At 46.9% G+C, this 576,716-nt stretch overlaps 1 protein-coding gene across 2 annotated transcripts; it reads left to right on the forward strand.

The window, feature by feature from the left end:
• The first annotated feature begins 224,646 nt into the window (after nucleotides 1-224,646).
• On the forward strand, nucleotides 224,647-466,262 carry PGAP2 (post-GPI attachment to proteins 2). 2 transcript variants are annotated; one of them, XM_069640345.1, is made up of 6 exons: nucleotides 224,647-224,768; nucleotides 260,071-260,242; nucleotides 265,374-265,626; nucleotides 350,725-350,831; nucleotides 429,830-429,938; nucleotides 465,238-466,262. In XM_069640345.1, the coding sequence occupies exons 2-6, from the start codon at nucleotides 260,078-260,080 to the stop codon at nucleotides 465,366-465,368; spliced, it is 765 nt and encodes a 254-aa protein (XP_069496446.1). In that variant the 5' UTR covers nucleotides 224,647-224,768; nucleotides 260,071-260,077; the 3' UTR covers nucleotides 465,369-466,262. The 2 variants fall into 2 exon arrangements, with proteins under 2 accessions (XP_069496446.1, XP_069496447.1); XM_069640346.1 differs by having other exon boundaries at nucleotides 350,725-350,819; nucleotides 465,238-465,506.
• The last annotated feature ends 110,454 nt before the right edge of the window (nucleotides 466,263-576,716 follow it).

Consider the following 576,716-nt stretch of genomic DNA (forward strand, 5'->3'; position numbering starts at 1 on the left):
GTAAACTGGTTCGTTTTTGAGACTACAGCCTGGCTCTGAATATTTGCCAAGCTTTCCATCTTTAATTCACTTGTTAAAGACCATTTTTAAACACGACGTTTGTATTTACATTTTTACATGTTTGCTACTTGACAAAGACAGTTTGTATTTGCAAATAATTGGGTTGCAACAGTCCCTACGTTTATTAGGAGGATGGTACAAAATTAAGCTAGTCCAAGAAATGCTGTATGTCTAACTAGAAAATGACCTTCAGTCTCATACCACAAGATTACAATTGCAAAGAAAGAAGCAGGTTAAGGTCATGAGAAAATGTAATTGAGAAAGTTAATTTTGAGTTCCTTTTTAATATCTTTTATAGGTTAACCACCTACATAAACCTTTTTTTGGCTGAACATATATGTAAAAGATATTTAAGGCAAGCATAAACTTATGGAGAATGAGAATTTTTTTTTGTGGGCCTGTGAATCAAATGGTTATCGCTTGGGCTGTCATAAATGGAATTTTAAAATGCGTACCTTTGGAACTGCAACATGTTTCACCCATGGGCTTTTTTAAGGCAAGGGGCGTATTAATGCCCAGTTACATTTAAGTTTTTTTTATTTCTCTTTTGCTGAAATGATTCCAAGGGAGCCTCATTTAAATAAATTGATGGAGTACAGTAACTCCGCTAAGTTCTGCCAGAGCTCCTGGGTATGGACCACTGATTGATATCAGGAATTGTCAGTGATCTAGAATTTAAAAAAACACAACAAAAACGTAAAAGCTAACATCTATATTGGAACGGGATATTTTGGTAACGTGTATGGTCCAATATTGTATTTCTAGTTCTCCAGCATGGGGTCTGGCATGGATTCACATGCTCATGAATATTCCCCGTCAGGCTGGGCATCCTCAGTAAAGAAAAAATCAGTATCAGTATCAGTTTCGTTTCTGATCTTTGTTAGTAGTAACCAATCACTGATCTCTGGGTCATACTGCCCCCAGCCAATGACTGCCCTCTCCCTAAGCCCCTCCCCTGGCAGCAATCCTCAGATTTTTACTGCACGTTCAAGTGTTGGGAGTCCTCGTGCTTTAGCTCTCGAGCTTTTACTGCGTTTTCGCGCTTTCGCAGGAGAATTTCTCAATTTTTCGGTTTAATCGAGCCTCAAGCTCCACCGTTTCCACTTCCGATAACGGGGACCCGTTTCGGAATTCTTCTACGCCCCTCAAGGGTGAAGTTTTCGTCGAGTTACGCTTCTTGGAGGTTCCAGAAGATCTGAGGCCTACCTCAACGGACATGGCCCAGGACAAGGGAAGCTCGACTCCCGGATCCAAGCTGTTCAGGAGCTGCCCGGCATGCGGATTGCAAAATGTTTTCAAGGAAGACGAGCATTCGAGATGTCTCTACTGCCTCCATGAGGACAGGACGCACGTGGAAAAGGACTGTGCATTCTGCAAGAACCTGTCGGAACAGACCAAGCAAGATCGTCGTTCCTGGCTGGAGAAGGGCACAGCAGGTGAGAAGGCGAAGAAAATGTCTGAGCGGCCTTCTAAGTCTTGTGAGGGTGCCCCGGCGACAGTGGCCCAACAGAAGGCCAAGCACCACGAGTCCGCGGGCACCGGGAGCGCCGAAAAGTCGGGCTCTTTGGCTGCCAAGCAGGGCGTGACTTCCCTGGCACGATAAACCGCGAGCCAGCGCTCTGGTTCGGGGAAGAGTAAGTCCGAGAACCCGGGTAAGCTTCTGGAGAGGCCCCGGTCGATCTCGAAGGGAGCAGAGGGGATGCGAGGCGATGACCCTCCCACCCCCCCAAGCGAAGGCCCAGGACGCCTCTAAGGTGGTGAGGGCCTTGATCCACCCGGCAAAGGCCTCTATCGTGGTTGTCACAGTGGCCCTGGCGAAGCCGACAGAGGCTACGCCAGTGGAGGCAGCCTCGGGGGCCCAGAGTTTCCCTGCCATCGCGGAGGGAATCCTCTTTCCAGCCCATCGTTAAGACCCCAGTGATAAGAGGGGGGTGGGGGGCAGCCGGTGGCCATTACGGACTCAGATTCAGCCTCTGAGGAGGATCCGGTGGAAACCGTGAAAGGCCTCAACGAGAGGTTCGATCCCAGGGGAAGGATCCTGCTGATGTAATCTAAGATGACGAGGGCCCTGTGGAGCAGCCATCCCGCCCGTCGCAGCCATTGTCCGAGCCCCAGGATAGCTCGGTGGCCATTTTTGTTGGTGATCCAATCCTTATGTATTGAGAAGGACGAGGTTACCACGGACCCAGACGGAGGATCCAGAGCCTGGACCGTCGGGAAGCCCTCCGAACAAGCGGAGGAGAGTCCACCCTACCTGCCCACAAGGCCTGTGGACCCCTCATCCCCCTCACCGGACCCTCGGGATGATACGGTGACTGATACGGACGACGATACAACAGACATTCCTTCATCACCCCCCCCCACCCTTCCCCCACCCCCTAGGGCCTCTCCGCCCGACAAAATTGGCTCTTTCCACGCTATGATAGCCAGGGCATCCGAGCGCTTCCAGCTCTGCCCTGAGGAACAGAAAAAGGAAGGGTTTCTTTACCAACGACGGGAGGCCAAGAGAAAGATGGTCCTTGCGGTACAGTTGCTAGATAACATCTGGGACGAAGGGCTGGCTATCCTGAAGAAGCCTTCCACGACACCCGCCAAAAGGGACGGGTACGAGAAGAAGTACCGGGTCCCCGACGCCGCCCCCTTGTGCCTCAGACCCCAGCCTACGCTGGATTCGGTCGTCTCGGCAGCGGCCAAGAAGAAGGCGACGGGTGCAGCGGCTTCAACTTTCACTTCCCCACCGGACAGCGAGGGCAAGAAGTTGGACTCCCTGGGACGATGAGTCATCTCGGCGGCGACTACGATTAAGACGGCCAATGCCTTGGGGATTGTGGCCCGTTAGAACAGGGAGCTCTGGTTCAAGATAGCTCCCCTGCTAGACTTCCTACCGGACAACAAGATGGCGGAGGCCCTACAGATTCTGCAGGAAGGTGAGGTGGCGTCGGATCACGCCATAACGGTGGCAACGGACATTGCTGATGCTGGATTTCGCCAGCTGGGCAACGGGGTTTGCCTTCGACGACTAGGGTGGCTCAGGGCTACGGACTTTCGCCAGGACGTTCAGACCAGAGTGTTGGATATGCCGATCGACGGTAACAACCTGTTTGGGAAGACGGTGGAGGAGTCCCTTCAGGCCATCCAGACCGACACCAAGAGACGGCCCGAGCCCTAGGAGTCCTTCAGCAACGGCAGCCCTTTTGGAGCTCCGGAGGCAGACAGGGAGACTCCAAGGGATCCAGCGGTGGCTCTTCTACGTACCACCAGGCAGCCCGTTCCTCGTCCCAGGAGGCCTACAGAGGTCGTGGCCAGCAAGGAGGGCCTCGCCGCCGCTGTCGTCAAGGAGGCTGAGGCGGCAAGGCCTCTTCCAAGCAGGACTGAACCGGCCGTAGTGTCCGGCCCCCACTGAGGCACCCCGTTGGGAGGCCGGCTGATGAAGTTTGTCAGCGTGTGTGAGTCCATCTCCACCGACCGTTGGGTGCTGGACACCCTGGCCCGCGGACACTCGCTAGAATTTCAAGTGTCCTCGCATTCCTCCCTTGGCCAGGAAGGAGAATCGCGTCCCTCAACTGCTGTTGGAGGTAAGGACGATGCTCTAGAAAGGTGCCATCAAGCTCGTCCCCAAGAGGCTCCGGAGTATACTCAAGGTACTTCCTCGTCAGAAAGAAGACAGGCGGTTGGCGCCCCATCCTGGACCTGCGTTGGTTAAACAAGAACATAAAGGCACAGAAATTCAGGATGGTCACCCTCCAGCACGTGCTGGGACAGCTGGAGGAGGGCAACTTCCTATCGTCGTTGGACCTGGAGGATGCTTACTTCCACATCCCCATTCTAAAAGGACACAAAGTTCCTCAGATTCGTGTTCCAGGGGCGTCGCTACCAATTCAGAGCCCTGCCATTCGGATTAAAGTCAAGTGCCTCGCACCAGTGGCGGCGCGGCTGCGCCTGCGCCTGCGCCTGCAAGGGATCCACGTCTACCCCTACCTGGACGACTGGCTATCCGGGCAAGGTCGAGAGAACTCACCGTCGAACACACGGCGAGGACCGTCCGCCTGCTCACGGAACCTGGATTCGCCATCAACTACCCCAAATCGCACCTGGTTCTGTCGCAGGTGGCACTGTTTCTGGGAGTGAAGCGCGATACAGTGAGACGATTGGCATCTCTGTCGGAAGAAAGGATGAAGGCCATTTTGGGCAAGGTGCAGCGCCTGTTTGCCACAGATGTGACCAGGGTGAGGTCCATCAAGTCCCTCTTCGGGATGATGTCCTTGTGCCCCTTTGCAGACTTCGATGCGTCCGCTACAAGAGTTCCTCGACGCCCGCTGGTGTCAAGCGGCGGGCAGCTTCGAAGACAGGATCCCGCTCGACCAGGAGTTCTGTCGGGCGATTCTATGGTGGGGGTACCCGTGCGCACCTCACGGCAGGCATGGACTTTCAGACCCTGGCGTGGCAGGAGACGGTGACGGTGGACTACTCCCTGGAGGGATGGGGGGGCCCACACCAGAGATCTCCACGCAAGAGGCCTATGGCTCCCGGAGGAGAGGTCTCTCCACATCAACATCTTGGAGCTACGAGCCGTGTTCTGGGCGCTCAAATCGTTCCTTCCGTCCCTCAAGGACAAATTGGTGAGGATCTTCACCGACAACACCACCACGATGTTCTACATCCGGAAGCAGGGAGGCACCAGATTCCCCAGCCCTATCCAAGGAGGCCCAGGATCTGTGGCACTGGGCTGTCGCCCAGGGGATGTTTCTGGTTCCCTTCCACCTGGCAGGAATAAAATAAACATCGCCGACTCGCTGAGCAGGGAGCTGCGCTCGTGCCACGAGTGGGAACGACAGGACCAGGTGGATCGGCTCTTTCAACGATGGGGCAAACCCCAGATCGACCTGTTTGCGACTTTCGCACAGCCGAGGAGCATGGGTGGTGCTTTCTCGTTCCCTTGGGACTGCCTGTTCCTGTACACGTTTTGCTGTTGCTGCTCGGTCTCATCAACCAGCTCAAGAGGTCCAGGATGATCCTCGTTGCACCGGCGTGGCTGAGACAGATCTGGTTCCCGGACCTTCTGGACTTGTCAGCGTCCCCACATATAAAGCTGACGACGGACGCGGATCTTCTCTCCAGAGAAGGAGGCACCATTCTCCATCACGACCCAGAGTTGCTGAACTTGCATGCTTGGCTCCTGCAGCACTAGAGTTTGGATGATAAGATATCCCGGCTGACTGCAGAGAGTTTCTTGCAAAAGCCAGGGCGTCCTCAACTATCAAATGCTATGGACATAAGTGGAAGAGGTTCTCTGTCTGGTGCTGTGCGCAGATTAACCCTCTGCGGATTACGGCCCCTCAAGTATTGCCGTAACTACTGTCGCTGGCCAAAGCTGGACTGGCTCACGCCTCCAAGATGCATCTGGCTGCCATCTCCCGATACACCAGAACTACAGGACGGGCGTCCTTGTGGTCTCTTCGTCTGGTGAAGGAATTTATGAAGGGACTATTCCGATCGTTCCCGCCGGTGAAGGCCCCTGCCCCGGCGTGGGAGCTCAACGTGGTGCTGACCAGGCTCATGGGAGCCCCATTTGAGCCGATGCATTCGGCGCCGTTGAAGTTCCTGTCATGGAAGACGGCATTTCTTGTGGCCATCACCTCCGCATGACAAGTGGGAGAGATCCAGGCCCTATCTTGCAAGCCCCCGTACTCGACTTTTCACGACACGAGGGTGGTGCTGAGGACACACCCCTCCTTTATGCCCAAGGTGCCGTCGGACTTCCACCTCAACGAGCCCTTGGTGTTGCCAGTTTTCTTCCCATCGCCTTCGTCGCAGGCCGAGAGGACTCTGCACTTGCTGGACTTAGCTAGAGCGCTGAAGTTCTATGTGGACCGCACGAAGAGTTTTCGGAAGGCATCACAGCTGTTTGTGAACTTTGGACCTGTGAATCAAGGGAAGGCTCTCGCGAATGCTTCCATTTTCAGATGGCTCTCCGGCTGCATCATGCACTGTCACCGGTTGGCAAACCGACCGCTGCCCGGCCGTCCGAGAGCCCATTCGACCAGAGCGATCGCTGCTACCACGGCGTTCCTGTCTGGTGTGCCCCTGCTGGACATCTTCAGGGCTGCTATGTGGAGGTCGACGCACACCTTCACAAGATTATACCGCCTCGATTCGGACTCCAGGGAGCAGTCCAGGGTCGGCCAAGCAGTGCTGCGCGACCTGTTCGCTTAAGGTGAGCCTGGTGAGGAGGTAAGAGATGCTTAATGTTGAGTTGTTGTATTGCTTAATGTTGAGCCTGTTGCCACCTCCCGTGGTTGTGCATGTGTATACTGCTATGTATTTTTTTTTTTTTTTTTTTAACTGTTTATTTTTGAACAAGGCAGGATGACAAATACACAACCACTTGCAACATCGTAAAAGCATTTTAAGCATGTTAACCCCCCAGACCCTTTCCTGTACCCCTTCTCCCCCCCCCCCCAGGTCCGGGCACCCCCCCCCCCCCCCCCTCCGGGGCCGTCGGTCCTATACCCCGGCCAGTATGTGTCCCTTTCGGGGTTTTCTTGGTCTTTCAGGGTCCAGCGAGCATTAATGGGTTTATAGGTCAGGGCTGGGAATCGCTGGTCAGATTCCAGAACTGCGGCCCAGATGTTCTGAAATCTGTGTAGGGCACCCGCCTTTGCCGCCGTTACCTTTTCTGCCACCAGTATGTCCCAAAGTTTCGTCAACCACTGGGCCTTCTGGGGCCTTCCAGGCGCGGGCCAGGGTGGTTTTCCCGGCTAGCAGGCACTGGGTCAGTAACTTCGCTCGATTGCCAACCCGTGGGTAGATCGCTGGGATCGGAGCACCCTGCAGGACGGGCTCCGGCTCCAGCGGGATTGCTGATCCAGTGATTTGCGCAATGGTCTCTAGGCAGGTCTTCCAGAATTGCTGAATCCGTGGACATATCCACCACATGTGGAAAAAAAAGCCTGGGAGGCCGCACCCTCTCCAGCAGAGATAGTCCACTTGGGGATTCATATGATGAAGTCTGAGGGGCGGGTAATACCACCGTAGCATGATTTTATAGGCGCTTTCCCTGTTTGTGATGCAGGTGGGTGAGGTGTGCGTCCGGGTCCAGATGTCCACCCATGTCCTGTCTTCTATCGGGTGACCCAAGTCCGCTTCCCATTGGGCCATGCAACGCGTTCTTGTGCTCAGGAAGTCCCCTAAGAATCGCCTGTATTGGGTAGATATCTTCCAGCTGGCCGGGAGGTCCCTGAGTGTCAGTTCCAGGGCAGTGGGGAGGGGGGGGGGGCGGCGTTGCTGCCTGCAGAGTTTGGGGGTGTGTGCACCAGTGACGCAGTTGAATATAAGTGTATCTGTCTCTTTCCTGGAGTTGGAATTTTTCTTTACATTGCTCGAATGTCGGGGGTGCCCCCTCCCTGTATAGCTGGTCTATGGTTTCAAGGCCGCCGTTTATCCAGTTTTGGAAGTTGTGGGGGCTTGTGCCAGGCGAGAAGGCCGGGTTAAAGAAGACCGGGGATTGAGGGCTCAGGCCTCTCGGGACCCCCTTCCGTTTTAGCGCCCAATCCCAGGACTTTAGGGTGTGATTAGTTGCCAGGAGAAGGTCTCACCAGTGTGTCGGGAGAGGGGGTGGGATGTGTGGCAAGAATCGAAGTGGTAGTGGTGTCCGTGACTGTTCCAGCTCCACCCATCTGGGGCGGTTTGTGATTGTCTGCCATGTGTGGATTTGCGCTAATTGGGCTTCCACCCTGTAAGCCTGGGACTCCCAGACCTCCCAATTTGGAACCCCAATAGTGTTTTTAGGAGGATTCTCGCCTTCTTACCTCTCCAGATAAATTTCAACATCTTCCTCTGTAGGTTGCAAAGGGCTGGAGCGGGGATCGCCACTGGGAGGCGCAGGCGTAAAGGAATCTTGGGAGGAGGTTCATCTTGCACGCTGTTATGTGCCCTAGCAGCGAGATCTCCTGTGTCGTCCATCGTTTCAGGTCACCTTCCAGATCCCCGAACAGCCGGGGAAAGTTTGCCTTGTATGTGTCTTTCGGGTCCGCTGGGATATTGACCCCCACATAAGGGATCACCCTTTCTTCCCACGTGGTTGGGCACATCTTAGCCAGTGGTTCCTGTTCTCCCGGGGTGAGGCCGATGCTTAAGGCCGTAGAGTTAGCAAAGTTTACCGAAAAGCCGGAAACCTCGCCATAGCTGTCTCTTCTAGCACGTGGCGGAGGGATGAGCTGGCTTCTTAAAGCATGAGTAAGACATCCTCGGCATACAGAGTGATTTTTATTTTGCGAGGGGCCAATCCTCGGGCCTTTGATCTGGTTGTTGAGTCTGATTCTTTGGGAAAAGGGCTCCATGGTCAGGGCGAACAGCAGCGGGGACAATGGACAGCCCTGTCTAGTCCCACAGGTCAGGGGGGGAAAAGGGGCTGAGTGGTGTCCATTGATTCTTAGGAGCGTTTTCGGGCCAGTGTAGTTCGCTAGTACCATTGATTGGAATGTTGCCCCAAAGCTGAAGAGCCCCCAAGGTGTTTTTTATAAACGACCAATCCACCCTGTCGAAGGCCTTGGTCGCATCTAGGGCCATTAGGACCAACTTCTGGTAGTTCCGGGTAGTAAGGTCCACCAGGTTGAGAGTCCTCCGGATGTTGTCTTTTGCCGCCCGATGTATGATGAAGCCTGTCTGGTCTGGCTGAATGATCCCTGGTAGGATGGGTCCCAGGCGGTTCGCCAAAATTTTAGAGTATAGGTTCGCATCAATGTTCAATAAAGCAATCGGCCTGTATGAGGCTAAGTCTCGAGGCCTTTCCCAGGTTTGGGCAGGAGGATGGTGGTCGACTCCTGCATCGAGGGCGTCGCAGATCCTGTCTCTCTGAAGGAGTTAAAAAGTGTGACCAGGTGGGGAACCAGTTGGGGCCTAAATAGTTTATAGAACCTTGCTGAGAATCCATCTGGGCTCGGGGCTCGTGGTTTAAATGACTTGATGGCCTCCTCAATCTCCTCCTCTGTGATGGGCGCCTCCAGCGCCTCCCTTTCGGTGTCAGAAAGCCGCAGTAGCGCTGCTTTACGGAGGTATTCCATTTTTTGCGGTTGGTTACATGGATTGGCCGTCATGATCTTGGTGAAGAAGTCCATCGCTAGCTGTTGCTTTTTGGGTTCCGAGAATTGGGTGACTCCTTTGGGGTCACGTAGGCTGTAATAAAGTTGGTCTATCTTAGTTTGGCCACCAAGATTTTATTTGCCTTATTCTTCGCGCAATACGATTGTTTAGCTCCAGCCATGAGTAGGGCGGTCTGTTCTGCATAATGGGCCTCTAATTTCTTTCTGGCTCTGTTCAAGGCTTTCTGTGTCTTAGGGGACCAACCTTTCTTCTTGTGGTTCTCTTCTGCGGCCTTCAGTTCATCTTCCAAGGCTGTCTGAGTGAGTGTGTCGCCTATTTCTATGGTAGGCTGCTCCCTGGGCGATCAGGGTACCTCTGACTGCTTTCATTGCATCCCAGGTGTTCCCCACTGAGGTATCGGATGCTGGGTTTTCTTCAAAGAAGCTCTTGATAGCTTTCGCGATCTTGTCCCTTGTAGCCATCTCATTGAAGATGGGGTCGTATAACGTCCATCTGCGTGGGCTGTCAGATTTTGGGTTCTGCGCCCGGATTTCCAGGATCACTGGGGGCATGATCTGATGGGGCTCTCGTGCAGATGGCCACCTCCTTGACGAAGGCTAGAGTCTGGGGGGGAGGTTAAGAGGAGGTCAATCCTCGAAGGTTCTATGGACGCCTGAATGAAAGAAGTTTTTTTCGGTGGGGTGAAGGACCCGCCAAGTGTCTACAACCTCCAGTGAAAGGAACATCTTGAGGAGGCTCAGTGCCTGGGTGAAGTCGCTTGAGGTCGGGGGGGTGCGATTTGTCCTTTATGGGGTCAGGAACGCTGTTGAAGTCTCCTCTGATTGTCTGGCCTTCAATAAATGATGAGAGGGAGGTACTCAGTGAGTCGTAAAAATGTGACTGCCTGGTGTTGGGGGCGTAAACAGAGGAAGGTGTATAGGTCTCCTAGCAGAAGGCATTTGACCGCTATGAAACGGCCTTTTGAACAGGCTTTTGTTTCCAAAATCTGTGGGTTCAGGTCCTTCTGGAAGAGGATCGCAGTGCCCCCTTTTTAAAGGCCTCCCTGAGGCGAAGAATTGGCAGGGGAATGATCGGGAGCGGAGCCGTCCGGTGTCCGCCTGTAGTAAGTGCTTCTCCTGAAGCATGGCTATTGCCGCCTCTTCATCCTGAAGTTTGAGCAGAATTGTTTTCCGTTTGGCAGGTGAGTTCAGCCCATTGACGTTTAAGGAGAGGAGTCTCAGGATCTGGTTGTCTGCCAACCTGTCATGTTCCGTGAGTTGAGCGGACGGAGAGGGGGGGGAGAGCCGGGCGGAGGTGGGTGGGTCAACGTGAGCTTTAGATGTGTCATCCTGCACTTGAGTTTTTAACATGTGCCCCCAACGGGAGGGGGGGGGGCGTAACCTTAATTAACGGGTGGGCCGACATTGTGTGCGGACGCACCCTTGGCCAACTGGGCTGATGGAGAAGTCAAGGTGTAAAGAATCGTGGGTTTCCAAAGATATGCTGTTGGAACTATCCCTGGGGTGGGTATGGACAGTGGGTGTGTCCTGCCGTCTAAGAGCTCTATTTATTCAGGGATGAGCTGACGGTTCTGTAGTGAGTGAGGGCGAACCGGCCGAGGGGCGAGGTCAGTGTGGCCCAGATTTCTGAAGTGCACATCGCCCCTAGTTATCTCCTCCTGTGGTTCCGCTGAATCTTCGACCAAGAGGACCGCCTGGGCTTTGGGAGTGGGGGTGGTTCAGAGTCCCCCGCCTTTTCCGGATTCGGTGAGGTCTCTCTGGGTGAGGTTGGCTGCATGATTGAGTTTGTGTCCTCCAAATGAGTGATTCGTCGGACAGTGCCTCTGTATGAGAATTGTAGCCCCGTTGGGAACAACCACCTGTACCGCACCTGTTGGTCTTGGAGGAAGAGTGTTGGGGCGGAGCGCCCTCCGTTTTTGTAGAGTGAGCAGCGAAAGGTCCTGGTAAATCTGAAGAGGGGAGCCCTGGAACGAGAGGGAGTCTCCCGTACGGCTAATCGCTGAGATGGCCTCCTTAGTTGTAAATAAATGAACCCTGGTGATCACATCTGGGGGAGGGTCCGAGTCCACTCGCAGGCGGTGGGATTTGTCTAGATCTGGTAGCAGAGCTTGAAAGAAATCCCCTATGTATTCCGTTAACTTGTTGTCGGGGACAGAGGATGGGACCCCTTGGATCCGGAGATTATTTCGACGCGCCCTATTTTCAAGGTCCTCCTGTTTAAACTCCATAATCTCATATTTATCTTGCAGGGCGTTGATGGATTGCTGGATTTCTCCAAGGGAGGCGGTGTGGGCTTGTGTCCGATATTCAACCTCCCCCAGCCGTTGTTCAACCTCTGTTACCCTCTGGTCTGTCTGCTCTACTTTGGAGGGGAGTTCCGCTAGGCAAGATCGAAATTCAGCCTTAATGTCCGCCATAAAGGCTACCAGATCCCCTCTAGTGGCAAGAGCGTCTTTTTCCTCCGGCTGTTTCTGTGGGGTCAATTTGAGAGGGTCCTGTTTCTTGCCTTTGTCCGCCCCCGCAAACATAGTGGGGATGTCCGCGGGTTTGCCGGCTTTCGTTTGCCTGGACATGGTGGTTGTGCGGAGGGGTCGTGTTGGGGAGGCTCCGGCGGCCACCAGGGTGCCCCAAGAGTAACGGAGGGCTCGTAGGTGAACTCTCCTGGTGGACTCCCCCCCCCCCCCCCCCCGGGCCAGGACTTGGGACTTCTTGAGTATTGACGGCCTGGTTGGTTAAGTGTGTCCAGTGTAGGCTATCGTGAGGCGATTTGCGTGGGGGCGGGGCACTAGAGGTCCGTTGCTTTGAGTGCTGTATGCGTGCCGGGGCGCCCCAGGAGGAATGTGGGGGGGTGAGGGTTTGTATCTAAATGGGGCTTAGCTGGAAGTCCTTCACTGGGAAGGGTCTGCACTCTTTGCGTGGGGAGCGTAGGCTGTGTTCCGGAGGTTCTGGGCTGTGCCCCTGCGCTGCTTAAGGGGCCGAGGGCAATCCCTAAGTTCGGTCTGGGCCTGTGGCCTGTGGCCGACGGATACTGCTGGGGAAGGTCCCGTTGCCGCTCGGCTCTGACGACTGGGTTCCGAGGGTGAGAGGGCCCCTGCTGGCTGCGCAGGTATAGCTGTAGCCGTGGTTCTCACCAGGGTCGCGATCGGCTCTGCCTCCTTCTGGGCCCCGGGTGGGTTCCGTATGTGGGATCGCAGCTGTTTGCGCTGTCGGCTGTCAGTGTGCCTCTCTTCTTCGTCCTCTGCCAGCTTCTCTCGTCTCGGCCCGTTCCGCTCGTTGGGGTTAGCAGGCGACCGCCATCTTGTTTTCCTAGGAGGACGCTGGGTGCTGGGTTTGAGAGGCAAATTTAGGCATAGCGCGCGCTAGTTAGCAGGTCATCCTCGACCTCGGCGTGCTTCAGAGGTTCCGGTCACCAAAGATGGTACTGGCGAACACAGAGCTTTGCTGGAACCGCATGATAATCGCGGCGGGTTCTCCGTGGGAGGCTTCAAGGGAGCAACCGCATCAGTGGCGCTCCAAGCCACGCCCCCACTGCTATGTATTCTTATATTCATGAGCATTTGAATCCATGCCAGACCGCATGCTGGAGAAGGAACAAGTTACTTACTTGTAACTGTTGTTCTCCAGCATGGGTCTGGCATGGATTCACATGCAAACCCTCCCTCCTTCCCCTCTGTGGCTCTTCACTTGGTCATACTGCCACTTTACGTGCTATCAAATCTGAGGATGGCTGCCAGGGTAGGGGCTTAGGGAGAGGGCAGTCATTGGCTGGGGGCAGTATGACCCAGAGATCAGTGATTCGTTTCTGATCTGTCTTTCTTAGTAGTAACCAAACTGATACTGATTTTTTTCTTTACTGAGGATTCCCAGCCTGACGACGGGGAATATTCATGAGCATGTGAATCCATGCCAGACCCATGCTGGAGAACAGTTACAGGTAAGTAACTTGTTCCATATTATGGAATGAATTGATCTTGGGTGTTTGTGGTGAACTGTAATCTGGATAAGTGATTTGTTCTTGTATATTAGTGTGATCAACAATTTCTTATTCATATGTCGAGTTGTCTGACAGTTTGTGTTTGGGGGGGGGGGAATATGTGTCCGCCCCCGTACCCCTTTCCTTGACAGTTTACCCTGATCCTTCGTGACCAGACCACTATCTGCCTTATTTGAGAAGTCTTAATCCAGTGGAGCCTTCAATGTCTAAACTTGATATGGAAACTGTTGGTGTACTTGAAGTTATGGTCAACCTTTGCCAGCAGGTCTACAAGAACGCCTGTGGGACCTTATGCTGTGCTAGGTGGATGTCTTTATTTGCACCTACAGTGCAAATATCCCTGGCTCTAATGGGTCTGCACCTCTGGTTTGAGAGTCTATATGCAGCCTTGTTTCCTGATGAATCTAGGTGCTAGAGTTTTTCTTGACAGGATATCGATTAGGCGTCATTCCCTCCTTTGGATGTTTAACCTCACCTATTGCCTTCCCATTGCGTCTTGTTTAAGCATGATTGATTTCATCTCTCTATACGTGGAGCTGGAACCCTTACTTATATATTTGGTACGATGGGCGTAGTCTACCTCAAACACATTAAGAAATCGTTCCCAAAGATGAGTAAGCAGTTTCACATGCAACTTCTCTACAGCTTAGCGTCTTTCATTAGATTTGTTGTGTTCAAAGATCAGTTTTCTGAAAATGTGATCATGGCAGCAGATATATTTTTCGAAATTCCCTGCCCAGCCAAATGAAGAGTTGAAGGCCTGGATGTGTGTCCGTGTGTATAGGGAAGGGAGAGGAGGAGAGAAGGAAGTACATCTGTAGCATGCTTGCTCTTTTGTGTTGCTGGAGAGCTAATACCCGTCTCTATGGGACTCGGTGCAAAAGTCTGAGGACTTCCTGCAGATAAAATACAGACTGTTAAAGATATTGAAGGGAGGATACTTAAGGTAATATGGCTGTTCCATCTATTAACCGTCTATGTAATGTGGTGACCTGCCATGCTGAAGCACAACAGAAGTGCCATAATCTGTGAACTCTGGAACATTTGAATGTTGAAGTGGTTACTTACTATTGTTGGGGAAGAAGATAACAAAGCCTTCCTTTCAGCCATCTGTCAAGAGAGGCTGCTTTCAGAAGTTTATCTTATGCCCACCAATTCAGTGAGGACCTCCTTAATACCGACATAGAATGCACTAACAACAAACTGGGCACAGAATATAAAGCGTCTCAAACTGAAAAATGGTTGTTACAAAACTGTGATTCGTTGTCCAAAGCAAGAAAAGGGGGTGGGGGGATATCTTACTCTCTTTAGTATAGCTGCTGTGTTCTCTAGTGTGTGGGAGCCAAATGGCGCTGTGATACCTTTCTTGTAAATAGATCACGCGATTGCCAAGAAAAAGCTACTTGGTGGCTGCGTAAATAAGCAAAGAATAAACTACTCAGTGGCCACGTTAAGGTCCACAAATAAGGATTCCTTTCTCCCTCCTGCATGCGTAACGCCTAGAGGGGTAATGCCATATATCTTCATAGAATCATGGCCGGGGAGCAGTCTAGTGTCTCTGGGCCCATTAATTGTGTTAGCAAAGTAACTAATGTGTGAAAGGTTGTTTTGCATTGGTAAAAGATGACATAATGCAGACTAACGTTCTTCTAGTATGTTCATAGTACACAACATTTCAGTATAGAATTTACGCATTTACCATCAATAGTATGGAACAAGGGGGTTCATCTAGGCATTTGTAAAGATAACAAGTTTCAAGGCGATGGGTGCCAGTTATAGTAACCCATCAGGAGAGTGCAGCACCAGGATGATGACCATGTAGTACCTTATGTGACGACATGCTACTCAATATTCTCATTGAGGCCTCTTTTATGGCTTTGGGGTCAAAAAGGTTTTGTTTGGCATCCTGTGGTTTGCTTTTCACTTTTTTCAAATTGATCCCTTCAAAATCGGTAAAGGCATGTCTCTGCTCCACAAAATGTTTTACCAAAGGTTCCAATTCAATTTTATTTTTGAGGCAACTCCTTCTCATCTTGCACTTTGTTAGTCTTCCCAATGTACATGCAGTGACGGGTGCAAGTGATCATGTAGATGACATTTTCCGTTACAGTTAGTATGATGTTTCTCGTTGCAGGCCCAAATTTACAGATAGATCCTTCTTGGTTTTTGAACACATGATGCAATTCCCACAAGGGTGATTGCCTACTACTTGGGGCATACCCCACAGGGTACGTTGTGACTGGTTGTGTCTTATCTTTTCTGTTATTTTTCCGAATGATTGTGCGTATTTTGGTTCTTTGCTTTAACCAAACCAATGGGGACTGCGTGCTCCATAACCTACTTTCAATTTTTCTTGATAATGCTTTTTTTTTACCTTGTATGATAAGGTGCTAACAAATACTAACGGGGTTTCTTGTTTGTCATTGCCAAACCCAGTCTTTGTTTCAAAAAGTGCCTCTATTGTTGTTGAATGCTCGTTTGGCTGTTTGTTTCACATGTTTACAGGGGTAAAACCAGGAGATCAGTTTGTTGATTTAATATATTCACTCCCTCCTCATAGGATTCCCTGCTACTACTGTTGCGTTTTAAATGCATAAATTGGCCAAAGGGTAAGTTGTCTCTGCTGTGGCAGGCATAGTGGCTGGCGTAGTGCAATGAGGCATTTTTGGCCATGACTTTTACATAGGGTCTCACTAGTAAATGTCCTTGTTTCTGGTAGATGGTCACATATAGATAATTAACTTCGATATCATGATGGCCGTGAATTTCAAATATCTTATTTTGGCTGTTGAACCATTGTAGAACATTAGCTTAATCTATACTTTCAGTCCATCCCACAAACACATCATCAATATATCTTAACAACTTGATTAGTTTGTCTTTATAGGGATTGAGCTCTGAGCCCACCACTGTCTGCTCGAACATGTCCACATACAAATTTGCTAGGTTGGGGGCCATGGCTACTCCCATGGCAGTACCTTCGATTTGGACATAGAACTGACCCATACATTGGAAAAAATTGTCAAGGCTAGCTCTGTACACCACAGAATAAATGAATTGCTCACTGGATGATCATCTCTTTTGAGTCGGGTTTCTTCCACTACTTCAAAGGTGGCCCTTTGAGGGATGTTACTGTATTATGACTGAATGTTTATCCCCACAGGACCACTCAATAATTCAAGGACAAATGGGCATAGAAAATGTACTCCTGGATAGGAGAGGAGGTTCAGTACTAGTTCAGTTGCGCAGGCTCTGAAATGGTGGCATTGTGAGGAAAATATTTAACAAGCAGTGCTGGTTTTAAAGTAAATGCCCTTTTGTGTGCTGGGGAGGCCATCTGGAAACATTACCAAATCAACATACTGGAGCTTTGCGCTGTGCTTTTAGCCCTCAAACCTTTGTACTGTGGAACACTGATGGTAATGTATTAAGCCTGCAAGGCGGAATGAAATCGAAGACCCTTTTAAGAGAGGTTTAAATGGTTTGGACCTGGCAGCTAATGCAGATCTGACCAGAACTGCTGTGCACCTTTTGAGTGTTATGATGGTCATGCAGCGATCCTGTGACTGGCGTATGACTGATGTGAGAAACCGGAGTATGTTCTTGCATCTACTTCCCTTGGAGCTGCTGCGTAAGTGGCCAGGGAAAGGCCATCGCTTTTGGATCCTGACCCTGGGGGTGGCGAAGCGATAGGAGGATCAACTGGGTGGAGGGTTCTTGGCAAAGGGTAATGAAATGTCTGACAAGACATGGTATTCTTCCCCCCTACCCCCTTCCATTCTGTGATGAATCCCTTGTCCCAGAAGCCATGATGGGGATATTGTTACCCCATTCCCTTTGGTCAGAGTAACCCAAAATTCGAAGACCCAGAAGGAGAGTTGGTTCACTTGTGCGAGACATGGTATCCCCTTGCCCCATTGACATCGAACCCAACCCTTCTAAGCCAGTTCCCCTCATTGCTCCACAACTGACACTACACAGTACTGGGGACGAAGAAGAGGCAACTAAGTAATGAAGACCATGCTCTTTTACCACTCTGGTACTGGGACGTAGAAGATGCCTGCTAAGAGCTGTAAGGGTCAGGCTTGTCCCATTAATTGTGGTCCGGCAGGGCTAAGTGAACACTCGCACATACAGCCTGTCAAGGGGCTGCAGGTGTATAATTGTGCTCAACAGAGCAGCATAGAAGATGACTGGAAAAGCAGCAAGGAGGCTGGGGCAAGCAGCAGATCACCTTCCTGGAGCGAGACGTTTGGGACCGGTGAGAAAGGCGGTCAATGGAAGCGTGGTCTGGGAGCTGGGACTCCCAGGAGCAGAGGGAATGAAGTGAGAGAAGCCGTGCGGAAAGCCTGTCCCTTTCGCTTGCGTTGCTTGTTCCCGTTTTGAGAGGCCAACACAGGAATGCCTAAGGGGCAGAAGGTGGGAGCCTGGTCTTGGCTCCAAACTGTGGTGAAAACTGTCAAAGCGACCAGTGAGTTTCTGGTGGATGGGGAAACTCCTGGTGTGCGATCGTGTGTACTTTGTTTACAAGGGATATTTTGTGTCTGAGTGGTCGCGTCTCTCAAACGAGCACGTTTTCAAAAGTCTCAGGTCTTTCACAACTTCAATTACTGATTTGCCAGGAATACTTTGTATCAGAGTGTGGTATGAAACACGTTTTTGAACATTGGGCAATCCATTTAAAGTGGAACAAACATTGAACATTCAAAGCAAAATGATCCAACACTTAACAGCAGAATAATTCTTGAACACCAGACAATGTAAAAATGAGTTCTTTATTTATTGTGGGTAACCTTTCTTGGAGGGGCAGACCTTCTAAGCCTATCTAGACCCTTTGATATGCCTGTACAATAGAGTGAAGCTACTTGTCTCCTATGTGACAATCATTAGACGTTCTATTCCTACATTCTCCTCATCTGCCAAATGGGGACTCTACTACCTCTCATCCTGCGTGCAATGTGTTCCGGCTGGGGTACCAAACATTGCCTGGGTGAGTGTGTTCCAACATGTTGCACCTTTGCTTCCCTTCTTTCAGACCCCTGTGCACAGCCCTATGCCCGACCACTGTCTCTGCCATTGCCCACCTTTGCAGTGTCCCCACCATGCGTCAATACTAGGAACAGTCGCTGACTCTCAGGCTGTGGCTATTCTGCGCATTGCCAATACAGAAATTGGGTCTTTCATTGGTATCCCTGCCCCCCCCCCCTCCTCTCCAGGAAACCTGGCCAGTAGGCAAGCCTCAGGGGGCCAGCCCTGTATCCCCACCCCTCCTTTGGCTACCATGTCTGCAATTGAGAGAGAGCGTCCCATCTTCATCAAGACGGCGCTACCAGTCATTGACAACAGCAACTTCCTCCAGAACCTCATGGCCTTCTCAATGCCATCCATTGCCTCCTGCGTGTTCCGCTCATTTGTGGTGGTAGTCATATGCCAAATGTTTACCCTTAAGTAGCTGAACATCTGCAGGGTTCACTTCAACCCCAAATCCGGCAGCTGATATTTTCCAAGACCCCTTGAGTCTCCCAGCGGGAACAAGCAAGACTTCTAATCATTATCCCCTCTGCAAACCTGAGGTTGTTGTCTGGTTAAAGCAGCATGTTTTCTGCATAAAGCAATGTGACGTGCCTGGTTCCTTTCACTGTGATGCCCGCGTCCACATATTCTGTCTGCAAGAGCACCGCCAATGGCGCCAAGGCGAACCAGATGGGGGTGGGGGGGTGGTCTGTTTTGTTCCTTTTTTCAATTCCCAGCACCCTGAAATGTTTCTTCATTTGCACCCTTGCCATTGGAGCTGTGTAAACCATTTGCACTCCTCTTAGGAAACCAGGTCTGATACGAATTTCTTCAGCGTTTCGTACAGCGAGTCCCACCTCGGAGTTGAACGCCTTAACAGTGTACATGGATTCCACTGTGCAATCCTCATGCGTTTGTTTAGTGCAATCTATTATGTGATGTAGTCTTCTGAGATTCCCGGATGTATTCCTGCCTGGGACATACACTGTCTGGTCAGAGTGCACTAGTGTACCCATCACCCTTTTGAAGTATGTTTGCTAGTGCCGCATTGAGAATTTTACAATCCGATTGTGGAAAGAAGCCTGGAAGAGCCGCATTCTGAAGGGGGTTTTCCCAGGTTTCAAAATCTGTATTATGGATTCCCATAAGATTTGTGGCAATATTCCCCTCCCCCCCTCATGACTCTTCCAACATTGGTAATCTGGGTGCCAATACCTGAGTATTCTTTATAGAAATTCTCCAGTCAGCCCATCCGCTCCTGTGGTTTTACCAGTTGGCAGTGCCCTAATGACCACCTGCAACTCCTTCCGTCAGAGGGGCGTGTAGCATTTCTGCCTGCACTGTGTCTAGGCTTGGCAATGCAAATTTTTGACAGTGTCTCCCTGATGTCCGATTGATTCTCTGTTGTATTCCAGCTGTAAAGGGCCTCACACTACATTTATTTCCTCCTGCGCCCTTTGTGTTATTTCCCTGTTGTCATTGATCACACAGATCACTTCTCTTCTCCCCACGACACAGCCACACAAGCAGCCTCCCTTGTTTATTAACCCCTTCGTGCAACTTTTCCATATATTTTGCATAGTGGAACTTACCCAGCCTATCCCAGTGTGCCATGCATCTATGCCGGAGTCCTACCAGTGCCCCCTCTTCTCCTTTCTCCCCTCATGTGCCTCTGTTCTTTCTCTGTCTCAGTGTTGGAGAGGGTTCTCAACCGGTCTCTCCCAATGCCACTCATGCTTCCTGTTGCCTCCCTCCTCATTACTGTCTTGAAGGGTTCCCACTCTATGCCAGCGCTATCCACACTGCCCACATTATTGTCGAAGAAGCCTTCTATACTATCCGCCATGTGTTCCCCAAATGTGTCATTGAGTAGTGCTTCAGCTCTTCATCTCCAAACAGGAATCGGAGGCCTATGCATTGTCCCTCACCATATGGTGAATAGTGGGGCATGGTCCGAGAGGACCCTCTGCAAAAACGTTGTCCCTTTGAAGTCCCCCAGTGTTTCAATGTGTGTCCACAGCATGTGGGGCCGAATAATGTGAGTAACCGTAAGTCTGCCAGTGTGTAGATCTCATACATCCAAGTGTAAGGTGTCCCAATAAGGCTGCCAGAGTGCTAACTGGCAGAGCAGGCCTCCTATATTTGTTGTAGGACTGGTCTATTGAGGAGTTTAGTGTGCAATTGAAGTCCCCCACCCCCTTCATCCACAATGTCCCACGTGGTCAAACATGGGTATAGTGAATGAAAGAAAGGACCAGCATTGTGGTTGGGTGCATAAGTGTTAACAATACACACCTCTCGATTGTCCAAAAAGCCATGCACCAACACCATCCTCTCCTTGTCATCCAGCTTAGTCTCCAGAGCCCTAAGAGGGACAGTGGGTTCTACCCAAATCAGGACCCCTCACTAGCATATGCAGAGAAAGGTGAACCCACCACATGTCCTCCCCACTTCTTACCCAAGTGTCTGTCTCTCCGCAGAGAGGTGGGTTTCTTGCAGAAGCACTATTCCAATTCCCTTCCTATGCAAATACGTGTGGACTTGGCCTTTTAATGTAACTATTGAGGCTTCTCGCGTTAGTTACTATTCTCACCAGTTCCCCACAGGCCTGCTCTGACCAAGGTACCCTCTCTCACCTCACTTCCCCTTGCTTCCAGTGCTCCATCTTGCAGCAAACCCCTCATTGATTCAATAGAATACCCCCCTAAGAAAAACAAACCCCCACACAACTGATTATGCAACCCTAACTTAGAACCCAAACTCTAGGGGAAGACCAACCTGCTTACCCTCAAACCATAAAATGGTGGCCCAAAAGCCAGTGGCATATTCAGGCCCAGCTGCTTCTCCTGTGAGCCCCCCCTGGCCCTGTGACCTCTTCCTCCCGGGCAGCGTTGAGTACCCTCTAACTGTTACTCTAAATTAAATGTTGACCCGGGTGTAGATGTTGCCAGGTTTGTCGGACCAGCCAAGCTGCCACCTCTGACCCTGGCACTAGGCAAGTCTGGTTCCGGCCTCTAATATTTCTCCTGCCATGCAAAGAAACATTTCAGTGTCTGATTAGCGGTGTCCATTCCTCTGTTCTGGATCAGTTGTTCTCTCGTTGGGGGAGGGGCGCTATTCCTACTCCGAGAACACGGTTAATGCACACGACTGGGCGAACTAAGTGCGTCTTGCCTTTATGCACCACCATAAGCCTTGCTGGGTAAATTAACATATTTCTTGTTAGTTCAGTGTAATCTCTCTTTGATGGGGCCGAACCGAGCTGTAATGTTCTGCACCAGAAGGGTGTAGTCCAGGTATATTGCCAGGATGCTCTCCTGATGGTCCTCCTGTCTCTGGAGAATGCCAATATGCGTTCCTTATCTTTGTGATTCTGGCTATTGGAGGTTTGGGTGTGGACTCCTGGTCGGGGATTCCTTGCCAGGGATTTATGTGCCCGCTCCACTGTGAAGCCCTGCGTCACTGTTCCAGCTCCAACCTCCTGTAGGAGCATGTTTTCAACATTCGCAGTCGGTTCTGGGCTGCCTTCTCCTGCCTGAAGGCCAAGGATCCTTATGTTGTTCCTCCTTGCCCATCCCTCAGCATCTTCCGCTATGAGTTACAAGCATCTCACTCTCTCTGTCAACTCTGCCACATTGGATTGGGTGCTGTCTAGGTTTGCGTTGTTCTCCAGCACTTGTTCCTCAGCCTTGCCCAGTCTTTCAGCTATCGAGCGAACATCTTGTCTCGAGAGGCCCATATCCACAATAACCGTGTTAATTTTGTGCGTGTCAAAGATGCTTGAAGGGCCGCAATAGCTGTCAGAATTGGGCCCCCCACCCCCCTCCCTGCTGAGTTGCTGCTGCGACGATCTGTGCCCTTGACGTAGCTGCTGTGGTGGCGCAAGGGGCACTGCCCTTCTTTCACGTGTAAGTTTCCATCATTTGTTTACATTTACCATTGCTCGGTTTTCCTGGCATATGTGCTTCTGCTCTGTATGTCAGTATTCCTCTCAATCTCTTGAGACTTCTGCGGTCTCCTTCCCGAGCACCATATACCTTGTGCTGTTTTTCTGTTTCAGTGGGTATTTCCCCCACCTGCACCTGGACAGCAGTGCCAGTCTTCAATTCCTTGGTGCGCCTGTTGTTCCTAACACTCCCTGTCATACAGTAATGCCGCAGTGTTGCAGACTCCTCCTCCCTCCAAGTTGGGGAGTTCATTTGGCCTCAGCTGACCCCGTATGCCCTCAACAGGGGGCTGGGGGGGAGGGGGGGGGGGGGCAGGGGTCCTTTGTGTGCCTTTCCAGCTGTCAAGGTACTCCCCCAGAGGACCTCCTGCGCACTCTGCTGTAGTCGTATGCCCTGCGATTCCGGCTTAGGCCACTGTGCCCTTGCCCTTTTTCGCAGCCCTTCTGTCCTGCACTCTCTCCTTATCGTCTGTCTCAGGGCACAGCTCTCGTTCAGCCTCCACCCTTTTGGATGTCGGGCGCCCGCCAGTTCACTCTCCTTCACTGGGAACATCGTGCAGCCTTCTGTCTCTGCAGATGCGCCAAGTTATAGGCAGTGTTTTAATGCATCAATGTGTGATCATGCAGGAAATCCCCGGGTCTGCGTTACAACATCATGGCTGCTAGCCACCCCCCCCCCAGCCCCCCTACCTCCCAACTACTAAATGTTATTTTCCAAATTAAACCTGTCTGATATATAACGAAACTTAAACAGAAAGAGATATAATTTCCAACTTGTGTGAAAGCTACAAGAACAAACATTTGAAAATGGAAACGATGGAACTGTGAAAATGTAAATAAAGAAGGCAAGTTTATCTTCTTTTGAACTGTGTTGTTTAACCAAATTATACCTTGGGGAAGGGAGTTGAGATCTGAGACATTTTGCTGAATTGAGGACAGAGTCTCAAGGTTCCCTTGTGTTTTGTGGCTTTGAACTTTGGGAAGGGAACCCAGAGTATAGTTTAAAACTATATCCTCTTCAATTCAAGGATGGTAACTTTAATGCTTTTTGTGGAACTGATTTACATTTGGGGAAGGGAGATGCGAGCTAGAAGAAGCTTAGACATTTGTATTGAACTCTGTTTTCTTTTGGTTACTAACATCCCTACACGATTTACAGATATAGTCGCGAGTGCTAGCATAGGTTTTGGAGACAGATTCCTAAATTGAACTCTTTGACTCAGGCTTTCCTTAGTTTTATTTTAGGTAGGGAAATCCCACCTTAGGATAGGCAAGTTAGGGGCTCAGCCATCCTGACATATAAGGTTAAAAAGTGTTTGTTTGAACTTGAAGTCTGTTGTCTGTGTTGTACTTCATGATGCCTCCCCACTGCTTGGCAAAGACAAAGTATTACAAAACATCTTCATCCAATTCAGAAAATTGCATTTTGATCTTTTTACATTGATTTTTTTTAATGCTTTTCCTGTTGCCTAAGGTGTTTCAGAAAATGGCGATCCAGATCAACAATGATTCCAAATGGAATGGACCTGACAGTGATTGCAGTCAGATCTTCTTAGTCTAGCATTGCAACCGCATCTGAAGTGCCTATGCAGTGGACCTCCTGTCCAGAATATAGCTGAGTGTGTTGCACCACAAGCACTGAATTTGACCACATGGCTACTGAGTACTTGAAATGTGGCCACCTGAAACTTCCTTCAGGACAGTTTTTCATTTTTAAAAGAAGCATGAAGACCATCTACTATATCCCTGCTGCCTTTGAGTGGGAGAGATGCTGCCTAGACTGAGAAGTGCATCAAGCAATGTGTATAGAGTAGAGCATACTGCCGTCTCTTCATTGGTGTCATGATGCCTACCCCCGGGGACCCAGACCAAGTCCAGCAACCCCGGAAGCAGGCATCAAGTTATTCCAAGCAAGCACAACAACCCCTCCTAGGGGCTATTTGGGTGCAGTCCTGGCGTCTATGGTGCCAGGCTCATATGGAGAGTCAGTCCTGGCGCTATAGGTGCCAGGCTCGTAGATTAAAACTTACCTGATGCAGACCATGCTGCAAGAGCTCCAAGCCAAAAGAGGCTTGGAAGGGACTACTTTAGCTAGGGACTATTTTTTTTTACTCGGGTGGGGCTGGGGAGGAATACTTACCTGGGATTACTTTGGAGGCTATTTAAACCACGCCCGAAGAGCAGCACACGCTTCGTGTTCTTCTGCATCCAGCAGCGTAACGCTCACCGTGCCTGCAAGTCTGCATCCAGTCTTCTTCCACGCCTGCCTTGAGTCTGGAGCTCCTAGAAAAAGGGAGAAAGAAGGAGAAAAGGTTAGAACAAGAGCAATACCTTTTGATCCTTACCTGAATTCCTGATCCACCGCGCCTTGAAACTGGAAGAAAGAAGTTCTCCAGCATGGGGTCTGGCATGGATTCACATGCTCATGAATATTCCCCGTCGTCAGGCTGGGAATCCTCGGTAAAGAAAAAACCAGTATCAGTTTCGTTTCTGATCTGTCTTTCGTAGTAATAACCAATCACTGGTCTCTGCGTCATACTGACCACAGCCAATGACTGCCCTCTACCTAAGCACCTCCTCCGGCAGCCATCTTCAGATTTTTACCGCACGTTCATGTGTTGGGATCCTCGTGCTATTGCTCTCGAGCGTTAGTGCTACTTTTTCGCGCTTTTTCACAAAAACTTCGATTCTTTCGGTCAAAAGAGCCTCAAGCTCCACCGATCCTACATCCGATCAACGGGGACCCGTGTCGGATTCATCTGTGCCCCTCAAGGGTGAAGATTTCGTCGAGCTACACTTCGGAGGACTCCAGAAGCTTCTCAGGCCCGGTCTCGGAGATGGCCCAGGAGAAGAGAAGCTCGACGCCCGGAAAGCTGTTCAGGGTCTGCCCTGGATGCCAGCTGCAGAACGTCTTCAAGGAGGACGAACACTCTTTCTGCCTTTACTGCCTTCATGAGGACAAGACACACGTGGAAAAGGACTGTGCGTTTTGCGGCAACATGTCGGAACGGACCATGAAGGACCGCCATCAACGTCTCGCCAACTGGCTGGAGGGTAAGAGCCCGTCTGGCGAGAAGAAGAAGAAATCCGAGCGGTCTTCTAAGACCTTTGAGGGCGCCCCGGCGACGGGGGCCCAACATAAGGCCAAGCACCGCGAGTCCGCTGGCACCGGGAGCGCCGAACGGTCGGGCTCTACGGGCGCCAGGCAGGGCGCACCCTCCCCGGCACCATCAACCACGAGCCAACGCTCTGGGTCGGGTAAGAGGAAGGCCGAGCACCCGGCGAAGCTCCTGGAGAGGCCCCGGTCGAGCTCTAAGGCAGAGGAGGAGCGTGGCAGTGCCCCCTCCCTCAAGGATAAGGCGGTGAGCGCACCTAAGGTGGTGAAGGCCTTGATCCATCCGACCAAGCCCTCTATCGAAACGGTCGCGGCGGCCCTGGCCCAGCCTGTGGAGGCTGCACCAGTGGTGGCGACCTCGGGGCCCAGAATCTCCCTGCCTCCTCGGAGGGAGTCTTCTTTTGTGCCCATCGATAGGACCCCCGTGAAACCCTCCGTGGGGAAGAAGAAGGGGGGGGCAGGGCGTCGTCGTAGATTCGGCCTCAACCTCAGAAGAGGAGCTGATCGAGGTCTTAAGCCACGGCCTAGGCGTGGAACAAGACCAGCCCGTCGGAATGGGCCCCGACGCAGGTGACGACGACGACATCGTCGAGGATACCGACGGGGCCCCTGCTCGCCCGTCGGATTCCCCTCTGCCAGCGCCGCAAGACAACTCAGCGGCCATTTTGTTGGCTATACAGTCCTTATGCTCCGAGATAAGGACGAGACTACCGTTACCGACGGAGGAACCTCTCCCGTCGGGGGATCCAGAACCGGGACCTTCTGGTGTTCCCCCTACCAAGAAAAGAAGGATCCATCCACCACCTCCTTTTCAACCGTCGCGCCCCGTCCAGCCCTCCTCCCCGTCCACCCGAGGGGATGATACGGGGACTGACACGGCAGCGACGGGTACGGACGACGAGGCATACGACGAGGATTTTCCGTCGTCGCCTCCCACCAGGGCTTCTCCGCCCGACGAGATTGGATCGTTCCACTCAATGATCGCCAGGGCATCCGAGCTTTTCCAACTCTGCCCTGAGGAGAAGAAAAAGGAAGGCTTCCTTTACCAACGGCGCAAGGCCAAGAGGAAGACATTTGGGATGAGGGCCTTTCCCTCCTCAAGAACCCTTCCACGACGCCAGCGAAAAGAGACCGGTACGAGAAAAAGTACCGGGTCCCGGACTCGGCCCCCCTATGCCTCCGGGCGCAGCCTACCCCGGACTCCGTCGTCTCCGCGGCAGCCAGGAAGAAAGCGGGGGGGGGGTGCGGCCTCCACGTCGACTTCCCCGCCGGACGGCGAGGGAAAGAAATTGGATGCTATGGGACGTAGAGTCATCTCGTCGGCAGCGACGACGATTAAAGCGGCCAACGCCTTGGCTATCGTGGCCCGCTACGACAGGGAGCTCTGGTACAAGATAGCTCCCCTGCTGGATTTTCTGCCGGGCGACAAGAGGGCGGAGGCCCTTGAGATCCTGCAGGAAGGTGAGGTGGCTTCGGACCACGCCATCACCGTGGCGACGGACATCGCCGACACTGGGTTCCGCCAGCTGGGCAACGGCGTTTGCCTTCGACGTCGTGGATGGCTCAAGGCTACGGACTTTCGGCAGGACGTCCAGACCAGGGTCCTGGACATGCCCTTCGACGGGAACAACCTTTTTGGGAAGACAGTGGACGATTCCCTTCAGGCCATCAAGGCGGATACTGAGACGGCCCGGGCCCTTGGAGTACTCCAAAGGTTCCGGCGGCGGTTTCGCTTCCTACCGTCAAGCGGCCCGCTCGTCGTCGCAAGAGGCCTACAGAGGACGAGGCAAGTCTAGCGGACCCCGCCGTCGTCGCCAAGGAGGTCAAGGCGGCAAGGCCGCGTCCAAGCAGGATTGAACCGGCCGTGGGGTCGGGCCCCCACCGAAGCACCCCGGTGGGAGGCCGGCTGGCGTGCTTCGTCAGCGTGTGGGAGTCCATCTCCACCGACCGTTGGGTGCTGGACGCCCTGGCCCGGGGCCACGCGCTCGAATTTCAAAAAAGGTGCCCGCGCGTCCCCCCCGTGGCCAGGAAAGAACTTCACGTCCCTCAACTTCTCCTGGAGGTAAAGGCGATGCTCAGAAAGGGCGCCATCGAACTTGTCCCAAAGAGGCTTCGGGGCTCCGGAGTCTACTCGCGATACTTCCTCGTGAAGAAGAAGACGGGAGGATGGCGCCCCATCCTGGACCTGCGACGCCTGAACAAGTTCATCAAGGCGCAGAAGTTCCGGATGGTCACCCTCCAGCACGTCCTGGGCCAGCTGGAGGAAGGAGACTTCCTATCGTCGTTGGATTTGGAGGATGCCTACTTCCACATTCCCATCCTAAAGGGGCACCGAAAATTCCTCAGATTCGTGGTCCAAGGGCGTCATTACCAGTTCAAAGCCCTTCCCTTCGGACTACGGTCGGCACCCAGGGTTTTCACCAAGTGCCTCGCACCGGTGGCGGCGCAGCTGCGCCGCGAGGGGATTCACGTCTACCCCTACCTGGACGACTGGCTCATCCGCGCCAAGACGAGGGAGCTCGCCGTGGTCCACACGGCAAGGACCGTCCAACTCCTCACGGACCTGGGATTCTCCGTGAACTACGCCAAATCCCACCTGGTGCCCGCGCAAGTCGCACTGTTTCTGGGAGCGAGGCTCGACACAGTGTCCCTTCTGGCCTCCCCGTCGGAGGAGAGGACCAGGACCATCTTGGGCAAGGTGCAACGGATGTTGGTGGCCGACGCGGCCAAGGTGAGGTCCATCAAGTCCCTCCTCGGGATGATGTCTTCCTGCATCTACCTCATTCCCATGTGCAGGCTCCGGATGCGCCCGTTGCAAGAATTCCTGGATGCACGCTGGATCCAGACGACGGGCAGCTTCGAGGAAAGGATCAAGCTCGACGAGAGTTTCCGACGAGCGATACGGTGGTGGGGCACCCGCGCGCATCTGACGGCGGGCATGGACTTCCAGACCCCAGCCCACCAGGTGACTGTGACCACGGATGCCTCCCTAGAAGGGTGGGGAGCGCACACCGAAAATCTGCACGCAAGGGGACTCTGGCTCCCGACGGAGAAGTCCCTGCATATCAACGTCCTGGAGCTCCGTGCAGTGTTTTGGGCCCTCAGGTCCTTCCTTCCGTCCCTCAAGGGCAAGGTGGTGAGGATCTTCACCGACAACACCACCACCATGTTTTACATCAGGAAACAGGGCGGAACCAGGTCCCCAGCGCTGTCCAAGGAGGCGCAGGACCTGTGGCATTGGGCCGTCGCCCAAGGGATTCTTCTGGTGCCGTTTCATCTGGCAGGGATAAAAAACACCATCGCCGACTCACTCAGCAGGGAGCTGCGCTCGTGCCACGAGTGGGAACTACGGCAGGATCTGGTGGATCGCCTCTTCCGACGGTGGGGCACACCCCAGATCGACCTGTTCGCGACGGCGACGAACACCAAGTGCCGGAGGTTCGCCAGCAGGTTTCCCCAGACGAGGAGCATGGGCGATGCTTTCTCGTTCCCCTGGGAGGGCCTGTTCCTCTACGCGTTCCCTCCCTTGCCTCTGCTAATCCGGCTCGTCAACCAGCTCAAGAGGTCACGGTGCAGGATGATCCTCGTCGCACCTGCGTGGCCGAGGCAGATATGGTTCCCGGACCTTCTGGACTTGTCAGCGTCCCCGCCAATCAAGCTGCCGGCGGACGCGGATCTACTCTCCAGGGAAGGAGGCGCCATCCTCCACCACGACCCGAAGTCGCGGAACTTGCAGGCCTGGCTCCTGCAGCGCTAGAGTTTGGAGGATACGACATACCGGCCGATTGCAGAGAGGTTCTTGCAAAGGCCAGGGCGTCCTCGACTCTTAAATGCTACGGACACAAATGGAAGAGGTTCTCTGTCTGGTGCCACGCACAGAAGATTAACCCTCTACGGATTACGGCTCCCCAAGTACTGCCGTACCTGCTGACGCTGGCCAAAGCTGGTCTGGCACACGCGTCCATCAAGATTCATCTTGCTGCGATCTCCCGATACACCAGAACCACGGGCCGGACGTCCTTGTGGTCTCATCGTCTGGTGAAAGAGTTCATGAAGGGACTGTTCAGATCGTTCCCGCCGGTGAAGGCTCCGGCCCCGGCGTGGGAGCTCAACGTGGTGCTGACCAAGCTCATGGGACCTCCGTTCGAGCCTCTGCACTCGGGCCCCGTTGAAGTTTCTATCGTGGAAAACAGCTTTTCTCGTGGCCATCACCTCCGCACGACGAGTGGGAGAGATCCAGGCCCTTTCCTGCAAGGCCCCGTGCTTGACTTTCCACGACACGAGGGTAGTGCTCAGGACGCACCCCTCCTTCATGCCCAAGGTACCGTCGGACTTTCATCTCAACGAACCCTTGGGGTTACCTGTGTTCTTCCCGTCGCCTTCGTCGCGGGCTGAGAGGACTTTGCACTCGCTGGATGTAGCTAGAGCGCTGAAGTTCTACGTGGACCGCACGAAAGGTTTTCGGAAGACGTCACAACTCTTTGTGAACTTTGGACCTGTCAATCAGGGGAAGGCTCTCTCGAAGGCTTCCATCTCCAGATGGCTCTCCGGCTGTATCATGTACTGTCACCGGTTGGCACACCGACCGCTGCCTGGCCGTCCGAGAGCCCATTCCACCAGAGCGATCGCAGCTACCACGGCGTTCCTATCTGGTGTGCCCCTGCTGGACATATGCAGGGCTGCTACGTGGAGGTCGACGCACACCTTCACGAAATTCTACTGCGTCGACCGGGATTCCAGGGAGGAGTCCAGGGTCGGCCAAGCAGTGCTGCGCAACCTGTTCGCCTGAGGTGAGCCTGGTGAGGAGGTAAGATGCTTAATGTTGAGTTAATAATAATAATAATAATAATAATAATGTGATGCTTAATGTTGAGTTAATGTGATGCTTAATGTTGAGCCTTTGCCACCTCCCGTGGTTGTGCATGTGTGTACTGCTATGTATTCTTTATTCATGAGCATGTGAATCCATGCCAGACCCCATGCTGGAGAAGGAACAAGTTACTTACCTGTAACTGTTGTTCTCCAGCATGGGTCTGGCATGGATTCACATGCGAACCCTCCCGCCTACCCCTCTGCGGCTCTTCACTTGGTCATACTGCCACTTCACGTGCTTCCAAATCTGAAGATGGCTGCCGGAGGAGGTGCTTAGGTAGAGGGCAGTCATTGGCTGTGGTCAGTATGACGCAGAGACCAGTGATTGGTTATTACTACGAAAGACAGATCAGAAACGAAACTGATACTGGTTTTTTCTTTACCGAGGATTCCCAGCCTGACGACGGGGAATATTCATGAGCATGTGAATCCATGCCAGACCCATGCTGGAGAACAACAGTTACAGTTAAGTAACTTGTTCCTTATTTTATGCGCGTCGCCTCGCCAGCTGCAGCGCCGCGCTGAACCACCGGCCTTCGCAGCATCTTCACATTCCACTGCATCTTTCTGCATGTTCCCGCCGCACTCCGGCATCTAAGGGGAACACAAGAACAGCAAGGTGAGCCAAGGGAATAAACAGAAGCAATATTAGTTACCACCCATAGACTTACCTGATTTTACCACCGGGGGTACTATTCCTCTTCACGGGTCGGCGTAGCTTCCACTGCATCCTCGCCGAACCCCGGCCCCTAAGGGGAAACAAAAGGACAGCAAGGTGAAACAAAGGGACAAACCAGGGGAAACCTCCTCACCACAATAGACTTATCTGATTTTACCGCCGGAGGCATTATTCCCCGAGACTTCATACTCTCTCTCAGCGCCTGAATAAGGGAGAAAGCAACAGGTTACATACTGACATTATTTTATCGAACGGTGATAATACAAATCCTTACCTGAATATTACCGGTTGCCACGAGGAACTCTTTGCTAGGGTCAAGCTGCAACCTGCAAGGAATTGGACAAGAGTGAAAGTCAGACATTTGAACTCTTACGAACTACATACTTACGGCGTCTTGCCGGAAATCTCAGAGTGAATATTGTTCTGGAACTCACCAATTCCTTCGAGCCAGTGAAGCAACTGGTTATCTACGCGACCCTGCGCTCAATGCAGGATGGAGAGCTCATCTTTCCAAACCATCAGGTGAGACTATAAGAGGGGACATCAAAGGTGATCAGTGGGGAGAACAGCGGGAGCCGGGGGGGCGGTTTAACGCTCAACTCCACGGGTGGTAAATTCCCTTTCTCCATTTGCAGAAGAATATTCCTACGGGCCAAGCAAACAAAGCTAGGTGGGCCAGTCCAGTCTGTCATCTCGGCACTACGCGTCACATTGGTGGAGACCGCAGCTGTCCAGTTCAGATCGACGCCCCTGTGGGAGCCAGGTCAGCATAACAGAACGCGAAGCCTACCCACAAATTCCCACCCGGGCGTTATGGATACCCTCAGAAACTGACCAATTGGCACAATTACTAGGGGAACGGAGGGCTGAAGTGCATTCCGCCCGTCAAGAAACCAATGCTCTTAGGAGAGAACTGATTTTGTCAAAGGAGCGAACTGATGACTTTGCTAGGCAACTACTGCAAAGCCAGGCTGGACAAGCGCCCCTACCAGGTCCCGGGGGAAATCCAGCTCCTTTGTCATCGAGTAACCCTGTGCAAATAAACCTACCAGGAACTATTCCATTAGCTCCGCCCGAACGCTTTGCCGGGGATCCCAAAAGGTTTGCCGTGTTTATGAACCAATGCAGCTTGCACTTTTTATGCAGATCTGGAGCCTTCCCAAACGATCAAGCCAAGGTAGCCTTTGTATTGTCATATCTCAGCGGCAGTGCAGCTGATTGGTCAATTCCACTAAATACTCAGGATGACCCAATTCTTCGGGATTTTCAGGGCTTTCAAATGAGCATGGAAAGACTATTTGCATGGCACTCCCAAGGACAGGCCCTGGATAACAAACTTTTGTCCCTACGACAGGGTAACCAGGACCTTCTATCCTACATCGCAACCTTTAATAGGTTGATAGTGGAAACTGGATGGCCTGAGGTAAAACGAATCGCGTTATTTCATCGAGGGCTTCGAGGAGAACTCAAGGATGTCTTGGTTCAAGTCGTGAACCCACCTCAAGACTGCGCTGAATATATAGACTTATTGGTCCAGTTAGATCACAGACTTCAGAACAGAAAGGCTGATCGAGCCAAGTTTGAGAATCGGGTGTTGGTCAAAACCCACGTTAACACCAAAGGAGCAGATGCTTCAGAACCCATGCAAATCAGAGGGGTTAAAGGACCCTTAACCCAGAAGCAAAGAGAAAGGAGACGGCAAATGCAATTGTGTCTATATTTTGGAACTTCTGGGCATTTTCTACGGGATTGCCCTGTAAAACCACCCAAGAAGGTGGTAGGAGCTGCTGTCATGATGCCTACCTCCAAGGAGCCAGGTCCGACCCAGCAACCCCAGAGGCAGGCATCATTCCCCCCCAGGAAAGTGCCAGCGGGCCCAAGCTGGGGCCCTTTGGACACAGTCCTGGCGCCTTAGGCGCCAGGCTCATGTTGGACCCCTGTCCTGGCGCCTTAGGCGCCAGGCTCATAAAGCTAGACATGTGTTCAAGTGTTTTAATGTGCACTTACCTGATGCAGACCATGCTGCTACATCCAGGCCCTCTTGAGGCCTGAATGGAACTACTTTACCTGTGGGACTACTTTCCACCTGGGTGTGGTCGGGGAAGGATACATACCTGATCGGTGGAAGGATACATACCTGGAACTTCTTCCGAAGCTATTTAAACCACGCCCGATCAGCAACTCACGCTTCGCGTTGTTCTGCTCCTCGCAGCTGGACGCTCACCAGGTCCGCTCCTGCATCTGGACTTCAGCCACGCCTGTCAGCATCCCAGGTCGCCTGCAAAGGGAGATAAGCGAGAATTGGAGAGAGAGGACCTTACCTGCTAAAGCTGCATCACAGAGACATCACACCGACGATCCTGAAAGGGAAGACATCATTTTACAAGCATTTCGCTTTGATCGCTGCAGAGCTGCATTTCACTCACCTTTCCTGGGTGCCTCCATCTTCAGCAGCGATCATCCGGATCCGCACCCACTTCCCTGAGCCTAGAGAGAAAAAGACAAGAAAACAAGGTGAGAAGGAAGGGAATAGGAAAGGCTCAGTTTCCTTCTAAGACTTACCTGTTGGGTCATTCCCATTTCGTTTCGGGTCCTGCCGCTTCCTGGCATTCCGGACCCCGGCCCCTATGGGGGAAAAAAGACAAGGACATTGAATGAGCGAATGCAAAGACATTACCTGAACGCTCAGCCAGAATTTACCTGTCATTTACTGGAACTGCACGTTTCACTTCGGGTCGGCGCCATATCTCCGGCATTCTGAACCCCGGCCCCTAAGGGGAAAAAGACATTAGCATTAGCGCTTGCTGCAATAAGACAATGAACATTATTATTAAGCTTGAACTTTTGAACTTGCAACAGAACTCTTACAACGCCTCACCTGAAGAGTCAAGCTTATTATGAACTCCCATCAAACCTCAATCCAGTGAAGTAACTGGGTTTCAACGCGCCCCTGCATCAGAAGCAGGATGGAGAACTCATCCTTCCAGACCCTAAGGTGAGACTTCACGGGGAATCGTGGAAGGGTATCGTGGAGGGTTGGAAGGGAGTGGGAGGCTTGAGCATTATTCCGTCAGTAGGTAATACTCACTTTTCACGCACAGGGGAATATTCCTGCGAGCAAGAAAAGCCAGAGTAGAGGGGCCCTTCCTGTCCATCTTCAGAGTCCTGCGCTTCACCATTGAAGAAGCATCAGCAGTCGAAGCCAGACCTGCGCCTCTGTGGGAATCAGGTGAGCGTGACAGCTGCTGATAAAAGCCATATGGAGTCAGACTTGGGAAACGACCACGCCCGACAAGCGTAGAGGTCAGCTTGCCGAGCTTGAAGAAGGATACTCAGACCTCGCATTTCATCATACCAATGGTCCTTGTAGATCCAAGGCAGTATTCGCGTAGGCACGCAGTGAGGGCATACATTGATATCCGGGCCATAGGAAACTATATGTGGACTACGAATTGGCTTGCAGGATGAATCTACCTCTCTGCAGAAATTGCCTCTGGGCCTGTAACTCATTCCACTGCAGAGATGAGACTATTGGGTCAGGATGGGCATCGGGAGACTATTGTGTTTGATCTAATCAAAGCCCCACAGTTCCAAATAATACTGTGGATACCTTGGTTGGAAACACATAATCCTTGTATTGATTGGCGAGAGAAGAGAATAACCTTCCCGAATTGTGTATAAACCTGTTACCCAAAGAAAAAACTGAACGCAGGCCTGGCCACAGTAACCACAGCAGTCATGCAAATACCTCCAGAATATCAAGAATTCCAGAATGTCTTCCAAAAAGAACAGGCAAACACCTTACCACCTCACAGATCGTACGATTGTCAAATCTATCTCATACCCGGTGCACAACCCCCTTGTAGCAGGATCTATGCCCTTACGGAACCTGAGAACCTTCACCTACGACAATACTTAGACCAGTACCTTGCTAATGGCTTCATTCGCCCATCCAAGTCCCCTGCATCTTCAGCTTTGTTCTTTGTGCCCAAAAAGGAAGGTGACCTCAGAACGTGCATAGACTACTGCACATTGGACCAGATAACTGTTAAGAACCGATACCCATTGCCTCTGATCCCTGAACTACTAGACCAAGTGAAGGACGCTTGGATATACACTAAGTTAGATCTCCGGGGGGCATACCATCTGGTACATGTAAAAGAGGGCAACGAATGGAAGACTGCTTTTCGCACTAAGTATGGGTTATTCGAATACCAGGTGATGCCTTTCGGGTTGTGCAATGCACCAGCAGCCTCCCAATACTTTATGAACGATGTCCTTCGTGAATTCATTGACGTTTTATGTTGTCGTATATATCGATGATATTCTAGTATACTCCTCTTCAGAATCTGACCATGTGAAGCACGTCCGAGCAGTCCTTGAGAAATTGCGCCAGCACAAACTATATGCAAAACTGGAAAAATGAGTTTTTCATACCACAGAAGTTGAATTCCTTGGGTTTATCCCGACCCCAAGAGGAGTCCGAATGGACTCACGAAAGGTGGGCGCAATTCTTAAGTGGCCATCACCAAGTTCAGTTAAAGGAGTACAAAGCATGCTCAGCGTTGCCAATTTCTACCGCAGATTCATCCCGGGTTTTTCACATGTTGTACATCCAATCACAGCACTCTTGCGAAAAAATAAACGCTTTATGTGGACTGAAGAAGCTGAAAATGCCTTCCAAGAGCTGAAAGCGAAATTCACGTCTGCACCTGTATTAAAGCACCCGCGCCCTGAACTTCCATACATAGTGGAAACTGATGCATCCAGTCTAGCCATGGGAGCTGTCCTGTCCCAAAAGGACCCTGAAATCGGCCAGCTTCATCCAGTAGCATTTTGGTCCAGAAAGTTCTCGGCACCCGAGTTAAACTATGCGGCTACCGACAAGGAGTTATTAGCTATTAAATCCGCCTTCAAGGCTTGGCGGCACTATCTTCTCGGTGCCAGGCATACCATTACTGTGATCACTGATCACCGGAACTTACAGTATTTAAAGATAGCCAAGGCCCAATCGTCACGCCAACTCTGATGGGCATTGTTCTTTGCCGAGTTCGATTTCGTGATAACCTATCGACCAGGTTGTAAGAATGGTAAAGCAGACGCATTATGCCGAATAGGGATGGGAGAGGCAGAAGTGAACCCAGAACCAGTACCTATAGTTTCCGAACAAAGGATTCTTGGCATGACTACTCTACAGACACTAGAGGACATTCAGGGAAAGATCCAGCAACTCTTTGATCCTGCAGCCCTGGGTAAAGAAAGGCCCGGACTACTCTGTCACCAATGACCTGCCTTATTACCAAGGGCGGCTATTTCTGCCACCCAAGGAACTACAAGAGCTAGTCATTTCCTGTTATGATACCCTAATGGAGGGGCACCCAGGTATTGCAAACACAAGCTAAAATGAAGAGACAATTCTGGTGGCCCACCTGGCGAAAGGATATTAAATCATTTGTGATGTCTTGTGGCATTTGCGCCCAAAACAAAAGTCAGAAGAAAAAACCAGCTGGACTCTTACAACCTTTAGACATTCCGCCTACACGATGGCACACCTTATCGTTAGACTTTATTACTGATCTACCCCCATGCAATGGATTTAACACCATTGTAGTTATTGTGGATCTTTTTTCCAAAATGGCCCACTTTATTCCTTTAAAGGGATTACCTTCAGCTTTAATCCTGGCCAAGGAGTTCCTCGAAAACATTGTTCGCATATACGGATTTCCGTCCGTATTGGTCTCTGACCGGGGCAGTCAATTTATTTCACATTTTTGGAAAAAATGTTGTCAATTGGCGCAAATCGATGTGAGGTTATCGACCAGTCACCACCCCCAAACCGATGGTCAAACGGAGAGGACCAACCAGACTCCCGAACAATACCTGCGTTGTATGTTACATCAGACTGAGAGTAATTGGAAAGACATTCTTTGGATCGCCGAATATGCATACAATAATTCAGTACATTCTGGAACTGGACAAAGCCCCTTTTTATACTTTATAACGGCACCATCCTCGAACCTCAGACCTTGACTCACCCCAACACTTAGAAATGCCTGCAGTGGACCATCTGCACGCTACGATTACACAAGCCTTTAAGGAAGCAACTGCACATTTTTTTATTTCCCAACAACATTTTATTTATTTTTACAAGATGGGTTATTACATGCAACAACGCAATACAGGTCAATATAAGCGATAATTAAAGCCTTTATAGTCTATTTTGAGTCGTAGAGTGGAGGAGAAAGTGGGTGGTTCCTGGATGCGGCGGTTGGGCGGGTGGGATCTGAGTGAATGTTCCCCTATGTTCTAAAGAGTTCGGGGACCGGTCGGGGATTAGTAGAGGGGGCTGCATTGGAGCCATCTGGTGAGTGGCGGCCTCCTGGTGAGGGTCGGGTATTTGGCCGCGTAGTCAAGGAAAGGGTCCCATATATTTAGGGTTCTATTTAAGGAGTCCGAGCGGATTCCAGTAATTTTTTCTGATACTGCAATCTCCCAGCATTTGGCCCACCATAGGGCAATTGAGGGGCCACTTTTGTCTTTCCATAATCGAGCCATTGCAATCTTCACGGCCAGCAGTAGATGGTTGCAGAGGCGGGAGATATGGCCTGAGATTGGGAATGCTCCATCGCCGGTTTCGCCCAGAAGGACGATGCCTGGGTCCCATGGAATTGAGAGGCCAGTTATTTCCTTAATGTGCTTCAGCACTTCCTTCCAATATGCCTCTGCCTTTGGGCATGTCCATATTAAGTGGTAGAGGGAACCGGGGGTTTGACAGCCTCGCCAGCATGAGGCGGGAAAATCCGGGTTGGCTTTATTGATTTGTATGGGGGTGATGTAATATCTAAAGCAGAGCTTATAGCCTCCTTCTTTATTTGTGACGCATTGCGAGCTTTTATGTAGTCTAGTCCAGATTTGCTCCCAGCTTTCTACTGCTATTTCCCGGCCAATGTCCTTTTCCCATTCCGTAATGTATCTTTCTTTCTTTGCTGGGTCCGATCTGTCAAGGAGTCGGTATATGGTGGATATTCTACTTTTGTTGGTCGGGGATGTCAGCGTAAGTTCCAGGGCTGTTTGTTCTCTCGAGCATTCGTCCCGAGTCCTTCTGTGAGACATCCAATGCCTAATTTGCGAGTATCGGAATCTTTCCCGTTCACCCACTCCGAATTTTGTTTTACACCGCTCGAAGGTGATGGGGGAGCCATCTTCCATGAAGTCGCTAGTTTTTGCCAGGCCCCCTGCTATCCATGCGTGGAAGTCTCGAGGCGGGTTACCAGGGGAGAAGTCTGGGTTGTTCCAGATGGGCGACATGGGTCCCAGGTAGCTGCGAAGTCCCCATTTCCGCGCTGCGGTTTTCCAGCAATGGGTTGTGGTAGTCGTGGCCGATAGTGGCCCTGAGTTGGGTTGTGGTTTTAGTGTTGGCAGGTGTGGGAGGTCATGTAGTGGGACCGGGCACCAGGATTCTTCGATTTGACGCCATAATGGTGGGTCTACTTCTTGCACCCAGGCGAAGGGGTGGGATAGTTGAGCTGCTAGCGAGTATCTGGCCAGGTCGGGGACTCCCATTCCACCTAGGGGTTTGCTTTTCATCATGATTCGTTTATTGATCCTGGGCCTCTTCCCTCCCCAGACAAATTCCATTAATTTCTTCTGTAGTGCTTGTATGGCCGGGGGTGGGATTTTCAGTGGTAGGGATGCACATTGATATAGCCATCTGGGTATTAGGTTCATTTTCACGGCTGAGATTCGACCGAACCATGAGATTTCTTGTTGTTTCCATCTTTTGAGATCGTTTTGCAGCGCACTGAGTAATTGTGGGATGTTTTTTGAGTATAGGCGCGTTGGATTTCCGGTGATCTGTACTCCGAGGTATTCTATGGCATCTTTGGCCTAGGGAATCGGTGAGAGTGGAGCGAGCGCGGCCTCGTCTAGGTGAGATAGATTGATGGGGAGTGCCGAAGATTTTGTTAGGTTGACTTTAAATCCAGACATGGTGCCAAATGTCTTAATCTCTTTCCATAGGGACCCCAGGGAGGCTTGGAGGTCCGTCATCGTTAACATCACGTCGTCAGCATAGAGTGCAATTTTATACTCGCGGTTTCCCGCCTGGATGCCTTTTATGGTTTTGCATTGTCTGATTCTGGCGGCGAAAGGCTCCATAGATAGGGCGAAGACCAGGGGTGAGAGCGGGCAGCCCTGTCTAGTGCCTCTCGTGATACAGATGTGGTCGGATCTCGTGCCATTAACTTGGAGTTGTGTAGTGGGGATTTGATAGTTGGCCATGACCCATGCTGTAAAGTTAGGGTCGAAGCCAAAGCGTTGGAGGACTTCGTGTATGTATCCCCAATCCACTTGATCAAAGGCTTTGTGGGCATCTAGTAAAATAACAGCCATTTATGTTTTGGATTTGTGGGCACATTCAATTAGATTTAGTACTCGCCGTATGTTGTCGTGGGTCCCTCTGCCAGGGATGAATCCTGTTTGATCACGGTCAATTAGGCTTGGGAGTGTTGGGCCCAGTCTTCTGGCTAGCACTTTGGCAAATATCTTCCTGTCATTGTTCAGGAGCGATATGGGCCGGTAGGAATCTGGCAGTTCGGGGTCTTTTCCGGGTTTGTGCAGCAGGATCGTGATTGATTCAGCCATGGATTTAGTGACGGTTTTCGTAGATAGGAAGGAATTGAATAGGGTATATAGCTGTGGGGCCAGGACTCTGGCGAATCTTTTGTAAAAGGTTGCGGTTAGGCCGTCTGGGCCTGGTGCGGAGGGTTTGAGAGCCTTGATGGCTTCGATAATTTCTTCTTCTCCGATGGAAGCCTCCAGGTGCTCCAGGTGGTCGGTATTGCGGGGCGGTAGTGTGTTTAAGTATTCTGGTAGGTTTTTTGGATTTAACGGATCGCTGGACATTATAGAAGTATGGTATCTCAGTAGTTCGCTTATTTTCTCCAATTGGGAGAAGAGCAGAGTTCCATTTTCCCCTCGTAATTTGAGTATGTTGTTCCGACTACGGAGCGCTCTTAGTTTCTGTACTAGTATCCTATTTGCTTTGTTTCCTTTGGCGTAGTAAAATTGCTTTGTGTACGCTAAGGATTTGGCTGTTCGGTCGGCGCAGTGCATTTCCAAGGCTGTTTTTGCCTTCCTCAGGGCTCGCTCGGTTTTCCTTGAGTATTGTATTTTTAGCCGTGACTCATGGAGGGCTACTTCCTTTTCTAGTTTGGAGGAGGCTATGTTTGATATTCTTCGCTGCTCTGCTCCGGCCCCTATTAATATGCCCCTAACTACCGCCTTCATTGCGTCCCAGATTATGCTGATGGGAGATGTTTGTGTGGTGTTCTCTTCAAAGTATTTTATCAGTGAGTCCTCAACTTCGGCCCTTATACTCATGTCTAGGAGGAGTGAATCATTCAGTTTCCAGTGCCTTTGAGGGGGGGATTTCTGGCCTGAGATAGCTACATTTACAGATATCGGGGAGTGGTCGGAGATCATCCGTGTGTGGATATCCGTGTTGATGACACAGGGGACGAGGATGCCAGGGATTAAAATTAGGTCAATTCTTGAGTATCCCTTATGAACGTTGGAGAAATGTGTATAATCTCTTGTGGCGTCGTTTTGTATTCTCCATGCATCTACTGTCTCTGTTTCTCTGAACAGCTTGAGTAAGGCGAGGGCCTGTGTGTAATCATTATTCGAGGCGGGAAGAGTTTTGTCTAGCAATGGGTTGGGGATGGTATTGAAATCTCCGCCGATGAATAGGTGGCCTTCACGGAAGGATAGAATTGTTGGTAAAATGTTGTTTAGGAACTTGCTTTGGGAGGTATTGGGGCTGTAAATTGAGGCTAACGTGATGGGAAGTTCTTCGAAGAAGCCTTTGAGAAGCAGGTAACGGCCTTCTGGGTCTCTTCTTATTGTGATGTTGAGTAGAGGAATTTTTTCGTTGAGCAGAATTGCCACCCCCCTTTTCTTTGAGCCAGAAGTGGCTAAGAAGGACTGTATCTCTTGAATTTTATGCAGCGTTCATCCTCCGCGAGTAGATGTGTTTCTTGCAGTAGACCGATGTCTCCAGCCAGTTGTCCCAGGCGGTGTTCCACCGATCTGCGTTTTCTTGGTGAGTTCATCCCCTGTATATTCCAGGAGAGAAATCTTAACTCGCTTATGTTACTCATCTTTGGCGGCGTGACGATGAGGATGCATCGTGGGATTTATCCCTGGATTGCTCTGTGGGATTTGAGTAAGGCCTGTTGAGTGGGATGAGTTGTGGGCTTGTTTTCGTATGTTGTTGCATGTTGAGTCTTTGAATGGCTCTAGGGACGGTGAAGAACCATGCTGCGTAAAGCATTCTTGTAAGTTTCCGAACTTTTCCTGTATCTTTTACTTCTTTCCCAACGTTGAACTGGTAGATGGAACTTCTACCTACTGCCACTGGGGAACTTGTGGCACCAATGCGCTCGTTGTGGCCAACTGGGCCGTCGAGATGAACCGGGTGCAGGCTCGTCAAAGGACCTGCCTCTGTGAGTGAGCGTATGAGTTGCTTGCGATGATATCAGAGGAGCTTCATGTTTCATATGGTCTTGGGGGACCTCTGCTTGAGGAGACCAATGTTTCATGGACCGGGGAGTTGCCGCTGTGTGCTCAGCCCCTGTCTCCGTATTTTTTCGGGGGGCCTCTGAGTCTGCGCCGTCTGTTGGACTTGGACCATGACCCTCCTGGGGAATCGTCTCGGGGAGGGTGAGCAGATTCTTCCAGCACAGCGCTGGGGTCGGCCCTGCTTATGCCCATGAGTTTCTCCGCCTCTCTCAATGACTGTATTTGTCTCTGCGTTCCGTCCCATTTGAATTTCACTGAGGTGGGAAATCCCCAGTGGTATGGGATTTTCTTCTCTTGTAGCCAGGTTGTCAGGGGCCGCATTGCTTTCCGTTTCAGGAGTGTTGCGCTCGCCAGGTCTTGATACTGGGAGATCGTAGACCCTCTGAAGGTGATCTGTTTCATTTGCCTTGCTTCTCGCATAATGTCCTCTTTTATTTGAAAGAAGTGTATTCTAGCCAATACATCCGGGGGGAGAGTGGAAGTTTTCCTAGGAGTAGTTCTGTGAACCCGGTCCAATTCTAGGGGGGGAAGCGTCTGGGAGGGTGATGATGAATCGAAAAAGATCTGATATGTAAGCTTTCAGGTCTGGTTCCGGAATAGTGGTTGGGATGCCTCGGACTCTGATGTTGTTCCTCCTTGATCGGTTTTGGTCACAGACTTCGGCTTCGATTTCGGCGGTCCGATGTTCCACTTCCCCCATTCTTTTGTCAAGTGTGTTTATTTTCTTAGTGATTTCCTCAGAGCTTTTTTGGATTTCCCTGGTTAGGGCTACCAATAGGTCTTGCAGGTCCGCTTTGGTTGCAGCTTGGGGCGAGATGGGATCTGTTTCTGCGGCTGGAGGAGTGCACTTTTTGATAGTATCCTCCGGTGGGTCGGGTTTCTTGGCTCTTTCGGTAGCAGCGGAAGACATGAGGGTGATAATGTCAGATTGTTTAGATGCCTTCCCGCTTTTAGACATTGTCGTGAGGGATTGAGGAGAGTGATGGTGCCTCAGAGTTAGTGAGGTGATGAGAGCAAAGTATTGTTCGGAAGATTTTAGGGGGCCGGGTCTCAGAGGCTGGGCCAGTGGGGAGAAAGTCTGGGTTCGGAGGGGTGAAGCGTGAAGGCGCAGCAAACGGAATGGGGGCTGCGTCGGAATCCCAGGTGGATCCAGAGCGATTTGGGTATATGGGATCACAGAGAGTCAGGTCAGCGGGTCCGTGGAGCTTCACTCTGCCGCCCCCCGGTGCGAATAGATTGCCCTCCCACACGCCCCCCGACCTCCCGACTCCGGTGCTGGGGTGGTGTGCAGCTGTAGTGAACACTTGCGGCCAGGAGCGGTCTGCGGAGCTGTTGGGGGCACCAACCCCAGCAGGACTGTGGAATAATGGTCCAGGAGGGGGGAGGTGAGCCAAGGTGCGTTCCGATGATGTTGTGGGGGAGGGTTGGGGGGGGGGGGGGCAGGGACCCCGTTGCTGCGGTGAGTGCTTTGGGCTCTGGCGGAGGTCCACAGGATGGGTGCCGGGCTTGGAAGTGCCAGAGCTGCAGGATTAGTGGATCGGGTCCTAGGGCCGATGAGTCAGACCAAGAGGGTGGCTTGGAACGTGAACCCCCCTGTCGGGCTTGATAGCTGGCCGAGGTGCGGGCCCTCGAGCTCCGGTGGAGAGGAGGACAGCTGGCGGCCTCCTGCGGCAGGCTGAGTGTGTGGAGGCAGGCTGGCCGTGCGGTGAGCGGCGCCGTTTGACTCCGGACGCAGGAGGGGGGGGGGGGCTGTCCTGCGGCTGCGTCCCAGCCGAGGAAGATTTGCACCCGCTTCAGGCAGGTGGGGGGCCTGCCCTCGTCGGGCTCACTGGTGCCGTTAGGAGCTTGGAGGGTGCCTGTGGTTGTGTGAGTGCAGGTCTGCAGCGCGGAGCAAGGCCGATCCGCTCCACATCAGGGCTCGGACATGCAGATGGCGTCCCGGCAGAAGTGGGGGGGGGGGGGGAGAGAGAATCAGGGTTGGCGTCTTCGGTTCCTCGGGCGCGACGCCGTCCCAGGCAGTGTTCAATGGGGAGGGCTGAGAGATGGGTCCAGGGGCCGTGTGATATCGCAGCAGGCGACGAGCAAGCATACACTGGATCATCACGGACAGATGCTGATCGGCAGGGCTTCTGTGTTCGTTCTGCCCCCTCCTGGGTAGGCTCTCACTGTTGCGGCAGCCATTTTACCGCCGAGTGGGCCCCGGGGCTGTTGAAAGGTCTCCCTCGGCCGTTTCGGCGTGAAACCGGGACCCACTCAGTCGGTGGGTGCTGGGGAGGTTCAATCCCGGGGAAAAACGGAGGCTGGAAACGGGGCTTTTGTGGAAAGGCGCATTGGGCCAGACGGGAGAACTCAGGAAGTCATTCCAGATGAGTCGGCTCCAGGCCACGCCCCCGCAACTGCACATTTAAAACAGACGAAGAAAAATACAAGAAAGATGCTGATCGGCATAGAAGTGATACTCCACAATACCAGATAGGGGACCAAGTATGGTTAGTCACAAAACACATACCTCTAAAGGGAACACGGACCTTTAACCCCAGATATTTGGGACCTTACTCTATTAAGGCCATTATCAACCCGGTGGCTGTCAAGTTGGACTTACCTGCTAATATGCAATTTCACCCCGTCTTTCATGTGTCACTTTTGAAGCCACTGCAACCAGGGACAAGACTAACCAAGCCACCAGACCCCATACTTGTAGACGGAGAACCCGAATTTGAGGTGAAGAACATCCTGGACTCCAAGCTGATAAAGTCAAAACTTTTTTATTTAATCGACTGGAAAGGTTATGGACCACAGGAAAGGTCATGGGAACCTAGTGACCACGTTCATGCACCCCGATTGGTAAAAAAATTCCACCGAAATTTCCCTGACAAACCAAAACCACAGGGAAGAACGACTTTAGGAGGGGCCTCGGGGGGGGGGGGTGCGCCAGGGGAGTGCTGTCATGATGCCTACCCCTGGGGACCCAGACCAAGTCCAGTAACCCCGGAAGCAGGCATCAAGTTATCCCAAGCAAGCCCAACAACCCCTGCTAGGGGCTATTTGGGTGCAGTCCTGGCGTCTATGGCGCCATGCTCATATGGAGAGTCAGTCCTGGCGCCATAGGGACTACTTTACCTAGGGACTATTTTTTACTCGGGGTGGGGCCGGGGAGGAATACTTACCTGGGACTACTTTGGGGGCTATTTAAACCACGCCCGAAGAGCAGCACACGCTTCGCGATATTCTGCATCCAGCAGCGTAACGCTCCCCGTGCCTGCAAGTCTGCATCCAGTCTTCTGCCACGCCCACCTCGAGTCTGGAGCTCCTAGAAAAAGGGAGAAAGAAGGAGAAAAGGTTAGAACAAGAGCAATACCTTTGATCCTTACCTGAATTCCCGATCCACCGTGCCTTCGAGCTGGAAGAAAGTTATTTTATGCGCGTCGCCTCGCCTGCTGCAGCGCCGCACTAAACTCACCGGCCTTCGCAGCATCTTCACATTCCACCGCATCCTTCTGCATGTTCCCGCCGCACTCCGGCACCTAAGGGCAACACAAGAACAGCAAGGTGAGCCAAGGGACTAAACAGAGGCAATATTAGTTACCCCCCCATAGACTTACCTGATTTTACCACCGGGGGTACTATTCCTCTTCACGGGTCAGCGCAGCTTCCACTGCATCCTCGCTGAACCCCGGCCCCTAAGGGGAAACAAAAGGACAGCAAGGTGAAACAAAGGGACAAACAAGGGGAAACCTCCTCACCACAATAGACTTACCTGATTTTACCGCCGGAGGCATTATTCCCTGAGACTTCATACTTTCTCTCAGCGCCTGAATAAGGGAGAAAGCAACAGGTTACATACTGACATTATTTTATCGAACTGTGTTGGATAATACAAATCCTTACCTGAATATTACCGGTTGCCACGAGGAACTCTTCGCTAGGGTCAAGCTGCAACCTGCAAGGAATCGGACAAGAGTGAAAGTCAGACATTTGAACTTTTAAAAACTACATACTTACGGCGTCTTGCCGGAAATCTCAGAGTCAATATTGTTCTGGAACTCACCAATTCCTTCGAGCCAGTGAAGCAACTGGTTATCTACGCGCCCGTGCGCTCAATGCAGGATGGAGAGCTCATCTTTCCAAACCTTCAGGTGAGACTATAAGAGGGGACATCAAAGGTGATCAGTGGGGAGAACAGCGGGAGTGAGTGGGGGTGGGGGGGGGGTTAACGCTCAACTCCACGGGTGGTTAATTCTCTTTCTCCATTTCCCGAAGAATATTCCTACGGGCCAAGGAAACGAAGCTAGGTGGGCCAGCCCAGTCCGTCATCTCGGCACTACGCGTCAAATTGGTGGAGACCGCAGCTGTCCAGTTCAGATCGACGCACCTGTGGGAGCCAGGTGAGCGTAACAGAGGTAAAATCTGGCTTCAGTGGTAATCCATTAAAAGAACATTTGGCAGCCTCCACAGCTACAGAAAGCAACTTTTTTGGGGGGGATTTGTTCAGGGTTCTGGTGATTAAGGATGTCTGAGGCTTAAGACAATTCCCCCCACAGCCTCCAAGGAAATTGACTATTGCTCTGTCCAAGTTAATGCACTATCGTTTTAGCCAATTCCTAAGCCTGATGTTCAGAACCTCTGCCTTTCTCAGTGGCCACGAAACCTGTGAAGACTGTTATTGAAGTTCATGTTCTTTGCAACCAAGAATTGTGCATGTATTTTCACAATAAGTCCTTTGGAGCACACCCTTCTTTTCCAAGTGGTTTATGATTTGGATCCGATTATTGCACTGCTAAGCTGCCTTTTTATTCTGAAAGGTTCTGTCAGACTTCAGATGCAAAGAGGGTGCTGAGGTGTACTGTTTAAATGGGAGGGAAAAGGTTAGGAAGTCTGACCAACTGTTTGTGACCTGAAGTACTATAAACGCAGGTGTCCTTTCTGCTAAGCAGTCCATGGCTAGATGGGATTGTCCCATGCATTACTTTATCAGAAGGCCAACAAAACCCCATCCTGGGTAGAGCTGTGGCTCATTCTGGGGAACATGGCATCTATGACTGTCCTCCACAATATGCCTATAATCTAAAATTGCAGGACAGATACCTGGAGAACAGACTGGTCCAATACTACCCTGATGCTGATGTACAGGTGGATGCCTCGGTGGGCAAGGCATCCCTGAGGAACCTGGTTGGTAATCCTTCTAGTTTTTTTTTTTGTGTAAAGTTTTTATTTTCTTCAAACCAAACAACAATACAAACCAAACATGCAGTGCAATTTGTGACAATTCAATTAAGCACGTTTAAAATGTAGACACTGCTCTTCCGATCCCACCCCCCTTTATAAGCCTGTTTGTTCTGTGTATCCAATATCTGCTCCTTGTGGCAGGGTTTCGCTGCCCTCGGATTCTGTTGGATCCAATACTACTCCAAACATTTCAGCTATCAATAATTTCCATGCCATGGTAATCCTTCTAGTTGTTCGCTTTTTCTTTCAGTCTCTTTATCCACTCCTTTTTTGAGAAAGGGGGTTGTCATTCTATTCAGTATTGATGAATGTTAATAAAGATCCTGTGGTAGAATAGGAAAAGTTATATCCAATCCTGTTTCTGCATTATGTTGAACTCTTTTTTTTTTTCTTTTTTTTTTTTATTCCTTTCTTTTTTTTTCTTTTATTAAATTCGTGTCAGCCCACCCTGAGGAAAAGCTAATTATATCCATTTCCCCATTATGGCTATCATTTATTAAATTCATATCAGTCCATCCTATTTCCAGAGAGGAGCTAAAGATGGCAAAATAGTGTCGGAGATTCACTCCTGCCCGTTCCGCTAAACACAAGCTGTAACTGCCACTGAGAACCAGCTGTGAATGCTGGGTCAGACGGACTCCCTTTTTAGTTTGGGCTATTAGGCGTCGCCTTTCAATGTTTATGAATTTGTTGCAGAAACCCTTGAACTAGAATTGCAACCAAATGATGTTTCCTTAGGTTCCTGCTTCATTGCAATAAATGATACTGCATTGGGTGCCCGAGTACTAAAATACGCTTGAGTTGTAGCACTTGTGACTTTCAGGTTTCTGCTTCCTTCCCAATACTTGAGTTTAGTCCTATTTCTCAATCGTGGGTTCTTCATGAAAAGTGTTAGATGTACCTGCAAATGAGTGAGATCCCCCAAACAAATTTTAATAAAAGAAACTTAGATGAAGATCAATAAGCCAATCATGTATTGGTACATTCTTGCCTTTTTATAATTTAAATGTAATTATAATTCCTAGAATAATAATTTCTGAATTAAAGGAGCAATAGTCCCCTGCCCCCCCCACCACACACACACACACACGTGTTTGTGCACTGACGTATAGATGGGATATGCATTCAATATGCTGCATGGCTCGAAAGATTCAATAAGCAGGAGCTAAAACCCGCTTTTAGGTGTGGGGGTATCATTGAGTAGATGGAAGCTACAGTGGAGAACCAGAAGTGAGTACACAATGCACCGCAAATCTAACTGTCCCCAGAAAGGCAAACTAACCTTTTCCCCATTTTATGTTTAAATGTGTCTTTATTAACCTATTCAAAGTTGATGTGACCTATGCGTGTTTGTAAGGTAGCAGCTGGGCTGGGGAGCAAAAAGTTGTTCCTGGTTTCAAGCTAACCAGGCTCTCTTGGGTTAGAAGCAGGAGCTAAATAACTCCCAGCAACTTTGAACCAGGTGTTGTATACACAGTGCTACTGTACCTTCAAGAAAAGAAACAACTGGGAGGGGCCATGGTGGCCTCCACATGACATTGCAGTGCTAGTTCAGCCTTGGTTAATTTTTGTCTGTTCCAATGACCAACCTTTTTTAGCGGCGTTTTTCTTCATCCAAGATTTGTTTTATAATTTATCACAGTTATATAACGTGAACCTAGCTCACACAGTGGGTTGCAATGCAGCCAGATTAGGGTAACATTAACTGGCAAGAGTGTTGAGGGGACAGACAGTAACACAGTAGTGTCTGTGTGTGCATGCACACACAATGCCAAGCCATTTTTGCCTTTTTAGGGATGTGTTGAAAGGCTAGGTTTTTGTCCACAATGAATGTGAACGTATTTGCTGAGTTGTGGGGTAAACCTTTCCAAGTGCATACCGATCAGCCTTCTTTTGAGTGGGAGCTTTCATGGTTGGGGGGGGTCGAGGGAGGCCTGTGAGGATGAATTCTGTCTCGGTAGGGTTAAGTTTCAAATAGGTGATAACCTAGGGACTGCTAACTTTTAGGGACTGCTGAGTGTTGTCTCCATGTTGGAGTCTGTTAGGAGTGAACCAAACGGCTCCATGTAAAGATGGAATAAGACCAGCCAGAGGATTGGGCCCTGGGGCCACCACATGTCAAATTGTATGATGGTGCCTGCAAAGCACACTCTGCGAGTAAGGAGGGACAGTTAATGGCTCTTAGTCTTCTTTTACTGACAGATCTGAAAATTGAGAGACCAGTTTCTAGCCCTTTGGCCTCACCACGATTGTCCTGTTTTACAGGTGCTTGAATGTATAATGGTAAATGGGATGACAGTGACCTGTTTGGCTGTGAACCACTACATTGAGATGGTTACCAAGTCTGTTGGACGTGCCTTGGAGACTGAGGGGGGGCTGAGGCGGGCATGCCTAACCTGCTATGTAGAAGAGGTTTGCATAATTATGCCAAAAGGGGAAGAGATGCTTCTTTTTGACTAGGCTCATGTTGCCATTTGCCCTCTGATGTTCAGAGCCTCTGTGATCACATGATGGCTTTCAATGTTGATGACTGTTTTGACATTAAGGCACTTGCCATCTGAGATCTTGATGTTGAAGCACTTTTTATTGAGATGTTCATGTCCACATTGACTCTCTCCCGCCTTGTTCAAGTCTGTGTCTGGTTCAGCGAAAACCCCGCTGTCGTGGATCACTGCACATCTGCCATTTCATTTGTTTGGATTTGTAAAACAAATACATAAAACAATGTCATAAAAAACAGCAGAACAAATACAGCAATATAATTAATAAAAAAACAAAAACAAGACACTTAAGCATAAGATCACATCGAAAATGAGTACACGAATGTCCTTCTTGCCCAAGCGCTTTGTAGATCACATGCATATTTAAAAGCGCTAGTGTCTGGTACACTTAAAAGTAGCATAAAAGCAGGTATCCAGTAATTAAAAGCCCTGAGTATATTTAAAAGATAACGTTTCCGCGGATCTTTATATAAAGGGAAAAGTGTGCCACAGATTCTACAGCACCAACGGAGGCAGCAAAAATCGTTTACCTATATAGGACAAGACCAATTACTTGTCACTGCCCTAACATGTAGGGCATTTAGTCTGGCTATAGTCGGTAGAGACCAATGATGGTAAACGGTTACCAGGTCAAGATATCTGGCTATCCCTGAAAATGGGGAGGTACTTCCCATGAAAAGTCTTTGAGTGATTCAGAGCCTCCCTCTTGCAGCTCCATAGTGTCAGGAACTTACTTTTATTTTATTTATTTAGCACTTTCACAGGGATTGTGGTTAAACTAGATAGATTTACAAGCCACCTTCCAAACCCACGGTTCCGAGTTTGCCTGCCAATGCCTGGACGGTTAATACTGCTGCTGCCGCCATCATTGGAGTCGGCAGGCACGTCTCATATCCACACATTGAGATGGGGAAGGTCTTTTTGGGGGTCTGGGGTGGGTCTTTTCACTACCTCAAGCATCAGAATCTGCCTGGACTGAGACCAGTCCCGCTTCAGAGGCATAACCGCTCCTTAACGGGAGCCACCAACCCCGCTACATGACGGTTTGGGTTGCTAGTTCCTTTAATGCCAGGAAACAAGAAGGTGGTTCGGATCTTTCTAAACTCCTGCTCTGTGGCACGGACAGGCGTGGCAACGCAAAGAGTACAAAGCAGTAGAACAAGACCATCCTTCATGAGAATACATCTGGTCACTGACACTATGGTTTGACCAGCCTTCCTCCCCTTCGTTGTCTGTGCCACTAGACAAGAAGAGAAAAAGACAGGACAGCATCACAGAAAGGGCGCTTAACAGCTGCTGTATCATGCAACCGCAGTCATCTGGTGCAATGAGTTATAAGAGGGCATGTGACAGGGTAAGAACTATTTGTCTATCCAATTGATGACCACCTCTGTGCATCTTGCTGACCTATCATCCAAAGATTGCCACATTCTTTCATCCGGGTATATATATATATTTATTTATTATATAGTGGTGACTGTGTTGAAGGCCTAACGGAACATGAAAGACCTTGTGTGTCTGTATGCCGAAAATAGAATTTCAGAAGCAGATTCCCTTGCAGACACAATCCGCAGAAGGGGTTAACTCGCTCATTGACACCCACAGTACAAGAAGTCTACGAATATGCTTCAGTTGGAAATGGGCATTGCTCAACCTTGACCTTCATCGGTTTGAGGTGCTTCCTTTCGGCCTCGAGTCAACTTCTCTCACAGTCTCAAAATAATTAATGGTAGTTGTAGTAGCCTTTTGAAAAAAGAATGTTTGTCCAGCCCTACTTTGACTCATAGTCAACATCAGGGAATTGCTGCCTTGCATAACCCCCTTGATGCGTGTTTGTCCCCAGTGAGCAATGTGTTATTTGGCTGAACAAACATGCTCCTCGCAGCTTGCCCCTGGATTTTTAAAGTTGGCCAAGGATCAGAAATGGATAGGCGTCCACCATACCTCTCTGGTATTCAAAGGTGGACTCTCACACTGAAGTACATACAAAGTCTTGGGAGGATAACCTCGGGGCAGCGTGCTTGCCTTGGAAGCAAGACGACACAGAGCAACACAGGTTTGATCCCTGGGTCCGCGCTTAGAAACCTGGGTACTAAGCACGTTATAAATAACCTATCATATCAAAGACAATTGCATGAGCTGCTCCTCAGACATTCAGGAAGACGGGGTGGGTCACCATTCATTTGTGATCAGGAATCATGGCTACCTGAAATCCTCCATTCACTATATGATCAGGAAAAGAGCAGTGCCAGATCCCGAGCACAGACTGGCGATGCACACCACTGGGAGAGCTTCCACCGGACTTCAGGATGGCAACAATGTATGGTGACCAGATTTCAAAATGAAAAACAGGGACTGGTCACCAACATGGAAGAAGGTCTACAATTTGGCAGTGGAAACCCACAGAAAAGCAAGACTACACCTCATATGTGCCCTCAACACTGCAGGCATGCCCCTAAACACCCACACCCGAGAGAATACAACCTGCTAGAGAAGAAAGGCCCAGGTGGATCTTGTAAGGATAACAAGTTTTAATCTCACACACAGATGAGAGCAACAGCAAAGATCTCTGCTGCTAAAAAGGTTCTGCCGATAAGAGTTACAAGCAGAAACCTTTAAAGATACACAGCTTCATAATAACGCAACAACATACGGTAAAAACCCACGCAGCTGATTGGATGGACCCTATACATGTTCCACCTTTACCGATAAGGGGTGCCGGTCTATTGGACCCAGCCGGTTCATCTTCGATCATGCGGGTGCTGCAGCGCTCATATTCTCACGTTGAAGGTCACAAATCAATTATACTCCTACCATACGAGTATTTTATCACGCATGCTGCTCACTTGGCAGGCCTCAAGACCGACACAAAGGAGGTTCTGGGGGTACTAACCTTCACACACACATTTCACTCACTCCCCTCCATGCCATCCGGCTCGAAGGTCTCCACCCTTGTTTTTAACTATATTGCATCCCTCCCTGCACCTCGCAATACAAATCACACGATTGTCGCTCCATGATGTGCCCTGTCCGTCCTCTTTGAACATTTCAGGACTTGTTACTTTGAGGTTGGTGGTCAAAGGGCACCTGGTGGCATGGAACTCAGGGATCTTAAGGTTTAGTCAGTTATACGGTCTATAACTTGTGGTCCCCCAGGAATGGGCCGGGGTCATGCTTTGGCCAGTGTGAGATAACATATACACCAGGCACCGGTCTCTGATTGCGGCCTTGTAGGGCACATGCCTCTTGGGTTTAAAACACATCTTTGCAACACTGTTAGAACAATGACTAGGGGTTGTAGTGGTTGGGGTGCGAGCTGTCCTCTTGGGCGCTCGGGCATTGCTTGGGATTTCTGTGGTCTCGTGAATTTGGGCCTAGTGCATGCAATGTCGCTTTTACCGCGCAGACCTTCCCTTCTACCTATGATTACTAGTATTTACGCAAAATAGCAATGCTGCTTGCGCCTTAGAATGTATTATGTAGTTAAACTATATTTGTTTATATTAAAATGGGGTCCTGTTAAACGGGACGGCATCCCCCTCACTGTTCCCCCCTCCCCCCCCTTGGCCCATCACAGTGCCTTGAATGCATCTCTCCTCACTTTAAAGCACCTAAGGGGGTGAGACGGGACTGTCCCCTTCCCAACAACATTAAAGAGGGACTACAGTAAAAGCCCCCATAAATGGAAATCAAATTAATATCCTTACCTACTTGTGTGCTTCCAAGCAATTGACAAGAGCACAAGTAAGCTCTCTTATCTATATCTACAAGTCAACAATCACAACTTTTAAATATAATTTGGGTCTACTGGACGCTCTGAAATACCCACCCCAGTAGAAGAGGTTCAGAAGAGAAGGCCTGATTGGAAAAACACATTTACTTTCACACGCTTCAACCTTCAATTAAGTCTGGGCTTATTAATGAGTAGTGAAGAGAGAATTGATATCAACTTTCATTAACAAAGTCCTAAAAGAAGAGAACCACCATCTGCTGCGTCCCACACCTGCAATTGAACCAAAACATGTTGGGCTTGTCACAGGCAAAATCCTTTAATAGTGATGTGAAGTTTTCAGAGTAAAATACTTCATAACAGAAGAATGTTTATTTGTTTATATATGTTTGTAAATAATTCGGACTACTTTTCTTTATATTTTCTAATTGTTCTGACAGGTATGTTTACAAATATTGCTGTACATTTCTACATACATGGTGATAGTTTTGCAGTCTTACTCCGTGCAGCTTTAGCCAAAAGGCAGTGGACTTTTAGTTTCGTTTTGTACAATGTATTCTTTTTGAAAAAATTTAAGAAATAAAGAAGTTAAACATATGAGGTTTCAATGCTGCAAGAGTAAAGATTAACTAGGGAGTTCTAATGTTTTCCTGTTCTGGCTCCTGGCCATCACCGCTGCCTGTTCGCTGTGTCCTTTGACGGATGACCTGCTCCTCTTGTCTCAGTTTGGTGCTGCTCTAATGCACCAAAGGACAGTCTCGCTACACCCCTGCAGCAACGTGCAAAACGGGCATGATATGCCCAAGTAGCCGAGGAGAAGCTTGCAGCCCTGGATCTGTGCTACTGGGGTCTCGCACCCGAGTAATGCAGTACCTGCAAATTGGTAATCCTAAACCCCGGTTGTAGACGACTGGCCGAGGCATGTTGAGACCTGGTGCTAGTCACTCTGCTGGTGGTTGATATATTGGTCGCTGTGCCACTGTTTTTTGCTGAAGCTTTGGTGTGGCTGCAGATGAAAGAACATAAGTCAATCAGCCAAGTGAACAATTGCTGCTGGGAACTTGTGCCACGCTCATTTCATATGATGATGATAATGATGATGCCAGTAGACCTTACACAGGCTCCTCCGGAAGGCTAAAGTGGTGCCATACCCACAATGATGTGGCGGGGGGGGGGGGTGCTGTGCCACTGGCCACTAGCTCAGTGCCTTCTGGTCTGGAGGCAGCTGGTGATGTCCTTTTGCGCTTCCGCACTGGTGGCGGGATTATTGCTGTCAGTGTTGCTGTGTCTGCTGACCATGTGATGCTCATCCCTCTTGACATGCAACAGAATGGCAGGGTCCCCGAAGAGTGGAGTAGATGGGTTGACCTGGTCCTCTTCTGATAGTGGCTTCCTAAGTCCGATTCCCTGTGAGCTTGGAGAACCATAGGCTGTGCTTGACTGAGGAACATGCTTTGGTGAAGTCAACCTAAGAGCTGAAATCCCAGTGCTGGCTTAGGTATACCAGAGGGACTGGGGCCCAATGAACCCTCCCCCAGTAGACAGACAGAGGACTCTGCCAAGGGCAAGTTGGAACTGATGTTTATTACAAAAACAGACAGGGATCATACAGGATTTTGAGAATCTCCTGAAATCACAGCTCCTGAGCCTGTGCTGGGCAATTTTGTTCAGTTACTGCGTCACAACATGGGGCTCTTGCCCAAAAACTTACGAGGGTACATGTTGGGGTGGTAGCCTCTAGACTGCACCTATAGAGGTTATTCTATTGGCCCTCGCATGGCAGGTGGCTTGTCTGACCCTTCCCCAAAAACGATCTATTGTATTGTTGCAGGGTCAAAGGATTACCATTGGCCCTTGCCCTCTCCCATCCACCCCTGGATTTGTGTTCCCTGATTGGCTGAAGCAGATCTCCCAGGCCTGGGACCCAGCTCTGTTCTCAACGCTCAGCCAGGGAGGTCATTTCATCAAAATGCTAGGAGTAGCGGAAGTGACATCAGATGACCTTTGACATCTGATGACATCACCCCAAAGTGATATCACAGGAAGCGATGGAACACAACTGTTTACCCCTTTACAAAACAGGAAGTGGCATCACATTGCATTGTTTCCAAGTACACTTTGAAAAATATGGTTAGAATATCACCGTAAAGTGATACACATTTCATACAAGAATGGATCACTATATGTATCGGCAGAAAAAAACATGCTATAACTCCAACTTGCAAAATACATAGTCCGAAATGGATGCTTATTCTACTCGAAATGCTTTTTGGAGGATTTTGTCTACATTGTGAATTATAAGTGTTTAAGAACAGACTACATCAGTGACTCACCCCCTGAAGTGTGCCTAAAATAAACCTTTAATGAGTCTAGCAATTATTGTATAGAATTCCAGAAAGACAAATTATTATTGTTTTAAGAAGCCTGGACAAGAAAGCCAGTCACTCTAGAAACAAAGAGCCACATGGCACTGGCCATAGTGCAGGAGCTTAAATTTGGAAAAGCGTGTCTGCGATATTTGATGTTTGTTCATGTTGCCCAATGATTGATACCTTTGCAGGCCAATTTGTCCATTATGTTGCATTATCTTGTTTTCATAGTTAATTTGGGCCAAGTTTACCCATAAAGTGAACATGGAAGTCCTTCAGTTCTTGCCATACTAAGAGACCCTGGAATTAGAACTATGTGGGAACAACTATTCATATTTACTATGAGCAATTACCTGTTCCACGGGGCTTATAACTAATCCTACACTAACCAAATTGCTCTCACTTTTGCGCATTTCAGGCGGGCAACTGATATCTTCAAGCTGCACAAGGATCCAGCAGCAGAGTTGGAGATGGGTGAAATAATAAAAAAAAAGTGCTTATTTTGTTGTCTCTTATGTCCAAGTGGGGTGTTTGTATTCATATTGTGGTGAATATCACTTTTATCTAGTGAAACCCGTGTATCCTCTACTAACATTACCCCGACCCCAGCAGGTGGAACGACCATGCCAGGTGAACAGGAGAGCACTGAAAGCATGGTAAGGAGAGGCAAGCGCAGTGCTGACAAAGACATAAGGGGGGGGGGATGGATCCTGATCTCACTGACACTGCTTAAGGGTCTAATAATATGTGGTACAAGCACATGAACAAAGTAGGTAAGGAAACCACCAAGGAGAGCTGTTATGGTTGCTCATTAATCCCATGCACCACGAGTGCCCCCAGAACATTCATAGCAACTGAAATACCACAACAAGAGCCCAATGCATGATATACCTTTCCATGGTAACTTTTCTAGGGGTAGCGAGGGAGAACTCGGGGGTCGCAAGTGCGCTCAGTGCACCTTCTCAAGGTGATGAGAAAGACTATGGGCCTCATTACGAGTCACCCGGTCTGGAAATAACGTGGCGGTAAACAAGCTGCCACCGTTGTGTCCGGACCGGGTGATCTCGAGTTCTGCAGGCGGGAGGCATCATTCCCGCCAGGTCTGACCTGGCGGGTTTAACACCACCCGCCTACAGGCGCGTGGAAACACCGGCACCATCACGAGATGGTGCCGGTATTTCCACTTCCCCATTCCCATTGAGTCCTATGTGACTCAATGGGAATGGGGATTTACCGAATTCTGCCTCTGGAATTCCTGGGTCACCGGGTTCGTAATGCCCCGGTAATTCCAGGAATCACAGAGGCAGAATGATAATACGAGTCCGGCGGTAACCTGCCGGAATTTCAGGCACGGTTACCGCCGGATTCGTAATGAGGCCCTATGTGTTCCCAATCTCCAGGTTGTGATCGTATCTGAAATGTCTTTGAAAAAAAAGCTATCAGGAGAGACGTGTATGAACTGGAACGCAAGATCCAAAGTCAGAAATCTGCCCTAAATGGGCCTATCTGCTGTAGGTATTCCAGCAATAACTCTAAACACCCACTCTTCCCATGCACTGGTGAGGAGGATTCAGCACCACCAGATGTAAGGGACTATGGGACCCCAACCATCCAGAGGGTGGGTTAAGCAAACACCAACATCCCGCAAATGACGGGGCTGCTGTAGACTTGAGGGCAAAAGCCAGCCAGCAAAAAACCCTCGATGGCAGGATAGGCTTCGGAGGATGAGGGTAGAATTCCAGAATCAGGAATCACAGCAGCGGAACTTCAGAGGAAGATAGAATAAGGGAAAGGCAAGGACGGAATAGAAGCAAGTGAACAAGGAACCAGCAAAAGAGAAGGAAGAATGAACTAAGGGAAGAGTGTAAGGATAACCAAGTTGCGACGCAATGAGCCATTTACTTCTGTTTGTATATATCAGGACTGAGACTTCAGAGGCGCAATCTTTGATATGAACTAGACCAGTGCACAGAAAAATTAGTGCCAGTATGTGCTGAAACACGATAACGTGGAAGATGCCAATGCTGAAAAAATGGCATGCGGTTCAGTTGGCTGTGGGATTTGACAGTATGCCTCTTCCCATGCTGTGAATGTTCAGGTTTCATGGGATGTAGGAAGTGAAAACGATGTACGAATGTCGGTGCGTGTACATATGTTGATGGTTCCCATGATCGTTCTGAGACATACTATCCTTCCCAGTCAACTAGATATTGTAGTTGGCCACGATGGTAACAGGAGACACTAATTTGACAAACAACATATTCGAGTTTGTTGCTAATCAGTACAGGTGCAGGAGTAGGTTTGACTCTGCCAGCAAAGGGGCTTGGATGTTCAGGTTTAAGCAAGGAGCTCTGGAAGACTGGGTGAATTATTTTCCAAGAACGAGGAAGGGCCAACTTTAATGCCACAGGATTGATTACTTTAAGAATATAGAAAGGACACATATACAAAGGAGAGAGTTTAGATGGATGAAGATGTCTTGGTGGCAATTCGGTAGGCAGCTAACCTCGATCCCCTTCTCAATACTCTGGAGAATCAACACAGTGTTTATCAGCATTACGTATTGACTTGTTCTCGGGTATGTTTAAGTAGTTCTAAGGCCTCAGTGTGTCCTTCTTGAACATCATGTATATGTTGGTCCACTGTGGGTATGCTCGACTCCAAGGGAACAGACATGGGCAGAATCATAGGATGAAAACCACAGGTACACAGAAAACGGGTCATGTGAGTAGAGGTGTGTTCTGCATTATTATATGCAAATTCTGCTGTAGGTAACAAGGACACCGAGTCGTTTTCATGAGAGGTGGCATAATATTGCAGATACTGTTCCATCATGTGGTTTGCTCTTTCTGAAAGCTCATTAGTCTGGGGATGATAACCTGAAGAAAGAGACCATTGGATTCCGATAGCTTTACATAAAATACTCCAGAAGTTGGATGATTATTGTGTTCCTCGATCCGAAATGATTGTAGAAGGAAGACCATGCAAACGAAATATCTCTTTAAGAAAAACATTTACCGTTTCTGTAGCACAAGGTAATTTTGGTAATGGAATAAAATTTGCCATTTTGGAAAATGCATCAATTAAGACCATAATGGTACATCCTTGTGAAGGAGGCAGGTCTGCCGCAAAACCGGTGGTTATGATTTCCCAAAGTTTACTGGGAACCAGAGTTTGCCGTAATTAGCCAATGGATCGAGTCGTCCTGTGTTTATTCTGAGAGCAGATCGAATATGATGCAATGTATTTTTCCACATCTATTTGCGTGGAAGGTCCCCAAAACAACTGTTGAATGAGCTCTCTGGTGTTCTTTACACCTCTGTGACCTGCAATCCCGCTGTCATTACAAAACCAAAATAGTCTCTTGTTGAAGAGATGGGTTGGGTATGAACAGCATAGAGCCTTTAAAGGAAAGCCCTTCCTGGGAAATATAGTCGTGGGAGTGCATTATAGATGATTGTTCTTGGATAGTCAACTGGATTTCTTCTTGAACGAGCTGCAGAAAGGAGTTTACATGAAATATGAATGAATATGTTTTCAAGATAGGTTCATGAAGGTGGCCTAGAAGGGGAAAAACACACGACGAGACAATGCATCAGCCATTTTGTTGGTTCATCCAGGAATGTGACTGCTATAATCGTATTGGGAAGAAAAGTATGTCCATCTCTTTCAGCATTCCATCTGTTGCTGTACTCCTTGGTTTTTATGATGTGTGAATTTCTACTGTATGTCTGGCTAGTGTTAGGCAAAGTTTGTATGCAATACCCTTTGGGACCACTAAACACAACTATGACTACAGGTGTAAGCAAAACCAACCTTTGGTATAAGTCTGTTCCACACAGTATTTGGTAGCGGAGCTGAGCAGCCAGGCTTATCTCAAGAGGGAATGTGAGCTGTAAGGATTTTACACAGAGGTCTTCAATCACAGGTGTTCATATAAACTCTATCACTCAAGGTTTATTTGTTAAATACTTATTAATTTATTTAACTGTCAGTTATAAAACATTCATAAGAAGGAGGCAATATAATCACACACAAATATACTTCAGTACTGTACACTCAAAGTTTCTGAGGCGTTCAGAATATTTTGAAGGAGTAGCAAAAAGGCATAGGTTATCAGGACATAGAAAGAATACAATTATTTCTTAGACAGTGCAGATACTTTGAGTTCACCAGAAGAGTCAATTCAATTCAATAGGCTAGACCAAAATCAATGGGCTAAAGTCTTGGATAGGATCAAGCAGTTCTGGTAGATAAACAGAACAGTCTCTGCCAAAGTTCTCAGGAATAGTTTGTAACAAGAAGAATCATATGTTGGGTCACAAGCTGATTAAGCCTGTGAGTTGGGAAAGTTTCAAGCACTTTCACTGCGAGAGGTAAGTACTCAGTCTGGTTTTAAAGTACCTTTACAACTTAAGAAAAAGATGCAGCTGGTGACCTCTGTTCCTGGCGGTTTCTGCAGATCTCGCTGTTCCTGGGACTAAGTTGTGGGGACAAGAGGGAGGACATCGGGGGACTCCTGCACTTGGACTGGTCAAAAGGCTGGCAAGTGGCAAATCTTCAATTGTGGTAACTGTAGTCAAGCACACAAGCTGGTGTCCTTCTCCCTGGTTATTCGGTTTCCTGCAGCACTCTGAGAAAAATACGACCAGCTCCGAGAATGGTATCCAGATGGCTCTAAAGAGGAAATGTATCTTGCAGTGGTTGCAAAACTCTGCCACACGTCTAGAATCACCGTCAAACTTGATGGGCGCGGTCTGAGACATAGCTCCTTCACCCTGAGGTGATGCCCCAGAGGCTTGTGACACCATCTGTCTTAGACCAATGTTCTCTTGACGGAGTGCTGTCATTTCGGCCCGAAGAACTCGCATCTCCTCCCGAAGTTCTTGAGCCTCATCCATCTCGGAGTCGGAAGGTAGGCGTCTCAATCTATTAAGGAAAGCGTCTCTTGGGCGCTGAGTACCTGAACTTCCGGTAGTTGATCGTGGTGAGGTCGCCAGGCTGTCCGACTGATGACTGCAGAAGGTGTAGCGCGAGAAACCGGTGCAGCCCTCTCCCTGGTATCAACAGGGCCAAGGGCGAACCAGCTCCCAACGCCACAAATGCGCACCTCCCTGATTCTCGTGGCGCCGGGACAGTGCAAGCACTGTCAGGGAGGGTGGTTCTTGTAGACTGTTCGCTGATTAACTACTTCTGAGATGACTCCAAAAGTAGGCTGGTGATTGAAGGCAAATGTCCACAATTGAGGACTGCAAAGTTCCAAGAAATGGCTGTGGGCCAATGGTTGAGCAGAGATGATAGTCCAAAGCAGTAGCTGCAAGGCTCAAGGAAGATGGCAGCAGGCAAAAGGCTGGTCCAGGAGCAATGGCTGAGAGGGAAGGGAAGGAGAGGGGAGGAGAGGACCCAAGGCAGCCTAAGGGGAAACCAAGGGAGAGATGGACCAAGACCCAAGGGAACAGGAGGGAATACTGGAGGGAACTAGAAACCAAAACAAGGACGATGGAAGGCAGCGGGAAGCTGCGGGAGCGAGGAACGCGATCCAAAAACAAACTGCGTTGAGACGCGATGAGTCTCAAGACTCCGTCCCTTAAATAGGGCCGGCAGCACCCGGGAGGCTTGGAACGCAAGCCGTGCTGTCCCCGGGTGCTACCGTGCCCAGAACAAGGCTTGGGAAGCAAGCTTGTGGCTTCCCAAGCGTCTCGTGGACCGCGCATGCGCGAAGGACAAAACGCGGCCTTCCGCGCATGCGCGAATCCCGAGACACGGGAAACCCGGAAGCGCCGAGTGCCGCAGAAGACCGCGGTCCCCCCAGCCGGTATCGGGGATAGAAGCGCCAGGATGGAGCGTGCCGGGACCCATAGGTGCGCCCCCTACCCCAGGTTAGTGAAGTGGAGCGCCCCCTACCCCAGGTAAGTGATGTGGTAACACTTAGTGTCGAGTTGATTGGTCCCACCAACTCAAAGAGAGAAGTCGTCCTTGCAGTGCTTCTCTGTCGAGATGAACCTAGCGATTCGGACCTGCAGCAGGTCTTCACCGGGCAAACCAACGGCCCAGGAGTTGCAGCAGTCGTCTTCTTCAAGCTCGCCTTCGGTTCTTTCATTCCAGTGGTTGACTCTGCCTTCCAAGCCAAGAGACTTGCCTTTTATTCAGTTCTCTCCCATTCATTCCAGCCTAGGCTGTCCTTGTCGGAGAGTCAGCCAGCCAATCACCACAGAGTACATTTGGCTCTCCTAGGAGACAAAGCACAGGGAGTTTCGGGCACCTCCCTCACTTCCTGCCCACCCCAGACACCCGGGCGCCAGAGGTGGTCTTCTCTCCTGAAGCCCGCCAAAGGCGATGAACAAAGGAACCAAACCTGGTTTGGCGTGCAGAGCAAAACTCTAGAAGGACCTTTCTCAAAAAGAAATCGTGAAAAAAGAAGACCAGGACCTGTTTTTACAGAAGGGGCTCTGACACTATCTTGAAAAACATGGCTCCCGCGATTTTAATGCTAACTGTGTTCGCGGTCGGGAAAAATCATGGTAGTTTGTTGTAAAACCACTACCACCAGCCATTTCGAGAGGAAAGGATAGCATTTGACTGCTACATGAGTATCTAGACACAGGGGATACTAAGTAACCCATCCAACACTCTATTGTAAGGTAGGGTGTGCTGGGTCTAGGAATTTAAAAATACTAGTGAAGTCAATTTCACTTTACATTCTCTGAAAAACAGTAGTTTATCCCAGAGAAGGTATTTAAACCTTGGGAAAGCCTGAAAAGGTTTCCCCGTGCCACTGCACTGAGGGTGCTGTGTGACACGCAAAAAAAAGATGATGCCTATGGAGTTGTCTAAAACTCCATAGCCAAGGAAAGCACAAGAGTAAAACACATTTCAAAACACACGAGAGAGTGGAAAAAAGGGTCACACACTCTCCAGGTAAAGGAATCAAGTCCTCAAAATCCAGTAAAGTTGCTGGGGGTCTGTAAGGTGAAGGGAATTAGCACATTTTTGAGTAAATGCTGCTATTCCTTTAGGGGCACTTTGCGAGGAGTTCTTTTCCCAACACAGTGTAATTGTATTCGCTGTCAGACAAGGAATGTGATAAATATGCAAGTGTATGTTCTTGTCCGTCGTTCTGTTTTTTGTTTAAGCACAGCTCCCAAAGGCCTTTCAGAGGCATCAGTTTCTACGATTAAAGGTCGTGCAATGTCAGGTTGACAGAGAATGTGTGCCAAGATACAGTTCTTCTTCATGGAAGAAAAGGCCTTTAAAGTTTCAGTAGTCCACTCAAATGGAATGTTCTTTTTTTTTTAGCAATCTGGATAGAGGACAAGAAAGTTCTGAATATCCTACAATGAATTTCTGATAGCAATTACACAATCCTAAAAAGCGTTGTATGTCTTTAGGGGATGTAGGAGTCGGCCATTAAGTTATAGCTTGAAGTTTCCAGGGGTCCATTTGAAAACCATCTTTAGACCGTAGTAAACCCCAATAAGGCACCGAGGAAACCCCAAAAAGACACTTCTCGAATTTGACCCAAAGTTTATGTTCTCTTAGACGCTGCAGTATTCAACATACTTGGGAAGCATGTTCAGTAGTGGGTTCAGAAAATATTAAAATATCATCCAAGTAGATGATCACAAACTGAAATAGGAGGTTTAAAAACACATGATCTATACATCTCTGGAAGACGGCTGGGGCATTGGTAAGGCCAAAGGGCATGGCCCGATATTCAAAATGTCTGAATGGAGTGCGGAAAGCCGTCTTTCACTTCTCTCTTGTATCTGGATGAGATGATACGCACCTCTTAAATCCAGTTTAGTGAATATGACAGCATCTTGGACTGTTTCAAGGATGTCTTGGATTAAGATAAGTGGGTATTTATCTTTCACAGTGACTGCGTTCAAACCTCTATAATCCAAGCAATGTCAGAGTTCTTTGAAATCTTTTTGTTGGAACAAAAAAGCACCACGAGATGATTTAGATTCAGTTATCAAGCCGTTCTTGAGGTTAGCATCCAGATATTGCCTTAATGCTTCTTTTTCAGGAAAAGAAAGGATGAACATACTTCCAAATGGTAAGATCAATGGTACAATCATAGGGCCGATGTGGTGGTAAATCGTTAGAAGAATCTTCGCTAAATACTCCAGATATTCTTGATATTGGGGTGGGATCAAACTGACATTACTGACATGTTTTGAACAAGCATTGCCCAGAGATTGTTGAACAGAAGGCTCTAAATCCTGATTGGAGGAGTAACAATGGTCCATGCAATATACTGATCCTAGAACTAGCGTATGGGCTGACCAATCTATATACAGATTGTGTATTTGCAGCCAATGCATGCCTAGGACGGCAGGATAATGAGCTGCCTTGATGAAATCAAGTGTAAGAACTTCAGAATGTCTGTTTGTAGACAACGTCAATGGCAGAGACTGAATAGTTATGTGACCTGAAGATAGTGACTCCCCGTTAATTCCTTCAAATGATCGAGCTTCAGATTTTCTTTCTTGGTGTATATCATGTTGTTGAGCCCAACTACTGTCCATGAATAGACCGGCAGGACCACAGTCTACCAAGGCGATTACTTTATAAGTGCCATTCTCAGACTCAATGGAGATGGGTAACAGAATCAATGAAGACGTAGTAATGTAAGGATTACAAAATGTGTTCGAAAAAGGATGACATTTATCCGAATCCCGTCCAAGAGTCCTTATCTTGGATGGGTTCTCTAGTTTCCCGAACTGCTCAGGGGTGCAAGAGTACTGGACAATAATAGATCAGTTGGCACCAGATAGTAGCCAACATTCTATGCAATAAAGGCTGACCAAACTTGAGCAAAATTGGATCTATAGATTGAGGACCCATGAAATCGGCCTCAACAATGACATCCAATGGTCCTTTCTGTTACAACGCTAACATCAGTGCACTTTAGTACCCATTTTAGGATCCTTAAGCATTGCACAGTGTGGGTATTCATCCTCTGAGACCATCTTTGGCTTTTACTTGTGACCTTTTTTTGATCGACATATGTTACTAGCGGACCCATGCAGAAGGTTAAGTATCAATTGACCTTTGAGTTTCTGGCTTCTTAGGGCCTCGAGGGGAGTCTTTGTTTTGTTTTGTGTTAAATACAGGGGAAATTCGTTCTCAGTCACTGGTGTTCTCGTGGTGATCTCTTGAATACAAGCTGCTTAGGCGAATGCTTGCACTATCTGTTAAGCATTAGATTCTCTCCCCCCGATGGCGGGCTTGCACACCTGCACAGCTGTGCTTATATTTGAGACACACCTGTCAGGGGTTAAGAGTGTTGTTCCCTGAACAAACACTTTAATACTGCCGCTCCTAATTCAACTGGTATGTATGTTTACATGCTACACCCACGTGGTAAAGGAAACACTTGTTTTGATTGTCGTAAACACGTAAGGCCTCCGCCCCCCTCTGGGGACGTGTGAACGTATTATTACATTCGGAGGCGTGTCATTATTTTAGACGGGCATCAATGGCGACTAGACGCTTGATGCAGCAGCGCACAGTAACGCTCCAGAATTGGGATTTGGTCCCCTGAGACGGTTGCCTCCTAAGAAATCACATGAGGTGAGAGCGGTGCAGTGAATTTTTCACGGCTGCGCTATGGGCGCCGTGGATTTGGGGCCCGCACGGGCTGCCCAAGTGTCCTGGTGCATTGCGCCACGATGTGGGAGGGATTCTCTTGATCCTCGTGGCCCTGACTGTGTGCCGCGGCCGCTCGCGGTGTCGGGGCTCCCCGGAGGGCAGCAACCGTTTTGCTGCGCTTTTGGGGTCCTCGCTCCTTGCGGCGGCTTCTGTGGCCAGCGGGGCGTGTCTGACTATGCGAGGACTCTGTGATGGGGTATAAGGAGGCGGGGGGTTTTCTCTCTTTCTTTCTTTCTTTTTTCTGCCCGCTGCTGTTTCTCCATCCCCTTCTCTTTTGTTGCCTTTAAAACCATGGGTGTTTGACGTTTTTCCGCAAATAGAGATCATGACTGTTTGGACATTTCGGTGGTGAACGTTATCTGCACCCTTCATCTCTTGCCTAAATTCCGTCACGTATGCATGGGGGGCCAATATCTTTTGAACTTTTTGTGTCCCTGGGGGCCTCTATGTCCACTGGCAGCAGTCCAGGGTTGGCATAGCACTTTATAGTGCATTGCCCGTAGCTTAGTGGTCTAAGTAAGGACCGGCATTGACATAATCACTACAAACTAAACAGCAGGCTGCGGGAGTGTTGTGATGTTTCTACCCCCACCATTCCATATGATCTGTAGTATTAGGGAATAACAAACTGCATGTATTGGTGGCATTGTTGAAGCTCAGCATCAATTGGTCGACATCCTTCTTGGTCTCCCTTCTTTTCAGTGGTTGCCGATATCTTGTTGGTGGGATACTGTCCATATCCAATGTCTTTTTTTTTTTCACTATTTTAGAAAACAAAGCCTTGATGGAAAATATACACACATTTGCCATTGTAGATACCACAACATTATAACTAAGAATACAATGCAGCCGTTGGCCGGAGCCTGTGCATAACACACGAGGAGACCTACCTGAGGTTCTTCACAATTTGGGAGAGAGAGAGAAAAAAACAGCTTCCTAGCCAGTAAGACGCTGTGTCTTCTTTGTGTTTCAGGATTATCAAATTGGGGAATAATGACTGTTTTTTCAGCAAAAAAACTTTTTTTTCTAATTTTCTTGTCTTGGCCCTTTTTTAAAGTTTTTATTAACTGTCTTTCTGTCTTCCTTGTTTTTGGAATTGGTTTTTTCCTTCTACTTTCGATTTTGTTTTTATTTTAATGAATGGGTGGTATTTCTGCACCATTTCATTCGTGGGAGAGTGGTAGGGGTGGGAGGAGCCCCATGAGAGTCAATATTCTTTTCCCTCCAGAATCTTCAGGGAGAACCGATTGGACTCACCTGTTAGAAATATGGGGATTGTTTTGGGACAAAGTAGCATGCCAGGATTTATAACAGGCAAAGAAATATGTAAGAGAAAATATGAAGGAGATTTCAGAGAAGGATTGTAAACTTGTTTTCTCTCTCTCTCTCTCTCTGTTCTTCCTCTTTCCTTTTGCCTTCGGTCATCGGTAGAAGCGACTCTTCTGAAGGAAAAAAAGATACTTGGATTACCAATTACAACACTTTGTGAAGCGAAAGAAATTAGCTTGGAAATTTAATGAAATTTGTCAATTCACATCAATCAGAACTTTGTGTCTGTTTGTAATGTATACGTCCTGATGAGGTGCACCAGACGGAAGTTGGATAGACCGTTCTGGCGGCCCGAAACTCGAGTCGACAACACCATAGATCCTACTCTTCCCAGAGCTGGCTCTAACGTGGGTTCACAGAGATAAAATATGGGGATCAGTATGTGTCCATAAATAATTACTTTGGAACATCCACCCAGTGTTTTATATATTTTTATAAACAAAATAATGTCCAATAGGAGTATTTTGAATTGTTAAAATGTTAAACCCAATGGATGGGATGTTCTGAGTCACAGAACAAAACTACTAGGATTGCGTTTTTGCACAAGTATGAGTGGTTGTCTGTATGTATGGGGATGAAAGAGTATGTAAGGAATGATATGTGGGATGTGAGCTTCTTTTCGGTTGATGTGATAAAATGTGTATTGTCTAGCAATTGGTTTGTTTATACATGTGTTATTAATATATTTTTGATATGCTCTTTATGTAAAAAAAAGTCCATAATTAAAATATGATGAAATAAATTGTAAACAAATGAGTTCTGACACGCTGTCTTGTACCTTAAATATATACTCTTCAAATAGGATTGTTATTTTTGGAGGGGATTAGGCAACGTTCTCAACATATGAATTTATAGGAATCAATAATAAGGAGGATGTGCAGTTTATCTACGGGTAACTGCAACCTTTTTTGTTCGGGGGTGCGAGAGGACATTCTCAAACTATGTGTTTTTCCAAGGCACAATACATACAAAGTCCATGTTCACGACGTTCGTCTTCTGATGAAGGGCCTCAGGCTGATGCAAGTTGCACAGACTCTGGTTCTGTGTCCCGATGATTAGGGAAACATGAGGTAAATGTTACTTGGAAGAGGAAGCAGTAAATCAGGATTTCCTTTTCTCTGCTCGTCTCTCTTGTAGTCTGAAATCAATCTGCATTACAATGGAAAACAGCTCAGATAAAGAGGTGGATCTTGGTACCCTAGCTAGCTCATCCTTGAGCTTGTCGTTAAGGCCTTGTCAAGATATAGCAAACTGAACATTCTCAGGCCAACCAGCTTCTGTAGTGGTCTATGTAAAGTTGGTTATATATGGAATGACATCCATGGAACCTTGTGTTATGTCCAAAAGTATTGCCTGTGCAGAATAAGATAAATCTGGGCGATCAAACATGTCTTTAAAGGCTTTAAAAAAATAAAATTAAAAAAAAGGCTCATCTTGCATCAAAGGGGGATCAGTGGTTACCAAGTTGTTTTTACAGACACACTGCGCGCACACCCAATATAAATTGCAGTTGGTGTATGTTTATTTCCCAAGAAGGTAGCCTGACACATGTTTCGAGCACTTGCTCTTCTACTGAGGCTACAGCCCACGATTCTTCTAATCTTTGTTGCTTACCACATTTATTGGTAAGTTCAATTTTCTTGGTTTCTTAAATTACCATGCCCTCAACCGAGCCATTATTTTTCACACGATATTTCTTCCCCTACAATTTTCCTGTCTTTTAGTGATATAATTAAAGACTTCCCACTACTCAGGTAACTTACTTTAACTTTTCGGAACTACATCAACTAAATGGATGGCCAACCTAGATGAAACATGCTAACATTTGTGTTATTCTTGTTTTTTTCTCCTCATTCATTCTTCTGTGTGCCATTTTAATTGCCATTTTCTGAAAATATTTTCGTCCTTCTTTTCCTACATGCACTGGCTTACTCTATTTGGTAATCGAATTACCTTCTCATGCCCTTGATTATTTCTTTGTGTTTAATATGATTGCTTTTGATCTCATATGCCTGATGTGTAATTGTATGGTGAACTTGCCACTCTTTTTTTGCTTTGTTGCTTGGGTTGTTTCCATGTATAATATATTACTCTGTAATTCTATGTACTGGCCTATTCTGCATGTACATTAACCTGTAGCCTCAGTAGAAGAGCAAGTGCTCGAAACACGTGTCAGGCTACCTTCTTGGGAAATAAACATACACCAACTGCAATTTATATTGGGTGTGCGCGCAGTGTGTCTGTAAAAACAACTTGGTTCTGTCTTATTGGTGGAGGACATGGAAAGTCCCAACACCTACACTCACCCACAGCGCTCCTCACACCACTCCTTATAATTCAGGTCCTTGCGCTGAGTCTCGCCGTCCTTGTTTGCCAATTTCGTTTACTCAGTGGTTACCAATGCTGTAGCCCAGGGTACTGCATTCTTAGAAATATTGGAGACCATAAAGCCAATTTTGGCACGTTCTGATGAGAAAGACAGTGGTCTATAGGAAAAATACACAGTGCAGGCATCCACAAATGTGTGTAGTTTCTTAGGATTCACTTTGAATATGTCTATAGCTGTGGATTGAGAGGCGTTCTCAGCCTTGAGAGCCTGTACTTTATGTTATAGCGTCTGAACCACATTAATCAAATGTTGCATTTGCGTCTTTTGTTTTGTTTTGGGTGTAGCAATATATCAGTTGGGTTGTATGACGGAAGTGAAATGATTCGCGGTGGAATTTCGATGTGAATCCCTTTGCACTTCTGCCAAACAAAGCAAAATGTGCCTCACACCCCCATCCCTACTTACCTGCTTGCTCGCCGCCGCTTCCCCTGCGGCGTCAAATCCGTCCCTCTATTGTGGGTTTGATCTGATGCTGCAGGGTCCCTTTTTCTTTTTTCTCGGTCCCCGCCTCCAATGTTGAGGAAGCGGGGGACACCCCTGCAACCCCCAAAACCCAGAAATACTGAACATGGTTAGTTGGGGACAGCCCCCGCAACCCCTGTTCCACATGTTCGGTATTTTAAAAAATGGATCCAATGGTACTGGCCGAATTCGGTCAAATGTACCAATCGATCGATTTGGAATGATCAAATTGGGTAATTCCTTCAAAGTAAAGTTCTAAGGTTCTTCCAGGACCTGGTAGGTTTTCAGCTTCTTCTTCCTTAGACTCAAAACAGTTCCACAAAAGGTTTGGTGCTCCCTTGCCCAAGTTCAACAAACTTCCCAAACAACCTCTGTGCTTCCTTCCCTAAGTTCAACTCAGTTCACAGTTAATTCAACTTTGTTAGCTTTCAGTATGAATAGTATTCCTTTAAGCTTCCTTACCATTCGCTTGGCTCTTCTTTCTTTTTCAGTCACTTCCAGACTGGTGCAAAAAAAACAACTCCAATCTCCTTGTTTTCCTTGGCGTACCTCAAGTAGGGGGTACTCACTCTAGGTGCAGTTGTTGGAACAAACAGTCCACCCATCACAGGTCAAGCAACCGATAATGCTTGGCACTTTATAATGTTCATTGATTCTCATTGGACTACATTGACCCCATATGTTTCCTTTCTGCACTTGTGACATTACTCCATTTACGCTCTTGTTTCTTCTTGGCAGTTTCTTGCCTCTGCCAACACATGCCTTTCACAACCTTCACTTCGCTGAATTTACTCCTTGTTATCACCTCGCTTTCGAACTAACCAATAGTGCTTATTATTTGCCTTTCACGTGTTCCATCGATTCTCATTACTGGTTTTCACTTGGCTTCTCACTTTCACATTGTTCATAAATTATTTTTCCTTAATTTCACTCTGTTTAGAAGGTATTAGGTCAAAAGACCTTTTTTTAAAATCCGGAAAAAAGATAGATTTAGAAAGACTGCTCTGTGACCACACAAAGCAGCCTTTCTAAATCAAACTGTCATTCCCCTGCCGCACACGATTGCGCTCAGGGGCTGACAGGCTCTGTGAGCCCCAGTGGAGTTGTTGGGGGAGTGAGGGGTGAGTTTTAGTATCCATGTATGTATGTATGTATGTATGTATGTATGTATGTATGTGTGTGTGTGTGTGTATGTATGTGTGTGCATGTATGTGTCTGTGTGCGAATGTGTGACGAGGATGCATGATTTGAGGTGGGAAGGGGGTAGAAATGGGTGGTTCGTGGTGGTTAAACCCACCCAAGTAACGAGAGAATCAGCGGGAGAGGGTGGGGGTAGCGAAGGAGGTGGGCAGTATGTCATATTTCTGCTTTTTAAAGCCTACATAAATCGGTCTTTTTTGGATTCAGGCTCCAGCTGGGGGACACAGGGCTCAGATTTCTGCAGGGCTCTGGAGTCTCTTGTGGCTCTCTCCAACCTCAGCGTCCTTCCCACTCTCCTTTAGCCGCCAACGACCTTTTCACCAGCTTCTTCACTCCAGCCTGCTCCACGGCATCCTGGCTTCCCAGGCGGTTCCCCCTCCCATGTGGGTCACTCCCTTTTATATGCACCTGTAGCCTCTTAACGGGCTGCAGGTGCAAGTCCTTTGCCTGACTCCAATTAACTCTATTACTAGGACATGCCTGACTTTCAGAATGGTGTTCTCCAGGCCTCTTCCTCGTCCCAGTACAAAGTGGTGTGCAAAGGTGGAAGTGTGCATTCCTCCTAGTCACCTCTTCCTCGTCCCAGTCTTAAAGGGACCTGACTGGGATATATTGGGAATGTGTGTCAATGGGGAAGAGTGGTCATGACCTATGAAGGTCGGGGAAGGGTAGGATGTATTTTGCCAATTTCTTGATCTACTCGGAGGAGGTGAATGTGGGTCTGGTCTGCCTATAAGAGAAAATGTTCTCCTTATTGTTCTTTTCCCCGTTCCTTTATAGGGATGCTTTACCTGAGGTTTGTTTGCAAAAGAAGGAAGGGAGGGGGTTTTACCATACCCTATAATGGCTTCATGGACTGAGGGTTCATTGTGGAATGTAAATGGGGGATACCGTGTCTCACCTAAAGACACCCTCCTTCCATTCTCCAAGTCTCCTCCAGCCAGGTGATCCTCCCTCGCATATCCCAGCCACAGGGTCGGGATCCAAAAGCGAGGGCCTTTCCTGGCCACCTGAGTAGAGGATTCTGGGGAAAGGGAAGTGAAGATACCTTCAGGTTCCTCACAGCGGCCGTTTCCATGTGATGTCAGACCCCTCTCCCAATTGTGGGGTGGAACTTCCGCCGCAAGGTCCTTTTTTTATTTAAATATTTTTTAAACTTTATTTCCCCTCCTCCTTCCCACTTTCCTTGTTATGGAAGCAGGGGACACCCCACAATCTCCAAACCCATAATGCCGAACAAAGGGAGCAGGGGAACACCCCTGCAACCCCTGCTCCCCTTGTTCGGTTTTATGGGATTTGAATTTGTTGCCCATGCGGAATGTGCTGTAAACGCGCATGCAGCATTTTTCCCCCCGATCTTTTAGGGCATTTCTCAACTGGAGAGACTACTGTTAGAACTTTAAGGCTAGATTCCAAATCTTACAGATTAAGAAGGTGCCAGTCACTATGGTTTCAAAGCAGTAGTCGCTGTGCATCCCACAAGCCATGTAGGTGTTGCATGTTGGACTTTAATGTGACAGCTGGTGTCCTGCACAGTGTGGCATCCTCCGAGCTGTTGTAAGTAAGTCTGCCTCCCCTGCTTGAGCTCTGTAATCTGTTCTAAAGGTTATACATCTTGTGAGCATCTATTGGTAAAGTGACGTACCTGAAACTGTACTTCTCCACTCCTCAGATTTATAGCCAGGCACCCCAGCCTCCCTGTTTATCGGATGCATGCATTAATACATCTTATTTTTACATATATGTAGCACCCAGACCCATAGGTTTCATGGCGCTGGTACAATGTAGGTAAGAGAAGCAGAGAAAATACAGACAGTACATAGCAGTTTATGTATACTTGTTAAAAAGCCAAGTTTGTAAGAGCTTTCTGAAGGCAATGTGTGATGTTTAATTTCTTATGTGTCCAGGGAGGGCGTTCAGAGGCTGGGTGCCGTGACTCCAAAACTTGATTCCCACCCTGCTCACGTGTGGTTGAATCTGGGCGTGCAGAGCTCCAGGCAGGAGGAAGAGTGCAGGGGGGGCACAGATGTTTTAGCTACAATGCGCGAGTTAAGGTCAGAGGGGGGATTTTGGTGTAGACATCAGTGGGGGTAAAGCACTGTGTTTTAAATTCAATTCTAGCTTTGATGGGAAGCCAGTGAACCTCTCTTCTTGTGGTGGAAATGTGGTCTGAGAGTTTGAGACCTAGTGCTGCCTAAAGTGCCTTATTATGAAGGAGCTGTAGTTTGGCAAGGTTCTTGGTGGATGTGCCTGAGAAAAGAACATTGCAATAGTCAAGTTTGCTATAAATGATGGCACGTGCAAGCGTCAGGCAGTTTTATGGGGAGATGAATTTCTGCTCTGGGTGATAGGTTTGGCTCTGTGGGCAGAGGCAAGAGCATTGATGTGACCGGTCATATTGAGTTTGGCATCCAAGTAAACCCCCAGCGTCTTCACATGCTTTGATACTTGGACGGACGGTCCGTCAATGGGGAAGGAGGAGTAAGACGGGTCCAAGGTGCGTACTCGGTGGGCGGAGCCTACCAGCAGCAGTTCAGTGTTCTCATTGTTGAGGCACAGATTATGGGTAGCCACCCAATTTTGAATGACACTTTAAGTATGGTTAATTGATTTGACATCCTGGTCCTAATTCCCTGATATTGGTAGCAAAACGTGCGTATCGTCTGTGAAATTTGTGTAAGGTATGCCAACGGAATGAAGGTGGTCGAAGAGGAGCTTAGTGTAGGTGTTGTAGCGGGCAGAGGAGAAGCATGAGCCCTGAGTGACCCCACGTGGGACAGGGATGGGATCTGCCATGGCAGCACCGATGAAGATCCAGAGGTGCCCTCGCTCAGGAAAGAGGGCCGCTTCCTGGGTGAAGTGAAAGTTTGACAAACGTTGCTGGCAGAGGATGACGTGATAAACCAGGTCAAACGCTGCTGAGAGGTCGAGTAGGAGCAGGATGGCAATGTTGCCCGAGTCTCGGAAGCTGTCCAATTGCACTTTATGGTCTAAGAGCTCAGATTTTGTGCTATCTTGAGGCCAGAATCCAGATTGTCTGGACCCAAGTAGTTTGTGTTGTTCAAGATAGGTTAAAACATGGGACTAGGTGATGCGAACACAGATTTTCAGGAGGAACAGAACTATAGTTATAGGCCTGTCGTTTATAGAGCGGGTGGGGTCTAGGGAAGGTTTCTTGATGCTTGATGAGTGAGGAGACCCATGCTGCTTTGAGGGGGGGAGGACATTGTGGGTGGCAAACAAAGCGTTCACGAGATCTGCTATAGCTGACGCAAGGGCGGCTGCGCATAGTTTGACGATGTGGGCTGGGCAGTTATCCCCATTACAATTGAAGGGTTGGAGATGCCGTATAGTGGCAATGATGTCTTCCGAGGTAACGGGGGAGAAGAAGAATTGGGTGGATGGGCAGAGGCAGGGAGAGGAGACAGTGCAGCAGGTTTGGCTAGCGGTTAACATTTATTTGCTGTGATTTTGGTTTTAAGCTTTTCAATTTTGTCAGAGAGGGCAGACTAGATGTTTGAGCACCAGTTTTTATCAATGAGAGCTGAGGAGGTGGGTGAAGGGTTTTCCCGTTCTTTAAGGATGGACAATAGTTCTTTAGAGCTGGACTGGCTCCATTGATCCTGTTATTGAAGGAATTCGTTTAGGTAGAGATGAAGGAATTTTTCAAAAGCAGTGAGAAAGCCGTTGTAGTTTAGAGGTGTAGGGTTTTCCTCCAGGAGTGCTTGCTAGCTCATTTGAGTCTGCGTAGGGAGATAAGGTCTTCTCTGAACCAAATGTTTGCCCTTCTATCACATTTGGTGGGTTTAGGAATGAGTGGGGCATGTTGGTTGATAGTGGAAGAGGCGGCTTCTATAAAGTCGCACAGCGTGTGCCAGAGAAGTGTTAGGTTGGGAGTGGGCCAGATGTTAGAGCAATGTAGGAGAAAGACTGTCTTAAGTCTGCACGTGTTTCGGCAGAGGATGGGTGGCAGTGTCTGGGATGGTTTACCTTTGGGATGGGCGTGGGAGAGGCAAACCTCGATGAGAAAGTGGTCAGACCCGGGGACCGGCAAGTAGATGTGATGTTAGCAGTCATATTTAGAGTGAGGAGCCAGACCAGGGTGCACCCTTTAGCGTTTGTGGGAGAGTGGATATGATGGGCGAAGTTCATGGCCTCAAGAGATCTAGTGAGGTCGGTAGTTCTGCTGTCGGCCTTGTCATTGAGGCCTAAATTGGAATAATCACCCAGCAATAGGAATTTAGTGACTGGTTTAATGAGTGGTGACAGGAGGAGGCGGGTGTCCAGATCCGGGGAGTTCTGGCTGTTAGATTGGTGGTATTTCAGGAGCATGTTGGTCAGTAGAATTTAATATCGTGGCTGTGGGGGCGGGGGGTTGGGACAGGATCTCCCTAAATGCTAGGGAGGTTTTGGCTATGAGGACTACGCCCCCACCTGGATTATACAGTCTGTCAGCTCTGATAGAGTAGTCTAGCAACAAGGCACGTGCAACGGAGGGCATCCAGGATTCCGTAATCGCTAGGAAGTCAAGGTGGTATTCCGTAATGAGGTCATGGATGTTGGTAGAATGTGCGCAGAGCGAGCGGGTGGGCACTGATCAGAGCCCCCTTGTATGCTTGTGTTGGATTGTGGTTTCTTATTCTGTTGATTGGGCAGAGGGAGGGCGCAAGGAAGGAGCTCAGTGGGGGGGGGCTGGTGGATGTGGCACGGGATGAAATCCGATGGGCTTGTAGGATCCCTGAGATGGGATGGCTCGTGGGGCAATCTGGTGGTGCGGTTCCAGAGCGGAGGTGGGCAAGCCCATAGGCGCCACAACAAAGAAGCATTTGGACTATAGCTAGCAGTGAGCCTGGGAAGAGGGTGGTGATGGTCCTGGATATACAGGTGCTGGTTGAGGGGTTGTTGACGTTGCACTCCGCCGCGTGCAGTACAAATAAAGGGGGCGTTCCCAGCCGTGCAGAGCGACCGGGGAGCCCGAACTGAAAGGACATGTCCGTGTGCAGTCTGTGACAGGGGTGGGGCTCAAGGTCACCCGCGAGGGCGCAGGCGAACCCACAACATTCATTAGGGGAGTGATTGTAGGGGTGAAGCTGGTCTGAGAAGGGGCGGAGTGTTCGTGGTCCTGGGTGCTTTGGTCATGTGAAGGAGAAATGCCGGAAGCATAGTCCTAGTAAACGGATATCCGTGAAAAAACCGAATGTAAAAATGACTGCATCTTTTTTTTTTCAAGAAATGCGGGGCGGGGGGGGGGGGGGGAGACCCCTGCCTCCCCCTCTCTACCCCACCTTAATGATTTCCCTTACCCGACCCCTATATTTCCTAAAAATTTCCCCAAAATTTGAAAAATAATCCCCCAAAAGATGCGGTCGTTTATCCAATCGGTTTTTTTCTCACGATTATTTCTACGGATGCCCTAGTAAACAGGTAGAGTGGCTGAATGGCTGTGGTGGAAGGTGAGTGTAGTCACAAATAACGCAGGTGCGGGGCCAATAGTACAGAGTTAGGGTGCCCAGGTGAGTGGCTACAGAGAGAGGCCAGTTCTGTTAGCAAATCTGTAGGTGCCGTTGGCAAAAGCACCGAATTAAAATGCGTTGTGCTTTGGAGCTATACATAAAATAAACTCAACAGCTTGTGACGTTGAAATAATTCTGTGACCTAGCATTTGTCAGCAATCTCCAGAATATTGTTTTCCATATGCATTCATTTGTATAAATAAAATGTGACAATGTATTAAAAAAAGTATGGAGTTGGGCAACTATTCAACGTGACATGAATCTGGAGGTAGTAAGCCTTGCTGTTGATCTATCCTTTTCCCCTGGCCTACTACACCCCTTGCTGCCATTCCAACTATGAACACTGGAGGGCAGCATGGTCTCTCAAAACGGCATCTGACCCATTTCATTCTGCAGTAAATGTAAGTGAAGCAGCGCAGAAACGCAGAAGATTTGCACCCAGGCCCTTGTTTCCGGCCCTGAGGTTTAGGGTCTGCTTAGGTTCATAAAGGTCCAGGCAGCGACTCTGTATTCCCCAAGCTCTCAAGTTAGGAGTGAGGTGGACAGGATACAGGGTAATACGGTTATGACTTTCAATGAGTGGGAAGAGGACCATAGAGGAATGGTTGGACTCAGGCGGTGTGAAGTAAAAAGCTTTGCATTTGTCACGGCTTTGCCGCTTGCCGCTTATTGTTTTTCTCCTGGCTGAAAAGACCTTCTGCCTGGGGACGAGGATCATGTACCTTTAAGGTAGTCGCCTCAGGGGGAAGAGCAGCCATGCTGTTCCCGCCACACCATATAGTGCCCTCATCACAGCCTAATCGCTCCACGATGACCTCTCTAAGGTTCTCTCCTATTCGGCTTACCCATCTGCATTTAATATTTAGTAGGCCGCCTGTGGAGTACCATTCTGGTCTTACCCCACCTTGTTGCTTCTGCAATCCGCTCGAAGGTTCTGGAGAACGCTTTGGGTCCTCTCCAGCAGCAAACTGTCAGACTGCAAGCTGGTTGAGTTGGGAGAGCACATCTGGTTGTCCTTTCAGTAGATTTTCCAAAATGTTTTCCAAAGTGATGGGTCCAGCAGCTTCTGTGGCAGCATCAGTCCCAGCGGCCAATAGTCCTTGGACAGATCGCGTTGGCCAGTGGCTGTTCCCTCTCTGTTTTTTTTAGGGGAAAATGTCCTTTTCTCCTTGTTTGGCGGGTCTTGGTTGTACCTGGGATGTACTTGGCCCTCCTCTCCCTGGTTAGCGGGTCTTGGTTGTACCTGGTCCTCCTCTACCTGTTCGGCGGGTCTTGGTTGTGCCTGGGAATTACTTTGTCCTCCTCTCATTGGTTGCCGGTTCTTGGTTGTACCTGGGACGTAATTGGTCCTGCTCTCCATGTCCACTGAGTCTTCATTGTACCTGGGAAGCACTTGGCCCTCCTCTCTTTGGTTAGCGCGTCTTGGTTCTATCTGGGACGTAATTGGCCCTCCTCTCCTTGGTGAGCGGGTCTTGGTTGTACCTGGTCCTCCTCTACCTGTTCGGCGGGTCTTGGTCGTGCCTGGGAAGTACTTCGTCCTCCTCTCCTTGGTCGGTGGTTCTTAGTTGTACCTGAGAAGTACTTGGTCAGCTGGTCCGCGGCTTCTGTGGTCACCAAACAGTCTTGAGACCGTGGATCTGGGCTTGTAGGGAAGAAACCTCTTAGTTGTGGGCTGACCATTTGATCTCGGTTCTTCATCCTTCAACAGCTGGCCTTGGATTTAGGACGTCGCTCCTCCCTGTTTTATGAAAACCGAAGACAATTTCCGGCTGGATTTTCTCTTGTGATCCCTGGCCAAGTAAAGAATGTCGGGACCATCAAAGTCTTCACTGGATTCTATACTAGCAAACTCCTTGTCCTGTATTTATTTTATCTTGTTATGGGCTAGTGTAGACACCAAACCTTTGATAGTCTTGCTATGCGAGCCGCAAGAGCATCCAGAAGTATGGCGTTTTGCTGCCCAGTATCCTGGTGCTCCGTTCAAGACTGCTTTTAGGTGTTATAAGCACTTTTGAATATGATGCCTGGAGGGGGGACCAGGGAAACCTGCACAGTGTAGGAGAGATACAGTTGAATTTCCGGGTGCCTCTGAGGCAGTCTGCAGCATGGCGGACAGCCTTGAGGGGGCCAGGTTTCTGGCAGGAAGCTGTGACGATTCACGGGAGCTTGTCATTTCTTCACATAGGGGAGCCCTTCCCTATGAGGCTAGGGAGGTGAGGCTGCTACCCAATAGACCCTGCAGTGGTGGTAAAAAGCAGTCAGACCTCATAGGCAGAGACGCCCCTCCTGCGAAAGACCTCCCTAAACCCTTGTGCCCAGAAGCCATGGCCGTATTGACTCTGTCTCCCTCCCAACCTGAAACTACTACTGTTTGTTATTGTGAAGTTGCTACTATTTCACCAGTAAGACCAGATAGGACTGAGACGAGGAAGAACCAAAGAAACCTGCAGAACAACAGTAGAAGGAATTACCAAAGTACTGTGACAAGGTAGCCACCAGGAGGCATGAAGATAACAAACAGTGATGCTACGCTGGGGCAGTCCCAGCAATATAAAGTAAAGACTGACAAGGGACAAGAGGTGTTGTTCAGGAGCAGGAAAAGGAGCGAGGGAAACTGATGTTCATCCTGCAGGGCCTGGGAAATTCAAACCCACGCTGCTTGAAGCGTCGAGACACAGTCGGTCTCAAAAGAAGAACCCAAAAAGAATCACCTAAGCCGGAGTAAACCTGACTTGCTACAGATGCAGGAAGAATCCAGCTGTGGTGTGGCCTCTCTGAGGTGGACTGGGTGGTCCCTAAAACACGCTGAGACCGCCACAGCAACAGCTCCCCAGTGAAGATACAGGTAACAGTTGTGGGATAGTCGGGTGGGGTCCACGGAGCCCAAAGAGTCAAGTATTCCTCAGGAGGGAGCTCCCTCATAACAGTAGGTATACCCAGAGAGTCAAGTATTCTTTGGGCGGGATCTCCCTCGTCCTAGTGGTGATATTCAAGGAAATGAGTCACGAAAGTTTAAGGGGTAGTCTCACAAATTCCAGAAGTAGTCTGCAAAGGAAAATGTGTGTCAGGAGTGAACTTCATCATCACAGTGATGATACGAGAATTATGTAAATCTCAAGAGTGCCTCAGAAGTGAACTCCCTCGTCACAGTGGGAAACCCAACACATGTGAAAGATACCAAAAGCACCAAGAACTGTCAGGGAGCAATCTCTCCCAAAGTCAAGATATGACTAAGTGCCAGCAACTAAGAAGAATTGATAAAGCCTTAACTCTGTTGTTTGCAAATCCTTGGGAAGAAGTAAAGATAATTCTAAAGAGTTGTACAAAGGACTATCCAGGAACAGTCTTCAAAACTCTTCTAGGTAGACCATGAGAAGGGAGTCATTCTCCTGATCTATGTGCTACGCTCACCTGGTCTCTGCGGAGGCATTGGGGCACAGTTGCAGCCCTCCCTGAACTTGAATCGCCCCCTTCAGGCCTCTCCCTCAGTAGAAAAGCTGTGAGCGGTGGTACGTGGTGATACTGCTCCTGAGTGGAGATAAGAGTGTGTGAGTGTGCCAATCTGTGATTGTTGTACCTCTCAAACCCTTCACCTCAAAGTACGGTTTCTGTGAGCATACGCCGGCCCCTAAAGCTCACCTGTGAATTATGGAAGATAAGCTCTCCGTCCTGCTACTTCTGGCAGGGGCGCGTCAAATGGGATCTAGTTCCTTCACTGATCCCTGATAAGGATTAGTCCAGTCCAGCTGCGAATATGCTTCTCCTTATGATTGGTAAGTCTTTCTTGAGCTCTTTTGATGCTGTCGTTCTGTTTAATGTCTTTATATGTTGCTCCTATTCATGCCCGCAATAATGTCTCTCTTCTGTTTTCTTCCCTTAGATGGAAATGCGGCCTCAATGCAGCTGCGAGACGTGGCCGGATGGAAGATTGATGCTAACGCAATGTTCGACAGCAGGTAAGTAATGGTTTAAGGAAAGCGCAAAGTATGGCAAAGCGCAACCTTAAACTGACTGTTTTTTGAATGTCTATCCTTGTCTTCTGTTTTTCCTTCCAGGCGCTGCTGTCAACGATGGAGCGTGTCGTGCTGCGGTGCCAAGATGAAGATTTCGGCGTTCCGGAAAGTGTAAAGATGAATACTTGGTTTGCCGAAGAGATGTACAGGTGAGAACAGCTTCCCCCAGTTGGTAAGTATGCTGGCAGGAAGCAGGATGTCCAGGAAGCAGGATCTTCAAAGGTAAGTCCGACCTCAGGCGATGGTGAGCGTTACGCTGCTTGCAAGTGCAGAATAACACAAAGTGTCTGTCTTGAGGATCGGGGCAGCTTATATAGCTGAGATTGTGGGCATACCCATTAGGGCCGGCTTACCAGCCACACCCTGCCACTCCTACAGAGTGAGCATGTGCAAAGGCAATCCATTAGCAGCCACCCCTAAGAATACACTTGGGGCTGCTTAATGGATGGAATGTTCAAGGATAATACATCCTGCTTAATGGATGGAATGTTCAAGGTTAATGCATCTGAAGTGCTATGTCCATAATAAAAGCTTTTTGGTGTTAAATGGATGTTCTTGTTTACTTTTATTCATGAGCCTGGTGCCAAAGGTGCCAGGATAGTGTCCACCCAGGTCTCCTGTGCATGCGACCCCTGCAATCCTGTGCCCCTGACTTCATGACCATGACAGCACTCCCCCTCAAGGCCCCTCTCAAGGGTGGTTCTCCTCCCGGTCCTGGTTTGGTGAGATTATTGCGATGGAACTCTCTGATTAAACGCAGAGCATGGACGTGTTCACTGGGTTCCCAAGTTCGGTCTTGAGGTCCGTAACCTTTTCAGTCAATTAGGTAATACAATTTTGATCAAACCACCTTGGAGTCCAGGATGGATATGAATTCATGTTCTGGTTCTCCATCTATTACTTCGGGCTCTGGCAGAGAATTAAGCCATGTATTGGACTTCATTGGTTGGAGGAGAGAGACATGAAATACGGGGTGAATTTTCATGTGAGATGGTAACTCCAATTTCATGGTGACAGGATTGATTATGGACTTTATAGTATAGGGGCCATGGTATCTTGGGCGGAAAGCTCGTGGCCCCTTCAGCGGAATATATTTGGATGCTAACCACACCTTTTCTCCAATCTGGTAGGCGGGACATTCCTTCCGATGCCGATCAGCAAACAGTTTTTGTCTTTCCTTAGCCTTGGTCAGATGCTCTGTTGCCTCCTTAAGAATCTGAGTGATGGTTTTATGCAAGTTTTTTATGGCTGGCATTTCCAGAGTGGATCAAATACTGATGTCCTCAGATGTCTTCCGTGCACAGTGCAGAATGGAGTTTTCCCTGTGCTTGTGTGTACTGAGTTGTTGTATGCATACTCAGCTATCCAGAGTATATTTTTCCAAGAATCCTCGGACTGTTGCAACATACACCTGAGATATTGCTCTAAAGTTTGGTTGGTTCATTCAGTTTGCCCATCAGTTTGAGGGTGATGGCTTGTGGACAACTGGAGATCGATTTTGGCAATCGTACAACACTTTCTCCAAAAGGCAGAAACAAATTGCGTTCCGCGATCAGATACTAATATTGATAGAAATCCAGGCAATCGAACAATTTGCTCTGGGAACACAGAAGCAAGAGTTGACGCAGTTGGGGGTCCCTTCAGAGTGATGAAATGGCCCATTTTGGAGAATAAATCCCCAACGACTAATATGGTGTTGTATCCATTGCAGGGTGGAAGATCCATGATGAAATCCATCAACAGGGTATGCCAAGGTGCTGGCGGAACTGTTAGGGGATGCAGCTAGCGGGGTTCTGTTTCTGAGACTTGTGTTGTGCACAGACACCGCAGGTTTCAGTAAATTGGGCAATGTCTTTTCACCAGGTTGGCCACCAGTAGTTTTGTTTTACCTTAGCCTGAGTTTTGGCTATACCTGGGTGTCCTTCCAGTAATGAATCGTGGTAATTTGTGATGATTTGCTTTTGCAGTTCTTGGTCTTGGACATATAATCGTCCTTGGAAATACGATAGATTGTCTTTGATGGTGTGCTGGCCACCTTTTAACAGCCATTCCTGTTGTGTTGATTGATCCAAAAAAACATGTAGGGAGATCCCAAAGTCCACTCCCGCGACGGGGTGGATTCCTACCTTGGTTTTGGGATTTAAAGAATTCTAAATACAGGGAAAAGTAGGAAGGTGGAAAGAGTCAACAGTTGCTCCCTTTCAATGAAACTTAGATTTTCACAAAAATATTGATTTTATTAAAGGTTTCAAGATAAAAGATCTCATAGAATTGAGAAAAAAATCATATTAAATATACTATCAAAAATCTCTAAGAATATAGACAAATATAATAATGACAAAGCACATACACAATTCTAAAAATAGAAAACAACAGATGTTAACATACATCAATAAGTAAATCAACCTCAGGAGTATATCCTATTAGGTCGGGTTTCTGATCACTCAAGATCTCTAAATACTTTTAAACAGTCTAGTAGGGCTCCTAGAATGTAAAGAGTTTGCATTCTAGGAGCCCTACTAGACTGTTTTAAAGTATTTTAAACTTATTGATGTATGTTAACATCTGTTGTTTTCTATTTGTAGAATTTTGTATGTGCTTTGTCATGTGCATGCAACCCCTGCATGCCTGTGCCCCTGACTTCATGACCATGACACTAAGAGAATTTGGTAAATCAGACTCTACTGCAAGAGACTGCTCTTAAATCAGCCTAAGCCTGGATTGTTTCACCAGGAGAAGGGAGACGGTCTCCTGGTGGCTTTGATAAGAAGTTCATTTAACCCTTTTTGGTTTATTTCTTAATGGTAGGGATAGAGTAGTTGGTTTAGACAGAGGACAACATATTGGTTTTTGACTTGAATCCTGACGAGCACCCGAGTTATCCTGTATTGAGGCCTGTCTTCACCCCATGTATCTAAGCTCAGTGGTTGCGGACAGATGGACAATGCCCACAGAAGTATGCCTGAAGATGCGGGGGTCGCCTGCACTCAGGTAGATTCACCAGTGACTCTTGGTGCCTGGGTAAGCTCTGTGTGTTTAGTAGGGTTTTACAGCCTGCAGGCAGGGCCCCTTTGCCACTGCATTCAGTCAGCCCACTAAGGGGTTCGCACAAACCGTAAAATACCTTTTATAAATGGTGGAGGGGGGCGTGCAGAGAATGCTAAGAAAACTTTTATCACTGAGTTGTGATGCCATTTAGACTAAATACATCTGATCTATTTCAAGTAAAATATATTAAAATAAGTCAAGATGTACCAATACTTAGGTGGAGCCTAGCTTGACGTGGGGCGATTGTGCGCATTGGTGAAATGTTGCTACTCGGACTTGCCCATTACATAATGAAAAGGTACTTGTGCCTAGTAGTAACTCAGATTTTTAAGGACATTGAAACCAATACAATGCTCTCCGCCCCTGCTCTGGTGAGAAGTCTGTGCTGAATTCTCTTCCTCTGCTTTGTGTGTGACATTTGTTTTTCATACGCTCTACACTAAATGAAATGCCTTTTTTTCATCCAACGTGTAATTGTTATACGACACCATAATTAGCAACAACGGCTTCAAATGGACAGTAAACATGCTTCTGTTATACTGCACATCCACTATGAATTAGGGGTGGTGGGCCATCCTTCTTTGCGAGCAAAAGGGCCCTCTCTGGAGCATCCACAAAAGGACCTGTCAGGGCATTATTACTGCATAGACAGACCCTTGTGAAAGCTGGGCGGACCCTCCTCGCATGTGTCATGCTGCTCAATGTGAGGAGCCTCGTTTGTGGAGGGGACCGGCCGAGGAGAGAGAGACAGCTGTGGCCGTGTGCTTTCACATTTTAAATGTAATCACCCTAGTTTATAAAGAATGGACGTGAAGGGGTGCCTTTAATAAACACCAGCCGTTCTCAGAAATAAGCACTCCTGCCATTTCTCAGATAAGTGAGCCGTGGGATCTCTGCAGGTGCCTTCAGCAGAATAACGCTTTTAGTTCAAACAGCTCCTGTTTCTTAGTGCTAGCATTTTAGCAGATAAATGATCTAGTCCGTCTAATAGTTTTAAGTGGGGAAGCTGCATTCGATGCAATCTTTAATAGGGATGCAGCAGACACCTGCGCGGATGGCCTACTTCCCGTCTCTGACAGCATGGGATCGATGCGCTTCTGGGAAATGCATCTGCATATTAATTGACATAAATCATTAAATTGATAGCGTAGCAGACGGGGTCAAGCGCGGAGGGCTGCACAATGGCCTTGATACACGTGGCAGGGTCATTTGTCACAATTGCAGACTGCAGGGGCTCAGGTTCCTCCAGTAGATGAAGACGCACCCACATTTAATACATGAATAATGCCCCCCTGCAAGTCTTCTAACGGTCCTCTCCCAGGAACAATGGAACTGCTGCAAGAGGCATACAGAGCTCAATGCTCAGCTGAAACCAGAGTTTTCCAGATTCCCTCGAGGGGAAAGAAAACAACCTTGGGTGAAGTTTAGCAGGCTTTTTCGGATCATACCAAAAATTGGAAACCCTAAGTATAAGTCCTAAGAAACAAAAAGAGCCAAGAAGGGTCTGGGATCTACACAGCATAGCAAACTGCCTCTGAGATCCTCCCTACAGTCACAGTATCTAGCAGGATAGTGAACCAGGTGGGATGTGAGCTTGTTGTAGGCTGCTCGAAGACCAGAGAGAGTTGGAGGAGGACCAGGGGAAGAGATAAATACCCTCTGGTGTTGTTGAACATTGTATAAAGAGCCAAGATAAGTGAGTCATTATCTATCCACTGTGAAAAGCTGGAAAGAAACCAGAGGAAGGGAGAAATATCCTCTGGTGTTGTTGAACATTGTAAAAAGAACCAAGAGAAAGGTAGTCATTGGGCCTCATTATAAGTTTGCCGGACCGGTAGTAACGGTGCTGGTAAGCTACCAGCACCGTTGCTACCGGACCGGCAAACTACGAGTTGTGCTGATGGGTGTCTTTCTGCCTGCCAGGTCTGACCTGGCGGGCAGACTGGCACCCGCGAGCACAACCCGTCGGATGCACCGGCACCATTCATGAATGGTGATGGTGAATCCGACCTCCCCATTCCCTGTGAGCCCTATCACAAGTTTTACCGCCACGGCATCCGCCAAACTCGTAATGAAGCGCATTCGCTTGCTACTTTGAAAAGCTGGAAAGAAACCAGAGCAAGAGAAAGATACGCTCTGGTGTTGTTGAATATTGTGTAAAGAGCCAAGAGAAGGGGGCCATTATTTGGCACGTTGAAGAACTGAAAAGAAACCAGAGGAAGGGAGAAATATTCTCTAGTGTTGTTGAACATTGTAAAAGGAACCAAGAGAAAGGGAGTCATTCTCTTGACACTGTGAAAAGTTGGAAAGAAACCAGAGGAAGGGAGAAATATTTTCTCGTGTTGTTGAACATTGGAAAAGGAACCAAGAGAAAGGGAGTCATTCTCTTGACACTGTAAAAAGCTGGAAGGAAACCAGGGGAAGAGAGATATACCATCTGGTGTTGTTGAACATTGTATAAAGAACCAGGAGAAGGGAGTCAGTCTTTTGGCACTGTGAGATGCTGGAGAGAATCCAGGGGAAGAGAGATATACCCTCTGGCGTTGAGCAGTGTACAAAGAGTTAAGAGAAGGGATTCATTCTTGTGTTACAGTGAACATTGACAAACAAGCCAGGAGACAAATGCCATTGAGAACATTTGAGAAAAGTCATCCCCCTAACACTATGGAGATACAGGACTTTTTGTTCAGCGTTCCTTGCTGGAAAACCCAACCCAAGGAATCCTTTTTGAAACTTTGATTTGCAATTTCTGAGAAACTTTAGTTTATGCATCCTGTGGAATTGAACTTTGACTGTCGCCCAGAAGACTATCTCTTTTTCTTAGTTAAGTTTCTACTGTAACGGTTGGAAATAGGTTTTGGCCGTAGGACGGTGAACTCTTTTGCTTTAGATGGACATCCTGACAGGTACCTTAGTATGGTTTGAGGCAAGGAAACCCCTCTTGGATATAGCGTCAGGCAGAGTTTTCACTTTTATTTCCTCATTAATAAAAGTCTATAGCCAAAAGCATGCCATCTATGTGTCAATCTCCTACTTCTACACCCTTACGTTGTCATTGGGGTATTTCAATCGACAGGGTGGTACGAAATCACGTCGACTGGAGTTTCTAGCATTCAGGTGGAGATGCTGGGAACAGAGCAACCTGCTGTCCTTGGGGGCAGTTCATGTCAGGGGGTGTACAACGTCCGATTGCCTGAGCAGGATTTCCCCATCGCCCGATTGGATCTTGCACATGTCTGTGTTTCACCTGATTTGTGGGAGGTTCGGGTTGGCAGTGCTGGATCTGTTTGCATCGCTGATGGATGCTCAATTGCCCCAGGTTTGCTACACGTTTCGGTCTCCGGAGGCTTTGTAATAGCTGCATTGACACAGAAATGGCCGCAGCGGCTTCTTTATGCGTTTCCTCCAATTACGCTGCTTCCCAAAGCGCTACTGAAGATTTGGGACTCAGGGTCAGATGTGATTCTGGTGGCACCAGTGTGGCCAAGGCGCTCCTCGTACCCTCTTCTTCTCGACCAGGCTGTGGCTCCCGAATGGTTCCTGCCCTCTGTAGAGAATACAACAGGATTCCCCCCAGGGACCTTGTCTTGGGCCCTTCTAATGTGGCCAGGGGAAGGCAGGCACTCTCTGATCCTGACCCTGGGGGTGGTATGCTGTGGGAGGATCACATGGAAGGGGAATCAGACCAGGAAGTCTGGGAGGAACCCCTTTTTAACTTTCCCTGTACCTCACCCTTTTGATGGCCTTTTGCCATTTTAAAGAAAGAGGATTTTCTTAAAGTGGACTGCATGTCCCACAATCCCTCATGGACTGCGAAGAAGAAGACGGCTGAATAGGCATGCATGATCCAAGGTCAGGCAGGCCAGCCTAATAGCGTTAGGCAAGGTCAAGCAATTAGTTCTAATGGTCTTTACCTAAAACCAATTAACCCACCTAAGGGGCATAAAAGACTGCAGCAGGGAGGAGCAGTAGAAAGAAGCAGGAGCTGGAAGGTTGGCAGTAGCAGAAGAAAGAGAGTATGAGGCTGGCAGTTCACAAGGAAGTGGGACCACAGATTCCAGAGCAGAGGAAAAGCAGGTTTCATCTGTAGACTCTGAGTTGGTCCTTTGCTCACAAACCCTGTATGGCTGTGGCAGCATTGGAAGAGGCTGGAAAAAACGGGCAGTCTTACCAGGTGCGCCTAATTGCTGTGAATGCAGAGCTGAATTTGTGCATCCACCCAAGGGCCGTGTGCAGAAGCAAGCAGAGGGAAACTGGAGAGTGGAAGGCCAGATCGGAGACACTCCTGCAGCAAAGGGGTGTGGGTCCCAAGAGTGCCTATAGCAGCAGCAGTAGCAGAAACCAAGCCGGGAAGCAGAAGCAGAAGTAGCAGCAGCCCGCAGTCGTCGTGATTGTGGAGTCGGAAAAGGGATGCTTCGTACTCCAAATCAACAGAAATACCTTGCAGGTAACTGTAACCAGCTTTATTCGTACTTGCATACACATCAAAGCGAGTAAAAGTTGTTCGCAGAAGTGGGAAGTCTTTATGACAAGGGAAATGTAACCTGTGCTAATGTTAAGAACACAGAAGTACCCGCTTGTAGTGAAAGCATTTCTTTTCCCCATTGTTAGAAGTAACTCGTTGCCGAGTGGTCGCGTGGCTCCTATTAATGAGGAGACCGTTGCTGGTAATCTTATTGAAACAGAACTGATTTTCCTGAAATGTTAAAAGCACAGTTTAATGTTTGAAGAGGTTGCATGTGAAACAGTGTTTCCCCATTACCTTGGAAGCTTCACACTGACTGAAAGGAAGGAATGCGCATCTTTTGAAGTAGCAGTTCAAGATCAAAACAAAATCGTGTGTGCCTTATTTGATTTCCATTAAGAGATTTGTATCTTGTAACATTCAGGATAGGTAGGATTCTTGAGGTTGCTGCATTAATTTGCGTACCATTGCCTTAGCTACTATTTGTACTCGTTTTGTATACTGATTGTCCTCTGATTTATGCCCTCAGTGTAATTTGTTACATCTTGCACGCTAATTGTATGAACATCTTGAAACTGCATCTATCACTTTGTCACCTTGTCTGCAGTGCTTGAGGAATTATAAACTCCCACTCTCTCGATTCTAAATTGCGTCCGACCTCTATTTGTAAATTGTGTCATTGTGAATTGACCTCGCAGCACGCTATACCAGGAAGTCTTGTTGCTGTAATACTGGCCGCACCTGCCACTTACCTCATATAGCACGGCACGCCCCATCTGACCGCCGGCACTCACCTCCTTGAAACCAGTGTGCATTTCTTCCATCAGACTGCTGGGGAACTACATCTCACAGCAGCCCGGCAGCCGCATATAGGGAAACATCAGGCTCTTCAGGGCCGGCACTTCCGCGGCAAGCCGGTCTTCGTCGGTCCTCGCCGTCTCTTGGCGTTCCGGCTAGGGACTCTACTCCACCTACCAAGACTACATCTGGCACAAGTAAGTCATGGGCTACCCCAAGACCACACAGCTATTGCTACAGACAATATAGGCACAGACAATATAAAACACAAATTAAACACGGTACAACAACAGGTGGACAAAAGGTTAGTTGAAATTGCCCATAACTTGCAATCACTCTCTCACCCGCCCACACACCCTCAGCGGAGGGCAGGAAAAGGAGAAACTTCCCAACTCTGTCCACCTCGGAAATGATTTAGTTATGCAAACTGAAACCAATCAGATGAAACACCCTAGCACGACTCTTCCTAAAACAAACAAAATAAAGTTGACTGATACCAAAATCGCCCTACTAAATACTAGGTCAATGAGCAAGCATGCTCAAAATATTCACGACTATATAACTCACGATAATTTAGATATTCTCTGCTTAACAGAATCCTGGCTGCAAGAGCCTGCTGGCCCCATCCCAAATACGGCAATACCCTAAGGGTACAATATATTCTACAAAAACAGAGAACAATGAAAGGGAGGCGGAGTGGCTGTAATAGCCAGAACCGAGTTACATCTATTTCCATCTACCATTTTCTGCCAAGGGTGCGAAACCCTGCTGTTAAAATTGACACCCACCCAAAACAACTGTATTAGCATCATAGTACTCTACCGCCCACCCTCCCTGAGCACATACTTTAATGAGGATTTAATTCAGATACTAAACACCCCCGAATGACCTAATACAGGTACTGTGGTCCTAGGAGACCTCAATAGATGGAGAGGTAACATCAAAGATGAAGAGGCCATCGCTCTCGAAAAAGATCTTAAATTAATAAACTATAATGTGATTAACAATGAACCCACCACAAATAATGGAAACCAACTGGACTAGATTATATCCAGAAACACAAATATTACCACACAGCAGACATTCCCCTGTATCTGGTCTGATCATTACAAGGTTGACTCATACTGACACCTAAGACCAGCATAATAAAGCTGAATAACGCGCCAAACACCATTGCCAATAGAAACTTTAAAAACATTACATCAGAAATCTTAGCCAACACTGTTGCCACCATCCTGTCCTCTACAACTGATGACGATTCATGCAACGACATTGTTAAAATGTACAACACACACTTTCAGAAAATTGTCGACACTCATGTTCCAGTCAAACAAAAACAAACCAGACCAAATGTCAATCACCAAAATTGGTTTACTGATGAGACAAAAGCACTAAAAAAAGAAAAACGGAAACTAGAGAGAAAATGGCAAAAAAATCAGACAGACGAAAATAAAAAGACATGGAAAGAAATTGACAAAAAATACAAAGTGAAACTAACTGAGATTAAAAATTAAAAAAGACTTTATAACCAGCAGATTTCTACAGCCTCCAACTGCTCAGGCAACTCTTCCAAATCCTAAAGTCAGTAGAAAAACCACCTTCTTTGTCACGCCCTTTTCAACCTACTCAAGAAGACTGCGAGAAGGTCCACCTTGCCTTCCATGAAAAGATCCTAAAGGCTCGTCAAACCATCAGCCTCTGCCAAGTAGCAACTAAAACACAACCTACCGTGGACATTGCAGACCCCCCATTATTCATGAAGAAAAATTCAAGTTTAAACCACTCAACTTAGACGACACAAAAAAGCTTCTTACATCACTTAAGCAGACATCCTGCGCAGAGAACATTCTACCACCAAAAATTGTACTCGAAAACCCAGCCATATTTGCACCTTTAATACGTAGAATTGTAAACACCTCTTTTAAAGACAAAGTACCCATCTCTATGAAAGCAGTGACAGTTACACCTTTAGTTAAAAAAACAGGACTCGACCAACAAGACCCTACAAATCTTTGGCCAATAACATACTGCAATCTACTCCTGAAAATTCTAGACAAAGCTGCAACTAAACAACTGCAAATCTACGTGGACAAACACAATCTACTTCACGCACAACAATCCGGATTCAGAGGCTCACATAGCACAGAGACCACGCTTCTTGATTTACAAACTATAATGCTGAACATCTTGGAAAAGGGAAAGACAGGCATGCTGATGCTTTTAGACCTATCAACAGCGTTTGAACTGCTAGACCACCACAAACTCCAGGAAGCATTGGGTACATCAGGAAATTGCTCACAAGAGGCCATAGACTGGATCTACTCTTTTCTTTCGGACCGTAGCTCCAAAATACACTGGGGGGAGAAATTCTCCGACCCCATAAGTATAAACTATGGTGTGCCCCAGGGAGCTAGTTTTTCTCCCCTCCTTTTTAACCTTTACCATCGCTGCCTCTGCACCCTTATCAATAATTTAGGTGTGCTATTCACCAACTTTGCTGCCGACACTCAGTTTATCATAGAGTTGAGTGGATGCCACAGCACAGACAGCTCCAAAATAGCCACCATCTACAGCATAATTGAGGCATGGATGAGATCTAACTGGCTCTGCTAAAACAGTAGTAAGACGGAGCTTATCATCTTTGGCTCCTACCAGGCAAGAGCAAAACTGAATTTGGACTATGCCCAATTTAACAAAAAACTTTAGCATCTCTACTTCGGACAAAGTGAAAACCCTAGGAATTTACTTGGAATCCTCCCTTGGAGCAAATGCACATTTTGCATATCTAAAAAAGAACTGCAGATACTATCATAGACTACTCGGGCACATAAGACCCTTCCTAAATGAAGAAAATAGCACAACCATCGCTAGAGCCGTTATCCTCTCAAGACTGGACTATGGTAATGCCCTGCTATTGGGAACAAGAAAGGGTTGCATCGACCAGTGACAAGCCATTCAGCATGACGCGATGAGAGCTATAAAAAAGAAACCCTGACATAATCACATCACAGAAGACCGCAAAGCCTTACACTGGCTGGCAGTAGACAACTGCATTACATTCAAAGCGGTCTCAATCGTCCACCACTGCCTCTATGGCTCTGCCCCTACCTACCTAAAGGAACAAATATCCTTGTATGAACCAGGATGATCACTGAGATCCAAAAACCAAGGTCTAGTTAAGATCACCCAGACAAAGAAAGTGAATAGAATGGGTCGCACCTTCCCAGTTAAAGCATCTCTAAAATGGATAGCCTGCCAACCACGCGCAGGCTAGTAGCCAATTTTCATATTTTCAAAAAGAAATTGAAAACATTGCTCTTTAAATAAACGTATGTAATATCCTGAGCTAGATCACACGTTCCCGTCCTGTCTTACTCGTAGTCCTCTGTCTTTATGTCCGTGCCCTGATGCCTGTGGGCTTTCGGCGAGTAACAAAATAAATACAATACAATACAAATACAATTCTGAACACTGAAGTAGAATTTGTAGAAGTGGCTGGAGCTGAACAGGGACAAGTATTACCTAAGCCAGTAGACCAAACCTTATTACATTAAATACAGCTCATTTAAGAACGGTACACCATTATTTTTGAGTCACTGAAGCTGTTGTTAATCCAGAGTCCTTGAGTATAAGGGTAGCAAGATTACCCAAAGCTAAAAGTGTGGCACTACAGCTTTGGGGTAACTGCTAGAGGAAAAGGTGTATATGAAGCTGGAGAAGGGAGCTGGGTAAAAGGACAGAATATATAATAAAGGGCGCCTAGCTATGTCCTGATATGCTCATGAGGGTAATTAGTGATAAAGAAGAAATCAGGATGTGAGATCGAAAACAGCAAGATTTTGGATTAATTTAATTCATCTCAAGATAATAGCATGATGTTAGATTTTGCTTTATCACAAGGAAAACAAAAAACTGACAGATTTTTTAATTTGACAGTGGGGGTACTGCTGCGTACCAACCTCTTAAATATTGGGGGTATTTGCCTCACATTTGTGCAGAATCTCTATAAGACAGTCAGACATTTCAATATAAACAAGAGTGAGTGCTGCCCAGGACTACTGATGGTCCATGGGTATCAAACAACATAACACACAACAACAAGTGTAGAACGAAAGGTAGGACAAGGCATTGTGTCGTAGATCGAAACTGTAGTGTTTCAGCCAACTGTAGCAGTTGTGAGAGCTAGTTGTTGGCGTGGCCTTCTTCAGGATGGGGGTGAAGGGTAACTCTGTCCGTGTGGTATCTGTTAGAGTAAAAAGGCTGTTATGATGGGTTTTTGATCTCTGTGACATGCTTATTTATAATTTAAGATACTTGTTAGTGGCTGATTATTGTGAACAAATACACTGAAGAGTGCATTTACATGGAGCTTACCGTCAAAGGAACGATGCAGCGGTAAAGCTAACACACAGTATCCCTCAGCGTTTCATGAAGGAGACTGGTAGGACGGTGTAGTAACTACACTGCTCTGTAGACTAGAGTGGTGGTCACTCTGAAAATCCTGGATACAAATAGTTGGCCAGGGTGTGGCGGCGCCCATAAGTGGCGTGTTGGATCTACAGTTCTGGGGAGAGGACGGATCATTACTGTGGGATTCCTTGGGTACAGATAAAAGTACTGTGCAGAGTGGTGGCATGCAAAGATGAAAGTGAAAAGCATATGGCCATCACTCTGGGCTCAGTGACACGTGAGAAGGTATACGTGTGGCATCAGAGAAAATAATGCACTGCTGTGGATTGGTACAGCGGCTGTGTGCGCACTGGTGTAGTGGGCATGTTAAAAAAGTGAACTCTCTGCTTGGACAGCGGAGTGTGATGTCCGCAACTGCTTTGAAACCCGACCGAGACCTATGTTATGTTACTTTGCATTTATATAGCGCCTTATGTACCATTGGTATGATCTCAAGGCGCTGGTAGGTTGAACGCCCTTGGGAACCGTAGTTCAAGTCAGTAGAGAGAGAGAGAGAGAGAGAGTCATAAGGTGCGTGTGAGCACCAGATATGTGTGCAGCAAGTGTGGCACTCGTACGATAGCTGCTTCTTAGCGGTAGGTGTGGTGGTTAGGAGATCAGCAGTATGTGTTCGTTCTGGCAGGGTGATACCAGACTGATTCTGGCTGCGTTAGGCCTGAGGAGAACGCCTAGGCTGGCGGGTGTGCAGCCAGCTGTGTTTAGTTAGGAAGATGGGGAGTATGTGGCAGGTGTTTGTATGAGAACAGCTATACCGAATGTGTCATAGTATCGCTGTGTTCTAGTTGAGTGGTGGTGTGATATGGTAGTTTCCAGTAGGTGCTTGAGATCGAGCGCACATCTGAACCATTTATTCCAACTGTTTTATTCACACAGTCAGCGTCGTCTGTCCAACTCCATCCGTTGAGTTTGCGCCATCCGTAGTGGCTACTCCATGCATTCAACCGTTCCATGCACTCCAACCGTTCCATGCACTCCAACCATTCTTGCACAATGTCAATTCCATGCTCTCTGTCTGTTCCATGCATTGCACCCGTCGCATGTACTCCCTCAGTTCTAAGCACTCCATCTGTTAAATCAGTTCCATGCATTCCTTCTGATCCATGCACTTCGTCCGATCCATTCATTCCATCTGTTCTATCGGCTTCATCCGCTCCGCACACTCTTCATCCGCTCTGCCCACTTTTCCTCCGCTCCATGCACTTTTCCTCCGCTCCGCACAGTCTTCATCCGCTCCGCACACTCTTCATCCTTTCCATATACTTCATCCGTTCTACCCAAGTCTTCCGTCCCATGCACTCCTTCCGTCCCATGCACTCCTTCCGTCCCATGTACTCCTTCCATACTATGCACTTGATTCATCTATTCCATTTGTTCCGTTCATTCCATGCACTCTGTCATTCCATGCCATCTATCCGTTCCATGCACTCTATCTATTCTGGGCACTCCATCCGTATCATGTACTCATCCTTTCCGTCCTCTCGTCCACTTTATTCCTCTCATCCATTTCATTTATTTCATCCATTTCCTTAATTTCATCCACTTTGCTGCTTTCTTCCAGTTTATTCCTTTCAACCACTTCACTACTTTCATCCACTTCACTCGTTCTATTCAGTTTATCCATTTTAATTTACATTAGCGGTTATTAGTTTTCGATTTCTCGCTCGGATCATGATGCTGGATTGTTATTTATGATGTAGCAGCTTTGGACTAAGGTCATTGATTGCTGTTATCCAGTTTGAGTTAAGTGTCGATTTTAGGGGAAGAGCCATGTTTTCAGTAATTTACGGAAATACATGAGGTCCTCGGTGAGTCGGATGTGGGGTGGAAGTGCGTTCCACAGAGTGGGGGCCAGGGCTGAGAATGATGATACACCTAACCTGACTGAGTTTGTTTTTGGTATGAATAGGAGGCTGGCAGAGCTTGATCTTAGAGTGCGAGGAGGATGGTAGGGTTTTAGTTTGTCTTGAAGATATTGAGGTCCGGTTTTATGCATTGCTCGGTGAGAGATGCATAGGGTTTAGAAGGTCACTCTTTGGGCAACCGGGAGCCAGTGCAGGGTTTTGAGGGCTGGGGCGATGTGATCTCTTGGGCCAAGTGCTACAAGCAGTTTGGCTGCAGCGTTTTGTGCTCTTTGTAGTTTAGTCAGCTGGTACACGTGGACTCTGAGGTAGAGGGGGTTAGCATAGTCCAGTCTTCACATAACAATTGATTGGATCGCAGAGAGTCTGTTGGGAAAGGAGAGGTATGGAAACATGCGCCTAAGAGTTTTAAAGTGGTAGTGGCAGGACTTGGAGACGTTGTTGACTTGGAGCGAGAGGGTTAGGTCTGAGTCTAAGGTGCATCTAAGGTTTTTACTGAATTTGAGGGTGTCAGGGGATTGCCCATGGCAGATGGCCAGGGTAGCGGGTGTGGAAGAAGTTCGCTGTTGCCACATACCATGATTTCAGTTTTGGAGGGGTTTAGCAAGAGGTGGTTTGTGGTCATCCAGTGATCTATGTCGATGAGGCAGGAAGCGAGGTCGGGTTGGCAGTTGGGTTTTGAATTCAGGAGTTTTAGGAATAGTTGTCATCGGCGTAGTTGTAGCACAGGATGTTGTGCGAGTGGATTATACGTGGGAGGGTGGACATATAGAGGTTAAACAGGAGGGCTGATAGGCATGCTCCTTGTGGAACTCCAGTGTTGACAGGTCGGGAGTGGGAAGCATAGATGGAGAGTAGGGTTATTTGGTTCCTATTGTTGAGGAAGGATGCTATCCATTTGAGAGCGTTTCCACGGATTCCCAGGGAGTGGAGGCGGTCAAGGAGGATTGAGTGGTTGATTGTGTCGAAGGCGGTGGATAGGTCAAGAAGGATTAGTGTGGCGCATCCCGCAGAATCAGCAGTGTTTTTAAGGTCATCCCATTTAAGGTCATCCCAGATTGAGGTTAGTATGGTTTCGGTGCCGTGACGGGCTCTGAAACCTGTTTGAGCGGGGTCTAGGAGATTGTTGGCTTCGACAAAGGCATTTAGTTGGGAGTAGGCAGTTCGGTCAATGAGTTTGGCAAGGAACCTGGTGTTTGAGATGGGGCGGTAGTTTTTGGGCTCGAGAGGGTCGAGGGAAGGTTTTTTTAGAAGAGGCTTGACATGAACAGTTTTGAACGCGTCGGGAAAAATTCCAGAGGAGAGGGAGTCGTTTATGATTGTTCTTGCGTGTTCTCCTGCGCTGGTAGATGCACAAATTTCTTTGAGGGTTGTGGTTGGGCAGGGGTCAAGCGGAGAGCCGGATGGTTTGCGGGCAGAGAGAAGTTTGAGAAATTGTTCAGTTGATATTGGAAGGAAGGAGTCGAAAGTCGGTTGGGTAGCGGTCGCAGGCGGTGGGAATGCAGGTAGGGTGAGTGGATTGCATGGTGGGTGTAAGAGAGCTAGTTTGTTGGTTAGAGAGTTTGTTCTTTCGAGAGCTGTGGTGTAAATGTGTAGAGAGAGTGAGACACACAGTGATTGTGAGGGGTGGGAAGGGTGGTGGTACATGATTGTTTGGTGAATTCGGCGATGATTTTGTGAAGTTTTTTGTTGGGGTTTTTACAGTTTAGGATTTGGGAGTTGTAATGGGCTTTTTTAGATTTCTGGATTTCAGCCTTGCAGTGGCGATGGTGCCGGACCAAGGTGGATCTGCTTAGGGCTGTTTTGTCTTTCCGTCATTTGCGTTCTAGGGATTTATATAGTTGTTTAGTGGTTTTCAGTTCTGGTGTGAACCATCTAGGAAAAAGGCAATGGCGAGTGGATGGTTTGCAAGAGGGGGTGAGTCACGAGGATGACATACTGCATAGATGATGTCTTAAATGAACACTTCGAGAAAGTGGACTTAATTATAAGAACACTAGCAGCTGAAGGCTACATTATCAATTTCAAGAAGTTTAAATAGCCTAGAGAAATCATATTTCTGGGGTTTTCATTATCTGAGGGGGAAGGGGACTTGCACCACAATTCCTAGATAAATATGCACACTTGCAAAGCCCACCTACACTTATGCAGTTGCAGGCCATACTTGGCATTTTAAAATTTGGGCGCTCATACGTTACAGATTATGCAGCATTAGTGAAAGAACTTTATGACTTGCCCAACTTCCATCCAACAGACTTGAAGGGAGAGTGCACACGCATCCTGCATAACGTCTTCCAACAGATGACTCAAAGTAGTCCTCTTCAGGACAGAAACACATAAGGACTTAGCAGTGGCACCATTTCCTGGTTCAACAGCTTTTACTATGTATTATATGGGGGTGGGTAGAGACAAACCCCATAGCATACTACTCATATGTCTATACAATTCCAGAGCAGGAATTTGGTCCAGAACAAAAGATTCTGGCTGCAGTACAAATAATAGTGCAGAAGGGGAACGCACCTTTGCTGCAAACAAAATTATGCATATAAGCACATCGTTCGTGCAGTTAGAAGCAGCTCAGTATTGTAAATGCAAAGACATTCCACTCCAGATGGGTTCAATGGGCCTCAACGAAACACCACAAGACACAAAATATCACTATAAACCAGAACCTCTACAAATGTATGAACTGTAATGGTCTCCACAATCACAAGCAGATGCAGCAGTACCAGACATGCCACTTTGGATGTTTCAAATGTAATATATTGTGATTGAAGTGCTGTTCCAGCAGTTGGCACACGCTCCAAGTATTCTGCTGCCTGTGCTGTTGTAAAAGGGTTATTCAACAGAATGAGTTTGAACACAAGGATACTGATACCCAAACAAAACATTTAGGGGCTACATCAGCTCAGGGAGTTAGAAGGCCTCCTACTTGCACTGCGACAAATTGACTCACATAAACCCACTTTAATTGTGTCCGATTCAGACTATGTAGTACAAGGTTATAATTTTGATCTTCAATGGTGGCAAGAAAACTGATTCAAAGATTCTAAAGGCAAGCCAATATTGTGAAAAAAGTATGTGACATCAAAAAGACTAGACCTCATCAGGGTTATGCACACAAAAGATGCTGTGCACAGTGCCGGCAATGCATGATGTCTAGATGCAAATAGTACTAACCCACAAGTGTTCCCCACCACATATGCTTAGGCTATAAAAAAGAATAAAGTGATAGTCACTATACCTAGGTCAAAAGAAGGCCCTGTTTACATGGAACTACCAAATAATCAGGATAGATTAAAAGTAATCCCTGCAAAATGCAAGTGAAGCCACAATCTACTTTGCGGTTTTAGCTACTACACAGCTACTACACAACTCGTGCAGGACAGATATTGGTGGCCAGGGCTCAGTAAAGAGGTAAGACAGTATATAACCAATTGCTTCATACAACAGTGGACAAAACCACCATTAAGCACACTAACAATGTCAACCATGCCTTTTGGCTGCATGTATATGGACCACATAGGTCCCCTGAAACCTGTCAACAAGTATACATATTTGTTAGTCGTGGTGGACTTGTGTACAACATTCACTTTGCTAATTCTCCAGAAGAAAGCTGATTGTAAGGAGGTTGTAAAGGGTTTGCTGTCCTTTGTAGCTATGACCGCAATGAAATAACTCAAAGCGGACAATGGGCCAGCTTTTTCAGGAAAAGCCTTAAGAGAGGAATTGTCGAGCTGGCTTGTACTCTGCACTTGGAGAGAGCCAATGGGAGAGTAAAGCAAGCCTCGACTAAATGCATCCTTTCTTCTGGTGGCAATTGGTGAATCATGTTCCCATAGTGCAGCGTTGGCATAAAGAAACGACTTCACCTTTCTCAATGTGAGGATAAAACACCTTACGAGTTGCTGTTTGGCACGTATGTATATTCCTGACTTAAACAATCCTCTCTAACCAGGCCAGACCAGCTGCTCCTCAAATCTCCCAAGAGACTCCATCCATGGTGATGAAGCACCAGGTTGCAGAGCACCTTGAAATTTGGGGACCATGTCCTCGAGAATATTCACAACAAAGAAGCACTTGGATCGCGCTATAGGCCTCCTGTCAAGGTACTGACACTTATTGGCTCAAGAACAGCAGCCCTACCAGCCCTGCCTCCTAAGAAAGATACTCGTCAAGTGTCTGTCGACCACCATAAGCCAGCTCCAGATGGTTACGCCACTGTTCCCGAGGGTGGAGGCCATCTTGAAGAACCTGACATGCAGAGGAAGAACATGTGGACGTTCACGATAATCCTGAAACCTATGAGAACGTCTATTTTTCCAGGAACAGATGAGCCAGAAAGAAGGCGAGAAGTAAAGCCAAGTGCAAGGTCCATGTGAAGGATTTTGACCGTCCAAAGTGCACAAAAGAACTGTAAAATATTGGTTGAAGCAGTGATTCTATTCTACACCTTGCCATGGATAAGTCTTCTCATCTTTTTTGTCCCACTGACCATGGGACATTTTTAATCCCAGTGGAGATCCCAATGATCAGCAGACAGTTGAACATAACACTTTTAGTTGTAGAACACACACAACATACAGTACACAAGTGGGAGGTGCAGGCTGCTGGTTAGGGTGGACTCAACATACATAAGCATTCTGGACACGCCAGTATAAAAACTACAGCAGGCCTAGTTTGCAAATCCAGGTACATAAAACATCACTGACAGATGAATCTAGGCTAGTGACCCCCAAGATGCATACTGTTGTGTACGGAGTATACCGTTGTGCGCATGCGCGACCTCACGGGGTTCGCGCATGCGTGTTTGGTTAATAAAGGCGGTACCCGGCAGTTCGCGCCGGAGCACCGGAACAGCAACACGTCTCCGGCGTGTGTTCCTGCGCGCCCACCTGCACGAGCGTGCAAGCGTGAGTGGCGATTGCCCCCAGGCTGCAGGGCACTCCCCGTAGAACCTAACACTGGTGACGAGGATGGGATGGATCTCGTTCTCTGCTCCGACAGCGTCGGAGAGACAGAACGTTGCTCCGTATCATGGACCCGTTAGGAAAGCCGGCGGCCATCTTGTTTTTTGGTTTTCTCCTCTCCTCATATGCAGTTGGCAGTGGTTGCGGCCCGAGAGGGTGCTCGTGCGCCATCTGCCAGCTGAATTTTGTGAGTTCAATTTTTGGAACCTCCACAGCCCAGCTGGTGCAGGGCTATGGCACAAAGAGAAGAAAGAAGTGGACTCCGGCATTCTCCAGCACTGCCACACGTCCAGGACAAGTCACCCACCAGTAGGAGGAGGACATCGTGAGTACCTGGCGCGAAAATGGGCGAGGAGACAGATGATGAGGGTGCCGTCGCCCCAATTCCACGCAGATCACGCAGCTCCCTAGCCCCCATGCCTGAATTTGACACTACAGGGCCTCCATCCAAACTTGGTCCCAAGTGGTTGTTGTGGGTCAAAAGACTGGAAATGTTTTTCAAGGCATCAGGGGAAAAAGATGATGAAGCAAAAGTTGCGATTATGATCTATTCAGCAGGAGCGGAGGTCCACAAAATTTACGACTCTCTCAACATCCCCATGGTCACGTATGCTGCAGTCAAGCAGGCACTTAAGGACCATTTCCTTCCCATGGCAAATGTCGACTTTGACAGATTTGTCATGGGTGCCGAAAAACAACTAGACGATGAGTCTTTGGACAAGTTTTGTGCCCGCCTGAGACATCTGGCGACCTCCTGTAGATGGGTAAATGAGGAGGAAATGGTTCGCAATCAGCTACTGCAAGGGTGCAGCTTAGGTAAACTGAGAAAACAAGTACTGAGGGAACCTGGTCTGACCCTCCAGCAGATTTTGGACATGGGGAGAGCACACGAACTAGCGGAAGCCAGAGGAGCAAAAATGGATGCAGCCACACGCTCCAAGAAAGAAGAAGAGGCTTTTGCAGTGGGACGATCGGCTGCTGGAAGGTCAAGATGGACACCAAAGAGGGCTGAGACCCCGCCAGCACCAGGAAACACCTCATCATGCTCCTACTGTGGATATGACCTCCCACACGACGGCGAATGCCCAGCAAAGTCGAGAGTCTGTGGCCGGTGTGGAACACCTGGGCACTATGCAAGAATGTGCAGGGCCCCGGCGCCTGTGACTCCGGTGAGAGGACCAGAGAGAGTCGGAAGGGGTGGCACTAGCAGGGTGAGAGGTATTTCGTCGATCGATCAAGGTCTGCAAGACCTGAACATTGCTGAGGAGGAGGAGGAGGATGAAGAAATCTTCTTCATTTCAAGCATAGTGAAGGGTCCTGGCACAAGGCGACAACCCACATGCACTGTTAACATTGGTAAAATCCCCACTCCTGTTCTCATAGACACTGGTGCGTCGGTCTGTGTGTTGGCCACCAAACATTACAAGGCTCTACCAGGCCCACCAGACCTATCAGCGTCCACGGCGCAAATATATGCATTTGGAGGGTACGCACCTCTGCCCATCCAGGGTGTGTTCGTGGCCCCGGTGTCTCACGGACAGAATACCATCAAAGCAAGGTTCTTTGTGACCGGCGTCAGCCCGCATTCCCTTTTAAGCTGTGCGGCGTCGGAAGCACTCAAAATTGTCCAATTCGCTTTTGAAGTGTATCACGCCGATCTGGACGGCATATTACACAGATTTGAATCACTCTTCAAGGGCATTGGGAAACTAAAAGCTGAGCCCATACGTTTACACATTGACAAGTCAGTGAGGCCGACGGCACTCAAACATCGCCGCATTCCTTTTCACTTAAGAGCCCAAGTGGAGGAAGAGTTGCAGCTGCTGGTTGACCGAGACATTATCGAAAGAGTAGAAGGTCCCGCCCCCTGGGTATCTCCTATTGTGGTGGCCCCAAAACCAAAACAACCCGGGGCGGTACATATCTGTGTAGATATGAGGCTACCAAATGCCGCAATCAAAAGGGAGCGCCATCTCACACCCACCCTAGATGACATCGTAGGGGAACTCCAGGGAGCCAAAGGCCCTCATTACGACCCTGGCGGAAAGTGACTGACCGGACCGCCACAGCGTAAATAGCGTTTCCGCCATTGCACGAAGGAGCAAAGTGCGGCCCATTCCGACCCATCGGGCATGAGCACCACGGCATGGCGGAAGTGCAAAGTCCGCGATGGCGGAAATGACCCCAAAACGGCCCACACCGCCGCTGTACGGCGCCCTGGGTGCAATACCGCCACCCATCACAGCGGACACCGCAGTGTGCGCCTACCGGAAAGTACGGTGACCGTAAATATACGGAAACGGAAGTAAAAACATGGGCCCGGAACGGGAAACATCCCGCCGTACACCTATAAAACCACAAAAACCACACAACCACTAAAAACACTACCCTGAGACACACCCCAACCCGTCATCCACCCTAGCGAAACCAAGAAAAATGGGAAAAGTAGCGAAGAAAGCGTGCGACCGCAAGCGGCAGGTCCACTTCTCCCGTGAGGAACTCACCGTGCTAACAGAGACCCTCCAGGAGAATGCTGCCGTCGTCTCCTCCACGCAAATGACCAGGACGGCACTTGCGAACAAGAAGGCCATATGGGCTCTGGTGGCACAGCGGGTAAGTGCGGTGGGGACCGCACCCAGCAACCCACAGCAATGCAGAAAGCGATGGGACGACCTGCGGATACGCGTCCGCAGCATACTCTCTGCCAACCGCAACATTGCCACAGCCACCGGGGGAGGTCCTGAATCACCCATCAAGTTGACCCCCTGGGAAGAAATCTGTGCCTCCACCATCGGAATGGAGAGCATAGAGGGAGTCGGAGGGATGGAGAAAGGAGTGCAGACATCCGAAGATTCAGGTAGGTGGGCCAGATAAAACAATGCTAAATCCACAATGTCCAATCATGTGAAGTACCATGTGTCCACATAGTGCAACAGAAACACATGTCCAGGAGAACGTCCACACACATCGGCCTGATAGCGCACTTTAAAACTCACAATAAATACATAAATAATTAAAAACCCCTAAAACACCCACTATACGTGCAGCAGGCACACCCTAACTGCAGGCTGCCAAACAACTGCACCCTCACTCCACACACAAATGAAAGCACCTCCAAGGCCCCGACCCAAATCACCCTCAGGTACCACCCCAATGCATGTGATACAATGCCATTCCAATACCCACAGACCCATTAATAACCCTCGCCCTCCTTTACTCCACCACAGGGTCCGATCCAAACGACGAGCATCAGGACACCCCTACCAGCACACCTGCAAAGAGGGCCAAGACCAACGGCCAAAGACCCTCCACCTCAGCTGCACGCATCAAGACACGGCAGCAGCACAAATCAGGTGGCAGCACAGAGGAGGGAACATCAACAGGCACCCCAGCAGCCAGCATGCCCACAACACCACCACCACAGGTCCCCCCAACGGATGCCACAGAAGGCACTGCCTCTGGTGGCAGCAGCACCATAGGTGACACCCCATTGATGGCAGCATGCTCCGACACAGAAGACGGGGATGTCGAAGTCAGATCCATCCATGACCTGTCCCAATCCCCCTGTCTGTCCCATCCCGTACAACATGAGGATACCACGCAGGGGCACCCACAAGACGACGACTGGCCATCCCCCACAAGCCCTGTGGCAAGGCAACATGAGGTCAACAGCCCCTCTGTGACACCCCCGCAAATGGCCATGGCCCAGCAGAGGCAACAGTCCCTCGACCAGTTAATCGTGCAACAGCAGCAACTGGCCACGCTCCTCAAGGACCATGCCGATGAATGTGGGGGCACTAAGACATAGAAACATCAACTGAGACACTTAGGGCAGAAATGGAGAGAAGTACAAAGACACTAAGGGCACAAATGGAGAGTAGCACCGAGAGCCTGAGAGTCCAAATGGAGAGTAGCACCGAGAGCCTGAGAGTCCAAATGGAGAGAAGCACCGAGAGCCTGAGGGGGGAACTGCATGCGACGTCCAAAGACGTATGTGCCGAACTTGCCGCAGTGCGCCGTGTGCTCACTGAGCTCTCACAAACCCTTAGGGACATGCATGGACGTGAGCAGGCAGAGACATCATCCGTTGCAAGTTCCGTCCAGGGCAGCCCCCAACGTAGATCTGGGAGGAACCTGCGCTCCACAGGCAGGGGTGCCCCTGATACCCGCATAGGGGGCTTGCAATAGCGACAGCCCACTGACAATGAGCATCTTTGGACACTGGTGTTCGGGGGGGAGGTAGGAGGGTGGAGGGGGTGTGTTGGGCTCACTTGGGTGGCGGGTCGATAGGGTGTTCAACATGATATCACATATGCCATAAACAGTGCACGATCAACCAATGAGATGTGTGGACAATGATCTTTGTGTACTAGGCCATCATAGGCGTACAGTCCATATTGTGCATGTACCAGACACAGTGCCACGAGTCCCGTGTCCATGTATCAGCCACCAGGCGTGAGTGCTAGAAGCATGCATCAATGAGATGCTGACGAATGTCACGGCCCTCCGGTGCCTCGCAGACTCCTTGAGGTGCTGCCACATCCCCACCCTCATCATGACCATCATCAGGTGCTTGCAGTTCTGCGTCAGGGGGCATGGGCACATTTCTACGTACGCACATGTTGTGGAGCATGACACATGCCATGACCATCTTTGCAACCTTCTCATGGCGGTACAGGAGTGCCCCGCCAGACCTGCTGAGGCAGCGGAAACGAGTCTTCAGTAGGCCGAATGCCTGTTCAATGACTACACGGGTACGTGAGTGGGCATGGTTGTAGTCCTCCTCATGCTGGTCCCGTGGGTTCCGGACTGGTGTGAGGAGCCATCTCTTCAGTGGATACCCAGCATCACCTGTATGTGGACGATAAACGTATGATGTGGAATGCCATTGCTACGTACGCACACCCCCCCCCTTCCTGCCAGGTCATTGCCGCATCACATACCCCACATCATCATGCATGAAATGAGACTCACCGAGTAGCCAGGATCTGTTCCCTGCGTGCCGCTCCATGTAGCGTGGTATAGTAGAGTTCCTCAAGACCATAGAATCATGGGTTGATCCAGGGAATCTGGCACAACAATGTGTAATGATCCTGTTGGAGTCACACACCATTTGTACATTCAGGGAATGAAATTGTTTTCGGTTGCGGTACTGGGCCTCCATGGCATGTGGGACGACCAATTCCACATGGGTGCAGTCGATGGCACCAATGCAACCCGGTATGCCGGCAAGTGCATGGAATCCCACTTTTGTGTTGGTAATTTCCTGCTCCGAGCGTGGTAGAGAGATGTAGTCGTCTGCGTGCTGCAGGAGGGCATTGAGCACTTGCAATAGTGTCCGTGAGAACAGTGGCTGAGAAATGCCATGCAACTGTCCGACTGTGTGCTGGTAGGTGCCTGTGGCCAGGAAGTGGAGTACAGACACCACCTTCAGTAGGGGTGGGATGGCGGTTGGGCTATCTATCATGCTGACAAGGTCAGCCTGTGTCATGTCCACAATGGCGGCTATGGTGTCCCGGTCCAAACGGTAGAGGGTGTGGATCTGCTCATCAGTGAGGTTGAACGGATGTGCTCGGAGGCGTGGGATTGCGGGCTGCCTGTGTGGTGGTAGTGGCTGTGCTGGCGGCCCTTGCTGGCCCTGCCTTGGCCTCCTCCTCCTCCTGCGTCTCCTCCGTGCGGCCGGTTGTAGTTGGTGTTCGTCTTCTTCTTGGAGTTGGAGTACTTGCAGTGCTATCAGGTCCCCCAGGGCCAACATCGCGAGTCCTGCCGGTAGCATTTCGGAGTGGGTGTGGTTGTGGGAGGAGACTGGGTGTGCAATTTATGTGTTTTCAGGCTGTATGGCCTCCACCTGTGGTGATTCATTCCACCTGTGCAAGCTGCTCTCCCCTTTGGCCGAGCACGTCCCGCACACAACGCTGCAATTCGAGGAATGGCATCTTGCTATTGCAATCATGTATTTGTACCCGATGGCCGTGTAACATTTGTTGATATGTACATTCGGCTATGGTCCCATTGTTTCACATACAATCTTTGCAGTCGCGAACAGACTTGTGATGGGTCAGTGGAACGTAGTACTCGAGTAACGGTGGGCCCTCATGCATCACTGTACCGAGTTGCAACGACGGGCGTGGCGTCCCATTTGTGGGTGAAGGCAGTTGCCATTTTCACACACAGCCGCACTAGATGGATTAATTTGTGATTTCAAACGGCCACAGATGCCTTTTCGACGTGATGTTGCAAATGAGGAATTCGAAGGGCGGCGCTTTCGGTTTTCAGCTAGCGGCGAGGAGATGCCCACAGGTCTGACTGCAAATATAACGTTCTATTGTTCAATGTCCTTGAGACAGGGGCCATGGCGAGGATGCAATGATTGATATGAATAGTTTGGGATGCGCAATAGCGACGTGGGCGATGAGGCCGGACGTTCCCAAATACATGTTACTTCACAACACTGGAATTACGGGCTGGGGCACTGTGGATTTTGCAGGCTGCATAACGCACAGACTCAATGGATATTTCCAGTGCTTTAAGTGGGGTAAGAAATTGAGGGGGGGCCCTCGTTTGGGGGCGTGGCTTTCATTGTGGGCGTGGCCTAAAAGTGCACAAATCATAGTAAGGTGCGCAAACAAATATATAAATGTATGTGAGCATTTATGTTTGTATGCGTACTACTATGGTGTGTGTACTTTTCAAGCCATATTTTATAAACATAGCAATTTTACATATTTCTATGTTTAGAAAAGGTGGTTTGAAAAGTGCACAAACCATAGTAAGTTATGCACACTTGTGTGCTTACCTTACTATGGTTTGTGTACGTTTCAAGCCACCTTTTATAAACATAGATATTTGTAACATGTTTCTATGTTTCTAAAAGATGGCTTGACACGTAAACAATTCAAGGCATGACGGACAAAACAAACCGCAAGGTGGCTTTGTCCGTCGACAAAGCTTTATAAAAGATGCCTTGAATTGTGCACGTTTCAAGCCGTCTTTTATAAACATAGAAATATTTCTACCTTTATAAAAGATGGCTTGAAACGTACACAGTTCAAGGCATCTTTTATAAAGCTTTGCCGACGGAGAAAGGCACCTCGGGCTCTGTGATCTATCTGCTATCACTGAGCCCGAGGTGTCTTTCACCCTCTGCGAACCCACGGGCTCCATGATTTAATCTGCATATTAGATCACGGAGCCCGCGGGGGTCAGTGACCTGGGGAGGGAAAACAAAGGGACAGTAACTTCCTTTGATGACCCTGATGAGGGGTCATCAGAGGGAGTTACACTAACTGACAGAAGTGCCGCCAGCCTCAGCGTCGCTGTGGCTGGCTGGCACTTCTGTCAGCTTGGCCAACATAATGACGGGCGCATCTCCCGTCGCGGCTGCGGCCGCGGCGGGATAATGCATCCCGCAATGTTGTGTGGGACGGGGGGCCCCGGCTGGGCCCCGGCTCAGCCCCACTTTCTGGAGACTGCCGGGGCCCGGCCCCGGCAGGCCCCGGCCCACTTAAAGCACTGGATATTTCTAATGTTATGTGAGTAAATATTCAGGCGTTTTTATACCGGGATGAGGGAATGATGAATGGATGCATGGGCAGGTGATTTGATACAGAGTTTGCCATGTACAGGGCTTCTTGGAATCTATCCGCCTCCCCTGCGCTATGTGATGCAGGGCTGCCATAGTGGGACCATCGTCTATCTGGCCTTGTTGAGCCCTCCCTGTCTCGACGCGCCTTCAGACACTTGTGTCCATGCACGTTAATATTCCCATCTGATGGATTCTGTTTTGACAGACACATGCACAGGTACACTCGTTTGTGATGGTGTTTACACCTCGATATAGATGGTTATGAGTCGCAAGTGGTTTTGGGGTGGTGATGATCCTTTGGAGTGGGCTAGCATGCATATGGCTGTGGATTTAGTGTGATCATTGAAGTGAGTTGTTCGAATGTAGTTCTGATGGCCATTCTGTTCTTTTTCTTTTCTTTTGGTTGACAGGTATCTCCTCCCCTTTTGCCACTGCCATCTGTATGCCACTCCTGCAGATGGCTTTTACTCCCGACACCTGCTGCTTCGTGTTAATCAGTGGAGCAGCATTACGATCTTATGGGACGATCGCCAATGGGCCACATGCCCTTACGCAGTACTAGTGGCTCGGAGCAACATTTCGGCCTTTCAGCTGGACTAGTGCCTCCCCATTGGGACGGCCCTGCGGTTCTGTGCGCTTCCATGTTGCCTTTTCGTACGTGAATGTGGCTCTGTGTACCATGATGGAACAGGGCGTCACACAAGTAGTAGCTGGTCATTCCTTGCGGATGCAGCCCACAATGGTGATATGTGTTTTGGAGTTCATGGCCTGATGGCTGTATGGGCTTGGTGATTTTGTTGTGCATTAAATTTCTATTCTGATATGGGCCGTGTAGCGTTCTTCTTTGCGAGTGATGTGGCATATTCCTATTTGGGGAGCGATGTATTGTGAGGAGATCTGCATTGGGTTCCAGCTTCGGAGTTTAGTTGCGTGGTACTGTGCTGGGCGCGTTTGCCTACGAAGCCCAGTGAGGTCAGGGATGGGGGCTGCCAATATGACTGTTTGAATGTTGTCATGCTCAGGGGCGGGGGATTGGGTTTTGTGTAACAGATGCCGGTCAGCCAGGTGGACTGGTGGAATGATGTGATTTTCGGAATATTGCTGGTCACAGGTGCCTGTGTTTGCGTGCGTTTCTGGGGGGGGACTGTGGTCATGTCCATTGGAATGGCTTCTGTATTCGTGCCATCTGTGCCCTGCAGCTCCCATTGGCCCCTCTTGTGATTCTTTTGTTCGTTGGCATGCATGGGTGACTTGTACATTTCACTGGTTGCATTGTGACTTCATTGCACCTACGGGGAGTTGTACTTTGTGGGCAGGGAGCGGTGTACAGGCACGCAGTGGGGCCGTTTACGGTTGATTCGCGATGCCGTACTTCTCACCATGGCGGAATGGTACTTTCCGCCATGCTTGATGGCGTTAGGTACATGTCCGCTAGGGTCGGAATTCGCGTTCCCTTGCGCCAATGTGGTATTTACGGTTTGGCGTGGCGCGCGCGCGCGTACTTGGTGCAGTTAGCGTTGGCGTTCACTACGGTGTCGCTAATGGCTTCGTACTTTGCGGTGACGGGTCATAGTCGCACCGAGCGCTATCCGATGGCGGTATTGCATTTCCGCCATCGTTTTCCGATTTCCGCCAGGGTCGTAATGAGGCCCAAAGTCTTTTCAAAACTGGACTTAAGATCAGGTTATCACCAGTTAGAGCTCCACCCCGAGTCGAGGTACATTACAACATTCACGACTCATGAGGGGCTGTACCAATATAAAAGATTAAGCTTTGGGATCTCGTCCGCGGCAGAGGTTTTCCAAAACGCCATCAGAGGAGCCCTGTCCGGAGCCCTGTCCGGACTAAAAGGGGTCATCAATATGTCTGACGACATCTTAGTCTTCGCCAGGTCGGAAGCAGAACACCTAAAACGACTGGAAAGCACTTTCGAGAGATTACACGCCGTAGGTTTGACTTTGCACAAAGAAAAGTGCAAATTCCTAAAAGACAAGCTGGAGTTTTTTGGGTTCACATTCCATGCTGGCGGTATCTCTCCAGACCCGGAGAAGGTGAAAGACATCAGAGAAGCATCCCGCCATCATCACCGGCAGAAATACGGAGCTTCCTAGGGATGGTCAACTATTGTGGCCGTTTCATCAGAGACTTGGCCTCCTTGTCGGAACCTCTAAGGGCACTCACTAGGAACGATATAGCATGGCAATGGACAGAAAAAGAGCAAAAATCCTTCAAAGCCATCAAGGAGGCCCTATCGGAGCAAGAAACAATGGCCTATTTCAATCCCGACCAGGAATCTGAAATTGTGGTTGATGCCAGCCCGTGGGACTGGGGGCAGTCCTCATGCAAGTGGACGGACAAAGGGTCATGCGACCCATTGCATATGCCAGCAAGGCCCTCACCGACACAGAGAGGAGATACTCCCAGATCGAAAGGGAAGCCCCTGCCATTCTGTGGGGGTGTAAACATTTCAGGATCTACATCCTGGGAAAACCCGTTGTAGTAGTGACCGATCACAAACCATTAATACCCATCTTGTCAGGAACTTCGTCTAAACCACCACCCCGCATTGAGAGGTGGATGCTGTCACTCATGGAATACAGCGTTAAGTTAGTATACCGCCCAGGAACACATAACCCCGCCGACTATCTCTCTCGCCATCCGAGCACGAGAGGCCCTGGAGACCCAGTGGAAGTGGCGGATTGTGGAGATGCTATACACCTCGTCGTTGAATCGCCCCTGCCCCTTGCCTTATCGAGACAAGAGATTGCGGACGACTCAAACTCGGACAAAGCATTTCTGAGAGTGAAGGGAGCAGTGGCCACGGGGGAGTGGCGGGAGATTCTCCTGAACAACGCTCGGAGAAACACAGAAGTACAAAGAGACTTGCAAATGCTCTGGAAGGCTCAACACAAACTTTCCGTGACTGCAGACGAACTGTTACTGCGAGGACACCAGATAGTGATCCCCAGGTCACTGGTGATGAAAGTTCTTCAATTGGCTCACACAGGACATCAGGGGATGGCCATGATGAAAGCACGCCTCAGCCTTAAAGTCTGGTTTCCCGATCTAGAGCACAGAGTGGCTAGCCGAGTTTGTGAGGACCTGTATACCCTGCCAAGCTACGAGCCCTGCAGAAAGGGGTCCGCCCATTCAAACCATGGAGAGGAGTAATATACCGTGGGGAACGGTACACGCGGACTTCGGATCGACAGGCAGGGGACTGTACTTTTTGGTGGTCACCGACCAGTGGTCGCGGTATCCCGAGGTGGAGCTAGTTGAATCGACTGCTAGTGACCACACCACCCTAGCGATGGACAAGATCTTCGCCACCGACGGGTTCCCCCTCGAGATCTGCTCGGACAACGGTGCACCGTTCCAAGGACAGCAGTTTGCTCGATATTGCGAGGAACGGGGAATCAAGCACCGAAAAGTCACACCGCTATGGCCGAGAGCCAATGGGGAGGTTGAGCGGTTCATGCAAACACTAAATAAGGTTTTTCGCATTTCAGTTAATGGAGGGGAGGAACTACGGCACAATCTAATTGACTTTCTTCGCGAGTACCGAACTACTCCACATCGATCCACCGGAATCGCCCCTGCTGAGGCGCTTTTCAAGCGGATACCGAGAGGACTGATACCCGAAGCCGGCGGGAGACATCCGGGAGTGATCGACGATGCCCAAGTGGAAGCCGAAAGAGCGGATCAGAATGAGAATGAGACAACACGACAGAGACTGCCCGAGAGAGATATCGCGGTGGGAGATACTGTGTTGGTCCGGAAAAGGAGGCCAGAGGGGATACTCTCGATGACCTACGAAACACAACCACTGGGAGTAACGTATGTCAAAGGCTCCATGATTACTGCTGCAAATGCGCGGGGTACAGTAACAAGGAATGTCTCATTCTTCAAGCGCATAGGACCCACGGCAACAGAGGAAGAACCCCGTCAGGGTCTAGGCCAGACAACTGAAGCGCCGCAAGGAGATGACGGACCGCGAGAGGATCCCAGGGTACCCGAGAGCCCTGAGAGAGGTCCACGCAGGTACCCGAGCAGGGAGGGACGCCGGCCGCCGCAAAGGTTACAGGACTTTATTATGGACCCGGCATCATAAACAGCAACACCCTGCCAAGGCCAGCTGGATGAGAACCCTGTTGGTTCTACAGTTTTACAGTGTTTGTTGTTTGGGGGAAAAAGGAGTGATGTTGTGTACGGAGTACACCGTTGTACGCATGCGCAACCTCACGGGGTTCGCGCATGCGTGTTTGGTTAATAAAGGCGGTGCCCGGCAGTTCGCGCCGGAGCACCGGAACAGCAACACGTCTCCGGCGTGTGTTCTTGCGCGCCCGCCAGCGCGAGCGTGCGAGCGTGAGCGTGGGTTGCCCCCAGGCTGCAGGGCACTCCCCGTAGAACCTAACACATACCACAGACACCTATAGGAAACTGTTGAGAGCCAAGATAGAAGCTTTTGCTCAAGGAGCACTGTTAGATCCTAAAGATGATCTAGAAAAGTAGAATGACATGGCAGACCATGCATGTTTTGGGAATCATTTAGACACCTTCCAATTTTTTAGAAACAAAAACTGGTGCTGTGAACAAGAAAAACCAGGTGGGAGCATTGTCCTGTTCCTTTTTTGAGCTCATGACCAGAGTTTAAGGCACAATTTCCTTACATACTAAAACTCCAGGTGGAAGGAGACCTTAAAGCACTGGATGAATATATATTTCCACCACCACCTGCAAACGGGCAGTTTGTGTAGTCAACACATTCTGTGGTATATGACAAAACATTCTATGCCACAATGACAGAGAAAACATGGAAAGAAAAAGTCCCTCTTAACATGACATGGGGGTGGACCTTGGCAAGCACATGGAACAGACTCTCTAGTTCTAGCATGTAGAAATCCAATTCCACTCATTCGACAATGTGCATTTCAAATGCTCGATATGAATATCCAGATAGGCAAGCCAAAAAGGATGCATTTTGGTCAACTAAGCAGCTCGACAAAGCAATGAAGGAAAATAAATATGAACATATTACAAATGCCTAAGGCATTTCAGTACATTGGAACCTTGGCAGCCACGGGTGTTATATAAAAGGCGCACAGGTATAGGCGTTGGACCTTACACAGCTTGGGCTACACAAAATAGTTCACATACCTATATTATTTCCATAGGTACAGCATGCCAAGTGATGGCGAAGCAAGCACCTCAACAAGGTCATAAGCGAGATAGGCATGTGGAAGAACAGGCAATTGGTCAGAAATGCTAGATAGGATAGGTCACCAAAAAAGGGCTAGGAACAAACCGGGAGGTGAAATAAGCAGAAATTACCTGCAAGAAAGCTGTCCTGGAAATCGAAGGACTGGTTAGGCAGCCCATCGAGGTAAGCCTTTTTACAGCTGATGACACTGTTGCATTGCAGCAGGGACTCTACAAGCGGAGAGATGTGGTAGTGGACATGGTGCAGATTATCCAAAAAGACTTACCATTACGTAGCCAGAGCAACTGACAGAACTGAACCTATCAAGACAGGCCATTTCAGAGTTCACCTACACTCTGCCGAATGTAATTAAAAACACTTTCTACGGAAAAACACTTTCTACGGAATATCGGCATGGGACAAAGACGTTGTGTCCTGGACACTTCATGGAATCCTGAGTATTCCCATACCAGCAAGAGCACCACTGTTGTGTGATGAATTTCAATCCTGGGGCACCATACACCAAGTACAAAATCAATGGGTACAAACCGTCTGAGGTGACCTATACCCATGCCTGTGTGGCACATGGGACTGCTACAGTCCATCTGCACTCCGAGAGAATGTGTGGGAATGATCCATAAAAGATATGAGAGCACAGGTAAGAGCAGCCTATGTGAGCAGAATTAGAACTCCACCGAAGCAGAGTACAATTCGAATGGAAACCTTTAACAGTAGAGTTTCACTACTACGTAATGGATAGTACATTGTGCAGTTCAATGCTTCAAGCTGTGGTAAATCTATGGAGGCTACCGGCCTGATCACGGTCTCAAAGATGGTGACATGTGACATTATCTTTCATCCCCCAATGCGGACTGAACTGGTGCTATTAAAATGGCCTTAAGTGAAGCCATCAACTCTGAAGTTCCCTCAGTTGTCGCTGAAACTTGCATATCTCCTGACCATGAAGGTATACATCACTAGCACCACAGAAACCTTTGTAAAACCATCGAACAGAGCGCTGCAAGCGTCCAGAGACCTTCTGGAGAAACCACCAGACTGGCCAAAAGAGATTCAAGCCCTACTGGAGAGCTCCACTCCAAAAAAAATGGGAGCTCCAGCCTGGGATCCATTACGGACTGGCTGATTTTTTCAGTGTTTTCATTCAATCCATTGAAAAATATATTGTACTTCTTTGGAAGCAGGCTCTGGTATAACACCTGTGTTCTACATCCTTGTGGCTGGTTCATCCTGATCATCTTTTTATTTTGCAGGGTTCGAAATTGTGGTGAGCTGGGAGCAATTTAGCTCCTTGTCATAAGCCAGCAGAGCCTGGTAGGCTTGAAACCAACAGCTATCAGGAGCTACACGACATCAACCCTGTGCATTTAGGAATTTGTATAAATGAGCACTAAGACACATCCAGAAGATGTTTAAATCCGAATGGGTGATTCTTAATTGACAAAAAGTTCTAGCATCTCATGTGAGAGTTAAATTTGCAGCACACTATAGCTCCTGGTTTCCAGAGGTATCTCCTGCTTACAGGGTGATGCCGAATACCCAGGAGCTGCTTTTAGCTCCTGCTAATCAAACCTCGATCCCATTTTGTCACGACAAGTAACAGAAAACTTGTTCAATACACCAAAACTGAAACCTGTCTGACAAATGAGAACTGTTTGGAACTTTTCGTGTGACAAACATCTACCCATCTCAGATTAATCTACAGATATGAATCATCGATTAGAAGTAGTCTACTAGCCAGCTTCTGCTGCAGCCGGTTTTTCTCAAGAAGATATACGTTTTATGTTTTAATATTTAGTAATCAGTGAAGTGACGGTAGGCGTCAGCTGGCCCTCCCACCCAATGCCCGTACACCAAGGCTCCTGTCCGAGCCTGGCAGAGCCTGGCAGAGTTTCCCCACATGCTGCCCATTTCCTGTGAGGATACCAACTAACCTAGGGTGTGGTCAAGTAAGTTGCATTTCTATTTGGCTGCCAACATAATTTTTACTCACGCATTATTGCTACTAACGGTCTGTCTTAAACTAATGTTCTAACGCAATTCACGTTTGGAATTTTAGACAAAATGACATTTGCTATTTCTATACTAGGGGATGTTCTGTCCATTTTCAATGGGTGACCAGGTTGGCTACACACCAGACAGCTTTCACTGATCCTTAAGAATGTGGGGTATGAGGTAGCACACCACAGCACAATGACTGCAATATAAATCTGTAATCAAGAATAAGTAACACTTGATGACCGTGGATGGTCTTGTATCGTGACTAATAATAGTTCTTTATATTTGTACCCCTTCGTACATCAACCTCCATCTTTGCAATGCAATGTGGCTTGTTTCACCTTTTATTTATTTATAATTTGTCATCGATTATGTTTTTGTCTTTGACATATTATGGGTTAGTTACTTTCTTTCAATTACTGATTCATGCGTTATCTTATATTTGGATATTATGTCTTGCTAATAGCATGTGATGCTTTGTTGCTAATCATTTTCAGCCTTGAAAACGACCAGGTGGTCGAAACACATGTCGGCTGTACAGCGACAAAAAATTAATGTTTTTTTTTCCAAATCTTTTTTCCAAATCTTTTTTTTCAAAATTTCCAATCTTTATTAGTTAAAGTAAATCACAGAATAATCAAATACAGAAAGGAATAGTTAACCAGAGAACACAAATCAAAATCTTACAATGAAATAACATATCAATAATCAAACAGCATAGTCAAATAATTCCCCCGACATACTAGGAAACTTTTCATTTATGTAAACAATGAAAGAGCAAAATACAACAGTTAATTAAAGTCATCCAACATAGAACACACACACAAACACCAACAACACACAGACACCAAACAAAACTCCCACAAAAAAAACAAAAAAACCCTTTATTTGTTATTTGTCTTCCTTTTTTTCCCCTTTCTTACCCCATTTTCTTTTTCTTCCTTACCCCCTACCTCTGTATCATCTCTACCCACAACTCATACAAATCCAAAGCCTGCATAGTCAATCATACAAGGCATTGAATGCTGAGCTCCTACACCTGCATTGAATTCCCTGCCCTGCCATGGCTGATTTAATCAATGCAGACTCCAAACAACCGGCAAAACTACAAAAAGGAGGTGGAGATGGAAGTGTGCCCTCAGATGAAAGAGTGGACAAAATTTTGCATTTGCTGACTAAACTGACTCTGGATGTCAATGAAATTAAAGAAAAGATCACCAAGGCGGAAGAAAGGTACCCTGAAGTGGCTACTAACATTAATAGACTGGAAACTCATTTGAATGTGGTGGATGAAAATGTGGAAAGGATGGAAAATCACATCAAAGATCTGCAGTTGAGGAATGAGAAGTTGTCCCAGAAGCTCTCTGAACAGGAAAACATTTCTAGGAGAAGTAATATTCAGATTGCTGGTGTTCCTGAGGACACTGAAAGGGGAAAGCCCATGGAGTTTGTGGAGAAACTGCTAATCCCTTTACTCAAACTGGACCCTAAGATGAATCTGGAATTGGAGAGGGCACACAGAAGCTTGGGGCCCAAACCTAGCATGGGCCAACGATCCAGACATTTTGTGGTGATATTTTTGAGGTTTCCTGTAAAAGAAATGATACTTAAGAAGGCTCGTGAACTGCATGATTTAACATGGAATGGCCATAGAGTGATGATTTTTGGGGATCTTAGCCATGATATCCTTGACAAGAGAAGGGAATTCAAAGCAGCAAAGGACAAGGCAAAGGCAAAGGCAAAGAATCTGAAATATTACATAGTGTATCCTGCCATCTTCGGTGTTGTCAAGGATGGCAGATTATTCTCCTTTCATGACAGTAAGAGTGCTGAGGCTTATCTCAGTAACCTGGGAAATGAAGTGGATTTGGAGCAGCCCATGGAAGCAATTGCTTCCACTTCACAAAGGTCTTTACCCTCTAAGAAGAAAAGATAAATTACTTCTGTTTTGTTTTATTTTGTTACTACTTTTCCTCCCCATGTTTCCGTATGCTTTTACTTTACTTTACTTTTTATTTATTGAGCTCCGTTGGAGCTATGATTCTTCGAAAAAAAAGAAAATGGCGCTTTCTGGTGAACAGTTAAGTCGGTTACATTTTGTTTACTTTCCATGCTGTTTCTTACTACGCAATACGGAACATTAGAGGTGCGCTGAACGTGGTTGGGGATGGAACGCAGAAAATGCATGGAGATCCGATTCGGCACTCCAGTGACTCTGTGTCTGCCAGCCTGTCTACTGACTGCAACTGTGGAGAAAATGACACGCCCGCTCTGTCGCAGGTGAGGAAGTGGGTCAGACGTTGTATCTGCGGTATACGAATGGATTAAATAAATCGACACTGATGGAGCGGAGGCCTCTAATACGATCCTATACTGAATAGCTTCTGCTGCGGTACCTGAGAAGTAAGGCAGTATCTCAGCTTTGTAGTCTTGCAGTCATGCTTTGCTTCAGAGACTCGTTTCAGTTGTCCATACACGGGCCTGAATGGAACTGAACTGAATGCATAGAGGCGGTATGACAGACAATGCAATGAGAGGTTGAGCGGAGTCAATCCACATGACGGGGATGCTCCGTGGCCCTTTACGCGTACCGCCAACCTGCCGAAGGAGTTCTTTCTGGGGGGGTGGCTTTTGTACTCGTGTTTAATTCAAGTAATTCAATGTGTAACAGTGACTGCCTGAAGATCACTTTTGCTATGGGTTTTCATCCATTGGTGAGCACGGCTGGAAACAATGACTTGTTGTCTGACCGGTACATGGTTTGGATGTATATCAGTGCTGCTCCTTTTGACGATGATTGCCTGTTCACTGGATGTTTCTTTTTTAACAGGATTGCATTGTCTTAGCATGTGAAGTCTACTTGATATGGGGAATGGATGCCCCCATGTTGCATTTAGTTTCATGGCCAGTTGCGGGGGGGAGGCTGGGAAATGGATGTGAGCCTTCTGTTTCGTTGTATATGGGCGAATGAGGCCTTTGGTGGGTTTCCATGTGATGCTGGATTGCCACAAGGTTGTTCCATTTTCTAGGTTCAGTATAATGTTGTGGGGTGCTAAAAATGGCGCTTTGGTTTGCTTGGGCTTGGGCTGGGGGGGTTGACTCTGTAATGTTTGAGGATCCTTGGAGCTTTGTGGAAGTCATTGTTTTAAAATACATCCTGAAAATTCATCTGTTCAGGGAAATGTAAAATGTGGTTTTATGGCTGCTGTATGGCATCGTTTGCAGTTTTTAGCTATGTAGTGCATCAGTTTATGCCTCTTCACAGCTTTACCTTCGGTCTGTGTAGTAGGGCCGATTGAACTGCGGGCTATTTCTGTGCTTCCACTGCTAATTTGTATAGATGTCATGCTGCCCTACCAATACCTAAGATGAGATTGTGGGGCAGTGATAAGATCAGTGTTTTCTGGTGTTGTGGGAGTAAAAGATGCAGAGGCAAATGTTTCTTTACTTTACTTTGAAGTTGTATTGACTATTGGTGCCTTGGGTATGAAGTTTAATGGATCTTAATGAGGGGCTGGGAGGCGGGGTGGGGATGGTTATTACAAAATTGTTAGGATTAAACATTAGGGGTAGGTTCTGGAGTGATTGTGATTCTGGAAAAAGCAATAGTTGTATATATTGTGCCTCAACATCACCTTGCGATAACGCTGGGTGTGCGGTTTGATTTGGTATATGTGTACTTAAGTGTTCTATATGTTTGTTTGTGTTTCTGTTTGTCGTGTTTCTTAATGTTGTTTATTGTCTTGGAAGCACACTTGCAATTTTTCTATCTTTATCTCTATTTCGGCTCCCTTGGTTATCAATCGTTGGATGGTCTAGTTGATTGGCTAAACATTAATCAGGAGGATTCTGGGGATGGCTGAATTGAACATTTGCTCTTGAAATGTTAAAGGCCTCAACATCCCGCGGAAAAGGAAAGAGGTGCTAACCAGGTTAAGAAGAGAAAAGATAGACATTGCAATGGTTCAAGAGACTCATTTGCTAGATGAGTCAAGGCAGCTTCTTAAGAATAAATGGTTCACAAAAGTTATACTAAACGGTCACAGTTCCAAATCAAGAGGGGTGGGTATTTTACTACACAAGGGCTTGAATTTGGTGGTGGATAAGGTGGTAATGGATGGGCCTATTCGCCCAAATTTTAGTAAATATCTTAAAATCCACATTTAACAGTGACATAGGTCTATAATTACTGCACTTCCTGTGATCTCGATCAGGCTTAGGAATGACTGTAATCATTGCATCTGTCATTGAATCATATATCAACCCTGACTCCAAAAATTCATTAAAAAGGACACATAAAATCGGGGATATTTGCTCGACAAATTTTTTATAAAATTCCGAAACAATCCCATCCGGCCGCGTCGATTTTCCATATTTCAATTGCAATATCGCAGCAGTAACCTCGGACACATCTATGACAGACTCCAGAACCAATTTTTTGTCATCCCGAAGTCTCAAGAGGTGTACCTTATAAAAAAAAAAGACTGCAAGTCAGTTTCAGTAGGACGTAAATGCTCTTCATAAAACCCTTCATAAAATAGTCCAAACTCCCTACAAATATCCTCACTCCTATGAAATACCTCACCTCTATCATTTTCAATAGACGAAATACACTTGTTCACCATCAGACCATTAAGTTTATTTGCCAGAAGCCTACCATTTTTGTGTCCAAATTCCCAAAAGCGTTGTTTCGTATAAAATAAACCCTTCCCTGCTTGTGAATGCAAAAGCATTTTCAATTCTTCTTCCAATTTATTCAATGTATTCAATTTATGTTTCGTGCAATCCATCCCTGTTTTCGCACAATTCCTTTGAAAATCCACAATCTCCTTCTCTAACCTTTCAATTTTTACTTTGTTTCTCTTTAGCATGAGAAGTTCTACAAATCAATTTGCCCCGTAAAACCGGTTTAAAGCCGTCCCAGACCATTTTAATGTCAGCCAATCCATCTCATATTCTTTTTATGACTATCATGTAAATTGATCTTCAGATCAATAAGCGCATGATCAGAAATACACCTCTCCTCAATACTAGAACTAAGCGTCTGATCAACTATCTTATCACTAATAAAAAAAAAATCAATCCGGGAGTAAGAATTATGGACCGTCGAATAAAACAAATATTCCTTATCTCTTAGATGATGAACCCTCCAAATATCTACCAGATTATACTTTAAAGTAAACTGTTTTAATTCTGCACCTACGTTCCCATTATTATATCTACAATCAGATCTTCTGTCCAGTTCACTATCCATCACCAAGTTAAAATCACCACCTAAAATAATTGCCTCACCCTCCATCTCCCTGAAAAGATCATCCAACTTCCTGAAAAAACCCATATCCGGGGCACATGGAGCATACACTAACCCCACAGTAAGTGTCTTCCTGTTATCTAATATATCAATTAGAAGAATATGACCTTCGTGATCCTTCACTGTTTTCTCAATTTTAACAGACAGTCCCTTCCTAAACAAAATACTAACCCCCCTAGATTTAGTATCATAATAGTTCGATACCACCTGAGGGTAATTACGAGTAGACAAATAATCACCAATCTGTTCACTCAAATGAGTCTCCTGAAGAAACACAATATCCCCTTTACTCCTCCATATCCGTGCAAAAACATTCCTTCTTTAAAACACACATCCAATACCCCTGACATTCCACAAAACAAAGATTAAAGGATCAATAACTCACCACTAGGATTATCTGCATTTCACACAATCACAATCCCATCCATTGACACAGACTCGTCTCATTAATTCCAAACGTGGAAGAAAAATGAGAATCTCCAACCTAAGAACAAGAAAAGTTAAAAAGGAAAAAGAAAAATTTGTGACAAAAAAAAGAAAACCCCATCCCATAACACACATATCTATTAGTAGATTAGAAGCCCAACCACCATCAGGCTTATAATAAGTAAAATTATATACACACCAATATCTATTCAGAACTATATTTACCAGGCATCCCAGGCCAACATTTATAACCTAAGTATACATTTCCTATCCTACTGTAAATTATAACAAACCAAGAGTACTCCAATGGAGTTATAACTGAAGCCGCAGAACCCACTCCTATAAAGTATAAGACCAAACATCCAACAACGTCTTGAACCCTGATCAATAAATCCTACAATTTCACCAACCCAAAAATCCCCCGTTAAGTCAGACCAATAAATGTAAAAAACAGAAATCCCGTTATTATCCATCATTACCACACCTACCCTACAGAAAACACACCCACAGACTACGCACCCAACTGCACCCAAGTACTATAGAACTGGCTAACATTATCAAAATCACATCTGACCGTCCAACCCATACCTTCCCAGCCCTCCACCACCAACCAATTCTAATCCAAGAAATTAACCGTCCATAACAATCTACCACACAAAGACACCCCCATTCCCAGACACATCAATTAAACAGCCATTGCCCCATCCAATTTCTAGTACAATTTCAAAACCATACCCCCGGGACACATACCATTCACTAACACCAAGACAACTAGATCAAGGCATAATTACAAAAAGAAAGCATCCCACAAAAGCTCCCATCAAGCCACCACAAATACCAAGTAACACCATACATCCAAATCATTTGTTGTAATCCCTCACAGAAACAAAGAGAACCCCCCCCACACACAACCATCTATCAAATATCAGACAGTATAACAAGACAGCATAACAAGAAGTCAACAAGCAATGCAAGGATTGCAAGCGAATAAAACATATAGAGTACTGCTAATAAACATATAGCATGACAAAAGTGGACCAGTCCAGAGCCGACCCTACATGCCAAACTGACCAAAAAGGGAAAAAAACAGTCAAAATGTAATATTGGCCAAAGGAAACATGGAATCGCTGACCAGAGAATGCATATATTGAACTGAAAGAACAAAAGAACAATTTAATTAGAATATCTATCAAGAGCATGCTGTTTCACACAATGACTGATTCCCATAATAAAACCATCTCCAGTTTTTACAGACAAGGTTCAGCTCCAGACCAGTCCATAAGAATAATCAAGCAATCCCAGAAAAAACAATAGGCCTGCGTGACCATTCTCCTAATTCGGTACAGTCCCCAGACAGTTAACCCCATACCCAAACATCTAAGAACATCAAAATCAAGCATATTACCTGCCCGGCTTTCATCCTGCTGCAATTGACATAATGGCACAATCCCTACATTATGACCCGTGCAACTACAGGTATACTAATCTTCAGGTATACAGGGCTGAACCAATAAATTCCGGGGCATGTAATAGATCCTCCCAAGTCTACAGGAGCAATCTACAGACCAGTGGCACTTTAAGGATACCCACAAACACCTTCAACCCCCACTGAACTGAACTCAAATATCAGATATTAAACGTCACATCAATTACAGTGAGGGTTATAGTAGAAGTTGGGACTGGTGACCAATGAATCACTAAACCAGTCAATAAAACAAAAGTATCTGTCACATGGTGTTCCCGAATGAAATGAATACCAATCACCATTTGACAGTTAGTGCTGTAGTCAAGAAGTCTATATAATGACTATTGTATTTCACCCAGTTAATATTGGTACCCAATAGATTAGCCTGTAACATGCAAGCCGAGACAGATTTTCTAGCCAACAATATGGAGCATGCCAAGACTAGCAGGTACATAGTATATGAAATACCTTCATCTAAAGTGCTGATAGCAACTTAATCATTCTATACCAATCTCTCACACTGCTACATCAAAGACAGACCCACCACGCAGGCATTCACTGAAAACCCCCACCTACAATCCACTTCCATTGAATTTCCAAGAAGACTGTAGGCCATATAAGCATGAGGGTACATAGTGACATAGACTGGAAATTAGTATAAATATCAACAGCAGTCTACATAGTCAATTGTCCATACTTAGATCATGTTGAGCCCATATCATATGAGCTATAAGTGCAGAGATGGTTATGGGTTACTTTATTACAATCTTATTTGTAGCAATCTATGAAGTTGTCCATCATTGCAGAAAAGCTAACAACGCAGCCTATCCTCCAAAACCCTTCAGAACAAGCTAAGAATCAATACACTGCACATCCACACCTGAACCAACTAGTCCCGGGCCATCTGGAATCATGTACTGCAATATCACACTCCAGAGGGACAACCAAACTGGGTGCATGCCAGTTTTCAGAATTTCCAATGTTGGCTCATTGGCAGGCCAGTCAGAAGGTGAATGGAAGACCCAAACTGTCCCTCCACATCTCCATTCACATCCCACCATATGACATGGCAGAATCCTACAAACTGTCCAGACGCTAGGACACCTTGCTATATCCACAGAGTAGATAAGTTGCCGGCATGAAGAGGGGAGAGCAGGGAATGTTGACAAAACACATAGAAGTAGATTAAGAAATAAGTCAGTAACAATCCTAAACGAAGCAGAGAGGAGGCAGGCAAGTATTCCATGTGTAAATGTTCCAACAACTTCAACACTTAAGTCAGTTCCTCCTGCTGAGAATATATGAGATGTTCTTTGCCCCATTTCACCCCACGGGCTGTATCCACACAGAGTTGGGTCTCCCGCACTCCCCTCCACCAGGCAGGCCTGTCCTATCGTGCTCGCATTGGCATCTCAATCACAAGTGACCGTTGCTCATGTTTTCCAAGTCACGCTTTTTCATATTGTTTCTACTCCTTAAGTTTGCAGGAGATAATCAGTCACATATCGGGCTTGCAGGAGATAGCCAGTCATGTATTGACCTGTCTCCGCTACCTTTTGCCCAGCTCCTGAAGTAATACCTCACATATTCTGATGGAAACTGGCATATCCGACCGACTATGCAAATTATAAGGCTGATCAGTAGTAGCCAGAATATGTCACATATTTTAGAGATGCCCAGGACTGCCTGCCTGGCCTTGTCCTACTTCCTGCCTGTCCCCCGCATGCCGGGCGCATCGCGGCGCCACAACGAGGCTAAGCCTCGCATATCCAGCTCCCTACATCCGCCGGCAGGCGGATGTGCCGGCGGCCCTACGAAGGCCATACAAAGGCCTGTTGAGAGCCTGTTCGGAGCCATAGGAGCCAGGGGCCAGGAACTCTGCCCTCACCGCTCCAGGTAAGCTAACGCTGCCACCTGCCACCTGTTTCTGTGCCTGTTTATGCCCGACTCTACCCTCTGCCATACCCTATGCCCATCTTATTCCAGGTAACTTTCGGCCAACAATACTGCACTACTCCCAGCTACCTATTGTCTCCAGCACTATGTGTGTCTGTGACACCCCAGGAAATAGTAACCAAAGTGCATAACCCATGTGCACCACAGGACTGTTAGGTGTTACCCCATTGCATTTTTGCCAAACTGTGCTATTTGAAGTTAGGTGTTACCCCATTGCATTTTTGCCAAATTGTGCTATTTGAAGCTAGGTGTTACCCCACTGCATTTTTGCCAAACTGTGCTATTTGAAGCTAGGTATTACCCCATTGCATTTTTGCCAAATTGTGCTATTTGAAGCTAGGTGTTACCCCACTGCATTTTTGCCAAACTGTGCTATTTGAAGCTAGGTATTACCCCACTGCATTTTTGCCAAACTGTGCTATTTGAAGCTAGGTGTTACCCCACCGCATTTTTGCCAAACTGTGCTATTTGAAGCTAGGTGTTACCCCACCGCATTTTTGCCAAACTGTGCTATTTGAAGCTAGGTGTTACCCCACTGCATTTTTGCCAAACTATGCTATTTGAAGCTAGGTGTTACCCCACTGCATTTTTGCCAAACTGTGCTATTTGAAGCTAGGTGTTACCCCACTGCACTTTTGCCAAACTGTGCTATTTGAAGCTAGGTGTTATCCCACTGCATTTTTGCCAAACTGTGCTATTTGAAGTTAGGTGTTACCCCACTGCATTTTTGCCAAACTGTGCTATTTGAAGCTAGGTGTTGCCCCACTGCATTTTTGCCAAATTGTGCTATTTGAAGTTAGGTGTTACCCCATTGCATATTTGCTGCCTACCACTATTCCTGCGCATATTCCGTTTACAAAGCCACCTTTTTCAGATAACACCCACATTGCTACTCCCACTCTGCTCACACAACGCCAGCGCAATACTGCAGAAAATGCAAACTATATTACTCATCTTCTGTGCAATGGCCACGCCCGCATCCCTAGACATTCCCATCCAGGATACTGACTCAGGAGCCCCCCCTCCCCAGCCAGGCACTAGTCTCACCTACACAACTAGGTACTATCCTGACCCTTCCTACCCAAGATATCATTGCAAGTCAGGTCCTACAACTTTTGCCTCCCACCCTTGCACTACCACCGAAAGAAACAACAAACTTCGCGCTAGACTCTCTAAACTTCATGAGCCGCCCCGAAGATTCCTGTCTGATTCCAAATGCGAAGCCAAAAGTTCTACCAAAGGCACCACTATCCCCACAACCAAGTCCAAACCTATCATTCATACAAACATCTCGGCAAAAACGGATGTACATTCTTACAAAGGAGCTCTCCTCAATACCAGATCATTGGTTGCACATGCCCTTGATATTGCAGACCTAATTATCAAAGACAAATTAGACTTTATTGCTCTAACTGAAACGTGGCTCCACAATGCAGCAGGCCCATCTCTAATGCTAGCCATCCCAGACGGCTACACTATATCTAGGCAGGACCGGGTAGGTAACCGGGGCGGTGGCATCGCCATCATATCGAAAGTAAGTTTAGCTCTCAGACTAGCCCCGACCCAAACTCTGCAATCGTGTGAATCCCTCACCGCCAAACTCCCCATAAACAATACCCAATCCCTCACTATCCACCTGATCTACAGACCACCAGGTCCACTTGGAACCTTCAAGGAAGATCTACACAACCTAATTTCTAACAATGCGAAAACCACTTCACAACTACTGCTACTAGGGGACCTTACCTTAGGGTTCAACGACCCAGCAGACATACATGCCTCTACCATAGCCAATACGATCTCATCACTCGGACTCTCACAAAAAGTCAACCTACCCACCCACCTGAAGGGTAGAACCCTAGACTGGGTTGCTGATGCCAATTGCTCAGCGGTCATCTCCGCCACCACACCACTTCCTTGGACCGACCATTCGCTGGTCTCATTTAACCTATTGACCTCTAGATCACCTACCACAACTGTGTCACTGGCACCACCCTGCCTCACAAGAAACAAGAAAAATATCTCAATAGAAAAAATCATCCCAGCTATCCTTCCAACCCTAAACGCACTGTCAGACAATCTAGATCCCAACACACTAGTTCACGAATATAATAAAATCATGTTAACTACCATGGACAAAATTGCCCCACTCAAACTTCGCTCCAGTAAGCCTAAAACCCATTTAAACAAATGGTACACACCCGAACTCAAAGTCCTCCGTCTAAAAAAGCGCAAATGTGAAGCTGATTGGAAATTATGCCCCTCCAGTGAAAAGAAAGCCATCCTGGACACGATTTCTCGTCATTACAAAGCTGAAATCTGCTTAGCTAAACGGAATTCCTATAACATCCGCATTGCCAACTCCAACTCAAGTATGAAGGAGCTCTTCTCCATACTGAAGGAACTTGAGTCACCCATAGCCACACCCGACACCTGCACCAAGAACCAGACCTGGTGCACAGACATCCAACAAGCACTAGCAAATAAAATAAACACCCTACAAAATAAAATTCATCTAAAAAAAGATTCCCTAAACTTCACTAACCCTCCCACATCTCCGCCCAAAGCCTCACCAAATACATACACTAACTCATTCACCTTCTCTAAAACTACCACCCTTGAGGTTGAGAAAATCATCCTCTCTCTTAAACCATCAAACTGTAAAGGCGATATCTGCCCTGCACACATAATAAAGGACGCAGCCAGAGACCTGTCACCCTTTATCTCTAAACTTATAAACGCCTCCTTCTCCTCAGGCAGTATCCCCTCCAACTTAAAACAATCTTGGGTACTCCCCCTCCTCAAAAAACAGACGCTCGATCCCCTCATCCCCACCAACTACCGACCCATCACAACGGTACCCTTCCTACTGAAAATCTTGGACAAAGTTGCCTATGTCCAGATTCAAAAATACCTAGAACTACACAAGCTACTAGGCGCCAGACAATCAGGTTTCCGCCCACTACACGGCACGGAAACAGCCCTCATCGATCTGAAAACCCAAATTGATGATCTGAGGGACAAGGGCAAGACAGCACTCCTCCTCTTACTTGACCTCTCCGCGGCTTTCGACCTCGTCGACCACAAGGTCCTCTGCAGACACCTTGACTCAGCTGCTCATTTCTCCCCAGAAGCTATCAAATGGATTGAATCCTTTCTGAGTGAGAGAACTATGAGAGTCTTCTCCCCCTCAGCAGCAGCAGACCCCTCTCCTATCACTTGCGGAGTCCCGCAGGGCTCATGCGTCTCCCCCACCCTATATAACATCTTCACCAAACCCCTGTTCGACGATCTGGACCATCTGGGTGTCACCTACACTAATTATGCTGATGACACTCAGATTCTCCTCCCACTTTCAGGGGATCACAGTAAGGACAGTGAGTTGGTGAATAGGGTATATCTCATCATTCAGGCATGGATGGCATCTCATGGTCTATGCTTGAATGATGACAAGACAGAGCTCATCATCTTAGGTACCCCTGCTAATATCAACAAACTAGGCCTTGAATATGCCGAATTCAACATAGATGGTAATCTCATCAGAGTATCCAGGGAAGTAAAAACCCTTGGCTTTTATATGGATGCCACTATGTCATTCACTAAACAGGTTAACTCACTAGCATCTACCACTGTGTACACTTGCAAATTAATAAAGGCAGGCAGACCATTCCTATCCAATGACAGCTGCCTGATCCTGGCAAGAGCACTCATACTATCTAGGCTTGATTATTGTAATGCCCTCTATAGCGGTGCCAACAAAGCCATTATCCACAGGCTCCAAATCCTACAAAACAATGCCTTGAGAGCTGCCCTCGGCATTAATAAGAGAGATCATATCTCAACCACTAGACGCCAACAGAAATGGCTCTCTACAGACAACAAAATCAAACTAAAGTTGGCCTCCCTAACCCATAAAGCCCTCAACAATGCCGCCCCCAGTTATCTGATGGACAAGGTAAAGAGAAAGTCCTCCATCCGACAAACAAGAACTATCAATTCCAACCGTCTGATAGTCCCCAGATTCAAACTCTCCACCATTGGTGGGAACAGTTTCCCGGTGAAAGCTGCCACGCTCTGGAACTCTCTGCCTCACAACCTAAGAGCTGACCAACCACACTCGCACTTTAGAAGACACCTCATCAGTCACCTTAACTCCAATAACCCTTGTATTTAGCTGCACTTTCTACACCTATGTATAGATAGTGATACTCTTGTTCGTGTTTCTGCCTTCGCCTCTAACAGCCCTGCACACTTCTGTACACTTACCTCCTGTATAGATATTGACTTTTAATGTTTGAAGACTTGTATACCTCTTATTCCTGTAATCCTGAATATTCTTTTAGGTTTACCCGCCTCTAACAGCCCTGTACATATCTGTATATTTACCCCTGCATAGATATTGACTTTGTATGTATGAAGATTTGTATATTTTTTATTCCTGTAATTCTGATTATTTTTATTACTACCTCAAAGTGTATATTTCTGCAACATTGTAAGCTTCGAATTATCTTTTGCCTGCGCCCTGTTGCCCCTGGGTAAGGTGCGCCATACAAATAAATAAACAAACAAACAAACAAACAAACAAACTGCCCCAAGCAACTGCAAATAAATGAGAGCTGCACACACTACTGCCATTCCCACCCCCATCTCCACACAATGAGAGATGTGACTGGGAGAGCGCCATCAGTGCACGACGAGAGTTACCTTATAAGCCGCAAGGGGCTCTGAGGCTCCGGACTGTTGCCATGCTATCAGGAAACACTGTCTTCCGAGATCAAGGTAAAACGTATTGCTGTGTCTTAGCCTCCACAGCAAGCCTCCTCAAGCCACGCCTCTCTGAAGGTGGGGGCTAACAGAGAGCACCTTGATTCACTCGTAAGCATGGGGCGCAACGCGCCGCTGTTTCTGGGTGTCTGCACACAGAGGAGATACTGCGCGGACCCCCCAAGGGTGGGGGCCATCCATCAATCACAATAGTTACGTGCCGCTGCGCCCCTGCAAAGGTGGGGGCCAACTCCTCAAAGGCGCGCACGAAAGAGCGCAGCAGGGTGACAGCTGCAAGAGAATCGACGAGCCTCAAACGATGAGGTATTGAAGATGTAGAGTACAATCCACTCGCATTGATCATCTTGAAACACGCATCCTGACATATTCCCGTAACCATCACGTCACAGTTTAATTCCAAATCACAACAAAAGGGAGGAATCCTTACGGAGAGTGTAGGCAAGAATTTCAGTATACTTTCAAAGAAAGTCAAGGTTCTAAAAAATGTTCTAAACAGCAAAAAAAGCTGGCGGCCATCTTAAAGGCAAATTATACTAAACAGTTACTTATGAATATTAAAAAAAACACCATATCTCAACAAAAAAAAACAAGTCAGACCTCAATCAGTGTATACAGGCCTCCCCTTCTTCTTTCTCGTCAGATTAGCAGTTTTTACATCACAAGAAGTACCTTCCATTGGATCAACATCCAAATCAGTTCCTCTTCTCCAGGACATCGTTACTGAAATCCACAAAAATCATGATCTTGTTTCCTCCCCAAGCCAGATCTTTGAGTTCACAAGCCTTCTTCAATATAAGTTCCTTAACTGGGAATCTCAAGAATTTCACAATGATATGTCTTGGCCTCTCACCCAATGAAGGTTTGGGACCAGTGCCTGATGTGCTCTCTCAACTCCCAAGTTTACAGCAGCATCCAGTTTCAGTGTCTTTGGCAAATTATTGAGCAGGAAATCCATCATGTTACCTCTCTCAGCATTTTCAGGAAAACCATCCAGATGGAGATTGTTTCTTCGGGAGAAGTTTTCTTGCTCTGACAGTTTAGAGGTTATTTTTTCATTAGCCTGTTTCAGTTCTCTGATTTGATCCATCAGTTTCAAAGTCCTCTCATCCACAATTGTAAGATGTTCTTCAGCTGAATCCACTCTCCTAGTCACTGACTCAAATCTTTCCTCTGACTTAACAAGGGCTATCTTTATCTCAGCCATGCCCTGCTTCAATTCATTAAGCAAATCTAAAAGCTTGTCTTTTCTGGCTTCTCCTTTGTTCCCTTGTGAAGCTCCTTTCTGTCTTTTAGCTGCCTTTGCAGGTTCAGGAGTGCCTGGAACAGACATTTTAAGTAGGATTATCAATTGGGGCCTCGGACAGGAGCACAGCAATCAAGCTGCCATTCCCTGGGCTGACAGTTCTAGAATCTCCCAAAAATTAATTTTGATTTCACATTGTTTTCCTTGTCAGTGATATATATGGACAGTCTCATTCAATTCTATATACATCAGTGGTTGGAGCGCGGGTCAACTTCCCTGAATCATCATTATTCAACCCATTTGAATTCACCCCGGTCTCTGTAACAGAAGTAAAAAAAAAATAAATGATCTCTGGCCTCAAGCCATCCAGATGTCAAGGCGACATCTGTCCTGCTTCAGTTATCAAAGATGCGGTGGAAGAACTTGCCCCTTTCCTCACTTCACTAATAAAAAGCCTCCTTTGAAACAAGTATCGTCCTGACTAACCTTAAAGATGCCTGGGTCCTCCCCATACTAAAAAAGAAAAACACACTGGATCCTAACATCCTTACAAACTACCGACCCATCACGACTGTACCGTTCTGACTTAAGATACTGGACAGGGCAGCCTACCTGCAAAACCAAAACTATCTAGAATCAAACAATCTACTAGGTCTTCGCCAATCAGGCTTCAGACCAGGACACAGGACTGAATCAGCCCTGATTGACCTTAAAGTACAAATGGATGAAAGTAAAGATAAAAGGCAACTTAGCTCTCCTACTCTTGCTAGACTTATCATCAGCAGCCTTTGACCTGGTCGACCATAAAGTTTTGTGTAATAATCTGACCTCGGCCGCCCATTTCTCCAACAAAGCCTCTGAATGGATTCAATCCTTCCTATCAAACAAGACTATGAGAGTCTTTGCACCCTCAACAGAGCCTGCCCCAGTTGAATGCGGTGTTACACAGGGTTCCTGTGTCTCCCCAACCTTGTATAACATCTTTACAAAGCCACTGTTTGACCATTTGGACAAGTTGGGTGTCACATACACTAACTATGCAGATGACACCCAAATTCTCATCCCCATCTCAGGCTCCTACGACGACGATTCCAAGAGACTTAGTGAGACATACCAAATTATTCAGGCATTGATGGCTATCCATGGCCTCTGTCTTAACGATGACAAAACTGAGCAACTCCTTATTGGCTCACAGAATTCAATAAAGAAACTAGACGACCAATTCAAATGTTTTTAACATTGACAAAATAGCCATCAAGGTTTTGATGGCTATTTGACTCTAACCAAACAAGTAAATGCAACCGCCTCAGCAGCCGCTTACACCTCAAAACGTATAAATGCCTGTAGACCCTTCCTCTCATCAGACAGCTGCATTCATTGGCCAGGGCCCTCAGTGTCCAGATTTGATTATTGTAACACACTGTAACACACTGTACGTTGGGACCAATAGCCGCAACCGAAAGAAATTCCAAGTTCTACAGAACAATGCACAAAGAGTGGCTGTCAACATCCCTAAAACTAACCATATCTTAGCGGCCAGATGGAACGCTCACTGGCTTTCGGTTCAGGACAGAATTGTGTTCAAAACACTATCACTGACCCACAAATGCCTATCCAACAAATTCACTAAGCATACCAGCCTTAGACCTACCCGCTCTACCCATGTTCACCCCAGATTCAAACTACAAAAATCAGGAGATAACAGCTTCCCAGTCCAAGCCACAAAACTCTGGAACGCCATGCCCCTGTCTTTCAGAGCAGAACCATCCTACTGGACTTTTAGGAAGAAACTAAAAACCTGGCTCTTCGTGCAAGAGAGAAGCTAAGGTCTTCGTTCACATCACTATATGTACTGCTATGTATCACCTATCACTGTATGCAATTCTTTGAACCTGCATTGTAACGCCTGTAACCCTTTTTCACCCTTGTATTGGAATGACTCATTCCCCTCAACCTAGTTGTACTTACAATGTATTGTAAATTCACATTGCACTGTAACTGCTGATATGAAGAATGCGCCCAGACACCCATGGGTTAGGTGCGCTATACAAATAAATAAATGAAGACAGCAGCTTGTAAAACTGGGTGACAGATTTTGGACAATCTACATTGGCCTTACTTTTATCATAAACAAGCGTTTTGATTCTATGAAAGATGCTGGGCACTGATAATGGGCCGATGTTCTAAACAGCTTTTTGCTTCTGTTAAATAGTATGTTAATAGGAGGCGTTGAAAGCTTACGCTCCAATTGTATGAAAGAGCTGACTTCGGAAGACAGAGCAGGAAATTAACTGCGCGGACCAGATGGGAGCTGGCATAGGGAGGCAGACGGAAGCTGGGAGGACAGAGAGACTGAGAGCATTCTCTTCATGCAAACCCTATGGGCGCATGGGTGGTGCAAAATACCTCCTTATTTCTTCCTGACTTTTTAAAGCTTCTGAAATTGGATTTGGCCGATGCTGGCACCATAGTTGATCCCAATTGACACGACTCTTTCTGAAGGAAACATGGTGGTTTTTGATATTTTTAGGATATTTCTTGGATTGTGCAGCCCGCTCCAGGCATCCAGTTCTCATCGCCCTACTCTCAACAAATAGGGAGTATGAGAGGTTTTACCCATCATTGATATCACATTGAGAAAGGTGTTGAGGTATTGAAAGGGCAGGTTCTTCTATGAAGATTGCCTAGCAAGGCTTGGTGAGGTAGGCAGTTACTTTTAAGGTGGCTATGAGGTCTCTGAGAAGGTCGATTTAGTCTTGGGTAGACTTTGAGGCAGTAATAGCTTCTTGGTCATTAATAACTTTTTGCATATTAAGTGTTAGGTTGGTTTAATGATTAGATTAGTAGCAATGTTTCTATATTTTTAAGGTCTCAAAGCGCTGGTAGGTTGAACGCCCTTGGGAACGGTAGTTCTGGTCAGTAGAGAGAGATAGAGTTGTAGGGTGCATGGGTGCACCAGTTATGTGTGCAGCTGATGTAATTTCCGGATGGTAGCTGCATCCTAGCGTTAGGTGTGGTGTTACAGATACCAGTTGGATGTGTGCAGTCTGGTGGGTGGACACCCAGACTGGGTTTTGACTGCGTTAGGCCTGAAGGACGCTTATGTTAGCAACTAGGCCGGAATGTCATGGGATAGCAGCGTTTTATTAGGGTGATGAGGTGTTCTTGGAGTAGTGTTTGTATGTGAACAGCTAGGCCGAATTTATCAGGGGTATAGCTGTGTTCTAGTTGAGTGATGGTGTATAGTAGAGAGTAGTCGTAGTGATGTGATATGAGGTTCATCTTAAAGCGCCCGAGACCAGGCACGTGCACGGGATGGCAGGGAACACAGCGACATACGGACACAAAGTGACAGGGGGCTGGGGTTTCAGCGACAGGAGGGGGGCATACGGATATATAGCAACAGCATGGAAAACAAGAAAGCAGGGTACACAGTGACATGGGCATGCATGGTGACAAGAGGGTTGGGTAATAAATGAGGATACATAGCAACATCACGGGAACAGGATGGCAGGGAACACAGAAACACAGACACAGTGTTAGGGGGCTGGGCTTACAGCGATAGGAGGGGGACAGGGATATACAACAACAGCATGGGGAACAAGAAAACAGGGTAGAAGAGACAACGGGAACTAGAGGGTAGGGTAATTCCATCCATTCATCCGTTCGTTCGTTCGTTCCATCCATCCATCCATCCATCCATCCATCCATCCATCCATCCATCCATCCATCCATCCATCCAAGCATACATCCATTTCGCCTATTTCTTCATCAATTTATTCCATCCCATCCATATGCATCTATGCCATTCATTCAAAATAAATGCGTCCATCTATTCCATCCATTGTGTCCATCCCCCCATCCATTCATCCATCCCCCTCCACATACATCCCCTACACGTACATCCCTTCCACATACATCCCCTACACATACATCCATTCCCATTCCTTCCATCAGTTCCACATGCATCTATGCCATCCATCCATCCATCCATCCATCCATCCATCCATCCATCCATCCATCCCACATGCGTCCTTCAATCCATCCATCCCTACTACCCACACTCCATGCATCCCACCCACTCCATGCATCCCACCTACTCCATCCAATCACAGCAATGTCGCAGGGACGGGTTACGGGCTGGGTGCCTCAGGAGGGTAGGATCAAAGAGATTATTGTTCAATGTTCAGGGATACAGTTGTCTATAGCCCTGTCAGTGGGCAGACTCATTGAAGACAAGGTTGTAGGAGTCCCATTGTGTATTAAGTCATTGGGTTGTTGGGAGTTCAGTCACATCTTTAAGGTTGGTGTTGGCGATTATGGAAAGAGCCGCGTTTTTAGTAATTTGCGGAATGTCATAGTGTTGGATGTGTCGGATGTGTCGGATGTGTCGGATGTGTGGTGGAAGCGAGTTCCAGAGTTGGGGCCAGTGCTGAAAAAGAGAATCCTCCACTCCGGACAGAGTTAGTGGTTGGGATCACTAAAAGGAGGGCAGTGCTTGATCTTAGGGTGCGGGTTGGGAGGTAAGGTTTTCACTTATCTTGCAGGTAAAGTGGGCTGGTCTTGTGCTCTGCACAATGAGTGATTCACGGTCTTGAAAGTGGCCCCTCGTCCGACTGGGAGCCAGTGGAGGGTTCAGAGCGCTGTTGAGGTGTGGTCTCTTGGACCCAGGGTGAGGAGTAGTTTAGCAGCAGCATTTGTGCGCTCTTTGGAGTTTATTAAGGTGGTATGCTGGGACCCCTAGGTATAGGAAGTTGGTATAGTCCAGTCTTGACATTACAATAGGCATTACAGCAGCAAGTCTGTTCGGGAAGGAGAGGTAGGGAAAAATGCACCTGAGAATTTTGAGATGTTAGTGACAACATTTAGAGACGTTGTTGATCTGTTGGAAGAGGGTTAGGCCAGAGTCCATAGTGCACCCTAGGTTTTTACTGTGACGGAGGGGTTGGGGGTTGGGTACATCTTATAAAGCTTAACATGCCACCAAGCTGACTGGAACAAGGGTGTGTGTGTGCGCTCGATCGCCGCGTGTGTTGGCCAAAGCAAGGGTCTAGTACCGCACGTCTGAAAAAGTGAGGGCAACACCTTCCAAATATAAATATAAACATACTTGGATTGACTACCAAAAAGTCTCGGACTCACTGGATGGATGTCCCTGTGAGCTGTATTGCACCGAGGAAATGAATCCGAGCCTGTTCTAGAAGACCGGCCCCCAAGGGCTACGCAACCAATCGTGGTTTACCAAGTGGGCCAATGGGGCAGGGGGTGTGTGGCGCTGGGGTGAAAGGAAAGTGAAAGTGCGTCTGATAGGCTATGACTGCACAACACTTGTTGATGAGCCAATGGGAATGCAGTGGCCCGTGATGCCTGATGACAGTGCACGAAGCATGATGGGGATGGTGGTCCCGAAGCTAAAAGCTGCATAACACGTTGCCGATGGTCACGTACTGATCAAATCAATGTGTCACAATAAATGGAGCCAGTCTGAACACACCATAACATAAGTAAGCAAAAATGGAAAGAAAATGGAAAGAAAAACATTTTGGAACTCTGGACCACTGAATGCGCACAATTACGCATTCAGCGCTCCAGAGTTCGGAAATGTTTTTCTTTCCATTTTCGCTTACTAATGTGTTGGTGTGTTCAAACTGGCTCCATTTATTGTGACACATTGGTCTGCTCATTAAATCTTGCTGTTTTCGATCTCCCATCCTGATTTTTTCTTTATCACTTGTTAAAAGGACTACATTTCAAATCTGTAGAGCTGAGACTATTGAAGTTTGGAAGAAATAGTCTGGAAGCTAAGGACAGATTTCGTGCTAGCTGCAAGACAGAAGGAAAGGCAAAGAGGCTCCCCTTTCTAGTCATCTAAGCAAGAAGAGTGACTCGCCAACCTGTAGAGGTTGAAGTAGTCTTATTGAAGTTGCCTAAACCCTTAACTTGCAGTAGCTGCAGTAGAACTGTGGTCGTCAACATTCTTGTCAGAACTGTAGTAGTTGAATGTAGTAGAAGCAGAGGTCAACTGTGGGGCAATGGCGTCTGCTCGCACAGTATCATTAATAGAATGGATAGAACTGAGTTGCTAGAGAGAGAGCGCAAACCCTAAGCATCCTGACAAACTGTATGTAAAACACACCGCAGAAGTTGTATGCAGAAGAGTTGTGGTTTAACAGAAGTGGTATTCTGTCGTCAAGTTTACCCATTCTTTCCTGGAAAGAGGTTGTCCAGGAACCCCATTGGTGCTGTTGTTATCTTTCTGGAACCTGTAAAGGGGATCTTTTCATCAAGCGAAGAAGGAACTGTTACCTGTGGATTTTTATATGTGTGAACTTTTGTTTCTTTGGAACTTTTCATGACTTTTATTGGCAAGGGAGAAAACCCATCCCACCGCCCTAGGCGCTTTAGGGTGAGGTGAATCACATTGGAAGAACGCTAATGATCCAGATGGCCATCTTTTAGGCTCCCACATAATCATAATATTGTACGTAATTCAGATGCTTAGACATAGTGTGCGTATACCATTTTGTAGTCCTAGTCAAAGCATGATGCCTGCACGGCCATGCAGTATGTAGTGTGTTAAACACAGGCTGCAAGCCTGAAGGAGAAATCTGAATAGGCCCAAGCGTTGATGAGAGAGGCCCACGGTGATAGCTTTCACAGAAACTTTCCTTTGTTCTAAAATTGTTTCCAATATGAGAGTTCGACGAAGAATGTGCCCTTCAAGGCCACAAGACAGTGCTGGGCGATATGGTGTACGTGTTATCCAACACAGGCCAGAGGTGGCCTCCAATCCCCACCCAGCCAACACTAAGTTATAGCCCCTACAACTGCCCTCGTCCCAAGACCCTTGAATTCCAAGATACCAGTTAATGCCAGGCCACCGACCATAAACCAATCCACCATAAAAGATCTAAGAGCATGGCCGTCACACCTTGGCTGGGACCAATGGCCTGGCATTCCCCATATGTAATGGCGAAGCCTATGATGCTTCTGCTGGCACCCCTTTTCCCCAGACCATTCCATGGCAGCTGTCAGTTATTTGCTGACACATCTATTTTTGTAGAAATAAAACTTGTTATCCTTGCAAGAGTTTCTTGGGCCTTTTTTCCTAGTGGCTTGTTTTTTTCTGGTGTGAGCATTTAGGGGTGTGCCTTCGATTGGTGACCCCGACATGATCCCAGTGCCTCCCTGCCTGTGGAGGCGTCCCTGCCGCTTCTCTCGAAGGGGCCGTACCCACCTACAGCGACCAGCCCCGTAAAACTCCTATTGCCAAGTGGTTTAACAGGAGACGTCTTTGCAGAATTCCTGTCTGCTCTTTGGAGCACGGCGCGGCTCTGAGGAGAGTGCAGGCTGGTATTATTGGCAACCCTGTGATGGAGGAGTTCGGGTGAACACACGCATGTGAGTATTCTCTTTCAAGTGATAACAAGTAGGGGAAAAGGGGAAAGTGTGTGAGCTGTGAGAAAGTGGAGAACAAGGTTGTTGGTGTTATTGTGGTTTGTGTTGTTTTTATTATTTTTAGGTTTTTTAAGAAGAATGTTAAGAAAGGAAAATTTAATGATAGGGAGCCTTCCCGAGTGGGGGAAGAAGGTGGTAGTATGTATATTGTGTAACGGAGGAAACCAGAAGCAAATACGAACCCTGCATAATTAGTAGGCTTGGGAATAGTAGTTATTTTTATTTTAGCTTGTTTTGTTTGTGTTTGCATTGTGTAGGGTGTAGGCCCAACGAGGGGTCATTGTGTAAATAATAATGTGTTTTGGGTGTGTGCGAGTGGGGGTTTGGGGATGACGAGGGGGTAATGGGAAAAGTATTGTTTGATTTTTTGACGGGAGCGAGGGGATGAAAGATTGACCTTTTTTTTACGAACAAGAGGCAGCGTGCGCGGCATTTTAATGTAAGGTAGTGAGGCACGAGGACCAATATAATGAGAGGAGAAACACCCATAGAGTATATGTACAAAGCCCTGCCACTATATCGTCACAGAATTGAGAGGTATCACAAGCAGTAGGTGACAAAAACAAAAGGAGGGGGGATGCCCTGCTCGTGGCCGGAGCAGGTCTCCCATAATAAGGGAATTCTGGAACATATGTCCATATTTTTGGCAGCCAAATATAAAGGGAAACAGTTGCAAATGAGCAAACAGATATTAGACCTTTGGAAAATGTTTGACGATATGGAAGATCTTGAGGGAAGGGGAGCTCAAAATGAGAGCAGGGGCGATGGTAAAGGGAAGGAGGACGGGGCAGCAGCAGAGCACAGAGGAACATACCCATTGGCAGCTTGCCCCGCAGTGGGCTACACTAATCCGACCTATTTGTCTACCACAGCGACAGCCCCACCACCCCCAGATGCATCCCCTCCGGTTGTCCAACTGCATGCTGATGTCAATAAAAGGGGCTTAGAAGTGGCACTAGCAGTGGCACGAATGGAATCGACTAGATTGTGAGTGACCCAGAGTGAAGTGAAAACAGGCAAACCAGCAGATAAAGAGTCAGTTGGGTGGAAAGCAGGAGACTTTTTTTATTCAAATAGATGGCACAGTCATAAAAAACGTGCATATAGAATAAGAAGGAGAAAGGGGAGCGCGGGCGGATAGCCTAGGGTATGAGAATTTAGGCACCAGCAGAGGAGAGGAAGACACGTGGTGTACAGTTGATGAGTACGAGTATGATGAGGATGAGGAGGAGGCAGAACATGCGCCGGAACAAACAACATGGGTGGAAAGTTTGTGGAATGGCAGGTTAAGGAGCAGGTTTGACTGGATGGCGGTAGCAATGAAAAAGGAAGTGGAAAAGGGCTGATGGGGTAGGGCAAAGATGCCGATGCCCCTTATTCGTAAGTGGTCCGGCAGGCCGCACTATGTGCCATGGGCACAGATAGACAAAAACAATTTAATAAAGGCGCTCCCACCCCTCACAATGGGTGCGGGTAAGTGGATTTAGCAATTCAAAAAGCAGACTGCCAGGGTAAGCTTATTGGTAGCGTCCATTGGAGACCATGCTGGTGATGTGTGGGTAAAAGCAGGATACCTGGGAGTGAATTTAGGGAACGATGCACACAATGGAGCGTCGTTCAACAAGATACAGACACACATATGGGATGAGCTGTAGCGAGCGTTCCCAGACACACCTGAATTACAATCAATAATGCAATGTACCATGGGGGATGGCGAAGACCCCTCTCAATTTATTCTTAAAGTTCAGGAGATGTGGAGAGCGGAGATGGGTAGCGCGTGGGGCCAGTCAGTACCCTTTGTATACTTTATCATTAAAAAGTGCCTGCCCAAAGAAGTGCAAAAGGTACTAGACAAAATAGTGGGCATAGCGGCGAAGCGTGGGCTGAAATACAGAACATAATAATACACCATTGCAAGAGAATAAGGGAACATGACAAGGAAACGGCCCAGAGGCGGCAAGCAGAGGAAACAAAACTAGTACAAAACAAACAAGCTAAAATCACTGTGGAGGCATCAGTATCAACGCCATTGCAGACAGAGGTGGCAGGAAACACCCAGGAGTCTGCAAACAACAGGATAGCAGGAGGCTGGTCAGAAGGAGGGCAAGGACAGTGGGGCCGGAGTCCACAGTAACCCAGCCCACAGTGGCAACAAGGCGAACAGCAGTGAGGGAGAGGTGGGTTTTAGAGAGCAAGGGGTGGGGGCATTGGGGGAATGGGACCCTGTGGGGGGGGGGGATGGGATCGTCACAATGTTGTAATAGTGGCAAGTGGGGGAATTTATTTAGACAAGGCATGGGTAATAGCTGCAGCCCACCACCCCTGGGGCAACCAAAAGGGCTGGCGTCCAGAATGACTTCCATACCCTACAAGATATACCAGGTCTACACACAGTTACCCCTGCAGATACCTAGCCCACCTGCTCAGCAGCAGCAGGCAGTACAACAATACATACCCCAGTACACATTGCAACAGGGAAACAGCATGACCCCATTCAACGGGGCACCAAATGGTATGGTCGCCCCCTTCCGAGGTGCAGCCGTGGTGAGGGGAACCCCTTTTCATTTCCCAAAACAGACACATACCCTGATTAGGAGAGCCCACACAGAACTCTTGCGTGTCCGGTTCTGTCAATGACCCTCAACCCTGATAAGGAACCCTTGGTGGGGGCATAGGTAGGAAACAATTCATTTTTATGGTTGACTCAGGTACTGCGAAATCATGCATCAGTGAGGGCAACTTCCCGTTATCAGGAAAATTCTCATCATTCAGGTCTTCGCGGGAGCAATTTCTACATTTCTGTACACTAAAGAGCTGGATGATAAGGTGGGGAGGGAAGGTGGTGCGTACTCCCTTATTGTACTCCGAGACCTCTCCTGTCAACCTGCTGGGCAGGGACTTGCTCAGTAAGTTGAACATGACAATCTCATTCACTGATCATGGCATTGTTTGCGCCACTCCAGGAATGTGTGCAATTAGGGCAATGGTAATAAAACATGCAATGGCAGGAGAGGTGGTGGTCCGAGGGATACCCGTAGACCCAGACATGTTCATCTATGAAATAACAGTGCTTGTGGAGGCGGTGCAACAAATTGCCAAGGGCTGTTGGAGAGTGCCAACAGATTTTATTTTTCTCCCTGTAGTATCCCCTGAATTGGTAGCCGGCACAATCCTATCCCTAGACCTGCAAGGGTTGTTGGTACAGGCAAAGAGAGTAGTTGTACTAGGGACAGACAGGTATGGGTGTGAGTGGCGCACAGTGCTTTGCATTGACCCCATTGTACCTCTTAAGGAGTTGACAGATGCAGAACTATTTGAAAACAATGACACTGATGGAAAAATAGTTTTGGAGATGTGCATCCCCTGTGAGATCATGGTGCGGTACAGGAGAGTGCAGTATCCCCTGATGGCTGTTGTGGCCTTGCCCCCCCTTCACTGAAGCATACTTAAAATATGTACCCGAGCAATTGTGGACCACCAACCCACCATTTTATGCAGTATCCCCAAGGAGTCAATCCACTTTACAGTGGTGGATTTGAAAAGCGCCTTCTTCTCAATACCTCTGCACCCTGATTCATCATATTTTACAGCATTTCCCCATTGTGGAAAGCACTACAAACACACTTGTTTGCCCCAGGGGTACTGTGAGAGCCTAAGCATTTTCAGCAGAATATTGCACGTTGACTTAGGAAAAATTCAAGTGCCCAGCACGATCATCCAGTACGTGGACGATTTGCTTGTATGTAGCGAAAGTGGGCCTGATTGACGAACAGACACTATTTCACACTCCTACACCTCCCGGGATAGAAGGCTGACAAAGCCAAACTCCAGTACTGCCAGCAGGAGGTGCTGTATTTAGGTCAGTTAATATCAGCAAACGGCAAAAGAATCATACAAGAGCAGCGTCTGTGCATGCCACCCCCAGACCTATAACAGTAAAAGACATGCAAACATTCTTAGGGTTGTGCAACTACTGCAGAGCATGGATTCTCGACTATGCAGCGTACACCAGGCCCCTTCTGCAGGCCCTCAAGGAAGTACAAAAGAGCAATCGCAAAATTGAATGGACAGCAGATATGATAACAAAAATGTCAATGATAAGGAGGTGATATCTACAGCCCCAGTGCTTACCACCCCTGACTATACACAGGAGTTCTATATATATTTTCACATTCTAATGGCCAACTCATTACTGTTGTACTAACTTAGAGGAGCACAATGGGCTACAAGCCATTGGCCTATTACAGTGGCACACTAGACTCAGTGATGCAGGGACAGTTTGCCTGTGAGCAAGCACTTGCTGCAGCTGCGTTCACAATTGAGAAAGTTTCCACAATCGTGATGGGGTGTCATGTCACTTTGTATGTAGAACACTCAGTGTTCACCATACCATTTTAGAGGGATCTAAATCTACCCTAACCACACAGAGAGCCTCAGCATACAAAAGCATCCTTGCAAACCCAAACATCCATATTGTGCAATGCAAAACAGTGAACCGTGCCACCTTTTTGACAGAAATGTGTACAGAAGAGGACTTGGCACTGCATGACTGTGTCACGTACGAGAGGGAGGAGGATCACATCCCCAAATCAAGAGGTAGCCCATTGGACGAGGGGAAGGTCCTCTTTGTTGACGGGTCAGCAACAGTTGACCAGGAAACGGTGTGAGAAACCTGAAGGTGATCTCTCTCTCAGGTGGCCAGGGCACGGCCATCGCCTTTGAATCCTGACCCTGGGGAGGACCAGTGCAGGAGGATCACCTGGATGAGGGGTCCTCGGGAGTGGGAAACAAGTTGGTCAGACGCAGTTTCCCTCTCAACCCCCTTTTCCTGCATGAACACTTTCTCATGGACAGCCCGCGCTGGAAGAAAACAGACTCACACCTGAGCCATGTACGTGACCTATCGCAAAACTATGGTCAGGTGAAGTAAGGCAATCATCGACAATCACTCCCACTTGACTTCCAATACACTTCCCCCACACAGATAAAAGGTGGAGCACAAGAGCACTGAGCGAGGCAAAACACACTAAGGTACAGCAGTTTTGAGTTTGTGGTTGAACGAGGGGAGAAAGACGGCCAGGCATGAGAGGTTCATGAGAGGGGCAACACCCTTGGACCTCGTTGACAGGATGCCGTTACTTTCAGGAAACCTTCAATGCAGAAAACATAAGACCAGGGAACCAGGCTAAAGGTTCCTGCATTGTGTGTTGGAGATATCGAGGGCCCCCCTGTGTAACTGGCCAAGGCGTGGCGGAACCGCAGATGCTGTGGTTTTGTCCTTTGCTCCAAGAACAAAGAAGCGACAGAGAACAACACAGCCAGTGAGTTGGGGAGACCAGTCTGTGTTGAAGTCAAGGTTGCAAGTGTAAAGTGAGCGCTGGAAGGAACATTGTTAAATGCGTGTGAGGAAAGACGCGAGTGAAGCTAAATTGCTGGTGAATATTTGAACATTAGAAGTAAAGATATAATAGCGTTGACAGAATGGTCCGGCACTGTGAATGTGCTCAATCGAAGGTCTCTGTATGGTATCTTGACGAAAGGAAACAAAAGCAGAAGATCGATATGAAGTGGAAATTGTGCAAAGTGAATCGAAGTGGTCCTGCAACGGTTTAATCAAAATCCATTGCACATTCAAAAGTCTTTGATTCTGGTATCAAAAGGGGAATCTGAACCCAAATGAGGGGGATCTATGGTCCAAGCCGAACGAGGGAGACCAAATTGTGAATCTTATATAAAAAGGGGTTTGAGCCCAGATGAGGGTGACCCGTGGTCCGAGCCCGAAGGAGTGAGACCAGTCTTGAACTTGTGAAAGTGAAACCTTAACAAGGGAAAGGAACTTTTGTATTTTGTTTGCTGCATCAGGCCCTCTGTATTAAGAGACTGTCATTGCGAGAGTGACTTAGGCGGAAGGACCTGATGCCTGTGTGTTGAACTGTTACCTCATGGCCAAGAAGCTACAGTGTGTGCAAAGCCCACACATGCTGCTTTGCCCCCTGCTGAAAATGTGGGGAAAGGAATCTAACTGCTCAACTATCCCGACATATAATTTCTTGAACACTTTTCTTTTCCGCACATTGTTATCCCACACCATTTTGTATTCAGAAGGATTGGCAATAGGTTTACTAGTATAGGTCCTTTTATTTTCACACACTCCACTAGGACTGCGTTATTATTATTTGATGGTCCTAGCTTGTTCTCATCCTTAGATTTAGGTTTAAATAGGCATTTTAACAACCCATTGAAGTTCATAAAACACCCTTGAACTGTGATCACTTGTGTCTGTCTTCACTGTTTGATGCCATGCCTTCCTTACATGCGGTGTCAGGAGTGGAATGTGATTCAATGGAGACAAATTGGGGGAACCTTAGTCACAGAGCCTCAGATCCCTCCATCATCACGAAAGAATCCATAGGCTTTGACATTTGTAGTAACAGAGGTACTACTATCCCTCTGGGGAAAAGAGGGATGGTTCCCACAGACTTATCCCTAATACCCCTAAGGGATGTTATATAAGACTGGCCACAAAATCTGGCCTAGCCTGGAAGTTTGGTCTGGATGTTTTAGCAGGCATCATAGATCCCGACTTCCTGGGAGACAAAAAGGTTCTCCTACAAAATCATTGCAACACTCCATTTGAAATACATCATGGGGACAAAATTGCACAGGGAATTCTTGAGAAGTCTCTATTTACCCTATTTTAAGGAAGATAGTAAACCAGACAAAACAGAGAGAGGTATCTTAGGCCTTGGAGAAGCTGATGAACCATCCACCATTTAGGCAAAGAGGGCAGAAGAACCTACCATCCTCCACGATTTAGCCTTCGCCCGAAGAAATGATCCAGCACTCGCAGAGGCTTTTGTACAGATGATTCCTGATGTCGAAGGACAAGAAAGAGGAAGCCCCTTTTTCTTCCTGAAACAGGGATTACTGTATAGAAAGGAAACCTCCAGAGAAGGTCTAAGTAAGGTTCAATTAGTAGCCCCCAAGACCCATCGTAAGATTGTGTTGGAGATTGCACATTCTCATTTGACATGGGGACATTTAGGACACTCCAAGATCCATGCTCCACATTAGTGGAAAGTTCTACTGGCCTGGTAGCTATGCAGACATAAAGAACTTTATCCGTACATGCGAGATATGCCAGAAAACCATTACACATATTACCTTACCTGCCTCTCTGAATCCCTTATCCATCATACAGTCCCTTTCTCCCGAATTGGGATGGACATCATTGAGCCATTGGAAATCTCTAGACTGGGTAATAAAAATGTCCTTGTAATCATTGATTACGCTACTTGATACCCAGAGGTGTTTCCTATGCGTAACAATACAACCCAACACATTTTAAAACACCTTTTACCATTCTTTTCTAGGGTTGGATTCCCCAAGGAAATTCTCATGGGTTAGAGATCTAATTTTATGAGCAATCTTTGAGTGAAGTAAAGGAATGACTACATATCTCCACTTTAAGAACCTCAGTTTATCACCCCAAAAGGACGGACTGGTCGAGAGATGCAATGAAACCCTTAAGATGATTTTGAGAAAATTGGTAGATCAGGATGAAAAGGAGTGAGATAGTATCATCCCCTGGCCCTATTTGCAGTTAGGAAAACCCCTCAGGCATCCACCATGCGAGAAGTTCTGGCTAAAGCAAATAAATCCTTGCAAGTAAGCAAGGATGGTTATAAAGGGTTTGCTGACAGGAAACGTAAAACCAGTCCAGAATATGAAATTGGGGATTTGGTGTGGCTTTCTACTAGATTTCTTAGATTGAAGAGGTGAAACAAGTTTAGTCCTCAATTTGTGGGGCCTTCTGAATTGGAGAAGGTAATTAATGCTGTAGCAGTGAGATTAAAGTGACCACATGGATTGAAAGTTCATCCAACATTTCATTTCATTTTATTGAAACCAGTAGTTAAGGGAACTAGATTGTGTCCTGTTCCTCAAGTTATCTTGACAGAGAATGATTCTAAGGAGTTTGAAGTCAGAGCAATACTAAATTCTAGAAGGTCTACAGGGGGGTTACAATATCTAGTGGATTGGGAAGGATACGGTCCAGAAGAGAGGTCTTGGGAGTTAGCCAAAGATGTTCATTCTCCAAGTCTTGTGGTCAAATTTCATAGGAAGAATCCAAGCAAACCAGGCCCTGGGGTCAGGGCATGAGAGGGGGTTACTGTCAGGTTTCCAGTCTGTTTGCAATCATTATCAGGTATTTTGAGCATTTCTTTTGTGGTTTCCCTTAACCTTCATTGTTTTAGAGGGAGAGTTTCCCAAGCCAACATGGTGCTGAGGAAGCAGGGAATTGATTGGAGAAGAAGACCCTGGAACCTGATAGGAGGTTGAGGGTGCCAGGGAACTTAAAGGGAATTCTAAACTCACTTTCATTGTCCTCTCCTTAACAGGGAGGTCCTGTTTCTAGTTTTTCTTGATTTAAGGCCATTGTAAGTATCCCAGTAATTTTGGTCAGGCTAATGAATATCCAGATTCAAACAGAAAAGCAGTGTGGGACAAGACGAGCTGCGTAGTTCTTCAGTTTAACGGAATCTGTTACCACTGCCATAGTTTTGCATCCTTCCCGGAAAAGGGTACAATGAGAAGCTGCAGAGGAAGAAGAGATCAAACTATTTATCCAGAGACTCAGCTGCACTGCTTGCTGAAATTCCCTGAAGAATATAGTTTGTTCAGCTCAACGGAGACCTTCTTCGCCTCCCTATTGTTACCCGGCGTGGAAGCAGAGGGCAATGCAAAATGGCTGCAAATTGTATGCTGGGAGCTGGTGCAGTTGACAATGACACTGAGCATGGGTTGAACATCATAAAGATCAAGCTGTGTCCCCTGAGGCTGATGACGATGCATAAATGTTATGTCCTCGACATGATGACAGCAATGGAAGGAGGCGTGTGCCAAGATATTGGGATTCCTGCTGCACATTCGTGCCTCCCGAAGATGTGGAGAACGGTTTATTGTCTCACATAATGGTTCGATTTTGCATTTGATTGGGTCCCATCCTGACTGGGGGCTATTGTGAAGATGCTGGTACCTGTCATCTTGTACATCTTGGTTATCTTCTGCACCTGCCAAATGAGCTTCCAGTGTTGTGCCAAAGCAGTGCCTAGTAGCGCAATGATGATGGTGTAAATTGGGATTTCAAAGGTACCTCCCAATACAAAACATAGGGAAATACAAACTGACCACGCCATCCCTGACATGATCCTACTCCCCTCTGGAGACAAAGTGACTGCTGTTACACGTATGTTGCGGCACAGTAGATCTCGCGCTAATCAGCGGTTATTACGGCATTCACTCCACTTGTCCGCTCCACCCTGGCAGCATTGGAAGTTGCCATGGTGACTAGGCTCTGCTACTCATACACTACGTAGCAAGCGGCATCACCTGACAGGTCATGTGATTTCTTCAGTGGCACGTGTTTGGAGTCTCTGCACCAAACACAAATCATAAAACTGGTGTTCGTAGTAACAACACTGCTTCTTGTTGTAGCATTACTACGTCTTTTGCCTGTTTGCTGAATTGGACCATTCCTACGGACATTCATCCCTCAATTCTTACTGTTTGGAATTCCTGTTGCCGACTCAGACAATGTTTTCATGGATTGCTTACGGACCCTCCTTCAAACACTTTGGGCCTCATTACGATTTTGGCAGTAGCCATGCCGCCAAAATCGGGTCCGGGTCCCCAGAATGGGGAATTACCGGGCCATTCCGAGTTCAGAGGGCCCGGTAATTCCTCCCTTCAGGAACCCGGGCTCGGACCTTCCCCATTCCCATTTCAGCCCCCATAGGGCTAAATGGGAATGGGGGAGGGAGCAAACAACGGGCCGATTACGAGCGGCCCGTTGTTTGCTCCCTCTTCCCCTCGCGGGACCCGGTAAGCACACCTGGTTTGGCCAGGCGTGCTTACCGGGTCACGCGAGGGGAGCTTGTAATGAGGCGGAACGGGTTTAACGGGTCCGCCTCCTTTAGCGGGTCCCGTTAACCCATTCTGCCTCACTTGTAATGAGGCCCTTTGTCTTCCTATTGCCGACTCGGACAACGTGTCATGGATTGCTTATGGTTCCTCCTCTCAACTTTTCTGAATCCCTGTTGCCGACTTGGACTATGGTTTTTCTCACGTGAACCAATATCCCGTTTCCATTGCCGTCCCAGAATTGAAGCAGATTACTTTCTGTTCAACGTTGGCACCTACGAACATACGCCATTGACGGCATACGGTATACAGTAAGATCTTTGGGACACGTGGGCTATTGTTCTTCTGGGAACTCCCTTGGTACTGCCATGTACATCTAAGCTGCATTTGTTGCTATCTATTTGTACTATCCATCAAGCATATCAAACCACCAAGCATAACTTCAAGAACCCAAACAACCATCATTCATTACATTCATTCCTTCTGACAATTGGACCTTACTTTCATCGAGCTTCAAAGTGCACATTTGAGCACCTTGCAGATTAGGTGCACCAGCTCAACTCTAGTGCGACCCTTGTGCCGTTCATGCTAGATTCCCTATACTAACTACCTGTTTATTATTTTATCCACGCCGTTGTTTCCTTATCATGGGTTACTTACTTTGCCGCCCGAACATCCTGGTTGTGGTGAGCCTTACTTCTACTAATCCTGTGTTACCTCTATAACATTGATAGAAGTAGAAGGGTAATTAGTCTGTTCTGTCTTCTTTAGGTCTATACTCTGAGTATTGAATCTTTCAGACTAAGGTAGACTGGGAAACTCCGGGAACTCTGTTTTTTCTTGATTTTGTTTCATTATCCTGCTAATCCGTGCTTGTTTCTTTGCAGCTTGGTGTAAGCGGTGCATGTGTTCCCCGCTCTTTGGTGTGAATCACTCCTCTGACTGTTACCTCTTACCAGCAGAGGGGTGTATCATATGAAAGAGCTCCCTCTAGTTGAGGAGGCCTGGGTTCAGGCAGATCCCAGGCTGGAGTTAGAGTTCCGGGAGTTCCTGTTCTACTAGTACCTCCGCCTGATTGTTCTGAGGCTCTACTTTCTGAGACCCAGCTAGGATGGCGGTGAGTAACAGAACAAGACAATAAATGACACCAATGGACACTGCGATCTTTTGGTGCAAATCGTGCAAATGGTCACAAGTGTGTGGGCTGATTTGACCTCAGCACATGATACATTACGGCAACGTATCGATGCCCTGCAAGACAGGGTTGCTTCTCCCCCTCTTCAGGGAGCTGAAGCCTCAGGGGGTGTATCCTCTGGTTCAGGGTTTCCATTACCCCAACAGGGCCCCTCTCCAGTGGTCATGTGAACATAATTCCCCATGGCGCCTCCGGAATGGTTCATTGGTGACCTAAAAAACTTTAGAACATTTATCAATCTATGCAGGCTGCATTTTCTATGCCACCCGTCCTCGTTTCCAAACTCCACAGCAAAGGCGGCTTTTGTATTGTCCTACCTAGGGGGTACTGCTGCGGCATGGGCCAATCCATTATTGGAGACAAACAGTCATGTCCTCTACGATTGCGTCGCCCTTATCGCTGCAATGAACCGAGTTTTTGATACTGGTTATACTACTCAAGCTACGGCTCTGGAGCTCCTTAAGTTAAGGCCAGGCAATTCTTCCCTTTTGACCTACCTTGCTCGGTTTAATCAATTGGCGGCAGAAACCGACTGGCCAAAGGCAAAGAAGTCCGCTATCTTCCATCAGGGGCTTTCAGATTAATTAAAAGATATGTTGTCCACGGTCCCAGTGGTCCCTACAGTTTTTGGTGAATTCCTTGATTTGGTCATACAGATTGATGCACGTAGGTCAGAGAGACCCAGAGAAAAGAAACAGCACCCAATTCCATTGCCTCATGAGACTGCTGTCTCTTCTTTGCCTGCTCCTGAACCTATGCAAGTAGGGGTTGTTTGCAGACCTTTAACCCCAGCACAAAGAGAATACCGAAGATCACATAACTTATGTACGTATTGTGGGTCGGCGGATCATCTCTTATCTGACTGGCCTAAAAAAAACAAAAGAAAGGTGGGAAACGCCAGACCCCGGCAGTAGAAAGAGTACCTACGCCGGGGGTTCCGTTTTGGACTCACCTGTCTCTGGCCATTCCAAGCTGTTCATGTTCCTGTAAACTTTACTGTGGCATCTAAAGTACCTTTCTCCTCTTCGGCTATCATAGACTCAGGGTCCAAAGGCAACTATATGGACCAACACTTTTCTGTTTCTTCAGGGATTCCTACTGTTAGGGAGAATTCTCCAGAATGGCTAATTTCCGTTACCTACTGAGTCCCTCAGCAACTTTGTTGGATTTCTAGGATTTATTTTTTTCACCTGGTAAGAGTGTGAGCCTTTTTTCCCACTCTTACATGTGTTTTGCTGTGTGTTTTACATGTATGTGTTCATAGACTGTGAAGTCTCACCTACTCGATAGGCATCATCTTTTTACTGTGTGTCACACAGCAACTTTAGTGCAGTGACACAGGGTTGTCTTTTTCAGACTTCCCACTTTAAACTCCATTTTCTGGGACTGACTACTGTCTCCCAGAACATGTAAAGTTGTCATTGACTTTATTAGTCTTTTTAAATTCACAGACCCAGTACAACCTATCTTCCATAGAGTACTGGCAAGGGTTAATAGTTATCCCTTTTTGTCTGTTTCGCATGGAACATTATTTCGTTCCCCTTTCTTTAAGATTTGGCTGGTGGCAGTGGTATCTACCATTTTTTCCCTACCGTGGACTATGAAAATAGCCTTGGTACTGTTTTAGGCTAAGTTAGTAGCCTCAAACTTTAATCCGCTGGACCCCTTTTCATTTTATTTGGTTCCGGCTGGGTTTATTTGCCATTTCTTTGTGTAAAGGTCTTTCTCGTGTTTTACTCTGTGCGCCAAACCAGGTTAGGTTCCTTTGTTCGCCGTCCTTTGGCGGGCTTCTGCACAGAAGACCTCCTTAGGCGCCTGAGAGTCTAGGTAGACAGGATGTGAGGGAGGGGTTTAGGCCCCCTGCACAGGGTCTCCAAGTCGCACTCTTGTTTGATTGGCTAGGTGACTGTCCTGCCAGGGCAGCCACCCTGCTGTGTGATTGACAGCCAGGCTGTGTGAATGGGGGAAAACTGCATATAAAGCAGGTCTCTGGGACTTGGAAGGCAGAGTCGCCACTGGATCGAGAGAACCGAAGAGAAGCTGAAGGAAAAGGACTATTGCAACTACTGAACCTCCTGGTGAAGCCCTGCTGCAGGTCTGAATCTCCTACACTTCGACGACAGAGAAGATCTGCAAGGAATCTTCTTCCCCTGAGCTGGTGCGACCACCCAGTTCGCCAAACACCAAGCAAGGCCTCCCCCCCGGTCGAATTTACTGTGCATAGCTGCAGTGAACTGGTTAGCCTAGAGGACCGCACCGTGTTTGGGTTTTAAGGAGCGCACCTTTTATTTGTCGCTTTGCTCTGCTGCTGGTTTCTTCTCTGGGCAGTGCAGGACCCATCAGTCTTCCTCCTTTGTGTCAGTCCAACAGTCACTTCAGGAACCGTGAGCCTGCAGGATCTGCCAGGAACTTCTGCCTCAGCTACAGCATTCTTCTTCTACTAAGGTACTGTTCAAATCTGGTCGTTCGTTCCGTCCGACAGCGGTGAAAGTGTTTGAAATCTTTTGCTAATCCGAGGGCTTGTCCTTCTCTACTCTTTTGAATAACTTTTCTTCCGACCAACTTCGTTTCCAACTCATGGCAAAGACTAACCACGAACTGCTCTGAACTGTGTGATCCTCTGCAAAGACTCTGAACCAATAACATTGGCCCAGGCCTATTGATTTGCATCCTAGTTGTAGTAAGCCTTTTTTAGATTGCTCTGCTGTTGGTGCTGCTTGATTTTGAATAACCCTGTCTTCCCCTTCCTTTTTAAATTGCTGGAGTGCCATTTTGCTCACACTTCATTTTGAGCTTAACTTGTCCAGAATTCTTTGGGTGGTGTGTAGTGTATTAAGATTGTGATTTTCTGCTGCTTTACATTAGTGAACTGTTTTACAAATTATTGTGTAAATAAATGTATATTCTTTTACTCAGAAACCTTGAGTCAATGTTTGTTTGAACCATAGTAATTGCTGTCCTTTGTGTAACGTCTGATACTGCTCACTTTACTCTTGAGATAAGTCTGGCTGCTCAGCCATTGCTTCCACTTTACTGTGTAGTACAGGCTTGTACCAAAGGTGAATTTGTACTTTCACTTGTAGTCTTAATTGTGTGTGGTGTTACCAAAGGTTACTGCATATGATTCTGCCTAACACCTACTATGCCTAAAGTCTTTCCAGAAACCAATAATGCAGTGGATGGCTCCGCTTTTGTCTCAGGACTGGTCACGTAACAAACTGTTCCCATCACCATGTGTACAACAGAAGGTTGTCGGAGGTCCTCTCTTTTGATCTCATCAAAGCCCCAGATTACAAGACTGTTCTTGGTCTACCATGGCTTCAACATCATAACCCGGTCATTGACTGGGCACTGGGTTTGATCCAGTTTCCTTCTGTTACATGCAACAGTCAATGGGCCTCATTCCGAGTATGCCGGTAAGGGATAGCGGCCACCGGTAACGAGACCGGTGGCGGTATTCCCTTACCGCCATACTCCGAGTTCCCTCTGCGCCCTCGCCCTTAACGCCTGCTTTGAGCAGGTGTTAAAGTCGAGGGCGCAAACGGGCCTCCAAGCCAATAACGGTGACCGTAATGAACGGTCACCGTTAATTGCATCTTCCCCATTCCCATTGAGCCCTATGGGGGCTCATTTGGGAATGGGGAAGAGCCTTGGTGAATGGGGAATTACCGCCCCGCCAACCTTGGAATGGGGCGGTGATTCCGCCATCCACCAAGGCGCTGCCGGTCCGGGTACGGCGTCAACCAAGGCGTTAATAGCGCCATTGGTTAGCGCCGTACTCGGAATGAGGCCCAATGTATGCTTGCTCACAGTGTTGCTACAGGGACTCCCTGCCAGGCTTTGTTGGCCTCTGCTTCACTCATTGGAGCTGTTTTAGGTGCATTACCTACAGGTATTCCTACTGCTTATGCAGAGTTCTGTGATGTCTTTGATAAAGGTATGGCTGAAACACTCCCTGCCCACAGGGTCTATGATTGTCCTATAGACTTGGTACATAGAGCGAAAATACCGTCTGGCAGGGTGTACTCTCTAAGACTCAAAGAAGACTAAATCCTTACAGAATACATAGATAAGGCATTGTCTATGGGGTTTATCCATCCCTCTAAATCCTCCGCAGCCTCGACACTCTTTTTTGTACCCAAGAAGGAGGGCGACCTAAGGCCCTGCATTGACTACAGGGCCTTAAATGCGGTAACAGTAAAAAATCATTACCCGCTGCCGTTGATCTCTGTGCTGCTCGATCAGTTGGGGGCCTCCCAGATATTCACCAAATCAGACCTCCGGGGTGCGTACAATCTTGTATGTATTAAGGAGGGGGATGAATGGAAAACTGCGTTCAAAACCCGCTTCGGTCTATACGAATACCTGATGATGCCATTTGGCCTCTGTAACGCCCCTGCCACATTTCAGGCGTTCATGAATGACATTTTTCACTACATCATAGATCAATTTATAGTCATTTACTTGGACGACATACTCATATACTCGCCTAATCTATCAGACCACATTCATCATGTGCGAACCGTTTTGCAACGCCTTCGAGAGAACCAACTGTTTGTCAAAGCTGAAAAATGCGATTTTCATTCAACTAAAGCAGAGTTTCTTGGTTATGATCTCACCAACCACGGCATACATATGAGCAAATCCAAAGTAAAAGTGGTCATGGAATGGCCTGCGCCTAAATCAGTAAAAACCTTGCAATCCTTCTTAGGGTTTGCCAATTTTTATAGGCATTTCATCCATTTCTTTCTGCACCCCTGACGGCATTGACCAGTGCCAAAATCCCTTTTGTCTGTTCACCGGAGGCTCAGACAGCGTTCAATGCTTTGAAGGCTGCTTTTTCATCGGCTCCTGTATTGCAGCATCCAAACACGGATCTGCCTTTTTTTGTGGAAGCAGATGCTTCTGGGTTCACTGTGGTTGCCATATTATTTCAGCCTTGTTCCCGGGAGATCTATCCCGTTGTCTATCATTCCAGAAAATTAACCATTTACAAAAGGAACTACACCATAACAGAGAGAGTTATTCGCCATAAGTGATTCTTTTGTTGGATGGAGACCTCATTTATTAGGTGCCAGACCTCCGGTCACTGTATACTCGGACCATAGGAGTCTCTTAGCATTCCAATCCATGAAATGTATGACAGCCAAACAGGCCTGTTGGCACCTTTTCTTTTCTCAATTTCAGTTCACCATCACCTATAGTCCAGCAAAACTCAATACCCTTGCCGATGCATTGTCCCGCTTACATGCGTATAAACTCCCAGTAAAGAAGGAACAGCCTTTTCTCCTTCCTAATAGGGTGGTATGTGGGTGTTCGGTGCAACCCTTCTTGCGCACACTTATTGAAAAGTGGGTCACTTTGCATCCTGAAGAGGTGTCTGACCTCGACACTGACATCATTCATGGATTGACCTACATACAGGGTAAAATCTTCATACCTCCCGGTCCTGCTCGTGATCATGCTCTTATATGGGCTCATGACTTGTGGCAGCACATCTGGGGCAACAGAAAACCCTGGAATCCATAAGAAGGTGGTCATGGTGGTCCTCCATGTCTCAGGATATCGCTGACTACATACCTACTTGTTCCATTTGTGCACAATGCAAGCCTGTGAGATCTACACCTGTGGGTCTACTTCAACATCTGCCTGTCTCATATAAACCATGGCAAATGGTCTCGATAGATTTTGTTGTTGAATTACCTGAGGTTGATGGATTCAACACCATCCGGGTAGTCATTGACTATTTTACAAAAATTACTGTCTTTGTTCCCTGTTCAGGCCTTCCGTCAGCTCCTGTTTTGGCCAAGTTGTTCCTTGATAACATCTTCCGGCGTTTTGGTCTACCATCTATCATAGTGTCGGATCGTGGTACACAATTTACGTCTCGTTTTTGGAAAGCTCTTACTTCCTCCTTATTGATTGACGACCGGTACTAGTCTGCGCATTACCCTCAGATGGATGATCAGACCGAGAGGGTGAACGATACTATGGAATAATATATCAGATGTCTGTGTCTTCAGTTCCAGAGTACCTGGTTGTCGGTGTTGTTTCCTGCCGAATTTTCCTACAATAATTCTGTGCATTCTGCTACCGGGCTATCCCCTTTCTATGCAATGTACGGCCTACATCCACGGTCCTTACCTTTGTAACCGGTCTTTCCAGATGACAATCCTGTGGCACTATCCTGCATACGGGATATGGATCAGGTGCATCATGATATCCATTCTCGTTTGCTTCGCGCACACGTGCGTGCTAAGAAATACGCTGGTGCCCATCGGATTCCATCACCGGTTTATTCTGTGGGTATGAAGGTATGGTTGTCCACACGTAACCTACGGATTCCAGGTAAGCGGTTCTTGCTTCCTAAAAATGTGTGGGTCCTTATAGGATTTCTTCATTGGTCAATCCTGTAGCAGTCAGACTCGCACTACCGGCTACCTGGAGTGTACACCCTGTTTTTCATGTGTCATTGATCAAACCCTACAAGAAATAGAAAACCTATAACTCACATACAATCAGAATTATATTTTATTAAGATTTTCAAGATAAAAACTCTCATCTCATGAGAACAAATACAAAAATGATTATAAAAACTCAACAAACATATACAAATATACCAATGACACAATACAGATTTCTAATAATAGAAGGTGCGGATGTTAAGCTACATCCATTATTAAAGGGAGCCTAAGAGTTCTATCCTTTCTATTGAGGTTCAGATCTCACAAAAGATCTCTACAAAAAACATTTAATTTTTAATTTTTCACTTTAAAACCTGGAATTACTTCAAATCACAGACTCAACATGTTTCAGTCCTCTCTCATGTACTGGGACTAGTACAACATGTTTCAGTCCTCTCTCATGTATTAGTCCCAGTACATGAGAGAGGACTGAAACATGTTGAGTCTGTGATTTACCAGGTTTTAAAGTGAAAAATTAAAAATTAAATGTTGGAGCGATGAATGATGGGCCTAAGGCTGTTCCTAACAGTGTTCTTGTTCTTGCAGGAGCTGAGCGCGGAAGAAAGATGCAGGCCTACTGGAGACCGATCTGACCACGGTGAGTGTCACGCTGCAGGTGCAGAAAACGCAAAGCATGTTTCTCAGCCTGGGCGTAGCTTAAATAGTCTCTGGGTATCCCAGGTGTCTCTGGGCTGAACCACACCCAAAAGACTAGACTGCACATGCAGTTCTGGTAACCGAAATATGTGGGGTATCCATCTTGTCCCCATCAATGCACTACAAGTCCAATCCCCAATGTTATCCTATGGGAGTGAGTGAGTCTGGTGCCACAAACGCCAAGTCTGACTCCAAGTGGGTCTTTGGAGGGATGGAGAGCCCCTTGAGGGCCATGTAGGTGATTGTGGCCGTGTCCTGGCCACCTGGATGACAGAAACCCGGGGACAAGCTTGGGAGACACCTTGAGGTTTCTCACACTTACCTCTATAAGGAGTTGTCAGCCTTTGCTCCAAATAGAAAGGGCATATCAAGGAGCTTCACGCACGAATCCCAGGGTTCTTATCCAAGAGTACTTTTGCACCACTGTGCCAGTAGCCATAGTATGCCCCACACAGCAAGAGGTATCCAGACTGAAATGAAGAGTTGGTCGAGAAGCTTCTCTGCCATCATAGGCCCCAAAACCTTCCCTCACCTCGCTCTCAGGGAGGTGCACAGCTACTCCACTCACTGTGGACAAGGGTTACCTGTGATTTAACTGATTTCTTTCAATGGATTTTTTACTGACAAAAATCCAACGATAAAACACCTACATTTGTTTTTAGTATTTGGGGGGCCTGTTTCCTTATGTCTTAACCCCACTCCAACCCTCTCCCCACCTGTGTTAACCCCTTACCATATATATATATATATATTTATGTATATATATATATATATATGTATTTTTTCAATGGATTTTCATCAGTAAAAAAAATCCATCAAAGGTTTTTTTCCAGTAAAATCACTGGATACCTGGACAAGAAGCCAAGAGGAAATTTGGTCAGGGCACAGAAGGCATTAATTGCTCTAAGTATGAGACGGCCTGACGCAAAAACCTCCTTTCCCCATGCGTCCAGTCTCTTGCTTTCTCTTTCCGGATGCAGAAAAGGGAAAGTAGTTGTCGGCAGGTTGGCGTTTACAGCCTGCACCACCAAGCTCTCAAGGGAAGCATGGGTAACAAGAAAAGCAGAGTCTAAAGGAGCTGGGCGATGTTTCTCTGCCAGTTCCTAGTCTACTGCCGGGAAGGAGGCAGGTTACTCCAAGGCCTCTAGCACTGGGGCTTCAACTGTTGCACTGAAAGGCAGTAAGGTCTCCCTCTTGGGGCCTCATTCCAGGATATGTTATGCTCACCTGGATTCCACAGGGGCGCCGAACGAAGCTGGACTGCAACGGTCTCCACCAGCGTGACTCGTAGTGAAGTGATGAGCAACTGCACCTGCCCACTTTGTTTCGTCTGTCTGACACGTAGGAAGATTTTCCTAGAGTGGGGAAAATGGCAAGTTAGCTGGCTGATAGGAGAAGGTTTAACTTCTGCTTCCGTAACCATCTTGTGTTCTCTTTACTGTGTCTCACCTTATTGTTAAGAAGGATGGGTTCTCCATCCTGCGTCTGAATGCAGGGGTGCGTTGAGACTTGGGTATCCAGTTAACTTCACTGATCCCGTAATCTTATGGCAGAGTTCCAGACAACAATGACTCAGAGGTAAGTCTTATGCCAATCCGAAGTAGCATGCAATGCTTTAGAGTTCTGGTTGTCTTATAGTCCACTCTTGTACCATTTCTTTATAGTTTTGTTTCCTTGCAGAATTGCCGAAGACAGATGTCTCTCCTTCGAGAGAAACAAAGTAAATGCTAAGGTAAGATTCAGTATTTGCACCAAGCGAAGAAAAAGGTCTTAGCATGCAATATTGTTCATTCGCGTGATTAATCAATTGTCCTCTCTTTATTCTGCAGGTGCGGAACTTCCCTGGAGCGAAGTACCTGTGATGGTGATTCGTGGGACCATGAGTGAATATTGCCTCCGGTAAGTATCTTGCAGCGTGAGATTGAATGTCTTTAAGCGAGGCGCAGCTCACCTGTTATCTTTTCTTGTCTTTTTCAGATGCGGCTGCTCCGGGCGGCGATCATGTTAGAGTGCCTCGCTGGATCGCATGGACGGAGGGATCATCGGTGAGTATCACGCGGCGCTTGTGCTATCTTGTATAGCGCGGGTAACTGGTGTTCCTTTTCTTGCAGGTGTGACGACTCCCAGATGATTACGATGGAGAATGGTAAGGCTCTTGTTCTAATCTGTATTTCCTTTTCTTCCTCTGCAGGTTCGGATCAAGAAGAATAGGACGGGCGTGGCTGAAGACCGGACTGGAGCTGCAGGCACAGTGAGCGTTACGCTGCAGGATTGCAGAATAACGCGAAGCGTATTCTGTTCTCCGGGCGTGGTTGAAATAGCCTCCCAGAAGTAGTTCCCAGGTAAAGTAGTCCCTGTACCACACCCAATGAAATAGTCCCTTAAATAAAGTAATCCCTACAAACAGCCTCAAGGTGGCTTGTGCATGGTTTCACCACTTGATGACTTGATTTGCCTGAAAAGGCAATATGAGCCTGGCGCCAACGGCGCCAAGACTGAGTCCAGGAAGCATTTAGGAAATCCTTTGGGGCCTTACAGGTCCCCATGGGTGCCAGTACTCTGGGCAGACTGGTCTGCTCCTGATGTCTGGGGGCAGGCATCGTGACAGGATGTCAATAATATTGTATTGCACTTTTGGCCTGGATGGAGATGATAACCCTAAATTGTCAACTACTTTGGCCATTAAATGTTGGAAATAAGCCTGTGGTCTTCGCAGAGTCGGTGCTGGTAGAATGTCTAGCTCCAGGGAAGGTGGTCACCGACTTCTTGAAGATATGAAGCAAGGTCAAACAAACCGTTTGCCAAAGTACTACTTTGGAAAGTTCCTGACTTTTCTATGGCACATGGGCTCCATCCCAAAGGGAACAGGGTCTCCTTCCTCAAAGATTTGACTAATCATTGACATAAAAGGCCCCATAAGAAGTGTGGAACATTTAAGAGGTTCTCTGGCGACGTCTGTGCTGAGGACGAAGTGGAGGGAGATGCTGCATTCGCCGAGGTCTCGACCCCAATGGTGGAGCCAAGCTATTAGGTGTATAGTCAGGGGTCCCTTATGGCTTGTTAAAGTGTGATGTTGAGCACCTTCTGCCTAAAAGCATTGCCATTCCTCCAGGGTGGAGGATTGGGTTAGAAACTGTACATGTGGCACCGCCTCCACAGAGTACTTGAAGCAGTGAAGAAAGAGTAGGCCTAAGAGGACCTAAGGGCACGTGATTGGCACAACCTGCATTCCTGGATGTTGTCTTTTTACCCTAGGCAGTACTAACAAATCCTATGGGGGTTGGAGGAGGAAGAGGTTTACAACTATCATTGCCCAAGTAAAGAGGGGACAATATTGAACCAAAATTGTAACTGTCATTGCCAAATTCAAAAGGGGGCAATATTGAATCCAGACAATAACCAACTTTGCCAAAGCCAAGAGGGGGCAATATTGAAAGCAGACTCTAACCAACATTGCCAAGGCCAAGAGAGGGCACTATTGAAAACGAACTGTAGCCGACATTGCCAAAGTAAAGAGAAGGCAATATTTAAGCCAAATAACAATCAGCATTGGCTAAGCAAAGAAAGGCTATTGCAGAGAAAAGGGGAAACAATTATTTAAAGAGAGAAACTTGTTTAAGAAATCATATCAGCCATTACCTGGTGTGATAGTAGAAATCTGAAGGTGGCGGGAGAGAAGCCCTCCTTCTGGAAAGTATCATAACCTGCATTGCATGTGGCAAACAAATCAATGGAGCAAACAACATCAATGGGTGTTGTATCCTTAAAGAATGAAGTTATGAATACCAAAGTTATTGAAAGTCAAAGACTTTTCTGATGTTTTAAGTTAACCTCATCACAGAGTACCTGTAGTAGTAGTGGAAATGTTATCCTGGCACATGAGTACACCAGGAAAGGGATTGTTAGTGGTAGCCCTGGAAGTTTAGTGGACAACAAAGAAAATATTGAAGTACTGCATTGTGGTGAAAGGTTGTGGTGGAAAGAAAGTGGCAAGGCCATGAATGTGTTTGATGAACTGTGGTAAGACCATCCTGATGAAACCATTGTGCTTTATAAAGAAGAAATGTGAAGTAGTTGTCTTTTCCAAAGAGGAGAGTTGAAAGAAAGTGACAAGGCCACTAAAGTGCTTGACAAACTGTGGCAAAAAACCATCCTGACGAAAATATTGTTGTTTTCAAAGAAGAAACGAAAAGTAGTTGTATTTTCCAAAGAGGAGATGTTCTATTGAAATATTGATTGGAAATTAACCAAAGTCTTTTTGGTTTCATAAACAAAATGTTGTGGAAACTCTATTTTACAGATTGATGAGCCTTGTGTGACCCTAAAATAATCAAAGTGCCAAGTGAAGCAGAACGTGGCAATTGAAAGAAACATTGGGTTGCCTTTGAAGCAGAACTTGGCTATTGAAATTAACTTTGGGTTATCCTTGAAGAATGACTTAACCATTGAAAGAACTCTAATCTGAACTTATTATTTTGAAAACCCTGCATTAATCCTGGTGAAGGGGATGCAACCCTGGTTACAAGGATATTTGGTCACAAAGTTTGTATTTGAGTATAATTCTTATTTTGTTGAATTTGAACAGCTGTATAATTGTGTTGTATGCGCAAGTGTGAGGGACAGATACCTTTTGATGTTAGAGTGTTTTCCTTTAGTCTTAGTTTTATAGGCAGGGAAATCCTCATTAGGTTAGGGAAAGCAAGGTGTTTATCACACCCATATAATTTAATAAAATGACTACCTGTGAAAATCCCCTATCAAGTTGTCCACCTCGCATTTCTGAACACTCAGATATGGTGTCAGAGTGGGATCGGAATCAGCTGATACAAACTGGGGCTCCCACATGAGTATGATAGATACTAGCCCCACAGTTGTTATTTCTGGGAATGAGTGGAATAACATCACCTCTGCCAGCGGACAGTCCAGTCCCATAACATTTGTAACCAAGGAGAGATCTAGACAGGTTACATTTACTACCAGTGGACTGGAACCCCTAGAAAGAAATCAAGTGGCCCTTTCTTATGTACCTTCTAGGATGGGGTCACTTTCCAACCACTAACCAACCACACCATTCTTCCAACCAAGAAACAGGTAGAGGGTAACACATATATATTTTTCTTTCCCTAGCTTTACCAAATACCAAGTAGGAACAAAATAATCATCTCCCTGGAGCTTCAGGTGGAGGTTCTATCCGGCTCAGTTGTCTCTCTTATGCCCCTGGGTGGAAATAGGTGAAAGAGGAGGTTAAAGGTATTGTTTCTTCTGTTCAATGGAGAAGAAATAAAACTTGCCCTTTTAAATGTGTAACAAAAAACCTGTAACAATTAAGAGGTGTGAGCTTGTTGGACCTTTGGTGCATGAAACCCCTGGGGAATTTCTGTCCCAGTCTGACATTCGGAAGGGAGATGGAGGGAACCCAGGAAGGCAAGTTGAGGTGAAGTGGGACCAAAACATGTTTTTGTTTGACTGGAAGTTAGAGGCAGAGAAATACTCTCACTCTGGTTATGACTAGACCAAGTCAAGACCACCCGGGAAGAGAGCAAAGCTCCTGATACCCCAATAATACACGAGATACCTCTCCCTGGGAAATTAGAAAAATGTAACACTCCTAAACAGCGAGTAGATGCCACTTTAGATGGGATACCCGACAAGGAAGAGAACAGCTTTCCTGGTTCTCTACTACCTAGACATTTTTCTTGTTCAGAATATTATAGTCACCACTCTGGGCAATACTCCCCCTGACAAAGAGGAGACTCTCAAAGTCGAAGAAGAAGGTGTAGAGACTCCATGGATAGAATAAGAAAGTGAGGATGAACCTGATCCTTAATGGGAAAAGTTCAGATTCCCTTTCGGATACTGACCCCCCCAGAACAGGAGTGTTTTTATTGTGGGAAATTGGGTCATCCCAGAAAACATTGTCCATCTAATAGGCTGGAAAGCTCTACCCTAGCATCAGAGCAGAAATTAGAGTGGAGAGACAACCTGAACCTCAGGGTTTCCTATGCCAACATTGTGTATACCCATTCTAGTTAAAGTACCATCTCTTTTCATTCTAGAAAAGCAAAGCCATTTAAGAAACCTGATGTTATGCTTTGCACGGGCAAGAAAAATAATTACTGAATCCCAGTAGTAATACGGGGGAAGAAAATATGTGCTCAGTTAGATACCGGAAGTAAAGGGTCTACTGTGAACACTACCATTCTCCCTCCAGAATGGAAACTCCTGGGACAGAGAAATGTGGGTTGTGTTCATGGTCAAACTACAGAACATCCCGTAACCAAACTTGATGTTATTATATTAGAGAAGGAAACGCCATTATTAGTGGCAGCAATACCTGACCTTCCCACTCCAATGATCTTTGGTTGTGATATCATCCATTTTGATTAATGGATTCTCTGAGTAGCTAATCTGAAATTCAAATCCAATAGTTATCGTGGCGAAAAGAAGAATAGGATGTTTTCATCTTATTCTACCCAAGATTCTTGGGAACAGGACGAAACATTCTAAGAGGATCCAGTGTGGAATTGGGAAACACAGGAATCCTCTTTGAAAAGGGGGAAGGCTAGAGTAGAGGTAGAAAAAGAACCTGGAACGGGAAGCCATGTCTTTAGCAGAAGGGTATGTGATGAATCCTGCAGAGTCCTCACAGACTCCCTGCCTAAAGTCTGCTCCCAGGTGGCCAGGTGAAGGCAGCCGCTATCTGATCCTAACCCTGGAAGTGGTATTAGTCGGGTGGAACACCTGAGAGGAGAAGGCCACCAAGAGAATACAGTGACTCTGTTAGGGGAGATGCAGTACTCATCCTCTTCAGAGGGGGAGACTTCCATAATGCCGGAATACCTACTGGCATGCTGTCAGATTAAGACTCCCCTTTACAAAAATACCCCAATTGTTAGTAGTAAAAACCCTAATGGTCAGCATGGGAATAGAACATGGAAAGATTGGTACATCAATACCATTACTTCTGATCAATGTAAATCCCCTTTACATTTCAGCTATGAAATCAATATTCAACCATTAATTCCTCCAAAGTCCTTTCCTAGGGGTATATTCTATAAACAGAGTGTGAGTGTGGCGTGTGGCAGCAGAGTGTTGTGGCGATTAGTGGACTGTGGACTGCGGACACTGTCAGAAGCTGTGCAGTTGAATTGCATCAGCATTCTACTGAAGAAACCGACTGAAGGATTAGTTACGGTTTACCTGCGTAATTGTGCGCTGCAACTTTAAACTGTTGGTCCATTCCATAAAACCCACAAGCCAGCGCAAAGCGCGGAGTGTGGGAGCAGAGTGCTGTGGTGTTGAGGTGCTGACGGGCTGGACGGCGGACCCTGCACCTCAACAGATATACCCAACTCTCTTGCTCTCGCTTTGATTGTCTAAGTGAAGAGGGCTACAATTCATGGGCTACCGCCGGGCTGTCTGATTGATCGAAGAACCCAGAAGTGAAACTGAAATGAAGGGTAAGTCAGTTTCCAAAACTACTACAAGAGCAGCGGCTTGCTTGAAGAATTAAGCTGATGAAGTAGTAAGCAGGCCAAGGGTAAGTCGTTTCGACTGAGTGTAAATAAAACATTGGTGGAAGACCCTAATAGAATTACTGACTATTACAAACTGGGAACTGAGAAGTGACAGGAAGTGAGGTCGCCAGATATGGAGGCTCAAGATACCAATGTATCCAATAGAGACTTTATTGACATTGATAATAACTCATTGCTTGCCATGTATATACCCTGTGGGCTGCTACGGGCATAAGAGTTGAGGAAATGCCTAATCCATTAGAATTGGTGATGCATATGGTGGAAAGAGTGCCCTTGCTGCTGACAAACCCAAAACAACAACTAAATGGCTCGCAGTGTCGCACAGATGAGGGACAACGCTTGTCCGTATCCCCTGATTTATTCCCTGTACTGAATTTGGCTGACAGAGATGCAAGTATCTCAAATGGCTATGGCGGATCTGTTAAACCTGAGGGAACTAAAAATGCGGTAGATGTGCTACATTTTGCAGTAGAATTACTGTTAAAACTTTGGGGGATAATACGGCAGGGGGTACAAAGCCAGGGAAATATCCTTGTGCAATTGGAAAATAGATTTGAGGAGTTGGTAAAAGCCTGTCCTGAGGGTATATGCCTGCGTGATATAGTGGACGGTCCCCCCACTATGGAGGACGGCCATAGCCAAAATGATCATGGTAGGATGGGACCCAGTGGGGCTTCCTTGCTAATGATCGCTGAACTATATGAAACAACGATGCCTAAGACCCGAAGAACAAAGGCTTGCAAAAAGGGCCAAAGCATGTGTTTTCTCCAATCAAAATGTTAACGTTGACCTAGAAGCCAATTAATTCTACTGCTATATCGCAGGGTACTGCCTGCAAAAGGAAGGTAAAGCGAAAAGCATTAAGAAAACAGAGGAGGTGCCCCAAAACCGCAGGAACATTGACTAGCTGGCTGTTGGATGAGGGTAGGTCCCTGTGTCTAGTTGGTCAAGGCAGGGGGGGTAAGTGAAGGAGTGTAAACTACTCAACCCCCGGCGGCTGAGGAAGCGGTAAGTATTCAAATAAAGCAGACGCCTGTACAGCCCAATGACCAGCCGAAATGTAAATGCACTCACCTGCCAAAAGTGATGAGTACTGAATGTGAAGGCGATACATTGCTGAGACACCAAGAAGAAAGTATCTTTACCCTAGAGAGAGGAGCCCAGATCTTTTCAGAAAAAAGAACAAATAGATTGGATCTATTATAGATTTGTAATAAAGTACTAGCATTTAGAGTGTTGTCCTCTGAGGATTTTAGTTTTGTAGAACCAGTGAACCATGTTAGGGTTCACTGTGTTTTGCCAGAGGTATCATCTCTTATCCAAGCCCATCATGATTCAATCTTAAAGGTTGGGTATTTGGTGGATGCTTCCTCTCATACTCATAATCAAGAAAAAGTGTCAACGCAAGTGTTTTCTCAGGTGTTGAAGGGTTCTATCGGTGGCCCACATCATAAGAATAAGGGGGAAGAAGGAGGGTTGCAACCAAGCATAAATGATGCCCAGGGATGGGAATGGTTTAAAAGGCTCCTGAAAAAAAATCTCCTGGAAATCGCATGAACGGTAAAGTTTGTAACTTGGAATACCATAGGACATCACCATTTCCTGGGAAAAGTGGGGGTGTTACCATTCTTTGTGAACATGATATCTTGTTTCTACAAGAGACATGGTTAACCAATCCAAGTCAGCTGCAGGGGTATGTACTTTTTCAGCGATTTGCGGTAAAGGGATTAGGGAATGCCCTTCTGGGGGATTGATCACGGCAATCAGAAAATGTCTGGAGCTGGAGAGAGTGCAAATGATATTTGAATCGGACACAATGCTGGTCACTAAGGCAAGGGTTGGGAGAGGTAGTGTTTTCGGCCTGATCCTGTTGATAAACCTATATATCCCACCAGTAGTGGTAAACCTGGAGGCTGAGCATGAATCCCTAAATATATTGTGTGCTGACTGGTTGGCTATTATTTATTTATTTTTTTTTTATTGTATTTGGTTTATTAAAGTAAAAACCTTTACAAATAAATTTGAGATTAAAATATAAAATACTAAGCATCAGTAATTTAAGACATAACATTACACCTTGACAATTAAAAAGAAGAGATGGCTTTCCCTTACAAAGAAACTTTAACTCATTACAAATAAACAAAGGGTGATAGTACCGAATTTCCATTTGATTAATAAAACTAAGAAAATTAAAGAATACAATTGAAAAACAATGGAAACATAAACACAATCGAAAAATTTCTGGAAACAACATCCAAATAACATTCAAAAAGTAAAGTTACAATTCGGTACTTAATGTGATTACCTCGGAATCTTAATAATACCGTTTGATATTATTATATTAAGTGTTCATTCTCACCCATCTACATGATCTAATAGTAGGATTTACTCATTTTTGTTTGGCCTACAGGTTTTCTGCCAACTTCAATTCTATAATTGCCAGCAAGTTGGTTAGACGGAGAGTAAGATTCTGACTAAAGCCTTCCATACAGCGTTTCCATAAGAGTTCCTTTGCAGTTACATAATTTGAGTAGAAATGCTCAAGAAATTGAATGCGATGACCTTCAAAGAATGGACAACTAATCACTAAGTGTTTAAGGGTTTCTAGTACTGTGCAGTTTTTACAGAAACGGCAACTAGTATCAGTGTTGCTATTTAGATAACCAGTCCAATGTTTAAGTCGTTCGCGGGTGTGAAATTGGTTGAGTCGAAAGCGCATATAAATGTTCCTTGAGCGAGCTGAAGGGAACTGTAAGAGATATTTTATTCGGATTCCCCATCTGCCGCGGACTTCATTGTATTCTTTAAAGGAAGTATATTTACCCATTTCATCCATCATTATACACCAAAAAAATCTGTGAAATTTAAGTTTTTGGCTTGGTAACCCCATACTCATAGATAATGGAGTTTCATTGATAAGAAGTAATATTTTAGTAAGTTTAAGCGAGTAGGTATTGAATGATTTTATATGTGATTCACTCAATAATTGATTCAGTTTAACATAAAGAGTGTTTTTCGGTGGATTATAGATCTTGGTTAGATTGATAATTTTACGCCATGTGTGTTTTACTGACAATTGTAGTAAGTTTAATTCGTGGCAAATCATAACGTTAGGGATCGACAATGATAGTCCCAGAACAGTTTTCCATAATTTCCCCTGTAAGATATTTAAGTAGGCATCTAAATCATATGTACAAATGTCCAGTGAGTATAAAATAACAGGTTCAACTTTCTGCAGATAAAATTGAATTAAAGGTATTAAAGAGAACATACAATATTTCTGATGAATAATTTTCATCTGAGATGTCAACCCCCTAACTTTTTGGTTAAGATAGTTTTTCCACATTGTAATTGAATATTGATCAGCTAAAGGATATCCCAAATAGCGAAGCATCAGAGAGTATTCAATTTTGACATTGTTCATATGCCAATAATATCGATGACATCCTAATTTTTTTTTGGAGAAGATCAATATAAAAGTTTTCGTTGGATTAGGCGTGAGATTATGATTGAAAGCGAATTCCGAGAATAAGTCCAGCTTTCGTTGGAGACCAAAGGGCGTTCGATCAAAAAATAGCAAATCATCAGCAAAGCCTAACCAATCTAAGTTCAGAGAACCAAACTTCACAGAATAGCATTCCCCAGCAATCCATTTGTCATCCAATCCTAACAAATACAAATTGAACAATATCGCTGCCATATTACAGCCTTGTTTCACCCCGATCTCAGTAGGAATGGGGTCCGTCAGGGCTCCTTCCTTGGTAAATCGTATGCGATAATTTGTGTTTTTGTGGAGTATTGCAATCAAGGCAACTAATTTAGTCGGAATGCCAAGATGGATCATTTTTTTCCACAAGATTCCACGAATAACACAATCAAATGCTGCAGTCAAATCCAAACTAGCCATATAAATTGGCCCTGAGTGACTAGCCAAGGAATGTGCCTGGAGATGAGAAAGAATTGTAGCATTTAACTGACAACCAATGAGTTTTCTAAATCCTCCCTGATAAATAGACAACATATTTTTATCGTTCATATAAGTTTGTAATTGTTGGATGAGTAGAATAGAAAATATTTTGGAAGAGGAATCAGTTAAGGCAATAGGGCGATAATTAGAGGGACAATCCGGAGAGCCCTTTTTATAAATTGGAATAACTAACGCAGAAGACCATGTTATGGGGATGTGTCCTGTTTGTAAAATCAGATCAAATTTGATTTTAAGGATGTGGGCCCAGAATACTGGGTTTGATTTATACACACAAGATGGAATACCATCGGGACCAGGCGCTTTTGAGGGCTTCAATCTACCGATGGCATCTATGATGGCTTCTATGGACCATAATGAAGGAGAATCAAATTCCAAGCGTGGTTCACTACCCTTTAGGAAGTGAAAGCGCTCGGGCATGGTATATTTGAGTTTTACATATGATACCCAATTTTCGGCGGAGATTACAGAATCAAAATTAGTTGTGGTTTCTGAGGTGATGGAACGAAGAATATTCCAGGTTTTCCTTGAGTCGTGCTTTAGTAAATGGTAGAATAATTTTTGATTATCTGCATAGAGAAGATGTCTTTTTAACCATTTTAGTTTATTACGGAATCTTTGTCGTACTGCTTTGATCAATTTATCACGAGTGAAGTCAGAAAGAAAGGTTCTATTAATCTGATGAATTTCGTGATTTTTTTGCGATTTTAAGTGAGCGACTTGATTGTTGAATTTGTGCGCATGAACCTGGATAGCTTTCTCGTGCTTATCCCTTAAATGAAGCATAGCATCTAGATGGATTTGAATTCTAGTAGAATTTAGACAATCTAAATGAGTAAGTGGATAACTGGACGGTGATAAATGTGTGAAAATACTAGGATCACATTCTAGATTCCGAATAAAAATTGCACACACGTTAGGGTTCCATCTCACTGTATAGTGAGGCCGGTCAGTTTCTACCAGAGATAGGAAAGAATTGTCTTTGAAGCGAGCCAAGGGAATATTCATCTGCATGGAAATAATCATATGGTCTCCTAGAACTGGATCAATAATTTTGAGGGCATCTATATTCGAATATAAACTCGAAGAGATGAAAAAATAATCAATAAGAGAATTGAGGTTTGCTCTAGTCCATGTATAGGTATAATCATCTAGAGCGAAATAAGGAGTTTGAATATCCCATTCAAGGAAAAAAGAATTCCATATAGTTCCGAGCTTTTGGGAAGTAATTGAGTGCTTTTCCCTAATTGCATTATTATGAACACCTATTTCATAGCAGTAGCAGTTGAAGTCACCACCTACAATAGTTCTTGCCGTGGGGTATAAAATCAGTCCCTTTTCTAATACATCATGCATTTCCTCAATAATGATCTCAATAGGTGTAGACAATTTATTCCAATAAATACAGACCAATAAAAGAATAACTGAGGGATCCAAATCATCTTTCATGATGATTGCTAAGATGGAATCTGAACTACTAATCTTCTCCAAAGAGCATTGAAGGGCGGAATTAACCAATATAGCCAGGCCGCCTGAAGGACGACCTTCGCTGCCTCGCCTTGCAATCTGAATATGTGCTGAATATCCGTCTATAAAAAAGGAGGATTGATTCATGGTCTCTTGAATGAAAATGAGATCAGGTCGATTGAACTGATTTAGGTGATACCATTTTTTGAAGTTATTTATACCACAAGAATTCCATGAAATAATGTGGAGTCGGAGTGGGCTACGAATGTTTCATTGCCTTTTGTTGGTTTGATTGCGTGTTGTTAATTGGGTCCCTCCAAGACATCTCCTTTAAAGCAGACATGAATGACATGAACTGTTTCATAGTATTAGCATCAATATTTACAGAGGTACCCTGGATTACATTATCAGTGACACTTTCGACTCTTAGAGGAGTAGTTTCTAGGTAACTTTGTGCGTCATCAAAAGATGAAAAAAATGATGCAGTTAAACCAATAAATGCCAAGTCATCAGAGTGATCCCATAACATCTTCATTATAAAAGGAGACATAAATTTACAAATCATTCGATTGTTGTTAATATCAGCCAATTTCACCCAATCTATGTCATTAGATCTAATAATTCGTAGGGCAGGGATATCCTGAAAAACAGTCATCATAAAGGTGCGGTTCAAGCGAGCCTTACCATAGCGAGCTTCATCGCTTTCCCAGCCCATAATTATAGCAGATTTTGGGTCGCCATAATTATGGTTAGTCAGGGATTCCTGATTATCCGTAGTGGATTTCAGATTGGTCAATTTAGAGCACTCCTTAACTTGTGGACGTTGCAAACTCAAGATTGGTACCTTTGGGCTAGTACTTTGATGAACTAAGTTCTCAATTTCGTGAGTAATTAATTGTTTACTAGGGTCAACATTATTATCTGAGGTTAGTTCTTCCGGCTCGCTTGAACTTACACCCTCCAAATTTTTATTTTGGGATTCAGTTGGATTATCAGGACAAATGAGTATTTTATTTTCTCTTTGTCCATTAACTTTACCCAAGATCACTTTCGCCGTTATTTTAATTTTCAACATTGGATAATATTTGGAGAGGTCAGTTTGAACGCAGTGTGGGGGCCCTGCAGTTGAGTTATCCGCCACCCCGAGGTCAATATGTCCCCTCTCCTCTTTATCCTTTCCCTTGTTTGCCTTAGATCGTGATTTGTTAGATTCTTGCCAAGCTGGTTCATTAGACAAGCCCTCATTTTCATTAATTTTTTTGTTTTTTATTAAAGGTTTGCAGGGGGCTTTGATAGTTGCAGTATTCAAATCTGGCTCTGAAAGATTCAGCAGGGCCTTAGATTCCTCGCTCAACTGATTTAAATCAATGATATTATCTCCCTCTGAAAGATTGCAAATATCTTTAATATGTGTGTTATGAGTATCATTTTTGTCACGTGATTGGTTCTTTGTTTTTTTTTCCTGTTTTCCCTTTTGTAATTTGGTTAGAAGATTTCTCTTTTGAGCCCGAGCCAAAGCCCTTCTTTGTTTTCTAGTAAGGGCAATGGTCGGAGTTTGATAATGCACCTCTTCATTATCGTGTATTTCTATTGTTTCCTGAGGGATAGAATCTATTCCAGTTAGATCAATAAGATCAGTTAAGGCTGTAGGACTGTCTGGAGGAACACTTTCTTCTACACACGGGGTCGTCAGCGGTTCCTTGATAATTGACTTGGAAAGTGTGGCAAGATTAGTTGCCATTTCCTTTACAAGGGTAGTCAAGACAGCGAGGTTAGATTCATTGGTGTTTTCCAAGTTCACTACCTTTGGGTTTACAACCTTACTGTTTTCTAATTTAATGGATGGTTCTTCTGTCACTACCTCTGAGAACAATTTAGTTTGAGTGCCTATAGTTTGAACATGGGCCATCGAATCCTTTTTGTTTAAGATGGAAGAAAACATATGGCAGGCAAATAACATGCCCTCCATTTTACCAAGAGAACTCGTGAGGTCAGACATTTGAATCTGTAGGAATTGTATTGCCTCATGAGTCTGCTCATGGCCTTTATCAAGTAGATTAAGAATTCTGGTCATGACCGGAAAAGATTCGAAAGAGTGCTGCAGTTCGGCATTCCATTTTTCTTGTTCAGAGGTAGGACAGTTCGGCTGTGGACGAATCTTACAGTGAGTAGACTTGTTGGAATCGAGACTAGGTACTCTATTTCCTTCATGACTAGAAGGATATTGGCAAGTGGGGCATTGGTTGTTCCAGTATCGGGGAGCTATTTACCATCAAGGAGGGCCCTCCTATGTTGTTATTACTCGGAGTATTAATTCCCCCCAGAATACATACTTCCTTCTGTGCACTAAAGTGTGAGGGTACAGAATAGGTGTATGCTTGGGGATTATTAAATAGGAACACATTCTCAATCCCATACTTACTTCTATTCACTGGAGTTGAGGGTTCGTTGGATAGACGAATCCGTTTGCCTAATTCTATTTCAATTGCCGGGGCTTATATGGAGACATCTGCAGTTCGCAGATCAAATTGCTCAATTCCCATTATTTTTTTTATTTCATCTCTATCAAGACTCTGATCAGAGTTACAATCAACAATTTCCCAATCCTTTGAGGAGCTTTCATTCACTTCTTTGACCGACATGCATACTGGTTTAATTTTGGAATCCATGTTTTTTCCGGCCAAAGTAGTTTTAGGAGTAGCACAGTCGATATCCACCAACCGTTTTTTCGGGAGAATTTGTTCCTCAAAGTCTTCAGGGATTATATCGACAGGGGCATCCTTATTAGATTTCTGTAAATCATCACAGTGAAAATTCTCTGTCGTATATTTCGTTGACAAAGAGGCAAGTTTCTTAGCATCCAATCTATTTTTCCATTCCTGATTTTTATTATACTCAAAAGAGGCAGGTGTGAGAATAACTTTATTCTCAACATTGCTTTCTGATTTTAAGGCCATTGTAAGATTTTCAGGCAACAATGTACTGCTATGATTTGAGTCAAGCAGGGGTTTGAATTCTTTGTTCATCTCTTTTTCAGGCCGATTTAAGAGCATTGCAGCGGACGATTTTACTACATTGGAGTCCGCCTCTGTTTTTTTAGGATTAGTTTGGGATTCTTTTTTTTTATGCTACGAAGCCCCTCTGCCATGACCAAAGCAGTTCTGATTGCAATTATAGGCTAGAAAATAAAGGGCAATGCAATCACACCACTTTAGCTCGCTATATCCCCCTCCAAGCAATATTAGGCAATCTATATTAAGGGCACGAAAGGTAACCCTACCACCAAGCCACCTTACCGCCTAACAGCCCAACAGCCACACTTCGCAGGCACTTCTGGATGCGCGCGCCGGATGCGCGGGTCCGAGTGCAAATAAGGAAGTGGTCAGTGGGTTTGTGGGCGGGCAAACGGGCGGGTTCAGGGGGGCGTGGCTAAAGGGGAAAAGAGAAGAGAATGGCGTCACTAGGTTGCCCAACATACAAACCCGCGGGAAACCCGCGGACACTAGAGTATGGGGTGCAGAGTCCTCAACAAATACCCAGTGTGAAGGTCCACATCAATCCAGTAAGGTGCGCGTTACGCGCAAAATTCGAGTAAGTCCTTCTTCTTGCCGACGGCGCTGCGGGAAGAAAGATCCAAAGAGGCAGCAAAGCAGCGAGCACAGCCCAACAGCCACACTTCGCAGGCACTTCCGGATGCGCGTGCCGGATGCGCGGGTCCGAGTGCAAATAAGGAAGTGGTCAGTGGGTTTGTGGGCGGGCAAACGGGCAGGTTCAGGGGGGCGTGGCCAGTGTGAAGGTCCACATCAATCCAGTAAGGTGCGCGTTACGCGCAAAATTTGAGTAAGTCCTTCTTCTTGCCGACGGCGCTGCGGGAAGAAAGATCCAAAGAGGCAGCAAAGCAGCGAGCACAGCCCAACAGCCACACTTCGCAGGCACTTCCGGATGCGCGCCGGTTGGCTATTATGGATAATGAATGTGTAATTATTGGTGGTGATTTTAATGCTCACTGCAGGGATCCCGACAAATGTGGTAGCTATAAGGCGGTTCATCCAGTTTGTGAGTTAAAACACAGAGGTAATGCAAAGGAGTCCAGTTGGGTGTCCCTATTGAAAGAATGGAAATTATTTATGTTAAATGGAAGAAAAGAGGGTGACCAGCCAGGGAAACCTACCTGGTCATCTAATAATAAATCCTCCACTCTTGACTATCTCTTTGTTAGTAACGAATGTGCCGAGATGGTAGAGTCACTCCAGGTTTGAGGACATAAATATAACGATCACTTCACGTTGGTAATGGTACTCAATATGGGTACCACAGGGCAAAATTTGTACAGCCAGGGTTGGGGTCGAAGTAAATAATGCTGGAAACCGGATAAAATGGACACAAAGAAATATTGGTAGAGCCGTGCATGCCATGAACTGTCTTTATAAATATGAGTTGCATAATGATGCAATGGCAAGTGTGTCAGATATGGGGGATCGTCTGAGTTTGTTAGCCCTTTCCACAGGTTCCTTTTTTAAAACATTTTTAAACATTTTTTAAAAACCTTTATTTTTGGTATATTCAACTGATTGTACAATAATCAAAAGGAAATACAACATAAAGAAACATGGAAGTAACATGTGCCTCGTATACCGCTTCCTCTCCCACCGCCCGATCCCCCGAAGATGTACCTGTGCATGAGTTAGTGGTTATTATCAGTTCATCATCAATCTCTGGCTGGGATGTGTGCCTGTGTGATTTTGTTGGGGCTCTGGGATGTTTCCCTTGAAGAGTCACTGTTCTCGGTGGACATCAGGTAAGCGATGTAGGGGCCCCAAGATGTCGGGGGGCTGAGCGTGTAGGGGTAATAGCTTGATAAAGTTTGATTCTGTGTCCTGACAGTAGGAAATGTCTTTCAACCATTGCTGCATGGTCAGTGTGGGTCCTTTTCCCCATGACATTGCAATTCTACTACGTGCCAACAGCAGCAGCCCACCTAGTTTGCGTAGGGGGGGGGTGTTTGGTGAGTCCCAAGAGTGTGATCTTGGGGTCGGGCTCTATGGGTACGCTTACTATTGCGGCTGTCTTTTCAAGTATCGCTTCCCAGAATTGATGTATGGCTGGACAGGACCATGCGAGGTGGACGAAGTCCACCGACAGAGCGCCGCAATGATCGCATGACGGGGGAGTCGAGGGGTGGTAGTGGTGAATTCTGGCGGGGGTATGGTACGCTTGATAGATGAATTTTAGGTGTATTAGTTCATATCTTGTATTTAGCGATACCTTCTGGGTTTGTGCTAGAATGTATTCCCATTCCTCGTCTGGAATTAACACTTGGAGGGTCTTTTCCCATCTCACTTTTGGTGTTATCGGGTTCGGGGCTGTTTCTGTTAGCAGTGATTTATATAGCATCAATACTAGTTTACCCTCCCCCTGTGACTGGATAACCCTGTGTAGTAGTTGCCATGTTGCGGGCTGTTGCGGGAACGAGGGTAGTATAGCTTGAAGGGAGCGCCTGAGGCGGAAATAGATAAACATGTCGAGGGCGGTGGTAGCTCCTCAGGTTTTTGCCTGTTGGGGAGTGAGGAGTACCCTTTGGAGATAAGGTCGCCCATGGTTTTTAGTTTTAGCTTGTCAACCCAGTTTAACTAAACTTTCTCTGTGGTCAGGGGAATTACAGGAATTCATTTTATCGGTAGGAGAGGGGAGAACCTGGTCTGAATATCAAATTTCTGCGATTTGTTTTCTCCATATTGCTATGGTAGAGAGAACCATGTTTAGAGTGTTGTGTGGAATGTGTTTGGCCGAAGATAGCTGCTCTAAGCAGGTTAGGGGATGCGAGAGCTCGCTCTAGCTGGACATGGGGTGGACAAAATGTGTGGCGTACCAGTGACCCAAGAATTGGGCTTGTGCTTCCCAGTAATAGCGTTCAAAGTTAGGGAGTGCCATGCCGCCCTTTTTCACTGGTTGGATCAGTGATTTGTAGGCGATTCTGGCTGGTTTGCCCACCCATAGAAGTTCTAGAACTAGGCTCCGCAGGTGTTGGAGATGTTTCTGGGGCACCAGTAGGGGAAGATTTACAAAGAGATAGAGGAGTTTGGGGAGTATCACCATTTTCACTATCGCCACTCGTCCCCAGAGGGTGAGTGGCAGTGACTTCCATCTGTCAATTTTCCCCTGAAGTGTTTGAATTACTTTACCATAATTATCTCCACAGGTTCCTTACCGTATAGAGAACCAGTCGTTCATTTCAATATGCACAGAAATGTATATGACTGTGAAGTACAGGTTGCAAAAAGGAATATACGTTGTAACATTAGAAAAGAAAAAAGGGCTGGAGGGTCCATTGGAGATGTGATGGTGCAAATAAAGCAACATAAAAATCATTATAAACAATGGCTCCTAGGACGGCATCGAAAAATAAAGAACGACTATTGGCAGAATATGATACAGAGTATGTGTCAAAAAAATACTAGGGAGATTTGGTTCCAACTGTCTGAAGTGAAAGGGGAAAAAGAGTTGAACCTATCAAACCGGATTCTGGCCGCAAAATGGGTGAATCACATTGCAACTAAACATCAAATGGAAGGAGCAGGGACATTCGATCATACCCCTCTCAAGTTCTGGTCAGTCCAATTTTCGATTGAAGAGGTTCACACAGCAATTGTTCGCCTAAAAAGCTCTTGTGCAGCAGGCCCAAATGGGCTTTCAAATGCTGTATTGAAGGCAAACTCATTACAGTTCTTGAAATTGCTAATAATACTATTCAATAAAATGTGCCGGGAGTGGGCTCTACTTGAATCTTGGAAGCAGGCTATCCTACTTCCGGTATATAAAAAAGGTGATAGGGATGCACCTGAAAACTATCCATTGCTTCCCATGCTTGATGTGGTCGGAAAGCTTTTTGCTTCCCTGGTCCTGCTCCAATTGCAGAAGTGGCCAGAAAATACAAATGCCCTGCACCCCTCACAAACCGGGTTTAGACATGGGTCGAGCACACCCATAATATTAGGACTCTGTTAGATTTCTCAGCCGCCTTCGATTCTGCGAATCCTGCCAAACTATGGATCAAGATGCTGAGGTTGGGTTGTCCAGACTGGCGCCTAGACATTGTCATTCAGTTTCAGAGTAGCACAAGTGTCCAGGTTATATTGGAATACTTGGGTACATTGACAGAGGAGGTAATGACGTAGAGAGGGGTAAAACAAGGTTGTGTGTATGCCCCTCTGCTAGTTAATTTGTTTTTGTCAGACCTCCCAAAGGTACTAACATCAGAGATGGGCTGATCTGTGAAATTAGGTTTGAACATGGTGGGATGGGCGCTTCACGCCAACAAACTGGTCATTATAGACCGCACAATCAGTGGTATTAAAGCCAAATGTATGGCCTTGCCTGATTAGGTGGCTAAAAATGATCTGGAAATCAATATGAGAAAAACTAAACTAGTGGTCATTGCTACCGGAAAGGCGCACAGACTCAACACCGAGCTCACTGTAGGTACGTTGGAATGAGTTAATAGTTATCCATACCAGGGGTTTGAGTTTTCATCCGGTGGCAACTACGACATAATGACTGAAATTAAGAGAAGAAAGGCAAGGCAGTTAACATACGCAATGAAAAGGTTTGCCGGACAGACCGCTGGGTACACCTGGCTGGAATTATAAAATTATACAACCAGAGTTTTGTCCTGCCAATTCTATATGGCTTGGAAGCTCTTGCAATGAGTAATTTGGCATGGTTAAGCGTCCTAGAAGGGCATTTTTGGAGGAGGATTCTGGGCTTGCCGCCGGGGACTACCATGGCCCTTCTTAGGTTAGAATTGGGGTTGATATCACTAAGGGCCCAGGTCATGATGCATAGGGGGATGCTTTATATGAAAGCAAAGAGTCGACCCCGGTGTCCATTATTGAATATCTTGGGTCAAAGCTGGCCGGGGGGACACATGAAACAAAGGGGAAAAGCTTCCAATGTATAAAATGAAGAATGTTTTAGGTAGATTGACTGGACCCCCGACTTTACCTTAGGAACTGATTATGAGACCTTGAAACACATTTTCAAACATAAGGTTGAAAAATGGGATTGGGTAAGCAACTCCACTTAGTGGGAAAGTTGAAAAGCTATAACTGTGTTTCATGTGTTAGTCATAAATATCTAAGCCCTGAGCGGTACCTTCTAAAAAGCGCAAGTCCATTGGTCAGGGATTTTAGATTTTGACTGTGCATAAACCAGTTACCGTTGCTTACTGTACAGGGCGTATACACCCAGACCCCCGTTGAAGAACAGTTTTGTCTTATTTGTAAAAACTGTAAAGCATATGAGACCACAAGGCACGTGCTGAACAATGACCCAAAATGTGCTCTTGGTATATGAAAGTGTTTGGCGATTTTGTAAGTCGACGATGCTAAAAATTGGATGCCTTTTGGGCATATTGCATGAATACTGACACAGAGAAGGTCCGAATTGCCCTTTACAGAGTATGGGTTCAGGTTAGATTACGGCTGGGGTAGTTGCTAAGTGTTAAGCGTATAATTAAATTTACCTACGAGATACGCACAGCGACGGTTTATAGTGATTGCATCGAATGTCAAAACATTGAATGCCTTATCATCTAAAAAAAAGCTATGGAAAAAAAAAGCATTGAATGCATTTTTAAAAACATTTTATTTTAATGGGGGTTCCCCCACAACCTGTTTTTTACCCCTTAAATCCCATTGTAATTCAAATAAAACCTTTACCCACAGCGACATCATGGTATATACTGTGGGCTTGAAAGGAATAAGGTAATGTTGTTGTTGAGATGACGATTATCCCACAAGATATGAAAATGTTGAAGTAACCACATCCATGCCCTATACATTGGGTAACGAGACGGGCCAAATTATTGCCGTAGTGGGGGTAAATATGAAATGGCTTAGCGTGTATTATTGGTGTGATGATGATTTTAGAGTGATTTCTAGATTGTTTTAGATTGCTTTTAGTGTTTTAAGTTGAGACAGGTATATATATGAGATATGTAAACAAGATGAAATGCAATGAAATGTAATGAATTGTGAAAATGTGATAATGTATGTTGGTTGTTGCACTGTTGTATCGTTGAAGTATTTTGTAAAAGGTTCATTATTTGAAGTAAAAATAAATACAATTATTATTATTGTAAACAGAGTAAGTTAGATAAGGTTAACATCGAAACATTTGGTATAAATGGGAATAAGAAACTTAGGAACTTCAAGTCCCATAATGCCGTAGGCACTGGGACGAGGAAGAGGGGCTCAGAGGCACAGAAGTGATACATGCAGTTTAGTGTTTCTAATAGCTTGAAACACTTGTTATGAATGCCATATCATATCATATCATAGCTCACACCTGAGCTGGACTGTTGATTATATAAGGGCCCTTCAGGTGCAGGCCATTAGAAGCAGTAGGAGAAGCAGTCAGCAGCTGTGTATGCAGCAAGGGCAGAGTAATGAAGATGCGAGGACTGCCGCTGTTGATGTAGCGGACTATGGTGTCGAGAGAGTCACAGAAGTGAGAAGCCTAAATTGCAGAGGTCGTGCAGCAGGAAGCGTTGCAGTGACAGGCGGCCGCGTGGGAGAGCAAAGCTCCTTGTTCCCTGTGCTTAACTACGGTGGCTGGCTAGCATCAGAGAACGCTAGGAGCAACACAGACTCCTGTGATGAAAGACAAGGGACACAGGAACACAACCAGAGCTATCAGAGACTTCGAAGGCGAAGAACGAAGAAGTTGCAGCAGCAGCGGTTAAAGTGGATGTGCAGTGAGTTGGCCTGTGATAGGTGACCCCAGGGCGCTCCGTAAAGACAGCTGGGTGCTTGTAGATGTTTTGAATGCCGAACTAATGAAAGAAAGTATTTTTGGTACAATCCTTATATTGAGAGGAAACTAGAGGAAGAGGTTTACAACTATCATTGCCCAAGTAAAGAGGGGACAATATTGAACCAAAATTGTAAATGTCATTGCCAAAGCCAAAAGGGTGCAATATTGAATTCAATCAATAACCAACACTGCCAAAGCCAGGAGGGGGCAATATTGAAAGTAGACTGTAACCAAAATTGCCAAAGCCAGGAGGGGGCAATATTGAAAGCAGAATGTAACCAACATTGCCAACGCCAAGAGGAGGCAATATTGAAAATTAACTCTAACCGATATGGCCAAAGTAAAGAGAGGCAATATTTAAGGCAAATAACAATCAGGATTGGCTAAGCGAAGAAAGGCTATTACAGAGAAGAGGGGAAACAGTGTATTTAAATAGAGAAACTTGTATGAGAAATCTTATCAGCAGTTACCTGGTGTGATAGTAGAAAGCTCTCCTTGTGGAAAGTATCAAGGGGGAGAGGAACATAACCTGCATTGCACGTGGCAAACAAATAAATGGAGAAAACAGCATCAATGGGTGTTGTATCTTTATAGAAGTTATGAATACCAAAGTTATTGAAAGTCAGTCTTTTATGATGTTTAACCTCGTCACAGAATACCTGTAGTAGTAGTAGTAGGAGTTTTATCCTGGTAGGTGAGTACACCAGAAAAGGGATTGTTAGTGGTAGTCCTAGTAGGTTAGTGGACCGGGAAGAAAATATTGAAGTACTGTGTGTTTGATGAACTGTGGTAAAATCATCCTGACAAAAACATTGTTTATAAAGAAGACATTTGAAATAGTTGTCTTTTCCAAAGAGGAGAGTTGAAAGAAAGTGCAAGGCCACAAAAGTGCTTGATGAACTGTGGTAAAACCATCCTGATGAAAATATTATTGTTTACGAAGAAGAAACGAAAAGTAGTTGTCTTTTCCAAAGAGGAGAAATTCTATTGAACAATTCATTGGAAGTAGGAAACAAATACTTTTTGGTGTGATAAACAAAAGCTTGTGGAAACTCTATTTTACAGATTGATGAGCCTTGTGTGACCCTAAAATAATCCAAGTGCCAAGTGAAGCAGACCCTGGCTATTGAAAGAAACTTTGGGTTGCTTTTGAAGCAGAACTTTACTAATTGGGTCTGGCATTACAGACCATCGTGGCTTGTGGTGGGGTGGTGTTGGCCCCCATTGAAGGCAGACTGGAGGACTCTGCGGGGGACCAGGCTAGCCTCCACCCGTGAGTGTGGCAGAGAGCCACGGCTCTGGCCGGAAGGCAACAGTAGACCTGCGTTCCAAAGTGGTAGACCATTGCGGCTTCTGACAGGGAGGTCTCGGCCCTGGCAGAAGTGGACCGCAAGTTACAGTGTGAGACCTGGCTAATCCCCCTCGAGTGCTGGAGTGGAGCGTGGGCCCAGGGGTGCCGAGGTTGGCCTGGTGGCCGGGTGAGAACCGGAAGGCCTTTGTGGTGTCATCAAATACTCATGTCATGTGACAGGGGCCACAGGGACTCGGGAAGGGGAGGAGCGGGAAGGGGAGTTCAGTTAGAATGTTGATATTATGGAATAAAGGTGTGTTGAACCTCCCTCCGCCTCGTATTTCCTGCATGTGCATGCTTGAGGCCTGGGAGGGACACAGCAGGTCCACCCGAGATTCCACAATGGCGATGAGGCGCTAACGAACCCAAGACGTTGTTCACGCAGCGCTCGTGGCAAGGAGTGAAGACACCACTTGAGCAGCAGCACCACCATCCAGCGAAGCGGAAGAATTTTCCCGCCAACAGTGAGAAGTGGGCTGAGAGCGTGTCGGCTCCCCTCCCCTCACACAACAACACTGGGTAGTTGAGCAAGTCTCCCGCCAATGGCAACTCCTCCAGGCGGGTTGGAGCACCAGGGCTCCCCGCCGTCAAACCTGCGTGAGTGGTCGAGTGCACCTCCGGCACACAGCTGATAAATTGGGCCAGAGCCCGCCAAAATCAAACACAGAAGGCCGGAGCCCGCCAAATCAAATACATTAGGCCGGACCCGGCTCAAATCCAATAAAGCAGGCCGGAGTCCTCTGAAATTGAAACACATCGGCCACAGCGACCGTGACTGCACATCCCAGGCTCCAGGCCCGGCAAAAGAGATACAGGGGAGCACGACTAAGCTACAGGAGGTGGCCCCTACGCATGCAGCACAAGAACCACCTATGACTCAAGGCACCTGAACAGCACGCTGAAACACGTGGCGCACACACACACACAAACAAGGTTAGTCCAGAGTGGGCAAACAGCTCTAAGTAATCATCTGAAAGGAGTCTGGCCTGATAAATTGCATAGAAAGTCATAATGTCAGGGGATGAATCATTAACCGTCCCGCTGACACCAGCCCAAGCATTTCCTGCCAGGATGCATGACAGCCTCATGATGCAGCTACCCACCAGTTTTGACCTCACTGACTCCGGCACACTAGGACCACGCTGGAAGAGGTGGATAAGAGACTTTGAAGAATGTCTACAGGCTATTGGCCCTATTGATGAACATAAGAAGCACAGCCTATTGACATTCTCGATCGGCTCAAACGTCAAAGACATTGTTGACGAACTCCCGACAGGAGCGGCTGACACCTACATGAGCCTAAAATCAACACTCGCAGTCTACTTTACGCTACACAAAAACGTAGATTACGAAAGACACATCTTCCATACCACCAAACAGACCAAGGTTTGAGACTATGGATGCATTCGTAATGCGTTTAAGACTCAAAATGAAGCATTGACTTCAATAATTACTCCAAAGAAGAAGCACTACGTTCGCAAATCATAGTAATAATAATAATAATAATAATAATTAGGCTTTTATATAGCGCTACAAACCCTCAGGTATCTGAGCGCTGCTTATTATTACCCACGGTGTGTGGTGCTCATTTATCGACCTCGGAAGGATGAAAGGCTGAGATTGGCCCCGCCGGGATTCGAACCTGCGTTAGCAGGCTCTGCACGGATGTCAAAGCGAGCGCTCTACTCACTGTGCCACTTGACCGGCTTAGTGTAGTGTGTGAAAGCGTGGACTACAGGAAGCGATTTCTGCAAAAACCACGCAACCTGGAAGAGATCCTGCGCCTAGCTCGTTCAGACGCTGCACTGACTGCACAGGTAGAGGGGCTAGACGACATCAAAATCACTCATGTTAAGCATGAGAGCATCAACAGACTGGACGGTGCCTCAAAACCGACCGCTGAGCCGTTCTGCTATCGGAGCAGTCATGAGTACCTGCATGAAGGACAAACCCCCGCAATGGGCCAAGAGTGTGCAGCCTGTGGAGGAGACAACCACTACAAAGCAGTATGCAACATATTCCGCAGCAGGATGCGAGGGGAAGGATGGAGCTGAAAACCGTCTCAAGGTGTCATGAGGACAGGCTTATGGAAGCTATGGAGTGGATGGAGTGCCAAACCCACGTCAGCACAGAGGAGTGTTTTAGTCTTTCCCCTTTTCTTTTCTTTATCCGGGCGGTTGCTCCGTCCACTCAGTGTGCTGCAACTCTAGGAGTTTCTTTCTCCTTTTCGTGCTCGCTACCTACCTTGTTTTCTCCCGTGTGGAATTGCCTTTGAATCCTGTTGGCAGCTGCCTTCGGTTGCCCACCTTTTCTTTGTACCTTGCTACATTCCGTTCCTGCCCAGCTCGTGCTTGTTTCCCTCTCCAATAGCTGGACTTCTTACTCTGGTCTTTTCGGTTCATCCGCCTGGACTAGCGTCCCGCCGGCTCTCTTTGCCATGCCCTCTCCATGTGAGACGCCTACTATCCTTGCTGGTAAATTTTCCTTGTTAACTTCTGCGTGAGTCTGTGGGTGTTTCATAGCCGCGGCTCGCGGCCTTTACAATTCGTATATAACCTTCCTTTCGGCACCTTGCTTTATTTTTTTACCTGTCGCCTTCCCATCTAGTCTCTGCTGCTGCTGCCTATGCTGTAGCCCTCCGGACATTCTACTTCATTATACTTGGAAGTTACTTTCATCCACATTTCATCAGTGCTTACCTGCTGCTTTCTAGGAATTACATGCCTTAGTTCCTTCCCTCAGCATTTGTCTTACAAGCCAGCAACCAGAGCACTATCATCTAGATGCAGCCTATCAGAATTACCAACTACAGTGAACTTCCTGTTCAAACATCACCCCAGGGTTTTTTTTGCACCATCCGGCTTTTTCCCCTGTAACGGGCTGCGCAGGGACTTTGCCCTATTGCTGGATCTGGTTCTTAGTCCATCAAAGTGGCGAACTCCCGGAACAGACCCTATCTCTACAAAAAGAAAGGCTCCCCTGAAGAGAATCTTCCTGCACCTTCTGATTCAGACGTTTCCTGCAGCGACAGCGACGAAGACACTGAGGTGAGATCGGCGAAAGCTGACACAAGGCAAGGAACAAAGGCCAAAAGGTCCACCAAGTGCAGGAAGCCCCTCACGGTTGGCATAAAGAAGAGAGAGTAGACAAAAGACCAGGACAGACTTCAGGAGACTGGAAAGACAGCCGACCACCTACTTCCAGACTAAGAAGAAGGCCCAGGAGATATGTCAGATACCTCGTTGAACACTCTCAGTAAGACAATGGGTCGAGCATTTCCTCTGATGAAACCTCACTAAGACAAGAAAAGCCACGGGAAGAACCACAGAGGAAAGGTTACCTATATTCGCTAGGCACCCCAACTGCAAAAGAGCACAGTCCAACCCTGATAATACAAATCAACAAGACAGCTGCTGCGTTCTTGGTGGACACAATGGCCACAGTGAATGTAATAAGTGAAGAGGTTTACCACAGCATAACGGAGGCCCCACGCCTGCGACTCACAAAACCACTAATCTATCCATACGGCTCAAAGACACCCCTACCGTGCATGGGTTACTTCACAGCATCATGGTGCTACAAAGGGCAATCCAAAGAAATCCCCATGCACGTTCTCGAAGCCACCACCCAGAGCGGATGCATTCTAAGCTACAAGGCTGTAATTGACATGGGCCTCATCCACGTGCTTTACCGTCTCATGGTACACAAATACCTAGATCCCACAGCAAACATCAAACAAGTGTTCCTGGCACTCTTCAAAGGACTGGGAAAATTGAAAGGCCGTCAGGTAGAACTGCACATTGCCACAACAATCACCCCAGTAGCACAACACTATCGGGGAATCCCCATAAACATACAAAAGCAGGTGGAGGAAGAACTAACAAAGCTACTGGAGGCAGACAGAAGGCCTCACGCCGTGGGTGTCCCCCATAGTGCCTGTACCCAAGAGGGACTCGACAGACATCCACATTTGCGTGGACATGCGGCAGCCAAATGAGGCCATACTACGTGAACGCCATCAAGGTCCATGCATCACAGACATGGTGCACCTCCTAAACAGAGCAACAACCTTCTACAAGTTAGACCTCAACAAGGGATACCTTCAACTGGAGCTCAAAAGAACATCCTGATACATCTCCACATTCACCGCACAGCTGGGTTTGTACCGGTATAAGCGCGTTAGCTTTGGTGTCTCATCAGCGGCAGAAATATTTCAGTCTGAGATACATAATGTCATCAAACATATACCCAACTGCCTGAACTACAGTGATGACATCCTGGTTTTCGGGCAAACCCCAGAGCAACACGATAACACACTCATGAGAGTGTGCATGGCCCTATGGGAGGCCCACCTCACCCTGAACACGGAACAATGCGAGTTCAGGAAACAGACATTGCGTTTCTTTGGACACATATTCTCCTCCAACGGAATGACGCCGGATCCAGAAAAGGTCTGGGCACTCACAGATGCGGAGCCACCCAACTCCACGACAGACCTACGATCATTCCTTGGATTAGCAAGCTATTGTACCCGCTATATCAAAGATTTTGCATCTGTCAGTGAACGCCTCAGGGCACTCACCCAGCAAAATGCGGAATTCAAGTGGACGGACAAAATGTCAGCAGGCATTCCAGCTAATAAAACAGCACATATCTGATGCCCAGAACATGGCTTTTTTAAATCCAAGGAAAGGCACTGAATTGTTAGTGGACGCAAGCCCAGTGGGTCTTGGCCCCATCCTGATCCAACTGGATGAAAGAGACAACCAGTCCAGACACATTGTGTCATTATGCCAGCAGAAGCTTGTCCAAGACCGAGCAGGCATATTCACAGGCTGAAAAAGAAGGACTAGCAGTAGTGTGGGCCTGTGAGCCCTTCCACTGGTTCTTATATGGTAAACCCTTTGCGATTGTCACTGACCACCAGGAGTTGCTATTTATCTACAGGAATCTGCAAGCCAAGATCCCGCCACGCATAGCGAGAGGGGCGTTGAGACCGCAGGACTATCACTTCAATTATAATTTACAGGCTGGGGAAAGAGCACAACCCTGCTGATTTTCTTTCACGACACCCCTGCAAGGAGTCCCAACCATCTCCATCCATCGCAGATCAATATATCCGCTATGTAATACACTGGAACACCCCAAAAAGCCTCAATTCCCATCTGATCGCCCAAGAGACAAGCAACGATCAGGGACTAATGATCATTTTGAGATCCCTGCAAACAAGCCCCTCAGCTGAATGAAAACAAGAGGGAGGATGTCAAGCAAGACATCACCAGCCTCCTTGCCGTAAAGGATGAACTGGCCAAATCCGAGGAAGGGCTGCTACTAAAGGGCACCAAACAAGTTATTCCCCGAAGCCCGAGAAGGAAGGTTCTGGTATTAGGACATGAAGGACACATGGGCATAGTGTCCACCAAAAGGATGCTTAGTCAAAAACTCTGGTTTCCCCATCTTGACACGCAAGTAGAGAATCTACTAAAACACTGCCCCACCTGTGCCGTCATAAACCCACACACAAGACCAGAGCCATTGTGAATGACAGCCCTGCCAGAAGGAACATGGGAAGAAGTTGCAGCAGACTTCTTCAGACCACTGGATGGGGGAGAACACATATTAGTGGAGGTCGATGAATATTCTCGTTTGACATCCAAGTCATGCCATCCAACTCGGCATTCCACACCATCCCCGCTCTCGACAGAATGTTCTCCATCTACGGCATCCCGAAGGTGGTAAAGTCAGACAATGGGTCCCCGTTCCCAGGGCAGGACTTTAAGACATTCTCCGAATACATGGGATTCACCATAGAAAAATAATGACACTGTGGCCCCAGGCAAATGGCACAGTAGAGCGTTTCATGATCGATATCAAGAGAACAGTACAAATTGCGCGACTGACAGTAGATACGGTAGAGAAGATCCTATTCCAGCTCATGAGAGACTACTGAAACACTCCTCACTGCACCACCGGAATAACTCCCGCCGAGGTGATGTTTGGAAGCAGTATACAGACTCGAATCCCACAAATAACCCGGGAAGAGGAAGGATACCGCGGGGACTGGGAAATGGAGAGCAAGACTCCCAAAAGAAAGCAGAAAGGAAGAAAGGGGCAGATGAGAAGAGAAGAGCACAATAAAATGACTATTTCCGGAACCTCCAATGTTGGCCTTTAAAAGGGGCAAGAACTTCAGAGACTCACTGATCAGAGCTGAAAAACAAAAAAGTCAACAGCAAATGTTCCTGGCTAAACCAAAACATGGCACATTTGCCTGTCTTAATTGCCAACATTGTTCTAATATTTTGAAAGGAGACCACATCCGACATCCCAATAGTGGCAAGAAAATTCCTCTAAAAGATTTTGCAACTTGTTGTCCTGAATGGAAGATTCCGCTAATTCCCGTTCCTCCCCACTCTCCTCACCTGATCCAAAATCCTCCAGTTGCAGTTGTCGGTGAGATAGATAATCCTTCTCCTTTTTATGTAGAACGTATCTGTCTCGAGAGGAAGCCACAGTGAACGCTAAAGTATAGCAAACCTGAGGCCCCCTTCCCGAGTCCAGACAAAGCGAAGGGAAAAAGCCAATTAAGGCAGAAAAAACCCTTCAAGGAGTGTGGCGGCTGGAGGAGATCCGGAGCCAGCAGTGGTAATGGCGTTCTTGTGGCAGGTAGCTGCTGAAAACAGGTGAAGACGGAGCTCCAACGTAGAGAAGAACCCGGAGTGGAAGGAAGGCACTGGAGAACCTCCAAAACGTAAACTAAGGCCGCAGATAGAAAGTGCAGCCGAAGGTAAGGCAGAAAGGGCGGAATGGACGCGGAGGGCGGCAATCCGAGAGAGAGAAACAAAACAAGAAGGTAGGGAGAGGAGGTAAGGAGAGGCCAGGCAGGGAAGTAGAGAGGCGGAAAAGGCAGTCCAAGGCAGGCGGACCGAAGGTAGAGAGAAGAGACCGAAGCGGTCGAGGCTGGAAAACTAGCGTGTTAACCCAAAGAAAGCGAGCTAGCGCAATGAAGTGGGGTTGCAACGCGGCGATCGCTGGGAGAGAAGGAAAGAAATACTCGCCAGCGGCGCCATGTTGAAAAACCACTAGACCGCAGGGTGCGTAACAGAAAATCACGTAGCGGAACATCCGCTCGTCCTACCAGCGCGTAACCGCCAACGCGGATACAAACGCCAAACAGGACGGCGAGTGACACTTGTGACAACAAAAATCTAATTTTTGCCTTGAAATGCCCTTATGGCAAATACTATGTAGGCAAAACCACGAGAAAAATAAAGGAAAGACTTACCGAGCACAAATCTAATATAAGTACAGGCAATCAGAAGTCACCAGTATTTAGGCATTTCAATGAGAACTGACATAACATCTCACAGATCCAATGTGTGGTCCTGGAAATCATGAAACACTTACCCAGGGGAGGAGATAATGCAAAAAGACTTGCACAAAGAGAATTATATTGGATCCACAAACTTAATGCATTAGCCCCATTGGGTCTAAACGAAGACTGTTATATGGGTCCTTTCTTATAAATCCTACCAGAGATAAGACGAATCTAGATGATAATTAACCTCCCATAATACTACTTACAATTATATTTCAGCAGACCCTTTTTTTTCAACCCCCCAGGTCTATGATTCTTGTTCCCGTTATTCAGAGTCTTTAACTCCAGCTTAAACAACCCTACTGTTCCTGTTGATGTTTTCCTCATGATATGTTTTTGAGATTGTGAGCTTGCGTAAAGACAGTCTCACTGTTGCTAATGGTCTTTTTTCCATTTCATCTCTCTGTATACAATTGTAAACACCTTATAAAACTGAACGGTTCTGATTATGTTGTGATTTCTATATTATTGTCATTTTTACCATTTATCACAAATTAGATAGATTTAGTATTAGGGACATGTGTATTCAGACCATGACGACGACTGATATTTTTAGATGTATCCCACACAACATGACTTTTTTTTACATTTTTTTCTTAATTATTCTATTTTTACCATCTCCTCCCATTTTTATTACTCTTATGATGTTGACCACACTTATTATCTCATACTATTATCCCATAATACTTCTTTATGCGCATCATCCGATTTTATTGGCTCTTACTTTGTTTTAGATGCTTTTACTCGTTAAACATCATCCAGATGTTTTCTGCCAGTCAAGTTTGCTTTCAGCATCCATTAAATATTCTTTTACTTATCCTTTTGTGTTTACCGAGACACTTTACATCGGAATATACATGTTCCTGCTTTTACACACAATATCAAACCACCCCCACCCTTTTTTCCATTCGTTACTAAACAGATCTTTTCCAAGGACATCCTCCAACAACCCTGGTTTCTTCGTATCTACTTCGATATTGACCTCAACTGCGCATGCGCGTGATGACGTCACAGTGTTTACACCGTGACGTCACACGTTCTCTTGACGCAGTACGTTGATTTGCATCGCTATACTTCTGAGTATTTAAGGACTGCTTCCAGTCACCGCCTTTGTAGCGGATCCTGCCAGGAGACAGCTCCTCACGGAAGACTGTGTTCTTCTTCTTTTCTTTTACACTATTTCGTCCAACGTGAGTGTACTTTGACTCTTGATACTTGTTTGACTTCAAGCCCACTAGGGTCATTTAACCCTCCCCCTTTTTTGGGGGTTTTCTTTTCAGAACAAGGGTTATCCCTGGCCCATTCATTGCTGAACAAAATGGCTGACCACACTACTAAACTATATCCCGCTTCAGTATTTACTCGTTAATTGTGTTGAGACCCTTGCTGGTAAGATACAGCTATGCCTGCCTTTACTATCCTTACTTTTTCTTACCTACCTATCCATTCTAATAATTTTTTACAATATTTTTTTGCACATTTTTCGAATAGGACTGTACTGTCACTGAGCGTGAATTACTTGCAATCAAGGATGCTTTCCTAGAATGGCGACATCATCTTCTTGGGGCCAAACATCAGGTGCTGGTGTACTCGGATCATAGAAATCTTTAGGTATTCAAAACTATGAAATGTCATACAGCTAGACAGGCCAGATGGCATGTCTTTTTTGCTCAATACGATTTCCAGATTACTTATCGCCCTGTCAGACAACATGTCAAGTCGGATGCTTTGTCTCGCATCGGTGAAGAGGTGAAGGAAGAACCATTGGTGCAAAATAAGTTGTTGGCAGATCACGTGATATGTAGTTGTTCTGCACAACCTTCCCTAAAAAACAAGTTCCAGGAGTGGTTGAAACTAAATCCACAATTGATTCAGGAATTGAATCTTGATATATACAATGGTTTGCCTTTCAAACAAGGAGTACTCTATCTACCAACTGGTACCACTCGGAACAAGGCCCTCAGTTGGGGTCATGATTCCTTGATTGCAGCCCATCCTGGACAGAAGAAGACCCTAGAATTGCTGAAAAGATGGTGTTGGTGGCCGTCTATAACACAAGATGTTATAAATTATGTTTCAACATGTTCTGTATGCAGTCAATGCAAGAACACTCCTGGCAAACCAGTGGGTTTACTTCAGTCCCTACCTGTTCCTAAAAAACCATGGGACATGATATCAATGGATTTTGTGGTAGAACTTCCAAGAAATAAAGACTACGATACCATATGGGTTGTGGTGGACTACTTTACAAAATTGGCACTTTTTATCCCCTGTATTGGTTTACCAACAGCTGCTGGTCTGTCTGATTTATTCATCCGGCATATATTCCGTTTTTTTGGCCTACCTTCAGTGATAATCACTGACAGGGGCTCACAATTTGCGTCACGTTTTTGGAGAGCACTAAATTCAGCATTACTAATTGATGACAGGTTGTCTAGTGCTTATCACCCTCAAACGGATGGACAGACTGAGAGAGTCAATAGCACTATGGAACAATATCTGCGATGTATGTGCCTGCAGTTTCAGTCAGATTGGCTCAATGTCCTGCCAGCAGCGGAGTTTGCCTATAATAATTCCTACCATAGTGCCGTAGGTACTTCGCCTTTCTATGCTCTGTATGGGCAACACCCCCGATCCATTCCTTTGGATTCCAGTTTGTCTTTGCAGCAGGACGTAATATTAGAGATCTAAAGAGTCTACAGACGAAAGTTAAGCAGCAATTGGAGCAAGCTAAAAAACGAGATAAGACCAATGTCGATGCTCATAGAATCCCTGCACCTGTCTACAAAGCAGGTATGAAGGTATGGCTGTCCACTAAAAACTTGAGGATACCCGGTAAAAAGAAATTGTTGCCTAAATACATCGGGCCATATGAAGTGCTCCACGTTATAAACCCGGCTGCTGTCCGTCTAGCATTGCCACAACGGTGGCGAGTGCATCCTGTATTCCACGTGTCACTCATCAAACCGTGCTCTGATGCTACTAGATTGCCTATACAGCCTGTTGCTATTTCTGTGAAAGGGTCAGGCGAATATGAAGTACAGGACATACTGGACATGAGGCTACCGTCTGGGAAGCCGTATTATCTGGTGGATTGGAAAGGTTATGGTCCCGAGGATAGATCCTGGGAACCTATGTCTAACATTCATGCTCCTGCTTTATTAAGGCGATTCCACTCGAAAAGGGGAGAGGTTGCTCCTTTGGGGGGTGGCACTGTCATGCCTGCTGGACATATCTCTGGACCGGGATCGACCTTTCCATACAAAATGAGTTACGCCCATAGAACCGGTAGACAATTCTATTCGAAATGGAGGTTGTTCGATGCATTGCCCGGAAAACGATGTCTGCATTTTTCACGTCGTTAAATTCACGTGACTTAGTTCTGTCACGTGTATCACAGCAGTACGTACATAAGCAGCGTGGAAACGTCGATCGCTGCTTCTGATTAATTCATTTTTGGCGTTTTGTGGCTGAACTCTGGACCTGCGTCCTCGCATTCCCTTCAGCAACTTCTTTGGCCTTTTTGAGCGTGTTTTCCTCCACACGCTAATTCCTGGAGCCGTGTATCCTGTTTGCGTGTCAAATCCCCACGCGGACGCTGTCTTCAAGCGCGGCTGTCCTGAGCTGCGTATATCCTGTTCGCGTGCCAACCTCTACGCGGACGCTGTCTCCAAGCGCGGCTGTCCTGGGCTGCGTGTATCCTGTTTGCGTGCCAAATCTCCACACGGACGCTGTCTGTAAGCGTGGCTGTCCTGGGCTGCGTGTATCCTGCTTGCGTGCTAAATCTTCACGCGGACGTTGTCTTCAAGCGCGGCTGTCCTGAGCTGCGTGTATCCTGTTCGCTTGCCAAATCTCCATACGCGGACGTTGTCTTCAAGCGCTGGTGTCCTGGGCTGCGTGTATCCTGTACGCGTGCCAAATCTCCACACGCGGACTAAGTTTTCAAGCGCGGCTGTCCTGGGCTGCGTGTATCCTGTTCGCGTGCTAAATCTCCACGTGGAAACGCTGTCTCCAAGCGCGGCTGTCCTGGCTGCGTGTACGCTGTCGCGTGTAATCCTGCACATGGTTTTCTGAACTACTTTGAACCTTTGGTACCTGTGATAGTTAACAGGTGAACTTCTAATGTTTGTTCTTCGTGGGAAAGGAATTATTTCATGAACTATTGGAAGGTGATTGTGCACAGTACTTTGGACGCTATCCTGTGGTGCACCAACCCGGTATCTAACATGAGCCTCGTCCCGTTCGGGATAAGTCTCTCTTACTAATCTTCCCCTCCTTTGTCGTTGGTTCAACTCCTGGTTTTCTTCAAGAGACTTTCGTTGAATACTTCCGTTTTTCCATAAGGTCAGTGTTTTGAATTAATGCTAATACTGTGCTATCATAGTGATTTGAGTTTGGGACAGTTTGTTATGATACTTTATCTATCCTAGGCGTACTTTCGATACAATACCCACACCCTTTCCAGTGATCCATCTCTCTGCATGTTTCATCAGTCAGAGAGTTGTATCATTTAGAAGGTCTAATTTGACTTACCTACAATCAAGTCGTGTGAAAAAGGATCCGGAAGAGCCCTACCAATTGTATCCTTTTTTGGTTACCGTATCCTTTTCAATTGATACATTGGTGATTTATGACACATGCGAGAAGACGTGCAGTCTCCTCATGAAAAGACTGCAGGTCAGCTCGCATGGCACGTTGACGCAACGCCACCCCACCCAGGACAGGCTCAACCCGGTGCCGGATAGCCACATCCGCAGGGAGAGGAAGGCCAGTTGGTGTAAGCCGATCCCCACCCTCAGAACGGGTCTGGACGTAGGCATCCCTGCTGGTGCGGGATGATGCAGTGACAGGATCGGGGACAGGATTACACACAGGCACCTCCGCGGAGGCCTGTGCTGCCTCCTGTCCCTGCCCCTGCACTGCACCACTAGCACCAGTGGAATCCCCACCTCCAGACCCCGTCTCTGTCCCTTGCATGGCCTCCTCCTCCACCAAACCCCCCACCAACCTGGATGACTCCATGCCATCTTCCTCCGTCGGACCCTGTGGGGTCTCAGCTGCCCCTTCTGCTGCCGAGGAGTCCAACTCTGACCTCCGCCTCTTGGACCTACCCTCAGCAGCTGCGGCCTCGGACGCGGCACCGGACTCCTCACTCCCCGACAAGATCACAAGCTGGGAGGGGAGCCGGCCTTGCGTCTCCGGCTGGCGGCGCGATCCCTGCCGCTGGGCTCCACAGCACCCTCTCCGCCCTCTTCATCAGTTGATGCTGCAGACAGGGAGAGATAGGAGACAGGCATCAGGGCACTGTACAATGGACTGATACACACATGACAGTTCCACATGAGTGGCAGTGTCAAACTTCAGACATGGCATCACAATCCCCAACACACATGTCATTTGAAATCACACACATGAGCTATTCCACAGCCATATCACAACGGCCAGCACCATCCATACACATACAACAGCATGAGCAGCCAAAGATGAGCCAGACATCACATGAAACACAGGGAGTGCACTAGACATGCACACACGCCACCACACTTACATGCATGTGTACACCTCCACCAACTGTCACAGTGATGAGATCGGCATCCATGTCACATCTGGCAATCAGCCTTCTACATAACAGTGTCACATGCATCCATGTTGCATCACTGCTGCACCCTTGTCAAATACACACACATGCACATGTACACGGTGCAGATGCATGCAGCTGGAACCAACATCCATGTGTGACACCACTACCATGCCAACTTACATGCACAGTCATTCAAACATGTGTCTCACACATATGCATTTGGCCTGCATGCTTACCCACACATACACCATCCATGTGTCTCACACATGAGAGGACTCACATGTGTTAGCCTCACGGCCCTATACATACACATCCATACATGGCCCTATAAAACCACATGTGCAACCTGCACACTACTGGCACACCACCACACGCACAGCTTCCAATCAGTATGCATGTACACTTACCGCTCGACTCCAGACGGGTCTGCCTCTCAAGGACCTGGACGTGGAGCGCTGGGCATATGCGTTCCAGGACCCTCATCTGGTGTTCCGACAGGTGGCCCCGGCGCCCCTTAGCATCCGCTGCCTTCAAGAGGCGCCGGGCCTTGTTGAGGGTCCTGGACCTGAAGTCCTCCCAGCGCTTCTTGACATGTTGGAATTTGCAGACTGCCACCCCCTCCGTGTTCATGGCAGTCACGATGTCCGTCCAGATCCTGGTCCGTCCTTCTTTGTTGGCGCACGAACTTCCGAAGAGGGCATCATACTGCCCCAGGACTTGCTCCACCAGGACACCAACTTCGGTGGCAGCGAAGCTGGTGGCCCTCTGCCTCTCTGGCTGGGGGTTGCCAGTGGTCTCAGATGGTGGTGTGCCCGACATGGCAACCCCAGAGGCAGGTGTGGGTGGGCAACTAGGTCCTGGGGCTGGGCTGTGCAGCGATGGTATCCCAGTCGGGAGTATTCAGTTCCAGCAGGGGTGGTCACAGCAACTGCACCCCTGGCTTATGTGCAGGCAGCAAATAGCAGGGCATGTGGGCAGCAGGCAGGCAGGCAGCAGCAGGTGGGAGCGTGCTCGGGGCTCTTGGGGGCAGAAAAATGGCCTTCAGGACAGGAGCGTGGTCTTCCGTGTGTTTTCACATGGCCAGCTTGATACGGAGTGATTTGGCACGTGAAAATCTTGCACGTCAGCGTGTAATTCGAGGAAAGGCCCTTAGCGCGTAAGCGCGTCAGCACACGCACGCAATTCCATTGGACGAAAGGCCTTAGCGCATAGGCGCGTAAGTTACATTACGCGCGCGGGCATTTCACTCAGCACACGTGGAAAAACTGCACCTCCGAGTGTCATCGCGTGTAATTGGATGAAAGCGCCCGCGTACACGCGTCTCTGACGTGTACGTGTGGGCCGGTTTAAAAGCTGCGTGTAGGATGCCATTTCCTTGTACGTGCTTTTCGTGGAGAGCGAGTGGGTGAAATCTGTACTTCTTGTTGGTTCACACGCGATTACTTCACAGCGTTTCTAGTTCGTACTCCCTGTTACCTCTGACAGCTATTTTCTGTTTTTTTCTTGGGCCTGTTTCCTCAAACAGAGTTCACTTCTCCTTTTGTCCTGTCTCCTCAGACAGCGTACAATTCTTCTTTTGGCTGGGGTGTTGCCAAAACGCACACGCACGTATTTTTCACGTTCTTTTTCGAGGCAGGCGGTGAGTTCCGCACGTACTTAGCAACTGTGCTTGCCCCGTGTGTCGCCTTCCCCTTCAGAGGTCATTGTAGGCTGTGTGTATTACATGTACGCTTATTTTTGTGTTTCTGGGTGCCACAGCGTAGTGCAGGTTAATTTTTTCACGCACGTGGTCTACAAGGGGTTGCGTGCATGTTTATTTTTGATTTTGGGCTGCCTGTGCATTGCGTGACCCGTCATATTCCCCCAGGGGTCACAGACAGCCTTGTTAGAGCACTAGGGTACGAATTCCATCTGGTATCCTACTCCTTTGACTCCCAATTGCCCAGGACAATAGTTTACTGCAACTCCCATACGCACAACAACATCAGTGCCATGGCTGGGAGGCGAGCAAGCGGTAAGGGAGGCAAAGGTGGCCGACCCTCAAAAGGGGGGCGTGGTGGGCGTGGTAGGGGATGTGGACGGGATTTGCAGGGTGCCCCTATGCCCCCATGTGTGGAGGAACAATCAGGGACACCCTTGCCCCCCCCCATGGTTGAGGGAAACGTGGCTGCCACCATCCAAGCTCAGCCCCTGTTGGACCAGCCCATTGTGGCACCTGACCTGGCACAGGATGACTCCCTGACTGACTTCCAGGTCAGCAAGTCGAGGCCACGTGTGGCGGTGCAAGTTGTTGTCACCAATCCACGTGTATGTGGGGCAGCTATGTCATCTGCTGCCCCAAGTATGCAGGGTGGGGAGGCTGCAGGGGCAGCTGCAGCTCCATCCGCCCCAGCTCTGACTCTCCCAGCCAGGATAGTGTCAGTCCCAGTCCATCAAACTGACGTTCCCCCTGCCAACATTACCCTGCAACCAATGCCTGCATCAAGGACTATGGTCATTGTGCATTCCCACACTCCTACTACCCAGTCCACCGGTGATTTTGCCCCTACTGACCAGAGCGGCGTAAGCCACTCTGGGTCTGCTCCACCTTTAAAGAAGAGGAAGAAGGGTGCTCTGGCACGACAGGCTGAGACCCCAGGCACGGCTACAAACTCTGGTACCTCAAGGAAGCCTTGCTTCAATGATTCGGAACTTGATGCACTTGTGAGCTATGTGTTGGCACATAGCCACGAAATGGTGGTGACTGCAGGGTCCAAGACCACACCTGGTCAACGTAAGGCACACTGGCGGACCATCGCCGACCACATAAGTGCCCTTGGATTTGTGAGGCGCCCAGCTTATGATTGCTACAAGCGGTGGCACGACCTGAAACGCAGAGCAAAGAACAAGCTGGCCTCAAATCATGCCGCTACTCTGGTGACTGGCGGTGGGTCTCCACAAGAGGACAACAAACTCACTGAACATGAGTCTGTTGCTGGGACCTTCGTCACAGAGGAACAGATCCGAGGTGTGGGAGAACTACCCGATTATGACACATTGTCCGGTGAGTGCCTATGCATGTGTGTGTAATGCATGTGTATGTTGTTTGGGTGACGGGTTCTGATTGAGTGGCAGGTGAGGGTGTGTGTGACTGAGTAGTATGGGTCACCCATGTGCTTCATCCAAAACATTCTGCGGACTTGAATTTGGGTGTGACAGTATCCCTTCTGCCCACAGTAGTAATTTAGCGCAACATTACGGCAGTTGCCCTTGAGGTGGCATCATGCAACAACATTGTTTGTATTTTTCTGTGTTATTTCAGGCTGATTGTTTCAATTCTCCCACTTTTGCAACACATTCCTCAGCCCTATTGTGACATATGTGACATGCTTCTGTCATTGAAGAACCCCACATTGGCCCACATGTGTCACCTTGGTAGTTGAATGATTTGACCATTCAGGCTGAATGAGTATTGTCCTGATCACGTGATGTTTTTGGGCCTGTTTGAATGTGGAACATGCTAGTTGTTTCCTGTCATGTTGAAGTGCACAACCATTGATGTGTACATGGCCCTGCAATCACTGTATTTTTGTACACTGGATGTGTTGCAGTGTGTGGCACATGGGGTATCTTTTCACACTATGTGGCATTTTTCATCTCTTCATGTCCATCTCACATGGATGGGTGACAGTAGTCATTCACTGACATATCGATGTACTTGTGGAATGTACCATGGCTATGGTACATGCCATCTGTGTGATGGCATGTGTCATTTATGTGTATAGGACATGCCACTCACAGGCCAATGTGTGATGGCAGTGCTACCCAGCATGTAGCAAATGTGTTGCTCTTCCATCTTGGTGTCATCAGTGTCTGACTTTTGCCTCCCCTTCCAACTCTGTGACAGTGCATGCATGGGAGGATTATAGTCATGTGGGACATGTGTAAATCATGTACTGGTTCTGTAGCTTGTCAGGCCTATTTGTGTGCTATGGTGCTAATGCCTGTTTCCATTTTTTGTCTTTCATGTTTTTGCAGGGGATGACGCACTTGATGCTGTTGAGGTTGAGGAGATGGTGCAGACCCAGGAGGAACCTGAGGCACAACCGGCCACCAGTGGGGGACGTGGTGTGGTGGTGGGTGAGAACCCACTCTTGATGCAGACGATTCTGTCAAGGGGTGTCTCTGGGTGCACCTCCCCAGACCTCTATTCAGGTGCTGATTCGGATGATGAGACCTATGTGGCGTCGCAGGTAAGTGTTTCTGGAAGGGTTTCTGTTCTGTCCAACCCACCTGCCCCAGGGGTAGAACCCTCTATGGGGATGTCAGTGTTGGTTAGTCAGCCTTTGGCGGTTACGGGTGCAGGGTCACACTCCACAACATCTGATCCTGTTCCTGGGCCAGCAGATCAGAGGGGGAATGCAGTCCTGCAGCCTCAGGCAGTGCCGGCACAACAAGGCGCAGATCGCCTTGCCCCAAACACGTGTGGTGCCCACCGACGTGGTGGCCGTACGCCACCAGGCAATACCGCATGGGAACAATCCATGTACGGTATGGCAACCCAACAGGCAGCATCAGTTGAGATGATGGCTCAAGCAATGGAGAGGGTGGCCACTTTCATTGTCCCCCCTGAAAGGCAGATGGAGCTACTACAGCAGGCAACAGACTCCATTTGCCAATCACACAGGGAGGACATGTTGGCGTCCAACAGGGACAGACGGGCGGCACTGGAGACTCTACGCCAATCGATATCAATAGAGTCCCTGGGCCACAGGGAAGCCCTGAGGGTTGAACTCCATCACCTCGGGGAGACTCTTGTTGACCTTGAGACTTCCACTAACTTGAGGACAGAACCGCAGCTGGAGCGGCTCACACGTTCGCTCTCAACTGAGATGCAGGCAACTCGGGAGGAGATCCGGGCATCACGTCAGGTGCTGCATGTGGATCTCCGCACTATAATCCTCCAGAACGAGACCTAACACACCTGCATGGAGGACCATACCAGGGCTTTGCGTGGGCTACCTCCCATAGCACCACCACCTCCTGTGGCAGCAGCAGAGGGTGTTCAGAGCGACAGCAGCAGTTCTCCCACATTGGCATAGCCGTGAAGGCCATGAGCCCATGGAGGTGTTTTTTTTTCCCAACATCCACACAGGCGGCTGTTGGTGCGCAACCAGGTCCTCGGCCGTCCTGGGTGGCCTCCCCCGCCCGGCCCCCACATGGCCATTTTTTATTTTTTATTTTTTAATTTTTAATTTTTTATTTTTTTATTTTTTATTTTTTATTATTTTTTGACAGTGTGTTGCCTTGTGTGGCTCCCGTGGGCATCCACTGTATTCCGGCTGGGCACATGCAGGCTTGTCCTGAGTTTGGGTTCTATGCTTGGGTTCGTGAGACACACACCCCTCCTGCTTCCCGTTTCCATGGGCTTGCAAAGGGTGTGACCAAGTGACAGTGATGTACACAGTGATGTTGGGCTCCCATGAGCTGTGTGGGCAGTCTGTAGTCAATACTGTGTAGACATCCCTTGTGTATATTGTTGTTGTATTTTACACTGCATGTTGTAATTATGTATGCTTCTGCTTCCATGTCTCCCTCTAAATTTGCAGGTTCATTCCTCATGTCTTCACAAGGCCGTCTACTTTGGAGATGGAGTTCATGTTGTATGCAGTACACAGACAAGTTTTGAAGCCTGCAAGACTACATTTGGACGGGGGCGATGGGGTGGCATATTCAGGTTGTAAGACTACGACTACTTTAACTTAGTACTGTCACGTTTTAGTTATGTTTGAGCTTGTGTAGCTGCATTGTATTGTTGGTAAGTATTTGGTCATATGTGTTGTTAGTTCAACGTTACTGGGAGCACATTGTGTGTGGCCAGTTTCTATTAGGGACACTGTACTTTGTGACACTTGTGTCAGGTTTTCGGGATTGCTTTGTTTGCGCTCACATAGCATAGCATGACATGCCATGGCGTGTTGGGTGGCGGTGCTGGGGAGGGGTTGGGTGACATGGCACTGTTCTCATGTTGTATTTTGCAAGGGGGTAATGCATTTAGCAGCATTTGTGTCTTTTGATGACACAGCATTGGTGGTGTTTCTGTAGGTAGGGATGCACACATTGTGACACTTCCAGGTGACCAATCTCTGGCTGGTATGGTTGTGACAGTTGACTGTCCCTTATGTCATCATCGATTGTCAGCTGGCAGGGCTGTGTACACTCCACAGGGGTGTGATTCTAAGTGGAGTAATTAGCCACCAGCTGCGTTCGAGCTGCCTCACCCCGTGCCCTTTCCCCTCCCATGCGCAGTGGGCGTGCATGTGGTTGGGGATGTGGGGGCACCACCATGTCCAACGGCAGGCCCCCGGCGTGTTGCAACGTTGTGCAGGACACATGCTGCCACTATGATCCTGCACACTACTGGGGGAGCGTATAACAGCTGCCCGCCAGAACGGTCAAGGGAGCAAAACCGTGACTTGAGCACTCCGAATGTGCGCTCCACTATGCCCCGGGTTGCAATATGGGCTGTGTTGTATCTTACCTCGGGTGGCGTGGTGGGGTTCTGAATTGGCGTCATCATGTGGGTGCTCAGAGGGTAGGCACTGTCCCCTGGGGAGGTGGTGATGGGTATCATTAGTAGGGTTGTGACATTACTCAGTATCTGGCATGTATGCATGTTATGTGGCATTTATACTCACCAAGCAGTTATGTATCGCCATGCCACCCAGCTTCTAGTTCCCAGTTTAGGGTTGACATTCTGTAAATGAAACTGTCATGGGTGGACCCTGGATAGTTGGCATATACTGAGGTGATGATTCCCTTGGCATCACATACTACCTGCACGTTGATGGAATGCCTGTGCTTGCGGTTTCTATAGATGTGCTCTGATGCCCTGGGGGGACGTAGAGCCACATGGGTGCAATCAAGGACTTTGGGGAATTGTGCCACCCCATAGAAATCCTGGACGGCAGCCTGCCTTTCTGCAGGTGTTCTGGGCAGGTATATGTGCCTGCGGACTGATGGGCGTGCAGTCATGATGGCCAAGACCTGGTGTAGGCAGCGTGACTGCGTGGCCTGTGACACCCCCCCCCCACTATGGTACTTGTCCGCTGAAATGATCCGGTGGCCAAAAAGTACAGTACATTCTCCAGGGGGCTGAGTGCTTGGGAGCAGAGGGTGGGTGATGTGAGGTCATCCTCCCACTCACTGACCAGGTCGAGTATTATGTGAGGTGGAAACCTGTACCTCCCATACACCTGGTCATCAGGCATCCCAAAAAGGCTGGTTCTGGGTGTGAAAATTCTGGGCCTTACTATCATCCTCCTCCTCCTCCTGCGGTATCCCACGACCACTGCTGCTAGGAACGGTATGTTCATCCTGGCGTCTGAGCTTGCTTGTTGTTTGCGTGCACTTTTATGCTGCGCGGATCCACGTATGCCTGCTTCCTGCTGGCGTACGTGTTTCCGGATTAGCGTGTCTTTTTTAGCACGTGCGTGTGGCCGTTCCGCGCATTTGCCTCCTGTACTTCCCCGCCCACCCCAGTAATACACGTACCCTGCTCGCCCAGGCCCAATCGCGTGTAAAACTTCCCACGAGCCCCTGAAATACACGTACCCCGCTCGCCCAGGCCCATTCGCGTGTAAAACTTCCCGCAAGCCCCTGAAATACACATACCCCGCTCGCCCAAGCCCAATCGCGTGTGAAACTTCCCGCGCACCCCCGAAATACACGCTATTTTTGACACAGCGGGGTTTCCGTGTTTGTCGCGTACCCCTTTGCACGTCATTTGTCCTAGAGGGTGTAACGCTCACCTGATTCCCACGGAGGCGCGGGTCTGGCTTCGAGTGCTGATGCTTCTTCAATGGTGAAGCGCAGGACTCTCAAGATGGACAGGAAGGGCCCTCTACTCTGGCTTCTCCGGCTCGCAGCGATATTCCCCTGTGCGTGAAAAGGGAGTATTACCTACTGACTGAGTTATGCTCAAGCCTCCCGCTTTCTTCCAACCCTCCACGATACCCTTCCACGATTCCCCGTGAAGTCTCACCTTAGGGTCTGAAAGGACAAGCTCTCCATCCTGCTTCTGACGCAGGGGCGAGTTACTTCACTGGATTGAGGTTGGATGGGAGTTCATGTAAGCTTGATTATACTGGTAAGGCGCTGTAAAAGTTCTGTTGCAAGTTCAAAAGTTCAAGCTTTAAATAATAATGTTCATTGTCTTTTTTCAGGTGATGAATGAAGATTCCTTTGGAGACTTCTTGCAACAAAGCGGTGATGTTGATGTCTTTTCCCCACAGGGGTCGGGGTTCGGAATGCCAGAAATATGGCGCCGACCCGAAGTGAAACTTGCAGTTCCAGTAAAGATCTGGTAAGTCCTAGATGAGCGCTCAGGTGATGTTTTTGCATTCGCTCATCTAATGTCTTTGTCTTTTTTCCCCATAGGGGCCGGAGTCCAGCTTGGAAGCAGCAAGACCCGAAATGAAATGGGAATGACCCAACAGGTAAGTCTTAGAAGGAAACTGGGCTTTTCCTATTCCCTTCCTTCTCTCACCTCTAATTCTTGTCTTTCTCTCTAGGCTCTGGGAAGTGGCTGTGTATCCGGATGATCGCTGCTGAAGATGGAGGAACCCAGGAAAGGTGAGTGAAATGCAGCGCTGCAGCGATCGTAACGAAATGCTTTTAAAAATGATGTCTTCCCTTTCAGGATCGTCGGTGATGTCTCCGTGGTGCAGATTAGCTGGTAGGTCTCTTGTCTCCCTTTGCAGGTGACCCAGGATGCTGACAGGCGTGGCTGAAGTCCAGATGCAGGAGCTGACACGGTGAGCGTCCAGCTGCGAGGAGCAGAACAACGCGAAGCGTGAGTTGCTGATCGGGTGTGGTTTAAATAGCTTTGGAAGAAGTTCCAAGTGTGTATTTTTCCTCCGATCAGGTATGTATCCTTCCCCGACCACACCCGGGTGGAAAGTAGTCCCACAGGTAAAGTAGTTCCTATTCAGGCCTCAAGAGGGCCTGGATGTGGCAGCATGGTCTGCATCAGGTAAGTGCACATTAAAACACTTGACCACATGTCTAGCTTTATGAGCCTGGCGCCTAAGGCGCCAGGACTGCGTCCAAAGGGCCCCAGCTTAGGCCCGCTGGCACTCCCCTGGGGGGAAATGATGCCTGCCTCTGGGGTTGCTGGGTCGGACCTGGCTCCTTGGAGGTAGGCATCATGACAGAGGGCCACAGTATGGGACATTCATCAGAGCTGTATATACGTGCTTTTTGTTAGCGCACTTTTTCTTTTTAATGCGCTGGGATGCTACCGCCTGCCTTCGTGTGGCGGACATGTGTTGATGTACATAATTGACTTTTGGTTTGTGTCATGAGATCACCATTTCACTGCTGGGGGGTGGGGGTGCAAGGGGACATGAGTGGGACATGAGTGGGGGCCTGCTGGCAGGTGCCCTGCACTTCTGGGGGGTGGGGGTGCTGGGCGACATGAGTGGGGGCCTGCTGGCAGGTGCCCTGCACTGCTGGGGGGTGGGGGTGCAAGGGGTCATGAGTGGGACATGAGTGGGGCCTGCTGGCAGGTGCCCTGCACTGCTGGGGGGTGGGGGTGCTGGGGGACATGAGTGGGGGCCTGCTGACAGGTGCCCTGCACTGGTGGGAAGTGGGGGTGCAAGGGGACATGAGTGGGATATGAGTGGGGGCCTGCTGGCAGGTGCCCTGCACTGCTGGGGGGTGGGGGTGCTGGGGGACATGTGTGGGACATGAGTGGGGGCCTGCTGGCAGGTGCCCTGCACAGCTGGGGGGTGGGGGTGCTGGGGGACATGAGTGGGGGCCTACTGGCAGGTGCCCCTGACTGCTGGGGGGTGGAGGTGCTGGGGGACATGAGTGTGGGCCTGCTGGCAGGTGCCCTGCACTGCTGGGGGTGGGGGTGCTGGGGGACATGAGTGGGGGCCTGCTGGCAGGTGCCCCTGACTGCTGGGGGGTGGGGTGCAAGGGGACATGAGTGAGACATGAGTGTGGGCCTGCTGGCAGGTGCCCTGCACTGCTGGGGGGTGGGGATGCTGGGGGACATGAGTGGGGCCTGCTGGTAGGTGCCCCTCAGTGCTGGGGGGTGGGGGTGCTGGGGGACATGAGTGTGGGCCTGCTGGCAGGTGCCCTGCACTGCTGGGGGTGGGGGTGCTGGGGGACATGGGTGGGAGCCTGCTGGCAGGTGCCCCTGACTGCTGGGGGTGGGGGTGCAAGGGGACATGAGTGAGACATGAGTGTGGGCCTGCTGGCAGGTGCCCTGCACTGCTGGGGGGTGGGGATGCTGGGGGACATGAGTCGGGGCCTGCTGCTAGGTGCCCCTCAGTGCTGGGGGGTGGGGATGCTGGGGGACATGAGTGGGGGCCTGCTGGTAGGTGCCCCTCAGTGCTGGGGGGTGGGGGTGCTGGGGGACATGAGTGGGGGCCTGCTGGCAGGTGCCCCTCAGTGCTGGGGGGTGGGGGTGGAGGGGGTCATGCGTTGGTGATCAGTAGTGCAAGCTGACATGTGGCTTGCCTGGGGGGCATGCCCGGGGGGCATGCCCATGGTGGATGGGCTGCCTGCGGGACATGACCAGGGGTGCAGGGTAGTCCCCTGTGGTGTGGGCTGCCTGCAGGGGCCGTGGAGGGTGTAGAGCGAACACCTGGGACGAGCCACACTGCCAATTGATGTGTAGGACTCCAGGGCACCCCTGAAATACATGTATCCTGCTGGAATCGCGTGTGAGACTTCCCGCGAACCCCACATTTACACGCACCCAGGCCAATCGCATGTGAAACTTCACGCGAACCCCAGGAATAACGCACCCCACTCACACAGGGCCTATCGCGTGTGAAACTTCCCGCGCACCCCCGAAATACAGGCACACGCTATTTTTGACACAGCGGGTGTCCGTGTTTGTCGTGTACCCCTTTGCACGTCATTTGTCCTAGAGGGCCACAGTATGGGACATTCATCAGAGCTGTATATACGTGCTTTTTGTCAGCGCACATTTTGCCGCACATTTTTTGGATGCGCAGGGACGCTACCGCCTGCCATCGCGTGGCGGACGTGTTTAGGCCTGTGCGCGTCTTCGCCCGTGCGCTGGTTTGCCCTATTCGATTCCATGAATACGTGTTATAGGCGAGCGTGTGGGCGTTCCGCGCACTTGCCTCCTGTACTTCCCCCGTGACGCCCACATTTTCACGCGTTGTTCCCCATTCCGCGTGTCACGCCCCGTGTTACGCCTACTTTTGTTATGTGCGCAGCGCTATGTGCGCTTTCGCTGTGGCCGTAGCGCATGACCTGTGCGCCGGCGTGCGCCACGCAGATTTTCAGCGCACATCCCAGATTTTACTCGCACACAGACTTCCATGAATCGATGTGCGCAGGTTTTGCTGCGATTTTCGCACTTGCACTGCGATTCGCACGGTTTCGCACGCTTGCGCAGGAATTTTCAGCGCACATTAATTCCATGAATCGGGCTGTATATGTGATTTACTTGGTGATGAACTTTTTTGTACAGATAGGACACAGTGTGTCTATGACTATTAGCAAGGAACAAATGAATGAGCGGGATATGGGTTTCTTTTTGGATCTTTATCCACAAAATTAGGCGTTATGATATGACTGATTTGATTACCTTTGTAATAATATATAAAATACTCTGCATTGAGATGATTTGTTCTAATGTGGATTTATTTGAATGTTATGTTTTTCAGAGATTGTTTGAAAAGTTTGAAAATTATGAAAATTGCCCCTGAAGAAGTGAACCAATTCACGAAACGCGTTGGGCTCCTAAATAAATCATTGGATTTAAACTAATATACGTTTTTGTCATTGTGTATATTTGTACATATGCAATTGAACAATTATTATTGATCATTCTACTGTTAATCTCAATCGAATATATTACCCAATCTTCTATTTAATAGAAAAAATTAATAATAGGACTCATAATTGAGCCACCCATAGAGTGCAGAGGATGTGAGTTCCCAGATTTGGGAACTTGACTTTTTGTTTTATGTCTTTGCAGCCCATATGCCAGGGCTGTCATCTTTCTCCTCCGCACCTTAAAATGTATTATTCCCTTGTATAAAATCCACTTACTATATGCACATAAAAATCAGGTGTGTCGATTGATCTACTCATACTGGCCTAGATATATCAGTAAAGGAAAAAAGAGTGAGCCAGACATGTGATGTCATGATGTCATCAATGACATTTGTGATGTCATCTTTGATGTCCTGGGTGTTAGTCGTAGCAGTGCACGGTGGTGGCGCGAGTTATGGTTACTTAGCTTACCATAACTGGCGAATTTCAGGGGGTTTCAGTTTTACTTGGAACCATAACGTCCCTTTAACAAAGGTTTTTCACTGAATTTCATAGGTTTTTAGTAGCGCAACTTAACCATAACGTCCCTTAAACAAAGTTTTTTCATTGAATTTCATAGGTTTTTTTTATTGCAACTTAACCGTAACGTCCCCTTAACAATGTTTTTTCATTGAATTTCATAGGTTTTTATGGTTTTTATTAGTGCAACTTAACCATAACGTCCCCTTAACAACGTTTTTTCATTGAATTTCATAGGATTTTATTAGTGCAACTTAACCATAATGTCTACGAACACCTGACTTCATTGTAGACCTTCCGGAGAGTGCCACATGTCCATATGCTGCTGCGCTTCATGATGACGTGTCCGAGAACCTGTCTGCACTTCACGATAAGATCCGTGCTTTGCGGACAGTTCAGAACTGCATTTCCTACTGATCTAGGAACTTTCAACTTCAAAATTTCCCTTGCATAGCTCCAACACCTATTCCTACACATCCATTAACAATCTAGTGCACAGCACATACTTTTAGCAAAACTGCTATTTATCTTAAAATGGAATCAGCTAATGCCATCCCTCCTCCCCAAGAAACACCACCACTGCTGTAATCAAGGAGCATGAGAAACACTGCCCCCTACCTTAGAAATAACACACGTGCAACATTTTCCCCTGTCCACCTGCCCCTCCATATTAGTGTTTGGTGCCTCTTCCCTCATTTCCCTCCCCACCTTTCGTTCTAAACTCTCCTGCCAAAATAAAATGCATCCAAAAACAATAAAACAAATGTTCCTTTAGGAACCACCTTTCACAGTTAAAAAATAGAACTAAAAAAAGAAAATATAGACTCCATCTACTTTATATTTCTCAGTAAAGTACATAGACTCAATAAGATTTTCCAACATTTCCATTTTCATTTTGTGTTATGCTAATGGCAATATTGTGCCGTTTATCCCCCGTTCCAGGGATGGAACAGTGTATACCACCCTGGCAGCCCACGTTATCAGCCCAAGCGAAGCGAGGGTGGATAACGAGGTCTCCGGAACATTATCTCCCCATTCCAGCCCCTGTAATGGGGGATGAAGGCCATTAGCACCATAGGTTCCCAAAGTGGGAACCCGGGGTGCTAAAAAGAAGATTTTTCTTCCTGCACCGGGACGCCTGCGGCGTTCCGGTGTAGGAAGAAAAATCCTTTTCCAAGATGGCCACCATGGAAAGGGAAGGCGGGGTTCCATACAAGGCCCCTCTTCGCTTTCCATGGCAGCATGCAGAAGGCGAAAAGAGAACCCTATGACCATATTACCACGAACACATTTTTCTTCCCTTTCAAACCTATCCCAATTTCGAATAACTTTACCACAAAGCCAGTCCCAGGTGGACATGGGCAATTTAACCCCATGTGTTGTGCCTCGTGGTCATGTCCAGTAGACTGATTGTCCGGATCATTACCTTATTCCATGACCCGGACAATATGGCCACTGCACATGGCCACAGGCTACACCTCAGTCACCAAAGGTATATCACAATTTTTTGTACCTACATTATGACACTTGTCAAAAAATAAAACACGGGCACATTTGCAAGACCATGCTTTCAGGTCCTTCTCAATGCTCCTTAAACTAGTTTGTTGGAAATCCACCCATGTTTTATTTTTTCTAAAGTGTCAAATGTATGCACATACAATCGTCATATAACCTAGCCCCCACTTGACAAAATCCATTCAGACTTTACGAAAACATTTACATCTAGATCTATAATCTTTCTGCAAACCTTTGTGTTGATTTGTCAAATGGCACCACATGTATAAGCCTTTACAATATTTTGGGAACCCCCCTCTAATTTTGCCCCCTCTTGACAAAATGCCACCAAACTTTGCAAAAACATGTATATTTATATGTTTTATCAGTTTGCCAAATTAAGTGTATATTCTTCAAATGGCACCTCATTTATACGCCTTTACATTATTTTGGGATCCCCCTCTAATTTTGCCCCCTCTTGACAGGATCTCACCAAACTTTGCAAACTCATTCGGGATCAGGTCAGGAAAATGATTGCAAAATTACATGCAGTTCCATTAAGTAGCGCCAGAGTTATAAGCCATCCAAGAACTGCTCTTCACCAAACCAGTAATGCAGAGTTGTCCGCAAACTTTCACAGGACTGTTCGCGAACATCCAAACTGTTCACGGACCTTTGCGGCGAAAATCACCAGTTTTTTTGCTTCTTGCAGCCATTTTCCATCCCATCCTCCTCACCCCTCACCTCCCCAGAGATTATTTGATAAATTTGACAAGTGCAATGTTGTGTTTTTTAATATGTTTTTGCTGCGATGTCTGCGGACACCGGCTGATGTCCGCGAGTCCAAGATGGCGGGCATTTCCAAAAATCTGACGCACCTCACGCTTCACGCCAACCAATCAGCGAACATGTCGCATGTCCGCGGACATGACGCATGCCGATTAGCCAATCGGTGCCCTGTCCGCGGAGATATCACTAATTTTTTTAGACCTACTTTTTGGTCGTTTTAAAAAGAAACAACTGGACGGATTTCCACCTGCTCCTGCCGCAAATTTGGTGAAAAAACGTCCAGCGGTTTGAGCTGTAGGCATGAGCAAAGTTGTTTCCACATTCACTCTATGGGGAAAAAAGAAATTTTGGCAACCTCCCCCCTATTACCTTTCCCCCCCCTTGACCAAACCTCACTTACCTTTGCAAAGAAATTCAGAGTGGGCCATGTACTTTTTTTCAAAAAGTTTGGTTCATCCAGGGGGAGGCAAGTTATAAGCCGCCCAAAAAGTGCTCTTCCTATGGGATTAGCAACTTAACCATAACTACACGCCACTACTGTGGGCCGTGTAATCTATGGCATCCTCAGGTGCAGGTTATTAGAAGCAGCACCAGGAGGTGTAGTAATTGCAGAGGCTGCCGTTGTCAGTGGCAGCAGCAGAAGAAGAAAACAAGCAGAGCCGCAAGAGCCATCGCTGTATGTGAAGCAGGTGTCGGTCCTGAGAGGGTCTCGAAGCGTGCCCATTTGGATTGCACTGATTTTGCAGTGGGAGGCAAGATTGTTAGAAACCTTCCCACAGGCGAGAAAGGCTCTCTGTATTGTGTGTTACATTCTGGTGGCTGGCGAGCACCAGAGTGTCCCGGGAGCGAGGAAAGCTCCTTTTCCTACCGGCGCACACTGCAGGAAACCAGCAGAAGCAGATTGCTGTACGGACGGCAAAGGAAGCAGAGAGAGCTGTACAGCAAGTAGATCGGATGTGTGTGACTACAACAGGGAGTTTCCAATTCACAGGTAGTCCCAGTACGCTAGGTAGATGACTGCTGCCTACAAGTAACCAAAGTGAACACTGAACTAATTTAAAGACGTCTAATTGGCACAATGGTAATTTTGTAACTAAACAAGACAACACACTTTATAATCAATGTTATCAAGGCCAAAGGTATTGCTAAGACAAAGAGGGGGCAACATTAAAGCTATCTAATACTAACAGGCATTGCCAAAGTAAAGATAGAGTAATCCTTAAGACAACTAATTAAAACCATTGTTGCCAAAGTGAGGAAGAGGCAGTAGTTGAGGAGGCAGTCAGCAAGCATTACCAAAGCCAAAGAAGGGCAAGTGTTGTAAAGGAACATTGTAAGAGCGGGAAAACAAGAGTGGCAGGAAAGAAGCCCTCCTGATAGAAGGTATTCAGGAGGAGAGAAGCATAACCTGCATGGCATGTGGAATTACAAGAGTGGAACTAACAGCACAAATGTGCATCAGGTATTCCCAAGAATACGAATGTTGTTGAAAGTCAATACAATTGATGAAACTGTTTGAAGTAAACTTTACCACAGTGTACTTGTAGTAGTGTTAGAAGCTTTTTGGTCCTGCGAGGGGAGTGAACCAGCTTAAGGGACTTTTATTAGTAGACCTGGCAGGTTATTGCACCAGGAAGAACTTGTTGAAGTACTACAAGACTGTGGAGAAGAATAAGTGAGAAGACCATTAAAGTGTTTCATAATTTGTGTTGGAATCATCCTGACAAAACATTGTTGTTGATACAGAAGAATTGTGAAATCATTTGTGATCTATTAAGAAGAAGAAGTTGTGTTGAACTTGTATTTATACTTGAAGAGACAAATACTTTTCATCTGATTGAACTTGTTAAAAAGTCCAATGGAAAACCTTTTGAAGTAAGATGAATTTTATAATTACAACTTGGCTACAAAGAGGAATTTTCTTATTTGAACTTTGGGTTGCAAATCCTGCTTTGAACTTGGGGAATGGGAGCCGACCCAGGTTACAAGGATATAGAGTTATCAGGTATATGTTGAACTTAACTGTTATTACGGTTGTATTTGAACTGCCTTTGATTACCTTTATGAGTTTGATGTATGTACAAGTGTGAGGGACCGATTTTTTTTTAGAGTTTTTTTCTTTAGTTATTTTGATAAGCAGGGACATTTCTATAGGTTAGGGTTAGTGAGGCGTTTGTCACACCCTTTTATGTTAATAAAATGGCAAAGTGTGAAAAACCTTCACCAAGTTGTCCGCCTCACATTTATGACCCCTCACATGGGGGAAGATATTTCAGCTGGACATTAGTCTGGACTGGCAGTGAGAGTCCCGTGGTGACAAGTGGACATTGTTGAAGTATTGGCCATCCTGGAGCTGAGTCAGTAGTGAGGGTAAGATCCCTGCAACAGTTCAGGAGGGTTAGAGATATGGTGGGAATGCAGGGGATTGAAGAACCTCCACCCCAGACTCAGGAAGGCAGTGATCCTATTCTCTTCAAGAAGGATGATGTCACTGACATAATACAAGAAATCAAGGTGCTGAGGGGTGATATTTAGGCCTCGATTACAGATCTGCACGAGAGGGTTGAAGTCTTGGAAAACAAGGTTGAGGGAATGGAAAGTAACCACCTGAATGCAGATTTATTGGAAATAAGGCAGCACGAATGACGGATCTGGAGCCCAGGGAGGAGGACGTGCAGTTAAAACTGGATGATCCAGAGAATAGGGAGCGAAGAAATAACCTTAGGATTTCAGGGCTGAAGGAACAAAAGGGAGAGTCCCTGAGTGAGGTGCAGAGAAAGGTGAAGGCCCTCATAAATATGCTGTTCCTTGATCAAGGAGGTAAGGAAGTGGAGTTGGAGAGAGCTCACAGAGGGGGCATGGTGCCTGGAAAGGGCATGAGGTTGTGGTGGTAAAGTTCCTGAGCTAGGTGGAAAAGCAGTGTGAGGGGTCAGCAATCAATTCAAGGCGGACAACTGTTTGATGATTGTTCAAACTAGGCTATTTCATTAAAGAAAAAGTTATATTAAATGCCTCACTGTCCCTACTCTGCTGAGGATTTCCCTGTCTAACAAAACTAAAGGGAAACACTCCAACACACGATGTCTGGCCCTCAAACTTAAACATCAAATACAAAGTAAATATATGGCAACTCAAATAACATCAAGAACATTCATAGTTTCTTGATAACCTTTCAAGAGGCAGGGCGAATTCCCTTCCCACGGAAGTGAATTCAACTCCAATTTTCAACAAAAAGAAACAAGGAAATCCCTGTAGGTAAGATATTCTCATATCAGTTGTTAGTGTTTCAATGTCAAGGTAAAGTCTTTTTAACCATAGTTCCAACACTAGCAAATCTTTTCTTCTTGCTGAAATATGAAATCTCTACTTCCTCAAACCACCGCCAATGGTATTCCAAGCCAAAATGCTGTGTCACCACTTCCAGTAATCCAAGAAGACTTGCCATAGTTCAAAAGAAATATAACTTCTGTAAATGTTAGTGAAACACAGTTCTTGACAGTTATTTTGCCATTAGTAATACGATTAGGATTCACAGTAGGTTTCTTTGTCAGGATGACTTCATAGTACTGCTGCTTCTACTTCAACAACTTCACGACTACTAAAGTGTACCATGAGGGCATTCTCCTTTGTCTCACAGTACTCCACTTCACTTGTACTACTGACGTTTTGTATCTGCTGACACCCAAATATATCACCACAGCTTCAATACTTTGTAATTTATAACAGGTTTTAGTTCTGACAAGATGCATGTTAAGGCACTTCAGCACCTTCAAACAGGCAAGTGCCTCTTGCTCTGAATATCTTATCTCTCTGCCACAACAACTGCAATTTGCCTGTATGACCCACTTCTCCCTTTTGACTAAAGACTTAGGCAATATAGATTGTGTAAACTTCAAATAATATTTGTTAGCAGCAAGTTTCCCTGCTCCAACTTTGCCCTTTTCTCTCTGCCAACTGTTAGCCAGATTAATTAGCCAGAAGCCTTGATTCCACTCTCTTGACTTCAGGTAATGCTTGCACACTTGTATCGTAAGCAAGGTAAAACTTCTATTGGGCTAACAGTCTTTGTTAGATTGTTTTCTGGCTTTAAGAAATGCTGCTTTCAGTGTTAACAAGATAATACTCTTGGCTTGGGCAATGCTTTCTCTCTCTTCAATTGTAGCTGGTTAAACCCTTTACTTCTTACATAGCATTTAACGTTCACATGAATAAAGATGTAACGGTCACTCTTTTCTTGGAAACTGAAACTAGACACAAGCGACCACTTCTTCATCCCGTTTACAATTTTTAAAGAGATTAACAATGGATTCTCAAGTTAACCTCCACTTGAGAATCATTTGTAGTCCCATGTGACTGTTCCTTCATTATATTTCAGAGCTTTTAAATGCTTAAACAATGGACTCTCACTTGAGAATCGTTTTTTATCACACGTTACCACTGCTTCCTTTAGATTTCGCAGTGTTAAATATTTGGACAATGTATTATACTTCTCACACATATGTGTGTGTTTGGGACAATGTTCGTTCACACACAGGTGTTACATTTCCCATTTCTAATTGTCAAAAGTTCAACTAACAACTTCAGCTCGCTTCTGCTTGTACGCAACTGAAGATTGGACTGGATACTGTTGCCGGCAATGCTCGGACAAGGAATCAGAACGCCAGGTTTGATTCACCGGCTTCTGTGATCCTTGTTCTGCGGGTTGCCCAGCTTCCACGACTTCGGGCACAACGTCTACTGCTTCTGGGTGCACAGGGACCCACACCCTTCCTCGCTGAAGGTGTCTCCAGTTAAGTAGCCCCTCTTGCTTCTGAGACCCATGGCTTGACTGCAGCTCCTCCCCTGGACTCCGACACCCTTCTTGCTGCACAATCTCTACAATTAGGCTCACATGGGGAAAGGCATTCTTCCTGCACGCCTTCCGCTTTGCAGCCTCTGCAACTCAGAGTTTAGGGGAACAGGGCCCTCTCAGAACAAGCAGGTGAAATCTGCTGCATCAATGTTCTGGTGTCCCTTTGGTTCTCCCACTTCTGCCTGGATTGCCAACACTGTGTCTTCCTCTTTCTGATTCTACTACTACAGCATGCACTCCAGCCACAGTTCCAGTTCCTTCCTATCCCTGCACCTGAGGGGACCTTGTATGCCTCTCAGATTCCTTCAGGTGTGGGCTGTTAGGCTTAATTGCCAGACTACTGCTACAGCATGCCTCTTAAGCCCTCTTCCTCGTCCCAGTACTCACAGGATTATTTACCTGTAGTATTTCATGTACTTCTTGATTTTAAGGGTAGATTTACTTCCCTTCAAGTCATTTAAAAATGAACCATTATAATTCATTGTTACAGGGGAAGACAATTTATTTAAGGCAACATTTCGAGATTCTTTTACATTATACCTTTGGGAGTAAGGAGGAATGGAATCCCTTGAAGGGTCTTTCAGTAAGTAAGGCTTGCTCAGATTTTATGGTATTTGTGTCCAAAACCACATATTTTATATGTGGGTCAGGGGCATTATAATGACAATAAGCCATCACCTGTTTTGGTAACCTTGACATGTTTTCCCTTTCAAAGGACAAATACTGTGTATCATCCCACACGATCTCCTCACAACACTGGGCCCGGTCTCCTCCCAGTTGATCCTCCTGCAGTACACCACCCCCAAGGTCAGGATCAGGAAGCGTCTCCTTTTTCCTGGCTGCCTGGCAGAAGACTTTAGGCAGGGTTTCAGTGAGGGATCCATAGGATTCTTCACAGGAGGCAGTGTTGGAGAGAGCAAAACGTCACCGGTCTATCCAGTTTGAGGGGGACTCATTTCAGATTTATCAAGATCTTTTGTATTTGACCTTATCCAGATGAAGAAATTGTCGCCTTCTGAACTTGTGGCTTTCGGAAAGAGGGATCGGGTACAGGCGGACACCTTGGTGTTTGAGGAGGATGATGCAGACTACAGAGTGACTATGGTGTCAGAGGCCAAGCAGGTATTACATCACCTCACAGAGAGCGAGAAGGATGGGAAGGGGACCGCTGCTCCCCCCAGGCGGTAGGCGAGGGAAGCCTGGGGACCCAGTCATTGGAGAGGGTCCTGGAACAGCGCCAGAGAGTTCCCAAAGACGGACATTTAGGAGGTTCAACACACGGTCGCCAGTGAAATGAACGGGTCTTGATGGACTGCAGCCATTTATGTGAGGAGTCCTGCCGGACTGTGTTTTTTCATGACAATTTCGGGTTCCGGTCCGAGTGCATTTTCCAGTTGAACTGGTGATGTGATGAGTGGGGATCGAGGTAAGTCTCCTCCGGTGGCCCATTCATTGATGGGCGTCTCAGGATGTGGGGGCTTGAGGCGGGGGGTGGGAGGGCGCAAGTTGGGGGAGCATACGGTTGTTGGCACTGAAGAAGGGGCACAGGATAGGAGAGTATGCCTTTGGGGTTGGGCGGAGCGAGATGGATATATGGTGAGGGTGACTCGGGGGGGGCTTGGAGCCTAATTGCTGGTGGGGACATTAATTGTGAAGGGAATTTATACACCCACTAAGCAATCTCTTATTGCATGGGAGTTTCGAAGTTTGAAATTGGATGTCCTGTTGATCCAAGAGACGAGCATGATAGCGGGAGAGGAGCGTTGCATTCCCTCTGGCCAGATTGGGCAGGTGTTCTGGGCCTCAGGAAAAGTGAAGAAGGTGGGAGTGGGGATTTTACTCCACAAAAGACTGCGGATGAGAGATCCACGTATTTGGAATGGACCCAGGGGTCTGTTGTTTTCAGGGGAGGTCTGTGGGGTGGTGATTTCGATTGCTTCTCTATATTGTCCCAAACAGAGTCAAATGGGCTTCCTCAAGTGCACCTTACTTTGCATTTTGCGGGAGCGCTGTTGTTGGGGGGGGGATTTCAACTCGTGGGTGGGTCCAGCGATGGATCGACGAGTGTTGGGGGGTGCACTCAATTTACCAAAATCGGGTGGGAGGGAATTCCAGGAATACTTGGTCTCACTGGGGGTCTCCAATGTATGGTGACAACTGACTGCATCCGGGGTTGAGGGTATTTACCTTTTTCTTGCAGCCGCATGGTACTTATATACGTATTGATTACTTATGTGTTCAAAAGGAAATGTTGAGCAGAGTTTTGACTTGTGACCTGTTATGTTATGTTATGTTAATTGGCATGTATATAGCGCTTTATATATCATTGATATGATCTCAAAGCGCTGGTAGGATGAACGCCCTCGGGAACCGCAGTTCAGTACAGAGAGAGAGGTGGTGTCAAACGGTGTGTGGGTGCACCAGTTAGGTGTGCAGCTGATGTAGTTGCCGGATGGTAGCTGCATCCTAGTGTTAGGTGTGGTGTTGAAGATATTAGTTGAATGTGTGCAGTCTGGTGGGTGGCCATCCAGACTGGGTTTGGCTGTGTTAGGCCTGAAGGACGCTTATGTGAGCAACTAGGCCAGAATGTCGTGGGATAGCTGCGTTTTATTAGGGTGTTGAGGTGTTCATGGGGTAGTGTTCGTATGTGAACATCTAGGCCGAATTTATCAGGGGTATAGAAGTATTCTAGTTGTCTGATGGTGTATAGTAGAGAGTAGGCGTAGTGATGTGATATGATATGATGGTTCATCTTTGAAGCGCCTGAGATCAGGCATGTGAACAGGATGGCAGGGAACACATCAACACATGGACACACAGTGACATTCGGATGGGTTTACGGTGACAGGAGGGGCATACAGATATATAGCAAAAGCATGGGGGACAAGAAAGCAGAGTACACAGTGACACACGGGCACGGTGGGCACACATGGTGACGAGAGGGTTGGGTAATACATTGGGATACATAGCGACATCATGGGAGCAGCATGGCAGGGAGCACAGCGACACACATAGCCACACAGTGACAGGGGGCTGGGTTTACAGCGATAGGATGGGACATAGGGATATACAACAACTGCATGGGGAACAAGAAAGCAGGGTACACAGAGACACGTGTACGGTGGGCACACACAGGAACTAGAGGGTAGGGTAATTCCATCCATTCCATTCCAACATGGTCCTGGTCAGTTGGTCGGAACACGACTTGGTGTATATGGGGTTCTCTGTTGTAGGCTTACGAGTGCAGGATTCGTTGTGGAGTTGTAATGATTCCCTCTGGGGGGATGCAAGGTTCCAGGGGGAGATGTGTGAGGACATTTCCCATTATTTTGAAGTGAACGATATGGGGGAAGTAGACATTTGCACAGTGTGGGAGGCGGCAAAAGCGACATGGAGAGGGGTGCTGATTTGGGAGGGTTCCAAGAAGAAAAGGGTGAAGAGTCTCCTGGAAAATAAACTCAGGTCGGAAATTATGGCTTTGAAGGGAGACGTGCAAAGGGGAGGCCCAGGAACAAGGGAACTTGTAGGACTGATGAGGAGTTGAAGGGCCTGGAAATGGATGAGGTTGTTCATAAATTGCAATTTTTTCATCAGAAATATTATGAGCGGGGGGATAAGGCTGACGCCTTGCTTTCTGGGAGATTGAGGGTGCAGAGGTCGGAAAGGTGGGTGGAAGGGATTTCGGATGATGAGGGGATTTATCATACTGCCTCGGAGGATATAGTTAATCAGTTTGCAGCGTACTACAAGAACCTCTATGGTGAAGAAAAGGGAAGGACAGAGATGGAGTTGGGGGGATATCTGGAGGATGGGGGAGGAGGCAGCAGTGTTAGGCACCCAGTTCACGCAGGAGGAGGTACGGGTGGCCATTCGGCAGATGCAAAGGGGTAGGGCGCCGGGGGAGGACAGGTTCACATGGGGTTTTATAAACAGTTTGTGGGGGTGCTGGTTCCGCATATGGTTACATTGTTTAATTCCATTGCTGAGAGAGGAAGGGCACCTTGGTCGTTTTGTCAGACCCTGATAGTTGTGATACCAAAGGAAGGGAAGGATTCCAGATCGTGCAAGTCATTCAGACCGATATCCCTTATCAACTTAGATGCTAAGGTCTTCACAAGGGTACTGACATCCCGCCTGGAGGGCTTGATGCCCCGGTTGGTTCATTCGGACAAGAAAGTGTTTATTGTAGGGAGGCAGAAAAGACTCTGCTTCTTATGGATGAGGTGCGAGGGAAGTGGGGGAATCCGACGCTCTTATCTTCAGATGCCGAGAAGGAGATTGATGGAGTTGATTGGGACTTCCTATATGTAGTGCTTCGAAAATAAGGGTTTGGGCAGGCCATTCTCAATGGGATTAGGGCAAGGTACGATGAGCCGGGTGTGAGAGTGGTGGTGAACGGGAATATCTCTAGAGGGCTGGCCCTGAGGAGGGGGACAAGGCAGGGTTGCCCTCTCATGTCTCTTTTGATTGCATTGTCTTTGGAGCCACTGGCAGAGCGACTACGAGGTACCCCTCAAGTTACAGGGATAAAGGTAGAAGACAGGGAATTTAAGTTAGGGTTGTATGCCGATGATGTCTTACTGCAATTGGTACACACGCTGGTCTCGGTCCCGGCAGCAATGGAGGTAATTGAGGAGTATGGTGCTTATTCTGGCTTCAAGGTTAACAAGCAGAAGCCAGTGTTGTTTCCCTTTGAGGTGGATGTGGGCAGGGACGTGGTATCCTTTTGGGATCTGGGGATGGTGTTAGAGATGGAGGGAATATGGTACTTGGGGGAACGATTATCAGGTATCTCAAGGACTTGTATGGGGCTAATTTCCCGTGGCTGCTCCAGAAATTATATGGTGAAAGGTCTGGGTGGAGTGCGCAAACGATTTCCTGGATGGGGAGGCTTAATGCCCTTAATGATGAATCTCCTCCCGAGACTACTTTATTTGTTTCAGATGTTCTGAGTGGACGTGAGAGGGAGGGTGCTGCATTTTCCATGGCAGGGGAGAAATCGTGCATAGCTAGAAGGGTGCTGATACTGCCGTAGGAGAGAGGGGGGTTTGGGCATTCCATATCTTGGCCTATATTATAAGGCAACGCAGCTGAGGGTGCTGGTGCTGCACCTGAGGGAGGATGTAGATAAACATTGGGTTTGCCTTGAGAATGTTCATCTACGACCGGTAACAGTGGGGGTGTGGTTGTGGGTTCCCGGGAGCGATTGCGGAGTCTAATTAGACATCACGCACTATATTTGGTGTTCTTTGGAGCATATGGCGGCGGGCCAGAGAATGCGGGGGTAATTACGTGGCCGTCTCTGCTCAATCATTTATGGGCCCCAGTGATACGAGGCGACATCCTGTGCCCGGGATGATTTCAGGACTGGTTCGAGACGGGGCTAACATGAGTGGGGCAGTTATGGGTGACGGGTAAATTCATTTCCCTGCATGAGCTAGAAGCGGCATTGCAGATTGGTCCTCTCTCAGTGTTCTGATATTTTCAATTAAAGGGGGTACTGACAGCCAAAAAGTGGAGGGAGTCGTTGCAGGGGGAATTTACAAGACCGGAGAATATATTGAATTCTCAGAGTGGGATGAAGGGACTTATTTTGTTGTTATATGCAGCATTAGTGGAGGAGACCGGGGTGTCCACCGAGGGCTTAAGGGCTAGATAAAAGAGGGATCTGGGACGGGAACTGGACCCACATCAGTGGGAGACCATGTCTACTAGAGCATACCGGACAGCTGTGGCGTGCCAGTGTAAGCTGCACGGTATTAAGCTGTTACATCATTGGCAATATGACCCTGTCCGGATGTCCAAGATGTTTGCAGGGGTGAGTACGTTCTGTTGACGGGGATGTGAGGAGCCCGCCACATACTGGCACATGTGGTGGTCCTGCAGGGAAGTACAGATTTATTAGTCTGAAGTTCTGGGTTGGATCAAGGAGGCAGAGGGATTGGTGAGGGCTCTGGACCCCATGCTGAAGTTGTTCGGGTTGGAGGAGGTGGAGGTCCCTTCCTCATGGTGCCCATTTTTTGCTGTTAGCGGCCTGGGCCTGCTTGACGAGGAAAGCCAGGTATTTATATCTAATTGAAAGGCTCACGGTATTGTTGCATGGAAAGAGAGCAGGCATGGAAATGCAGTGGCTGGGGTTCCATAGGAAGTATGGGGATACTCAGTCTCGATAAAGGGAATGCATACATGCTAACCCTCCCGATTTAGGCAAGAGACTCCCGATTTCTTCAATTAAAAACAGTGCTATTTTTCCCCGCCTAAAATAACTATATCCCCAATGCAATCCTACGGGAAAAATGCATTCTCCCAGATTGCTGTGGTGAAACCTCCCTCTCACATAGCTCTCAACTCACGCGCTTTTGATGGGTGTCACATGCCCTGTAAAGAGCTGACTCACCCGCCAAGCCTCCTGCACGCCCATTCATTTCAATGGGCTCTTACCGACCAAAAACAAAATCTGGTGCTTTCACCTGCCTTTGAGACAGAAATGGTTGAGAGCTCTGCTCTCAGGGGCACCAGAATGTTGGCATGTGTGTGAATGATAGGTGCTTAGTGCATTGGTCAAAGTATACAAAAAGAAGTTGTGGAACTATGTTCCCTGCTGGCCTGCCTACGCGCCACACAAACCCCATCTCCATGCCCCCTCCCGCACACAATACAAACCCCCAATACATGCGCCTGCTGTTTAAGGGAAAGTTCAGTGCATTGCACTGAAGTGCAAGTTTCAATTTCTTCCTACACTTTTATTTTAAAATTAAACCATTCTAGAACGGTTTCTTATTAAAATAAAAGTATAGTAACAGTAAAACGTATTAAAAACAAGTAGAGGAGCACTGCTCCCACCGCCACCCGCCCCCGCCCACTTCGATCACTGGCTTAGTGGCCCACTAATAGTGGGTCTTGGAAATGGTGGGACGGCCATAGGATGAAGTCTGTGATGCCAGACCCCACCACCCCCAAAGTTTAATATGATGTTTCCACCCCCTGCCCCCAAGGAGGCATAGAGGGTGCAGGCCCTCTTGCTATATGTGCCATACTTGCCAATAAAGTGCTTCTTTCAGTTCTTTCTTTCCGTACAGGAGGGAGGGTGCGGGCCGGGGAGGGGGGTGGTCTTACTGAAAAATGATGTTTGTGTTGTGAAGTGTTAAACAACGTGCCTTATGGTATCATTCTGTAATTTGTTATAAATTAAATGAAGTTTGGAATTTAAAAAAAGATGGATTGGATTGCAGATATGGAGGTGGGGCATGTCACGTTGACGTATCCGGGGCAACCAGGGCGGGACGAACAAGGGAGCGGGGAAAGGGAAGTGACGTGGGAGGGCGGGGATGGGGAGTTGGAATCTTGTATGGCAATAAAGAACACGCTTGTAGCAGAGCTCCGTGTCCGCCCTTTTATTATCTGCGCTGCGCACCAGTCCCTCGCGGGGACATCACAATGGTGACGAGGATGGGATGAGGAGCAGTGTGTCCCCCCCCCGTTGAGAGAGAGAGACACGCGCCGCCCCACACACCCGTGACCAGGAGCAGAGCGATCGCCGGTGCGAACACCAGCCGCAGCACGAGAAAGCACGTGGAGACGCCGGAGCCCGGGAGCCCTGCCCAACCCAAGCAGGCGCAGGCCGCAGGGAGAAACACGCGGCAGGAGCAGGAGCTCTACCGTGCCCCCATGCATTGACCGTGTCCCGAAGTAGAGGCCCGGGCCGCAGCGGTGAATATAGCAGAAGCTGAGAGCCCGCCCGCGCCCTGAAGCAGACGATAAGGTACAGCGCACCCGCAAGGCACACGTCGTCACGTGTGACACCGCTCCGTGCCTGCAGAGAAAGAATCTGTGTAGGCCAGGCCCACATGGGGAGGGGAGAAAGCCCACGTAGTGCTACCGCTCCGTGCCTACAGGAAGAATTGGCACAAACAAGACCCACGTTGGGTTCACACGAGGTGAAGAGGAGAAAGGGGAGCCACACACCAGGCAAGGTACGGGAAAAGTACCAAGGACAACACAAGGCACAAGTGGATGGTGTTCGTGCCTCAATAGGCGGCCATCCCACTGCAGCAAAGAGGTCTCCACGCACAAGGAGGACACGCGCCCGCCATCATGTCAGATCAAGATGCTGGCCAAGGCCACAGGGAATGGGCCCCCCAGCACCAGCAACTCTGGCACCCGATCACGTGCCATACCAATTGCCACACACGCTGGCAGCACAGATGCCTGGTGCTTTTGACGTAACAGACACAAACACGAGATGGACCAAATGGATAAGGGACTTCGACCTATACATGGGGGCCACGGGACCCGTAGCGGATGCAAGGCAAGTGTGTCTCTTGAAGCTGGCCGTGGGCTCTGCCGCCCGCGACATCATAGACGAGATGCCCCGGGACTCCATAGATTCCATACAAGATCTCAAAGATGCCCTGGCAGCCTATTTTGCGCCCCACACCAATGCGGATTACGAAAGACACTTTCAGTCCAAGGGAGAGACAATGGATGCATACGTGATGCGACTTCGCACCAAACTCAAGCACTGTGACTTTGCTAACTATTCAAACACTGAGGCCCTAAGGTCTCAAATAATATCAGGGTGCGAGTCTCAAGCCTTCCGTAGGAAACTGCTCCAGAAATCCCGCACTCTAGAGGAAATACTGGCGCTGGCCAGGGTTGAAAGAGCCATTGACTCTCAAGTGGAAAGTTTTGGGACCACTACAGCGGGAGAAAACCTAAACAAATTACACCTAGAGAGAAAATCGGAAGAACTGTTCTGTTACAAGTGTGGGTTCGAGTAGCCACATAAAGGGACGTGTCCGGCTGTAGGGCAACGCTGCACATCGTGTGGCGAGGAAGGACACTTTAAGGCAGCGTGTAGACTGTTCAGGGATCAAGGAATAGAGCGGCCCAGAGACAATACCGCCCACACGAGGAGTCGCTATGGAGGAACGCCCAGCACCAACCCAACCTCAAGCACCTCAAATGCTCAGAATCAAGCCCTGAGCGATCAGAGGGATAAAGATTCTACTGAGGACCGGCAGAAACGGAGTGAAAGGAGAAGATTTGTGATGAGTGCCAGACCAGAGAGAAGATCACGACGACACATACGCTACTGGGTAGAGCAATCACCTACCAAGTCAGATCTCAGTTCATCAGGGAGTGACCAAAAAAAGAAGGCATATGTCTACGCCTTGGGCAATCCCACAGGGACGGCCCACAGTCCAACACTCATCATTAAGTTGCAGGAAAGACCAACCGAATTCCTCATAGACACCGGCGCCACTGTCAATGTGGTGAGTGAACAAATATACGCTGCACTAACCCCAAAACCAAAGTTCCAGCCAGCCAAGGTCGACATCTACGCTTACGGAGCCAAAACTCCTCTAAAGTGCATAAGACTGTTTAGAGGGCTCTGCCGCTACAAGGGACAAGACATGAAAGTTCCAATTCACGTCCTGGCCACCGAAACAGACAGCGGCTGCGTTCTGAGCTTTAAGGCTGCCGCAGATTTGGGCCTGATACACATACTTTACAACATCATGGTTCACAAATACATAGATCCCGTCGACATGATCAATAACTTATATCCCAAGATATTTAGGGGAATAGGTAAGCTCAGGAACTGGCAAGTCAAACTACACGTAGACAACTCAATATGCCCAGTGGCTCAACCATATCGCGGGATCCCTGTCAACATTCAGAAGAAGGTGGAGGATGAGCTAAAGAAATTGCTGGAACAGGACATTATCGAAAAAGCCACAGGACCAACCACCTGGGTCTCCCCAATCATCCCCGTCCCGAAAAAGGGGTCCGAAGCCATCAGGTTGTGTGTCGACATGCGGCGCCCGAACCAAGCAACCAGAAGGGAAAGATACCCCGCGCCACAAATCACTGACATGATCCTCCTGTTGAACGGGGCAAAGGTCTTTTCAAAACTGGACCTACAAAAAGGGTACCATCAGCTGGTACTACACCCCGAGAGCTGCAACATAACCACGTTCGTCACTCATGTTGGCCTTTTCAGATATAAGTGACTGAGCTTCGGAGTGTCGTCAGCTGCGGAAATTTTCCAAGCAGAGGTCCACAACATAATAAAGCACATCCCGAACTGTCTCAACTACTCCGATGACATCTTGGTGTTCGGAACCAATGTGAACAAGCACGACGAGACCCTTATGAAAGTGTGTAAAGCCCTACATGATGCAAACCTCACACTAAATAGAGACAAATGCGAATTCCGAAAGAACACCTTAAAATTCTTTGGCCATGTGTTCTCGGAGTCTGGGAGGACCCTAGACCCGGACAAAGTGTCAGCCCTGAACGACACGGCAGCACTAACCAATGTATCGGAACTTCGGTCATTTCTAGGTCTAGCCAGCTACTGCAGCAGATACATCAAGAACTTTGCATCGGTCAGCGAGCCGTTAAGGAAACTGACACACCAAAACGAGAAGTTTGAATGGACCAGTGGCTGTCAAGGGACCTTCGAGACTATCAGGGAGAGGGTCCCAAAGGCGGAGAACATGTCATACTACGATCCCAACTGGAGTACAGAACTGATTGTCGACGCCAGTCCCGTCGGCCTAGGCGCCATCCTGGCCCAGTTTGATCCAAAAGAACCGTCACAAAGGCATATTGTGGCTTATGCCAGTCGCAACCTGTCAAACACGGAACAAGCATACTCCCAGGCTGAAAAGGAGGGGCTGGCCGTCGTATGGGCATGCGAACACTTCCACTTGTTCCTGTACGGTAAGCCATTCCAAGTGGTCACGGATCATAAAGCTTTACTATTTCTCTATGGCAACCCACAAGCTAAAATGCCACCACGGATTGCCCGGTGGGGGTTAAGACTTCAAGATTATGCCTTCGACATCATCCACAGGCCAGGGAAGGGTGAAAACCCTGCCGACTTCCTGTCAAGGCGACCAAGGGGTGAGAGCATGCCTGAACCATCAGTAGCAGACTGCTATCTCAGATACCTGGTCCATCAAACCACGCCGGAGGGTATCAACACGGAAGAACTAGCGAGGGAGACGGAGAACGATCCCGCATGCTGCATCATATGTGAAGGATTAGAGTCCGGACAGTGGCGAAGGGCCAAAGAGCAAGGAAAAGCAGCAGGGGGCCAAACGTGGGAAGATGTAGAACGACTCCTCCTAGTGAAAGAAGAGCTGGCTGTGTCGGAAGATCACCTCCTACTCAAGGACTGCAAACTAGTGATCCCGAAAGCCATGAGAACGAAAGTCATCAACCTCGCACATGAGACCCACAGAGGCATCGTCTCCACCCAGCGCATGCTTCACCAAAAGGTCTGGTTCCCACACATGGATGCCCCAGTAGAGGCCGCATTAAGAGCATGTCCCACATGCTGCCTCATTACGCCCAACCGACATCCCGAACCCCTGCGAATGTCAGAACTTCCGCAGAACATATGGCAGGCGGTGGCTGCGGACTTCTTTGGGCCCATCGAAGGAGGGAAGTACGTCCTGGCAGTGATGGACGAGTATTCACGATATCCAGAGGTACAGCTGATTTCATCTACGGCTGCCCACCACGTCATTCCGGCACTGCACCACATGTTCTCTGCGTATGGCGTGCCCAAGGTGCTCAAGACGGATAATGGAGCTCCATTCTGTGGACATCAATTCGCTCAATTTGCAGAATATCTAGGATTTCGGCACCGAAAGGTCATGTCTTTATGGCCACAAGCCAATGGCATGATCGAACGGTTCATGGCTAATCTCAAGCGTGCCCTGCAGGTCGCGCGTCTCACGCAGCAACCGTATGAACAAGTACTAAATCAGTTATTGCGGGACTACCGTGGGACACCCCACAGTACAACAGAGAAGACACCTGCTGAGCTCATGTTTGGGTGAAACACGCAAACCCGACTGCCACAAGCGGAAGCAATCACCCCACAACCCGCATTGGACGCCGAGGTCAGGGAGCGAGATGATGCTGCAAAGAACAAAATGAAGGAGTACACTGACGCCCGCAGGAGGGCTCAGCCATCCCAAATAGCAGTAGGTGATATAGTGGCAGTTCGCCAGCCATCGACCCACAAGCACACGCCTGCATTTAGAGAAGAGCCCCTCCTCGTCACACAAAAGAAGGGGTCAATGATCACCACCCAAGGGTCAACAGGAGCGGTAACCCGCAACGCTTTCCACTTCAAGGAGTTTCCGCAAGCTGGGACGAGACGTCTGAGTGGTAGAGTGCTGGCCCCACCAGACGAAGAATCAGGTGACCAGCAGGTGGATGATCCATGGGAAGCTGATGAGTCGGAGCAGGACATATAGTCAGGAACTGTCGAAAGCAGAATGCCACCAAGGTCCGGACCGGCACGACCCCAGCGAATCCAGAGCAGACCTTGCAGGTGGATCGAGGAAATGGACGAGAGACTCACCAGACCGCCGCTTGTTGCAAAGAGTTTGGTAACTGTTTAAAAAGGGGGAAGATGTCATGTTGACGTATCCGGGGCAACCAGGGCGGGACGAACAAAGGAGCGGGGAAAGGGAAGTGACGCGGGAGGGCAGGGATGGAGAGTTGGAATCTTGTATGGCAATAAAGAACACGTTTGTAGCAGAGCTCCGTGTCCGCCCTTTTATTATCTGCGCTGCGCGCCAGTCCCTCGCGGGGACATCACAGGGCACTGTGACGAGGAAGAGTAGGATTGAGAGTAATTAAGATTGCCTGTAGGTAATCATACTGGAGAGAGGCTGCAGACATTGCGCTAGAAGGAAACAAAAAAGGGCTTCATTATACAACTTCGGCTAGCATACTGAAACGTGGTATTTCTCTACTTGAAGGCAACGCCACAAAAAAAGTTTCATTCCTGTTTTCTAGCACGTAAATAAACAATTATAGTACATTTTGAAAAGAAATTACTAACTACATATACAAAACTAGTTTAAGGTTTTTGTGTGTGATAATTAACATCACTTTTATGCACGTCATTTTCACAGGACCTCTTTTTTTTTTAAACTGTCCATGCATGTTTAAGGGCGTCTACACTGCGACGCTGCATACAGCCTCTGACACTCTAAAATGGCCGCCCAATTATGCGCACCGAATCCATCACAGCCTCTCCACGGATGGCTGCCTCTTCCTGTCTGATGCAGATCGAAGGTGGCCACAGGTGCGAGCGCTGCTGTGCGCCCGGGGGACTCAAGGTAAGGACTGGCTTCAGGGCTTTGCAACCCCCGGACTCCGCCCTCGGGCAGTTGATTAATCGAGTGGGTGGCATTGAGCTGACCTGGCTGAAGCCCCCTGCATAATGTCAGCCGAGGGGCGTGGCTTTGTGCCCTTTAACAGTCCATAGGAGGAGCAGTAACATGCTTCTAGGGGCATTTTGTTTCGTCCGAGCCAACCCAGAGTCACAGTCCCCCGCTGAGATACACAGGCTGCGTGCCTGGCTCTGCAGCCAGTGCCGAAATTAACTCCACACGTTTCTGTTATCAGCAGCAGCAAAGCCTTTCTAATGCATGATAGTGACTTTACAACTGAAAGACCACCAAAGCGAGCAACACAATAAGCACAATTTGAAAATGTGATTTTGGCCCAACATGCTGCTATAAGGATTTACATGTTGTCATGATGCTTTACTGTGCAGTTTGTGTGTTTTGCAAGTAAACATTATAGGACAGTAGCCATAGCTCTCAACTCACCTGCTTTTGGCGGGTGTTACCCGCCTTAAAAGCAGACAAATAACCCGCCCAGTCCCTCATACGCCCATTCACTTCTATGGGCCACTCACCCGGTGTTTTCACCCGCCTTGGTTACAAAAAAGGTTGGGAGCTATGCAGTACTATTGTAGGTCCTGACTCCCAAAACTTAAATATTTCTTCCAAGTAAAGGGTGGAAGAAGGTGGCCGTGCCCACATTGCAGAGTGGGTTAAAATCCCTGATTCACTGTTTAGCGTGTGATCCCAGGCAAATAATGTAATTTCACCCTGACTTCAATTGCAAAAATTGGAGTGCTTATACGTGATTACGTTTGCACCCTTACAATGGGACAGTTTTAATGAGTGTTGGGACACATTTGTCTACCCTGGTGCTTCTCTGCTAATGGCTCCAATATTGCCACATAGAATTGCATTATTGCTACACTGATACTCCCCAGTCTCGTATCACTTGATTTGACAGGCAGACACATGGCCTCATTACGGGTCTGGCAGGACTGTGTCAGTATTGCTGCCGGACCCGTAAATATTTACTGGGGCCTGACTTGCCGGTAACACCGGTGTATTACAACCTCGGCGGTCTGGATAGTCAGGTTTCCTGATTAAATAGTAATGCCCCATTCCCATAGTCTAATGGGGAACACTGAAGGACCGGTGCCGGTGCTTCCGTGACGGTCTGCCTACCGTGGCCGATGTGTCCGGCAGGGTCAGACCTGCTGGGCATGGCGGTCCTGGCAAGCAGACCTGTAGTATGCCGGTGTCTGGCAGAGTCAGACCTGCTGGGCATGGTGGTCCTGGCAGGCAGACCTGTAGTATGCCGGTCCGGAAACAACGGTGCCGGTAAGCTTACCGGCACCGTTGTTTCCGGACCCGCATGCTTGTAATGAGGCCCATAGTCTCCAACCAGAGATTCTAGTATAGCGGACTAACTGTGGTTGAACCAACATAACATTTTCTCCCCTGTTGCTCCCAGCTACTGAAGTTGCTTGGCCCGTCCAGAGTACTGCCCCACACTCTGCAGTGTCCTGTTCTGGTATGCTATTGAGGCTTTCATTTTGCACTATCTGCTATTTTCATACTTTGTAGGACCTCCAGGATCTGCAACAAGTGGGTGTTTTCAGACTTAAAGGAGAGAGTTAAAGGATTGTAACATTGAAGCTGCACTAGAATAGTCTCATTCCAATGAGTAAAGAAGGTGAGGGATGCCTTACCCCGAAACTGGAGGGGTTAAAGTTTTACTGTGTTTGTTCCGAAACATGTTCTTGAACAAACACAGTAAAACTTTAAAGCTGCTACTTTCAAGAAAGACTTCAATCGCCTCTCTGAATATTGCGCTCTAAAATAACACTATTTGATAGTTCGTCCCCACACCAGACCATGGGCGGGGGGTAGAACAGTGGGGGCATAGCCTCCAAGTTTGCCCCGCCTATTTTCTGAAGTGGCCCCTGCCATCACCACTTAGCCCCCCACCTCCTGAAATGTAGGTTTCGTTGAGCCCCTGGTGGGTGGCAGTGATTGCGATCAGGGGAGAGAACAGGTATTGTGTAGGTGCACACACTGACACCAGGACTTTAGTTCCGATATTCAAAATGGGTGACTACTGGTTCCAATTTTGAATGCCAGAACTAAAGTCCAGGTGCGCACCTGCACTCTACTGGTGAATGCATTGGGGACTCGATGTTCTGGAGAGGTTGAATGGGCTTGTTTTTTCAATTTTTTCCATTTGGGAGAATTGCATAGGTGTTTGCTTTGTGCGCAGTGGATTCTGTTTGCACTGGAAACTTGGGGATGGCAGCTTGCATTTCGGGAGGTTCTTGGGGTGGGGGGTCTTCTTTGGGACCGGGATCTGCATTTGTAAATTTTTCTCAAGTATGAGAGACAGTAGGGAAACGTCTCAAAACATTGGTTTCACTGTGACACCCTGATTCTAATTAACCTAGTGATTAACGCATTGATTGAAGTTATAGTCCTGCACTTACTGTAGTGTGTGACTCTGCCAAGTGTGTTGCCCTTTTAAGATAGGCCATGACTGTTTCATGGTCAAAGATAACAAAAGGAGCAACTGCAGGCACGTACCTCTGGTTGGGTGCAGACTCCACAAGGGAATGACTGAGTCTGTGTCACATTTAGGCCTGCAGGCACACACCGTGTGAGCACAGGCCTGCAGGCCATGATGCTGTGGGGCCCTCGTGCCAGCAAGGTGGCTAGGGTCAGTATGGTCTGGTTATGGTTTGCCCTGCCCCTCAAGATGACTGGGTGTTACCTGGCAACCCCCGGAGGCACTGGGCCTCTACATATAGGTGCTGACATCTATAGCACCAATGGGGACGGCTTGATGCCAATAGCCGGCCTGCATAACACTTACATTTCTACCAGTCTAATAGTAGTAGTTGCTCGCACAGCGCTCGGTTATTTTTCTCTGCAGAGCCATCATGGGTTAACAAAGTTGACCGTGTCTACGGGGTGCTGAAATATTTGATAGTTTGTGGGGCTTCTGCAATCTGGTTTCACCAGCAACATGCATTCCTATAGTTGAGGTAGTGACTCCTCTACCAGCAAGTGTTCATTGGTGTTGGAATGCGATGCAGTACTTTCCGATTCAGCAGAGCCATTCTTCTGGTGGGGGGGCGATGGATCCAGTATGGGCTAGCCGATCAGTGATTAACACAGATGCAGTGAGTCAGATTGCACAACAGGATCTGTGTTTTGCGTTGCAGGTAAGGGTGAGCCCCAATCGCTTTCCTTACTGGCTCTAATATTAAGGCTTGTAACATAGGGTGCAGCTAGTCGGGTAATGGGCATCTTAGTGCATAACAAGACAAATCCCAAAGGTAGAGCTGCGGTTATGGGATTAAGTTAGCTAAGTAACAGTTCTATCCAGAGGTGCAGAAAAAAGTGTAACAAACCCTAGAGGACATCAGAGGAGACATCCCACCTCCCCCTTGTTGAGCACCAGTTCCATGTTAAGGAGCCGAAAATGAAGGCTGGAAAGCAGGATTTGGGCAAAAGTAGGTCAATGGCAAATGGCGGTAAAGGGGGGGGCCTGCAGACCCCCACCACCAGAGGACCCAGGGGAACCCTGCTGGGAAATCACACTAATAACCCACCAAGCCAGAGCCCAGGGCATCAGATCAGCAGTATGTGGAACAATGAATTAACCAAGCAAGTACAAAGCTTCCACAGGTGGAGTTACACTATCCCGATTTGCTCAGTGGACAAAATTCCCCAAACTACTAAAAGAAGAATCTGCCTTTCCCGAAGGGTGACCCTGAGCCAAGAGCATAAGCGTGGACAAAGGAGGCAGAATAAAGGCATAGAACCAGACAACGCACATCCAGAAGACTTGGAGGGCAAAACAGAGCAGCCAGCCAGCAGAAACTGTTCCTCGCAATAATGGCAACAGTGGAGGTGACCAAAGGTGGCCAAGAAAGAGAAGAGGCGGGATAGTGGGGTTCCACCACCCTTCTGGATGATGGTGACTTCCACATTGAGGTGCTTGGATCAGGTTTAAAATGGGAAGATGGCAGTCAAACTAACCCAAAATAGTTCCAGCACAGGGCTTCAAGCCCATGGAGTAGGGCTAGGAGTAGCCCAGGAAAGACATTCAGCCTCCAAAAAGGCAAACTTGAGCAGGAAACAAAGGACCCAGGGCTCGGCCACTATGGCCAAGCCTAGACCTAAAATTCAGTGGCCCGGATTCACAGCGGAGTCTTCTAGCAATGCAGGGAAGTAAACCAGCAGACTTGAGGAAAACCCAGGGTCTCCCCTAGATCTTCACATTCCCTCATGCGCTGGCCTAAGCCAGCCCTCCATTCACAAAATGTAGACAAAGGTTGTTGCGGTCAGCTAATCCAGGGGAAGTTTAGGGGTTCTGTGAAAATGAGCCAGCAGAAGCCCCAAATATGGAAATCTGCCCAACTGCAGATTGCCAGTGCTGTGTCCAGGAACTGTGTAGCAAATATTTCCTGGACAAAGGGGATTGAGTACTGGTGGCTCTGTTTGTCACACTGTGTCAAGGGAAGAGTGCAGCATGCAATGCTTGGTCAAAAGGACTGTCCAGCCGCGTCTGAGCACAGGCCAAATCAGTGTGTACAGGGGGTCCATGGCGTGGTGTTACCCTGTCTCCAACAATGACATTGCTACGCTACAACAAAGCAAGTGGAGCTAAGAGGGTCCTCTCTGGCGTAGTTGCAGGATACTAGATCCCCCCTGCCCTTGGTAACGTGTTCTCACAAGGAAAATAACAGAAATGAAAAAGGAAGCCAAAAGGGTTCCCAGCAACACTGCTCAGACAGTGCTGTGTGCTGCAAAAGTCAATGACGGATGACACAAAACTTGGAGGGAAGCATTACTCCAAGAAAAGATATTAAAAAAATATATATAAAAGGATCCCAACAATAGGTTTAAAGAATGATTGAGTGTGGAAAAAGGTTCCCACTCAGGAGAACAGACAAAAATCCAGTAGTCCAGCAAAAGGTGCAGGGGGATCGTATGTGAATGGAATTTAATCTAAAAATCAAAATCTACCTCTGTTCTGAGCGGGGCTGCAGGTAAGTGTCCCCTTATGGCCAGCCTTCCTTTTCTTTCTTTTTCTCTCTTTTCTCCTCTGCTTTCATGCTCCTGAGCCTTCTTTCCCTTTGTGGACCCACGCCTTCCCCCATCCACCTCCAGCCCTAACCAGTGCCAATTGGCTGCTTTCCCCCCCCACCCACAAGTGACGGTTATGAGCCCTCATTAGCAACTTCCCCTGGGCAGCCTTCAGCTAAGGGCCAGAGGCAAAGGGGAGCTCCCAACTGCTTCGCACCACTCTGTGTTTGTCCGTGTTCGCCGGGACGCCAGATGCAGATGACATACAGCAACTGATACAGTAAATGTGGTGTGGGTGGGGAGGATAGCCATTACTGTACTCCAGTAAAACCCCACCACTCTAATATATTATGCCACATGCATCTAGCTTAATTGTGTAAGCTAGACATATTTTGCATCTACAATAAACAACAGATAACCACACACTTGTGGATTTCTCCCGTCCCCTGCACACCCAAAATGGTATTGTGAATACAAACAATCAATAAATGATATCTATATTTTCCATATCTGTAATAAAAAAATGACGCTTTTCTTGTAACTCTTGTCTTATAAAGAATTCTTTACTCGAAAAATGTATATATGTACACTTATTTGTTCATGTTAGACCATATACAATACCAAACTGTTGAATTTGGAACTTTACAATATGTCACTTTGTTGATCATTTCACAATTCGAAATAGACCATATACAGTATGGTGCTTGACTATTCAATAGTAACCCCTAAGGGCAATCTCTTATGGAATAAAAACATGTTAACTTGTGTCCCTACGCGTTTCGGGGTTTGATGCTCCCCTTCTTCAGGAGTTGTCTATTCCCTTCAATGATTCTGTTGTTCCATCTATAAGAAACAATTTAAATTGTTTAGTTTTTAGTTGCATCATTCTATTGTTTTTTATTACTGTCACTCTAATTATGATCTCATAATTAACAAAGTAATTTTAAATGATTCAGTACTGTTTTTTGCAAATTCAAAGAATTACCCATTCAACTCAAAAACAATACAAATAAATAAGGTTTGCTCAACCCGTTTCTACAAATCCAGTTAAAAATATATACCCTATTGGGTATCCAGATTTTATCATATTTACTCTTCAGTTAGATCCATTAAAATATTCACCTGTGGAATACTTCATATGGTGTCTCCCACTTCTGGTTGGATTCTCACCACTGCTTGTACAGTATGCTGCCCTTGGTGATGCAAGTAGGTCCCTCCCAGAACCAATGCTGCCCTTTTGGTTTTCTAAATGTGTGGACAGTTCTGCAAATAAAATATACAATCTGTAATATACAGTCTCCGCTGTTGTCACAATACATAGATTGTGGAGAGCATTACCCCGTTTCTTAACTATCTGCTTGGTTGTTGGTAGATTATAGTTGACTGAATATTGCCCTTTGTGGTCCACTCATCAGAATTGGGTTCGTCAGAAAGTTCTCATTCAATTCTAAGGGAAAAAAGTCCTTTCGACTGATGTGGCTCATTGAGACTTGGGTTAGTTTGGTCCTGCGGTACCATCTAACTGCTCCTCGGAGGATTTTGTTTTATGTACAAAACGTGCACTCGTTCCTCAGGTGGTGGGCCTGCTTGGGTTGAGGTAATTAGAGGTCCGCCCCCTCATCTCAGACTTGGCATGGGTGAAAAGGATGTTGCAAACCTTTAGTGTAATTTAGTGCAGTACAGCCTAGCTTCTTTGTGACTTACAGAAAGCAGCTGGTGGTTTGTCGTTGATGTAAATGATTTCCTTTTGGAATCCAAGGGGTACTTATGGTGTGATAGGGAATGGGGGGACGGGAGGGGGAACTGTAACACTCAATGTGTTCATGTCCAGTTTATGAATTATCACTGCTAGTTATTACATATCTGGCAATATTGGGAGTAAGGCTTCTTTGGAGCAGCAGACGGTATGAGCTGAATCAGTTCTAAAGACTTTATATTTTAGCAGACAAGGAATTGCCCAGGAGCACATACTTCGGTTAAATGGAAAAGCCATATTGGAGACCGGTCTTGAACTCAGACGTGTGTGTGTGTGTACATACACACACACACCCCCCCCCGACCTAGCTGTAGTTGGTAGAAATGTTGTCTTGCACGGCACCTTTTGCAACTTTGGTTTGAAAATCCCACCAGACTTTGGAATACGTGAACATATTGTTATTGTGTACTGCTAACTAACTGAAGTAAACTGTTGTGTTTATAGCAGTTTCTACATTGCTTTTATATTTGTGCTGTGTATATTTGCCCATATTGTCCAAAGTAGCAATCTGCTTTTCATTCAAAACTGCAGATGAGAATTATTTTGACTGCATCTCCAAGCAATGCTTTTATTATTTTAAGCTACATACCGACAGAATATCAGTCAAGCGAGGATAGCACAGGGGCAACGTGCTGGTCTTGGTAGCAAGACCACGCAGAGCAACAGAGGTTCGAATCCCAGAACCGCACTTAGAAACCGAACTCTGGTATTAAGCGCTTTATAATAAAAAAAAAATATTCTCCGGGAGGACAAGGAGTGGGCTTGGGGTGGACATGGCAAAGTATTTAGTATTTATTTTATTTATAGAGCGCACCAGGCCCAGGGGCAACCGGGCGCTTCACTTAGTTACAGGTATAACAAAAGCAAGGTGGTTACAGGCTTAATAAAAGCAAGGCCAAGACAATATATGTACAAACAAATATATAACATATGATTTTACATATAATATACAAGTGATGCAGTGAATATACAGAGGAGGCAAGTTTAGGCATAAGGCAGTAGAGGCAGTAGCTATGGACTAAAAGGTCGGTCGTGGGTGGACAGCCAGGCTTTGGCTTTGGGTTTGAAAAGTGGGAATGAAGGTTCAGCTCTCGGGGGGGTTAGGTAGCGAGTTCAATAGCTTGGCTGCTAAGACTGGGAAGCTACGTCCACCGGATCTTTGAAGGTTGAAACGTGGGATATCAAGGCAGTTAGTTTGGGCACTCCTGAGTGGTCTGGAGGTGGTGTGTCGAGAGAATCTGCAGGCTAAGTAGCTGGGGGCTTGGTTAGCAAGGCTTTTGTGTGTAAGCGACAATGCTTTAAGAGAAACTCTTTGGGAGACTGAAAGCCAGTGGAGGTTCCGTCTGTAGTCAGGAATGTGCAAGTTCCTAGGGAGGTTGAGGGCCGCTCTAAATGCATTGTTTTGGATGATTTGCAGTTTTTTTATATTGCATTGGTTAGTACCCAGATAAAGTGCGTTACAGTAATCAATTTTGGAGAGGACCAGAGTCCTGGCAAGTTTGGTACAATTGGCTGGTGAGAGGAAGGGGCGGCATGCTGTGATGAGCTTGCATGTGTAAGCTGCTGCCGAGGATACTGCATTAGTTTGACTGGACAGAGAAAGTGTGGAGTCAATATAAATGGCAAGTGTTTTGGTGTCTTTAGCAACTTTGATAGTGTTGCCATCAATAGTGAAGGGTTGAAATGCTGGGTCAAGTTTACTTAGTCTTTGATGAGAGCCAAGGATGAGAAGCTCAGTCTTTTCGTCGTTTAAGCACAGTTCATGCTGAGCCATCCAGGCCTGGATAACTTGGTAAATGGCATTGATGGCTAGGGAGTCAATTTTGTGGTCTCCTGTGATGGGTATAAGTATTTGGGTGTCGTCAGCGTAGTTAGTATACGTGACGCCCAATAGATCCAAGATGTCAGAGAGGTTTTGTGAAAACGGTGTAGAGTGTTGGGGAGCACATGATCCTTGGGGGACTCCACAGGTGACAGGAGAGGGTGTAGCGGTGGCAGTGGGGGAGAAGACCCTCATAGATCTATTGTCAAGGAATGAGGTAATCCAGGCAGTGGCTTTGTCCGAGAAGTGGGCAGCAGTTTTCAGGTGACGGCATAGGATATGGTGGTTTACTAAATCAAAAGCCGCCGAGCGATCTAGAAGGAGTAATAGGGCAAGCTTGACCTTGTTCTTTAAGTCCTCGATCTGGGTTTTGAGGTCCAGAAGGGCGGTTTCAGTGCCATAGCGTGGACGGACGTCCGATTGCCTTAGTCCTAAGAGATTATTGGTTTCCAGGTACTCTTGGATCTGGAGGTATGCTGCACGATCAAGGATTTTGAGAAGGAAAGGGACTGGTGATCGGCCGGTAGTTAGTGGGTATGTTGGCATCCAATGTGGGTTTTTTTAGGAGTGGGATGACCCAGGCAAAGTATAGTGCAACTGAAGCAGACCCTATCTAACGCAATGGCTGTGAATCCGTGAGAGGAAGCAGTTTCGAAGGTCTTCATGTGTTAACAAAATCAGCAGGATTCGAGACCTAAACAAGTTGGGGGCAGGATGGAGAGCGCATTTGTATACATACAGGAAGTGAACACATATTAAAGTAAAATCTTCAAATGTTGTTCAGTTGGCCTTTCTTAATAGAAGAAAGTGCACAGGACAAATGAGCATTGGCCTTTCAAAAATGTTTTTATCACTATCCGAAAAATAACCCAAGAGAGAGTTTCCTATAACGTTGCCAGCAAAGTATAAAATGTGCACACCTTTTAAATCCAAGAATCTAAATTGAAATATTCCAAGCAAAGATAAATCCCAAATACAAGACATGCTTTGATGACACGTTCATGTAGTCTTGTGGATGTCTGCAACTGTTCAGTAGGACCAAGATGAGAAGCGCACAGGTGAGACCAACTTCTATCACATGATTTGCAAGACGTAGAAGATCTTTAGGGATAGAGAAGCCAAACACATGCACATAGATGGGAGTATTCTGGAGAATGGAAACTCTGGACAACGAGAAAAAAGCTGCCAATATGCTAGGCCAGGGACCTTTTATGACACAAGAATGGGGCGGGGAGGCGGGGATTCCGGCACGAAAATATCCAGACTTGGCATGCTCGACCTTTAACTACACAGTTTTCTCCTGCACTCTCCCTTTTTTTCATTGCACTTTAAGGAAGGGGCTGGTGTAGTGACTTGGCCCTTTTTTCTGTGTCTTCTGCTCTGGTAACGACACATGTGGGACAGGGAATAAGAGGCAGGTGCGTGGCAGGTTGTTTACGAATGTACATGAGAGGCCACTGTGAATGCACATGGCTTAAACCTGATGAAATAGAGGGAATTGAAGAATTATTTTGCGATATCGTCGCTTGTTTCATGCTTGGGGAAGTAATACATCAAGGCTACATTTATAATTCTATTGCCTCCCCTGTAGATCCATTCACTTTGTAGTTGCCCCGCTGGGCAATGACATGTTTCTATAAACATTTCTGATATAATGTAAGATCAATTTCTCAATTGCGTTTGTGCACTTTATTGAATGCAGAGTGCGAATTCAGCTCCTGGAAGAGCACTGTACAGGAAACCTTGCATTACATACATTAGTGCAACGCTTGTAACTGTGGCACCGGTAGATCTCGGGTCAACTCCCAGGTTTACCACTTCAGAAGATGGTGTCATCCTGGGCATACAATTTTACCTTGCTGTGCCTCGTTTTCCTTCTACACCAAAACTGAAAACCCCATAGAAGTGATTCTGTTGCCCGTGTAATTAATAATAATAATCCTCAATTATCTTTTGCAAAGGGTTTACTACACCATACTGTTACTTCATATATAAGTAGATTAGTGAGTGTAGTCATAGCTAAATCACTTTGTCAAACAATATCACCGCTAGGCCTTGTTGTAAAACCAAATGATGGAAAATACAATAAAACCAATGTGTTGAAACCTCCCAGATGCATGCTAACACAACTTCTAAGACCCCAAACTATGTCCCCAATCCCAGTGATGCAGCACCACTTATAAGCGCACATGGTCTCTATTTTCATATTGCCCCAGAGCTTGTGCGCCATGGTCTTCGCTTGACTAAAAGTGAAAACAATGTATATTAAGCTTTGTAGCGGCACATTGGCCTTTTCTAATCTCTTGCAGGCTAAAGCCTGGATACTGCATTCGGGACAAGCATTAGTGCTGTAAGACCATTAAGGTGGTGACTGGTTCAGTTTAAGAAGTTAGAACACATTCTTTGCACTACAAATGTATGTATTCTCACCAATAAGTATATACTTTGTCCTCACAGTACACCCTTATTCATCAGTGCCCTTAACATTCTCCTGGTCCCACATGACTTCTGGGCCACCTGGAAACTTTGCCTGTTCTTTTCCACATTCTGCCCCCTCAATTCTAACTGTTCCCTGTCCATTTTGCTTCTATCGCTTGCTATGTTACTTCTTATTCATATCTAAATCTAATCTCCCCTTGCCCTGTATTTTTAGCCCTTTATCCATAGTTGGAGCTTGTTCAAGGAATTAGTTGGTAATCTCTTTAGCACACATGGTCACTGAAACCTATATATGCACCATCTGGCAATGTTTTTCAATCCCTTTGTATGGCTGTGAATTGCTATGCGGTGTTATCGATCAAATAATCAAGGAAAAATAGTTAAAGTTATAAAACTTGTATTCTTTGTTTGTGCATGGGTGAAGCACCTGACCCTGTCCAAGGGGGATGGGAACCCCTCTAAACCACAGGCACTTGGCCTACCTGGGCATGTGCCAGAGCCAGTCCTGCCTTCGAGGCGGGGTGCAGGAGTTAGGAGGGCTCCAGTCACTGTCCCCTCTCCATGTGCCTGATTATAAATCCTGGATACCATTACTGTTTTATTCTCTGTTTTCTACTCCTCTCTCTTCCTGCTCTCCTTTACTTTCCTCTATGCACTTACTGTATCAGAATTGTCCCTGGACCTAGTATGATAGCAACCAATGTTTGTCTCCCCTCAACCCCCTCCCTTTGCTTACACTGCCTAGGAGAAGAGGGGTGAAGTGCAGTGGGAGGAGAGAGGAGTGGTGAGTGGTGGGAGAGGAGAGTAGTGGGGAAGGGAGTGAGAATAGCAGTAAGTGGAGGAACATCAGAGGGCTAGGTGGGCAGAGAAAGAGGAGAGTGGGAAGACCGAGAGTAGAAGGAAGGGAAAGGAAGGAGAGCAGAGCATGAGAATGTGAAAGGCCAAGGCCGAGTGAGACCTGGGTGACTAGAAGGCATCGCTTTGTAATGATATTCCTGTTGTGGGACCCCAGGTTAGGATAGGCCTAGTTTGACCCTGGAGGGAGTGAGCGAGATGAGGCAATAGCCTTTAGGCCCTCACCTGCGGACAGCCAGACTTTTAGATAGTAGGCATCACCAATCCATGGTGAGCACATTGGGCTTTAGGAACGCCTGAGCTAGTGAGGTCCCAGGCCACAGGAGAAGAGGGAGGAATTGCCTTTAGTGAGACACTTTACAAACATCCAAATAAAAACCCTTGAACTGACATCGAGAGAGGGTGTGTTCTTGAGGCCACCTGTGACACTTTACATCCCAGCTTTTCACTGAACTTTCAGTTTCTGGAATAGTAATATTTCTTTAACTTCCGAAGTCTGTAGTCTTTCCTCTCTCTTAGTTAGTTGCCAGTTTTTGTAAATCCTATTCTCGCCCCCTCCGATTTAAGTCTCTTCGATCAGCGGCTTCGCTTGACGTTTTGGAGCATCTCAGATACATGACTCTTACGGAAAGTCAAGTAAAGCTAGCGCTAGTATTGATCCTCTGATGTAGGTGAAGACCTACACTTGTATGCATGTACTAAGGGACTGGTACATTATAGGGCTGCATTAGTCTGGCAGTGGATTACTTTGTTAGTTGGAAAATAGCAGACATTTGCTTTAGGTTTCACTAGTCCGTGTTAGTGAAGTTGACATCTTTTGGTGGTTTCTTAGGAAACCAAATTAATGTAGTTGATGGACATACCTATTAAAAGAGGACCCATGTCTCCCTTGCTGCACCCGCCATTGCATTTGCCGATATCCAGGATGTTGTGCATGAAACTACCTGTGTGGAGCTGGAATGTCTTGGGGGTCTTATGCTGTCCCTGAGTTGCAGGGTACAAAGAGGATTCTGTTTCCAGTTGTATGGCTCTTGAGCAAAGCACTCAATTGATGGATTCTACCACACTGCTTTGTATGAGTAGACTAACGTGAGAACAGTGCAGTCATGTTTGACCTTTTGTACACTGTCCATTTAAAAACCCTTCCTTCATATGTTGATGTGTAGGCATCTACTCTAGGTTATGCTTTCAAAGGTTGGCACATCTAGCCTGGTGAATGGCAGAAGGAGATGGTTGTGTTGTTCTTTTCTTCAGATGAATCGGCCACTGAAAATAATTATTGGCCTTCTCCCCTGAGCCCTCTGTCCTGCAAGAAAACGTTCAAATTGCAGAGTGAAGGAAGACTGGAGTTACTGCTAACCCAGCGTGAACATATCCTGCGCCGGAATGAAGGGCCGGGGTGCGCCGGAATGCAATGTGCTTCCAGTTCGCATAACCCTGCGGTTGGAAAGCCTGTTTGTCCTGTTCCAACCCAACATAGCTGCTCTGCTCTTAGAATGAAGGTGTCCCCTATGTTGTCCATGTGGGGTACGTCCTTCAGGAGTTGTTCTTTTTCAAATATTTGTAATCGACCCCCAGCCCCCTCTCCCTCTACCCACCCCTCCCCCCACTGACATTATGCATATTCTAATGCATTCCGTAGCTGGCAAGTTATCATCTCATCACTGTGCATACCAAAAGGCCAAATTTTGACAGCCCCATTTCACCGCATATATTATGAGAGGGGATGGGTAAAATTAATAATAAACATACAGGGATGCAGGGGGCCTCCCCCCCCGCATATATATGCTGTGAAATGCGGTTTAAAAAAACAATTCTCCGTTTTTATATGCGCAGTAAAAACTATAGTGATCACACACATTTGCTTGCAATGCACACAGTTTGAGTTCTCTGTTGGAGCAGTCAAGAGAAGGGGTAGGTGTGAGAAGGACACTATGCACGCCCAGCCACAGGGTCATTAATTGAAACGGGTGCATTTTGTAGAAATATGTGTTTTCACATGTTTAAATTATTGGTTCTCATTTGGGGTGACGTGCCTAATTTTCTTTTTTTTTTTAAAACAACGTTATCAGTAAAGCAAGACAGACAGACAGACAGACAGATACATGACATATAATGATTCTATTCAGAACTTCATGAAGACCTGCAGCTTTATTGCCCCGAGCAATCGCAGCCCTTACCCTAATTGAGCAGATGGACAGTAACTGCACTCCCATTAATCCTCCCTCCAAATCAAATCACAGTACTCTGATATCTCATCTCCTTCCCACAGCTCACAGCAAGGCTATGTATTTAGGTTTGTATTCAATAGTGTAATAGAGTGTATTTTTAACATGGTTAATAAATGGCAGCCGGATCCCAACACATTTTGCATACAGTCCTAATGATAGAGCAGTGATTTGTATGCACAGCAAGACTCTTCCAAACTTTGCTCCACCAGTTTGGATGTTTGGACCTTTAGCAGCCAGTTTTTGCGCTTTTGTGATTTTTGCTGCAAGCAGGAGGAGAGTGATGAGGGTAGCCCCATTGCTTCCCAACATGTAGACCACATCTCCGGTATCCCCCCGCCCTCCAAAAGAACAAAAAGCGGATCAAGCGGCAAAATTAACATCCCCCAGCACATGACCACCACACGTGCAGAAATGCCCCCAACTCATTGCATCCCCTCCAGCATACATTAGGGTATAACCGATTCACTTTATCAAATCTTTCCCCGGCACAAATGCCACCTGTGGCATACTTGTACTTGGCTTTGCCTACCAGTAGGGCAGCGAGAAGCCTAACCCAGATACAACCACAGGATTCTTCTTCAATGTGTTGATCAAAATCTTGCTCCCACTTTGCTATTTAAGACAAGCGTTCTTGGGGGTCAAAGCAATCTTAGAGTGTAGATATGTTCGCTTTTGTCAAGCCAGAGAGTTAGGTAAGCTCTAGCACACATAAGGCCCTAGTTGCCCTCTGCTTCACATCCGGGTTAGAGGCCCATGACGCAACTGCGAATAGCTGAACCGCTCATTTTCATCCAGAGCAAACACTGCCTTGCATTCATCAAATGTCCCCGGGGATCCTCCTGGCCTTAATTGCTTCATGCCACCCCTCTCCCATCATTCAATGGCTTTCCTCTGGACACTTGATCTGAAGTCTGGGTTACCAAAGGCTGGGGATCGTGGGCCCAAACTTTGAGTGACACTCCATCTCTTAATTGCCTTGTTCCAATATGTGAGTGAGACCAGTGTTGATGACAAGAAAGGGAAATATTGGGATATCGTTTAGCATTTGTGAAGGCGGAGCTGTACAAGAAGGACCAGAGTCAGTTCTTGCTATGTGTGAAGACATCTAGGATGAGATAACCTTTATCCCCATGAGAATACGTGATAGTTATGCAGTGGGTTAATATCGAAAAATATCCTGAATTCCAAAACCACTTGATCTAGTATTTCTCAACAGGACATTTTTGAGATTCAAGATCTTCTGCCCTTCGATATAAAAGAGAATATTTTACTTTCTAGTGCATGAAAGCGACCCACAGGGATGTATACGGGGAGAGCAAGGAAATGGTATAGTAGTTTAGGTATTACATTCATCTTGATGGCCGTGATATGGCCTATACCAAGAGATTTCCTGGCTCTTCCAACAGCCCAGTGAGCAAGCAAATTCCATGAACGGTGGAGGAAGGTTAAGACGGTAAAGAGCTTTCATCCAACGGGATCCTGATACCCAAGTAATCTGTTGCGTCATGCATTGACTTTATCAGACAAGCAAGTGGAGCTAAGAGGGTCCTCTCTGGCGTAGTTGCAGGATACTAGATCCCCCCTGCCCTTGGTAACGTGTTCTCACAAGGAAAATAACAGAAATGAAAAGGGAAGCCAAAAGGGTTCCCAGCAACACTGCTCAGACAGTGCTGTGTGCTGCAAAAGTCAATGACGGATGACACAAAACTTGGAGGGAAGCATTACTCCAAGAAAAGATATTAAAAAAATATATATAAAAGGATCCCAACAATAGGTTTAAAGAATGAGTGAGTGTGGAAAAAGGTTCCCACTCAGGAGAACGGACAAAAATCCAGTAGTCCAGCAAAAGGTGCAGGGGGACTCGTATGTGAAGGGAATTTAATCTAAAAATGAAAATCTACCTCTGTTCTGAGCAGGGCTGCAGGTAAGTGTCCCCTTATGGCCAGCCTTCCTTTTCTTTCTTTTTCTCTCTTTTCTCCTCTGCTTTCATGCTCCTGAGCCTTCTTTCCCTTTGTGGACCCACGCCTTCCCCCATCCACCTCCAGCCCTAACCAGTGCCAATTGGCTGCTTCCCCCCCCACCCACAAGTGACGGTTATGAGCCCTCATTAGCAACTTCCCCTGGGCAGCCTTCAGCTAAGGGGCAGAGGCAAAGGGGAGCTCCCAACTGCTTCGCACCACTCTGTGTTTGTCCGTGTTCGCCGGGACGCCAGATGCAGATGACATACAGCAACTGATACAGTAAATGTGGTGTGGGTGGGGAGGACAGCCATTACTGTACTCCAGTAAAACCCCACCACTCTAATATATTATGCCACATGCATCTAGCTTAATTGTGTAAGCTAGACATATTTTGCATCTACAATAAACAACAGATAACCACACACTTGTGGATTTCTCCCGTCCCCTGCACACCCAAAATGGTATTGTGAATACAAACAATCAATAAATGATATTTATATTTTCCATATCTATAATAAAAAATGACGCTTTTCTTGTAACTCTTGTCTTATAAAGAATTCTTTACTCGAAAAGTGTATATATGTACACTTATTTGTTCATGTTAGACCATATACAATACCAAACTGTTGAATTTGGAACTTTACAATATGTCACTTTGTTGATCATTTCACAATTGGAAATAGACCATACAGTATGGTGCTTGACTATTCAATAGTAACCCCTAAGGGCAATCTCTTATGGAATAAAAACATGTTAACTTGTGTCCCTACGCGTTTCGGGGTTTGATGCTCCCCTTCTTCAGGAGTTGTCTATTCCCTTCAATGATTCTGTTGTTCCATCTATAAGAAACAATTTAAATTGTTTAGTTTTTAGTTGCATCATTCTATTGTTTTTTATTACTGTCACTCTAATTATGATCTCATAATTAACAAAGTAATTTTAAATGATTCAGTACTGTTTTTTGCAAATTCAAAGAATTACCCATTCAACTCAAAAACAATACATATAAATAAGGTTTGCTCAACCCGTTTCTACAAATCCAGTTAAAAATATATACCCTATTGGGTATCCAGATTTTATCATATTTACTCTTCAGTTAGATCCATTAAAATATTCACCTGTGGAACACTTCATATGGTGTCTCCCACTTCTGGTTGGAGTCTCACCACTGCTTGTACAGTATGCTGCCCTTGGTGATGCAAGTAGGTCCCTCCCAGAACCAATGCTGCCCTTTTGGTTTTCTAAATGTGTGGACAGTTCTGCAAATAAAATATACAATCTGTAATATACAGTCTCCGCTGTTGTCACAATACATAGATTGTGGAGAGCATTCCCCCGTTTCTTAACTATCTGCTTGGTTGTTGGTAGATTATAGTTGACTGAATATTGCCCTTTGTGGTCCACTCATCAGAATTGGGTTCGTCAGAAAGTTCTTATTCAATTCCAAGGGAAAAAAGTCCTTTCGACTGATGTGGCTCATTGAGACTTGGGTTAGTTTGGTCCTGCGGTACCATCTAACTGCTCCTCGGATGATTTTGTTTTATGTACAAAACCTGCACTCGTTCCTCAGGTGGTGGGCCTGCTTGGGTTGAGGTAATTAGCGGTCCGCCCCCTCATCTCAGACTTGGCATGGGTGAAAAGGATGTTGCAAACCTTTAGTGTAATTTAGTGCAGTGCAGCCTAGCTTCTTTGTGACTTACAGAAAGCAGCTGGTGGTTTGTCGTTGATGTAAATTACTTCCTTTTGGAATCCAAGGGGTACTTATGGTGTGATAGGGAGTGGGGGGATGGGAGGGGAGAACTCAATGTGTTCATGTCCAGTTTATGAATTATCACTGGTAGTTATTACATATCTGGCAATATTGGGAGTAAGGCTTCTTTGGAGCAGCAGACGGTATGAGCTGAATCAGTTCTAAAGACTTTATATTTTAGCAGACAAGGAATTGCCCAGGAGCACATACTTCGGTTAAATGGAAAAGCCATATTGGAGACCGGTCTTGAACTCAGACGTGTGTGTGTGTGTACATACACACACACACCCCCCCCCCCCCCGACCTAGCTGTAGTTGGTAGAAATGTTGTCTTGCACGGCACCTTTTGCAACTTTGGTTTGAAAATCCCACCAGACTTTGGAATACGTGAACATATTGTTATTGTGTACTGCTAACTAACTGAAGTAAACTGTTGTGTTTATAGCAGTTTCTACATTGCTTTTATATTTGTGCTGTGTATATTTGCCCATATTGTCCAAAGTAGCAATCTGCTTTTCATTCAAAACTGCAGATGAGAATTATTTTGACTGCATCTCCAAGCAATGCTTTTATTATTTTAAGCTACATACCGACAGAATATCAGTCAAGCGAGGATAGCACAGGGGCAACGTGCTGGTCTTGGTAGCAAGACCACGCAGAGCAACAGAGGTTCGAATCCCAGAACCGCACTTAGAAACCGAACTCTGGTATTAAGCGCTTTATAAAAAAAAAAATATTCTCCGGGAGGACAAGGAGTGGGCTTGGGGTGGACATGGCAAAGTATTTATTTTATTTATAGAGCGCACCAGGCCCAGGGGCAACCGGGCGCTTCACTTAGTTACAGGCATAATAAAAGCAAGGTGGTTACAGGCTTAATAAAAGCAAGGCCAAGACAATATATGTACAAACAAATATATAACATATGATTTTACATATAATATACAAGTGATGCAGTGAATATACAGAGGAGGCAAGTTTAGGCATAAGGCAGTAGAGGCAGTAGCTATGGACTAAAAGGTTGGTCGTGGGTGGACAACCAGGCTTTGGCTTTGGGTTTGAAAATAGGGAATGAATGTTCAGCTCTCGGGGGGGTTAGGTAGCGAGTTCCATAGCTTGGCTGCTAAGACTGGGAAGCTACGTCCACCGGATCTTTGAAGGTTGAAACGTGGGATATCAAGGCAGTTAGTTTGGGCACTCCTGAGTGGTCTGGAGGTGGTGTGTCGAGAGAATCTGCAGGCTAAGTAGCTGGGGGCTTGGTTAGCAAGGCTTTTGTGTGTAAGCGACAATGCTTTAAGAGAAACTCTTTGGGAGACTGAAAGCCAGTGCAGGTTCCGTCTGGAATGTGCAAGTTCCTAGGGAGGTTGAGGGCCGCTCTAAATGCATTGTTTTGGATGATTTGCAGTTTTTTTTATATTGCATTGGTTAGTACCCAGATAAAGTGCGTTACAGTAATCAATTGTGGAGAGGACCAGAGTCCTGGCAAGTTTGGTACAATTGGCTGGTGAGAGGAAGGGGCGGCATGCTGTGATGAGCTTGCATGTGTAAGCTGCTGCCGAGGATACTGCATTAGTTTGTCTGGACAGAGAAAGTGTGGAGTCAATATAGATGGCAAGTGTTTTGGTGTCTTTAGCAACTTTGATAGTGTTGCCATCAATAGTGAATGAGTGAAATGCTGGGTCAAGTTTACTTAGTCTTTGGTGAGAGCCAAGGATGAGAAGCTCGGTCTTTTCGTCGTTTAAGCACAGTTCATGCTGAGCCATCCAGGCCTGGATAACTTGGTAAATGGCATTGATGGCTAGGAAGTCAATTTTGTGGTCTCCTGTGATGGGTATAAGTATTTGGGCGTCGTCAGCGTAGTTAGTATACGTGACGCCCAATAGATCCAAGATGTCAAAGAGAGGTTTTGTGAAAACATTGTAGAGTGTTGGGGAGCACATGATCCTTGGGGGACTCCACAGGTGACAGGAGAGGGTGTAGCGGTGGCAGTGGGGGAGAAGACCCTCATAGATCTATTGTCAAGGAATGAGGTAATCCAGGCAGTGGCTTTGTCCGAGAAGTGGGCAGCAGTTTTCAGGTGACGGCATAGGATATGGTGGTTTACTAAATCAAAAGCCGCCGAGCGATCTAGAAGGAGTAATAGGGCAAGCTTGACCTTGTTCTTTAAGTCCTCGATCTGGGTTTTGAGGTCCAGAAGGGCGGTTTCAGTGCCATAGCGTGGACGGACGTCCGATTGCCTTAGTCCTAAGAGATTATTGGTTTCCAGGTACTCTTGGATCTGGAGGTATGCTGCACGATCAAGGATTTTGAGAAGGAAAGGGACTGTGGTGATCGGCCGGTAGTTAGTGGGTATGTTGGCATCCAATGTGGGTTTTTTTAGGAGTGGGATGACCCAGGCAAAGTATAGTGCAACTGAAGCAGACCCTATCTAACGCAATGGCTGTGAATCCGTGAGAGGAAGCAGTTTCGAAGGTCTTCATGTGTTAACAAAATCAGCAGGATTCGAGACCTAAACAAGTTGGGGGCAGGATGGAGAGCGCATTTGTATACATACAGGAAGTGAACACATATTAAAGTAAAATCTTCAAATGTTGTTCAGTTGGCCTTTCTTAATAGAAGAAAGTGCACAGGACAAATGAGCATTGGCCTTTCAAAAATGTTTTTATCACTATCCGAAAAATAACCCAAGAGAGAGTTTCCTATAACGTTGTCAGCAAAGTATAAAATGTGCACACCTTTTAAATCCAAGAATCTAAATTGAAATATTCCAAGCAAAGATAAATCCCAAATACAAGACATGCTTTGATGACACGTTCATGTAGTCTTGTGGATGTCTGCAACTGTTCAGTAGGACCAAGATGAGAAGCGCACAGGTGAGACCAACTTCTATCACATGATTTGCAAGACGTAGAAGATCTTTAGGGATAGAGAAGCCAAAGACATGCACATAGATGGGAGTATTCTGGAGAATGGAAACTCTGGACAACGAGAAAAAAGCTGCCAATATGCTAGGCCAGGGACCTTTTATGACACAAGAATGGGGCGGGGAGGCGGGGATTCCGGCACGAAAATATCCAGACTTGGCATGCTCGACCTTTAACTACACAGTTTTCTCCTGCACTCTTCCTTTTTTTCATTGCACTTTAAGGAAGGGGCTGGTGTAGTGACTTGGCCCTTTTTTCTGTGTCTTCTGCTCTGGTAACGACACATGTGGGACAGGGAATAAGAGGCAGGTGCGTGGCAGGTTGTTTACGAATGTACATGAGAGGCCACTGTGAATGCACATGGCTTAAACCTGATGAAATAGAGGGAATTGAAGAATTATTTTGCGATATTGTCGCTTGTTTCATGCTTGGGGAAGTAATACATCAAGGCTACATTTATAATTCTATTGCCTCCCCTGTAGATCCATTCACTTTGTAGTTGCCCCGCTGGGCAATGACATGTTTCTATAAACATTTCTGATATAATGTAAGATCAATTTCTCAATTGCGTTTGTGCACTTTATTGAATGCAGAGTGCGAATTCAGCTCCTGGAAGAGCACTGTACAGGAAACCTTGCATTACATACATTAGTGCAACGCTTGTAACTGTGGCACCGGTAGATCTCGGGTCAACTCCCAGGTTTACCACTTCAGAAGATGGTGTCATCCTGGGCATACAATTTTACCTTGCTGTGCCTCGTTTTCCTTCTACACCAAAACTGAAAACCCCATAGAAGTGATTCTGTTGCCCGTGTAATTAATAATAATAATCCTCAATTATCTTTTGCAAAGGGTTTACTACACCATACTGTTACTTCATATATAAGTAGATTAGTGAGTGTAGTCATAGCTAAAGCACTTTGTCAAACAATATCACCGCTAGGCCTTGTTGTAAAACCAAATGATGGAAAATACAATAAAACCAATGTGTTGAAACCTCCCAGATGCATGCTAACACAACTTCTAAGACCCCAAACTATGTCCCCAATCCCAGTGATGCAGCACCACTTATAAGCGCACATGGTCTCTATTTTCATATTGCCCCAGAGCTTGTGCGCCATGGTCTTCGCTTGACTAAAAGTGAAAACAATGTATATTAAGCTTTGTAGCGGCACATTGGCCTTTTCTAATCTCTTGCAGGCTAAAGCCTGGATACTGCATTCGGGACAAGCATTAGTGCTGTAAGACCATTAAGGTGGTGACTGGTTCAGTTTAAGAAGTTAGAACACATTCTTTGCACTACAAATGTATGTATTCTCACCAATAAGTATATACTTTGTCCTCACAGTACACCCTTATTCATCAGTGCCCTTAACATTCTCCTGGTCCCACATGACTTCTGGGCCACCTGGAAACTTTGCCTGTTCTTTTCCACATTCTGCCCCCTCAATTCTAACTGTTCCCTGTCCATTTTGCTTCTATCGCTTGCTATGTTACTTCTTATTCATATCTAAATCTAATCTCCCCTTGCCCTGTATTTTTAGCCCTTTATCCATAGTTGGAGCTTGTTCAAGGAATTAGTTGGTAATCTCTTTAGCACACATGGTCACTGAAACCTATATATGCACCATCTGGCAATGTTTTTCAATCCCTTTGTATGGCTGTGAATTGCTATGCGGTGTTATCGATCAAATAATCAAGGAAAAATAGTTAAAGTTATAAAACTTGTATTCTTTGTTTGTGCATGGGTGAAGCACCTGACCCTGTCCAAGGGGGATGGGAACCCCTCTAAACCACAGGCACTTGGCCTACCTGGGCATGTGCTTCCAGTTCGCATAACCCTGCGGTTGGAAAGCCTGTTTGTCCTGTTCCAACCCAACATAGCTGCTTTGCTCTTAGAATGAAGGTGTCCCCTATGTTGTCCATGTGGGGTACGTCCTTCAGGAGTTGTTCTTTTTCAAATATTTGTAATCGACCCCCCAGCCCCCTCTCCCCCTACCCCCCCTCCCCCCACTGACATTATGCATATTCTAATGCATTCCGTAGCTGGCAAGTTATCATCTCATCACTGTGCATACCAAAAGGCCAAATTTTGACAGCCCCATTTCACCGCATATATTATGAGAGGGGATGGGTAAAGTTAATAATAAACATACAGGGATGCAGGGGGCCTCCCCCCCGCCCCCCGCATATATATGCTGTGAAATGCGGTTTAAAAAAACAATTCTCCGTTTTTATATGCGCAGTAAAAACTATAGTGATCACACACATTTGCTTGCAATGCACACAGTTTGAGTTCTCTGTTGGAGCAGTCAAGAGAAGGGGTAGGTGTGAGAAGGACACTCTGCACGCCCAGCCACAGGGTCATTAATTGAAACTGGTGCATTTTGTAGAAATATGTGTTTTCACATGTTTAAATTATTGGTTCTCATTTGGGGTGACGTGCCTAATTTTCTTTTTTTTAAAACAACTTTATCAGTAAAGCAAGACAGACAGACAGACAGATACATGACATATAATGATTCTATTCAGAACTTCATGAAGACCTGCAGCTTTATTGTCCCGAGCAATCGCAGCCCTTACCCTAATTGAGCAGATGGACAGTAACTGCACTCCCATTAATCCTCCCTCCAAATCAAATCACAGTACTCTGATATCTCATCTCCTTCCCACAGCTCACAGCAAGGCTATGTATTTAGGTTTGTATTCAATAGTGTAATAGAGTGTATTTTTAACATGGTTAATAAATGGCAGCCGGATCCCAACACATTTTGCATACAGTCCTAATGATAGAGCAGTGATGTGTGTGCACAGCAAGACTCTTCCAAACTTTGCTCCACCAGTTTGGATGTTTGGACCTTTAGCAGCCAGTTTTTGCGCTTTTGTGATTTTCGCTGCAAGCAGGAGGAGAGTGATGAGGGTAGCCCCATTGCTTCCCAACATGTAGACCACATCTCCGGTATCCCCCCGCCCTCCAAAAGAACAAAAAGCGGATCAAGCGGCAAAATTAACATCCCCCAGCACATGACCACCACACGTGCAGAAATGCCCCCAACTCATTGCATCCCCTCCAGCATACATTAGGGTATAACCGATTCACTTTATCAAATCTTTCCCCGGCACAAATGCCACCTGTGGCATACTTGTACTTGGCTTTGCCTACCAGTAGGGCAGCGAGAAGCCTAACCCAGATACAACCACAGGATTCTTCTTCAATGTGTTGATCAAAATCTTGCTCCCACTTTGCTATTTAAGCCAAGCATTCTTGGGGGTCAAAGCAATCTTAGAGTGTAGATATGTTCGTTTTTGTCAAGCCAGAGAGTTAGGTAAGCTCTAGCACACATAAGGCCCTAGTTGCCCTCTGCTTCACATCCGGGTTAGAGGCCCATGACACAACTGCGAATAGCTGAACCGCTCATTTTCATCCAGAGCAAACACTGCCTTGCATTCATCAAATGTCCCCGGGGATCCTCCTGGCCTTAATTGCTTCATGCCACCCCTCTCCCATCATTCAATGGCTTTCCTCTGGACACTTGATCTGAAGTCTGGGTTACCAAAGGCTGGGGATCGTGGGCCCAAACTTTGAGTGACACTCCATCTCTTAATTGCCTTGTTCCAATATGTGAGTGAGACCAGTGTTGATGACAAGAAAGGGAAATATTGGGATATCGTTTAGCATTTGTGAAGGCGGAGCTGTACAAGAAGGACCAGAGTCAGTTCTTGCTATGTGTGAAGACATCTAGGATGAGATAACCTTTATCCCCATGAGAATACGTGATAGTTATGCAGTGGGTTAATATCGAAAAATATCCTGAATTCCAAAACCACTTGATCTAGTATTTCTCAACAGGACATTTTTGAGATTCAAGCTCTTCTACCCTTCCATATAAAAGAGAATATTTTACTTTCTACTGCATGAAAGCGACCCACAGGGATGTGCACGGGGAGAGCAAGCAAATGGTATAGTAGTTTAGGTATTACATTCATCTTGATGGCCGTGATATGGCCTATACCAAGAGATTTCCTGGCTCTTCCAACAGCCCAGTGAGCAAGCAAATTCCATGAACGGTGGAGGAAGGTTAAGACGGTAAAGAGCTTTCATCCAACGGGATCCTGATACCCAAGTAATCTGTTGCGTCATGCATTGACTTTATCAGACACATTTGATAAAGATTGCTTGATTGTAGGAGAAATCTAGATGGCCAAGCATTGGACTTACGAGTAATGGACAGAGAACTCAGACCTCAATTGAAATTTCCCAAGCTTGTCAATAAGTGCAACTATAGAGGAGGTTGCAACATCCATAACTGTGACCAAGAACTCGTCGGCATATAGGGAAAGTTTATATTGCTTGTCCTTTTTCGTTATACCCTAATGTTCCCGTTATTCGTAACCCGTTTAGCAAATGACTCCATATGCTGAGCAAACATCAAAGGGGATAAGGGCACCCCTGGCTCATCCCTCTTGTGATTGAGATTGCCTGTGTTGATTTCGCATTGAGCCAGGTTCTGGTAGTCTGGGGTGGGCGGGTATTTGGACCAAATCCACTAACCTGCAAGACAATTTGAAGATATTCCCAGTCCAGTTGATCAAAAGCCTAATGGTCATCCAGTGAGATCACCCCCATCTCAAGTCCCCTCCGCCCTCCCACTTCCATAATGTTGAGTATCTTCCTTTGATTATTATGTGTACTGCTATGAATAATATTAACCATGTGGATCAAGTTAGGAAGTGTGACCATCAAGCAGTTAACCAAGACATTCTAATGGATCTTAGCATCACTATTCAGAATCGTTATTGGTCTATACTAGTCTGGCAAGCTTGGATCTTTGTTAGGCTTCAGAATCAAAATCATGGTTGATGCTTGCATGGATGGAGTGATCTTCCCGGGTGCTGGGAAGGCCCATCTTTAAGGAATCTGCATCTTGTGCAGCCATTCCAGCAATGGCCTCAGATTTCTCCGCTTGGCCAGTGTTGCAGCAGCGATGTCTAGAAATAAGGTAAACTTCACACCCCTGGGGCTAATCTCGTAGAGTTGCCTGGACGCTGCCATTATTCGCTCCTTGACAGTGTAGATATGGACCCTAGTAAGCACATCGGGAACATAAACCAGACAAACCTGGGCAGGGGAGTGTGTCTGATGTGTCCTGTCCAGTTCAATCACCTCATCATTGAATGCTTAAGGACCAAGTGAAAGAGATCTTTCACATACTCTACCAAGTCCGCATCCCTTATTTCGGGTTGGCACCCCGCATAGCCAAATGTTGTTCCAGCGGGAGCGATTTTCCGCATCCTCTTGCCTGGTCTCGAAGGTCAGTGCGGGCCACCAGAGCTTCGATCAGCTGAGCCCACTCACTTGTTTCATAAGATTGTTCACAGAGCATAGTTTATGCACCCTCCAGGTGCTTTTCTGATTCCTCCACACGATTGTCCAAGAAGGCTATTTTGTGTGACTTCTCCACATGCTGCTCAGGATTTCCGCCTCAATTTTGATAAACCAGTGCTGGAGGTCCGACTTGGTGGCCCAACTGGGAGATTCAGCCAGATTCACCTCCATGGATCTGGGCCACGGTGGTTTCAACTTTCTTCTCTTTATCCTGAGCCTGGAACAGTGCAGCAATATCCAAAGTTTTGTGCCTTTTGCCTAGTTTTGTCATGTTACGTGCAGAGAGAAATTGGGCACTGGTGAGGATGTAGGGCCACCCCGCCATAGTGTGTGCCAGGGCAACCAGCAGTAAGGAATACCCCAGCACAGACAATACTGGTTCTTATAAAGCCCAGCGAGCGTGCCTGCTCACCTCCCAGATGTGAGGGGGTGACCAAATCAGCCAATTGGGCGTGATGGACCTGAGGCCAGATCCCCCTCCCCCCACCGGCAGAAGGGGGCCACAGCAAGTCCAGCGATGGTACCAATCTCAGGAGGGCGGGCCCATTACCACAACATGGGCAGCGGTGGGAGACCGCACCCAGAGTCACCACACCTCTTCAATATTCGACCTGCAGCTGTGGATGACATCCAATGTCCCAGCTCACACAGATGAACCCATAATGATTTCTCTACATTAAATGTGGTTCATGGGTTTGTATTCGCCCCTTCTACCCAGGAGGGAACCACCCCCTTTGAGGCTAGGGTGGTGGCCCTGCTCCCCAAGACACTCCTTAGGATTCTGGGCAAGTGTGGCCTCACTGGGAGTGATTCCCCTCCAGGAGACGAGGACTCTCATTCCCACAAGGAACTCTGTATGCATGCAACACTGTCTGCCTATATGGGATTGCCTTCGATCACATGGACCATGCCTTCCTTTTGTTTGGCTTCAGGTAATGCTGGATCCAATACGATACAAAAAGGAAAACGGAACGGCCCTTTGAACGGGAACTTGTATGTAACGCTGATGAACCAATCGAGACGAGAGAGAGCTAAACATATGCAGGGGAAGCCCTCTGATGGAGCAGTTTGGAGCCGCAGAGCCAGCAAAGGAAGGAATGCCAGAGGAAAACGCTGGAGACCTGGCTCAACAGACATTGGGGAACTGCTGTCAGGACGGAATACTGGCGACCGTCCTAGGTGGTGGTGTGACCACGAAAAAGCTGTGGTCGGCCTGGAAGCTGATCAACAACGCAGAAACCGGAGAGGACGGGCGGAACAAAACCTACTGTCGGTAGCCATACGCCGTGCACACCAACACCATGAGACGCAGAGGGCAAGTCTGCAGTATAGTTGAGAAAGAGGAGACAGAGTCCAGGAAAAAGACCCCTGCCGACTTCAATCTTTGAAAATCCACCAACCAGAAGTGAATGTACAAGGGTGGAACACAGAAGAGGGAGGCAACTGGGACAACATATATTGGATTTGGGTTGATTGTTCGTGTTCGATTTGTTCGCGGTACACTGACCGCAATAATTGATCGAGCCAACATTGTGAACGTACATATTTAAAAAGGGATACAATGATTTGAGCCACTTTACATACATAAAATGCGCCACCCGAGCGTACACCACTCCATCCCCTACTTACTTGCTTCCTCTCCTCTGCTTCCCCTGCAACACTGCAGCATCAGATCTGTCCCTCTAACGCGTGTGTGATCCGATGCCGCAGGGTCCCTTTTTCCTTTTTTTTTGGTCCCTCTCCTCCAATGGTGAGGAATCTGGGGACATCCCCGCACCCTCGAAACTCAAAAATACTGAACAAGGGAAGCGGGGGACACCCAGAAACTCCTGCTCTCTGTGTTAGGTATTTTGAAAGTATGCGGGCAAAGTGCACAGGAGGTGAATTTGTACATTTAAAAAATTATCAAATGATTAATTTGAGCAATCATTTTTGAACAAATTGGCTAATTACCCATATATTAATTGAAAGGAACTTCCAATAGGACTGTAGAACATAGAGAAAGCAGAAATGTGTAATGGGGAAAGAGCGAGAAAGTTACCAAGTATAAATTGGAGGAACAGTGGAAGCCGTTACTAAGAGACTTTGATACTTGAACTTAACTCAACGTGGTTTTCAATCTCAAAAGTCAAAGAAAGGGGAATCCAGTAGAGAGGCCCCAGGACTGATGGTGTCATACCAATTTTAAGGGTATACCAAACCCCTATCAAAATAGTGCCAAGTATAAAGAGTCTGAAGGCCTAATCTACAGAGGAAGGAATGTAATAGACTACATCTAGAAAGACCGAAAGGACATTGATAGGTCTTGCACGCTCTGGGGTAGCCAACCTATGAATACACCGCAGGAACTACAGAAGCACATGAAAGAGACACTGAGACCAAGAATCAATAGTTTTTACTAACTTGTTTTTAGTTAGTGCCAAAATTACACTTGTTGCAAGTAGAAAGTCTCTGAAATAAAGCTTCAAGACATACGGCTAAACGGAAGGTGCCAGAAGATATCGATTTTGGCACTCGTTAAATATTAGTTTTAGTGTTCGGGTCAGATAGAAGTAGGTTTTGAACTGAGGACATTTTTCTTTGGGCGACTGACGAGCACCTTTAGTTTGGTAAAGTAGGGAACATTCCGTGGCGAACCAGAAGGAGGACCCAGACCATTTTGGGTCATGGTTCAAGGATTCTATTCCACAAAAAAGGAATAAAACCCCTAAGTTGCCGTATTTTTATGAGGGACGTTCCCTAACTATTGAAGCAAAAGCTAAGTATGGATGTTAAAAGTAGAAAATTAAAGTCTAAATCCTAACCAATTAACTGGCCCTACAACTTTTGAAAACAAACTAAAGAAAAGGGGAAAGGGTCTTTATTCAGTAGCCTCAACGGGGTGTCTCCTTCACCCAATTTCCATTTGATATGCTTAGGTTTCAAAAGTTCCTTTTTAAACAACACATGATTTTCTTCCCAGTCATATCAAACAAATAGGTTACCAAATAGCAGTATCCATTCCTCCAGGGTTTCTTGTGTAACCAGAAACAACAAAACATTTTCTTCTTCCAGTCTTTTGGTGCTCACCAAAATCTTGTAGCTATCATACAACTGATCTCAGGTTCACTCAAGTGGTTTAAGAAAAGGGCAGCTCGTGACCCTGTCCTTGCAAAGTTCTTATTTTCAAATGTTTTATCACTATTGGTTCAAAGTCTTTATTTCTTTACCTCAGTTCCTCTTTCACAGAGTTGTTGAACAATAGAATTCTTCACGTACACTTAACCTTGGTGGCTTCCTCAGTTGTGATTCACAATATTCTTTTCTCTTACTCCCTCTTTTATATATGTACATTCGGGTTTCCCAGGTTCACATAACCTTAATAGTTTTCTCAGCTGTTGCTCAGTATTATTTCTACGCTGACAACACTTGCTTGTTCCTCTCCTTCTCTTACTTCACCCCTTCATCTAAAAATCTCCTCCTGTCTCACTGCCATTAAAAACTGGATGTCATCGCATTTTCTCTCTCTCAGTATGGACAAGACTTCCTCCTCCATCCCCTCCTCCTTCCATTCATTTCCCCCAGCTGATCTTCCTATTTCCGCTCATGCCCGGAATATAGGAATCTACTTTCTCTTCCCTTTCCTTTACTTACCACATTTCCCTTACTACTCGCTCTTTTCGCTATCACCTCTTTAATATCCGTAAAGTCCGTTCCTCTCTCACTTTCTATGCTACCAAACTCTTAATCTCTTCCCTCGTCTTTTCTACTGTTCTTCTCTCTTTTTCAGTCCCCGTCTTCCCATCTCACCCCCCCTCAAATCCCTCTACCACTCTTCCATCCGTACCCTCTGTCTTCTCTCGCCCCATGATTCCATCTCCAATTCACTTTCCAACCTAATCTGGCTTCCCTTCCACTCCCAACTTAAATTCCACTTCCTTTGTCTCGTTTTAAAATCTCTTCATGACCTTGCCCCTCCTTACATCTCCTCTCTTCTCTCCTTCTAATGCCCCCTGTCGCTCGCTACGCTCTGCTGATCTCTTTTTACTCTCGGTTCCCCCACCTCCTTGTGCCTCTTCTCATTTCCGCTCCTTCCAGCTCCTTGCCCCCTACATTGGAATTCCCTTCCTTTCACTATCCGCTCCATGTCCACCTATTCCTCCTTCCATTCCTCCTTAAAATCACTCCTTTACCCCCCTCCCTGACTTCTCTCCCCTTCCTCCTCTTCTTTCTCCTCCCCACTCCATCTTCCTGTTCCTTTATCTTTCCCTGTCTCCCCTATAATCTCCACCCTCCCTTCTACTCTCTCTACTCCCCTTTCCCTTTCCCTTTTCTCCTTTCCATACCTCTTCTCTTCTCTTCCTTCCAAAATGCAAATTGTTCCACATGCTGTTTTTCTGGTTTGATTCATGTATATTTTATTGCTTCTATGTTCCATGTTTGATGTTTTCTTGTTGTTAGCTGTAAAGCTCTTTGGAGTAAAGCGCTATATAAACAATAAAATACAAATACAAATTAGCAAATCTCCTACTCTTTCTATGATGTATTTATTTTTTACTCTCAAGGTTCTCAAGCTCCAGTAACCTTAATAGCTTTCCCAGCTCTTTTTCGCAATGTTCCTATTTATCTCTGTCCCTCCTTATATAGGGTATTTGTACATTCAAGTTTCTCGGGCTCTTGCAACCTTGATAGCTTGCACTGCTGTTACTCACAATCTTTGTACCTTGTAACGGTAGCCTCACAAATAAGAGGGTTTTGTTAATGCTCTTTGACGTTGGTATTCAGGCAAGTTCCAGTATTATCTGAAGACAAAGAGATAGAAGAAGTCACTGTTTGGTGGTTATAAAATATGAGTATTCAAAACAGAAGTAACAACAATTTTTCCAAAGTAGGCAGATAATGTACGATGGACAGCTTCAAAGGGGGTAGCTCGCCCTTGGGGAGAAGGGACGAATACCCTTGATTCATCACAATTCCCATAGCAATAGGGCGAGTTTGGCATTTTTCTCATTATTTAAATGAGTTAAAAATGTCCAACCTGAGGCCTCCTTCTGTCCCGCCACATAGGATTCTTGCATTTGTACTCCATCTTCTCTAAATATGTGTGTGCAGCTTTAAATATATATGTGCTTGTGCAGCTGTCACTCTATATATGTGTATAGTTTTCCATCTATTCCTATTAATTTGTCTTTGTGTCTCTCAGTTTGGGATGGAGATGTAATATTCTCCAGTAAGAGATACGGTGTTAAAGCACCCTTGCCACTTCACATTGTACATAGGCTTACCTGTGCATTTCAAGATAAGGGGTTTCATGGGTTTAACACTTTCCACGATTTTCACTGAATAGGATGAATTCTCTGTGCTAATTTCTGATGCATAAACATCTAGTTTATGACTATGCTCACCTCTGGCTGCAAATTTGCATACCATCACATTAGTTAATTGTATTTCATGAGGACGCTATGACCGCTATCCCTGTCGGACTAGCATCTCCTTGGCCTCCTGCCCCTTTCCAGGGATTCTACAATGGACAGCACTATGTGCAATTTGAAGTTGTATATTGGACTACTGGGATTTCTATACGTAAGTTTTATGTGGCTTCTTATCTTGGAGAATCAGCTGGGACACCATTAATTTGGAATTACTGCGTCAGCAAGGTCCTTACTGTCTGGAAACCCAATCTCCAATATGGGTTGATCACCTCTCTCTGAAAGGGCTTTTATCTCCTTTCTGCCTGGCAGCCAGTCACCGAGCTGGTTTCACTCTGCTCTCCAGCCGCTTCTTTCCAGTTGCATTTAGTAATATTGTTCAATAGTAACCTCCCAATAGCCCCTCAATCCTGTATGCATGCTACTTTAATAATATTCAGCTCCTCCCCTCATCTTGTCACTTGAAAGGAGGGGGTTCTGAGTTCCATGATTGCAATGGTGGGAGGGAAACATATGAAGAGGCATTTCTTTGTAATAGTGTAACTTTGGATGTGAATGTTGAGTTTACTAAAATAAAAAAGATTGTAATCTGACGACCAGAAGGAATACATCAAGGCATTCAATGTTCCTGTTCAATGTGTATTCACAGAGAATTATTTTTCTTTTTTTTATGACTTGCAATTTGTCTCAAGTTGTTAGGACCTTCTGCCAAAAAGATATGAATTTTCGAATTATTACATTTTGGGGTTAAAAAGTAACAAATGTAACTCCTTTCAGTTTATAAGTGAAGGAATGACGACTTAGGCCAACAGGTACATTATGCACATTATCGATCATGCTACTACTTGTCCAGGCTAGTTTCTTTGGCTCGTTCGTGGGTATCCCATAACCTAACTTACATGGATTTTTATAAGGGGTCTGGATTTTATAAACTTGACCGGCTTCTTTGTACTTTGTCCTAGCCAACATCTGGTAATGTTTTATGAGGCCTGGACTTGGAATTCATTTTAACATCAGGCTTTTACTGTGCCCTCCTATCATGTAATGTGGCTGGGGCTGTTGAATGTGAATACTAGGTCAACTCCATCTACATGAATACATGCATCATGGAGTAGAGAGATTAATACGCAGCTTTCCATCTCACTAGAGTGTGAACCAATTCGATACTTTTTACGTCTCATTTCAAGTTAACTAAAAATACAGTATTCAAAGTGTAGTGAACTGCATGGAAAAATACAATGGAATTACGAATTATGTTTGGTTATGATCCCCAAGAACAATATATGCCACCACTATTAGAACTATGGTTCTGTGATGAAATCCCAGAATTGTTCCTTTATTTTTATAATTATCCAACAAATGTTCTGAGGCGTGTTGAATTCTCTTGGAGGTGTCCTTACATACCTATCAAGCAATAGTTGAAGAAAAAGACAATTTACATTGTTGTCCTTAAAGCATCAAATCCGGCCTTTTGGCTCTGTTGCATGTAGAAAGGTTGAAAAAGTATTCTCGAGTGCGTGCAGTTATTTACACCTCATATTTTATGTGGTTCTTCTACGTCTATATGGCTGCCCTGGCACATGTGATTGCCACTTTCACCTCTAACTTCCAGTGTTAGGTGGATGACACGCAACTATCTTTCAGGCTATCCTCAGCCGCCTCCTCCTCTTCGCTCATATCTCACTGTCTGTCCGCTATTCAGTCATGGTGTGCTGCAAACAACCTCTGCATCAGCGCCAGTAAGACGGAGAGCGTTTGCATTGGGACCCCTGCTCCCGCTTTTCCACTTTCACTCTGGCCGACTTGTCTTGGCCCTGCACCCGCACCCACCTGCGAGGCAAAAAACTTGGGGGTCATCTTCGACTCCACTCTCTCCTTCTTCTCTCACATCTCTAACTATCAGCTACACCTCCTTTTCTCCCTTTCCCTCAGCGGCTCACTGTCTCTCACGCCTAGGCTGGACTATTGCAATAGCCTCTTCTTCAACCTCCCTTCTTCGGCCCTGCTCCCCTGCAACTCATCCAGAACAGAACTGCAAGACTTATTCTTGACCTCAAGCCCAGGGACCGCGTCTCTCCAGTGCTGAAATCCCTTCATTGGCTCCCTGTGGCTGCAAGGATCAAGTTCAAGGCCCTCTGTATTGTCCACAAGGCTTTCTGGGGCCTGGGACCTACCTACCTGCAATGCTGCCTACCTAAATACTGTACCTTATGAGCCCCCTGCTCATCTACCTCCAACTTTTGCGAGTGAAACGGTTCTCCATGCAGAGATTTGGAGGGAGATCTTTGTCCTCAGTAGGTGCCTCCCCCTGGAATAGCCTCCCTACCGCCCTCCGTCTTGATCCTGACCTTCTTAAGAACTTCCTCTTCTCCTCTCCCTTCGCTCTCCCTCTACCCTGCTAACTTAGCTCTCTGCTCTCTCAATCTCTCACTCCTCTTCCTAGAGTTTTGCCAAGCTCAGAGTCTCACATGTCCTGGGCACCCCCACCCGTCCTCTCTCGCACTCGCCTCCTTCACAGCACTTCGAAATAACCCAAGCGAGTGGCTCTTTCTGCACTTACCCCAGTCTCCACCAACTCTGTGCATTTGGACCTCTCCCTCCCTGTTACCATCTATGCAGCTGCACGATCCAAATGCAACTTGTCTGAAGATAGTCTGTCTGTTCTCCCCTGTCTTTTCCCCATAATTGCACTGGTAAAACTGCAGAATCGCTGTCAGGCCTATCTGCTGTGTCTCAACTGTTAAATGTATTTTACGCACTTACTCTGCCTGTGCAGACTATTATCGTCTCCGAATTTCAAGGGCTCTGAGCGACTGTTGTTCTTTCCCCTTGTTCCCACCCTTCTTGAGCGGTTTGAAACACTTTTCCTGTGTATAGGTGCTATATAAATAAACAATACAATAGCAGCACTCTTTGTTTTTTGTCATGACAGCGAGGAAGATGCACAGTCTAACAGGAGCCATCATTTTGTGAATGGTGCACCTCTCACTCTTTCAGAAATACTTTTCTGTTGTCGGTCCACTTTAGGAAATCTATCTGCGCTGCATTTTCTGCTACACTTTTTAAAAATACTTTTCTTAAAGTAGACATCCACCTTACATTTGAGAGGGAGCAGATTCAAAAGCTTCAGTGCCCGATCAACCACAAATCTACAAGTACGTTGGTTGATAGGTGTGTAAATCATAGGTTTTGTTCATGTGTATATGGAAAGATTTTGCGTCAAAAGTTTAGAGGTGGGCATTTCAACTGTGTTCAACTCCTGTTCATGAGGGTTGAATCCCCTCCCCCGCTTTTGAAGATATTCACCAGAGATAAATGTAAGTGTAGAAATGTGAATGATATCCACAGTCCATAGTCCTTGAAACCTGCTTGATTGCAGCCCACAAACTGGAGTTGGTGATTTGCTCCCTTTCATGTTTGAAAAACTCTTCTTATAGGGAGGCTATTTGTAATCCCATGAAACCTTATTGAATCATTTGGAAGTCTCATGTACAGTGAATATGTTTGAGAAATATAAGGAAAAAATACACTGAAATCTCACTGGACTGGATTTGGACAAGAATGGTATGGTTGCATCCCACTGCACTGCCTCTGAGATTTGCTAAGTGTGGCGCCCTGCTGTGTGCAGCGCCCTGCATACAGACTTTCCTTGTACTCATGTGTTGTCTTGCTTGCAGGTGCAGGATGGTGCAGATGCCGATGCCGTTGGAGCGGGAAGGGACCTTGATTCAGATCCGCTTCACCACGTTTGCAGTGACCACCGTCTGTTTACCCTTGTTTGGGTTTCTTTTTTGTGTGTTCTGTTCCTTGATTTTGCACTTTGAGGACACAACAGCAACCCACTGTGGGGTGAGTGCCTTGATTGTGTATGTGGGTTGGAGGTGCTGACAATACTTTGACCTCTTACTGGTTCTGGATATAGTGCTGGCTTTAAGTGTAATAGGGACATAACTTTCCAAGTTAGTTACAATCTCAGAATTCATTACCGACATTTGATTACCTATAAGTCAATTCTGTTGAAATGTAATATTCTTGTAATAAAGACAAAATGAAACAAATTAGCATAATCTTATTTACCTTAACTGCATAACCAAGAACCTTTCTTAATCTCAAATCTGACATATTTTCTATTTGGGGTATAAACTTGCACCTCTTTGTTTTATTCCAAGTTTGCTGCTAAACAAAGTAGATCAGGGTCTATAGGTGCAAAAGTATATTTTTCTTTATATCAAACATGTTGCAGAAGTTACATCAGGTAGGAATTTGGATCAGGTAGTTTGTTGGATCGGTTAAGTATGGAGGTAAAGCTAATGAGAGCACCCACCAGCAGCGTCTGGCATCCCACCATCTCTGCCCCAAACTGCTGCTGATGGGACGTTCACGCCACATACATCACCAGCTCAACTTCAGTGATTCAGGAGGGGAACCCACCACACACATTACCCTATGCATCCCAAAAAAAACCTGTCCTTGCTCCAGGCTTCAGCAGTCTAAAATTATAACATGGTGAAAAATAGAGCGCAGAGTGGCTTGTCAAAATGACTACTGCTCTTCAGGACTACATGACTGAGTAGTGGCTAAACTGCTGAATCCGCTTTACCCTACTACCAAACCAGCAGCGATCCTAATCATCAAGATAAAAAGGGCACAGCCTGACGGGTATCCCTCCTTCACCTCTTTTGTTAATGTGGGCAAACTGTCCAGGAGGGAGTGTGAGCTGATACAGCTGGAGAACAAACAACACTATTACAGTGGTACTAAAATAATAGCATGTCCAACCATGGTTCTGTAAGAATACAGACTTTTATTAAAAACAACTAATTAAAAACACTAAGTGAACTCTGGCTTGAAAGGCAGGCGTGAGGCAAAGGTTGCAATGGCAATGGCATTGTCATTGTTCAGTATACCTCTTTAAAAAGGCAGCGAAGGGTAGGGGGGTTAAAAGTTAGTCTGGTCCTTTAAGGCGGAACATGGGGATAGGGTCTCTTTGAATACCTTTTGTAGCTTGTATTTGAGATGCATTCGCATTGAGCCTGGCTTCTAGGCACTTTGCTGTCTCAAGCCAGTGTTGAGATGGTCAAATTGTGTGCTCCCAATGGCGGGCCGATTTTGATTCGTGAGCTCCCGGTGGGTCGAGTCAGCATTCGAGATTATAAAATCAATGGCTTCCAACAGTTTGGTTCAGCGGTCGTATCAGCCTTCAGGTCAGTTGCTTTCACTGAGTACAGCAGGTGGACTGGTTGATAGATGTGGTCTGCTACAGTAGGTTAAACTGGTGTTTGGATGGCTCGAAGAGTGTATCAGCAGCTCAAAGAATGGAGAGTGCAAAAAGCAGTGCAGTGTCTCTTGTAGAGCCTCGGAATGAGTTGAGCACGTCGAGCTGGCTTCAAGAACTAGCAAGGGGATCAAACTGGGATTCAGCTGCTTCTTGATTTCTGGGCGGCTCAATCTCAGGTCCCCAGGATAAAGTTAAGTCTTTAGTTCTGTCCTTCCACTCCAGGAAGATTAGTTGGCATCTACTTGGAGTCTTTCCCCTGCATTGTGCAGGATCCTGGTTCCAGTGCACAGTCACCACAGTGGTCTTGGTTCACAGCATTGTTCACCCCCAACGTTCCCTAGGGATAATTCCCTTGAACCTCTGTCTTTACCTCTGTGGCAGAGGACTTCGGAATAGACTGTATCTCCAACAGAGTTCCAAATCAATCCTTCTTCTTTCAGTGTCTAAGGAGGAGTCCAGCAAGGACAATATTTTTGTGCGCTTACAAAGGTAAACTGCTACAGCCTATTGGTCCAAAGCAAACCTGTTTTTAGGTCTCCAATTCAGCCTGCTGTAACAAGTGCCTTGGGACATCAACCCCAGAGTCATTTGTTTGCAGGAAATTAGGGGGACAGGAGTTTGTAGAGAGCCCTAGCAAAAACCAAGATGATGGAACTCCTCTCTGCCTACATTTCGCTTTTGGCTACAATAACTCCTCCCGCTTAACCATATCTGATCACTTCAAGTGTTTAGCACCATAGTGTGAATGTGGCTATGTTCTGTTAGGACTGCCTTTGAAGCATTGGTTCCCCCAGGAGGAATACTGTGCCCTTGGATGAAGGTGTTGGCCTTCCTCTCGGGGAATCAAATAAGCAGCCTCCTGGGCATTGTCCCACATGGCTGTGGTGGAGACATCCAGGCCAGACGGCGAATATTGTGATGAATCTGAGGGCGTCCTCACTTCTCGCCCCAAAATATCCTCCTCCCAGGGGGCAAGGGAAAGGCAGTTGCTATTGGATCCTGACCCTGGGGGTGGATATGCGAGGGTGGTTCACCTGGGTGGAGGAGACTTGGGCAGTGGGGATGAGGCACCCTCGGGTGAGACACAGTATCCCCCATTTCCCTTTTCTAATGAGCCTAATATGCCTGAGGCCTTCATAGGTTATTACCAATCCCTTCCCTATTTCTTACCTAAAGTATCTCCCAGTAAATACGAGTCAGATACTGGGACGAGGAAGAGACACATCAGAGCTATACATCAGCTCTTTATTAATTATCACACACACACACACACACCACTTTGGTCCTGGGATGAGGATGATGCACCAAAGACTGACATCAGACTGCAGGACTTGGGTGCGGAGGGCAGGACGACAGGATGCCGCTGCAAATGGATCAGATTATGTGACTGAGTAGAGGGGGTACGTCCAACTTGGTACAACAATAGATGTCTGAACAGGTTTTGGGACACCTGGACCTCTACCTAGATGAGAGATATGGCTAAGTGATACAGTTGGCTTAGGCGTTGGATATGGCTGACATATGTATATGCAACAAACTACAGGCTTTTAGATTATATGATAATGGGGAAATAATATTGGTCGGACAGTCTAATGGGGAGCAGTAATTGCTGGTCCCCGTGCCCAGACCTCGCCTACATTACCTGTCGCTGCAGGTTTACGGCTGCCAGCTCCTCAGGCTAACTCGTGTCAACACGGTCTGGAGCTGCTTCTTCAGGAGCTGCCCTTTGCCTTGGGGACCTTAGTCGACGGGCTGCCCGGGCAGGGGCTGCCCTGGGGAATACTGTTAAGAAGCACCTCCCTCTGAGGCGGACCCAATCAGAGTAGGCGGGCAGGGGGATGGAAAAAGGGCAGGGCAGAGGTCACCTAAGAGAGCCAGGTACGGTAGAGGCCTGGAACGTGATAAAAGGAGGAAGACAGGGGCAGAAAAACAGCAGAAAGTGGTGAAAATGGGACACAGACAGCGACAAAGGGGTCACCCCCTTCACAGGGGCCAGGATGCAAGATATTCAGTTGTCTGTGTGTACTTCATGATGGCTTTACAATAAACATCAGCCCTGTTATAGACTGGGCACGGCTCACCAAGCTGCCACTAATATGATATCCAAATGCCCATTCTGTATAATTATGTGACATCAGCAGTCCCAGTGTCATAACCAGACATGGCCTATATTAACAGTTTAATGTGCCACCACGCTGACCAGGGTCTTCAGTTATTGTGGTTTGATCACAGATGCAAAAGAGTAAAAATCTATCTCTGCCTGTTAGCACTTTGTTTTCCTGCAGCTGTCAGGAATGCAAATGTGACCTTTGAACCTTCCCTGCTACCACTGTAAAGCCGTTTCTGGAGATGTCATGGGACTGGTCACAGGAAAGTTACATAAGTGAACTGAGCATTAGGAAGCAGGACCTAGTTACCAGGCCTCCCTTTCAAAAACCGAATTGCCTACCTCATTTTATTGAGGAAAATCAAAAACATCAGGCTGTCCTGCCCTCGCCAGTCAGCATTCTGTCATAGCAATACCCATACTCTAACCAAAATAGCAGGACAGTATTCAATAGATGGAAAATGAAAGAAAATCCTTGAATATAAAAAACATGTCATTGAAAGCGAAATTTTGTGATATCTCTCTCCAAGGTTCATTTGAATTGCCCACCAAAATTGAGAAAGCCAAATCTTGTTAGTTAGTTTTTGGAACTTGTTTGAAATATTTTGCCAAATGAGGACACCTGGTCTTGAACCTGCACCATCGTGCAATTGCCTTTGGAAATGGTTTTGCATTTGTTTTATATGAATTTCATTGCGCCCATTTTAACCTAATGTGTTCACTGATAGTTTAACATTGCAAACTGAATTCAGAGACGTTTTCACAAAGTTCTAATTGATTGCCACTTTTTTACTAGCGATGATCCTCCATGCGCTCTGACCCAACATATAATATAACCAACTAAAAAAAACTGCTTGTTTAAAAGCTCTGTTATAGCTGCAACCTTGATGATGCTTGTTTTGAGTGATTTGGTTATCTTTGTAATGTAATGAAGAACTCGGATTCACTTTTGGTCTTTTAGGTGGATCCCACAATGGCTTTACTGGATGTCTGGCATCATAACAGGCATTTGAAGATGGCTAATTTGTCAAATATTTGACACCAGCAACACAAGCATGCTGCTTGGTTGTAAATTGTGTTACTAGAAAATCATGTGATTGTTAGGTTAGATTAGGGATGTGCCAGGATTTGGTTAACCTACACAGTGGATTGATTCTTTCGTTATTTCGTTTAGTAATTTGTTTTCTCTTTGTGCTATTAACTTAATCCTCTCACACTTTTTATGAATAAATACTGGATGTATGCATTTTCTAGGGATTATTGATTTTGAAATATTGTTGATCTGAAGATGAACATGTTTTTCTACCAGACTTTGAGAATGTCTGCCTCTTTTACTTGGAAATGGTTACAGGATGTGTACTGAATTTTATCCTGCAGGGTGGCATTCATAAATTATATAGTTTCCATGCATTCCAAGGCAGGGTTCTCTGTGTTCTTGTCATCCAGTTTATTTTTGTTCTTTTAGAGCACCCATTGAGCTAGCAGCTCAAGAACATGTGGGGTGATTAGAAGCCAATAGAAAGCATAGATTTCACGGGGGAATTTGTTCACCTCCAGAGCCTCCAGTAATTCCGGTCTTCTCTTGTTTTTTCCAGGTTCCGAATTACCTTCCCTCTATTAGTGCCGCAATTGGGGGGCAAACACCACAGCGGTATGTATGGCGCTTCTGCATCGGCCTCCATTCTGCGCCCCGCCTTCTGGTGGCCGTGGCCTACTGGAACCATTATCGTGCCACCTCCTGTGTGCACCGCACCTACCAATTTCAGTGTCGTGTGAACCTCTTACTGAATGTCTTGGAAATCCTTTGCCTTCTATTACTGACATACGTGTCCTCAACAGAGAATCATGGTAGGTGCTAGACTTCTATACAGAATATACTTCAATTTACTGCTGTTCTGTAAGTTGTTGAGATTCTGAGCTAATAACACATTGTTGGCCTTTCTAATGTAGTGCTACTGTCCTCCCAGACACATTAAAAGTTTGCAGAAGCAAACAAAACATCCTTACCATGAGGAGATTAAAATGTCAGTGGTCAGTTGGCGAGAAACTGTAGAATCTTGCATAGTGCTTGGATGCCAGATAACCTGTATCTTAACAGCCTGTCTCACTATAGTAACAAGGTGTGACAGATATACTTTACATGCACAAGTTTAATGGCTGGACGCCAACAGACCCTGCAGCAAACGGAGCTCAGTAACCACTGTACTTTTCTGAAGATGCATTCTTTCTGATGTACGTTGGCTAGAGTTCTGAACTCCACCCAACGGTCCACATATTACAACATCTCTCAACCCACCACCTTCCATAGGGGAAAAGGAAGAATGAGAGGGCAGGGGAGAAAGGAAAGAAACTGGGAAGTGAAGAGGGAATGAGAGAAGATCATCATTGGTATCCAACAGAGCCTTGTGCTGCAAAGGAGCCTTGCTTCGGTCTTCTTAGAAGTTCTTTCTTCTGGCTCATTTATATAGTGTGTGGAAATGGGCGCATTATCATGTTTGTATTTAGGGACCATCTTTCTTGTGAACTCTGACCTGAACTATATTATTACAAGACTACCTGTCTCCACTTTCTAATGTAACTCTTTATTGGTGGTGGCAACATCTAGTTCTGGAAGATGGAATATTGACAAATCTTCAGACACAAATTTGTGTTCTCTCACGCGCACCTGATTGCCCGGTCCTATGTTGATGCTGAGCACTCCTCGCTTGCCCTTTCCCGCTCACCTACGCTTAGATGGCTACTTTCCACCTGATCTAATGTCCATCCCAAACCGACCTGGCATTTCTGGGTGAAATCAGTCATCCTCCGAAGGACTTCCGTCAACTTCTCGGCCTAGCAACACTTGTGTACAGGCGCGGTATAAATGACGTATCATGCAACAAAAGTAACGTCTTCCTCAAAGAATTCAGCCTGGCTGGGAGCCACGCCACCAAGACAGCCAGACAGACCACTCTGACTGCTTCACAACATGGACTTAAAGTAACTTGTCACAGAACCAAAGCACCTCAAGGCAACATATTCTCTCATATATTCACAACCTCTTCACCCATCGTATGTCTTTCTTCCCTCGCCCCTCCCCCACCTTTGGACTGGTTAGATAATTCAGCGAGACCGCCTGCTACACTTCTCACCACTCCCCCCCCCACCCAGCCAAACCGAATCCAACCAAGACACCCCTTTGCTCTTTCAAGAGCTTTTCCACAGATTTGCCGGAGGGAAACCTCATCATCTTTCATTTGCGCTCACATAACTTTTTTGCTAAGAAATATTCGGTGGTCTCTTGTAGGTGCACCGGTTGACCACTTTTCCCGGCGGCCCCTGCAGTGCAGTCGCACAGTAGAGCTGCTCGTTACGCGCTTATCAGAAGAAGCCGTTTTTGCCTGCTGTGCCTAGGGCACGACTTTGTGTCCAAAGAATTCTCGTTTTTTTGTGTTGGTAAGCAATATCTGGAATATTTGTTGTGCTTATCTGTTTTTTCAGACCATTACTCCTGCCCATTATTCTTTTATCATGACAACCTGCACCAAATGCATTATGGAAAAATACTTAAATTATGTTTTGGCTAGATATGGAGGAATATGTTACCCCCCGAATCCTCTCCGATCAAATATCAGACTCTGAAGTAGTAGTGATTTCCTCTCTTCAACCCCTATAAGCGAGCCCCAAACACGAGAAACCTATGAGGAACTTAATGCAGGAACTAGTAACGTATTTGATGCAGGGGTCTTGGAAGATGGGGGCACCCACCCCCACATGAGGATCACCTAAAATTATGTAGACATTTGCCGAGCCCGGTTGGATGTTTGAATTCATATACGCTGAATAGTAGCACGCTGCCAAGGAGGGGTGTTCCCTCTTTAGTAAGGATAGGTGCTGAGTGTAATTGTACACATTACACATTTCAGAGGTCAAGGCAATTCGTCTTCGAGCTGGTGTGAGGAACCTGAGGGCATCCTCACTTCGTTCCCCCTGGCATCCTCTTCTCAGGTGGCCAGAAAAGGCCATCGCTTTTGAATCCCGAACCTGGGGGTGGATATGTGAGGAAGGACCACCTGGGTAGAGGAGACTTGGGGAGAGGACGTCCTTAGGTGAGACATGCTATGCCCCATTTCCCTTTCACCATAAACCCTGTATCCCTCAGGCCTTCATAGGCTTTTGTCAGCCTTTTCCTTGTGATTCCTTTAAACTATTGGCCAAATTGCATAAATATGGTTCTTGGACGAAGAAGAGGACAACTCGACTAACACAGCCTTATTTTATGAAAGCTAACAATTATAAGCCCCAACCAAGTACTGGGACCAGGAGGAGGACAACAAGCTGGACTACTGCTTTGCTGGTGAGTGGTTTAGTCCTTTTCATGATGGAAATGGAGGCAGGAACTTTAAAAACTAGAAGCCCCAAACAAATGGTGTCATCTGTGGGAGCGCAATCGGCTGTGGGAGCACCGTCAGCTGTGTGCAGGGAAACCTCTCCAATGTGGCGGCAAGGCAGGAGGAGCGCTGGATACCCGTGAAGGAATGCAGAGTGTATGCAGTGGGAAACAGTGGCACTAGAAGCTGGAGACTGGTGGCCAGCCGTGAGGAGGAGGCTGGCAGGACTGAGGGAAGCGGTCGTATGTATCCTGCTTCGCTGTGGAAGCACTACTGGGTGTGCGCAAGCTACAAGACCACCGCCAGGAGAAGACGCGATCCACCGCACAGAGAAACAGGAACCGATGGTGGCAGAAGGCCTCGAAAGGAGCCGTAAAACCGGTGAGTGAAACCAGAGAGGGGGAACACCGAGGCTGGCAGGCGGTGATAGGAATGAAAGCAAGGCATTTTGAATACCGAACAAATTGAAAGCAAGTTGGAATTGAAATGAGTGAAATAATGATTGTGAACTTTACTGGAACTTTTTGAACTGCACTGAAATAATGTACTGCATTTACTGAAACAAGTTCTAGCAAAGCCAAGAGAGCACTAAGAGGTGAATGCAGGATATGAGAAATCCAACACTAGTCACAGCCAAGAAAGGGCCAAGAACTGTATATTATAAGGAAACAAGCATTGGCAAGAGCCAAGGAAACCTAAGAAGGTGTAACAAGCGCAAGGTGGTTAAACAAGCCACAATACATTGTCAGGAGAGTGTGACCCATGTGACTGAGGCAAACCGCCCTGCTGAGGGGAAGCAGATGACTGGTGTCAAAAGAAAAGCTGTCAAGAAAGGGTACCGGTTGCATGACCTGTAATGGTTGGACCGTGTGGTCCGACAACTGCGCCTCGACCGGGTGCCCCTCAATGGAAAAGCCACTGAGAACACCTACAAAGAAGCTTGTGTTATGCAAAGACCTTGTTGTGATATTTAAGCCAAGTGTTGTTTTGAAACTGGAAGATTTTAACTCTTGGGGAAGGGAACCCATGTATTTGATGAACTACTTTGAACTTGGGGAAGGGGAGCTGATTACAAGTCAAAGAGCTACAAGAATTTCTGAACTTTACTTTGAACACAGTTCCTTTTGATGCTGACATCCCTGCACATTGTATGCAGTTAGTTGTGAGGGCAAGTATAGCGTTTGGACACAGACAGAAGTTTTACTTTGGACTTCCTGACGTAGACTATTTTAAGTCTTTTGTTTTATGTAGCAAAATCCCACCTTGGCATAGGGCAAGTTAGGCATTCATCCAGCCAGCCTTTTTAGTTAAATAAAACTTTGTTGAGAAAAAAAAAACTTAACCTGTTCTCTTTGTCGGACTCATGATGCTTTCACAAAGGGCATCAATTAATGTATGCTCAATGCCTTGTCATAGCATTGAAATGCAGGTTTTTATTTTACAGCACCATACTGAGTTTCTTGCCATTTCTGAAACTTGGTTAAAGGATTATTCAAGCCCTACTGTAGATGCATCTCTATCCCTAGGTTACAAAACCTTATCTGCACAGAGGAAATCAAGGAATGGTGGCGCTGCAGCCTACATTCCTAAGGAATCTGTTAGAGCTACCATAATCTCATGCACCCAAAATTCCTGATTGTGAAACATTATGTGTTAACTGCACAGACCTCATTCCTTATATGTTGCAGGTTATCACCGTCTGTCGGCCACCTAATTATGGCACTGAATTAACTTATCATTTTCTGGAATGAATGGTCTCTGTTATTAAATTATCCTCTCCTCTAATGATTTTGGTGGATGGTAATTTGGATTTGAATGACCCCCAAGCTCGGTTAACTCTTTCATGGCATGGCTTACTGATCATGTCTTGCTCCTCATTAAGACCCCTCCGATTCATAACAAGGGTCGTACTCTAGACTGGATTATTACCAGGAATATTGCTCCAATTTGTTAACCTTTGCTGCCAGTCGATTGGTCTGACCATGCTGCTATTTTATTTTATCTGTCTTGCCGACAACCAATGGCGTAAAATAATTACATATGTCAATATGTCCTACTTGTAAACCTTCTCAACTTTGGCTTTCTCCCCACCTCTGTTCAATGCGCCGTCTTCTTCGTCGCTTCGAAAGGCGCTGGCTCAAGACCCAATCCACACCTGATTGCTCCTTTTATTTCTCTTATCATGCTCTTTATGATGACTGTTTACTGCTAAGAATCTTTATTTTTCTGATCTTTTACAAACTCGGTCTACTCACCCTAGGCGTCTTTTTCAAACTCTTGCACGTCTTCTCTCTCCTTTCCTACTATTGAGCATTGTGCTAATTCTACTCTTTCTGCCCCCAATTTTGCTCACTTCTTTTCCTCAAAAGTTCTGTCTCTTCATCAGGACATCGAAGCATCTAAGTCACCCCAAGGGTCCTTTCCCTCTCCAGTTCCTACTCCTTCTGCCTCTCTTACTCACTTTGCTCCTGTTTATAACTCTGATGTTCTCCTTTTGCTATCTAAACCTCTCCCTACTGCTTCCCCCTACTGACCCTTTTCCCTCTGCGTTAGTTCCTAAGGTTTATCCTTTTCTTGTACCCTATCTTGTCTCCTTTTTCAATATCTGTTTTTCCACTTCCACTTTTCTTATATCATTTAAACATGCATCTAGTATTCCTATTGTGAAGAAACCCACTGCTGAACCTTTGCTTGTGTCTTACTTTCGTCCTATTTTCCTGCTCCCTTATCTTTCTAAACTTCTGGAACGGCTTGTTTATTCTCAGATGTCCACATGTGTTTCTAATTCTTCTTTTGTTCCCCAATTTCAATCTGGTTTCCGCCCTTTTCATTCTACAGAAACTGCTTCTGTTGGTGTTGAACTCTATTCTTTCTGAAAGATATTCTAAGCACTCGTCCTTTCTTATTCTTCTTGATCTATCGGCTGCTTTTGACACTGCTGTATATTCTTTACTTTTAGCTTCACTTTCGTCTTTTGGTCTTTTAGGTTCGGTCCAGAGACCAGTGGTTGGTGAGACCATATACATGGGCAGCCTGTTCCATAGGGATATCAGGCTGCTATTGGTCCCAGCCCTGTCCGTCTTCCATCACGTGGCATCAGCTGGGCTCATCAACTCCAGGGTATCGAGGCCGAATTCGCAATTAGTAACTATGTAAGACAGTGTTATTCTAGCATTGTGGTGTGCCCCTGGGAAACTCGGGGAGGGAGGCTTAAGATCACGCTGACCCACACATTCTTCACTCTGTCCATATCGCCCACTCCGCACCCAGTGCTTCCACCCTCGCGTTGGACTACAATTTATTCCGCCCTGTACCTTGTATTACGTTTGTCATTATGAAATAAGGTTGTGTTCTTTTAGATCTTTTATGACCACAGGGTTTATGGTTGGTGGTCTGAGGTCACCTACTATTGTGGAATTCAGGGGTCTTGGACTGGGGCAGTTGTTGGTGTCCTAATTCATGGTGGGCTGGGTGGAGGTTGGAGGTCTGGTTTTGGACTGGCTGCGAGGCGCCTGGTACTGTCTTGTGGCCTTGCAGAGCGCATGCCTTCTTGGGATAACATGTATTAGCAACAGTTATCGAACAAAGGAAGGATTCTATGGGAGCTAGCAGCGTGGGTCTGTCTATCATCCGTGCTTGGGCCTGCTCGGGTTTTTTCGTTGGATTTTAGCGGACAGCCATGCAGGGCCGAAGTTTTCTACCATAGCTACAAAAATGTTGCTTCCTTATATGTGCGCACTAAGTCTAGGCGTTTTTAATATTGTGTTCGTGTAGGACTTCTTAGCACGTCCCCTCCCCCCTTGTACATCGCAAGTGTAGTTATGGGATTCACTGTATTCTAAAGCGCCTAGGGGGTGGGAGAGGTTCATTTCCTTCTGAACACATGGAAAACTCGAAATAAAGTGCAAATGGGTATAGTCTTTCAACTGGCCATCTATAGCTTTTTCCAATGTTCCAACACAAATTTCCAAAAGGTGTGAAAATAAACAATTCTCAGGAGGGAGTCTCGGGTTCCTTTAAGTTCACACTTGCAATTCTCTCTCAGAATATGCAATTTTCCAGTCCAGGGGGTAGGGCTTCCTTCCCCTGGATTTCACACACCCGAGGGGTTCTCTTTCTCTCCTTGATCGTCACAATTCCTTCAACTTCCTAGTCCAGGGCTTATTGATCCATTCCCCTGGAATTCACCCCTTCAAGAGGTTCTCTTTCCTCTATTTGATTCTTATAGTTTATTTGCAATTGGGTTCAGGTCCCAGACTCTCAACAAGTTCCCTGGTATACTCTCCTGCCAGGGCTTCCTTGTACAGCTTCAAGGGTTATGGAACCTTCCCTTCAAACCTTCAATGTTTGTGGTATACTCTCCTACCAGGGCTTTCTTCATAATCCATCAAGAACTCAGAGGCGCATGCATCTTCTCTTGGTTCTCTTTCATACATGCTTTCTGTTCTTCTTTTGACTTCCTAGTTTCTTAAGTACTGGGACTATGATTCATAAAGGGATATCACATTTTCCCCACTCTCAGGAAATGATTTACCTTCTTTAATATTTGGAAAGTTTCCAGGCGTCCCAACCCTCCACTGTGGGCTCACCGGTATGGAATCTCTTCCTTCCCTCTGCCCGATCTTGTGCTGGTCTGTTTTCTGCTTCTGTGATGCCCAGGCTGCTTTCCCAGGTAGCAGCACAGTGTTCCTCCAACACCCTTGTTCTCCACACTGGAACAAAGGCCCCTTGCCAGCCTTGTGTCTCGTTCCTGTTTCACTTGCTTATGGTTGGCTTTGCGTTTCCCTGGCAGCACTCTACCTAGCTGCTGGTACAAAGTTGGTTTCCCGGCTTCCCTATTCCCCAGCAATACTTCCTGCCAGCGACTTGGTGTCCCTCTTGTACTCTGGTTCGTCCGCACCTGAGCAAAGTCCTTGAGCCAGCTTCCCCTCTTGCCGCCTCCACTCCAGGGTCCTCGGAGATGCTTCTCAGGCCTGGACACTGTCTCCTTCCAAACTGCTGCTTCTGCTTTTTTCTGCTCATTGCGTACCGACTTTACAGTCGGCACCTGTAGGAGTTCTCCATCTTGGTTTTCCCTTGTATATTTTAAATAGGCTATTACCAATCGGCAGAGCACAACAGCGAGACTAAGCACCCTGGTTTCTACTAGCGCGGTCCCTTACTCGAAACCTCTCCATCTTCACGCTACTTCTTAGCCTTTTCTTGTGAGGGTGTTCCCGAGTTTCATTATTATTCTTCACGGGATGTTCAAATGCACATTACAATAAGCCATAAGGGCTTGGGGTGTTGAGGAGGGGTCATTGGGTGTTAAGGGCCTCTCCGGTCTTACGAGGGTTGCTTTCCCCCTCCCATCCCCACGTGATGCTCCCTCAGATAGCCACTCCCAGGGTCAGTATCAGGTGGCTTCTGACTTTCACTGACCACATGGGAGATACTTTCCCCAGGAAAGGAGTGATGACCTCACCAGTTTCTTCACGCTACTAAATGCCCTAATGATCCATGTCTATCTGTTATAGCAAAAGAAGGTACAGAGTCGTTAAGTCCATTTAATATCCAAATTCAGCATTGCTTCTTTTAAAGAAAGACATGTCCCAGAGGCCTTGAAAAAAACCTGGGGTAACTCCGCTAATCAAAAAGCCCAACCCCCCACCAGATGACTATGCAATCTATCTGCCCATAACCAATGTCCCCTTCTCATTAAAAATTATGAATTGAGTAGCGTCCTCTTATCTCCAGTTACATTTTGAGAACGGTGCTATTTTAGGAGATCGCTATTCTGGATTTCAACAATGGAGAGTAGTAGAGTTGCCATTGGTAGATGTGAAAGATGCCCTCCTGCAGATACTAGATTGAAGGTCAAATTGGATTGGTGCTGTTCTTGGATTTATCAGCAGCGTTCGCTACTATCAACTATGCTATACTGTTACACTGATTTAAAGAGGTTGCTGATGCATCCGATAAGTTTGTGGAATGGATTAGTTCCACATTATGTTACAGAATATCTCAAGTGAAAGTTAACAATCATGTTTCCCAAGTACAAACTGTAGACTGTGGTGTCACTCAGGGGCCCTGCATCTCTCCTACATTTACAGGCCGATTCATGGAATTAATATGCGCCGAAAATCTCCACGCAAGCGTGCGAAAGCGTGCAAATCGCAGCGCAAGTGCGAAAATCGCAGCGCAAGTGTGCGAAAGCCGCGCACATCGATTCATGGAAGTCCGTGCGCAGGTAAATACTGGGATGTGTGCTAAAATCCTGCGTGGCCCACGCGGGCGCACACGTCATCAAACGGTATGCGCTACGCGCACAGCAAAAGCGCACATAGCGCGGCGCACACAACTAAAGTAGGCGGAACACGGGGCGTAACACGCGGAATGGGGAACAACGCAAGAAAGTGGGAGTTACAGGGGGAAGTACAGGAGGCAAATGCGTGGAACGCCAACACGCGCCTACAACACGTATTCATGGAATCAAACAGGGGAAACGCGTGCGCCAAAAAAGACGCGCTAATCCAGAAACACGTACGCCAGCAGGAAGCATAAAAGTGCGCGCAAACAACAAACAAGCTCAGACGCTACGATGACCAGCCTTTTTGGGATGCCTGATGACCAGGTGTATGGGAGGTACAGGTTTCCACCTCACATAATACTCGACCTGGTGAGTGAGTGGGAGGATGGCCTCACATCACCCACCCTGTGCTCCCAAGCACTGAGCCCCTTGGAAAAGGTGCTCAATGTACTGCACTTCTTGGCCACTGGTTCATTTCAGCGGACAAGTGCCATAGTGGGGGGGAGGAGGTGTCACAGGCCACACAGTCACGCTGCCTACACCAGGTGTTGGCAATCATAACTGCACGCCCATCAGTCCGCAGGCACATATACCTGCCCAGAACACCTGCAGAAAGGCAGGCTGCCGTCCAGGATTTTTACGGGGTGGCACACTTCCCCAAAGTACTAGGTGCCATTGATTGCACCCATGTGGCTCTACGTCCTCCCAGGGCAACTGAGCACATCTATAGAAACCGCAAGCACTGGCATTCCATCAACGTGCAGGTAGTATGTGATGCCAAGGGAATCATCACCTCAGTGTATGCCAACTATCCATGGTCCACCCATGACAGTTTCATTTACAGAATGTCAACCCTAAACCGGGACCTAGAAGCTGGGCGGCATGGCGATACATGGCTGCTTGGTGGGTATAAATGCCTCTGCACATGCATGCATGCATGCATGTCAGATACTGAGTAATGTCACAACCCCACTAATGATACCCATCATCACCTCCCCAGGGGACAGTGCCTACCCTCTGAGCACCCACCTGATGACGCCAATTCGGAACCCCACCACACCACCCGAGGTAAGATACAACACAGCCCATATTGCAACCCGGGGCATAGTTGAGCGCACATTCGGAGTGCTCAAGTCACGCTTTCGCTCCCTTGATCGCTCTGGTGGGCAGCTGCTATACGCGCCCCCAGTAGTGTGCAGGATCATAGTGGCAGCATGTGTCCTGCACAACGTTGCAACCCGCCGGGGCCTGCCGGTGGACATGGTGGTGCCCCCACATCCCCAACCACATGCACGGCCGCTGCGCATGGGAGGGGAAAGGGCACGTGGTGAGGCAGCCCGAACGCAGCTGGTGGCTAATTACTTCACCTAAAATCACACCCCCTGTGGAGTGCACACAGCCCTGGTACATACCAGCTGACAATCAATGATGACGACATAAGGGACAGTCAACTGTCACAACCATACCAGCCTGAAATTGGTCACCTGGAAGTGTTACATTGTGTGCATCCTTACCTACCGAAAGACAACCAATGCTGTGTCAGTCACAAAAAGACACACATGTATGCTGCATGAATGACTACCCACTTGCAAAATAGAACATGAAAACAGCGCCATGTCACCCAGCCCCTCCACATCTCTGCTACCCAGCACACCATGGCATGTCATGCAATGTGAAAGCAAACAAAGGAATGCACAACACATGACACAAGTGTCACAAAGTGCACTGTCCCAAATGGAAACAGGCCACAGACAATATGCTCCCAGTAATCAATAACAAACAGCGCACATGACCAAATACTGAGCAGCAACACAATACAGCAACACAGGATGAAACATTGCCAAAATATGACAGTACCAAATCAAAGTAGTGCAAGTTTTACAACCTGAATAAGCAAGCACATCCACCCCTTCCAAATGCAGAGTGTTGACGTGAGGCAAATGTGTCAGTGTACTGCATACAACATGAACTGCATCCGCAAAGGAGACGGCCTTGTGAAGACATGTACCTGTGAATAACGAGGAAGACTTGGATGCACAAGCGCATATCAATCCACCATGCAGTGTTCAATACAACAACAATCCCCACTAGGGTTGTACACACAGTTTTGACTACAGACTGCCAACACAGCTCATGGGAGCCCAATGTCACTGTAAGTCACTGTCACTTGGCCACACCCTTTGCAAGCCCATGGAAAGGGAAGCAGGAGGGGTGTGTGTGTGTGTCAGGAACCCAAGCATCTAACCCAAACACAGGACAAACCTGCATGTGCCCAGCTGGAATACACAGAGGATGCCAACGGGAGCCACACAAGGCAACACACTGTAAAAAAGAATAATCAGAAATGGCCATGTGGGGGCCAAGGGGGGGGGGAAGCCATCCAGGAGGTTCGAGGACAGGGTGCACACCAACACCCACCTGCGTGGATGTCGCGAAAAAAAAAATACCTCCATGGGCTCATGGCCTGCACGGCTACGCTATTGTGGGAGAACTGCTGCTGTCGCTCTCTTCACCCTCTGCTTCTGCATCAAGAGGTAATGGTGCTATGGGAGGCAGCCCATGCAAAGCTCTGGTATGGTCCTCCATGGCAGCAAGCATGCAGGTGTTGAAGGCCTGATTCTGGAGGATGATAGTGCGGAGATCCCCATGCAGCACCTCACTGGTTGCCTGCATTTCTGCACGCATGGCCTCGTACGATGCCCGGATCTCCCCGAGTTGCCTGCAGCTCAGCTGAGAGCGAACTTGTGAGCTGCTCAAGCTGCTGTTCTGACCTTACATTTCGGGAAGCCTCAAGTTCACTTAGAGTCTGCCTGAGGAACTGGAGTTCTAACCTCAGGGCTTCCCTGTTACCCTGTGACTCCACGGAAACGGCTTCCCGCAGGGTCTCCAGTGCCGCCCGTCGGTCCCTGTTGGACGCCAACATTTCTTCCCTGTGTGATTGGCAAATGGAGTCTGTTACCTGCTGCTGTTGCTCCATCTGCCTTTCAGGGGGGAGAATGGAAGTGGCCACCCTCTCCATTGCCTGAGCCATCATTTCAACTGATGCTCCCTGTTGTGCTGCTCTACCGTAAATGGAGTTTTCCCATACAGTATTACCTGGTGGTGCACGGACCTGGATGGACCTGGACCGACACTGTCCCGGCTGGGAGACTCCGAGCTGGGGTGGATAGAGCTGCAGCTGCCCCTGCAGCCTCCCCACCCTGCCTACTTGGGGCAGCAGATGACATTGCTGCCCAGATCCACGTGGCCTGGTGACAGCAACTTGCACCGCCACACGTGGCTTAGACTTGCTGACCTAGAAGTCAGCCTGGGAGTCATCCTGTACCGGTTCAGGTGCCAAAATGGGCGGGTCCAACAAGGGCTGAGCTGGTATGGTGTCAGCTACATTTCCCACAACCATGGGGGGGCATGGGTGTCCCTGATTGGTCCTCCACACACGGGGGTACCCTGCAAATCCTGGCCACGTCCCCTACCGCGACCACCACACCCACCTTTTGGAGGTCAGACAATTTTGCCTCCCTTACTGCTTGGTCGCCTCCCAACCATGGCACTGATGTTGTTGTGCGTATGGGAGTTGCAGTAAACAATTGTCCTGGGCAATTGAGGTGAAAGGGGTAGGGTACTAGATGGAATTCGTACCCTAGTGCTCTAGCAAGGCTGTATGTGACCCCTGGGGGAAGATGACTGGTCACGCAACGCACAGGCACCCCAAGAACAAAAGCACACATGCACGCAACCCCTGGTAGACCACGTGCGTGGAAAAATAAACTCGCACTACGCTGTGGCACCCAGAAACACAAAAATAAGCGTACACGTGTTACACACAGCCTAAAATCACCTCTGAAGGGGTACGTGACACACGGGGGCAACCACAGTTGGAAAATACGTGCGCGACTCACCGTCTGCCTTGAAAAAGAACGTGAAAAAGACGCGCGTGTGCGTGTAGGCAACACCCCCGCCAAAAGAAGAAAAGAATGCAGTCTGAGGAAACGGGGTGTACAAACTGGAATCATTGTGAAGTAATCGCGTGTGAACCGACAAGAAGTACAAGATACACCCACTCGCTCTCCACAAAAAGCATGTACAAGGAAACAGCGTGATACTCGTACCTTTTAAGCCAGCCCACACGTGAAACGTCACTTGCGTGCTAAGGCCCTTTCCTCCAATAGCACAGTGACCTGCAGTTTTCTCACGTGCTGATTCACTATGCACCCGTGTTGTGGGCAATGCCTGCGCGCCTAACGTCACTGACGCGCTAAGGGCCTTTCCTCGAATTACACGCTGACGTGCAATTTTATCACGTGCCAAATCACTCCATATCAAGCTGGCCACGCGAATACACACGGAAGACCACGCACTTGCCCAAAAGGCCATTTTCGTGCCCCCCAGAGCCCCGAGCACACTCCCACCTGCCATCTGCTGCTGCCTGACTGCCTGCTGCCCACGTGCCCTGCTATTTGCAGCCTGCACGTCAGCCAGGGGTGCAGTTGCTGTGACCACCCTTGCTGGAACTGAAGACTCCCGACTGGGATACCATCGCTCCACAGCCCAGCCCCAGGACCCAGTTGCCCACCCACACCTGCCTCTGGGGTTGCCATGTCGGGCACAGCACCATCTGACACCACTAGCAACCCCCAGCCAGAGAGGCAGAGGGCCACCAGCTTCAGTGCCAGGGAAGTTGGTGTCCCGGTGGAGAAAGTCCAGGGGCAGTATGATGCCCTCTTTGGAAGTTTGCGCGCTGACAATGAAGGACGGACCAGGATCTGGATGGACATCGTGACTGCCATCAACGAGGAAGGGGTGGCCGTCCGCGACATCAAACCTGTCCGGAAGCGCTGGGAGGACTTCAGGTCCAGGACCCTCGACAAGGCCCCAGTGCCTCTTGAAGGCAGCAGATGCCAAGGGGCACCGGGGCCACCTGTCGGACCACCAAATGAGGGTTCTGGAATGCACACGCCCAGCGCTCCACGTCCAGGACCCGGAGAGGCAGTCCCGTCTGGAGTCGAGCAGTAAGTGTACATGCATACTGATTGGACGCTGTGCGTGTTGTGGTGTGCCAGTAGTGTGCAGGTTGCACATGTATTTTTGTAGGGCCATGTATGGATGTGTATGTACAGGGGTGTGAGGCTGACACATGTGAGTCCTCTCATGTGTGAGACACATGGATGGGTGTATGTGATGGTAAGCATGCAGGCCAAATGCAGGTGTGGGAGAACACATGTTTGAATTACTGTGTATGTACGTTGGCATGGTTGTGTTGTCACATATGGATGGTGGTTCCAGCTGCATGTATCTGCACTGTGTACATGTGTATGTATTTGACAAGTGTGCAACTGTGATGCAACATGGATGCATGTGACACTGACATGTAGAAGGCTGAATGGCAGATGTGACATGGATGGCGATCTCATGACTGCAACAGTTGGTGGAGATGTACACATGCATGTAAGTGTGGTGGCCTGAGTGCATGTGTTGTGCACTTCCCGTGTTTCATGTGACATCAGGCTCACCTTTGGCTGCTCGTGCTGTTTGTGTATGGATGTGCTGCCTGGTGGAATAATGCTGTTGAATTGCTCATGTGTGTGAGTTGAAATGACATGTGTGTTGGGGAGTGTGATGCCATGTCTGAAGTTTGACACTGACACTCATGTACAACTGTCATGTGTGTATCAGTCCACTGTCCAGTGCCCTGATGCCTGTGTTCTATCTCTCCCTGTCTGCAGCGTCAACTGATGAAGAGGGCGGAGAGGGTGCTGTGGAGCTGAGCAGCAGGGATCGCACCACCAGCCGGAGACACAGGGCCCGGCTCCCCTCCCAGGTTGCCATCTGGTCGGGGAGTGAGGAGGCTGGTGCCGCGTCCCAGGCCGCAGCTGTCGAGGGTAGGTCCAAGAGGCGGAGGTTGGAGGTGGACTCCTCGGCAGCAGAAGGGGCAGCTGAGACCCCACAGGGTCCGACGGAGGAAGATGGCACAGAGTCATCCAGGTTGGTGGGGGGTTTGGTGGAGGAGGAGGCCATGGAAGGGACACACACGGGGTCTGGAGGTGGGGATTCCACTGGTGCTAGTGGTGCGGGGCAGGGACAGGAGGCAGCACAGGCCACTGCTGAGATGCCTTTGTGTAATCCTGTCGCCGATCCTGTGACTGCATCATCCCGCACCAGCAGGGTTGCCTACGTCCAGACCCGTTTTCAGGGAGGGGATCCACTTACAACAACTGGCCTTCCTCTCCCTGCGGACGTGGCTATCCGGGACCGGGTTGAGCCAGTCCTGAGTGGGATGGCGTTGCGTCAACTGGGCATGCGAGGTGACCTGCAGTGTTTTCGTGAAGACACTGCACGTCGTCACCAGGGCTGGATTCCTCCGTTTGCTGGACCTTGTTCCGACCCCCTCCTCATCTGAACACCCTACGCGCCAGTCGTCCTCCATGCCGTCTTCCCACCCATGTATCACCTGGGTACCCTGTGGAGCTGCCTCTGACCCAGCGGCCAGGCTGGCGGGGGACACATCCCTGCCACAGTCGGGAGTCGGACGTCCAGCACGGGTGGCCACCACGACAACTGCACCCCAGCCAGAGGAGGACGTGCAGGCAGCAAGAGCAGGGGCACAGGCACAGCAGCAGCAGCAGCAACAAGATGGGAGCCATGATGGCTCGGGGCCATCGACATCGGAGGGGCAGGCATCGGCCAGAGGGCAGGAGGACCCAGGATTACAAGTGTCTTCCGTGTGGCCGCGGTTGGGCCACGCCTTAGATGCGGAGCGGCAGCGGGCGGAAGAGGCACGGCTCACAGTGGTCGGAGAACTCCATGCGGAGGGCACTGAGGCGGGCCGAGTGCCACGAGGCAATTCGCAGGGAGTTGGAGGTCAACATGTCATCGTCCCTGTGAACCCTCGGGGCCATGGAAGAGGACCGCCTCCAGGACATTGAGCGGGAGTTCGATGATGCCCTGGCCCGGGACATCGAAAAGTGAGCCGTCGGACTAGCCCGCTGCCATTGTAAATAGTTTTTAGTGTTAGGTTTCATTTTCCTTTGTTTTGGGGTGATTGGACTATGCCCCACACATTTGTATATAGTTTTTTTCTTAGGTAGTTTCTTAGGTAGGTTTCATTTCTTTCGTTGTGCTCATGGACCCTTGACAATGGATTGTACATAGTTGGATAATTGGTTAATTTTAATTTTTTCTTTGGATTTCACCATGGATTAATGGATTTTTCTTTTTACGTTTCCTTTGGATTTGCTTTGGTGGAGGGAGAGTTTGGACTATTTTTCTTTTGGATTTCTTTGGATTGGTTATACTTTTCATTTACTCATCTTTTGGACATGCTTTTCATTTCATGTTTGCTATTTTTTTATGCTTTCATTTCATTGCTTTATTTTTGTCCATAATACATTTTGATATTTTACTTCCATGTGTGTGATTCGCTCATTGGGTTCATGCATGTGAAAATGTGGGTTTACGCAATCAATGCCAAACAGTCTGTGTGTGTGTGACGGACATGTGTTGATGTACATAGTTGACTTTTGGTTTGTGTCTTGAGATAGGCATGTCAGTGTGGGGTGGATTGGGAAATCATTGCATATCAAGACTGGGGTGGCGTGCTGTGGTATTTTGGTGTAGAAGTGGGCCATGATTGTGCATCTTTATGCCATGTAGGGGGGGGACATGAGTGGGGGCCTGCTGGCAGGTGCCCCTCAATGCTGGGGGGTGGAGGTGCAGGGGGACATGAGTGGGAGATGAGTGGGGGCCTGCTGGCAGGTGGCCCTCACTGCTGGGGGTTGGGGGTGCAGGGGGACATGAGTGGGGGCCTGCTGGCAGGTGCCCCTCAATGCTGGGGGGTCGGGGTGCAGGGGGACATGAGTGGGACATGAGTGGGGGCCTGCTGGCAGGTGGCCCTCACTGCTTGGGGGTGGGGGTGCAGGGGGACATAAGTGGGGATCTGCTGGCAGGTGCCCCTCAATGCTGGGGGTGGGGGTGCAGGGGGACATGAGTGGGGGCCTGCTGGCAGGTGCCCCTCAATGCTGGGGGGTGGGGGTGCAGGGGGACATGTGTGGGACATGAGTGGGGGCCTGCTGGCAGGTGCCCCTCCATGCTGGGGGGTGGGAGTGCAGGGGGACATGAGTGGGGGACTTCCCGCGAACCCCACTGGATACACGTACCCCGCTCTGACAGCGAAATTGTGTGTGAAACTTCCCGCGCACCCCCGAAATACACGTACCCCGCTCGCACAGGGCCAATCGCGTGTGAAACTTCCTGCGCACCCCCAAAATACACGTACCCCGCTCGCACAGTGCCAATCGCGTGTGAAACTTCCCGCGCACCCCATCAATGACATTTGTGATGTCATCTTTGATGTCCTGGGTGTTAGTGTTAGCAGTGCACAGTGGTGCGGGCAGTTATGGTTGCTTAGCCTACCATAACTGTCGAATTTCAGGGGTTTTTACTTTGAACCATAATGTCACGTTTATAACTTTTTTTTTTTATGAATTTCACAGGTTTTTAGTAGTGCAACTTAACCATAATGTCCCTCTAACAAAGTATGTTTTACTCAATATTACAGGTTTTCAGTAGAGCAACTTAACCCTTTTGCAGAGTTCTTTTGCTAAATATGATTGGTTTATAGTAGTGCCACGTAACCATAATGTAAAACAACTTCTGACTTATGGAAACACCTTGCGGCGAATACCACTTGACAATATGCTGGTGTACAGCACTGTAACGTGTCCCAGAATCCGTAAACAATTAACAGTAAGATGTTTGTATCGTGGACAATGTGGAAACAGATTTTATATTGATGTAGGAACGTCCACCTGCAACATTTGCCTTGCACAGCTCCAACACGTATTGGTAGTCCGCCATTAACAATGTAGTACACATTACATACTTTTAGCAAAAGTTTTAGTTATCTGAAAATGACATCAGCTAAGGCCATCCCTCCTCCCCAAGAAACAGAAGCACTACTGTAATGAAGGAGCATGACAAACACTGCCCCAACCTTAGAAATAACAAACGCACAATATTTTTGCACCATCCACCCACTCCCCCATATCACTGTTTGATCCGTCTTTCCTCATTTCCGTTTGCAAATGGCCTCATTAGCTGTGCTACCAAAAAAAGAGAGCCATCCATTAACAAAGTAAATGTTGCGTTAAGAACCACCTTTCACAGTGTAAATATATATTTTAAAAAAAATGCATACACTCCATGTACTTTATATTTCTCAGTAAAGGACACAGACGCAATAAGATTTGTCAGTAATAGTACAGATGTGCAAAGCATTAACGTGTGCTATGGAAAAATAGGATTTGTGGTTATAATCCGGCCCGCCGCGGGCCGGATTACAAAACAAAATCCTTTTTCAAGATGGTCACCATCGAAAGGAAAGGCGGTTGTTCCATACACAGCCCCTCTTCGCTTTCCATGGCAGCAAACAAAAGGCAAAAGTACGTGCCGAGACGCAGAACCTGTACATAAACATACAGCGATTACAAAACAAAATCCTCTTTAAAGATGGCCACCATAGAAAGGGAAAGCGGTTGTTACATACATTGCCCCTCTTCGCTTTCCATGGCAGCAAACAAAAAGCAAAAGTAGGTGCCGAGACGCAGAACCTGTACATAAACATACAGCGATTACAAAACAAAATCCTCTTTCAAGATGGCCACCATAGAAAGGGAAAGCGGTTGTTACGTACATTGCCCCTCTTCGCTTTCCATGACAGCCTCCAAAAAGCAACAGTACGCGCCATGAAGCAGAACCTGTAAATAAACATACAGCGACGTATAACGTGGTACCTTACATTTCAAAATGATACACAGGATTTTAAAAGAAAATGTTAACATTTTAGAATTTGTAAAGTGCTTTTATTTAACAATCAACTGTCAGAGACCAACGGACTAATTCCATTTCCAAATAAATTGTAGCAATGGTTCTAAGGGCGACATTGAAAATGTTCATGGTGAGACACACGCAGTTATTTTCGCATACACAAAGTATGCATTTCTGTTAAAGCACCCACTTTGTTTGCACAGGTATTTCTAAAACGGCGCCATGACCGTTGCCTTACACCACCATAAATGATGTTATGTCACTCCTAATCGCTTATTCAGCATAGGGACAGAGCGGGCCTTGCCGGTCATCCCATAACATTATAAATGGACATGCAGCCGGTCACAAGCCGTTGCATCTGGCGTTGAAAGAAGCAGTCACTCGCTATCTGGAAACCATGGCACGCACAGTATGACAAAATGTAGCTAGGCGGAACACGTAAGAGAAAATCTGTGTCAATACCCAACCTTTTGGAAAAAATTCCAAAACAGACACAAAGATTGTGGAAAGTAGTAAGCAAATGGAAGTGGACAAACATGACATTTTAAAGAAATATTAGCGTTGACCATGAGTAAATATGACACCCTACAAACGCCGAGAAACAGCAGTCGCCGTAAGGGTTAAAAGAAGGACAACTACACAGTGAGATGGTCTTTCAGTTATGAAGGCAGCATGAATGGACAAGCAAGAAAAAATTACATGTCTTGATGTTACACAGGACCAAAAGAACGTGCAAACTGATGCACAAAGCTATGTGGGCAAGCATAACATTTGAAAGAAAAAGAAATAACGGTCAACAACGGTGACTCTAGTCATAGCCTGCAAACGTGAGCAATGTGCACTTTCTGTTATTGGAGGAAAATTACAATTGCGCAAAAAGATAATACTTCAGTTACATTGTCACAATCAGTGTTTGGTAATATAAAATTAAAACGCGGGTCGGTGTAGAGTTGTCAAAATTAAACCTACATCATCTTGACAGCCTCCATTATTTTTGCCAAAGTCAGACCGCAAAGTGTTGGCATCAAAGATTCTTCATGAAGTGATATTTCATGTTCCTTACAAACGTTTTTAAAACATAACCTTATCAAATAGTATTTATTTCCAAGCTTTCATTCCTTGCGTAGCTTTTGAAGTTTCCCTTTCGCTCAATGTCAAAAAACAATAGCCCCTTATGGATTGACTTGGATGCGTGGGCCTACTGACCTCGCAACCAAAAAAGCAAATCAACTGACCTTCACTCGGAAGGCAAATACATTCTCACTTTGCAACAACATATGAGCATCCAATCTTGAGAACCGCTACTCCCATTCGCCTTGAAAACCACTGTTTCCATCAAACACTCCAGGTGGCAGCCTCGGATGTCAAGACATAGGACGCCAGTCCGACTTCAATATTAATCTGAAAACATTGTTACACAGACGCAGGCATTGGTTCCCGTACATTGAGCACCAACTTCCACTTTACCGTATGAATTTGGTGGCAAGAAAACACCACTTTTTTCAGTTTCGCTGCCACATTCCATCACAACCTAAGTAAAGCTCACCTTTGGAAACAGTATTTCATAAGTATAACAAGTGCATTGGTGTCTTGTTTTGTTTGTGTTACCGGCGATGTCCGTGTACACCAAAACATGAACAAAAGATGGCAGAGGCCGCAAAGAAATCTGACGCACTTCACGCTGTTCCACAACCAATCGGTGAAAGCGCCACATGTCCGCGGACATGACGCTATGGATTAGCCATTTGATTTCTTGACCGCGCAGCGAACAGGGAAGTGTGACTGCGGAGCGGATATAGATATCAGTAATTTTTCCAGACCTACTTTTTGATTGTTTTAACCAAATTTTCACCAAATTTACAAAAGCACACTTTTGGGACCAAGCCGCTGCTCCTGCCACGAATTTGGTGAAAATCCATCCAGCGGTTTCGGCTGTAGGCGTGCACAAAGTTTTTCCCCATTCAGTCTATGGGGGGAAAAAAGACGTTTTGGGACCTCCCCCCCTATAACTTATCCCTCCCTGGACCAAACATCACCAAACTTTGCAAATAAATTCAGAGTGGCCCATATACATTTTTTGCAAAGTTTGGTGAGGATTCGTCCAGGGGGAGCGAAGTTATAAACCGCCCAAAAAGTGCTCTTCCTATGGAAACAGCAACTTAACCATAACTACACGGCCACTACTGTGGATGTGTATTATCTATATATATATATATATATCTATATCTTCTTGATGGTCATTTGATAAAAACACAAACTTGTATAAAATGTTTGGGGTAGTTTTAGACTCCTCTCTTTTACTATTCCCCCAAGTGAACAAAGTGCTTAATACTTTTTTCTTTGTTTAATTCTTTTTTTTTGTTTGTTTAACTTTACCATCAGCAAATTATGTAACGGTCAAGCATCGATGTAAATCAGAAGGAGCTATAGTAGAGTTCATAAATGATGAAAGAGGGGAACTAAGTTAGACAGGAGGTCAAAGTACAATGTGTAACATGGCATGATGTGTGAACCTTTCAGGCTGGCAATATTGATTTTATCTGCAAAAGTTTCCCTATATATTCTTAGGTCGGCTTGTTATGTGATAGTAGAGAGACCTATGTCTCCTCTGTCATTTGTGTGTCAAATATCCCTTAATCATTCTGCATGAATGGGAGCTTTGTATCCACAATAGCAATATGCATTTCTTAGCTATTAGGCATGCTAAGTTGAAAATTCTGTGCTTCATGGGGGAAACTTTGACAATATCTCCTAGTAGTTATTTGGCTGGTTTAAGTGAAAGCAGTATATCTGCGTTTTCCATTAATGTAAATTCGATTCTAGACCAGAACATGGTGATACTCGGACAAGTCCAGAGCATGTATAGAAAATCACCTGGGAAGCCATGACATTTGCGACAGGCTCAGTCTGTAGCCGGCACCAACTTTGGGATCTTGGCTGGGATATAGTGCAGTTTAGGATTTTTAATTGCATCAAACAGTATCTGGCATTAAGGGAGACCTCCGTGGTAAAGCAGCAGCATCTTCTCCAGGATTCATCTGTAAACTCATATCCAATACTTGATTCCCAGTGGGAGCGAATCTGAGGATTGGTGCCTAAATTCTGTTGGGATATATTGTAAAGTGTTGATATGATTCTACGACGGTTGACGCTGTGTAATAGATTCAAGACATGGGTGTGTTTTAGGCGTGATTGGAAACAATGGCCATTTTCGCCTAATAGCTGCACTTATTCGGAAGTATTGTAAGATGAGGATTGTGTTATTACTTAATTTGTTAGTGAACTCCTCTAGTGAGACATATCTCCCTTCAGGAAACATATCTCCAAGTACGATTGTTTTATGTTTATTTCATTTTGTCTGGATACTGTGCCCATAGATGGGGCTAGGTCAGGAAAATCCCATAGTGGTATATACAGACTATATGTAATACATGTGTTAAGGTCAAGAAATATTCTTACCCAGGCATTAACTGTCATGTGGACTGGGTGGAACATACACGTGCCATCATATTTATCATTCAAAATAACCGAAAAAAGACTGGCGCAATGTCTTCTAATTTTAGCATGTGGGAGATCGGAAGACGCAGTGTACCAGTGAGCAGCAAGCTGTGCCCGAGCTACCAAGTAATATAACTCAAAATGTGGGGCTGCAAGGCCCCCTTGCTCAAATCCCCCCTTCTTGCAATGCCCTGGCTCCTTAGGAATCTAACCGCCATAGATGAAAGTGTTTTGAACACGCTTCTACCTGGCCAATTAGGTAGTGCGACAAATTGTGGGAATTCATCCATGCGCCCCAAGGGGGGAGACCCCACTTGTGAGGCTAAGGAGGTGAGCCTGCTTTGCAATACCCTCTCTAGGGATAGAGGCAAGTAGTACCTCCCTGGGTGGACTCTGAATTCTCCCCGCCCCGAGCACTCGCCTCCACCCTCCCCCGTCCACCCGTCCCCTTTGGTGACGAGGACTCCCGTTCCCCGGAGGAACTCCCTAGTGGACCTGGGAAAAGAACACCAGTAAACCTCTCTGAGGATGATATCTGTGATGAGAAGGTAAAAATGTGTTATTGCTGTCACAAAATAGAATATCCCCTTTTTAACTCCAAATCCACTTGGACGAAGAAGAGGATATATGGAGGAAGAGAGAACTGACCAAAGAGAGGGTAAAAGGAACAAACCCTTCCAAAGGGAAAGCCCCACAGCTACGTCAGTCAGGAAAGAGGAGGGGCCTGGGGAAATGAAGGAAAAGCCTACGAATTTCAAAAGGGCAGTGACCTGGGCTGGTAAGCAAAGCTGAGGCAAGAGACACAGCGTTCTGCAGATACGGGAGACCAAGAGACCAGACATGTTTCAGTCGGTAACCAGGAAAGCAGCTGAAGCACTGCTGGAAGCGTGGTGCAGAGAAGAGAAATGGAGAATTGTGGCCTGACCACAAGAAGGCTGTGGTAGACCAGCGGTCCACGTAACCATGCTGAAACCGTCCTGACGCAGCCGCCTCTGGACAAGCAAAAACACGAAATAGCGGATACCGGATACCAGTCCCAGCAGAGGAGGGGCGAGGCTGGTGAAAGAGCAAGAGATGCCAGATTAAGAGGAGTAGAAATCGATCCTGAGCCGACACAAACCCTGGTGATGTTAAACCCTAGAACAATGGAAGGTAATGGGGATAACGGGAGACCCTGGGGAGTGAATAACAATACAATTGGGACAATTATACTCGTCACAATCACGAGAGAGAGAATACAAGAATAAATGAAAATCATTATTGGAATGTTCACAGTCACGAGAGAGATAATAGATCAAGAGTAAATGAGAATCGTTCTGGGAATGTGCATAATCGTCTAGACATGAAAATGAGAATATAACGAGTAAAGGGGTCATTTTGGGAATGTTAATGCCAGTCACAGTTATGAGAGAGAGAATATAACTAGTGTATCTAAGACTAATTATTGGAATGACCATATTTGTTGCAGTCAAAAGAGAGGAAGCCTAACAGACGTGAATGAGAATCCTTATTTGAATGCTCCTACTCGTCGCAATCTAAAAAAGTGTTTGGCAGTCAATACCAAGAGAAGTGGAGGAGAAATATATTGGAATTGACTCCATTCTTAATAAGTCCTACCAGGAAAGCTCAAGTGAAGTAAAATAACTGGTTAGTAACTGTAAACCTGAGAACCAGCTGGAACCTGTACAAAGACATTATTAACCCTGGCCTGGTAATTCTTTAGTTATAGTGAACAGGGTAGTGAACAGGGAAACTCTGGGAGTTTAGCCAAAACAATCAAGGTGACAGTGGAGAGTGGTCAAGGCTAAGTCTCAGGAGAGTTGCGTGGGGTGAGGGGTCCACACAGTGAAATACACAATGATTACACTTGGATAGTCATTACAAAAATACTATAGTTATTATAGGCCCAAAAACACAGTATGATATGATTTGGCATTTATAACACGCCTATACCCAAGTGTAAAATAAATCAAGCAGGTAATATTATCCCACAACACTCTAAATATAAGCACGCTCAGTCAGTCAATAAAATGCATACAATTCACCCCAATACCTGAAAGGAAAGGAAAGCTAAGTAGCTAAGCAATTGCACCATAGGAACGGGAGCCCTAACTTCATAAATCCAACCCTACATTGAATGGGGCCTTGTGCCCTAAAGTTCACAAAGTACCTTATAGGAGAAGGGATAAAGTTAGGAAGAGTTCCTGGGGGTGTGAAGATTGTTCCAGTAGATTGTCATTGAGTTTTATAGGTGAATTAAGGTATTTTCCTAGCTTCTAGAGTAGCTTTTTCAACATGTGTTTAAAAAGCAATTGATTTGAGAATGACCAAGTTCTTCACAAACTTTATAATTGAGGAGATAGGGGCATCGGTATTGCGACTACTCTCCGCCCTTACTCGGATTTTCCAAAAGTGCTTGGCAGGTGAAATGGGGTTGCTGGAGGTAGGTTTTCCCTTTGTTGGATCCGGTGAAAGATGCCCAGGAGCTGCAGCTGGAAGCAAGGTTCCAGTCGGGTCCAGGAACTGAGTACAACCTTTTTCATTTGAGAAATGCAGCAGGCACCAATGCAGGACTCTGTAGGGCACTCTACCAGACGGGGCATGGCCAGTTCCAGTGACAGTCACCACCCACAGGCGACAGCAGGCGTCTCAGTAGTTGCAAAAAAAGAAAGCGTTCCAGAACAGGACCCATCGATGCTGGGATGCTGAAACCTGGCAGGAAGGCGACTTGAACTACTAGCTGGAGACCCCAAAAGTTTTGGGCCAATCGTATAACGGCAATGCTTCTAGCAAGGTAGCCCAAAACTGAGCTGGCCAGTCCACCGTGTGATCCAGATACACTTCCAAAGGCTGCAGGATCGTGAGTGTCATGCTGCGATCTCATTCCACTGTCGGATCCCATGGGTGGCGGTCTAACTTACCGTTAGCAGGAAGCTGGAGGTTGTGTCCCGGGTAGAGCCGCTATCTGGTCTTGGGCACTGGCACTTGGAGTCCTTTCCTGCAACTCTCTCGACACCGAGCGGCTAGGCTTGGCATCGCAATGTTCCATTGGGAAGCAAGAAGCGGTTCCCATGGTTTGGCCTTCACGTTTACGCGGGTATCAACAAAGGTTGTTGCCAAGCAACAGCGGAAACTGTCACGACTACTTCCTGGGTCAATAAGAGGTTAGTTGACTGTTCTCTGCGTCTCAACTTCTTCAGTTGTGCCTCGCTCCTTGTATTTCTTCGTCTCAGCTCTGCAGCTCTTTTCTGTGTCTTGCTTGTTTCTGCTGCTGTTTCTGTTCTTATCTGTCCTGTGGTTCTACCTCGTACCACTTGATTCCTCTGTAATCCTCCTCTGTCTATCACCTGATCCTTTTGTTACTTTACCATCTGCTGCCGAAGGTTCAGTGCTTTGCACTGTACCTGTACCTACTGGGGCACCTTCTTGTGATGCAGGGAGATTAGCACATGTTATTCACCAAGTGGTCTATCCTTGTTTGAGAGGCGTTGTGTGGTTTTTCTGGCTACACCAGTCTTCAGGTCGGAGTCGGCAGTCCGCTTTCAGAAGTCCTGGCACGTTATTCTACACAATACGACAGGATCACAGGTACGAAGCGCCAGCGGGCAGAGGTTCTTGGCAGTGAGAAGGCATGAAGACTGGTTGATCCCACCAGTCCTAAGGGTTGAAGCGCCAGCAAAGGGTCTTCTGAGATCAGGTAAGCCGGCAGAGCTTCACCGGGACAGCAGCAAGAATGGCCACAAGGCCTCTTCATGATTCGTCCTCTGGTCTTTTTTTTAATTTTTTTATTGTATTTGGTAAGATTGCAAACCTTTACAATTTACACAAGATTTTTGAACATATATTTACAACAATATATAAAACATGTTTCTGATTCCTAGCAAATAAACACAATTCTTTTTGCTACAATTCATATGTGATAGGTCACATTTCCTTATTTTTTAAAAAAAAATTAATCATTGGTATGACAAGACTAAAAGTGAACTTATACAGATCATAAAATCCTTATTAACCTTAGTAATTTAGTGATTTCATACTATGGACATAAAAGATTCATATCCTTAAAATTCTTGTCAATTTCACACAGTAACATAATCAAGTTCATAGTCATTTTGGTACTATTGCCTATCATACACCTAGACCAGAGGGTCATTCTCGCCAGCAAAGAAGAGGGATCAAAGTAAGATCCCAGAATACTAAGTCTCTTTATCTCGAAATAGTCACAGAAAACCACCAGATGTTGTAGAGATTCAACAACAGTAACGTTCTGACAGAATCTACAAGCACCAGAATTAATTGATTCCCTACATCTTCCCCATTGGGCTAATGTTTAATTTGTAGGGAATTGATTCAATCTGAAGCGGAGGTATAGATTTCTACCAGAAGCTGATGGAAATTGTATAAAATATCTCGGACAAGTACCCCATTTCCTTCTAGTCTGAGCATAGCCCTGATACATGAGATACCTACTTATTCTGTCCGATTGACAACACCAATAATATAATTGCATTTTCCTTTTGCAGCTAGGTAAACCCAAAATTAGATGTTCCTCTGGGATCAGGGTAGCGGACATAATATCCTTCATTTTTCCCACAAATGCTGATATGGACGGAGGATGTTTAAGCAGCACCTGATTGCTTAGATCTTCATAAAGACTATTGGCTGGTGGATTTAGGTACTTAACATAATTATTAAGCATCCGCCAATGCCATTTTACAGTTAGAGGAAGGAGTCCTATTTCATGTCTTATGATATCATTTGGAATTGAAGCGGCCAAACCCATTACTTGTTTCCACATGCCACCTTGTAATGAATCAAGAACATCTTCAATTTCATAAAGACATATATCAAGAAAATATAGAATGCATGGTTCCACTTTGAGGAGATAAAATTGTAAAACAGGTAATATGGAATAGCCGCAATATTTTCTCATGATAATTTTCATCTGAGAGATTAAAGGCCTAGCTTTTTCATACAATTTGTTTTTCCACCATTGCAATGAGTGCATATCAGACGGTGTATAACCAAGATATTTGGTAGATTTTACTACCTCAATAGGAATACCATCCATAGACCAGTTAAATCAATATGCCTTTTTTTTCCCGTCTGTGAAAACCAGTATGTTAGATTTAGATTGATTCACTTTCAGATTATTCTCTGATGCATATAGGGATTCACTTTCAGATTATTCTCTGATGCATGTAGGGATTCACTTTCAGATTATTCTCTGATGCATGTAGGGATTCACTTTCAGATTATTCTCTGATGCATGTAGGGATTCACTTTCAGATTATTCTCTGATGCATATAGAGATTCACTTTCAGATTATTCTCTGATGCATATAGGGAAAAGGAATTCAGCTTGTTTTAAAGACCAAAGGGTGTTTTATCAAATAATAATAGATCATCGGCAAAGCCCATGTAATTGAGTTTCAGCACCCCCAGATTCACAGGGAAATTGATGACCTCTGTCCAGCAATCCTCAATATCGCAGATGTATAGATTATATAGTACAGCTGCAAGAGTGCAGCCTTGTTTAAGTCCAATGTTAGTTGGTATATCATCAGTGGTAGCGCCTGCTCGATTTAGTCTGAGGTATGCAGAAGGGCAATTAGTGACACCAGGTACGAGGGGAATCCCATGTGTAGCATTTTTCTCCACAGTATTTCCCTCACCACTGAGTCAAAAGCTACACTTAGGTCGAGAGACGCCATATAGACTGCACCCGTGTGATTATGTTTAGTGTTACATTGAATGTGGGAAATAATTGTAGAATTTAGGGAGCACCCCATTGAACGACGAAAACCGGTTTGGTATTTTGATAGGGTAGCATTAACATACATGTACTCCAGGAGCTCCTCTAGGATAAGATGACAAAATACTTTTGAGGAGGCATCCGTGAGGGCAATCGGCCTAAAGTTATTTGGATCATTAATAGGGCCCTTTTTATAGATTGGAATGATCGTAGCGGCACACCATGACTGAGGTAAGGATTGAGTAACAAATACCATATCAATTTTGTATTTTATAATACTAGCCCAGAACTTTATATCTGATTTTCCTTTAGGCCAGTCTTTTCATGATTTATAGATCTTAATATAGCCCAAATATTACGGGTATCACATTTCAGCAGATGATACATCATATTTTGGCTGTCAATCATGTATTGATTAACTTTAAGACTCTTCAGTGAATTTTTGTATGTCTGTAAAATTCTGGATTTTGAGACCTCATAGAAGTCCCTGTCAGTAACATTTTTTGCAAGATTTCTAAGATTAGCATTTTTTACTTTCTTTAGATTAGATATCTCAATGTTAAATTTATGCTTATGTATTTTATCAACGCTGACAGGAGCCGTGTTCTTAACCAAGGCCAATACATGAAAGTTAGTTTGCTTGGTTATAAGTGCATCCATATAGGGTGCATCCATGTTTTCACAGGACAGATTATCCATGATTATAGGATCATTTTTCATCCGCCAGATAAGCTCATGACATGTGGATGCAGACCATCTGACTGACAGACCCGGTCTGTCCGTATCCACAAGAGTAAGAACGGGACAGGTAGTATAATCCCATTCACCAAATTCAAGTTTAATTGAAATAGCACAATGAACTCCAAAACCCAAATCTTCAATTGTAATCGGATCGCAGAGGTGATACAATGAAGTTGACAAAAAAAATGATCAATGTGGGAGAATAACCCTCCTCGAGACCTTGTATACGGGGATGTTTGATCACCGACTTCGATCACCTGCATATCCCAGTTTAGAAAAAATTGTACCAATTTTTTACCATTCCTGACCGTTAAAGCAGATGGTGACAATTTTTGTCTAGCTTTTTGACCTTTATATAAACAGGATGAATTAAAGTCTCCTCCAGCTAAGACACCAATATTCGCATGTCGGCCAAGCGCTTCCTCTAAAATAGAATCAATCAAACTTTCCAACTCATTGTAGCTAGTAGTAACCCTATTCCAATAAATACATAGAATAAGAATTGGTTTTGCATGATCTGAGACGGATGATAGCTCGACAGCAATCACAGCATCATCATTGAATACCATTTTTGAACTAAGCTTACAGGAGTTATTGATAAGAATGGCCAAGCCTCCTGAAGGCCTCCCCAAATCCCCCCTTTTAGCAGATTGAGAGTGGCATACAAAACCTTCAACATTAAAATGCGACATATGCATTGTCTCCTGTAATAAAATGACATCCAGATGACATGTATCTTTCGCTGTGTCCCACCATCTGAAGAAATTAGCCAGGCCACAGCTGTTCCATGAGCGACACAGGATATTAGACTCATTACAAATTTGATTAGGGGGGGTAGCATAGTTATTTTCGAGACAGCATTAGAGAGAGTGCTATTCAAACCATTTAAGCAATTCAAAGCGGCAGTCAATGCCATTAATTGTTTGATCATATTGTCATTAGAAAGCATTGATACACCCATTGCTCTGTTTGCTCGGTTGTCAACAACCTTCCTGATTGGCATTTCAAGAAATGTTTACCTTCCAAATCGGTTTGAAACAGGCTGGGTAACAAACCAACATACCTAAAGTTTGCCCTTTGCTCCCATACCAGTTTCATAATCAGCAATGAGTGAAATCCGCAAATCATTCTATTGTTGTGACATGGGGTTAGTCTCACCCAATCAATATCATCTGAACACAGCGTTTTCAACGGTGGGATAGAATGGAATGCTTTTAATAAGGAGGAGCAGTTTAGATTGATTTTACCATTGATATTCGGGTCGTTTTTCCCATCCCAGGATGAGTGGCATCTCAAGTGTGATTAGGATTTCCCTGTTTTCCATTTGGTTCCCATCAACATTTTGGGTCTCAGGTACTGCCCCCTCACTAGCCGCTAGATCGGGAGATGATTTAGGCAACACTTCCCCTGCCGTTATAGGCGGGGTTACATTATTTTTATAATCTGCAATATTTGAGGCCACTTTGTTATTAAGACTGGGCAGAGTTGTGTGTATTAGGTACCACACATTGTTCATCTTTGCCCAGAAACCCCATCATCCAGGGTTCACCCAACTCATTCTGTGAATTTAAACTCTGCTTGACTGGCAAATGCTCATTAGGGAGCTTTATATTTTTTTCACAGAAGTGGTTTTGTGGACCATAGGATAGAATTGTGAGAGTGAAGATTGAGAGGTAGCCATCACCACATCCGATGCCTGCTGTAATTTCTTTTTAGAATTTATATTGGGAATACTTAGATCAGGGACCATCGCTTTTTTGGAAATTAAACTGGAGTTGTTATGGCCCTTTACTGCAACAGCCGTACCATCAGGTTTATGATCTAGATGAACTCTCGATTCCTCATTTAATTGGGATAAATCAATGACCCCCTCTTCGCTATGAGTACCAGGAAATTCCTGCGAGGGGCGGTCTTGATTAGATTTTATAGTCTCATTCACCATTTTCTTTTTTTTGTTGTGGCATTGGCTTTGGCCCTTCTTTTCTGAGCTCTCGTGGCTAATCTTTTTTCTCTTCTTGTCAGTACAACTATAGATTTCTCTTGGTCATCTGCCTCTCTTACAGCCTGTACTTGTAATCCCTCTCTCACGACACAATCATCAGTAAGGTCAATTAAGTCCGTCAAGGGAGAGGGGCTATCAGGGCTCTTATTATTAGATGAAACCTGACTTGGAGGAACTTCAGACCCCATATGTTTCAAGGACCCAAAAAGACCCTTTAGGTCGTTCAAATCATGTTCAAGTTTTTGCATTGAGGTAGCCATGTTTGTGGACCCCTCCTCAATCTGGGGAAAAGGATCCGTCTGACAGTGTATAGTTTGCATCACTTTCACGGTGGTAACCTCTGCAAAGGTTTTCTTCTCCCTACCCGATAAATCGGGCTCACTGTGGGATCGAGTTGTTTTATCTGCCCAAGTTTTCTCTGTGCATGACTTCCCTGTTAGGGTGGCAACTGCTTCACACGTGAACAATAGTCCCTCAATTCGATTTGTTTTGTTCACGAGTTCTTCAATTGATCTTCTCAAAAGACCAATCTCACAGTGAGACCGTTCATGTCCTTTATCGAGTAGGTCTAGGATTCTCGCTATTACAGGGAAATCAGTGTTAGTGATTGCCCTTCTAGTAAATCTGATTGAGCCACAGGGGACGGAAACTCCTTGTCTTTATCATTTGAGGTCGACTGGAACTCCTGTATATCGAGTTTCATTCGAGCATCAATGACCGATTGGGGACTGTTTGTTTTTAACAAGCTCATTTTAGGTTTTTCTATATGGTAATCTGATGCCACATTAGGTTCCCATTGTGCCATTGTATTTACGCCATCCTCTGATTTCAGATAGGGGAGTAGTACCTTAGATCTTTTTATTAACAGATTGCTAAACATAAATACATCTTCACGACCCATGGTTCTGGAATTCACTGGGGTCGAGGGGCCTAGCGAAAGCCGCACCCTTTTCCCCAGTTCCGCTTCGATGGCGGGACCCATCATAGAACAATCCATTACATTATCTTTCAACCCTTTAATTGATAAAACAGATATATCATTATTCATCTGTCTCCTAAGTTCCACAACGGGGTCATCATACGACTCATCTGAGTGCAGGATATCATTAAGGTCCTTTACGGCATATTTGGGTATTGAGTCGTATTTCACAAGGCTAATAGGGGAGGTGTGTACCTGTGAATTATCAATTTTTTTGGGATTATTCCCATTTCATTTAGAATCCTATCTTTGTGATCTACTGGTATGTCTAAGTCTTTTCTATCAGCCTCATCCACCATCTCACTATCTAAATATAGTGGCAGCATATCATCATCCATAGTAGAGGACATGCATGCCCCATTGGTATGGATTGTCCCCGTGGGGCAGTGTGGGTCCTGTAGTTTCTTCAAACTCCTCAGACCAGTAGCCATAGTGAAAGAAGATTAGAAGTCTGCTGGTTGTTATCACTAATTTAGGGAGTATATATAGGTAGTGACTTTATCAGTTCCAATTCGCAATAAGCACATACCTTCCCTACAACAAATGGTCAAGCTAACATGGGGATGATGTATCATGTAATAGCACGATTCCCATCTATCACAGTCAGTTAACAGTTCTAAACGGACAACACCAATACCTCTGTGAAGGATAAGAATCGCTATTTGGGCGCCCCCCCGCACCGCCGAACAGCCACAGCACTTCCCAGGCACTTCCGGATGCGCGGGCACCGGAGTATATGTGGGAAAGGCCGGGATGCAGTGGGCGGTTCAGAGGGCAGAGCTGGAAAAAAAAGAAAAAAACAAATTTTGGCACCTAATTCAAATAGAGAATACGTTCAGAGCAGTAGCAAGCACAAATCCAACAAGTCCAACGAGTTGTACTAAGTACGAAAAGTCTATATTTACTTGGGTGTTTCCACACTCCTCATGCTTCTTCTTGCCGACGGCTTCGTTGCACGGCCTAAGGTAAAGAAGAGTGCAGCATTAACGATGCAGGTAGAAAGGCAGCGTTCCACAGCCAAACAGCCACAGCACTTCCCAGGCACTTCCGGATGCGCGCGCGAGATGCGCGGGCACCGGAGTATATGTGGGAAAGGCCGGGATGCAGTGGGCGGATCAGAGGGCGGAGTTGGGTGTTTCCACACTCCTCATGCTTCTTCCTGCCGACGGCTTCGTTGCACGGCCTAAGGTAAAGAAGAGTGCAGCATTAACGATGCAGGTAGAAAGGCAGCGTTCCACAGCCAAACAGCCACAGCACTTCCCAGGCACTTCCGGATGCGCGCGCCTCTGGTCTTCCGTCATTAACACAGCTACACAGGATACTCTTCTGATCTGCTGGAATGGCTGCAGGACTCCTCTTCCTATCCTAGATTCAGGTAAGTGATCAAACTAAGCCCTCCACTAAAATGATCTTCCCCACATATGCACACCAGCAGTGGTCAAAATCAGGGACCACTGTGTGGCTGACTCATGCATGCATCCGAGACATATTGGCACCAGTATGTGGATTAGGACCAGACAGTCCCAGCCCACTTCCTGAGCCCATATACACATGACCTGCACTAGCCCGCGAAAACAGCTGCTGTCCCGGGCAAATGCATGACCATAAAAGGGAATTACTGACCGGAGAAGGCAGGCTGGTGGCCAAGGAACAAAATGGCCAACGAACAAGAGATACATTTTGTGGCACGGCCATCTTAGGACACTAGACACAGTTGGCTAATTCGCCTTTACCACGTTTGCCTACTAACTAACAATATAGCAATAATTGTAAACATTTAACTGCTGCAACCAGCTTGTCTTTAGGCACATTTTAAAGTAACCAAAAATCTTTTGGTGTACAGTCTAGGGTGATACAAAAGGATCCCCATTGCACTGCATTGAAAGATGCTTTGTGCAATTTGAATAAGTTATTCAAACAGATAACAAAGACAAAAGGGAAACATAGTTTCCAAGTACTGACGGTCTGAAGGACTAGTTGGTTTCCCTATTACAAATTAGCAAAAGGACAGTGAAGTGAAGCTGAAGGCCTCACTTCTCTGTAAAAAGTCAGAACAAGGTGTAAAACAAAAGCAAAAGGTTTGGGGGACCATACAATATGGAGGGAAAGTTGCCTAAAAGATACATCTTTCCTAACATACATCCGAATAAAGAGCAAAAGAAAGAATATTCTATATTTTAAGAAAATGGGGGAAAAACCCAGATGGAAAAGATAATCCTGGGATAAGTTTGCCAAGGGAGGAGAAAAGAATCTATCCATATTCGAAAACACCAGAGAAGGAAGTCCACAATCAATGAACTGTATGAACTGATAAAAGTAATCACCAGAGACTATTTGAAGATTATAAATCAAGAGTTGGCTGAATAAGATGTTCACGAACCTCAGGAGAAGGGAGACATTCTCCTGATTTTGAGTTCTTATAAATGGTGGTAAGGTCAGATAGGTTAGATGTGGACGATTTCATTTATGGACATTCACTGATGACAGACGAGCACCTTAGCTAGTTTGGTTCGGTTGGGATGCCTTGTAGAATAGGGAAAGATGGGCATTACTCTTTCCTTTCATAAAACACACCAGTGAAATGTCTACTAAGAGTCTGTGTCCTTCTTCTGACCTACCACATTATGGTTGTGAAACGATACAGATGCTTTGGGAGGATTATCATCTTCAGTAGTCACAGATGACCATAAAGTGAAATGGATAACTTTGACCATGATGCACGTTTAGTAGGAATACAAGGGAAGTAAGCTGCTAAATTGTCTGTATAAATGGCTTTAAAATTTCTGGAAATATTGATACCTAGATATGCGATTGAGAATGACAACCATTAAAATCCAAGCATGTCAACTGTGGGAAAGGAGGCCTTTGTCGATGGAAATCGTTCCGATTTAGACCAACTAATTTGATAACCGGAGTAGTGTGCAAACATTTGTATTTCTTCTAATATGGGTTGAAGGTTGTTGTCCGGGCTCCTTATATATAGTAGTGTGTCATCTGCATATATAGAAATTCTTTCAGGTCAGCCTGACATTTGGAGGACTCGACCCTGCTGGGTTCCTTTACTACCTAGTGCTAAGTTTGCAGAAAGGAATCTGTTGGTACTCAGTTTAGCTTGAGAGGATGTGTACAGTAACTGAATACATTCGATTAAATAGGGTCCAGTGATAAGCGATTTTAGCACAAGAAAAAGGAATTTCGATGATACTGAATCAAATGCCCTTTCAGCGTCTGAGGTTGTGGCTATGGCTTTCACCTTGGGATTTATTTGTGAAAAATGCAAAAGAGGTGTCTCAAATTTACATCGGTCGATCTGGTGGAAATAAATCCAGGCTGATCAGAATGTACAACGTGGGGCATAAGTGGTAGTAACCTGGTACCAAGGACTTTGGCAAAGGTCTTAATATCCACATAGATTAAGGATAATGGGCGATATAAACTCACACTCCTGGGAGGTTTGTTTGTCTTGAATTCAACAGTAATTATTGCTTCACTGAGTGAAAGGGGGAGTGTGCCACACTCTGTTGATTCTTCCCACAGTTTTAACAAGTGAGGAGCTAAGAGATGTTTTTTTTAAATGTAGGTTCTAAGCCATCTGAGCATAGAAGGCAGAGAGGAAATAGCTGTGAAGATTTATTCAATGTTGAATGGTGTGTCTAATGTTTCTGTCATAACAGGTGACGTAGCAGGGAGTTCTATATTGGGGAAATATGCTGTCATGTCTGAAACAGAGTATGTGTCGCTATTAGAATAGAAAGTTTTGTAATAATGAGTGAAGGATGTGTTAATGGGCACATTGTCCGTAACTATGCCGCCCAAAGGCGACATCACACCGGCAATACTTAATCTGTTTCATTTGACCTGACTGCTTGGGCTAGCGATCTGTCTTGTCTGTCCGCTTCACCATACCTGGGGGCTAGCACTTGCTTATTAATATTATGGGTCTCTCTTTTGCCTATTCTGCAAAATGTCAATAGTTTTGATTTGATATCACTGTGCAAACTTCGAGCTTGCACAATACCAATTTGGTTCTCGAGAGAGTGTATCTTTATTTCTTGCGTATTACGTGCAATTCATTGTTCTTAGTATCCGATAAGATGGCCATGCCATTCCCCTGATGTGTACTTTACATTACTTCCATAATGTCAAGCCTGAAGAGACCGATCCTACATTTGTTTCAAAGAAAGTGGGCGTTTTATCTGACAATGTGTCTAAAATAAAATGGGATCTAATAATGGTGAGGGGTCATTCTCCAGAGTGGACATGGTGGAGACGGGTATTCCAATCTGAGGAATAGTAGAATCGGGGAATGGTCTGAATAGGTGCAGGGAACTATCATCATTCTTTCATAATGTCTAAGAATGAGGTTGAGATAAACTGGCAATCTTTACGGGACATCGAACTGTGGATGGTGGAATAGTCTGAGAATTCTTTAGATTGTGGATGAGAGCACCTCCAGGTGTCTACCAACTGTAATGTGGACATGGGGGGGGTGATTACGAGTTTGGCGGTAAGGGTTAACGGTCACCGGTAATGATGTTGGTGCTGGTAAACCCTTAGTGCCCAATTCCGAGGTCCCTTAACGGTTCCTAGCAGGAACGGCTGGTCTGACCAGCCGTTCTCTGCAGGTCCCGTTAAGAGACCTTGGAGCTAATAACGGGCCCGCAATTTGCGGGCCCGTTATTAGCGCCTTCCCCATTGCCATTGAGCCCTATAGGACCGGACCCAGGTTTGGAGACAGCCATGGCGCTAGCGCCATGGCTACCTCCAAATTCGTAATGACCCCCATGGTCTGCATAATGGCAGGTCTTATAAGGGTCTTATGGCTTTTGTTGATCGATCCAAATTGTCATTGAGGATGGTGTTGAAATCAGCTCAGGAAATAACGACAGGGTCAATTGGGCTTAAAATGCCGGGAGTGCAACTGCCTTCCCAAACCGTAGGGGCATATTGGTACACAAAAAACGGTTCTTTGGGGAAATATTGATCAGCTTGCAGGTGAAGGCAAGGAGAAGGGGTGATTGTGGTGATTCAAGAGTAGTCCCAAACATGAGACACAAGTTGGTGAGCTGTTCTGGCCATCTGGGAGGGCACCCTAGCCAAGCCGGGAGGGGTAGCCCGTCCCTAGACAGCGGATGGTGTGACGCCTATCTGGGAGGGAAGGGAGGAGAGACTGACTCTAGCTCTCTGCATGTTGGTTGACTATATACCACATACAGTTCTATCAGCAACAGCCTAAAAGGTGGGCGCCTGGATTGGAGCCACGCCAGCCATATCCTCCACTTGGCACCATCCGATTGGCAGCACCTTTCAGGAAGGGCCTAGCCACGCCCCCCCTGAGGACCTGATGTGTTCAAAATAACAAAACAACCCTTCCGTATGTACGTTGAGTGATGACTTTTCACTCCTGGATCCCCCTCTTCGGACTCAGGCTCAAATGTTAGCATCCCTCTATCTGGTTCACTACGGCTTTTATTTCAAAGATTTCACTTGTTGCATTCACAAGTCTCAATTTCTTTTTAAACAACCCACTGTTGACCTCCTTCCATCGGGTTCATTTGTGTCAACACAATGTTCATGGGGGCATCATGCTTCACCCCATTCTGCAGGCATCCCTCAGCCGGTTTCACATTTGCCAGTTATACAGTTCCTTCTGCTTTATCACGATACAGGATTTATTTTCCTTAGCTTTCCAATTATTTGCGGGTCAAAGACTTTCGACTGTACAGGGGGTTTTACTCGACCCCTCTATGACCACTTTGACCTTTTCTTTGCGGCTCTCCTAGGGCCTTCTGGTACAAGTTGGTTTAACAAAAGGGGGATCAGCCAAGGTCTTTCGAGTGTGCACCCACGTGGCGCCGGACCCCTCTGCAGCTGGTTTTTCCCCTTCAGTGTCAACAGTTCTTTGATTACTCTTATTTTGCCATTTGCAACCTTTGCTCAACACAGTTAATTTTTTTAAATTAGTTCTCCCTCGACTCACCAGCTTTGATGAACCACTTGGCTTTTCTTGTCTCTGGAGTCAAGGATGGTACCAGAGTAGCAAGGTTATCAGTGTAGGAGGGCTCTGTGTACCATTGACATCTGCTACAGTGACAGGCAGACTATTTGCATAATGACAGACAGGCTCTCTCAGATGCCTCTACAGCCTGTCACAATGCTATTCTCAGGGCCAAATGCTCCTTTTTTCTGGAAAGATTTGAAACAGCTCTGAATCGACCAGAGGGACCATTTTTCCTGGTATGTAACCTTGCATCCTGCTCTAATTCAGTATCCAGGACATTTCCATCCCAAGCTTTCTGTGATTTGCTATGTTCCCTTTTTTGCTCAGAAAATAATAGACATCCGGGCAAACATATCGCCCACTGACCGTTCTGATGATAGCTCTACTTTGGAAAGTGCCATTCACTTTTGGTCCTCCTTTCCTCTATTCTCCGAAGAAGATATCCTACAGGCTACTTCCAAACTTAAGTCGGCTTCACTGGTGGACCCTATTCCTTTGGATATTTGGAAAGAAATCATGCTTAAAATCGCTCCTTGGGTCGCTCAGGCGGTGAATGTTTCATGCATCACCGGTTTGGTTCCTTGGAGCTGAAACAGGCACTAGTGGTCCCTCTCTTAAAAAACAGTCTTTAGATCTGTCTATTCCAGCAAATTTTCGACGTATCTCTCTTGTTTCCTTCCCTTTCCTATGAAACTTCTTGAGTCTCTCATCTCTCCTCTGCTTAGCCAGTTCCTGGAAGAATCTAGTTTCTTTAGCTCCTCCCAATCTGGTTTCCATCCGAGCCGTGGTACTAGAGTGTTCTTGTTTCAGCTATGGACGATCTGGGAAGGCTGTCTGACCAGGGTGGAGTTGGGGCGCTGGTATTATTAGATCTCTCAGCAGCATTTGATACAGTTTACCATTCTATGTGGTTGGATCGCCTCACCCTAGCTGGCTTTTCTGGCTCGGTGCTGACATGGTGTTCCTCATTCCTGTCAGAAAGAGAACAAACAATATCCTTTGCTCCTTTCTGCTCAGTATCAGTCTCTCTCTTTCTTGTGATGTTCCGGAGGGCTCAGCCCTGTCCCCTATTCTTTTTAATATATATATGCAACCTCTGTTTGGTCTCATCCACTCCCATGGCTTCAAGTGTTACTCATATGCAGATGATATGGAGATCGTGGTCCAGCTCAATCTTCTGCATTCTGACATGTCATCTCAGTTTAGGAGTTTTCTGGAGGCCGTGGGACGGTGGATGAGTTCCAACTGGCTTAAATTGAATGGGCATAAGACAGAGGTACTTGTGGTTGGACCTTGGTCTGTGGCCCCCTTCTTTCTGATCCCTCTCTTTGGGACCCTTTCCTTCTCCTGTGACGGTTCTCAGGTATTTGGGAGTGAATCTTTTGTTCCTCTCTTTCGATGAAAGCCCAGGTTGGCACTATCTGTCAGGAAGGGCATGTACAGTTGAAAATACTGTGGAAAGTCCTTCCCTTTCTTCCAAGATCTCTTTATGCACCGGTGGATTACTGTAGCTCACTCTATTTGGCACAGCCTTACTATCTCATTAAACGCCTTCAGTGACTGCAGAATCTGGCGGCTTGGGTGGCTATTGGGTCCCCTTATGGTACCCATACTACATCTATCTTGAGTAAGCTTCATTGGCTCCAGTGGCTAAACGTAGTTGAATTCAAGCCTCTTGGTTGTCCATCGTGCTATACATGGACAGCGAGCTGAATACCTGTGGGTGAAGTGTCAGCTCTATATCCCTATCCGCACACTATGTCCTCTCGGCAGCTATCTTTTGGTGGTTCCATGCTACAAACTGGCCAGAACTGGTGGATGTGCAGTTCCAGAGGCTGCTGCCAAGCAGTGGAACACGCTCCCATGTGATGTTCAAATTAAAGCGAATCACCTTATGTTTAGACGCGCTTTGAAACCCCTCTTATTTGGATTTGCATCAGCATGTCCCAATTGGATTGTACCCTTAGCACCAAGATGCCTCTGGCGAATGTGCCCTTTACAAATTCTATAACATAACATAACATAACATGCAGCACTACAGGTCCACAGAATTACGACACTAACTTTAGAAGTGCATCCTTAAGATTTATGGGGCCTTGTGTCCAAAAGTTCACCAAAGTTCCATCTAGTTTGTGAGACGGGAACAAATTAGTGTAGGGGTTCTGGAGTCCAATGAATAGTTCCAAGTGGTAGAGGACAAGTTGTTCTAACCAACAAAAGTGTCCCCAACAATCGGCGTGCTTGCGCGAGCAAGCAGTGGCAAAGCCATATGTTATAGGTTTCGAAAAAATGATCAAACCTTTAAAAGGGGATTTAGGGGTTCAGGTAAGTATCATTACAGCTCACCCAGTACTCTGATTCTTCATAGTACTTGTCAGGTCTTCTGAGGAGGGTCTAAAGTTGCTTTTTGCACCATCCACTTCAGCCCTTGATGCCCATGGACTGCAGGTTTGAGCACCTCTCCGGTCGGTGGCAAATGTTGGTGCAAGGTCTTCAGGTTGGAGAATGCAGAAGAACTCTATGCAGGGCCCCTCTCAGCACTGGACTGGACGCAGGAAAGCAGTTTCAGACAACGGCCACCGATGCACAGTGTTGCAGGAGGATTCACTTGCTGTGATCAAACTCTGCCTCCTATCTCAGGTCGCCCTAATGCTAGGACCACACAATTTGGCAAATGTCAGTCTTGTAGCATAAGCTGGCAATCCCCCAAGTTCCAGGCCTCAACTCAGAACGGCAACGTCTGAAGCATAGTAGCCCAAGCTCTGAGCTGGTAAGCCACTGGAGGATCCAGGGGCACTTCCGACAGCTCTTCTTTGCAGGACTCCTATCTGTGAGGGATCAGATATGTGAGGTCGACAACTTTTGGATGATTTCTCAAAATAAGCCATTTTATTAAATTCTACGCTTCAACAAATGCCTTACTATCCCTACCCCGACAAGGATTTTCATGCTTATCAAAAACTAAAGGAAACACTCAAACAAAGGATATCTGGCCCTTACAATTAAACAGAAAATTCACAAGAAAATGCATTGCAATTCACAACAGCATCAATTGTATTTCTAATATATTTATAGTATCTTTTTATAATCTGGGTGAACTCCCCTTCCCCAAGTTTCAAGTTAGATTCAGTTCCAACTTTCAACAAAAAGAAACCAGGAAACCCAGGTTTGCAACAAAGTTCCAACTCTAGTCTTGATTCCTTCACTTCGTTAAAAGAAAGTTCTGTTAACCAATGTTCGACTATCGGAAAGATTTCTCTTCTTCTTGGAATAATGATTTCCGCTTCATCAAATAACATCAATGGTGTTCTGTATCAAGATGCTTTGCCACAATTTATGAATGTCAAATAAGAAACGCAGTTCCTTGTTTGGTTCAAAGAAACACAACTTCTTGTTAAGTCCTGTCAATTCTCATCATAAATCACAGTTTATATCTTCGTCAGGATGACTTCACATCACTTCTGCTATCACCTGGATAACTCTCAGACCAGGATAACTTCTGCAAGGGTTCACTATGCGGGGCTACTCGCCTGCCCGATAGTGTTCCACATTGAACTGTGCCTGAAGTTATAAATCTACTGACAACCAAAGGTTTTACCACAGCTTCAATAGTTTGCAATGTTGTGACTTTTAGCAACTTTTCAGAAAAGACATAGGGCCTCATTACAAGACGGCAGTAGCCGTGTCGGTAAAACCGGCAGGCTGCCGCCGGACGTGCACATTTTTTGAGCGCCTGGCTTGCCGGTAACAACAGGGGATTCTAATCCCGCTGGTCTGGGAAGTCAGGTGCCGGAAAAATGGTATTCCCCATTCCCATTTGAGTCCCATAGGACTCAATGGGAATAGAGAACACGGAGGCACCGGCACCGTAATGAATGGTGCCGGTGCCTCGGTTACGGTCTGCTTACCGTGGTCGCTGTGCCCAGCAGGGCAGTCCTGCCGGGCACATCATTGACTTCGGCAGGCAGACTCGTAGTGTGCCAGTCCGGTGACAACGGTGACAGTAGGCTTACCGGTACCATTGTTACCCGACCAACACACTCGTAATGAGGCCCAGTATTCACATTAGTACTCCTCAACACCTTCATGTTGGCAAGGCACTCTTCCTCTGAACGTTCACCTTTCAGAAGGGCAGCCACTTGTCTTTCTGCAACACCAACAATCAAAATGCCTTTACGGATGTAGTTCTACTTTTCCTCGTTTTGGCTTTGGCAATGTGAGTTATGCCAACTTTTAGGAAACCGTTACAATCGGCAAGCTTCACCTTTTTACAACCTTGCATTTGACCCTTCGATTCCTGCCAACCAGAGCAGCTTAATTCTATGCCTTGTTGTTAGTCTCTCCTGGCTTTAAACAATGTTTGCACAACACTTTAGGCTTTGGCAATACTTGTACCCCCTCTTGGCTTAAACAATGCTTGTTTCACTCTTGGCTCGGGCAATGCTGGTTTCATTCTTGGAATGGATAATGCTTGTTTCCTAGAATTCACTATTATCAATGTTCAGTCACTTAGCTTCAGTGTTACATTATTTCCAACTGCTTCACAATTGACTAACCTTTACCTCAGGATCACTTTTCAGAATCACTTTTAAGCACACGCGACCAGTCTTACATCTGTTTTCTGCAGCATTTGTATTCAATTAACGTGGTTCATAGTGCTTTACTCTTACACAAGTGCTATTAAAGATGTTCACTCATACGCGAGTGCTACATTTGTGGCTTTCCGTTGTCCGGCACTCAACGGTCGGTTTAATACTTCTTTCTCACAAGCAAGTGATTCTGCTTGGCTACAGTTGCCTGCCTTTGTTCGTGCAAAGAATCAGAACACTCAGTAACACTCACTGGCTTCTGTCTTTCTCCCTTCGCATGTTGCAGGGCTTTAACTGCTTCTCGGTTCATTCGAAAATACACACTTCTCCAGTGACAGTGTCTTTGTTCCTGCCACACAGTTAAGGAGTTTGTTGTGCTCCTGGGACCCTTGGCTGCACACCAACTTTCAGCCCCGGTCTCTGGCACGCTTCTTGCTGCGCAGTCTCTGCAATCAGGTTCACATGGGGGGGAAAAGCAGTCTTCCTTCACACCTTATGCTGCCCAACCTCTGGACTTCAGATTTATGGGGAACAACACCTTCTCAGGACAGGCAGCTGAAATCTGCTTGGTAAAAATCCCAGTGTTTCTTTTTCCAGCCCCTTCTGCTTTTCCTGCCAACAATGTGCTCTCCTTCAGCTGCTGCAACTTCTCCAGTTCCATCTTCATCTAATCGTCTGCCCCTAAGGTGGCCTTTTAAGCCTTGATGCTTCCCTCAGGTGTGGGTCATTATGCCTAACAAGCTGACTACTCCTGCAACATTGCTCTTGGGCCCTCTTCCGCGTGAAGGCACGCCCACACCAGAAAAATACAACCCGCTAGGGAAAAAGGCCCAAGTCACCATTTGCAAGGATAACAAGTATTTATTTCTACAAAATACAAATGCATCAGCAAAGAACTCTGCTGCTGCCGAACATACTGCCAAATTATGGATGTGCAGCAAGCTAAAAGGACGCCTGGCGTCATCAACATCATCACTACATGCAGTAAAATCCTGCGAGGCTGGCTGGAGCGACCCTATAGATAGGAGGCCCACTCCATAGGGAATACAAGGCCATTCTTGTCCGTCTCCATCCATGTGGGTGCTGCTGTGCTCGTCCTCTGCAATAAAACAGGGCCTAATAAGCAATTACTTAATCCAAAAACAATTCTACTCTATCACTGTAATGGTGCACCTGGCATTCACAGAGATGGGCTCAGGGGGAGAGCAAAGGTCATACCAACTTGCATATTTAACTCAATCCTGGATGCGCCAGCAGCCACCAAGGTCCTCCACCACGTTATAGGACTTATAGTCTCCAACAACAAAATTAGGTTTTCTTGTCCGCTTTCTATTTTTAAATGCAGATTTACTTCTCTTAAGGTCTCCTTTCCTTGTACCTCTGGGAGTAGGGGGATTTTTTCCTAGGATGTCTAGAGATTTTACCCCACCTTTAACCACATCAAAAGCTTAATGTCTGGTTCAGATACATCATAATGACAATAAGCCATGACATGCCTTGCTACCTGAAAAAGGTTCTTCTCTTTTTATGACAAAGCGAATAGGAGGAAAAGTACAAACACAACACTCATCCCACAGGATCTTCTCACCGCCCTCAGCCTTGTCTCCTCCCAGGTGATCCTCCCGCAGTACACCACCCCTAAGGTTAGGACCAGGAAGCATCTAGGCAGGGTTTCAGTGAGGGTTCTGCAGGATTAATCACAGACCTGACGCCGAGAATGGATTCTTCCCTCCACTCCACGCGTCGCAGCTCCTTTGCAGAACTTCTGGAGATCACGTACAAGACCTACAAGACAGAGCTCCTCCAGGACAGCAGCAGAAGTTGGTCGCCAGGCCTTCTTCCAACGGATTCACAGTCTCCTCGCAAGTCTTGCAGCTGGACAGGATATTTGGTTCCTTCGGTTTCTTCCAGGATCTCTCTGGAATGGGTGCCGAGGTCCTCTTCTTATACAAAAAGCCAGGTAAGAGCCCACTAGCGAATGACAGATCTGGCCCACACACACACACACGCCCCAGCAGTAGTCCAATCAGGACCACTGGTGGCACAGCTCATGGATACCACTCAGACACACTGAAACCAGTTGGTGGATTGGGACCAGACATTCCCAACCCAATTCCTGGCAGCAAACACACATGGCCCTGCATTAGCCCGCGAAAAACCTCTGCTTTCCCGGGCACTGGAAGTCCATATAAGGATTTTCCTGGCCTTACAGGCCTGGAGGAAGGATTAGAGACCAGAAGGCTAAGGTACAAACGAAAAACTTCATGACATGACCATCTTTGGTCACTAGACACAGTTAATAGCCAAACAAGGTAACCCCGGTATGGCTAAAACAGAATAATACAAAAAATACAAAAATAGCATAAGCATAGCAAAAAGTTACTGCTGCCACCAGCTTGTCCCTTAGGCACACCTGGTGTGACCAAAACCCCTCCGATTGTTCGTCTAGGGTAAAACAAAAAGTGTACCCCATTGTACTGCATTGTAAGATGCAATGCACAATGATAAAAGTTACCAAAGTTATAACAAGTCACCAAAAGTGGCAACAAAGTCACAAGACTAAGGGAAACAATGTTTCCCAGTACTGATAGCCTGAAGGGCATGTCAGTTACCCCATGACAAATCAGTAAAAGCCAGTGTAGTGAGGCTGAATGCTTCACAGCACTGCAAAAAGAGCAGGTCAGATTCAAAAATAAAAGCAAAAACCTTGGGGGTTCATAGAAATTGAAGGAAAGGTGCTGTAAACAGAAATCATTCCTAACACCCGGAAATGCCGGTCCTGCCGAAACCGAGAAAAGCACAGCAAGGAACAGCAGGGTGGTGGCACGCTGAAGCGACAACCAGACGCAGTGCCTCTTGACTTGGGGGAATCGCCAGGAAGAGCACAAAACCAGGTTGGCACTATGGAACCACATCAGGTTGAGACACCAAAGCCCCATACAAGCGCTACCGCTGGAGGAAAGGTACTCGAACCCGTACCTGGCATGGGTGGAGGGCGGGGAGGTAACTACAGAGCCCTGGGCCTGTTAAAGAGTCCAATATCCCTTGAGGAGAGTGGGGGGAGCAGTTGGCATAAGCAGGGCTGGAAGAGTCCTAAACCCACGAGAGGCTGCCAATCCACATATCCCACACGGGGCCGAAGCACTTGATATCCGAGGACTATGAGAATTATAAGCCTATGTGAGCCTGCAACTATAAATACCCCACCAATACAAGGAGGACTTGGAGGGCTGTAAGCCGGCTAGTGGCTGAGAATGCAAACCCCTTCTCTTGGTTTGAAACACGATACAAGATGGCTGTGAGCGTCACCAGCATACGAGGTGCTGAGAATACAAACACCCCACCAGGAGGTGAAGCACTTGGTACAAGGAGGACTGGGAGAGCCACAAAACCCGCGAGAGGCTGAGAATCCTCATATCCAAGGAGGGGTGACAAACAGACACAGGAAGGAGACGCACAAGCTTGCGAGGGGCTGGGACGCCATAAACCCTTTCATGGGGATACAGAGAGAGATCAGGGAGGCTGGGAAAGCCATGTACCCAGGCCGGGCCAGCAAGCAAAACCCCTTAAGAAGGATTGCAGAATTGATAGACGGAAGTGAAAAACATTACTCTTTTGTTGTTTATTACCCAAAGCTCAGTGGACCTAATCTACTTCAAATGGCAAACCACCCCTGTTATCCTTGAAATGTATGTCCTGTTTCCTTGTGTAGTGGTAGGATAGATGTTGGGTGCTTTTCAGAGCATCATACAAGGACAATTGTCAAACACCTATCTAGCCTACTTGTTTTTGGGGTTTTTAATAGGGTCACCCCATAGACCTAGGGTTTAGGGGAGTCCCTATTTAATGTTGAATAAAGAAAGTCTAACAACGTGTCACTTGGTCCGTCTATCTTTCACCTGCCACACCAGCTAGTGCCCAGTAGCTCATCTACCCTTCCTCAGCAACATAATGGAGAAGACAGTCGCCATCCATTATATCCTACAGGTCAGCCAATCCAGTTTCCGAACAGGATGCAACACAGAGACCTCCACCATCCAAGATATTGAGGATGCTCTACACATCCTGGACAAAGGAGACCCCTACTTACTTATCCTAGTCAATCTCTCTGTGTCATGTCTCGGAGAAGGTGGAGGGTGTGGAACCGCTGGCGCTATAGTCCGCCATAGTATGTTCCATCACGTCTTTCCTTACGGCTCGTACAGGTCTAGATCTTTTGTTTCGCGCGCGCAACCGAAAGTACTTCTACAGTCACTTCCGGGTTACGGGCGTGTTGCAACGTTTCCTGGTTACTCGTCTGTGTTGTTGTCGCTCGCGTTCTCCTTCTTCGTTCGGAGCCCTGCGTCCTTCCTGTTTCCTCCTCCTCTCCCTCCTCCTGTTTTCTTCGGGGTTTCTTTCTTTTCTTCCGCCCTATCCCCCTTTTTCTTTGCTACGCTCTCTCCTTCTCGCTCCGCTCCCTCTCTCTCTTCCTTGTTTTCTGGGTCCTTCCTTTCCTCTTGCTCTGTCTGCTTCTTGTTCTTCGCTATTACACTCCCACCAGCCCGTGTGCCAGACCTCAGCTTGCCTTTTGGACTGCATTTTGCCATTCGCTTTGTACTTACCCACCAGCCAGTGTACCAGACCTAAGCCTGCTCTTTGGACTGCCTTTTGCCATTCGCCTTGTACTCTCCAACCAGCCAGTGTACCGGACATCAGCCTGCCTTGGGACTGCCGTCAGCTTCAACTCACATTATCTTGCTTACCTGCTTACCCAAGACTGCTCCACAACCACCTTGTGAAAGTCTCACAGGGGTTTTTTGTGCCGCTGGCTTTTCCCCCTCTTCTGGCATTCACGGAGGATTGTTCATCGCCCCACCTATAAAGTGGCACGGTGGCGTCCTTCCGTGGACGTCCTTATCTCCACAAAAAAAAGGAGAGACTCAGAAGCAGAGAGAAACGGAGGCCCAAGAAGAAGGACAAAGGTAAGGAGGTAGAGGAGGGTGGTGAGACGGAATCTTCTTTCGAAGAAGACGATATTACTGACTCCTGTGGCACTCTGCCACCTTTGATACTATTAACCATGAAGCCTGCTCACCATGCATATGGGCTTCGGAACAACCCTGCAGTGGTTTGTAACGCTTTGCAACGAAGGCCAACTCTTCCAGATGGGCCCCAATAGATCCTAGTGCTGGCCAGTAAACTGCAGATTTCATCAAGGCGTCATTCCATCCCCTCTCACCTCTACATGGAAGCATAGCGAGAGAGCCCCAGGGCTTGGCGCGCTTTATAAATGCAAACATAAATAAAATAAATAAACATTGACATCACTATGCAGATGAAATACAGCTTTACCTTAAGATCAACTGACGCGATTACCTTCATCACCTCGACACTCTGTCCCTTATCATAGTCTGGATGTCAAGCACCTACATGAAGCACCACCCATACAACCCTCTGTTGAAGGATCTATAACCACTGACCTAAATGGGGGACTGATGTACCGAGAAAGAAAAGGGTTCCCAAACCCTGTCTTAAAGGGAATTAGTACCCCGCGACCTGGGTTTGTTCCCGGCGGGGGGGGGGCATGGCAGACCCTTAACCAATGAGGAGGCTCGAAACGGGGCAATCCATGCTCTGAGCCTTCCCATGTCTGGAGGCTGCCTTCGTCCCCCGCTGGGAACTCAGGTACGTTTTTATTTATTTATTTATTTTCCTCCACCCCCCTCCCCTGCAAACTATCCCCTCTCCTCCCTCCCAACCCCACTTACCTTCTTTTCCTTTTCTCTGGAGCGAACGCGCTGGGAACACTTCTGTTCCCAGCACGTCCGCTCCCGATGGCCGCCATGGAAAGGGAAAACTGACTTAGTTTTCCTTTTTCCCGGTGGCCATTTTTATATTACTTTTTTTTCTGTTTTCTGTTCCGAAACACGGTAGTGTTTCGGAACAGAAAAAAATGCCATTAGTACCCTGGTCTAACGGGCCGGGGTACTAATGGCTATAAGCCCCTCGACAGCGGTTCAATACCGCCCACAGTAATGCCCCCGGGGCATCGTTAAGGTGTAACTAGGTGCCCCGGGGGCATTACCTGGGGCGGTATTGGCCCGCTGTCTCTGGGCTTATTGCTACAGTACGTTCACAGAGTGACATGGCTTAACTCTGTGATGGGGGCATGTGGGCCATACAATGGCACAATTAGTCCACACACTTATCTATAGAAAATACACCCCACTGATATACTGAAAAATGTTCCATTTATTGTTACCTGTATAGAACTCCGTCGGGTCAAATAAGTTTTTCACACATTAGATACAGTATGAAAAAAATAAAAAGCATTCTACAAAAACAGTAAATTTCTAAAAAGGGACTCTCCTTACCCCCTGCCTATATATGGGTCCACTATCTCAGAAAGGCACACAAAATAAATTAGCAAATGGGGTGGGGGCAAAAGGGAACCACACAATTGATCAAGCAGCTAAAATCCCCTGGGGGCCTGTAGGTATAGTGTCCTGAAGACACAACCCATTATATGTCCTAGATCTGGTGGTCGGCACCTAACACATAGGTAGATGATGAAAGAAAAGGGGAAGCAGACATTTTAACCCACCAGTAAAATAATCTAAAATTCGATTAGTCAACACTGACGCACCACGTTAATTTTGACCCTCTAGAACATAGTATTAAGAATAATACAAAGGCACACCTAGTAATTAAACCTACTGATAAGATGATTGGAAATATTCCAAGACCATAGCCAAAGGTATGCAAGAATTATAGATACTTTTTAGGAACATTTACCCAGTGGGGAAAAATATTTACAGTCATCAACACTAGTTACACTATACCAATGCAGTCACCATGAAAGAGGATCTTGGTCCGGAGCTTATTTTTCCTGTACCCTTGTATAAGTACCCCCACAGTCACTTAAGGAGAGTTCCAGGACTGGTAGAAAGTTCCATAGGAATCAATGGGAGAAAAGTCAATGGGGCCATCTGCTTTAATGGCGGTCAGCTCTACCCCACAGTGGTGGATTGCACAACAAGCAAACAAAGGGAAGACCAGAGGAAATCCCAATGAAGAGATGCAGATGTCAGAGGATGAACCAGAAGTCCCAGTGGAAGAATCAGCAGAGCAGGAAGACCACCAATCCAAGTAATTGGGAAATGTGTTAGAGAGTCTCTTCCAAAGAATAACGAACCCTAAGCGAGACTCTTGAATAATTATCCACCCCATGACCCAGAGTTAAAGTACTCACGTCGGCAGTTAGGGTGAAAATGTCTCCAGTAACTTGAAACAACTCTTGTAAGTACAGGGCTTCTTTTCCAGGTACGTTTACAGGACCTGGTTCACAGGGACCTTGGGGGAAGTCTCTCTGGCCACTAAAAAGAAGTCAGTGATCCAGAAATTAAGGAATAAAGCAAGGTTGAGTGACCCTAAAATGTTGCCTCATAATCCCTAAAAATAGGAACACTATATTTCAAAGAATATCTTGGGAATTGCACTACTCAACATTTAATACCCCACCCCACTCCCCCAAGTCACTTAAAGCCTCAGCGCAGTCTTCATGAAGGACTTCTGGTTCACATTTTCCATTTCTCAAAACTGTGACAGGGCTCACAGAATCTACTTACCCCCCACTCTACTTACCCCCCACTCTCGAGAAGGTTTTAAGAAGGTAGAGTATCATTTGTATGGTACTCGACCTTGCTGGCGAGTGTGGGGTTGTTTGAAACTTTCATTTGACATTTACTGTAAACCTTGTTTGCAGTAAATGGCCAATAAACATTTCCCTGTGTATGGCGGCCTCCGGGTAACAGCATTGCACGAAATATGAAGTGTGCTTATGGTGACATGAATCATTTTACAGAAAGCAGTAGTACATTTTGTTGGCCCCCATTGGCATGGAGTGAGTGTAAACTAAGGACCGTGACCTACAGGTATGGTATGATTTTGAAAAATGTGTGAGAATGGGGCATGCCTCTATTGGGTAAAGATTTCTTTTGGGGGGGATGACTTGATTGTCCATTCCTGCCACTGCCAACCTATTATTGCTATGTATGTCTTGCAGACAGTAGCTCTGTCTTTGAACATTAATTTTATCCATTTGTATTTAAGAATGTGGATTTTCTTTCTATAACCGGTCAGGCTGATGCTATATTTAGGTAAGGTTACAGTCTGGACGACCATCTCCTTCTCAAACCTTTCAGTATCTATCATTATATACGATAATCCAGCATCATCTCTATGGTTTGGAATATGTTGAAGTTTGTCCTTTTTGTTATTTGTTCCCAGTCAGCAAGTAGTCTGGGTCACCTGATTCTCCAGCCATGTCTATTCACTTTACTGTTGTTCTGACCTCTGACTTGGGGCAGACCCATCCAAAGTGCTCTGCGATTGCACATCTGATGTATTCTGCTACAATTGCTATACATTCTTTGCCCTTTTCTGGTGTGAATTCCAGCCACATCGGTAGGATTTTGTCTGCTGCTTGGTATTTTGTATCATCTAACACTTCTTTTTACTGTTTCCTCTCTCTCTGCTTGGTGGTCTCCTCCCATTAAACCTCATTGGTTTACACTGGGGTGGCCATGTCTTATTCCATTCAGCAAGTGCTGTTACTTCTATGAATCCCTCGTTTACTTGCTGTCCTGGTGTTTTGGCAGCCCTTACAGCTTTGGTTTTAGATTGCCTTGCTTCTTTGTTCTTGAGAAATTTCACACACTCCAGTTCCATAGTTTGGGAAATGTGCAGATCTGGTCCAGATTAGCGTCTTTTGCCTACCATAATGTCTGTTGGGTATTTGGGACTGATATGTGAAGGGTTAGCCATTCTCTCTGTATTCGTCTGTAACTCCTGTGAATGTGCACGTAGCTACAAAGCTTTGGGATACAGCAGTGTAGTTTTGTACTGCCTCCGCTTTACGTTGTTTGTATGAGCAATAGTATTGCTCTAAGACTTTGGGCCTCATTACATGGATGGTGGTAAGGGTTTACCGGTACCGGTAAGGGTACCAGTGCCGGTAAACCCTTACCACCTTACTACGAGGTCCCTTTGTGGACCCTACCTTAATGGCTGGTTTTACCAGCCGTTAAGGACGGGACCCGCAAAGGGACCTTGGAGGTAATTACGGTACCGCAATTTGCGGTACCGTAATTACCGCCTTCCCCATTCCCATTGAGCCCTATGGGGGCAAAAATGAAATGGGAATGGGGAAGTGCCATGGTGAATGGGGGAATTACCGCCCCGCACACCTTGGAATAGGGCGGTAATTCCGCCATTCACCATGGCGGACTCAGTAAAATACCGGCGGCAACCATGGTGCTAATAACGCCATGGTTAGCGCCGTCCGTGTAATGAGGCCCTATGTTGGTTTTGTTCCCGAAATCCTCACTCAACTTCACAAGAGCAATGTCATAATTTGGATTGTTGCTTCAGTTGGAGCTGCCTACCCAGCCACTGCCAATGGTGATGGGGTCTGATACGCTTCTGAAAATGCCCAACATCTTGGAGCCAAGGCAATTGAGATAAAGGTAGCTTCCTTTCGATCATCATTGAAATTGCTTCTTCCTTCTGCTAAGAGATAGCCTTGAAAACCATGTAGCCATTGCTCCCAAGTAATGGCCAGCTCGCCTGGTGATAGGGGAAAAGGAAGAGCGAAGTGCTGCTTGATTGGTGGGCTTGGAGAAACCTGTTTTTCAGACCATGTTACTCTGCGTGTCGACTCGCTGCTTGTCTCTGTGGTCCTGGGTTGGTGCGAGATGTTGAATGTCCTCCACACAGCCTTCTCCAGAAGTTGGTGTGGACCTGGGCGCCTTCAAGGGTCAAGCGAATAGATCCTTCTTTTTTATTTATTGATAATTTCCTTCCTAAAATGTCTGTCCGGCTGTCAGCACTAGTTTGTGTGTGACTTTATAATGTTATCAGGTGCCAGAAAAGTTCTGCAATATTTGTCTTTTGGATTGTGGTGTACAAATCCCTTATTGTCCTGCGCCTTGTGCTGCAGATCTGATGAGGTAACAGTGCTGTAGATGGCAGTGTCCTGTCCAGTGGAAAGCTCCTTTATTAATGGCATCCCATTTGCACTGAAGTACAATGTGACACCATTGTGCCTTTTTACCATGACTGGCTGGGATTCATAATGCCTGCAGTATGGAGGTGATTGTCCTTCGGGTACCACGTTTCCCAGGAATCTTTGTCTGTATTTGAAGTGTAGGTGAATGACATCCTGCATGTTTAGGCCCTTTCTTCAAGCTGCCCTCACTGTGGCCCCGGTGAGGATGGTGACGCTTGCGCCGCCGAGGCAGCTCCTTGAAGTTCATTGTATTTATTTATTTTGACATTTGTAAAGTGCACCGAACTGGGGGGCATCTGAGCGCTGGTTTTCTTGAGGGCATGGTTACGGGGTTGTAGACATAAATAATATATTTGTTACAGATAATTTGTTACAATGGTTAGAATCATAAATGGTAAGTGCAGATTATTTTGGACTGAGTTACTGGCGAGTTGTCAATTTGGGGAAGTTCCGTTAAGCTTGGGGGTCTTGTAAGAAGAGCCAGGTTTTAAGGCCTCTGCAGAAGGACCAGAAGGAGACCTCAGATCTTGGGGTTAGAGGGAGGTTGTTCCAAAGTTTGGCCGCGATTACTGGGAAGCTACTTCTGCCTACAGTGGTCTTGTATAATGTACTTCTATTTTGGAGACAGTAGCTCATGATGTTGCACAGGCTGTGTGTGGCAGAAACAAAGAAGAGCCAATAAAATTGATCTTTAATAGAAGTTGTGATGAATTGAGGGAATTCGTCCCTTCCCCCACAAGGGGATGCTCCCACCCCCACCCCCATGAGGCTAGGGAGGTGAACCAGCACCGCAACACCCACCCTAGGGGTTGAGGCAAGTGGGACCTTACCGGGAGAGACTCACCCACCGCCCCTTGGGGACAAAGACTCCTGTTCCCATGAGGAACTCCCTGATGCCTTCAAGGTGATGGCCTTATATGGATTTATCTAACATAACAAACCATTATCAGTTCCATAAAGATGAAGTGAACTTATGCTATCCACAACAGAAAACTAAGACTATCCCTTTAAATCAGTCCCTCCCGGCCCCATGAACTGATGCCGAAAGATATATGGACTCTAGGAATTTGCCTACGGATAGAGAATTGTCTATAGTAGAGATGGATTTGCTTATGGACAAAATACCTTCCACCCTTAAGGGCAGATGGATTGTGCGACACATCGCTACATTTCACCTGTGTGACGAATGAAAGGAATTCATCCCTTCTCCCCAAGGGTGATCCCCTCCCAGTCTCCCCGTGAGGCTAGGGAGATGAGCCTGCTCCACAAAACTCTCCCTAGGGGTCGAGGCAAGTTATACCTCACCTGGAGAGACTGCCTCTTGGGGGACAAGGACTCCTGTTTCTGTGAAGACCTCCCAAAACCATTAAACATAATGGCATACATGGGACTCTCTAAAATACCAAAAACCTACTAGTCCCAAGACTTGGGTGGAGAAGAAGCAGATCTATACCATTATCAGAAGAAAATAGAACATGATCCTTTAAATACAAGTCTTTAATCAACCGAGAAGAGTACGCTGAATAGCGAGTACATAACGAACAACGGAGAGGGAGTGGAATGCATACGTAGGCAAGGGAGGTCCCTTTCCTTCATAACACCTGAAGGAGGCGGAGCAAAAGTGAGCTGCGGAACCCGTGACATTCAAGCTTATGCTGAACTGAAGAGGGAGACGCCAGAAACCCTGCGTATTCCAAATGCAGGAAGCCGAGAAGACTGAAGCCCAAAACGAGGTTGTGGCGTGACCACAAAGAGTACGTGATGGGCAGGTGGCCCAGACCATCGATACCATCCTGAGAACGAAGCGGCAGTCTGACCGAATACCTGAAGGAACACCTGGATGCTTCAGGAAGAGGTCGCCAGCGACAGTGAGCCGACAGCAACGAGGAACGAGAGAAGCTCCCAGACAGACACAGAGCCCAGAGACGTTCCCCTACATTGTTGAAGGTAACTGGGAGAACAGAAAGACTGGGAGGCCAATAGGGATTTGTTATACAGTTCAAGACACTCGGCCCACTAAAGAAAAGTTGAATACAAAAAACAAATGAACTTAAATTGCTTTGTTGTAAGTAAGAGAATCATTGAAGTCCATAAGAGAGAAAGCAACTTTGGAAATCACTAGCCTGGGAAAATGGGAAAGTACCCAACCCTTCAACACTGAAAGAAGGGAACATAAGAGAAAGAGAATATTATGCATGGTAGTACAGAGAAACCTTTAAGAATATCAATGTGAGAACAAAGCTCATTGAAATCTCTGAGCGGGAGAACAAGAGAATTTGAATATCAATATCCTGTGAAGAGGAAAAGCAGATGAGCTATTCAAGAGAGAGAGGAACGTAAGAGAAAGAGAGTGTTATAAATTGAAGCTCAGAGAGACCACCAAAGTAAACCATATAGAAGACAGAGAATGTCAGAGTAAGGCGAACCACAATTGTTTAGTAGGCCAGAACTACAGAAGAAATTGTACGCTTTGAAGGTTGTTCTGAGTCCTTTAAAAAGGAGCAAAGAAAATATAAAAGGTCAATATTCTTCAGGAAGAGAGAAAATCTAACCAGCTCCTGAAAGAGCTACATGAACTGATGGAGCAAGTAACTAGAGATTATCTATTGACAAGAAATCCAAAAGACTGATGACGTACGCGCAGGAGAAGGGGACCATTCCCTTGACCTTAGTCTATTTAGAATAGTGGTAGGGGTAGTTAGATTAGTTTTGGAAAGCAGACTTATTCATTCGGATAACTGACAAGCATCCAAGTTAGATCTATAGGTAGGGAATATCACAAAGAGATGGGGAAAGTTAGGCCTTATTTTTTAATAAAAACATTTGGAACATGTCCTCCTTTTGACCCTCCACACCCTGTTCGATTCTGAGCATTGTCTCCTCCTTGGAAGGGTGGCTAACACACATTTACCCTTTTGAAATAATTCACAGAGATTGGCAGGTTCCAGAAATGATGCACAAATTATTAACTGAAGAATTGGTGGCTTTACAGATTGATGGCGGATAGAGAATATGTCGCTTGTAGAAAGGGTGGATTTTGGGAATTGGTTCAGGGACAAATATACCTTCCTCCCAGAGAGATGGGGAAAGAAGAAGTTGAGGAATTGGTGACCAACTGTTTCTAGAATAAAAATACTCCTATCCTATTGTGTTTGTAAAGGAGGACAAGATCAGGAAATGAGTGACGTATGGTGGATTTTTAAAATAAAGGCACCCCTCTTCGAGAGGGTATGTAAAGGAACAATGTGATGGGATGTTGATTCAGTTCATCAGTGCCACTAACCACTGTGAGCCAGATTTAACCTCCTAAATATTAGGAAAATCCTACCACACCTGATGCAGCACTCAGTTAAAACCCTGATCTCTACACTTTTGCTCAGCAAACTGGACTACTGTGCAAGTCTACTTCTTGATCTGCCGCTCTGCTCTTCAGCTTCCCTCAGCAAAGTTATCAGCTTTTGCGACACGCACCCTTTTCAACCTTCCCAGATCCTCTGCCTACTGTCACCACTCTGGATGGCCATGCAAAATAGCTTCTAATTATTGTTTCTCTTCTAGAATTCCATCCGCGGTCTTGCCCCCCTACTAGCTCGCTAACTGCATCTTGCCTCCCTCTCCCACTCAAACTCTTTTCCTCGTCTCTGCACAACCGGCCCCCTGCTCTTATACTTCTATCTGATTACACTCATTTTCCTTATTGCTCTACTTGAAGGCCCTCAGTCTGCCCATTAAAGCCATCTCTTCAGTGAAAGGATCGAGCAATGAAACTATCACCCCTAACCCTTGCACCATCCTATCCACGTTAACTGCCTGACCCACCGCTCCTGCGTTCACTACCACTGCCTGACCCACCGCTCCTGCGTTCACTACCACTGCCTGACCCACCGCTCCTGCTTTCACTACCACTGCCTGACCCACCGCTCCTGCTTTCCACTGCCTGACCCACCGCTCCTGCTTTCACTACCACTGCCTGACCCACCGCTCCTGCTTTCACTACCACTGCCTGACCCACCGCTCCTGCTTTCACTACCACTGCCTGCCCACCGCTCCTGCGTTCACTACCACTGCCTGACCCACCGCTCCTGCGTTCACTACCACTGCCTGACCCACCGCTCCTGCGTTCACTAGCACTGCCTGACCCACCGCTCCTGCGTTCACTAGCACTGCCTGACCCACCGCTCCTGCGTTCACTACCACTGCCTGACCCACCGCTCCTGCGTTCACTAGCACTGCCTGACCCACCGCTCCTGCGTTCACTAGCACTGCCTGACCCACCGCTCCTGCGTTCACTAGCACTGCCTGACCCACCGCTCCTGCTTTCACTACCACTGCCTGACCCACCGCTCCTGCTTTCACTAGCACTGTGTAATTTGTAAATGTATAGATACTGGCCTCAGGCTGCCATTGTTAAAAAATACATTATGTCCTCCAGTCTCTTTTCTTGGTATATGTTCACTCCTACCCCTTCACCTCCCCCTATATGTCACTCAGACAATTTAGGCGCATTACTCTAGTACTGCCTCTGCTCAATTATTGCCCCCCTATATGTAACTCATTCAAACCAAGCGCTTATGTATGTGCACAGTACTCAAGTACTGACTCTGCTCTCTGTTATTGGCTACTTTGTTAGTCATTTATGTTCAAAATATCAACCTTTTCTTTCAATAAATACAAAAACCAATATGAATAAAATATCAGATGGATAGAAATGTCGCTTTCCCACAGAGAGGGGGTTGGAGGAAGCAGTGCCATCAAGTATTTCTGGAATACATATTCTGCTACAGGGATTGAAAGAAGGATTTGATCAGCAGGAGTTAAACGTATCTCCTGGGTGTCTGACATTGCTGGGGAGAATTTCCATTTTCTGTGTCAATTCCCCTCAACCTGAGACCCCCATGCTGGACTCTGGGATTTTTTTATCTGAGTGAGTGGAACCTTTTCTCTGACATGGGAACCCTGTTTCACTGCTTTTGTATTTTATTTTTACTTCAACAGAGTCATGCTTTTCTATATGCTCCCCTCTACGCACGCTCTTTCGCTATGACTGGGCTTCATCTTCGTCTTCCAGCCGCTATGAGCTACGCCCTGTGACCAGGTGATGTCTGTCTTTATCTTTCTGGAAATCAATGCACAAAACTACAGATACAGGGCCCAGGAGCAGCACTTGTATTCTTACGCTATGACTGGGCTTGAACTTTTAGTTCCAACATTTATGCACTACGCTCTCAGACGAGGTGATATCTATCTTTACTTGTCTGGAAATTAATGCACAGAATGGGGCCTGATCTTGTCTACATCAGGTATGCAATGTGCTCTCTGATCAGACAAAGCTTGCCTTTTATTTGCCTGGAATTAATGACCAGAACTCCACCACCCGGGGTCTAGTAGCACTCATGCTCTGAAGCTTTGACTGGGCCTGCCCTATGTCTCTACCGGGGATACACTACACTCCCCGAACAGGTGGGGTCTCGTTCAGGGCCTATGATCCAGTACAACGCACAACTCAATCCATAAACTAATACGAGGACTCCTAACCACTCGCTGTAAACAAATACCCGGGACTCTGAAAAATTGGTCCTTTAGCACTTGTGCTCTACCATGCAAAATGGACCGGCTTTGTCTCTCAGTCATGGTACTACGCTCTTAAGTCAGGAGAGGAATCTGTAAATTACAACGATGTGCCATCGCCTGTTATCAATACTCAATCCATACACTAGACCTAGAACACTCATAAATCTGGTACACGTAATAGGGTCAGACAGGCACAGCACCAACAACATGGCCTATCTTGTCGCTGAAATTTCAGGGCCACACTAGACTCAGAATGCTTCGGAGAGAACTAAAGCTATAAGATAGGGAGAAATACTTTCTTTGGCAGGCACTTGAAGGTAAGCAGGAACCGGGGACATCCTCCCATTGCACAGATACTCAATCACACACCAATATGCTGACTCTCTCCTCTGCACCAATAAACAATAGAACGTAGCGATCCCCTCGACTAATTAGCTGCGCACATAAATATACACCACCAAGAACACCCAACAATTCTTTAGAAAGCAGCTGTCCCCTATGAAATAATCATCCTAGCTGCACACATCTCACATACAAGCATCTCTGCGAGAATGCAGCTATACCGCTATGTCAATCGGCCTTCCTGCACACATAGTACTGACCTCACACAACCTCCACACCACTCCTAACATTAGAATGCAGCTACCCACCAGAGACATTTGGCCTGGCTGCACCCAGAGTGCACCCAAGCACTACTTTCTCCACTGACTTGGACTACGGTCCCTGAGGGCATTCAACGCACAGCGCTTTAAGATCATACCAGTGATAAGACACTATACAAATGCCCAATAACATAACATCTATTTTACTACAGGCATCTGTAATTGATTTTTGCAGCACACATCCCCCTATGTGCAGTATTGCCAGGGAGCCCTTTGGACTTCCCATTTTATTTTATTTTATTTATTTTCCCATGAGAATATTTGTTTTCAAAGGTAGTAGTATACTTTTTATCTTAGTTACCTTTTCTTTTGTGGGATCAGCACACACCATCTTATGTGGGGTGTTGGTGGGGGGGGGGCTACACAGTAACTCCTTTTCTTACTGCTCCTGTAACTTTCTAGTTACAGTAACAGACAAACTTAAATGGCTGGTGCCAGTGGATACATTTTTCTACCATTTGTGTGCAATTCACTCACAGGCTGTTTCCACAGCTGCAGTGAGGCACTCATGGGTGACTTTTTCCCCACAATGGCCCAGTCTTCTTTTTTCACCATGTTTAATTTATGTGTTCCTTCTTGGCCTTTCTTTTTACCTTTCCAGGTGTGGGTGGGTCTTCTGTGAGTTTTGCCTTTGGCAGCAATCCTTTGTGAGGCCACCAAGGCTCCAGTGTGTCTGCTTGGGCAGGAAGTGAGGGAGGATCTCAAAACTTTGCAGGCCTTTGTCTGATGGTGTGCCTGGCTGGATCCAGTTTGAACTGGGACACTGGCTGTCCTGAGAGTGCTAGGATTTTGGACACAGGACATTTTGCTTTGTACATCTTGACACCTGACTGGCCCTTAGTTTTGGTTGAGGCAGGGAAATACCCCCTAGATTAGGGATAGTGATGCATTTTACAACCCCTTTATATTATATTATTTAATAAAAGTTTATTCCAATTACTATGAGTCCTGTGTGTCTGATAACCTATTTCTGGTTAATTGCTTAAAGGCTTCCTTTTCCCTAGCGAAAGCTGGTTACCTGCCTGTATCGTCGCTCTGTAGCACCAATATGCTGACCATGTGGTGAAGATTGCGCTAACAAAAACTGTGACATTATTTACCATTACCAATCATTCAGTCCACCGCAACTCTAGTTTCGATTTGGAAGACTTTGGGTGCCCAGAGTGCAGTTGTACTTCTCTGCCAGGGAGATGGTTTAGGTATTTTTAATTCGAAAATCCCTGCTATTTGTAGAAAGCGGATTAAACTGTTCACCTGGCGCAAGCATCAAGGGCAGATTAAGTTGGTCTGCCCTGAGGAGATTAAAGGACCATATAGGGTGTTTAATGGCCAGCTCTGTTTGATCACATGTTCATTTGCTGGCCACAAACAGTAAGTAGCAGACTACCACTGGATGCTCCCTCCCTCAAATGCATTGCTTAACAAATTAATTGCAAAAACATCCCTTTTAGGCTGTATACCACCCATAGCCGCACCACAGAGCTATTGACCAGTGAGTGGGATGTCATGGCATTAGTGGCGCTTGGGAGAATTGGTCTGATTGGGGTCTGAAAGGCCAAGTGGTTTTCTTTATTTGAAACATTTTGATGTCTGAATATTTATATTTTACTTGAAAGTGATTGATCTTCATATTGTTGGCAAAGACACTTTAGATTTGTATTTCGAATGTGCTTTGTGATGGAGAGTGTGAACACGGATATGCATTTTTTATCAAACCGTTTCGTTTGTTGCTGGGACACAGTTTGTAGGTGCACAAACAGACTTTCCATGTATGAGCTTCTCATGTGCCAAGAACCCCTGCAAGGTCTGCTACAGTTCTTTTTGCCCCTTCTGCTCTGCTAAGTGCTTCATACACATGCCATGGTTTTCTGGGAGAGCTCCTCTTAGAAAGCATGCAGGAGCATAAGCTGGCTAGAATGGAGGACCTAGTCAAACAGCCAACACGTATTCTGTGGATTTAATGCAGGCTATTGAGGCCCAGTTACAAGTGACTGATCAACAAACATCAGAGGTTTCATGGAAAGGGATATTTGTAGGCATGGAACCTCATTGGAGACATTACTTTAAAAGGACGGGGGAAATGGTTTTGGCGGTGAAGTCAAGACTTCATAAATTGAATCCTGATATACACCTTAGATGGTTTAGGGACCGTGGCCTGAGCACATGAGGTCATTCAGAATATCAGAGGGACGTGTTGGTGACTTTTCCCGTCTTATCGGGTAAAGAAGAAGGTACTGCAGATCACAAGATCCTCCAGAAGCCTCCCAGTGTGTGGCCGCACCTTGAAACGCTGATATCTCAGACACAGCTTTTTGCTCTGAAGCATTAATGGATAAGGTACCAGGCGAAAGAGTTGAAGGAAATCTGCTTTAGCTTGATTTTAATAGAGATTTTGAAAGGACGCCATGTGCCATATAAGAAATTCTAGTGACGCTCCCTAGGTGTTAGGCCTACCACCACAGGAAGGTCAAACTTCAGAAAATGCATTGCTATTTGGCCATGTAGCCGAATGGGGTGAGTTAAAATAAGGTAGAGGATAAGATGGAGGGCGCGGGACGGCTAGCTGGAGAGCGCGTGTTTGAGACCGGACTGCGTTTTGTGCATGAGATCATTCTTGCATACTGTGTGATTGGTGGCCTCATTATAGCACACGAGGAGTTGAACTGAAAATGTGTTCAAAACTATAGTTGATGGTATTGACTGTTGTCGTAAGTGACTGGCTGACGACACAGGTACCCTAGAGTATGTTAGATTAGTAAAGTTTGTCAGGATGCTCTGGAACCAGGTGCTAATGTTGCTGAGGGAGGTTGTTCTTTGTTATCCATGTTCGAGTGTTGGTTTTCTATGGGGCTGGGCAGTTGTTGGAAGCATTTATTGATATTTCTAAAACATGTATCCTCAGAGTATCCAGACTATCCAAGGGTTGGTAGGGCCTGAGAAGTGTTGAGCCTTGAAACACATGTGTACAGGCACGTTATAAATGACATATTATATCAAGACAACTTTTCAGTAGGTGAAGGTTGCTTTAATGATACAATACCACCTGTGATGAACACACCGTAAGGTACTATCCACACAATATATTTTAAAATAATATTCTTTATAATATTGTCCAGAACTACACAATATATATAGGTAATTAAATGTAAGTTACTTTTTCAGGATATTAGAAAAGCACAGAAAAATGGCCAGTGACCGTGTTTACAGAAGTCCACAAAGATCAAGTGTTTTATTTTTTTTGTGAGGATCACAGGCTGCTGCAGGAGCAATTAACCTGGAAGCACCCATGTTAGTATTTGGGTTAATAGGAATCAATTGACCAATCGAGGTAAGTAGGAGGTCTGCACCTGGAGGACCTACAAGCAAAAGGGAGACGAAGAACACCTTGTGATCAAGCCCTGTGATTAGTTTAGTATATTGGGCTTGGGGAGGTCATGTGGGCTGGGTGTCATCAATTACTTGGTGGAGGAATGAGGAGGGTCTCCAGGTACCCCAGCCCATCTGTAATCTGTGGTGTTCACCCAGACGCTTCACCTGTGATGACTCATCACTCACCAACTTTGTCATCAAACCCCTGCCTGCTGAAAACCCCATTGTTTATCAAAGGCTGTACTGGTTATAGTATGTCTTGCCAGAATAAATGGTTGAAATGCCACGTACCTAGCTGGCATATGATTTGTCAAGGTATGTTTTCCACTAGTCATGTGCGCAAGAAAATCAACCTGCAGCAGTGGGACCCTCAATGACCGCAGGACCTTGCTGTTTGCAAACAATAGCAATTTGACAGTGGTTTCATGGTGAGGCGCTTCTTTTGATGAAGAGCAAACTTTCAGGCAACTCGGAACTCAGCAGGAGAAATGCTGGGTTGACCAACTGATTTACAGAGGAAAATGTCACCAACAGCGATTGCAGGAGTTGTTTGAAGCACAAGATGGCTGATGCCCCTCTTGTAAACTAGCTTTGCAGAAGAGCATTCACAAGCAAGGAACAATGTACAATAGGTAAGGAAGAAAATGCAATTTTGTTGTAAATTATTTTGATTAGATGTATGGGTTATATAAACCTCTATCTAACCAGATAATCGCGCAACATCAAAATGATATCCAATCAATGTATCAATAATAAAGATAAAAATAAAACCAAAAATGTTAAAATGAAGGTACAATATCACTGGTCAAGGCAATGCATATCTGTTTCCATTATTAGTTCTGTATAACTTTGCTCTGTTCCCAGTGATCAGAGTTGGGATCAGAGAACACCTCTTTCAGGAAGTATGTCAACCCGAAGATTGATTTGAAACGTTCTTCCAGCATAAAGACCTCCACCAGTCTTCAATCGTGTAGGACTCTATTTTCGTTACCATTGGAGCCAAGTGATTGGTTCTTTGATGTGTAATACATGTGCACATTAACACTCCATGTTTCACTGTTTCTTCCTCTTCCTTCACGTTTAAAAAACCTGCAGTTAAGTTCTGTGAATGGATTGGTGTATATTTTCAAAGATTCTTTCGTGGGCAAGATATTCAGTTGGAATCTCAGAAACTCATTTCGATGCAATAGGCAAGATAATCTGATTAGATATTTCGGAGGATTGTTGTGTGCTCTTGGTTCAATGATGAAATTCTGATACAGCCTGTGTTTAGATCTTGCTTGTTGTGTCTGGATCCAGTTCAGCTGCCCTAGTTTTCTAGTAATCATCAAATTTCCTCTGTAATACTCAATTCGTCCATAATTTCCTTGCATCATTTTTCCCACAGGTCCAGCAGGAAATTCCTTTTCATGCTGAAGAAGTTTAATATCTGGTATGGACATGGCGTTTTTGGCATGATGCAGTTCCTATATAGGGCCAGAATTTGCCATACTAATATTGTGTGGATGGAGATTAAGGCCAATGCATGTCTTAAAACTGCAGGCAAAACTCTTCTAGGAATCTGTGAAACCTGTCTCCAAAATAGACCCTCTAATATTGACCAATTTCTCCATGGAAATGACAAAAGTGCTTCCCTGCTGTATGTCAATATCAGGATTACTTTCATTTTGTAGAATTCCACCACAGGTCGGATGGAGAACTTGCCTTTTATGGATAGCCATGGCCTGAGCTGCCAGGGATTTTACTCTTGTCCGTATTTTTAACTGTCTGGGCTTGTCTTCAATACTTGAATTTACAGATGCTCCCAATTCACGATAGGGAGCTCGATCTGGTTCAAAGTCCATTTGAAGGTACTTCTGCATCTTCCCTTCATTTGTCTTAAAATCATAATAACAGACTTTACCTCATTGATCTTTAGACCATTTTTTGCACCATATTCTTGGAGGCTGGCCAGTCTTCTCTGTATGCCTATCGGGGTCTGGTCCATCAGGACCAGATCGTCAGCGTACAGTGACCAAAGTTGTCCATTTACTTTTGGAAGGAATGAACGTGCATTGTTCAATGTTTCATGTAGGTCAGAGAGAAAGAGGTTCAATAGTGTCGGCGCTAAAGAGCGTCCTTGTTTCAGCCCTCTCACTGTTGGAATTTCTCTTGCTAGCAAGCCACCCGAGTTCAGTCTTATCTGCACTTTTGTTGTCATGTATAGTGTTTTGATTGCTGCCAAGGGATGCAGGAGACAGTTCCAGCTAGCCAATTTTGTCCATAGAATGTGCCTTTCAACGCTATCGAATTCTTTTTTTAAGCCAATGAAGGCCAACTATATTTCGGTGTCATTTTTGATCGCCTTCGATTTTAATATATTAATCAGAAATAGATTGAGGTCTGTTCCGACATCCTTAACAAATCCGGTTTGTCTGTGGTCCCATCTTTTCGCCTGTCTCACCCATGCCAGAAGGTGTTTCAAGATCATAGCTGCAAAATGTTTGCCTACGACATCTAACAACAGGATTGGTCTATAGTTGTTCGGGTCCGTTCTGTTGCCTTTCTTAAATATTGACAGTACAATTGCTCTTTTCCAAGAGTCTGGTATCTCTCCCCTCCTCAAAGCAACTTCAAATATTTTAGATACAAGAGAAGTCCAAACCATGGGATCAGATTTGACCAATCTACAAGTCTGGGCATCTGGACTAGGTGCAGTAGATCCATTCACTTGTTTTATTAAGATTTCCAGATCAGTCTCATCAAAAGGAATAATCAATTTTCCTTTCATTTCTATTAAGGATTATTGTTCAGTTGTCTCTTCTGGTTCGAACAATTTCTGATAGAAGTGGACCCAATTTTCTACTGTCACTGCATTTGTCAAGATGGCTTCCTGAGTTGATGATGTTTGATTTAACAGGTGTCCTATCCCTTTGATGTTCTTTGTAGCCAGAGCTATGAGCATGGATTCTGAAGATTTACTTGCACTCTGAGAAATTAGCCAGTTTTGATATTTCTGCTGTCTTTTTCTTAGAGCTTCCAATATCAAATCCGGCTTAAGACATTGGAGTTTCCAAAGTTCCAATTTTAATTGAGTTTTCATTTCAGAAATGGCCTCATCCCATACATTGTTTAGGCATACATTTGGTTTTGCCCACCCCATTAGGTAAGACCTTAAAATCTAACAGGACGGTAGACATAATTCACTGCACCTTGCTGCGGGTGGGGGCGTTATACCTAGACAGGAGATTAGGCACATTCTTTGGGAGAATATGAATTTGGCTTCTCCCTTGTGATATTACTATGTCCTTAAGCTTAGATCCTTTTGTTGTTGGCTGCTTTCTTATGTCAGTTGTCATTTCCAAGAGAAAATGGTCGCGTTTTCTTGTTTGCATTGCTTCCAAAAGCTTCACACGGTTCCTTAGCCTATGACAGACAAACAAATAATCTAAAACAGTTGACTTATTTCCGTTTGACCAAGTGTCTCTCCTTGGTAAATCCCCTCTAGTTTGTCCGTTTAACATATGAAGATTCCAGTCTTCCATGGCCATAATCCAGGACGCTGCTCTTGCTTGAGCTTTGGATTGTATTGTTATATAGTGCCTATAAACAGGAAAGTGTTTGAAAGCGCTCAGGGAGGGTGGGTACAGGGGGAAAAAACAGTCGCTCGGAACCCTAGAAAATTTGAGACGATAATAGTCTGCAGAAGCAGAGTAAGTGCGTAAAATACATTTAACAGATGAGACACAGCAAATAGGCCTGCTGGCAATTCTACAGTTTTATCAGTGCAATTAAGGGGAGAAGACTGGGAGAACAGACATGGCTTTGCTAGCCATGCTGTCAAAGTATGTGTCCCCTTTGATCCAAGCAAGACATATTGAAATCTACACATATAATACTTCTTAGTGGAGGGTCGGGTCGGCTGATGTAATCATCCAGGGTATCTGTGATTATGCTCTCCATAACGTTATTAGCTTGTATAGCATCCGGGTTCCAATATAGGTTGAGAATTAGGAGTCCTTGCAGACATAACTTAGCATTTGTGCATAGTGACAGATGGGTTCCTTGTGTGAACAAGTTCACATTCCATGGTGAAATGACCTTCATGCCACAGCTGGTTTTAACAAGGGTTAAGAGTCCCGACGAGGGTCTTGACCTTGTATGCCGGATTCAAATGCACACTGAAGCCATCCAAAATTGGCAGTGTTGTCATCCATGTTTCTTGTAAGCACAGAACGTGATATGTTTTTAAATCTGTATTGCTGGAGTTATACAGATGTGTGAAGCCACATGTGTTCCAAGGGGCCTTTATGAACGGTTCCCTTCATTTTGTGCTAGTATGCTATTTATTATAATCATTGGTGTATTTTACTGAACGTAAGTCCTGTTTACCCTTCCTTTCTTTAGCTTGATTTTTCACTGGTTCATTCACAGACTTGGCCTCATTTGTCTTGCAGCTAAAAGTAATCTATAGTGAGTAAAGTGGTTTCATGTCTTCGTTCCTCTCGTCTTGTTTCGTAATAGTAGATGAGCATCTCCATTTTCTAAAGTCTTGGGTTCCAGAAGTATTTTTGTTGTTATGTTTTCCTTCCGGCCCTGGAAGCTTTGGAAGTTATGATTTATCCAGCATGGGTTCCCAGTCGTCAGTTTGGGAATCCTCGGTAAAAGAAAAAAACGTTTCACTTTCACTCAAAAACTGTATTTCTCCTCTAAACTAATCACTGTCCTCTGGGTCATATTGCCCCCATCCAATGATAGTCCTCTCCCTAAGCCCCTCCTCTGGCAGTCATCTTCAGTATTGTATACGCACGCTTCAGTGTTGGGAGTCCATGAGTTTGCTCTCTGAGCTATTTGTACGATTGTTCGTGTTTTTTTACGGAAAAAGTTCTATTTTTATTTTAAAGAGGCCTGTGTGCACTTTTCTTCATCTGCCGACAGCAGGAATCCATTGTCTGTGAAGTGCTGCGCCCCTCCAGGGCGAAGATCGTCGAAGATTCTACAAGGAGGAGAAGGAGGGAAGGTCCCTCTTCAGACACTGCACCAAATGTGGGCTACGGAATGTGTTTGTGGAGGTCAAGCACCTGCAGCGCCTCTACTGCCTGCACCCGGACCACAAGAAGGTAGAGTGTGAGATATGCTGCGGCTTCTCCAAGAAGACGACGAGGAACAGGCGTAGTAGGCTGGCGGCATGGCTTAATGCCAGGGCCTCTGACCCGTGTTCCGAGCAGGGTCATGCCTCACCCAGGACCTGCCGGTCTGAGTAGCGGTCTTCTAAGTCCTTTGAGGGCACCTCATCCGTGAGGGCCCAAGATAAGGCCAAGAGCGGCAAGTCCGACTCCACCCGTTTTGCCACAGAAGCGGGTCCCAAAGTGGATAGGGCGTGAACAAAATCACCTTCCGTCTCTATTACCAGCTGGCAATTAAGCTCCTCATCAAAGAGGACGTCATCTACCCCGGCAAAACTACATGAGAAATCTGAGACGTTGAGGACAGAGGAGATGAAGGCCGAACAGCCCAAGCATGCTCAACCGGCACAGACTAAGACCTCGTTGGCGATCCCATCGCGATTGCTACTGCCGCGACAGCTAAGGGCACTGATTCTGCAAGGGTAGCCCCCGCGGCTCAGAAGGTGTCCCTACACCCAAGGCGCGACTCTGCCGCAGTGACTTTGGTAAGGTCTGCAGGCACGCCAGAAGGGTGCAAACCGTCTTAGGCACCGGTTCTGGACCTTCAGGGGGGAAAAAGGTGGGGTGAAGAGGACCTGAAACAGCCCTCCCAGGCCGTTGCCCAAACCATGGAGGTCTTGTCCACAGGTGACAAAGACCAGGAGTCCTTACATACGGTCCACGACGACGTTGAAGAGGACAACGATGGCACGACGGCACAGGGTCTAGTTTTCCTGCTCTGCCCTCTCAGACGAGGGACATTTCCTTGGATATTCTGTCAACTCTGCACACCTTGGTGGCAGGGATGCAGATGAGGATGCCTCCGGCTCTAGTACCTGTGATCCCCCATTTCAACCTCACCCACCACTTCGGGTCCCTTCTCCCCCAGCAGACACAGGCACGGGGACGGATACGGCCATGATGAGGATGATGGCGAGGATATTGTTGCAGCGGATGGTGAATCTCCACATTTGGATGCTCCACATAGGGTGTCCCCACCAGATGAGGTGGGATCGTTCACTCCATGCTATCCAGAGCCTCTGAGCTATTCCAGCTGGTGCCCGAGGAAACCAAGAAGGAGGGCTTCTTGTACCAAAGGCATGAGGCCAAGAGGAAGACGATCATGGTGGTGCACCTTCTGGACGATGTTTGAGAAGAGGGCCTGGCCCTCATGAAGAACTGTTGCATGGTTCCAGCCAAATGGGATAGGCTGGAGAATAAATATAGGGTGCCGGACTCCGCACCCAAGTTCTTGAGGTTGCAGCCATCACCGGATTCAGTGGTATCGGCGGTCGCAAGGAAACGGCCGGCCAACCCCTCCTCGTCGCCTTCGGTCCCTACGGACAGCGAGGGGAAGATAATGGTCGCCATGGGAAAGAAGGTGATTTACACCACAGCCTCCCCTATCAAGGCGTGAAACACACTGGCAATCCTGGCCAGGTACGACAGACGATAAGAAGATGGAGGCAGTCGCTCTCTTTCAGAAAGGGGAAGTGGCACCTGATCATGCCATCACAGTGGTATTGGATGTCATTGACACATGGTTCTGGCAAATGGGGAAGAGTGTCTGCCTTTGTCGCCAAGGTTGGATGAAAGCCACGAGTTTCCATCAGGAAGCAAAGGTGCTGAACATGCCTTTCGACGGAGAGCTCCTATTTGGGAAGGTAGTTGCAGAGTCCCTTCAGGCCATCAAAATGGATACAGAGACGTCCGTTGCCTGGGCGCTCTACAGCAGCACCGCTCTTCTTTTTGCTCCTCCAGGGGAAAGTCGAGCAGGTCTTTAAACGGTTTCTCCATATTGTACAGTCAGCCTTCCAGATCCACAACTCAGGAAGCCTACACAGGTCGATCCCAGGCAGCGGAGGGGAGCGTGGCCGTCGCCCGCAGGGCAGGGCGCCAGCTCTGAAGCGAGCGGGTTGTCATCCCCCACTCCATCAACCCAGTGGGAGGCTGGCTGGCGAAGTTCGTCAGCGAGTGGAGAAAGATCACCACCGACATATGGGTGCTGGACGCTCTCACCCAAGGACACATCCTGGAGTTTCAAAGCAGGTGTTCGTGGATCGCTGCGGTTACCCGTCAGGAGCAGCACATCCCTCAGTTTTTGGAAGTGGTAGGGTCCATGCTGCGAAAAGGGGCGATAGAGCTTATTCCCCAGCGGCTCCGGTCTATTCCAGATACTTTCTGGTCCGAAAGAAGACAGAGGGCTGGAGGCCCATCCTAGACTTGGACATCTGAACAAATACTAAATATTCAGGATTGTCAAGTTGCAACACGTTCTCGGCCAACTGGAAAGAGGAACATCTTGATGTCATTGGACCTGGAGGACACCTACTTCCACGTCCCCATTCACAAGAAATATCGGAAATGTCTGTTTCGTGGTGCAGGGATAGTATTACCAGTTCAAAGCTCTACCTTTCGGCTTGAAGTCGGCCCCCAGAGTGTTCACAAAATGCCTGGCACCAGTGGCTGCCCATCTACTTCTACTGGGCATACACGTATACCCGTACCTGGACGACTGGCTGATTCGCGCCTGCTCGTGGGAGCTGGCTGACAGACACACAGAGGCGACCGTCCGGCAACTAACTGATCTGGGATTCTCAGTCAACTATCCAAAGTCCTGCTTAATGCCATCACAGAATGTGCTGTTCCTAGGCGCGAGACTCAATACAGTGTCTTGCCTGGTGTTGCCCTCTGAGGAGAGGATAGCTGCAATTCAAGGAAAGGTGCAACGGCTGTTGTCGGCAAAGGCGGCCATCAAGTCGTTACTGGGCACGATGTCATCTTGCATCTACCTCGTCCGGCTCTGCAGGTTGCAAATGCGACCCCTTCAGGATTTCCTGGATGCCCGCTGGATACAGGTATCGGGAAGCTTCGACGGCGCGATCTGTCAGGCAATAGTATGGCCTCCCTAGAGGGATGAGGAGCGCACACCGGACATCTACAGTCCAGAGGCCTGTGGCTGCCCGATGAGAAAGATCTTCATATCAACATCCTGGAGCTACTGACAGTGTTCTGGGCCCTCAAGTCGTTCCCACGTTTCTGAAAGGCAAGGTGGTGAGGATGTTTACGGACAACTCCACCACCATGTTCTACATCAGGAAGCAGGGGGGCACTCGATTACCCAGCGCTCGCCAAAGAAGTGCAGGACTTGTGGCGCTTGGCTGTTGGACCTGGGATGTTCCTCGTCCCTCTCCACCTGGCGGAAGTCAAAGACACCATTGCAGACTCCCTCAGCAGGGAACTTTGCGCCTGCCACGAGTGGGAGCTTCGTCAGGATCAGGTGGACCACCTGTCCATCAAATGGGGCAGGCCCCAGATAGATCTGTTTGCTACAGAGGTGAAATCCAAGTGCCAGAAATTTGCCAGCAGGTTCCACCAGCTGAGGAGCCTGGGGCACGCGTTCTCCTTCCTGTGCGAAGGGCTGTTCCTTAACGCATTCCCTCTGTTCCCTCTCCAGCTACGAGTCAACACACTCAGACAGTGCCCATGCAAGATGATACTCATCGCCCCGGTATGGCCGAGGCAGATCTCGTATCCAGACATTTTCAGTCAGTCAGTCAATCACCGTCACCTCCGATCAAACTACCAGTGCTTCTGGATCTTCTCGCCAGAGAAAGAGGCACAATCCTTCATCACGACCCAGGATCGCTGAACCTGAGGGCTTGGCTCCTGCAGCCCTAGAGTTTGGAGAATATGAGTTGCCTGTGGACTGCAGACAGGTCCTTGCCAAGGCCTGGGCGTCGTCTGCTTTGAAGTGCTACGGTCACAAGTGGAAGCACTTCGCTACATGGTGCCGGTCTCAGAAGATTACCCCTCTGAGGGTCACGGCCCCGAAGAATCTTCCATACTTGCTATCCTTGGCCAAAGCTGGAATGGCACACACCTCTACCAAGGTACATCTGGTGGCTATCCCCCACTACACCAGGTCTCCTGGAAGATCTTCACTTTGGTCCCACCGATTTGTCAAGGAGTTTCTCAGAGGACTTTTTTGATCTTTCGCGCCAGTGAAGGCTCCTGCCCTGGCGTGGGAACTCAACATGGTTCTGACAAGGCTTTGAGTCTATGCATCAGGCCCCACTCAAGTTCCTCTCATGGAAAATGGCTTACCTTGTGGCCATCACCTGTGCCAGGAGGGTAGGTGAGATCCAGCCCTATCATGCAATCAACCCTATCTGACTTTCCACAAATCCAGGGTGGTACTGCGTACCCTGGTTCATGCAGAATGTTCCATCAGAATTCCACCTCAATGAACCTTTTGTGTTACCTGTTTTCTTCCAGAAACCTTTGTCACCAGCTGAAAGGGCCTTGCACTCTCTGGACGTTGCTCGTGCTCTGAAGTTCTATGTGACACGCACAAAGGGTTTTCGGAAGACTTCACAACTATTCATGAACTTTGGCCCTTTGAACCATGAGAAGGCCTTGTCCCTTCCATTTCAATGTGGTTCTCCGGCTGAATCATGCACTGTCATCAGTTGGCGCAGCGACTGCTGCCCGGCTGTCTGAGAGTCCACTCCACCAGAGTGATCGCTGCAACGACGGCGTTTCTGTCTGGTGTGCCCCTGCTGGACATCTGCAGGGCTGCTACGTGGAGGTCCACGCACACATTCACAAGGTTCTACTGCGTTGACAGGGATTCTAGGGAGGAGTCCAGAGTCGACGAAGCAGTACTGTGCAACCTATTTGCTTGAGGTAAGTCTGTTCCAGAGGTAAGAGTTAATTGTTTCTGTTGAGCCTTGTCTCCTCCCGTGCTATGTATTTGTTATTTATGAGCATGTGAATCCATGACAGACCCAATGTTGGAGAAGGTTTAAGTTACTTACCTGCATACACATGCAAACCCTCCCTCCGACCCCTCTGCAGCTCTTCTTGGTCATACTGCCGCTTTACGTGCTTAACAAATCTGAAGATGGCTGCCAGAGGAGGGGCTTAGGGAGAGGACTGTCATTGGATTGGGGCAGTATGACCCAGAGGACAGTGATTGGTTTACTGGAGAAATACAGTTTTTGAGTGAAAGTGAAACGGTCTTTTCTTTTATCACGGATTCCCAGCCTAACGACAGGGAATATTCATGAGCATGTGAATCCATGCCAGACCCATGCTGGCTAACAATAGTTACAGGTAAGTAACTTAAACCTTCTCCTATCTGTGATACTCGTTTTAGTCGGTCTCCTACGTGTTTCCTCCAACAGTTCAAAGCCCAGGTGAAGATGGAGGTGAGCCATTTCCAGCAAGCATGTTTTTATTGCGTTTGAGTTTAGGTGAAGGATTACCTTGTCTGTGTAAGCCTAGTTGGGGAATTCCACCGTTCTGATATCCTCTGTGTTCACACAGCGATATATAGGGATATGGTTGAGTAATCTAAGGACAGTATGGCGATTCAAAATCAAGCTGTCATCTGATGGCAGTAGGCGATACAATTGTAGGCAATTGCCTCTTCTTTATTTTCTTAGGTATTGTGTGATTTGCATTATCATATCTCAAGAATGAGAGGTTATCCCTCTGGTTTTTTTCAATTTATGAATTCATGTCCATAGATCTCTTGAGGATGTGTCTCGATAATGATTCTGGAATTCTCATTCCTTATTGAGCGTTTCCTTTCTTCTGTCCTTTTCATATTTTTGTTGATCTATTAGAAGGAAAGTTTGCTTGGCTCTCACCATCTTCCCTATTTCCTGCTGCATCCTGTTGCTCTATATTTTTGCGGGTCTCATTTAATTGCCCTGGTTCTTTGATCTTCTGTTTATATTTATTATCAGCAATATTACGCTTTCCTGTCAAGTCAAAAAGGGACTGGAGGGTTCCACAACCCTCCTCGTATACTCGTACGACTTTTCCACAAAATCAATTTTTTTTCCTCATATACATTTTCATTAGGGTCTTGGTTGTTCTCAAGTTTGTCCTTCATTTTCTATTGAATATGTTGAAAAATATGTCATATCCACTTCATCTGGGTCTGCTTGCTCTTCCACAATCCTCTCCTCCAATACCATGAGTGTAGGAGAAGAAACATCTGTAGAAGGGTCATGCGTTTCATCTTTAGTAGATGATTCTTTGTTCACCCACTTCGTTGCGGCCCTTGCTGCTGTTAAAGGGAATGAGATGTTTCGAAAAAAGATCAGGAGCCATTGGATTTCGGCTTTTTTTGTTGTGGGAGGTTTGTCTTTTTCTTCCCTTGGTTGATTTCAATTATGTGTTTGTCAGTGGGCTTCCTCTTTTCCCTATTTTGAAAAATAGGATAGGAGTTATCCTCTTTTGAAACTGTAAGGACTTCCAGCATCGTTGGTGTAATAGACTGCTGTTACTCCTTTTCCTTAGTTTATGCCAGAACTAGTAAGAGGTCCTGTTAATTTAATGGCGTTTTTGTTCAGGTGATGGAAGCAGTTTCTAATCTTGCTGTGTCTTTAATCTTGTCGCGTCTTTATTAATAGCAATACCCAAAGAGAGGATTCCAGGTGTATTCTGCAATAAAATAGCTGAAAGTGGAGCTTGCCAGTTATTTTTATAGACCTTTCTGATTGTTTACATTTTGACAATCTTTTAGAATTTCCAGGAGCGTTCCAAGTAAAAGCTTCTTGCCCGAACTCTCTGCATTGAGATTCTTGTTGCTTTTTTTGCAGTTGGGCTGAATTTGCTGCTTCCTGATCGACTTGTGATTGAAGTGAGGTTATATACATTTCCACAAATATTAACTTTGAATGGATCATTGCTAAGGGTTGCTTGATCCTTCCTTATGGTTCTCATTAATAACTTCGTACAGTTTAAGAAATGGAGTAAACAAGATGTTTAGCGCAGTGTTTTTGAAAATGAGTTGAGTTCAAAGGATTTTGTCTATCATTGGCATTATAGGGGGAGAAGACTGAATCATCAAGAGAAGATGGTGACAAAATAGATACTAGAGTCTTGACCTCGTGCAAGTTCATGCTTCTCCTTTCCATTGTAATATGTACAGGGTGTTCAGTCGCTTGTTCATGCTCCACCTGGTTTTCCAAGTCGCTACTGTTAGGGTTTCTTAAGTTTTTATCTCTATCAATGTCCTGAAGATTTTATTTCATCCTGCTTAATTCTGTGTTCACCAACGATATATTGGAGTATGGTTTCTCAGTGAATAAGACCTGGTCATATCTTGTCTTGTCTTCTTAGTCTTGCGACTTGAGCTTGCACTTAATAGGCAATGCTTTTGCTGAAGCTGCAGTCCGTTTTTGAAGCCCATATATTACTGCCATTGTTTGCACATTCAGTTCATATTGTCCATCTGTTGAATATCCTGTTATGTGCAATGGAAGCTGTGCAGTAAATCCCAATTCAATATTTCCCATGTTGTCCGCATTTTCTTTCTGTTGTTGATTTGTCGATGATTTTTCCAATGGGGCAGGATCAATCGGCTGTTCATCTATCACGAAGGGGCCCAAATGCACGTGTTGTTACTTTGCGTCAACTTGGTCTTCAGTCAATGAGAGGTCTAATTTCAAAATGTCTGCTTCTGTCCGGTCATGATCTTCGAGAGCTGTAGTCTCTTCTAGAAGATTACCATCTGAGTTTGGCGCCATACTCCTAGTCCCATCTAGCGCCTTGCATTGTTCTAAAGTATGGTATAAATGTGAGGTCGAAGGTAGTGTGTGGGAAGAATTTTCTTTTATAGTTATTGGGATTTGTGTCTTTGCTTTAAGCATTTTATTTAAGTTTTCATATTCCATTCGTTGGTCAGAATCCCCCTGCCAAAGGACTGCATCCTTTGTTGGTAATGCAGTTTTCAAAAGGATTGGTGAGCCAAATAAACGGGCAAACTCATCTTTTTGCCTAGTGTCAATTGTTGTGTTATATCTGCGCTTGGTCACACTTGTCGCCTAGTGCAAGGGTTTCCCAGCGCGCATTCGGTAGACATCACTGTTGTTGGGATAAGTCTTCTATCTTAAATACTCCTTTTCCAGATATGGACGAAAAAAATTGAGGGTGATTCAATCATTCCTTTGATGTAATGTTTTGTAGAGAGAACCCATGTTCTTTAAAAAAAAAAAAAAGTTTTTAAATGTAATAAAATTTAGCGCTGCCTTTTCCTTTTCTTCTCAAAATATTCCAAAATATACTTGCTGCCCGTCTCTTGCAGAAGGTGGAATCGGCATAGGGAGCCGGAGCCTGAGCGAGAGCCAGGGAACACCAAGGAACACTCTCACAACATTCTCTGCAACTCTCGGCGTCCAGAGAGAATGTTTTGTAGATGCTGCCTCGAATAGAGACGGAAAGCAGACTAGTTCAGTGGTTCCACGAACACCAAGGAACACACGCCACACTCTCCGCATCCAGAGAAGATTTGTAGATACTGCCTCAAATAGAGAAGGAAGACTGGTTCATTGGTTCAAAGAATACCAAGGAACACTTTCGCCCACTCTCCACCAATACAAATTTGAGCAACCATCTGCTGGCTTCAGTGCTCCCGCACACCACAACTGAGCACATTTGTGGGTTTCGAGGTGAAAATGTAGTCAGCAAATTGTTCTTTTAATGCAAGCAATGCAAAGTGTCAAAATGCTGCAGTAATGAGGTTGCCCAAAAAGCTATTTCTAAATACACAAAAGACCAAGACTATAACCCTAATATGACCCAAACCTCTAACGAAAACTCTACAATCACCCTAACTCCATTCCTAAACCTTCCGCTAACTCTAATTACAACCCTTAGCTAACCCTTCAGCGGGCGAAAGCATTTTATTTGCATAGTACTGAATGCAAAATTAATAGAAAATGAACAGTGAACCTAACCGCAACCCCATCACCAGCTCGCCACAAATTACATAGCCCTTGCCCTAACCATTTCTGTAATATTAACCTTACCCTAACTGCAACTTTCACCCTAACAACTAGGTTTATCCTAACATCTATCCTACCCCAATATCACCAGCCCTTTCCAACCACGCTATCCCTAATACCGAAATCCATGCCATAACACTTACCCTGACATTTGACCTACCCCAACTGTTAAAGATTCCAATCGGGCGTCACACACCGGACCAGGACACTTGGTCTTATCCTGGGATGTGGCGCTCAATAAGAATGCTTTTTCTTTAATTTTAATGAATTCAAATTGAGCCGATACCCGACCCGTCTCGCACCCCCTTTTACAAATACCCTGGGTCACAATGGACCATGAACCAGGCCGGTTGGTGAAAATACAATGTTGATTTATTTTAAAAATTCACAAAAATCACACACATTTTAATATGGGGCAGCAATCACCAATGGGGTGATAATGACAATGGAAATGGAAGCAATGCACTTGGTTAACCTTCTAGTAGAACATATCCAAAGCACACGTGAATAGAAGCACTTTTTGAATTAGGATAGATTGCACCCAAGTTAAGGTTTCCCCCTGCAATATTCCCTCTACCCACAAATAATCAAATTCTGTATGGAAGAAAGCAGCAGGTACTCAGGAATAAGAGGCAGCAAACAGAATCAAAATCCGACCTTCCCTCACAAAATAGGAGGCAAAAAAACGTTTTCAAAGGCCTAAAGTGACACTCGGATTTTGATAAATAATTAATTATATGTGTGTTCAAATACTGCTATGCATATGTTTTATCACAGTATCAGGTATGTTATATCACTAGCAACCATCAGGCAAAGTATCACAAATGCATATAGTTAACAAAGCAGGTTGAAATTGAAAACACAGTGCAGCTGGATTTACATGTGGAAAAGTTGCATTTACACTTTTTTAGCTTTAAATGTCAAAACGTTTTTTTCCGAAAAATGAGTCAAAAACATTGAATTGGAATGCGGTCCTTGGGCAGGGGGATAGATGTATATCACAGGGACAATATACAGGTGAAAGGAGGTCTCTGGCTACAGAACTGGATGAGATTTGCAAAATAGAAGGTTTGTTTTTGGTAAAATAAAGCAGTGGAAGAGAGAAAATCGGCTTAGAAATGGGACAGGTTTCACTTAAACTATATTATTAAGACTATATTGTTAAAGAAGGACACAGTAAGATCCAAGGTTGATTCGCGACGGCAAGCTTGACACCCCAGCGTTCAACTTTATGTGAAAATGAGTTTGATTACTCAAAATATGACTAAGGACTTATGATGTACACAAGACGGAATTAATCGAGAGATGGCGCTAGCACTTAGAATTCTCTGTGCACCCTGTCCTTGACTTGCTAACAGTTTTAACAAGTTACCATGGTATGGGTAGGATTGCTTAAAGAGTGGAATAACGACAAAAGGGTCAAGATGGGGAGACTATGTGTTTCTCTGGGATGGGGAAATACTCACAGTTCAGATAGCGGACTCTCCTGGCAAAAGACAGCTGGGCAAAGTTCTGGTCACTGGATAACAAGGACAGCTGGATGGAAGGGTTGCAGCGGTCATGCAGTTTGTGGGCAAAAAGCCGGTCTGGTCTCAATATGCTTCCCAAAAAATACCACAGCTTTTCCCTTTGGTTAAGGGGATTTATTTTAGTGTGATTCTCTTGATTGAGGCCTTGCTGGGTATAGGACCACCAATGCTTTGGCCTTGCAGTGGAATCAGCTATGCTTTGGCTTTGCAGTGGCATCTGGAATCAGCTATGCTTTGGCCTGGCAGTGGAATCTGGAATCGGCTATGCTTTAGCTTTGCAGTGGGATCTGGAATAGGCTATGCTTTGGCTTTGCAGTGGGATCTGGAATCAGCCATGCTTTGGCCTGGCAGTGGAATCTGGATTCAGCCATGCTTTGGCTTTGCAGTGGAATCTGGAATCAGCTATGCTTTGGCTTTGCAGTGGGATCTGGAATCTGGCAAGATGAATGTAGAAGATCAGGAACGCAGGCGCAGGAAATTCAGGAAAGAGTGTGTCCAGAGTTTTGTCAGCCACCCTTTTTGTAGAGCATGGTGACATCATCGAATTATACATCAGGGCAGGCTTAGCTAAGCATGCCTCTAAACAACTTGATTGGTCAGGGGTAATGGTTGATGCCTTGCTCTCAGCTGGTTGGGTTTCAAGGGCATGATATCAGATTCATGATGTGAGTTTTACAATGTCCAGACCCTCCCACAGTTACTTTTGCTAAAATCCAGTTTTGACATAAATGGCACATTTGTACAGTGGTAGCATTTAAACAAATTACATGAGCAGGTTACATATTTTATGCAGAACATGCCAGTCCAACTCTGCAGTCTGTAAGACATTGTTTTGCCCTTCTAATAATCTTTGGTTATTTTTAGTGTGAAATACTCAGCCTAAAATCCTATCACATTATACATGTGTGTGGATTATCGTTAGGCATCTCAGCATTGAAATTCGCAATGGCATCATGTATACTTTCCTTAGAATTCCCATTTTACTGCCATTTCTGTTCCCAATATGGCAGAGAATGCTACAATGTCTTAAATTAAAACCCACAAAATTACATTAAAACTGTTAACTTTTTACATTCCTGCATAATCTGCATAATCTGAAGAGTTTCTTAATAAAATAGCTGTTTAAACCAAATGGTCAGAATTGTCCTCCAAATATGGTCATGCCTTTCCAGGCTACCCCCCTCCCCTAATCCTAGGGTTGTCCTGGAGTTATTCTTTGAAGCTTCTTGTAGAAGTCACAGGGAGGTGTGATTTCCTTTTTCACATCTTCGTGTCCCAGAATTTCTGTTGTAAGAGGCCTCTGCACACAAAAGTCTGATGAGTATGTGAACTTTCTTTGACTTGGTCAGTCAAAGTTTTCCAACCTAGTAATTATCAGCCAAGTGTCCTGGAAGTTTATGGTGTTTCCTTTTGGGGGAAGCCTTAGCTTAGCCAGCAGGAAAAACCTGTTCTGGAGCTTGCAAAATCCAGCCAATGCAGTTTAATTCCTTTATTTTATTTCATTTTGTCCTGAATCAAAACAAGCCTGTTGAATAAAACATCCCATATATGTTTCACAGTACCAACCCCCTTTACATTGCTAGACAAGGGGAGGGCCTTATCCAACATACACTTTTGAAAACTGTATTTTCCTTTATTTGCAAAAGTACCTTTAAACACGGTGTGAGGCCTGCTGGCATTTTCCTTTCAAAAAGGATCCATCTGAATTTCCCACATTGTTCTGTATCCATAGTTAGTTTCTTGTAGGCAGCAGTTTGTTTGAAACACAGATGCACTAGAATTGACATGGGTCTAGAGAGCTGGAGTTTCTTTGAATTATTTATCTTTGACTTTGTAATTCAAAACGTCAAGCGTTTCCCGTGCTGCTGAAAATGAAGTTTTTTATTTTCCCAGAACTGAACAACCTGTCATTCAGGGATACTGCTCTTGTCTGCTGGAGAACAATGTGAAGGTGAATGGGCATGGCAGGGTCTCATTAATAAAAGTATTGTGGTGAGGAATCAGAGGAAAAGAGCATCAGATCAGCATCATTTTTTCATGCAAATATTTCCCTTTTTCAATGGGAACTTTGGGCTTGTAGCAAAGCAGCGCTGCTTTTTCACTCCCCTTCTTTTATACATGTAAGAACATACTGGCAGGCGTTTTTAGTGTGCCCCCTTGTTCCATCCTGCTCAATATGTGCTTGGCAAGATGGTGCAGCCATCCTTTTGTCGCTGCAAGGCACTGTTTTGACACACTGGTGCCCCAAGGAGCCAGCACAGCCATTTTGCTGTTGACTGCAGAAGCGTAGCTTGGTTATGAAGAAATTCTGTTGAGTGGGTCAATGTAGCCCACACAACCACCAACCAAACTTCAACATATTTACTTAAACCCTAACTCCTATACTTCCTCTAACCCCTATCATAACCCTAAACCAGACAATCACAAGCCCTCTAAACCCTAAAGATTACACTAGCAGCACTACATTTTTGGTTAGATTTTTGGCTACATTTCAGTTGCATTTGTGACTATTTTTTGCTTGCCAACTTTTTAACTGCAGAGGTATTTTCACCACGACTTTTTCACTGACTACATTTTTGTTGGCTACATTTTTACTGGCTACCAATTGTGGACCCAGGAGGAAGGTCTGTGTCTATAAAAGCAGGGTCTAGGCAAAGCCAGTGAGGGGTAGGAAGTTGATTACTGATGTCGAAAAAGAGGTGCGAAAGAAGAGCAAGTAAGAATGGAGAAGGCAGAGAGTAGGAGGTAAGTGAAGGTGGAGCAGCGGGAGAGTGGTGATGATGGAGACATGAGTGTGGAAGGAAGGAGAGACTAGCAAAGAGATCTGGAGAGGGGAGTAGATTGTGCAAGAGAGTTAAAGGAGTGGAGAGGTTCGGAGAGGGGACTAGAATGGAGCAGGGAGAACTCAGTGGGACTTACAGAGGTGCTTGGAGAGTGGAGGAGGACTCCCAGAAGTGCAGAAAGACATAGAAGGCAGTTAGGGGGGATTGAGGGAGGCGTGAATCCAAGCAACATGAAATGAGACAAGAGTACAGAAGGTTGATGGAACAGAATTACACAGGGGAGATGAAAAGTAAGACGGGAGCTGAAGCCAGCCCGACTGTGGCAGGGCTTTCGAGAGGGTGTCAGGAGACGGAGAGAGATTGAGAGAGGGAAAATGAGAACTAGTCCAGGTAGTTGAGCAGTAGTCTGGAGGTCATGTGATGGCAACGACTGTAGTGGAGGCAGCTGTCAGCACCCAGGGACTCACCGTTAAAGCTACCCAAAAAGGTCTGGCAAAGCCTGACCCATCTTTGCTTTAATCTGAGGCAAGCCCAGACCCTTTAACCTGGCTGCTAGGTAGGACGACGTAGAGAAAACGCTGAATCCTACATTAATGACAGAGCAGAGAACCAACTATGCCAAGAAAGAAGGGCAGGAGACGCTCAAACCCCATATTGGCTGAGTGACATTTGTTTGACGCCAAGAGGTGGTTCCCGAGAGAAGTAGGATGCACTGATGACCACGGTCTACAAGCAAGCTGGGGGTGCTCCCTTTTGATTATTTTGAACAACCCATCATTGGTTTATCCAGTCTATCTGAAGCCCTTAGCCGATTTGTGTTGTAAAATAAAACTGTTTCCCAAACCCTGAGTTATATGCTGATCCCACGGCTGTAACAGCTTCCAGATACATGAGGGAACTGTAGGGGAGGCATGGTATCACAAGTATGACACTGACACAATGGATACAATTTGTAAAACCTTTATTGAAAATGTTGGGGCTGGAGAAACTCCTACTTTGCCCTATAACTAAGAGTAATCTCGACCATTAAACAATAAACAAAACAGTCCTAGTGATGTCAAATCAAAATAGCCTATGCTGACAAAACCTGATGTCTGTCCTATCTCTTGTACAAAAAGTGCAAAAAGGAGAAATGTACGCAAAGAAAACAATCTGTCTGCAAAAGAATAAATGTGGTTGAACCAGCTCTCCTCCTCAAGTTAGACCTCACAGAGTAAGGTTGTCCCTGTAGGTTGGATGACGCACTCTGGCTCGGTTTCTAACACTCTAAGCAGTTCCAAACCGTGGATGGAGGCCCGCCTGGCCTTCCATGTTAAAGCATGTTTCTTGACTTTCAAAATTGGACTTCAACACAAAGTTCACAAATGTACCCCTCTGCCGGGCTCGGACCTTACTGCAAACAGTTCATGTAGGTCCCCCTCTGTTGGGCTCAGACCTCTCACGTCACAGTTCAGCACAAACTTGCACGTGGCTCCCTTCACCAAGCTTATTGTATTTCGGGTCTCCCTCAATCGGGCTCAGACCCCTTTCGCATAGCGAAGACTTTCGAATGTGCAGGCTCTTTTACAGAGCAGCGCAGGACCACTTTGACTCAAACTTCATGCTTTTACTTTTGCTTTATTCACTTTTACTGTAAGTTTGCATTATAGCTTCATGCAATGTACCTTTCACAGAGTCTTTCGAATGGGCTACTTCCTTTCGCCGGACCACTCTGTTATTATCACTGATCTCACAGATGCCTTTTACTGCAAAGTTCATTCACAGGTCTGCCTTTCTTCGCGTTTCATCCACACACGTGCAGCCTTCACTTGCGATATAATGTTGCTACTTCACTTTAACACACACCGGTCTCTCAGTTCGCTTGCCAACTCACCGGCTGTGTGCATCTCTTTCTTGTTTTGCTATTTCCAATTCACGATTCAAGGTTCATGCCGTGGCATCAAATACACCAACTATGCTGATGACACGCAGATCCTCATCCCCCTCACGGGCGACCATGAAGCCGACAGCAAAACTCTCAATTCTATTTACTCAGAGATTCAAACCATGGATGGCGGAAAATTGGCTGTGCCTTAACAGTGAAAAAACGGAGATCCTACTCATAGATTCACCAGGAATGCTCAAGAAACTTGACCTAAAGTACAACTCCTTCTCAGTAGGTAATACTCCCATCACAGTCTCACAGGCAGTGAAAACCTTGGGGGTGTATCTTGACTGTCTCTATGAATAGACAAGTAAACGCCTTCTGATCTGCTGCGGCCTACCATTCAAAACTGATCACAGTAGCTAGACCGTTCCTAACTAAACAAAACTGCATTACCATAGCCAGAGCAATAATTGGGTCCAGGCTGGACTATTGCAATGCTCTTCTAGCTGGCACTACCTCTAACAATGCAAAACTTCAGACGGTCCAAAAACAACACACTTGGGGCAACTACCAGCATTTCCAAACATGGCCACGTCTCTGCAACTAGAAAGCTTGTCCACTGGCTTCCCGTTGGGGAATGCATCATGTTCAAAACTCTTGCTCTCACACACACATGTCTACATGACACCGCTCCCCTGTACCTCTCACAAAGGATTGCCAAACCAACCTCAGACAGACCTACCAGAATGGCCTACCTAAATAGGATAACTATCCCCAAGACCCTTAGGGTCAGGGCTGGAGGAGCCAGCTTTCCGGTCATAGGGGCATCCAACTGGAACTTCCTCCCCCCCACACATTTGAAACATTGACTCTTACACTGCATTTAGGAAAGCTGTCAAAACGTTATTGTTTGTATAACTGCATTAACTGATTGCTCTTCTTTATCAAACATCCAGTGTTGAATGTATGTACCTTACCATGCTTGGCCTCCGCTCACTGTAACCACGAGCCAAGCCTAAATCCTGTAACTAAGACATATTCTTGTAACAGCGCCTCGATGCCCCTGGGATGTAGTGCGCTTTACCAATTTAAATAAATAAATAAATAAAGGTTAGTACTACAGGCTTGGCCTTGCACCCCCAATTCTGCCGTTCACCCTGGAGGGACGCGGGCGCCCTTAAAACACAATGCAATCTTCACTTGTGGGATCTGTCCTTTTCCATGTGTCTTTTGCGGTCTGTCAGAGGCAACAACCTCCAGTAGGTAACCCTTGGGGTTTTCCGCCCATTGCTCTCGTCCCTTGGTCCATTGCTGTGCTCCAATAGGTGTTCCTTCATCCCGGAAGTTCTGCTTGTGCACGTGTTCCGTCTTGTCATAGTGTGTCTTTAGGTGTTGCCTTTTATTCATGTGAGGAGAGCTAACTGGTATCAGGTGTATGCACTTAGTGTAAAGTGCCTGAGTTTGCCTGACCCGATTAACAGGACATGTCCAGTAATATGAGAGTTAGTCTGGTTACTCTGTCACCCTCTTCCTTGGCCCAGTATTTGTGTAAAAAGTGGGACAGGCAGTAGGGACTTTGGAAAATCCTACATAATAAGTTGAGTAGATGAACAAAAAAAGGGGGGAATACCGCGTCTCACCATCGGCTGTCTCACCCCCACTCCCCGAAGACACTTCACCCCGGGGATCCTCCCAGACTGTTACTCCCCTAGGCTCTGGATAAAAAAGGTGATGGCTGTGCCCTGGCCACCTGAGAGAGAGATCCCCCGGGACTAGCGGGTGAGACACCCTCTGGTTTCTCACAGAACCCTCCAAGAAGGAGTCCTTTCATGAGGATAGACCCCCGCCCTGCCGGGAGGTTGGGAAAACTGGATGGAAGGTATGTACAAGAGGCAGGGTTTTTGGGAGCACTGGACGTAGATCATGCAGGGGAAGCAGGGAGGGTGGGAGCGCTGGATGGAAGGTATGCACAAGAGGCAGCACTTTTGGGAGACCTTTGACGCATTTATATTTTTATCTGGCATATAATCCAATGAGGTGGTGCGCTCACCACACATTGAACAATTAAGGGGTTCAGAAATGAGTAAACAATGTAGTACGGTAATATCGTACATGTTTATATAGTGGGTTGTGCTGGCTTACTCCTAATTCTAAGCGCCGTAATCAATATCATTATCCAATATAATGTTACTTAATGTATTGCCCTCAAAAGGATAAAGGGCTGAATGGGCCCTGCCAAGTGTTGAACCTTTGTCCTTTGTCCTGAACACTGGACCAAGCACTTGACTAGCTGAGCTATGTTGCCGGCATTGCTACACTTGAATATTTTACATAGTCCATAGCTCATTCAAACATGAATCGTGTATGTACTGAGAAACAAATAACACAGGCATTTCCCCACCTCATGTCTTCCCTTCGGTACATAACCATCAATCCAGTGCTCACCGGCAGGGTTAAGCTCAATCTGGTGTTTCCCTTTTTGCAGGATAAAGACCGTGTGAAATACATTCTCTCTATGTAGGCTCCCTTCCTATATGTTGTGATGGAATAAAACTAGCCTGTTTAGCTGGGACATAAATGGAGACGACTCCTGTGTTTCGGCCTTCCAGTTAAATATGTTTTGTGTTTTTGAAAGTCAGCCAGATCCTGAGCCCTATATGAAGCGTCCCTAAGGGGAGGGGTTGGCTTCCAGGTTTCTGTCTCTGTATGGAGTATGTGCTGCGGTCACTTGTATGTTCAGTCACTGCTTCTTTATCAAAGTCTCTGCTCATTTCACTAGGAAATCGCACTGGGCCTCTTCTTCAGGGCATAGGGCAAACACTCTAAACAAGGCTTTATACAACAGGATACCATTGCCCTTGTTAGGTAAGGATTATTCCATGGACAATCTGTGGTACACGTAGGCAGGCTTTTATGGTATGATCGCAGTATGGCGTAGCCTTTAGGTGTTGTTGTAGGAGGCACTGCCTTATACTCTCAATGGTACAGAGAGAACCCCCCACCCCCACCCATAAGAGAAGGTGGTATCGCCCAGTCTGTCAGTACTTTGTACGTAAATGTTGGGTCCATACGAGCACATCCTTGCTCTCCAGTTAATAGTATTCTTCTTGTCTTTTTCCTGCAGGTATCCACGAGCTTGCTTTCATTGGGTTCATGGTCTTCTCTCTGGGTCACATGATCCTGACCTGCGCCCTATGGCGGATGACTGGGAAAAACACAGTAAGTTCTGAGGTACAGTCAAATTCTCTTATCTATTTCCTTCTTTTGCATGAATGTATATGTGGGATTTATGAAGCATGAATCTATCTGGGAAGCAGTGCAGCGTTGTACATGGGGATGCACCCAGGGCTTCTGAGCCGAAAAGTTAAAATGACTGAAAATAAATTACCCAATGGGAGATTTGGCTGAAAATCTCGCCAAATCCCCTATTCGGTGGCATTATAGTGAACAAGGGCAAGCGGGCGAGTGTCCCCCACAACCTTGTTCACTATAATGTCAACAGAGGTTGTGGGAGTGTCCCCCGCAGCCGTTCGCATACAGTAAAAGGAAGAAAAAAATAGAAAAGGACCCTGCGGCGTCTCTTTCCGATCACGGAAGTGAATGGGAACAGGCGTTGTAGGTGCACAGCGAGTTGGCGGCACACAGCAAAGTGTGCCGCCGCAAGGTAAGTAATGGGGGTTGGGAGTGGGTAATGTATTTAATTGGGTTTGTTTTACAATATCGAGGGCATGATCTCGATATACTGAACCAGTGTGGTGCCGGGGATATTATACAGCACAGTTGCCATTGCTGAGCCAAAAAGGAAATGGCTGGAGACACTGGAGGCTAAGATCCTTTGCTCCATACTGGGGGTCCCGAATTCGGTTCCGATTGAAGTTCTGCAAATGGAATTGGGTCTTGCTTCGCTAAGAGCGCAATGGTATCTCTTGCGATGTAAATTCTTGATTTCTCTTCTTTCCGCTAATCTAAAAAGAAACTCCCTGAAAGGTCTGATTGCGAGACACTGCACTGGAGATACTACTACTAACTTATACCTCCAGGACCTGGGAGCTACTACTATGTATTTCCTGAATTACATCAATGTGGAAATATTAGATTTGATTGACTCTCCCGCTGGAATGGTACAATTTAAGAGACACATGGAGGTGTGGGCTGCAAATTACAATCTACACTGCAACTACAACGCACACTAAGACTAGCCTCGCTGAATTCTCAAGACCGGTTTAAACGTAATATGCCCCGCACATATTTAGTCAGGCCGTGTCACTACTGGCTTAGGAGATTTATTACATATATGCGTCTTAATATTCTCCCCACCAGAGAGGTCTTGGGCCGCTGGACTTTTGAGGACCGGATATGCCGATTTTGTGCTGGTGAAGTTGAAACCACCCGCCATCTACTCACCTGCTGTCCCAATTTGCTGGATCTATACACTAAGGGATATTGCATCATGATTTCCAGTCTGGAATTCATAGAGACAGACCAGTTCTGGAGCTACACTTATAGTGCAGAGTCTGTCACATAGACTGCAGCTGCGTATTATATATGGAGGGAGCTACTGAATAGAACGCCTTGATCCGTTATTACAGTCATTTTAACTTTAATTTTTATACTATCTGAGAGTTCTAAACTGTTGTATGCCAGAAGAAACCATGAAACATGTGGAAATGTCTCAGTTTTATGTTAAAAGGAAATGTGTAAATGCCTTTAATGTGTCTGATTTTTACGACTTGTTTCTAAATACTTCTCTTGTTTCACATTTTGTTTGTTCATCTATGTGCTTAAGGTATAGTTTATTTATTTAACCAAATGCACAAGGAACAAATTACTTCCCTGTAACTGTTGTTCTCCAGCATGGGTCTGGCATGGATTCACATGCTCATGAATATTTTTCTTGTCGTCAGGCTGGGAATCCTCGGTAAAGAAAAAATCACTTTCAGTTTCGTTTCTGAACTGTCTTTCTATCAATAACCAATCACTGGTCTCTGGGTCATACTGCCCCCAGCCAATGACTGCCCTCTACCTAAGCCCCTCCTCTGGCAGCCATCTTCAGATTTGGTAGCACGTAAAGTGGCAGTAGACCCAGGAGAAGAGCCGCAGAAGGGTAGGCAGGAGGGTTTGCATGTGAATCCATGCCAGACCCATGCTGGAGAACAACAGTTACAGTTAAGTAACTTGTTCCCTCACCAGCATGGGGTCTGGCATGGATTCACATGCTAATGAATATAAGAATACATAGCAGTACACACATGCACAACCACGGGAGGTGGCAAGGCTCAACATTAAGCATTACAACAACTCAACATTAAGCATCTCTTCCCTCCTCACCAGGCTCACCTTCAAGCGAACAGGTTGCGCAGCACTGCTTGGCCGACTCTGGACTCCTCCTTGGAATCCCGGTCGACGCAGTAAAATCTTGTGAAGGTGTGCGTTGACCTCCACGTAGCAGCCCTGCAGATGTCGAGCAGGGGCACACCAGACAGGAACGCTGTGGTAGCAGCGATCGCTCTGGTCGAATGGTCTCTCGGACGGCCGGGCAACGGTCGGTTCGCCAACCAGTGACAGAGCATGATGCAGCCGGAGAGACATCTGGAAATGGAGGCCTTCGAGAGGTCCTTCCCCTGGTTCACAGTTCCAAAGTTCACAAACAGCTGTGATGTCTTCCGAAAACTCTTTGTGCGGTTCACGTAGAACTTCAGCGCTCTAGCCACATCCAGCGAGTGCAAAGTCCTCTCAGCCGGCGACAAAGGCGACAGAAAGAAAACAGGCAACACCAAGGGCTCGTTGAGGTGGAAGTCCGATGGCACCTTGGGCATAAAGGAGGGGTGCGTCCTCAGCACAACCCTCTTTGCGTGGAATGCCAGGTATGGCGATTTACAGGAGAGGGCCTGGATCTCTTCCACTCGTCGTGCAGAGGTGATGGCCTCAAGAAATGCTGTCTTCCATGACGGGAACCTCAACGGTGCCGAATGCAGCGGCTCGAATGGAGGCCCCATGAGCCTGGACAGCACCACGTTGAGCTCCCACACCGAGGCCGGAGCCTTCACCGGCAGGAACGACCGGAACAGTCCCTTCATGAACTCCTTCTCCAGGCGAATGGACCATAGGGAAGACCGCCACAGAGTTCTGGTGTAGCGGGAGATAGCCACCAGATGGATCTTGATGGAGACATGTGTCGGCCCCGTCTTGGCCAGCGATAGCAAGTACGGCAGTACTTGAGGGGCCGTAATCCGCAGAGGGTTAATCTTCTGTGCACGGCACCAGACAGAGAACCTCTTCCATTTGTATCCATAACACTTGAGAGTAGAAGGCGCCCTGGCCCTTGCAAGCACCTCCTTGAATTCTAGTGCTGCAGGAGCCAGGCCTGCAGGTTCAGCGACCCCGGGTCGTGGTGGAGGATGGCGCCTCCCTCTCTGGCGAGAAGATACGCGTCCGACGGCAGTTTGGCTGGGGGGGACGCTGACATGTCCAGAAGGTCTGGGAACTAAATCTGCCTTGGCCAGGCCGGTGCAACAAGGATCATCCTGCACCGGGACCGCCTGAGTTGATTGATGAGACGCAGCAGCAACGGTGGGAACGCATACAGAAACAGGCCGTCCCAGGGGAATGAGAAGGCATCGCCCATTCTCCCCAGCTGGGGGAACCTGCTGGCGAACCTCTGACACTTGGTGTTCGCCGCCGTCACAAATATGTCGATCTGGGGATTACCCCATTGTCGGAATAGGAGATCCACTTGATCCTGCCGCAGCTCCCACTTGTGGCACGAGCGTAGGTCCCTGCTGAGTGAGTCTGCGATGGTGTTTTTTATCCCTGCCAGATGGAACGGTACCAGAAACATCCCCTGGGCGACGGCCCAGTGCCACAGATCCTTTGCTTCCTTGGACAGGGCTGGGGATCTGGTGCCTCCTTGCTTCCGGATGTAGAACATCATGGTGGTGTTGTCGGTGAAGACCCTTACCACCTTGCCCTTGAGCTATGGGAGGAACGACCTCCTGGCCCAGAACACGACTTGGAGCTCCAGGACATTGATGTGTAGTGACCTCTCCTCCGGGAGCCAAAGGCCTCTTGCGTGGATATCTCCGGTGTGTGCTCCCCATGCCTCCAGGGAGGCGTTCGTCGTCACCGTTTCCTGATGCACCGGGGTCTGGAAGTCCATACTCGCTGCTAGGTGCGTGCGGGTGCCCCACCACCGGATCGCTTGGTGGAAAGTCTTGTTGAGTGGTATCCTGTCTTCGAAGCTGCCCGTCGCTTGCCTCCAACGGGCGTCGAGGAACTCTTGCAGAGGTCGCATCCACAGCCTGCAGAGGCGTACAAGGTAGATGCACGAGGACATCATGCCGAGTAGGGACTTGACGGACCTCACCCTGGCCACGTCCAGGGTCAACAGCCGTTGAACCCGGCCAGGATGGCCTTCATCCTTTCCTCCGACCGCGAAGCCAATAGTGCCACTGTGTCGAGCCTGGCTCCCAAGAACAGGGCGACTTGCGACAGTACCAAGTTGATCGAGATCCCCAGATCCATGAGCAGCTGGACGGTCTTTGCTGTGTGACCGACGGCGAGCTCTTTTGACTTTGCTCGGATGAGCCAATCGTCTAGGTAGGGGTAGATGTGGATCCCCTGCAGGTGCAGCCGCGCCACCACTGGGGCTAGACACTTGGTGAACACTCTGGGTGCTGACTTCAATCCGAAGGGCAGGGCCTTGAACTGGTAGTGTCGCCCTTGGACCCCAAATCGCAGGTATTTTTGTTGTCCTTTTAGAATGGGAATGTGGAAGTAGGCATCCCCCAAGTCCAGCGTCGATAGGAAGTCGCCCTACTCCAGCTGTCCCAGCACGTGCTGGAGGGTGACCATCCGGAACTTGTGGGACCTGATGTACTTGTTTAGACGACGAAGGTCTGGGGTGGGCCTCCAACCGCCGGTCTTCTTTAAGGACGAGAAAGTATCGAGAGTATGCTCCGGAGCCCCGGAGCCTCTTTGGGACGAGTTTGATGGCCCCCTTTCTTAGCATCGCCCGAACCTCCATTAGCAGTTGGGGGGCGTGGTTTTCCTTCCTGGCCACGGGTGGAATACGTGGGCACCTCCTTTTCAAATTGCAGGGCGTGCCCGCAGCAGAGGGCATCCAGCACCCAATGGTCGGTGGAGATGGACTTCCACACGCGGATGAATTTTGCCAGCTGGCCTCCCACCGGGGTGCTCACCGGGGTGCCTGACGCCACGGTCGGTTCAATCCTGCTTCACCGCGGCCTTGCCGCCTTGGCCTCCTTGGCGACGCCGACGAGGTCCTCCTGTCTTGCCGCGTCCTCTGTAGGCCTCATGCGACGAGGAGCGGGCTGCTTAGCGGTACGATGAGGAGCCGCCACCAAATCCTTTGGAGGCACCTTGCTTGACTCCGGCGTTCCGAAAGGACGGCCGTCGTCGTTGAATAACACCCAAGGCCCGAGCCGTCTCGATGTCCGTCTTGATGGCCTGTAGTGATTCGTCCACAGTCTTTCCGAACAGGTGGTTCCCGTCAAAGGGCATGTCCAGAACCTTGGTCTGCACGTCTTGGTGGAAGTCGGTGGCCTTGAGCCAACCGTGCCGGCGAAGACAAACACCGTTGCCCATCTGACGAAAGCCGGTGTCTAGATGTCCGTGGCCACTGTGATGGCGTGGTCTGACGCCACTTCGCCCTCCTGTAGGATTTCCAGGGCCTCGGCCCTCTTGTCGTCCGGAAGGAAGTCCAGCAAAGGAGCGATCTTGAACCACACCACCCTGTCGTAGCGCGCCACGATTGCGAGGGCGTTGGCCGCTTTATTTGTCGTCGCTGCACACGAAATGACACATCGTCCCATGGCGTCCAGCTTCTTCCCCTCACAGTCCGGTGGGGATGTTGAAATAGATACCGCCGCCCCCGCCGCCTTCTTCTTGGCCGCCGCAGAGACCACCGAATCTGGGGACGGCTGTGCCCTGAGACGCATAGGGGCAGAATCCAGGACCCAGTATTTCTTCTCATACCGGTCTCTCCTGGCATGTGCCGTGGACGGGTTCTTCAGGAGTGCAAGCCCCTCGTCCCAGATGTCGTCCAGCAACGGGATCGAGAGGACGGCAGTCTTCCTCTTGGCCTCCCGCCGTTGGTAGAGGAAACCTTCCTTCTTCTGTTCTTCAGGGCAGAGCTGGAAGAGCTCGGATGCCCTGGCGATCAGGGTGTGGAAGGAGCCAGTCTGGTCAGGTGGGGAGGCCCGAGGAGATGGTGAGGGGAGGTCCATTACCTCGTCGCCACTGTCGTCCGTCCCCGTCGTCTCCGTTCCCGTCTCGTCCCTCGGGGGGGATGGGGTGCAGGCTGAAGGGGAGGAGGAGGATGGACTCGCCTCCGCTTGTTAGGCGGGCTCGCCGACAGACCAGGCTCCGCTGGGTCCTCAGTGGGGGGTAAAGGCATCCTCGTCCTCATCTCTGCGCACAGGGTCTGTATAGACATCAAGATAGCTCCTGAATTGTTCTGTGGTACGGGTACCGACTGCAACGGGACCGACGGTTGGGGTGCGGGATCCTCCGCGGCCCTATCTTCCTCATCGGCTTCCCCCGTCGCTCTTCTCGTCAGCCTAGTCGGGATCCCTCCCGTGGGCTTTGGATTCCTTGAACTTCTTGTCCAGGATCCTTTGGACGCTTGCCCAACTCATCCTCAGAGGTGGTATTCGAGTCCGTTATGGCTACCGTGCCCCTCCTCTTTTCCCTGCTGGGGTTTCACAGGGGTCTTCTCGATGGGTAGAAAAGACGATTCCCTCCTGGGTGGCAGGGAAACTCTAGCCCCTGAAGTCGCCTCCACTGGGGAAGCCTTCGTAGGTTTCGCCAGGGCCGCTACGACTCCCTCGATTGAGGCCTTAGCTGGGTGAATCAGGGCCTTCACGCCTTGGGCGTGCCTGAGGCCTTCACCTTGGGGGGAGGGTCACTGCCTCGCTCCCCCTCCGCTGTCTCCATCGGGATCGACCAGGGCTTCTCCCGAAGCTTACTCGGGTTCTCCGACTTCCTCTTCACCGAGCCAGCTCATTGGCTCGTGGTTGATGGCGTTGGTGACACTGCGCCCTGCCTGGCAGGCGAGGAGTCTGACCGCTCGGCGCTCCCGGTGCCCGTGGACTCGCGGTGCTTAGCCTTTTGTTGGGCCCCTGTTGCCGCAGCTCCCTCAAAGGTCTTACAAGACCGCTCAGGTTTCTTCTTCTTCTCACCTGCTGCTGGGCTCTTCCCTTCCAGCCAGTTGGTGAGTCAAATCCGACTATCCTTCATTGTCCGTTCGGACATATTCTTGCAAAACGCACAGTCCTTCTCCACGTGTGTTTTGCCTTCGTGAAGGCAGTAGAGGCACCAAGTGCTCATCCTCCTTGAAGACGTTCTGAAGCCCACAGCCAGGGCAGCTCCTGAACAGCTTGGATCCAGTAAGCGTCATGCTTCCCTTGTCCTGGGCCATGTCCACGAGGTAGGCCTCAAATCTTCCGGAATCCTCAGAGAAGTGGAAACGTGATGAAATTCTGCCCTTGAGGGGCGTAGAAAATTCCAAAAACGGGTCCCCGTTGATCAGAAGAAGAATCGGTTGAGCTTGAGGCTCGATTGGCCGAAAATATAAGAGTAAACTCTTCGAAGAAAAACGCAAGAAGGCAGTAAAAGCTCAAGAACTATAGCACGATGACTCCCAACACTTGAACATGCGCAAAAAATCTGAAGATGGCTGCCAGAGGAGGGGCTTAGGTAGAAGGCAGTCATTGGCTGGGGGCAGTATGACCCAGAGACCAGTGATTGGTTATTGGTAGAAAGACAGTTCAGAAACGAAACTGAAACAGATTTTTTTCTTTAGCGAGGATTCCCAGCCTGACGACAGGGAATATTCATGAGCATGTGAATCCATGCCAGACCCCATGCTGGAGAATAAAGAATAATAAAAAAAATGTATCACAGACTTGCACACGCCATGTGCGTAGCTGCGAGTTCTGGTGAATGTTCTGTTGCCAGCATCAGCTTTGAGACTGCTTAGCTCTTTTATATGATTAAGGAGCTTGAAAGTAATTTATGCTGCCATAGGAAGCGAATTGAATTGGAGTAATTGTGTTTTTTTGCCTTCGAAGTAGTAAAGGATTAAATACTGATGTACATTGTTTATGGCCAATTGTGTGATTTGAAGTTCTATGCCTGCAGCACCAAAAAAACTATCCGTTACGGAGCGCGGTTAGGTTGGCGTGCAAGAAAGCATTGATTGACACAAAGCATAAAACCCTACTGTGGTAAAGAAAGGAAAGCTTGTGACAAAAGGCACTGTGTTAGCAATTGTGAACACAGTTTGGGATAAGAGAGGCCAGCCAGGCATACGTTAAGAAAAGAGAACTACTTTCCTAAAACAGAGGGCAGCTCATTGTGAATCAGCCCCTCTATCAGTGGAGGAATAAATATCACTGTGCCTCTTACTACTGCCGAAATATCTGATTTGGAGCCAATTAATGACTATTCTCTTCTGAATTTATGCTTGGGGCTGGCAAATGAGAAAAATCCTGCTGGTCCCGGGAGTTTGCCTTTGTCCATTGACTTAACGATATGGCTAACAGTGTGCTGGGAACTAACCTCACCAGATCCACTGATTTAGCTAAAATAGCTGAAAGTGTGTACAATCTTTGCCGGCTAACAATACAAGGTTTTCTACTTCAGTCCTTGGAGATTCAGAATGCCTTTGAATATTAAAAGCTTTGTTTGCCATGTGTAATACAATGTTCAAAGGCCCACACATTATGAAAGAAGGCCTTAAGGAATTAGTCGATGTGGTGCTCTCAAATGTTCCTGGTTACATGCTCATCATGAGTTGCAAAAAAATGGGAAACCCCCCTAGGAGCGGTATGTGTAACCTAATCTAAAGCCCCCAGGAGATTAGATAGTGGGGAGAGTGTATTACCAGTTTGGAAAACGTGAGTCCCAAACAAGTTCCTAAAGGGAGGAAATGTACATACAAGAAGAAACATATGATCAAAAAACTGCCAAAAAAGAATTCCAAAGGATTCCAAGCCCTGAAGCCGATCTCTTCTAAACAGATTACCTGTAATGAGACGCGTAACCATTTCCATTTGGTCTATCATGCAGCCATTAAACAGAAACAATCCTATGGGCAGGAGGTACTTGATCCTTGGCTAACTAATCAATCTTGGTCTGCAAAAGTGTTACCCTGCCTAATCCATGCAGATGCGGCGAATGATGCTCAAACCATCTTTACAATTGACCAACCGTAGCATTCGGATTTGCATTCCCTACAGGAGCCAGCGCCAGCACCTTTGTTTTATTCTCAAAAGAGGGAAGCACAGTCACAGTTTGCTCCATCTAAATTAAAAGCCAACTACACAAGGAAAATGTGTATTATGGATCCATATGCTACAAAGAACATCCCATTTCGAGATAGGCGAAATGTTCTGGAACTGATCCACCAGCACCCTAATTTGGATATGATTTCATCTAACGACATTGCTCTGGTAGAAATCCCAACTTCATCCACGGAAGAAAATTGGGCGCGTATACATTTAGATTCTCTGATTATTTCAGAGCTTATATTGGCATGCACTGCAGACTTTTTGGATATGGGCTATGCATTTTCTAAAGTGGAGGAGACTGAAGGTAAACGAAAAAGTGCAAAACCTAATCAAGAAGTGAAACGAAAGGTCAATGACACTAAAAAGGATGACTTTGAAGTAATGGTTAATACTATTATAAAAGCATAAAATAAATAGTGTTCAAGCACCATGTTTGGGTATGGAAGTTTCCCAGGAAGGGGCATTAAGTGATGTCTCTTGACCGGAAAAATGTCCAAACGATGGGGTTAGATGTATGATATGGAACACAAGAGGTTTTAAATCTTTTTCATTTAAGCCTATCAGTCTTTTCTTTTAGAAGCTTGGATTTTTGCTCTAGCAGAGACTTGGCTGGTATATAGGTTTCGAGGGGATTGGTTCCTCCGACGTATTCCATATCTATGACAGGTAATCACCACAGCTGTGCTGCTTTGGAAAATTTCCTGCGTTGATGACGTCGATACGCTGTCCTCGAGGGCCTCCGTCGAGCCCATGTCACCGGATGTTATAAGTAGGATACACGACGCCCGTAGCCTCAGTTCCGTTTTTCCGCGAACGTGTTCGCTTCGGAGATCTCGGCGCGCCTCGTTTCTTTTGTTCTATCGGTTCTTCGAACTTGGTTTTGTGAAAAGTGTATCATGTCTTCATCTTCCTCCATCCCGCGGTCTGGTTTCAAGAAGTGTCGCGACTGCGGTTCCCAGATGTCGCTTACGGACCCGCACAACGCCTGCCTCTGGTGCCTCGGTGAGGACCACGCCACAGACGGTTGTGACGAGTGCCAGTCGTTAACATCGAAGGCCTTGCGGGAGCGGAAGAAGAAGCTTTCTGTAGGTAGGGTTTCCAAACCCCGTAAGCCGAGGTCCACTGGACTTTCCACCGACGATTCCAGGGGCGACTCTCTGCATCATCGGCGTAAGTCCAGGGGGTCTCGGTCCCGGAGTGGTTCCCGCCATTCCTCTGTCTCGTCGAGGCACTCGCAGAAGTGCCGTCACCAGTCGCCTTCCCCGTCCGAGGACTCTGCCCGACGAGGGGTTGCTTGTCCCGGCAAGCATTCTTCTCCTGCGGAATGGGATGCATTTCGTAAGGAAATTATGGCGATTTTTGAGTCGCAGGGCTCCGGTCCATCCGTGCCTTCGAAAGAAGCCAGCCGTGATCGTGCTAGAGCCACCACTAGCACGCCTTCGGGCTCGGGTGGTCGGTGCAATCATCGGGAATCTTCAAGGTCCTGATCGGACAAGGTGGATCGCTCTAGCCATGCACGCTCCAGGTCCGGTCCTCGACGCCCTCAAGACCATTGGAGCCTGTGAGGTCTTCTTCGAAGATGTCGACGCCATCGGCGCCATGTCCATCGAGAGGTTCCCTCGAGGCTGAGGCTCCAGCTCCGAGGAAACCATCGAGGCCATCGGTGCCGAGGTCATCGAAGGACACCCTCGGGGCACCGCCCTCGAGGCCTGTGTCGAAGCCGTTGAAGCCGTCGGCGCAATGCTCGAAGTCGACGCTGATTCTATCGGTGCCTTTCGAGGATGCTTTGTCGGTGGTACCCCGGAGAACGGTGGAAACCCCAAAATAGGCTCTGGCCAAGTCACACAATGTGTTTGTCCCTTTTGCTGTGCCCCTATTCCAACCTCTGGATTATATTTCTGAGGTGGAAGAAGGGTCTGATGAAGGTTTGGTTCCTGATGAGGTACCTGACTACCTATTATCTGGTCATAGCCAGATTGAAGACCTGCGTCAGTCGGTGCACAACGCCAGTGGTCTGGACACCTCTCCGGAGGTGGATTTTTTGTAGGCCTGAGCCTGGCACGCACGCCGAGTCTTCGTACCGGTGGCTCATGTCCAGGGTGTCGGAGTACTTGGGGTGGTCTGCACCACCAGTGGATTTTCTGCAGGATGACCTGACAGATATCTTGGACCAAGGTCTACCAACTGACCCGGTACTGCTATTCCATATGGCCTTGCAAAGAAGGGTGGCGGTGGCTTGGATTGCTCTGGAGAGTCTTCCGGCAGTTGGTAAGTCGTTGCCGAAAAAATACCGCCCAGCCAGTGGCGACCCCGGCTACTTGTCCGTGCACCCTACTCCGGAGAGTTTGGTGGTGCAGGCGGCTACGGCCTCGGCTAAACAGGCGTTGTACCCTACCATCCCTCCTGATAGGGACGACAAGCGTTTTGACGGTTGGGCGAAGAAAGTGTTTTCTTCAGGGAGTATGGCTTTGAAAGCAGTCAACTCTGTGTGTGCCTTAGCACGTTTCACTCATACTCTGTGGAATTGAGTTTTGTTAGTGGCTGAACATATTCCCAAAGGGGAGGAACGGGATGGCTTTCTTGCCCTTGTACAGGATGGCAAAGATGCCATGTGTGAATCTGTTCAGTCTGGTCTTAGCTTGGCAGACTGTGTCAGCCGGTCCATGGCGGCGAGCACTGTGATGCGCAGGTTTGCGTGGTTGCGGAAGTTGGGGTTTGCTCCGGATGTTCAAGCCTGACTTCTTAACATGCCCTTTGATGGTGACCATCTTTTTGCCAGCAAGGCTGACGAGAGCCTTGAGAGGTTGCAGACCTCGAAGGCTGCAGTGAAGTCGTTGAGCGCTGCAGTTCGCCAACCTCCGCCTTTTCATCCTAGGGGACAGCAATGGAGGGGAGGTTCCTTTCGCCATTACTCACCTTTGGTAGATCGAGGGGAGCTGCAAGTCAAAGAGGCCAACGCAGGAATACCAGAGGTGGAAAACAAGGTACTCAAGGTGCCAAGGCCGCCCGGGCAGTTGCCTCTTTGCCTTCGGGCACTGCTGCAGCCGCTTCAGGTCAGTCATGAGGCCATGGCCCATGGTTCGCCGGTTGGAGGAAGGCTGACGCAGCATCTTGTAGAATGGCGTGCCATTACTTCAGATGTGTGGGTTCTGGAGATCATAGCCCACGGCTACTGTCTTCCTTTCCGGCAGAGGCCTCACAACAATCCACCAGGGAATCTCTCTTTGAAGAGTCTTGATCCGCTCCTTGAGCAGGAAATCAAAGCCCTGCTGGAGAAAGGCGCCATAGAACTGGTGCCTGTAGCAGAGAGGAACAAGGGATGGTATTCCCCATATTTTTTGATTCCGAAGAAAGACGGGGGATTGAGATCCATCATGGACTTGCGTGGTTTGAACAAGCTCTGCAGGAAGGACAAGTTCAAGATGGTTACTCTCTCTCAAGTCCTCCAGGCCCTTCAACTTCATGACTGGTTGGTGTCTCTCGACCTCAAGGACGCTTACTTTCATGTGCCGATCCATCTCAAGCACAAAAGTACCTGAGGTTCGTGGTTGGCGACTCGCACTTTCAGTTTCGGGTCCTGCCGTTCGGATTGACCTCCGCCCGAGGGTCTTCACCAAGCTCATGGTGGTGGTGGCACGGTATCTCAAGAAAGGGGGGGTTCACGTTTACGCCTACCTGGACGATTGGTTGATCAGGGCGTGCTCTCCCGAGCAAGTCCTGGATCATCTGTCCGTCACCTGCCACTCCCTTCACAGGCTGGGCTTCTCCCTCAACTTAAAGAAGTCCCACTTGACGCCAACACAGCGGCTCCAGTACATCTGAGCAGTGCTCAACACGTCCCTGGGGCAGTGTTTTCCTCCCCAGGTGAGGGCTCATCACATTCTGCAGATGGTGCACAAGTTTCAACATGCCCAGAGTCTCCTGGCGTTCGAGTTCTTGAGATTGCTCGGCCTCATGGCATCCTGCATTCTTCTGGTGCCAGAGGCACGGCTGCAGATGAGATCTCTGCAGTGGCCTCTCAAGATGCAGTGGTCACATTCCTCCGGCAGGATGTCGGATCCCGTTCAGGTGCCGCCCTCGGTCGCCCAGGACCTTCTGTGGTGGGCCGTTGAAGGCAATCTGATGAGGGGGGCCCCACTTTGGCTACCCTGGCCGGAGGCGACGATCGTGATGGACGCATCCCTCACGGGATGGGGAGCTCATGCCAACGAGTTGACAGTCAGCGGTTGTTGGTCTCTGTCGGAGTCCAGACTCCATATCAATCTGTTGGAGCTGAGGGCCATCAGGCTTGCCCCAAAGGCTTTTCTGCCGACTTTGCGAGGGAAGAATGTCCTGATTCTGATGGACAACACAGTGGCCATGCACTACCTCAACAAAAAGGGGGTGCAGGGTCACTTCCTCTGTGGAGAGAGGTGATGCAGCTCTGGTTCTGGGCCATCCAGCAGGAAATTTCGATCTCGGCAGTTCATCTGGCCGGAGACGAAAACAAGATGGCAGACGCTCTGAGCAGGCAGAGCGCGATCTCTCACGAGTGGGAGCTGGCTCAGGAGATTCTCCTGGAAATCTTCAGCCAGTGTCAACCGGAAGTGCGAAAGGTTCTGCTCGCGGGAATTTCCTCCAAGAGGAGCCTTAGGGGACGCGTTTGTGGTGGAGTAGTCCTTCCCACTGCTGTACACGTTTCCTCCAGTCCCCGTCATTCTGCAAGTGCTGTGGAGGTTACGGAGGTTCGGTTCCCAGATGATCCTCATTGCTCCGGCATGGGCCTGGAGAATGTGGTACCCAGACCTTCTCGACTTGTCCATCTGCCCTCCACGCCGTCTTCCCTACCGAGACAATCTGCTCTCACGGGATTGGGGTCAGGTTCTCCCTCCCGTGGTCAGATACCTCAACCTTCACGCTTGGCTTCTGAAAGGTTGAGGTATAAGGATTGGGACCTCCCTGAAGACGTGGTGGAGGTGTTGCTTTCGGCCAGAAGGCCGGCAACAAAGTCCCTGTACCGTTGCCGTTGGAGAAAGCTCTGCGATTGGTGCAGGGTTCAGAATGTGGATCCTTTTTCATGTGACATTCCTGTGGTTCTGTCTTTTTTGCTTTCTTTAGCCCACAAGGGCCTACAAGTGGGTACCATTAAAGGTTACCTGGCGGCGCTGTCCATATTTAAGCGCTCGTCTGAGGAGTGTTCTTATTTTAAAATTCCTTTAATTTCTCAGTTTCTGAAAGGGCTCACTAATGTGTTTCCACCGTCACCTTTCCAAGTGCCCAGTTGGGATTTGAACCTGGTTCTAAAATTCCTCATGGGTGCTCCATTTGAGCCTTTGCATTCTTGTCCTTTAAGACTGTCAACCCTTAAAACTGTTTTTAGTTGCGGTTACTTCCGCTCGCAGAGGGAGTGAGTTGCAGGCACTTTCTGTTAAGCCACCCTTCACAGTGTTTCATAAGGACAGGGTTGTCCTTAGGGTTCGTCCTTCCTTTCTTCCGAAAGTTGTATCGGAATTTCATTTAAGCCAGAAGGTCATTCTTCCAGCGTTTTATCCTCCTCCGCATCTTGGTAAGGAAGAGGAGAGGCTCCATAGGTTGGATCCAAAGAGAGCTTTAGTTTCTACATCTCACGCATGTGCCGGGTCAGAGTGGGCGATCAGCTCTTTATAGGCTACGCTGGAAGACGTTTGGGACAAGCTGTTACTAAGCAGACTTTGTCTAGATGGATTATCTTGACAATTTCTGAATGTTACCGCTTGGCGTGTAAGGACCCTCCGGTAGGCTTACGGGACCATTCTACTAGGGGTGTGGCTGCCTCTACTGCTTTGCAGAGGGGTGTTACCATTTGTAACATTTATGAAGCAGCCACATGGGCTTCGGTCCATACTTTTGTAAGACACTACTCCCTAGATTCTATCTATGGGCAGGATCTGGCCTTTGGCAAGGCGGTCCTCTATTCTGCAATTTAATTGGGCATTCTAAATTTCTAAATTCTAAATTATTTTCCCTCCTCCATACGTTGGTACTGCTTTGGGAGTCTGTCATAGATATGGAATATGTCGGAGGAACCAATCCCCTCGAAGAACAAGTTACTTTCTTACCTGGTAACGTTCTTTCGATGAGATGTTCAACGACGTATTCCATATTGTACCCTCCCAGCCTGCCCCGCTACAGAATTTCTTATGCGTTTGCAGCTTACGTTTTCGCAAGGCTTTCTGTGGTCATACTGGCAGAAGATTAGTGCCACACATTCTGGGAAAAAACTATAACTGAGGACACGGACGTCGTGCATCCTACTTATAACATCCGGTGACGCGGCTCGATGGAGGCCCTCGAGGACAGCGTATCGACGTCATCGACGCAGGATGCAGACGCGGAACATTTTCCGAAGCAGCACAGCTGTGGTGATTACCTGTCATAGATATGGAATACGTCGTCGGAACATCCCATCGAAAGAACGTTACCAGGTAAGAAAGTAACTTGTTCTTCTACTTGATGGGTTCCAAATAATACAGAGAGCTGCTATGTGTAATATGAGAGGAAGACCTTTTGGTCGGTTGATCCTGGGTGTTCTAATAGGTACCTAATCTATGAGTATAGATTAAAACAAAGCATTCTTATCTGTTGACTGCCTCGATTGTCCTCACAGTGAGGTGATGGAACAACTGATTTTATTGATCAACACCTATAATCCTCCAGGCGAAAAAGTCACTGCGGAGATTACTAGTGAACTGGAAAGAATCATTCAAGAGTGGACCATGGATAATGCTAAAGCATTATATATAATAGCGGGAGATCTAAACTATGAAAGATTGGATAATCTCTTAAAGTCGGCTCAGAGCAACTTTTCTATTGTCTCCAATGGTCTTGGCGCTAGAGCCATCCACTATCTGGGTGATGATGACATCTTAAATGATTCCTGGAGGGAGTCTATAAACATCTACTTTTTATTACAATTGTATGTTGAAAATTAAATCGATTGTCCTGCCCCCTTTACTTGGTCAAGTGTTATTGCTACTTCATGCCTCAACTATATATTATTCCCGGAAGTGGTGTTCAGGCTTATTGGTAAACTGCTAATTATTCCCTCACTTGTGAGGGACCATGAAGTTTTGCAATTTACAATTGAAAGTCACTATGAGCAAAAATCGGAATAGGTGGGAAATATCACCATTAACAATGCAGGGACTAAAATCTCCTGGTTGGAGAAGAACATATAAAAATGTAATTCTCTTTTGTATAAAGAACTACTCAAGAAGAACAATACTAGTTGCCTCGATTTAGGTATTTATGAAACATCTCTAGCAGCGGTCAAATTACAGATGGAGACACTGCAAAGAATATATGCCTTGAAGACAAGCCCAGATAATGTATTATTTGGAATACATATTGCAAACATGAGAAAACAGTTGAAAGTCGACATAAAAAAAGGTTACAACGATTTTAGTGATTTACACACTTGCCAAAAAGCAATAAAGAAATGTAAAATGTCTCCTAAACACTATAAAACATAATACGGCATCTGACAATACTCGCCAATGGTTTCTATTATGTAATGCCCTTAAATTCTGGTGCTCGAATGTTTTGGAATTCATTTAAATCCCATTCACAAATGAACTTGGAGAAAATAAATGTAAACCCTTTTCCCGAATCAGTATGCCTGAAACACATATCCAAAATGTATTACAAAGCTCAAGTTCACCCCAAAGTTAAGAGTTGCTTAATCTATCCTTCCTCGGAAGATAGAAAAAATAAAACCATCCCGTGCTCTTCACCGTGGTGGAATCTCAAATTTGATAATTAAAAACGATGTTAAGAACTGGGCCCCAGGGTTGAATAAACTCTTCTGGACTATTAGAGAAATGGGCAAGGTACCAACTAGCTGCAAAGAATCTATATCTTAATTCCTATATTTACAAAGGACTGTAGAGCGCATCCTCAGAATGTTTGTGTATTAACCATGGTGGCTGCTACATCCAAACTATTTGCCCAACTACTGTTCTCTGAAATTTACATTTGGACTACTGAAAACAGACTATTGGGGAACCAACAGTCCGGTTTCCGGAAAGGCCAGAGTACCTTCACCTCTGGTCTCTTTTATGTAATTCGGACTAATTTGACTATTGAAGATGCTGCTTTGTTTATACTTTTTGTAGATTACAAAGCGGCTTTTGATACAGTGGACTGGAGGTTGCTTTGGGGAAAATTTGAAAAATTGAATCTTAGTCCAGTGATTCTCCATTTTATCAAAGCACATTATTCTGACACAGATGTGCAGTTAATATTATCACAAAAAGGCTTGCTGTCTAAAAAGATAGAAACAGATTTTGGTCTCAAACAAGGGTGTCGTTTGGCGGCCATCCTTTACAGTCTATATGTGCCAGACGTTGGAACTGCCTCGGAGGACTGCCACAACTTTCCACCTCGTATAGGCCACCAAGCTATTGCGTGGTTGGCCTATGGCGTGACACCCTCTTGCTTGACTGAACAGAGATTGGCCTTCAATGAAGTTTGCAGGCCTTGAGTGAATAGTCTTAAGCATATGGCCTGATTATAAACTATCAGAAAACAAAAGTGTTTAAAGTTGGTTCGGAGAAGAGAAAGCACTGATTAATGAGACCATCCAGATCACCAGCTCCTATGCTTATTTAGGGGTTTTAGTCACTGACGCATTAGGAATTAGTGACTTAGAGAAATGCATTACAGTGAAAGCTGAAAAGAAGTTGAATGCATTCAGGAATTTCACCAGATTGAAAGGTGGTTACTCAATTGAAGGCTTACCAAAATTATCTAATAAGTCATATGCAACTGCTATGATCAGTTTGTTGTACTCTCGCTTACGTATATAATTGTAAATAAATAAATAAATAAAAAAATTGTATAATACAAGTGTAGTTCATACTATGCTGTACGAATTGGACACTTCACCAATCGGGAAAGTAATTGGTTGAGAACGTTGGAAAGTAAACTGTGCCGCAGAATTCTGGGACTCGAAACCTCTGCTTCCATTGAGGCCATAAAATGCGAGTTAGGTTTCGCTTCTTTGGTTATCCAGAAAAATATTTTAACTGGAATATTGTTTATGAAAATGTTATTGCAATCCGATGCAGAAAGAGGAAAGGAAAACTATTAGGATGAAACTGCAGTAGTAGATGCTTTCGCGGCAGCAACATCTGGCAGATTGGCCTTCGTTTAGACATACACAATTAAATCCTGTTTTTAATATAAGTGAAATCACTGCTCATCACGATTAAAGCATTAGAATTTAGAGTGGGGCTCGCGGTACAGCAGGACGGCACTGTAGGGTGTGTGGGCACATGCGAGTGTTTCGCCATATTCTGTACAAACTGCCATTATGATTGGCATCCGAAGCAGGACCATACAAGGCAAGAAAGAAAACCGATGGCTGTTTTTGGTTTACAGGCCAGCAGATGGCGCCAAAAGAACAATAAATGGCTCTTCACCTGCATGTGAAATGTGTGCCTGTAGTCCGACTCAGGCGGGTCCATTCTTGCCTTCATCCCTGGCCCGGCTAAGTTTGTCACCACCTGCCCATGACGGATAGAAACCGAGCCCAAGCCGCATGAGCTCTCTTATCCGCAAGATCCTCGCCCTCTGTCTACCTGCACGTGTCGTCCAGGGGAATGAGACGGCGCGAGGGTGTGATGGGCCTTGGTTTCAGACCATGCCTTTGAGATTAAATCCGGGGCGGCTCTCAGGCAGCACGTAACTTGTGCTTTCCGCTCGAATGCACTGCCAACGAGCACGAGGGCTGCTGCTGGCACCACTGCTCGTTTTTTAATGGAAGTGGGTACCGAGGAGGTCTATAATACAATGCATGATACCTGGCAGTTGTATGCACAGGGGACTTGCCTCTGAAGGCTGTAATAAAAACAAATGACCCAATAAAGCGTAATGGAGCTTTAATCAAAGGCCCCAGGAGGTTGGGCTGCCAGGCTTGAAATGAGTTAAACACTCTCCAAGGCCAGTGTGGTGGCCTGGAGTGATCACAGGACACTTATGTAGAGGGTTTATTTTAACACCTGAAGCATGTGGAGTAACGAGGGTATTTGAGTCCAGGGCAGGGAAGGTGTCAGTACTCACAGTTCTGTTCTTCTGCCCTACACAGTTATCTTCACTGCATAGTATTGTGTGGATTTTAATGTGATTTTGAACACTGTGTTTCTATTGGTTGTGGAGTCTGACAAACTCCATAGGCATCATCTTTTTATATTGTCAGACAGCACCTACAGTACAGTGACACAGGGAAGTCTTCCAGATTTCCCAAAGCTTTAAATACCTTCTCTGGGTTTATGTTTATAGAGTTTTTATATAGTGTTTTAAGCCAAAGCGCTTTACAGTATAACAGGTTAAACTACTGTTTCCCAGAGCAGCGAAGTGAAATTGACTTTACTTACATTTGTAACTTTCTAGGCCCAGCACACACTATCTTACACTAGGGTGCTGGAGGGGTTACTTAGTATCCCCTTGGTCTAGCTTCTCATGTAACATTTTTATGTTACCCTTTCCCCGATGAATGGCTGGTGGCAGTGGTTTACTTTTTACTGCCATTATGGGATTTTACCGCTGGCTGCTTTCGCAGCCACAGTAAAGCACCCCTGGGTGCCATTTTTGTTAAAATGTCCCTGGTCTTCTTTTTTTCGCCATTTCTTTGTGGAAAGGTCCTTCTTGAGATTTACTCTACGCGCAAAAAAACATGTTTGGTTCCTTAGTGAATCCCGCCTCTGGCGCCAGGGTGTCTGGTGGGGGCAGGAAGCAAGGGAGGTGCCCGAACTCCCTGTGCATTGTCTCCTAGGAGACCGGAATGCACTCTTAGGTGATTGGCCGGCTGGCTGTCCAGCAAGGACATCCATCCTGCTGAGTGACTGACAGTTGGACTGGAATGAATGGGAGCAAGCTGCATAAAAGATGAGGCTTTTTGGCTTGGAAAGCAGAGTCGATCACTGGACAAAGACATCTGAAGAAGAACTTGAAGAGGACGCCTGCTGCAACTTCTGGCTCATTGGTTTGCCAGGTGAAGTCCTGCAGCTGTGCTGAAACTCCAAATTCGTATGGACAGAGAAGCCCCTGCAAGGACGACTTCTCCCTTTCAGTTTGTGGGACCAATCAACTCCAAAGTAAGCCACCTGGACTTCCTCTCACAGCTGGTCGAGTAGCCACTGCAGTCGCTGCTGGAACCGGATAGCCAGGGAGAGGAACACCAGTTTGTGTGCGTTGCTTTTAAGCTGGCCAAGAGCTCCAGGAAGTTCCTCTGGACTCCTATGAAGCAGGACTGACCAAGCCTGAGCTCTCAACAGAGTACGGGACCCCAGATGCAAGGAAAGCCCATCTCGACAGCCAGGAACTGCGGTGTTGCTATTAGACGCTAGGAGCTGAAACACCGAACAGCCACTTGTTTGAAGTTTGTCGATTGCGAGCAGTGACCGTCCCATTGCAGTGCAGGAGTCTCCAGAAGTCCTTCCTCCCTCTTGTCCCCACAACTGAGGCCCAGGAACAGTGAGATCTGCAGAGCTGCACAGAAACAGAAGTCCTCTGCTGCACTTTTTCTTCAACCCAAAGGTACTGTCAAGTCTGAGAGAACTTACCTCTTGTTATGTAGCCACTTGTCCTGGTTGGAGACTTGCTTGGTCGCATGTGTAGAGTTGCTGCCAGCTTCTTTACTTCACAAGCCTAATCAGTTTATGGCCCTACTTTGATTGCTTCAATTCTACCAAAACTTTTTTTTTTTTTAAATTCAATTTTTATTGGTTTTTCACCACATGAAGACCTTATGCATGTACTATAGATTGGGCACAGGCCCGCAACAACTTTAGAACTTAAAGACAGCACACGACTTCGGTACTTTTCTCGCCTCCCCTTCTTTCCCTCCCCCACCCCTACCTCGAGGCTCAAAGTTTAATTAACGTAATACCCCTCTTTGGGCACTGTCCTCCGGGCTTATGGCAGTCAACGTATAGTCGACTCTTCTGAGTCATATTCAATGTGTTTTGCGCAAGGGACTATTTTGGGCCGGTTGGCGAGATCCTGTTTTCCTCCAGACCCGACCTCGGTGTTGGCAAACACCTCCATGAATTGCAGCCAGGCCATTTCTATCTGTGCACTTGATCCATGTATTGCCGCTGTTAGTCTCTCCATAAAGTATGTGTCCCTAGCCACTGCTACCCATTCCCTTTTTGTGGGGAGGGCCTCTTTTCCAAGTCCTGGCTCGTGCGGCTCTAGCAGCCAGCAGAAGAAAGTGTGTCAGGTCTGGCAATTTTTCCCAGTATTCATCTTGTTGTAAACAAAAAATCACCGACATGGGGTCCAGTGGATAGTCTCCCTCCTCCACCTCCCTGATCCAGCGAAGCACCTCTGACTAATACGTTTGGACCTTTTGGCATGTCCACCACATATGCCAGTAGTCAGCCTTACCCCCACATCCGTGCCAACACACTGGGGCAACATCCGGGAACATCTTTGAGAGGGTGGTCGGGTCATATTGCCACCTGTGGAGGAGTTTGACTGCATGGGTTTTATACTGGCAGGAGATAGACGTTTTGAAGGCCCTGGTGCAGAGACTCCCCCAGAGGACGTCTCCTATGGCGCAGCCCAGGTCCTTTTCCCATCTCCTTCTAAGGCTCCCTGTCGTTCCCTCCCGGGGGGCTAATAGAGCTTGATACAGGAGTGAGATGAGCCCCTTCATTTCTGTATGGGAGTCTAAAATTTTCTCCACTGGGGTGAGCTATCTTTGTATACGTTCCTTCAGTTTTGGCTTCATTGGGATTCCCTTGAGTCTAAGGTACAGGAGAGGGGAGAGCCTACCAATTCCCAATGCCTCCTCCAGTTCCTGTATAGGTCTGAATGAGTTCTCCCTCACCAGCTGACCAACACTGCACAACCCCGCATCAAACCAGTGCTGGTAGTGTTCATGGCCTGGGATTTCTTCTAGTACTGGGGTGGACCATATGTGACTTAGTGGGGAGGGCCAAGTAGTAACTTTCTCCCTGTTTCCCTTCCCTGCTAATGCCTTCCACATCGTACCCAGGATTAGGTGATCCCTGATCCTTCTCGGGAGTTTTTGCAGTGGGACCCATAACCATTCACCAACAGTGACGGGGCTCAGGAAGGAGTTCTCAATGTAGACCCAGTGTTTATTGGGGTCCTATCTAAGGTGAGAGGCTAGAACTCTAAGTTGGGTTGCTCTCTGATAGACCTCGAGATCTGGGAGGGCGACACCCCCTCTTTCTTTGGGGAGGGTAAGGGTCTCATACCCTATTCTGGGTGTCCGGCCTTGCCATATAAATTTCACTATGCACCTCCTGGCTTCTCTTAGATGTAGTGTTGGGGGCTCCAGGGGGAGCATCTGGAAGAGGTACAGCACTCTGGGGAGCATGTTCATCTTTACCGCGTTTATTCTACCCATCCATGAGATTTGTCCCTTCCCCCATCCCTCCATTTCCCTGTATAGTTTCTCAAACAGAGGGGGGTAGTTTGCCTGACTCAAGTCCTCATTTGGTCGAACTATATTAATTCCCAGATATTTTATCCCATCCACACAAACCTGGAGGCCTAGAGGGGCCAATTCGGATAAGCATCTGTCTGCATCTGCTGCGAATGGGAAGATCATCGACTTGCCGATGTTGACCTTGAAGCCGGAGAAATGGCCGAACCCCTCAATTATCTGCAGAGCGGCCGGGATTGACCGAGTGGGTTCCCTTAGGTGGAGCAGGATATCGTCTGCATAAAGACCCAGTTTGAATGTGCGGTCTCCCACCTCTATGCCCCGCACCAAAGTAGCACCTCTGAGATACTCTGCAAGTATTTCCATGGTCAAGGCGAAGAGGAGGGGGGGAAGAGGGGACAGCTCTGCCTCGTCCCTCTCTGGAGGCGGAAAGCACGTGAGAGGCACCCATTGACGGTTACTCTGGCTATTGGAGACTCCTATAACGCTTTGATGGCCTGCCTGATCCCAATTCCAAACCCCAGCTTAACGAGTACCCCATGCAGAAACCCCCAGTCGACCCGGTCGAATGCTTTTTCGGCATCGATGGACACCAGAACCGGGTTATTTCCCTGCGGGGCTGCGATCCTCATGCGATGCAGAGTTTTACGGAGAGTGTCAGCCCCTTGTCTACCCTGGATGAAGGCAACCTGATCTGGGTGGATCAGGTTCGGCATATGGCCATCGAGCCTCGTCGCGATGATCCTCGTGAACAGTTTAGCGTCCACGTTGAGGAGAGAGATAGATCTATAGGAGCGACAGTCCGCTGGGTCTTTTCCCTCCTTTGGGATTACTGTGATCAGCACTTTGCCAATGATGGGGGCGCCCTTCCTGTCTGCATCATGTATGAACACAGGCCGGCCAAGAACCCCACCAGCCGTCCCGAGAAAGCCTTGTAAAAGCCTGCTGTGTACCCCTCTTCCCCGGGGGCCCTACCCAGCTTCAGTCCTGATATTGCTTTCAGCACCTCCTCCTCTGAAATAGGGGCGCCGAGGGCCTCGGACTCGGGTATTCCAAGCGAAGGGATGGTGACCCCGCCTAAGTAGTTCTCTTGTGCTTCCCCATCCGCCTCCCCCTCCCTCCCATATAGACTCTCGTAGTAGCTAGCGAATTTCTCTGCTATCCCTACCGGATCCGATCTCTCCCCCTCTTCTGCATTCCCAACTCGTGACACCCACCTATCCGCTCTTTGGCCCCTGAGCTTGGCCGCGAGCATGGCATTGGCCTTGTCGCCTTTTTCATAGAACCTCTGACGTAGGTGTTGGAGGCCCGCCACTATTTTGCCCAGTTCTATTTCCCTGAGTTCCTGTCTTTTCTCTCTAGCCAGGCCCAGATCCCACTCTTTTTCTCCTTCTCCCTTCCCCTCAGACCTTTCCAGGGAGAGTATCTCTGACCCAGCCTGTGGGACAGGAGGGTCCTCTCTCTCTTTTTAGAAGCTCCTTCACTTATCAACCTCCCCCTCCAGGTCGCCTTAGCCGCCTCCCAGACCATCTCCGGGGCCACCTCTCCTGTATTATTGAGTTCGAAGAATTCTTCGATTTCGGTAGACATTTCTTCCCTGAACACTGCGTCCCTTAGAAGGAAGTCATTGCATTTCCACAGGGATTCCCTGGTATTTAAACCCGAAATACTAACGTCAGTCCAGACCATGTCATGGTCCAACCAGCTGACTGCGCGGATCTCACATGCCTCTATTCTGCTCATGTGCTGGTATTCTGTAAACAGATAGTCTATTCTTGTTCTAGTTCCATGGGCTGCCGAATAGAAAGTGTATCCCCTAACTTTTGGATGGAGGTCCCTCCATATGTCAATCAGCCCCTGTTCCCACATCCGGTTCCGGAGCCCACTTTCCGGATTCCCCCCTGCCCCTTCTAGCTGGGTGCGCCCCCCACTATGGTCCAGGGTCCCGATCCGCCCACATGTTAAGATCCCCCCCCCCAGGAAAAGGAGACCTTCAGTTCTGTGCCGCACTTCTCCCATGACCTCCTGGAGGAATTCCCACTGACCTACATTGGGGCAGTAGATGGCCACTAGAGTGATCCTCAAGCTATGCAGGTTACCAGACACCACCAAGGCTCTTCCGTCCTCTCTCCCCCAACTGGTTACCTCTGTGAGTTTTTGGTGCTTGTGGAGCAACATTCTGACCCCACCTTTCTTTATTGGGGCCGGGAGCCCAAAATATCTGGGCCACATGCGCACCGGGGATGGCCCTTTCCTCGCCCCTCACGATTGTGGTCTCCTGTGTAAAGAGGACGTCTATCCCTGTGTTCTTTATTTCTCGCCCCAAAAGGGAGCGCTTTCTTGGGGAGTTGAGACCCTTGACGTTGAGTGAGCCTATTCTGATTGTCTCGACCCGGCCCTTTCTCTCATTGTCTGCCATTTCATTTACACATTGTGTTCGCTAAGTTCCCGGTCCAGAGGGAACTACCCTGACCCCCTTTGGGGCTGGAACCAAAATGAGTCTGAGGTCCCCTACCCGCCCTCCCTCCACCCCCCTCCCTCTCTTTTCTGAGACGCCTGCCAACGGGCAAGCCACCAGGGTGAAATCATGCTTGTGCACCACAGTTCTCTTTATCAAACTTTATGCCCCCGACAGGGGATATCCAGCAACAATTCCCACACTCTCCGCCGGGCTCTATTCCATTCTCTTCTCTTCCTGCTTCAGACAGCGGGGTGTTAGGTTTTTAAAATGTTCTCCTGCCCTTTGTTTTCTTCTTTGTTGACCAGGGGCCCTCCGGTTCTCTCTTTGGTTCTGCTCTTTCTTGAGTTCCTGCTCCTTCTATCTCCTCGTGGGTATCTCCCTTGAGCACCTGTAACACCTGCGTGGCTTCCTTCCCGCTGATGACCCTATAGTCCACTCCCGCCCTTTCGAAGGATAAGGTAAACGGGTAAGACCATCTGTATCTTATGTCTTGGCTCGTGAGCCACTGAGTGAGTGGGCGGCATTCCCTTCTACGGGTGAGTGTGAGAGCGGATAGATCTTGATAAATCCTAATCGTGTCCCCTTCAAAGATGAAGCTCCCCAGCCCTTTTGCCTTTTTGAGGACCTCCATTTTCTCCCTGTAGCGGAAGAAGCGCACGATGATTGACCTTGGGCCCCCCCACCCCTCCTCCACCTCGATGTGCTCTCTCCAGTTGGACCTCTTTTCCCCCCCTCCAGCGCAAAGAGTTGGTTAATCAAGCCCTGGACTTTTCTCCCCACGTCGGCTGCTGTCTCCCCTCTCTCCTGTGTCACACATTGATACGCAGTTTGTTTCGGCGTTCTCTATTCTCTAAATGGTCCATCTTGAGAACCATGTCCTCCTCTCTTATCTCCAGGTCCATTAGCCTTGCCTCATATTTCATGTCTAAGAGGTCTGTTTGGAGATGGTTGTTTTCCATCCCCTCCATTTTGTCCTCCAGAGTGTCCACTCTCCCCTTGAGGTCTAGGATCAACGCCTGTATGTCCGTGTGAATCGCCTTGATTTCTTGGAGGATGTCCCTAAGATCGTCCTTTGTGAGCGCAGCTGAGGGTGGTTCTCCTACGGAGGGCATGGTGGCTCCAGAGGCCTTGGGCCGTTTTGGGGAATGCCTGCGGAAGCGGTGTAGCGAGGTGATCCCTCCAGAGGGTGGGCTCCGCTCCAGGGTCTGTACCGGGAGGGGCACCCAGAGGTGGCGCCTCTGTGTAGGTTCAACACGGGGTGCCCAGGGTGTTTGGGTCGGGGCCCTGGCCCTGCTTCTATATTGGTGAATTGTGTTGCCGTGTAAAGGGCTTGGTGTCCCCCATGGGGTGTGGTAGGTCCCAAGCCCGAGCCGGGGCCCTCTCCCCCAGACTGGCCCCCTCTACCTCTGAGGAGGGTGCAGGGGTCAAAGCGACTGTAGTCCCCTGAGCGGCCACTGGGCTTATCCGCTGGGGAGGGCACCCCCCTACTACGGGGCCCTATCTCCCCCTCTTCTCGTGCCTCCTCCTCAGCTTATTGTCTGTCTGGTCATTCTTTCTAGCACCACCACCTAGGCAGCGCCGCCCGGATGATTCCCCTCCCCCCCCCCGAGTCCAGAAGGGCCGGTATCTCAGCAACGTGGGGCCCAGCGTGCCTGCGAGCTCAAACTCAGGTCCAAGAGGCCCTCGATTCCACTGTGGGATTGTCGCCGTGAAATCCCTCCGGCGGATCCTCATTCCCCGATAGTCCGGTGAGGAGCTCGAAGCGGCTCCCTCTCAAGCCGTGGGCCCTTAAATTTCTTGTGGGGTGCTTGTGGGGCGGGGCAGCGCCCCAGGCCTCCGAGGACCTCCGCCACCCCCGGCACTCGCTCCGGCTAGTGCACCTCTCACGTGGCGGGATGGGGGAGGGAGGTGGATCATCACTCGCGGCTCCCGCGAGTCGAGCCGGCCCCACCGATCATGGCTCGCGCCTTGCCCCGCCGCCGGTGCCTGTATTACTTCTTCTCCGGGGCCGCGGAACAGGCCTGAAAGGTCCCTCCCTCTAGTGTGTGTGCGCAGGAAGCCTTGCTTCCGGCTCCTGGAAGAGCACGGCACCCCTCCAGGCCACAGCCCTGGAGCGCACTCTGCTGGTGGCGGCGGTGGGGGGGGCCCGACCCCCAGGTTCCCCTTGGTCCTATGGTCGTCCGATCGACCTTGCTGTCCTCAGCGCTTGCCGAGCTCCTCAGCCCGCGTCTGATGCAGGCGGTGCGGGTCTGCGCTCCTGCGGCCTGCGTCCTCCCTCAGGCAGTGGTGAAGGCAGGGGGGCGCACGGTCCCCCCATCTCAACCTCGCTCGGCAGGAGAGGCCGGCCTCCTGGTGCCTGCAGATCCCCCGGCGTAGGTAGTACGTGTGTCATCCCAAATGGGTATTTGCTGATTTAGATATTTAAGAGCGTGTATTTTTGAAGTGTATTTGAGTGTGGTTTTATATTGCTCCCTTCTGAAGAAGGCTTCCTATAAACTGACTGGTAAATAAATTAATAATTGTTTACTCAAGAAACCTTGTGTATAAGAGTTTATTTGAATACTTGTCACTGTGAATCTCTGTAACGCCCCTACAGCTCACATTGACCCCTCTTGAGTTAAGCCTGGCTGCTCAACACGCTACCAACCTGTGTAGTACAGACTTGTACCAAAGGTTGGGTTCCTATTGCCAGGAGGTCAGGGTTGTTGTAGTGCATCCAAAGGGTACTGCATACAATCTTGCCTAACATGTCACTTCTGGACAGGATTGTGAATGTTAGCCAATGCCACACCTAGATAGAATTGTGAATGTTAGCATGTGCCACACTTAGATGGAATCGTGAACGTTAACCTGCGTCGCATCTAGATAGAATTGTGAATGTTAGCATGTGCCATACTTTGAAAAAATTGTGAAGGTTACCAAGTGCCACACTTAGATAGAATTGTGAATATTAGCCTGTGCCACGCTTAGTTTGAATTGTGAATGTTAGAATGTGCCGCACTTAGATGGAATTGTGGATGTTAGCAAGTGCCACACTTCGATAGAATTGTGAATGTTAGCATGTGCCACACTTAGATGGATCATTGAATATTAACCCTCGTCGCATCTAGATAGCATTGTGAAGGTTAGCACGTCCCACACTTATTTTTTTTAAAATGTTTTATTGGTTGCAAGTCAATTATGATGCACATTTATCAACTTGAATATAAACCTTTAACATTCACTTCCATGTTCATCTCTCTCATAGCCACCACTACAAAAACATAATCTCTTAATATCCTTTTTAGTTACTAATCTGTTAATGGAAAAGCCACACATACAATGTTTTACCTCTGCCCTTCCACCCCTTCCCTTTCCTCCGATATCAACAAAACAGCATCCAACATTTTCATAATAGCAATAATCAGCCTAGTCTGGTCCCCTCTCAAGGCCCAATACCACCATTCGCTCCTCGAGAGGGTAACCCACCATAGATTTAAACTCATCCAAATAAAAGGATCTGGTCCCTGATTATGCCGCACAGTGCATTACCAAATGCTCAGCAGTTTCCTTTGTCCTAATATCCTTACAGTGGCGACAATTAGCATTTTCAATCCCAGGAGCTTTACTCATATATAGCAACTCTCTTGCATTTAGAATATTCAGGCGACATCTAAGAAGGGTATCACAAAATTTTGGCAAGGGAAATTTTTGAAGATATTTCGGCAGCTTGTTCACTCTCCCAGTGTCCACTGACACCAATTCTCTGGATCTCGAACCATCACACTGTTCGCCATTGGGTTATGGAGCAGGGACTTTATCTGCACATCATTATCCTGCAAAAAGGCTTCAAATTTCAAACTCCACCTTTCAGGTGGACCATTAACCTGGCTATTGTCCAGAGCTAAGAGTGCAAATGGTTTATTCATACTAGCCATTACACATTTCCTATAAAATGAAGCAGTTTTCCAGGACACCATCGACTGAAGTCTCAATTCCAGCCTAATCACACAAGCTTGCAAGCAACATGGCAGTTTCAAAATCTTATGCCAAAAATTGCCTTCCAATTTCTCCTAACATTCGTATGATAAGCGGAGAACCGCCTCTGCTCCATATGTGAGTATTTGTGCAACCTTTTCTTTTTTATAAAAGGCTATTTTGGGCACCAAAATAAATTTCCTGTTTCTGCGATGCAACACTCTACAGAAAGACCTTAGCCTAAGTTGGAGTCCAATAGGAGTCGGATCCAAGAAGACAAGGTAATCCGCAAAAAGAATCCAAGGAACCTCCATTCCATTAATTTTAGGAGGGAAGGCACAAACCTCAAGCTGTGACAATCCTAAATCCGCTATATATAAGCAGAAAAGTAGGGGTGCAAGGTGTGTTTCAAACCTCTATAAGTGAGGATCTTGTGGGATAAGGTTCCCCTTGAGGATAATCTAATTCTGATCAAGGTGTTCGGATATAGTGCTTCCATAGCCTCTGTAAGGTCCCAGGGGCATCCCCAAACCCGCAATTTTGCCCAGAGGCGCTCCCTAATGACACCATCAAAGGCCTGCTCGAGGTCCATAAAGGCCAAGAACAGGGTGGATCCATCCTCCAGTCCTTTTTCATTTAAAATGTTTATTATAAAGAGGTTCAGGGCAGTGCCCACCCCCTTTACAAACCCTGTTTGTCTAGGGTCCAAGATGTCATTGGCTTCAGCCCAATTTCTCAAATCGCGGAGGAGAAGCGTTGCAAAAAGCTTCCTGATCGAATCCAAGATAGGGCGGTAGTTTTTTGGATCGCCCTTTCCCCCCTCTTGAAGATCGGCACAATCAACACCTCCCTCCATGAAGCTGGGATCACTTTATTTTTCATGATTTGATCGAACATGACAACCAAGATCTTACTCCAATGATCTTTGTTTCTTTTCAGCTCTTGGTTAGATAGGCTCGAAAGCGCTTAATTTTCCGATCATTATATTGGCATCATGTTCGTCAAACCCTAAATTCCACCTCGCTGAATTTACAGCTTTAACCCCTATCTTTTCGCAGCCTAGATCTGCAAACAACGCTTTGTAGTGTTTGATGCAGTCATTTTCAGCTACCCTGGCCAATGTATTGGCCTGTTTGAACACCCCTCTGTTGTTAATCAGCTCCCAGGTGTTTTTTGAGTTTTTTTCACAGACCGCTTGTAGCATGCACTTGGCATTTTTTTTTAGCACGAAAGTCCGAGAGCATCTCCACCAATTTCTATATTCCTGTCGGAGTATCCTATCCTTTCCAATTTTAAAGGCTCAAAATGCCCCCTAATCTGTTTCACTCTTTTCCTCAAGATTTTTCACCTACTAACCAGCTCTGGATTTTAAGTGTGTCTTTGAGACCACACAGCATTTCGTCCCATGACATTTGGTCCATAGAACTCTCTCAATGGCCCCACGTATTCATTATTCACGGGATTCTCACATAACTGTCATCGATATTCTTCATTTAATTTCTTAACCTCCTGTGCTTTTAGTCATTGTCGAATCCCACAGTTACCAATAAATCACCTCCCCCATACCTTCTCTCGCCTCGCTCACACCTTCCCATTGCAGACATATGGCCAATAGGTTGTGATCACTAAAAGTCTGAGGCCTGATAGAAAAGCTCTCCATCTTTTCCCTCAAGTTCTCAGAAATAAAGCAATAATCAATACACGACTTCATGTTTCCACTTTGCCAGGTTGGATGACCCGGGATATCTCCCTCCGTTTGACCATTAGTCAAATGCATCTGTCTTGTTTCCATGCGCAACATCCATTCCCTCTCTCTTTCATTCCAAGCACTCTTTTCGCAAAGTTGCCAATTTTTGTCCAATAGCCTAATATTGAGGTCGCCCGCAACCACGATCTTAACCCCATCCACTTCACACATCACCTCATCCATCACATTGGTAATCGATGTCATGAATGGCATCTCTTTCCCCATGTTTACACGCCAATAGATATTTATCACTACCAGAGAAAAGTCTGTGGTATCTTGGTCATGTTTTAGGAATAGCACCTGGACATAGGGATTAGGGTATAGGGACTTGAACACTGACCAACCCTGACCAATTTTAATCATCTTCAAAAGTCCTGCATAGGGTCGGCCCATCAGCCCCTTGGGTGCCGGGTTTAAAAAAGTTAAATAACCATCACACAGAGGAGTTTTTCTTAACCGTGTTTCCTGGAATAGTAACATGTCAAAGGAATCCAGATCTCAAACCATTTCACAAAACAAGGTTTGATGACCCCTAGTGTTCCAAAAGCCGATCCTCAACAGGGCCGGTTCCTCCCTCTTTAGAGTCTCCCTTTGAGCGACCTAATGCCCCTGCTAACCAGGACCAAGATGTTGTACGATCAACTCAACTTTACTTCTACACCTTCCTTCTGGCTCCAGGGTGTCTGGCGGTTCCTCCCTCTTTAGAGTCTCCCTTTGAGCGACCTAATGCCCCTGCTAACCAGGACCAAGATGTTGTACGATCAACTCAACTTTACTTCTACACCTTCCTTCTGGCTCCAGGGTGTCTGGCGGGGGCAGGAAGCAAGGGAGGTTCCCAAACTCCCTGTGCTTAGTATCCTAGTCTATCAGCCATTGAACTCAACTTTACTTCTACACCTTCCTTAGCAGTTATTTGATTTGCAACTGTAAACTTCTGGGAGTACAGATATTTATTGATATCCCCCCACCCTTTCTCCCTCCTCAGGGGCTTCGCCAGTTTCTTTTCTCCCTCCATCACCCCTGGGGCCTTAGAGGTCAGGCTAGCCTTACCCAACACCCTTGAAGAAGTCGCCTCCCGCCAATTCTTTACCAATTGCATATGATAATCAGATAGTTCATACCCCGGGGACCAACATTTCTCACGTAGTGCCAACAGTACATCCTTTTTAGATTGAGAAAACAGATGGAACACCACCCAATCGTTTTTTTTCCTCCACAAATTCAACTATCTTGAAGTTACTTGATGTAAATTTGTGGACCGGGATTATGCAGTTCAACAGTCGCATAACGTTACTTATATTTAACATCAACATTGGGGCATCCTTCTTCATTTGTTCCAAGCAGACCTTATGGCTCCTCTATTCGGGCTTTTTTGGGCAGGCCTCTTAAGCTTTGCAAACCTCACCTCACCTTCCATTTCGATATTCCCTGGCAGCTTTTTGATTATTTTGACAATCAAGATCTTTTTGCTTATTTAGAACACTTTGCCCTCCCAGTCTTCTTTCCTCCAAGGTCCTAAAATTTAAACCAAAGTTTTTTGCGTTTTTTTGCTTGCTTCCAATCAATGGGTCCTGATTTCTTTTATTCAAGCCGGACTCACCGCTTCTTTGTTCCGTCCTCAGAACTCTTAGAACTCTCCTCCTCTTTTAACAATTTCTCTTTAGGGGAGCAGATTCTAGCACAGAATCATCCGATTCATACCAAGGCGGCCCAGACTAGGGCTTGGTTCCCGGCACACGCTCCGAGAGACCGGGAGAGCGGGCTTCCACCCCTCCCCCCGCTACGCAGAACAAGTCGGGAACCCCGCTCAACGACAGCCTATACCATCACAAAACTGCACACGAGAAGCTCAGAGGGACTTGGAACCCCCACCAGCGAGGGATCACCAATGGAGACCGGAGGAGGGGTGGGGAAGCAACGGAAGACGTGCTTTCATCCAGAGAGGCCTTAAATCTGTGGGCTTCATCATAGCGACGTACCCCCCCTCGTGCAACAATCGGCCATCCTGCACCGTCCCCGACGGAGACCCTCCCCACACCAACGCTTCCTGGGGCGCCAGTGCCCACTCGCCCAGATCTAGCCCAGAGCGGAGGTCGAGTGCGAGATTCACCCCAAGTGCAGTCTCCCGCCGCCCTAGGCCTTGCTGCTACTCTCTCAATCAAGACCGCCTGTTACGAGCAGCATGTCGAGGCAAACGAAGGTGAGCAAGGGCACAGATATCTCCGCCATGTTTACTGCACCGGAGAAACCCAAGAAACAGGATCCTCGTAAACTGACCCCACAGAAGCCACAAGAAGACGGGGGCGCTCTCGCCACCAAGGGAGACCTGATAGCCTTCATGGCGGACCTCAAATCGGAGTTTTGCGCCTGCCTTTCGGAACTCTCCGCTAAAGTTGATCAAACGGATCAGAGGGTCACAGAAATCGAACAGAGGCTCAGAGAGATCGAGGACCATTCTCAGGAACACGCTACCACACTGGGGGAAGTGCAAAAATCCATCGATTCCCTGCATCATAAATACGAGATCCTGGAGTTCAAACATGAAGACCTTGAAAACAGGGCACGCCGCAATAACCTCTGCATTCGGGGCGTCCCATCCTCTATCCCCGACAACAAGCTAGCGGACTACGTGGGAAACTTCTTTGAGGCCCTACTCCCGGACCTGGACAAATCCCAGCTTTTACTGGACCAGACCCACAGACTCCGCCCGCGTCGTGGGACAGATTCGGACCCCCCCCCAGATGTTATTACCAGGGTCCACTTATCAGCGATCAGTCGCCAAGGAGATGAGATCACTTTTCAGAGCACTCCACTTCAAATATATCAGGACCTCTCACCACTTACTCTCCAGAAAAGAAGAGCACTTCGGCCTCTGACAGCGTTCCTTCAGGAGCAACAGATCCGTTACAGGTGGCTGTTTCCGACAGCTCTCCAGTTTACACATAATGGCACCCTACGCTGTATCAGCCACTTGGAAGACGCAGAGAAAATCTTACACCCGACCTCACCCCGAGATCCTTCCACGCCAAACCCAGAGGGGACCGAAGACTCTGGACCGCTTCCCTCTCCAAAGCCCAAACGCACGCCATGGTCGTCAACCCAACGGAACAACAGAAAGAGATGAACGGGGACGCTTCCACAATCTCAGGTTCCGTCAGCGATTAAGCCTGGACACAGAAGCCCCTACCTAAAGTAGGACCCGCCACCTAGATTTCGAGCTAAGGAACCTTGAATGCGGTGGCGGCGGGCCATACCCATGGTTCATACCCACTCCAAGGATACTTTCCATCCCTTGTTCCTTGGAAACCCACAGTACACGATACGTGATGGGACAGTTGGCCCTGTTGGCCTTAGGTTCGACCGTACTTACAATTCCGGTCTACCCCCCTGTTAAAGTTGCGGCCCCCCGTTGGGGCCCCGCGTTAAAACCTCAAGTGCAGGATGATATCAAGAGATTCCCGAACAGACATGGCAGTTGAGCCACCGCCCCACGACCCCCCCTAACCCAAGGAAAGGAGAGTGAGTCTTCAGTGGACCTCCAGACGCTCCGGATCCTCTCCCTGAATGTTAATGGCCTGAATTCCCCTAACAAGCGAAAGGCAATGCTATTGAAACTACGGGACGAAGACGCAGCGATTGCCATGCTCCAAGAGACTCACCTGCTGCCGGCAGATGTAACCCGTCTCCGATCCCGGTTATTCCCGCTCCAATTCTTCGCCTCTGGCGCAAACAAAAAAGGAGGTACGGCGATCCTCTTCAGGAAAGACTTGAACCCACAGATTCTGGAAACGAAAACATGCCCAGAAGGCCGATTTACAGCGGTCAAATGCCTCCTGATGGGAGACCTATATACCCTCATCTCAGTGTACGCCCCAAACTCTGGACAGTCACACTTCTATGTCTCCTTGGGCACATCTCTCGCTAGCTTTGTGGATGGCCAAACAATTGTCCAAACAATTGTCGGTGGGGATTTCAATGGGGTTCCCGACCCTACCAAAGACCGATCACACCCTCCGACTCCAGGCGACTTGGCCCAAGCACTCAGCCTCCTCCGATTCTTCAGGACCATGGAGACTCATGGCGGGTGTTCCACCCTGACGAAAAAGATTTCTCCTTTTACTCTTTCGTCCATCGCACCTTCTCAAGGATCGACCTATTCCTGATCTCCCCGCAAAAGTTCCCCTCAGTCAAAGAAGTCTCCATAGGCACAAGAGCGATATCCGACCACTCCCCAGTGCTCCTGGAACTCCGGGTTCATAAACCTAACCCCAATAACCCACGTAAATGGATGTTGTACGACCCGATCCTTAACGACATGGCCACCAGAGACAAGATCGCAACAGGAATAAGAAATTTCTTTAACGAAAATCCAGCCTCAGACACCTCATTAGCGAACAACTGGGACGCCATGAAGGCAGTAATCAGGGGCTCCCTGATAGCCCAAGGTGCGGCCTACCACCGAGACAGGTGTCAGACCCGGACGGCCCTAGAGAACGAACTAAGAGAGGCCGAGGCACTCCATAAGGAGAAAGGCTGGTCCCCCAAAACGCAACGGATCATTCGTACGGCACGGAAAAAACTGGAAGCCCACTATGCGGAACAAACCGCCCAACTAATGGCGAAGGCCAAACAGTCATATTACGCGAAGGGTAACAAGGCGAACAAATTCCTGGTGGCCAAACTAGCCAAGCAGAGACGTGTCAACGCAATCACGGGCCTGCGTGATTCCAACGGGGTCACACTATACTCAGAGCCCGAAAAGCAACGCCTCGCAATAGATTATTTGACCCAAATCATGAAGGCAACCCCACGAAACTTACCACAACAGCAGTGCCCCGGCTCTCCGACGCAACGAGAGACGAACTGGAGGAGCCCATTACTGGGGAGGAAATTGAGGAGGCCATCAAATCACTTAAAACACGGGCCCCCGGCCCGGATTGCTTCTCAACCAGGTTTTACAAACTATTCAGAGCACAATTGACCCCCCACCTGGCTACCCTATTCAACTCCTTCAGGGAAACGGGAGCGGTGACCCCATCGATGCAGGAATCAACTACCATCCTCCTGCCTAAACCCGGAAAAGATCCAAGGAGCATAACATCCTACAGACCGATCGCACTTTTAAACATCGATGCGAACATATACTCAAAAATTCTAGGAACCCGCTTAAACCGCATCTTGCCGAAGATCATTCACCCCGACCAGGCAGGTTTCATCCTACACCGGACAGCAGGTGACAACATCTGGAGAACGCTGAACCTGGTGGACCTTGCCGCCCGGAGCTCCCAAAAACTAGTCTTGGTCGCTCTAGACGCAGCTAAGGCGTTTGATAGGGTGGATTGGACGTTCATGAGACACACACTAGGGGCCTTCGGCTTCGGGCCAGCTTTCCAAACGATGGTTCTAGCCAACTATGATAGCCCTAAAACAAGCCTGAGGATTAACGGTCATAACTCGGCCCCAATCCCCTTATCATGCGGAACCCGGCAAGGCTGTCCACTGTCGCCCTTGCTCTTTGCACTCACCATGGAGCCCTTCGCACAAAAGATCAGGCGAAATGACCAAATCAAGGGCGTGCAAAGTGGCCCCACGCATCACAAACTCGCCCTATACGCGGATGACATTCTGCTTACGATTTCGGAGGCCCACTCATCTCTCAAACACGCGATACGTGAAATCGCCAGCTACGGCGTAGTCTCAGGCCTCACCATAAACTTCGATAAATCATCCGCTTTGGGTATTGGCATCACCCCAGCAGAACGAGAACCGTTCACTAAGATGTGCCCGATAACATGGGAAAAGAGTGCCATCCCCTATCTAGGGGTCCACATCCCGGCTGATCCAAGAGACACGTACAAAGCCAATTTCCCCCGACTCTTTAAAGAACTCGAAGGCGATTTGAAGCGCTGGGAGACCCAAGAGATCTCACTGCTCGGGCGCATCACTGCATGCAAGATGAACCTCCTTCTGAGATTCCTATATGCCTGTGCCTCCCTACCAGTAGCAATCCCCATGCCAACTCTTCGAGGGATCCAAAGAAAAATGCTGAACTTTATCTGGAGAGGTAAGAAAGCGAGAATCCCTCTCAGAACTATGCTGGGGAGTTCCAAATTGGGAGGGCTGGGGGTCCCAGACTTGCAGGCCTACAGAGTGGCAGCCCAACTGGCCCAGGTCCAGGCCTGGCAAAATACAACAAACCGCCCCAGATGGGTAGAGCTGGAACAATCACGGACGCCCCTACACCTACGATTTCTACCACACATCCCGCCCCCCCTCAGGACCCAATGGGGAGAGCTCCTGCTATCAACCAAACACACCCTTAGCACCTGGGACTGGGCGCTAAAGCGAAAGGGAGTGCCAAGAGGACTGAGCCCACGTTCCTCGGTCTTCCATAATCCAACGTTCACACCGGGAACGAATCCTCACAGTTTTCGTAACTGAATCAAAGGCGGGCTGGAGACCATAGACCAGCTGTATACGGGGGGGAGACCTCTCACATTCGCCCAATGCAAGGAGAAATTCCAACTCCAGGAACGGGATAGATTCACATACATTCAACTACGCCACTGGTGCTCACATCTCCAAACTTTGCAAGCAGCGACACGCCCTCCTACTGCCCTAGAACTCACTCTGGGAGACCTTCTAACCTGCGGCAGAGTATACACCCTATACAGGTGCTTCCTAAGCGACTTCCTGACCACAAGAACCCGCTGCATGGCCCAATGGGAGGCGGACCTGGGTGACCCGATAGAGGATCAAACCTGGGTTGACATATGGACCAGAACACACACCTCGTCCACCTGCATCACCAATAGGGAATGTGCGTACAAGATAACGCTGCGGTGGTACTATCCGCCCCTCAGACTTCACCATATGAACCCCCAGGTGGATCATTCTTGCTGGAGAGGATGCGGCCACCCAGGCTCCTTCTTCCACATGTGGTGGGCTTGCCCGAAGATCCAACCATTCTGGAAAGCTTGCCTAGGGTCCATCACACAAATTACCAGAACAACGATTCCCCTGGAACCAGAACCGGTTTTGCTGGGAGCTCCAATTCCCGGGACCTACCCGCGCTCCGGACCCAGAGCGAAACTACTAACCCACTGCCTACTTGCAGGGAAAACTGTGGTGGCACGAGCCTGGAAAACCCCGTAAGGCCCTCACATAGCCCAATGGTGGATCAAACTTTGGGACATTTTGGTAGCGGAGAAGGTGACGGCAGCACACGCGGCAACTCTTCACCGTTTCCAGAATATCTGGGCCCCAGTGCTGGAATTCGACCAGCGCTTCCCCGCCCTGACCTATAAACCTACCGGGGCCCGCTGGATCTTAAAAAATCAGGAGATACCGGAAGAAGATACATAGACGCTGAGGCCCTATCCGAACAGCTCGGGAGGGGAGAGCCCGCCTACAAGGCCTATGGGACAGTTGGACCAAGGGGAGGGGGGAGGGAGGAAATGCAGGGGGGGGATAAGAGACTGGGGATCAACATGCCTAAATAACCACTGCTTATAATGTCTGTACTTGTCATCCTGCCTTGATTTAAAATAAACAAAGTTAAAAAACAATTTCTCTTTAGAGTCTTTTGGACTGGGGGTACTTCCGGGACCATTTTAGCCTTTCCTCCACTGAATTGCTTTAATGCCACTTCTGAGTCTCTCTGTATTCCCCACTGGATTTTTTTCCTTTCTTGTACCATTGTTTGTCTGGGCAAATTTGACATCCTCTACCATCAGTCCTTCCATATCTTCCCACTCTGAATTGCTCGCATCTTTCCACCTTGCATCATTATCTGCTCTCTCGATCTCTTCCATTAACATACTCAAGTCACCAATGAATGGGAAACTCTCTCTACCTCCTTGATTAATATCACTCTCCCCTGCTGATTCCACCTCCAGCAGGGCGGAGGGCGTTCTTTCCTAGGTTTTTTAAATGCCGGTAGATCTTTCATCACCGGCGGGGATCTGATATTCCACAAGAAGGACTGAGATCCTTTAGCGTTTCTCCTTGTATTTGCAGGCAAATTTATAGATATATTTTGGCTTTGGTTTACCACTTTTTACCACTCCCACCTCATGCCCATATTGAGGCCTTTTTTGGGTAAAGTAGAGGGCTCCAATGCTACTTGGGGGGGGGGGGGTAGATTTGAGGTCTTCCTTGACATTAAATAGAGAGAAAACATTCAAACTCGAAGGGTGGTCAGTTGTCAGCTCTCCAACTCTAGTCAGGTCCACGGTCACCTCCGGCCCCATCAACCCCGAATTTGGCCTACTTTGATTTCCACTCACTTTTTTCCTTTAGATGTATACGGTTCCTAGGCAAACTTTTGAAATTTTGCCTCATCCATTTGCAATCCTGCAAGAGTGCCTCCATCATTACGGTCTTATCCCGGGATTCACGACTGGCCAAATTACACAGTCTATTTTGCCAGGTGGACGAGGTTTCCGCCTCTTTATCCAGTCTGTTATCCACTCTGATTGCAAACGACTCTAAAAGTAAAACATTTTCGAAGGGATTGTGTCCTCCGACATATTCCACATCTATGACATCTGTTCACCACAGTTGTGCTGCTTCGGATGACGTAACTACGCTGTCCCTCCAGGGCCTCCGTCGAGCCAACGTCCCCGGATGTTATAAGTAGGACGCACGACGCCCGTAGCCTCAGTTCAGTTTTTTCCGTGAACGTGTTCGCTTCGGAATTTCGGCACGCCTCGGTTCTTTGAAATTGGTTGTTTGTGAAGTATCATGTCTTCGTCTTCTTCTACTCCGCGGACGGTCTTCAAGAAGTTTCAGGACTGCGGTTCCAAGATGTCGCTGACGGACCCGCACGACGTCTGCCTCTGGTGCCTCGGGGAGGACCACGCCACCGATGACTGTGACGAATGCCAGTCTTTGACGTCGAAGGCCTTGCAGGAGCGCAAGAAGAAGTTCACTGTTGGTAGGGTTTCCAAACCTTGAAAGTATAAATCCACGGGGCTTTCGACCGACGTTTCAAGGGGTGACTCTCCACGTCGGCGTAAGTCCAGGGGGTCTACGTCCCGAAGTGGTTCCCGCCATTCCTCTGCCTCTTCTAGGCACTCGTGATAGCGCCGTCATCGGTCGCCTTCCACGTCCTCGTCCGAGGACTCTGCCATATTTTCGAATCGCAGGGCCCCGTTCCGTCCGCGCCTTCGAGAGAAGCCGGCAAGGAACGCGCTAGGGCCACCGCTCGCACGCCTTCGGGCTCGTGCGGTCGGCGCGATCATCAGGATCCTTCGAGGTCCCGATCGGACAAGGTAGATCGCTCTAGCCATGCCCGCTCCAGGTCCCGGTCCTCGACGCCCTCAAGACCATTGGAGGCTGTGAGGCCTTCTTCGAAGGCATCGACGCCATCGGCGTCATGTCTGTCGAGGGACTCTCTCGAGGTTCCGCCTCCGAGGAATTCTTCGGCGCCGAGGCCGTCAAAGGACACGGTGTGGGCTCCGGCCCCGAAGCCGTTGTCGAAGCCATCGGCGCATCGCTCGACGCCGATTCCGTTGACGCCTTTTGAGGCGGATTTATCGGAGGTGCCCCGGAGACCGATGGAAACCCCGAGGAAGGCCCTGAGGAAGTCAGTAAGGCCTGTGTTTGACCCTCATCCAGGGATTTGTTCCAGCCTCTGGATTACATCTCTGAGGTGGATGAACGGTCTGATGTGGAAGGTTTGGTTCCTGATGACCTTTTGTCGGGTCATAGCCAGATGGAAGACCTCCGTCAATCCTTGCATGACGCCAGTGGTCTGGACACCTCCCCGGAGGTTGAATTTGGCAGGCCTGTGCCTGGTACACACGCCGAGTCGTCGTATCGGCGTCTCATGTCGAGGGTGACGGAGTACTTGGGGTGGTCTGCTCCACCCGTGGATTTTCTGCAGGATGACCTGCCAGATATCTTGCTGCCATTTGATATGACCTTACAACGAAGGGTGGCGGCGGCTTGGACTGCTCCGGAGAGTCTCCTGGCAGTGACTAATTGGCGAAAAAATACCGTCCAGCCAGTGGCGACCCCGGCTACCTGTCTGCGCACCCCACTCCGGAGAGTTTGGTGGTGCAGGCGGCTAAGGTCCCAGTGAAGCAGGCGGCGTACCCTACCATCCCTCCTGATAGGGACAACAATCGCTTTGACGGTTGGGCGAAGAAAGTATTTTCATCTGGGGGTATGGCTTTAAAGGCAGAGAACTCCGTTTGTGCCTTGGCAAGATTCACTCACACTTTGTGGAATTGTGTATCGTTAGTGGCTGAACATATTCCCGAAGGGGAGGAACGGGATGGTTTTCTTGCTCTCATTCAGGATGGCAAGGATGCCATGTGTGAATCCGTTCAGTCGGGTCTGTACGTGGCAGACTGTGTCAGCCGGTACATGGCGGCAAGCACCGCAATGCGCAGGTTTGTGTGGTTGCGGAAGTCGGGGTTTGCTCCTGACGTACAGTCCCGGTTCTCAACATGCCCTTTGATGGTGACCCATCTTTTTGGCAGCAAGGCTGACGAGAGCCTTGAGAGGTTGCAGACCTCCAAAGCTACGGCAAAGTCGTTGAGCGCTGCAGTAAGTCAACCTCCGCCTTTTTGTCCTAGGGGACAGCAATGGAGGGGAGGTTCCTTTCGATACTACTCTACCTTTGGTAGATCGAGGAGGGTTGCAAGTCAAAGGGGCCAAAGTAGGAGTACTAGAGGTGGAAAACAAGGTACTCGAGGTGCCAAAGCCACTTGGGCAGTTGCCTCTTTGACCTCAGGCACTGCCGCAGCTGCTTCAGCTCAGTCATGATGCCATGTCCCATGGTTCGCCGGTTGGGGGAAGGCTGGCGCAGCATCTTGTAGAATGGCGTGCCATTACTTCAGATGTGTGGGTTCTGGAGATCATAGCCCACGGCTACTGTCTTCCTTTCCGGCAGAGGCCTCACGACAATCCACCAGGGAAGCTCTCTTTGAAGAGTCCGGATCTGCTCCTTGCGCAGGAAATCAAATCCCTGCTGAAGAAAGGCGCCATAGAACTGGTGCCTGTAGTGGAGAGGAACAAGGGATGGTATTCCCCATATTTTTTGATCCCGAAAAAAGACGGGGGATTGAGACCCATCATGGACTTGCGACGTTTGAACAAGTTCCTCAGGAAGGACAAGTTCAAGATGGTTACTCTCTCTCAAGTCCTCCAGGCCCTTCAATTTCAGGACTGATTGGTGTGTCTCGACCTCAAGGATGCTTACTTTCATGTGCCGATTCATCCCAAGCACAGGAAGTACCAGAGGTTCGCGGTTGGCGACTCGCATTTTCAGTTTCGGGTCCTGCCGTTCGGATTGACCTCCGCCCGAGGTCTTCACCAAGCTCATGGTGGTGGTGGCAGCGTATCTCAGGAAAGGGGGGATTCACTTCTGCCCTTACCTGGACGATTGGTTGATCAGGGCGTGCTCTCCCGAGCAAGTCCCGGATCATCTATCTGTCACCTGCCACTTCCTTCACAAGCTGGGCTTCTCCCTCAACTTAAAGAAGTCTCATTTGACACCTACCCAGCGGCTCCAGTACATCGGAGCAGTTCTCGACACATCCCTGGGGCAGTGTTCGCCTCCCCAGGTGAGGGCTTGTCACATTCTGCAGATGGTGGACCAGTTTCAACGTGCCCAGAGTCTCCCAGCGTTCGTGTTCTTGAGGTTGCTCGGCCTCATGGCATCCTGCATTCTACTAGTGCCAGAGGCCAGACTGCGGATGAGATCTCTGCAGTGGGTTCTCAAGATGCAGTGGTCGCAGTCCTCCGGCAGGATGTCGGATCCCGTTCAGGTGCCGCCCTCGGTCGCCCATGATCTTCTGTGGTGGGCCGTCGAAGGCAATCTGATGAAGGGGGCTCCATTTTGGCTACCCTGGCCGAAGGTAATGATCGTGACGGACACATCGATCGTGACGGTAGCATCCCTCACGGGATGGGGAGCTCATGCCAATGATTTGACAGTCAGTGGTCGTTGGTCTCCGTCCGAGTCCAGATTCCATATCAATCTGTTGGAGCTGAGGGCCATCAGGCTAGCTCTGAAGGCTTTTCTGCCATCTGTGCGGGGGGAAGAATGTCCTGATTCTGATGGACAATACAGTGGCCATGCACTACCTCAAAGGGGGGGGGCAGGGTCTCTCCCTCTGTGCAGAGAGGCGATGCAGCTCTGGTTCTGGGCCATCCAGCAGGAAATTTTGATCTTGGCAGTTCATCTGGCCGGAGACGAAAACGAGGCAGCGGACGCTCTCAGCAGGCAGAACACGGTCTCTCACGAGTGGGAGCTGGCTCAAGAAGTTCTCTTGGAGATCTTCGCCCTTTGGGGGACCCCTCAAGTGGATCTCTTCGCCACCAGTGTCAACCGGAAGTGCAAAAGATTCTGCTTGCGTGAATTTCCTCCAAGAGGAGCCTTAGGGGACGCGTTTGTAGTGGAGTGGTCCTTCCCACTGCTGTATGCATTTCCTCCAGTCCCCGTCTTTCCACAAGTGTTGCGGAGGTTACGGAGGTTCGGTTCCCGAATGATCCTCATTGCTCCGGCATGGGCCAGGAGAGCATGGTACCCGGACCTTCTCGACATGTCCATCTGCCCTCCACGCCGTCTTCCATACCGAGAAGATCTGCTCTCACGGGAAGGGGGTCGGGTTCTCCATCCAGAGGTCGAGTCTCTCAGCCTTCATGCTTGGTATCTGAAAGGTTGAGGTATAAAGATTGGGACCTCCCTGAAGACGTGATGGAGGTGTTGCTTTCGGCCAGAAGGCCCGCAACAAAGTCCCTGTACCGTTGCCGTTGGAGAAAGTTCTGCGACTGGTGCAGGGTAAAGAATGTGGATCCTTTTTCATGTGCCATTCCTATGGTTCTGTCTTTTTTTGCTTTCGTTAGCCCACAAGGGCCTGCAAGTGGGTACCATTAAGGGTTACCTGGCGGTGCTGTCCATATTTAAGCGCTCGTCTGAGGAGTGTTCTTATTTTAAGATTCCTTTGATTTCTCAGTTTCTGAAAGGGCTCACTAATGTGTTTCCACCATCACCTTTCCAGGTGCCTGGTTGGGATTTGAACTTTGTTTTAAAGTTCCTGATCCATTTGAGCCCTTACATTCTTGTCCTTTGAGACTGTTGACCTTTAAAACTGTATTTTTTGTTGCAGTTACTTCCGCTAGCAGAGTGAGTGAGTTGCAGGCACTATCCGCCAAGCCACCTTTCATGGTGTTCCATAAGGACAGTGTTGTCCTTTGTCCTTAGGGACCGTCCTTCTTTTCTTACGAAGGTTGTGTCGGAATTTCATTTGAGCCAGAAGGTCATTCTTCCGGCATTCTATCCTCCTCCGCATCCTGGTAAGGAAGAGGAGAGGCTCCATAGGTTGGATCCTAGGAGAGCTTTAAGTTTTTACATCTCAAGCATGTCCCGGGTCAGAGTGGACGATCAGCTCTTTGTAGGATACGCTGGAAGGCGTTTGGGTTAAGCTGTTACTAAGCAGACCTTGTCCAGATGGATTATCTTGACAATCTCTGAATGCTACCGTCTGGCTGGCATGGACCCTCCGGTAGGCTTACGGGCCCATTCTACTAGGGGTGTGGCTGCTTCTACTGTTCTGCAGAGGAGTGTTCCCATTCCTAACATTTGTGAAGCAGCCACATGGGCCTCTGTCCATACCTTGGTAAAACACTACTCCCTGGATTCTATCCATGGGCAAGATTTGGCCTTTGGCAAGGTGGTCCTCTATTCTGCAATTTAATTGGGCATTCCAAAATTCTAAATTCTTTCCCCACCTCCATACGTTGGTACTGCTTTGGGAGTCTGTCATAGCTGTGGACTACGTCGGAGGACACAATCCCTTCGAAAAACAAGTTACTTTCTTAACGGGTAACGTTCTTTCGATGGGATGTTCCTCCGACGTATTCCACATCGCAGCCTGCCCCTCTACAGAATTACTTATGCGATTGCAGCTTACGTTTCCGCAAGGCTTTCTGTAGTTATACTGGCAGAAGATTGGTGCCACACGTTCTGGGAAAAAACTACAACTGAGGCTACGGGTGTCGTGTGTCCTACTTATAACATCTGGTGACGTCGGCTCAACGGAGGCCCTCGAGGGACAGCGTATCAACGTCATCGACGTAGGACTCAGACGCCGAAAAAGTTTCCGAAGCAGCACAGCTGTGGTGATTACCTGTCATGGATGTCACAGATGTGGAAAGCAGTCGGAGGAACATCCCATCGAAAGAACGTTACCAGGTAAGAAAGTAACTTGTTCTTCCAACATCCCCACAATCCGGGCTGATTGACTTTGTAGGGAACTGTTTAGGCTCTCATAGAGTTTGGTAAAGGGCGCTAAGGAGGTTGATAGCAATGCCATTACAAGTTGTTGTAGATGCGCCCAATTTCCCACAACCTCCTGATTCGCATAACTCCCTTTTTTTTCTACCCCTCTGGGAGACAGTCTTGGAGAGTATATAGAGGATGAAGGTGGGGAGGAGGAAGTTAATGAACCTCCAGTATCGGACACCACCTCGCCCTCCACCTCATCAAATGGGCTGCCACCCCTCAGGGTTTTAATGATGGCGTCCTTCACTTCTTTCCTCAGCGCCTCTATCCCAGGCCTGCAAACGCCATCTCCTCACTTTCGGCTCAAATGCTCCCACCCCTCTCTCCTTTATTTACCACACTTGGTTTGCAGGGTTAGGTCTCCCTCTCTCTCCACCATTTCATCAGATTTCTGAAGTGATTGGTGCAGTAATTTCAGGCAATCATTACCTCTAGAGATACTTAAACGTTTTTGCCTGGCAATCCTCATAGTGTGCTCCGTCAAATCTTTAGCCAGTTTATTGCCCAACTTCTCATTTTCCCCAATGATTTCGGGCTGATCATCACTCCTGGTGGTTTTAACTGGTAAGGGAGACGGATCATTGACAATTATCCTCAGAACATTAATTTCCCCCTCAGCCACCCTCTGCCCCTCACTCCATGCCGGGACTTGCAAGACTTGTCCATCTTCATTTAAGGTCAAGCTGTTATCCAAAGACATAGGGCAACCCCGGGAGGCAGGACTGTTGGATTCATCCGCGGACCCCAATAAAGGTAATAGTCTCTGTACTCCATTATTGGACCGAGCTTCTTTGTAGGTGCACCGTTCCTCCATCGAAGCCTCATCCGGCCCCATTACTTTAATCACATCATTTCCCTGCTGGGTTTGGTTAATGTTGTGGGATAAAAGGTCTTCAGAAGGCGCTTCCAACCTCATTCACGCGTTTGCAATCGGCTGTAATCGGAATTTCTCCGACATCTTCTAGCGAGCTGCAACCGCCTGCAAACTCCTGACCTGCACTTGCCTCCCCGTAGCGGGTTAAGTAGGAGTGTTTACTTCCTGCTGGGAGGTTGGGAGGGGCTCGCCAGGCTTGCTGAGTTTCCTTGGTCTTAAAGCTGCAGCTCACACACGCCGGCAAAAAGATACTTGAAAGCATTTTTCAAAGTGTGAATCTCTGCAGGTCAGCAGCCAATGCCACATCTAGATAGAATAGCGATTATTAGCCATTGCCACATCTAGACTGCATCAGGGATATTACCAGTGCCAGATTTAGACAGAATTGTGAATGCTAGCCTGCCTCACATAGACAGGATTTTTGAATGTGGGCCAGTGCCACATTTGGATATAGTTGTGAATATTGGCGTGCGTCATACATAGAAAGGATTGTGAATATTAGCCAGTGCCTGTGCTATGGCAACTACATTGGCTTTGCATCACTCAGCGCATCCAATTCATAGCACTATGCTTAGTGCAGCGTGCCTTTTATGGCAATGGTGCTGAGTACCTTCGGGTGAAATTATGTAAGAGCATGAAAACAGTAGCATTTGTAAATCTGTCTTTATTTATTTGTAGTGTTTTTTTAGTTCTGGTTATCACAGCACTTATCCTCTAGCAGCCTCAATGTCTTAGAAAGTTTCCAAGTGTGGGACATGCTTAATCAACATATATTAGGATTGTCCCCTTTTAAGTCCTGCATGCTGAAGGGAAGTCGTGTCCAAATAATCTATGAAACATGTGTATGCTGTTTGTACAAAAAACACCTGCACAAGGCCTGCCTAATATGTCACTAGTGCCCCACTTTTTAGTTGGGTGTCCTCGAAGAAACGTTCTAAGTTCTGTCCAAATAATACATGCTAACATTGCCACTTTAAAACAGTGTCATGCTCCTAAGGCAAGAAAAAGATAATTACGAGTCTTCCCCCAACCGTATATGATCGTGCTTTCCCCTTTTACATTGGGTTTGCCCAAAAAATTCAGAGCCCCGGCAAAATAGTATATGCCAGCACTGCCACTGTAAAATATTTTCATGCTGCTTGTGCAAAAAGACAGTCGTGAGGCTTGCTTCGTCTATCACTAAGACACAAGTGACCCCTGCCAAGAAAGTGCACTGTGTGGAAATCTGAAGACGGCAGTGTGGGGATTGAATAAGGCTTATTCAAACTGACTTCCAGAGCAAACGTGGCGAGGGTTATACTGCAGACAATGAACGCAATTACTATTCACGATATAAAATATAAAGAAAGAAAAATATAAAAATGACAAAAGCGTCAAAATACGCAATCCCATTGTTGTAGAGGTTGATTCTTTCGATCTTTATTATAGTTCAGTATAAGAAAGATACAGAACCTTCCATATAAGAAGCCGATTATCTTTTGTATAAGAAACATTTGAACTGTGCATACTCAAGGTTTTTGAGTGGTCTGTGTTATTTGTGTTATTTGCCATTTTGAGATTTGTGTTTCTATATATTTGGTGTTTTCTATAGTTCTCCTTGGGCGTTGATTGTCTAAAACAGGGTTGTCCAACTCCAGGCCTCGAGGGCCTGATCCATGCCGGAGTTTCAGGATACCCCTCATTAATATTCTTGAGATAAATTTGCATAAAATTGTTCTAAATCTATGCATATGTTTCCTCATGAATATTAATGAGGGAACTCATGAAAACCCGTCAGAATTCCAGCCTTTGAGGCCTGTAGTTGGACAACCCTAGTCTAAAACCTTTACCATGATTTGGTGGTCCAATATGTCTTCATTAGCCTGTTTATATAACCATTAAAAGAATTAATGAAAGGACGGACATCTTTCCGATGTAGCCTTTTGCAGTCCCTGTGTGTAGGCTTCCTTGCCACACTCTTATTACCTTCCCTCCCTTGTGCTTGTGATCACTATATATATATGTAATTGTTTATTTATAATGCTCTTAATACCCAGAGATTTCTAAGCGCAAACCCGGGGATCGAACTTGTGTTTTGCTGTGTCGTCTTGCTTCCAAAGCGAGCATGTTGCCCCTGAACTATCCTCCCGAGTCACTGCGGCAGTGTATTAGGATGCAGGACGTGTGTGTTAGGGAGAATTCTCCAGAATGGCTAATTTCCCTTACCTACTGAGTCCCACAGCAGCTTTGCTGGATTTCTAAGATTTTTTGTTTTCACCTGGTAAGAGTGTGAGCCTTTTTTCCCACTCGTACATGTGTTTTGCTGTGTGTTTAACATTTCTGTGTTCATAGACTGTGGAGCCTCGCCTACTCCATAGGCATCATCTTTTTACTGTGTCACACAGCACCTTCAGTGCAGTGACACAGGGTTGTCTTTTTCAGACTTCCCACTTTAAACTCAGTTTTCTGGGACTGACTACTGTCTCCCAGAACATGTAAAGTTGCCATTGACTTTATTAGTCTTTATAATTTCACAGACCCAGTACATACTATTTTCCATAGAATACTGGAAAGGGTTAATAGTTATCCCTTTTTGTCTGTTTCTCATGGAACATTATTTCGTCCCCCTTTATTTAGGATTTGGCTGGTGGCAGTGGTATCTACCATATTTTTCCTTCCGCGGTCTCTGAAAATAGCCTTGGCACTGTTTTAGGCTAAGTTAGTAGCCTCAACCTTTAATCCGCTGGACCCCATTTACTTTTATTTGGTTCCGGCTGGGTTTATTCGCCATTTCTATTTGTAAAGGTCTTTCTCGTGTTTTGCTCTGCGTGCCAAACCCGGTTTGGTTCCTTTGTTTGCTGTCCTTTGGCGGACTTCTGCACAGAAGCCCTCCTTAGGCGCCTGATAGTCTGGGTATATAGGATGTGAGGGAGGGGTTTTAGGACCCCTGCCCAGGGTTCCCTTGGAAACCCAAGTCGCACTCTTGTTTGATTGGCTAGGTGACCTGTCCTGCCAGTACAGCCACCCTGCTGTGTGATTGACAGCCATGCTGTGTGAATGGGGGAAAACTGCATAAAAAGCAGGTCTCTGGGACTTGGGAGGCAGAGTCCCCACTGGATCGAGAGAACTGAAGAGAAGCTGAAAGAAGAGGACCACTACCATGACTGAACCTCCCGGTGAAGCCCTGCTGCGGGTCCAAATCTCCAAACTTTGACGACAGAGAAGATCTGCAAGGAATCTTCTGCCCTTGAGCTGGTGGGACCAACCAGTTCGCCAAACACCAAGCAAGGCCTACCTCCCCTGGTCGAATTTGCTGTGCACAACTGCAGTGAACCGGATAGCCAGGAGGACAGGAACCTATTTGGGTTTAAGGAGTGCACCTTTTATTCATTGCTTTGCTCTGCTGCTGGTTTCTTCCCTGGCCATGCAGGACCCTCCAGTCTTCCTCCTTCGTGTCAGTCCGACAGTCTCTTCAGGAACCGTGAGCCTGCAGGATCTGCCAGGAACTTCTGCCTCAGCTACAGCATTCTTCTTCTTCTAAGGTACTGTTCAAATCCGGTCGTTCGTTCCGTCCGACCACAGTGAAAGTGTTTGAAATCTTTCGCTAATCCGAGAGCTTGTCCTACTCTATTCTTTTAAGTAAGTTTTCTTCCGACCAACTTAGTTTCAAACTCTTGGCAAAGACTTAACCGCGAACTACTCTGAACTGTGTGATCATCTGCAAAGACTCAGAACAATTAACATTGGCCCAGGCCTATTGATTTGCATCCTGGTTGTAGTAAGCCTTTTCTAGATTGCCCTGCCTATAACTTGTTGGTGCTGTTTGATTTTGTATAACCTTGTCTTTCCCTCCCTTTTAAATTGCTGGAGTGCCATTTTGCTCACAATTCATTTTTAGCTTAACTTGTCCAAAATTGATTGGGTGTTGTGTAGTAGATTAAGATTGTGATTCTTCTGCTGCTTTACTTAGTGAACTGTTTTACAAATGAATGTGTAAATAAATGTATATTGTTTTACTCGGAAACCTTGAGTCAGTGTTTGTTTGAACCATAGCAATTGCTGTCCTTTGTGTAACTTCTGATACTGCTCACTTTACTCTTGAGATAAGTCTGGCTGCTAAGCCATCGCTACCACTTTTACTGTGTAGTACGGGCTTGTACCAAAGGTGAATTTGTACTTGCACTTGTAGTCTTAATTGTGTGTGGTGTTCCCAAAGGGTACTGCATGTGATTCTGCCTAATAGTGTGCATGTGGGAGTGCTGATGGAAGGTAACGCTGATTCTCTGCAGATGGGCGGGCTGGGGATGAGGGCGTGGATTAAGGATACATGTCTCTGGTAGGGTGGCCTTATTCCTGTGCTGGTGAGGTCAGCGAGCGGTGCTACGCCATTCTGGGCGCTGGTCTGGATTCAGAGTGGGATAATGCGTGTTAGAAAGTGAGTGTGGTGTGGGAGTGTCTCAGTGGGGTTAGTTGGGTGGGTAGGGTGAGGAGATGTTCTGTGGGGCTATTGATGGAGGTTGGACTGTACCTGTGGGTGGATGACGAGGATGGAGGTGGAAGCTAGATCTGTGTGGTTATGGACAGTGGGCTGAGTGTAGGACTGTCTCTGTGGGGGCTTGGATGGTTGGTGTGTGGGAATTTGCAGGACAGCGGGTCGTTGCACATTTGCAATACAAGATCCAAGCGGATTGATCTACAATTCAGTGTAGTCCTGCTGGGGGCCGTTTTGGCTAATCCCTTTTGATGTTCTCGATTAATACTCAAAAAGAGCAATATTGCTAATCCCCTGACAGCTTTTCATATTAATCATCTGCTGTCAATTGATTATTATAGCAAATCCCCACTTGATCAACAATATTCCTTACCTGCCTGATGTTCATCATTGCTACTTGCTGCCAAGGTCCACAGTGCAGATCCATTGCCAGCTGCTCAAAAGGGCAAGATCGGCTTGAGGACCATCATCGCTATTGTCTGATGGTCAGGCTTGCTAACCCTGTCTGACGTCATTATTGCTCTGCAAGGGGCCGAGTTGGAGGTCCTAATAATAATAATAGTGGTGGAAAAATACCATTATGTAGCTTTCAGAATGGCCATGTGTGCTTGCTTATTTGACCCCCATGTTCTTCCTTCAAGTGGCAAATACAATCTTTTCTTCGCATTTGTGATATTCGTCTCCTTGTCACCTCTCATGGGTATAGGTAGCTCTGCTTTCTCAGGTCTTCTCTCACGCCCCTGCAGCTGCAGTTAAACCGGTCACCTGGATAATTCGATTTCAATGGAATAAACTTTCTCCGAGGGTTGCGCTGGCTTCCACTCTGCCATGGAGGTGAACATGGAGGGCTCCAAGGCAGAGGTAAGCTCTGCACCCTAGCCAGCCCAGCAGCACATTTGGGGTGGCTAGCTGGCTGGGCCAGGCCTGCTGCAACAGAGGCACTGGTAAGCAGGGCCCTGCTCGCTGGAGGCCACACTAACCTAGACATTGCCTGCCTGTCCCCAAACGTCTTCATGCGACCTGCTGTTGCTTCTTGGACAACAACATGTTGCGAACACAGTCGACCACGTCACAAACCCGACTCTGAATTGCCACCTCAAGAAGCTCCTAGAAACCTGGCTTGGTGCGGTTGAGCCCCCAAAGACAGAGAACATAAAGTATTGCAAGAGGTCCGGTCCCCCTGGTCCAATTTAAAGGACCGACTGTAGTGACCTTTGAGCGTCATCCCCGCTTTTCCTATTTAAAGACCTATCCTTGAACATTGACATTGCTGCCGATAGCTTTTGTCTGAGCACGCTGGCCTATCAACCCAGAGCGCCCGTTATTCTCGAAGTCTGTATTCACTGCATTTCCTTTACAGAGGTGGGTCTTTGCTGCTTTTAATTAGATGTATGCATTGTTAGTTTTTATTACAGTTCCCATTTTTTAGAACCTGAGTTGGATAGTCTTTTATTTTGGTGCAACCGCACTATTGTTTGTTGCAACTTTATCAACTCACAGCCTTCCTGAAGATCTAGCCGGCCAGTGGCCCATTCACCAAACGAGGTAAAGGAGATGCCCGGCCCTCTTTTTGAGCCGGATCACTGTTGGTTTGCAGTAGTGTGAAGGCTGATCACCAAACGAGGTTAAGGAGATGCCTGGCCCACTTTGGATCACTGTTGGTTTGTAGTAGTGTGAAGGCTGATCACCAAATGAGGCGAAGGAGATGCCTGTCCCTCTTTTTGAGCCGGATCACTGTTGGTTTGTAGTAGTGTGAAGGCTGATCACCAAACGAGGTGAAGGAGATGGCTGGCCCACATTGGATCACTGTTGGTTTGTAGTAGTGTGAAGGCTGATCACCAAATGAGGCGAAGGAGATGCCTGTCCCTCTTTTTGAGCATGATCACTGTTGGTTTGTAGTAGTGTGAAGGCTGAGCACCAAATGAGGTGAAGGAGATGCCTGGCCCTCTTTCTGAGCCGGATCACTGTTGGTTTGTAGTAGTGTGAAGGCTGATCACCAAACGAGGCGATGGAGATGCTTGGCCCTCTTTATGACATGGATCACTGTTGGTTTGTAGTAGTGTGAAGGCTGATCACCAAACAAGGCGAAAGAGATGCCTTGCCCTCTTTATGAGCCGGATCACTGTTAGTTTGTAGTAGTGGGAAGGCTGAGTAAGTGGCTTAGACACTACTTATCCCTGTACTCCTGCAGAGCAGTAGTCATTTCTTTACACTTGGTTGTTGATAAGTTGCACTACCTACAGGAAGAGCACCTTTTGAGAAGCATATTATTTTGGAGCTGTTTGATGAATGTTCTTCCAAAAAGATAGACTTAATTTGTGGGATTTGACAACATCATTTACTTAATTTCAATTTTTTAAAGAACCTTTTAACCACAATTGTCAAGGAGTTCCCCCCCTTCTCACCTGAGCTCGATCTTTGCTGGATTTCTTGGTCGATGCCTTCTTGCGAACTGATCGTGTCTTGAATAAAGCTGCACAAGTCTCTTCCGACTCCAGCGTGCGTTCAAGGTTCCGGGATGCAGCGATCCAGGAGTCCGGGAAAGTAACGGTGCGCAACAAGCACACGAGTCCAGGAACCAAGAAAGGAAGGAAAGGGACTAGGATGGGGTAAGCTGGAAGAAGCAAAGGATACAATACCGCGAGCTACGGAGCACACGTCTAGTCGCTACTTCGCAATAGCATTGAGACGCGCGGGGCCGCAGGGGCATGGTACATTTATGGACGTACAACGTCCGCCGCGAAGGCTGGTGCGAGGCGTGTCATGTGATATGGCCATGTTGGAAGAAACAATGAATATAAGCCCCGTCGCGATAAGGACCAGGAAGTCCAGAAGGGGCGCGTTCTGTGGGTCATGACAGCATGCCTCCTCCGTAAACCTGTTCCACCAGGTTTGCCCGGGTGTATAAGGTGAAATCTTCTGAGTAGTCGAGGGGCCTTGAGATTAGAAAGTGGCTCCCAGGTTCTTTCACTACGAGGATATCCTTTCCATTAAACCAGGTATTGAAGCTGACCCCGTTTATACCTGGAATCACATATTCAGGATACTTCATACTCCCAATTGGTTGTCGACCAGTAGAGGAGGAGGTTGGCATGATTTCCGGGAGGATTGGTTGTAGGGTTTTAATAAGGATGTGTGGAATACTGGGTGAATTCTCTTCCAAGAATCAATGAAGATTCCCATAGCTTCGCAGTCCACCAAGGCCAGAATGGGATAGGTCTTATTCTTGGAGGGCGACAGGAAGATCTGTAGTATCACCAAATTGTTTTGTCCAGGAGAGTTCAAGGATGGAATTGATGTGGAGCAAACATCTCTCTCCCGAAGCTCTGCTCCATCTAGGATCGGGAGCTGGCGTTTCCCAAACGCCGAGGAGGGGCTAGAGGACACTCCCTAACCAAGTGTTTGTCTGAGGCACAATACATGCACACCCCCGTATGAATCCTTCTCATTCTTTCTTGCGGGGATATAGGTCCACGGAAGGCTCCTATCTGCATGGGTTCAGGTTCAGAGACTGAGCCTGGGTTTGTGTCCGTATTGGTGGTATTCTCGAAAGACAGCTTCGGAGGGTTAGCTCTGGATTTCTTCTTCTCTGCCTTCCTTTCCTGGATACGGAAATCTATTTGCAAGGCAAGGTCCATTAGTGCCTGAAATGAGTTTGGGCGAGCCACTCTGGCCAACTCATCCTTAATCTCCTCATTCAGACCTCTCCTGAAAAGGGTAAAACTAGCCTCTGGGGACCAATCAGCTTCCTTGACTAATTGCTTGAATCGGGTAACATAGGTGAGCATATCCTGGGATCCTTGCTGGAAGTCTAACAGGCATTCCTGGGCACTATAGACCTGCTCTGGACTGTCAAACATGGTCTTAAGTGCTTGTATGAAGCCATCATAGTCATCCAGAAGAGTATCGCCGGAATTAACAAGGGGCGTAGCCCAGGTCAAGGCACTTCCTGAAAGGTGGGAAATTATGAACCCCACCTTATCCCTGGGAGTTGAAAAGTAATAGGGCTTAAAAGTAAAGTTGACCAAACATGAATCCAGGAATCTACGAAGGGTTTTTGCCGAGCCATCGTATTTGTCCACTATGCCGTCCAGCAATACACTTTCTTTTGTGGAAGAATCGCAGGATAGAACTAATTGTTTGAGAGCGGCGTTTTCCGCCTTTAGATTCTGCACCTCGGTTAATAGCTCTTGCATGCCACGCATCAAATCCTGGACAGCCGCTTCCATGTCCATATCGAGTTCGGTCGTGTGGCGTCTCAGACTGTCAAGGAGTTCTCCCCTTCTCACCTGAGTTCGATCTTTGCTGGATTTCTTGGTCGATGCCTTCTTGTGAACTGATCAAGTCTTGAATAAAGCTGCACAAGTCTCTTCTGACTCCAGCGTGCGTTCAAGGTTCCGGGATGCAGGGATCCAGTTGTCCGGGAAAGTAACAGGGTGCGCAACAAGCACACGAGTCCAGGAACCAAGAAAGGAAGGAAAGGGACTAGGATGGGGTAAGCTGGAAGAAGCAAAGGATACTATACCGTGAGCTACGGAGCACACGTCTGGTCGCTACTTCGCAATAGCATTGAGACGTGCAGGGCTGCGGGGGCGTGGCACATTTATGGGACGTACAACGTCCGCCGGGAAGAGTGGTGCGAGGCGGGTCATGTGATACGCCCATGTTGGAAGAAACAATGAATATAAGCCCCGTCGCGATAAGGACCAGGAAGTCCGGGAAGGGGCTCGTTCTGTGGGTCATGACGACAATGTGCCTGGAATGTTTTTCAGCGGAATATGGCTTACTTTTGTACCACATTCATGGTGTTCTGTGTTCCAGACATCACAACTGGTCCGAAACCCTGGATTGAGAATGTCACTCTTTACCGTAGGATGCTGGAAAGTATTGCTCACTAATTGATTATTCTGTTTAGAAGAGAGATTCTATTTCCGCGCCTCTGCACATGGCAAGGAAATTCTAGAGAAGTGTGGTTACAAAAATGTCTATTTCCGCTCAGTATCCTTCCCCATTGCTCTTGTCAGTAAGTTCTTTCTCTCAATAGAATGTCATCATGGCAGCACTCCACTACAGGAGAGGGCAACTCTCAATAGCAAGTGATCATGGCAGCACTCCACTACAGGAGAGGGCCTCTCACAATAACAAGCGATCATGGCAGCACTCCACTACAAGAGAGGGCATCTCTCAATAGCAAGTGATCATGGCAGCACTACAGGAGAGGGCATCTCTCAATAGCAAGTGATCATGGCAGCACTACAGGAGAGGGCATCTCTCAATAGCAAGTGATCATGGCAGCACTACAGGAGAGGGCATTTCTCAATTACAAGTGATCATAGCAGCACTCCGCTACAGGAGAGGGCATCTCTCAATAAGAAGTGATCATGGCAGCACTCCACTACAGGAGAGGGCATCTCTCAATAGCAAGTGATCATGGCAGCGCTCCACTACAGGAGAGGGCGTCTCTCAATAACAATTGATCATGGCAGCACTCCACTTCAGGAGAGGGAAGGGATCTCTCAATAGCAAGCGATCATGGCAGCACTACAAGAGAGGATACCTCTCAATAGCAAGCGATCATGGTAGCACTCCACTTCAGGAGAGGGCGTCTCTCAATAACACGTGATCATGGCAGCACTCCACTACAGGAGAGGGTGTCTCTCAATAGCAAGCGATCATGGCAGCACTCCACTACAAGAGAGGACCCCTCTCATTAGCAAGCGATCATGGCAGGACTCCACTACAGGAGAGGGCACCTCTCAATAACCAGTGATCATGGCAGCACTTCACTACAGGAGAGGGCGTCTCTCAATAGCAAGTGATCATGGCAGCACTCCACTACAAGAGAGGGCATCCCTCAATAGAAAGCGATCATGGCAGCACTCCACTACAGGAGAGGGCGTCTCTCAATAACCAGTGATCATGGCAGCACTCCACTACAGGAGAGGACATCCCTCAATAGAAAGCGATCATGGCAGCACTCCACTATAGGAGAGAGGGCATCTGTCAATAACAAGTGATCATGGCAGCACTCCACTACAGGAGAGGGCATCTCTCAATAGCAAGCAAGCGATCATGGCAGCACTCCACTACAGGAGAGAGGGCATCTGTCAATAACAAGTGATCATGGCAGCACTCCACTACAGGAGAGGGCATCTCTCAATAGCAAGCAAGCGATCATGGCAGCACTCCACTACAGGAGAGGACACCTCTCGATAGGAAGCGATCATGGCAGTACTCCACTACACGAGAGGGCATCTCTCAATAACAAGCGATCATGGCAGCACTCCAGTACACGAGAGAGCATCTCTCAATAGTAAGCGATCATGGCAGCATTCCACTACTCGAGAGTGATCATGGCAGCACTCCACTACTGGTGAGGGCGTCTCTCAATAACCAGTGATCATGGCAGCAGTCCACTGCAGGAGAGGGCGTCTCTCAATAGCAAGCGATCATGGCAGCACTCCACTGCAGGAGAGCACACCTCTCAATAACAAGTGATCATGGCAGCACTCCACTGCAGGAGAGGGCGTCTCTCAATTGCAAGTGATCATGGCAGCACTCCACTACAGGAGAGGGCATCTCACAATAACAAGCGATCATGGCAGCACTCCACTACAGGAGCAGACACCTCTCAATAGCAAGTGATAATGGCAGCACTCCACTACACGAGAGGGCATCTCTCAATAACAAGCGATCATGGCAGCACTCCAGTACACGAGAGAGCATCTCTCAATAGTATGCGATCATGGCGGCATTCCACTACTCGAGAGTGATCATGGCAGCACTCCACTACTGGTGAGGGCGTCTCTCAATAACCAGTGATCATGGCAGCAGTCCACTGCAGGAGAGGGCGTCTCTCAATTGCAAGTGATCATGGCAGCACTCCACTACAGGAGAGGGCACCTCTCAATAGCAAGTGATCATGGCAGCACTCCACTGCAGGAGAGGGCGTCTCTCAATAACCAGTGATCATGGCAGCACTCCACTACAGGAGAGGGCGTCTCTCAATAGCAAGCGATCATGGCAGCACTCCACTGCATGAGAGCACACCTCTCAATAACCAGTGATCATGGCAGCACTCCACTGCAGGCGAGGGCGTCTCTCAATAACCAGTGATCATGGCAGCACTCCACTGCAGGAGTGGGCGTCTCTCAACAGCAAGTGATCATGGCAGCACTCCACTACAGGAGAGGGCGTCTCGCAATAACAAGTGATCATGGCAGCACTCCACTACAAGAGAGGGCATCTCTCAATAGCAAGTGATCATGGCAGCACTCCACTACAAGAGAGGGCATCTCTCAATAGCAAGTGATCATGGCAGCACTCCACTACAGGAGAGGGCATCTCTCAATAGCAAGTGATCATGGCAGCACTCCACTACAGGAGAGGACACCTCTCAATAGCAAGTGATCATGGCAGCACTGCACTACAGGAGAGGACACCTCTCAATAGCAAGTGATCATGGCAGCACTCCACTACAGGAGAGGGCACCTCTCAATAGCAAGTGATCATGGCAGCACTCCACTACAGGAGAGGACACCTCTCAATAGCAAGTGATCATGGCATGGCAGCACTCCACTACAGGAGAGGACACCTCTCAATAGCAAGTGATCATGGCAGCACTCCACTACAGGAGAGGGCCTCTCACAATAACAAGCAATCATGGCAGCACTCCACTTCAGGAGAGGGCAACTCTCAATAGCAAGCGATCATGGCAGCACTGCACTACAAGACAGGACGTCTCTCAATAACAAGTGATCATGGCAGCACTTTACTACAGGAGAGGGCACCTCTCAATAGCAAGTGATCATGGCAGCACTCCACTACAAAAGAGGACACCTCTCAATAGCAAGTGATCATGGCAGCACTACAAGAGAGGACACCTCTCAATAGCAAGGGATCATGGCAGCACTCCACTACAGGAGAGGGAGGGCATCTCTCAATAGCAAGCGATTATGGCAGCACTCCACTAACAGGAGAAGGCGTCTCATGGCAGCACTCCACGTTGACTGAAACCTGCCTCTTCACTGTGGGTTTGCAGTCTTGCAGATTTCTCCATGGCCTCTACTGTAACCAGAGGTGCTGGCCCTGTTGGGGTTGATGCTTTTGGGGATGGGGACTCTGACTCCCTCGGTGATTCCTACCTTGAAGCCACCGCTGTCATGCCAGGGGCTGCACCACTTGGAAATATTCACCAATTCTTTGATTGCTCTGAACAGTCATCTGTTGAGGGCTATAGCAGACAGACACATCAGGGAATGTGTAGGATGGCTGGACGGTACGTGGGGGGTTGATGTGCGTCATTGGCACCAGCCTGGAATCAAATTCTAGATCAAAGAAAAATCCACAAGGGTCTTAAACAATGCTCAATTACAAAGTGGATCCTAAAACCCCAAGTTGATTTCCATAACTAATATTTTGTTTTTTGGGAACTGCTATTATTATTTAGAGCATGCGTAACAACAAGATGCATCACTGTATCAAACAATGACAAATGGCAGGCATCTTTAACTCACAGATATAATACTGCACAGAGAACAACAGTTTCTCGTGTTGGCCAATGTTGCCTATCAAATGCTTAGCCATTCCTGTTCTTCATGACTTTTAATTTAAACTCAGGCTCCCATCACTTTGCTTTCCGTTATCTAAAATGACAAAGGCTGCACAATAACAAAGAATACAATTATCTAAAATGCCAAGACTTGGAGAACTTCTCAATGCCTACCTGGGGCAACTGAAGATATTTATTTATCTATATCTTTTTTTAAGTTTACTGTAAATATGCATCACTTTCAGTGGGCTAATAGTTAGTTTGCCCTTCTTGAGGCTGTTGCGATATTTACGACAGGACAAAGGACCACAGCGCATGTTGGTATACGGGCCTAAACAAATAATTTTGAAATCCAGATATGCGTCCTTTTCTCACCCTCCACTCCTTTGTTCCCTTGTTCTTCTTTTGGGACAATCACCCCTTTCCTATTACATCCCTTCTGGAGTGGTAAAAAATCACACCATGGTGCTGCTCATCCTGTCTTTACTCAACACGGAAAACACAGAAGTTGGCACAAATACACAGATTACTAATGTAAGTCTCACCAGATAACTATGCAGACAACATTATAAGTTGTTCCAAGACTAAAGATGCAACGGGAGACTGTGTAATCTGAAGCCCGAAACCAGAACTCCTGGGCTCCCAGGCAGGCTTCACCCACGTGGCAATCAATTTATTTGGTCCAGCACATCTCATTCTACCCACATTTGCCTCATTTTGCTTATTCGCTGACCTGTTTGCCACCATTGCCCTCACACACACACACACACATGCAGATATTATCTTCCTCTGGGGCTTTGAACTCCCAGGCACCAACACCATGGAGGAGGCAGTAGTCAATCTAGTGGACCCACTGAACCTTGCCCATCACACAACCAATTAAACTTGCAACAAACATACCATTTTGGGCTTCATAATCTCAGCCTTGCCAACCCTCCAATACAACAGACCCCTAAGTCTCGAAAGATGAGATCTCCTCACCCTTGACTTCACCACCCACCACGTCATCCAAATGCAGCCAAACCAAGTATCAAGCCAACACGCCCACCCTTTAAAGACTTTTAGAAAACCTTAGAGACACTTACAGAAGACTTGATCAATCTCATCACAACCCCACAGCACGGATTGCGACATCCTACCATAAGCACTCAACAACACCAGGGCGGTTAGCTCCGGGGCAATGTGGTTGTCTTTGAAGCAAGACAACGCTGCACAGCACGGGTTCGACACCCAGCCCCGCGCTTAGAGGCTGGGCTCCAGCATGAAGTGCGATATAAGAGCCCAGTTTAATTTTTAACTCCATGAAGTTATACATCCGCATAGATATCCTAGTAAAAAAACAATGATCCATTGGACCCAAACCATCTGCTCCCTGCTGCATGCAAGAACATTGTCAGCATTGTCATCCGGAAGCAAGAGACGTCCTGGTGCATGTGCAAAACCCATCTGTCCTGACCCTACTTAAAGAACGCACAATTTCCTGCCGACAAATGATCACCACAACACATGCCTCCCACTACCAGAAGAGAGCCAAAGGCTACAACCGAAGTAAGGATCTCATCAAGGTTGACAAATAGTGCATCAACCCGCTCCCCGGAACTCCCATACCACACACCATTGAGAAATCCACCGCCATCAGCAACTTCAGTAACAAGATCTGCAAAAATATCAATGCTAACGGCAGTGCAGGCAACACTGCCTCAAAACGCTCTTTGTAGGAGAGGACACATGCTCCTCAAGCACTCTGTATGTCAGCCATTCACCTCATCCTGGCAACCTCAGTGCATTCCTTGCTTGAGACACAGTCTCCACCACTGTCAAAACTGGACAAGTCCTCCCCCCTGCTCAAGAAGCCAACACTGATCGTGATGACCTTAGCAACTATCACTCCATAGCACACCTTTCATTCCTGGGCAATATCCCACTATCTGTTTATAATCAAGATCCCTGAAAGAGGCACATCTACAGAGCTGTCAATCAAGCATTTCATGCGGCTGGAGCATGTAAATAGGCACCATCCAAGTGGTAGATGAAGAACTCTGCACCCTTAACAATAGACACACCCATTATTCTCTGCTGGTTCGTCTCCTACCCAGAAGACCGGCATCAGTTTGTGCAGACTGATATCTCCAGATCATCACCTCTAGCCATCACCTGTTGAGTTCTACAGGGATTGATATTTTCTTTCACCCATGATCTTCAATCTCTTCAATGAGCCTGTGAAATCCCTCTTCAGCAGCTTCAACATCCACATCCACCATGACCAAGATAATACACTTCCTGAAAAGTGTGACATCATCAACTCAATGCCTGTTTGCCCTGATCCAGGCCAGATCCTTCCTCAGGACATACCCCCCCACCAGCCACACAGAACACTCCCCCAAACCCCATCCAAAACTAACTAGCTGCCAGGCAGGACATCACGTGCAGGACTTCAGCGGACACACTGAGATAGTTCACAGCAAAATTGCTGATAGCACCGAGACCACAAGACATCTTATGATAGAACGCCCAGCACTAGCTGACACGAGGACTCGTTACTTGTGTAAACATTTTTGCCATTTAACTTTATTAACCCAAGATGAACTTTGGGTGGCGCTATTTAATGCTACTAAAACATCCCTTATTATCGATGTAATTCAATTTTAACAGAACTGAATTTATTCCCAACGTTTGAACTTGGCACATGAAAAGATTAATTCATGTGTGATTTAACATTGCTTTGACAAATTAACTGCATTAACCCAAAGTAATAAGGATCTAATTGAAACAGTTGCATTTACCGATTTAATTTTAATAATCTAAAGCTATGTGTAAGCATGTTTATTGAGGCTGCAAGTTTGAACCTTTTTCATGCTTTGTATTGATTTTAATATCTGGTTTTGAAATACTAGAATTGTATCACATTTTTGATCATTGTAAGGCCAAGATATGTATCGATTTAAGTTTATTGTATATAATATGCCAAACCATTTACAAATGTTCTGAGAGTTTTTGTAGTGTTATAATTGTAAAAGTTGACAAGTCAACTAAACCAATTATTTATTTGAAAAATAGAAATGGTGTGCAGAGGATACACTATAGATAGCTGAGGTATGAATTGGTTAGCGTCCCTTAGCAATATAGGATCTGGATCTGGAGACCCCCATGCCAGTAGTTGGAGGGGTCATGGACCACGGACAGTGACCAGGGAGAAGACATAAATAAGATGTACATTTTGGGCCAGGCGCCACAATATGCATAGAAACACTTCATACATGTATGCATGTGAGTAATGCATTATCAGTAGGGGAAACCTGGGGCTCATTTGGAGGGGCTTCAGAATGGAGGGACAAGACCTCCCCTGGATCAGCTAGCAAGTGGAGTTTGAGTTAGGTCTGTAACAGGTCCATTGATGGGATGGCTTTGATGGCTCTGTGGGAGGGGCCATTCCATTGGAAGGGGGTAAGTGGTAAGTAGAGCAAAGGAGCGGATGTGAGAGGCGGCACAGGAATGGCTGGGAAAAGGAACATTGTGGAGACGGGAGCATTGCCGAGGGCGAGCTTATAGAGAGATAGAGCCAGAAGTGGGGGCAAAGACCCTAGATCGATTTGCAGACTAGGAGTAGGTCCTTGAAAAGAGAGATTTTCCAGGAGAGGCATTGAGAATTGTATCGGTATATAGAGGTAGGTGGCAAGATATAGGAAGGTCTTAGAGAGAACGCGCAGGGCAGTGGGAACTTTAAGGGGAGTGAATGAGTACAGGGGAGAGATCAAGAAGTAGGCTCGAGTAGTAGTCCTTTTGCTGCGCACAAGAGTAGAGATCAGTGTTTTAATTGAGTGGTGGGTGAGGTGGCATTGTATCTTATTTTTAGAAGGTTGAGCCTGGAAATGTTAGCAGTGGCCTCAATAAACCTCCAGCATTAGTGTTCCCCTTCAAAGTGAACACCAAGGTTGTCAGCCTTCGGTGAGGGAGTGCAGATGTCTGGATGGAGAGCAGGGATAACAATGGTGGCTGGTACTTCTGTGTTGCTAGAATTCCCCATACAAGGGGTGCATTAAAATGCAAGTTCTACTGTTCTGCACACCCGTTCCATGGAGTTCATCTCCACTGAATAAGAGCCTGGTTCCAGTGCAGCCACCAGCAAACACCCCCACTGTTGTTTGGGGATGCTTGGGGAATATATTTCCTCTGCCCTGGATGCCTTCTGTCTTCACCCCTATGGCAGAGAGCTTTGGAATGGACTGCATTCCAAGTGGACTGTCCAAAGGTGTATCCTTCTTTTGATGGTCCAAAGATGAGTCAACAAATGAGGGGATGCAGCACTTATTTTAAAGGCAAAATGCCGCAGAGGATTGGTCCAAAGCAAGCCTGCTGTAAGAGGCCCTATCCCTGCTATAGCAAGTGCCCTTTGCCTTATGGCATCACACCCAAAGTACCTTCTTTGCAGGAAATTGGGGGAATGGTACAGAGAAAAGGTATAGAGCCTAAACGAAACCAATATGGTGGGACCCTTCTCCAGGCCTACAGTCACTCCCTGGCTACTATAACTCTGCCCTTTCCCATGCCTGCTGGCTTCAACAGGACTTCTGTGGTCACCACCCTAGATTGTCTGTGGCTTTGCCATTGCTGCCATTCAATGTGCTGGTGGCAGGAGCCTCCGTGCTTGATTATAAAAGGGGCCTGACCTGGCGATTGCAGACCCAAATACACATCATCCCTGTCACAGCTGCAGTCCTGCTCACATATCTTATGCTAGTGTGATATAAGATTTTTGTGGCTGTATAATTATGTACTCTTCTTAGTTACCATGCCATAAGCAGGCATGCCTTATATTGAAAGAGTTACCTGCTACCAGACTGACTAAGCAATACAATTGTTATAATCTCTATCAGAGGTGCTGAAGAATAAAAAGCCCCCTCTGTGTCCCAGCAGCTGCCAGGGATGCACATGTGACCCATGATCCTGCTCTGTGCCACTGCAGAACTAGTGTTTTAGCTATCAGGAGACTGGTTACAGCACAGGCACAAGTGTGCGCTATGTTTTTGGCACAGAGCATTTATGAAAGGAGAGGCTTTATTAGTAGACCTTCCTTTCAGAAACAGAATTGCTTGGACCATTTTATGGTACTAAAAATTGAAAAAGCCTTGTGTATTCCACCCTCTCCCTGTGACATCATTCTGCCACAATACTGAATGTAAAATACAAGCAAATGGCGGATAATCATACTAGTTCCTGACATATAATATCCAGGGCATTACCTTATCCAAGCAGTTTCACCAAATCTTGACAAGGCCCCATGAAACCTCTTAGCTTCCCCTCTGTGCCGACTTAATGCCTTTTCAGTAGCATGTGTATTGCCACTAATATGCCTGCTGTACATGGCTGGGCATTCTGGGCTTGTCCACCCCGTTAGTATCGTCCTCTTTGCCAATCAAATCATAGTATAGTGGAGGACTTCCTCCAGACTATTTCCCACCCCTGGCACAAATGTGTCCTATCTGTATGGGATCTACTATCTTAGATCCTCTCCAGCATGTCACTTGACGCTCTCCCAAAATGGACGAACCTTCCCACATTCCAGTAACATGTAGATCAGGGGGTCCAGGGCCGTGCCCACAGTTGCAACAGGAATTCTTATCCCTCAGGCCCTTAAGGAGCCTATTTACTGGTGATGAATATAGCTGAAGTATTTTCGCGTGGTAGTGTGCACCTCAAGATCCACAGAGGTGTGTTTGATACAAGCTCACCACACTGACCAGCACTGCCCAGCTCTTTAAACTATTCCCCCAGCAGCCACCCTGCCATGTTGTTATGATCCGTGAGTAACTTGTATGTCAAACCATTGCAATGTGGCCTGCGAGCCATTGTCTTCAGTGCATCCTAAAGCTTATGCGAAGCACCGAGGGTAGCACCTTTTTCATCCAGGCACGCTTTGCCCTCTCCAGTCTCCTGTGTTCACCAAACATGCATCTTTCCTGTCCATATGTTTGTCTTAGCATCTCAAGAGATAGCTAAGCATCCATCCTGCATACATCTAGCTACCTTACTCCCACAGAAGTACCAGTTCAGCAGAACAGTGAGCATCCTTCCAGGATAATCGCTAGATTCAGCCAGTGAACCTTAAGGAAACACGATTCGGCCACAGCCCCACGTCCTAAGAGTCTGACAACAACTTAAGAAAGCGATAAGACTATTTTGCATCACTTTTTTTGTGAGGTCACTGTGTTAACCAGGGCCTGCACAGAAAATTGATTTGCACCTGCTATCGGTGCCTGATCCCACAGATCTTCATCAGCATATGCAAGCCACCCACAGACTTGGATATGCTACTTTTCAGAATTGGGCCGTTCTAACCGCTCGCTGGCCTGTCAGAGCTGTAGCATCCAGGGTGCAATGAGAACAGGCTTTGGATCCCATATGAACTCCTGCATCATTGTGCCGAGTGCTTATGTGACCGAGCACAGGTAAGCATCACATTGACGGCACATAATTCGCCTTGCTCAAGGCCCCGCTTCAGCACCTTGCACTGATAAAAAATCACCACTGGCCTCCTCCAGCAGAAGAGAGGTGTTAACTTTTACTATGGTTATGATTGCTGATGTGACCCATAATCCCAAGTCTTTGAACACCACGTAAAGGCACAGTCTGCCCAATATATGCCATTGACATGCCAGTGCCAGACTTTGCCCTGTTCACCTTATACCCAGAGTACACACCAAAATGGTCCATCACTTTCTGGTTGGGGCGTAAGAAGACCAGTACATCCCTCACATCAAGAGATTAGATGTATAAGGCCAACATTTCTGAAGCACTCCATCATATAGTAGCCCTGCAATGGAATAATTGTTCTTCATCCTAGTCGCCAGAGACCCAATAGCAATCACAAACAGTAGCGGCAACGGCCTATCTTTTTCTTGTTCTCGTCCCAATGTTGAAAGGCAATATCAGCCGTTGGTATCCTCAGGAGTGGTTGGAGAGTTGTTTAGCAATCTTGTCATCTCAAAGGTACTCGTACTCGCTCTGATCAAATACCACCTCTGTGTCTAATTATATAGCTGCCACATGATCTGCGATCATTGATTCTTCAACGTTTGCAGCAAAATCTGCATATTTCTGGTTACATTTCAGCCCTTTGGGAATCTGCACTGGTTTTGGTACATCCACCTTTGTAGTGCCTTTTCCAGTCTTCTTCCAAGAACTTTACAGTCAGTGTTGTGGAGACTGTGTCTATAGTTTACACATGCAGTCAACATTTTGCCCTTTGAAGGTGAAGGTGGAGCATTGTATGGCATAAATACATTCACCCCTTTTAGAGGAGGTCTGGATTTCGAGTGGAATAATTCATTTGTAGGCTCTTTCAGCATCTTGTAAACCTTTGCTAGTGCTTTCCCACCACAAAAGGAGCTTGTGGCCACCTGCACCTTTTCCTCACAGATTGGTTCTTCCATCAGGCATAGCAATTTCTGACCCCCTATAAAAACCTCCTGCACTTCTTCCAAATCTGATGGGAGTTGTAGTCCAAAGCATATGGAGCCTCCCACTTCTAATTTCTGGCTAGGGGCAATTGAACTCTCTCGTACTTCCAGATGCTATCTGTGTACCTGTATTTCCCTAAAGCATCCTTCCACTGTACAGCTCTGCCAGTCTCCCCACTCTCCCAACATCGCCTTCTGATATCTTTTACTTGTCTGTTTCCAGCACCTTCAACCTTTTGAGGTCCCCTTTCTTGAGCTTCTTTCACCTCCTGAGGTGCCCTTTCTCTTCTGCCTTTCTATATCTAGCACCACTTTCTAATTCTTCCACTGGCTCTCCATTAACCTCCTCCACAGAAAATACAGCCCTCTCCTTCTTAAACTCGCAAACGGCCTCCTCTTCTTAGTTTCTATTGTCAAACCCTGGTCGGTCTTCTTCACCCACCTCCGCTCTACTCCACACCTCAACCTCCTGGGCATCTTCTCCCACTACCACCTTGATCTTTCCTCCTATTTCTCTTATCAGTTCCCACACAGACTCTTTATCTCTCACCTCAATCCTTCTTTTTCTTCAAACACCACCCACCTCTTCCTATTACGTCTCTGGCACTCATTACGAGTTTGGCAGAAAGAATAACAGTAATTCTGCTGGTGGAGTTACTGCTGCAAAACAGTACACCAACAGTAAATCTGCCAATTTTTGGTGGAATTACTGTTACTGCCGTAAATTGTCAGGATTGCTGCTGAACGGTTTTTCCCCATGATGTGAACGGGAAGGTCTCTGGTTGCCATCTTTAAAAACTCAATCCATTCTAAATCACCAGTATGGAAGTGCCATCCACCCAAGAAGACACAAAAATCATATCAGAGGCAAAGGCAAGGGAAAGGTGTCTGAAACGTGGCAACACCAGCAGAAATCCACTGAGCAGGAGCTCAGTGTGCTTGCAGAGCAGGTGGTGGCACATGCAGATGAGCTGTATCCAGACTTGATGTCCAGTGCATACTTGAAGCTCAACACCTCCAAGACCGAATTCCAACTCCTCACCAACAACACCGAACACCCAGACATACAGACCTGGCTATTAACCATGAACCCTGAGGGATTCATACCTGAGCTCACTGTTGTGATCTTACTAATGTTTATTGGGGTTTCAGAGCTAGTTGTTATGTCTTTCATATGCTTTCTTCTGTATATATATTCTGTACATTGCTAGATCATTGTGGAATGTTTCCCTTGTAAGGTTCTTTGGTGGAATTTTTTGTGGTTGGTTTACATTCTGTCAGTTGAGACTGTAGTGAGTCTTCCCACAGCCTGTAATGTATGTTCCTGAATAAATTATCATTCCTGCATATCAGTGTCAGAATTCATTAGTACTGATCAACTTTACAACACTGGCCAGGCTGTGGTGGAGAAAGGCAGACAAGGATTTGGCATGAAGGCAGTAACTGGAATACAAACGCGGGCCGCGGTTGTTTTCTAATCGTGCGCTCTCATAAGAGTAAATTGTTGTCCCCAGCCCAAGGATCTACATCCATACACTAAGGTGAGAAGCTGAACAGAGTACAGTATTCAGCAACGTTGGGACTGAGATCATGCCAAGCAAGGACAGACTCTTGAGGTAGAAAGTATGCAGGAACCCTATACTATCCTTCCTGTCCTGCATCCTGAGTGAATACACTGTAACTGTCATCTCTGTAATTTAGTAGAGCTACACTTCAAAGAGAGGGCAAGGAATCTGCCTAGCAACACATGATGAAATGCATTTAGAAACACAGAATTCAGCAACTTAAATCTGTCTAGCAACATGTGATGGAACAGTAGCTGAAAGCACAAAATCCAGGTGGTTGGATCTGCATAACAACAAGTGACAGCACAATAGTTGGAAGCACTGAATGCAGCTAGTCTCTGTATTATAGTTGCATGCAAAGAAGAGAACCCATTCGATCATCGATCAGACTGGAGAGGAGACTCAAAAGCCGCATAAGCAGACAGTTACTCATTTTTTTAGCGACAAGATTAAGGGAACAGAATTCTGAATCTAAGTCACTTATTCATGCTGATTGTGTAACTAAATACTTTTCACCCAAATTCATCGCAGACGATGGCAAATATACCAGGTCCAGCATTTTTCCTATCCCCAACCTGGGGAACCATTAGTGAAATGGAGAGAATGGAAGGAATACTTCCTAAGATTTGTTTTGGCAGTGTACAGAACAGATTACTCAGCAGAAAAGAAGGATGCACTTCTGTACCACTGTCTTGGACATGTTTTCAAGAGACTTTCTGAACCACCTCAACCGTCGGAAGTAAGCACGTGGAATGTTTTTGACATCAGTGTTACCAAGCTGGACAGACATGAAATAGTGGAGAACATGATTTTAGCGAGATACCATTTTGGCACACGAGAGCAAAAAGGAGGAGAATCAACAGAAGGCTTTGTTACTGCCCTAAGAGGGCTAGCAACCAAATGTCCGTTCTGCCAACATTGCTACGATGAGCACATTTGAGATCAGCTTATGATCAAGTGCTCGGACAATAAAATAAGGGAAGAGTTGTGGAAGGAAAAGGACCCTAATCTTGATCAAACGATTGAGATAGCTAAACAAGTTGAACATACCACAACATGCATTAAAAAAACTCAATAAGGGAACAAGGATTTCCGTGAGAAGGATATTTCCAAGGTCAATGCAGTAACTAATACCAGGATGCTAAGTCAGAGTGATGACAACAGACGCGTCACTCACAAATTCAAAAGCTACAAAGGCAGGAAGGGAGAGAACAGCAGAAGAAAACAAACCGAGAGGCTTGAGCGTCTTGGAGGACAACAACAAAGGGGATGTTTCAGATGTGAGAGCACACAGCACCTGGCAAATTCAAGAGAATGCATTGCTGTTTATGTAAAGTGCCTTTTGTGTGGAGTTGGAGGACATCTTTCCAGCTGTTGCAGAATGTCTGACAAGTCTGGAAGCACTCAGGAGTGTGATGACAGTGATTCAGAACAGGAAGGTTTTGGTGATGCAAGTTGTGGATGCTGTGTCAGGAAAGCGGTTAAAGAAAGCTAAGGAACTTGTCACAGTCAATGACATTGAAATATTAATGTTAATAGACAGTGGAGCAGACTATAAGCTCATTGGGAAAGAAATCTGGATTACAAAGTTCAAGCAATGTGTTCTGAAGGAAGCCAAGTTAAAGGCAAATGAAGAATTAGATGATGGTTTCAAATTACAAGAAAAGTGTGCAAGAGGAAAGGTGTATGTGACGAATACAGACAGTGATTTGCTTTCTTGGAACAGTCGGGCAGCTTTGGGAATGAAATTAGATCCCAATGCTGATCGGGCCATTTACACATCGCTGGTGGATTGTTCTGGAGCGGGAGAAAGGGAGAGTGGGGTGAAAAGAAATGCTCTTGTAACCAGTTTAAATAAAGGAACTGTTTCCAAGGTGAGTGGTGATGTAGCGACATGGGTGCCTCAGATTTGTGTTGATAAAGTGGAATGTTTGAAGTAGTAGTGCAGGTTTATATAAAGAGTAAATCCTTTGCACCCCACAATACAACCGCAAACTAATGACCTGTAATGTTGCACAGAGGCGTACAGAAGGGGATAGATATACACACAAGAAAATAATATAAATGGGTTGGTAGGTGGCCATCTCCATGTTTACTATACTTGAAGGGCAACAATGTACAGATCTGGTTTGAGGCTCAACATTAAATAACTAGTCTGCCGCCTAGCCGGCAAATAAGCTGGTTGTGTTTTGGCCACAACAGCCATAGATACCACAGCTGCCTCTCTTCCTTCACTCCTCACTTCTGATCTGTCCTACCTTGACTGTACAAACAATGATCCCAAATGACTGAAGTCTGTGTTTGATGTTTCATTGTCCTCACCAGTTCCTCATATTTCCTATATTCTCTTTATGGCACAGTACTTCCAATGAAAGGTCGGCTAGTCCCCGCCCTGGGTCCTCACTCCCTTCATTGAACCGGTAGTGGTCAGTCCAGTGCTTGCTGCTGAAGCTGTTGCACTTGGAGCCTAGAGAGCTGAGATTGTCACTCTTGGTTTGGTGAGTGCTGTGACTGCTGCAGGCAGCTGTGTTCAGTTCACCACCCACGCCCAGAGTTGTGCAACCAAGCCCAGCACACTCTTGTATACAAAGGCATACATTCCAAATATACAGAATCCTCTTTCTAGCTAATTATAAATGCAATAACACAATATATTTACAAAAGTTAATTAATCCTGTGCAGGACTGGATTACATAGCCAAAAACATAATCCAGAAGCTGCAGTGTGTAGTAATTGGAAGGAATAGGGGCGTTGTTGGTTGTAGAGTACTGGTGTAATGCAACATCTTTTTTGTTCCACACCAGTTCTAGGGTCCCAGTGCTCCTTTGGTGGGAGTGGGATCTGTTCGAGAAAGCAGAAGCAGGCCGATCCCCAGACAGACTCCTTTGGTCTCACCTTGGAGTTACCCCAGAGTCCCTAACCCACCCACATCTGCCACCACCAACTGGCTTCAGTGGCAGACTGAAAATTGAAATCTGAGTAATTGAGATTAACCTGGTTCGCTGCAAGCAGCTGCAGACAGTGGGAGTAGTGCATACACACATTTCAGAATGGAAACTCGACCACTTGGTTGAGTACCATGAAAATGGTACTCGACCCTCTCAAAATTGCTCAACTATGCTAGTGGTCGTGTGGATTTCACAAGCCCTGAAAATGAGCAACAGCTATCCTGAGGCTAAATATGACTGAGAATACATTTCAAGAGTGTCACATTCCCTGTTAGCATTATGTGCACACTTTGCACCAATGTGCTTTGCCAATTTGGATATTTGCACATTTGTTATGTTATGTTATGCTATGTTAATGTTACTGTACCCCGCACAGTCACCACCAGAAGTGGTCCCCAGGTGCCCCGGCGGATCTGAAAGAGGAGGGGTGGGGGTTAGTAGGTTGCAGTGGGAGTAGGATAATGAGAGCTGCAATGTCCTGTTGGCAGCTTCCATTCGGTTTTCACTGTGCGCTGAGCTTGAGTGCAGTTATTGGATTGGTAAGAGTTCCCATGTGCTGTTGAAACGGGTTATGATGTGTTTGTCTGTTGTTGCGGTGTTGTGAAGTACGTGCAGATTGCTGTGTTTAGAAGTGGTTGTGTGGGTTTCCATGTGAGAAGTGTATGGGGAAAGTTGAGGTTTTTCTCGTTTTGGATTAGTTGGTTTATTTATTATCTTTTTTTTTGTGCATGACAGTTGTATAGTATAGCCTGAAATAGACGGGATGCACTTTTCTGCAATAGTGGATTGTGCATTTGAAATAAATAATAATGGTACACACTTGTTCCATGTGAACTTCCCCTCTTTGTGACTATTATAATCTATTCACTCCTAAAACCCTAGTGCCAGAGAATGTATTGCACATTCAAGCGAATGCAATGTTCTGTTGTCTATAGGGACTTGTTATGTATGGGTTCAGTCATGATGTAATCCTCGGGAGGCACTCTGGTTGGTATTGTTCTGGAACCATATCTGGGTCTGGAACCATGAGATCTGGAGAGTCGTCCTGATGAGATGTGTACCCGCCTGGGGGCTCTCATATATTAAAGACTACTAATATATGGTCAACATTGTGTGGGACCTTTATACACAACAACTTGGCGACGAGGACACCACGCGAAGAGAGCCCTCAGGGTGAATCCATTACGGTAAGGAACCTACACATGTTTTTCAGCAGTGATTTCATAGCAACGGTGGGATGATTTAAGGAAGGAGCACAACGCGACGACAAACTAAGAAGGAGCACGACTGGTGGTACATAAAATCCCAAAAGGTGCGCTGTTAGCATGTTTATTTTAGGCCAGTAACCAGTGCTTACCCTGCGTCCAAAGAAACCAGGAAGAGCGCGCTGGCAACCGCTTAATGGAAGAACGCTAGAGGAAAGGACCTAAAATATGTCTTTTACGTGACACCATCTTGATTACCAGTAAAGGTTTGTCATGGCAACTTGAAGCTTCGAGTCACGGTCTGAGAATAGGCCGCCGGAGACTGGTTGGACAATAAATAGATATGTCACAAATAACCCATGGAACGTTTTGTTCCTTATCAAGAAAAGAGTCGACCGTGGTGCCAAAGGGCATTGAAAAATACTCATTGCACTGATAAAGGGAAAGTGAGAATAATGTGTGCACATGAAGGCCATGTAGGGAGGAGTCTCAACAAAAGGAGAGTGAGTGAAAACTATTGGTGGCCAGGTATGTGGAAGGAAATTGAAGATTGTTAAAGATTGGTCAGCATGCACTGTTAGCGATAAAGGAAAACATGTGAGGGCTGCACCCCTACAGCCGGTGGAAATCCCAAAATCATTTTGGACTAAATTAGCCATAGATATTACGGGACCATATGAAATCCTGGATACCCAGAATATTTACATCATCGTCCTATTGGATTATAAATCCAAATGGGTGGAGTGGGGCATTGCGGAAGGCACTCACTGATGGCAACAAAGGGCAGAGCAAGGGTGGATAAAGAAGTGAAAGCAGTCTTCATTCAACAAGTTGTGCTAGTGTTTATATTAAAACAAAATATCAGTTAATTACAAATCCAAGACATTCTAAGACTCTTGTGAAAAGGCATTGGGCAAGAACCTTCCGCCATGCAACACATTCCAGCGCCAGTCCAATTCCTTCCAAATGTGGGGAGCCCTATCAGTCCATGGAAACAATGGATAGATTGATTTCAGGTCTATTTAAGGGCAATTGGTGGTGCCAAATTTAACGATGATCTGAAAGAGGCTACCTTATTGAACTGCATAGGCACAGAGGCCCTTCGAATATTCCGCACACTGCCTGAGCAAAATGACACAGAAGGAGGCTCAGGAGATTCAACGGGTGCAAGTAACAGTAGAAGATATGAAAGTGCCTCAAATAAGTTATCTAAACACTTTGGGAACAAGATCAACATTGTCCTTGAGAGCTAACGTTTCTTCTCCAGACGCCAAGACTAAGGTGAAGCCATTGATGCCTACATAGCAGCTTTGAGAGGTTTGATTTCTACGTGCAAGTTCACAGGGGTTGCTGATGAATACCTGAGAGGCCAATTAGTATTGCATGTAGCAGATCCCCTCATACAGCAAAGGTTATGGCAAGCAAAAGACCCCTCCTTAGAACGGGCAGTAGAAATTGCCAGAATGATGGAACTAGGAAAAAAGTGTATGAAGGAGGTGCAGAGTAAGGAAGAAGTCGAAGAGATCACATCTGTCCAAGAAGAGAATAATGAGGACAATGAGGAGACACTAATAGCGTTGGTAAAGAAAATGACTGCAAACAATTTTAGAGCTAATCCCAAAAGAGATAGGGAACCAATTAATAGATTTCAAGGTCGATGTCACAAATGTGGTAGGAACAGACACACAAGTATTGAGAAGGAATGCCTGGCTTACGCTGCTGAATTTTACAAATGTGGCTATATGGGGCATTTTGGGAAAGTCTGTAGGAATACTAGAGGTAGAGTTGGACCTCATTTCATCACCAGTGCACAGAACGAACGTAATCGTCTTGTAAATAATACTAGTATCAAAGTGTTGGAAGAAATTGGAGGTCCGAGTAGTTTATTATCAATTGGTGATGATTTTGGGGGGTGGGGGGTGAAGTCCAGATTTGAACCCTCACATCAAGTGAAAAGAATAAAGGCCATGGGTGTTTATGCACATCAATGAGGTGCCGTTACAAGTAATGGTGGACACTGGATCACCCTATACCATCGTAGATGTCAGAACTTACATTAAAGAATTAAAGGGCAAGCGTGAGGAGTTACGATGTACGAGTGTGAGAGCCACTGGGTATGGCAAAACTCTGATTAACATCATTGGATATAGCTGGGTGCACTTGTGTTTTAAAGGCAGGGAAACATTTTGTAAACTGTATTTTGCAGAAAATGGTTTCTGTTGTAGGTTGGTGGGAGCAGGCAGCCCTGCAAATCAATATCCCCATTTTGAGCATATCTGAGGATAGTTGTGACACAAGTGATAATCTAGCAAAACGTTTTCCTCAAGTGTTTAATGTGACAATTGGGGTATTAAAAGGTTTCAAACATAGGATCATTCTCAAGAACGGTTCAAAACCTGTTGCACACAAAGTAAGAAATATTCCCATAGGCACAAGAGAAGCCCTGCAGAAAGAATTTACCAAGCTATGTGAACAAGATATCATTGAACCGATTGAGAGCTCGAGTGGCTTTCTCTGATTGAGATTGTGCATAAACCAGATGGTTCCATCAGAATGTGTGTAGATTTAAGGGAGTTGAATGCGAAGATTTGGATAGACGGGCATCCCTTGCCTAATATTGGAGAGTTACTAACAATCATGAGCCCAACAAAGTTTTTCACAACTCTCGATTTGTCCTCAGCATATCATCAGGTCAAGTTAGATGAAGAATCTAAACACCTCACATCGTTTTGTACCTGAAAGCTCCCAGGGGTGTAACAAAGAATGCCTTTTGGTTTAGCCTCAGTGTCAGCAGTATTTCAAAGGCTTGTGCATCAATTATTTGGTGGTCTTAAAGGTGTTTATTATTTTCAAGACAACATTTTGATTTCGACTATGACAGAAGAAGAGCATAATGGCAAGTTACTGGGAGTGCTACACGTAATGCAAAGAGAGGTCTCACTCTGAAAATATAGAAATGTCAGTTGAAGAGGAATGAGGTTATGTATTTGGGACATCTTATATATTCTGAAGGAATTAGACCAAAGAGGGATCTCGTAGACACCATTTTGAATATCCCTGAACCATCTAACAAAGATCAACTGCAAGGTTTTTGAGGACTAACCGAATATTACTCAGAATTCATATCTTATTACACGGAAAAAACAAAATACATGAGAGATCTTATGAAAAAAATCTATGAAGTTTACATGGTCAGAGGAGTGCAAGTATGAGTTCGAACAAATGAAAGTGTACATAAACAAGGCACCAACATTGAATATGTTTCATTGCAAGACTCAAAATGTGATCTCAGTGTACGCCAGTAAGGTTGGGTTAGGGGGTGTCCTAGAACAAATTCATGGAGATAGAACAGTGCCTATTGCATTTGCATTTGCATCGAGAATACTAACAGGACCAGAAAATAACTTTTCATAATTGAAAGAGAGGCACTGGGGGTTAAGTGGATATTGGAACATTTCAGGAGTCTGATTTGGGGTTTGCCAATTGAGTTAAAGACAGACCATAAACTATTGATCCATGTACTGAACTTCAAGAGCCCACACCTGGTTTCACCTAGGATACGGAGATGGATACTAGATGATATGCAGTATAATGTCAGTGTAAGATACACTCCAGGCAGGTCAAATGTAGTGGCGGATTGTTTTTCAAGATTGCCCTGGAATTGTGGTGATTATAAAGAGGAATCCTACAATGACCAAAACACAGAAAATATAATTGCATCTGTAAATCTGGGCATATCAAAAGATGAATGGGTCAGGACAGTGTCTGAAGATCATGAGCAGAAGTGTCTCGAACAAGCTGTCCAAAGTGAGTGGAAGTAAACTGATAAGAGTATCAAGATATACATCCAGATAAGAGATTATATCTCAATTGATTCTAGATGTGTATATAGAGGGGATCGCATTAGTCCACCAGTGGCATTAAGGAAAAGGATAATAGACCTAGCACATGAATGCCATGTAGGGATGAGTCTCACCAAAAGGAGAGTGAGTGAAAATTATTGGTGGCCAGGTATTTGGAAGGAAATTAAAGACTCAGTTACCAACACAAAGAAGGATATTGGCAAAGGATATGGCAATGGGCACAACACACAGCACCGAGGTGCGGCAGGTGCCATGCTGAGAACACTGTCACGACAGGATCATCAGGTTGCAAAGTTTAGTAATAAATAAAGTCCTTCTTGAAGTTCTGTATGATTCTTCTGTTTTTTCTTGACATGCCATCTCCCTCCGAAAAAGTCTTTGGGCCACCTGCCAGTCACGTGTGACTTTCTCACACTACCATCATCCTCCGATTGAACGTTCCTCTCCAACAGTACCACATCGTCACACGACCATCTTTTGCCATCTTCCAGTAAGACAGATTTTCCTGAAGTCTTCACTACTCTTTGGGGAGACCTAAATTTGGATTCTCTTTTCAGCACTCTTTTGGGCTTTTTCACACAAATGCAGTCACCGTCTTTAATCTTGCTCACTGCCACCTTTTTATTTGTGTAATAATATTCTTTGCACTTGGCTTGCCTTTCTTTCACTCTCTTTACTATGTCACCAATGTCGATTTGTTTGTGAGTACTCGATACTAACCAAGCAGGTCTAAGTCTATTGGACGCTGTTCTTCCCCTCATTATTATAAAGAGCTCCTCTTCAGTGACCGAATGTCTAGTCATCCTATAAGTGTTTAAAGCTTCTCTTAAGGTTTCTCTCCACGGCAAGGCATTGGCAATAGCCAGCTGAATGATGCTCTTCACAAAACCATTCATCCTCTCGACAAGGCCATTAACCATTGGGTGATACAAGGAAGTAGTTTTGTGCTCAATAGCTCTTTCTTTCATAAAAGACTACCTCCATGGACATGAACTGGACCCCATTATATGTTAATATTTCCAAATGGTCCCATTTCCTATTAAACACCTCTTCCAAAAACATTACTATTTTTCTTGCAGTAACAGCTCCTTCCGCAATGCCCCACTCCACCCATATCGATTTATAATCCAATAGGACAAAGATGTAAATCTTCTGGGTATCCAGGATTTCATATGATCCCGTAATGCCTATGGCTAATTTAGTCCAAACAGATTTTGGGATGTCCACCGGCTGTAGCCCTCACATTTTTTCCTTTATCGCTAACAACGCATGCTGACCAATCTAGTATTTGTAGGATTCCTCTTTATAATCACCACAATTCCAGGACATTCTTGAAAAACAATCCGCCTAGCACTTATTTTTGAGCCCAGGGACTTATGGTCTCAGACTCACTTTAATTATGAAGTGTTGATAGCCAGTGCATCCATCAACCACAATGAGCAGGTGCGAGCTGTAGTCTAACCCCAAATATGCCGACACTGTGGGGAGCAGCTGCGGGTGGTGGCACCAGAGGTGGGGAACAGCCCGCCCGCAGTGTTGCAGAAGTGCTTGAAAGTATCTGGGCCCTGGCACTTATTTATTTTACAAATTAAGCACTGCTACATATGCTTTACTTTGTCACACTCGCTGTGCCAAACACTACCGGCACTGTGGGTGTTCCTTGCTGCTTAGCATTGGGTGTAGGGGAGGGATGAAAGTTGCCTTTAAAGGTTCAATTAAGATGGTCGCCATGTAGTGCTGGTGGATTTACTGTGCTTGTCGTCGCTATGCATCACTATACTTCAACTCAGACAATAGGCAAGCGCTCCTGGAAGTGCTGTACTTACAGTTGTCAGGCAATGTATGTACACTGGCAGTGATCTTACGTTGCCTTCTGGCACTCTTTTTTTCATGCTCACTGCCACTTCTTACTTTTCTGCCCACAGGTGATTTTGGATGTGTTGCTCGCCGTCACATCTCCCGCCTGATGGTGCAGCCCTGCTTGTTCCCCAAGGCAGGAGTGGAAGGGAACATGTTCAGCAGAGGGCTCCAAGCTCAGTGCTTTCTAGGGGGGGCCTTTTTCCTGGCTGGTGGTTATTCCTTTAAGGTCAGCAGATTCAGGAGCTCAGCTTCCTCCACATCCGGCTCACATGCCCCATTGCAGCAGTGGCACTCTTTAAGGGGTGCCAGGGGGTTTTCCTTGGGGAACAACATATGCAGGTATCGAGCTTCCCCCTCTCATACCCAGAAATGTGTAGTATTCTGGGCTGAGTATATTTAGCAATCATTGTACAGGGCTGAGTTTGAAATGGCAGCATGGAGTGATTAGGTTGGAGTGTGGAAGGAAGGGGAGGTGAATGTTGTGAGACTGGCGGATGGAAGAGACAGGAGAGAGGGAAGGAGGCATTACAGTTGCGGGGCCTGTTATGATTATTACAAATAAAGCAGCGTTCCTGCCATTCCTGGAGACTGTGCGTCCTTACTTCACACTGCAGAGGCAATGCTGTATTAAAAAGATGATGCCTGCACAGATGAGTCTGGAGCCCAGGCTTCATTTAGGGCTGTAATATATCCATCACATGTACTCATCAGGTGTAGCAGATACAGGATGAAGTGTTACCACTGCAGTCCTCTGGTCATCTCTCCAGCCTCTGCTTCCCAGCTCCAGCTGCTGCTCTGAGCCCTTTCTCATACCCAGTGTGCCACATCTTACATCACTGTGCCACATACTTCCATCATCTCGCCCGGAGTATCACGAGCGGATCCAAAATTGAGGTGGAACTAAACAGTCGAAAAAAAATAATCGGGGAAAAAATGGGCGATGTAATAGCGCTGTGCCCAATGAGTTTGCGCACAGGCCCAAACACAGGGGTTTACCCTGGTTTTGCTCCATTGCCAGATGTATAGAACTTCCTGCTCTAATGCTTCTGTACCTTGCAACTACCACTTGATGATGTTTGGAATCTAAGGTTTTAATGAGTTTGTGCCTATGGATTTGTTTGGCAAGTTTATCTTTTTTTTTTCAATACATTCTCTGCATGAACCAACTTTCCTTCTCACTTCTTGCGCATGGCTGAATCCTCTGCTTTCTTATTTATTTCAGGAGCGGACTTCTTACAACTGGAAAATGCGCCTCTTCATTTTTAACATGTTGACGTTTGGCATATCGGTCCTGGTGTACTTTCGACACAATATGTACTGTGAGGCTGGAGGTAATGGCATGAAACTCTTCTGTGTCTAGTTTTGTTTACTTCTCCCATATTCAACGTTACCAATAATGAGCACTTCATTGAAAGCATGACTTGTCCATGATTTCCTGGTCTCCACTGAAGACCTTGCGCTGTGCTTGAAGTCATTCTAGATAATGTGTTCATGCTTTATGGTATGGGACTCAATGCTATTGTTTTTGTGGTATTGGGGTGCTTTTGGACTTGCAAGAGAAGGATCTGGGTTTGGTTGCTAGGAGTAGAATGGGCAGTTCAAGATTGCTCTTCCGTTGTGTTGATGCATGCAGAAACCACCTCTTTGGTAGGGTAAGGGCCTATGTGTTTGACAGTAGTGCCCTTGGGATTTGGTCTTGACCTTGGGTGGAAACACATGTGTAACGGGTTAATTATTTTATGGCTCATCAACGAGTGGGACGGTATGCAGCGCTGGAATCAGTGGCCCTTGTTTTCAGCACTAACATTCAGCTAGTCGTTTTGATTTCAACGAGTGCTTAGTATAGATGCAGTGAACTATCTGTTTCAGTGCCCACATTTCTAGTGAGCAAACTACCTTGACCATACATGTTTCTGGCACAATTCTGCTTTTGTAGAGTTGTGTAGTTCATATTTGCGATCACTTAGCTAGCTGTGGGTACAGGTTGAGATGACGCCCATCTGTGGGAGAAAAAGATGGAAATAAAAATGAATAAGTCATTACCGTAAAAACTTCAAGGAATTACTCGGAGGAAAGAAAAACGTAACCTTTTTTTTACTTATCCCCTTTGTTGTCCATGTTCCTTGCATTTTCCTGAAGTTTTAAAAAAAAAATCTTATTGTGAAATAGCCAACAAATTGACTTTTCACATTGCAGCAAAAAGAACAAAAGAAAAGAAAGAGAACACATTAAGCTAACAAAAGCATCCATAAATTAAATTCATTATACTTTAGATTCTAATGTCCAATTTATCATGTTTGCTCAGCAGATTGATTTCTCTAAGCAACCCAATTACTTCCCATGTCAGCAGGGTCTCATTCCCAAAATGATTGTGTGCCCAACCACCAGTCCTTATCCACAAATCTTGTGAACCTTTTCAATCTCAGGTTCTTTGTGCTTTGACAGTCCTTCAAGATATCTCAGATTCTCAGTACATATATTACCACAACGTTTACATAAGTTATTAGTGTATTGATCCTTATGCCTGTTGAACAAGATCTCGCTAGTTGGCAAGATATTTAAGCGAACTCTTAGGAAATCTGCTCTGGCTGTTGGGCTAGGAAATCGTTTCAGGTAACCGATTAGAAGACCCTGAGGCTTATCCTGCATTGAGAATGATTGATTCATTATTTTACTACGCTTTTCTGTGATTGAATTAATTCAGTAATGTCTTTTTAATGACTTTTTGACATGCATTGGATTGTCTATTAGGTTGTTTGTAGCATGTTCACATTACCTTAGGATTTCCTGTGCAAATTGGCCAAAGCTACTCAAAAATGGGTTTACGTTCTCCTGTAGGCCTGTATTGATGTCCTCAGATTAGGCATTTGACTGTAGTGGTAGAATCAATCTATGTGCAGCTAATATCCTCCATACTACATGGGAGTGAAGGGACTGTAGGCCAAGTTCATACCTTATACAGGCTATCAGAAGTGACTGGGGTAGTGGCAGAACACTATTCCAAAGTTTACCCTCTATTGCACTTATCACTGGGTTAACGTCTGCACCATTTATCAAGACGGGAATTACCTTTACCAATAATTTAAAACAAAGTTTCTGAAGTTCTACATTTTTTCCTCCCTTTTTTTTGTTTGTTGTCCAAAGGTCTAGAAAAAGTTCTAATTCATATAGCAAATCACAAATGTTGAAATTTAGAACCAGTGTTCTGTTATTTTCGGCATTGCTCTGTCACATAAGCGCTGAATAGATAAAGGTAGGGCTAAGGAAACTGTCATCGGCATCAAGACGAAGTTGCCAGCCATTGGTCCCAACATGCAGACCAGAAGTTTAGAGTCTTCCTATCCGGACTCCAATTTCAATATTAAAACTGAAAACTGCAGTCTCCCTATATTCCACCCGGGTGATTGCCCCTCAGCGATTGTAGTCTATAGACCTTGCTCTAATTAATACTTATAAAATCTATCCTGAGGTGCTCATAAACTGTAGTTATTTTGTGAATTTCTCTCTATTAATGGCCTCTATCTTTTTTTGTGGCTGGGTTCTGGAAAATTCAGTACTGATGTGCGGGAAGCCCACTTTTTTGTAAATGGTATGCTGCCAGCATCCTGGCCACCTCCAGAAGGTGGGGAACTAGTGTGCGGCTACTACCCACCCATTAGTACCATGCTCTTCCTCTAGCTCTCCCAATAAGGCAACTTCAGTCGGTTTTAGAAGTGCAGTATCACACCCATTGTTGAGTAATATTTTGGGGTTACGCTCTCCTCTCCTGATCACTGTCTGATCTAGGACTGAAATGAGGACGCCCATATTTGTTGTCAGAGACCTCTCCCCCGTCCCCCCACTGTGCTTGCTACACCCCCCAAACTCCCTGTATACTACTCATAAAGCATATCGCTGAACAGTGGTCATCCAGATCTTTGACTGAAATATTTGACATTTTCTTTTTGTATTGGTAGCTGGGTGTATGACTAAATGTAATCTGCTCTCCAGCTAGTCACTAATCTATTTATACTAATTGACTATTGCCAACGCTGCCCTCTTCACCATTAAAAGATTTTCTTTTTATAGCTCTTATTATTGTTTGCTTTACACGCACCATGCTTTCTCCTCTCAACCGCATTTTAAATAATTCAATGTCGTTTTTCTTGTTTACAAGTCAGGAAAGGCCATACAAGGCCTAAAGTGCACATGAAATAAACTTGGCTCCATTGTCCAGGACACTTGTTCCGAATGAGCTACAATGAGGTTGTGATGGGGCTGGAGTGTCAGAATGTGTCGTTGAAGCAATGCTAGACGGTACGCTGTCCAATCGTAATTTCTGAACTCTTTTCCTAGTACAGGCTCAGCGCACGCCAAATTAAATCACCTGCTGCATAACTTACTCCTATTCATTGCTACACACCTAGATTTATTAAGCTATGTATGCTAATGTATTATGTTACTTTCACATACAACTTTAAAACTGCAAAATGCATCTTCTTTCTCAAGCAGACCTACGTTTGTACTGCCAGAATTATTTTGTACAGCCAGGCATAGCTGTCATCTGTTCAAGCCAGCTATTGCCTAGCCAGACATATTTTATTCATTAGTTAAGATGTGTTGCCTAGCAAGATTTAGCTACTCCCTTAACTAAGCTATACCTTGCATTGCCAGACTCATTTTGTACAGATAAACTTTGATCAATAATGGCCTAGTCACATTCGCTTGCATAGGTAATTCCTGGTCTGGTCTACATAGCCTGACTTGCAAACTCCATACCTTCTCCTGGAAGAAGTCCTACAAACTGCTCACTTAGCTTCCCAAAAACTGAGTGCACGACCTGATCATCCTCCCTGACCCCACAGTAAGGGTCTCAACCGCCATTCCGCAAGACTAATCTGATACATTGCCTGAACCAATGTGCCTGTCTAAAAAAAGAGGCCTGCTATGCGCCAGGATCCAAAGAGCAGCCAACTGCACCATCACCCGAAGGGAAGTTAAACACACTACACAGGGAAGCTCACAACAGCTTACCCTAAAAACCTCAACGGTCACACCTCGGTGCAAGACCGCTTCTCATGCCTAGAACATGACAAGATAGCAGGGTCATAGCTGACGAAAGAAGGAAATCGAAGGCGTCTTCTCTCACAGCTGCCACAAATCAATCAATCATGGGACATTGTCAGTTCTCCTGTCATCCTCCTTCCAAAGACCCCCATGTCCTTCATCTCGACATACCCCCTCAAACAACTTCTCATCTGCATTTAAAGTGTAAGCGTCACGCCACGCCAATAACGTATTTCCAAGAGCAAACTGAGAACAGTAGAAACCTACAAGCAAATCCCTCACTGACAGATAAAATCACACATCTGACAGGACAAGCTCCTAGAATCATCTAAATCCAGAAATCTATGTTGATCACTCTGTTTCACAAAACATCACGCCATAACCCTCCATTGCTAGTGCTAGGGCAATCGACCTGATTCCACTCAGTTTGAGGATGAAGGCCTTAACCAAGACTCTTAATCTTCAATGGCACAAACAATGAAGCTATCTGCCAGCTCCCATCTCTGGGAGGACTAATCTACAGGAAGGAACCACACAGGAATGGTTGGCTCTGGTTGTCTCCTCATCAACACCTTCTCCATAGTTAAACATTCCTCCACATCTACAATCTTCTATGCAAGGACAAAATAGACCAAAAAAGACTACAAAATAGACCATCACAGAAGCCGGTTTTCAGAGGACCAGTCTGCAATAATGCACAAAACCATCCTGGTGTGTGTAACAGAATGCCATCTGTGAGGGTGTGATAGCCTGAGATGTCTTTACTGTTCATATAAAATGTTATATAAAAATATGGTAATTGAATCTCTGAAAGTTACATCTGCTAATGAGACCTTGTTAGGGAGAATTCTCATAAATGGCTGATTTCCCTTACCTAATGAGTCCCTCAGCAGCTTTGTTGGATTTCTAGGGTTTATTTTTTTCCACCTGGTAAGAGTGTGAGCCTTTTTCCTACTCTTCCATGTGTTTTGCTGTGTGTGTTTCTACTTTTTGTGTGATCTTGGTCAATGGAGCCTCACCTATTCCATAGCATCATTTTCTCTTGTGTGTTACACAGCACCTTCAGTGCAGTGACACAGGGTTGTCTTTGAGACTTCCCACTGACTCCATTTTCTGGGGCTGACTACTGTCCCCCAGAAAAGATAAAGTTGCCATTAACTTTGTTAGTCACTTTAAACCACAGACCCAGTACACCCCATCTTACATGGAGTATTGGAAAGGGTTAATTATTATCCCTTTTTTTCTGTGTCTCTTGGAACATTGTTTTGCTCCCTTTACATCAAGACTTGGCTGGTGGCAGTGGTATATACCCTATTTTTTATACCGCGATTATCTTAAATAACCATGGTATTGTTTTAGGCTATTATATTAAGCCTCAAACATAAACCCGCTTGACCATATATGTTTTATTACGGTTCCGGCTGGGTTTATTTGCCATTTCTTTTTGTAAAATTCTTTCTCGTGTTTTACCAGGTTTGGTCCCTTAGTTCACTGTCTTTTTGCGGGCTTCTGCACAGAAGCCCTCGTTAAGGTGCCTGAAAGTCTAGTTAGGCAGGATGTGAGGGAGGGGTCTTAGGACCCCTGCCATGGGTTCCCTTGGTAACCCAAGTTTCACTCCTGTTTTATTGGCTGGGTGACTGTCCTTGCCAGGACAGCCACCCTGCTGTGTGATTGACATGGGGGAAAATTGCATAAAAAGCAGGTCTCTGGGACTGGAAGAGCAGAGTCGCCACTGGAACGAAAGAACCAACGAGGAGCTGATGGAAGAGGGCCCCTACAACGACTGAACTGCCCGGTGAAGCCCTGCTGCAGGTCCGAATCTTCAGAATCATTTTCCATTTTCTGGATCTGAGACTTAACATATTGTGCCGGGCAGTCGCACCATATGTTCCTCCAGTCCCCACACCTCCGCGAGCACCCCCTGCAACATTCCTGAGTTATCCCAGGGAACATTGCATCTAGTCTTTCCGGAGTATAGTGCCAGTGCACCATCGTCTTGTACCATGCCTCCCTGATTTGGATAGATCTGGTTAATTTTCGGAATTTGTTCCCATAGTGTTTCCCAGTGGTTGGCAGGTATTTCCTCCCCAATTGTGCTCTTCCATTTCAGCATATATGGTCATGTACGGTCGAGTGTTGCACCCAGTAGGATCCCATATAGATTTGATACTAGTCGTTTGACCCCCATGTCAGTTGTTATACATTTTTTGAAAGGAGTCAAGCCTCTTTGCCCTGCTATTCTTATGTCCGGTTGTTTCAAGCAGTGTCTTAGCTGGTAATATTCCATCCTATCCTTTTCGGACAATCCTAGCTGTTGTTTACATTCCTCAAAGGATCTGACCTCACCCCTCTCCGTCATATCTCCCACCTTTTTGAACCCCACTGCACGTCATCTTGCAAAGGAGCCCAGGCACATTCCTGGGGAAAACTGCGGATTCCCAAGTATTGGGGTAAATGGGAATGGGAATGGGATTGTGGAGAATTGCTCCTGTCTGAGCGGGTCCCATATTTCGCATACCACAGAGAGAATATTCCTAGGCCTGTCCTATCTACTCAACCACAGCACCCCCTCTAGGTGAGTCCCCGCCACAGCCTGTTCCATTCTAGCCCATGGTTTTGACATGTCATTTGAAAGCCTTTCTCGCAGGACTCTCAATTGTGCTTCTGCATAATATCTAGCAAAGTTCGGGAGATCAAAGCCCCCCTTCAACCTAGCGGCCATCAAGGTCTCCAAAGCTATTCTGGGGCATTTGTTTTGACAAATAAAATGAGTTATAAGTCTATTCAGCACTTTAGAAAACGCTAGTGGAACCTTAACTGGAAGTGCCTGGAAGAGGTAAAGAACCCTAGGGAGGGAGTGCCACCATTTTTGAGACTCTCCTCCCCAACCAGGTAATTCGTAATGGATTCCATCTATTCAAATCTGCCTTGATTTTAGAGAGTAGCTCCGAGAGGTTTGCCCCATATATGGTCGAATTAGAATTAGTTAATTTCACCCCAAGGTATGCTATCGTATCTGTTGCTGTTTTAAATGGGGACACTTTCTGTAAAATATTCAGATGTTTTTTTTGTAAGCCTTAGATTTAACAGCTCTGATTTGGCCATGTTGGTTTTTACCCCCGCCACTTTTTCCACCGTGGAGAGTTCTTGCAGTAACGCTGGTATTAAGGTGTCTGGATTTGTCAGGGTCAGCAACATAAATCATCCGCAAAAGCTATTATTTTATGTCCCCCCCCCCAAATTATTATTTGATGTTCTCCCTTGTATTGCCGGTTTTGCCTTATGGACATTAGTAGCGATTCTAGATACACTGCGTATAGGAGTAGGGACAAGGGGCACCCATGTCTTGCACCACTTCCGACAGGCGTGAATTAATAGAAAATCTCATCATGGGTCTGCTATAAGCAGCCTTAAACTTCTGTACAAACTTCAAACTCACTCCCATTTGTTCCAGAGCTTCAAATAAAAATAGCCATTCAACAAGGTTGACCGCTTTTTCGGCGTCAAGCCCTATTAATACCACCGGAAATCTACAATGCTCCACCTTTTCTATTAAATAGGACACCCTTCTAATGTTGTCCTGTGTGTGTCTGCCCCGAATAAACCTTAATTGGTCCGTACCCAATAGGTCTGGCAGGAGAGGTGATAATCGGACCGCAAGGACCTCTGTGTATATCTTAGCCTCCAAGTTTAAGAGCGTAATGGGGCGATAGGACCCACAGAGATTCGAGGTCCTTATTGGGTTTAGGGAGCACTAAGACTTTGTCCTCTGTCATTGAGGGGGAGGAGGGGTCACCATACCTCTGTGGCCGAATGAGTTAAAGAGGCTTACAAGCTTCATGCTCAATTTAGTGTGGAACTTATGGTAGAAACAAGCTGCATAACCATCTGGTCCAGGAGTTTTGTTTTGCAGTAGACCCTTGATCACAGCCTCCACCTCCTCGCTAGTATTTTCCTTCTCCAGTCGCTCCCTATCAGCGTCTACCAATTTACACATTGAAGCCTGTCCAAAATAGTGTTTTACTGACTGCTGATCGGGATTATCGGATTTGTACAGGGAACCGCTTGAAGCGCTTTGAAACACCTTGTTTATAGGCACTATATAAATAAACGATCACATCATGACCATAGAATTCCTCAATGGAGCACAACATCTTCTTGTAATCAACTCATCCTGCTGTTTTAGGGCTGTAATCGTACGGTTTGCCTCTGCCCGTCTCAGTTGTCTAGCCAAGAGTCTTTGAGCTCTGTTCGCGTTAGTATAACAACTCTGTCTGGTATACAATAGGGATCTTTCTGCCCTGCGCGAGCGGAGCAATTCCAGCTGAGCTCTAAGGTCCATCAACTTTTTATGAAAAGCACGACTTTTATTCTTTGCAAACGTTTGCAAGGTTTCTCTTATCTGGGATTCAATTTCTAGCTCCATAGCCTCCCTCATTTTCCTTTTTTGGGACTGTAACGCTATAATTTTTCTTCGAAGTACCACTTTAAATGCCTCCCAAATCCCTTATTTTGACGCATCTCCACCCTCGTTCTCAGCAAAGAATTCCTCTGTCCTGCCACCCAGTGCTCCTACCACCACGTCGTCTGACATCTCTTGCGGGTGTCCGGGCTCATAACCCTCTGCACGGTTCCCACATCTGCACTGTAAGTGTTAGTGGTGCATGGTCAGATAGTGAGATTACTCCCAGATTCACATCTTCTATCTCTCCGAGAGCCGCCGAACCCCAGATGTAATCAATTGTAGACCATGTCTGGTACACATGTGAGAAACAAGTATAACCACTCTCTTCCCCGTTCAATTCGCCCACACATCTTTAAGGGCCAGATTGTCAAAGGCATCTTTTAAGCTCTTTGGCAGAGGATTGCTCCCTTGACCACTCCCTAAACTTCTATCTCTTATGGGGTCCCATGCCAAATTGAAGTCTCCTTTGAGGATAATCTCCCCCACTGCAAATTTTTCCAATTTCAGCATTACGTCCCCAAGGAAGTTGACCTCATTTACGTTTGGAGCGTATATGGTCCCTTGGTTAATTCTCTAATTCCCCAGTTGCACCTGCAAAAATGGCAACCTCCCCATCTTCTCTTTGTGTGTGTGCAAGACTTGCGCTTGAAGAGAGCCCCTGAAACCTATCAGCACTTCTGCTGATGTCCCCTGTGCGGTTTGCTTGATAGGTGTGTGGGAAGTGTTGAAATCTTGGAAGCAACCTATCTGATTTCTTTATGTGGGTCTCCTGGAGCATAATGATATCCACCTGGTAGTGTCTGATCATCCCCTCAACCTTTTTGCGCTTGATGGGCGAATTTAGACCCCTTACATTACATGATGTAATCCTAAGTGGCATCCCACACGTGGTGGCCATTTCCCTTTGATCGTATCAGTAGTATATTTTTACCACATTCTGGAGATGCTGTGCAAGTTCGAGTCCCTGCTTCTCATTTCCCCCCTCCTAGCCCCCTACCTTGCACATATTAACTCCCCCCCTCCCACCTAACTTCCCGAGACCCAACTCCCCCCTCTGCCCCCATCCCAATACTTGGTCAGGGCCTGAGTTCCCAGGAACCACCCCAGATGCTATCCTGGGGCCTTGGACCTGGTTCAACCCAGAGAAAGTCCCCAGGCAGGGTGAACTACACCCCATAACAGAGTCCATGATCAACCCCCAGCTCCCCCTCCCTCTGGGTCCCCTCTCTCCTGATAGAATTATGTTCCCTCCCATCTCCCCTATTCACAGCTCTCTGAGCCCTGTATGTAATTTAGCTACACTCCACTGCCCCCTGTAGAGTACCCACCCCTTAATTTGGCCTGGGGGTCTTTCAGTGTTACTTCCCTGCCCCCTATCCTTCCCCTTCTCCCAGACCATTCCCAGGGTCTAATGCCCTCTCCAGGGTGAGCTGATCTAGGCATTTACATCTGGTGAGTTTCTTCTTCTATGTTCATTAGCGACAGCCCCTCCTCGTGTGTCGTGACTCTCTGCTGCTTCCCTTCCCAAGTAAACAGGAGACCAAACGGGAATGTCCACTTGTAAGCGATGTGTTTGGCAATAAAACATTTTCTCAGCAGGTGCATAGCCTTCCTCTTTTGTAGTGTGGTTAGCGCCAAGTCCTGATAGAGGGAAATCTGGGATCCGTTGATTGTTATTCCCGGGTGGGCCCTAGCCGCGTATGAAGGGCCACCAGGACATCTTGTGGCCTCGCTCCTGGATCCCTCCTCTTGGGTCCCTCCCTGTGCACCCGGTCAATCTTCACCTCCTCCATTGAATCCCTGTCAAGAGGCTACCAAAGCATTGTTTTGTAGTATCCCTCAGGTCCGCATCTAGGATCTCTTCATTCAGGCCCTTCACTTGAAAATTCGACCTGCGGGAGCGATTTTCCAAGTCCTCCGCCTGTAATTCAAGGTTATGGGGGGTCCTAGCTACTTGTTCCAAAAGGTCTCCATTTTGTTTGATTTCGTCTGTCACTTCCGACAGACCTCCTTCAGTAATGTCCACTCTCGTGCCGAGGTCCGTGATTGCCTTCCTAACTTCATGTAATTAATTTTTAAGATCTTCTTTCATTTTCATGGATTGGTCCTGAAGTGAGCTAATCGTTCTTTCTTCCATTCCCCTGAGGCATTCTTGCAGGTCCTCCTTATTCAGGGTCATGGTATATGGACTCGCCTCTTTGGGGCCCCCCCCATCCTGTATGTTTCCCTGTGGCAGACTCTTGTGTCTCTTCCTGATGCTGCCGCCAGGAACGTTCCAGCTGACCCCCTTGCAAGTCGAATGACCCTTTAGATTTGGTCGGAGTGGCCTTCACCTTAGCCCCTGGCATCTGTAGAGTACTTCCCAGTCCCCTCTTCCTCTGTGCCCCTTATGGTGTTAGACTCCACGGGCCTTGTACGAGCCCCCATTCCTTGATCTAGTTCCTTCAGGTGGCTGGTGCCGTTATGTTTCAGTGCCTCAGGACGGACAGACAGGAAGGGAGGACACTCCTGCTGCCGAGACCCGCTTCTCGGTCACTACCCAGGTCACAGCGATGATCTAATCCAGCACTTAGAGACTTGGAGGTTATACACTAGGCTGCCCCAGCACAGTGAATGATCATGTCAGCCAGGTGCTTAATGAGGGACTGGCGGTGGGTTAAGGGGGTGTCCTCTGGATCCATAAACCGCCGTTAAGGTGTTTCTTGAGTCCCTTCCTGGTGTGACCCATCCCCTCCTCCATGTCCGCTCCGCTGTCCTTTCCTTTTTAGGGGAGGGGGGGGTCTTCTAACCACCCGATATCACATGCTTGCTGTATTTAGTGGCTGGAGGATGGTCGTGCTCCTCCCCACAGTCCCCCTCACTCACTGCTTCACCCGCTCGGGGGGACTGTCCGCTCTCCTCTTCTTGGGGAAGACAGTAGTCTCCTGGGCTACAGCTCACTCCTTCCCATCTTCCTAGTACGCCCGCTGCTCAATCTGCCCCCCCCCTACACTCACATATACGCATCCTTTAGAAGCTGCTCTCCATACCTTGGAGGGGTTCCCCGTTCAGCAGCGCCTCTCTGTCCCCGGTCGCCATGTCCTCCTTGCTTCAAAAGGGAGGGTTAGGGGGGTGAGCTCTCGCTGGATAGCGGGAAAAGCTACAAGACAGCTCTGCCAAAGATGTCCGCCTGCAGGGCTTCTTTATGGTTCGCTTGGGTTGCCCCTCTGTCTCATCTCTGTGTCCCCGTTCGGCTGGAGTCAGGAGAATTTCCTCGCTAACCTCCCCTTCTTTTACAGAGGCCTTCGTCTCCTGTCCGGTATCTTCGTCCGGCTTGAAGTGTTTGAAGAACGACGCATTCCTTGTGACGGCCCTCTGGGCGTTAGCAGCTGTCACCATAGTCCCTTTTATCTGTCACTCTTAGGGGGGTGCTATCATATCGGGCATCTGTCTTCCTCTGTATGCGCTGTTTTATCAGCACCTCTTCTTCTTAGAACTCCTTTGCCTTAGCCCTCTCAGGTACGATCCGTTCTTTCCTTTGCTGCCTCTTTTGCCACTGCATCCCTTGCTCTCACCTCATCCTCTAGCGCTATTCAGTCTTCCGACTCCCTCTGGGTCTTGGGTCTCCCTTGGGGTAGGCGTGGCTTGGCTTGGTATGCTCTCATCAGGTCCCCGGGTGGTACCCCGGTCACGGAATGTGACATGTTTCGGTAGTGGCGGAGCATGCGGTACACAGCCTGCTGAATTGGCATTCCTTTGACGGTCGGCTTCTGGGTGGTTCTATTGACAGACGACATAAACCGCTCTGCCATCCTGCTCGCCTGTGGCCACAATGGCGTTATCCGTTGGTGACTGAAACCCAGAAGTCTTGTGAACCTCTGGAAGTCGTGGCCACTGAACGGTGGTCCATTGTCTGTTTTGACTTGGTGGGGATGCCCCACTCACTGAATACTTGGTCTATGACCCTGGCGATCTGGCCGAATGCTGTGGACGGTGTGCGTTTGACAATGGGGAATCTGGAGAATTCATCAACGATCACCAGGAGGTAATCCCCTGTCTCGAGTGGCCCCTAGAAGTCCATCACAGCCCCTTTTCACACTTCCTCAGGGATGCATGTTGGTTGCAAAGGAAGTGGCAGGTAGCTTCTGGCTGCGCACCGACATGGGAGGCAGCTCCTCACTGTGTCTTCCACCATCGCGACCATGAGTGGGAACCACGCCAATTGCCGGAGTAGATTCTTGGTTGCCTCTACCCCTCGGTGCCCTTCGTGTGCCAGCTGCACCAATCCTCTGCGGAGGGACGATGGGATAACTTTTCGGCATCCTCTCAGCAGTATCCCCTGTTCGGACACTGCCAGTTCCGTGCTGACCTTTGACTTGTGTTCCAGTTCCTGCTTGTTCACTTCTTCACATTGGCACGAATGTCTTTTGTAGTGCCTCCATTTGTTCGATACAGTGAGTTCCCTGGCCCACCTGGTTGACGGGCTGGCCTGTGTTGCCCTGGCTATGTCATCGGTGGTGAGAGCAGGTGGTAGGGTCTGTTCTACGACATAGCATAGATATTCTGCATCTCCCTCCCTTGGTGACAGATCTGTCATTGTCGGGTGCCTTGAGATGTAGTCGGCCGGATTGCTGCCTCCTCCCGGTCGGTGGATGATGGTATAGTCGTATTCCTGTAGGCAGATTCCCCTCCTTTCTATTCTGGGAGGCATTATTGCTCTCTGCTTGCTGAACAGTGACAGGTGGGCCTGGTGATGAAGTGGTGAAAGTATTCACATGCCCACACTGCTGCTAGGCTCTTTCTCTGCCTGCGAATAGGCACTCTCTGTCTGGGATAAGGATCTTCTCGCATATGCTACAACACAGCTTGTGTGGGCATCCGGCTTCTCACGCTGTGCCAGGATGGGCTCCCAGGCCAACTGGGCTGGCGTCAACCACCAGTTCTGTGTGCCACCTTGGGTTGAAGTAGGCCAGGTGTCTCGCACTTGCCAGTTCCATTTTCATCGCATCAAACACTTTCTACCACTCTCTTGACCACCTGAATGGTTCGTCCTTTCGTAGGAGCCGTCGTAGTAGCTTAGTGGTGATGGCATATTTCTGTAATTATCGAGTGCAGTACCCTGCCATCCCTAGGAAGGATCTGACTTTTCCCACACGGGTGGGCTCCTGTAGCTTGTTGATGGTGCACACCTTTTCTGGGTCAGGCTGCATTCCTTCCCCCGAGAAAATGTGGCTATTTTTTTATTTTTATTTAAAATGATATAGTTTATTTCTAAACTTTTCATTTCTATACATTACATTCATACTTTTCAGTCTGTACATATAAAGGAAAAGGAAGGAAAAACAGGAGAGAGAAAAAAAGAAAAAAAGAGATAAAAGAAAAATCGTTTTTAAATCATTACATCGTCTTTGATAATATTTCTCCAAAAATGAATTATCATGTAAGTCAACTTCTTGTTGTTACCTAACAGTATTTGTTCCCATCTTTCCTTTACAGTCAGCTGTAATGTGGACCACAAAAACATTCCACTGTAGAGTTTTCTTTTTTCAATCAGTTCTTTACATTCCATTAGGACATGGAAAAGAGTTTCAATTTGTGTTTGTTTTTTGCAAAATCTACAGAAGGCTTGTGCGGTAGAATTCTTTTTAGATTTTTAGCAAGCGTTCACGTGTGGGGAGCAAGTTGCGGCGTGGCCGCAGAAACAAGTCTCTGATATGCTTATCAGGGAAGAGTTTCAGATAATTCGGAAGATGATTGAAAGGCCTCATCTCCATGTTACATTTGAGATTCATGTGATATTGCAGCTTTAGTTGGATAGTAAGAATCCAGTCATTTTGCCCTATTCTTTTCTTTGCATGCTGTGGACACAGGATCAGCATTTCCATCGAAATGTCAGCCTTCTCAAGGTGTTCTTCCATTTTGTTTTTCGAGTTGTTCAATGTTTGTTTAACTGTTGCAGCATTAGTACGAAGTATCTCAATAGCTGGCTTATATTCATCGCTCATGATTTTCCGGAATAAGTCAAGGTGTTTCCACGTCACGATGGATTGCAGTGATTGTGTTGCAATTTCGTATCGAATCCTAGCCATGGGGAACGACTGGGGTAAAGCTAAAAACAAACCAAAAATGGCTTCTAACTGTTGCCATATCTCTGTATTTAGGTTTAGCATTGTTTCAGCACCATAAACTAGGATTGCTACGACCTTTTGACGAAAAACGTTTATAACCGGTTGCAATTAATATTTCCCATGTTTTCTGTGTAGAAATGCTCCTTGTCTAGCTAGCGCGTGGGCTTTGGATTTAAGGTGGATACTCCATTCAGTTTCAACTTTAGATTGATTAACCCAGACACCTAGGTATTTGACTGTGTTGACCTGTGTTAGTTTGTTATTCTGTAAGAACCAGGTAAATTGCGAGTTCATCCGTTTCTTCGTTAATGGCATAATTTGTGTTTTCTTTGTATTCATTTTTAGTTCGTTCAATGTCATATAGCTTTCCATTCGATCCAGACATATTTGTAATCCCCACTGCGTTTTATCAAACACCACAATATCAGCATACAGCATCTGCGGTAGGGGGGTAGCATTGACTTTAGGCGGATTCCGTGATGGGATGTTCATATACTCATCGAAATCTGAGGTGAAAAGTTTGAAAAGGGTAGCTGCCAGTGGGCAGCCCTGTTTCAATCCATTATATGTGTGCATTGGCACGGATACTATGCCATCAGCTGTATAACTTCATCTTTTCCCTGCTGATGTTGCATTTGTCGTAGTTTAGGATGAGCCCTGCCTTCCTTAGGATTTTGCACACCTCCAGTATCGCTATTGCATGGTGCTGTACACCAGGATATCGTCCGAGTAATTAAACACCATTTTGACAGGGAGGAGTAGGTGCCTGATGGTCTCTTGAAATATATCTGCAGCAGAGGAGATCCCAAAGTTCAATTGCTTGTACCCGAAGAGGCCAGTGTGGGACGCAAATGTTATCCCTCTGGAGTCAGTGTGCAGCTCCAACTGATGGTAACCCTGATTGAGATCCAATTTCGAAAATGTCGTTGCACAGTTTAGGCTGACAATTATGTCCTCTATCTTGGGCCCCAGGTGTCTGTCTCTCTCGATGACGGTATTCGCCACCCTCATATCGACACAGAGGCTAGAGTCTATTGCCTTCCTTGGGCACCACTACCAGGGGCGATATCCACGGTGTGGGCCCAGTCTCAAGTTCGATGATATCGTTGTCCAAAAGCTGCTGTAGTTCACATGACATGGCGTCCTGTAAATGGAACCCCACCCTTCCCTGTTGTTGCGGGACGGGCTTGATTTGATTGTTTATTTGGAGGTTAATTACTGAGCCTTTAAATTTCCCCAGTCCGTGAAACAGTTCGGGAAATGTATCTCTGATCATCTCCTTGGTTAATGGTGAACCTGCTAGGTGGCATATGGGCCCATAACCATGCTGGCCTCCGCTACATACCACTATGTCGTCTTGATTGAAGTTATCTCAAGCAGACCGAGTGCTTTCGCTGTGCGATAGCTGAGCAGACATTTGCTTTGGACTGGGCACCGAAGAAAGTCAATGATGGCATCTATCCTCTTCCCTTTGAATTATGTTTTTTTTTTAATTGACCCATCGATGGGAGTGGTACACTGGCTCCCAATTGAAAAATTCTTGCCTTTAATGGTATCAGCTCTTGGGTGTTCCCTGCAAGCATGAATTCTTGTTCCCCGATAATGTTGACGGTTGCTCCAGTGTCATTAAGGAATGTGTGCGTGTGACTGCGTCCATCATCACCAGCACCCTGTGATCTGACTGACTGCCTTCCACCAAACTCGAGTTTTATCCTGGAATGCTGTGTCGAACAGCGCCTTGTGAGAGCACATCCCAGAAATGCTGCTTGGCTCCCGAGGTTGCTCCTACCTTGTTGTTTTGTCTCTCGCTGCGTCCTACTCTGCAGTTCACTTGCAGCTGTCTCAGTGCTGCTTCTTTACACTCTCCAGCAGCATCCTTCCTTCTCACACGTGGTCTGCGGTTTGCGAGGTGCCTCAAGCTCGTTGCCAGAATTGCTCAACGTGTGAGATAGGTTTAGGAACAGGGCGGGTTTATTAGCTGCCTCCGAACACCATGGGCCTCCAGAAAACACCTCTGCCAACTGAACTTGCTTCAGAGACACACAATCCATTGCAGACCAGAACATGACTCAAAGCTCTGCACAGTCCCAGCATTAGAGCTGGTTCATATTTGCCAGTTCTGGGCTTTCCGTTTGAGACCATTTAGTAACACCATCGGTAACAAAGAAAGTGTTGATTCTCCGATTTCCACACAGTATAGTAATATAAGGCTTGAGCTCGAAATCATTCAGTGTCATTTTCTGATTAATAGTCACGTCCGCAGTGCAGGTATCTCTGTTCGGGGGGTGGGGGGGTTGGGAAGTGGGTGCTTCTGGCGTATAGCAGCTGCTTCACTAATATGTGATGTAGTGGCAAAAGTGTCCTTGGAATCTGCATAAATGAGATTTGATTCAGGATTCTGTAAAGAGCAACTGCAAGGTGTGCTCTCTAGTATTCTCCCAATTGATCTGCTTTCTCACCTCGCCACCCTGTCCGGATTTCTGTGATCCTCCTTCTACAGTAACTGGTCTCTTTCTAAAGTGGTCTGTTGTTTCCTGGTGCTGACACACTAAAACAATTATTGGGGCTTCTAAACAGAAATAAGGAAAATAGTTATCTTTGCTGTATAGTGTGAAAATATTCCACCTGGCCTTTTAAGCATTACCTTCGTCTGCGACATGAGCGTTCACTAATAAGTCAATAGCAGACAAGCGTGGTTAAGCACGTTGCTGCATACAGAAACACCCACTTTTTAAAATTCTACTGGGAAATAAGCGTCCATGCAGGTGGTTAATCCCTGTAAAAATGTGCATGTCCACAACTGCAGCTCTTGCATGGATTCTAAAGTAAAAATGTCTAACAACGAGCCATGAAGGAGCTGAACCATTGTGGGGAATGGAGAAAGGGGATTGGGGTGTTTTAGTTATGCATGATAGAACCTCCAGCACACTCTTAACCAATGCCTTGCACTGGTGGCCGCAGGTTAGTATCAAGTTCATTAAGTGATTGAATGTAAAAGGTGTCTGTGACCAATGACCTCATATCCCGCCATCATTAAAAAGAGCACCCTTGTTGGCAAGAACTGAATGAGCACCGGGTGATCAAGCATTTTACTTATTTAGCTGGGATTTCTGGGGTGCCACACCCCACTTTGACAGCATCCAAACACTGAGCACGGGTGTGGTGGGAACGAGTAGGAGATATTTATGAGTCAGAGATTTACAGCTGAGACTGAAAGTTGCATTCTGCTGGTATGAGGCATCATCCAAGTGTACCCAGGATTGGAGAAAAGGCCTTGGCGTGGGTGAAGCAAACAGAGGACCTACGTGTGCGGAGGTTCTGCATCAGACTAGCTGGGATGAGTAGAATACTGGTTGAAAAACAGTCGCACAGGTAGGTATTTAGGGTTTGGGGGGCAGGCTCAACCGATAAACGATTTTGGTGATGTATGCAACATCTACAAGGTAAATTATTAAGACCATTTACAATTTCCTGACTCAATGGTATGGCACGAGTGTGTTCCTGAGGGTGGGGACCTGAGCATATAGCCTGTTGGGCAGAAGTAGAGTAGGTTCAGGTTAGGTGACCTAAGGTGTTTAGCAGGGTGATAGGGTTGTATAATCTCAGATAGTTATTGTAGAGTGCAGCCAGCAAGCCCTTTACGGACCATGAGCATTGCTGGCTTTCACTTAAAGTGTGTGTGCTATCAGAAAGACACCACCATACATGGCAATACGTTTCAGGAATTCACAGCAACTGGGAATGGACATAAAATGAAAGGAACTTGCAGGCAGAGTGATGAACAAATAAAAACAAGCCATGCGATCCGTCTCCCTCACAATTCACCCCTTCCCCAATAGGTGTTATGCAGCCTTGGTAGTGTCCCCTTTAAAAAGCAAGTATATATGGTCCAGATGTGATGGCATTTTATTAAAAAAGGTTTCCTCCAGGAGTCCCTTCATGGATAATTTGTGTCCCACTAGTTCAGTGGCGTAACACAACATATTGGGGGCCCGCCTGCGAGCCATGCTGAGGTCCCCCCTCCCAGTTCGGTAACAAATCATGGGTCGCGCCACACTCTGGGCCTGCCTACATTACCAAGCTTGAGCAATATGCACGAGCGTGCTGCTTCAGGGGTATGCCGCACACTGTACTAGGAGCAGCATATAGATTTAATGCATTATACAGCACACTTTCTGAGAAAATGTGCTAAAAAGCCAGAGCGTTTGCATTTGTTTTGTAGGGTAACACCAGTCTAAAAATTCAATACTTGAAAGGCACCAACAGTGCATAGGAGCATTAATGCTTTCATTAATTGAATACTTTGCTATTAAAAATGCCATGGCACAATGAAAACATGTCCAACTGGCTGTACAATGTAGACCACTCTAGAAGCATAATAACATTCCAGTAAAGCATGCCAGGTCACATTTAGACATACCTATAATGGTTGCACCAAAATGACAGTCAAAGCAATAACCCTTATGGTTGTTTTATCACAGATGCCCAGAAACAATATACAATGCCACAGTAAGAAATGGCTAGACTGGCAGTAACCAAATGCCAGTCGAGCCAGGTAATTACACTTGGCGGACCTGCTTTATCAGAGATGTTCAGTTAAAGAACGTCATGCCAAACTAAGAAATTAATAGACTGGCTGCACCAAAATGCCTCTCCAGCCACTAATACCACATCCCATGCCTGCTTAGTCTGGAGATGGATTGCCATTTCGATTTATCCCACAATCCCTGCCCCCCACACAACTCCTCTCCCTCCAACCCCCTGCTCCAACCCCCAAAATCAGTACATCGACCCAGAATTACCTCTACGCCCCTCTTCCTTGTCCCAGTGCTGACATATGAGGCACCTTCCCGCATAGGTAAGTACAAGGATGAGGAAGAGTGGGGCTAGAAGTAATGAAGATTACAGGTAACTAAGCCAGGCATTAACTCCATGTCCCGCTACCTCATCCCAGTACTTGTGTATGAGGCAAAGTGCCTCATACACAAGTACTGGGATGAGGAAGAATGGGGATACGAGTAATGAAGATTACCAATAGGTACTCATGGCATTAAACACAAGAAGTGGCACAGAACCATTAATCTGACTGGGCTTTAGTCCTCTCCCCCAAACCCTGAAATAGTGGGCTATGTTGACTCAACCTGGCTGGCATACAAAGCCGTTGCCGGACAGAACAGGACCCAGATGTTAAACGGCGCCTGTGTTTCGTCATTAAGGCCCAGCAAATACTAACGTAAAGCATTTCACTGTTCCTTTTTAGGCAGTTGAAAACGTGATGTGGGTTTAGTACTTGCATGCCATGGGAGTGATTGGAAGGGTCGAGAGGGGACAGGAGACCGCTCATTCTCACAGCTGTCCATAAGTGCATGCTTCAGACTTAAAGGAGAGGATTAACTGCTTGTAACATTGAAGCTGCACTAGAATAGTCTCATTAGAATGTGTAAAAAAGATAGATGCCCCCACACAAATAAGTTTGCCCCCCCCACTGCTCGTGAAGTTGGCGCCTCTCCCAACATTTGAAGGGTTATTGGTCTCCCGAAATGTAGGTTTTGCTGAGCCCCTGAACACAAGCACAAACACCATTCACCATACACACACACACGCACACACGCACACCCAGCCACACATACATTTGTGTGTGCACCCTTTCACCATACAGGCACACCCAGGCAGCCACCCATACATTTGAGTGTGCACACTATCACCATACACTCACACAGGCATATCCAGGCCGCAACATGCTCTCACTCATTAATGCACATTACATTATATACATACATATACACACAGTTACATGCACGCACACATTTAAAGAGAATACATTTCTTTACCTTTAATCCGTTGGTCCAGGGAACGAGACCTTCAGCTCCCTGCAGCAGCCAGGAACGCTTGTCCCCATCATCTGGAGAAGATTGGGATGTTCCCGTGTCATGGGGTGGAGGGGAGTCCCATTGCTTCACAAATAAATGGTTTCTTTTTTAAGTCACTCAGACTTCATAAAGAAATGATTTCCATTAAAGGACCAAACCGGCAGAGTGACTTCAAACAGAAACTATGGACCTCATTATGAGTGTGGCGGTCCGGAAACTTAGGGTGCCGGTAAGTTTACCGGCACCCTTAGTTTCCGGACCGCCATGCTCGGAGTCTGCCTGCTGGGGCCGATGCGCCCGACAGGTCTGACCCTGGCAGGCACAGCGGCCCCAGTAGGCAGACTCATCACAGTAGCACCGGCACAGTTAGTGACGGTGCCGGTGCTTCCGTGAACCCACGGGGACTAACATTTTCCGGCACCTAGCTTCCCGGTCCGCCGGGACTTGTAATGTCCCGGTAGCACCGGGAAGCTAGGTGTCGGAAATGGTGGTGTGATTTCGGCGGCCTTCGTATTGAGGCCCTTTTTCTTTTTGAAGTCATAGGGCTCCCGCCCCATGCCTTGGAGGCCACTAGCCTTTAGGCTTCCACGTCATGAGGTGGGGAGCCCTCGGACTTTATAAATAAATAGAATCTTTTTTTTAGTCACTCTGTCACTCTGCCTTCATAAGGAAATTATTTCTGTAAAAAAATTCTTATGAAGGCAGAGTGACTTCAAAAATAAACTTTCTTTTTTCTGTTTTTGGGAAAAAATATTTTTTTTAGTCTGAAGGGCCCCTCCCATGACATGGACGGGCCCTCTGCACCGCAGGAGGTGCAGCGGCCCCAGTTACGCCAGTGCTGACTAGTCAAGTTCTTGTAATTCTTCCTGGGACTGTCCATAAAACCGTTCTTCGGCTGCTCTTGGGACTTTTCCGTTCACCAATTGTTTTGTGGCGTATCTATCCAAATGTGAGATGAGTTCACAAATCATTTCTTTCCCGTTTTCTACACGGTTAGGTCTCTGATATAAATAGCTTTGCTTGGATCACACCTGTTGACACCAAGCTCCTCTGATGAGATGTCTGCGCGGGTCAGTGGCCTCTACCAGTAGGCCACTGGTTGGCAGCTTGCTGGGGTATTTTAGGGGCACTTGATTCTTGCTGGAGCTCAAGGCTTTTTGAAAGTACAGAGTTCTACTGAGATGAGGTAGTTCAGGAGCGCATCCAGGTGCTGAGTGTGGCTCTTGCTCACCCACCTTTCTCAGGGTTCTGAACCTTCTACCCATGTCTAAGTTCCCTCCTTGCTGAGCTGATGCTTATTTGTGCCTGTTGGCTGGCCTCTAGGCCTTCCCAATATCCTTCAAGCTTCCGCTGCTTACTTGTTTCTCTTCCCAGTTCTTCCAGACTTCGGATAGGCTCATATTATCTTTCTGTCTGGCTTTTGTTGTCCCTGCACTTCTAAGAGACGTCCCAATTGTCATTTTTTCAGAGTTTTCTTTTGATGTCCTTTTTCGTCCACATCTTCAACTCTTCCAACATCTTCTTCTGTCTCCCCTCCTTGATGTTCACGTCTTCCAACATCCTCTTCACTTTCCTGCTGGATGTTCACCGCCATCCTCTTCTGTTCTCTCCCCTCCTTCTTGATCGGCATCTCCTCCAACATCTTCGGGTCCTCCCCTCTTTCTTGATATTCACCTTGTGACAGGGTAGCTGGATGGGAGGCACAAAGAGGCTGAGATACAACTAGGTTTCAATAAAGTAAGGGGGGTTTACTTTGAGCACCACAATAGTAAAGAAATGGTAACGGAATACATGTGTCTTAAACCATACAGTCTCTCGAAACAGTTCTGACAACAGTCTGTTCACCACTGCGTGAATGTCCAATTGATAACTGTGGTCTTTTGTTTCAATATGATGAGAGGCTTTCGGCAGCAGGCACACTCCAGGCTTATTCAAGGTGGGAATTCTCCTCCTGTAGGCCATGACACGGAGCAAGCGTTTCCAGGCCTAACTCACTCTCTCAGGCTCATAGTTTGGGACCAGATGTGCTCTTGATAGTTGATCAGTTGACAACTTCCCTGCTATAAGGTCCTGGTCAGCGAGACACATTTCAGCCAGCCCCCAGCATAAACTCCCTGGCCCCAGAGTGATTACACAGTTTCATACCTCCTTCTCCTTTCTCTAGTTTCTGGCCTGGACTGACCTGATCCACTTTAATCTCCCTGCTGTTTCTATCTAGAAGGGGTAGATGTTCTTCTCAAATATTCTCAGATATACTAGTTGCAGCTCTCATTCTAGCTCGTTCCACCCCTCCTCTGTTAATAAGAGTCTCAATCTACTTCTCTTCCTGGGTGGTTAGTACTCAGATGGAATCTTTCTTCCAACCTCTTCATAACTCTCTCCCCCTCTGATGGCTCTGCTTCTTCCACTCCCCCAAAACTCTCCTCCCTTTGACACCTCGCACTTCCTCCAATCTACCTAACCTACAGCTTTTTCTTGCTGCTCTCCTGTCGGTTCTCTCTCTCTCTCTTTCTTTCTTTCTTTCTTTCTCTTTCTCTCTCTCTCTCTCTGTCTCTCTCTCTCACTCTCTCTCTCTCTCTCTCTCTCTCTCACACTATTCCCTCACCATTCTCTGCTAAGCTCCTACTCTAACTCCTCTCTCTTCCAGACTAAACTGGCAGTTTTATATAGCAGCGCCTCTACTTCCTCGGTAGTGTTAAATGCTATCGAAAACACTGGTGTACTGAGGGATGTACTGTTAAGTAAGTGGGATACTGGTAAGTGGTCATGTGATTAGGAAGAGGGCTGGCCTGAGGTTACCTGAAGGCATGCTGCCATCTTGGATTTGACAAGGGCCGTGGCAAGGTGTGGTGTCTCCTTCCCCTCACAGCGGGGGCCCTGTTGTCATTGCTTGTGTTAGTCTGGGTCCTTCTGATTTCCTAGCATGTGAATCCGGAGTTGGTAAAGGTCTTGGTAAGCATAGGAAGTAGTCTGCTATGTTTAAACTTCTGTTGTGATGGGGAATTTGCAAGTAATCCATGTGACACTATAGGAATGGGTTTTGTTTGTTTTGTTGCTTGGACATTCTGTGTAACTCAGTTCCTTATTCTTAGCATTTGACACGGTAGTTCTCATGTGAAATGGTTCCTCCTGTATCAACCAAACAAAGAGAGGTACGAGGGAAATTGAGCCCACGTCTAGCGATCCCTCAAATAGGCTAAAGAGCCTTCAGCAACAAACAAATAAGCGCTAAGGGGTGAGCCACTCTATTGCATAGAGGTGAAAACCAACCCAAAGCAATGGTGAATAAGGCCAAGTGCCTCAACCACTCTTAAGACAAAAGTCTCAAAAAATAAAAATGTTTTATTAATATCAAAACAATCTTAAAATACAATCAAAATACACAAATTAATAAATAGTCATTTATACAGTCCAGCAGTGTACCAGACAGTTTACTGAATTATGGGCTTGTTATTTTCCAGTCCTATAACCGTTTATAGAAAAAAGTGTCATGTGCTGTGCAAATTCAAGCAATCAGATACATCAAACACTCCAAACATACTTTCATTTTTCACTCATACTCATTCTTTTTTATCAAAATCATCCAACTTGTTTCTTTCCAATTTAGTGTAAACAGATTAGTAGGAAATTCATCAGGGCCTATCTGAGATCCACTAAATGCACTGATATCAAGTTTAAAAGGGAAAGACTGTACATAAAACACATTAGAGAACTTCAAGTGAACTCTACAAATGCTGTGTCAGATACAGATTGGCACTAAGTGGCAAACAGATGAGAAGAATTGCGGGAAACCCGTCAATTATCTATGAATCAGCCGTGGAGGGCACCACCTGCAATAGAAAGGACAATGGTGAAGTTATCCGTATAACTGGAATAGCCTCATTGTTAAATTGAAAACTTTATAGTCTGTGTTAATCAGATCACTCGTTAAAAAATAGGAGATAACGATTCTCAGGCGGGCACAGTTTATAGCAGCTTGTGAGCTCGAGAAATGTGGGTGGAACCACTGAGCATTTAACTAGCTCTGGTGAAGAACATTTAACTAATCTGAGAGCAATTGTCTACTACATTATGAAATCAGGCAGCAGCCCACTCTGAAAAGGTTAGTAGGGCCGAGTCTTCAAACATGCATGAACAGCATGTGTACTGGTACCCATATCCGTAAGGTGGGGTGTTGATAACCACAATTTACCAGTCATGAGTACAGCATTAAGATTAGGACAGTCTGAATCTCTCCCGTCATGTAAATCATCAGTTGTGAACGTTAGATGCCCGTCGTATGAATCTAGTCAAGGTCCGTAGAGGTCTCTACTTGTCCGAGCGACCTGACAGTGAATAGTCTGAAAAACCAATAAATGGTATTTTCAACTAGCGGCAAAAATGTCAGGCTCAGTGACACCAATAATCGATCTCATGACCACACTGAAGTGCAAATGTGAATTACCTTAATTGGCAGGTCTCGTGTCGCAAACCGGAAATTGTTGTGTTGACGATTTAGTGCGTTTGAATAAAGTAGTTCCAAAACGCTACTGACTTTTGCGAGAGTGCAATGTTGCACACATTATACCCTACGAGAAAATGGGATAAAGGCATTTGTAATTACAGAACTGTTGGGAAAATGTCTGAAGGCCGTATTAAACGGCTGGGCCACACTTGGTGACGCTGAATCCAAACAAAGCGTCTGGTGATGGGATATTACCTCTATGCAGTGTCGCCTTTAAAGTCACGTGCTAAACTGTGCTCCATAATAATAAAGATGCTGTATTTCTTGAGCCAGAACCGCCGTCTCAAATGGTAACAGAGTCAATTGCCCGCGCCTCGGATGGTAAATGTCTCGATGGCGAAATCTACAGCTGATAGAGCTGAACTCCACTCCGCACTATCAAGAAAAAGGGAACTGTTTTAATACAGAAGCATAATCAAGAGCGGAGCATTTTCAAGAATATTGAATCGCAGCCGTTCACCTCTAAGTGCTTAGCCGTACTCTGTGATGTTCACAACCCGAACTTGAACTTCGATTCGGCTCATGGTTTGCGTATACGTTCATGTGACAAAACGCATCTACCAATATACGTCTCGAGCGGGGGTTGGCAAATCTTATTGGTTCAGCGCGATGTTACTAAAAGCACTGAAATAGGTCCCCGCCGTTGAGCGTAAGAGAACATTCCTTGGGTAATTGGTGTGCTGGGCAGAGGACAAGGAGGCATAAGGGTGTACACCTAATTGAAGCATGATAGATGCAGTTATCCTGCTGTTAATGCAGCGCAATCATACTGAAGGCGCCGCAGTGGATCTCCACCAATAAACATAAGATGTTCCTTCCAATGATGGTGTGTCAGATCAGTGGCAAACATGAACTGAGTTGTAAACCTAATTAAGGCATGATGAATACAGTTATCATGCCTATAGCCAGGGCGGTTTAAGCTAAACTGCCTCACTTCAGCTGAGATAATTTGCTGCCGTTTCAGAGTAAATTGAGGTGGTAGTTGAAGTGTGGCTAGAAATCGATAATAAAACATTTATAATGAAACATTTAGGCGGCTAGGGCTACACTGCCTCGCTTGAGCTAAAAAGAGCTTGCTGCCAGCTCAAAGTTGATTGAGGTGGCTGTTGAATTATGGTTAGAGATTGACAATAAAGTTAAACTTCACGACAAGAGGCGCATGATCGAAAATCTCAATCTGAGGACACGCGTCATGAGCTGAATGGCTTGCTAACCCTAATATCTTCCTGAGTGCAGATGATGCTGTAGTTCTGATGATGGATTTCTTATAGACTGGAAAGGTTATGCACCTCAAGACCGTACATGGGAGCCTAGTGAATTCGTCCAGGCCCCATGACTAATCAGACAATTCCATTGTAGCAACCCCACCAAACCAGGACTAGGAGGAAGAACGCCCATGAGAGGGGCCTTGAGGGGGCGTGTTGTGATGGCCACAGAGCAAGGACCACAAGCTCCATCACATAAAGGGTCCAGTTGGACCCAGTCCTGGCGCCTTTGGCGCCAGGCTCATGAGAAAGTGTGCTCTGCACACTTTTATTCGGGTGCACGTGTTCTTTCCTCCCCTGCAGGGCCTCCACGTGCGTCCAGGTCAGGCGTGGCCATAGGAATACATTGGGCTGCATGTGCAGCATCTTCTGGGAGTGACAGGGTGGGGCCACAAGGCAGAGCAAAGGGGCGTGGCTGGGACCAGGCTATTTAAGCCTGCCCCAACCCTCATGCAAGCGCTTCGCGTTAATCTACTTATGGTAGCATAACACACACCGCCGCATGAAGCGCTTTTTATCTGATTCCAGTGATACCATTGCCTGGAGCGCATCTTACCTGATTCCAGCAATACCATCGCCTGAAGCGATCTTACCTGATTACAGCAATATCATCGCCTGAAGCGCATCTTACCTGATTCTAGCAATACCAACGCCTGAAGCGCATTTTACCTGACTCCAGCAATACCATCGCCTGAAGCGCATCTTACCTGATCCCAGCTGTCATCGCAGTCGGAGCACATCCTTACCTGTTCTGGGCTTCCAACCCTTACTCGGGAGCTCATCTCGGCCAGCATCCTTGCGGATCCAGCCATCCATCACCCGCCAGCACATCTTCGGATAGCTGTTCTCCACTTCGCCAGGCCATCCCTGCAGGAGAAAAGGACAAATAAGGTTAGAAACAACATAAAGACATTACACTAAGGCCCTCACGCTTGACCTCAGAACCAAACTTACCATCTATTTAGGACATCGTAAACTCCTCAGGCCTCCATTGGGGCTCGCTTCCTGCACCGCGACTCCGCTGGGCCTCTCATCACCTTTTGGGGAGAAGGAAAGACATTACAGGGGATACGGACAATAATCACGGAAAACAGACATTGCAAAGAATACGGTCAATAATCATTGTTGAAGAACACTTACCTTTGAAGTGGTTTAGCCACAGCCGGTCTGGGCTGCCACGCACACGGACCATTGAAGAAACTAGGTCTATCTAAGGCGCTCCTGCACTTGAGAAGCAGGACGGAGAGCTCAGCCTCATAAATAAACAGGTGAGACTATATGGGTAGGCGCATGCTTACCACATTCTGGGAAGAAGGGTTCAAGGGAAACCACAGCCATATCACAGCATTCTCACAGCCTCTCGTATTCTCCCAGGGGCAGTATCAACAACCAGCGCAGTCCACAACGCAGGAGCAGGGAAAGAAGCCTGACCCAGGGGAGCCAGTTCCAGGGAGGGCTTCAACCGTGCACCAACGTCCCCGCAGAGATCAGGTGAGCGTAACAGGTGTATCAATAAGAAACTGAACTGTGCTGAACGATAAATAGACAGGGTTTGTTTTCCCAAGGAAATACTAACAGACTAGGGCTCAAATTTTATGAGTAAGCTTATGGCCGAAGTCAAAGAGCTACTCCACATTACCACTTTGCAAACTTCTGTGTACCATCCCCAAACCGATGGCTTGGTCGAAAGATTCAGTAAAACTCTAAAACGAATTCTCCGAATACTGGTAGACCAGGGATGGTAAAGACTGAGAGCGAATGATCCCATGGGCACAATTTGCAATGAGGAAAATACCTGAAGCTTCCACAGGTTTCTCTCCCTTTGAATTGCTCTATGGAAGAGAGCCGTGAGATGTCCTGGACATGCTCTGGGAAACATGGGAAGAATCGAGAGGAAGCCTCTATTCCCATCTCGCAAACCGCCCCCCGAATGCGAGAACATATCAAGTTGGTCTGAGAATTAGTTTGTACTCATATGGAAAAAGCTCAGAGCCAACAAAAGGGCCACTTATGACAAGAAAGTGAATTTAAAATCGTTCGCCATAGGACAGAAAGTACTGGTCCTCTTTCCAACCTCAGTGAACAAGCTGGTCTCCAAGTGGCACAGGCTTTATGAAGTAGTAGAAAGAATGGGAACCTGTACTTCTAGAGTAGCACAACTGGATACAAAACAGAAAATCCAATTATATCACGTAAATCTCTTGAAAGAGTGGAAAGAGAACCCGTCAGCCACCCATGCCAAAGTACTAGCCTGTCTGGTTCCTGTAGACATAGATAACATTGATTTAATTCCTTCGGAGTTATCTACTGAACACCAACAAGACTTAAAGGATGTAGTAATTTCATTTCCCGATGTATTATCGGAAAAACCAGGAAGAGTAAAAGGTACATAACACTATATTAAAACACCTAAAGGTAAAGTGGTACACTTAAAACTATATCGACTACCAGAAGCTCGTAAGCAGATAGTGATTGAGGAAGTCACCAAAATGTTGAAAGCCAACATTATTGAGCCATCCTCAAGTCCATGGTCCTCTCCTATCGTGCTGGTCACTAAACCTGACCTTCCCTGGAAATTCTGTATTGACTTCTGTCAAGTTAATGCCATATCGGACTTCGATGCCTATCCCATGCCACGCATAGACAACCTAATTGATAAACCTGGAGCAGCCACCTTTCTATCCATACCCCTATTTTGCATTGGCCAAAGCAAAGACTCCAACCCTAGGGTCATGCAATGGTTTCTAGACATACAACCCTATTGTTTCACTGTGGAACACCGAAAAGGAAAAGACCAGGGAAATGTAGAATTCCTTTCTCGGTTCACCTGTGAAACAAATGTGGCTGCATCGCATGTAGAAATGGTATGTGAGAAACCTGACAGTGTCTCCCTAGCTAGTCCGTGGGGGGTCTGTCATCCAGGTGACTCGGACATGGCCATCGCTATCGGATCCAGTTCCTGGGGGTGGACCAGTGAGGGAGGATCACCTGGATGGGAGGGTCCTCAGGGAGTGGGACACTGATGGGTGAGACGCGGTATACCCCTTCTTTCGGTTCCATGTGTTAATATCCCCGGAAAAATATTGCGATACAAAAATATCACCATATTTTTGCGGCGATATTGAGGCATTATTTTTATATGAGCGGGGGACACCCCCGCAATCCCTGCTCCCACAAATTATCCCCCCCAAAAATATCGCCTATGGCATTCCTGACGAAAATATATACAGTTATATTTTTGGTAGGGATAATATTACCTGATGCCCTTCTTTCAACACCTTTTCCCCATCCTATCACGTAGGATATTCCAAAACACTGCCCCCTCCTTTCCCGACACAAACACTTTCCAACAACACAGAAGACAACGGACTAACAACAGAGCCGTTTACCTGACATGTCCCAATACAAGAGTCAGACAGTCAGGTAATCACACACACACCTGGCGGCCCTTTCCCTTCCCCACAGAGATAAAAGGTGGAGCACAAGACGAGCTAGGCAGACTGCACAATGTCAGAGTTAACTCAGCACGGCAGTTCAAGAGGAGAAGAAAGACAGTGCAGAGCGATCGATTACCAAGCCGGGAGAGACGCGTGTCTCTGTGGTACCAACCTTGACTCCAAAGAGAAAGAAAACCAAGCGGTTCATCACAGCCGGTGAGTCAAGGGGAGTGTCGATAAGAAACTGAACTGTGTTGAACGATAAATAGCCAACGACTAATTTGCACTTTTCAGAAGCTTAAAAATACTATTGATGAAAGAGAGGGAAAACCAGCAACAGAGGAGTCCAGCACCACATGGGTGCTCAGGCAGGAAACTCTGGCCGATTAACCGATGGTTGAAACTACCATAACCAGAAGCCCCTGGGAAGAGGTGAGAAGAGGTCAAAATGGTAATAGAGGGGTGTTGTGAAATACTCTGTACCGCTGAAAGGCTTTGACCGACAGATGATTGCAAAGCTAAGGGAAATTAGTCCTGCTTGGTGAAATGAGCGTATGAACCGTGTGTTGCAAAAGTTGTCGAGCATAACCCTGGCAGAGGGAAGCTGAAAAAAGGGGCGAAGCTCAAAAAACTGTTTAAAAAGACATTAAGATTTGTGAAAGAAAAGCCACACTGAACCCGAAGGAGGAAGGCTAAGGTCAGAAAGGGGTCTGAGCCCGAAAGATGGAGATCCGAGGTGGAAAGTTATCGCTCAAAGTTCATTGAAAAAGGAACTTTTTAGTCGATTTGTTGAATACGATTTTGTGAAGGGTCTACGCCCGGAAAAGGGGAGTCCAGGGGTGAAGCCATCACCCAAAATATACGTGGAACCAAACTTTGTGTTTGTTGAATACATCAGGCCTCAAATGCAAGAGACTTTTTTATTTTTTTTAAAAGTCTTAACCATCGAAGAACCTGAAACGGAACTGATGGCTTGTGCTGGGAAAGCTCGAGCATGTGCTGTGCTCAAGTGATCCACTGTGTCCCGTGCTCAAAATGTTGGTAGGGAGACTCCTGCCAATCACATCCTAACTTATTATTTGTGAACACTTCTTTCTTTATTAGAAACCCTATTCCACACTCTTTATTTGTTGTAAGGATTTGGCAATCGTTTCTTTTAGTATTGGCCCTTTTATCTTGATACAACGCCACAAGGACTACCTTATTTTGTATTGTATGGTCGGCGCTTGCTCCCATCTTAGATGTAGGTTTAGGTTAGGCGTTTTTCCACCCTGCATTTACAGTTTAATAAACACCCTTGAACTGTGATCACTTGTGTCTGTCTTTACTGTTACCTCCAGGAGTTCCTTAGAGAGGCATGGCAAGCGTGGCTCTAGTTGCTGGGGAACAAGCTTTCTGCTTCTGCAGCCCATCTAGCAGGAGTGGAGAGAAGCTTGGCAGACGCTCTAAGCAGGCAGATCTCGCTCTCCCACAAGTGAGAATTGTGCCCAAAGATCCTGGAGGAAATCTTTGAACTGTGGGACACCACCCGTTTGCCATGATGGACAGCAGGAAGTCTGGGCATTTTTGCACGAGAGGCACACTAGGCAACGCTTTTCTGGAGGAGTGGGTTTTTAGCCTTCTTTATGCATTTCCGCTGACACCCGTCATCCCGTGAGTTCTCAGGAGGGTAAGTAGCCACCATGATTCACAAAAAGTAGTAGGCACCCCTCTCCAGAAAGAGATGTATGTGGTTGCTGTAGGTACTCTTCTTCAGAAGAGAAATGCCATAGCATTTCGGTTATGGACTGCCCATGTGAGCGGGGCAAAGACCGATATGCAAATGGATATTTCCCATCTGTGAAAGGTACATTGAGCAAAAAGTGATGGCTGCGGAATCTCAAAGTGGGGAAAAAAACCACAGAACAGGTTATCATGCCATGTTCTTTCTAGAGAGGGACGCCTGCTACCTTTTGTAAAAACTTTGCAAGGAACTTGGGGTTGGTCACCCGAAGTAACCTGGGGGATAGCAGCCGTGGACTCCCTGTTCACTGTGCTCAGAGAGGCACAGCTCCACCACACTGATGATGCCCAACGAGGCTGAAACACGTGTATGGGGTTGCTGTAGGTACTCTTGTCCAGAAGAGAATTGCCGTAGCATTTCGGTGCTTTACTGCCCATGTGGGCGGGACAAAGACTGATATGCAAATGGATATTTCCCATCTGTGAAAGGTACAGTGAGCGAAAAGCGATGGCTGCGGACATTCAAATTGGGAAAAAAACACAGACCAGGTTATCATGCCATGTTCTTCCTAGAGCGGGGCGCCTGCTACCTTTTGTAAAAATCAAAGCCACCATGATCTGGGCGAGAAGAACATGGTGCTCGGAACTCCTGGAGATGGCCATCTGCCCACCTCACATGCTTCCATCGAGGCCGGCCTTCTATCCCAGTCAAAAGGTTGGCGCTTCACCCGAACCCGGAGTTCTTTAACCTACATGTGTGGCTATTGAGAAGATGAACTATCATGACTGGGACCTCTCGAAAGAAGTATGTGAGTGTTATGGGATGCAAGCAGACCTTTGACTAGATTCCTATATGCATGAAGATGGGAATGCGAGTTAGACCCCCATCTCTTGCCCCACCACCATTGTGATGGAACTTCTTCTATCGCTATCCTCTTCGTGCCTTCAGATAGGCACGTGCCAAGGGTACATGGTGGCTTTGTCTACGTTCAAGAGGTCTCCGGATCAGGGGTCCTTCACCATCCCTGTAATGACCCAATTCCTATAAGGCCTTGTAAATGGGGTTCTGCCTTCACCATTTGTGGCTCCATATTGGGACCTCAATCTGTTGCTCAACTTTTTGATGGTGGCTCGCTTAGAGCCGTTGCACTCTTGTTCGGTTAGGTTGCTCACCCTTAAGAGAGCTTTTCTGGTGACATTCCCATCAGCAGTGCTTGTAAGCGAGCTCCAGGCTCTCTTGTAAAACAGCATTCCTGCATTTCCTTAAAGAAAAGGCATCACTTAAAGTCTGATCCAAATTCTTTCTAAGGGTGGTATCAGAGTTTCACGTCTCTCAAAGCATTGAATTGCCGGTTTTCTATCCTCCACCTCACCCTTCTAAGAATGCGGAAATGCTGAACAGGCTAGACCAAAAAGGGCACTCAGCTACAATGTGGATTTGACGGCAGACTTTCAATGTGACAACCATCAGTTCGTAGCCTTCTTCAGTTCAGGAAGGGTCTGGCAGTGTCTAAGGAGATGATTTCCTTTTGGATCACTCTCTGCATCGCAGAATGCTACCAAAAATCAGGTAAGGAATTTCCTTCTGCAATTAGGGCACATTCCTCCAGGGGTTTAGCTACGCCCACGGCACTACAAAGGGGTGTACCAGTGAAAGCCATCTGACGGGTAGCGACTTGGTCATCGCACCACACGTCCACAAAACACTACTTTCTGGTGCTAACGCCCGATTTGGAAGAGCAGTGTTTCTGGGCTTTCTCGTTTGAGACTTTCATCTCACCACCTTAAGCTTCACTGCCATGGGACTCCATAAAATGAGAAAGCTCTGCGTGAATACAATCCATTAAAGGAGAAATGACTTACCAGTAATGTTCTTTCTATGCATTCTTATCCTGCAAATTCATAATCGCCCTCACATCCTACCCCTCTATGAAAGTTTTCTGTTGCCGTTTATTGTTTCTACCCACTGGTGAGACTACAACTTGCGGTTGTGACGATTGGCTGTTAAGCAGGTTTCTGTGCTTCTCTGGTTGTGGACTGTCAGCCTGTTGCACACAGCACAGTGGATGTTCCTCACAAAAAATAAATGGTAATGCTTTTTTTGGCTTTCATTAAGCCGAATGCCTCTGGATTCTTCCTCTGCGGCTGCTGAGCTCAGAGGATAAAAGATGTGGGATTGATGTACGGAGGCGTAGTGATGCAAAGTATGTACTGCTGACATCCCGTCCGGAGTCAAGGAGTGGCACGGCCGAATCAAGAGGGGTCAATGTCGAGTCTTACTGCATCCCTTGTCAGTTTCCGAGAAGCTGACGCTGGAAGGGATCTATATCAGATGAGGAATCTGCTGGAGAAGAATCCATAGAAAGAATTTTAGTGGCAAGTAATTTCTCCTTCTGGATTCTTGACATGCGCACAGCCGAGTCCACGTCAGGAATGGGGAGTAGACCCGGCAGGGCTCTGCGTTTCATTGACCGTCTGAAATATGTGGTGAACATCTTTGGGGCCATTTTTGTGTCGGGACTTCCACAATCTACAGGATGAAAATAATGCTGCTAGCCCATGTGAAAGAAACCTATGGGATTGGAGGGCATATTTCCTAGGGTCCCTAATATAGAGCTTGCAGAGCTAATGTGACAATTCCCTGCACGCCAATTCCTGTGGTGTGTGGCAGACCAGGGTATCCACCTCCATAAAGCTTCCACAACCCATACGGGTACTGAGGTCCTTTTCTCCGAATCGTCCACACCCACACGGACAGGCAAGGGACATGATCACAGTGTGTCACAAGGAACTAAATGAGTGGGTAAAGAAAAGTGAATATGTTTCTGTGCGCCAGCCCCATGTCTAAGATTGTAGGTCCGTCAATAATGTTGCCTCGCAGCATAAACCTAGCATTGACTGATATTCACTAGTCAGTCGGTTAGTATCAATTAGGGTGTATAGATTTGCTAGTTTTGTATTGTGCGCCTATGCTCCCAAGGATCAAAATAATGTACTCAAATATTGGGCTTGTTTTGATTATTGGTTTAATACCAGACCCATTTTTTATTTAAAGTAGTGCCAACTTCTCCATTTGGAGGCAAATGCAATTGTTTCGCCCGTACTCAAGGCACAAATCGTTGTATTTAAGCACCACAGTTAGAAGTGTAACATATTTAGTGCATTCCTGCATGTTGGTTTCATGCACATACACTGGTCCTGCATGATGCTCAAGTTTGTCCTAGCTTCAATACAATAGCTGACTGCGTTATCATCACATGCCTTACTGTTGCCTCACAGTAATATCCCAAACACAGATTCTTACACAAGGTTAGTTCCTTTTTTTTAACAATTACAGATAAAATGTACACAATGGCAAATTAACCTTATGGAATCCTATAAACCATATGATGGACAGGATTGAAATAATCAAACATCGTACATGAAAGGATATTCGAATAATAGACAGATACCAAGCCTTTATATTTGTATCTTTGTCTATTATCCGAATATCCTCTCTTATAGTATTTCTATTTCATTGACATTTGGATATTTGGACCTATGGTCATATGCTTTAAGGGATTCCATAAGGTTAAGGAGAGAGGATATTCGAATAATAGACAACAATACCAATGTAAAGGCTTAAAGGTTAAGACTACAATAAGGATCTACAGCCAGAGAGAAGAGTATCCGAAAAACAGACGTGGAATACTAGAGCACTAACCACTGTACACCCTAATATTGTTAAAGGAACTAACCTTTTGTAAGAATCTGTGTATTAAACCAATAATCAAAACCAGACCAAGATGTGAGTATGTTATTTTGAGCCTTGAAAGCCTAGATGCATAATACAAACCTACACAACCTATACACCCTAAAAGAACAAAATGAACCTCGCTCAATTAATGCATTCATGTTTTTCTGTATCTTCTGAATTTGGTATTTCAGTGTGTTATTGTCCGTTTTGTTTTTGTTCAGCGCCTCAATGCCTTCTGGCCTATATTGGTGCTTATATATATATATTTGAAATTTTTATTTTTTACAAAAAAACAGTCCTTCTAGCCAGTGCTGAGGGATGTTGGAGATGACATGTTGAGATATAAGTTAAAACCATGGGAGACTATGTAAGTGGGAAACGTTTTGGGATAGTGTAATACTAGTTGATTGCTTTGACTCTGGGTGTGAAAGGGATTTCTGCTTCTCACAAATACCTTTTTTTATTTTTCCCTCTCCAGTTTACACCCTCTTTGCTTTTCTGGAGTACCTTGTGGTGCTGTCCAACATGGCGTTCCACATGACAGCATGGTGGGATTTTGGTAACAAAGAGCTGGTTGTTGGCTCCCCGCTGGATGATAAACGCTTCTGAATGAGATTGTGCAATGTGGTACGTGCAATCTATTATACTGCCCTGTGTCAAAGAGTCTTGCAGTGGCTGCTGAGAGAGAAGGAGGATGGAACCTGCTGCAGGGTATGAACGTCTTCCAGCTGTGAGCACCGCGAAGTGGGGCTTATGGGACTGGTACGATAAATGGGTGCCAACAGAATGGTGCAGCACCAAGGAAAGACAAATGTGTCGTCAGAGCGTCTCTGGCATCATCTTATATGTTTAAAACCTTTAACGCAGGACAGTAGTCGATTAGTACTGGACCTCAGAACGCGCAGGCCGCGCTTGCTGCATTTACCTCAACCTGCACAAACCCGAGGATGGATCACTGAGGATAAATGTACTACATAGTTTATTTTTTATATACATTGTTCAAAAATTGCAACCTTCTTCCCATGCACTGGCTATCAAAGACTACACGGGACCTAATTGTGACAGTATCATCTTGCATGTGTCAATCATGTATTTTCACATTTCTGACTTTTTTGGTGAAATCGTTGTTGCCTTGGCAGTTGATCGGATTTTATTTATTGTATTTTTATTTTTAAGTGGGAGAAAATGATGATTCAATTCAATGTGTGTTGTGCATGTAACAGCTAGTTTAAGGTTTTTGTGGCCACGAAAAACCTAAAATGCTTGGTTTTCATCTTAAAGAGAAAATGTGCTCGTGCTACCCAGCTTTTAACATGACAGCCTTAGATAGAGTTGTATGTTGAGAGAAGTTTTACTGTGATGACTGCTCTCAATTACATGAGAATTCACTCTGTTTCATTCGTACACTACCGTCAATGACGCTCTTAACCATCCCATGAAAGTGACATACCTGCTGGAATGCAGGTGTACCAGTCTCCGTTTTTGAAAACCTTGTGCAACCTTATTTCTGCTCCTTGTCTTCCCTGGCCCTGCTTTGTCACCTGCACGCTACACCTCTGTGTCCTTTTTTTCTGCCGCTTTGTTGGTTAGCACAAGCACCTGAACCATGGTTTGGTTACTGGACCATGTTGGTACGTAGGACGTTTTTAAGCACATTGGTTTTTCAGAAGCCTTATGCTCTGGTTGGAAGGATGGCAGACTTAGCATCCGGTCTTCCTATGTGGCCGACCATCAATTGGCTGGTATCTTGGTCACAGAATCCAGTCACCTCTCAATGGTTGTGCTGTCTGACCGTAGCTTGCTCATGAAGCAATCACAACTGATCACAGGGATCCACAGGAATGTATACCTGGCGCCGTGCTATAGGCCAGCAGGGCCTGGTACCAGCCTCATAGGGTGTACCCAAACCAGACACAATTGCAAGGCTATCCCTTCGGTGCTTAGATGGCTGATTCACTGCAGGTGCAGTTCTGAATTCTGTGGTACCAGTGCAGGAACATCAAGACATTATACTCACTACTTTCAAGGTTAAATGAGCTTCTAGTTAGGTTGTTTTCCAGTTCAGATTCCATGGAATGGAGAGTACAACCCCCACCTCACCCTTTGTCAGGTTCTTGGTTATCTAATACCAGCTTGGCAAGTTCTCAGGTAGTTCATGACTTGATGCACGTTGTTTGACAAGCATCGGCAAACATTTGTTAACATGGGTTTATCCTAGTTGTGCGGCTGCAACGCTTACCTTTTATCTGAAAAATGTGCAAAGCGAGGCTAAAAAAAGTACTATTGAGTCTTCCTTGGCTCAAGCGCACATAGACCCGGTCAGCCAGCGTAATCCCCCGCATGTGTCACAGGCTGTCATCCAGTTGCCAAGTTAACTTCAAATCATTCAGATGAGGGCCTAGTTGCTTGTGCAAACTAGTGAATAAGATCCACAAATTCCGAATCCCGCTCTTACATTCCACAGCCCTTGGTATGGGAGATGGAACCCACATTCGACCTCTAGTGCTCAGAATCGAACCTTTACATTCTCCTACATTTTATTAAGGTTGGGCCCTCCTTCAATGGCACATTCCATGGCCAACTTCATCACGATTCCAAAGATAAAATGTAATTCCAGACCTGGGGGGGAACTTAATAATATTTCATTCTCAACATGTCCTCAGATTGTCATAACAGTTGGAAGAACACAGCCTGTCTTCTCTGGTAAGGCTAAGGAAAGGTTGCATTGCACCAAGAAGTCCTGTTCAGACTTTTGCGACTGCTGGTGACAATTAGCCAGTTGGGAATGCAGGGGAGTTGCTAGGTCTGGAAAAGACCCAGGGCTATGCTGATGTCAGAACTGTTGGGACTAGGGGCTAGCTAGTTTTTTGGCTGTAGCTCCTGAGATTGTATCCGGGGCTACAACCAAAAGACCAGGGGCTATAGCCCCCTTAGCCCCCCCCCACCCCTAGCAACGCCCCTGTGGGAATGCTTGTGTGTGCCGCTGGACCTTGTCCTGCATCTTCCATCGTTATGGTACTGAAGGAGGAAGGCATTCTCGAGTGTTTCATTGCTGCTTGAACGCATAGAGCAGATGTCATTTTTTGATACACCTGTTCTGACAACGTGCTGGTAAGCTTACCGGCACCATTGTTTCCGGACCAGCATATTACAGGTCTGCCTGCCGGAGTCACTGAGCCCGGCAGGTCTGACCCTGCCGGGCACTGAAGCCACAGTAGGCAGACCGTCACGGAAGCACCGGCACCGTTGTTAACGGTGCTGGTGCTTCTGGGTTCCCCATTCCCAAAGAGTCCTACAGGACTCTATGGGAATGGGGAATTACTATTACCGGCGCCTGACCTTCTGGATCTCCGGGGTTGTAATCCCCCCGGTGTTACCGGCAAGTCAGGTGCCGGTAAATATTAAGTCTTTGTTTAGTTTGGCCGGGCAAATATAGTAATCTATTTGTTTCTTGCCTGATTCAGCCTGACACTTTCTTCACAGCAATTTCCAAAGGTGGAGAAGAAAGGGAATCTGGAGATCCGCCCCAGGGACAGCGAATTGCATGAAGTAACACTTAATTCATTAGTAGTCTCTTAAGTTACCGGTGGCAAACCACCATTCCTGGTTCAGCTATGGCCATAGTACCCGAGTGGATGAGAGGTGCAGGGCCTTTAAAGGAGTCCTGGGGAACATGCAATCCACCTTTTACCTGAGATCTTTTCTAAAGCACAGGGATCCCACAAGTTAGTAACAGAAAGGCACCCTAATGGAAGACCAGTACTGAGTGGCCAAGGAGGGCACACCTGTCCATCTGTGATGCGCTTAGACTAGGCTGAGGGGCAAATCCTTTCCCAGATTAAGGGTATTCTTTTGGAGAAAATCTATTAAAGTCTAAATGAGTATTCTCCCCTAACGCTCCATCAAGATCTTAATTTGGGCCTCATTACAAGTTTGGCGGTAGCCTTGCCTGTAATACAGGCAGGCTGCTACCAAACTTGCAAATTCTACCGGCGCCTGGCAATGGGGAGATACAGGGCTGTTATAGCCTTGGCGGACCCTGTATTTCCCCATTGCCAGGCGCTAGTGTTTTCTACTCCCATTCCCATTTGAGTCCGTCCCATAGGACTCAATGGGAATGGGGAGGCAAGTAGCACAGGCACCGTTCATAATGGTGCCTGTGCTACCGGCAAGGTCTGCGAGCGGGTGCCTTTCAGTCCGCCGGGTCAGACCTGGCCGACTGAAAGGCACTCGCTTGCAGAACTCGTAGTGTGCCGGTCCAGTAACAACGGTACTGTCAAGCTTATCAGTACCGTTGTTACCGGACCGGCAAACTTCTAATGATGCCCAATGTGTTTTAAAGTTGCACTTTCTAGTGTCCAAAGAACACAGATCACATTTATGCACAGAAGGGCTAGTTTCTAGGGAGACGAAACTCCCTTTATTAGAATTACTGGTATTACTTTATAATAAGGCACACTAAACCTAGCATTAATGGTATCCGGGCATTGTTTAGAAAAAATAGTTTTGAATGCAAATTACTAAAATGGGTGTTAGGGGATAAAAAAACGGGGGTTGGGGGGGACCCCCCCCATTAAAAAAATGCATTTTTTCGACGCATTTTTTGTCGAAACTTTTGCATTTGAAACTTTTGTAGTCGAAACTGTCACTATAAACCAGCATTAATGAATGTGCATTTAATATGCAACAGAAGTGTGACAACCATTTACTAATTAGCTACAATTAAACTAAGGCTTAACACATATTTGCTAATCCATGACTAATTATTGTGAACTGTACGTCTGGGGTTGTTTAGTGCAGAAGGAAGGGTCTAGTTGTGTCTCCTGAAACTGTTGAGACCCCCATTGATGTCCCTTTACATTGACTATGAAATCCTATATATTTCCCAAATGGTGCAACGCGCCAGTGGCACCAGTTGCGTGCTATAAAAGGCTTATACATAATACACGACAAAGAGATGATTGGGGGGGGGTCCCTGTGTTTGGCCTTGCTGCAGCCACGTGGGATTCGCTCTCCAAAGCTGGTGAATCATTTATTCCCCCCAGATCGAGCGTATAGCAAGTTGTGAGGTGTATGTTAACACAGTAACTACTTATGTTTAATTGATTACTCATTAGTAAATGATTGTTACACTTTTTTGTATATCCATTGCACAGTCAAAGGCCAGAGCTCAAGTTGGTAACAGCACATTTTATCAAATAAGAATCCTTGCTGCACCACTATAATAGCCCTGATCTCTACGCACTTGTGCCGCAGTGCATGAAGACAGACGTGTGCATGATTGTACGTTGGTCAATCATGAAAAATGAATAAAGGGTCCTTGAAAATCCCATAGAAACATTATGTGTAGTGTGTTAAGAATAATCTCTATTCCCAAAGTTTTGAAAGTCCTTCTGGCCTGCTGAAGAGACTGTTGCTCGCTCGGATCAGGTGATGGCCATCTAATGCTTCTGTCCTTCTTTATTGGACAAACACCTGGAAAATTATGCATATTCAGGGATCCCCAGGGTATGCTGCCATGCTACTGTGGGCTGGATCCTCTACAGTGATTGCTAGAGTAACACAGTCCATGTTAAGGGAGGACTATGCTCCAAAAGGTTCTTGTTGCTGCTTGCAGCTGTTGGCTTCTAGAGCAGCCACTCATATCTTGGATCTCTTGTTGAGCATCTGCCTCTCAGTGACTGTATAGACCTTTTCAGTTTATTTGGGTATGCCGGGCATTAACTCTTCCAAACCCCTCCAGCAACCCCAGATAGGGATCACTGCTAGAAAGTCCCCTGAGGCCTGCTTTCTGAAAGAAATCATATTTTATTTTTGTCATGGTGTTTTTCACATCCTGCATCTGTCTGCGCATTTTGACTCATTTCTGTAAAGGACCCAGCTAGCTGACACCCCAGTCACACTGATGATCAAAGTCGAAAGCCTCATGAAGGCCCATTGAAATCACACGCGCCTACGCACACTCAACTAGTGACTAGGATAATGCTATCGGAATTGTGTACTCCTTCCAGTAAACTGTGATGACAGGTGCTTGAGAAATGGCTTGTGTGACACTGCGCAAGGTGTCGCGGTAATTCCATCTCTTTTTCATATACTGTGGCCTTATTTTCGATCTTGGGAGACGGGCAATGTTCTAATGTGTGCATTTTATGTTTACATATAAAGAGTATTTATGATCTTTAATGGACTATGAAATAAACTTCCATTTGGAGTTTTTGAGTTGTGGCCTTCATAGAAGTCAGTTTGGGATTCTATTAATGCCAAATCGTTTTCAGACCCTGGCGAGGAGATGGCTTTTTCCTTCCCACTCCCAAAAGGTGATCGATCAATTTACCTGCTATGTGACCATTTTCAGACTTATTAATCTTATCAGCATTTTCTTTATATAATTATGCTTTAATTAACAAGTCAATATTAACATGTTTTAATGCTTTTTCTCAACCTTTAATTGTTTTTAATAGAAGACTATGGGCCTCAATACAAGGTTGGCGGTAACCCGGGTTGCTACTGACCCCATAACACTGGATCTGCTGCCTGACCCGGTGCCACTACTCTATTACTGTACATTTCTCTCTCTCTCTTTCTCTCTCTTTCTCTTCCGCTCCCTCAGTGTCTCTCTCTCACCATGTCTCTCTCTCTCGCCAAGTGTCTGTCTATCTCTCTCTCTCTCGCTTGCCAAGTCTCTCTCTCGCCAAGTCTCTCTCTCTCGCCAAGTCTCTCATCATCTCTTGTGTGTCTCCTCCTATGAGACATACTCTCTTAAAATCAAAACTACAGGATTTCTCTTGTTCTAGTCAGTCCATGATTCAACCCTCCATTTTCACGCTTAATTTGGTCCAAAACATTCTGGTTAAATTATACAAAAATATTCATAATGATTTCAGAGATCAAAATTCCACCCTAAACAAAGTAAGTAATAAAATGTGTTTTTAGAGTGATATATTGTCGCCCAATCAAGGTACAATGTTGACTTAAGGTCTGTTCTCAAGGAAGACATTAACCAGCCTTTTATTGATTCTCCAATAATGTATCTGCAACATTAATCTAACATTGATATCGACACTAACAACTGGCTCGAATACTCCTCCAGCGTTGGACACTCAGGTAAAATTGCCTTCAAAAAGGAAAAAAGATGATCACAAACTCAAGAACTTGAAAAACATAGACTCGAATAAAAACGCAGGGTCCAGAAAGTTCCTTCAGGAAACTAAAACATTCATTAATGGAGGTCAACAACAAGAAGGGCCTTCACCTTCTAAGGAATCTTACGAAAGTAGTCCTCAGCAATATTCCATAACTAATTTTCAGAGTCATCGAGCTGTAACTATCTCTAAAAACATGCAACTTAAACTTGATGACTTTTGGCAAGCATCGGCCAAAAACAAAAATGTCATTACTTTAATGGAAGGATAACCGCCGTGCAAAAGGAAAACTGAAGTTTTGCAATGTGCATTCCTTCCACACATTAGAAGAGAAGAGTCTTATCTACAACAAAATTAAAATCTGTTCAAACAAGTGACTCAAAGACAGTAATGCCATGCAGCTTGCTTTTTCATATCCCTTTGTTTTGGCAATAGAAAGTATTTTTAAGACAAACGATACCTGTATTTTAAATTGTCTGAATGTACTTTCTATGTTCCAATAAATTCCATACCTCAAAACAATAAAGTCTAAAGCTATTGAGCTGGTAATATTCTGATGGAATGTCGAACAGATTTGGCGCATCGCCTTCTTTCCTCGATGCTTATTATGAACATATTACTTGAGCAAGTTCCGGCATTAGGTTAGTTAGTTTAGATATCTACAGAATCGATGACACCTATCAACGAACTAAGGAAAATCTGGCTCAATTTCAATCTAATTATACATTTTCCATTGTGACGGCCGGTCCTATAAGAATACATTGTCACAAGGACAAACTGGTAAATGAAATGTCTCCCTAATGGAACAAAGTGATCAGACTAAAAATTGGAAACTAAACAATTGGACATGGGTTACACATTCTCTTTGAAGCAGTGGCACAAATCAGACTGAATCAGTGTGAGAAAGTGATCCTCCACTGATAGAATTCCTTTCCTGGAATACCTGAGGCCACACCCAGCTTCTTAATATATCCAAAGATGTTCCTTCTTTTTCATGATGACAACATTGTATGTCTTCAAGAAACCTGGTTAAGAGATGAGCCAGTGATGGATGGGTACTCTCTTTTTCATGTTCCTGCCCTTAAATACCCCAAGGGCCACCCATACGGAGGCTTAATTACTGCTTCTAAGTCATTCCAATTTAAATATCAATTGTTTTAAATTGAATTTACTGTGCCAAGACATATTTGCTGTAAACCTATCGTAGTTTGAGATAGAGACTTTGCAATCGTTTGATTGGCTGCTATTGAATGTCTACTGGAATCCTTACTAACTAAATAGGTTTTTGTATAGTGCATCACTCACCCAAAGGTCTCAGGGGGCTCACATGGACAGACAACAAGAAACAAATCAGCTCAGTGTAAGGGGGGTTGAGAAGTCACTTTAAATAAAGTGGCTGACAGAGTCCTTTCATATGGCAGGTTGATCATAGTATTTATAGTTGACCTTAGGATTCAAAAAAGAATGTCTTGAGACGCGTTCTAAACTGCTACAATGTTACACATTGTTTTAGATAAAGTGCAATCTCATTCCAATTTTTTGGACCCCAGGCGGCAAAGCTAGCTCCGCCTAATTTCTTCATGATTATGCGTGGCTGACTCAATAGCACCTGACTATTAGTACGCAGGGTGCGCTTTGGTATGGCCATTTTTAACCTAGTTTTAAGATAATCCGGAGCATTGCTTGAGAGATATTTAAAGACTATAACTAGCCCTTTAAAGTTTAGTCACTGCTCTATAGAAAGCCAGTGTAGTTTTCTTTCGATGTTCTGTGATATGGGATTGACGACTCAACCCACAGACGGCCTGGACTGCTCCATTTTGTATGGTCTGAAGGCTCCTGATGTTACATTTAGTAGTTCCTATAAGAAGGCCATTGCAGTAGTCTAACTTGTTATTAACTATAGCTGCTGCAATTGACGCTCTATTAGCTTCTGACAAATAAGGACGTATTTGCCATAGGAGGTGTGTAAAGAAGACACATGACGATTTAAGATATGACACATGCTTCTGAAAGGTTAGGTGAGCATCAAAGAACATTCTGAGGGTCTTAACATGTTCAGATACTGGGATGTTAATTGCTCCTTAAGGAACTAGTCAACAGTTTCTACCTAAAAGTCTGGGGATTATCCTAGCCGATTGTTATACGAAATATCCTTTGCTGATTCTGATTGCAGGTGATGTTAATTGTTACTGCGTTGATGCAGGGTTAGCAGATATACACCTTATGGAGGACGTCTCGACCAACCCTATAATTAGAGAAATGGGCTGAATGCATTAATGATTGTATGGAACTTACATGAGATCAAAGTTGAATATTTAGCTTCTGTACCAACTGAGCCTTTGTCTACCCGTCTAACTTGGAATGACAGGCCATTGACATGTTTTAATGAGGGCCTTAAAACAATTAGTAATTGTGCCTATTAGATTAAGGATGTCGATTGTTTTGCACTTGAGAGATCCTCAAAGTCAAGTGTTTGTACTCGAAACAAAAGATCACCATGTTCAAAAGCAGCAATTCATTATGACATGGAGTCCACATATTTGACAAATTACTCTTTGAAAAAAAGAAACAGCTGTGAGTGGTCAGAAATGTGAGACTGACACAAAGGTATAGTTGTCATGATCTCTGCTTCCAAAAGATCAGGACTTACCCGACTCCTTTGGAAGCAGACCCATAACCCCGGTTCCGAGTGCCAGCCAGTCCCAATTGGGACCTTTTGGACCCTGTCCTGGCGCCAGTGGCACCAGGCTCATAAAGATGCCCAGTCCCAGCGCTGGAAGCGCCGGGCTCATAATACTTGGGTGGACCTACCTGCAGCAGACCATGCTGCTTACTTACCTGCCAGTTGAACCCCCGATCCTCTTCTGTTTGGGACTACTTTTCCTGTTGGGTGGGGCAGGAGCCACTCACTAGGTTCAGAACACTGGAACTCTTCTGGAAAGCAGGAACTCTTTTCTTACCTAGGCGTGGCTGTGGAAGGAGACACCTAAGCACTACAGGAGGCTATTTAAACCACACCCGATGGATGAATCTTGCTTTGCGTTATTCTGCATTCTCTGCAGCAGAACGCTCATCGTGTCTTCTGCTTCTGATCCTGGGAACAAAGGCTTACCATCCTGGAATCCAGTCTTCAGCAGCACCTGTAAAGACAAAGAAAGAACAGGTTAGCACTACGGTCTTCAGTGGCAGCGCATCTCTTACCTGGTTCATCGGCTGTCACCAACGCCTCGCGCTGCATTCCGGCATCTGAAAGACAAAGGCTTACCTACTCTTCGCATGCTCTGGAGGTCTTCGCACTGCATTCCGGCATCTGAAAGACAAAAGCTTACCAGCTCTTCGCACGCTCCGGAGGCCTTCGGCGCTGCATCCCGCATCTGAAAGACAAAAGAAGGTGCGTTTAAAGACATTGGGCAACTTTATTACTCACGTGCCATTACTCCTTCCCACGCCGAATCCAGTGGGTATTCCAGCACCCTTCAGCTTCTCTAAAGCTCCGAACTTGTACCTGCAAGAAAAAAGGGACAGTTAGTGCTCATCGTGAAGCAGGCTACAAGCGCTTACTTACGTGCTTCCAGGCGCTTCTATTCCTCATGCGGGTTCGATCCTCAACTCTCATCAGCCCGCCATCCGCCGTCGCCGGAACCCTGCAAAACAAGAGATATCATTACAAAAGACTTTTAAGACATTTGAAGTGCCCAGAACTTACCGTTCGTGCAGTTAACGACGGACAGCAGTCCTCTGAGGTCAAGAGGCCTGCACCCTTATCCAGTGAAGAAACTGGTTACGGCACCCTGCCCCGAGGCAGTGGGAGAGCTCGGCGTTCACTTACCTAAGGTGAGGGTGTTAACATTTGGGGTTCTACAGGAGAAGAGAAAGGGAAGAGGAGAGAGGCACCCAATAACCCCAGTTCATTAATCCCATATTTTCTATCTGCAGACATCTTACTCTTCGAGTCAGACATACAGTGCACAGAGGTCCAGCCCAAAGAGCCAACCGTGTGTTACACATCACCTTTGAAGATACGGCATTCACCCAGTCAAGACCGGCGCCTCTGCGGGAATCAGGTGAGCGTTACAATAGTTTTGTCAAGGTTTGCCATTTATTAAAATGAAAAGGGGTAGATAAACTCCTATCTTTCCCTATCCTAACAAGGATGTCCCTACCTAGCAAACTAAACTAAATAAAGTATGACCTAGTGTCCAAACGTTTCTGAGCCTCACACTAATACATACAGTAAATAACACAAGGAATATATGCCTGTCTTCAATTCAACACAACAGTGTAAAAGTTCATACTTTGAAAGCACTCCATGTGACCAGGATTGGGTTTCCTTCCCCTGGATCAATGCAGGCGTACCTTTAGAAAAGTTCTGATGCAACAATGTTCCGTTCAATTTAACACAAAAGATATTTTCCTTCCAATGCGGCCTTCCACTTGGCGAAGTAAAAGTCTCTTCCATAAACACTTGTTCAAAACTCAAAGCAATTGTTTTTCTCCACAATATCCTTCTTGATCAGGCCAATGTCTCTCTCACTCAAAGCAATTGTTGTTCTCCACAATAGCCTTCTTGATAAGGCCAATGTTTCTGTCATAAAGCAGAAGTTCATGAACCAAGGTAATTGATTTCTTCAAGGTGCAAAGCAATTAAAATATCACACTTGTTCTTCAAATGATATGATATTTCAACTATAGAACGCCTATATGCAATATGTTTCAAAGTGCTTCAATACAAGGGAGGGAACAAGGGAAATACAATGACATTCTTACAGGTCATGAACAGTAAGGATATGGAATTAACTATCGTACTCAACCTGATGACATTTCAGATTGTGCAAGACATAGATAAGCAAGGGAGGGTGGGAGAGTAGGAAGGAAATGGAAACAGACAGGCGACTACCCTACTAGGCCTGACAACATTTCTGGTAGAGCTGGAGAAAAGAAAAGGTGAGGGAGGGGGGTGCAGAAACTGAGGGGAGGAACAAAACAAGCGACTATCGTACTAGGCCTGATGACATTTCAGATAGTGCTGGAGGGGGTCGGGATACTTTTGTCAGTTAGCACAGCAACTACCTTTGGTGAAGTCACAGTTTATCTGAATGATAATATGGTTAACAAGTTCTTTCAACCACACCCTTTTGCCACAACCACACCTTCAAAATATCTTATCTCCTGGTATACTCGCCTGCCAGGGCAAACTACTATTGATTCCTTTCTTGGTTTTCTCACCTGCCAGGAAGAACTCCTACAACTACAATCAGTCTTAGTGGAAATAGTTGTGTCAAGGTTCTCCTCACCAGTATCCCATGTGAATAGGATTGAACAATGGCTGCTGCTTTTTATAGTCTCTTCACAATGTAGGTTACAGGATTCCCCCAAATTGGTATCCCTTAAAAGGGGAATTGCGCCCTTGTTGGCTTTGTACTCTGTATAGCCTCTTGGCTGTGGATAATGCAGGTTACAGGTTTCCCCAAATTGGTATACCAGAGAAGGGTAATTGCGCCATGTCGCCTCTTCACTTTATTTGTTTGGTATTCAAAATCATTAATTACTGCAAGGTGTCCTGCTTGGAGTGCCCTGGGGTCACCTTTGATTTCAGGCCAACTCACTGGTTTATTGTGGCGTCTCTTTTTCACTTTTTGATGCTGCGATGAAGCTTTTGCACTCAGCCCGCTCCTCTGCCAGCTTCCGCATAACTTCAGCGGTCTGCTCACTTCTTCTCCGGAGCTCTGCCAGCTCGGTTGCACCTCTGTGCCCTCACGCTCACCAATGCAGTACACACCGCGCTGGGAACACGTTTCGCATACAGTTGGGCCTCTTCTCCTATTGCCGTCCACAATGTCGCTTGCTGCTGCAAACACTCTGCAGTCTGGCCCGGTTTCTCTAATCACGTCCGCTTTTACTGGCCTTCTTCCTTCGACTGCTACAGCATTCTCAGGACTCCTGACTAATTCTGCCTCTACTACAACTGTCACACCGCTTCTCACCTGAAGCCCATTCTCCGGTATAAATGACCAGCTCAGGTGCCTTGTTCTATAACAACTAGAATGCACCTTCTGTTCTGCTGTACCTCTGATCCTCGGTACCTCTGAGTTCCTCTTCCTCGTCCCAGTACCACATGTATTATGGGTACTGAAGTTCATAGTGGTTTTGGTTCTTTCCTATTCAGTCGGTTTTAATTGTTTGGTGAATTGATAGTTCTCAGAGTTAGGTGTATGTAAAAGGTTTGAGATTTAATATTAAGGCCAGGACCTCCACCTAAGATAAAATCTTGATAATTAGAGGATGGCACATTTAATTCCTGAACCTCCAAGACACAAACCTTATGCTGTTTACATGACATTTTATGACCTGTTCATTGGCTAGTTTCATGGGAGGAACTTGTGCAATGATAGTATGCCATTTAGTATTTGGGAATTATGTGACTTTCATCCTCACAAGAAGATGAATAATGCATCTCTCCCAAAGGAGTCACCACTTCCCCCTGCCAGCCATCGCCTCACATGTGATCCTCCCCTAGGATACCACCCCCAGGGTTAGGATCGGGTAGCGTCTGCCTTCCCCTGGCCACGTGGGAAGAGATCCTAGATTGGGGTTCAGTGATGAGACTGCAGGATTCATCACACAGTTTAGGAGCAATTTGAGATAATGTCAAATTTTAATTTAAGATTCCAAACATATGTTGCAGGTTCTCATTACTCTCTGACACTCTTTATGTACTTGCCTCTGTCATGAGGATCCACTTGAAGCCTAAATCCAAGTGCAGCTCTTGGTACGATTCAGACCTGAATGCTCTTCATACGATTTAGCCCTGAAACGCAAGTGCAGGGTGCCTGAGAGGAAGTGGAATGCTACTGGCGCACTCGGACAAACTGGCCTGCCGTCTGCAGACTCTCTATCCTTGCCAAGAACAGAGCACACATCCAAGCCTGCATCTCTGCGGCATCTAACAACTTGGCCCAACTCTTAAAAATCTGCAAGGAGCTGGCCAACCCTTCTGCAGTCTCTACCTCTCCTGTCTCTTCCCAGGCCCTCTGCACAGCCTTGACTTCTCATTTCATCACTACAACTCAGGGCATCCTGTCCACCCTCTCTTCTTCCTCCTCCTCCTCCTCCTCATCCCCCTCCTCCACGCCTGGCCCGCCTGTGGCCTCCTCTCCTACCTTCTCTTCCTTTCCCTTTTTCACCCCAGATGATGTTTTATAGTAGTCCAATCTATGAAAGTCTTGTCAAAACAGGTTCTTGGGGGGCGTGGCCAGCGCGCGGACGTGAGCCGAGTGAGCTCCCGCAAGCACCAAAATAATCCTGCATTTTCATCCTGATTCCTGGGGGTTTCGCGCGGCATAAACACTGCGACCGAGCCCATAAAGCTACGGGCTCGGATGGACGGAGGTGGTGGCACCTGCCTGCCCAGACGACGGAGATAAATCCACATTTTGCCAAGGCCCAGCAGCGGAGCTACGCAACCAAGATGGCCGCCGGTGTCTGAGGACGGACTTCCTCCGCCTGATTGAGAGGCCCGAGATGACCTGACACGGCGGGGCACGGGACAGAACGGGAGGCGGACGCCCGGGACCATCCTCTCTTCCTCCACCGCGGAATCTGAGTCTACTCACCGGCTGAGCCCCGCTGACACCCGGAAGACGCCCAGACAGATCCGATCCGCGAGAGAAGTGGGGGGGGAAATGGCAGCCCTCCTGAGGTCCCGGTGGTGTGCGGCTCCTACCTCCTGACTCATATCCACTTTGGGACACCACGCCGTGACCACAACCGCGTTAGAAGTAAGTGATCGATCCTTGCCAACAGGGTGCCCGCTGAGGACTGTAGCGTACCAGCGGAGGGGGGACCACCACCTGCTTGGGTGAACAGCTAGAAGCGCCGGAGGTCCGCGTGTATTGTGAAGGCCCACTAAAGGGCGCTGGGCCTCAAAGTACTCTCATCACATAAGCCCCAGGCCCTGGTGGAAGAGGCTTTTGGAACTCACACCTCCCCACTTGACTCGCTGCACGGCCACCATCCCACACACCTGGGGGGTACGACCACTTCAACGGCGTACATACAATAATTCCCCCCCCGTCGTAGCAGACACCCCACAACTCCCGAAAATATGGGGAAGGACAGGCAGAAGAAACCAGCTACACAGAGCAGCATGGACCAGTTTGCCGTTGCTACTACCCCGGCCCCGGCGGACCCAGCAACACGACCAAACTCCCCCACGGGAGATGAATCCCTCTCCTTATGGGACGTAATGGCGGCCATCGCCAACTCTCGCTCCTCCATGGAGACCAAAATAGACAGTATGGCGGCGGATGTCTCCTTCCTACGCCACAAACTGCAGAAGTTGACTTCCAGAACAGGAGAGGTGGAACACCGCATCTCCGAAGCGGAGGACAACATCGACGGGATCAATCGTCAGCTGTCCCAAGCCTTAAACCGCCTGAAAGCCTTGGAGTCGAGAGTGGATGATGGAGAGGGAAGGTCCCACCGCAACAATGTTCGCATCCTGGGCCTGCTGGAGGGGGAAGAGGGACAATGCACGGAATTGTTCCTGGAGCAGTGGCTCGTGGACATCTTCAAGCCCCAATCCTTCTCAAAATTCTTTTTGGTGGAGAGGGCTCATAGAATACCTTCGGGCAAACCACTCCCGGGCGCTCCGCCCCGGACTATCATCGCTCGCTTGCTTAACTACCGCGACAGGGACGCCCTTCTGCAACTGTCACGCTCGCAAGGGACGATCACCCATAACGGCTCCTGAATCGCCTTCTTCCTGGACTATACCTGAGAAGTGCAGAGGGCACGGCAATCCTTTGAACCACTCAAGAAACAACTTGCTCAGATGAATGTGAAATACGGCCTGCTCTTCCCGGCCCAACTTAAGATCTATCATAAAGGCACTACCGTCCACTTCAACGACCCACAAGAGGCCTGGAAGTGGGCAGAAGCTCACATAGAAGGCGATTGGACTGCAAGACCAAGGAGACCGAGAGGACGACCCCGACCCGGACCGAGGCGGGCCTCCCCGAGGAGACACCCAGAACGGGGGGGACAGGAAATCCTGGAGCCAGCGGCACAGCAAGAAGAGGAATGAACTAACTATAGTCCCCTACTAGGACCTTAGAACACTGCTGGGACACGCAAGTGTGTACCGCCCGCACCTCCGATATCAACGCGCAATCTACCCACCATGGAAGAAGTCGACGATGGGCGCAAGGTGGGAACTCTGGGGAAAGGTCTGAGCTCTCCCCTGGTTAGACCTCTCTTTCCCCCCCCCCTCTCTTTTTCTTGCTGGTTTCGACCCTATCTAAGGGTCTGGTTTTTGAGCTGACACCTTAAGTTGAAGGATCAGCATGTTTGGGCGACAAGTACTTCGTGTTGGGGTGGAGTATGTGGTGGGGGTGTGTTGGGAAAGTTCAAAACTTTGTTGGTTACTTCAGGACTGCCATTTGTTCATGGGCCGAACTACTCACTGTCCCTTGTTAGGGACGTCTTGCACTATTCCACAAGGTAACCCTGCTTCCTTAGTACAGGCGAGAAATACACCGCCATCTCTTATGGATCGCTATACCCTAAGAATCCCCATCATACGTAGTAAATATCATCTACACAAACTCACACATCCCTCATGCAGCAGACTAAATCCTTGAAACTCCTCACTTGGAATGTGAATGGGATGGGGTCAGGGATCAAACGGCGCCTTATCATGCAATTCCTAAATAGACATTCCCCTGATGTGGCCCTCCTTACGGAAACCCACTTGGCTGGGGTAAACTGTGCTTTTTTCCAGAGAACTAACTATCGCCTTGCCTTTCATGCGGGGTACACAATGGGCTCCAGAGGCACCCTCATTCTGATACACAAACGTATACCATTTATTCAACATACCGTAGAACAAGATCCCAGGGGCCGATACGTGTTCATCCTGGGAATGATCTGGGGTCAAAAGGTGGCAATTGTCTCGATATATTCTCCACCGGGTCTGGGACAGGAATTACTGGATGACCTCACCACTCTTATAGGGAAACATCACCCTGACATATACATCCTAAGAGGGGATTTCAATGACACCATGAACAACAACACCGACCGCTCCCACCTCCGGAAGCGTAACCCAGATACCCCTACCAAATTAGCCAACTTTACATCTGCTCTTGGGTTCCGGGATGTATGGAGGGAGCTACACCCCGATGTTAGGGAATATTCGTTCCACTCTGGTGCCCACGGTTCCATGTCCAGACTGGATTATTTTCTTCTATCACACACCGACCTTTACAGGGCAATGTCCGCAGAACTGCTCCCTCGGGGCATCTCGGACCACTCACCGCTTTCGATGGAAATATGTATGCAGGGCGCCCTCCCCCCCAGAACGTGGAGACTTAATAGCTACTACCTGGGGTTCCCAGAGCTGATAGATCGCCTAGAGGAAATATCCGCCGAATACTTCGAAATTAATGAAGAATCGGTAGACAACCCCGTGACAGTATGGGAGGCATACAAAACAGTGCTCAGGGGTGAAATCCTCTCCTGGACGACACATAAAAGGAACACCCGGCTCCAAAAGATACTAGAGGCCGAGAAGGAAGTGAGCGACAGGGAGGCTAAACATATTTCCAATCCCTCGTCTGAAACCCATCGTTCCCTCCAACGCGCCCAAGAGCGCCTTTGGAACAGAGCGATGGATGACGCTAAGCAGGCCCACTGGCAGACTAAAGCGAGAGTATACGAACTAGGGGACAAAGCGGGCAAAATGCTCGCCTGGCTGCAGAAAAGAGACGAAGGACAACGCCATGTCCGGGAAATAGTCACACCACAGGGCGACAGCTATCACTCAGACGCTGAGATTGCTGAGGCCTTCTCGATGTTCTACGCAGACTTGTACCGAGCCCCAGCCTCTCCACTAGACCCCTCCCTCTTAGACGAGCTATCGTTGCCGACACTCTCCGTGCAGCAGAGGGAACATCTGGACTCTGCCTTATCAGAGGCCGAGATTTCGGAGGCAATATCTCAGCTCCAGCCGGGGAAAACACTGGGCCCAAACAGATTCCCCGTTGAAACCTGGCAAAAGCTAGGAGCAGACAAAATGGCGGCCCCCCTGCACAGAATGTTTCTTGCCGCCCGGGAACAAGGGACTCTCCCACCAGACCTGTGTAAGGCAACCATCGTGGTCATACCCAAACCTGACAAACCTCCACACGAATGTGCTTCCTACAGACCTATATCATTGATTAATGTAGAGGCCACGGTCCTCGCAAAGCTCCTGGCAAACCGGTTACAACTCGTTGCATCCACCCTGATTCACCCGGACCAATGTGGATTTTTGCCCCACAAATCGACCCGGATGAATCTACGCCGTCTCCATCTGGCAATGGAGAGATCTCCGATTATAATCGGACCTTTGGCCCTGCTGGCAATCGATTTTGAAAAAGCATTCGATTCAATTCGATGGGACAGCCTTTGGGAGATCATGCGCTGTATGGGATTCGGAGAAGTCTTTTTAGGATGGGTACAACTACTCTATACTAACACCCAGGCGGAGGTAAGGGTAAATGGATGGTCCTCTCGATCCTTCCCCCTGGGCCGAGGTACGCGGCAAGGATGCCCGCTCTCCCCCCTTTTGTTTGCCCTTGCAATCGAACCACTCGCTATTTGGCTTCGCCAAAATACTGCCTGGACGGGGTTTAGCTGGCCAGAGGGCTATGATGACCGTACATCTCTTTACGCAGACGATCTCCTTATATACCTGGGAGACCCATCTCGATCCTGCCCCATCGTAACACAGCTGCTTGTCCGCTTTGGTAAATTTTGCGGACTCAGAATCAACTGGGATAAATCAGTTTTCTTCCCTGTAAAGGGCAGAGAGCAGGCCATCCCCCAGGAGTGCCCGTACCGAGTTGAACGACAAGGCTTTCGATACCTGGGAATCTGGATATCTGGGGACTTGACAAGTTATGTAGAACACAACCTCCGACCGATCACAGACCGGTTCATTATCGACGTCCAACACTGGAAACTTGTCCCCCTGACCCTTATGGGTAGAGCGGCACTCTTTAAAATGATGACCCTTCCCAGATACCTTTACGTCCTTCAGAATGCCCCACACAGAATCCCAGATTCAGAGTTTCACGTAGTAGAGACACTTCTTAGGGACTTTATATGGGGGGGAGGTCAACCACGAATAGCGTTAACCACTCTCCAGAGATCGATCTGGGAGGGAGGAGTGGGAGTCCCCCGTCTCCAGACCTACTACTGGGCATCACAACTGGCTGTGGTTAATGATCTTCTTCACGGGAATCGGGACCTACCTCACATACACGCTGACATAGCTACTATACAAAATACAGACCCGCTGTCCATTCTCTATCAAACCCTCCCGAGAACCCCCCCACCCACAACTACAACGCACCTCACTATGGTCTGGAGACAAGCACACCGGTTCGTTGGGTGGGACAATAAAGTCACCATCGCACAACCTCTCTGGCAAAATAACAATCTGGCTGCATCCCGTGAACTTGAGCCATGGCCCAACTGGATGAAAGCAGGGGTCACGAGAGTGGGAGATATGCTCACAGATGGGAAACTGACCTCATTTGAAGATCTGCAGTCACATTTCCAGATTCCAAATACGGAACGGTATCATTACATACAACTAGCCCACGCTTTAAGAACCCACTTAACAGCAGACACAAGGCTACCGGACTACACCTCCATAGAGCGCAACATCCTACCAGCGTATATTCCCACCAAATGCACTTCATCTTATACAATGCCATATCCTCCTTTGCTACCCCCGAACTGAATGGGCTCAAGGCGAAATGGGAAGCGGATGTGGGGGAAATAGATCCGGAGGACTGGATACAAGTCCTCATGCATCCTCGAGAAATTGCTATCTCCTCTAGGCTCCGACTGGTGCAGTTGAAGATACTGCACCGGGTATACGGCTGGAAAAGGGCCCCAAACCCAAATTGTCTCCGATGTGGGGAGGAGGAGGGATCCTTCTTTCACATCTTGTGGGCATGTCCCCGGATACAAACCTTTTGGAATGCATGCTGTGGGGAGCTCTCCAGGGTCCTGTCCCGGACCATACCACTGGACCCAAAGGCCCTACTCCTGGGTGTACCTAATGAAATCGAGGCTAACAAGTGGGAGAGATTGCTCCTACACACGGCAACAGGGCTGATCAAGCGTAATATAGCGCAGAAATGGGGAACCCCTGACCCCCCGACAATGGATCAATGGAAACTGGATATGGACGTGTGCGCCATGATGGAGCACAGGATCTATTCTGCAAGGGGCTGTCCCAACAAAGCCTCGAAAATTTGGGCTAGATGGGAAGAAGAAGCGATCTAAGACTCCCTCCTGCATGCTGGGGAGCGTGCAATGGGTATTATGTCCTACACGCTAATATATGTACTAAGGAAGACTCTTGACCACAGCTGATATGTGTACTGCCTTTGTTGATTGAGACTGACCATGATGGTCCTTATGTTGTTTTGTTTTTGTTCTTGTGATTGTTGTAACACAATAATAATAATAAAATACTTTATTAAAAAAAAAAACAGGTTCTTACCTGTTCTTCCAAAACCATCAAGGACCTCATCGACACTGTTCCTCTGGCCCTGGCTGATTGCTGCAATCACTCTTTTGCCACTGGAACTTTCCCTTCCCTCCTCAAGCACTCCCTTGTGCCCCCCCTCCTCAAGAATCCCTCAGCCGATCCTTCCTAACTAATGCCCGATCTCTATCACTCCTTTCTTGGCCAAAATCTTGGAAAAGCTGGCCATCTCCCAGCTTAACCTTCACACTGAATCTGTTGGTTGTCTCCATGACCATCAGTCTGGCTTCAGAGCGGCCAGAAGCAAGGAAACTGCTCTTCTGAACATCTGTGAAGACCTGCTCTCCAACCGTGACTCTAATCTTCCTTCGGTCCTCATTCTCTTTGATCTTTCTTCTGCCTTCAACACAGTCAACCATGCCATCCTGTCTCAAGCGCCTCCATGACAACCTGGATATCACTGATCAGGCCCTGGCCTGACTGACCTCCTTTCTCACTGACCGAACCTCTCAGGTCCAACTGGAGTCCTTCCTCTCTTCTATCTCTCTCTACCTGTGGTGTTCCCCAGGGGTCTAACCTCTCCCCTGGCTGTTCAACCAATACCTGGCTCCTCTCGCCCACCACATAGCTGCTCTCTGCTCCAACTTTCAGTGTTATGCGGATGACACTCAGCTCTTTCAGGCTCCCCTTGGCCGCGTCTACTCCTTCTCATTCCTGACTGTCTCTCTGCTATTCAGGAGTGGTGTGCCGCCATTGGTGTGCCTCTGCCTCAATGCCAAGACAGAGATCCTCCTCATCAGAACACCAGCTCCCTCCTTTCCTCTCCTGTGAGGCTAAGAAGCTTGGGGTCATCTTCGACTCCACCCTCTCCTTCTCTCCTCACATTTATGATGTTTCTAAGAAGTCAAAATATCAGCTGCACATTCTCAGAGGTATTCATCCCTTCCTCACTTTCCCCCAGAAGCTCACTGTCTCCAGAGCTCTGGTCCTTTCAAGGCTGGACTACTGCAACAGCCTCTTTCTAAATCTTCCTGCCTCTACTCTCCGTTCTCTACAGCTCATCCAGAACAGGACTGCAAGACTTGTCCTTGGCCTCAAGCCCAGGGATCGTATCTCTCCAGCTCTGAAATCTCTTCATTGTCTCCCAAAGGCGGCAAGGATCAAGTTCAAGACCCTCTGCATGGTCCACAAGGCTTTCTAGGGCATGGGTCCGCACTACCTCCAATTCTCTCATCCTAAGTATCTCCCTTCTTGAGCTCTCTGCTCATTCACCTCCAACTCTCTGAGGGTCAGCCGCTTTTCCAAGCAGAGAGTTGGGTGCAGAGCTCTTTCTTCGGCTGGGGCTTCTCTCTGGAACAGCCTCCCTGCCTCTCTCAAGCTTGAGCAGAACCATCTTCGTTTACGGAAGCAACTCAAGACCTTTCTCTTCTGCTTTCTCTCTTCCTCTCCCCTGCTGATGACCCGTCTGTTCCATGCACCTGGTTACCTGGCCACCCTCTGAACTTGGGACCAGGTCCCTGCTTGTCCAGTTGGGCCTTGCACTACCTCTTGGCCCCCTTAGCACTTGCGGTCTGTATCTGTAACCCTACAGTCCACCCACTCTCTGCACTTATTAGCCACTTGCTGGCTGCACCCTCTGATTACTTAGCCACCTGTTGGCTGCACTCTGTTACCTGCACAGCTCCCTCTCCCATCGCTTGTGCACTTCTCTACTCCCCCTAACCCTCTCTTGCACTTCTCCCCTCCCACCCTCCAATCACTTGCGTGATCTGAATGACACAAGACCTAGTAAGATCATTGTTTTGGCCTCCCTTTGTTCCCCCTTCTTGTCTTGTCGCTTCTAGAAACACTTGTGTACAGACGCGTTATAAATGCCATATCATGTCATATCATATCAAGGCAGGATAGCAACTTTTGGGATCTGAATAATTCCCAGGAAGCTGGTTATTTTAGGATATAAGGGGGAGTCCGGGAACAATATTTTGAACATTATTCTCTCCCTGAGCACTCTTCTTATTTAAATCATTATTACATGGATACAACCTGGCATTTCTCTTTTGATCAGGAGGACCACCTCTGTATCTTAATCTTAATAACCAAGACCGGATGGGCGCTCCAATATTACCTGAAAGGGTGATCCAGAGATGTGGGCTTGTGTTTTGTTTCAGCTTTTTACTTGTATTATTTCTAAAAAATGTATTCCTATTTCATTGACAGCCTACATATCCCCGTATTTAAAAAAGGGAATAGGCTTAACCCTAGTAATTATCGCTCATAGCCTTGCTTGATGCCTCAAGAAAGTTTTTTGTGTCAATCCTTTTGGGACCATTTGAGACCTGGATTGAATTGTCTGCTAATTTGGATAGGAATCAGTCAAGATTCATGAAGAGGTTGGGCACCTCCCTTAATGCTTTTATTATCCACTTGCTGCAAACACAGGCCACCTCCAGGAACAAACCCATGTACATGGCGCTGATAGATTTGACAATTGCATTTCACAAGGTAAATAGGGCAAAAATGGAACACCTGGGGTTACCCCAAGCAAATTTGAAACATATTGATTCATCCGCACCAACAAATGCTAGTTCAAATCAGACTCATTAGGGAAGACTCCTTTTCAGAACCAATTGCTACCTATTGTATTTTATGCCAGGGTAGTGTATTAGCACCAACCTTATTTAACTAATGTATGGCCGGTGTATCCTTTGCAACTTTTTGCCAAAAACTTGGAGCTAGCAATCAACCCACATAGATCGAAAATCTTGATCACCTTTTTGCACAAAAATTCTTAAAAAAAGGTATCTCAACAGCGTGGTTCTGGAGGAGGTCACTAACCGGAAATATCTCTGCTTCCAGGTTAAGCAGAGGTGCAGAAACAGTAATGATTTAAAATATATGACTGATTGTATTATCGCTTTTGCAGCTCAAATGAGAAGGGTGAATTTTAAGTATGGTAGATTTTCGTTAAAACCCATCATCAAATTTATAAAGCTAAAATCGTTCTTGCACTGCTAGATGGAAAAGACCGTAAGGATCCAGGTTTGTCATGTTGAAAGGTGGAAGGGAAACTGTGGTGGAGGTCCCCGTCGTTATAATTGGGTAAGAACTTGCTCTTGTTTCTATTCAGACAGTAGTCGAATGAAAAAGGCTGTCTCTCTACATGAAAAGATGTCTTCTGCTCCTGACTCTTTATTTTTAGATTTATCTAAGTTGGTCCTCCAATGTTCCTGCCCACTATTAAATAGCTGGGTTTTGCATTGTGTTGACCTTTTGGAAAAAATAAATGCAACAAATGAAGAATTGGTGGCGCATACTTACAGTATAAAACAGAAGCTATGGCTTTAGGATTGGATCAAAACCACTGAGAAGAAAATAAATATAAAATGTTATCTCAATTGGGCCAGGGAAATAAGAAACCAAATAGATTGCCCAACCATTTAAATCTATTTCCGAATGGTAACTGGAGAAGCTTTTTCTTGAGATTGAGATTTAACTTACTACCAACCATGGGAATACTTGGCGCCAGACGTAAGTTATTACCCGCTCAAAGATGTTGTCGTTTTTGTAGAAGAACAGAAAAGAATTTAGAACATATATTTGTGGAATGCCCTACTTTATTATTATTGAGAGTGTTGGGATGAAGTCCAACGTCTCAAACACGAGAGAACATCTTTCATTAGAAACACTGAAGGTAGTAGTCACAAAAACATGATATAAGCACATCAGACATGTATTAGTTGAATAACATATAGAGTATGCCTCAAGGCAAAAGCACCTTCGTAGACCTTTAAGAATTAATAGGCCTCAGGAATACATGGATTATTACACACAGTGAAATACAGCCTGTTCTGGTACACCTACAAAGTCAGTTGCCTGGGAAGACTGGGTGTAAAGCCGTGCTGCGATTGGTCAGGACAGAGAGATGCAGCTCATTCCCAGGCTTTGAACAGGAAGGAGTGATTCAATCACATGTTGCAACTTTGTGCAGACCACATGAAAAAGGATGTAAAGGCTGCACAGGGATTGGCTAGGCGTAGAGGGTGTAGCAAGTTCCCACGCATAAAACAAGTGAAACATATTACCAGTAATGTGCCTACCCATTGCTTTAAAAACTAACAAGACAAGGGTCACAGGTCGGTGAGAATGAGGTAATTTGCAGAAGTGAGCACAAGATGAAGTCAATCAGGCAAAGGACACAGGCTGCCCCCTGTAGGAAAACATCCACCTAGGAATGAAATCAGGAACACTGAGCCACATAAGCACTCCAACCATGAGAATAAAGAGATTGGTTTTCATGATTATAGAAGCACTGAGTTCATTAAGTAATATATGGAATATAAGAAGGAATACATAAGACAACCTGACACCCATTACATTATATGTGTGTTTATAAGTGTTAGGACCACTCACGCCCACCCACACAATAATACACATTTTAGATGTGCTCATGGACCCTGTGGGGGTTAAGGGCTGGGGCAGACGAGGACGTTTACAGAAAGTGTAATGACTGAGGATGTTGGCAGCAGGTGAAATGCTGAGGAGACCGGGTTGGGAAATAGAAACTTAATTTCCCAGCTGGACTGGGGAAATCTTGTAGTTCAATGCACGCATGGTGTGGCAGATGTGGGTAATTACAACGTGCTTATAGGCAGCCGGCTGCCCATGCCAGGTGTGGATTGTTCTGATTCAGCACGGGTGGTTACGGTGTCGGAAGATCCATGGAGGAAGAAGCGGAACGCTGGAGGTCTGGTCAGTGAAGGAACAACCTGGGCAGCACGGCAGTGACTAGAGACATTTTCGCTATCAACGCTGAACTTTTTCTCGTTCGGGCAGTCCTGTGGGGCTCCCGGACAAAAAGCTAAGTGACCCGCGCTTCTGTTGATATTGCATTATGGTTATGTTGTCGGAATATGGACGTTCTCCCTTGAGTTGCTACAACATGCTCTGAATAGGAAAAATGTTAGTTTATTAAAAACAACACGCTCTGAGTTAGGAAAAGACGGCAAGGGGGCTATGGGTCTACTAGAGGAAGCGGGTCAATAATTTGAGTTATGAAGGCACGTGTGCTTAGATAACATGTGACCGTTACACTGGACAATAATAAGGCCATCTATGTTACGGTCTAATAAGCTGATTTATGTTCATGTCCTCCCTAATTTCTCTTGCCCCCGATTGGCTGCCACATGGTTACCTGTGGTCGTGTCATTCAGGTGCCATTGCCAACCACGGTAGGAGGGTCGGATCCATTTGGCTTCTGTGGTTCGGGGCAGAGTGTTGATACTCTCTTCCTTGTGTAACTTTGACAGTCTCGAAGAAAAAGGCCAAGAAGCACGCCCCATGAAGTCATGCAGTCACATCATGGGAAAGGAAGGAGATGGGTTGAGAAGGACAATATGTTTCCAACGAGAAGTCGCAATATTAACTGTCAGTTGAACAGTCACAAGGTTGAAACGGGTAAATTGCTGCCAAACTTTGGGTCCCATGAGAAAGGATGTGAAATATTTGTTGCCACAATGTTTACACCTAACAAAGTGATTGGTCAATTGGGTGGGCTGCCACCCACCCAAGAACACTCGAGACGGAACAACCAATGATCAACCGAGTTATATGTTGCAACATGTTAACCTGTCTACTGTCCAATCAAACTTGGAGAAAATACATGACCCCATTATTAGATCATTGTCAAGAGGAAGTCATTTGCATGGTCACGAGGGACAGGGACAGGATGACTAGGTATTGTATAGATTCACCTATAGCAGAGCAAAGGGTGTCCAATAAGAGAATGTGAATTTACATGCATCTTGAAACAAAGTGTAGACATCAACTCCACTTCTCACTTTATAAACCGCTATTTATTATGCAATGCTGAATGATTTTTGGATTGTTACCGGCCGAGGGTGCGTGCAATAAACCTTTGTTTTACTTTGCATCCTGTGCACTTTATTGGCTCATTGGATTACTTTTATATGATTCAGGTTTTTCGTCATAACTCACAAGCGAAAAACACTTTTGCAAATGTGTACATGATACTGACATTTTGCACACCAATCATTATAAATGATATTGAGAGGTAGAGATTAGCAAGAAATTGTTCCTCTTCTTCCTTATTATGTGATGTATTGTACACTTGGTAGTTTTGCACATTTGGCAGCTTTCGTTACTTGACATTTTGATGTAATAACACTCTAAAGTATATATGGATTGGAAATGTTCAATAATTAAAGAATTGTTGCCAGATTTTATATGACCATCTTTTGTAACTTTTTTTTATCTCTTTGTGTAATTGGTTATGCATTGTTGCCATAAAAAGCACTTCAAACTGTCTTCTTCTAGACAGAAAGTACTGTTAAAATATGGTCAAAAGCCCCATTTGTTAAAACAATCCTCTACCCCTACCCTCGATTCACCAGTTTCTTTCGCCCTGCCAACCTATTTCAACATTTCCTTTTCATAGTCCTGGAGGTACCACTGTTTGCAAGTGCAGGAAAACCAGGCACAATCCATGGGAATCATTTTCTTTTTTTTAAATTTAAAATGCGTACACATTTTTTTACAATTTGTCTCATCCTCAAAAAACAGTTCGTCAAAGTTGCAGGAGAGGAGAAGGAATGAAAATAAAAGAAGGAGAAAGTAGAGGGGAAATGGAGGAAAGGAGAAGTCAGGGACTTTGGCAGAAATACTTCTTGAGGTTTGCCCTTATTTGGACTCCTTTTAATGAAATGTCTCTTTATTCCTTCCAGTTGAAGTTTTCTCATATTTAAAAAAGTCAATATGCTGAAGAAACTGTGTCACCGCAATCACATCTCTTGTTCTTTCTCCCTCTATCAAACGTTTCCACCAGTCTTCTTCTATATAAAGTTGCAGATCTTTAAACAGATGACCCATATGAGTATTTCTTTCTTTTGCTAGACCCTTACGGGCTAGGAGCAAATACCTGACTGTTTCAATTTGTTCAGGTGACTCGCAGAAGCAGCAGACATTGGTGCTCGAAATTCCTCTAATGGCCCTTATTTCGTTTGTCATCAAGAGATTGAGACGGGCTCTCATAAATGTCTGTCGCGAGTGCGTGTTAGGAAATTTCCCCAGATATGGTCTCGTGTCATTTAGTCTTCTGCTAGAGGGTGGTAGATGGGATGGGTAGTTTGTATCGTACTGCTTTGTCCGAAGTCGTTATCCAGTCCTGTCTCTCCAGCTTGATTTTAACTTTGTTCGGGTTGCTCTTTAATTCTTCTTCTGTAGATTCTATTTCTCCAGCATGGGGTCTGGTATGGATTCACATGCTCATTAATATTCCCCGTCGTCAGGCTGGGAGTCCTCGGTAAAGAAAACAATCAGTATCAGTTTTGTTTCTGATCTGTCTTTCTTAGTGGCAACCAATCACTGATCTCTGGGTCATACTGCCCCTAGCCAATGACTGCTCTCTACCTAAGCCCCTCCCCTGGCAGCCATCCTCAGATTTTTACCGCACGTTCAAGTGTTGGGAGTCCTTGTGTTTTAGCTCTCGAGCTTTTACTGCGTTTTCGCTTCCCATAACGGGGACCCATTTTGCAATTCTTCTACGCCCCTCAAGGCTGAAGTTTTCATCGAGTTGCGCTTCTTGGAGGATTCCAGAAGATCTGTGCCTACCTCAACGGACATGGCCCAGGACAAGGGAAGCTCGTCGCCCGGATCCAAGCTGTTCAGGAGCTGCCCAGGATGCGGATTGCAAAATGTTTTCAAGGAGGACGAGCATTCGAGATGTCTCTACTGCCTTCATGAGGACAAGACGCACGTGGAGAAGGACTGTGCGTTCTGCAAAAACCTGTCGGAATGGACCAAGCAAGATCGTCGTTCCTGCCTTGCCGCCTGGCTGGAGAAGGGCACAGCAGGTGAGAAGGCGAAGAAAAAGTCTGAGCGGTCTTCTAAGTCCTGTGAGGGCGTCCCGGCAACGGGGGCCCAACAGAAGGCCAAGCACTGCGAGTCTGCGGGCACCGGGAGCACCCAAAGGTCGGGCTCCTCGGCTGCCAGGCAGGGTGCGGCTTCCCCGGCACGATCAACCACGAGCCAACGCTCTGATTCGGGGAAGAGGAAGTCTGAGAACCGGTCGATCTCGAAGGGAGCCAAGGGGGAGCGAGGCGATGACCCTCCCCCCAAAGCGTAGGCCCAGGATGCACCTAAGGTGGTGAGGGCCTTCATCCACCCGGCAAAGGCCTCTATCGAGGTTGTGGCAGCGGCCCTGGCGAAGCTGGCAGAGGCTACGCCAGTGGCGGCGGCCTCGGGGCCCAGAGTTTCCCTGCCGCCGCAGAGGGAATCCTCTTTCCAGACCATCGTTAAGACCCCCGTGAAGACCCCGGCGGAAAAAGAGGGGGGGGCCGGTGGCCATTACAAACTCGGATTCAGCCTCTGAGGAGGATCCGGTGGAAACCGTGAAAGGCCTCAACGAGAGGTTCATAGGCCTCAACGAGAGGTTTGAGAAGGTTCGATCCCAGGGGAAGATGTGATTGAAGATAGCGACGATGGCGACGACGAGGGCCCAGTGGAGCAGCCATCCCGTCCGTCGCAGCCATTACCCAAGCCCCAGGATAGCTCGGCGGCCATTTTGTTGGCGATCCAATCCTTATGTACTGAGATAAGGACGAGGTTACCACGGACCCTGACGGAGGATCCAGAACCAGGCCCGTCGGGAAGCCCTCCGAACAAGCAGGGGAGAGTCCACCCCGCTCCACCCTTTGTGCCTGCGAGGCCTGTGGACCCCTCATCCCCCTCGCCACACCCTCGGGAGTATACGGCGATGGATACAGCGACAGGGACGGACGACGACGGCGGTGATGACACAACGGACATCCTGTCATCACCCCCCCTCGGGCCTCTCCGCCCGACGAAATTGACTCTTTTCACGCCATGATAGCCAGGGCATCCGAGCTCTTCCAGCTCTGCCCTGAGGAACAGAAAAGGAAGGGTTTCTTTACCAACGAAGAGAGACCAAGAGAAAGACGGTCCTTGCTGTGCCATTGCTCGACAACATCTGGGGCGAGGGGCTGGCTATCCTCAAGAACCCTTCCACGACACCCGCCAAGAAGGACAGGTATGAGAAGAAGTACCGGGTCCCCGATGCCGCCCCCTTGTGCCTCAGGGCCCAGCCCATGCCGGACTTTGTCATCTCGGCAGCGGCCAAGAAGAAAGCAGCGGGTGCGGCGGCTTCCACTTCCCCGCTGGACAGCGAGGGCAAGAAGTTGGACTCCATGGGACGACGAGTCATCTCGTCGGCGGCAACGACGATTAAGGCGGCCAATGCCTTAGCGATTGTGGCCCGTTACGACAGGGAGCTTTGGTTCAAGATAGCTCCTCTGCTAGACTTCCTACCAGACGACAAGAGGGCGGAGGCCCTACAGATTCTGCAGGAAGGAGAGGTGGCGTCGGATCACGCCATAACGGTGGCAACGGACATTGCAGATACCGGATTTCGCCAACTGGGCAACAGGGTTTGCCTCCGACGACGAGGATGGCTCAAGGCGACAGACTTTCACCAGGACGTCCAGACCAGAGTGTTGGACATGCCGCTCGACGGCAACAACCTGTTTGGAAAGACGGTGGATGAGTCCCTCCAGGCCATCAACACAGACACGGAAACAGCCCGAGCCCTAGAAGTCCTTCAGCAACGGCGGCCCTTTCAGAGCTCTGGAGGCAGACAGGAAGCCTCCAGGGGATCCAGCGGCGGCTCTTCTACTTACCGCCAGGCGGCCCGCTCCTCGTCCCAGGAGGCCTACAGATGCCGCGGCAAGCAAGGAGGGTCTCGCCGCTGTCGGCAAGGAGGCCAAGGCGGCAAGCCCTCTTCCAAGCAGGACTGAACCGGCCGTAGCGTCGGGCCCCCACTGAAGCACCCCGGTGGGAGGCCGGCTGACGAAGTTCGTCAGCGTATGGGAGTCCATCTCCACCGACCATTGGGTGCTGGACACCCTGGCCTGCGGACACTCGCTGGAATTTCAAAAGAAGTGTCCTCGCATTCCCCCCGTGGCCAGGAAGGAGAATCACGTCCCTCAACTGCTGTTGGGGGTAAGGGCGATGCTCAAGAAGGGTGCCATCGAACTCGTCCCCAAGAGGCTCCGGGGCTCCGGAGTATACTCAAGATACTTCCTCGTCAGAAAGAAGACAGGCGATTGGCGCCCCATCCTGGACCTGCGTCGGTTGAACAAGTACATCAAGGCACAGAAATTCAGGATGGTCACCCTCCACGTGCTGGGACAGCTGGAGGAGGGTGACTTCCCATCGTCACTGGACCTGGAGGATGCTTACTTCCACATCCCCATTCTAAAAGGACACAGAAAGTTCCTCAGATTCGAAGTCCAGGGGCGTCACTACCAATTCAGAGCCCTTTCGTTTGGATTAAAGTCGGCAACCAGGGTGTTCACCAAGTGCCTTGCACCTGCAAGGGATCCACGTCTACCCCTACCTGGACGACTGGCTAATCTGTGCAAGGTCAAGAGAACTCGCCGTCGAAAACACAGAGAGGACCGTGCGCCTGATCAGAGCAGGGATTCGCCATCAACTACCCCAAATCCCATCTGGTCCCGTCGCAGGTGGCACTGTTTCTGGGAGCGAAGCTCAATACAGTGAAGCGATTGGCATCTCCGTCAGAAGAAAGGACGAAGGCCATTTTGGGCAAGGTGCAGCGCCTGTTAGCCACTCGATGTTAGTTCCTCGATGCCTGCTGGTTTCAAGCGGCGGGCAGCTTCGAAGACTGGATGCCTCTCGACGAGGAGTTCCATCGGGTGATTCTATGGTGGGGTGCCCGTGCGCACCACTCGGCAGGCATGGACTTTCAGGCCCCAGCGTATCAGGAGACGGTAACGACGGACGCCTCCCTGGAGGGATGGGGGGCCCACACCGGAGATCTCCACGCTAGAGGCTCTGGCTCCCGGAGGAGAGGTCTCTTCACATCAACATCCTGGAGCTACGAGGCGTGTTCTGGGCGCTCAAATCGTTCCTTCCCTCAAGGACAAAGTGGTGAGGATCTTCACCGACAACACTACCACGATGTTCTACATCCGGAAGCAGGAATGCACCAGATCCCCAGCCCTATCCAAGGAGGCCCAGGATCTGTGGCACTGGGCCATCGCCCAGGGGATGTTTCTGGTTCCCTTCCACCTGGCAGGAATAAAAAACACCATCGCCGACTCACTCAGCAGGGAGCTGCGCTCGTGCCACGAGTGGGAACTATGCCTGGACCAGGTGGTTCGGCTCTTTCAACGGTGGGGCAAACCGCAGATCGACCTGTTCTCGACGGCGACAAACTCCAAGTGCCAGAGGCTCGCCAGCAGGTACGCCCAGCCGAGGAGCATGGGCGATGCTTTCTCGTTCCCTTGGGACGGCCTGTTCCTGTATGTGTTCCCTCCGTTGCTGTTGCTGCTCCGTCTCATCAACCAGCTCAAGAGGTCCGGGTGCAGGATGATCCTCGTCGCACCGCCGTGGCCGAGACAGATCTGGTTCCCGGACCTTCTGGACTTGTCAGCGTCTCCTCCTATCAAGCTGGCGACGGACGCGGTTCTTCTCTCCAAAGAAGGAGGTGCCCTTCTCCATCACGGAGTAGCTGAACTTGCAGGCTTGGCTCCTGCAGCACTAGAGTTTGGAGGATAGGATATCCCGGCTGACTGCAGAGAGGTTCTTGCAAAAGCCAGGGCGTCCTCAACTCTCAAATGCTATGGACATAAGTGGAAGAGGTTCTATGTCTGGTGCCGTGCACAGAAGATTAACCCTCTGCGGATTACGGCCCCTCGGGTATTGCCGTACCTACTGTCGCTGGCCAAAGCTGGACTGGCTCACGCCTCCATCAAGATACATCTGGCTGCCATTTCCCGATACACCACCAGAACTACAGGACGAGTGTCCTTGTGGTCTCATTGCCTGGTGAAGGAATTTATGAAGGGACTATTCCAATCATTCCCGCCGGTGAAGGCCCCTGCCCCAGCGTGGGAGCTCAACGTGGTGCTGACCAGGCTCATGGGGGCCCCATTCGAGCCTATGCATTCGGCGCCGTTGAAGTTCCTGTCGTGGAAGACAGCATTTCTTGTGGCAATCACCTCCGCACGACGAGTGGGAGAGATCCAGGCCCTATCTTGCAAGCCTCCATACTTGACTTTTCACGACACGAGGGTGGTGCTGAGGATGCACCCCTCCTTTATGCCCAAGGTGCCGTCGGACTTCCACCTCAACGAGCCCTTGGTGTTGCCAGTTTTCTTCCCTTCGTCTCCGGCCGAGAGGACTTTGCACTCGCTGGATGTGGCTAGAGCACTGAAGTTCTACATGGACCGCACAAAGAGTTTTCGGAAGACATCACAGCTGTTTGTGAACTTTGGACCTGTGCATCAAGGGAAGGCTCTCTCGAAGGCTTCCATTTCCAGATGGCTCTCCGGCTGCATCATGCACTGTCACTGGTTGGCAAACCGACCGCTGCCCGGCCGTCCGAGAGCCCATTCGACCAGAGCGATCCTGCTGGACATCTGCAAGGCTGCTACGTGGAGGTCGACGCACACCTTCACGAGATTCTACTGCGTCGATCAGGACTCCAGGGAGGAGTCCAGGGTCGGCCAAGCAGTGCTGCGCAACCTGTTCGCTTAAGGTGAGCCTGGTGAGGAGGTAAGAGATGCTTAATGTTGAGTTGTTGTATTTCTTAATGTTGAGCCTGTTGCCACCTCCCGTGGTTGTGCATGTGTATACTGCTATCTATTCTTATATTCATGAGCATGTGAATCCATGCCATACCCATGCTGGAGAACAATAGTTACAGGTAAGTAACTTGTTCCTTTCCTCCAGTTTGTGCAGGTTTTTCTTTATTCATTCATCCAAGGATATACTTTTTGATTCGTACATTTCATTGTGAAGGATGTCGAAAATGTTCAAGCGCTCAGGTAGAATTATTTTTCTAAATAACATCAACCGGTTTATATCGACAATGACCTGCAGTGAGGATATGCATAGCTCCCTTCTGATCAATGTCATTGGCGTCGATGTTGGTAAATTTAAGAGGTTCCTCCAAAAATGGCTTTCCAGCTTTGGCCATAGCTCGTCAGGAATTTTTAGAGTAGCATCAGCTCCATAGGTCAAAGACAGTACGACCTTTGTTCAATAGAATTGAAGAATTGGGGTCAGTGAGTAACAGCAGAATTTTCTATCGCCTTCGCTTGAAATGTGAATTTTTTTACTTTGTCCAATAAAGATGTCTGAATGTTTCAGTTGAATTGTTGCTCAGTATGACTCCCAAATATTGAAATTCTGTCACAGACTGAATTTATGACACCATCTAAATGCCAGTTAAAGTTGTCCTTTTTCGTTGATGCTTTTTCTAGGATCATTATCTTTGTTTTTGTTTTGTTAATTTCCAGGTTATTTTTTCTGATGTATTGACCCAGGTTGTCCAGCTGACGTTGAAGGCCTATGGGGGTTTGATCTAAGAGAATTAGATCATCTGCATCTAGGAGGCTGGATATTGTTGTTCCTCCCAAGGCCGGAGAAAAAGATCGCACAGGCTTCTCTGTGTCTTTAAAGTCCCATAAATAGGCGTTACAGAGGGAGGGTACCAAGGGGCACCCCTGTTTTACCGCTCTTGCTGTCAGAATAGGTTTTGAGAGGGTCCCGTGTTGGTTCAGTTGCACTGTCATTGAGGTGTTTTTATGCAGTGCTTGGATTTGTTCCAAGATACTTCTTGGACATTCCTTTACCTGGAGTTTTTCCCATAGTAGGTCACAGTTGACCTGGTCAAACGCCTGGACCAGGTCAACAAAGGCCATGAAGATTCTGGGCCTGCCTTCCTTAATCCTTCCTTTAAAAATGTTTATCAGGAGGATGATTGTCGATGTTCCGGCGTTCTTCATAAAGCCCGCTTGACATTTCAGCCTCCTCCACCCAGTTTTGAAATGTATCCAATAGTATAGAACTGTAAAGCTTTCCAATGACATCTAGTAATGCTATCGGTCTATAGTTCTTGGCACTTTCTCTAGGGCGGTTTTTATATATTGAGACTACAATGACGTCTTCTAAGTAGATGGTATAGTTTTTGTAATGATGATTTTTGTAATTACTTCATGGATAAATGCAGCCCATTCTTCTGGTGCCTGTTTCAAATGGGCGTTGGTTAGACCATCGGGTCCGGGGATCCTAGAGCTGTTCAGTTCTGTTATTTTGGTCTTGATTGTTGCTAAAATGTAAGGCAGGACCCACTCTGTTTCCCCAGGTTGTTGTGTTAGTGGTCTCATCTCAATAGGGTTTTGGAAGAGTGCCGTGAAATGCTTTATCCATTCCTCTTCTCCAACATATTGTAACGCTCACCTGATTCCCGCAGAGGCGCCGGTCTTGACTGGGTGAATGCCGTATCTTCAAAGGTGATGTGTAACACACGGTTGGCTCTTTGGGCTGGACCTCTTTGCACTGTATGTCTGACTCGAAGAGTAAGATGTCTGCAGATAGAAAATATGGGATTAATGAACTGGGGTTATTGGGTGCCTCTCTCCTCTTCCCTTTCTCTTCTCCTGTAGAACCCCAAAGGTTAACGCCCTCACCTTAGGTAAGTGAACGCCGAGCTCTCCATCTGCCTCGGGGCAGGGTGCCGTAACCAGTTTCTTCACTGGATAAGGGTGCAGGCCTCTTCACCTCAGAGGACTGCTGTCCGTCGTTAACTGCACGAACGGTAAGTTCTGGGCACTTCAAATGTCTTAAAAGTCTTTTGTAATGATATCTCTTGTTTTGCAGGGTTCCGGCGATGGCGGATGGCGGGCTGATGAGAGTTGAGGATCGAACCCGCGTGAGGAATAGAAGCGCCTGGAAGCACGTAAGTAAGCGCTTGTAGCCTGCTTCACGATGCGCACTAACTGTCCCTTTTATCTTGCAGGTACAAGTTCGGAGCTTTAGAGAAGCTGAAGGGTGCTGGAATACCCACTGGATTCGGCGTGGGAAGGAGTAATGGCACGTGAGTAATAAAGTTGCCCAATGTCTTTAAACGCACCTTCTTTTGTCTTTCAGATGCGGGATGCAGCGCCGAAGGCCTCCGGAGCGTGCGAAGTGCTGGTAAGCTTTTGTCTTTCAGATGCCGGAATGCAGTGCGAAGACCTCCGGAGCATGCGAAGAGTAGGTAAGCCTTTGTCTTTCAGATGCCGGAATGCAGCGCTAGGCGTTGGTGACAGCCGATGGACCAGGTAAGAGATGCGCTGCCACTGAAGACCGTAGTGCTAACCTGTTCTTTCTTTGTCTTTACAGGTGCTGCTGAAGACTGGATTCCAGGATGGTAAGCCTTTGTTCCCTTAGGCCCAGGATCAGAAGCAGAAGACACGATGAGCGTTCTGCTGCAGAGAATGCAGAATAACGCAAAGCAAGATTCATCCATCGGGTGTGGTTTAAATAGCCTCCTGTAGTGCTTAGATGTCTCCTTCCACAGCCACGCCTAGGTAAGAAAAGAGTTCCTGCTTTCCAGAAGAGTTCCAGTGTTCTGAACCTAGGGAGTGGCTCCTGCCCCACCCAACAGGAAAAGTAGTCCCAAACAGAAGAGGATCAGGGGTTCAACTGGCAGGTAAGTAAGCAGCATGGTCTGCTGCAGGTAAGTCCACCCAAGCATTATGAGCCCGGCGCTTCCAGCGCTGGGACTGGGCATCTTTATGAGCCTGGTGCCACTGGCGCCAGGACAGGGTCCAAAAGGTCCCAATTGGGACTGGCTGGCACTCGGAACCGGGGTTATGGGTCTGCTTCCAAGGGAGTCGGGCAAGTCCTGATCTTTTGGAAGCAGAGATCATGACAGCACCCCCCTCAAGGCCCCTCCCAAACCGGGCTTCTCCGGGGGTTTGGGCTTGTTAGGAAATGTTCGATGAAATCTTTTGATTAGACGAGGCGCGTAGACATATTCTGCAGGTTCCCAGGATCTTTCTTGGGGACCGTAGCCTTTCCAGTCAATCAGGTAAAATAGTTTAGATTTGGAGATCTTGGAATCCAGGATGCTTTTGACTTCAAACTCGAGTTCTCCATCAACTAGAATAGGTTTTGGAGATGTAGTTAGTCGGGTTTGAGGTTGCACGGGTTTTAATAGAGAGACGTGGAAGACCGGATGTATCTTCATGTGAGGGGGCAAGTCCAACTTGACCGCTACTGGATTTACTATGGTAGTGATGGAATAGGGACCAAGGTATCTTGGGTTGAATGTGCGTGGTCCTTTTAGAGGTAGATATTTGGTGGATAACCAGACTTGATCTCCTACTTGATATTGGGGGGCTTCCTTCCGATGTTGGTCTGCTCCTTTCTTGTATTGTTCTTTAGCCCTTTGAAGGTGAGAAACGGCTTCCTTAAAGGCTTGGGTTATTGTAGAATGCAGGTGGTCTACTGCTGGTGTTCCAAGATCTTGGAGTGGATCCAACTCCGAGGTTCGAGGGTGACTGCCGTATAAAAGAAAAAACGGGGTATTCCCAGTTCCCGAGTGGACAGAGTTATTGTAGGCATATTCGGCTATCCAAAGGATATCTTTCCAAGTTTTTTCAGTTTGTTGTAGCATGCAGCGGAAATACTGTTCCAGAGTTTGATTGGTCCTCTCGGTTTGTCCGTCGGTTTGAGGGTGGTGGCTGGTCCAAAGTCTCACATCAATTTGAGCCGACCGACAGCAACTTCGCCAAAAATGAGAAATAAATTGACTACCTCGATCCGAAATTAGAACTGAAGGAAAACCGTGCAGTCGGACGATGTTTTCGAGAAATTCTCGGGCCAGAGTTGCTGCTGTTGGTAAGCCTTTGAGTGGAATGAAATGCGCCATCTTGGAGAATAGGTCTACGATTACTAGGATCGTATTGTATCCGGAGCATGGAGGTAGATCGGTGATGAAGTCCATAGAAAGCGTATGCCAAGGGCGAGGCGGGATGTCAATAGGGCGTAAGAGGCCGGCTGGTTTTTCCTTTTGACTCTTGTTTTGGGCGCATACTCCACAGGACATTATAAAGTCTCTGATATCTTTTTTCCAAGACGGCCACCAGAAGTAGCGCTTGATCTTTTCCGAGGTCTTGGTCATACCGGGATGTCCTTCCATTAAAGAATCGTGATAACAAGAGATTACCTTTTTCTGTAAATCTGTGCTGGGCAGGTATAACCGTTCTTGGAAATATAATAGGTTGTCCTTCACCGTAAAGTCCTTTCCCTGCAGATGCCAATTCTGTATGTCTGCTGGAGTTACCAGTAGCCTGGCTTTATCCTTAACTTCCTCTATGGATTGTGTGGCGATTACACCTAGAATTCTTTGTTCGGGAATGATAGGTACAGGTTTAGGATTGATCAAATGTTCTTCCACTCCCATCCAAGAAAGGGCATCAGCTTTACCGTTTTTTGTACCAGGTCGATAGGTAATTATGAAGTCAAACTCGGCAAAGAATAGTGCCCAACGGAGTTGCCTAGAGGATTGAGCTTTTGCAGTTTTCAAATATTGCAGGTTTCGGTGATCTGTAATCACAGTAACGGTGTGTCGGGCCCCCAGAAGATAATGCCGCCAAGCCTTAAAGGCGGACTTGATAGCTAGAAGTTCCTTATCAGTAATAGTGTAATTGATTTCAGGAGGTGAGAATTTGCGGGACCAAAATGCCACGGGATGCAACTGATTGGTTACTGGGTCCTTTTGTGATAGAACTGCCCCCATGGCAAGGCTCGAAGCATCAGTTTCAACGATGTAGGGGAGTTCTGGGCGAGGATGTTTTAAGATCGGTGCAGAGATAAATCTAGTCTTCAAATCCTGGAAAGCTTGTTCCGCCTCGGTAGACAATTCAAAACGTTTGTTTTTCTTTAACAAGGCGGTGATGGGCTGGACTATTCGAGAGAATTCGGGGATAAACCTGCGGTAAAAGTTAGCGAAGCCTAACATGCTTTGAACACCTTTTACGGAGGATGGCCATTTGAGAATTGCATCGACCTTCTTTGAATCCATACGCACTCCGCTAGGTGATAATATGAATCCCAAGAATTCAACTTCAGTCACGTTGAAAACACATTTTTCCAACTTAGCGAAAAGTTTGTGTTGACGCAATCTCTCGAGGACCATTTTCACGTGTTTCCGATGTTCAGTTTCCGATGAAGAATAAACGAGGATGTCGTCAATGTAAACAACAACACACACATCTATGAGCTCTCTGAGGACATCGTTCATAAAATATTGAAAGGCGGCCGGGGCATTGCAAAGTCCGAAGGGCATGACCTGATATTCAAATAGCCCATACTTGGTGCGGAAGGCCGTCTTCCATTCATCGCCCTCTTTTACTCGTACCAAGTGGTAGGCTCCTCTAAGATCCAGCTTTGTATATATGCATGCTTTTCTGACTTGGTCCAGGAGTTCAGGGATCAAAGGTAACGGATATCTATTCTTAACGGTGATCTGGTTCAGGGCGCGATAATCTATACAAGTTCTAAGGTCCCCTTCTTTTTTTGGAACGAAGAACAAAGCTGAGGAAGCAGGGGACTTGGAAGGACGAATAAACCCATTCGCTAGGTATTGATCCAGGTATTGTCGGAGGTGAAGATTCTCAGGCTCGGTGAGGGCATAAATTCTACTACAAAGAGGAGTAGATCCAGGTATCAGGTCTATCTGGCAGTTATAAGACCTATGAGGAGGTAGAGAGTTAGCCTGATCCTTCCGGAAAACATCTTGGAATTCTAGGTATTCAGGAGGTAACTGGGGAGCCTCCGAGGAAATAACTGCCAGTGCAACACCAGGTCGAGGGTGACAAGTAGAGACACATTCTGGAAACTGAACCGTTCTTGCTCGCCAATCGATCTGAGGATTGTGCTTCTCTAACCAAGGAATTCCTAGAATAATCTGGAACTGAGGGGCCTTGATCACATCGAACACGATCTTCTCATGGTGTCCATCTTGACTTACTAGCGTCACTTCTTGGGTGGTATGCGTTACTGGTCCGGAGGCTGTCTCCGTACCATCCACCGTAGTAATGACGTCCTTTACAGCCTTTGGACAAAGAGTCAGATTCATCCTCAAAACCATTTCATGATCCACATAATTGCTGATGGCACCGCTGTCGACGTAAGCTTCAATCGCATGTAATCGATCTGGATGTTCAGGGCTAATGAGGACCATACGTATCACGAAATGCGAGGTCACGGAACTGGTTTTAACGCTCGGCAAGAGGACCTCTATTCTTGTCGGGCGAGGTCGTTTCCCTGCTCAGAGTTTGTGACCCTGGTAACTGCAGCTCCTACTGCCTTCTTGGCTGGTTTCACCGGACAGTCTCGAAGAAAGTGCCCCGAGTTTCCGCAATAGAGGCATAATTGCAGCTGTTTTCTCCTTTCCCGCTCCTTTTGTGTTAGTGGTCCTTTCAGGCCCCCTATTTGCATGGGTTCCCCGGAGTCTACTCCTTTGGTAGGAGTTGGTGGTTTGGAAAATACTCGAGCATCAAACTTGGAACGATCGGCCTTCCTGTTCTGCAGTCTGTGGTCAATTTGAACGACTAAGTCAATATAGTCCGAACAGTCTTGCGGGGGATTCACTACTTGGGCTAACACATCTTTGAGCTCTCCACGTAGACCTCTATAAAACAGCGTAATCCTTTTGTCCTCAGGCCATCGAGTTTCCACTATCAGTCTGTTGAAAGACGCAATATAAGCCAAAAGGTCTTGATTACCCTGTCGCAATGAAAGGAGCTCATTGTCCAAGGCCTGCCCCTGTGAATGTCTTGCAAACAGTTTTTTCATACTGAGCTGAAAAGCTTGAAAATCATGGAGAACCGGATCATCTTGATTAACTAGAGGGATCGACCAGTCTGCCGCATTGCCACTAAGGTACGAAAGCACGAAAGCTACCTTAGCTTGATCAGTTGGAAAGGCTGCTGGCCGGCATAAGAAGTGCAACCGGCACTGATTAATAAATACTGCAAACCTCTTTGGGTCACTAGAAAATCGTTCGGGCGGAGCCAGAGGTACAGTCCCAGGTAGGTTGATCTGCACTGGGTTCGTAGAGGATGTTGAAGGAAGATTTGCCCCTGATGCGGGTAACGGAGTTTGTCCGGCTTGTGACTGTAGCAATTGTCTAGCGAGATCGTCTGTTCGCTCCTTGGAAATAATCAGTTCCCTTCTTAGAGCATTCGTTTCCTGACGGGCTGCATGCACTTCTGCTCTTAGTTCCCCAAGTAACTGGGCTAGCTGGTCGGTATCCGAGGTTTCCATAGCGCCTGGGTGGGAGTTTTGCGGTTGGCTTTGCGTTCTGTAACGCTCACCTGATTCCCGCAGAGACGCCGGTCTTGACTGGGTGAATGCCGTATCTTCAAAGGTGATGTGTAACACACGGTTGGCTCTTTGGGCTGGACCTCTGTGCACTGTATGTCTGACTCGAAGAGTAAGATGTCTGCAGATAGAAAATATGGGATTAATGAACTGGGGTTATTGGGTGCCTCTCTCCTCTTCCCTTTCTCTTCTCCTGTAGAACCCCAAAGGTTAACGCCCTCACCTTAGGTAAGTGAACGCCAAGCTCTCCATCTGCCTCGGGGCAGGGTGCCGTAACCAGTTTCTTCACTGGATAAGGGTGCAGGCCTCTTGACCTCAGAGGACTGCTGTCCGTCGTTAACTGCACGAACGGTAAGTTCTGGGCACTTCAAATGTCTTAAAAGTCTTTTGTAATGATATCTCTTGTTTTGCAGGGTTCCGGCGATGGCGGATGGCGGGCTGATGAGAGTTGAGGATCGAACCCGCGTGAGGAATAGAAGCGCCTGGAAGCACGTAAGTAAGCGCTTGCAGCCTGCTTCACGATGCGCACTAACTGTCCCTTTTATCTTGCAGGTACAAGTTCGGAGCTTTAGAGAAGCTGAAGGGTGCTGGAATACCCACTGGATTCGGCGTGGGAAGGAGTAATGGCACGTGAGTAATAAAGTTGCCCAATGTCTTTAAACGCACCTTCTTTTGTCTTTCAGATGCGGGATGCAGCGCCGAAGGCCTCCGGAGCGTGCGAAGAGCTGGTAAGCTTTTGTCTTTCAGATGCCGGAATGCAGCGCGAGGCGTTGGTGACAGCCGATGGACCAGGTAAGAGATGCGCTGCCACTGAAGACCGTAGTGCTAACCTGTTCTTTCTTTGTCTTTACAGGTGCTGCTGAAGACTGGATTCCAGGATGGTAAGCCTTTGTTCCCTTAGGCCCAGGATCAGAAGCAGAAGACACGATGAGCGTTCTGCTGCAGAGAATGCAGAATAACGCAAAGCAAGATTCATCCATCGGGTGTGGTTTAAATAGCCTCCTCTAGTGCTTAGGTGTCTCCTTCCACAGCCACGCCTAGGTAAGAAAAGAGTTCCTGCTTTCCAGAAGAGTTCCAGTGTTCTGAACCTAGGGAGTGGCTCCTGCCCCACCCAACAGGAAAAGTAGTCCCAAACAGAAGAGGATCAGGGGTTCAACTGGCAGGTAAGTAAGCAGCATGGTCTGCTGCAGGTAAGTCCACCCAAGCATTATGAGCCCAGTGCTTCCAGCGCTGGGACTGGGCATCTTTATGAGCCTGGTGCCACTGGCGCCAGGACAGGGTCCAAAATGTCCCAATTGGGACTGGCTGGCACTCGGAACCGGGGTTATGGGTCTGCTTCCAAGGGAGTCGGGCAAGTCTTGATCTTTTGGAAGCAGAGATCATGACACATATTTATGAATTTGATTGTTAGTGTCTGCTGTCGTTGATTTTATCAGGGACCAAAACTCTCTTGATTTACGTATGTTCAACACGCTTAGCATTTCTTCTGCGTCTGATTGGTATAGAAATGCTCTATGGGATTTTAACCAGCTTTTGTAGATTTTCTGTACTACTATTGCTGTTTCTATGTCGTTTTTGATTTTGTCGCTATACGTTTTGCTTTTCTTACTTTTCTTCTCTCTTCAACCAGTTTTTTGTCATAAATATGGCGGTTTTCAAATTGTTTGTTTTTTACTCTATTGTTCTTACTTCGATAGATGGTTAAAAGTTGTTCATATTCAATGTTTGTCCCGTTTTGATTTTTACCTACTCCATAGTTGTTGATGTAGTTTGCAGTTAAATTTATAATCGCCATAGAGGTTAATCTCAGTCTGTTTCCACCACTCGTTTCTTCGACTTTTGCTGTCATTCGCTTTCTTGTTTTTCATGTTTCGAGTCCTAATTAAACCAGAGAAGGTTGTGATCACTGTGTTTAGTACACACAGTTTTGAATTTAATAATATACAGAAGGAGTTCTCTCGATACAAAATGTGATCTAATGTAGCAGAGAGTCCGTCTCTTTCCCAAGTCGGGACAAGCTCTTCGTCATCACCTCTTAAAAAGTGGAGATTGAATAGATCTCTAGACTTCATTAGTTTGGCCCATTTAATACCTCTTGTTACCGTCGATGGTTTAGATTTTCTAGAGATGTTTTCCAGTCGTATTTTAGGGTAAGCCAAGTTCAAATCTCCACATATGATTAGATATTTTGGATCGTAGTCTGTAGATATTTTGTCTAGAATACTGTTTGCTTGGTCAATAAACTGTTTGTTGCTCATGACTAGGGGATTCCAATATGTGTTCATTATGATTACACTGTCCCCCTTGGTTCTATGGGTTGGAGAAATATTTCCCTTCCAGTTCAGAAGCAGGACTTGAAAAAATAGGCTTGATTCTAAGGTTTGTACAACACGGACTTCAGTGTGTGAGCGAATCAAGATCAATAAGCCCAATGAGGGATGTCCTAGCAAACCTTTGGCTGCTGGTTAAAGATTGGTCTCATATCCATCCATATGAGGTTTATCCGTTAACCATGTCTCTTGCCGACAAAGAATATCAGAGTCTCCTAAGTGTATATCACTGGGTGAGAGTAGGTGGATAAAACCTCTCGTGTTCCACGATCCCAACTTTATGGAGGTTTGTTTCCTGATACCTTTCTTTAGGTCCCTTTGATCGGTGGCCTTTCCCACAGATAGCTATCTTCGGCTTCCCAAAACAAGGGCTTGTGATAACCAAGTCCAATTTTGGTTTCCTTGCGTTAAAAATTGTTATATAGGTGCTCGGTTTCTTCTTGTTCCTTCGAGAGAGCCTGCATCTGGTGTAAAAGTTATCGTGAGCTTCTACATTGGGCCCGTGGGGATACGTCCTACGTTCAAAGGGTCTTTGAAGAACTCAGATTGTTATGGTTCTTTGATCAACATCAAGTCGGTTTTCTGTTTGTGAGGTCCGTTCCTTTGCAGTCTTTTCATCCTGTTTCCTGACATTTGTTTCATCTTGGATCGCAATGTGATCTTCTTCTACTTTTCTGCCCGCCGTCACCTCTTCCCTCTGGTCTTTACTTGTATTTTTGCTTTTATTTCTCAGGACCTATAGTTCTCAGGACCTATAGTTCGATTTGTTCAAAGATTTCCTTTCCTGTCCTGGGGAACGTGGTCTCGTTCTTTCATCCAGATAATCAGTTAAATCATATTCCAACATCAAAAAAAATTCGGTTACTTGTGATATCAATGATCTTACTGCTGGAGAGGGGATGTGAAGAAACACACTATCTAATTTTCCTCTACTTCCAAATTTGACAAATTTGATGTCGTCCATTCTTATTAGTCTTAGGCTTGTTATGCAGTAGAGGAGAGTCATTACATTTTTTCTGTTTAGAACTGTACCATCTGATTTTTTTCTGATTAGTTCAAGCTTAACCTTTCTCACACTATTCATTTTTTGTCTGTACGTGGCTCTTTCCTCCTTTCTTGCTTTTTCTCACGTTTGCGAACTCCGGTTTTCCCTCCTGGGGCCCCGTTCTGCTCTGTCACTTGATCTGTTGTCCTAATTTTCGCTGCAAGTCTTTCTCTTTCACTGTGGTCATCTTTCCTGTTTCTGCTTCTTGAGTCATTATTTTGTCGAGAAGAACTCTGTCTTGTTTTCGGTGCTTGGATACTAGGGAGCTTGTTCAATTCTCTAGACCGTAGCCTTTTTTATCTGCTGAGGCAGGTGGTTTAAGGTCTGCTGACATTCTTTGTCTAATTTTTCACATCTGTCTGCGAGGGTCATGAATAATGATATTTTCAGGGTGTTGTCTTCATTTTCCTCCACTTTTTTCCTTTGCGTTTTCGTCTTTCATCATCGACTAGTGGTCTAGGTAGCTCAGATTCTGACTCCTCTACAGAGTATTGGGTTAAGTCCATTAGATCTATACTCTCGGAGGATTCATCAATCACTATCAGGCTGTTATTTGGTTCACTCAAAGTCTGAGTTCCTACAGGTGTTGTAGTCCCCTTAAGGCAAGCATTTTGAAAAATATTTCTTGGTGCTGGAACTGGATTTTTTTTTTACTTCACGATTATCTGTTTTTCCCACTGTGGTTGGTTTCTGTTGTTCCTTTGCAATCGTCACTCATCTCAACGCTGATGGTTTGTTACCCAGTTTCTGGGAGAATAGTGGGTAGATTTTGCCTGTTTTTGGAGAAGCAGTTTGATCGTGTTCTTGTGTTATGTTTTGCAGAGATGGACATCTGTTGCTCACTTTGAGTTCTAACACTACACATCCGATTTGGGTCACTTTCGCCGGTAGCTTGTTTTTTATCCCATTTTTCTCTCCTAAGTCGTTTTCCTCTTCTTCAAGTTTAGCTCTTTGTGAAGAGGGGAGGCTATGTTTGAAGCTCTGCTGTTTTTTCTTCCTGAAGTCGTCCTCCTCAGTTTGGGATAATGATGTTGACGTTGTTTTCTCGTATGTTCTATTCGATGAGGTTGTTTGTGTACTACATGATACAGTTTCACATTTTTTTGTTTCAGTAGTTTTGTCTTTGGGTTTGATTTCACTCGAGTTGTTCGGGTTTTTTACTGTGTTGTTAGTTTCCACTGGTTCTTTCGATTTTTCCAAACAAACTTTGTGTTTGTTTGGGTCTTCCTTTAAGACTTCCTGTTGAGAGATAGACACTCTGTGATCCGAGGGAGTTTGTTTTCTTTCGCCATTAGTTGCTGCAGTTATTGGTTCTGTCCCTTCACAGATCATAGGGGCTGGTTTGGACAGATTTCGAGGTTTGATTGGACGTGCGTTGTGCTGATGTTTCTTGGTTGAATGCTCCCTGAGGCCGCACACGGGGAAATATTTCAACCTCCTCGAAGACTTCCTCATAATCGATTGAGGAGGCATTACCATCTGCGGCGTTTGCTGGGCACGAGCGACTTGAACTAGTGTCTAAAGGCAAGGTTTACCCTGTCTCCCCGCGAGCCGTCCCCACAGTGGCCGTGCCATGCTCAGCCTCTCTCCCTGTGGGACTTCCCCCGTTTCCTCCAAACATCCCCACCAGTGTTGTTTACAGCGTGCTCAGTTCAAGGAGGTGCGATTTTGATTTTCAGTTGCTTTTTTAAACTCGCACTATGGATGTGCATTGCATAGTTATTACTGGGGGTTTCTGGGTGGAGGGTTAGTGTTTGTGATGCATTGGATGGGGTGGGTAATTTCACATGGGGATGTTGATTGCTGATTGGAGACTTTGCGTCGCCCGTGTGTTTGAAGTGTCTTGCTAGGATTTTGCACTGACTTCAACGGACTTCAATGTTCAAGTCCACCGTCGTCCCCACGCGAGTGCTGGCTTTGGACCCGACGCCGCTCCTCTTCAAGTTCTCGCCTCATCACTGTCGATTACCGGAGACTGCCAACTCGGCTGCCAAACTCCGCGACGGAAAGGAGTTTTTAAAGGCAGCTCATCCCTTATGGAAAAGCACTGTAGACAGACTCGGGTTCGAGTCAAGCAGGAAAGCAGCCAGTAGTGGAGACTGCCGTAGACTGCCAACTCAGCTGCCAAACTCCGCTAACTGAGGGAATGGCAATGAGGATGCTCTGTGGCACGCCTGCATGGTGTTCCCGCACCTCTGTGGAAACACTTCACACCAGTGCAGTCATTCACCATGCCGTGGGACATTGTTATGCATGGATGTGGGTAGAATTCAACATATTTTGCAATGGTTTTTCAATTCCGCGCAACCCAGAGTGGGACCCTAATTTACGAGGAAACCAATGCATCAAAAATGAGAACTCGCAACCCATTTAGTCCTGCTAATTCGGAAGAGTGTTATGGTTTTTGTTCTAACTTCCTGGAATCAACTAATTTTCGATTTTAGCTCATTGTAATTGTAATGATCATTTATATAGCGCCTTTTACCATTACTATAGTCTCAATGTGCCTGTGGTGGGAACACCCTCAGTGACCGCAGTCCAGAGTATGGGAATTCTCACAGAGGTTTAGAAAGCGTGTGTGCATATGGCCAATATTAGGGATTGGATGGGCGGGATAGGCTCTGGTAAGCAAGCCAAGAGATCAGGCATGTGGGTGGGTGCTTGGGGGGGGGGGGGGGGGGGTGTTCACGTGTGTGAGTGCAAGAAACTTGTTATGTGTCCAGCTAAACCAGAATCCTGTTGAAGGTTGTTGCTGTTTTCCAATGGCAGAGGTGTTGAAGCAAGTCTGGAGTGAGTAGGCAAGTGTCCAGCTAGATGGAGTTTTGTCATCGGTTGTAGCTGCATTCTAATGTGTGTGGATGGACAGCCGTGCCCGCAGCAGATGTCCACAGAAGTGGTGCATTTATACGTTCCTGGAGCGCCAATGGAACATATCTTTCATGCCGCTGTCCCGTCAGATCTTCTGTGGGGACCAAAAGCCAGCTATGCTCGTAGACTCTATGGAGAGGCTACCCTCAAGTCTTGTAAGTGCAATAGACAGGCTGTCCTACCTCTTCTAGGCATGACAGACTGGCTACTAAAGGATCTAGGATATGGGGTTCTGAAAGCGTCATAGACAGGCTGCCTTGAAAGTGTTACTGAACTATCTTCCCAGTTCTATAAGCGCTAACAGCAGCCATCTACTAACCGCAACCTATAGGATACCAATGCTGATTTAGGATCTTTAGGTGCAATGAAGGGTGCCAGCATTGATCTTGAGCTAACATTACATGCTGTTTTACCAACCTCTTCTAAGTGCCAAGTGAGTGCCAGTCTTCAGATATCCAAGTGCAGTGCATGCTGTAACTTGCACCGTTTGCTCCAGGTGCAGCACACGTGCTGACCCACTGGTGCAGGCGTCTTTGGTTATGTGCCAGTTTAATACGTTTTTTGTGTAATTCAGCTTTTTTTCTGAAAACGTATATCTGTAGAGAAAATAAGCAAAGCCATGCTGACGTCTATCCAGTCTCTGTGGTAAGTGTGTATTCAGTTGGCTACACTGTAGATCTGCCGAGGAATTCATGTGTTTCCTTTCGTTCAAAAACGTGGATTATTCTAATATATATATATATATATTTAGATGGGAATGTTTGCATTTCTTTGGAAAATCCAAGCATTTGGCTTTCACTGGACTCCACGTATGCGGCGCGCACTCCCTCAGGGAACATGCAATAGGTTTCAGACGGGGGCCCCTGCAGTCTCGCGGGAGGTAAATGGGCCTGGAAGGGGGAGGCTGGGCTGGAAAGTTTCCTCTCTGAGAACCAAAAGATGTGTACACACTTGGCGGTGACCTATTGACCCCGCAGATTTTCACAGAGAAGCACTTTGCTTTCTACAGGCCATTGCGTATTTGTTGCGTGCCAGACCCTTGATCTCTGACCCCGGGCCCTGGGCCTGGAATCTTGCATTAAAACGGAAAGGCTAAGTCAGTGGACAAGAATTCCTCAGCTTGACTGATCCGCCATTCTTTCTCTGACGCAGCAGTTCGATTTTAGATGTCACTCAGTCTGATAAGAGAACTGAAGGTCCCTGTCACACCCTAAAATTGGGCTACTGTGTGCGGTAAAGACAGCAGCCTGGACGTCTAATGGTAATGCAGTCATAACCTCGTGTTAATGGGAAAAACGAAAGCACAATGATTGTTTGGAGACTACTGTCTGAAAGTGAAAAGTTAACTATGTAATATGGAGAGCCACCTCGGTAGCATCTACTCATTGCCAGGCTTTTAAAAGTACATGGGAACAAAATCTCACACACAAGACCCTTGGTCTAGGCTCTGTCAGAGGTCCTGCACACTCCCTTTAAATTGTTCTCCACAGTGCATATGCTTTCAGACTGCATGTGTTGTAAAGTTTGTAATATTCGTTTTTGTTTAGAAAACCAGCACTTTCGCTCCTACATCCGGAAATGTAGGGTGTGCTTTGGCAACAGTTGAAGCTATCGCGGTGTATCTGGATGTTAGGTTTAATACATGTCATTTACATGACACATGGTGTGAGCAGGTGGAGGGAATTGAGCAGATGCTCGTTCGAAAATAAGATTAGTTAATATCCTAAAATAACCAGCTTCCTGGGAATTAATCAGATTCCAAAAGTTGCTATCCTGCCTTGATGTGATATGACGGTTATATGGCATGTATAACGCGCCTGTACACAAGTGTTTCTAGTCATGACCAGACACGGAGGGGGAAAAAAGGGAATACAAAACAATGATCTTACTAGGCCTTGTGTCATTTAGATTGCGCAAGCACAGGGATGGTCGGAGGGGAGAAGTAGAAGGGGGTCAGGGAAAGTGGAAAAACACTTGTGTATTGGCGCGTTATAAATGCCATATCATATCATATCACAACACAAGCGAGGGGAGAGGGAGCAGTGCAGGTAACAGAATGCAGCCAACTGGTGGCTGGCTATGTGCCGGTAATCCGAGGGTGCAGCCAGCGAGTGGCTAATAAGTGCAGAGAGTGGGTGGACTGTAGGGTTACAGATACAGGCCACAAGTGCCAACGGGGCAAAGAGGCAGTGTGAGGTGCAACTGGACAGGCGGGTACCTGGTCCCAAGTTTAGAGGGTGGCCAGTGAATCAGGTGCATGGAACAGATAGGCCATCAGCAGGGGAGAGGAAGAGAGAAAGCAGAAGCGAAGAGGAAGGTCTTGAGTTGCTTACAGAACCAAAGATGGTTCTGCTTAAGCTTGAGAGAGGCAGGAAGGCTTTTCCAGAGGGAGGCCCCAGCCGAAGAAAGAGATCTTCCTCCAACTCTATGCTTGGAAAAGTAGCTGATTCTCAGACAGTTGGAAATAAGTCTAGAAGCAAGAAACCAATGGTTACAACCAATCTTTAGCACCTCTACTCAACAAGGTTTGCCTACGAACCCATTCATTAGGGAAGACTCCTTTTCAGAACCAATTGCTACCTATAGAGTTTTATGCCAGGGTAGTGTGTTAGCACCGACCTTATTTAACTTATGTATGGCCAATGTATAGTATCTTAGAACAGACCCAGATAGGCTTGCAACGCTCAATTGATTCCTTTGCAACTTTTTGCCAAAAACGTGGATCTAGCAATCAACCCACATAGATCGAAAATCTTGATCAACTTTTTGCTAATTTTTTTTTTAAAAAAAGGTATCTCAACAGCGTGGTTCTGTAGGAGGTCACTAACTGGAAATATCTCTGCTTCCAGATTAAGCAAAGGTGCAAAAACAATAATGATTTAAAAGATATGACTCCTTGTGTTATAGCTTGTTCAGCTCAAATGAGTAGGGTGAATTTTAAGTATGGTAGATTTTCGCTAAAACCCATTATTACATTTATAAAGCTAAAATCATTCCTGCACTGCTAGATGGAGCAGAACCTGAGGATCCAGGTTTGTCATGGTCAAAGGTGGAAGGGAAACTGTGGTGGAGGTCTCTGTCGTTATAAAATAAGTAAGAATTTGAGCTTGTTTCTATGTAGACAGTAGTCGAATGGAAAAGGCTGTCTCTTTACGTGAAAATATTTTCTGCTGTTCCTGACTCTTTATTTTTAGATGTATCTAAGTTGGTCCTCCAATGTTCATGCCTAGTAGTACATAGCTGGGTTTTGCATTGTGTTGACCTTTTGGGAAAAATAAATGCAACAAATGAAGAATTAGTGGTGCATCCTTACAGTATAAAAAAGAAGCTATGGCTTTACGATTGGATCAGAACCACTGAGAAGAAAAATAAATATAAAATGTTCTCTCCATTGTGCCAGGGAAGTAAGAAACTAAATCAATTGCCCAACTATTTAAATCTATTTCCGAATGGTAACTGGAGAAGCTTATTCTTGAGATTCTGATTTAATTTACTACCATCCATGGGAATACTTGGCACCAGACGTAAGTTATTACTCGCTCAAAGATGTTGTCGTTTTTGTAGAAGAACAGAGGAGGCTTTAGAACATATATTTGTGGAATGCCCGACTTGTTATTATTATTGAGCGTGTTGGGATGAAGTCCAACGTCTCAAACGCGAGAGAACATCTTTCATTAGAAACACTCAGAGAGTTGGAGGTGGATGAGCGGCGAGGTCGAGAAGGGAGATACTTAGGAAGAGAGATTTGGAGGTAGTGCGGAACCAGGCCCCAGAAAGCCTTGTGGACAATGCAGAGGGTCTTGAACTTGATCCTTGCCACCACTGGTAGCCAACAAAGAGATTTCAGAGCTGGAGGGATACAATCCCTGGGCTTGAGGCCAAGGACACGTCTTGCAGTCCTGTTCTGGATAAGTTGTAGAAGATGGAGACTAGAGGCAGGAAGATTTAGAAAGAGGCTGTTGCAGTAGTCCAGCCTTGAAAGGACCAGAGCTCTGGGGACTGTGAACTTCTGGGGGAAAGTGAGGAAGGGAAGAATACCTCTGAGGAGGTACAGCTGATAATTTGACTTCTTAGAGAAGTCAAAAATGTGAGGAGAGAAGGAAAGAGTGGAGTCAAAGATGACCCTATGGTTCGTAGCCTCACAGGTAGGAGAAGGAATAAAACCCAGAGTGGGCGGCCAGAGAGAGAGAGGAAAGGAGGGAGCTGGTGTTCCAATGAGGAGGATCTCTGTCTTACTGGCATTGAGGTAGAGATCATTAGCGGCACACCATTCCTGAATTGCACACAGACAGTCAGAAATGAGAGAAGGAGTAGAGGCGTCTGAGGGGAGCCTGAAAGAGAGGTGACTGTCGTCTGCATAACACTGAAAGTTGGAGCAGAGATCAGCTATGCGGTGGGTGAGAGGAGCCAAGTATTGGTTGAACAGCCAGGGAGAGATGTTAGACCCCTGGGGAACACCACAGGTAGAGAGAGAGATAGAAGGGAGGAAAGGCCCAAGTTGGGCCTAGGAGGGTCGGTCAGTGAGAAAGGAGGTCAGCCAGGGCAGGGCCTGATCACAGAGGTGGTTGACCAGGATTGCATGGTGGACTGTGTCGAACGCAGAAGAAAGATCAAGGACAGAAGAAAGGTTAGAGTCAAGGTTGGAGACCAGGTCTTCACAGTTGTTCAGGAGAGCGGTTTCTGTGCTTCTGGCCGCTCTGAAGCCAGACTGAAGGTCATGGAGACAACCAACAGATTCAGTGTGAAGGTTAAGCTAGGAGATGGGTAGCTTTTTCAAGAGTTTGCCCAAGAAAGGTGTGATAGAGATCGGGCAATAGTCAGAGAGGAAGGATCGACTGAGGGCTTCTTGAGGAGTGGGTGCACAAAGGAGTGCTTCATGGGGAGGGGAAAGTTCCAGTGGCAAAAGAGTGATTGCAGAAATCAGCCAGGGCCATAGAAAGAGTGTCAATGTGGTCCTTGATGCTTTTGGAAGAACAGGGAAGAACCTGTTTTGACGAGACTTTCATAGATCAGACTTTTCTTGAAACATCATCTGGGGTGAACAAGGGAAAGGAAGAGAAGGTAGGAGCGGAGTCCACACGCGGGCCAGGCATTGAAGAGGAAGAGGAAGAGGAGGAGGAGGAGGAGGATGATGAGGAGGAGGAGGGAGAGAGGGTGGACAGGATGGCCTGAGTCTTAGTGATGAAATGAGAGGCCAAGGCCGTGCAGAGGGCTTGGGAAGAGACAGGAGATGTACAGACTGCAACAGGGTCGTCCAGCTCCTTGCAGATTTTGAAGAGTTCGGCCGAGTTGTTAGATGCTGCAGAGACGCAGGCTTGGATGAGTGCTCTGTTCTTGGCGAGGGCAGAGAGCCTGTGCTGCCTTAGGAGTCGGCGGCAGGCCAGTTTGTCAGAGTGCGCTGGTAGCCTTCCACTGCCTCTCAGCCACCCTGCACTTGTGTTTCAGGGCTAAATCGTACCAAGAATGTTCAGGTCTGAATCGTACCAAGAGCTGCACTTGGATTTAGGCTTCAAGCAGATCCTCATGACAGGGGCAAGTACATCAAGAGTGTCAGAGAGTAATGAGAACCTGCAACATACTTTGGAATCTTAAATTAAAATGTTACATTATCTCAAATTACTCCTAAGATTTGTGATGAATCCTGCAGAGTCATCACTGAACCCCAGTCTAGGATCTCTTCCCATGTTGGAAGCCAGGGGAAGGCAGCCACTACCTGATCCTAACCCTGGGGGTGGTATCATGAAGGAGGATCACATGGGAGTAGATGGCTGGCAGTGGGGAGTGGTGACTCCTTTGGAAGGGATGCAGTATTCATCTTATTGTGAGGATGAAAGTCACATAATTCCCAGATACTAAATTGCATGCATTGATTGCACAAGTCAAACCCATGAAACTACCCAAAGAACAGTTCCTAAAAAGTCATCTAAACAGCATAAGGTTTGTGCCTTGGAGGTTCAGGAATTAAATGTGCCATCCTCTAATTATCAAGATTTTATCTTAGGTGGAGGTCCTGGCCCCAATATTGAATCCCAAACCTTTTACATACCCCTGATAACTCTCAATTCACTGAACAATTAAAACAGACTGAATAGGAAAGAACCAAAACCACTATGGACTTCAGTACCCATAATACATGTGGTACTGGGACGAGGAAGAGGAACTCAGAGTTACTGAGGATCAGAGGTACCGCTGAACAGAAGGTGCATTCTAGTAGGTATAGAACAAGGCACCTGAGCGGGACATTTAAACCCAAGCATGGGCTTCAGGTGAGAAGCGGTGTGACAGTAGTAGTAGAGGCAGAATTAGTCAGGAGTCCTGAGAATGCTGCAGCAGTCGAAGGAGGAAGGCCAGTAAAAGTGGACTTGATTAGAGAAAGCAAGCAGGCCAGACTGCAGAGTGTTTGCAGTAGAAAGCAGCATCATGGACGGCAATGGGAGAAGAGGCCCAACTGTATGGGAAACGTGTTCCCAGCACGGTGTGTGCTGCATTGGTGAGCGGAAGGGCACAGAGGTGCAACTGAGCTGGCAGAGCCCCGGAGAAGAGGCGAGCAGACCGCTGAAGTTATGCGGAAGCTGACAGAGGAGCGGGCTGAGTGCAGAAGCTTCATCACAGCATCAGAAAGTGAAACGGAGATGCCACAATAAACCACTGAGTTGGCCTGAAATCAAAGGTGACCCCATGGCACTCCAAACAGGACACTTTGCAGTAATTAAATTTTGAATACCGAACTAATAAAGGAAGAGGTGACATGGGCGCAATTACCCTTCTTTGGTATACCAATAAGGGGAAACCTGTATCCAGCATTACCCACAGCCAAGAGGCTATATAGAAGTAGTACAAAGGCAACAAAGGTGCAATTCCCCTTTTAAGGGATACTAATTTGGGAAAACCTCTAACCCACATTGTCATGAGTCAAGAGCCTATAAAAAGAGGCAGTTATTGTTCAATCCTATTCAAATGGGATACTGGTGTGGAGAACCTTGACACAACTATTTCCACTAAGACTGATTGTAGTTGTAGGAGTTCTACTTCCTGGCAGGTGAGTAAACCAAGAAAGAATCAATAGTAGTTTGCCCTGGCAGGCGAGTATACCAGGATAGAAGAAGATATTTTGAAGAAGTGTGGTTGTGGCAAAAGGGTGTGGTGGAAAGAACTTGTTAACCTTATTATCATTCAGATAAACTGTGACTTCACCAAAGGTAGTTGCTGTGCTACCTGACAAAAGTATTCCCTCCCCCTCCAGCAATATCTGAATTGTCGTCAGGCCTAGTACAATAGTCGCATGTTTTGTTCCTCCCCTCACTTTCTGCACCCCTCTCCCTCACCAATGTTGTCAGGATTAGTAGGGTAGTCGCCTGTCTGTTTCCATTTCCTTCCCACTCCCCCCCCCCTTTCCTTATCTATGTCTTATCTCTTGCACTATCTGAAATGTCGTCAGGCTGAGTATGATAGTTAATTTCACATCCTTACTGTTCATGGCCTGTAAGAATGCCATTGTATTTCCCTTTTTCCCTCCCTTGCCCTGAAGTGCTTTGAAACAAATTGCGTATAGGCGCAACATAAATAAACTATCATATCATATCATATCATTTCAAGAACAAGTGTGATATGTTATTAATTGCTTTGCACCTTGAAGAAATCAATTACCTTAGTTTATGAACTTATGTTTTATGAGAGAGACATTGGCCTTATCAAGAAGGATATTGTGGAGAACAACAATTGCTTTGAGTGAGAGAGACATTGGCCTTATCAAGAAGGATATTGTGGAGAAAAACAATTGCTTTGAGTTTTGAACAAGTGTTTATGGAAGAGACTTTTACTTTTCCAAGTGGAAGGCCGCATTGGAAGGAAAATATCTTTTGTGTTAAATTGAACGGAACGTTGTTGCATCAGAACTTTTCCAAAGGTACGCCTGCATTGATCCAGGGGAAGGAAACCCAATCCTGGTCACATGGAGTGCTTTCAAAACCTTATAAGTATGAACCTTTACACTGTTGTGTTGAATTGAAGACAGACATATATTCCTTGTGTTATTTACTGTATGTATTAGTTTGAGGGTCAGCGACGTTTGGACACTAGGTCATCCTTTCTTTAGTTTAGTTTGCTAGGTAGGGACATCCTTGTTAGGATAGGGAAAGATAGGCGTTTATCTCACCCCTTTTCATTTTAATAAATGGCAAACCTTGACAAAACTATACCTTTGTGTCAGTCTCATATTTCTGACCACTCACAGCTGTTTCTTTTTTTCGAAGAGTAATTTGTCAAATATGCGGACTTCATGTCATAATGAATTGCTGCTTTTGAACATGGTGATCTTTTTTTTTAGTACAAACACTTGACTTTGAGGATCTCTCAAATTTAAACCAATCGACATCCTTAATCTCATAGACACAATTAATAATTGTTTTAATTCCCTCATTAAAATGTGTCACTGGCCTGTCATTCCAGGTTAGTCTGGTAGACAAAGGCTCAGTTGGTACAGAAGCTAAATATTCAACTTTAGAGCTTCTTCCTACAGCTAAATTAATAACCAAATGTAAAACTGGATGCTTGGTAGCTGGTGATTCAATAAGATTGAAGGAAATACACCTTGCCAGAAAGAAACGTTAAATACAAATCTAGACATTGATCTTATGTAAGATCCATAAATTCATTAATGCATTCCAGCCAATTTCTCTAATGATAGGGTTGGTCGAGTCGTCCTCTGTAAGGTGCATATCTGCTAACCCTGCATCAATGCAGTTACAATTAACATCACCTGCAATCAGAATCAGCAAAGGATATTTCTCATAACAATCGGCTAGGATAATCCCCAGACTTTTAGGTAGAAACTGTTGACTAGTTCTGTAAGGATTCCAGTAGACGTTCAATAGCAGCCAATCAAACGATTGCAAAGTCTCTATCTCAAAGTACGATAGGTCTACAGCAAAAATGTCTTGACACAGTAAATTCAATTTAAAACAATTGATATTTGAATTGGAATGAAAAGCAGCAATTAAGCCTTCGTATGGGCGCCCTTTGGGGTATTTAAGGGCAGGAACATGAAAAAGAGAGTACCCATCCATCACTGGCTCCTCTTTTAACCAGGTTTCTTGAAGACATACAATGTTGTCATCATGAAAAAGAAAAAACGTCTTTAGATACATTAAGAATCTGGGTATGGCCTCAGGTATAAGTGGAGGATCACTTTCTCACACTGATTCAGTCACATTTGTGCCACTGCTTCAAAGAGAACGTGTAACCCATGTCCAATCGTTTGCTTTCCAATTTTTAGTCTGATCACTTTGTTACATTAGGGAGACATTTCATTTACCCGTTATGTCCTTGTGACAATGTATTCTAATAGGAACGGCCGTCACAATGGAAGATTTATTATTAGATTGAAATTGAGCCGGATTTTCCTTAGTCTGTTGATAGGTTTTGTTTGTTTGTTTGTTTGTTTATTTATAGGGCGCCCGAAAACCCTTGGTTAGCTGGGCGCACAGAATAACAAGAATGCTTAGAACTTGTTTACAGGTTGCATATTACAGGTTGTTGGTAACATAAATTGTATACAGTAATTACAGTAATTACATTATTTACATTCTTTACATGTAAGGGTGGAAAGGTAACAAATTATATACAGTAGGTGTCATCTATTCTGTAGATATAATAAACTAACAAACCTAATGCTGGAGCTTGCTCAAATAATATGTTCATAATAAGACTTGAGGGAAGAAGGAGATGTGCCGAATACATCCGCCGTTCCATCAAAATATTACCAGCTCAATGCCTTTAGACTTTATCATTCTGAGGCATGGAATTTCTTGGAACATAGAAACAATTTAAAATACAGGTATCATTTGTTTTAAGAATACTTTCTATTCCCAAAACAAAGGGCAAAAAATAAGCTGCATGGCGTTACTGTCTTTGAGTCACTTATTTGGTCAGATTTTAATGTTGTTGTAGATAGACTCTTCTCTTCTAATGTGTGGAAGGAATGTACATTGCCTGCATTCATAGTAACCGTTTGTTGATTTTCTTGTTCCATGTCAGATGGAATATCCAAAATTCCTCTTCTTGGGAGGTATGTTCATCTTCGGTTGTAAATGGAGAGTTTACCTTCGGTTTCCCTTTTGCAGGGCAGTTATCCTTCCATTTAAAATAACATTTTTGTTTTTGGCTGATGCTTGCCAAAAGTCATCAAGTTTAAGTTGCCTGTTTTTAGAGATAGTTGCAGCTCGATGACTCTGAAAATTAGTTATGCAATATTGCTGAGGACTATTTTCGTAAGATCCCTTAGAAGGTGACGTTAAGCCCTTCTTGTTGTTGACCTCCATTAATGAATGTTTCCTGAAGTAACTTTCTCGACCCTGTGTTTTTATTCGAGTCTATGATTTCCAAGTTCTTACCGCTTTTTCCTGCGTTCTTGAGTTTGTCATTATCTTTTTTCCTTCTTGAAGGCAATTTTACCTGAGTGCCCAACGCTGGAAAAGGATTCGAGCCAGTTGTTAGTGTCGATATCAATGTTAGATTCATGTTGCAGATAAATTGTTGGAGAATCAATAAAAGGCTGGTTAATGTTTTCCTTGAGAACAGACCTTGAGTCAACATTGTACCTTGATTGGGTGACAATATATCACTCTAAAAAACATTTTATTACTTACTTTGTTTAGGGTGGACTTTTGATCTCTGAAATCATTATGAATAATTTGGTATAATTTAACCAGAAAGATTTGGACAAAGTTAAGCGTGAAAATGGAGGGTTGAGTCATGGACTGATTACAACAAGGAAATCCTGTAGTTTTGATTTTAAGAGAGTATGTCTCATAGGAGGAGACACACAAGAGATGGTGAGAGACAATGATTGGCTTGTCAAAGTAAGTGTGTGTGTGTGTGTGTGAGCGTGCATGCGTGTGTGTTTGGGTCTACGTGCACAAGCGTGTGCGTGCATGCATTTGTGTGCGTGTGTGTGAGCGTGCATGCATGTGTGTGTGTTTGTCTGTGTCTGTGTGCGCGAGCATGAGCATGTGCGCGTGCGTGCTTGCGTGGGGTAGATGTTCTCCTTGCTCCATTATGCCCGGCCCACCTCACTCGGTTATGCCGGGCACCAGCTTGGAGATTTAGTTTCATATTTAAGCACTCCTACTGCTTATCAGGCAGGAATATGTTTGGGTAGTGCAGTAAAGAGTTTCTCCTCTGATCAACCTGGCCCATCTTCCTGACTTTAATGGTCCTGCCTGTTTTGGTGGCTTGGTCCACCTTAGCAAAAAAAACATTAAAAACATGTTCCTTGATGAGTAAACACCTCCTAACACGTTGGGCATCTTTAAGTCACCTGATATTACCATTATCATAAGTAGTAATCTAGAAAATCTGATCAATTACAGCAATATAACTAGCTGGAGAAACCAAGCTCTCGCGTCAATTTCCTATGATGACAGAGACAGCTTTATTGTTGTCTTGCATGACAAGTTAACACAGCAACCTACAACTATTGGGAAATGACCCCACTAGCCTGTCTCCTCCCCCCTCCACACTCTTCAACTTTATTGGTCACTAGTCACCTGACAGATTCAAAACCTAAGAACATTCATCACTAGTCCTTCCAGCAGAAGCATCCCACCTCCCACCAGCACAACACATCCTTGCATTCACACTTAGTCCTCTCTTGATATGAACTACCGGTTAAAGTGCCACATGATGAGTTGTCCCTCCGAGCTGTGTTCACTTTCCTATCATTGTAGCATCATTCATGCTCTTTGAGCGATCCTTTGTCCGTACTGTCAGACTCACCGTTTTTCAAGGTTAGCCGGGCTTGAGTCGTTATCTGGGATCTGGATCAGTGTCTGGTGTCGAGAAGATAGGGTCTGTCCTTATAGAAGGCCATTCTGTCAGCCAAACATAACTAGCTGCCAGGAAGCCCATCCACAGGGTGAAGACCAAAAAGGGGGAAATCCTCTTGAGAAGATAAACCCCTGATGGATGTCTGGTAGATGATTCTTGGCGTAGTGTCTGATGAGGTACTCCAAGACTGCTCCAGAAAGCAATTATTTTGAAAGGTACTGGGACAAGGAGGCCAAGAGTAAAATAGTGATTACAAAATGAAACAGGGAAAAAATGAAAGGCAGGGAAAACTAATAACAGGAAAGCAAAAATTAGAAAAGCAGAAGCAGGGGGAATCAAGTACTAAATTAGCCGGGGATACATCATCTTTGCAAGCATAAGGCGCTGCAACACGAGCTGCAGAGTGAAAGCCAGAATAAAAAGCCTTCTGGAGGACAAGCGGAACGTCGTTTTGAGCGTACTCGGAACAACTAGACCGCTGCTCTCTTACACCGCAAGGCATGACGGGGCCCCAGTGGTCCTGTGTAATGAGGGATTGTTACAATACCAGACTTAGACGGTATATTTAGTAAAGTGTGTCTTAAAGTCCTTGGCTGGAGTTTCTGAAAGGCAGACCTTTTCCAGCCATCCATTATACACATGCGCAAGAGTTCGCTGAGAAACCAGTAATGGCCAAGCCAACTTTAATGATGCATTGGAATATTCTGCTAGAAGGAAATAAATGTCTTATGGTCTACTGTGATGTCAACAAGGGATGTGGCCTACATTTTATTTTCTTCATGTATTCATTTGTTTATGTACGCATTTCTTGATTATATTTAATCTTTTCTTTTAGCCAAAACTCTCCCCTTTTGCACCAATGTGTAACCCAACATAACCGTAAGGAAACAACAAAACGTTATTTCAATTTATAGAACTGGTCCCTCCTCCTGTTACAATAGAGCAGGTTCCATGGGAACTGTAGACAGGCCTTTAATTATACCCTAAATTACAATTTATATTTCAATATTCATCAGGGCATCAATCTCAGCCTTTATTGCACCTTTTTCATCATATATATCGTCATTAAACCATATAGTACAATAGAAAATTTGGTTTCCTCAGGCATGAAGAGTCTGGAGGCCAGAACTGTTACGGTGTTGCAACCACTACTACACCTATAGCAACTTAACAATATAGCTGGCAAAAGAAGAACAAATAATATTAAATGCAAAGCAGGGGGGGGTCTAAAGTTTTGATATGCCTGAAACAAAACTACCTTGATGAGTAGCACCCTCTCCAAACCATTGCCAACACATTCGATTTCCCACTATTCAAATTCCCCCAATAGGACCTGAACTCTAGCTAACGTGCAAACTCATTGCAGCTATGGAGGCTGAAATGGCCATAATAACCAATTTGTGTGTAAGCCTATCCACAACTCGGGGCTTGTTCCTGGGGCAGTAGTCAGATATCGGGTTCAACTTCCAGGCGGTTTCACCTCCCATATATCTCGTAGGGTAACGCAGGCTCAGTAGCTATCCGCCCATGGATCTGGTACAATCTGACTTGTTAGAGCCCACATGAAATCGACTGGGCCATTAGCCTGAAAGATGCACAGCATCTTAACTGCTATGCTCCCACATCTTACTCCTTGGTCAAAGATCTTCTGGGATGCTGGAATCTTCGCCAAGTTCCCATAGCCAAGTTTGGTGACTCACATTTCTCGTGGTGCTGATGAGTTGACTGTTCAGGAAGTCTAGCACCTTGACACATGCAAAGTTCCATTCCAGTGCTTTTCCTGAAGCTGTGATTTTCTGCATGAGCAGAGTCAGAACCTCTCTGGCGACTGGGCTGAGGGTGGAAATAATACAAAGCTCACCTATATTAGTGTCTGTGTTGTGAGCTGTACCCAAGTAACAAGCCCTGTGGCTCAATCAAGACGACCTATGCGGCGACTGGGAAATTGGTCCATATACACACTTAAAGCTGCAAGGGCTGTATTTGCACCATTCCGCACCTTATTACAAACCTCGCTCTTACCCCCACTGTATGTTAATACTTGCCGCTGCTGCACTAATCTGATCGCTGCTCCTCTTGAGCATTTGGGGCACTGGGATGTCACCTGGAAGGCAGACAGAGGAATTGAGAAAGTAACCAAACTCAATCACACAGTCATAATGGGGCATCTATACACCAACCTATCCATCCCACTAATCATATAATACAAGGTGGATTGAGAAGGTTTTCTGGTCACATTTTGAAATCCAGAGGCATTCATTACATGAGACTGAAGGTTGGCTATCAGAACATGTGTGATGTGTGAGGAAGCTGAGAGTATTCTCCCATCTATTCCCCCTGTATCTTCCTCTCAGGCGGGCAGGGAAAGGCCATCGCTCTTTGATTCCGACCCTGGGGGTGCATATGCAAGGGAAGATCACCTGGGTGGAGGGACCTTAGGGCGAGGATGTCTTGGTGAAGCATGTAGCCCCCTTTCCCTTGTCAGAATAATCCCTCTCCTCCCCCTGCCTTCGTAGGTTATTGTCAGTTTTTCCTCTTACATACACACAAACTGCCCCACAATCATATTCCTTTAAGACTGGGACGAGGAGGAGGCAACTGGGAGTTTTGGATACTTCCATTCATTCACACCACTTTTGTACGGAGGCGAGGAATAGGACTGTGGAGGAGTGCCATTGCAATGGCCAGGCATGTTCCACTAATAGATTCAACTATGGTCAGGCAAAGCACTTGCACCTGCAACCAGTTACGAGGCCACAGGTGCATAAAATGGGAGACCGGCAGAAGGAAGGGAGAAATCCGCCTGGTAAGAAGGTCGCAGCTGGAAGATGTGGGCAGGCTGGAGAGGGGCCGGCGGGAAGTATGCAGTGTGTTGGAGAGGGGTTAGAGAGATGCCGGGGCCTGAATGGGCCACAAGAGGATCGAGACACCTGCACCCACCTGTGCCGTGTGACCACAGCCGGGAACTATGGGACACAGAAGACTCCAGATTGCCACAGGCTGCTGCAGCAAGGTTCGAAGGTGGTGAGTGCTGCTCGCCAGAGCTCCCGACAAGCACAAGGGGAGAGAGAGGAAGCCGGAAAGGAGAAAGAAGACACCCGGAGGAGTGGCCACACACCGGTGAGTGTAAGAAAGGGTACACTCATACGGGGGCGATACCACGGGCTGGAATTGGGCATATGAAAATGGTGATTGAACTGAAACTTACAATAGTTGGGTTTGGAGACCAAATTGAAGAATTTTGAATACCGAACAAGCTGCGAAGTACTTTTGAAATGCAACAAGTATTATTGAATACCGAACTAAAGAAAGACATGAAAAGTATATGAAAACACAGCACGATTGAAAAGCAAGTGATGTGCATTTATGAACGCAGTGAAAATAATTAATGAGCATTTATGAACAAAATGAAAGCCAGTAATGAGCACTTACGAACCAAGTGAAAAGCAAGTGATAAGCACTAATGGACAATGTAAAAGAAAGGTGGTGAGTTGTGTGAAATACACGTTGTGGCAAAGCCAAGAGACTGCTAAGGAGAAATGGAAGTGAATGTTGACTAGGGACAAAGGTTCAGGGAGAAAACCTGTGCTAGTAGGAAAGCCAAGAACATAATAAAGTGCCAAGGGTTAGCGGTTGGGTGACCTGTAATGGGTGGACCATGTGGTCGGAAAACTGCGCCTAGACCCAGTAACCCCTACTTGGAAAGAACTGAGAAAAGTGAAGATACAGAAGCTGTTTTATATGATAAGTGGTGAAGTGAGTGATGAAAGGAACAATCTGTGTGAACTATTGAAATCCTGAATGGTTACAAAGTTGAACTGGAATTATTATTGAAAGCCAAGCAATTTGAACTGATTATAGTTTTGAAGCTGGAAGAGCTGCCTTCTTGGGGAAGGTAACTCAGAGACTTTGTGAACTGTATTGACCTTGGGGAAGGGTTTCCTGAGGCCTTTTGGAACTGTTTTGACCTTGGGGAAGTGTTTCCTGAGGCCTTTGTGAACTGTGTTGACCTTGGGGAAGGGCATACCGAGGCCTTTTGGAACTGTTTTGAACTTGGGGAAGGGGAAGCTGGAAAGCCAGCCAGGAGCTGGAAGAAGCTTGGAACTTTATTTTGGAACACTGGTTCGTTTGTTGCTGACATCCCTACACATTGAATATCTTTAGTTGTGAGGCAAGCATATGTTTTGGACACAGACAGACATTTGAGTTGCTGTTAATGACACAGACTATACTTAGTTTCTTTAGGTAGGGAAATTCCACCTTACCATATGGCAAGTTAGGCCTTACTCCATCCTTACTCCATCCTGACATTCAAGAAAAATAAAACATCATGTTTAGAAAAGTGAATCTGTTGTCTGTGTCTTACTTCATGATGCACTCACAGATGCCTGACACCAACCTGATGATGACAAAGTAAATAGGACTCATTTTTGCATAATAGGTGTGTTTGTGGTTTTAATTCATACCGATTACCAAATAGCAGAATCCTTCACTATAGGGGTTTGCTTCATTACCAGTTTCCACTCCTGACCTCACTATAACGCACAATCCAATTGCCATCAATCACCATGATCACGCTCTCTGGGATGTCAACCCTTCTATATGTCATTTGACTAGCTGAACGACGTGGGGTCACACCCCACACCTTTACACACCCACACTTTCACCTAATCTACCACCATCTTCCAACTCCCCTAACTCAAACAATATCAAAGGCGCGCTAATCAACGCCAGATCACTCCCGGCTCACGCCCTAGAAGTAGCTGACTTGATCATCAACCTTGACCTCGACTTTATAGCAATCACTGAAACCTGGCTCCACCCAGCTTCAGGTCCTCTTCTCTCCCTCGCTATCCCTCCAGGCTACAACATTATCAGACATGACCGTAATTCCATCCAATCTAAAGGAGGTGGCATCGCCATCATCCACAAAAACGCTCTGAACTTCCACCTCTCAGCCACACATCACTCCTCCACTCTGGAAGCACTGACAGCTAAACTAGCTGTCACACCTAACCATTCTATCACCTTCCATCTACTCTACCGGCCACCTGGCCCACTATCCACCTTCGCGGAGGACCTCTCTAACATCTTCACACACAACACCAAAGCTATCTCCCAGGTCTTGATACTGGGGGATTTTAACTTAGGCCTCCACGACCCCAAGGACACTGCTGCTTCGTCTATTGACAACATCCTCACTAATGCTGGATTCACTCAGTTCCTAAACCAACCCACCCACAACAAGGGCAGAACCCTTGACTGGCTAGCCGCCCTCAACTGTCCCATCAACATCACCTCTAACCAACAGTGCGCCTGGACAGACCACAACTTAATTACATTCAATATTGAGTCCAAACCTATCAGCCTCCCTCACAACATTGCCCCGGCTATGGCCACCCGTAACAAACGCAACATTACCTGCGATAGACTCCTCCCCCTCCTCCTTCCAGCTCTCAATGACCGGGATCCCTCATGCTCTGACCCTACGGCCCTGGTCGACACATTCAACCGGGCCATGCTTATAGCCTTAGACACCATCGCACCCTCGAAACTGAGAAAATCTAAACCTCGAGCCCACCTAAACTCTTGGTTTACACCCCATCTCAGAGCCCTACGCAAAGAAAAACGAATTGCAGAATCCCACTGGAGAAGCAATCACTCGCCAGCTAACAAATCACGCGTACTCCTGGCCACCCTTAACTACAAGGAAGCTATATTCCAGGCAAAAAAAGACACATACAACAAACGCATCGAACAAGCCAAATCTAACACCAAAGAATTGTTTAAAATCCTAAAAGAACTTGAAACTCCTGTTACTCCACCTGACACCTGTACCAAAGATAGCACCTGGTGCTCCAAAATCCAAGAAGCTCTCCTAGGTAAGATTGCCACTCTCCAAATTAAAATCAACAACAAACAATCTAGCCTTCAATCCAACCCTCTACAGATCCCTATACCTACCATAAACCTCTCTATCACAGACTCTCTGACTCCTTTTAGCTTCTCTCCACTCTCCATTCTCGAAGTGGAAAAGATCATCACTAGCCTTAAACCGTCCAATTGTCAGGGTGACCTTTGTCCTGCACCTATTATTAAGGAAGCAGCTCACGACCTAGCACCATTCATCACTACGCTCATCAACTCCTCCTTTAGCTCTGGGATTGTACCGGACAATCTTAAGGATGCGTGGGTCATCCCGCTTCTGAAAAAACCTACCCTGGATCCCAGCATACCCACTAACTACAGACCAATTACCACTGTACCTTTTTTACTAAAAATCCTTGACCGCGCGGCCTACCTACAAATTCAGGAATACCTTGAATCAAATAAACTTCTGGGACTCAGGCAATCAGGGTTCCGGCCTCGCCATGGCACTGAGACCGCCCTTATCGATTTAAAAACGCAGATTGAAGAGCTCAAAGACAAAGGCAAACTGGCGTTATTACTTCTCCTGGACCTCTCTGCTGCTTTTGATCTTGTCAATCACAAAATTCTCTGCCATCACCTCAAATCAGCCGCACATTTCTCAGAAAATGCCTCTACTTGGATCAGATCCTTCCTGGATAACAGATCTATGCGCGTGTTTTCCCCACTTGCGGCCGCACCACCCGCTCCGGTCTCTTGTGGTGTGCCTCAAGGGTCTTGTGTCTCGCCCACGTTATATAACGTGTTTACCAAACCCCTTTTCGATATTCTGGACCATTTGGGCGTCACGTATACCAATTACGCTGACGACACACAGATACTAATCCCCATCACAGGAGACTACACAACTGACTCCCGCGCCATCAACGCCATCTACCAGGTCATCCAAGCGTGGATGGCCCAACACGGCCTCTGCCTAAATGATGAAAAGACAGAGCTCCTCATTCTTGGTTCACCACAAAAACTCACTAAACTTGACCCTGCTTTCAAGTCTTTCACCATTGATGGGAACACCATCCCTATTGCCAAGGACACGAAAACCCTAGGGATTTACATCGACTCAACCCTATCCTTGACTAGACAGTCCAACGCAGTCTCATCTGCAGCAGCGTATACTTGCAAGCTCATCACCGCCTGTCGCCCGTTCCTAACCACTGCCAACTGCGTAACCTTGGCCAGGACCCTCGTACTATCCAAGGTCGACTACTGTAATGCCCTCTATCTAGGTACTAATCTCCGCAACTTAAACAAGCTACAAATTGTCCAAAACAATGCGATCAGAGCGGCCCTTAACATTCCTAGGCGCCAGCATATATCTGACACCAGGCGCAACCTGCACTGGCTCTCTATCCCACATCGCATCTCCTTGAAGTCCCTGGCTCTCACACACAAATGCCTCCACAACCAAGCCCCTCGTTACCTGGCAAACAGATTCTCTTTCCACCATTCCACCAGACCTCGCAGAGCGGCCCAAGCCAACTGCCTTGTCATCCCGCGTTTTAATCTCCAAAGATCAGGTGGAACCAGCTTCCCCATCCTGGCAGCCAAACTTTGGAACTCACTCCCCAATGACCTTAGAGCAGAACCTTCCTTCCTGAAATTCAAACACCTTACCAAAGCTTGGCTATCCGCCCAAGACAGCTAACACCAGCTTACTGCCCTACTTGCACTTTGACCTACTCCGCATCCATTATTAACTATCCTGTAAATCACTGCCTTATTGATATTCGCTTGAATGTATATTTTGTAAATTTTGTAAATCTTCCTGTAATACTCCTGTAATACTCTGTCACATGCCTTGTCATGCCTTCATCTTGTTGTAACTAAGTTAAGCGCCCGGTTGCCCCTGGGCCTGGTGCGCTATAGAAATAAATAAAATACAAATACAAATACAAATTTAACGTCTGATGTTTGAACCACGATCATTCTTTCTCCATGACCGCAGTTTACAAAATACAGATTAGAAAGTCAATAGAAAAGGAAATTAGACAAATGTGAAGGTTGTATTGAGGACTCTTCTTTCGCGGTAGCAGGAATAGACACAGAACAGTCACAGTTTTGATTTGGCCTACTGGGGTTGATGTCAGAGGCTGTTCATTAGCTGCTAGTGCCTTTGCATAACCAGCAACAACTGGGGAGGGCATGACAAGGGTAAGCAACCTGTCCTGGATGCCATTCAGCTGGCTTTGGGAGGAATCCCAAAAGTAAATCCACTCCACAGTCCCAAGACCCTCCTAGATCACAGGTCCCACTCTGCCAGGATATAACCTATCTGCGCTTGTACCAAGGTCAGGATTGTACCTTGAAAGAAGTCACAACATTTGCAAGACTTAACTTCCTGCCAGGTCCATGTCCAATGGATGACAGCTTATATCCTTGAGATAGAGAAAAGTCATTTTGGTTGAACAGAACATAACAGAGTCCTAACATTACATGGATCAAAAAGCCCTTAGGCCTCCTTCATTGGTGCAGCTCCTCTTGCAGCAAGATGGGGATTTCCCTAACCTTGATAGCAGCTCCAGAAACCAACAGTACAAGAAATGATTCACGTCACCTAGATGCTAAAGCTGTCTTCTGCTGAATCGTTTCACCATAAGAACCTCCCTGAGAGAGAATGGCAGGTCTGATCTGGCTCCTCTGGCAAGGCTTCTCCCACCTGCATTATGAACACGTTGAAAAGTCGAAATCATTGTTTTGCAATATTTAAGGAACAAGTCATCCTTACGATGAGTACTGGCATATGCATTCTTCACAGGGGGTGAAGAGGGCAAACGCATTGGATATCCATACGAGATTTCCTGAGGACTCAGTCCTGCTTTTCTGTTGGCAGTGCTTCTAGAACTAAGCAACACTAATGGTTGCCTTTCCAGCCCCTTGAGCCAGTCACAGCACACAGCTTGGAGGGCTTATTCTTGATCACACCATTCTGCCCTCCCAGGGCCCCCGCAGACTGAGAATGGGGTGGGCAATGGAGAGAATGGGATCTATTGTGAACGGAGGATAGCACAGGGGCAACGGGCTTGTCTTGGAAGCAAGACCACGCAGAGCAACAGAGGTTTGAATCCCGGATCCACGCTTAGAAACTGAACTCAGGTATGGTATTAGGTGCGTTATAAAAAAACAATAAAAGAAAATAAAAGAAAGATTCAATGCTGCGCAAAGCTTCTTGCTCTTTAATGATTTGATTAACAAGACGGGTACCCCTGTCACTGCTTATGCTGATTGGTATGTAGAAAGTCCCTCAAGAACACATTGGCCAAAGAAATGGTGTGGCTCCCCCCCCACATGGGTATGCTTCTACCCAGCCAGAAAAGTCAACCAGAACAACCCGTATATACTGAAGGTTATTTCACTGATGTAAATGGACAAAGTCAACTTTGACAAAAGGGCCATACGGTCGTTGATGTGCTCCTTGTGTCGTGCACACTGCATTCCCAATATTATTCTGCTGTCAGATAACACATTGGGGGTCATTACAAGTATGGAGGTAGCCATGGTGCAATTAGCTCCATGGCTGCCTCCCATACCGTGACCGTGTTCGGTGTGGTGCAATGGGGATTTACCGGTCTAGTCCGACCCTCGTGGGACCGGTAAATCCCCATTGCACCAACCATTCACCATTCCCATTTGAGCCCCCATAGGGCTAAATGGGAATGGGGAAGGTGCTATTTACGGGCCTGCTCATGGCAGGCCCGTAATTAGCGGCCTGGTCCCCTAACGGGACCCGTAAGGGACGTGTGGTTTAACCACACGTCCCTTGCAGTTCCCGTTAGGGGACCTCGGAATCGGGCAGTAGTGAATTACCGGCACCGGTCTCCTTACCGGTGCCCGGTATCCCCTACCGCCCGACTCGTAATGACCCCCATTGTCTGAAATATGCCTGGGCCATGGCTTCAAAGTTCGATTCAAACCAATCCTGATTTAAGGTGGAGGTCAGACAACTTGTTCCCATGTTTGTAGGTTGCTGATATATTCTAGTCAAATAAGATAAAAGGATTTCTGGTTTGGCAATGCGGCCATGCTTCTTCCGTCATGTAGTCAACAACTCTTTCTGTCCGGGCCAGGTCTCCTTTTCTTCTTTTGCAGAACACACAAGAACCTGGAAACACCCAACCCCTGCAAAGCCTGACAGGAATCCCAGAGCAAAGACAACAAGACAAAGCAGTGGGAGACCAGAACCATTGATCTCAGAATGTACCTGGTCTCAATCGGGAAAACCTGACCCGGATCCAGAAAAATGGAGTGAATTGGAATGGACTGCAATTTCGCCTCCCCGTCCCAAAAGGAATGAGACACCCAACCCACCAACCCCAGAGGAATGGGGGATAACGGCAAAAGTACGTTGAACGGAAAGAGACTGTAGGGGAGTTCCAAAAAAACTCCCCAACACTGGTTGGAAGCAAGACATACCAATGCTTGGAGAGAATCCCAGGAAAAGCTCCTCTAAAATCTGTCTTCAACGCTGCTATCCGAGTACTTTTCCGTCTGACTCCACGCAAATCAATATCATCTGCTCTCCATACTCTGGGCTGGCGTCCTTTTTACGCTCAGCTTAAATAAAATTTTCTTTGTTTAATATTCAAATCTCTCTATGGTCTTACTCCTGACTATTTTTCTTCACTGTTCTCATTCACTGGCCCTCTTCGTTTTAATACTCAGTTTCGACTGGCAGTTCCAGCCCCTCCCTGTGCACAATCATGTTTTCGTACACTTGCACACATTGCTCCCTTACACTGGAATCTTCACCCTCTTTCTTTACGTTCTATCACCTCTTACTCTTTATTTCGCAAAGCATTGAAAATACATCTGGCCCATCAGAGCTGATTCTGTGCATCTAATGTCAGTTACCACTTTGATCATTTTGTACCATTTTATAAATTTGCTATGTAAAGCGCTTTGGATTAAGGCGCTATATAAATAAGACATAAATACAAAAATACAAAATACAAAAGCTGACTGCCTGCACATGCATGGACACTAAAAACAGGGTGGGTCCAGAAGCCTTCTTCTAGTGATTGGCCAAAGGGAACAGCTGACATAAAAGGCCAATGGGAGCCAAGGGATTCTCCACAAGGGGGATGGTTGGTCTATAAAAAGCCAACCGGTGCATAGAAGGATGAAAGGTGTTACCAAGAGACCAGCCGGGAGGGTGCACAGGTGAAGAAGGATTGTAAGGAGACGATTGGAGTGCTGTGAGAGAGTAAAGGTAAGGTGTTGGGTCTGCGACGGTGTTAAGATGGTTTGGAAAACCTCAGGTGAAGCGGAAATGATGGGCCAGGAAACCCCAATCTGAATAACGGAAATAGTCAAAGTAAATGCCAAAACCTGCTTTATTAACAATCCACATAAAGCAGAGACAGCATACAAGCAATGCAATCTTGACGAGGAGATTGAGTAAACTTTCCCTTCTCTTGCCTTCAGTTTCATGCTATGGTCCTTCGATTCTCCTGCCGCTCGCCCTTCATGTTTTTTGTCTGTTTCTGTCCCTGCGAGCGTTCTGAGGCCCTCGGGCGATTTAGCGCTATACAAAAACCAAGATAGATAGATAGATAGATAGATAGATAGATAGATCTTAGAGCTCTCAGCCTTTTTCAGGCACGACAATGGGTTATAAGCTAGAAATACATCATAACTGATGTCATACTACAATCTTGCTTACAAAAACCTATGGGGTACAGGAATTGGTTAAGGGAATTGTATACATATGGAAGATATAGGGGTTAGTCTTTTCATTGGTTACACACCTGAGACCACCTCTAAAATGATAATGGCTAATACATGTAATTTCTTTATTACTGAATTGGTTAATGCAACATGTACTTGGCGGCACAGCATTATGAGTTTCTATTGGTTCGCATCTTATTTACCAATTTTGAGTGATTGACAGGTCATCAACACATGAGCCAAAAATGGTTTCCTTTCAATTAAACAAGATACTATCCCCTATTCCTAGGTCATAAGCCAGGGTAACTCCTTTGTAGTCGATCCTTGCTAGGCGCCTTGGTTCTGAGAAGATGAGAAGATGTGGGGAGTTGAAGCAGGTGCCTGTCGGTGTCTGGCTCTAATGAACAGACACTGTTCTTGAATTATCGATCATGTGCGAGAGGACTATGTTCTGAATTATTTCACCCTGCATTTATTGAGATTTTAGCTAATACACGTGCAAGTGTTATTACTTTCTTGACCTCTATACACTTAGTTGATCGATTCCTTATGAGGTTTTGAGCTTGTATTTATCCTGCACCTGGCTTTCAATGGATGGTTGTTCTTCTAATTAATCGAAGAGAAATATGTCTTGCCATGGGAATTATTTTCTTATGTTCTTCTCTGAGCCATTCTGACCCTCCCTAATTTCCCAGTAACCTAGGCTCAGTCTGCGCAACTACTGTCTGCACCCTTCATGGATCTATGTTTCAGTGAATTCAGCAATTTGAGTTTCTATGAAGCCTCAAGGCTTTTATTCATTTTAATGTGTGCTGCAACTTCCATTTTAGCAAAGATGGCTGCCTTTTAGAATTACGTTTCTATGTTAGTAAACTATATACATGTATCTTTCGTGTTGCATTTTAGTATGTACATTGCTTATGTTATGTTCTTCATGTCTTTAAGGTTGCAAGAGATATTCTTCGTGTATAATTGCACGTTTGACCTAGTGTCTGAGTTTCTTCATGGTGAGTGCATATTTGCTTCTTTGCTTCATGTCTACTGTATGTGTGTGTGTTAGTTAACAGTGACTTTGCTTATTATCGCCATCTTTAGTTACCTTAATAACATTTCTTCCTGTACCTACCAGGGATAAGGCCGTTATGGTCACCTTAGTGACTAAAGTTTGTCACCAGCGCGATAGTAGGGTGGGGGAGGGGCAGTAGCCATGAATGATGTGTTCCTGTGCCTGTCACCAAGGGTGGTACCAATTGAGTTATTTGTTTTTGAATGAGAGTTTGACTTGAGAAAGGATTGAGAGAAGGGCATTAAGAGTAGGGGTGTGTGTGTGTGTGTGTGTGTGTGTGTGTGTGTGTGTGTGAGTGTGTGTGTGTAAAAAACAGAGAGGGAAGTTAAAGGCAGGAGGGTATCAGAGTGTATGGGAGTGTCATGCTCACCTGGTCTCCCCAAGGGCGTAGCACGTAGCCGCACGGATGATGTCTGCACTGGCGTTGCACAGCTTGAGTGATGATGCCTGCCCGCGTCTTCTCCCTCGATTTCACCCCAGGAGGCATTTGTCTGCAATGTCGAAACAAGATATTAGCTAATTGAGTGGAGCCGGATTGGTTCCACCTCCTTTAACCTTCTGATGCCCCTTCTCCTCTTCTATCTCACCTTGGAGTTCTTATTGGTAGGCTCTCCGTCCTGCAATCTCTAGAAGGGGCGCGATATGCACAGTCTTTCCCAGGACCAAGTTACTTCACTGATCCTGCGGGGCTGTTGCAGAGTTTCTGAATAGCTGGATTAAGCAGGTAAGTCTCTATGCCAACGGATGCTTGGTATAGGCGCTTAATGTCCTTATTGCCCAAGTTTTAACCTGTGTTTCTCTTTTCTATCAGGCGCGGTCTTGAGAGGTTTTCAGATGAAGATTAGACTCTTCCTAAGATGCTGAGCAGATTTCCTGCAGGTGAGTATTAGCGCGGATGAGTGCCGCTGAATGTCTGTATAGCGGTTTCTTTTCCGAGCGCGACTAACCTGCTGTTTCTTTCCTTTTCTGCAGGCGCGGCTCCAGGACGGCGATGGGAAGAACCGCTTCAACGAAATTCCTGAAGAATGCAGACCCCGGGTGAGTATTGGGAGTCCATGCAGATACCTTCTTCTCTGCAGGTGCAGCGGCCCGGAGAGCAGCTGAAGGCGCGGCCGATTGGATGGAATACTGCAGGTAAGGCCTTAGTTGCTGTACTAACTCCTGTTCTCTTCTTTTCCTTTTCTCAGGTGCCGCTGGATGGGATCTCAGGACGGGTGTGGCTGTAGAAGTTCGAGTACTGAGCAGACACAGTGAGCGTTACGCTGCAGGAATGCAGAATAACGCAAAGCGTGTTCTGCCTGTAGGGTGTGGCTTAAATAGCCTTGTAAGTAGTTCCAAGTAAAATAGTCCCTCAGCCACACCCTGCAATCTCAGGTAAAGTAGTCCCTCAGCCACACCCAGGGTATACAGACAGGCTCAGCCCTATTAGGCTGTGAATGTAGTCCCATGCAATTAGCACATGTTATGAGCCTGGCGCCAACGGCGCCAGGTCTGAGTCCAGGAAATCCTAGGACACACTTTTGGGGCTTGATAAGCCCATAAGGGTGCCAGTGACTGGGGTAGGCCCATATGCTCCAGAGGTTTGGGAGTTTGTACCATGACAGGGAGTGAGGAGTGTTAGAGAGAGGGAAGACCAGGTGGGAGTTGGTGAGTGTACCCAGGAGAGGGGAGTGTAAGGAACTCATGGTGGCTACAGTAAAAACAGACACAAATGTTCACAGTTCAAGGATGTTTCTTAAACTGTGAATGCAGGGTGACGGTCTCACCCCTGGGTCCCTCTCTTCCAGGCGCAGACCTCTCATAAGTCGACAACTCAAACAGTTCCTTTCTCAACTAACTTTGGGTGATGACTTTCCACCCTTGGATATCCCTCCTTTGGGTTTGTACCCTTTTTCGATTGCCAGCCTCCCTCCTTTGCATTCCCTCTTACCTACTGTTGCAAACCAGTTCACTGTGGACGTCCCTCCGCCGGGTTCACTCCTGTCAACATAATGTTCATGGGACATCAGATTTCATCCCCTCGTGTTAGCATCCCTCTGCCGGGTCACGCTTGCCAAACTTTACAACGTACTGTATGTATACTTTTCAAGACATGCAGGATTCGTTTCCCTTAGTTTCCCAATCATCTGCCGGTCAAAGACTTTTGATGGTACAGAGGATTTGACAACATCCTCTTATGTCATAAGGCTTATGACCACTTTGACCCACTTTCGCCTTTTCCTAAGGCCTTCTGGTTACTGTAGTTGAATAGCAGGGCAATCGCCTAGCGTTTCTCCAGTGAACACCCACGTGGTGTTTGATTCTTCTATGCAGGATTTCCCCTTTTCTTATATGAACAGTTCTTTGTTTATTCAAACTCCAATTAGCAGCTTACTACTTTTGTTCACCACAGTTCGGTTTCTTTATCGGCTCTCCCCTCGACTCACCAGCTGTGATGAACTGCTTTGCCTTCTTGTATGTAGAGTCAAGGCCGGTACCATTGGGCCATGTGTCTCTCCTCGGCTTGGCTGTCTGCAGAGGAGGTCGCCCAGGTACCTTTGACATCTGCTGCAACACACGCTGGCTATTGTCCGCGGTCTTACTATTCCTTCTCTTGAGGTTTCACGGGTCTCTGTCGATAAGGGCAAGGTCACTTCTCCCCTTGGTATCCTCTCGACTTGCGCTGTCTTTCTACTCCTCTTGAACTGCCGTGCTGAGTTAGCTCTCACGTCATGCGGTTTTTGCTAAAAACCCTATTGCCAATTCCTTACAACTAATTACAGAAAGAGTGTGGGATAGGGTTTTCAATAAAGAAAGAAGTGCTCACAAATAATAAGTCAGGTTGTGATTGCCAGGGATCTCCCTTCCCCAAATTTTCAGCACGGACAAGGTGGGTCTCCTGAGCACAGCACACATGCAAGATGTCCCAGCGCGTGCCGACAGCTCCGCTCCAGCTATCAGGTTCTTTGATGATTAAAGTCTCTTTTCAATAAAAAGTTTCTTGCCTTCGAGGGCCTGATATTTTCAACAAACAAACACAATGTTCTGTTCTACGTATGGCTTAGTCTAAGGGCCTCATTACACGGTAGGTGGTAAGGGTTTACCGGTACCAGTATTTTACAGGTACCAGTAAACCCTTACCGCCTTACTACGAGGTCCCTTTGCGGGTTGGAGAATTTAACGCCTGCTTTTTGCAGGTGTAAAAACCAACCCGCAAAGGGACCAGGGAGCTAATTACGGTACCGCAATTTGCGGCACCGTAATTAGCGTCTTCCCCATTCCCATAGAGCCCTATGGGGCAAAAATGGGAATGGGAAAGGGCAATGGGGGAAGGGGGAATTACCACCCCACCGACCTTGGAATAGGGCGGTAATTCCCCTTTCCACCAAGGCGGTGCTGGTATTTTACCGGCATGGACCAAGGTGCTAATAGTCCACCGCCATCCGTGTAATGAGGCCCTTAATCCTGGGTCCCCCTCTTCCGGGCGCAGACCTCTCATAAATTGTATTCGACAACTCAAATAGTTCCTTTATCAACAAACTTTGGGTGATGACTTTCCATACCTTCGGGTACGGACCTCTTTTCAATTGTCAGCATCCCTTCTTCGCGCTCACTTTTGCCAACTATTGCAAACTAGTTCACTGTGGACATACCTCCGCTGGGTTCACTCCTGTCAAAACAATGTTCATGGGACTTCAGATTTCATCCCCTCTGTTAGTATCCCTCCGTCGGGTTCACTCTTGCCAACCTTAACAACGTACTGTTCATATACTTGCCATACCATGCAGGATTCGTTTCCCTTAGTTTCCCAATCATCTGCCGGTGAAAGACTTTCAACGATATGGAGGATTTGACAAACTTCCCATATGACCACTTTGACCCCCTTCCGCCTTCTGGTTACTGTAGTTCGCTAGCAGGGTAATCACCTAACGTTTCTCAAGTGGACACCCATGTGGTGTTTGATTCTGCTATGCTGGCTTTCTCCTTTTCTCATATCAACAGTTCTTTGTTTGTTCAAAGTCCAATTAGCCGCTTGCTACTTCCGTTCAACAGAGTTTGGTTTCTTTATCGGCTCTCCCCTCGACTCACTGGCTGTGATGAACTGCTTTGCTTTCTTGTCTGCAGAGTCAAGGCCGATACCATTGGGCCATGCATCTCTCCTCGGCTTGACTGTCACGTGAGGAGGCGCCCAGCTACCATTGACATCTGCTGCAACACACGTTGGGTATTGTCTGCTGTCTTACAATTCCTTCTCTTGATGTTTCACAGCTCTCTGTCGATAAGGGCAAGGTCACTTCTTCCCTTGGTATCCGCTCGACTTGCGCCGTCTTTCTAATCCTCTTGAACTGCCGTGCTGAGTTAGCTCTCACGTCGTGTGGTTTGCCTTGCTCGTAGTGTGCTCTCTTGCTCCACCTTTTATCCCCGTGGGGAAGGGAAAGGGCTGGCAGGTATGAGTGATTCTGGTCAATTGCCTGACTTTGCCTGACCCTTGTACATGTCAGATAAATGGCGCTGCTGTTAGTCTGTTGTCTTTTGTGTTGTGCGAAAGTGTTTGTGTCGGAAAGGGGGACGGGCAGTGTTTTGGAACACCCTATGTGGTAGGATGGAGAAAAGGTGTTTAAAGAAGGGGGATACCACGTCTCACACGTCTGTGTCCAACTCCCCAAGGACCTCCCATCCAGGTGATCCTCGCGCACTGGTCCATCCCCAGGAACTGGATCCGAAAGCGATGGCTACGTACTGGCCATCAGGATGACAGATCCCTGGGGACTAGATAGGGAGACACCTTCAGGTTTCTCACAGGAGCAAGAGAGAAAAGGTGGCAAGAACAGGGACAGAGTGTGGAGAGGGAGAGATGAGGGAAAGAGGTAAGACCAGGAAGCAGGGAATAGGGAGAGGGAAGAGACCAGTTGGAGGGTGATGATGGGAGAAGTGGGAGATACCAGTATGATCAGTGGAAGGCGCAAGTAGGGAGAGGCTGGAAGAGTAACAAGGAGGGGGAAAGGGTGTGAGAAAAGATAGGACTGTCATGATGCCTACCCCCAGGCATTTGGACCAAGGCCCTCAGCTCCGGGAGCAGGCATCCAGACATTTGTTTAAACCTCAGCAGCCCCGGCTAGGGACTGTCTGGGTTCAGTCCTGGCGCCTTAGGCACCAGGCTCATCATTGAAATCAGTCCTGGCGCCATAGGCGCCAGGCTTATAGACTTTACTTACCTGATGCAGACCATGCTGCAAAAGAGTCCAAGCCTACATGAGGCCTGGATGGGACTATTTTGTTACAGGGACTATTTTTTACTCGGGCGTGGCTCTAGGGAACTTCTTACCTGGAACTACTTTGGAGGCTATTTAAACCACACCCGAACAGCAGCACATGCTTCGCGTTATTCTGCATCCAGCAGCGTGACGCTCACCGTGCCTGCAGCCAGCATCCAGTCTTCTGCCACGCCCGCGTGCCTGCAGCCAGCATCCAGTCTTCTGCCACGCCCGCCTCGAATCCAGAGCTCCTAGAATAAAGAAGAGGAAAAGGACAAGGTTAGAAAACAAACTTATTTTCAAATTCCTCACCTAATTCTGGAACCATTTCATCTCTGGACCTGGAAAGTACATCAGTCCTGCACGCGTCGCTTCGCCAGCTCCAGCACGGCGCCATACTCACCAGTTCTCACAGCATCTTTCGATCCGGCACTGTCTCCATCATTTCTTCGCTGTAATCCGGCACCTAGGGGACACAAGAAAAAACAAGGTGAGCCAATGGAATCAACAAATACAATCTCTTATCACCATAGACTTACCTGATTTACCACCGGCGGTATAATTCCATAACTCTCTACGTTTTCATATGCTGCATCTGTAAAGAGGGAGAAAAACAACACGTTAACGCATGCAATAGTTACCGGACAGCGTTGGGTAACACAGACTCTTACTTGAACGCCAGCAGCAGCTACGAGACCTTCTTCTCACGAACTCAGTTGCAACTTAAGGAAGGAAGGGGACAAGAGTGAACATCGGGCACATTGAACTCTTTGAACTTTATACTTACCAATCCCGCTAGGGACTTCAGAGTCAATACTTACTGGAAATCTCCCAACGCCCTCAAACCAGTGAAGTAACTGGTATCTACGCGCCCCTGCAAGACACGCAGGATGGAGAGCTCATCTTTTACGAACATAAGGTGAGGTTACTAAGGGGATATCGGAGGTGATTAGTGGGGGAGAGCGAGAACAGTTGGGAGGCCATCACTAAAACCCACAGGTGGTTAATCCCTGTCTCCACTTGCAAGAAAATACTTCTTCGGGTTCAGCAGACAAGACTAGGCGGACCAGTCCAGACAGTCATCTCTGCACTACGCATGACGTTCATTCACATGAGCACCTGTCTTAAAGCATCCATGCCCTGAGCTTCCATACATAGTAGAAACTGATGCATCCAGTTTAGCCATGGGAGCTGTCCTGTCCCAGAAGGATCCTGAAACCGGTCAACTTCACCCAGTAACGTTTTGGTCCAGAAAGTTCTCAGCACCTGAGTTAAACTATGCGGTTACCGATAAAGAGCTATTAGCCATCAAATCCGCCTTTAAGGCTTGGCGGCACTATGTTCTTGGTGCCAGGCATACTATTACCATAATCATCGATCAACGGAACCTGCAGTATTTAAAAACAGCCAAAGCCCAATCATTGCGACAACTTCGATGGGCATTGTTCTTTGCCGAATTCGATTTTGTGATCACTTATCGACCAGGCTGCAAAAATGGCAAAGCAGATGCCTTATCCCGAATAGGGATGGGAGAAGCATATGCAAACCCGGAACCGGTGCCAATAATTCCCGAGCAATTAATTCTTGGCATAACTACTCTACAGACACTAGAAGATATTCATTCAAAAATCCAACAACTCTTCGATCCAGCAACCCTGCAGGACTGGGTAAAGAAAGGCCCGGACTACTCAGTCGTCAATGACCTACCTTACTATCAAGGACGACTATTTCTACCACACAAGGAAATACAAGAACTAGTCATCTCCAATTACCATGACACCCTGATGGAAGGGCACCCAGGTATCGCAAAAAACTGAAGCGAAAATGAAGAGACAGTTCTGGTGGCCCACTTGGCGAAAAGATGTAAAGTCATTTGTGATGTCTTGTGGCATTTGCACCCAAAACAAAAGCCAGAAGAAAAAACCCGCTGGCCTTTTACAACCTTTGGATATTCCACCTACACCATGGCACACTTTGTCTTTAGACTTTATTACAGATCTACCTCCATGTAATGGATTTAACACCATCCTAGTTATTGTGGATCTTTTTTCCAAGATGGCCCACTTTATTCCTTTAAAGGGGTTATCTTCTGCTTCGATTCTGGCCAAGGAGTTCCTCAAAAACATTGTTCGATTACACGGATTCCCTTCCGTATTGGTTTCTGACTGAGGTAGTCAATTTATCTCGCATTTTTGGAAGAAATGTTGTCAACTGGCACAAATCGATGTGAGGCTATCAACAAGTCACCATCCCCAGACCGATGGTCAGACGGAAAGGACCAACCAGACCCTTGAACAGTACATACGCTGCATGCTACACCAGACCAAAAGCAATTGGAAAGATATTTTATGGATTTCCGAGTACGCATACAATAACTCTGTACATTCAGGAACCGGACAAAGCCCTTTTTATACCATATATGGCCATCATCCTCGAACCTCAGAACTCGATTCACCTCAGCACTTAGAAATGCCCGCAGTTAGTCATTTGCACTCTAATATTACACAAGCCTTTAAGGAAGCCACAGAACATTTGAAACAAGCAAAAGAGAAATACAAGAAAAATGCTGATCAACATAGAAGTGAAACTCCACAATACCAGATTGGGATCAAGTTTGGCTGGCTACAAAACATATACCTCTGAAGGGAACTCAGACTTTTAATCCTAGATATTTGGGACCTTACACCATTAAGGCCATTATCAACCCGGTGGCCGTCAAATTGGAATTACCCTCTAATATGCGAATTCATCCTGTCTTTCATGTTTCACTTCTAAAACCAGTTCAACCAGGGACAAGATTTTTTTTTTTTAACTTTTATTTTTGCTGGCAGTGGTAGATGACAAACACACACATCAGGTCAGCTATGACATAACAATGTAAGAAAATTACAGTATACAGGGATGCCCATAAACCGCGAGAGATAGCACCAAGTTGAGTACAGCATATCAGCGCTACAGAGAACTCAGTACACTGCAGTAGAAATTAGGGCGAGGTGTCCCCCGAGGGGGGGGGCGTCAAGGCCGTTAAGGTAACTGTTGAAGGCAGTCCAAATGTTTTTTGGCCGGGATCGGGCTGGGAGGGTAGTGATATAATCCTCCTCACAGTTTCGGGACCAGGTCACTAGGTTCAACCACTTCCGGAAGGTAGGAGGAGCAGCACACTTCCAATTTTGAAGGATACATTTTTTGGCAATTATACAGCATACATTCAAGAGCCTGGCCTCCCCTCCGGCCCCCCCACCACCCCACACCCCGAACAACACACCCAACGGGTCGGGCTCAATCATCGTATCGCAGATCTCAGACAGTGTTTTAAGGATCTCATCCCAGAATGGGGCTAGTCGAGGGCAGTCCCAAAACATGTGGAGATGGCCTGCATCCTCCGCACCGCAGCGGGGGCAGAGCCGCGTATCAGAGCGGGCGAACCTGGAGAGTCTACGCGGGGTATAGTATAACCTATTCAGTAGTTTATACTGTATAGTGCGGTATCGAAAATTCAGGGATACCCTGCTGGTGTGGGAGCACAATTTACCCCATAATTGGTCCGTAAGATCAACCCCAAGTTCAGAGGCCCAGTCATCTCGCGTCCTAGAGAGCGGTGGTGTGGCAGTTGTGAGTAGGAGTTTTTATAATGATGAAACTACCCCACGGGCCCCACCAGAGTTGGCGATATAAGAAATAGCGGGATGGTCAGGGGGTTCGTTGGGGAACACAGGCCAAGCGGCCCGGAACGCTGCTCGGAGTCTATAGTATTGCAGCAGTTCCATCGGTGAACCAGAGTGGGCCGGATTCCAAGTCTGTGGTGTTATAAACACCCCATCTGGGTAGAAGTCAGTCAGGGCCAGATATCCCAGGGTCCGCCAGTGACGCGCCAGGGCTATATCATTCGTGGGTTCCAACCCGGGGAGCTGCCAGGCGGGGAGCCACTTGTAGTATGGGAGTTCCTCAGTGCTTGTAGCAAATATCCGCTTCCAGGCCGTTAAAGTGGCCTGGACTGGATCTATGGGTGAGTCAGGTTCATACCGACGATGCAAAATTAGGGTCATAATATTGGCGCCAGAGGCAGCAAGGGTTTCAAGCTTAACGTGCGGGCGGAGGGGGGGTCCAGGGTACCAATAAGAGGCAAACTGTGCCTGCGCCACGGTCCAGTATCGCATCAGGTCAGGAGCCGTGAACCCGCCTCTTTCGTAGGGCAGAATCATAGCACCCCACTTCTTCCGCACAACACCGGAGTGCCACAGAAACTGTGCACACAGCCTGTGCAGGTCTGCAAAATACTTCCCGCCAGGCCATATGGGAACATTTGTGAATGTATACAAAAATTTGGGAAGCAGAATCATCTTAACCAGTGATAGCAGCCCAGCTAGTGATAACGGGAGGGAGCGCCAGCGCGCAATCTTGGTTTCAGCCAGTTCAGCCACTGCTGAGTAATTGTTGGTTAAGAGAGCCTCCCTGGTCAAAGACACCTGAACTCCCAAATATTTAATCCTGTTAGGGGACCAGCGGAGCGGGTATTCGGTGGCCGGTCGGAGCGTGGAGTGCGTGAGGGGGAAAAGTTCGGATTTGGTGTAGTTTATAGTAAAGCCTGAGTATGTTCCAATACGAGTGATGTCCCGGAGGAGAGGGTCAAGGTGGAGTTCCGGGTTCCTGATAAACAGCAGGACGTCATCGGCGTAGAGTGAGATAATTTCGGGGGTACCCTGAAGACGTATCCCCTTGCATGAGTGACGTTCCCTGACAAAGTCCGCCATAGGCTCAATGGCGAGAGCAAACAGGATCGGGGAAAACGGGCAGCCCTGGCGGGTGCCCCGAAAGAGAGGGAACAAGGCAGATGTTTGGGAGTTGACGCGAACCCTGGCAACCGGGGAAGTGTACAGTAGTCTGATGTATGCGATCATCCCGGGTCCGATGCCCATAGTCTCCAGGACCAGCCACATGTACTTCCAGGACACCATGTCGAAGGCCTTCTGGGCATCCAATGTGACCGCCACCGCACACACATCTTGACTGTTACGAGCCATGACGTTAAGGAGCCGCCTAATATTGTGTGATGTGGATCTACCGGGGACAAAGCCAGATTGGTCCTCATGTACCATGAATGGTATAATAGGGAGGAAGCGATTGGCGATCACCCTGGCGAAGATCTTCGTGTCCAGGTTCATGAGTGAGAGGGGCCGATACGAACCACAGTCGTCTGCGGGTTTACCAGGCTTGAGGAGGACCGTAATAACGGCCTCGCGTAGAGACGGAGGGAGGGATCCCAGCCGGAGAGACTCATTCCACACCTCGAGCAATTCGGGGCCCAATATGGCCACATGCTCCTGAAAGAATTCCGCCGTAAGCCCGTCGGGGCCTGGCGCCTTCCCCCTCGGGAGACTGGATATGGCCTCGACTATCTCATCTAATGTAATGGGGGAGTCCAATTGTTCTCTTGTTGCCAGGGAGACGATAGTGGTGGGAATCTGGTCTAAGAGCTCGCGCATCTGGATTTCACTATGTTCGGGGGGTTGAGAGTATAGTTTGGAGTAGAAGCTTGTGAAAACCTCTAGTATACGCTGGTCGGACCACTGGGTCGTCCCGTGACTATCCTTAACGCAGGTAATTTGGGATTGGCCCCACTCCCCCCTGACCAAGGCGGCTAGTGTTTTGCCAGGTCTATCTCCCTCACCATATTTCCGTGCAGCCTGTGGTCGACTAAAAAACTGCACTTCCCTATTGGCCTGTTCGTTGAAAGTGTTGAGTTCCTCACTAATCTGGGAGAGAATACCAGGGTCAACGGAGGCCGGGTGGGCACGCTCCAGGTCTCGTAGCTTAGTTTCAGCGCGTGACAGGGTGGCTCTAATGGATTTGAGGACCCCCGACTCCCTAGAAATGGATGCCCCCCTAATGAAGACTTTGAAGGCGTCCCAGCGGATCCCCCGGGTGGTGTCCTGTGGTGAGTTGTTCTCAAAGTAGGACTGAATATCTGCAAGTATGTCTTCCTTGAAAACAATGTCCTGTAATGCGGCCGATTTAAAGCGCCAAGTATTAATGGTGGGGGCCGGTATTCCCATATCAACGGACAACAGAATCGGTGAGTGATCAGATAGTGTACGTGCAAGTATGCATGTATCGGAAACCCTGCCTAGCATAGGGCCCGACAATAGGAATAAGTCTATCCTGGATGAACTGTCGTGCACTGATGAGTAGTAGGTGTATTCCCGCGTGAGCGGATGTAGAGCTCTCCATGCATCGTGGATGTCAAGTGTCTTGCAGTGGGACAGGAGTCTGCGTGCTGCGCCCGCTAGGGGTCTGGGGGCTCTGCCAGTCCTATCTACGGTGGAGTCCAGAATAAAGTTCATATCCCCACCCCAGATGATTTGTACTTCCATGTATCCCAGCAGTATGGACGCCACCTGGTCAATGAATTCGGGGGAGTCGACATTGGGGCCATAGGTGTTGACAAGTAGATAATCTCTATTGGCAATGGCGCAGTACAGCACAATGTACCTCCCACCAGTGTCTATATAGCTCTTGTGGAGGACAAACTTAAGAGACTTGTGGATCAATGTCAGTACTCCTCTGGCACGTGTGGAATAAGAAGTAAAGTATCTGTGGGGTCCCCAAGTAGGCGCAATGCTTTTGGCCAGCGGACCGGTGGAGTGTGTCTGTTGTAGGAGCAGTACCTTGCAGCCGTGTCTATTGGCATATGCCATGATCCTGCGGCCCTTGGTATAATTACTTAGGCCCCGGACATTCCAAGACATTATCGTTACCGGCATATTAGCGCTCCAGCCAATAATATCCCTAAACAAGGAGCCCATGGAGAGTGATCTCCGACTTGGTGGCGCCCATACCTGTTTCCCCCACCACGAGCTACCAACTCTGAAGTCACCAGGTCCCACAATCCCAGAGTGCTCGTGATTGAAGCAGTTGCGTGCATCTCAACGGTTTTAATGTACATCCCACCACACTTGTTTAAATACAAATATGGGAATGAGCATACTCAAATACAAGTGATCCGGTGTGCAGCAGTCTGCCATCCCGTCACTGCCTTTTTCTAGAACATTTCCCCAATCCCCAACCATGCCACCCCCCACCCTCACTGCCCACCCCCAACTTGCAGTGTAGATCCCCTGCCCCCCCAAGTAGGTGTCACCAAATAATCCGACTCTCCCCAAGAGGTGGAGGTCGGGGGGCGAAATCCAACAGGGATGATGCCCATTCCGTGCCCAACAGGGGCACCAAAGCAGTGACAACCAATAAACCAAGAACATTGCAATTGCAGTGAGGTGTGCTGTAGCCGTGTGGGCAGCTCCTAGACTAACATGTAGGACAGCAAATGCTGTCAGGAATAGGTTCTGCGATAAGCGGATCTCAAGACAGGACTCCATGCCCAGCTGAGCTTTGCGGGAGAGACAGGGATGAGGAAGATACTAGGGTTCATAGACAGTACGGCGCCCCGCGGGAGAGCATTGTCCGCCGTATTCTGGTCTAGGGATGTCTCCCGGCTTGGGGACAGGGCTGGGTTGCCCAGAAGGTCCTTTAGCAGGGATTCCACAGCGTCCTCCATGCGTCGATTCCATGAGTGTAGTCAGATCAGGGGGTGCGGGAGTGGGGTGATGGTCAACCTCCGGTTCCTCTTGAATGGGCGAGTCCTGTTCCACCTCTCCCCTCGGGACAGCTTTAGCAAATCTGTCCATGGCACCCCCCTTGGGGGTCCCCTTGATCTTGCTAGGCATTATTGTTATGAGCTACACCGGCAGAGGGGGCAGCCACCAGGGGAAGGAGCGTGGTCCCCAGGCCAGGGGTGCAGACCGGTGTTATCCCAGCTGAAGTGGAAGTGGGGCACAGTGGGGGCACGGGCGAGCCGACCGTAGCTGGTATGTTGGTATTGAGCGGCTCCCCAGGGTCTGGCAGAGAGGAAGTGTCGGGACCACAGGGCTGGCCACCTTGGGAGATGGGTCCGGGGGGCAGCGCCTCAGCACCAGTGAAAAAGCGGGATCTGGCCTAGCAACCGCCGCCCCGTCAGTCACCCCGCCACCACACCAGAGTCACGAAGCGGGGCTCGGAGGTCAGTGTCCACGGCGATGTGCAGGCAGGAGATGTGCGCCCCGGGTAGAGCCCGCACCGTGGGGCACACGGGCCCGGTGTGAGTCCTCCAGGAAGGGCTCCCTATGCCACCCCCCCAGGGCGCGAGAGGCAGGATCCGGTGGGCAAGGCAACCCCCGGGACTCGAGAGGGGGGGAAAAAGTATGCGGGTGGCTGCTCCTCGCCACAAAGGAGCAGTGCCCAAGTTCAGTGGGGGCCCATCCACCCCACAGGGGACGGGAGCAGAGGCCCACAGTCAAATGTAGATAGGGGCCGGGGCGCGCTCCAGCGACGGCCCCTGCAGCAGATCTCCAATGCAGCGGCCCGCCCAGGAGGGGCAGCCGCAGTCAGCCAGATAGCCACGGGCCCCCGATCGGGCCGCAGTCCGCTCAGGAAGGATGGACAGGGCGGGCAGGAGCCAGGTAGCACCCTGCCGGGCCGCAGGGAGGGGAGGGCAGGGGGAAGCCGGCGGCCCCAGCGAGGGCAACGGTCACATCCGCAGCAGGGTCCAGGTTATGTGGGCTCCTCACCTCAAGGGAGCGCCGCTCCGCGCTCTTCAGGGGTCCAGCTACCCCTCAGGGGATGGCGACGAAGGCACACCGCCGGAGGCGGGGATGGGGCCGGGGCGCGCTCCGGCGACGGCCCCAGCTACAGGTCTCCGATGAGCCGCAGGGAGGGGGGGGCGAGGGGAAGCCGGCGACGCGGCCCCAGCGAGGGCAACGGTCACATCCACAGCAGGGTCCAGGTTGTGTGGGTGGCCGCTCCTCACCTCAAGGGAGCGCCGCTCCGCGCTCTTCAGGGGTCCAGCTACCCCTCAGGGGATGGCGACGAAGGCACACCGCCGGATGCGGAGATGGGGCCGGGGCGCGCTCCGGCGACGGCCCCAGCAACAGGTCTCCGATGAGGCAGCCAGCCGCGGGGACCCGGATCGGGCCGCAGTCCGCCCAACAGAGCACCCGGAGGGATAGGCAGGCCGAAGGGAGGGGGCGGGATTCAGATCGGCGCCGCGGCCTCCGCGAGGGCGAGGGCCGCTACAGCAGGAGGCTCGGTCTGGGGTTCCCAGGGTCGTAGAAGAGCCGGAATTTTTCTGGCAGCAGCACGATGATAAAGGGCAGCAGCCCTGTAGGTGTGGGAGCAAATCGCACGTTGTGGCCGCAGATGCAGGCAGATGTACACCAAGCCCACACGGAGCTCAAAGGCTAGGCAGCCATCTTGGGCTGCTCCACAGCGCCACCTCCTCAACCAGGGACAAGATTAACCAAACCACCTGACCCCATCTTGATAGATGGAGAACCTGAATGCGAGGTAATAAATATCCTGGACTCCAAGATGATTAAATCAAAACTTTTTTATTTGATCGATTGGAAGGGCTACGGACCACAAAAAAGATCATGGGAGCCTAGCGACCACGTTCATGCACCTCGGTTGGTGAAAAGATTCCATCGGAACTTCCCAGACAAACCGGGGCCAGGGGGAAGAACAACTTTAGGAGGGGCCTTGGGGGAACTACTTACCACCATAGACTTACCTGATTTACCACCGGCGGTATTATTCCATAACTCTCCACATTTTCATATGCCGCATCTGTAAAGAGGGAGAAAAATAACACGTTAACGCATGCAATATTTACCGGACAGCGTTGTGTAACACAGACTCTTACCTGAACGCCAGCAGCAGCTACGAGACCTTCTTATCACGAACTCAGTTGCAATTTAAGGAAGGAAGGGGACAAGAGTGAACATCAGGCACATTGAACTATTTGAACTTTATACCTACCAATCCCGCCAGGGACTTCAGAGTCAATACTTACCGGAACTCTCCCAACGCCTTCAAACCAGTGAAGTAACTGGTGTTTACGCACCCCTGCAAGACACGCAGGATGGAGAGCTCATCTTTTACGAACATAAGGTGAGGTTACTAAGTGGATATCGGAGGTGATTAGTGGGGGAGAGCGAGAACAGTTGGGAGGCCATCACTAAAACCCACAGGTGGTTAATCCCTGTCTCCACTTGCAGGAAAATACTTCTTCGGGTCCAGCAGACAAGACTAGGCGGGCCAGTCCAGACAGTCATCTCTGCACTACGCATCACGTTGACTGCAGCTGTCCAGGTCCGATCGACACCCCTGTGGGGTCCAGGTGAGCGTAACAGGAGACTGACAAGTTGGGAGAATATGTGGAGTCAACCATTGAGAAAAGAGGCAGAACAATCAGGCACATGGACGTTGAGGTAAGCTGCAGGGACCACCCAAACTCTGGGAATCATAATTGATTTGCAAATACCTATCTCCTTTCTAATAAAAAAAAGTTAAAATGAGTCATTTTTGTGAGACTCTTAGTGTAAAGTGTGACACTGCGGAACAACAATTGGAGCAACCGTCAGAATGCGGGGTGGCCGGAATAACCGCCTGTGCCCCTTTGGCGAAAAAGACTATTAAAACCTCTGCAGTTTCTTTGTCCATTTTTGCATCTATGATCTGTGGACATATTAGTCTGACCCTTTTCTATTGCCCCCCCCTCAATTCCATAAATGTTTCCTTTGGCCCCACAATTTATCATTCAAATCTTTTAATACCTTATTTTAGATGCGTTCTGAAGCTATGAAATTATCGCAAACCATGCAGCATGAGTCCCCCCCACCCTTCACTGTGTTGGACCTATTATCCCATTGATTATAATGCACGCCTTAGTGGGGATAACCGTTCCAAGTGGAGGTTCCTTCAGCCTGGAATGTGTGTCTATTCTCCCACGTCAAATGGTGCCAAGTCTCTATATACTCACATTTAGCACTGCTGTACTTAGTGACCATGTAATGCGTAGGTGTACTCTTTGGTCGTACAGGCACCTGCTTTGACTGACCGTTGCCCATGACAGTCCCTCATTTTACAGCCAATGGTTCAAATCTTCACTCGCCCCTGTTCCACCCATCCATCCTGCAGCTCCAATTTCTGCATGACCCTGAGATGGGAGGGGATCAATAAACCAGAGCATCGTTCAGTGGCATTGAAACGGATTGGGACTCTCATTCTGTACACACTCCATCTGGGATTACCCTTTGTCCCGTTCCTGTTACATGAAATGCATTAACTCTTCAGCAGAACAGTTTACCAGAAGGTCTCTAGACACTTACCAGACCAGAATATACCACACCCAGTGGCGTAACACTAAATGTGGGAGCCCTCCAGCAAGCCATGCTGGGGGGAGGGGGGAAGGGGGCCCACCACAAGCTCAGCATAAAATGACAGATGGTGCCAAACTCCAGGCTGGGATGGACCATCACACATGTGCAATGCGCATGATGATCATGCTGCTGCAGGGGCCCGCTGCGAGTTGCGCTAGGTGAAAGATATATGTATGGTTATTAATCAAACCTCAAATCTTTCACCTAGCGTAGAAAGAAGGTGGCACCCAAATGTACCTGCCAACTCTGTGAATGGCCAGTAATATTAATCATAGCAATGATACCAAAAGAAACATGCTCATGCTGGCTCTGCCAGTATAGGCCAGTATCCCCATGTACATGCATTCATTTGTTGGCTTTGCCCTTGATGACAGTAACGAATCTCCTGCCACAGGTAAAAAGCCATACAGTTTGCAATTAGTTTTGTCCAAAAATCCAAAAAATCTAATAGATGCAAGTCACAAACAGTGTGAATGAGCATTTCCCAAAGCATTTTTATGATGTCTTTGCCCACAATATATGTCAGTATGAAAACATTTTCATGCGGGCTGTGCCCAAACATTTCCATTCTGGCTGCACCAATATATGCCACTATTCACATATAAGGACTTACGCTTGTTTCCTTTGTGTATCATGGAAGTGTAATGATACTATAAGAAAACATGTACATGCTGGCTCTGCCAATGTATGGCAGTATCCCCACGAAAGGACATACTCCTCTTAGCTTTGCCATTCAAAATGCTATGCCACAATAACACAACATGCCCAAACTGGCTGCAAAATGTCAGCCAGCCTAAATATGCAATAACACTTATGTTTGCTTTACCCTTGATGATGCCCAGTAGAAAATGACATGCTACAGTAAGAAATAGCCAGACTGGCTGCACCAAAATGCAGTCTAGCCATGTAATAACACTTATCATGCTTGATTTATCATGGATGCCAATTAGAAATTACATAGTAGCACACTACCCCAGCCTGCCCCCTCCTGCCAAAAACAGCTCCTAAGTCCATCATTAAACACAATCACACACACACATCATTCTCTCTCTCGCTTACACACTATTCCTCACACGCAGGCACAAATATTACAAAATGGTTATTTTTATTTTACCTTTTCCCCCAAATATGTCACCCCTTTCCAGGCCGGCCTCCAGTTCCTGCGCTCCACGCAGGCAGGAACCAGGAAGCAGGGAGAGCTTCCTGGTTACGGGCATGCACAGTGAAGCCAGAGCAACTCGTTCTTGTGCTGCAGCCGGAACAGAAATTATTTCTTTTTAAAATCACTCTGACTTTAGAAAGTAATTATTTCCATTTTGGTTCACAAAGAAATATTTTCTTTCTGAAGTCAGAGGGGGTCCACTACGAGGACATGGGGTGGCGAGGCTCCCGCTATGCCAATGATCAGACTAGAACAAATTATCAGGTCACTAGACTATTACCAGGCCAGAACAAATACATCAAAACACGTACCGTATCGATTAACTATGTTACCCCAATTACCAGACCAAAATAACCAAACCAGAATCTTAAATCAGTATTAGAATAACCCTGAAAGAAGTCTGCGTCATGCTTTGTCATGGCAGAAACCCGTCTCCCCTGAGTGGCAACACAAGCGCATCACTTACGGTTAGCTTCCTCCTGACCACCCTGTTCCCTCTGGACCTTTTAAGTAGTAGTTCTTACCTCTGTTTATGCCTGCTGAAGGCATTCTAGGGAAGTGTCAGACAAATCATTGGTGCTCCCATGTTTTAGAACAGGTCCATGTCACAGCACAATCGTTGCATAAACCAAGCTCACCCATCAATTTTAGATGACGTCAAACAGAGAGAGCTTTATTGTTTTCTTGCAAGACAAGTGTCTTGTGTTCCCGGCCTTGGCCCTGCATGAATGCTTGCCAGAGTGAATGCCTGATGGAATGTTATGCAATGAAGCAGCCATCTCCTATTGAGGACAGAGTGTGGGGTAGCACCTGAAGTACTATCTATAATATGTGGCTTCTTGTTCCGGACGGTTGGCACTCTCTTTTCCAATGTGATTCAAGGAAATGGTGACAAAATTGAAATTTGCAACGTGTTTCATTTTTACAGGTTTTTTTAAAAGGTTTTTTTTTTGGTCCATTTGTAAGAAGTTCTTCAGGCCAGATCAGGGAGAAAGGTTAAGTCACCTTCCAGCAATATGTTCTTTTGGCCAGAACAGGAGATACATTTTGGAGAGACCTTGCAATTATAGGTTTGGATTAAAATGTCATGTGAGGCCTGTTCTTGAGAAGTTGTCAAGGACGTATCTAGCTGGAAGTGGGGTTTGATGTTTGGCTGATGTGACTGTATTTGACGTGGCCTCTGTTGAGATTAGTTTCCATTGTTTTATTGTGTGACAAGACAGCAATGACATTTTTTAACAGTGATATATCTTGCACTAACGCTTTCTTCCACAGGACCAACGTGCACTTTATGGACTTGTTCATAAAATGTTTACAGTTTCAATATTTGGTTTGCAATCTATCACCTTGTGTGTTATTGAGGGTGATGTGTATTGGTAGAATGTTGGAATTTTTGCCTCGTGACAATTTATGGGGGTTTGGTACCCAGCACACGTTTTATAGGGGTGTTCTTCCACCCGTGCCACAAGTATTGGGGTTTGGAACCTGGCACACGTTTTATAGGGTTGTGTACAGGAGGGCGGAGCGACCTCTGACGGGCCCATGGGATCAGAGCTCACCGTCAAGTACTTTAAGACGAGATAGCTGCACCTTGAGGTGGATGGGGTGCCGGATTCTCTTACTCCAACACCAATCAATAGGGAAAATTCAATGGTTTGGCAAAGGGAAGTCCATTTAATGACAAGCACAAAACGGGGAAACAACAGGAAATCAACAGTGATGCGGTCGCCCGTCTCGCTTCAACTTCCGAATTTTTCGTTCAGACAGCAATAGTTATAGCAAATTCTCATCATCATTCACGTGTAACACTCAAAAGTTTGTCATGCAATTCTATTGGTTAAAAAGATAACTTAAGTATAGGTACTATATCTGTAGTACTGTGCATATGGGAACAGAGTGTGTGGATTGGATAACTCTTATCGGGTGGGCGACTAAGCCCATCCCTCTACATCACTCGTGCTAGACGTCACTAAAAGTACAACGTCTCATTGGTTCTACTAGCTATAGGACCCTTGATTATTTGGTCCATTGTGATTGGGTAAGTTACACCCTTAGGCATAAATCTCCAATTTAATTAGCAGCATGCAGAATGGTCACCCAGATGCGGTGTGCCCCAAGATTCACCCTGCCTCCCTTCCATAAATCAGTGCTTTAGGGCTATGTGTCAATTTATTGGCTGAGGATGGCCTCAAAACTGTAGCTTCTTATCAGGAAAAGTTATGGCATCCTCGGGTTCTGGGTGACATCAGACGTTGGTACCTCTCCGCGCCTGGCTGGTCACGTGTTAGTACACTGTGAAGCTGCTTCATTTTCCTTCTATTTGCGTATTTGATTCTCCCTTCTGCCTTGCCACCTGCCGGGGGCTCCTTATCTCGACCTTCACGGGGCAGGCTGCTATGCTCTTGAGTTTCGATTCTTCGAACTTGCCGCTCTCCTCCCTTCCTTGGGTTGACCTCGAATTCCCAGGAATGAGCTGCTTCTTGCTAAATTTCGATTCCGCTCTTTCGTCTGGCTTTGTGCTGGTATATGAATCCTGGCCTGTTTGACCCCTACCTTTCTGGGCTTAATTCTGCTTTTGTAAAATGGATTCACACTTGTATAATGTGCTTCTTTGAGGTAGATATATAGTTGGCACTTGCCGCTCTATTCTTCTACTAAGCATAGCAAGCAGTACTATTTCCTTAGCTTCTTGCGTTTCAAGCCTATTTACAGGTGTTAGCTAGTTGCCGTTTCTCCTTTTAAGTCCATTACATCATTATTCCTTATGTTTCGTCTTTGCGTGTCATCTTTTGATTGTCCGGGCCCTTGTGTCGTCACCATTCGCCTTCAATTAAGGCCCTTTAGGTCTCTTCGGGGACAGTTTGTAAGTAGTCTTCATTTCATGTCAGCTGCTGGTATGGCTGTCTCAATGGGTACCATGCTGCCCATGGTTGTCTGGTTATTGGCACTTCAACAGGTATTGCTCTTTCGATGGGCACTGGGCAGAGCCCTAGTGCTGCTCTCTGTTGGTTTATTTGCTCCTCATACGTTACATATCTCGGTGAGTATGTTCCTGGTATTTCAGAATGGGTGGCTGGAGTGCAGGCCATATCTGGGATCTCCTCTACAGGTGTTCTGCCACCTGTGCCATAAGTATTGGGATTTGGAACCCAGTACACATTTTGTAGAGGTGGTCTGCTGCCCGTGCCACTAATATTGGGGTGTTGGACACCGCACTTGAGGGGGTGTGGAGGAGCGGGTCTTTGGACTGTGGACTGTTTGTGTGTGAGAGGGGAGAATGTGATAGAGGTAGAGGCAGAGTGGTAATGGTAGTAGTGACAGAGCAGTTGTAGTAGTTGGGAGTAGAGACAGTAGGTAGCAGGAATAGCAAGTGAGAGAAACAGGCAGTAGAGTGGTAGTTGATAGAAGAGGTCTATAGTGCACACTAGTGAGTAGAAATAAATAGACGGACAGTAGTAGTAGTATGAAGTAAAGGTAGCAAAGGGATAGTGTTAGCAACAGAGTAAGAACAGTAATAGAGGGAGAGTAGCCAGATCGACAGTGAGTGGGAGAACAGGAGTAGCTAGTGGTAAGAGTACAGAGAGGCAGAGAGAATAACAAGAGGAATAGCAAGAGGCATGGAAGTAGAGTGGGAGGAAGGAGTGAAGAGACGATAACAGAGGTTGAGGGGTAGTTGGAGGTACAAGCGATAATAATACCAGGAGTAAGAAAAGTAGTAAGATCAAAGTTTGGAAGTGGAAAGGAGGAGTGAGACATCAGCGGGACAGTGGCGTGGTGGGGGAAGAACATCTGAAGATAGAGCCACTGTGAGAGAAGTGAGAGCGACACAGAGAGGGTGAAGGCACCATCCCTAACTCCCTAGAACACTAAGCGGGGTAGGTTAGGGAAAGTTAGAAAACCCTCTAGCGAGTGAGACAGCCATTGAATCAGGGAAAACCACTATTACCCTAAGTCAGAAAACAGACGGGTGTTACCGTTGACTAGTACTAAAAACCCGATAAGATGCCTGGGCTAGGGAGGAGGGAAAGACCGGGGAAGTACTGATGGCCCTATCGCCAATTCCCCAATGAACAGCTTAGCCCTGAGAACTACTCGAAAGTCTCTAGCCTAAGTTAATTGCAAAGATCCAATAAACACCCTTGGACTCGACATTCGAGTCAGCGTGGTTATTTGTGGCAGGCACCCCATCACATGTGGTGTCAGAAGTGGGATTTGGCCGGATCCCGAAACAGAGATCGCCAACACCCATTGGAAGACAGCCACCCCCTGTTGTGAAGATGCTGAAAGTAACAAACCTTACCGGATGCAAGGCTTCCCACCAAGACAGTGATGTCAGCCGCTGGTTATTACCTATACAGAGATGAGGATGTGGTGGTCCCACCAGGATGGAAGACGCTGTTCAAGACTGGTCTACGGATAGAAGTCCCATAAGCAATCTATGGGAGGATTAGCAGCAGGTGCCTCCCTCTGGAACAGCCTCCCTGCCACCGTCCGTCTTGAGCCTGAAATTCTCAAGTTCCGGAAACTCCTCAAGACCTTCCTCTTCTCCTCTTCCTTCTCTCTCACCCTACCCTGCTAACCTAGCTATCTGCTCTTTCTTTCTCTCCCTCCTTCCACACAGCTTATTAACTGGCCGCCTGGTGTACCTCAGAATATCACAGGTCCCAGGTGCCCCTGTCAGTCCTTCTGCACTTAACTCAAGGCCCTGCACCCCACTGCACTTAATAAAACCTTGAGAGCTTCTCTCTGCACTTCACCAGTCCTACTCACTGGGCGCACTCGGTCCCTTGCCCCTCCCTTACACTCCCGCACTTGCACAATCTGTATACAGCCCTGCCTGAAGATCGTTCTGTCTGTTCTCCCTTGTCTTCACCCCTTAATGTGCACTTGAAAGAATCGACGGCAGGCCTATTTGCTGTATCAGACTGTTAAATGTGTCATATTCACTTAATCTGCCTGTGCAGACCGTTGTTGTCTCTGAAATTCAAGGGCTCTGAGCGACTGTTGTTTTTCCCCGTGTTCCTTCCCTCCTTGAGCGCTTTGAAACACTTGCCTGTGTATAGGCGCTATACAAATAAACATTACCATTGCCATTACTCCGAGATGCTGTTTGGCACACAGGCATTCCTTGGATGTAGGGACCGGGATCATAGAGAAAACTTACATCAGTGAAGTCAAGGTCCCTCTCTTCAACCTGAGAGATAACACTAACTGCATCAGAGCAGGACAAGCTATCGGCCAGCTAGAATGTGAAAGGGCCCTGTTCCAGAAGGTTGGAGGGGTTAAGGTCTTCAGGAACTCAATACGAATCCCTGCCATGCCTACAGTTGGGAGGGCCATGGTGTTTTTGTATCAGTAGCCTTCTTAAGGAGGCGTATTGGGGCACATTAAGGGGTAATGGATTTCACCAGAGGCGCATTGAGGTTTAAATGACTTTTGCCTTGTGGTATTGTGTAATGAATGCATGCATTGTGAGCGGTGACCTGCGGGTTTCTTCACTTTTGATGTGCTTGTGTGTAACTGGACTGCCAAGGGGGCAGTCTTATGTTGAAATGTTATAAGTTGACTTGCCTAAAGAGGTCAAGGGTGCACGAATTGGAGATGGTGACCTACGGGTTCCTAACCATGATATGTGCTGGTTTGAGCAGCACCAAGGGGGTGATTTGCTTTTGTGTAAGTGGTGCTCTCCCATAAAGGGGGGGGGGGCTAATGCGTGCACGTTTGTGTGTGGTGACCTGCGGGTTCCTCCACATGTGATGTGCTGTTAGTTGTAGCCAGTCAAAGGGGCTGCGTACTGCTCAACTGTTTTTGCCAGCCGGTATTGTGTATTAGTAGTAGTGTGAGGTTATTGATGTTGTGTGTAATCTATGTGTGACGACACTGTTCTAATGGTTGTGTGTGCGCATCTTGATCTACAAGTTGTGTGTCAAGTCAGAGAACTATCTGGCCTCCTGTTTGTAGAGTCAGTTGTGTGGTGATCTTTAATGGCCACACCAACCTTCAGCAGTATTGTGTGGTGCTGAGGGATAGCTTGATGTGTATTGGGCACATGTGTTGTCTTTAGCAAACCTATTTGTGCACTGTGGGTTTCAGCGACTGCTGTGGCTATGCTGCGACCTCAGGCTTTGGGATCCCTATAGTGGTCCTAGGGTTTAGTGTTTTGCTTGTGTCATTTTGTATATGCTTGACATATTGGTTGGTCCATTCTGTGGTTGGTGACCGCCGGGTTCTGGTCTGATGTACCTACCTAGCAATTCTTGGTTGGTGACCTTATGGTTCTGGCCGGTGTGCTTCTTTTGTGGAAGCTTTTTGCTTACCCGGAGTCCTCTGTGTTGGGGAAAGTATGTAGATGAGTGGGATGTTGATGGTGTTAATTCGACACCTGTTGTTGTGTTTTTTGTCCTGGCAGTATGGTTTTTTTAGTTATTCATTGGTGGTAATATCAGACAGTTACATTTGTAGGGCCCGACAAGTGGTTTGTAGTTTGTTATTAGAGGTGGGTTATGTTGATCCGCTGTTGCCATTTTTAGTGTTATGTCTTGTTAATTTTGTATGTGTGGTGTTTTTGCTTGTGAGCTGTTGAATTAATAGGTATATTTAAATAGAGAGATATTTGTTAGTTAGCAATCTGAAATTGGTAAGGCTCTCTACAGGTGTGATATGTTTGCTTTTTAGTTCCTGATGGGGGGATAGGTGTTGTGTCGAGTTTAGTGCACATAGGGACTTTGTGATGTTGTTGAGTGGATTACACATACGCGTTGTGTGATTCTTGGGATGTTTATGTAGGAGGGAATTTTAAGTTATGCACTTACATAGAATATGTGTGTGCGAGTTTCCTTTTGGCCACTCGTTTAGTCGCTCATCTTAGTAATGGTGTTCACCATTCAACTCCTTTCTTCATTTCCTTAAGGGGGAAGGAGTGTAGTGGTGAGTGAATGAGCAGTGACGCAATGGCCGATGTCATGTATGGAACCTTACGTGGCACCTTCTGAGAGAGAGGTTCCAAGAGTGTCAGTTGACTGAGAGTGCCTGAGTGAACAGCAGCCGGGGTGGTGGGCACCGGTATCTCTGCAGGTCCAAGCTTGTACCTTGGGTATTGGAGTAATAAAGACTCACAACCTACACTGGAACAGAGCAACTGTCTTTCCTGGACTCCTGTCTCCATTCCATGAATTTACCCAGGTACAGCCCCACAGGACAACATAACAGACAGCTTTGCCCTCTGAAATGAACACTTCCATCTCTGGTTCCTATTGCCAGGCTGCCTTAACTGCCAGGCTATTATGCAAGTCTAGGCAAAAAAGATGAGCATACTCGTCCTTGGCACTTAAGGGGTTAAAGGTTGAACTTTATATTTTGCACTGTGGGCTCTGTTGATTGAGGCCCTCTCAACTCATCCCGCAACCACTACAAAAGTCTGGGGTTGCCTGGGCTTCTGGGTCAAAGGCTAAAAATGTCCTTCGAGACAATTACACAAGCTCATTTCCACCAGAGTTACATAGATCGCCTCACAGGCAATGGCAAAGCAAGCTTCGTCATTTTACTTGTTTTATTGTAGTTGCTTATATTTCACTTCTGATATTGGGGTGTTGGGAGTAGAGGGGGGTTCAGGGCAAGCAGTTTGGGGTGGCCTGCTCCCATTTCCAGGTAGGATCAAGATTCAGGTAAATCCATTTGCCATACTGTTTTGGCACAGACGACTACACCATGTCCAATTATTAAAAAACAAACCCTGAGTAGTTGCCAGTGGCTTGTCGCTTTAATGGTCACAGGGATGCCCAGATATAAGATCAAAGCTTCCTATGTGCAGTGTCCCAAGCTACATTTGCCTGCTGATTATCTATTGAGCTGAAACATGGCTGGGCTTGCTTGTGGTCTTGTGCAGAAGGGAATGAAGCCTGGTAGTTTGGGCTCATCTGCCCCTTTTGGAGTAGGACCACGCCTGATTTATTCCCTTCTTCAGTACCACAGATGGGCTAAACAATGTTGGAATATAAAGCTGCCTAGACCAGCTGCCAGGGGTTAAGAATGATTCAGTGCTTTCCATCCTACATTTTTGGCTGCTTCAGTTTATCAGCCTGGGTGACATGGGTATGCACAGGGCGCGGCTGCGGACATGAGCCTGCAGTGTCTTGTGATGATGCTCAATGAGTCTGAAATATATCAGGGGTTCCTGTGGTCTTGTGCAGAAGAGATACCACCTAGCAGTTAGAATGGACAGCCATTTTTAGGGTGACACCCAGGATGATTTGCATACGGCTTGGCACCTTCTGTGATGGCAGAGCTGAGCTAAAGAATGGTGGATTAGAAAACTACCCAGAGCAATCACCAGTGGTTATGAATGAGTGTTCACCTTTTATTTACAATTCCTTCTGCAACACTTGGCTCTTTACTGCCATACCTGTTCCTGGTCAGCCTCTGGCTGATGATCTTCGGTGCGGGGTCTTCTCATTAGCTTCTGGACATTTCCAGGTCCACTGAGCATCCTTCCTCCGGAAGCCATCGACCGCTGACACAATCACACCCTTCAGTAATCCAGCACCTACCTCCCTCCTGGAACCTGTCCTCCGGTACCAGCACACCTTCACGCTGAACGAGTTAAACCTCCTTCCGACCCTGCAGTAGCCCCAATGCATCAGTGGTGTGCATTCATCGATTCCTGTGCACGTGGGGTGAATCTGATCCTGACAGTTTGCAAAAGTTGCTCTCTTTCTGCACCCGATCCAATGGATCTATTTGGTACCCTTGCAGCTAGTTAAGGAAGAAGGGGCTGCCATGCAGCAGGGGCACATCTTAATTCCCACTATCATACACACTTTGCGAACACACATAAGTGGGTTCCCTGGTGGAAACATTCCACAACCAACCAATCCCCCTGGCCTGTGCTCCAATTCCTGTAGTGCAGAATGCAGTATGTTATGTATATTTGTACAGCGCACATACGCCCAAGGGCATCTTGGCACTAAGCGGTAGAGGTGAGGAAGTGGTTGAACAGGACGAGCATTTAAAAGAGGAAGGTTTGCAAAGACCGATGAAAAGCCAGATGGTCGGCAGTAGCTTGAAGAGCCCAGGGTAAATCAAGCAGATCATCCTCTGCTACCCAAACATTTTAATGGTCACCCCAATCAATATGCAAATGTGCAATCTCAGCGTCTCCTTCCCTTCCTTATAAAACCCACACAGTTCCCAACAAAGCAGTCAGAGGTTTTAAACATAAATATAATTTCCAATCTTGGGGAAGATGCTATGTCCTGGGCCAATCTCTTATTGACTTCGGATAATCTACTTCTCCATTGCTATGCTTCCTTTAGCGCTGAATTTAGGAACCAGGTTGAGAGATGCCATGCAACAGGAGCTGGCACTGAAGCAGGCAGCTGAGGTCTCATGGAATATATCGCCCAATTCCAGAGACTGGTTACTGGATAAAAATGGGTCTGAAGAATGGCAAATGACATTGTTCCAACATGGCTTCAGTGATGACCACCAAGAAGCTCCCATACAAGTCCTTCCTCTAACAGCATACATGCCAACATTCTGTGACCAAAAATCTGTAGGAATCTTAAAGTTTCAAAAATAGTCAGGCGAGGAGGTAATGATAGGAATAGGGCGCGTCAGCAGCCCATTGTCATTGAATGAGCCCGCCGCCGCGCGTGCATTCAATGACAATGAGGCGCCTGCCACGCCTTCTGCCATCACGCCAGCTCGGGGGAGTCCTTGAAAGACTCCCCCAAGCTGGCGTGGTGGGGGACTAATGGCGCCTTTTGCCAAAGGCACCCGCGGCGTAGGGGCGCTTTTAGCCCACCGCCGTGGGTGCCTTTGACATTAACAGCCTGCATGCCGGGCATTCTCCCGGTACGCCAGCTTGGGGGAGCCCTTGAAAGACTCCCCCGAGCTGGCGTGGGCAAAAAAAAAAAAAAATGTTAAAAAAAAAAAAAAAATGTAAAACAAACAAAAAAAAATTTTTTTTTTTTACCAAAAAAATCGGTATTTGGTGTCAAAAAATCGGTAGGCGGTAGGACTGCTTAAAAAGCGGTATCCTACCGCCTAAATCGGTAGGGTTGGCAAGTATGTAACAGCCACCCTAGATGATGTGGGCATCAACAAGTTATTGCAGCAGAGATGATTGGACAGAAAGGGAACTGAAGGCATTTAGACTCAACCCAACCCCAGACTACCAATCAAGGCTAAGATCTCCAGAGAAGACAGTCCTGAAGCATAGAACACTTGGGAGTTAAAGGGGCTGTCACAGCTGCTCGCTGGTCCCTGTGGCAATGCTGGCGCTGGGGAAATAGATTTGTCCACGTTGTGCAGGAAACCTGACGCACGTGTGAGCCACTACGTTCTGTTCGCTGCAGTCTTCTCTAAAGATGGCCACCGCTGAGAGTCGGAAGACCATTCAAAAAGGGATCGAGTCATAACGCGGACGCTTTGCAACCCTCTAGCTACTTAGCCCCGGGTAAGACACGGTTCCCCATCTTATGCTGTATTGCTGTTTGCTCTTTCTCTGTGTTTGCTCTCGGTGCCTTCCTTAGTCGGGTTTCCTTTCTCCGACTACCATACTCACCAATCAAGAAGAACATCTATTAGATGGAAGACACCTGCTAACCAGCCTTTCCATTTCACTGGATCAGATCCACAAACAGAGGGGTGTTATGCCTGTTGACTTTTTCCTCGGAATTGCAGGACACTTCCAACCTATTCGCCCCGTGTCCTACGCGTTGGTTCTTAGAGGAGGCCACTGTGGCATCTGGGGAGGATAGGCCCTACCTCTTCATGGACCACCTGAGGGACAAATCCAAGGCAAGACAAAAGAAGGAAAAGACGAAGACATCTCGCAAAGATACCAGTTCTTCGGATTCAGGTGAGGAATTTGAGAGGAGCCCATTAAGTCCAGAAGAATCTAATGAAGGCAGTAGTTTATAAGCAATAGTATTGCAGCACTGAAGGGCAACTGTTGAGCTCATAAGTGAGTACATTACAAGCATGAACAGGGTTTTATAACTGCTCCTCACGCACTGAGGCTTCATTACGCTCTCCTTCACTGGTCTGGCTTCAAATATGTTCCTGTGAAAAGAGGAAGTGACCTCTTTAGAAATTATATGGATTTGACATTTGCTCAACAACATGTTATTCCCATGTTTCTGAAGACTAGACCTGAATCTATCAATTCAGTGGATGGATCACTGTTGACCTCAGGAGCAGTCACCCATAAACAATTGCCTCCCCCATTGTAACTACAGTCTTTGTTGGTGCTTGGTAGCCTGGTTTTAGCCTCTATTGGTGAAGGGTGTTTCTGTTTCAGTGCTGGGGAGCGGTGCATGGCATGTCGGGCAGCCATGTAGGTTGTCTGCTGTGGCCTCCACTCTCTCACACACTCTCATTTTTGTTGGTATGGCCCTACAAGGCCTATGGCACGAGGCACTGCTGGGTTGTGCTTTTTCTGTTGGTCTTTGACTCTGGTTGCAGTTTATAGTTCTGAGAGAACCTGGAAAGCATGTGCAATAAGAGGCATGGGAGATGCATATGGGTACGGTCCATGTACAGACAGGTACTTGGGGAGGGGACAGGAATTGGGGCCCTCTCCACTGCCACTACCCCCTCTGGTGTAGGACTGGCTCTGGCTTCTACCCTGGGATGCCTCCCACTCCAGGCTGAGAGGGGTTACAAATCCCTCTTGATAAGGCCAGGTTACTGATCTTGTCACTCTATACATACAAATATAAATAAATATATATTGAGGCAGTTATTAGCGAAGGAATGCATGAAGGTCGCAATAGATTTTTATTTTAAATGTTTTCATCTACGAAACAATCTGCCACTGTCATGCCTGCATTTCTCTGGCCATACATGATTGACTACATCATATTAAAACGTGTAGTGGAAAATAATCGTGTGTGATGCCTTTTCTGTACATATCTTTATTGATTTGTTAATTTCACAAACTGCGTGATTACCATTGAGCTATAATTTATCATACTTTTAGCTAATACATGTTTTAGCTATACTCTTTTTTATAGGTCGTCATCAACAGAATTACATTTTTTTACCCAGCCTCTTTAAAATTCATAATGGATTGTTTGCACGACAAAGTCAGGAACTCCAGGTGCAAGAGATTGGCACTGAAGGTTCATTTCCTGAACCAAGCCATATCAGCGATTTAGCCACTTGATGCTAATGCCCGCAATGTGAACTAATTCCAACATCGCCGGAGAACACCTACAGCCAGGAGAATTCCACTTGTAGGGTGTCAGAGATGGCCTCAAGAATACAGCAACTTTCAAAGAAGGTTCTAGAGTTTTTTATTATCATTTCATAATGCTTTATTTCGACAGTAATGTCATAAAAGCCAGCAAGCATATCAATACATAAACAATACGACAATCATTATCAATTTCTAAAGCGTATATTACACGGCCCGCAGTAGCGGCCGTGTAGTTATGGTTAAATTGCTAAACCCATAGGAAGACCACTTTTTGGGCGGCTTATAACTTCGCTCCCCCTGGAGGAATCCTCACCACACTTTGCTAAGAAAGTGTATGGACCACACTGAATTTTTTCAGCAAGTTTGGTGAGGTTTTGTGCAGGGGCGGGGAGTTATAGAAGGGGCCCAATTTTATTTTTTCCATAAACTGAATGGGCAAAAACATTGCGCACGGCTACAGCCCAAACGGCTGGATGGATTTTCACCAAATTTGCGGCAGCAGCGGGGGCTTGGTTCCAAAAGCTTGCTTTTGTGTGTTCGGTGGAAATACGACCAGTAATTTTGTTGCAAAGAACTGAAATGTACATCTAAAAAAATTAGTGATATCTGGCTCCGTTTCGCTGACCCATTTCCCTGTTCACTCCGCGGACAGAAGTCTCATTGGCTTGCAGTACGCTGTGATGTCGACAAACTTTGGACGCGGCAGGTGGTTGGCTGGAGGGAAGCGTGCTGTGCGTCAAAGTTTTTGGGAAACGCTGCCATGGTGTATCAGAGGACAGTGCAGCGCAGAAAGGGACTGACAAACATAATGTACGGCATGTGGTGGTGGGAAGAAGGGATGGAAAGGGTGGGGGAGAGAGAAGTGGTTCATCTGAGATGTGTGATTATTAGGTGGACGAAGACGGTGGTGTGCCTGCAGTATCCGTGCGTACTGCGCCAATTCGCCGGTCCCTGCACAGGCAACTACCATGTGTGGTGAATGCAGGCAGCCTTTGTTACGGCACGTTAGCTAGTGCCGCAACCTCTTACCATGGTGACTGGTGGCAGCTGAATTGCAGAAGGGGAGTGCATTGCAAAACATAAATTACGCCGTGGTGGGAAGAAGGGATGGAAAGGGCGGGGAGTGAGAAGTGGTTCATCTGAGATATGTCAATAGGTGGACAAAGACGTTGATGTGCCTGCAGTATCCGTGCGTACAGCGCCAATTTGTGGGTCTCTGCACAGGCAACTACCATGTGTGCTGAATGCAGGCAGGCTTTGTTACGGCACAATAGCTGGTGCAGAGACCTCTTTCCATGGTGACTGGTGGGAACTCAATTGCAGAAGGGGAGTGCATTGCACATGACATGCACATTGTAAGATAGCGTGTACTCCTGTATGTTGCATGTGGTAAGCCTGAATCCCATTTGATGCACGGATGGAGGCCTTGCACTGACAACTATGTGCCGTGGTTGCAATTACTTGCTCCCGCCTGCCTCTACCCACGTGTCTGATACAAATGTTACCTGTCACATGTATAACACGCTTGTAACCTATCACCTTTGTAACCTGTAACCTGTAACCTTGCTCTAAGCTGTACATCTTCTTACCTTCTGCGCCCTTATACCCCAGGGTCCGGTGCTCATAATAAATACTAAAAATACAAAAAATACAAGAAAAAATTAGGTTTGACATTGTTGCCTTCTGCGTGTGGTTCATCAGCATTGTATGCATTGTTGATTCCATGGGTGTGGTGCTTGTTAGCACATCCTACAATGTTTACTCCATGGCTGCAGGTAATGGAGTGAACAGTTCTGCAGTGTGTGCACTGAGTGCAGTGTTGGAATACTGTCAGTATAGAAGTGGGTAGGGTTGCAGTGCATCGTCTATGTGCATGGATACTGCAGTGTGTGAAGTGGGTGCAATACTTAAATAGTGTGTGCATAGAAGTGGATAGGGGTGAAGTGCATATTTCAAAGGATTGTGTAGTGTCCATTGCGCGGAGTGGTGATTACTGAACTGCACTATGAGGTATTGCTTTTGTGTACTGCATAGAGTGCTGGGAGCAGGACCACTGTTGCAACCTTTTTTTTTAATTTGGTTGGCAGTAACACCAAACTATGTGAATGAAAGTGGGTATGGGTTCCGGAGGCTGTGTTATGTTTGTAGAGTCTGCTAACTGTTGCATGTTTCCATGCATACCTGTATTATGGTGCAAAGTTTGGGTAGCAGTGGCGGTGGCTGTGGTACATGTGTGGAGTGTGGTACTTGGTCACATGGTGCCATGCATGGCGGCATTATGTTGCGGTGGGCAAGGCCTAGACTATTGGGTGCATGGCCAAAGGCCGCAGGCCGTAGGCCATGCACCCAATAGTCTAGGCCTTTCCACACCCACCGAAGCAATGCAGTTTAGACTGCATTTGTCAGAGGGTGCTCACCTTTACAGAATGGTTGTGGAGCCCATTTTAGACTTGATAGAGCACCAGAAGTCAGCTGACATGCATATATTGTTGGTGGTTCGGTTGGCAGTTACACCATCGTATGTGAGTGAAAGTGGGTAGGGGTGCCGGAGGCTCTGTTAAGTTTGTAGATTCTGCTCAAAGGTGTATGTTTATAAGCATAGCTGTATAACGGTGCAGAGGTTGGGTAGGAGTGCCGGTGGCTGTGGTACGTGTGTGGATTGTGGTACTTGGTGACATGTTGCCATGCATGGCTGGATTACGTTGCGGTGGGTGTGGCCAAGGCCTAGACTATTGGGTGCATGGCCAAAGGCCGTAGGCCGTAGGCCATGCACCCAAAAGCCAAGGCCTTTATCACACCCATCGCAGCAATGCAGTTTTGACTGCATCTCTCAGAGGGTGGTCACCTTTACAGAACGGTTGTGGAGCACATTTTACTCTTCATAGAGCACTAGAAGTGCGCTGACATTAATATATTGTTGGTTCCATGGGTGCGGTCATTGTTAGAACATCCTACGGTTTTCGGTGTACGGCTGGAGATTGAGCAGTGGAAAGTGCTGCAGTTTGCCCACTGGGTGCAGTGTTGGAACACTGTCAGTATAGAAGAGGGTAGGGTTGAAGTGAATCTTCTATGTGCTTGGATATTCTGGTTTGTGTAGCTTCCTGGGAGTAGGCCCAGTGTTGTGAAGATTGTGTGGTTTGGTTGGCAGTGACACCATAGTCTGTGAATGGAAGTGGGTAGGGGTGGCGGAGGCAGTGGTATGTTTGTGGAATCTGCTTACTGTTACATTTTTCCATGCATCGCTGTGTTATGGTGCAGGGGTTGGGTAGAAGTGCCGCTGGCTATGTACCTGCTTTACTAGGGTGTAGCCCTCGCTGTAGTTGGGAAAGCGCACGTGCCATATCCTGCCATTCTCAGCATGGTGGGCATACGAATGGAACTGTGGGGATAATTGAATCAGGTGTTAAGGGTGTGGTTCACAGGAAGGGGCGGGATTTTTTTTTTTACCCAATACTCTGTGTAATGAGGTTGGTAGAGATGGAGAGACGCACAGTGCTGATCGTGGGTGATACATTTGTACACAATCTGCACAGGTATGCCTTGCAAAGAGGCGTTGCTGCTAATTTCATGTTGGAAGGAGTGGACGCTTTGTGGGCCAGTCGCTATGCGTGCAGTTTCGGCTGAATGGTTCACCTTTGCAGATATGTGGCCTCTCTCGTTCCTGTTCAAGTTGTCGTTGTGCATTATGGAGGTCTACATTTGGGTTATATGTCATGTGGACGTTTGCTCCGTCACCTGAAGAAGTTGATGAATGCAGTGATGTGGATTCTTCCCACTGCCGAGGTTGTTTTCTCAACCATTCCACCAAGAGGAGTATGGGACCATGTCAGTGTAATTTGTCCCCAGCCAGAGCTCGGAAGGTGCCTTATAAACAGAAGCATGTCTGCTTTTATGTGCACTGATGGGATGTTCCCCGGCCACTATGAGAGCGTGAAGTTGCAAAATATACACTGCTTCCATGCAAATGGCATTTCTTTGAACGCCATTGGCAATAATATTTTCTTTTACACTGTGCAAGAAGCGTTGACCATAATTCGGTAAAAATTGAAGGAGGAGAAGCAAACAGAAACTCATACAAAGAGAAAAAACTAAAAAGGTTGTGTGCAAGCATGTAAAAAAATAAAAATAAAAAAAACCTTTTCAGAGGGAGCACTAAAGACCCAATCCCCTACCCTGTTTCACACCCCCGCCCCCTTCCTAGCACGAAAACTCTACAGATTCCACAGTGGTTTCAGGATTACACGTGCCACATCTGGCAATTTTCAGGATGGGAGCCATGGAAATGGGACTGTGGAGGCTAAGGCATTGCTCAATAAGGTTTGTGGTTGTGGTGTGTACGCAGAAACTGTGGCAGAAGGTTTCTTTGTACAAAGAAGTGCAGAAGGCTATGGTGAAAGTGTGCAAGGTAAGGAGCAGGCATCCTGTTTGTATGCATGCACTGTATGTACTTTTTTGAAGTTGGTAACATGCATTCAATGCTGCTTGTGTGCTATAATTTGTGAAAGATTTGTAGTAAGTGGGGTACTGCGGGGGGAAAAAACTGTGAAGTGTACAATGTAAGTGGCAGGCATCCTGTTGTCATGAATGCAATGTGTGTATGATATCATATGATGTGAAATTGTATGATATGGCATTTATAATGGGCCTATACACAAGTTTTGCAAGGCGCAACGAGGCAAGGGAGGGGGAACAGAGGGGAGACAGAGACAACAAACCTACTAGGCCAGGTGTCACTAAGATCACCCAAGTGCATGGGTAAGTGGAGGGGAAAGTGCAGTACATGGGAAGAAGAACAAATGTGGCTTGATTGTGCCAAGTGCAAGGATAAGTGCAGACATCAGGCGGTGGTGGAACTGTTAGGGATACAGAAAAAAATCCCCAAGTGCGGGGTTGAGACTGGCGGGGGGAGTTGGCCTGGCCCCGACATCAGAGAGTGGCTAGGTAACCAGTGGAGAATCAGTTGCAGCCAGGAAGTCAGCCGAGGAGAGGAGGAGAAAAAGCAAATGCAAAGAGAAAGGCTTTGAGGTGCTTCCGGAACCGGCGATGGTTCTCCTCAAGTTTCAGTGAGACAGGGAGGCTATTGCAGAGGGAGGCCCCAGCCGAAGAAAGAGATCTACCACCAACTGGTTTCTTGCAGAAGTGACTGACCCTGAGGGAGTTGGAGGCAGATGAGGGAAGAGCTCGAGCAGGGAGATCTTTAGGAAGTGAGAGTTGAAGGTATTGAGGTCCCAGGGCCCAGAAGGCCTTGTGCATAATGCAGAGGGTTTTCGCTTTATTCCTCGCCGCCACTGGGAGCTACTGCTGACATTTCAATCCAGGAGAGATATCATCTCTGGGCTTGAGGCCAAGGACAAGTCGCGCAGTCCTCTTCTGGATGAGTTGCAGAGGGCGGCAGTAGAAAGGGGCAGATTTAAAAAGAGGCTGTTGCAATAGTCCAGCCTAGAGTGAACCACAGCTGTGCAGACAGTGACCTTTTGGGAACTTACTTTAGGTTGGGAAGATACATTTAGTGCTGGTTTTGGTGCCTTATTTTTTACGATTTCTGTAGGAGATGGGTTAGTGGGGAAAACAATTTGTAGCATTGTCGGAAGGAAAGAAGAGAGTTCCTGTTTCGATATTACATTTGCATGATATGGCTAAATGAAAACGTTGCAAGCACATATCATTGAAGTGTCACTTGATGGTAGGGGATGGGATAAAAAACAGTATGCTTTTTAAAACCGTAATGGACGCTCAGTGGCACATACCGTGCGCAGAGGCACTTATAACAGCGTTGTAAACATACTGCAGAAAAAGTATTCATACCTCTATTTTGTGGTGATTGATGCTCATGTGGATGAATGTGGATGTACAAATCTGGCAATCTTTTACTGAACTTTCTACTAGATGTGCTTTCGAATGACAGGACACTTGCAGGCTGAATTTGTAACTTGTAACGGTACATATGAAGTGTTGTGCAGACCTGACAGTGTTAGATGCTAATGTCTTGGATGGCATTGGTGGATGCGTGTGGGACTATTTACCCATACCCAATGAGGTAGTGGTGGACAAAAAATAGTGGAAAGGGAAGAAGGACTGCTCCTGCTTTACTGGGGCGCAGCCTTCGCGGTACTTTGGGAAGCGCACATGCCACATTCTGCGCTTCTCACCATGCTGGCCAATGGAAATGGGACTGTGGGGATTATACAATCAGGTACTGAGGGTGTAGTTCACAGGAAGGGACGGTCATATTGTTTTACATTACTGTGCGTAGTGAGGCTGGCTGCCATAGAGAAACGCATTGTGTTGACTTTGGGTGATGCCTTTGTGATAGATCTGCACAAGTATGCCCTGGAAAGACACTTTGATGGCAATTTTCGGTTTGGAAGGAGTAGACGCATTGTGGTGCTCCGTCTATGACCGCAGTTTCGCTGATATGCATACACTTTGCAACGACCTGGCCACTTATGCTACTGTTGAAGTGGTTGTCATGCACTACGGTGGGATGCATTTGGGTTACGTGGCTTGTTTAGGTTTGTTCCGTCGACTGAAGAGGCTGCTGAATGCAGTGAAGAGGATTTTTCCCACAGCCCAGGTGCTTTTCTCATCCATAACACCAAGAATGGTAATAGGACAATGCTAATGTATGTTGTTCTGAGCCAGAGTTTGGGAGGTGTCTCATCAATAGAAGCATGTGTGATTTTTTGTCCGCTCGTGGGATGTTCTTCTGCAACAATTACCTCATTAGTTGTGGAAATGCAGAGTTTTTCCATGCAAATGGCATTTCGCTGTTGCCCATTGGTAATGCTGTTTTGTTTGCCCCTCTACAGGATGCGTTGAAGAGTTTACCATAACAATGTGAGTATAAGAACACACAAAATCAAATAAAAAACAAAAAAAGGTGTTTCTCTAGAAGCACCTAAAAAAAAGAAAAAGAAAAAAAAGGCTCTTTTCAGAGCCGCCACTTAAAACGACCTCCCCTTCCTTGGTTGCATTTTATTCCCCCATGCCCGCACACAGCACAAACTCCACATCCAGGGATTTTGAGGATGGCTATGGAAATGGGACTGTGGGGGCTGAGGTATTGCGCAATAACGTTTCTGGGTGTGGTGTGTACGCAGAGGACTATTGTACAGAACTGATATTGTTACATGGAGAGCTCTTCAGTGTGATTGGTGGATGCGTGTGCAATCGTTCAACAGTACCCAATGACAGCGTGCTGAAAAGAAGAAAGTGGAAAGGGAAGAAGGAATGTTTATGCTTTATTGGGGCACGGCCCTCGCCGTACTTGGGGAAATGCACGTGCCACATACTACAGTTTTCAGCATGCTACCCATGGGAGTGGGACAGTGGGGACTATCGCAACTGAGGGTGTGGGTCACAGGAAGGGCCGTCAATACTTTTTTCCGTTACTGTGCGCACTGAGCCGCGCTGACATGGTTGCCATTACTTGCAAAGGCAATGTAGCACAGCAGATTCGGTCCAACATCACTTACAGGGCAAACCCATGTGGCCTGCTACTCTGTTCTGAAAAGGTACAAACAGATTGCGCAGCAGCTCTGGGGTGTGGCCTTTTGTAGGGCTGTTGTGGAGAATTTGCACCCGGAAAACAGGCCTACATTGTTCAAAACTCTATATACATGTGCAATGGCACATTGTGGTGTGTTTGTAAGCGTGTACTTTCCGAAAAACACTCAGTATATTGCACAACACTGTAATTTTCTGCTGTCCGAGGGTCCGGATCGTGTCCCCAAAATAAGGGCCCAAGCACAGTGTGGGTGCGGTCACATGGTGACGTTTCCACTGTTCTCCCTTGGGACGGCTCTCCGCAGGACACGTTTTGGGCTCAATACATTGTGCGCATGTGCATAGATGTCCTATGCACACCATTGCCACTTCTCTACTGATTAATAGTGCTACACACGTGCGCCGACCATTTTGGGAGACGCTGGGTGTTTATAGGGTATAGCAGGTGGGATATTTATCTGTATAGCTACCTGTAGGACGTGGGTGGGCGGCTGGACCTAATTAAAGTTTGTTTGCATATGCTGCACAATGGCGGTGTTACCAGGACACAGAGGAACAGATACACATGCGTGTACTTGCACAATGAACAAACGTCCGCTCCCACACGTAATTATAGGTGGTGCACAACATGGGGACATGCAGGTCCTGCTGGCATCGGACGGATGCCTCCATTGTCATTGCGGATAGGCCGGGCAGGTGCGGTGTCCGTAGGACAACTACCTATTGCTTAATTGCGGTCATTCCTACGAGGACTGTGTGCCACTCAGTCATAACGGCATTTTAAAAAAAAACAATACCACATATACACTGAGCAACAATTTAAATATCAACGTTTACTTGCACACATTCATCCACACCATTAGGAAAGGGAAGGGGTAGCAGAAGTGAATGCTTATTGTAGGGAATTGGGGATTTGCACAAGTTGGTTGTGAGGGGAGGAAAGGATTGAGGTATCACTGTAACGTCTCCCATCACACGGATTTTGAGGGGATGGCGGGCTGTGACATGGGGAAGGGGTAGACGTGCAGGTCTGGCAGTGCTGTTTTATTTTGTGCATAATATACCCTTGTACGCAATCTTTTAGGGCGGCACAATTGTTCACCAATTCTTCCATTTTGGCTTCCAGCCTGTCCATTTTGCTATTTACAAAGTTCCTTTCCTTTCCTATGCCCGTATGCTGTTGTGGAAGGGGTGCCACTTGTGCTGCCTGGCTTTCCTTTCCAATGTGTTCTCTTACAGAAAAAAACATGTGTTAGGTATACACCTTGAAACACTTGTGTATAGGCGCGTTACAAATGCCATATCATATCATATCATACATAATATACATTTCACACTACTGTGCGTACCAATGGGGTTAGTATCGTAAGTCATTGCGTCATGAGGGAATCTTTCTTCCAGCCACTGTAAGGTGCTTGCCATTGCTACATACCAACAAAAAAACATTATGCTTCTGTACTATTGTATACTGCCCCACCTGCGCAATTATCAGACAGAATGTAGTGTGCTTGCTACGTTGCAGTGATGTTCTGGTCTTAGTACTTTCCCGTCCTTACTCTGGCCGTTCATTCTTTGCTCCCATGCACAGTAGCAGTGAGGTAAGAATTTTGAAGGGAGACGTCATTTCTGTTGTTGGTGCATTCCGTTATGGTGTAGTCCCTATGTCTTTGTGCTCTTTGCTTCATAAGTACACAGTTTGCAAACCTACTTTATCTTACCTTGCAATTCATGTACATGCTGCTGTTTGCATATGTTCCTTGTGTTTGCTGAATTGTACCACTATGTAAGACAGCCCCTGCCTTTCTGAGCAGGTTGGATGCCATCCGATGTCCGTGACCAGACACATACTCCGAGACTGCTGTGCACATTAACATGGTGCCCACAGGTTCAGTATGTTTTACAGTACATTTTCATAAAGTAAGGACATCCTACTAGAAACCTATGCAATTCACTGAATACACGTTGCTGAAGGAACATTATGCTTAAGTTGTACTAGTGAAAACCTATGCAATTCAATCACAAAAAACATTGTTAAAGGGACGTTATGGGTAAGTTGCACTAAGAAAAACCTATCAAATTCAGTGCAACAAGTACTTGAAAGGAACATTACACTTACTTTGCACTAATAACAACCTATCCATCTTATGGTTACAAGTAAAACAAAACAAAAAAAGAAAGTTGCCACTTATGGTAACCTAAGCAAGCACAACTCGTGCCACCACTGTGCACTGCTGAGACTAACACCCATGACATCAAACATGACATGACAAATGTCATTGATGTCACAGAGACAGTGTAAATTTACTTTTTTTCCCACTGTCTCCCTTTTCCTGTGGGATTTCCCCGATATTAGCAACGACCTACACATACAGCAGCATTGAACTCCCCACACCTGCCGAATTCCCCCGGTATTCCCCAGATAATGTTCAAAAATCCAAAACTCTTCCCTGTCCTAACAGGCACTCACCAGGTGCCACCCTCCCCGTTACATGGTCCACCCACTGCCCCCAATAACTTTTCGCCTCCCTGGACCTCTCTTGCCATTACTCCCTATCACTGTTTGGTTCGTGTGATGCATTTTCTTCTCATAGGTGGACTTGATTGAAATGGCAGTGCTGAATTTCAGGGGTTTTGTTGTGTTAAATCTGATCACCTTAACTCTCTCTTAACACATTGTTTTTCACTGAATTTCAAGGGTTTTGCTATATCTTAGTCTCACCAGGGCGCACTAGCCATGGCTTTTTGCCGTGGCCACGGCCAAACACGTTGCATAGTTCTTGAAGTCTCACTAGCTATGGCCTTCGGCCGTGGCCTCTGTACGTGTTGCACCAATATCTTTCTTTTGAGCCCACTGGCCATGTCACAGCATTCATCTTTTACCAAACAGACGTTGCCCCCTACCAAGTAGATGTAAGCACTGCAGATGTTAAACCTTTTTTTCCTAACTCCATATTACGGCGATAATTTCA

This window comes from Ambystoma mexicanum, chromosome 7q (assembly GCF_040938575.1).
Source record: "Ambystoma mexicanum isolate Mex_15411 chromosome 7q, UKY_AmexF1_1, whole genome shotgun sequence".
Taxonomy (NCBI): Eukaryota; Metazoa; Chordata; class Amphibia; order Caudata; family Ambystomatidae; genus Ambystoma; species Ambystoma mexicanum.

What these genes read in the sequence shown, in the direction of transcription:
- PGAP2 (XM_069640345.1), top strand. Translation starts at nt 260,078, where the DNA reads ATGGTGCAGATGCCGATGCCGTTGGAGCGGGAAGGGACCTTGATTCAG. An exon ending in CAACAGCAACCCACTGTGGG is followed by an intron (nt 260,243 to 265,373) that starts GTGAGTGCCTTG and finishes TGTTTTTTCCAG; the next exon opens with GTTCCGAATTACCTTCCCTC. An exon ending in AAAACACAGTAAGTTCTGAG is followed by an intron (nt 350,832 to 429,829) that starts GTACAGTCAAAT and finishes TATTTATTTCAG; the next exon opens with GAGCGGACTTCTTACAACTG.